General features: G+C 43.3%; 2 protein-coding genes and 3 long non-coding RNA genes across 13 annotated transcripts; 1 reads left to right on the top strand and 4 right to left on the bottom strand.

The window, feature by feature from the left end:
- Positions 1 to 214,144: 214,144 nt before the first annotated feature.
- Positions 214,145 to 562,499, top strand: Ankfn1 (ankyrin-repeat and fibronectin type III domain containing 1). 9 transcript variants are annotated; one of them, XM_087569238.1, is made up of 21 exons: positions 214,203 to 214,354; positions 309,750 to 309,790; positions 367,914 to 367,992; positions 404,247 to 404,381; positions 416,241 to 416,442; positions 419,691 to 419,901; positions 437,407 to 437,601; positions 438,722 to 438,835; positions 488,324 to 488,421; positions 491,855 to 491,945; positions 497,513 to 497,620; positions 503,259 to 503,358; positions 503,763 to 503,895; positions 504,403 to 504,519; positions 510,817 to 511,032; positions 520,614 to 520,780; positions 523,398 to 523,548; positions 525,036 to 525,204; positions 533,935 to 534,101; positions 540,203 to 540,416; positions 555,193 to 562,499. In XM_087569238.1, the coding sequence occupies exons 5-21, from the start codon at positions 416,257 to 416,259 to the stop codon at positions 555,987 to 555,989; spliced, it is 3,234 nt and encodes a 1,077-aa protein (XP_087425364.1). In that variant the 5' UTR covers positions 214,203 to 214,354; positions 309,750 to 309,790; positions 367,914 to 367,992; positions 404,247 to 404,381; positions 416,241 to 416,256; the 3' UTR covers positions 555,990 to 562,499.
- LOC120095174 (uncharacterized) lies at positions 289,167 to 300,555 on the bottom strand. Its single transcript, XR_015631275.1, has 3 exons — positions 300,441 to 300,555; positions 294,402 to 294,579; positions 289,167 to 290,272 (listed from the first exon to the last, which is right to left on the bottom strand). It is a non-coding gene; the product is annotated as an uncharacterized LOC120095174 (long non-coding RNA).
- Positions 390,219 to 394,261, bottom strand: LOC148003038 (uncharacterized). The gene is made up of 2 exons (XR_015631276.1): positions 394,098 to 394,261; positions 390,219 to 392,365 (listed from the first exon to the last, which is right to left on the bottom strand). It is a non-coding gene; the product is annotated as an uncharacterized LOC148003038 (long non-coding RNA).
- On the bottom strand, positions 502,819 to 510,795 carry LOC148003037 (uncharacterized). Its single transcript, XR_015631277.1, has 3 exons — positions 510,422 to 510,795; positions 504,384 to 504,585; positions 502,819 to 504,256 (listed from the first exon to the last, which is right to left on the bottom strand). It is a non-coding gene; the product is annotated as an uncharacterized LOC148003037 (long non-coding RNA).
- On the bottom strand, positions 544,840 to 546,128 carry LOC148003036 (glyceraldehyde-3-phosphate dehydrogenase). The gene has a single exon (XM_087574804.1). It carries the CDS (start codon positions 546,053 to 546,055, stop codon positions 545,054 to 545,056), a length of 1,002 nt encoding a protein of 333 aa, XP_087430930.1. The 5' UTR covers positions 546,056 to 546,128; the 3' UTR covers positions 544,840 to 545,053.
- Positions 562,500 to 576,716: the final 14,217 nt, after the last annotated feature.

The following is a 576,716-nucleotide window of genomic DNA, read 5'->3' as shown; positions in this document are numbered from 1 at the left end:
GCAAAGAAGGTAACCCAATTGGTAATGTAAGCATTGTTAGCATGAGGACCCTGGAGTCAACTTTAAAAACTGGGCACGGTGACATGGTTCTGTAATCCCAGAAATGGTGAGGTTGGGAATAGAGACAGGTAGATCCCTGACAGCTCACCAGCTGAGTAGCTTAACCTGCTTGGCAAAGTGTCAGACCAGTGAACACCCTGTCACTAGAAAAAGGTGGACAGCATCCTGAGGGCCCGTAGCCAAAGTTATCCACTGATCTTCACATATATACCATGCACATATACACATGCACAAGTGCCCACAGAGTTGGGGTGGGGGATAAAATGTCTAAGACAAAAGAAAAGTAAAGACCCCTGGGAGGTCAGTCCTAGAATGAGCTGAGGCTTGCAAGCCTTCAAAAAGAACAAAGGGGTTTAATTTGTTTTCCCTGGGACCATTATGAAGACTTTCCAAGCGATTAACTAAGAATAAGACATTTGAGCTAATCCAATTTAGGGCAGCTGCTTCAACACATTTCTCCCAATACCTGGTGAGACCTTGGTATTCTTAAAATAAGCTAAGCAATATAAAGGGATAGGAAACTCCAGCTAAGCCAGAATCCCCACCCCCATCTCCAACCTTGGTGAATGAAGAGGATTTTAGTCAAGGGATTTTGAGACTATATTACCTTTCTTCCTCTTTGGATACAAGTAAAAGAGGGTATTCTGATATTAAAACAATTGTGAATGTTCCCTGAAATTCTCCAAAACAGTAGTCATCATTTTCTTTCCTCTAAACAAACAAAAACTTAATTGTACTTGGTTGAATTTTACCTTATTTTTCATTTCCTTATACAACTGCTCTCGCAAGTTTCCTTTGAAAAGATGCTCTGTATACTGAGTTTACAGTATCCCTCCACACCTTAATGATGTCCCACAGAATGGTCAGAGTCAGTGTCCCAAGCTGCACTCTGCAGATTGGGAAGAAGACATTAGAAAAGCTCATAACACACCTGCAGGTTTCCACTGATGGGTCGTGAAGTCGGAAATAGAACCCACAACTCTAGTTTCTCATTGTTTCTCAAAATCAGAGCATCCTTGGAAGATTCTTGTCTTGCTTTTCACATTTTCTTAAACTTTACACTTATTTGTGTGTACAGATGCATTTGTGTGCACAAGCATGTGTGTGTGAGTGCATGTGTATGTGGTTTTATGCCTGCATACATGTATGTATGTACGTATGTATGTATGTGGTATATGAGTATTGTGTGTATATGTGTATGTGTGTGTGTGAAATGTGACTGCACACATGTGCACATGTTCTTGTGTAAATTCGTGTGGGTCCAGGTGTCTTTGTGCCACAGCATTCACTTAAAATGAGAACCTTGGGTGCTGGTCTTCCACCTTGTTGGAGACAGGACTTCTTGTTCACTGTCACATACACCTGGCTAGATAGCCCATGAGCTTCTGTGGATTCTCCTGTTTCTGCATCCCATCTTGCTTCGGGAGCACTGGGGCTGCAGATCTGTGTTCCTGCTCCAAACTTTATATGGGATCTTGGGATTTGAACTCAGAACCTTACATCCCCCTCACTTATGCAATATGTGCTTTACTCACTGAGCCATATTCCTAACCTCCTGCTTCTAGTTTTTTTTTTTTGTTACATTTTCCTGATATACTCTCCAATAAACAGCTCTGTTTTGTAGATACATTAAAAATAACACAAAAATAATGTAACTACAGCCACTTTGAAATGTATCTCCTAGTCAGTAGGTAGACATTATACATTAACCCAATCAAAAAAGCAAGACCTTGTAATTAAGTGCTGGGAATGAGACAGAGCCAAGTCCCTCCTCTCCCTGGTATGTTGGGCAGGTGTTAGGTGTTGCAAAGCACTGTTAAAATCGCTATGTTAAATCCACCAAGTTTTTATTACAGCGGTCCTTCTGTTCATTTTCCTATTCATAAGCAAAGATATTGAAAGAAGATGTAATTCTCTAGTAACTCTTCGGCCCTTGGTCCCCCAGCTACCTTGAGAAACAATGGCTGTCAGTCATCCAGTTAGTCAGACCTGATTCAAAGGTACCAGCCGTTTGAACACTTCATGGCTGTCTTGAGGAAACTGCGAGGAAAACGCCAGCTGCTTGCTCTAGCTTCTATGGTGGCAGACACTGATGCATCTACTTCAAGCCATCTGCATTAGACGTTTTGTTATTATAAACCTCAGTGAACCACAAGAGGGAGAGCACTTCCCCTGCTTGTGACTGGTAGGAAAGGGACAATGCATGGTGGGGACAAATCTGCTCCATTTGCATAGTACTTTTCCTGTGGTGGTACCAGTCCCTGCTCTGAGCTCTCACAGCAGACTCTTCATTTAATGAGCTGCCTGGGAGACAACTTCCTGTACGGCTTCTTCTGGCATTGTAGTAGTAGGTCCAGTAAAAGACCCCTCTAGAGTGGTCTTTTCTAGTCTAATTTTGGTGGAGTGGGCTGAGGCAGCATAATGAAGAAAGAATCAGCAGAGACGACAGAAGCAGCAGAACGGAGACAGCAGCGGCCAAGCAGATGGTACCCTGAGCCATAGTAGCCATGGGGGTGGAGCAGGGATGCGGTGGGGATGCAAGTCTTGTTAGATGAAGAAGAGGCAAAGTCAAGAAGCAGCAGAGAGGCTGGCTGGGAAACACGTGCCAAAGAAGCAGAGCCCCAGGATGGGCACCATGCAAGCAACAGAAGCAGTAGGAGAGCACCAGTAGCTGCCCTGTAAAAGCAGCACTGGTGACTGCAGTCATAGCAACAGGAAGCAATACGCAGTAGGGGAGAGCAGCCAGGGAAGGACCAAGAGGGATGGTGGAACTACAAAGAGGCAGGGAGCGAAGGATGAAAGATAGATGACTGTAAAGTGCCAGGGAAGAAAAATTAGGTCATTAACAAGGTCCCAGATGAGTATCAAAGCCTTAGGCCCAAGAATCATGGCACCAGCTGCTGGCAAAGATCTAAGAGATCCTCTAGAACCTTCTAGAGGCTACAGGGTAGTTACTGCTAAAGGCCAAGGCACCCTGACAACATAAGAGATGTAAACTTATATATCTAGGAGTCCTGCTCCTTAGTCCCACACAGGAACTCTAAGCTGCTGCTGCCTCTGCTTGTCTGCTGGGGCTGGGCAACACCACGGGATGTAAACGGAGCCAAATACCACACTTGAAGCCCTTTTCCTTGCCTGCCCACAATTTCTGCTCAGAGTTTCAAAATGATACCAACCAACTGCTTGGTGACAGGAAGGCTGAGCAAACCAATAATAAAACTCCTCAGAAAAGGGTACCCATCAAAGTCTTGATTTCCAGGTTTCTCATTGGCCCAGAAGAACAAGGGAGGACTGCCTCATCAAATGGTCTGTATTTCTAGCAAAATCCTTCCATTATGACTCTAGTGGCCACCCTCCCATTTTATGTAGCCCAGGTTGTTCTCAAACTTGCCTCAGTTTCCTGAGTTTAACACCGTACTTAACTCTCTAGTGCATTTTAATTTTATTACCACTTTCTGCTTTCATTACAGAAACAAACCTGCCTTACTCCCTGTCCCCTCACCCTGCGGAACCTATGGCTTTGCCACATCCTTTCATAAAAACAGCAAACTCCCTCTACACAGTTTGAAAACACAGTCCTAAGTATCAGAAGCAAACCCTTGGAATTCTTCCATAGTATCTGCTGGAGGAAACTATTGGGAAAAGTATGATTAAAACCTTAAAGATGAGCTGTATGTTGAACTGACAAGGAAAGGCTTGGACAGAAAGTGACTAGGATTTGAGAGTTAGTGTTTAAGAGGATTAGTGTCCAAGAGGTCAGCAACAGAATGAAAAGTCTGCAGAATTTGAAAGTCTCTCTCTCTCTCTCTCTCTCTCTCTCTCTCTCTCTCTCTCTCTCTCTCTCTGTGTGTGTGTGTGTGTGTGTGTGTGTGTGTGTACATGTTCCTGTAAATATGTGTGTATGCTGGATAGTCTTATGTCAATTTGACATAAGCTAAATGCCTCCCTAAGATCCAGCTCTAAGACATTTTCATAATGATTGACAGGGGAGGGCCCAGCCCACTATGGATGGGGCCATACTTGTGGTTTTGTGTTCTATAAGAAAGCAGGCTGAATAAGCCATGAGAAACAAGCTAGTAAGCAGCACACCTCCATGGCCTCTACATCTATAAGTTCCTGCCCTGTTTGAGTTCCTGTCCTTTCAATGCTTTTGATGATGAACTGTTATATGGAAATGTTAGGGAAATAAGACCTTTCCTTCCCAAGTTGCTTTTGGTTATGGTGTTTTATCATAGCACTAGTAACCTTTAACTAAGACACTGTGCGTGTGTGTGTGTGTGTGTGTGTGTGTGTGTGTGTATTTGTTTGTATAGACGTTATCAGACCATGATAGACAGTTTCTGTAGAGATGTTTACCACACATAAAATTCCCTTCTTATCCTTCTATCCATTACTTTAATTCATAACCATCTTGCAAAGCTTCATTCTATTATTTTTTAAATTTTGCACACAATTACACATTTAGTTCTGATAAATAACTGTTTGCCATTGTTTATGTCATATTGTGCATAAGCATTAATCCCAAGAGAATATCAACTAATCAGAGAAGAAATAAGGACTCCAAGACTTGAGAAATTTCAAAGGATCCAGCATTCTAAGCACACCAATCAGTTTCTATTGGCTTGACACAATCTAGAGTCATCCAGGCAGAGGCTATCTTCATTGAGAAAATTCTTAGATCAGACAGGCTTGTGATCATATATGAATGATTTTCTCATTTGATGATTGATGTGAAAGAATCTAGCCAACTATGGGCATTGACATCTCTAGGGAGAGGAACTGCATTGTGTAAGAAAGTTACCTGAATGTGAGCCAACGAACAATCCCACAAGTGTTGCTCCTCCATATCCTGTGCCTTCTGAGTTCTGCCTTGAGTTCTATGACTTCTGTTAATATTGTGTTGTGATCTGGAAGCATAGTCCAATACATTCTTTCCTCTTTGAGTTGCTTTTTGTCCAGAGTGCTTTATCACAGGAACAGAAAAGTAACATGAGCACTATTCGTGATTCTAGAACTAGAAATAGAACATTCTAGAAAACACACTCAACATATACTCTGCACCAAGTTATCTCCCGAGCACTTTTCACACCTTTCTTCATTTAATCCTGACAACTCGCACAATAGCTTTTATTGCCTCATTTCACATGTGGGATCAACCAAGACTTAAAACCTTGGAGTGACCATCCAGTGTTCTCCTACCTATCCCACTTTAACATTGATCTTTGAGATGTCGCCGAGCACAGGGCAATTTCTCAACATCATGCTTGCCTTGCTCAGTTGCCAGAGAGGTAGATGTTGACGCCAAATCAGAACACAGCACCTGGCAAGAGGACATTGCTTGTCTGATGATTCACACTTTTAAATCAAAACAATAAAAACCTTGGCTACACCGCTTCGCTTCCCAAGTCCAGCTGGGATGTGGTCACTGTGGTTCCAAAACCCATTTGGGTGATATTCCAGCTTGAATAAGCGTAATTTGCAGAGCCAGTCATCAAAGTTCTTCACGGAGGTCTTGTGATCAACTCTAGTGAGGCGACTGCCAAAAGCTTGCTCATGCTTTGGCTCGCTGTCTCGCTGCTCTTTGCTCAAAGTGGCATAAAGGGAGGGTGTGATGCCTTCTTTAGTTGCAAACCTAAGCTAAAAAGGGACAACCTGGTCAAATTACTCAAACTGAAGTGTTGATTCAATTATTGTTGACTGAGCCCTTACCAGGCATCAGTCACTTTCAAGTGTCTTATGACATCCCATCTTCCCAGTAGCCCTGTGACACGGGTGTTGCTATCTGTGATTTATAGATAGAGAAGTAGATTCTGGTGTGCAGAATAACTCAGTGAAGGTATCCATCCTGTAGGATAGAAGAGTGATTCCAAGTTGCCTGCCTTTGCATCTACATTGGAATACTTCAAGGTTAGACATGGATAAGGAATGGTGAAGTAATTAATACCAATAATGTTGTGGTAAAAATTAAAAAGGAACATTTTCTATCAGTTCCTGAGAGCCAGATCCACTCACTCTGGCTGCTACTCTACCATTCGGTCTGCAAGCCTCCCTCTCCCAGCTGTTTCCCTTTTAGCCACCCTCTCTGCATGGTCCCCTAAGCCCTAGTTACTACACCCTGCAAGAGCACGTGTGCGCGCGCGTGCGCGCGCGCGCGCGCACGCACACACACACACACACACACACACACACACACACACACACACACACACATCGTTCTGCGGACCCTATGCATTCTCCTGCAGGCAACAGAACCAGATCTGCATGCTCCAACTGCCTCTCTGCCATTTCTTTCTCATACTGTCCTCTTCAGCCAGTAGAATCAAAGTTCTAGAAACTTGTCATTTAGCAATTAGATTTACGTGTTAATTCTCAATCTACAATCCATCCACACAATAAATTCATTGCCAATTGATAAAGATATAAACCGCCCACCTAGATAAAATAAAATCGATCTAGTTCACCTAAATCTGAACCATCCTCCTCTATCTTGATCTCCTTCATTCTTCTTCCTCCTCCCTCCTTCCTAGACTTTCCCCTGCCTACCCTTCCTTCTCATCCAGTGATAGGCTATGCCTTATTCTGGACCCACCCTGCTGCACAATTATGTCATCCTACAAATAAAAATGTTGACAGTTTAAAATGTAAATTGTAATGACTGAATAACATTATTGAGCTCCCACTCTATGGTTGGCTCAGTCTGCAAACACCTCTTCACTTTTCCCTAACAGCAGTCATAAAAAGTAGACATGAGTATATCCCTGTGTTGTAACAGAGGAAAAGTTATGTCTTTGGCTTTCAAGAAGATTGCCCAGAGAAAGTATAAAGTTCAACCATTTTGAAGAGCATGTCAGAAGGCCAACATTGCCAGAGGAAAGTAGCCAGCCAATCGCTATTCTCAATTTTGACCTCCACAGCAGAAGAATGACTCAGGGAGGCTGCATGTCAACTCTGAGGTAGGTGATATGCACCTTTCCCAGCCTGGTGGTCAAGGTATCTAGGTTATTGACTTGTGTCATTTGGACCTTCTCCTCCCACTTTATTGAGAATAAACTGTGGAGGACATTCAGGTGCTTTCTTGAGTCTTGGTGAGTTCACATATGGAGGTACAAGAAGGCGTCTTGGGTTTGTAAAAGGTCTTATCCATCCATTCTGGAAGAAGATCAGCCACTCTACTCCCCACCTGAGCCATGAGAATATCATTTTTCCTTAAGAGGACTGTGGGCAGCCAAAATCATTCTAGGCAGTAGAAATGTCTCATAGAGTGATTGCCAGCAGAACTGAGTCCAGTCCATCGCTTCTTGGTGACAATGAATTTGAATTGCATTTTCCAAGAAAAACAGAAGAGAGAAGTGGATGGTGGAATTGAAGATCAATTCTATGTTAAGATATTTAGTGTAAAAATTAAAGAAATGAGCAAGGCCATTTTGTGTATTTATGATTTATTACACGTTGTTCCTTTCCTCTACTATTGAAATGATGTTGAAATGATAAACATCTTAAAAGAGCTTAACTTTTATTCATAATCTCCTTTTGATGCACATGATTTTTACTAGCCTTTGTTTATGTGTGATCCATATTTATGTAGCGATAACAACAGAATAATGTTTTTATATGGTCTAGTTCCCCAATAAAATATCTTCCAAAAACAAAAATCAATGTGTGGCTCCCTGAGCTTCTCTTCTGTCTCCTTTGCATATGTGGTCACCCCTATTCTAAAATCTTAGTTTACTTACATCTATTCTAGAGGGTGAATCAAGCCTGGAATAGAGCACATTTAAATTTGTCTATTCTCTAGTGTATTCCCACTGAAGAGACATATTCATTGCATAAGAAGAAACGGCAAAAGAAGCAAAAAAGATAGAAACAAAAGGTTAAAATGAGTTTTATTCTATTTTTTAAGTAGAGGGTAAAGAAATATGCACATAAGCCAACAAACAGCTGTGCCTCAGGGAGCCTTGGCTGGCACCCAGCAGCTGCTCCCAGAACAGGCAGCTCTGACTGTACCACAGTCTTACCAAGGCTGGAGAGAGTAGGGAGAAAAGAAATACCTTGCATACCTTGGCATCTGAGCCATCACCAATGCAGGAAACGGGTCCGTGTCACTCAGCTGGTGGCATCATTGCTTTTGCTGGAGAGGCCAAAGGTTCAAGAGCCACACAAGAAATGTGGCAGTGTCCCAAAGCTGAGGCTTGTTTGCATTGTCATGGAAGGTGGAGAACACTGTGAAATGGAGAGGGGACTCTCTTCCATAGCCGCAGCCGGCTCTAGAACACTTTCATTACTTCTCAAAGAGATTCCACAATCGTGAAGCAACCCCCTCCAGCCAGTCCTTCTGTCCTTCCAGCTCTAGGAAGCCACTGATCCAGCTTCTGCTTCTATGGATTTTTTAATTCAAGATGTTTCCTAAAGGTTGGATAATGATTCTTTGTAGACATCCTAGTATTCACTCATGGAGTTTTGGGAAAGACCCTGTATCTAGTGGGTATTTTAGCAAGTTAGTTGTATTATGAATCATTGACGACCATTTTAAGATCAATATAACCCATGAATAAGAAACTGGACAGTCTTCAAAGAAAGTACCCAGTATAGGGTAATGACCTTGATTTTATCAGAATGGGAGGATGACCTGAGCTTCACCAGCCTCTTGGACTTTTAGTGGATTTCATGCTGTAATCTGGGCCCTATACACTTAACAAATCAGAAATCAGTTCCTTAAGAGAATGGAGCTCTCTCATGAGCTGGTGCATCACACTGTGTGTTAACAGGCAATAACACTAAAATGCACTAAAGACCATGTAATTTATTCCCAACATGCTGTTATTCTTTCCAAAGCATTAGATCTGGAGCAGAGTGTTTGCTAAATGTTGTCTTTATTTCCAATGCTTGGGGTAAAGACCATATGTAACCAATGACTGAGAGATAATTGGCCACTTTACAGTTCCAACCTCAAATGAACTCCCCCGTCTGGGTTGATTTCCTGGTAAAAAGATCCTGCTTTATAAAATGTGAAAGCTGCAAGGAGGTTGGAGGTACAAATCCCACTATGTCCTGTTAGATAAATGACCAAGAGGAATAGTTCTCAAAGTCATGCTGGTAGACAGAGTTAATAGAAAGCCCAGGGGGCAGGGGATAAACCACTGGTTTAGCTTTCAAGTTTAAATGAAAATAACATGTGTGCCTAACAGCCCAAGGTGTGCCAAGGCTGGGAGAGAAATTGGCAAGGGTGAATACCAAGAGTTTTGGGAGGCCATTAAGCATTATCAAACTGCTTCTGTCCTACAAATCTTTGCTTGGAAGGAAAGACAAAAGGTGGCCTTCTAAGGCTCTGTCCCAGTGTCACAACCAATGGCCCACCAAATTCCCTTTGCATCTGAACTGTCACCAGTGTAAGAAATAGGTCTGTGTCTCTCAACTGGTGGCATCCTTGCATTTGCCTGAGAGGCCAGAGGTTCAAGAACCACACCACAAATGTAGCAGTTCCCCAAAGCTGAGGCTTGTTTGCATTGTCATGGAAGTTGGGGAGCAGTTTGCACTAGAGAGAGGACTCTCTTCCATAGTCACAGCCAGCTCTAGAACATTTTCATTACTTCCCAAAGAAATTCCACAATCTTTAACCAACACTGTTGGCTCATTGACACCAAGCAGGCATTTGGGCTAGCAGTCAAACTACTACTTTGTCTAGTAGTTGAAAAAATTAATGAGACATGCTCTAAGCCCAAAAGTGGTCTCAGGTCTTGACAGTGGGTCTATGGATTGGGAGAAGTGCATAAGAAGGCCAAGTTTTCCAATAATCCAGGAGATGCTTTCCGCGAGTGGCTCATGGGAAGCCCCCAGTTTCTTCCTTACATTATTATCTTGTCCAAGTTCAATGTCAGTGACCTGGGTTATGTTTTATAGTGTCAAAGAGTGGTCATTTTGTCTTAAGCTCACATCACATCCAAGTGCCCTGGTTTTAGGTGTGGACTTCCTAGAAAGGAGGGAATGTGTTCTAGAGAGTTCAGTGGATAATTCAAGAAATGCTAGGTAAGAACGAAGGGCGTGCTGAAAATCCAAATCCAGCACAGTATTAAAGAGGTGACACCTTAATAGTGCATGTAACTTATCAGTGATTGGCTACTGGGTAGAAGGTGGGGGTGGAGGAAATAGCTCAGTGAGTGCTGCGGTGACTGCATCATAGAGTATGGATGAGACGAGCCTCGGGGAGGGGTGCTAAAGTCCTTCCATGAGAAATGAACACTAAACGGGGTCTTAAAGGAAGAGCAGGCAGTGGGCAGTGGGCAGTAAGGAGCTGGATACTGTATGAAAGAGGTGACTTGGTCGAGGCTAAGAGACCAGTCTGTGAAATGCAGAGAAGTGAAGACAGTATGGTGGTTCAGTGTATCTCAGGGGGTTGGGTGCATACCTAAAGAAGAAGCCAGCCAAAATGGCAAAGGTTGCGTTCATGGGGGTCTTGTATCGGAAATTAACTAAGATGTACCTCACCAGCTTCTCCTGATTACTGATAGCTGGGACTTTGAGTTCGCTCTCAGCATTTGTAAGCACATAAGGGTCATCTTTTCTCCTCCAGGTCGGCTAATCTGAAATCAATTCTGTCTTTGTCACCTAGCACATAGCTATAACCCTTGGCCATATAGAGCCCCTTTCTGATTGTTTTTCTTCTTTCAAAGGGGGCCAGATGTTTGTGGGGTTATTTTAAGTATTCTCGGGCTCAAGCAAGAATGATGCCTTGCATAAAAAATGTGCTCATAAAATATTTGTGGAATCCAACTGGGTACAAGAGTGAAAAGGAAATTCTACTGTCTGAAAAACAACCTTCGGCTTTCCAAACACCAGTAGCTGCCAAAGCCGTCTAGGACACCTGGAAAGAGGAGAAAGGGGACATGAGCCCTGAAGAAGAGTGACAGACAGGAAGCCATGCACCCCAAAACTAGGAAAATGTATGCTAGCAAGGCAGATCAAAGTGTCCATGTGTGTCTTGTGCCAGAACAAGGGCACTGCTGGGACAGAAGGTGGCCAGAAGGGAGGAGGTGACAGGGATTTTGATCACAGGGTGCTTCAGGAATGCTAACAGCTGGTGGCTTCTCTCTTAGTCCTGTTATCCTGGTGTCCTACCAGGCATTGAAAGGGTTTTGTCTTTTTGTTTTGGTGTGTGTGTGTGTGTGTGTGTGTGTGTGTGTGTGTGTGTGTGTGTGTTAGAAATGACAGCCATTTTCAACAAAAGCATTTAACAAACATGGAGAAAGGAAGTCCCTTAACCTGATCAGAAGCATGAACAACACCCCACAGGTAACACGGAGTGAAATGAGGAACTAATAAATGTGTGCTCCCTGAAGTGGGGAATGACAGAAAGATGGCTTCACTTACTCTGTCTATTCAAAATGATGCCAGAGGGATCGAAGAGATGGCTCATCTCCTAAAGGCTAGACTCACAATCAAAACCTCAAAATGGTACCAGATATACCAGACAGGACAATTATGCAAGAAACAAGCGGCATCCATACTACAAAGGAGAAAGCAAAATGGCCTGTTAGAAAAGGTGAAAAATGAATATATATGTTTGCGAAAAAGAAGAGTGAAGGTTAGAAGCTGCTAAGATCCTGATCTCAAACCTTGCTCCAGGCAGTAATCAAAATGGCATTCTGGTGGCACAGGGACAGATATATAAATAAATAAAATAGAATTGAGTGTCTGGAAGTGAATTAGCTCAGTTATAATCATTTGATTTTTCCACAAATGGAGCTAAGAAATCTCAATAGGGAAAAACACTGCTTTTGGCCAATGGCATGAGATACACATGCCAACTAATAAAGTTGGACCTGTCCCTTTTGTCATACACAAAAGTAACTCAGAGTGGATCAGTGTTCTAAATACAAGAGCAAAATCCACAGGACCCTCAGAGGAGGTGGGGGAAATTTCAGGGCATGGGATTTGGCAATGATTTCTTAGATATGGTACCCAGAGCTGAATGAGCATGAGAGAAACTAGATACTCAGCTTAATTTCATAACCTTTGTGCTTCAAACACTGCCTTATAAAAGGTGAAAAGATGGCAGGTTGTTAACCCATAGGGGACCTGATTCTTCTGGTCTTGCTGCTAGAGAATACTACCACAGCATGGTAATAAATAATGGGGGCTGGCAGACTTTCTTGTCACAGTGTGCAGCTGAGAGCCTCTGACATCAATGTCCTCGGTGTCAGGGTCTGGGAAATGCTTCTTTCTGTTCCTAAGATGAGGCCTTGTTGTGTGCAAAACAGAAGGGCGGGAAAGTCTGATAACTCCCTCACATCTCTTTTAAAAGAGGTTAATGTCACTCATGAGGGTCCCATTCTGATGCCTCAATCATTCCCTTAGTGTTCCCACCCACGAAAACTGTTACATCGCTGATTAAGTTTCAGCATGTGAATTATAAAAATTCTTGTGAGACACATTGAGACCACAGCAGGTCTCAATATCCAAAATCAATAAAGAACATCCTAACTGAACTAGAAGCCAACAATCCAATTAAAAGTGACAAAGAATTGAGCAGATATTTCTTCCCAGGAGATGTGCAAATGAACGCAGACAGATAAAATACGATCCGTGTTAGTAGCTATGAGGGAAACACAAACTGTATCTCTATAGTTACTTCACACCCACTAGGAGAGCTGTAGCAAAAACACAGTATCTGGCCACTGATGGACATGGAGAAGTTGAAACCCTCATACACAGCTCAGCACAATATAAAACAGGGAAGCCACTTACAAGAAAACACATGGTCTTCTCTTAAAAAGATTAAACACAAAGTTGGTAGAAATCTACTCTAGGTATGTAACCAAAAGATCTACACAGGAACTAAATCTGCACATTTAGCACAGCATTTTGTTGTTGTTGTTCTAGACAAATAATGTCAACAACATCAAGTTCCAATGACTGGTAAGTAAATTGTGGTACGTCCATACAATGGAACATTACGTGGTAATAAAAAAGATATAAATGTTACATGCTACATATACGAAACTGAAAATGCTGCACTGATTGAAAATCAAATTGGCAGAGCACTTAATGGGAGCCTGGTACTGGAAACGAAATTAATTACATCACTGCACTTAGACGAAATAGTTAGAATGCAGTCCACAAAAACAAGAATCTATTAGTGATTGTCTAGGAATTAAAAGGAAAGAGACTGATTGCCAATGATCGTCAAGTTTTGTTTGGGGATGAGATATTCAAAACTTCGTGTATGCTTGGCCATGCTTGCTTAACTCTGAACATGCTAACAACCACTGAGTTGAAATGGGTGAGTTGCATGTTGTGAGTTCTATCTCATAAAACTGCTATTAAAATAATTATACTGAGGGCAAGGGCTACAGCTCAATGGTAGAGCACTACCCACCAGGGACCATCCAATCCACAGTACAACAATGATAACAATGACCCTCGTGGGCTGATTGCTTTGTCCAGCCAGACACTACGCTGAGATAGATAATCTTACCAACAACTATCCACCTGCCAAGAAAATTGATTTTCTTAATTCACAAGGGAAAAACGTGAGTTAAGAGGTGGTGAGGAGTTGGGTTTGATAGTGCTTTTAAACCAGCACTCATGGGGCAGTGCAAGGTGCATCTCTGAGAATTTGAAGCCAGTCTGGTTGGTCTACATAGCAGCCTCAGGATAGTCAAGGCTACTTAGGGAGATACTCTGTCTCAAAAGGAGTGCAGAGTCGGAGACTCTTGGTAAGATCTGAGGTCATAAATTTAGTGAGCTGATATTATAAAACAGGAGCTAGGATTTTGATCCATTGTTGGCTCACTTTGAGTTTTGAAGGTTCCTACAAAATGGCCTTAGTTAGATCTCTCCAGCTCCCTTATGTTCCCACTCTGAGACACTCACAAGTCTGGCCAGTGACTCAACAGAAGGTCAGTAGAGTCTCAGAGAATGCTTAAGTTTCTCACCTCAGAGCTGGGCTGAGATGTTGGCATCAGTTCCTGTTGGGCAGTTCTGACAGAGGACTGTATCTTTAATGAACTGTGTTAGCTGGCTTACTGCTCACATATTTGTTCCTGAGACACCATTAATATTCCCCTTAGGTGCATAATTCTGTGTCTGAAACTCATGACCTTGTACCCCAGTGCCTGATCTTACAGATTATGACTTGTGTTTGAAACTGAGTCTTGTTGCTGTTGGCCCTGTCTGCTGCCAAGAACCAAGAAACAAAAAAGTGAGAGAAGTGTTGGATCCATGAAGACGAGGTCTCACAAAGGAAATTTTGGGAAAACGCCTCTAGCACAGATAGATTCTGATTTCTATTTGGGCTCAGCAACTAAGGGAACAAGAGGAACAAAGAACCATAAACCAAAAAAACCCTACACATTTCAGGAGATTTGACAGTGTTTGACAGAATCATATCTTGACTGTGGTCCCTGCTTCAACCAAGAAATGAACAGCTACAATGACTTGGGATTGAAAAAAGCCATTGGCAGGATTGTATTTTATGGAGAGTGGCACAGTGGTACCCTTCATCACTTTTGTCCTTGGAGTGCTAACTGTGCACTGGGCTATGTTCATGGGGGCATTGACAGAGAAGTCAAGGGACAGAACATAGCTACAGAGGGAAGGAATATCCCTTCCCAACTGTTTTGTTTGGTAGAGAGCAGAGGCTAGAGGGTCATGTCCTATGCCTGTTCTAACCTCATTATTTTGTGACTCCAGAAAACTCTATGTCCTCATTTATTCTCACCCATTGGTCTTTCCACTGGATTCTTTTCTATCAAAGTAGAACCAAATGAAATCTCAGTTGTCAGCTCACCTCAGCACTTTGTAGTGTGCTAAGTGGAAGGGATAGGAAGACAGCAATAAAGCTGGAGAGAGGAGCTGAGCTCCTGCTGAGAGAGGCGCAAGGTTCCATAAGAGTAGATGCTTGAAATCGTCATCCCATAAACCCTGACTGAATACACTATGACTTATAAGACTTATTGAGTATTCAGTATAGTCTATGCATTCCAAGTATGAAGAAAACACACAGATTTTCAAATTCTGATGGATAACATGTCATTTGGAATATAGCATGTTAAATAACCATGGCTGTCTCTCTCCCTGGTGCTGGGGAACCAGGCTCACCCGCGCCAGGCAAGTGCTCTCACCTTGACCTACGTCCTCTGGCCTGGCATCACATTCTAAAATGTGTAAAAGTCCAGTTGTTGGCTGAGAGTGCAACTCAGATTTTTCTCCCATAATTCCTTCTCATTTTTACCCTACGACTACAAATATATATATATACATATATATATATATATATTCTATTTTGCTATAAAGTTTAGCATTGACTACGGCACTGTCACTCCAGAAAGGAATGATTGCTTTCGTGGTTTGCTTTGATGTCCAGTAATTAAAATTAAATTTTCTAAGAAGGGAGGAAATTAGATTATTCTTTTAAAATATTTCCTCCCAAATGATGAAAAAATAATAGAAATTGGGAAGAACTTACATTAACAAGGACCCAAATATTCCTCTTCAGAATTCTTTTGTTTTTCCTGTATTATCTATGAGTGTGTGTGTGTGCACACGTGTGTGTGCATGTGTTCAAAATCACAGAGAAAAGTAAATTTGAAAGTAAAGAGAAATTAGAAATTGAAGATAAAAACTAACTAACAGTTTTGGATTTTTCCTTCAAAACAAAATATGGTTTCTAACCTCCTTGTCTCTCCCTTTCTGCCTGTCCATATCATATATTAATTCAGTTCTAGTGGATTCTGACCTAGGTCAAGGGATATCCTATTTGGTATCTAACACAGATATGACAGGAAACATTATTTTGGGGACTGGAGATGAACGTGAAGTAAAGTACTTGTCACACAAACCTGAGGACTTGAGTTTGAATCTCTAGTACCCATGTAAAAAGTAGTGGTGGCAGATAACTGTGACTCAGTGCTGGAGAGAGACACCAGGACCCCTGGTGTTCAGTGGTTACCTTGTCTGGGCAAATTGAAGCACTTTAGGTTCTCTGAGAGACTGTGCCTCGAAGGTGTAGAGTGATTGAGAAATGCGCATGCGCACGTGTACACACACACACACACACACACACACACACACACACACACACGAAATAGAGTTCCAAATTCTATATTTATCTCAACCTTGCTTTCAATCTTGATGCTTCTGCAGCTCGTTATAGTTGGGTCTCTAACTAGAGACTTATCTTCCATCGAGCATTTCTGAGTGAAAAGAGATAATGTATCAGGGTTCCCCATTCTTGGCTGGTTTGCTAACTCCACCTACCAGACCCAAGATGCGGTGGATGGCAAAGGAGTTCACAAGCAAACTGCTAGCAATTAGGTCTGAGAACTACTGGTTATGTTGATGACCATGGCATCCAGAATAAATGTGGGCCCAGCTTCCTTCTCTTGCCCCTGAAATGAGTCTCCTTCAACTGAACTGTTAACTTACCTAGTACACTAGCCTCCTTTCTGGAGATCCTAGCTCTAGTGACCCAGTTACTAATCTTGTCTTCTTGCTTAGAATAAGACTCATACTGTGTGCCTTCCTGCTGCCTGTTAGAGTGCTCTTTGTCCCAAAACTTAATTCTCATCAACACTTACCACATACAAGTTATCAGTATGGTCATTTACAAAAGCATGATGGAGACAGGTCTAGACCCAGGGATAGTGAGTGTAAGCTGATGTTAGTTACATCTGAGCGATCTCAGTGTGTAAGTCCGTGTCAATGTCTGCCTTGTCTATTTCCATGCATATGTATGAGTATATGTCTTCTTCATGCTGAACTGTAGCCCAGACTCTACGGTAGACAGAAATGCAAAATTTCTAAAGGTCCATCCTTAAACTCTATCAGTAGTTGAATCTTCTTCATAGTGAGAGGAGGACATTTGGTGTCATTTTCTATTAGAATTCTAGATATTCTCCAAGTGGACTGGGCCCTAGCTATAGAGATAGACAGACCTGGGTCCAATCCTCTGGGAGAAGTCAAGACTTTGAAGCCAGGAGTGGCCTAGAGCAGTTCTCTGGGACTAAGAAAAGACTCCATCAAGTTCCCTCTTGAAACAACTTAGGATTCACATGCCTGAATTCCTTGCTATAGGCTGAACACTGCACTGATTTTAGGTCATTACCATAAGGCTTCCTTTTCAACAATGCTACATTTTTCTTTTATCTTTATTCTAATCAAGCCTTGAAAGAAAAACCCACCATTGGATGTAGAAATGAGTTTGTGGGTGAGAAGGAGGGGTCTGGGAGAGAAAATAAAAGTGAAGCAAAACAGAAACTGTTCAGTGAGCCAAATGGCTTCAGGCGAGTCAGCTTATCCCCACCAGGTGCATAGATGACTTTTTAATGTCTTCTTTTTTTCATGTTTAAGGAAGAAAGAAACTGTCCCAAGCTCATGACTCCTTGTTCAGTACGGAGGATACTAGATACTTGACCTTTTGATTCATGTTCTAGGCAGATTAGAAATCCCTAAACTGGAGCTCTGAGAGTCCAGGAGGGAAGTTTGTGGTTTGTAGCTTGAGAAATGGCCTGGATGCCTGCCTTTTAAAATACAGTGCCTCTAAGTCAACTTCAAAATAAGAACGGAGATAAACACTAGGTCATTTCTATTTTGTGTTGAGTAAGTGTTTGCTGCAAACAGAAGCAAAATAGAAACAGAAGTGAGATTTGGCGGCGGGGGTGGGGGGGGAGGTGCTTAGAAAATTAATCATTAGATGTTACTGCCATCTAGTGATGAGTCAACACCTGGCTGGCAGAGTCATGTTTTCACTACAAAGGTGACTACTATGCTGGCCTTGCAGGCTTCAAGATGGAGCCCGAGCTAGCAGATGAAGGAATTGTGGTGGAAGCTGTTTCTTCACACAGGCGACATGGTCAACTCGGAGCTCTCTGCTATAATAATCCTTTATTTTCATTGGGTGGGTCTGGGGAGGTGACTTAATTGGAATAGCATTTATTGCACATGCATGGAGAAGTGGCTGTCAATCCACAGCGCCCACACTGGGTTTTCACTGTTAATCCCAGAGTTCAGGAGACAGAGACAAGAGGATTCGTGAAGCAAGTAACGTACTGATAGCTGGAATAGTCAGAGCAGAAAGTTCCAGGTTCAGGAAGAGACCTTGCCTGAGTATGTAAGGCAGTGAGCCATTAAGGAAGATGATGCCTAGTGTTAAGCTCTGGCCTCAGATATAACTGCATACATGCATACATGTATGACCACACTTGTAAGCATGTATATATCCATAAACACACATGAAAACATTTTTCAAAGAACCTTTATTAGAAAATAAATGTAAATTTCTTTAATTTAGTTGGTGTGTGTGTGTGTGTGTGTGTGTGTGAGAGAGAGAGAGAGAGAGAGAGAGAGAGAGAGAGAGAGAGAGAGAATGCCACAGTGCATGTGCAAAAATCATAGTATAACTTACGAATCTATACTCTATCCATCTACCATATGAATCCTAGGGGATTAAACTCAAGTCATCAGACTTTGCTGCTAGAACTTTTACCTTCTGAGCCTTCTGGTCAGCCTTAGCTGTTCTTTAATACAACTCCATGATCTCTAATCTTGTATTCATACAGTTTCCTGTTGTGCCTAGCACAAACTTTGCCTCTTCATAACAGTCACCAGAGCTCTACTCCCAATCACTTCCTCATCCCTGCCACATTCACATGGCCATTTCAAGTGGATACAAGAAAGAAAGGGCAGAAGAAAAAATTAGAACGATTAAGAAAGAATAGATTACCTGGCATTGGACCAGCTGCCCTTTCTATGTTTCTGAGAGGTTGGAACAACCTAATGTGAAAGATCAGAGAATTCAAGGTCAGAAGTGTTAGGCAACAGAGTTAGGCCTGAGATAACACAGTTAACTACAGCGGTAGAGCTGAAGTATGAAGCCAGTGTGTTTTGCCTTCTTTGTATAGGGAGTGTCTGTAGCTTAAAAGACACCGTGAAATGATGTTGGGGAGGAGCATGGAGAGTGTGATGGTGGACCATGCTCCCTCAACTCAGGAAGGAACTGCACAAGGGCAGTGGAAGCACAGATGGACATGAAGACAAAGGCTAACACCTGGTAAGTGTTTTAGTAAAACGATGTACTCCCATCTAAAGAAAGGTGCGTTTCATAAAAGCATCCATTTCTGGAGATGGACAAAGGCAGAAGTGAGAGAGCAAGCACCCACCTCCAGCGGTCCCTTTGGTGTATAGAGGAAAAGACACTGACAAGAATGCACACGATCTAGAATAGACTTCTACTGTCCTGAAATGTGGATGAAAATCATAAAGCTAAAGACAGTGAGGATGATCCTGGTTCAGTTTCTTCCTCAGCAGCAAAGATGCTTCTGGTTGTCTTGGAACTTAGATGGTCAACGGGATGGTCAACAGAATATTCAAGTTAATGAAATAGATACATTTCACTCCATGTCTGGCCTCTACAGCATTCTGTAAGATCCTATGAGTCTTTTTCTTCTTTAGCCAGAGACTAGCTCTGAAGTGACTTTGAGATGGCAGAATGAAATGGGATTGGTACTTAAAAAAATATCACTTGACAGATTCTACTCTCCCTGACACTCGTCCTTGGATTGGGTTGTGAACAACAAAACAAAGAGCTAAGCTTATTGACTTTGTGGTTCAATGTATCTCGGCTTGACTGCTGTCCTGATGCACAATACAGACACCAGGAATCTATACTGTAGTAGACTGATAAAAAGAGTAAGAATGGCACCATTCTTCCCTGATCCTCGTATCCATGCTCCTTGCAGCTTGCCTTTGTGTTTTCTCTAACTACACAGGAGAAGTCTGTTTCTCTACATCTATTTCTCTACCACCCAAGTTACCCCGTGGTTTCTTTCAGCAAATGAGATATAACCTTAACAGTGTGCTACCTCTGAGTCTGTCTGTAGAGGACTCAAACCCTGCCATCCTCTTAGAACCAAGATTAACCGCAGAGCAGAACTGCAGCCTTCTGGTTGTCGGGTAAACACATTTGCCATTGTCCCTCATGCCTGCCTGCTTTCCAGTGTCCTGCCTGATGGAGGTGACAGAGATACAGGTGGAGGAGGAAGTGTCCTAGGGATGAACACACAGGACCATAGCAGTATCCATGGAGGACACTAACAGGAGCTGGACGTTTGAGACCTGATGACGTTGAACCTGACTTGTTAAAGCCGGAACAGAGTCATGGGTCTGAGACTTGCTCAAGAGATCTTCAGGGGCTAGGAAAAAAATCTTAATGGGCTAGGAAGGAGAAAGAGCTTTCCCACAAATACACATGCCCTGCCCTGCCCCCTGCCACTCTCCATGAGTCAGTTGCTTCCTGTGCAGTCAAACGCATTCAAGCCCACAGTCCTTGACTTGGGCAAATCACTGACCCCTCTCAGCTTCCTAACCTGTACAGTTCAGATAACAATTGCACACACACACACACACACACACACACACACACACACACACACACACACCTCCCCCGTAACTATGAAAAAAGAACTTTAACGTTTTGGGGTACTGTTGTTCATGAGGTCAATATTCGAGGCTGGCACCTTGTTTTTCTACTTCTTCCTTCTATGGCATCAGATAATCGGCGCTTGGCTTTCTTGTTTTCCTTTAACTCCAGTTTTCGAATCTACGCAAACAGGGCATGAGTCAGGGGGCTAATGGGAAGATTAAATGACTTGTGAAATTGCTTTTGATTTTGTGAAGCGTTTTATGTTTCCTGCTGGCTGTGTTTTCAAATAAATGTGGCACGTTGAATTAAGAGTAAACATTTATATTACACGAATTGCTATCAATAATAATTTGTGATCAGCCACCAGCTCCGTGTATGTGAATCCCAGACTCATGTCTGGGTCCCATCCTGCAGAAAGTCTCATTAAGTGGATCTGGGTTGTACCTTGGGAATCATGAAGGATTTTCAAAGCTCCAGGAGATTCAATGCTCCCCAGTGGGGGTAGGGTGGCTGGGTTGGTTTCTGTTGAAGGGCAGCCATGGCAAACTATGCCATCGCTACTCTTTGTTCTCTGACAGATGTCACTCTGACAGTTCTTATCTGCCTCACAAATGTTGTTGACTTGGATCTGATTAGGTGTGTGTGTGTGTGTGTGTGTGTGTGTGTGTGTGTGTGTGTGTGTGTGTGCACGAGCCTGAATAATGAAGGTTAGATGAAATTCTGCATTCTCTCTGGGGGAAATAAATCATTGTTGTGAACCTGAAAGCTTCTCTTTCTACCACCGAAGCGATTGTCTTTGATGTTTCATCGTCAGAGGGGTCTGAAGAAGGGCTGCGATTGCAATTCAACGGCGAAATACAGTAACTGAAGTCATACAAAAGGCATTCCTAAGTGCTAAGCAGAGACCCCAAGAATCTGTGAGGGATGAGGGGTAGCCAGGAGGTATGTCGGTAAAAGATGATTTCTAGAGAGGGATTAAACTTGCCTAGGGACATGCAAGTAGCCTCAAGGCTGACTACAGCGAGGCGGCTGTGGAACCACACAGTAAGAAAAAAAAAAAAAAAAAAAAAACAGACTTCAGAAAGGACTTGCTCAGAGCTTGAGGCCAACACAGAGGGCACAAAGGCAGATGTGTTCCTAACAGAGGTCTTTCTTGTTGGCTGTCAGCGACTTCTCTTCCAGTCAGGTTTACAGGCAGGGACAGCAGCCGTCTTTCCTTTCGCCAAAACAGGAGAAGACAAACAGGAGAAGACTTTTTTTTTTTTTTTTTGAGTCAACACAGTCCATACAGAGAGGGCTCTGGTCAAGAGTCTTTTTCCTTCTTCTTCCCCTCTCCTTCTCTGCCGAAAAGAGCAAGGATGAAATGGCAGCTTGAAAAAGCAGCTTGGCCACTGACAGCCTCTGATGCTTGCAGCCTCTGCTTCTCTCCCGACTCCGGGGTACAATTATCCTCGTACTTAATTGGAGGTTCAGGAGAGCTTATTAGCTTGCTCTATTGTTGCATAATTCAGGCATTCAGTTCAAGCTTCCTTAAAAGCCTCTTCTTTGCTTTGGGTCACAAAGGACCCTCTTCCAAGTGGTCCTTTGAGGCAGCTGTTGACTGGATGGAGAGGATCAGTGAGAGGCATCCGGAGCCAGGTTAGAGGACTCAGAAGAGACTTGGCTCTAGTCCGGGGCCTCGCTCTGCTGCTTCTTTCACAGTGTGGGGTCAGCCAGACAGCCAACCTTTCTGGGCATCCACTCCTCCCTGCCCCCAGAAGAAGGCAGAATTAGGTCAGCATGTCCCAAAGTACGTTCCCTGGGTACTTTTTCCCTCTCAAGATACTTTGTAAGAAAACATCCTTAAATTGCTTCAGGAAATGCAGTGTAGGGGCTTATCTGTGGTGGATGCAATCTATATTTTGTGTCCCTCCTGTGTCTCAAATTTAAACCCCAGCACTGTCTTTCCCCAGCATCTCTGGGCTAGCGCTTCAGTTGTGAGTTTGGTGTAGGACTTGAATTTGGAGCTAATATGGGGAGAAGGGAGATATTCATGTAACTGGTATGGTGTGGATTCCTCAACTTCTGGATAGTGGCTGAGGTCATTTAATAAGCCAGTTCTCTTTTGTGCTCACGAACCGTTTCCCTGCAAACCCAATGTGGAGCCTGCCCGGCTAGCACTCGGTCAATTGTACCAGCTCTCGGTCTCCTGCAGCAAATCGTGGCTGATGAAATGGCAGAGTGGATTCCCTGACCAGAGTGGCAGCTGAGGGGACTGACTCTCAGCATCTCCTCTCTGATGGTGACAATGGTGACGACACTGCGGTGAAAGGTCTCACAGTTCCTGGATGAAAGGGAATATACTTTCTCAGCATGCTTCAAAGCCTACTGACCTGAACCATAAGGAGGAGCTCCTGGCTTGTATTGACTCCTCCGTGCCTTCTTACAACCCAAGGACATATGCACTACGTCACTTATTCCTATGACCCACTCCAGAAGAGCTGGGGCAGTGCGTCACCTCTGCCCCCAGTATTTGCGCTAGGCACGACCCTTCCCTTGACTACTCTTCTTCACTGTCTCTGACTCAATGATTTGTTTCCTGACCTCAGTATTGCCAGACCCAAGTATAGGACTTTTTTTTTTCATCCAAACTCTTCTTAGAGCTGAGTCATCAGAGTCGTTGAATGTGCAGCCCGCTGTAGTTTTTCCTCCCCATTGTCTTTCTCTTTGAAACGTTTCAGACACACTTAAAAAACCCTGCTGTCTACTCCCAGGGTGTTTCCCTTTACCATCCTGCTGCTGAAGCTGTTTCAGCTCTGCTCCTGCTCTAGTATGGATAATGAACAATAAGTCAAAATTATACAGACAATATACTCCTCCCACCCAGCATAGGTGTTGAGCATGTAGGGTCATTCTCAGGACAGGAGGGGAGCTGACCTGGTTGGCAGAGGATAATAGTGGTCTATCTAAGACTGTGGTATTTAAATGACAACTTTAAGAATAGCAGGAGTATCCTGGTGTTTGGGCTGTTGTAGTGGATTTGGGTCATTTCTGTGGAAAAAAAAAAACAAAACCAAAACAACTAGGTAGGAGTTTGGCTTGTTGATGCTAGGGAGGATGTGGAGAAAGAGGAACACTCCTCCATTGTTGGTGGGATTGCAAGCTGGTACAACCACTCTGGAAATCAGTCTGGCAGTTTCTCTGAAAATTGAACCTAGTACTACCTGAGGACCCAGCTATACCTCTCCTTGGCATATACCCAAAAGATGTTCCAACGTATAATGAGGACACATGCTCCACTGTATTCACAGGAGCCTTATTTATAATAGCCAGGAGCTGGAAAGAACCCAGATGTCCTTCAATAGAGGAATGGATATAGAAAATGTGGTACATCTACACAATGGAGTACTACTCAGCTATCGAAAACAATGACTTCATGAAATTCATAGGCAAATGGATTGGACTAGAAAATATCATCCTGAGTGAGGTAACCCAGTCACAAAAGAACACACGTGATATGCACGCACTGATAAGTGGATATCAGCCCAAAAGCTCAGAATACCTAAGATACAATTTACAGACCATTTGAAGCTCAAGAAGAAGGAAGACCAAAATGTGGATGCTTCAGTCCTTTTTAGAAGGGGGAACAAGATACTCACAGGAGGAAATACAGGGACAAAGTGTGGAGCAGAAACTGAAGGAAAGGCCATCCAGAGACTGCCCCACCTGGGAATCTATCCCATATGCAGTCACCAAAGCCAGTAACTATTGCTGATGCCAAGAAGTGCTTAGTGACAGGAGCCTGATATGGATGTCTCCTGAGAGGCTCTGCCAGAGCCTTCCTGATAAGATGAGAATGCTTATAGCTAGCCATCAGACTGGGCATGGAGACCCCAATGGAGGAGTTAGAGAAAGGACTGAAGGAGCTGAAGGGGTTTGCAACCTCATAGGAAGAACAACAATCTCAACCAAGCAGACTCCCAGAGCTCCCAGGGACTAAAGCACCAACCAGAGTTTACATGAAGGGACTCATGGCTCCAGCTGCATATGTAGCAGATATATATAATATATATAATATATATATAATATGGCATTGTCTAGCATCAATATGAGGAGAAGCCCTTGGTCCAGTGAAGGCTCGATGCCCCAGTGTAGGGGAATGCTAAGGTGTTGAGGTGGGAGTGAGTGGGTGGGAGTGGAAGCATCTTCATAGAAGCAGAGGAAGGGGAATGGGAGAGGGGTGAAAGGGGATAACATTTGAAATCTAAATACATAAAATATCCAAAAAAAAGAGAGAGAAAAGTTACAAAGGATAACAGTGGAGCTGGTATGTAGTGATGGTAGAGATAATACACAGATAGGAGTCAGGAAAGGAAAGATAATCAATATGGGGAGGGATCTCATGAGCCATGCAACTTAACAAGCAGTGAATGAGAACAGTAAGAGTCCAGGCAATAGCATCCCAAATAGATTCACACTAGTAAACAGTGTTCTGGTGTCTGTGTTCATAATGGACTAGGATTAGGCCGTGACATTCACGCTGCTTTAAGGGTGTCACATTTTCCACAGAAGCCATCTTGGTTAAGTATTTGAAGTGGGGTTTGTCTTAGGTGTCCTCCTTATGGAAGATTCAGCCGCATTTAAAACTGAGCTTGTCTAAAACTTACCTTCTGATATTTCTTAATCTATGCCCCAGTGATGGTCAGCTTTTTGTCAACACTCACACTCTAGAGTCATCTGAGAAGAGGGAACTTCATTTGTCTGCAAGCAAGCCCATGAGAATTTTCTTCATTTATGATTACTGTGGGAGAGACCCGTCTCATTGTGGGTGGTGCCATCCCTTGACGGGTGATCTGAGAGTGCATAAGAAAGCAAACTCCATGGTCTCTGCTTCCGTTTCTGCCTTCTGTTTCCTGTCTCGGCTTATCTTCCTGACAGTCTGTAAAATGTAAGCCAAATAAGCCCTCATCAAGTTGCCTTCGGTTGTGGTCTTCATCATAGCAATAGAAAGCAGACTAGAACACGCCCTATCATTTGGTTTTGCGATCAATAATCTTCTAGGTCCTCTTTTCTGTTTCTCAGACACCAACCCAAAAACCCTAGACCTAAATTGTTTGTTTGTTTGTTTAGTCTTCAATATCCCACCACTCCATCAGATCTCTTCCTCTCTCTCCTGAAGAGGGACAGAGTTCAGTAGTGCAGACAGTCATGCTTGCCTTTACTATTTCTGCCAATGCAGCTTTGCCACTGGTCGCATTCAGAATGTGAAGACTGGAAGGCTGGAGGGAAATGACTTCTTTGATCTAATGCTGTCAGTCCACTGGCAGCTCCTCCCTCTGAGCCACTCACATTCCCTGTCCTTCCGTCCATCTAATTGTCCTCCCTCTACCTACTCCTCATTGTCTTCATCTCCACATCAGAGTGCAGACTGCAAGTGAAATTGGGTCAACCAACCTCTCATCTGGAGTCTTGTGATAACTGCTCTCATTCTCAGGGTCCAGGCTGGAATAGGGGAGATGGCCATTCTGTCCCAGGGTTTTGTCCTTGTGCCCTCATTGTCATATACCCCCCTGACCCCATAGTTTGAATACTTATCTCACCTGTCAGGTCAGAAAGCTGCTTTTGCCGTCTGTGCACAGCAGCACCCATTTAGTGCCTCTTAGCACCACAGGGATCCTTGGGACAACTCAGTTTTGCATTGCGGTCTGTTAATTTACACCCCACCCCCAGCTCTATCATCTGCCTGAGTGCATGCATGCGCGTCAGTGTTGATGTGGTGGTGGTGGTGGTGGTGGTGGTGGTGGTGGTGGTGGTGGTGGTGGTGGTGATGATGATGATGATGAATTTAAAAACTTAAAAAGAAAAACAGCAAAATAGACACACGCTTTTGTTGAATTTGTAGTGTGAACCAAGCACTTCTCACCCATTAATCCATAGGTTGCACACTACAGGGCCTCTGAAGCAACTAGTAGTTTTTAAAATAATAAAAACGGGTGCTCAGTAGTTACAGAGACAGCGAGTTCGGCCATGCCCTCAGTCTACCCTATGTGCTTCTGTGAGTGGTACTCACCGGGCTCTCCTGTTCAGGACAGTGAGAACAGAGGGAAACCAGGAAGCTTGTGTTTGGCATAATGCTGTCATCCTGCTGAGAAGGAAGCTGGGGCTCCTGGTGTAAAACACACATTCACTCAGATGATCCATTAGACAGAATAGATAGAAAAGTAGATCTCTTGGCTGTTTTATTATCATACATAATTTAAATTATTAGTAAACAATGAAAGAAATGACATAATAAGCTTCCATCTATTTTGAACTACCCACAATTGCCCAAAGTGGTCACCCAGACCAAGGTCAAATTACACGCGTGGCAAGGTATCCTGGTAGATGTCAGGGCATAGAGACTACAGAGGAAGAGAAAGAACATGGGGCTGAATGATAAATAAAACTGTTTTTCTTGCGACTAATTCTCTGGGTACTTACTGTAAAGCCATAATCATTACCATAGCAACACTCTCATTGAATACAACATGAATATGTAGATTCCCCAGAGGGAATAGGAATGAGTTTCACCTTTGTGCACCTTTACTAGAAAAAGATAAAAGAAGCGGCTATAATTTCAATTCACAGTTGACTAAACAGGGGTCCGCATGCAAGTAGGTAATTATTCTACTTGAATCCATCACCAGCAGAGATGAATAATGTGTTCACTAAGGCCATAGAAAAATGGTGTGTGTGTGTGTGTGTGTGTGTGTGTGTGTGTGTGTGTGTGTGTGTGTGTGTCTGAATGGCTGAAGAAAAAGGAGAGAGAGACTTGTAACCATCACACAGAGATTGCTGGAAAGAAATCTTTTTAAACAGTGACTGCTCTTTGCAGAGAAAGTTACCAAAGCAACCCCATTAAGGAAGCATGTGAAGCTTGAAGCATAGTCCAGAGGCTTCCATAGAAAATTGTGTAAAGGGAGGAAGGAAGGAAGGAAGGAAGGAAGGAAGGAAGGGAAGGAAGGAAGGAAGGAAGGGAAGGGAAGGAAGGAAGGAAGGAAGGAAGAGAGGAAGGAAGGGCAAGGGAAGGAGGGAGGGAGGGGGAGGGAAGGAGGAAGATAGGAAGGAAGGGAGGAAGGGAGGGAGGGAGGAAGGGAAGGAGGAAGGGAGGGAGGGAGGAAGGAAGGGAGAGAGGGAGAAAGGAAGGAAGGAAGGAAGGAAGGAAGGAAGGAAGGACACTGGGGCTCCATAGAAGCCCTAGAGTGAGGCTTAGAGTGCTCATCCCACGAGGTTGAGGTGGGCTTAGAGTAGCATAGTAGCATCTCAGGTCACCAGCATCTTCACATACAGTTCCTGTTTTAAAAATATTTATTGATTTACTTACTTACTTATTCACTTTACATCTCACTGCTGCCTCCCTGTCACCCCCTCTCACAATCCTTCCCCATCCTCCTCCCCTTCTCCTCTAAGCCAAAAGTCCCCCACCCCCAAGTATCCTCTCTGCCCCAGCACTTCAAGTCTCTGCAAGACCAGTCACTTCCTTTCCCATTGAGGCCAGACAAGGCAGCCCAGCTAGAAGAATGAATTCTACATACAAGCAACAGCTTTTGGGATAGCCCCTGCTCCAGTTGTTCAGGACCCATAGGAAAACCAAGCTGCACATCTGCTACATATGTGTGGCGAGGCCGAGGCCCAGCCTGCACATGCTATTTGGTTGATGATTCAGTCTCTGAGAACACCAAAGAATTCAGATTAGTTGACTATGTTGGTCTTCCTGTGGACTTCCTATCCCCTTTGGCCCTCGATCCTTCCTTCTATCCTATGAGAGTCCCTGAGTTCCAACCACTGTTTGGCTGTGGGTCTCTGCATCTGTCTGAGTTGGCTGCTGGGTGGAGCCTCTCAGAGGACAGCCATGCTAGGCTCCTGCCTGCAAGCATAACAGAGCATCAATAATAGTGTCAGGGATTGGTGCTTGTCCGTGGGATGGGTCTCAGATTGGGCCAGTGATTGGTTGACCATTCCCTCATTCTGTGTTCCATCCTTCATCCCTGCAAATTATCCACAAGATAATTTGTGGGTTGAAAGTTTTGTGGGTGGGTTGGTGTCTCTAACACTCTAGTGGGGTTCCTGCCTGGCTACAGGAGGTGGCCTCTTCAGGTTCCATATCCCCAATGCTGTGAGTCACAGCTAAGGTCACCCCCATTGATTCTTGGGTGCCTCCCTTATCTCAGGTCTCTGTCTCATCCTGGAGATGCACCCTACCTTCCCACCACAGTTAGTTGTAGACTTCCATTCATTCTGTTGGCCATCTAGCCATCTCTCCTGTCCTTTCCCACCCCTTATACTGAACCCCCACTCCCATTTCCAGCTCCCTCCCACATCTGCCTCCCATGACTTTTATTCCCCCTTCTCAGTGAGATTCAAGCATCCTCACGTGTGCCTTCCTTCTTGTTTAGCTTCTTTGTGTCTGTGGAGTGTAGCATGTAGTGTGGGTATCCTGTATTTTATGGCTAATATCCATTTATAAGTGAGTACATGGATGAACGTTCTCCCATGCTCATGGATCAGTAGGATTAACATAGCGAATATGGCCATCTTACCAAAAACAATCTACAGATTTGACGATGTAATCCCCATCAAGATTCCAACACATTTTTTACAGATATTGAAAGAGCAATTCTCAACTTCATATGGAAAAACAAAAACCCAGGGTTGCCAAAACAATCCTGAACAATAAAAGAATTTCAGGAAGAACCACCATCTCTGACCTCAAGGTGTCCTATAGATCAATTGTGATAAAAGCTGCATGTTATTGGCACAGAAACAGGTTGATCATTGGAATGGAATCAACGACCCAGAAATAAACCCAAATACCTATGGACCCTACAATGGAGAAAAGAAAGCATCTTCAACAGATGGCCCTGGTCTAACTGGATGTCTACATGTAGAAGAATGCAAATAGATCCATGTTTAGCACCCTGCACAAAACTCAAGTCCAAGTGGATAAAGGACTTCAACAACATAAAACTGGTTACACTAAATCTAACAGAAGAGAAATTGGGAAACTATCTTGAACACATTGGTACAGGAGAAAATTTCCTGAATAGGACACCAATGGTTCAGGCTCTATGATCAACAATTGATACACAGGACTTCACAGTTCCCTTTTACTGAGTCTGTCTTAGCGCTGATTCGTGATGTAGCTCAGGTCAGCCCTTTGCCTTGAGAAAATCTCTTATTTCCAAGCTCCAAGTAAAAGCGGTGAGGAGATCTATAGTTTGGAGAGTGCTGTATGGACAGGTAGGTCAGAACCCATGTACAATGGGGTTCCCCTTCCGACCCTGGATTAGGCATGAACCACACCCAAACACCAGGTTTCACAGAAAAATCCTTTTATGAGTGAGGAAGAAAATTGAAAGTGTCTGCCTTCTGACTCAGGCAGAAAAACAGAAGCAAATGACCTTGCAGGTGTAATTTTTAAGGAGAGCAAAAGGGGGAGTCTTTAGAATGGGCTGAGCTGCAGTAGTGAATTTTGATTGGGCGGGTTAATGAGGTAACCCAAAGGGGGCTTTTGCTTGCTGGACTTTCAATACTTTGATAGTTGGACCTTGGTAGTCAGCCTCAGGAGGAGGAAGTGGCCAAATGAGGGAATGGATATTGGTGACCAGCTTTAGAAATGTATTTAAAAAAAAAAAAAGCAAAGCAGAATGGGGGAGAAGGGCAAGTCCTGCCAGAGTCATGTTTGCTGTACTGCTGGCCAGAGTCCCTTAAGTCACAATTCCTGGACTCAGAGACATCCTGGATTTCCCAGAAGAGACTCACTTCCTATCACTCCTCTGTGATAAAGTAATTGTAAGATGCTATGCAAATAGCTTTGTGACCAGAGGTATGGACTCTTGCGTCACTCTTGTTGCCTGTGATGCCATCATTCCTTCTCTCTCTCTCTCTCTCTCTCTCTCTCTCTCTCTCTCTCTCTCTCTTCCAGATCTTACCCTGTGCACTCTTGCAAACTCACACACATCTCTATTCTATGTGCCTATCCATTTACCTTTAGCTAGCCGACTAGTTCTCCTTAGTCCTCCTTATTGACACATAAGTGTTCAAGTGCATGTGTGGACAGAGACGCATAAGCACATACATTCTTGTGTATTTAGGAAACATCTGTGGAGCACATCTCATGCACACTGCTTTTATAAACTCTTTATTTTTACCAAGCAAAGCAGAGACAAATGTTTTTGTGCAGTGGGGCTTAAGTCTTGGTGTTGGGGAGGAAGCGGCGGGCAGAAAACAATAGCTAAAATAAGCAACGTTGAAATAAAAGGCCACACAAGAATTCAGATGAGACAAGGGAATTAGGGGTAGTGCACAGGTCATAACATCATATAAAATGGTCAGGAAAGTTCACAGTGACCGGCCACTTGCAATGTGGGCAGGTTGACAAATCTCAGAGCAAACAGGAACTGTGTTGGTTTAAGCTACATGTTTTTTTCCATCGCTTAATTTTCATTGAGATTCTGGATGTCCCAGGAAACAGCGTGTTGTTACATCACTTCTTGAATGGGCAGAATTAGACTGAGGAACTCCAGATCCCAAGTTAATCAGAAAGAGCATGCAAGGAGCCAGGCTGGAGTTTTAAAAAGCGAAGCGCCAGACTAGAAAGATCAAGACCAGATCCTGGTGACAGCTTGGCGTCAGCTAGGAGGCGTGAAGAAATTGGACAATTTATGGCCAGCCAGTGAGGCTGCGTCACCATTCCTGCCTTGCAGAAGTGCTCAGGGGAAAGAATAAATATGTTTTCTGGTTCTATTTTCAGTTTCTGCGGCTCTGTGCTCCAAGGATATCAGACCCTTCAGAGGTCTACGTCAGTGGCTTTTGTTTCCAGAGGAAAAAGCAAAAGAATTGAAGCTGGGAGTTTGATGGCTCTGGTGGGCAAAGATCAGCCTTGGAAGATGTGGGTGGATTATGGATCAGCTAAAAGACGAGAAATGAACTAATAATGCAGGTCCTGGATAGCACATGGGGATGGGCGTATCTGAGAAGCCAAGAAAATGCGAAGGATATGGAACTGTTTAGTGGCTAGGAGAAAGTGCACAAATCCCAGAAGCTGATTGCTAAGGTCTCACTGACATGTAAACATGCTCAAAGTCAAGTTATATTAGCTGCACTAGCCTATCACACAATGATAAACATTAGGAAGTCTAAAGTCTTCATTCATTACATTAGGGACACAGAATGCTCCATCTTGTGCATCAGGTCACGTCACCTTATTCCTTCTCAGATCTGTCTTCTTCTGCTTGGCGCTTGGTCCTTAGTCCTTTGCAATGTTCTAATTGTGTCTAAGATTCACTGACCTGCAGGAAATCCACTAAACACCTTCTCATTTGCCTTAAGATAAAAGGTCAAATGTTTTATAACGGGTTACAAAGTCATCTTGATGTTCTCTCCATGTATCTATCGAAACGTGTGTCCTTGGGTCTCCCATAGGTACACTCCTGTCTTCCTGAACATCTCCGTGCAGTTCCCAGACTAAGGGATGCTTCTAGCACACAGTCCTGTCTGCTTGTCATCCAGCCTTGGGCTGAAGCCTGTCTCCCCTCATCTCAGGTGAATTTGTGATCCTTTCTTGACAAATTTCTTGAAGTTTCTTCTCTATCAAGCTGAGTTGGGTTAGAAAGTCCCAAAAGACCCCAAACCTTCCTCTCCCATGGCCCCTCATCAGCTGGTCATGCAATGCCTCTTCGTTTTCTTTATGCCACAGACAAGGGATTGCTTGATTTTCTTGACGTTGAGATAATCTCTTTTCAACTTCTAGATGAGAACCTCGACGTTCATCATGTCCATTCGTTCTCATTTGCTCTTCTGCCTCCTGGCTCTGTTCTGTGGATAGCTTGTTCTACCCTGGCCTTTGGCTGTAGTCAGGCTCCGTGCAGGGTTTCAGCTGAATGCTCAAGGGGGCAGTGTGGTAATGCAAGAGAAAGCAGCCTCTCCTCTCCGAAAGGCTTGGCCATTTTTTTTTAAAGCATGAAAATCCTTGCCCTGGAAATTAAATTATATTTGGGATTTTTTGGTTCCCCTCCCCCAGCCCCGCTGTGGGAGGTTTCGGAAAGTTACTGTGTGACCAGTACAGTCAGAAAGCTGTCAGCAGCCAGCCCCACAAGGCAGGTCCAGCAGGCTCCTTCAGCACCAGGGCCCCAGGGGACAATGTGTGCACATGAGGGCTAGGCTTTCAGCAGTCAGTGGCCTGCCACCAGAAAAGCACCTCCTCCCGCTACACACACACACACACACACACACACACACACACACACACACACACTTCTCATCCTGGCTGCCTTTGGGTCAACAGCTTGGAATCTATTTCAAATCCAAGGTGGACAAATTGAGAGGGTTGTTTTTATTTGTGTGTGTGTGTGTGTGTGTGTGTGTGTGTGTGTGTGTGTGTGTTTTCCAAAATATTTCTGAGAAAGCAGCTCTGAAAATATGCCCCATGTATCCATGGATTCATACATATTCATAGCTTTCTGGCTGTATGTTGAAGTTTTCTTTCCTAAAGAGGCCTTACATAAGTTGTAAGGTCCCTCCTTCCCTGCTCCCATATTCCACAGTTCTAGCTATTCAAGAATGGAGGAAAGGTTATGAAGAAACCCAGCCCTAGAAAAAAACTTTTTGTGTGTGTGGTATCACAGGAATAAGCTGCCCCCAACCCCTTTCTAACTTTGAAATGTCCAAATCTGACTCCCCAGATGTTACATTCAGTTAATTCCGTGCTCATGACTACACATAGATGCACTGTACTTTATCGTGTGTCAGGAAGAGAGGTAAGTCCTGAGTATAAAATGGCCAAACCTGCAGTCCTGACTCATTTAGACCTTACAGGTTGATGGGGACAGAGACTGTCAAAACAAGCACACACACAGAGACACACAGACACACAGACACACACACACACACACACACACACACACACACAGTCTCTGATATCAGATACTGGGCTAGGTGTCATTCTGGAAAGGCAAAAGGATAGCTAATTGAGATAAAGTCTACAGGGGTCCTATTCAGAGTAAAGGGTCCGTGGCTAGGGACAGGAGAGAGCTGAGCACACAAAGCTATGTAGAAGGTGACAGAACAGTATGCTAAACATAGCAAACTACATCGAAGACTCAGGGTATTTTTGACACAGACAGTTGTCTAACAGCGAAGAGTCACCCCATCTTTTGTCACCCACGGAAGAGAACAATCCCTTCTAACTGTCGCTGAATGGTAGTAGCAAAGGCCGTGTTAGTCCCCAAAGCCATGTAAGCTACCAAGTTGTGAGAGCATCTCACAGTGAAAGGTTACCTCAGAGGTCATCCAAGGCAACTCCCTTTTTATTTAACAATCTCCTTGAAGCTATACCATGTAATTATTCTGATTCTTCGAAATGGCAGCCACTCACCCTTTCCACTCTTTATACTTCTGCTTGTCTACCACTGATTTCTTAAGATTTCCCTTCCTAGATGGCAAACTCCAAATTCTGTCTTTCTTGTTTAATGACCCATTTTTATTTTTAAGTTCAAGAACAGTGAGTGCCACACAGTAGCTTTTCAGAGCATGCTTGCTGAAGGGTGTAATCAAAGCTAAAGCTAGACTTCTTGGAACTCATTGGCCCTCATTTGGTTTGCTAGAACAAATCTGATCTTAATGTCTCCTAGAAGGAATCTTACAATCTTTTGAAAATAATGTTCATTAGAAGTTTTTTTCTGACTGTTAACATCATGAATATTATTCTGAAACTCATGAGTATTTGGCTTACTAATAGGGATCTGGCTAGATGTGGTAACTCAACCAAATATACATCAATTGTATCCTATCATCACCTGTATGCCATTTCTCTAATATTAATATAAGAATACATATGCATTGTTCTGAAGATCAACATCAGGTGAAATATTGAAAATCTGTAGCCTGTCACACTTATATTAAAACAAAACAATAAAATACCAGTAATATAACATCAAAACATGCTGGTATTGTTCAGAATTCTTCAGTTGAATAAAATCAATAAGAGATTCTTTGCATATAAATAATACCTATATTAATCATTGTGTTTTTTATATATTACATGTACTAATACACAAACAAATACATATGTATATGAGTTGGCTCACACAGTTATGGAGTTTGAGAAGGTTCAAGATTGTCTGTTGGCAGCTGGAGACACAGCCTGGTTGATGGTGTGGCTCTTTTCTGAGTCTGAAAGCCAGAGAAACTGGGGAATTGATGGTATGAGTCTTAAAGCCATCAGGATTGAGATGCAGAAGGAGCCAGCATCTCATTAGAAGCCTGAGAGTTGAAACAGACTGAGGGCTAAGCTTGATTCACGAGGCAGGAATAGTTTTATCTCATCATTGAACTCCTCAGTCTTTCTGTTTTATTTAGACATTCACTGGATTGGCTGAGGCCTACCCACATTAGGGGGAGCAGTGAACTCCACTCTGTGTATAAATTTAGACATTAATCTCATCTCAAAATACCATTCACAGACATACCTAGACCAAATACCTAGACATCTCATGATCTAGTCAGCTTGACATGTAAAATTAACTAATGTAGTATCTAGCAGACTGTTAAAGAGGATAGTATACAAATCATCTTAAGGGACTAGCTTATAGAGAAATAATACTTGAGAGGTGTGGCAGCTTCAGGGGGGAGGAAGATCTATTAGAGGCTGCAGGAAAAAGTGCTACATTTTTTGAGTCCAGAAGAACTCATGGAGGTAGTGGCATTTGCCCCAGTAATTATCCTGAAGTGATTAGAGACCTCAATACTCACCTCGCACCACAATTTTGCTACCAAAATCTCAGTGAAACTATGACCAAAACACAGAAAAAACTTGCCCCCTGATGGGCGTTCTTCTGGTACTTTCTTTTCTTTTTTTTTTTTTTTTTTGGTTCTTTTTTTCAGAGCTGGGGACCGAACCCAGGGCCTTGCGCTTCCTAGGCAAGCGCTCTACCACTGAGCTAAATCCCCAACCTCTTCTGGTACTTTCAAGCTGGCCTGGAATCGCTCTACATGCAAAGGTGGTTTCGTTTCCAGCTGAAGCATTGGTAAGAGAAGTCAGTGTTTAGCACCAGTGTTTATAGCAGCAGAACTAGACAAGGAGGGCAGAGTTGTCCGTGAATGTGCTCAAATTCCTAAAACTAAGGACCAATCCCAGACCAAGCCTACACATGGTGAATCATGAGTGATCATCTTCTCAGCTGAACTATTGCACACAGAAGCAAGTCACACACTCATAATTACAGCAGACAAGATGGTAGCATAACCCAGGCTCCACTGTAATCCTACACCCAACTTCACACAAAATAGGTGCTGCATAAAGAATCTAGAAAATAATATCTCCCATCACCCACTGCCATGAAAATTCAATACTAATGTGCCACAGATGGAGCCAGACACTGTGACAGACCAGGATGTCATATAGTGCTCTGATAGTAATTATTATTGTCATTATAGTTAAGGACCCACAGAAAGTGATGAAAATGAATGGGTAAGAAAACTCAAAAGAAGTTTGGAAACTACAAAAGACATATGCTATCTTTTTTTAAAAGTCAGTTAGCTAAGATGTAACCTTCAGGTACTGATAACTTTAAAAATTCTACCAAATGATATGAATTGTACCTAGCTTCCTTCAAACAGTAAGAGAAAAAAGAGTATTTCAAATCATTTTATGAAGTTGGCATTACCTTAATAGTCGAAGCAGATATGGGTAGTGCCAAATATATGAAATGCCTCCTTATAAAAATGCAAATATTCTCAAGACGATGAGCAAATTTAACTTGTCAATAAGAGTATGCTATGGCCAAGGAGCATTTACCCTAGGAATATGAGATCCATTCTATAGTTTAAAAAATGCATCAATATAATCAAACATATAGCAGTTATTCCATATTGGCTGCTATATTTATTAGTTTATAAGTATCAACAAGCTAAAAAGGACAACATGGTCATATTGGTTGATACACAAAAGCCATTTAAAAGTGTTCAGAGCCTTTACCCTGTTCTTGATTTTAGTGGAAATGCTTTGTTTTTCTTATTTGGTATACTATGCTAAATAATATACTTCAGTTCATGCTTTTATTAAGGATTCTATCAGGGGAGTGGGGAGGAGGTATGGTATGTGATACAGTCAGAGAGTGGACCAGGAGGGGAATAAAATCTGGAGTGTAAAAAAGGAAAGAAAGGGGGAAAAAGGATTCTATCATAAGGATGTGCTACCTTTTTGTTGGCTGAGATGATCATGTTATTTCTCTCCTGCATGTGTTTTGCATATGTTGAATCATCCAGGCGTCTGTGGGATGAAGTCAACTTGATTGTCATTCGTATTCAACACAGTGCATGAAATCCCAGCTAGAGCCTTAATACCAGAGAAAGAAATGAAAGGGCTACAGATAGAAAAAGGATAAGTCAATATTTCTGTATTTACATAGTATTTGTTTTTATTTATTTATTATGTCGTTTCTTTAATATGATTCTATAAATAGAAGACCCTGAAAATGTCGTCAGAACACTCTGAGATTTGATAAACAAACAAAACCACTTTCTATTCAAAATCGCCTCAAAGATCACCTTGGATAAACCTTATCAAAAACTTCTAAAATGAAAACTTTGAAAAGCTATAGAAAAAAATGAATATGAAGTAGGAGATGGAAAGACCTCCAATGCTTATGAATTGAAATAATTAATATTGTTGAAGTGGCTATAGTGCTGACAGCGGTCTATAGATTCAATGCAATCCCATTCAAACTCCATTGTTGGGATGATGACATTGTTCAACAGACAGAAGTGCATACTGCCTAGCCTGAAAACCTGAATGCAGTCCCAGTAACATCATGATAGAGGGAGAGAGCTGACTACTGTAAATTGTCATTGGAGCTCAGCATTCATGCAGTGGCACACACACACACACACACACACACACACACACACACACACACACACCCCTTAAATTTTAACAGAAATAAAACATATAGCTATTCTTCACACAAGTGGAATGAAAAGAACCCCGCAATTCTCAACCAAGCACAAGTAGCCCAAATGGCTGAAAAATTCCTAGGCTAAAAGAGCAATGTTGAAGATAGTTCCATATTCAAGTGCAACCTCACTACAGAACCATGGTAGCAAAAACATATAATATTGGCACAAAATAGGCATGTTGACCAATGGAGTATCATAGGGGACACAGATATAAACCAAATTATTACAGACATTTGAATTTTGATGAAGATGCTAAAATATCTACATTGGATTAAAGTCAACCTCTTGAATAAATTAGGCTCACCGAAAATGTGTATCTAAACATAAAAGAATAAAAACACACCCTCATCTATGATCTATATAAAAATAAACTCCAAAATGAATCAAAGACCTCAAAAGAATATCCAAAACTCTGAAGTTGTTAGAGGAAAAAAACTAACAAAAAATACTTTAAGATAACTGTATAAACAAGCACTTTCTGAATACAATTCCAATCCCTTAGGAAGCAATGCCAACCTTTGACAAATGGGATTTCACGACATTATAAATTTATATGACATTTCTATGCAGTATTAACTGATGAACTCTCAGGCTAGGGTATGGGAGAAACCCCTTGTTAGCTGTGTATCTGACTGAGGATTTGTATCTAGAATACATGGACAACTCAATAAACAACGTTGAGATTAAACAACCCAATGATTAAATGGGCTAATGTAATGACCTCACAATCCTCAGAATAAGTACAAACGGCCAATAAACATATGAAAAGAATGCTCATCCTCACTGGCCACCAGAAAAATGCCAGTTAAAATTACATCGTGAGTCCCCCCCCACACACCCTAGTTAGAATGGCAGTTACTAAGAACACAACAGCAAACCGTGGAAAAGATGTGTGAACAGAGGAAGCACAACCTGCTCATGTCGGGGATGACTCTAACCAACCGCTATGGAAATAAGCATGGAGGTTCTCCGAAACACCGGAAGAGATCCTTCTTCAGTAGGACTCAGCTACACAGCTCCTGAGTATTAATCAAATAGTCTGCAAATCCATACTTGCACATCAGTGTGGATTTCAGTAGTAGTTGATAGCCAGCTTGAAGAACCAATTTAGGTGTCTATAGACACAAGAACAGGTACATAAAATATGGCATACATATGCATATATATACATATACATATGTGTACACATACACACACACGTATATATATATACGTGTGTGTGTGTGTGTGTGTGTGTGTGTACAATGAGTTTTGTGAATCCAAAAAGGAAGATAAAGTTATGCTGTTTTCCAGAAAATTGATGCAATTGGAGATAATCATAATAAGCGTATCAAGTCAATCTCAGGCAAATATTGCAGGTTTTCTCTCATTCGTGGTTTCTAGCTTTTCTATAGATACAAAAGCAATGTACATACGTTTAAAGAAAGATGTAGAAGGAAAGCTGCTTTTGTAGAAGATCCCAAAGCTGACAAATGCACATGACAAAGTTCAACTTATAAAGCCAAGCTTCACAATGTCACAAAAACCAGACGTCGACCCGCATGAATAAAATATGCATCTGTGGACTAACGTTAACTGTGCAAAAGTAGAGGTTAACACACACCAACGTGTATCCTGAATTATAAAATGCATAGTTAAGGTAGCATTACCCCTATATCAAAGGCATCATCTGTATATAAACCTAAATATATGTACGAAATATGTATGTTGGGAAAAGCTTTTAAGCAATAAAACAAAATATAAATACAATGCCATATTTACAGACAGAAAACTCAATATTCTAAGTTAACACTGGAATCCTATTTAACTTCTATAATACAATTGTAAGTAGAAGCTAGCTGAACATAAAAACTGCATCAGGTGTTAAGGAAACTAGAGTGTTGTAATTAAACTCGTATAGACATTGAAGAATAGAAGCTTGAATAGAAGAAGAAGGAGGAGGAGGAGGAGGAGGAGGAAGAGGAGGAGGAGAAAGTTGAAGGAAGTTCTATTGGTTTTAAGAATTCTTATTTCTAATAATTTAGACAGCATGGAGTGCTGCAGGGATAGGCATGCAATCAATGAAATGGAGAACCCAGAAATAAAGCCACATAAATATGACCAACTAATATTTGGGAAATTGGCAAAACCCCATCTATGAAAACAAGACAGCCTCTTCATTAAAGAGCATTGAAGTGATTCTCTGTTGATTAAAAGCCTTGGCAACTGGACCTTTTGAAAAACCAATGCTAAGATAACAGCAAACTCTATACTGGTTGATATGGCTATGATCCACATCTCGAAGTACAACACTGGCAGAAACAGACTCACACAAACCCTTCCCACGGTATTTCCCACACTGGGTTTCCCTTCTGGATAGCTGGAAAGAAATCCATGAGTGTTCCTTGTGAACCTTGGGTTAAAACTGATATAGTCACAAGGAAATCAATACTGGGGAGAACCAGTTGTCCCTTTGGAATCTCTGCTTGCACATCACAAGGGAGATAAACGAGCTGTGCTCGTATAATGAGAATTGGGTTTTCAAATCTTTTATGGCAGGCTATTTTATCTTAACAATATAATTGTAGCACTGTATTTCTTCCCAATGTCTTTATTAGTGTCATTCTCTGCTTTGACCATGCTTCTGCTACATCTGATAATGGTGTAGCTCCTAAGGCCAAGCTATGTACACAATGCTTCCCTCCCCAACAATCTTTGCCTTTGGTCTAGTTATAATCCAAGAATCTATGTTATTATAAATCAGCTTCATAGTCTACTCCCAGCCCTGTGTCATAAGGAGATAGAATGCAAGAAAGGGAAAGTTATATGCATTTGTTACTTTTCTCATCAATGTGGCAAACGCCTAAGAGGATCACAGGAGTAAAGGGTGTATTTTTGGCTCACTAGTCCAGAGGGATTTCAGTTGACCGCAGTGGGACGAAGGTGTTAGGAGTGGCTCCCATGACAGTGGAAGCATGAGACAGTGTGTCGTCCCATGGTTTAGACCAGGAAGTGGAGTTCAGGCCTTGAACCAAGAGTAGAAAAAAGCTTTAGATGTTCCCTTAGTGACCTATGTTCGTCAACACTATGCTCTATGCCATGAAGTTTCTACAGCCCTCAAAAGATCACCACAGGTCAAGAGCTGAAAACTCACAATCTGAACTTACTAAAGGAAGTTCAGACTCAAAATATAGCATTCCTTCAGTAAACTAGCCTCCAAAATGGCGCTGCATGTTAATGACTAAAATTCAAAAACAAGAGTTTTTGGGCAAATTTTTGGATTCCAATCATGACACCGTGCAACTTCTCAACTGAGCTCTTTTGTTATTGCTGAAGGAAAGTGGTTCATGTTGCTGACAAGACTCATCCTGAGCATCTCTAGCCATGTAGGGAGAGAAGAAACAAACTATATTCTCAGAAATTGAATTCCATTTGTAGCCCACATATCTTGAATTAGATTTTATGGTTATTGTCTGATTAGGAGGGGAAGACATAATCGAGGTGTGGAAAGTGGTGGCTGGAATCCCATCTCAGTGTTTTACCTTTCCCTATACATCCCTTTGCCCTCCCTCTGGCCATGGAGGAAGACAGCTCCTTTGTGCTCTTAGGACCTCTGCTTGGCAGATGGTTTTTACTCAGTGTGTCAAATATTACTTCGCTGAATCCCTTCACAGTACTTAGAACATGAGACTCATTTTTACCGACATCCTTCTCTATTGTATCAGGATGTATGTACAAGTAGCTTGTGTATTCTGTTCAGGGCAAGGGACTCTCTCATTCTATCTTTTCATACAGGTGTGCATCCTGCATAGCATACCTGAAAGAGATATGGAGTCTTTAACAATATCGAGAGGGCTAAGCGAAAAGACCTTTGAATTGGAGATCATCCTCCGATCTTTCATACTCAATACCATTCAACATATATCTACTGAGCTTCTTGTAGATGGTGCCCTATGCTTGGCCCCAGCTTAAACAACAGAACAGGTTTGCTCTCTGCCCCAGCCCCGCACAGCCCCACCCCCACCCCCACATAGGTCCAAGTCTAACCAAACACACTGTGGTCTGTGGTCAGGAGTTATGTTTTCCTAACAGCTATCTCACCTGAAAACATACATAAAGAATCTGAATTAACTGATGGATATGATATTTAACATTTATCCTTTTTCTTTTACTTCTTTTGTTTTTTTGAGAAAGGGTTTCTCTGTGTGTCCCCAGATGTCCTGGAAATCACTATGTAAACCACAGAGATCTGCCTGCCTCTGTTTCCCTAGTGCTGGGATTAAAGGTCTGTGTCACCACTGACTAGTTTACCATGCATCTTATTTTGTGTGCATCACATGTTATGATGCCCTCACTCACCCTCCTTTAGCAAGCTTGCACATGGTCTTGTACATTCTATTTGTCATTTTTTTCATTGCTAAGCACAGCAACAGACACCTACTACATTCTCAAAAATATCTGTTAAATCGTTCCTACAATAGTTCTGTGACCAGGATACCTGGCTTCCTTCCCTTCCCTTCCCCCCTCCCTCCTCTCCCCTCCCATCCTCCCCCTCCTCTCTTTTCCTCTCCCTTCCCCTCCCTTTTCCCCTCTTCTTCTCTCTCTTCCACTCTACTCCCCTTTCCTTTCCTCCCCTTCCCTTCCTTCCCCTCATTCCACTTCTCCTCCTCTCCCCTTCTCTTCTCTCCCTTTCCTCCCTCCCTCCCCTCTCCTCCCTCCCTCCTCCCTCCCTCCCCTCCCCTGCTCCACAGTCTCCCCATCTCTTGTCTTCCTTTCTTTGTTTTGAACTCTCAAGATGTATATGTATCTTACTTAGCCTTAAAAATAATGGTATTACTATATCTTCACCCCTTGTATATCATCGCCTTTTGTCCGTATTCCACTGGAGTGTTTCTAACAGACGCTGTGGGGTCCAGCTTCTCCCTTTACCTTTTCCTATTCACAGGAGAACCATGATATGCCATAATGATTGTGCAAGGCAGTTGTTAGCCTCAGCAGCATCATTCATCCCAATTGTTTCAAAATCGACGCAGCCATGTATCTTATACATACATCATCTGATACAAAGGTGAACCAAGCTGAAGATTTTGCTCTAGGAAGGATGAGCAACCTCAATGACTGTTTCATTCAGCAAATACTCAACGTGAAGCACGGACATGAAACCTGAAGGAGAAATGGACTAGAACACGCTTCCCCTCTGGGAGAATCTCAAGCAGTAGAATGTATATGTAATCCGAGTCCCAGAAAAAGAATGCAAAAGCATAACTCCAAAAATAGCAGGAAAGTTCTGTTTGCCGAAAACAGCACAGCATCAATGCTGAAAGCCAGCAGATCCCGAGTAGAGTGAATTCACTGAAAACCACACATGTGTACAACACATTTAAACTGCTGGGACACAGAGACAAAGCCCCAAAATAAGAACAGAGAGAATGCTAAAAAGAGCTAAGTAGAGGAGAATGGGGAGAGGGGAGTTATCACGATGGGCGAGCAATGAGGTTGATGTGCAGTGTTTGTCAGAAGCAATGCAGAACCCACGCCACGATGGCATCTTCTTGAAGGTTAAAAACCAGCTACGTGTTTGATATCCAACAGAAACATATTTTAAAAACCCAAGGCAAAAGGAAGACAATTTTGAATAAATAAAAGCTAAGAACTCATATTGGCAAGTGTATGATCTATCAAAGAAAGTGCTTTGGATGGAAGTCAAACCGTATGAGTTGGAAACAATAATTGAAAAATTCCAAAAGTGGAAAATAGCCAGGCAAATGCACATCACCAATTTTGTAACTGACTTAGAAGACAGATATTTAGAGAATGATCTTTGATTTGTTTGTTAGAACCACATCAGGTTTGTTAGCTTCCTAAAATCGTCTATTTGGTCTTCTAACATTTTGCAGAGAATTACTTAGCTCAATGATTATCCGGGATCTCTAGGCTACTTAGCTCACTTGTTTTATCCCACTTGCAGATGAGGATAATGTCCGTCTCGCTTTAAAGGGGCAGAGCTGTGCCTTCCTTGTCTATTTTATGAATGACATCCTATAGAATGGATATGTCTAACATTAGCCCATGAAGCTATTCTCCTTCCCTTTGGTTTAATCTTACTTTGAGCATATGTACTCTGTCCATTATTCAATAGAATATATGATACAAATTATCTCTACACAGAATTTGACTACTGAACCAGTGTCTTTTAATTGCTACATTAAAATACGTGCATGTTGTGGAAGCCCAGTCCTAATGGATACATCTACAATACTTTCCCCAAACCCAAGGCTCAGGGAACATTGCAGAGGACGGGTCCAAAGACTTTGAGAGCCAGAGGATTTTGCTGTGAGGCTGTATTTCTTAGTAATATTAGAAGCTACCTATACAGTCTCACCACCATGACTATCTAAGATGAACTTAACAAGGACGACATGTATGAACATGACGAAATAGACGTGGAAAACCCAAGTGGCCTCATCTTTACATAAAGAACTACAGGCAACTAAGGCATGCTGAGAATGGGAGAAATAGTTTTCTCCAATGAAGAGCACACTAAATGGTTACCCAACACCAAACGGTCAGACCCGAAGACATAGACCTACAAGTAACATTCTGCATATTGAGCAGGTTATACGTGGGAATAGATATGCCTATACATAAACACATGTGACAATAATTAATTAAAAATAGAGGTCATGAGTTTGAAAGAGAGCAAGGAGGGGTAGATGGGAGGGTGTGAAGGAAAGGGAAGGAAAATAATATAATTATATTAGGATCTCAATAGCTAAACAAAACACCTGCAGTGATTCCCAATTTGGAAGTTCCACCATTCTTTGCACTTCATCAAATCTCAGTCACCTGGCAAAGTTTAGAGACCCCCCCCCTAAGCATGTGAATGCAACATTCAGACCATGATGCAACAGCTTTGTTAATGCTGCCCAGTTACCTTATTACACTATTTCACATGCATGACCCATGAATGAATGCTCAGGGAAGTCTCAGCTAGATTTTGTAAAAAGTTATTCAACTACTTTTCTAGACCCTCGTCATCTTGCAGATGCTCTTAGGTGAGGGCCACCCCACATCTAAGGTAAGAAGACGACCGAGGCAAAGAAGACAAAAATGTCTCTGGAGTTGATCAACTTGTTTTGATGTTCTACCCATTCCAGAGATCAGAGACTCATTGAGTTTCAGAAAGCACATATAATTCAATTATTTATTAGTATGGGAAAGATGAAATATTTATAACCCTCTGGTGAGAAGCTATATTAAGAGTGATTTGGCTTCAATGTGGCTTTTGATTTTGTTTTTGTGTGTATGGATTTTGTTCTTTGTGTTTCATACTTAAAAACATTTTATATGTAGAGAGTAAGTGAGATTAAGGTATTGCAAACTCAAACAGCTGTAGGAGCCAGGAAGAAAAAAGTCGATTGACATTTGTCTTTGCTGTGGCAGGATTCAGTCACAAAAATTTTCTAGACGTTATTAGAGGCTGACCAAGAATGCAGCCAAGATCCGAGATAACAATTAGTTATTATTATACAATTAGTTATTATTATACATGAAGTATTTTGGCACCCAGCAGCCTTGCTTATCACACACACGCCCCATACATCAGTGACCAACTTGATCAATAAGTGTGGAGTCAAAGACTTGAAAACTGAAGAAACCACAATAAAAACTTCCAGTGGAATATTTGGAACCCTTTTAAGGTTAAAACTAATGTAAACCAATAATGCAAATAAGACTCACAGAATTAATTATTTATGTGACAAAAACAGAACAAAGAGAACAGATATAATAAAAGACTTTAAACCTGGACCTGATGATGCAGTTCTGTAACCCCAGCTACTCAGAAAGGAGCAGGTCTGGATCACAAACTCATGCCACCTTGCATATCGAGTAAGTTCAAGGCCAGTCTGAGCAACTTAGTGAGACCCTGTCTCAAATACAAGAAAAGAGAGGGCTGAGGGTAGAGCTCAGGACTTGGCATGCTAAGGCTCTAAATTCAATCCCTGGTATCACAAAAAAGGGAAAGAAGGAAAGACTTGTACGAGCATTTTTGACGTGCAGTGTGGAGGCTGGGGGATGACTTGAGAAGAGGCGTGTGGAACTGCTTAGCATAATCGTATAAAATGGTCATGGCTGCTTGATCCCTTAAAGCCAGTCCTGCAGGGAAGAGACAGGTGGATCTTGGGAGATCCTGACCTGTAAGTCTAGCAAAACCAGTGGATATTCTAGTTTAATAAGAGACACTATCTCAAGAAATTAAGGAAGAGAGTGATAGATGAATGACATCTTCCTACATCTATGCCAGTGTGCATTTGGATGGACTTTCTTATTTAAGTGCATGTAGTGTATGAGAGTGCATGTACACACACACACACACACACACACACACACACACACACACATACACACATTAATCACACGAGTAAAATTATATGGTTCTTTCTACAAACTGTTTGTGACCCAAATGATCTCCAAAATTCTACAAGTAGAAACCTAATTAGTCTGCAATCCAATGCAAAGGAATGCTAAAACCCATGAGACACCGGTCCCTGTCCCTTGGATGATATCTCATCCTCTGGCTGTACTGGCCTTACATTTGGGGTTGTCCTTTCTCCCTCCTCTGTCTCTTCTCCTCTGCTCTGTGGGTACAGGTTCTCTATCTGTCCTATCTACATAGGAATTTAAATGCTACAGACTGTGCTGAGAGACTAATGGATCGGAAGAGACTGTGCATTCTTCCCTGACTACTTCTCCCACAAAGGGAACTGTATTTATTACTTTAATTAGAGCACCAAGCTGTAGGAGGAAATGGGAGTCTTCAACTCCTCTCCTGACGGCTTCAAACTGGGGAAGCAACTTGGAGAATTTTGTGCAGCAAAAGCAGGAGCTGGATAATTAACATCGTGTGGTTAATGGTTTTACAAAGTGGGAGGGGGCGAAAGGCCATCTAAACATCTTTCACCAACTTCCAATGGTTTAAAAGTGGGCTCCCCCCCCAACCAAGTTATGCGTATTTGTAAGAGTTTTGTTTAGCGTGAGTCAACTCAGGATGCTGTCATTGTGGGGAGGGAGGAGGGCAGTGTTGGTGTTCGTCTTAACCTGCAGCGACTGTCACTGAATTGCTGAGCTGGCTTTCTCTCTGTGTTGAAAGGAAATCATAATTCCCTACAATTATTCCTCCAGGGAGAATTAAATTTGCCAACCCATTAAGGCAAGAAAAGACCAAGTTCCCTAAGATATTTTGGGAGTTTAGCGAGGTCTCAATAAGTCATAAGTTTTTAAAGATAATAACCTGGAGTTCTTCCAAGAGTGATTTCCCAAATCGTTCATGACTGATGAGGTTTGGTGCAGCACATCAGAATGGAAACCAGTCCTCATGCTATGTGACCATACCAGGCTTCCAAATTAATTTTGGTGCAGTCTCTTGTTTGTATCCCTACCTTGCTGAGAAAGAAGTTTAGATGGATCTCTATTAGCTCTAACAGAATTACAGTATACTTAGCTGTAATGACTTTATAAGTTTTGAATAAGATCGTGTTTCAATCATGTATTCATTCAGCAAACACAACATCAAAGCCACCTTGTGTTAAATAAATACTGAGCCACATTGATAACCAACAATGACCATAAACCGGCTTCAGAGATTTGTGATTAGAGATGAGGTTAGTGAGTATGGCTTTGAAAATATACAGTACCTTTCCTGACCCTTCTCTCCCCTGGTAGGACTAAAGCAGCCATAGATAACACAGAAGTAAAGAGCAGAGCTCTGTTTCAGCCAAGATTTATTGGTATAAATTGTTGAATTGCATATATTTTTTAAATATGAAGTGATATAATTCTTATGAAATTTTCTGATGTCTTAAATATATTGAAAACTATACTTTTCTGCTAAAGCTATACCAGAAATATGTGGCTATCTTGATTTTTGCCCGTGACCTAGAAATCTTTGATCTAGAGCAGAGTTTCTCAACCATACTAACGTTGCAACCCTTCAAGACAGTTCCTCATGTTGTGGTGACCTCCAGTAATAAAATTATTTCTGTTGCTACATCATAATTGGAATTTTGCTTCTCTCATAGATTGTAATGTAAATATCTGATATGCGGCATATCTGATAGGCAATCTCCGTGAAAGGGTCTTTCAACACCCAACAGCATCACCACCCACAGGTTGAGAATCACTGGTCTGGAGGGTAGATAAAGGAACATATCCAGTCACTGGAGCTGATTGGCTGCTGTTAAAAGGAGAGGGATAGGGCAGGACAGAAACGGAGCTTATTTGGTAGAGCATTTGTCAAGTGTACAAGAAACCCTGGATTTGGTTCCTTGCATAGAAATAGCTTAGTATTGTAGCTTATAGCTATAAGCCAAGCATTCAAGCAAGGACTATTACTTGAATAGGAGCATCAGAAGTTCAAGGCCATCTTCAGCTATATAGTTCAACATGGAATACCAGCCTCAGAGATGCGACTGACCGATACCCACAGACACAGGCCTATTAGAAACTTAGAAGAGGCTTTGGATGACCTTCAAAGATCATTTGATTCCATCAAGGTCACTTTCAACCACCTGGTCCAGCCAACTTCAATGACAGGACTTCACCTCTCCCAAGCTTCTAAGGCAGCCTTTTCTTTTTTCCTCTTGAACAGAGAAACGTGCATTACATGTATATGGTCCTTAAATGAATACGTGATACACAAATAATTAAGGCTACTTAATCCTTAATAGGAGTAAGCTTCTCCTATTTCTAAGACCTTAGGGAATAAACATAAGCAAGCTTTCCAAATCGGAAGACAGCAATCCCACTTGTGATTTAATTTATGTTTTATTTAGTTTAATGATATAATTTGCTGACTTCTGCCACAGTTCTTCAAATTAAAGGTAATAAAGACACTACTCGGTTTCCTCTCTTTCCGATTGGTTCATATATTCAATATTAGCTCATTCGTTTACAGCATGGAGAAAATTAAAAAGAAGCCCAGGGAAAAAGCAATTAGATTGTTTCCTTCTAGAGTGGTTGTTCGAACACATTTGCATAATAATAACAATGTGTGCCAGTGCGCCCTATTAAAATTAATCAGCTTCTGTGATAAGGTTCTTGGAACATAGGGTATAGGTAATCCCCAGTGAGCATTACCTTCTTTGCAAGATGAATATTGCCTAGGCTAGCTGTTCTCCTAATCTTTTCTGTACCTACTTATTTTTATAGGGCAGCTTGTCAGAATTGACTCACTTGTACCAAGCTGTACCAAAGTAGTTGGGAAAAAATTCATACTGTATGCCTCTCCCGCTGTCTCATCCTCTCCGTCTCCCTCCCTTCCTCCCTCCCCTTCTCCCTCCCTCATCCCTTTTCCTATGCTTGCATGTGTGTGCAAGACAGAGATTGTACTTTTAGATTTATGTCATAACTGACATTTTGCTACAAACCGAAGCAGAACTTAGAGCCAGACAGACTCTAGCAAACAGTAGCTTAATCGTACAATATTTGGATAACTTTGGGTGAGACGCTTCTTGCCGCCTCTCCGAGTTGCAATTTATTCATTTGTAAAATGAAAGTAATAACGCGCATTTTGTCAAATGAAAAATGTTAGCAAACCGTGGAAGACAATTCTTAGCACTCAAATCTTATTCGCTTTCACTCCCTTCCAGCCTTCGCCAAATTGCTTCTAAAGCTAATAATGGGCAATGTGGGAGTAAGAAGGGAAAGGGCGAGGAGCCGCGAACAGCAGGAGGAAAGCTCAAGCTAGATATGCCAGTGCATTATCTAAGACGTTCACTCTATGGTCCTATCAAATTAAATCTTTCCCCAAGAGTAATTAAAATATCACTGTAATATGATTAAATATTTAGTCTGAAACGAAAATCCCTTTCTCATCTGGAGGTGATTGCCAAGAAGCGGGTTGGTGTGGTTCTCAGTTAATATAAAAATGTTGAGGGGACAGGAGAAATGGCTCCTCCAGTAAGAGCAGAGCTGCTCATTCAGAGAGCCCAAGCTAAGTTCCCAGCACTCATATGGTAGTTCACAACCATCTGTTGAGTACAGTTTCAGAGGATCCGGTACCCTTTTTTGACCTCCTTGGCCACCAGGCATGCACATGGTGCATACATATACACACGGGCAATTGCTCATACACATAGAATAAAAATAAATACAAAAGCCAGAAATGTTTGTTCAAGTGTGCAAGATGACTTGAAGTCTAATAAGAAGACAAGACGTATTGTATTCCTGAAAGTCAGGATGTAAAGAACATTAAATGCTGTGCATAAAGTCTCTGGGATGGTAGCTAAAGTTTTAATGTGAGTTTGTACTACTCCATTAGGGTTACTCTTTTAGCAATATCAATTTCATTTATCCTTGCAACATAAGAGATAGGCACCACTAATGCCTTCAATGAGCTGTTAGAGACACTGAGGCACGTGGAACCCATGATGAATTAATGGCAGAATCAGGTTCTGAGTCAGAACACCTGTTTCCTGCACTCCTCCTACTGTCCTTCATTCTTCCTTTCACTTCAGCGGAAGACAGGAAAGCTGTACAAAACTGAAGAATAGAGGTCCCCTGGGTAAAAGCCAAGAAGACCCAAGAGGTGACATGAGTGAGAGAAGGAACTCTAAGAGCTATGAACAGATGCCATGGTAAAGAAGCTGACAGTCCCCAGCTCCGAGTCATGTTGGCATGAAGGGGATTCAGTTTGTTTAACAGTAGGCAGATACATGCTAAACACGGGCTCAGTGCCAGATGGCCTGAGTGCTGGGGCTGCCAGGGTAAAGAAATTGCCAGTACTCAGAAAGTTGAAGCAGGAGGATGAGAGTTAAAGACTGCTGTCTGAAATATATATTGAAGAAATATATATATATATATATATATATATATATATATATATTCATGTGTGTGTGTGTGTGAGATAGATAGATAGATAGATATGTAGGTAGGTAGATAGGTAGATAGATAAGTAGATAGATAGATTAGATAGATAGATGATAGATAGATGATAAATAGATGATAGATAGATAGATAATGGATGGATATATAGATAGATAATGGATGGATAGATAGATGATAAATAGATGATAGATAGATAGATAGATAGATAATAGATAGATAGATGATGGATAGATAGATTAGGTAGGTAGATCAATAGATAGATAGATAGATAGATAGATAATAGATAGATAGATGATGGATAGATAGATTAGGTAGGTAGATCAATAGATAGATAGATAGATAGATAGATAGATAGATAGATAGATAGATAGATTAACTGAATAGGGATAGGGAGAGAAGAAACATAAAAATGCAAGTCTGTGTTGTTGGTTGGACAGTGTCCCTTCCCTATAAGAAAATACATGTCCCCCACCCACCGTAGAATGTAGTCTTACCTGGAAATAGGGTCTTTGTAGATTTGACTGAGGTCAGAGTAGAGACAGGACCATGCTAGATGAAAGTCATGCTGCATCTCAGGAAAGGTGAAGAAAGACGGAGGAATCTGGGGAGACATGACTACTACACGCAAGCGCACTCTGAAACAGTGCGGACTTCTGTGGGGTGCCCTTGGAAATCTTTACCTTTTCTGATCTTGGAAAATTTGTAGGAGTCTTGACTTTTCTAAATTACCCAGCAGTTTGAGCCTGACTCGTGGTTTCTCTTGGTTAGACGGAGGCCATGCGTTCTGGGAAGGAAGTGCCATCGTTTGTGCATCATTCGGGAGGCACCCGTGGATCTGGTGATGATAATCCTCATCAGGTGACTGAGTGCTGCCTGCCAGAGTTCTCTGTTGTAAAGTTAATCCACAAAAAAAAAAATATTAGTATAAGACTATGCAAACATCTTATGCCTTTCCCCATCGCCGTCACCATCATCACGTTATCAGACAAATGCTGTGTTTGTGGTGTGAATGGGTATGCATGTCCACATGTATGTGGGAACATGTGTGCTAATGGAGTCCTGAGTTTGCCATCAAGAGTTTTTCCCAATTATTCTTCATGTTATACACTGAAATAGACTCTCTCAATCGAGTACAGATTTGTGTAGGAAGCCAATGCTGCTTCCGTCAGGAGAAGGCTGGGAGAGATAACAGGCAGGCTGTTAACACACACTTGGCTTTTAAATGGGCTCTTGGGGATCTGAATGTTGGGATTCAGGGTTTCCCAGCAAGCATTTTATCAACTGCACCATCTCTCTGGCCTCCACACATCCAACCTCTGTGTAAATTTTGCCTACTAATTTTGGCATTCATTGATGGATCTGGGCAAAACACTTTGGAACGAAAGACTAGTGCATCAAGACTTGTCCCGTCAGATTTCAAATGTACTCTAAAGTTTCTATGATTAAAGGGACGAGAAGAATAAACAAACAGGCAAATAAATTAGTAAATGAGAAAAGAGAGCCTATTTAAAGGCCCATAAACATAAGCAGTAGGGGGAAAAATGGATTATTCAATAAATAACAGGGAGATAATTGGTTATTGGATGAGCATACAGTTACATGTCTATTTTAAGTATACAAAAAACACAAATTCCAAGTATGTAAATACAAAATTAAATTTATACACAGGAAGAAATTATAGGAGACTTGTTATATAATCTTGAAAGAGAACATTTGGCTAAACATGACTCAAAGCGTGAAGCCTTTCAGTATTGTTTGAAGTATTGAAACTAGAAACATATGGCAACCTATAGAAGCAGAGTTAAATTAACTACAGTGTATTCATATGAAGGAGAACAACACAGCTGTTAAAAAGAATGGGGATGTTCCAAGTGTTCCGATGCCTAAGAATCATGTCTTAATTAAAGTAAAAACAAAATCATAAGTGGAAAGGAGTCACCAAAGACTCATGGAAAAGTTCAATTTCTTCAAGGATCCCAGAAAGTATAAAGAATGAGAATGAAACACAGTTGTATGCATAAGTCCAGAAACTGCTAAATCTTTCTGGTTTTGTTATTTTTATCCCAGGGTAAACATAAACTTCAGCAACAGTTATGCACAGTTTTCATAAAAAAATATTGTAAGAGCTGGGGAGATGACTCAGTGGCTAAAATCACTTCCCATTCTTGCAGGAGAGTGGAGCTCAGTTCACCTCATGCTGGTCAGGTAAGTCAGAAGGGCTGGTAACTCCAGCTCAGGGGAATCTGACACCCTCTTGTGGTCCTCATGGTCATGCACATAAGTAATACACACACACACACACACACACACACACACACACACACACAGAGAGAGAGAGAGAGAGAGAGAGAGAGAGATTTTAAAGAATATTTAAAATCTATATATTACATCATCCTGACTAGTTTCCCCTCCATCTTCTCCTCTCCTCTCAATTCCTCCTCCCCACCCACCCTAATCTAATCCTCCTCCATTTCCCCTCAGAAAAGGGCAGACCTCCCAGGGATAAAAACCAAACATGGCATATCAATTTGCAATAAGGCCAAGCACCTCACCCAGTGGAAGAAAAAGGATTCCCAAAACAGATAAAGGAATCAGACAGCCTAAAAAGTCTTTTAAAAGGCATAGCAGAAGAATAAAATGTTTAACATTTGGCTAATTTGCATGTTAAAATGTATTAGTATAAAATAAATTAAAATAAAACATAGCACATGAATAAGCTTAGCATCATCCTAACTTGGCAAAAAATGAATAGGAGAATGACAAAGAAAAATGTCTCTACGATTTAAAAATTACTAATCACATTTACTTCAGAATAATGTTGGAAAATATTTTCATATTTATTTATTTATTTGGTATGTATGTGTAGGTGTGTTTATGTGATCTGTGTGTAGGTGTGTTGGTGTGTGTGTGTGTGTGTGTGTGTGTGTGTGTGTGTGTGTGTTTAGCGAGGTACATGGATCTCATAGTACATGTATGAAGGTCTGAAGATACCTTGATGGAGTCAGATTTCTCCTTCTAACAACAGTTGGCCTTATTTCACCAAACTAAGTCCGCAGCCTCATTTCCTGCTGCGTCATACTGTTGGGCCCTTGAGAGAGAATTTAAAGTGTCATGCGAAGATACAGACACAGATACACATAGTTCTATATAAAATGCAAAAAAAAAAAAAACCTTAGGGCTTAAATAGTAGAGTTCTTGTTTGGTGTGCACGAGGACTTTGAACAAATCTCTAGTCCCAAAAAGCAAAAAGACAGATGAACAAACAGAAACAAAAAGATATCTTTGCTAACTATAAAAAAGATATGATAGACTAAATTAAAGAAAAAAAAAAAACCAAAAGGTAGGAGTTATTTCTCGTGGTGGTGGGGTTGTGTTTCATCTCGATATAGTCCTTCATGCTTTTCTTTGCTCTATGAATTTTCTCCTCCATATTAATTTTAATGCCATAAAATTTTCAGATGGGTATTCTGCTCAATATTGTCAGTAGCCTTGTATCTCTGAGACAGCAAAACAAAAGTCGGCCTTTAAATCTGGAACAACCCATAAATTTGACAGATTCTGAAAAGCAGTAAAAATGGTGTTAAGGGCTGAAAGATAATTGATGCCTTGGGGTTTGTACAACATTCTTTTGTAAGGAAAAATGTGATCGTGATATTTTTGAGTCAGTAAGACGAAGACCACCAGGTGTGAGTAAAAAAATCTAAGGAAACGAATTGTGAAGAAGCTGAAAGACAAGGAAACAACTGACCAATCAAATTCAATGAGGATAGTCTGTGAGAGAGAGAGAGAGAGAGAGAGAGAGAGAGAGAGAGAGAGAGTGTAAGAGAGAGATAGAGAGATAGAGAGAGAGAACGTATGTGTTTATATATGTGAGATAGAATGCATGTGAAAAAATGTATTTGAGTGTGTATACGTAAGTGTATGTGTGTGTATGTGTGTGTGTGTGTTTGTATGGGAGAGAGAGAAGAAAGGAGAGAGAGAGAGACAGAGAGAGACAGAGAGAGACAGAGAGAGACAGAGAGAGACAGAGAGACAGAGACAGAGAGACAGAGACAGAGAGTGACAGAGACAGAGTGACAGAGACAGAGAGAGCACACAGTTGCTTATTTTTATTCTTAGAGAAGCCAAGCATGGTGGCACACACCTTTAATCCCAGTGCTCAGGAGAGGATCTCTGTGAGTTAGAGGCTAACCTGGTCTACATAGTGAGTTCCAGGACAGACAGAGCTATATAATGAGACCCTGTCTCAAAAAGAAGAAGAGAAGGAGGAGACTGGAAAATCTTAAGACAGCAATTAACCATATGCCTTGAGAAGAATAATGAGTTTCTTCTCAGATGATTTCAGGATTCCTTAACAGCAAGCTCTCTTGGTATTTACAAATGTTCACCTTTTAATTCTTAGGAATGTCAATAAGAAGCAAAGGGGAAAATGAAACAATCCAATGGTGAAGAATATTGCCCAACTGGAAATCCTCAGAAATGGAGCTGGTAATTCCCGACATCAGTAGGATAGACTTGTCAGCACTCAGTTCACAGGCCGATTTGGGAACTCAACCCCGAGGGCCTCTCCAAATGAGAATTATTCTGAGTTGCCAGTCAAAGAAGTCTATCTAGGGGATGCTGCAAAGTCAGTATTTGAGTTCAACATAGTTTCATGTCTATTAAAAATATTCTCAGTTACTTCGTGCTATTTTCTGTACCAGATCACGCCATTGATTTAGTCCATGAATTAGGGTTCAAGAAACCCCAATTATATATTATCTAGCTATCCCTTGTTCTCCTCAACCTATATTTTTCATCTAGCCAATAGTAGAATAAGACTTAAAGGATTCCTTGGTTGTCAACTGGGGCAACTAGGTGAAATATTCCACTTTCTCCTATTCTTATGATTTAAGTATTTATGTCACACTAAAATCCGTGCGTTGCAATTGCTTCTAAACTTTGAATAATGAACTGAGTGTGCGGCATATATCTGCAAGCTCAGCACTCTGGAGGTATGAAAGGGCAGGAGAACGGAGAGATAAAACTCACTGTGTAGGCTGTACAATGGCTTTCAGGACAGCCTGAACCGTATCAACAGACCCTATCTCAGAAAACTTAGATAAAACAAAACAAACAAAGAAAGATTAAAAGTGGGTCTCAGAAATAGAATCTAGCATATGAGAGACCCTAGATTCAATACCTAACACCTCAATAGATAAATAAAATTAAAATGCTGGTGTTAAAGGGTGGGGACCTTTGGGAAAGGTTGTATCCTAAGAGTGGAGAATCTCATGCATGGGATTGATGCCATTATAAAAGACCCCTGAAGGCCTTTAATAGAGATTTGACAGTAACAAAAATCTCCCCTTATGATGGAAATAAAAAGTTTATTTCTTCATATTGAATGTTCCAGTTCCCAGAACCATAAGATGTCTGTCCTTCGTAAGTTTCCTGTTTTGTTACTGAGACTTGCATTGATCAGCATTCAGGCCACTGTGGGTGTCAATCAAAGCTTTAGAGAAATGCATATACTGTACCTTATTACTCCTAACCAGTGCACTTCCAACTACCAACTCTTCATCCTCATCTCCTACCTGGCCTTGGACAATTTCCTCTTTCTATCACTCCTGTACAATGAGTTCATTCAACTCTGCAGGAGAATATTATCTCCAGTTCTAAACCCAAAGCCTTATTCTAGTAAATGCCAGGTAAATGAATGGGAGGATCAATATATTTAATGAATACTACAATTACAATCTGAAAGTAAAATTATCACACAAATAGAACAAGATTAAAATGACTCCATGTTGCTTAAACAGATGAGGAATGGGGTATTGCTTACAAGTGAACTCTAATGTCTTGGAGTAGTCAAAAGTTTACGTGAAAAAAGGTTTACATTTTTAAGCTTCTAGAAGAGAAAATAAGGCATTGAAACAAATTAGTTTAAGAAAAGCCATGCAAACCGGGACACAGGATATAAAGAAACAGAACTAAATAGAAGAAAGAGAGTTATTGAGATGGCAGGGGTTAGTCTTACGGCATTGTTATCACATTGAAGGAGTATGTTTTAAGCATAACAATCAAAACATAGATGTGACCAGAAATATGAAACTAGATCCAACTCTAATCTTTCAGTTAGAAAACTAATTTAAAATGGGACATAAAATGGAAAACAGAGACCTGAGCAAGATAGACCATTTAGTCAGTTTAAAGTACTTTTAAAAAGTTACTTTGTATTGTTTATTGTCTCTCTTTCTCCCTCCTTCCTTCCTTCCTTCCCTCCCTCCCTCCCTCTCTCCATTCCCTCCATTCCCCCCCCCTCTGAGTGATAATGAATGCAAAATACCCACAGAGGCTAGAAGAGGCTGTAGGGATCTAGAGAAGTCACAGGTGGTAGAGCGCTGCCTGGTGTGGATGCTAGGAACTAAACGTGTTCCATGGCAGGGACAGTAGGCGATCTTAACTGTGGAGCTGTCTTTCCAGTCCTACCACTTAATTTAAATAGTGGATGAAACCCTGTTAATGCCAGAGTAGAATTTGGATCAATGAATATTCCCAGCAGTAAATCAAAACATAATATGGTTTTTAGTTCACCAAGAAAGAGAAGTGAGTATACATGCATCCAATTACGGAGCTTGAAGACTCATAAAGAAAGCAGAAATAGAACTGAAGAGGGAAATGGAGAAAACTTATTAATGCTGCACTAATTGCAAACTAATTGCTTCATTCTGGAAGGATGGATCTTGCTACATAGCTCTACCTGGCTTATGATCTTCCTGTCTTAGCCTCCTGGATGCTAGGATTATAGCTGTATACATCATACCCAGATAGTCAGTTGCACTTAACATAGAGAAGCCTCTCTTTTCAACAACACTCTTAGGGCTAAACCTTTTACACTGTGTCTCAACTGCTTATTATATTGTAAGAGCATCCATAAGTTCTCTGTTCTCATGAACTACTTGCTCTTCTGTACAGAGATATTTCATCTACTAATTAGTGCCGTAATCTTTGGTGTACTTGGGCCAACCCTTACAGCATGAAACTTTCTCCATATGAGTGAGCTGTGTAAGTGGCTAGGACCCAAGAATTCTTAGAATGTTCTGCCTAGGAGAACTTCTGAGCTGTGAGTGGAGTCAAGGTATAGAGAGGATGGATGACTCTGATCTCTTGAGCAGATTCTAGGACTTTGATTCCTATGCTTGTAGCTAGGGGAAGAGGAGAAATCTTTCTTGTCGGTCCTGTCCTGTGAGATACCATAATTCTTGTTTGTAGCAGAGAAGAAAGAAAATCATGTTTGTATAGTCCTACCTACTGAAGGGAAATGTTTACCAGACCATGATAAAGGTCAGAGTGAGACCAGATGCCAGGCTCACCTGTCACCATGCGCTTTAGCAGATGTTCCTCTGGTGACAAGCAGCAGATAGCCTATGTCCTACCTATTTATTTCACTCTTCATTAACTGTGAGTGTATCTATCTATACTTCTATATTAATATACACTAGTCAATTACATTCACTTCTCAGTGTGGGTCTGCAGACTTCTTCATACTGCCAACCTGGTGGAACCACTAGTAGCTTTTGACGTAGTATTAAGTTCTGTGATGAGTAGACGTCGGAATGAATATTACGAGTCCCACGTGGAGTTGAGAAGATGGAGGGAGTTAGAGCCAGAAGTGATCATGGAATTTACTCCCCCATCCAATTCTCCAGAAAACCATTGGCAGTTCTAGTATAAAGAATACATAGGAGGGCTCAATTCTACCCCTTCTGGGTGCAGCAGAGGAAGAACCATTTTGTACAGGGCAGCTTTGGGATGCAAGTCATCTTCTTGTACCTTTCTCAAAGGATCTACTTTGAAGAGAATTGGATGAAACCTTCAGATAGGTCTCTAAGGTTGTGCTACCTCATTAGAAAGGGGAGGAGGGAAGTAATGAATGGAGATACTCATGTTTGCCTTTGATTGGGGCAAGAAATAAAAGTTTACATAGCCCATAAGACATGCCCCTGTTCAACTTGGTTTCTCTGTTTTAAAATATGTTGGAATATGCCCTCCCACCACTCCCTTTAAAATGTAATCCTTCAAAAAAAATATGTTGGGATGGGGGTGTGGTAGAGTTGCTCCTCTCCAGGCCTGAAGCCCTGAGTTCAATCTTCAACATCATAAAAGCAAACAAAAAGTTCCTTGAAAGTTCATTTGTTACTTCGAGAGAATTCCCAGACTGTAAAGACAAACACACACTGGACCTGAGATGGGACAGTCCTGCCGTTGTCAAGAAGTCAGCCATGACCTCTGGATGTGGTTTCCTTTTCAATAAGCCTCATAAAAGGAGAGAAACAGACACCCTCAGGAAACTCTTGGGCAAAACAGGCAAAGATCTAATTGCTTGTTCACAGTTCTGTGACGTTGTTTGAGCCCCTAAGTTGTTCATGTGTTTGTCACTTGCTAATGGTTACTGGGCTGTGTTATTAAACCCAGTTCAGCTTTGCGAGATGAAAGCGCTCCTTCGCAGGATTGATCAATGTGGGATCAATATCAGTTGCTAACCTCAGTGTTTCACACCAATATTCTGTGAAGCCCGAAGGCTCCAGGAGGTACACGGGCATGGAGAGAGCGAGGGATCCATACTGAGGGAATAGGACTCTGGGCTACAGTTACCACCCCTCAGTCCTTCCATTTGGACAGTTCTGTGCATTCACCATAAGTAGACCACAATGGTTCAGCTTCTGATTTTATAATATATACTTAATATTTTATTATATTTTACTTGTTTATGTGTGGGTCATGCATGTGCCAGTGTGTACCGTATAGATATTTGCAAGAGTAGGTTCTCTCCTCCCACTCTTTGGGTCTCTGGGATCAAACTCAGGTCATAGGCTTTGGCAAAAGGTACCCTTACCCACCGAGATGTCTTGTGCACCTGACTTCAACAGACTGTTTTTAGCAGGGCTAAAATTATAGGAATTCAGTAAAATCTTTATTTTAAACTTTGATTTGTGTTTATGACCTAGTAATATGTGATACTAGATATATGAAGTACCTAACATTTTATTATAAAATAGGCTTATATCTCATGGTTTGCTCAACTCTAGGATAATGTATTCTGAGCATGTGTCAGGAAAAGTATACATGTTGGGTGTATAAAACATTTTTTTTGTCTTTCTTTTTTTTCTTTTTCCTTTTTTTTTTCCGGAGCTGGGGCCAAACCCAGGGCTCTACCACTGAGCTAAATCCCCAACCCCATAAAACATATTTTAAATTTAAAGGTAACTTGTAACCTACAGTGGGTTTGCCAAAATATAACACCTTCAAAAATTATGATGATGATGATGGTGGTAGTGGTGATGATAGTGATGGTGAAGGTATGGGTGTCCATTTGTGTGCAAACAAATATAGAAATACAACCCAATTAGTCTGCTTTTGGTTATTTGTGTATAGATGGTTTCAGGACTGACCACTTTATACCTCTCAGCAGCCATTAGTTGCCTATAGTTCTTTGTCTAGTAATATCCCACTTCCACTTTAGCATGTATATTGACAATGACATTGTTCTGGTCTTGTTTGTGTAGCATTCCTTACAAGGTCTGTTTTACTGCAGACTTCCTGGTATTCCAACTACTGCAGTCTTTCTGCCCACTCTTCAGCAATGTTTATTCAGCCATGAATGCGGAACGGTGATGTGGATGTATCCACTGGGAGTAGGCTACTTACCATCTGTTGCACTGGATCCAATTGTGGTTTTCTGTGATAGTCTCCACTTCTTATAAAGGAGAGGGTTCTTTAATGAAAGGTGAGAGCTATATTATCTGTGGGTCTAAAAATATATTAAAAAATATATAATATAAATAATATTTTATATGTATATAAAATATATATTATAGTAAGGTCTAAAAAATGGCAGTAGTAGATTCTTTAAGATCCGTGACCTTACAGTCCTAGGAAGCTTTCTAATTTTTTAGTACCATACATTATCTCCTGTTAAGTGGACTTTAAGTACAATTGGACAGCTGTTGGTTGCCATCAACATACAAGTGTCACTTATTGCATATTTATGGATAGCTTGTCATACTGGTCATTGTTATGGCCTACAGGTATTTGTAGTCAGGTAGCACTATGAATAGCTTCTCTCCCTTAGGATCTTACATAGTATTCTCCAGTTTTATGGGAGTTGGGTCAAAGGAAAGAGGCTTTCAGGTTGTATCCAGTGTGAATCTTTGAGCCCTTTATCCCATCCTCAGCAATGGAGAATAATCCTGAGGGGAAACTGAGGGCAAGAGCAAAAGGAGCCTCCACCATTCCATCATCTGATTTCCAGACTTACATATTCTATGAGTGCCATATACTGAGTACAGAATCATAGCCTACAACATCTCCTCTAAAATGTCACGCAAGTCTTGAATAGTACTGGTACCTAGTTAGTACCAATGTTTCAGTGTGAGATATGCCCACAGGCTCAGATATGTAAAACTTGGTCTCTAGTCCATGGTACCATTTGAAAGTTTGTAGAACCTTTGGGAGATGGGGTCTAGCTGAAGGAAGAAGGCATGGGGTTAGGGGTTACAGGGGGCCTAGAGCTTGGAAGACCAAGGAAGGCATGGGCAATTGTAGTTTGACCCTGTTTACAGCTAGATCTCTGCTTCCTGCTTTAGAGAGACAAGAAGATTCCACAGAGTCATGTGCAAACACTAATGCTGTGGACTCAATGGCTTCAGCTCCCATGCCTTCAGCATGGCTAGCTACATCCTCCAAACTGTGAACTGAAGCAAGCCTCTTCGTCCCTTCAGTTGTCCTGTAAGGCTTTATGTCGTTATGAGAAAGAAAGGAGTTAATATAGTGCCATATTAATTGTTCCCCTATGTCCTTGTGGTCATATAACCTACGTATGTTATACATATACATATTCTTCTTAGAGGTATGTGGAAATTATGGCTAGGATATGTGTTTTTTAACTTTGGGAGGTTGAGCCAAATGAACAGTCTTCCAAATTGTTTATACTTCAACTAGCAATAAAGAACACATTAGTGTTAACATCTCTGTCAACACTTGAAGTTGTCGGTCTTTATTTTAGCCATTCTTAAAGGAATATGATACCATGTCACATTGTACATCTCTCTGTCTCTCTCTCTGTGTGCCTGTGTCTGTCTCTCTGTCTGTCTCTCTGTCTGTCTCTCTGTCCCTCTCTCTGTCTCTCTCTCTCTCTCTTCCCATGCTCCTTCATTTGAAAAGTATTTGTTTGATTTGTTTGCCCTTTTGTAATCTCTTAGAATATCTTTGAAGATTTGCGTATCTTGGATATACAGCGAATGTGTTTGTGCTTGTGAATGTCTTCTCAAGCTATGACTTGACTTGTTGCTTTCTTAAGGTTTCAACAGTCAGAAGTTCTTAATTTTAATTTCTCTGAGATTTATTTTATATTTTAAATATTTTGTATTCTATTTAAAATATTTTGCCTTCTTAAAATAATGGAGTTGTTTAAAATGTTTTAGTTATAAACAACATGTTTGCTTTCAATTTTAGATCTGTTAGCTACTTAATTTTTGAAGCAGTACAAAGTAGGGGATCATTTTACTGTTTTTTCCCCTACAAGTATCAATTGGCCCAGACAAGGTGTCTTCTGTTGGCACCACTATTTAAAGTTGTACGGGAAGTCCTAGCCAGCAGACAAAATAAATAAATAAAAGTTATAAATATCAGAAAGTAAGGAAGCAAAACCATTTTGTTCACATATGACATGCTTTTGCGTCTAGGAAGTCTAAAAGACTGAAAAACAAAATATTCAGATTAATATTTGAATTAGCAAAAGCACCAAACCACACGACTTTTCTATGTGCTATCAGTGAGCAATCAAAACCAATGTTCTAACTTTACCATTTGCAGTAGTGGTCACAGATCACCAAACGATGAGAAAGAAACCAATGTGTTGAAAGTCTATCTTGGGAAGAACAAGATTGCTAAAAGAAAGTTAAGACATCCAAATATCTTACCTTCCTGTAGTTTTTTTAAAAAAATCTGTACCTTTAAGATTTCAGTTTTCTCCAAGTAATTTTATGGAGCCAAAGCAATTCCAAGGAAAACCCTAAAGACATTTGGGGAAGAGAGGTGGATATCTAGTAGAAAAACAAAAAAGAAATCCAAAAAAAAGCAAACCTAGAGCACTTAGATGGCTAGGTACTGAGAGCGCATCTGTATCGTCAGTAACTAGGAAGGGAAGGCACTGGTTCCAGACAGAACCGTGGGGCAGAACTGGGTGTCGTAGGATAGATGCCCTCGCATACTTAGAGATAGAGATGTCCACAAACAAGTGAAAAAGAGAAATCTTTCAACAAATATTGAATAACATAAAAAACAAATTGAGGAAATGATTTCCCACTTACATGCGAAATCTAAAATTGGTGAGTTTATAGGAACAGAAAGATGATTAGCCTGGGTTGAGTGTTAGGGAATGGAGAGATGTTGGTCAAGTTACGTTTGTATGAGTTAGGGCGGGTCTTGAGGTCTCTGCTTCCAATGGGGACCATAGTTAATAATACTCTACTGTGTGATAGAAATTTGCTGAGAGAGCAGGTCTTCAGCATTTTCATTTCTAAACAGAGACCTCTGTAAGTTTATTCATATGTTAATTAGGTTGATTATAGGAACATTTTATAAGGTAGAAGCATTTCCAAACATCATGTTGTACATTGAACAGATACAGTTTTTAAGTTTTGTATTATTCCTCAATCAACCTGAAAAGAAAATATTTATACTGTGGGGATAAGGTAACCTTTAAGTATGAGGCAGGTTCTGATATAAATATTTTAAATCTAATTCTTTTTAAACAAAAATTAGTATGATCACTTCATATTAATACCATGTCAGGCACTATCATGCCTTCTTTAATTAGAACAGGCCTTTTTTGATTTAAACTTCATCCACATGCAGCCCTCTTTTGCATGGCCCCAGACATGTATAATTGGCACACGCACTTCCCGGTAGCAAGGAAATTTATTTAAACAAGATTTTTGATTACATATGATTTTACTACCTGTGAAAATGGAAAGCAAATAGACACACTAATGAAGTGGACAAAGGTCTCTATTCTTCTGTAAACAAACCTTAGCTGAATATCCAGTTTGTAGGATGCACATACGGATCATCATTAGTGGCTTTCCAAGTTTCCCTAAGAACAGAAACAATTACATATAAGATTAAAAAAGAAACAGTGAAAGAAAGAAGGAGAGAGAGGGAGAGGGAAAAGGAGAGGGAGAAAGGGAGAGGAAGGGGGAGAGAGAGAAAGAAGGAAGGAAGGAAGGAAGGAAGGAAGGAAGGAAGGAAGGAAGGAAGGAAGGTCCAACAACAAACCCCCCACCATTGTGTTTCATAACATCAGATAGTCTAAGGTGTTTCTAGCAGTCTTATGAGTGGTAGATGACCTGAGGGCTAGTATGATACAATAACTGTTGTCTGTTTAAAACCGAGGCTGCAGTAAACCACAGCCACCCAACACAACATGTGCCAATGCCGCTAGAAGCACCTTAGATTCATTATGCCTTTGATTTTGAACCCGCTCTTCATGCTATACATTCACAAATCTTTCCCAGTTGACATTTTTTAAATTTATTTAATTGGATCACAGCTAAAGAAGCCGTGATGTAAAATAATCTTTCTATGCCAAATCATTTTACAAGAGGTAATTCATCAGAATGAGATGTCTTTGTGCAGTTCTTCTTGGATGTTTGGCTGGGTTTAGATATTTTTGAAGCTCATAAGAATTCTCAATGAATCCCCAATCATATTTGAAATGTATCCGATCCATCAAGTGATTCGTCTTAAATATCAACAGAATGAGAACACAAATACGGCATTACAAACTGTAATTCTTACACACCATTTGAGCACTCCTCACTTACTTCCCTCTGCTCCTCCTTTGCTTTCTTAGGCATGGTTTCACTCTCTTCCTGTCTGTAAATCCCAGTTGTCCTCACTGCCGTGTTCTCTCTCTCAGCTTTGAACAACTGGCCTTAAAAATGACCAAATCCAGTTTAGTTGCTGAATGCCCCAATAAAGGATGCATTTATCCACTTCTCAATAAGAGGGATTGGAAACAAAGGACTTATTTACAAGGAAACCACCGTATTGTTGAAAGAAATAAATTGATTCACAAATTACTTCTTCAAAGGCTTAACAGTTTTAAAATCTCATTCCTGGTGGGCTTCAGAGACAGAAACTATATTTTATGTTGATGAATTTTTTTGTTTTGGATTCATTATCCCATCCATCACACAGTAAATGAATTCATGTGTCCTGTGTGGGTATGCATATTACATGTATATTTAAGGATTTGTAAATACAGCTGTAGCTTCTAATCTGGATTATAGCAGTCATATCTTGTTTGGAAATAGCAATGTGAGTGTGCAGTCAGACAATTCAGTTAGACAATTACATTTCATGTGTTCCTTAATTTTATTGTTTAATTATGTTATCACGATTACCAAAATTCATATTAGTATTATCACCACAAAGAAGACATTTTTATAATTATTATTTTAAATTAAAATGCATTTACATCACTTCCTGTTTCCCTCTCTTCCCTCCAACCCCTTCCAGTCATGCCCCCTCACTTCTTTTCAAATTCATGGCTTATATTTCTGAAACAGGGCCCAGGGACCTCTGAGGGAAACTGACTGGATGCTATCTCCTTGAGTCCTAGCTTTCATGGTGCCAGAAGATGCCATGCAAGCTTCCAAAGGAGGGAGACAGCCAACAGTCCTACTCAACTATGATGCAGACGAACCACATCAATAACCAACATGGCATAATAACCCAATAGGTCAAGTACCAGGGCAATAACTGACAACTTTCTACTTGAACTTAAGACCTGCTGATGAAGAGGAAAAACATTTCTGGTATTGGAAATCTAAGTACTACTCAGTGACTACTCAGTCATAGTTACTGGAGAATCTATCTACCAATTTACTAAACCAGCATAATCCCTAACAATTATATAAACATTTGTTTTTAAAACTACAGATAAGTGTAGTCTTCATTCTTCATTGAGGAAACTTTTCTATGTAATAAACAGAGACCACCACTGAAAACCACAACCACTCAAAATACAGAACTGTGGAGCCTAGTCCCAATGGTTATATTTATTATTTTTGTTTTCTTTTATTGGCTGTTTTATTTATTTGCATTTCAAATGTTATCCCCTTTCCTGATTTCCCCTCCAGAAACCCCTATCCCATCCTCCCTCCCCCTGCTTCTATGAGGGTGCTCCCCTAAGCACTCACCCATACTTTCCCACCTCCTTGCCCTGGCATTCCCCTACACTGGTGCATTGAGCCTTCACAGGACCAAGGGGCTCTCTTCCTATTGATGTCCAACAAGGTCATTCTCTGCTACATATGTGGTTGGAGCTATAGGTCACTTTGGTTAGTGGTTTAGTCCCTGGGAGCTCTGGGAGGTCTGGCTGGTTGATATTGTTGTTCTTCTTATGGGGTTGCAAACCCCTTCAGCTCCTTCAGCTCTTTCTCTAACTCCTCCACTGGGGACCCCATTCTCAGTCCAATGGTTGACTGTAAGCATTCACCTCTGTATTTGTCAGACTCTGGCAGAGCCTCTCAGGAGACTGCTATATTGGGCTCCTGTCACCATGCACTTCTTGGCATCAGCAATAGTGTCTGGATTTGGTAACTATACATGGGATGGATCCCCAGGTGGGGTAGTCTCTGCATGCCCTTTCCTTCAGTCTCTGCTCCACACTTTGTCTCTGTATTTCCTCCTGTGAGTATTTTATTTCCCCTTCTAAGAAGGACTGAAGCATCCACACTTTGGTCTTCCTTCTTCTTGAGATTCATGTGGTCTGTGAATTGTATCTTGCATATTCTGAACTTTTGGGCTAATATCCACTTATCCGTGAATGCTCACCAAGTGTGTACTTTTGTGACTGGGTTACCTCACTTAGGATGATATTTTCTAGTTGCACCCATTTGCCTAAGAATTTCATTTTCTAGACAGATACCAGTTAAGTCTTCCAACCAAAAAAGCCCAGAACCATATGGGTTTAGTACAGAATTCTATCAGACCTTCAAAGAAGACCTAACACCAATACTCTTCAAACTATTCCACAAAATAGAAACAGAAGGAACACTACCTAGTTCATTCTATGAAGCCACAATTGTGCTTATACCAAAACCACACAAAAACCCAAAAAGGAAAGAGAACTTCAGACCAATTTCCCTTATAAATATTGATGCAAAAATACTCAATAAAATTCTTGCAAACAGAATCCAAGAATACATCAAAACGATCATCCATCATGATCAAGTAGGCTTCATGCCAGGGATGCAGGGGTTCAATGTACAGAACCATCAACAATGTATGCATCAACATAATCCACTATATAAACAAACTCAAAGGACAAAAGAAACACATCATCATCTCCTTAGATACTGAGAAAGCATTTGACAAAATTCAACAACGCTTCATGATAAAAGTCTTGGAAAGATCAGGAATTCAAGGCCCACACCTAAAAATAGTAAAAGCAATATACAGCAAACCAGTAGCCAACATCAAACTAAATGGAGAAAAATTGAAGCAATCCCACTAAAATCAGGAACTAGACATGGCTGCCCACTCTTTCCCTACCTATTCAATATAGTACTCTAAGTCAGAGCAATTAAACCACAAAAGGAGGTCAAAGGGATACAAATTGGAAAGGAAGAAGTCAAAATATCACTATTTGCAGATGATACAATATTATACTTAAGTGATCCCAAAAGCTCCACCAGAGAATTCCTACAGCTGATAAACAACTTCAGCAAAGTGGCTTGATATAAAATTAACTCAAACAAATCAGTAGTCTTCCTCTACTCAAAGGATAAACAGGCTGAGAAAGAAATTAGGGAAAACCAATGGTTACATTTATAAAACCCTCCCACATCTAAGGTTTAGGGAACATTGGGAACATTCGGAAGAAGGGGCAGAAAGGTTGTTAGAGCAGGATGATCAGGGACATTGCTATGTGAGATTGTGTCTCCTAGTAAGTCAGAAGCTACACTTGTAATGTGTCACCAACATGGGATGAGAAAGGCCCATGAAGCCTCAATCCTACACAGAGATCTATAGAGAACTGGAGAGAGCTGGGAGTAGAGAGCTGGTCTTTCCTAGAGAAGAGCATATCGAGTGGTTGTGCAGTGCCAAATAGTCAGCCTTGCGAATAAGGAGTCAAACCTGAATACAATTAACAATATATAGTCTGAACAGGTGTTATTTAGAAATATATCCATATATTCATATGCATGCAATAACAATCAATGAAAAATAGGACAGGAATTTGAAGGAGATTGGGGAGAGGCATATGGGAGGATTTGGACAGAAGAAAGAGATGAAAGAAATAAAATTAAATTATACTCTCAAAAACTAAAAAGAATTACAAATTACAAATTAAAAATAATGACTTGTTTTTATTATTGTTGTTGTACATATAAAGTGTACAAATATATAAATACTACCTGCTGATTTCATTTTGTGTAGTTTGTGTGCATATGATTTTAGAGTTGACCAGTTGTATTGGATAACCAATCAGAGAGCTCATCTTTAGGAAATAATTTTTCTTCACTCAGTAGGTATCAGTTGCCTGTAGATCTTTGTCTAGAGGTGGGACCCTATGAGATTTCCTCTTTCCGTGTGAGCCTCTGTCATTGTTCAAGTTTTGTTTAGGTGGCCATATTGTTGGGATATCATGGAGTGTCATTTCCCTGTCATTTCTAGAAGACAGAATCTCACAGCAGACTTCTTGGTTTCTGACTCATAGTCTTTCTGCACACTCTTCTTCCATGGACTCTGAGCCTTCAGTACAGGAGTCATATTGTAGGTGCATCTGGTGGAGGTGTTGTGCATAGGATCTGTAGACCTCTGAGTGCTGACCTGTTATGGTTTTCTTGTAATGGTCTCTATTTGTTGTAAAAAAAAAATCTTTCATGAGGGCTGAGATCAAACTTTTACCTTATCTTCAGTGTTGAACTTTGAACTGTGTCAACAGTATGTGTCATGTGTTCCACTTTTGTTGGCTTGCTTGCTTTTATGTGTGTCAGTGGGAATGGGGATGGGGATGGGGATGGGGATGGGGATGGGGATGGGGATGGGGGTGGGGGTGGGGATGGGGATGGAGGTGGGGATGGGGATGGGGAGTGGATGCATGTGTATTTGGAGGCCAGAAGGTGAGTGTCTTTCTCAATGATTTTTTACCTTATTTTTGAGACTAATCTAACTGACCTGACAAAACCAAATGGCCAGCATGTCTGAGGATCCTTCTCTCTGTCTCCTTGTGATGGTTTGTATATGCTCAGCCCAGGAAGTGGCACTATTAGAAGCTGTGGTCCTGTTGAAATAGGTGTGTCACTGTTGGCGTGGGCTTTAAGACCCTCACCCTAGCTGCCTGGAAGTCAGTCTTCCATTAGCAGCCTTCAGATGAGAATGTAGGACTCTCAGCTCTTTCTGCACCATGCCTGCCTAGATGCTGCCATGCTCCCACTTGGATGATAATGGACTGAACCTCTGAACCTGTAAGCCTGCCCCAATTAAATGTTGCCCTGTATAAGACTTGCTTTGGTCATGGTGTCTGCTCACAGCAGTAAAACCCTAACTAAAACACTCCCCATATCTGGATTTACAGCATACACAACAGTGCTCGGTTGTTAAAGTTGATACTGGGCATCCATACTCAGATTCCCAGGTTTTCTCAGCAAGCACCTTATGAACTAACTTGCCTCCTTAGCCCCTTGCTTTTTTTCCTGGATCAGTGCCTCACTATATAGACAAGACTGGAATTTACAGTGTAGATCAGGCTGGACAAGGAGTTCATGATTCTCCTGCCTCAGCTTACCTAGCACTCATATCATAGGTGTGTGCGTCACCACACGTAGTTCACATTTTTGATAGAATTATTTGCTAAATGATGTACATTCCATCCATTACTTGGACTGAAAATAATCAGAGATGTGAGTTGTCTTTAAAGGGATCATCAATGACTGTTGGAAAACTGATGCTGTCAACTCTTTTTGAAGTTCCTTGGTTGATGGACTCGAAGCTATTAGACCCTGCACCAGTTTCTATTTATATGCAATAAGGCAGGAGTTGAAGAATTTAAAAGTTTCAACAACCTGTGTAAAAGGAAAAATTGTATTTTCCTTTAACAACATCTAGTGTTAAATTGCTCTCGTTTAAGCTAGTCTATTAGAAATATCAACTTGATGGTTTTTAGCACTGTGAACCGAGCCTATGGATTCAGGCATGCTTGAGGCAAGATCGTCATCACAAAGCTACTTCTCCAGCCCTCCTCTTACTTTTTGTTCTCAGACAAGGTGTCACTAAACTGCCCTGGGTAGCATTGATCTCATTCTATTGTGCAATTAAGTCTTGAACTTGAAATCCCCATCTCAACCTTAACACATAGGATTACAGGACTACACTACCAAATCTGCCTACTTACCAACTTTAGAATTAGGCGCTCATGTCTGTTCAGCAGATCTGTGTCTTATTGTGGTGATTACCATCATTAAAGCACCACTATTAAGTCATAAATACCAACTTTTATGTGTGTTATATATTTCCTAAGTGTATCCATAAAGATAGAGACAGGCGGAGCTCATGCACACAGAAGAATGGCTTCCTCTCCCAAAAGCAGTTTAGCTAATGATACTAATTGATATTTAACCCATTGTCAACAGTATAAGTCATATTCTACATCCCACTAGGGTGAGACAGCCATGAGACAAGAATCCCACAGAGATTTTTAATGTTTCCCAGGATGATTGAGCTTCAGTTCCCTTTAAGAGTCGCTGCTTGGTCTCTGCAACTTTTACTTGCCGTTTTCTTGTCTTTGTTTTACATTCTTATTTCTTGACTTGGATTTCCCCCCTATTTCTAAGTTCAATTGCCTATATCTGGATCTTTCATTCCAGGTTCTTCTTATTTGAGCAAGAGAGGGTCATGAAGTGAAGGATGGGGGGAAGGAAAATGAGGAATAGGTGGAAGTAGTCGAGCAGGAGAAGGAGGAGGAGGAGGAGGAGGAGGAGTAACAGGAAGAACAGGATAAAGAGAAACCATTTTTACTGTATTTCAGATAGACTAAATCATTAGATTGAGAAATATGTTTGACCCTCATTTAGCTCGCATATTAATCCATGAGAACTCATTAAAACTAGAAATACCAAGTGTAGTTCTTCCACCTCACCTGAGATAATTACTTTAGCAAAAGAGAGTACTAACACACGGGCCAAGTGAAACTTAGAGCAAATCCTAACTAATGGTGTGATGAGACAGCAGGTATGGGCAGGAAGCCCCTACAAGCAGAACTTTTGGCTACATTTCCAGTGCCACAACTACTTGCCCCCCATTGGAAGGGACCTCATCATGTGGATTTCACTTGTACTTTCATACATTTTGACTCTAGACCTTTGCTCATTGCTGAAGCCATGTCTGTTCATCTGCCTTGTGAAGCCCAGGAAATTTGGTCATAATCTGAGTGAATGCCAAGCAGATCCACTCAGCATCCAACACTCACAAGCCTTCTCAATGGTAAGTTAACACTTGGTGGTCCATTCTTATTTTTGTGAATAACCTCAATGCCTTTCAGTATTCTAACCTTTCCCACACTATCACCTAGCTATTCTGTCTACATCTGAATTCCCCAGCACATCAAAGGTTTGGAGTTTTCCACTGGTCTAGGGATCAAGCATCTCGGAGAACACATCCAAACCTTTCCCTGGCTTGACTGAGCACCTTTGGTCCTTAGGGGTCTCCTTTTCTCTGGGAAGCAGCATGATGTCCAGTTTATACATCCTAAGAATTTAGCAAAGAGGGAAATCATAGTTAAATCCCAAAGCAGTTATTCTGTGTCCTGAAAATATGTAGCTGTCTCTGGGTCTCCTCCTCAGAGGGTGTGCATGTGTGTATTGGCATGCATTTCTCTTCTTATTAATGGCTCTTGGGTCACACTGGGGAATGTCATAGCCAGAACCACTGAGTCAACACCGATCACCCTACTTCTTGTCATCTTGTCAAACTTCAAGGACATAAAAGGAAACTGTGGATTAATTCTGTCACCCGGCACAGAGTGACACACACTGTGTCCAGCCTAGATATTATACATTAAGCCTTCATGTTAAGATCTTTTCTGGTGTAAAATAGGAGATAAGCCAGATAGGGAGGTGTCTGGAATATCTTATCGCAATACTCTTACCATAGAAGAGAAAAAAGGTAGAGGCAAAGAATGGTTCACTGCAAAATACCAGCTATATCAAGATCTGAAATAGATTCCAAGCTGTTTTTCATGACGAAATGTCTGGTATATGTGCTCAGTCAAACGCTAAATTTCATCCTGTGGGTCACCATTTCCCCAGAATTTTCTAAATATTATCAGTTTCCCTTTCCTTCCTGGGTCCTTTCTTCCTGTAACAAATAATTAAATTGTAGAGGATAATGACACGAGTTTTGGATTCAAACATTCTGGGCCTTGATCTATTAGTTTATAATATTAACTCCTCTAAGGTTGAACAAACAATAATAACATTGTTGTGTATTATCTAGCCATGCGTAGTAACGCTAAAAGCCAGACAACCATTATTCTCCTGTTACAGTCCAGAGAGTATAGACAGTTGGAATTCTTACTTACATCTTGTTCGATGTTTTAGACAAATGTTACTAATCTGTCACACTGTAGGCATTTGGGGCTAGAGAGTTTCCTTGTTGAGGGGCAGTTCTACAGTAAAGGTAGCTTATTAGTATATTGTAGGCTGTTTAAGAGTCTCCCAGATTCTCACTTACTAGCTGGTAGATCCTTTCGCCCAGACTGCTTGACAAACAAAAATGTCTCTAGACCTTGTGAATGTCTCCTGCAGGGAACAGTCGTTCTTAGTCGAGAACCACTGGCTTAGGAGTTGGCCTTTGTGCGACCAAAGCTGATTGAGCAACGCCATCCCCACAGTATAGTTCACAGGATGAAGGAAGGAGAAAAACAGAAAGGCAAGCAATTTCTTTTATGAGAGTGATATGAAATTTTAATGTCAGTTATGTTCATATTTCTTGTGCTAGGGTTTGGTCTCCAGGAAACAGTAAACTGCAGGGAGGGCCAAACAATTCACGGCATGCTGAAGTTCTCATTCAAAAGCTATCAGTGAACTACGAATAATGAATATGTGATCTCATTATGTTTATAGAATTAAATATGGTAATGTATCCGCAGCGCCTAATTGTGTTAGATTTTCACGCTGTGACCAAATACCCGAGAAAAGCAACTTAAATATAGATTTATTTTGGCTCATGGTTCCAGAAATTTGACTCCATGGATTTGCTGGTGCCATTCCTCTGAGCTCTGGCATGGCAGAAATCTCACAGTAGAGAGGCAGTGGGGCATGGTAACTATGGTGCCTGGGAAGCAGAGGCTGCTGGGAGGGGGGTAAAGCCATGCTAATGGACTTCCTTCCTCCTCTATGCCACCTATGTTTTTGGTCTATTGAATGATCCTCTCCATACTTGGGATGGGTCTTGGCCCTTTAGTTATTGTCCCATATGCCACCCTCAGAGACACAATCAAAAGTGTACCATACTAGTCTCTTAGGTGTCTATCAGTCTAATAAAGAAGGCATCAAGTTCAATAATCACGCTAGGATAGTGCCTTAGATAATTAGATAAATGCTCAGTGACTATCTGTGCCTTCTTCCTGCTTGTCCATTCTCAAGCACCGAGGCATGATGCCTTCCCCATTATTCCTCTCACTTAAAGATGCCTTGTGGGTGGGCTAACACAAGATCAGATGGTAGCCTCCCCAAGCAGGAAGTGAGAGAGCAGAATATGGACAGTTCCTCTGTTTGCTCCAGGCAGAAGGGGTGTGGAGGAGAATGTGTTGGGGGAGAGGTATTATAGCCACTGACCTGTACCTCCGCTTCTGGCTGTCATCAAGAGCAAGGTCAACTGTGTGCTGGGTTCCTCAATAAGAGAAACCCAGAGAATTGCACAAACTGCTTGCTGACCTAAGTAGAGAGAAGGGTATTTTATAAAAATGTGGTAAAGGCATTACATTACAGTTCCATGCTCCCTCACACTAGATTTAATTCATTTAGCAAGGGACAGGCCTTGCTAACGTGTGGTTTCAAAGCATTCCAAGGAATTCTGTAGTCCAGGCTTTAGCTCAAAACCTGTTGGATTCTCTCTCTCTTCCTGTTGGGTTTGCTTTGCTCTGTGTATGCATGCACATGTGTTTGTGCTAATAGGGCTTGCTATTCTTCTAGTAGCTATGGTGTAACCAAAAGACCTCAGAATACAAAATATTGGATTCACTATAGGGTCTCACTATGCTCTCTAAGTCTTAGCTTCTCTTGGTGGAGAGAGAGTCCAGTGTAATATGCTTGTGATACACTACTGATGGGTGTCAGTGTGCCAAAGTAGAGAGATCACCTGAGTTCAAACCTCAAACCTAGTTCTAAACTTTTGTGTGCAGACTAGGGAGATGGCTCAAGTCAAATGCCAGCTGTCCTGAGTAAAGAGTTTAGATGCCGAGAGCCCATGTGTGGAGTATGCTGGTGGGCATAATCCTAGCACTGGGAAGACAGGAGAATCCTTGCCAGCCACTCTTTGTCTGAATCAGTGAGCTCCAGGTTCCGTTGAGACACTGTGTCTCAAAGCAATTGAAGGGGACATGTAAAACCAACCTCTATTATCCATACCTTTATCATACACACACACACACACACACACACACACACACAAAATCCACATACATGTGAACATATACAAACATATCATATATACTAAATAAGTAAATAAATTACCATATTAACCAGAAAAAATTTATTAAACTTCTCCATTCTTTATTTTCAGCATCTTTTAAAATGCAAATCAAGCAGATGGGGAGTTTTGTGGGTTAAGTGAGTTGGTACTCTGGCACATCCTCTAGTGTACAGCATTGTATAGATGTGATGCAGTAAAGCACTAGTTAGATGTTCCTTTCTTTTAAGATATGATTTTACTATACAGTCCAGTATAGCCTTGAACTTGGGAACCTACTGCCTCCTGCTCCAGAGTATCTGTGATTGCAGGTGTGTACCACAGGACCTGGCTTCTTTCAGCCTCTGTTCAGTCATCTGTGAGAAACTCATTGCAAATCTCCAGATGATGCTCAAATAAAAATGATGTCATCATGGTGGTGGTTGCCACGGTAAGTGATCGGATTCATTTCATGCGTCTTCAGGGATGCTTTGAGACTGCAGGCTGGACCAGGTCTCAATGAGGCGTCTCTGAGAGTCTCTACTCCTGTAGCCAGGACCCGAAGCTTCTTCTCAGCTGAGTTAATGGCCTTCCTAATGGAGGCCTTTGATTGTAACTGTGGAGAGCCCACTCGTCTTCCTCTTGTGACATAAAAAGCAGCTTGGCTGCTTGTATTCCTCTTCAGCATTTACTTCTGCAGCCTAGTTAGGTTATGAAAGGATCGTCCTCTCTACAGACCATCTTCTACATTACCAGTCCCACAGGGCCATTGAAGATTTTGTAAAGGATCTATCTTAATCACAGAGCTTCCATGCAGCCTTGTTTCCTCAATGTCTTTTAGCTATATAAGAAGCAACTCCTTTTTTTTTTTTTTTTTTTTTTTGGTTCTTTTTTTCGGAGCTGGGGACCGAACCCAGGGCCTTGCGCTTCCTAGGTAAGCGCTCTACCACTGAGCTAAATCCCCAGCCCTGAAGCAACTCCTTGTATAGGGCAAGGTCATGTATGAAGCTTACACTATGACCATTCCAACTCTGAGGGCCATAACGGTAAGATTTTATTGTGATAAAAGGTCAGTGATGTAGACTTCATATTCTAGCACCTTCTCTGAGGCTCCAGAGAGACACCTGTATCCTTAAGAACACCTGTATTTATCTGCCTGTCCTGGTCTGAAAGGGGGTTCACTATTTCTTACCCACTTTTCCCTACCTTTTCAGCTATACCCTTACATTTTGTCCCCAAAGGCAGTGTTCTTACTGCACACTTAGCTCATAAAGCCTGCTACCCACGTGCCCCGCCTGCACAGTTCTCATCCATGTATTTGTCCTACTGCCCCAGAGACCCACAGGTGAGTGGAAATTCTGTACTGTATCAGTTTATTACTTGTTATTTTTACGTTGTGGTTATATGTGTTTGTGCAGATTATTTGTGTGTGTGGAGGCATGCACATGCATTCATACATGTATGCATGTGATGGTCAAAGGGTAACCTTAGATTGTTCCTCCTTGATATACCTTGCTTGCTTGAGAAGGAGTCTCTTATTGGCCAGAGGCTCTCTAATTTGGGTTGCTACTGTGGGTGCCCATGCATATGAGTAATGTGTTCTTGAAATACATCGCTGAGGAGACATAGACAGGTGGACCCCTCAAGCTGACTGGATAGCATGAAATTGAGCCACTGACTAATTAAAATGTCTCCCTAACCCCATTACTTATTTATTTAGAAAGTTTATTTATTTATTATATTACTTCTACTAGTACATCTCTCTGTGTGTGTGTATGCATGTGCGTGTGTGTGTGTGTGTGTTCGTGTGTACATAAATGGAGGTCAGAGAACAACTTGTATAGTAATTCTTTTACACACTTGGCCATCTCACAAGCCCTCGATTACTTATTTCTAAAGAATGACAATGAATTCTTCCAGTGGCTCTGACATCCTTTATACTTACAAAGCAGCAACTGTTCAAGTGTTGCCTGGCACTAGCTAGACCAGAGATATAACATGAGGAATGTGCACTCACCATCTCGTTCAAGCCCCAGAAGACCTGAGCATCCCTGCTGTTGAGCAGGAAGCTTGGATGCTGACCTGGGGCTTACCAGAGCTCTAACATTGGCTCTGCCCAGTTGAAAAGACATCATTTTCAAGGTACTCCATGCAAACAGGATACCCAGGCTATGTGCTCGCACACATGCAACACAAAGAAATTGGTGTTTCATTATAACCCTATGGAATTATGGTTCTGGTGGTCACTTGTAGACCAGGATGAGGCTAAGAGCTTAACTTGCTCTTTCAGATTGGGACTTTAGTCCTGTTCTAGGACACAGAGGAAAATGCTAACCCTAGCCTGATGCCAACTCTCTCTATCCTCATGAATTTGATGAGGAAATGGTGGCCATTGACTTGCATATAATGATTTAAACACTTAGGTGAGGTTGGAATACTCAAGCAATGCTTACCATTTGTACTTAAGTGAGGACTTGCAATTCATAGCACTTCCCAGGTGAGTCTTCACAATTCAGGTGAGCATAGCCATCCCTTGATATCCACAAGGGCTTGGTACCAGGATCCAACAGACACCAAAATCCTTAGATTATCAGGTTCTTAGGAAATGGTCTAAGATTTGCATATAACCTACAAATACCTTCTCATACCCTTGAAGCGATCTCTAGATTATCTATAGTGCTTGTTAATATGCAAATGATATACAAATAACTATTAATTAGGGAATCATGATGAGAAGAGGAGCATGCACTTATAGGCATAGTTTAAAAACTACTTTCAATCTGTGGTTGAGTGAACTTGTGGATGATGAGCGCTAAACTCAGAATCTGAAAAAGCAAGTTCAGTTCTTGGCCTCATCATGGTCTGCAGGTGACCATCAGAACCACAATTCCACAGGACTTAGGAAACACCATATATGATAGACCAATTCTAGAATAAAGACATCCTATGAGGAAAAACCTAGCAATGAGAAAAGAACAGAGGTCAGATATAATGAGATTCAAATCCTTGGCCCACTGCCATGCAGTAGGCAATCTTTAAAGTGCTCTGAATATTGGTTTTATCTTTTGCAGAAGGGGTCTCTCTTGCTTAGCTCGCGTTACCTTGAGCTCACTAGATAAGATGCACTGAAATGTGTATGATGTCAAAATCCAGTGCTATGCAAAGGGAGGAAAAATGATGTTATCATGACTACTTTAAATAGGCAATATTTGTGGACTGTTAAATATATTGAGAATTTCGAAGCTGCACACAACCAATTTGATAAGTTCACTTCCCATGTTTTTCTGCCCCAGTTCCTCCTGTGTCTGCTAACCACTGTTCCCTCTTTACTTCACGTGTTTCTAAACAGTTAATTAAAAAAATAATCTTACTTTGAATAAATTCTGACAACTTCTACCTTTAACTGTAGACACTGTTCATAGTCAAATAGTAGGTTTGCCATCTAATCAGGTCTACTGACTTTAAAACCATCATTTCATCAATTATACCGCTCAACTGGCTTTGAACTTATCGGTCTTTAGAGAGTACTACAAAGCTTTAGTTAAGTTGAAATTAACTTTGACTTCAAGCCTGATGTTATTCTGTTGTCAAGTCTGATGATGGCATGGAAGTTCCCATAGGTGCCTGCTCCTACATGAGGATGAGTGTACACACATATGTACTTGTCTCCTTTCTTTAACTTATCCCAGGTTTCCCATGCTGTCCTTGTGAGGTTTTGTGCTTGGAGAATCAATCAAAGACTTCGAGACAGGATGACAGAGACACACATTGATTTATTAGACCTCTTAGCCTCTAAGCTTAGAAAGGAAACATGGGCCCTAGAGGACCCTCATTTGTCATTAAATAATAAGGGCATTTAGTAGGAAAAGCTGTCTCTTCCTTGTTGGGCCACTTGCTGGTCTCTTCACTAATTTCTATATGAGTGATGGTCATTGGTCAAATACCAACATTTCTCCCCCGGTGTCCTACTGTTAGACACAGAAGAACTGAGAGGCAGAATGAATTCACTTTCCAGGTCCCATTTGGTGCACATTTGGAACCCAAGGACCAACGACGCAGGAGGCCTGGGCTGTTTTCACTTGGACACAGCCATGAAAGTTGTGTATTTTTTCCCCCTTTGGTGGAAAAATGATGGCTTTGCTTTCTTGAAGCATTCCTGCTGGCTTATTCATGGAACCCATTGAGGGTGACATCCAAGGAGGGCAGCCTTCTGTTTCTAAGCCAGAGTCAGGGTTTGGCAAAGATGAAGAGCTGGAGGGGGTGGGGGTGGGGGACTGCTCAGTGCAGTAGGTGAGAGAAGAGTTGGCCAAAAGGTAGGAAAGACTTGAAACCAAAATCCACACTCTGATGTGGGGGGCCTCCCAGCAAGAAAAAACACTCACCAAACACCCACAGATTTATTTGTATTGGAATCGGGGATGTAGTGCCCAGGAGGCTGTTGAAACAGAGAACTGACTCCCTTCAGTGGAAAGCAGGGACAGGGGCTAGGACCCGGAGTGAAGAGAACGGCATCCCAGGCAGAACTGCAGTTGCCTTGCCCAGAGAGTCCACTTCGTAGGCTTCCTTGGGCTGGAACTATATAGGCAGTCCTCTGTGTGGGTGGTGGTGGACGGAGAGACTTAGGAACACTAGGGATCCATCCTTTCTCTGGAGCCAGACAGACGCAGGGTAAATCCAGACTCCACCACTTACGAGCCTTGGAACCATGGAGGAAGTCACTTAACTTGTCTGAACCTCAGTTTCCTAAGTAGCTAAATGAGAAGAAAATTGTGGGTTTTAAAGACAGTTCAATCTGGTGCTGTGCATGAAGAGAGTCGGCCTTTGTGGGTCTTGTCCCTCTCAACTTTCAATAAGTAGCTCTTAGTTTTGACGTGTGTTAGATGGCAGGTTGTATTCAGGAGGGAGCACAGCTTCATGGTGCGGGGTTTAGGGTATCTCAGCCTAAAAATAACTCCTGCTGTGCACTGGGCTAACTGGTTTTATAGCGTAGAGTAATTTATTCTGCAATTACTTCCATCAGAAAGAGATGATTGCAGTGATGCTCAATTTGCTGTGCTGTTAGAGAGCTAGCAGTGATAACGAAAATGGGACATCCCTTTCTTATGTCAAGTGTGTTAAGTTTCCACGGATGTTGACCAAGAGGACAATGATGGTAAAATTGCCATGGTGATATGATCTCAGGGCAGGAATTACATGGTCTAGGTCATGGTTCTCCACTGACTCTCTCAGGAGACATTTGAGGCTGAGATTATGTTACTGGACTTAGGGTCACAGCTTCGTGTCCCCAAGAATCCTGGTTTAGCCACCTATCCTAAAGAAGCGATGAAAACAGACAAATTGAGAGAGAGAGAGAGAGAGAGAGAGAGAGAGAGAGAGACAGAGAGAGAGAGAGAGACAGAGATAGAGACAGAGGGACAGAGATACAGAAAGACAGAGAGACACAGAGGGGGGAGGGAGAGAAAGAGAGAGAGAGAGGCCAAGACTACTCTGGGAAGAAAAACAAAGAGATTCAGTGATGTCCCCTCAAGGTCAGCTACAGGGTCCCAAAGTAAGGTTGAGATTTAGGTAAAGGGCCAGAGACATTCATAGCTAAACAGATTCGACCAAGTGAAATGCCCACTCACCACTGATCCTTCACTTTCTCTTTTGTAAGGTGATCTAACACGTTGTAAATCTTCCCAGAGAAAAGACCTGTCTGGCTCAGGCTTTAAGTTTTCTCTTTTCTCAGCACATGGTTCTTGAGGGGGGCAGAGTTCTGAATTCATCGGTTCTGTTACCTCAATAACCTGATAGCCCATGTGAGAGATACTAATGTCCAGTTAGAATATCTACATTTCTGCCAGGTCACTAAAAATAACTCATGGGGGTCATCTAGCAGGCAGAGGCCGGGATAATATTTAACTTCCAACAATGCACACTTCAAGACCATCTTAACAGAGAATTATCCATCCCAAAGCATCACTAGTACCAGGGCTGAGAAACACTGGTCTGCAGCAGGTCCATCTTTCAGACATAAAACATGTACAGAAGTTGAAAGTCAGCTTGAATCATTACCAGGGACAGCTACGGCTGTTGTTTCACTAAAAAAAAAACACAAAGCATATGCTACCCTCTAGGTAGTATGCCCTGGAGAGTTGGGACATTGCCTTAATCAACATGGTCCTCTTTGCATCAACCTATTATCCAGTCTTTAAACACTCTTCGAATCAATGCAAATCAATGCATAACATCACCGGATGGGGCTGCAGTACAAAATGAAAGACATAATTATTTGGTAGACTAGGAAGAGCTTTTCGCTTTGAAATACGATGGGGATATGGGTTCATCTTGGGGAAGAGCATCACCTGGAGCGATCAGAGCTGGAGCTGAGAAAACCAAAGTGGCAGAAAACACAGGAAAGTTACTGCTTGGCAGCACGTACCGCCCATTTAGGATGAGGAAGGCTGGGAGTGGATTTGCCTTTCTAATTAGGTTTGACTGGGCTAATATTGAAGTGAGCTTTTGTTTCCTTGCGCAGACACCAGCCGGGAAGGGGTCCAGGAACGTGCTGGGTGGCAGGGGTGAAGTCACCATGATATGACACATCTTCTCTGGGTGATCCACAAGTAGATGCTTCACACATGGACTTAGGAGACCAGTCTATAAACTTAACTCTGACGCCGAAGTTCCCAAGAGGTCAGACTCTTGAGTTACTTGGTGTGGCAGTTCAAATCTAGGCTCTAGGACTTGCTTGCTGTGGGGCCTTACCTAAGGTGATCGTGGTTTTTAAAGCCTCATTTTCCTGCAATCTCGAAAAGGCATATGGATAATATCTGCCTCAAAAGGTTGATATGAAGAATTTAAACAAAAGATATATATATATAAAAAGCTTGAATGGGTTGAAATTCATTATACCATATGCTGACTTAGGGACGAGTTCCCCTCTCTAAACGACTGGTGGTTCACATAAAGTTTGCATTATTTCTCATCTCTACCATCTCCTCTTTATCTCACAGGATACCATTGCTTCCTGTCTCCTCTTCCTGCCACCACCACGTGAATTATCCTCAGGACATATTCCAGGCTCTTTCTCCTAACTCATGGTGCCCATTAAACAACTCACTTTTAGAAATGGCTTCTTCTGTGACCTACAGAATAGAGAGAGGTATGACTGATTGGCCTTCTCCTCTTGCCTAAATGCTCCGCTGCTAACATTTGCTGATGCCTGCCTGCCTGCCTGCCTGCCTGCCCCAACACAGATGAATTCTGTATCATATCGCTTTTAGGATCTAATCGGTATTCCTGGAAAATCCCTATAGTTTTTATTCCTATGGATCTCTGTGTTGCTTCCCTAGATTGAACTAACCCCTTTAAATGAAGTCACCGCTAATTCTCAAGGCCCAGGCCACACACCATATTCCTTCAGGAAACTGTGTAGTTTTTTTCTCCCTTTGTTGGAATCAGATCTCATACTCCCATGGCCCCCAGAGCACCTGCTGGCTCTTTCTTGGCAGCTCTGAGTTCTCAGCCTCTGCTTTTCCAGCAATTTGGCCACATGGGTTTGTTCCTTTGGAAACAAGGTGCCCAACACACAGATTTTTTTTTATCTCTCCTGCTATCTCTTCCCCAGTTTCTAGAATCATATCTTATACCAGGGTTGCACTCAAAGAAATATACTGGACTAAACCTTAAAATCAACAAGTGATTTATTTCTCATAGGAATTTCTGTGGTCCGAGTTGTGTCCTCTTCTTTTACCAAAAAAACTCCTTGAAGGGATTTTCTTTCCAACTACAACAAGTGCCCATACATACCAGTGCTAGGGCCCAAGTGTATGACTATTGTATGTGGCATAGAGATTTTGTGTATAACATTATCCATTAAATAATTATTCAGAGTTTGAAGAGATGTCATCCTGAGTAAAGTGCATGCTGGGAAAGCAGGAGGACCTAAGTTTGATCCTCAGCACTCAATGAAAAAAATAAATAAAAGCTGGGCACAGTGGCATAGAAGCAATCTCAGCATTCAGGGACAGAGACATGAAGATTTCAGCGGCTTACTGTCCAGTCTAGGCAATTGATGGCCAGTTTTAGGTTCAGTGGAGGTGGGAGTAAGAGCATCCTCATAGAAGCAGGGGGAGCAGAAAGGGGTATGATAGAGGGGAGAAAGGGGGTGACATTTGAAATGTAAATACATAAAATATCCAAGAAAAAGAAAAAATTTAAAAAAGATTATGTCTCAAATAAGCCTCTATGTAAACACACACACAGACACACACACACACACACACACACACACACACAGAGACACACACACAGAGGAAAGGCATAGCAGAATGGTGGGACCACCTCTATGTAAATACCAGGGGCCACGCAGCTGCAAAGCAACTCCTGTGGAGGACCTAATAGAGGACTGCCTGAAAGACCAATGATTGCCGGTGCAGGCTATGCCAGCCAATCAGGACCTACTGTTTAGAAGCGATGCTTTCTTGGGACCAATGGGGCACAGGTGGAGGGTATTAAAAGAGCTTGCAGCATTTCTCATCTGCTCCCAGAGTCTGTCTTGTTGGCTCTGTGCCACCTCATCTCCAATCCCCAAGGGAAGGTAGGGTCAGGTGGGGAGTAGTCCAGGACAACAAACAAATACGTGTTCATGCCATATAAGCAAAGACAGATGTATACAAGTACGTGTGTGTGTGTGTGTGTGTGTGTGTGTGTGTGTGTGTGTACAGGTGCCTGTGACTTATCTCCAACTAGATTCAATGTCCTGGGTTCTCATGTTTCCTGAATCTCACTACATTACTTAGGGCTTATCAAGACAAGGCTCTGCAGGAGGAGGCCAGTAACACAGCAAGTGGAGAAACCTGACAAGATCCACCTTGATCAAGAGACTTAGACAAACACCATGAGGGATGAGTTCTGTTGATACCTCTGTATGCCACACTGTAAGTGAAGTCTCACTTTCATGTTCTCCCCCGCCAAACCTGCAAGTCCTGTGTCCCCATGAAACACCACAGAGCTTTAAATGAGAAACCATTCTACAAAATACTTGAGCAGTACTCCTCAAAACTGTAGGATTGACAACGAACAGTGAAATATTGACAAACTACTATAGCCCACAGGGGATGGATAAGCCATAATAGCTAAGTATTGTACGATGCTGGATGGAATTTTGGACCAGAAAAGGTGTTAAAAATAAAGAAAAACCTCAAAACAGGAGGGGTTTTTGACAGTAGTAATGTAGTCATAGAGACCCCTGGGTCATGAGAAATATGTACACGATAAATACTACATAAAATGTTGGAGATGAGGAAAATGAAGACTTTTACGCATGGGAGCTCTCTGTACCATTTCCCATTGTTTCTAAAAGCCTAGTAAGCAAATGAAAAAAAATGGCATTTGGGTTTGATTTCCATGAGAAATTAGAAGGAAATGGATACATTTACTTTTTTATTGAATGGGGATTGAAAAGCCATGGACAAGGTATTTGAACCTGTTTCCTTTTTTAAAAAATCATATTTTTAAGAGTATCTAACTCATGGCATATAGAAATTAAGTTATTTAGGTCAATCTCCTAGAGTGGCACATCTGAGTCAGGATATCTCTATTCTTAGACTTTGGGGGGTTCTCTGCTTTGGCTATCATAATGGTTTCACCTGTTTACAGTCTTCCTGATTTGTGTGTAACTCTCACCAGCCAAAGGGCTCTCCATGTATTTGTCACAGAGGAAATCTTGTTTCTATTTATAGTAGTTAAGTTACAGAATCCAAGATGACATCTATCTACAGATGAACGGATAAAGAAAATGTAGCGCATACATGCATGATGGCATTTCATTCAGCCACAAAGCACGGGGGGTTCAAAGCATTTTTTAAAGAATGATGATGGATCTGTGGACCATTCTGTTACATAAACTAAGCCAGATGCAAAAGACAAATATGGTGCCTACTGTCCCATATGTAGAAGTTGTGTGTGTGTGTGTGTGTGTGTGTGTGTGAGAGAGAGAGAGAGAGAGAGAGAGAGAGAGAGAGAGAGAGAGAGAGAGAACCAGAAAGGGTTTATGAAAATCGAAGAGGAGTGCTATAAAGAGAGCAGGGAAGTAAGGTATGGGAGTCGAATATGTGTAGCATAGGAGCAGAAGGGATGGGAGCAGACACAGTGGGTGAAGGGAGAGGGAGAGCCGTGCCAGAGGAGACGAATAGAGCAAAGAGTCAAGACATAGATGTGTGCAATACCATGGAGATACCCACCATCTTATGTGCTAACCTAGAAATACTTAAATAATAAGTTAAATGAAGGTATATAGAATATCTAGCATACAGCACATACTCAATGACTCCTCTCCAGGTTATGTGATACTCATGGGGAAACCACATAACTTGCCTAGGTAAAGCCACACGTTTATTCTGTGTTGGGAACCAAGGTGTTCTTATGTAAGAACCTATAACTACTCATGCTTTCTCCTTCATGATGGAGTATCGTTTCTGTCAGTGGGCCGAGCAAATCTCTAAACTCTCTCTTCCCAGATACAGAGACTGTTAGGAGAAGGAAAGAGGAGAAACGAACATTTCAAAGCTCTTTCCATTTCTTCTGTGCTAAAACATGCCGAAGGCGGATGAAACTTTGTTTTGGCAGCCACATTAATGAGATGCCGTTTTTAAAAACAATAGACCTAGAATCCAATAGAAGGTGGGGAAGTGAGAGTAGCTGAACTGTTCTGCATAATTAAGTTAGGGGGTTAGAATGAGAGGAGCATAAAGTGTGTGTGTGTGTGTGTGTGTGTGCGTGCGTGCGTGTTTGGGGGTTGGTGCTGAGCTACCAAGGAATGGGCTACAAGAAATCTCCTGTTAAAGCACAGTGCAAGGACTTTCAAAGAGAAACTATCTAAATCATGCCTTTAGTACCTGTCCATCTCTGGTTGAAAGGATCTCCACCATGCCAATGTTCAAGAAGTGTACTCAACATACAAGTGGTTGGCTTGGACCATTCTGGTGGAAATGAAAATCCTTCTTTTCTACATCAGCGTGCTGATCCAAAGAAAAGGAAGAAGCCAGTTTGATGAAAAGGGTACTTTAGGCTCGGTAGAAAAGGAATTGGACACAGGAATGTGTGACTGTGAAGTGCATGTATCCTTTTTGAAGAAAGTTAAGGCTGAACATTACTGTTGGCTGTAATATCAACCAGCAGGGGTGTGTGTGTGTGTGTGTGTGTGTGTGTGTGTGTGTGTGTGTCCACCATTTCACAGTGGAGTCTGGGGGACTCTGTAAGGGGTAAGGTTTCCTATGCACTCAGTGCTGTTAGAGAGACTTTCCCCATGGCTGAAGGGTAAACCATGCAGTAGGGCGTACCCACACCTCCTGTGCCATTTGTCTCATCCTCTGTCCCCGATGCTTTATTACATTCTAGAATTCCCCTTTCAAGAACATGCAGAGCCTGGCACCCAGTATCTTTTTGTATTCAACATTATTTGGTTAACACGTTAAAAAAATGCAAGTGTTCAAGGCTTTCCACGTGCGCGGATACACCTATGCACAAGGAATAATCAACACAATCACATTACCATTAGTCACATCACAAACACAAGGTGACGGGGTGGGTTAGAATATAGAAGACCAGCTCGGTGAGTTTCAGCTGTGTAGTATGTTATCTGCCCCAGTCACCATGCTGATGTTAGGAATCCAGAACAGACTCAGAACTGCAAGCCTTTGCCCCTTCTCCCACATTGTTCCATTTCCAAAGGGATTTCAGTTACTGAGACTTAAGTTTTCTTACTTATTTGGGTTTTGAGACAGGGCCTCATGCAATCCAGACTGGCTTCCTATACACTGCATGGCCAAGGATGGCTTTGAACTCTTGGTCCCCCTGCCTTCACAATTACAGGCATGCAACACAGGACACCAAGTCAGTATATTGAATTACATATCAAGACTATGGCAGAAGCCATACCGGGTGATTCTCATTTGTCTTCCCTGACTACAGAAGCTCTTGACTTGAGAAGGCATTTGCTATTGTTCAGAAAGAGAGCACCCTAGAGGCCCACATGCCCAACTTATCACTCCTGGGAGGTAGCAGACACTTAAGGCCCAGTCAGGGGTCTTCCAGCCCTTAGGAATATAACCTCGTGACAATTTGGATCTTGACCCCCCTCCTTCCCAACATTAGTTTCTGTGTCCAAATGTTACCAGGTGTTCTCTAACACACTAACACACCCTTCACTTCCATGCCACAGGCCCTGTAAGCCAAAGGACCAAGAACATGGCCTTGAAACCTATAACTCTGTGAACTGTCCCGTTTCCCAGCTGATAATTTTAGATATTTCTCCTAGCACATTCAATACGTATTCAGTGAGTGTGTGAGTCGGAGTTTTCTAAAGGAGCAGAATCAATAAAGCAAATCTAGGTAAACTGGACCTACTAGGCCTTAGACTGGTTTACAGGTATCCAACAATGGATGTCTTATGAGAGAAAAGCTGGGAATCTGGTAGTGGTTCAGTCCATGAGGTTGGATGTCTGAGTAGTTCCAATGTGACACTGTAGTCCTGGAGGATTCCTGGTGAGCTGCTGGTCTTTGGTTTACATTGGAATCCTGAAGAAATTGTCCTAATACTGATGCGGGAATGCCTCAGTAACCGGATAGATGAACTTACCAGTGGAGAGTGAGGGAGAGCATGCCAAAGCACATAAAATTGCCAGAAGATTGGAGTTTAGTTGATTCCAGATGTTGTCAAGGTGATGACCAAGATTAGTCATGACAGTAACTAAGTCCAGACATTTGTTAATTGCCTGGCCTTCACAAAATGCAAGATATGAACATTTTAATGAGTTAGAACTCTTTAGCATGGCCATTTTAGAAGTCATCTGCATTAGAATTATCTAGAACCCTTGCTAGAATCTGGGTTTTGGTCCAAATACCCTTCACTGGGCTGGCTGTAGCCTGGGATCCTCCTCTGCTAGTGCTGCAGGCTGCTAAGAAGTCCTGAGTCCAGTCTTGAGCTTGCTTAGTCACTTTTCTCCCTCTCACTGCTAACTACAACTGCCTCTTGCTTTTCTTTGAGCCAATCACACAGTACTCTCCAATGGTGAAATGAAAGTACCCGAGGCAGGGGAGTGGGCAGAGAGGGGAGGAAAAGATGTATGGAGACTACTAATTTAACATAGGAATATCTGTGGATTGAACTCACTTTTCTAACCTTGGAGGCCATTTCCTCCACAATGCACATTATCAAGGAAAAGTAAAGATCAGTGATCTACCTTCATGGCCACCTGCCTTCTATTAGCTGTGGTGTTTGGCAAAGGGAAGAAAAACTGGTGAGAGACCAGGACATTCAGTGATGGCTCTGTGCTGGCTTATATTCCATTAATTTACTTGGAATTAGCAAAAGGCATTGACACACCTGCTCCCCAGAATCTTCCACCACTATAGTGCAGTTGAAGTTCAGGGAACTCTGAGATCAGACATTGCTCAGTGTTTCTATTTCCTTGTGGTTGGGTATGACACATGACATTTGACATCCCCATGAGATTGGAGATGGCTCAACAGATTTTCAGGAGAGCCACATGGAGTCCCTCCCCAGCACTTCCAGATTATATTAGAGGTAACCATAGACAGTGGATGGGACTCCTCAGCACAGATTTTCTTGAATTGCCCATGCTGTAGGTGGGACTTGTCAGTGGTGGAACTGCCTGTGAATTGTCCTTAGTCCTCTAGTGTCTCTCATGCAAAGGTTAGGAATGAGGTGGGATTCATTCTTTGGTCTGTCAGTGTTTTCTCTGCCTGGAGTTAACAGGTATTTATGAGAGAGAGAGAGAGAGAGAGAGAGAGAGAGAGAGAGAGAGAGAGAGAGAGAGAGGAGAAGGAGGAAGGGGAGGAGGGGGAGGAGGAGGAGAAGGAGAAGGAGGAAGAGGAGAAAGAGAAGAAGGAGAAGGAGAAGGAGAAGAAGAGGAGGAGGAAGAGGAGGACAAGGAGGAGGAGGAGGAGGAGGAGGAGGAGATGAAAAAAGTTGACAAGGTGGTGGTGGGAAACTGAAACTCCTTAGACTTAGAAATGGAGCATGTATAGAATACAAGAGTCTTACTTTTTTGTCTTACTTGTGGGTACACATGCCAAGTAATTGGAATCAAGATCCCAGAGATGTCTGCCCTACCATGTTTACTGTGCATTGTTTCAAATAGCCAAGACATGGGAACAACCCAAATGTCTATCAAATACATACACACAATGGAATATTATTTAGCCAATAAAAAGGAAACCTTCAAACTTACAACATTGGAAAGAAAGGGGGGATATTATGGCACGTGAACGGTATTTACGCCATTAAAGGACAAGACATCTGATCCCAGTTATATTGTGTGTGTGTGTGTGTGTGTGTGTGTGTGTGTGTGTGTGCATCTAAAACATTCTGATGCAGAATGTATAAGGTTAAATGGTGGTTTCTAGGGGAGATGAGTTGAGGGAAAAGTTCATGAGACCTGCCAGGCCATGTAGTACCTGTGCTTAAAATGTAGGGCTGTCCCCTCAGCCTTTTAATAGGTTAGATCAAGGGCTAAGAGTTGGTAGTGACAAAAGAAAGGAAGGAGAAGGTAGGCAGAGAGGGCAAGAGGGAGGGAGGTGGGTGTGCTTGGGCCCCTCTTTTTTATATTTTTAGCTGATTTCTCATGCTTTGTTTCTAGAAGCCATTGGGAGAGTACCCTCAGAGCTCTGAAGCTGCTGGCATGGCCAGCCTCAAGACTGAGAGTGTAACTTCTACAGGTGGGGAGAGCAGCCAAGTTGGTAGAGTGCTCGCCTATGTCAGGATTCAGCATATCTTCTGAGAATTATTTCATGCTCTGATAGAATAGACCCCCACTAAAAATCCCTGCTGGCTTGGTTCCTCCACCTCTAGGTCCCTCACAGGTCCCATTTGGGAACACTTCCTGTGTAATTCTCTTGTACATAAATCATGTCGCAGAGTCTCTTCCAGGGAGCCTGGCTCTAAGGCTCCAATATATGATTAATCGGTAGAACCAGTGATTGCCAGTGTGCCTGCTTCCCAAGCATCTTCTCAGAGGCTGTTCAGTGCTTTGTATTAGCAATGTGAACAACCTCATTTAATCCACAGCTAACCCTTTGAAGATAAAGAGACAGGAAGTTTAAGGAAACCAGGCCACTTTCCAGAAATTAGGAGGATGTTTAGTATTCATTAAAGGAAAACCCTGATACCAAAAATTGCTTTGGTTCACTCCATCAGACTGAAGCTTCTATTTCCTTTTGCTATTTTTTTCCCTATACCTTTCTGTTTTTCCCTTGTCTTCTCAACCCTCTCAGTCATGTAAGCCCCGAGGCAAGTCTGAGGAAAGAATTGTGTTCTTCTGACAGGCAGATTGGAAACAAAATCTCCACTCACAGCTTGGCAAGGAGAGTACTGACTGATTTCCAAATGGCAACTGCTTCAGAACCATTTCTGCCTCTACCCTAGGCTCAGAAAGCATCACACAGCAGGGTTCCTCCTGACCAGGAGCAGCTTAGAAATCAGGTGCAAGACATGAAGTGAGTTGTCAAAACAGGTGCCTTGGGTCAGTCTGGGCAGGGGAGGAGGAAGGTAAGCAGGGGCAGGCAGCATTTCTGCAGGAGCCGGAGGCGAATGAATCACAGGCAAGTGTAGAGACTGGTAACCATTTTATTATAGCCACGTGGCAGCAGCCAACAGGGATGCTTTCTGAGAAACACGCTGGTGGACAATTTTGCTGTTTTGCAAATACTGTAAAGTGTTGCGTGTATCTATACAATAAATCAGCTGTATACGTGGCCATTTGGCCTGGGCTACACACTTGTACAGGATGGTGCTGTATTACGTACTGCAGGGATCTGTAGACCAGTGGTATTTGTATTTCTGAACACACACAAACATGCGTTTTGATACCAGCAAACCACAAACACCTAACAATGTATTATGTGTTGACTTTGCTGTCAGTAGGACTTTGGCAGCACAATATAATCCTAAACATCATATATATGTGTGTGTGTATATATATATATATGTATATGTATGTATATATATGTGTATATATATGTATATATATGTATATATGTTATATATGTATATATGTGTGTATATATATGTATATATATACAGTCCAGTGCTCAGCTCTGTGGCATTATGTAGACCTGACCATATTTATTTCTACATGCATGTTAGCAACTCCTGGATAGCAGAAATGGGGCAGAAACAAAATCTGCAGCTTTGTATGACTTGCTTCTCTTGCCTCGGTGATGAAATGCCTCACACAAGCAACTTAGGGAGGGAAAGGATTTCATTGGCTCACTGTTTGAAGGTACAGTCACCTCTTGGTGACGCGAGTTTGGGATAGCTGGTCATACTGAATCTGCAGTCAGACAATAGAAATAAACTTCTGTTTGTAAACGCATTGCTTGATTAATTAATTTAATGTGTGTGCCTGCTTGTCAGTATGTGTGGCATGTATGTGCAGGTGCCCAGCCCACAGGCAAAGGATGATGTCAGGTCTGCTACTAGAACTAGAGTTATGGGTGGTTGTGAGGCACCTGATGTAAGTGCTGGGAATTGAACCCTGTTCCTCCACACAGTGCCTCTTAACCAACTCTCTCTCTGACCACTGTATTGTCTTCTTTTCTTTTTTTGGGGGGTGGTATTTTTTGTTTTTGTTTTTTGTTTTGTTTCGTTTTGTGCAGCCTAGGACCTGTGCATAACATGGTGCCTTTCATTTTCAGGGTCTTCTCACCTCAATTCATTTAATCCAATCTACAAAATCCCCCACAGACTTGGCCAGACTTTTTCCCCCCAAGGTGATTCAAAATCCCATCAAGTTAACAATAAAAAAAAATCACCACCACAGTTTGTTGACATTTCTTCTGTCTATGATAAAATACCCTGAGTATATTAGTTACTTGGTTTTTAGTGTTGTGAAAAACTCTCTGATGAGAAGCAATTTAATTGATTAAAAAGAATGTATTCTGGTTTCCAGTGCAAAGGAATAAAGCCCATGATGGCAAACAAGCACGGTTATAGGAGTGTGAGCTTTCTAGTTACTGCATCTGGAGTCAAGAAGCAGAGAGCAAATAGGAGGTGAGGACTGTCCATAAGCTCTCAAATCCCACCCACCTTCTCCTAGGAGGCTTCAGCTTCTCAAGGTTCCACAAGTTTTCCAAATAGAACCACCAATTAGGGACCATGTACTCAAACCCATGAGCTTGTAGAAATCATTTCATACTCAAACCACAACTGATTGCTTCCCACGAGACACTTGAAATATGTGGACAGCCCATTCATCCCACAAGAGTTTAGAGACAAGTTTGGGAAAGAAGACGAAGAAAAACCAGGATCACCTTGAAGAAGCCCCAAAGATAAAGATGATGGGTAAAGACTCAACCTCTTTTTCATTCATGGGTGGAAGAGACAGATAAGGAAAGGCAGGGCTCAAGTCAAATGACTGGTGGTAGGCATGGATCTGGTAGAGCCTGGAAGACTTCTCAGAGGAAGAGTACTTGGATTAAGTCTTAAAGCAGAAGGAATACTGAGGTTGGAAAGTCAGGCTAAGGGCCAACCATTGTGTCCATTGACAGACTAAGGAGTTTGGACTTAATCTGGTCGTGGCTACAAGGTTGGAGGCAGAGGAAGATGCTATTTCCATCCTCACCACCTCCAGATCCTATGCTTGACTGATTGGCCGTGACCTACATTTCGAGATATTGCTCCAGTTGTTCTGGAAAAAAGGTCTATGATCTATTTTCATTTTATGAACTGGAACCTTTAAGATGCTAATAGAAAGAGGTCTGGTGCAGGGGTGAGAAGCAAGCCGAATAAGGGTTTCCATGCACTTGGCCTGGCATATCCTCTCATTCAGTGTTCTGCAACCAGAGAGGAAAATGTATGAGGAGGATGATTACTGATTTGGTAACTATGGCAATGTGCATGCTCTTGTCATTTACAATGAGCCTGAATGGATCAGAAGAGCCTTTGGGAAAAGAGAAGCTTGCTTGAGAAGAGGTAGGTAAACCCGCCCTGACTGTATGCTACGGATAACCCTGCTGCCAAGTGGGCAAACAGGGCTTAAAAGGCTGAGTTGCAAAGGCACATAGGCCTCTGCTCCCCGAGAAAAGAGATTTGAGGGACACTCAAAGCAGGCCTGAGTGTTTCTTACTAATGCCAGGCAGCTGCCCCTGAGTCCTCTCCAAGCAAAGGTTTTGCTTTGAAATAACAGGCTTCTGCAAGGGCTCATCTATTATAGTGGTAACAGACAGTCCTCCCTCTCTGCCCCACAGCCCCTGAGTCCTACCTTTGGAGTCTATCTAGCACGTTCAGAACAACCCATTTCTCCCCGCTTTCTCTAATACAGCCAGTTTTATTTGTTTTTTGTTTTTTTTTCTTGAAATCTCCCAGAAAATAAAGTTAAACACATGTGGGTTTCTACCACATCTCTGCTATTGGCTTTCCACTGTGTGCCCTTAGAGATATTGCTTAGCCTCTCTGAACCTTGCCCAAGTTTTCTATTCTGGGGGAAAGGGGGATGCTAGTGTTAGTTTAACAATACTGTTGTGGAAGGTTTTCAGCATTCTGAGTTTTCTCTGTGGAGCATGGGGAATCAAGCGAATGGTATATTGTTCAGCTTCTTATCTTCATCTCATCTTTTTTTAAGATTTATGTATTTATTATATATGAGGGCACTGTAGCTGTCTTCACACACACCAGAAGAGGGCATCAGATCCCATTACAGATGGTTGTGAGTCACCATGTGGTTGCTGGGAATTGAACTCGGGACCTCTGGAAGAGCAGTCAGTGCTCTTAACCACTGAGCCATCTCTCCAGCCCCTCATCTCATCTTCTTAAATGTTATTTCATTTGATACGTATGGGTGTTTTGCCTGCATATATGTACGTGTGCTCCATGTATGTCTGCTGCCGGAGGATGCCAGAAGTTGCCACCAGATGCCCTGAAACTGGAGTTCCGGGTGGTTATTAGTCACCTTGTGGGTGTTGGGAATTAAACCTGAATCCTCTAAAAGAGCAGACAGTGCTCTCAAGCACCAAGCCATCTCTCCAGCCCCTTCCCTAATCTCTTTAAAAGGCAGAATGAGTCTTCTCTATGTCAGCTTTCAGGTCAAGGTGTAGAGAGTTCCTATATAGAACATGCTAGACCTGAGACTGCTCCAAAGGATCCTGTTACTCAGCTTATGGGGTGTCTAGTGAGTTTACATGTCAGTCGGTGTGGTGTGGTGGTGAATTGACTAAAGTCACCATCCCAGATTAAACAGATAAAATATAACTATATTTTATCAGCTGACTTTACCCACACTCTGCTGGGGGCTTAACTAAGCTCACAGCTTAACATAGGCTGTCCTTCGTACCCAATGCTTCCAGACTAAATCTTGACTTATTCACAGGAAGAATGGTGGTTTGGCTTTGCAAACTAGAAAGCAGAAGAGTCTTCCTGCTTATGTAGCCTCCAAAGGAACCCTGCCAATGCCTTGAGTTTCTCAGGCCCTGTCAGACTCTCCCCCCCACTCCAGCATTGGTCCCACCTGGGCATGCGCTGGCTATCACTACCGAGTCAGCACACCTCTGCCTCACCCTATGCTAGTCTCCGTGGTGGTTTCTCCTGTTTGGTGATGGGATGGACATTCAGGGTTTTAATACTATAGGCATTTTGCCCAATTATAAAAATGCATTACCCATGAGAAATGAATAAATGAATGAATACATAATACATTTTATCTATTGCAGCCTGAGTCTTACAGTAAGCTGCTAGACTTTTGGCATTGTGACATATGCTTATGGCATACACTTGTCACAGTTCTCAGCAGGGTTATATTCTGGATAGGTCAGCTTTTTCCTGAGGTTCTCTTTGGAAGCGTATCTGCACTAAATGGTTGTCTCTGTCTTTTCACTGTTCTAACTGGCACGGCTTGCTGCTGCATATACAATAATACTGTGGGTCAGCCGAGACTGGCATGCTGATCGGATAGCAAATCAGTCTTTTTCAGGATTGGGGATGTAGCTCAGTGGTTAAGACTGGGTTGCTATTCTTGCAGAGGATTTGAATTCAGTTGCCAGCACTCAGATCCAGCAGCTCATAACCACTTGCAACTGCAGCTCAAGAAGAGATGGCATCCACTTCTGAGATGTGTAGGAAACTACACACACACACACACACACACACACACACACACACACACACACACACACACACGGAGGAGGGGACAGAAAGAGAGACAGAGAAAGACAGAGAGTGACACAGACATACAGACACAGAGACAAAGAGAGATAGACAGATATACAGAGAGAGACAGAGACAGAAGACAGAGAGAGACACAGAGACACAAACAGACATACACGCAGAGACAGAAATAGATAGATAGATAGATAGATAGATAGATAGATAGATAGATAGATAGATAGATAGATAGAAGGATAGATAGAAGAATAGATAGATAGATAGATAGATAGATAGATAGATAGATAGATAGATAGGATAGATAAATAGATAGATAGATAGGATAGATAGATAGAAGGATAGATAAATAGATAGGTAGAAGGATAGATAGATAGAAGGATAGATAGATAGAAGGATAGATAGATAGAAGGATAGATAGATAGATAGATAGACAGACAGACAGACACAGGGGGTGGGGGTGGGGGATTGTCCTTGTCTATTTCTTACACCACAGAGCAGTGCTTTTCTTTTTGTCCCTGTTCTGCTTCAAGCATAGCCCATCTTATAAGACCTCAAAGGATTCAAAGGACCAGCTATCAGCCTGAAAACTAAAAAAGCAAGAGAAAATGCAAATGAAATATTTAACAGCATGCTTGCACAGGGTCTGCCTAGATGTGTACAAGCTTTACAAAAAAAAAAAAACCCTCAGTGATGGGACTTCAGCTGGTTGCATAGGAATCTAGAGGAGCAGTTTGGTATACACACAGGGAGAAGAGCCAAAGATTTTGATGAGTATCAAACCAAACTCTACCACAATCATGTATTTTGTACTTGGGGTTGATTTTTAAAGGATCCATTTAAAAATTCATTATTTCTAGCACTTGATACATGTCATATGCCTTAGGATCTTGTCTTCGTTAGGATTTCTGTTGCTGTTACATGTCGCTATGACCAAAAGCAACTCTGAGATGAACAGTTTGTCTCAGCTTACATTTCCTGGTAACAATCTGTCCCTGAGGGAATGCAGGGCAGGATCTCAAGGCAGGGCAGGAACCTGGAGGTGGAAAGTGTAGAAGACAGAAGATCGCTCCTCATGGCTTGCTCAGTCTGCTTTCTTTTACCATGCAGGACTATCTGTCTAGGGTTGGCACTGCCTAAAGTGAGCTGAGCCCACCCAAGATAAGCTCCTGGGGACATTTTCTTAATTGAGATTCCCTCTTCCCAAATGACTCTAGCTTGTGGTAAGTTGACATAAAACTAGCTAACACAATTCTTGCTTATTTATGTAATGAGTCAGGGTGGCCACGAGGTTGCGGGCATTATACTGATGTAGAATAGAACAAGACTTATAATTTAAGCTGTAGCAAGAGAGAAAGGCAGCTAAGCCACACTCTGCTGACCATCATCCACTTTGCTCTCGAATATTTCAATGTGCTTAAACCTCACCAAAATTAGTTTCACATCCTTGAAAACTTTCGCATTTTTTGCTTGTTTTATATTATCTGGCATAGAATCCAAAATATATTTTATTTAATCTATACATTAAGTAAACAATGTATTTGATTATCATATACACCTCATAAGCAAAGGTCTGGAAAGTGAAGAGACTGGCTAAGAGCTCTAAAGAAGGCTGGGGAGGTTGCCTGGTTGGTGAAGCTCTTGCCATGCAAGCACAAGCTCAGGAATTTAATCACCAGAACCTACATTAAGAAAACAATCTGGGTATGAGGATGATGAACAGTTGTAACCCTAGTGCTGGGAAAGCAGAGACAAACAGACCTCTGGAGCTCACTGGCCAGCCAGCCTAGCCTACTTATGAGTTCTAGACCAGCAAGAACTTGGACCTCAGGCTCTTCTCAGAGTTGTCCTCTGTCTTTCATGTGCATATTCCTACACACACATGTGCCCGCACACATCTACACATGCATGTGCGTGCACATGTGCACACACAGGCAGGTATGCTCACACATCCAGGCACACTCACAGATGCTCACACATATGCATGTGTGCATGCATGCGTGTACATGTGCGCACACACACACACGCACGCACATAAACTACAGACCAATTCTGAAACGTTGAGACAAGTGGTCAAGTGATTCAGCTAAGACAGCCAGTGGTGGTTCCCTGGGACCCTCTCCTTGGGCATTTTTTTTCCTGCCTATGTGAAGGCTTTGTTATCTTCACAGCACCTGAAATTGGCAAGCACAACACAGCTAGAACTCACAGCCAGGGCAGTTACAACAAATGCAGAGCCTTCTGCCACCATGGCTGACATCAGAGTCAGGGAGAGAGTCATGCTAATGATAAGTAGGGAGCAAATGTCTTCTGGGCTTCACGTGACTTGAAGTTCATGGTTCAGGAGAAGCGGGAGATCTGAGGACATGCTTCCATTTTGCTTTCAGTTGGGAGGTTGCTTACTCTATCTACTTGACACCCCTCCCCCAATAAAGCTTGGAAAGAGCCTGCTCTCTGCTGGGAATTTCGATCCTTCCCCTGCCCCTTCTCACATTGCTCAACACCTGTCAGGCAGCTGCTAGATCCTGGCCAAGCAGTGGCTGCCTTTGGAAGGATTAAATTCTAACAATATGGAAAGTTTAGTGGCAGACTCAAGGGATTTCCAGCATGAACTTAACTGTAGTAGGTCGCTGGAGCCATATTCTAAGATTTCCTATGTCCTTCTGTGGTCTCCATTAAGGAGCCATAAAAATAACAGAGCTGGAGTTCACCAGTGATGTAGCCATGAATCTTTCCCTATATCTGTGTATAACCACAGGAATCCAAGGCTTCTATAGCTTTCTCTGTCTTTGTGCTCAAACTTCCACAGCTATGCACTGTTGCTCCTAGGTATAATAATGGTTTCTTAGGAGCATTACAGAAGCAGCCATGACTGAATAATTAGGTGTCTGACATTCTATTTTCTAAAGATTTATTTATTTTTCAATGTATATATGTATTTGCCCTTGTAAGTTGATCTTTATCACATGCGTGCAGAAGCCAGAGAAGGCCAGAAGAGAGATCCTTGGAGTTGCAAGCAGTTGTGAGCCAAGGGAATGGATTCCACAGGTCCTCTTCAAGAATGTTGAGTGCTTTAAAGGACTGAAACATCTTCTCAGGCCCCCTTAGACATCATTATGGACATTATGTGCATTGATACAATCCCAAACTCCATTAAACCAGGTATGACTATAACCTCTGTTTTATAGATGAGAAAGATAAAACTCCAAGAGGTTAAGCAAAATGTCTTGGGCTTACAATGGTAGTAAGTGGCAAAGCCAAGATTTCAAATGGGGCAGCTTCGATCCATGGCCCCTAATCCCAATTTTCATGCATGCCTGCATTTAATATGTTATAACAGATTTATTAAGCTGTATTGCCAAGTAAAAATAAGATTATCCTGAACTGGCAGCAAGTCATGAATGGGCAGGATGGTTGTTCGTATTATTAACTTTCCATGGCAAAATTGAGGCTCAAAGAACCGAGGTGATGTTTTAGAGCCCACATGACTATCAAGTGTGGAAGTGGTGGCATTCTTCATTCAGATTGCTTCATAGCATATAATATATATGACAATACATAGTGTGACTTGTGAACTCTAAAGTGTATGACATTGATCAGCTCTTCAAAATGTGTCCTTAATCATGTGCTTACATGTGCATGTTAAGATTAAAGTTATTTAGAAACAGCCATTAAAGACAGAAGCATTAGCTTGGAACCTCAGAACATTTTACCAAGCATATTTTCTTTAGAATCTTGTACACATTGAGATGCTGTGTCCTGGGAAGAAACCTAAATGGCACTTTATGGCCTAAAAGAATTATATCTCATATTCCTTATGAAAACAAAATTTATTTCTCAGTGACAAAAAGTTTATGTTTTTATAATACTCCAATAAGCCAGGTTATTATAATTGCTGAGCCACTCAAAATTCCACAAATATTTTTTCTATCTATGAATGCTTGAGAGGGAGGGGATGAAAGATTTTCTGAGGCTGGGCTCTGTTTTTAATTCTATTAGAGACTTCACTCTGGTAACCAGGAACTGATTCCTTTGCCTCTCTGGGATTCAAGTTATTCATTTAAAAATGACCTCAGGGGGTGGGGATTTAGCTCAGCGGTAGGGCGCTTGCCTAGGAAGCGCAAGGCCCTGGGTTCGGTCCCCATCTCCGAAAAAAAGAAAAAAGAAAAGAAAAAATAATGACCTCAAAGATATCATCAGTAAATATTCAAGGGGTCCTGAAGTTCTGATTAATGTTACTTGAAGTGATAAAAGCAACAGAAAGGGTAGTTATATGTAACTATAATTTGAACCTCTAGATATGCAATGTTCAGTAAGGCTCTAGGAGAATCACACAGAAGGAAAAGGTTGTCTTGACGATGTCGTCCTCCATGTTCTTCATGCAGTTTGGGAGTCAATCGCTCCTCTGCTAAGTAGTTACTACGCATCAATAATGTCTTGCCAGTCTTAGGACTAGAACTGGGGAAAATGTCTAGGTTTCCACTCTCATTCAGCTTCCTTTGGGTCTAAGGAAGTCAGATCAAAGTAAACGCCCACTGTTGTATAATGCTGAAAGTTGCTAAATTCTGGACTAGATTTGTCTATCTCAGTGGGAAAAGTATGGGGAGTTTGAGCTCTAGAACTCATAATAAAATAAAGCAACACACTGTGATATCATGTGCTTACAATGGCCACCCCTAGGAGGCCAAGACAAGCAGATCCTTGGGATCTGCTGATCAGTCAGCTTAGCCATCTTTTAGCAAGTTTTAGGCCATCGAGAGACCCAGTCTCAAAACATAAGGTAACTTCCGAAGTGCCACCTGACAGTTGTTTGACCACCACATACCCATTCATAAAAGTGTTCATGTACACACACACACACACACACACACACACACACACACACACACACACACACACCCCTAAGTACTTTGGAGGAGGAGAAAGCAGAGAATTAATGGAAAGAGAAGAAAATGAGATAAGAGATTTCATTTCTCATATGATATAAAACTTGATTTGAAAGGATGTGAGGTGCGTCATAAATACTCATTTGATTTGGGGCAAAGAGTTATACTAGTTGTAGAATGTTTATGTGTTTGAGTATTGGTACAACCCTTGAGTCTAGCTGAGGGTAGGATTGTCTGTCCTATAGATTTATAAAATCCAAAGAAATAATTCATGCTATCTTAGTTAGGGTTTTATTGCTGTGAACAGACACCATGACCAAGGCAACTCTTATAAGGACAACATTTAGTTGGACTGGCTTACAGATTTAGAGATCTAGTCCATCATCATCAAGGCAGAAACATGGCATCATCCAGGTAGGCATGGTGCAGGAGAAGTGGAGAATTCTACTTCTTCACCTTAAGGCTGCTAGGAGAAGACGTCTCCCACATGGCTAGGAAGAGGGTATCATTGCCACACTTCCTTCAACAAGGCTATACCTCCTAATAGTGCCACTCCCTAGGCTAACCATATTCAAACCACCACACATGCCAAAGCACATTTTCATCAAACGTTTTCAGATAATAGGTGTGGCGATTTGAATGAGAATGCCCATCCCTTGATCATGTATTTGAACACTTGGTCTCCATTTGATGGAACTGTTTGAGGGATATTAGAAGATGGGGCCTTGTTAGAGGAGGTATGTAACTGAGGGTGGGTTTAGAGGTTTTCAAAGTCTAGTCCATTCCCAGTTAACTCCCTTCCACCCCCATCCCTCCAACCTGCCTCATAGTTATTTTTCAGAGTGTAATCTTTTAGCTATTTCTCCAGTGCCATGCCTGCCTGCCTGCCTGCCTACTGCCATGTTCCCCACCATGATGGTCACGGACTCCCACTCTAAAATTGTAAGCCTTAACTAAACACTTTTTCCTCTGTGTTGTCTAGGTCATGGCATTTTATCACAGCACTAGAAAAGTAACTAGGACAATACGGACCTCTACCAACCAGCCTTCAGAAAAGGGATTGAGAGTAGAAATACAGATTTGAAGGTCACCACCCTATAGATAGTATTTTGATAAAGCCAAGTCATCAGGTGATGTACCCTATAGGATAAACATAGGATGCATTGGTTCCCTCGTGGCTCATGCTTCTCATGTCTGTGGGAAGTCTAGAATAGAGTGGGACAACAACAAAGAAAGGCCGTTGTCCAGAAATCAAAGACAAGTGTTGAAGAAGCATAGCAAGAGGAGCGGTTGGCTGTGAGGATGCAGTTATGGTTTAGAAGGATGAGAAGGGAGCACACAAAAGAGGCAGCTGGGCCATGGATACTTTGTCCTCTTCATCATCATTGCTAGGATCCTGTATCCCAAAAGACATTCTGGGTTCACATTTACTGTCCCACCTACAGCAGCATTCTGCCACTGAGCTACATCCTCCAGTCCATTTGACCTCACATCTAAAGGGTTCACAAACTGGTTGTTTATTTAAGGCATTTAAATTCCACCTCAGATCGCAAAATGCACTCTACTGGGGCCATGTTACACCATCAAGAATAATAGTCCGCAAAGCCAGAAAAAATCTCTGTTCAAAAGTCACACTTAACTAGGTTAATGCCATTTGCACAGGTCAGCCTCAGCTAAGTTACAGAGAGTACCATACTCAGGCCTCCTCAAGTTTATCCTTTGCTCATGAAACCGCTCAGTGCCACCGCTCCCTTGCCTGTTGGGCTGATCTGAGTAGATAGTCTGAAGAGAAAATGGTCTCTCTCATCCCTACACTTAAAACAGCTTATACACAAAATTTGTTACCTGTACTTTATCCTGTCCTTGTTCAAGAAACTTTCATTTATCGGACACTATAAGTGCAATGCTGAAAGCCTAAAACCTTTTCAACACCCCTCAAAATGTCTTAGAATCAATGACAATATCGTTTCTCCAATAACAAATGAGCTCTAACACGAGTAATACATATTTTGTGCACCACATGTAAATGGCCTAGCTACCATGTGATAATCACTCATTTCAGTCAGATGGACATTTCACAAATAAAGCTTAAGTCACAAAAAAGTGTTAACAATGTGCTTTTCTGGGCAACTTAGAATTAGAGAAAGTTATTCAAATATCTTTCTACTTTGTGATGAAATTGCATCTTGTGTTGATGCAAAATTTTGTAGAAACTGTACTCTTTTTTATTATTCCTTTCAAATATCTTCTTCATCACTTTCTCCAAAGGTTGACTACGATAACCAATGTTCCATACTCAAACATTATATATACTATACATAGACCATCTCACATTTACCCTAATATAATATATAAAATTATACATATGCATATACACATATATATGTATATCCTTATTCCTGGAAAACCTAGAACATCATTGATGTTCGGTTATAATTTTTGACTTATTTGTCTGATGGAAAGAAGACAGACAACCCACTTAGGTGCCTTTGGCAAATCCATCATAAGCTGAAATATAGAACACAGGAATGCTCCCTCAGGAAGACCTCATGCCTCACCATCCCTTGATTCACAGAGGAGCATGGAACAATAGTTCTTTAATGAATAATTCATGTAAGGGACCAGAGAGATGGATCAGTGGTTAAGGGCAGGTCCAGCTCTTGCAGAAGACACATCTGATTCTCAGCACCCACATTGGTGGCTTACAACCACCTTAATTTCAATACCAAGAATCCAAAGCCCTCTTCCAGTCCCCACGGCACCTTCATGCATGAACATATTAATATATAAAAAATACTGTACATATAAGTAAAATTGAAGTTTTTAAAAGGATGAATGCATATAAATCTGTTCATATCTCTGAGAAAGCTTGTGCATTTCTGACTAAATGGGACAGATGCAGCTGGTGTATCATGCCCCCTTTCAGTCATCAATTCAGGTGAGATGACATTTTGACAATGTTAACTTGATACACCAGTATACTTAGGAGGATGCAGAGAGAAGCTGAAGGGTACTGAGGCCTTAATGTCACTGCTGTGCCAGCCCAGACCATATATTTCCAGATTACTTTGAATGAGATTAAATACAATGTTATTTGTTACTGTTTTTTTGTATTTGCCCTGAAATATCTGGTTGCCGACCCATAGAAAGAGGTAGTCACAAAGGGAGAGGAGATGAGGAAATTGAAGAAAGGACATTTAGAAATTCTGTAGCTAAAAAAGGTGAAGGGGTATTCTAGAAGGATCAAATAGTGACTGATTTACAAGATCTGCTAGGGATGGTATGTAAGACATAAGTGGATAATAGCTTCCTGCGTTTAAAATGATGTGAGGATAGAACTTAGAAAACACATTAAAAAAAAACTAGTGACGCGCGTGTTCCTTGCATGTATGCATCTTAATTCTTCTTGCAGGCTCTTTTTGACCAGGGACGGGGATGGTAGATGATTCAAAGTGAGCATCTTAGAATAAATAAATGTAATATTTCTTTGATTAAGTCTTTGAAGGAAAAAAAACCCTTACAGGCTATGAAATAAGTAAGGGTGGAGGCCAGAGGGTAGAGGGCAAGGCAGAATTTGTGCACACTGAGCTTGAGGGACTGTGGGATATGCCTGGGAGATGACTCTTAGGCAAGTGTGCATGACGCTAGGAAGTGGTAGGGCAGGCGTTTGTATGCAAGGATCTCCCAAAGCCTGGTGTCTCTAAGATGCATTAGTTGAAGGCATTCGTTTCCAGCTTCGACCGGTTCTTTGCCATTACAGAAGCTTTGTTTTTCAGCCGAGTGCATGAACTCAGTGTGTTGCTGTGACCAAGTGTCTGGGTCCAATGGAATCAAATGAGGTCAGGTTTACTTGAGGTTTCAGGCTAGACTGGCTAGCTACATTGCTTTGGGGATGAGGCGAAGCGGGGTGTTGTGGTGGTGTAAGTGTGTGATAGAGGGGGCTGCTCACCCCCTAGCAAGTGGAAAGCAGCAAAAGGCAGAAACAAACCAAGGACAAAATATATCCTTCCAAGTCATGTTTCCCATGACTTACTTCCTTGAGCTAGACCTCTATCTCTGAATAGCCAATTAAGGCATGGATAAATCAGTGTATGAAGCTATTCCTGAAGTTATAGCCCTCACAATCCATTTGCCTTTCATGGTAGTGATCAGCCTCCGAAAAGAAGTCATTCTTATTAAAAAAACATTTTTATAACAACAGATACTCTTTTTTGAGACTAGCCTGGTGTAATAGATATACCCCAACAAGGTTCAACAATGAGGGGACATAAAATTGCAGAAGTGACAAAGACATTACATACAATAGAGTTTGAAACTGACAGGATGCAAAAAGTATGAGACAGCGGATGCTGATGAGAGCTCCTGAATATCTCCTCCTTCACTAGCATCTGTCCTGGTTAGGGTATCAGACTACTCATGAGCAACGGATAACCAGTACCAAAGTTCGTACATCCCTCTAGGTCCCTATAAGACCCAATCAAGAGGACACAATGATCTTAGGCCTGCTTGAGGTCAAACAGTTCACCTATTTACAAAAACTTTCTAAAACCACTTTTTATAGGGCATAAAAAGACCACAAAATAAGTGCTACTCATCACTAGCTGGATTCAAGTAGACAATTAGTTAAACTAGTCAATAATGCTCTATAATTTAAATAAGAAATATATATATATATATGTACATACACACATATAAGGATTTATATATGTGCATGCATGAACATACCTATATGTATATTACCAAATAACTTACTTCTGTCATTGAATACGAAGCACGTAAAAGTATATAGAAGTACCTTGGTGAGTTCACATTTGTCTAGTGTAGTATAATTATTGCTCTGTGGAGCATCATTGGAAGGGTGACCTTTCACAAACAAAATCGGTTCCAAGTAATACTCATGTTTAATTCGTAAATTGCTGTTCCTTGGTCATTGGCAGTTCTCTTTACAGACTGAATCGTTTACCTTGGGATCTTTATTCTCAAATACTTTAGTTTTTTTTTTCCTTTCTTTTTATGAAAAGATGCTTTTCAGGGTCATCTTTGGTTCTGTTTGTTCGAATAGAAAATAATCCACTAAAAAGATTACTTTTGATACCTAAGCCATCCGTTTTCATAGAACCAGAGTAAAAAGGGAAAGATTGAGGCATATCCTATAAATGAAAAGTTTACCTTTGTATCTAAAGGTTCTGACTCAAGTCATTGTCTTTTACCCATTGGTCTAGTGGGTTACATTTTGCCCCACTCTATGTAAGAGCTCAGAATTTCTGTGTTTGGGTTCCCAAAACATTGGTTTTTTTTTTTTTTTACAAGCAATTTTATATCAAAATAATGGTGTCTCTGCTCACTAAATGAAGAAAGAAAAGACCAGAGGGTTGGAAGGTAGCTCAGATTGTATAGTACAAGTTTGATGACAGGAGTTCAGAGTCCCAGCATCAATGTCCATACAGGGCAGGAAGGCATCATGGCCATCCTGTAATCAGTACTCAGTGGGCAGAGACACAATGTCCTGGAAACAAACAAGCTAGCCAGACTAGCTGGATCAGCCACCTGCCAGTTCATGAGACAGAACCTGTCTCAATGAATGGTGGAGAGAAGGGACTTTGGCTCTGGCAGGCCTTGCCTTCTCCCTCTTTCCCTCTGCCTTGAAAAACATTAGATTACCTAAAGCAAGCCACCAATGCCTGTTCCCTTACCTGGCCACTTGACTACCAAGGTCCTGCTATGAAAGTATTGGTACAGCAATGAAAGCTCCATGGTGTTTTCCATTTTTCCTTTATAAACTGCCATTTGCCTATGGGCCACATCTGTCTCCTCTCTATCCAGAGGCAGTCCTTTCCATCCCTCTCCCGCCCTGGCACAAATATCCCTTCCTCTTCATCCTCTATCTACTGTTTTTGCCTCTTATTCCTGCCCTTTGTCCCTCTAGGGCAAATAAATATCCTTTGTCCTAGGGTTTCTTGATCCATTACTGGTAACTTCAGAGAGCAAAATTGGGAAAAAAGAAGACTCTCGCCATCAACGTCTGGTTTCCACATTACTGTAAAGTCTTAAAAATATGATTTAAAAATGAATCTATCCCTTTTTCCCATGTAGCATCATTGGTCAGTTGTGGCCTGACTTATCTTGTATGAAGTCCTTGGCAAATATTTTAAAGTGATTTCATTTCACATTAGCAATCTGCTTCTCACTACCCAGGGTATCACCAGAAAAGCCAAACAGAAGTAATGAATGGCCAGTTTCTCTTGTCTAGTCATTAACTTGGCCTTGCTTCTGTTTTGTAAGCATCATTGCTACTCTGATCCCCTGTCGCTTACCCCTCAACTCTCTTGCTTCTAACGTCATTATATGCTCAGATCATGTCACCTCCCAAGGCTCTTCAATTATCTCTGTCTTCGAGATGCCTCCTGGTTGTCCCAGCTATGGAGCCCACTCACAGGCTCATCTTCTGGTTGTCCTGTGTTAACTCTGGTATAGCATCTACCCCTGGAGAGGCGGCACATCTGTTTAAGGGATTATGGGCTGTTTTCCCAGTCAAGTGGAGGCTTATGAGAGGCAAAGCATTTTTAAGTTATTCTTTGCTGTTTCACACTGCCTGGCACCTCTTAATCCCTCAACAAATATCTGTAAAATGTTAGCAAAAGATCAAGACCTTAAAAAAGAACCAGTGAAGACAAAAGATAGGGAAATATTATTAAAAATACCCATGATCAAAGATACGTTTCCAAGAATACCACCAAACTATGAAACATAATGAGAGACAGACTTGTTTATACATAAGATCATAAAACTCCTGTATAGTGAAATTCTCCACAAGCCAAGTTAAAAAGAAAATATTTATGAGGCACATAATTAACCTCCATAGACTCAGCTCAGATTAACCCAACCACATGGTTTAAGCCCACATAGACAGGAGTCATTCTACTGATTCAGTTCAGGCCCAGACATCCTTTAAAATGAATGTAATGGTAACTTATCGCACTAATGATGCAATTCTAAAAATAAATAGCGCAGACAGGGGAGAGGGCAAGAATTATGACAAGGTAATTCACACAAACAAGAGGGCGGGAACAGAAATATAAAAATGTGATGCTAAAAGCATTTAACTGTCTGTTTAAATAAACACAATTTTGTTGCTTATAATTAGTGTAAATTAAAAAATATATCTTGCCATTTATGTAAAGGATGTAACATATAACTTGTGGAGTTATTTTCTAACATATAATTTGTGGAGTTCCACATTGTAATGATATTTCTGGAATTTAATATGTTTAATTTCCAGATTAACCACATTAAATTCCATATTCTTCTACTGAGGCAGTTCTAGTTTTAAAAGCAGATCATTCCTACCAATGTGCCTTAAGTTCTTAGAGGAAAGTAGACACAAAAATGGTTACAGTGCTATTCATATAACAATATGGCACTAATATAAGAAGAAAATAAAGAAGATGTGGGGTAAATAATGTGTGGTGTGTTCACAAAAGGATTCTGTAGGACAATTCAAGAGAAATAGAAATCTGAATTTTCTAATTACAGTGTTATCTTTGACACACTTAAGAGCAAAAGGATGCTTGAGAACAATATAAATATGAGTCCCTTATCTGAAAGGACACTTGAATCAGCAAATTCAGAATGTCCGAGTGATAGTGACTGAAATATACCATGGCCCACCACTACAGAACATCCAGGGAAATTTTGGTTATCCATACAGGTGATGACATCAAAATCACTTGTCAATGACAAATGATTGCCATCCCCTTGATGATTATCTCAAGTCACAAAATGATTGAAAGCTGCTCCAACCAGCTCTCCACAGTAGTTTCCTAATGTGTAGTAGAACAGATAGATGGGCGATGGTGTCTTCTCCTAGATCTGGACCTTTTCACTTACAAGATCGTCTGTGATGGAAACCACTTACAGGATTTGCTCTTTTATACACGGTCCAGAATGCCGATGAATGGCCTCATCAGACAGCAGGGCATGTCATGCAAAGGAAAATGAGATCAGACAGTTAATTAGCAGAATAGGATTGTTCCCCAACCAGAGGAAGAATCAGAAGCCTAGAAATCAAAAGATCTCTGTCTTCAAAAGAACTAGCCACGAAGGAAGGAAACAAAACAAACCATGGTGATTTTGGACATTATATTTATATATATGTGTGTGCATGAGTACACACGTGAAGGTGAGAGGAGTCAGTTCTCTCTTTCTACCATGTGGCTTTCAAGGTTCAAATTCCGGCTTGGTGGCAATTTACACCATCACACCAGTAAATATATTCATTCACATTACATACTGCCTAGAATGCAAAGAAAAATGAATTCATTTCTTTGTTGGTGGACATATGAAATGTGGCAGGCACTTTAGACAGAGTTTAGACATGACGCTTCTTACAACATGCACATACCTCCTCCTTGGTATGTACAATTGAGTTTTTTAAGTGGGCACATTCAGAATCTTGTCAGACTGTTATAAAATACTTATTTAAAACTTCTCAAGGTTTGAAGCAACTAAGGTATCTTGCAGGAAGTGAATGGGGAAATTGCCATAAATCCAGAAGAACTCTATACCATTTACTATGGCAAAGAAATGTTCTATTAAGCCATGAAGAGTCATGGGGAAATTGAAATGCATAATTCTAACTGAAAGAGGCCAGGCTGGGAAGATCACTCACTTGCTGATTCCAAATGACTGATATTCTGGGAGCGGCAAACCTTTGGAGATGGGGACGGAGCATCTGGTGCTACCAGGAGCAGGAGGGAAGGGGCGTGGAGAGGCACAACACAGGATTTTAGGACAGTGAAGCCATTCTGTATGCCTTCCGTGTGTGGATGCCTTTCATCTTATATTTGCTGTGATACATAGAATATAAGAAGAAAGTGGGTCTTCATGTCGCTTATAGACTCTGGTGTCAGAGTGATGTCAGAATAGCTTTACTGTTTGCAGCAAATGCATTGCCCTGGTACAGACAGTGAGGTGGGGGTGGGGTGGGGTAGATGGGACTCCTGTGACTTTTCTAGTCATTTTCTTCTCTGAACTGAAAATGGCTTAAAAATTAAAGTATGTTTAAAAAAAGATTAAAAACAAAACAAAATTACCTTTAAACTAGACTGCCAGATAATATTTATATTTTCTGGTAAATGTCTTGAATCTAGAAGATAGAAATAATTCCTACCAATAAAAAGGAAAACAAAAAAACTTTGATTAAAGAATGTCTTAAAAAACTGGCTAGTCCAACATCCCCCTAGCCCCTCCTCCTCCCCTTCTATATGAGCTTCCCCTCCCCACCCTCCCCCCATTACCACTATGTTCACTGGGGGTTCAGTCTTGGCAGGACCAAGGGTTTCCCCTTCTACTGGTGCTCTTACTAGGCTATTCATTGCTACCTATGAGGTTGGAAACCTGGGAAGGGGAATAACAATCGAAATGTAAATAAGAAATACTCAAGTTAATAAAGATGGAAAAAAAAACCTGGTTAGTTCAAAACAAGACACTCATGCAGTGGCTAATCATATGCAAAAAAGGTGACTGACATCATAAACAAACAGGAATGGAAAGTCAGACTGACCTAAATGAAGACTATGGACAACCCCATATTCTGATAAGGAGAGAGAGCAGGCAGATCCCTCAAATGCCACTGGTGGGCATGCAGACATCTTCTCTCTTTGAAAACTCCTTGGTGATAGCCCCTAACTGAATGTGGAAGTACTCTGGGACCCAACTATTCTTCTTGGGGATGAAACTACAGACAGGAGTTTGTATAACCAAAAGACTACACAGGATGGAATAAGTCTTGGTAGTTTAATTGTTATGTCACAAAACTAGAAGCTGCCTGGGTACTGGAGTGACCCCCTGTGAGCAGGACTACGGTGTGTGAAGTGTACACAGCGTGAAATGACCCTGCAGTGGGAAGGAACACACAAGGAGGGTCCTGAGAGGACACAAATGAATTTCAGAGAAATTGCGGTAAGACCCTGGCACAAAGATTGCATGTGACATTATTTTATTTACACAGAATGTGGCAACTGGCCATACTTATCCACTGTGTTGGGTTCAAGACCATGATTTACCTCGGGATTTCTGGAGTAGGAAAGAAAAGCTGAGAGCAGATTCCTTAGATAAGGCATAGAAAGCATGATTCTCTATTTTTCACAGTAACAGAGTCGAGCACTGTGGGAAGAAGTGGCAAGTTCAAGGACACTGCTCATGCCTGGGATGAGATGAGGCCTATGCCGAACTTCTCAGCCCACAGATAAGAGTGGCAGAGAGTGATCTCAGATGAGTGTGTGACATTAGAGAGGGTCCCTGCATTGGCCCCTGAGTGATTTTTTTTTAAGAGAATGAGATTCATTCAGGCTGAGAGACCTTTGGGTTTCCTTGATGTTCAGTGTGGTTTAGGTGCACCCGTAAAACTTCCCAAAGACCCAGAAGTGACACCAAGAACAGGATAAAGGGGTGCAGGAAATAGAGGAGGGTACTCTGTGCAGACACAGCAGGAAGCATGCTGGGTGATACCAAAGAAAGGAACATTGCCAGCCATGGTTAGATCAGCTGTGCTGTGGCCTCATCAACCATAGGTCACCTCTGGGAATGGCAGGAGATGGGGACAAGAATTCCACAGTCAAGTGAAACTAATACTCTGCCACTGCATGGAGAGGATTGAAAATTCACATAAAGTCTGAATTATAGAAAGAAACCAATAGCTAAAATTCTCCCTATGAAAAGCCCATCCTTCCCCATAACCCTGGAGGTTACAGGCCTTTCCCCACTATTGTTACTGAAAAGCTTAAGTGAAATGTATTTTTCTAAGTTTTTCTTTTCTTCCAAAACTGTGTTAAGCAGATGGATTCCTTAGATAGCCCTTATTATTTCCTAGATTTGTCCACTGAAACCCCCATACAGGTCTCTGTGGCAACACATCCAGAAGGGACAGCACAGAAGGTGCTTGACAAAATCATCTCTGGGTTGGCCTCCTCTTAACACATTTGGGAAAACAAAAACACAAGAACGAAGAAAGCAGAGACCACACCCACTTCTCTGCACACATCCTTTTTGGTCTGTTGGGCAATCTTCTTTCTCACAGAGTTGAGAAGATGGCAGGAATGGGTGTGTTGGAGTGACAGACACCTCACAGTGAGCACAGAGCCTACCTGTGAACAGGGAAGTAACTGGGAACAGACTTACCCTGCTGGAGTGAGTAGAAAGCTGAGGGAAAATGGCCCGGGCAATGTACAGCTGCCACTCCAGGCTGCCCATGACTTGCCACTAGGCAGAAGACTGCCTGAGAATGAAGATTTGATGGATACTTCTCTTCCTCCTTTTATTCCTTTTTTACTGTTTGCTACTCTCTGCTATTCTGTTTGTTTGTTTGTTTTTCCTCATCTCCTCTTTCTTCTTTTAATTGTTCCCTCTTCAGAGGTCAATGGCTTGAAATGAAAAGGCTCTCAGTGCCAACAACAACAACAACAACAACAACAACAACAGATCTATCCTTTCCCCACCCTCACTTCCTCTATCCGTTTCTTCTCTACTTCCTTCCGATGGGGTCCTACTGTGTAGCTCAAACTAGCTTTGAACTCTTGATCTTTCTACAGCAGCTCCCTCCAACCCTCTAGGATCACAAGCATGTGATGTCACACACACAGACTCCTCCACTCCCTTCTGAGCTCTCTCTACCCCTCCTTCAAACGCACCTGAGCACCAAGAGGCACCTTCTCTCAGCTCAACTATTTGCACACTCAATTTGCTTTTGCTTTTGCAGAGGTTCCCTTGTAAGTTACAACGTCATGCACCCCTTGCACATTTTACCACAGTTTTTATTCAACTAGACTCACACTGCACCAAAGTGTGCTTGTAATGTACCAAGGAATATTTAAATCAAACAGAGAAAGGCATACCTACAGACATAATGGTTGCAAAAGTCTATCGTCACTGAGCCCTGGTGATGGCGCCATCCTTTGTCACCATCCTGTGTTCTACAAGAAAAAAAGGCTAAGCAAGCCAGGGGGAGCAAACCAGTAATCAGCTCTCCTCCATGATTTCTGCTTCAGTTCCTGCCTCCAGGATTCTGGTGAGTTTGAGACCTTCCTCCCCAAGGTGTTTTTGGTCACAGTGTTTCATCACAGCAGTAACAGCCCTAGCGAAGGTCCTGGAGTCAGAGAAGAGCTTAGCCAAGAGCCCTCTTTGGAGTTTGTATGGGAAGCAATAGGCATTCCAGAGTAGGTTCCGTAAATGGACTGAAAATCAGAGAGCTTGGCTGACTGGGTTATGTGGTTGGTCCAAGTTGTCCAGTTCTTGGTCCTGGAGTGATTTAGAATAAAAGGCCTATTGGTTTGTTGTCTGAGAGTTCCCCAGGAGGAGTTGGCTGGGATTGTAAACTCTGGCTTAGCTGATTTGCATATGAAAGGCGTGTTCCCAGGGGTTTATAAGGCTGCTGTCTAGGAATTAACTGAACCCTGGTGAGGCTCTCTCCAGGACCACTGTCCCAAATACCAGAGCATCAAGAAAAGAAAAAGCAGTCACTATAGTAATTGCTGTTTCAAAACACTCTTCCAGCTGATATCGATGCTCTGGTCTTGTGGAGTCCAACAGGCCTTTATTTTTTTTGCTACTTCTTAAAGAGCCCAGACACCCTACAGAAGAGAAGAGCAGCTCATTATGTTGAATGTCTGCCAATGGCCGCTGACATTCCCTGGCCTCTCTTCCATCTCATCAGCTTGAATTTCAAACCCTTTGAATGTCTTCCAACCTGTAACTTAAACACCAGCACACCGAAGAGCATTTCACTGGGGTTTGGATAAAAAATGCATGAATTTGTAGAAATGCATAGTAAAACGTTTAAATACATTACTCTGAGCCTACAGAAACCAATACCTCCTTTAATGGCCAAATGTCCCTCACAGCTCTTGCACGAACACACAAACGAAATCGGAGGCCAAGACTTTTAGTCAAGGAGAGGGTTCTGGCAGGAGCTTTCAAGACAGGCTTCGGGCTAGCATGACACCAGCCAGAGGGTCTTCTTACTATCTCAGTTATCAGCAGGCCTGCTATTCATTTTGAATGAAGGCCACCCAGCCTTGCCGAACACCAGCCAGCAAGGCAGAAGGGCACGGAACGTCACACAGCCTTGGGGACCACCTGTGATGATGTATGGCGAAAGAAAAGCTTAAGGAATGTTATGTCTAGAGAAGTTAGTAGCAGTCCTGTTGAAAACTCAGCGGACATCAGATGCCTACAAGAAAGGACCCTGGAAAAGCCAGCGGTACACAGTCTCAGGCAGCAGGTATTCTGGGAAGGCAGAATGTGCCAGAAGGATGCTTGGGTGGGGGTGGGGAGGTGGCATTTGGACTGTCTTTCCAATTCATCACCACCTTCAAAGTCTTACGGATTTCTCTTTCCGAGTGTTTGCAAACACAAGAATCTGTTCCACATGCCACCATCAGTTCTGTCCCACCCAACCGGTTTTCTTCTCCGGCTTTTCTTCAGATCTGAGCAAAAAAAAAAAAAACAAAAAAACAAAAAACAAAAAACAAAAAACAAAAAACAAAAAACATTCACATTGTGCATTTGCCTATGTGCACAAGTGTTTCCTGCTTTCTATCCCATGGGAGTATTTGAAGTTGGTTTTGTTTCTTGTTTCTTGCTATCCAATATTTCATAATCAAAAGGCTTTTAGAAAACACCTCTGGTCTAATCTTACACCAAACAGTAGGACTAGTTGAATTTTATGAAGATAAAGTATAAATTTGTGTGTGTGTGTGTGTGTGTGTGTGTGTGTGTGTCTGTGTCTGTGTCTGTGTCTGTGTCTGTGTCTGTGTCTGTGTGTGTCTGCCTGACTTTAGACTTCCTGAATGAACTGTCATGGAATAAAGAGTACTTAGGTGTTCATGGCAACCAGAAGTTTGGGGACATTGGCTGGATCCCAACATAGTCAGGAGACCCCCATTTAAAAATATTTACCCATCTAAATGAAATGAAAGGGTGCTTGTCCTACAAATGGCCCCTGAAATACCTTTGGAAGTCCAAGTCCTACCACCAAACAGTGGCTATTACCCTTGGACACTGGTAAGCAGGGCTTATAATTCTGGAATAATTTCCCTTTGAATTTATGGCTTTTAAACTTCAGCTCACACATCAGCCTTCTCGTCTCCTCTCCCATGGTAAATTGGTTCATAAAACTCCACACACCATAAAATGAGATCTGTGTGGAGAAGAGGCCAGACATCCCCTAATGTAAACATTAAGATAGACTCCTCCCCCCCCACCCCGCAACACCCAACCCACCACCGCACTCTGGAAGAGAAGAGTAGCAAGGGCTATGCTGGTGGGCAGACATTACCAAAGCAACCATTTTTTGTGTGTGGTGATCCCCTCTTGCTTTCTTTCTTCCTATGTTCCTTATCTAAGTAATGGCTCCAAGGGAGAATCACAAAAATGCTGGAGCTTGTGAGGCCCTGGCGAACTGAAAGCAAGGACTTCCTGTGGCCCCGCTCTGCAGCGGGCCAAGCGGCCCAGCCCGAGGCAGCCAGCCTCGATGGTGTCTGAACTATTTGGCTCCTGGCTCCAGCTGTGGACTGTCTGTCTGCTTTGTTTGAACACAAACTAGCTTTCAGCTCTTTGCATAGAATGCTCCTGGAAGCTTTTTCTGTGACATCTGTCAGTTAAATGTTTGGGTTACTCTCCTCCGTGGCACAGCAGACATTTTCTTCAGAACTGAAGGGCTTCTCCTCACGCTCAATTCCACTTCCTATGTTCTGGCAGCTCCTGCTGTGTGCCAGTCATCAGACAGGCCTGGGGCTTCTCCACTTAAGATTTCAGTGTACTTCCCATATGGCCCCGGGAGAATGGGACTTAGGGTTCCCAACTTTACAAACGAGAAAACTATGGGGGGGGGAGCTTTTGATCTAGGGCAGTGTGAACAAGGACCAGAACAATATAGAAACTAGAATCACTGATGTTTTTATGTGAAAAAGTTTGTTTTATCTCCTTTTTTGAAGAAAACAATTGTTATTTCCCCATTAACACATTCTTAGGATTAATGCTTGACTGTTTAGAACCAGCGTCTGGGTTTCATTCTTTCTTTCAGTCACTCACTAGTTATGTTTGAGTATCTACCATACTGGGTCCAAAGATTAAATACTGGCTCTGAATTCCTTTCTGTGTATATAAAGAACCAGTTAATAAATATTTAAAAGTTTGAGAGTCACACGGACACAGTTACACCTACTCATCTCAGTCGATGTAGTAGAAAAGTTGTTCTGAATGGTAGGGTATATGAATGAACATGGATGTTTTCTAATAAAACCTAACATATAAAACCAGGAAACAGCAAACCAGATTTGGCCCTCAGGCTAGCTTGCAATTAGAACGGTTTGCCGTGTACAGTCTACACACCACCATAGCATCCTGGACCTGTGGTGGGATTGAAGATCTCTGTACTGGCATTAGGAGGACCACCTGTAAATTATCTCTGAAAGGTGCCATGTCTGGTCTATGGCATTTCTGTAGCACTAATCTTAGGCATGTTCCAAGAACTGATTAAACTCTGTATGGTTTGCATAGGCAAAGTATCTAATACAGGGATGCCTGATTGCCTTGCAAAAACTCTAAGAGCTACCAGAGACAGTGCCGAAGAGATATGCCGAAGCAACCAGCTTACATCACCCTTACCACAGTCTAGTTAGTACACATCGCGACCTTCACTTTCCAAGTGAGAAAACCTAGAGTTGGCAAAGATACAATGCCACACACATAGGAAGTAGCCGACTCAGATTGAAATGAGTTTCCATGCCCCTTACTACCGCAAGAGAGCACCTTTACAAGGGGAAAATACGAGATAGGACGATCAGCTTTGACTGATCTTTGGCCCTATACATCCTTGGGAGAGAGCAGCTATACTGTGTTCCTATGAACTATGCTCAGGTTCCTGAGGCCAAGAAGGGCTTCTGGAAGTATGGGCCACAGCGCCCTCTACTGTCCAGGAGGTTCTTGTTCTCAGTTCAGTTAAAGTAGAAGGAAGATTCTTAAATAAAGGATGCTGGGATTTAATACTGAGTCATGATGAGAACTTTTGCTGGGATTCCCTTGACTTTTAGTCACTGCTGATAACTTGGCATTGGCTTGTTAGGTACTGGCTACAGATGGTGAGCAGGAACTGGAAGACCAGCCTCTGTCCTTATGGGACATTTCCTTATGTATTCATAGAAGATGCTCCCCTTAGGTTCAGTTACTGCCAATGTTCTTCCTCTCCTAGGGTGGCCTATAACAGGCTGAATTGTGATGACATCTGGGCCAGGAAGAAGTCAAGGAGAGTCCCGATGGTGCCTGGGGGGACTTATAGTCCCATGTCAGGTAGGGCCTATCTCATGGTTGGGAGGAAAAAAACGTTTTCACAAATAAAAGTAAAGCAAACACTGATTTACTTGGTTTAGGAAGACACTGTCAGGACCCAAGAGCCCCAAACAACGAGTTACCAAAGGAACTAAAATGAAAGGGTTTTTTTTTTTTAAAGAAATTAAATAAATAAAATATTACCCTTCATGGTACAGTTGTACTGTGGCCTGGGAATAGAACTGGAAATTTCATGTGGTAAGTTCTAGTGGGATGTGGGTTGGGCCAAAATATATTTGTCTCCAAGAAATACATTTGTAAAAAGGCTAAGCCTTAATTTAAAAAAAAAAAGTAAACAGGAAAATGCTAGGCTTGATACTTTCTTGAATGGAGCCCTGAATGCATTTTATGGGCACCTTTGTGAGGAGAACCCTTGCTTGTCTGACCCAAGGTTGGCTGCAATGAACTGTCCGGTTCTACTACAGCAGAGTTTGAATCCCAGCCATGGCACCACCTCGCTGTGTCCAAACCTCCCCTCCCACTCCAGGGCCGTCAGCACATGATGTGCTTCCTCCTCTTAGAGCAGCAGCCATCTTGGAAAAGGTACGGGGCGCCAGGAAACAGACCTACTGGTCCAGAAGTGAAATCTCTGAGCCCACAGTGATGTGTCTCTCTTGCCACATTTTCCTTGGCTCCCTGGTCTCCATCCCTTTAAGCAAACACTCACTCCACATTTAGATTCCTTCTAACACTGAGCAGTCATGTAATGGAAAGAGACATTGAAGACCTGGGCTTGAGTGGTTTAGCTATTAACTTCCTCAGTGTTTAACATCCTAGGTTTTCAGCTTGGTTTTTTTTTCCATCTTTATTTAATGGTATGAATCTTAATAGCGTTCATGAAGAATCAAATCAAACCGCGTATATGGCCATCTACTAATAAATATGAGTAAAAAATATTTATCAAATAACTGATATGTGTTGGGCATTGTTTAAGGTACCGCTTCTAATTGAGACAGAGATAGATGTCTCATGGGTAGTTTTAACACAGTGTGAGAAGATTGAATTGTATATCTATTTGTATAGCCTTTTCCTTTGGTATTTGCAACCCACCCATTCCAACTTCCATGTCCATCACCAGTACATTTTCTACCTCTTTGGGGCTCTGATTTCTACTTTACAAAAAGCAATGAAGACCAGAATATTTGTTGCTGAAATGAAGGCTCATCTAAACATGCAAGGGGCTTTAATACTTACTCTAGAGGTAGCTGATATAAACACTTTCCCAGGAAACAAGATACCTCAACACCCATGAATTAATACTCAGCTCTATGCACAGCTATCTCAGGGTCTTAGTGTGTCCAGCCTCGTTTTTACTGTCACCACTCCCCCTGTGTGTGTGTGTGGCTGCTTGTTGGTAGTATCTAGAATTCCATAAAAGTCCAGACAGCTGCCTTTATAGGGAAAACTATTACCACCTGTGATCCCATGGTCTATGAGGCTCTGGCTACATTCAGGGAAACAGAAGGAAGGAAAATAAATTTGAACAGAGGCAGCTAGATCATGCCTCTCGGGGATGTGATGATTCTGAACTTGCCTCTTGAACTATCTCATATTCTGACCTTTTCATTTAGTAGACAACCCTGTGTTTGCAAGGCTGTGCAATCTTTCAGGAAATGAATATATGCGTGATCACATTTAAGGCACCAAGAGCTTACAATTCATGAGAATTCGTGTCCAGATGAACTGATTGTGCAACTGTCTCCACTCCCCTCTCTCCATAGAATCTAACACTCCCTTCATTTGTGCATAGCAACATTTTTATGACATGAAATTAAGATTTGTAAAAAGTTACTCTTCTTCTATCTATCTTCCCATGTAATCCATAGATTATGCATAAACATGCACCAAGGATCCACACAGTATCTTCTATCCTAGATCTGTTTGCTCTGGAGGTTTCAATATTTACCATGCCTTTAAGAAGTGATAAGAATTGCTTGTTTCAGACAGATTCTGAGATAGGATTCACATTATCCAGGAATCCTGGAGTCTTGTTCTTCTAATGGATACTTATCTCCTTGAAGAAATAATACATTTTGAGACTCAGTTGACAAAGGGCTATTATTCAAGCACGAGGACCTGAATTTGATCCCTGGGACCCACATAAAAAAAAGTAGGTATGGTAGGGTGTACTTGTAAGACTGGAGAAGTGGAGGTAGAGGCAGGGATATTCCTGGGGCTCACTAAGCAGCCCAGCATGGTAGGCAAAAACCAGGTAGTGGACTCTGTACAGTATTTAAGAGCATTTGCCTCTCTTGAAGAGGACCCATATTTGATTCTCAGTCCCCACATGGCAACCTCCTAACCATCTGAAACTTCAGCTTCAGGAGATATCACCCCCTGTTCTGACCTCCATGGGGAACATATGTGATACGTAGATATACACACAAGTAAAACAATATGCATCTTGAAAGCATAAAAAGGACATCTGACAGTTGGGCTTCAAGTTAAAAACTTGGCTGGGTTGGGTGCTGCATACCTTTTATCCCAGAGCTTTGGAGGCAGGGGTATGAGAATGTCTGTGTGTTCAGGGCCAACCTGCCCTGTACTGAAATCTCTAGACCTTCCAGTCGTGTGATGAGACCCTATTTTAGCAAATACAGGAAATACCAGGTTGGCAGTTCAAAGTGATAAATGCTGTGAGAGATTTGAAGAGAATATATGAACAAAGCAAACAAAAGTTGCCTCTTCTTTGACCCCTGAGCACCTGGAAACACAGACACGATGTGCCTGGCTTCACTGCATCCAGAAAAGATCGTTTGAGGGTTTCAGTATAACTTAACCAGCATTGTGTGAGCAGTTAGCATGTCTCATACGGAGACTTTAAGTGGAGGGACAGATGGCTTTTAAGGACACGACAGTGGGGCTACCAACCACATGATGAAGAGTCACAGCTCAAGAATACAGCTAAGAATTCTTAAAGGGGTGTTTTAATAATTAGCCCACAAATGACTGTGAGGTGGCATTCAAGTGACATGTTGCTGGGCAAATTGAAATATGAGGTATGTGGAGGCATTAGCAGCTCCCAGAGAAATCAGCTGTTAATTCTGCCTGGCATGAGGAACGGCCTCTCACACAAGCTAAACTCATGTAACTTAAACCAGCTTTAAGTATTCATCCAAATATGCATTCTGACGACATGTGCCCAGTGCCCAGGAAGTGCCAAGCAGGACACATTTTGAGAGTTCTTGGAGCTTAATGACTCCAGGCCTTCCTGGAAAGCCAGATCAATGATCACTGGGCAGCCAAAAATATTAAAAAAAAAAGGAACTTTTAGGTGCTGAACACCATTCAGTAACTAATTTTCAACTCAAAACCTTCTTATTTATTATTTTTTAAAATCTTCTTATAATTGGCAGTTGTCCTGGGCTGTCCTGCTCTTTGTCATGATAACAAGTTGCCGGAACAAGCTATTGATGAAACAAGAAGCCATGTACTTGGCTGACTGTCTTGGAGGCTCATGAGCATGGTGCTAAAATCAGTTCAGTGAACAGTAGCGTCTGATCCTGGCAGTTGACGGCAGAAGAATAAGCACAGGATTCCATCTCAAATGGGTAGCAGCATCAGGGCAGGTCTGATCCTGGCTTTTGTACCAACCCTTTCACAAACACTTTGAGGGAGTCTCAGAAGAACCACCCTCTAAAGCATGCCCCTGATGATGTAAAAACAGCCCTCTAGACCAGTGGTTCTCAACCTGTATGGCGAGACCCCTTTAGGGGTTGAATCACCCTTTCTAAGGGGTTGCCTGTGCATATCAGATATTTACATTACAATTCATAACAGTTGCAAAATTACAGTTATGAAGCACGATGACCACAATTCTGTGGCTGAGGTCACCACGACATGAGGAATTGAATGAAAGGGCTGTAGCATCAGGAAGGTTGAAAACCACTGCTCTAGACCCCATCTTTAATATTTTATTCACATAGACTCGTGGGGAAGACCCAAGCTTCTCCAAAATATGGTATATCCCATGATGGTGAGTGTATTAAATTTATCTAAGAGCAGACTTGTTCAGAGTGGGCTGGCTAGTTGGTACAGAATCATAATTTGAACCACTGAATCACTACCAAGCCTTTTAATTATATTCAGAATAAAATTTTTCAGAGAAGACAATACAAAATAATGGGTCAAAACCAAGGAGCGCTTATGAGAATGGAGTTAAGCAAATATTTCCGGACACTGACTTTGTGGCTGGAAATTAGACTACTCTGAGGATTTATGTGAAGTTGCACAGCTGGGTTAGCACTTGAGTTTTGAGGCCTGGAGTGACATCAGACTCATAGTTTAGTTTTTATTCCATAACTGATGGACACTGTTTGTGTTGCTCTAACGGCTCATAGAGACTGGATAATTTGTCTAGAACAGAAAATCATTTCTTTTGGTTCTAGAGAATGGCAAGTCCAGGGCCAACCAGCTTGCATCTGACAAGGTCCCTCTTGTTATGTCATCTCACGGGTAGAAGGTATTACAACGGGGAAAGAGACAGGGAGAGAAGGATCAAACCAAAGAACAGAGAGAAGGATCAGAACTAGAAGTCATCCTTCTAGCAGGACCTACTTCTATGTTAACTAGCCCTTTCTCACAACCACACCATTTGAAGCACCACCTTTCAACATGACTACTTCGGGAGTTGCATTTGTAACACATGAATGTGAAGAGAAGCAGGGACTCACGGCTGGGATGTTTAGGTAGGTCATGATGTGGAGGAACGGAACTTCATGGAACCACCATTGATGAGACACTGAGATTGGTAATACCCTTCTTCAGCGTGCCATAGAGCTTTTGAAGCAAAAGTTGAAGTGAGGACTATGGTTGTACCCTTGCAATACTTTTGCATTGTTGTTATTGTTGCTGCTGCTGCTGCTGCTGCTGCTGTTGTTGTTGTTGTTGTTGCTGCTGCTGCTGCTGCTGCTGCTGCTGCTGCTATTCTCGGATTTGAAAGCACTCACCTCCTTTCTAGCCAAAATGCAACTTTTTCCATATCTTTGTCCTTTGCTTGTTCCTTAACTTCTTGCTATAAATCTACTTAAAAGTAGTCTGTAGAAACTCTTCTAGTTTCTGTAGGGCATGCTGCCTTGAGATTTCCCCTGACAAACCAACGAGTCCACTAGTTTAAATTCAGCTTTATTCAAAATTTCAGGCTGCAGATAGAATGTAGCCAAACTTTTTGCAAGAATATGGCACAAATGACCTGTAGCTCAGTTCCCTATAGGGGTCTTATGATGCTTCACGACTGTGATCTTTACTGTCCATATTTGAATCAGCATTCTGGCCACAGAATATTACTTCTAACATTCTAAAGCTTTTCTAGGACCCTTCCAAACATTCTCCCATCTTTCCTGCAACCCAGTCCTGAGGGCTTAGGGACCACATGTTCAGGTTTATTATAGATGCAGCCCTACTTCTTAGTATCGACTTTCTGCATTAGTTATTTTTCTTATTGTCACCATTTATCTGACAGATGCAATTTAGGACTGGAAGGAATGATTTGAGTTCATGAGTTCAGTTCACTGGGGAGGGGACAGGGTGTGACAAGAGCAGCCCAGATGACAAAGACAGGAATATGGTGTTTCTTATATTGTAGCCCACTAGAAGTCAGAGGACCTGGGTCAGAAGCAGCAAAAAGGGTGTAACTTTATGTGGGAACAGAGATCCAAGAGCTGGTGAGGGATGCAGAGTCGCAAAGCCAGGAAACAGGCTTAGGAAGTCAGCATCGAGGTGGACATCTGCTGTATTACACAGTGGCAAGCATTTTTATACAGCCTTTGGACCAATGGCGATTGGACATGAGCTCTGGAGCAGCCAACTATCCCACTGGCACTATGGGGAGGTGTCAGGCTGTCAGTATGCAAGGGGACTTCAGTAAAGACAGGGAAGCAATCACAGTCCTGTTCCAGGCCCATTCTGAGGTTCTACTAGAGTGCTAGAATCCTTTATTTTGTGTCATGTGGTATGCCATTGGACATAGGCACCCATACTGCTATAGCAGCATGGAAGCCTCCCACACCATCCTCTGGGCCTCACAGCATAGTAGAACACTATGATGGGAGCAGATTATAAGAGAAAGTATTTAATTGGGTTTATGCTTTCAAAGGGCTAGAGCCCTGATAGTGGAGCAAAGGCATGGCAGTGGGAGCACATGAAAGCTCACATCTTAATCCATACACAGGAGGCAAAGAGAGGCATGCTGGGAATGGAGTGTGTCTTTTGAAACTTTGAAGCCCACCCCCATATATACACCTCTTCCAACAAGGCCAGTGTTAGACTGGTAAGATTATGGGGGATTCTGATGTTGGACTAGGTATACTTTATATCACAACATGGTTAAGGTTGTGGTTTGGATATGAAGTGTCTCTCCAGACTCCTGTTTTCAGCCCTTGGTCCTCAGCTCATGATGTTATTATGAGAGCTATGTTATCCTGAGGAGGTAGGGCCTGGATGTTGGAAGTAGGTCACTGAAGACAAGCTTTTGAAGATTATATTAAGCTCTGATTCTAGCCTATATCTCTGCTTTCTGGTGAATCACTATATGGGAGGCAGTAGCCATGTGCTTCCACTGTTAGAGATGAGGCTTCCTGCTAGTACAGTCTGGGCTTCTTATACAGACTTCCCTTCCCTACCATGGCTGGATGAATTACCTGAGGTGTAAAATGTCTTCCCTGAAATAGATTCTGCCAGTTATTTGGTCATGACAAGAAAAGTAACACAACATTTAAATGAGCATTGACTCGCACCCTTATTTTAGAGTGGCTTCTAAACTCGGGCAGCCTTTAAATCATGGAAGAATTGGGGGGGGGGTAAGGAATTGGTATCTGTTCTAATTACCTTTCTGTGCTGTTTTAAACACCTTGGCCTAAAGCAACTTGGTAAGGGATGGATTTATTTCATCATACATTCCCAGGTCATAATCTATACATGAGGAGAAGCAAAGTAGGAACTGAAGCAGAAACCATGGAGAAACTTTCTAACTTACCCACAGGCTCATGCTAGGCTCATGCTCCATTATCTTTCCTCTATAGCCTAGACGCCCCTGCCTAGGGATGGAGCTGCCCACCGTGGACTGGATGCTCCACATAAATATTCAATCAATACAATCCTTCACAGACATAGCCATAGGCCAATCTGATCTGGGTAGTCTCTCCATTAAGGTCCCCTCTTTCTAGCCCAGTCTAGGTTAAGCCAAGTTAAAAGGAAAATTAGCCAAAACCAGTATCAGACCACTAGTCGTTACCTGCCCAGCCCTGCAATATTTCCAGCCTGTGACCACAAGCACACTAGTCTCAATCTTAGGGCTTTTAATATCACTTCTCTATCCCTTTATTTACATATCAAGGGAGTTTTCATTGTATCCACCTCCAGGAATAAAGAGATACACAGGACACATGGCAAATATCAAGGATAGGTGAAAGTACAGGGCTCAAAGATTTCACAATGTCACCCATTAATAGCATCTCTATGAACTTGAGCACCAGGAAAAGAAAAATCAACTGGAATGCTTTGTATCCAAAAAGAAATCTGGTCTCAGTAACCAGGGAAATTTTTGAGTTAGCAAATTACACTTTCTTATTTTCTTTGATTTCCCAACAAGGGTCTCAGCTACGATCAAAGCCTTATTTTTCTGAACAGCAACTGGCGTATCCTTAAAGGTATAATTAGCTACCATAGTAACTATAAATTATAATCCTTCTCTGACTTTCCAGAGAACCTAAATAAAATGCCATCACTTTCCCCCTACAATTAATACTCCCTGAAGAAATAGCTAAGTGTCATGATCTATCGCTAAATATGTTGCGAGACAACAATTCGCTCATTCTGAACCGAGGTTGCAGAGACGGCTGATCCTTTGAGTTTAGCAAAATGCATGGTCACCCAGCCTGCAAGGAGCACGAGGATCCAACTCAGAGCTTGGGAGAGCACTAGGGAAGGACAGTTGAAAAAAAAAAAGTCTTATTCACACATTCCCACAAGAGAGACAGAGGGCAACAGAGTGCTTCACGAGGAATTCTTGTAGTTATGGTTACTCTGAATGTTGGGTCTTGGTTTAATCCAGCATTGCTCTTCCTGAGAAGTCACTGTCAATTTGCAGGGATATTTGTAAGGTCAAGTGTAATTGTAAGGGAGCAAGGAACATAGCTAGAGTCTCTGGAAGTGTTTCCCAGGCACTGCCCTCAGGCTCTGCAAAGTTCTCTTTGTTCACTCCTGATGAACTTGGAGGCAGAACTCACCATTCCTGCTATACATAGTGTTGCCTGTGCCCTGGACAGCTCTCCACTGGACCGACCCTCCCCTTGGGGTTGGGGGCGAGTTGGTGCAGAGTCAACAACACAGATCCTGGAGCAGATGAGAAATGCTGTAGCAAGCTCCTCTGAGCCCTACTGCCAGCTCCTTTATTATCCTCCACCCGTGCCCCCATTGGTTCCAAGAAAGCATCTATTCTAAATAGCAGTTCCTGATTGGCTGGCATTGTTTGCACTAGCAATCCTTGGTCTCTCAGTCCTCAATTAGGGCCTCCGGCAAGAGATGCTTTTGCAGCTGCACAGCTCTCAGTGTTTACATAGAGGCAGCCCTGCCATTCCTGCTACAACAGAGTATAGAAAACAAAGTTAGCAGAAGGATCTGATTGTAAGGGTATGTGGGATTTAAAGAGGAGACTTGGGCTGGGCCTTTTCAAGGAGGTTATGGCAAGAGAGAAGCTTTGTCCTAGGAAGATTCCAGAGCGAGCCTTAAATGCTGATGGGACAGACCCAGTTAAGAATCAGAGACAGGAAAACTAAGAGACAGCCGAATGAGAATGAGCAGAGGCTCCCAGGAAAGGAGACGTGGATGGCAAGGGTCACCAAGCATGGCTAGTCGCAGGTTAGAAGAAGGATACCTCACAGGTGAGAAAAGGGGAAGAAGGATACCCCACAGGTGCAACCACGGGAAGTAATAATCCAGCCACGATCAGAATGAAGTCCATTTTCTTGATGTTGCCAAACCATTCTTGATGATGGGGAGCATCGGTGATGGTTTGCAGAACTGAGCAGGAGAAACAGAGAGCCCACGTCTCAAGTTCACTCTGCCTGCTTTGCTTATTTCTTATATAATACTTATTGCTCCATATCTGTTAATTAATTTATTGCTTATTGCTTACTGTCTTTCTTGCCCAGGCCATTAGAGTAGAGATACTGCTTGTCCAACTCAAGTCTTTCCATCCCCATGGTGCAAAATGGTACAAAAATTCCATGCTATTAAGGAAATACCTCATACTTAAGACCATGAAAACCATCATCCATCCTCCACATAAATTCACGCAAGGGTTGAAATCAACAAGAATGGCGAGGAAAATTGGATAATGAGGAGGAACACTAACTGTTCAAACAAACATTACTCTTTTTCTATTTGAAGGAAAACAATTAAGTAACGTAAGACAACATAGTCAATAAATGACAGGGACACCGAGAGTGTCTCTGCACGAAATCAACAGCAGGTAACTGCTTATTTTGCAGGAGACAATAGAGTCAATGGTAAAAATAGAGATTAGGAAAGGCAACATAATTTACCTTACCTCTCTATCCTAAAAGCTGTAAATGTGTGTGGACAAGATGGGGCTGGGAAAAAACAGCACAGGGGTAGACTCTTGCCTAGAATGCACCATGCCCTGCATTAACTGCCCACTGCTGTGGAGAAAAGATGTTGAAATGACAATGTCTCAGCTTGAGGGGACTCTCAGAAGATGCTGATGTCTTTCCATCTCCTCACGTTACTCTAACATGTCAGTGAAGAATGTGGCCAGTACCAGGAGGTGAATACTGCTTCAGAAGTGACAACGTCCTGACTCTGTTTCCCCTATACACCATTTTCCCTGTTGTCACTGTACATTATGTTTTCCTTTTAATTTTTAATTTTAAATATTTCATCGTCTTGGGTTAAATATACTTGAGATTTATAACACGGTGACTTGATATACATGTATATTGTGATGTGCTCTTTATCCCCCAATACAAAAAAGAGAACTATTAGCTATATCCCACATCTAATTTATTTCCAGAGGAAATGAAATTGGTACCTCAGATATATCTGTATTCTCATGTTTATTGAAACAGTAGTCATAGTAGCCAAGATCTAGAAACAGTCAAAATAGTATCTTTATCACCACCTCATAATTAGAGAACTTTCTCATGGATCACTCAACGTTTGTCCTTTGGTCAACATCTACCCCCTCCCTGGCAACCAGTGTTCTACCTTTACGTAGGAGTTTGACATTTTAGATTTGAGACATGGAAAGATAACCAATGCATTGGTGGTTTTCAGCCTATGGGTCATGAGCCCCCGGAGTCCCATAAGATCAGCTGCCTATCAGATATTTACATTTTGATTCATGACATTAGCAAAATTACAGTTATGAAGTAACAATGTCAATATGTTATGGTTGGGGTCATAACCACATGAGGAACTGGGTTAAGGAGTCCCAGCATTAGGAAGGTTAAGAACCATTGCATTATATGATAAGCATCTTTCCTGTTTTATCCAAGCTGTTGCTATGGTAAGTGTTGTCTCGACTGCATAATACTCCATTTTATATACATACTGGAATTTTTTCTATCTGTTTGCCCAACAACATGCATTTAGAGTGTTTTCATGTTTTGGCTACCGTTATTAATATTGATAAATGTGGAACATGGATATATCTGAGGTACTGATTTAATTTCCTCTGGATATGCACTAGATGTGAGATTTAGCTGATAGTTATATTTTTAATTCTGGAGGGTAAATTGCCTATAATTTCTCACAATGTCTGTACTAACTTACATGTAAAAGGGTCACCTTTTCACCATATACTTGGTCAGCATATATTTTCCCTTGTTCTTTTCATAATATTCATTCTGACAAGCATGAAAAATGTATCTATTATACTGGGTTGTACAAAAAATACATTGTTGCAGCCCAGTACCACCACCACCACCACCACCACCACCACCACCACAATCACTACCACCACCACCACCACCACTACCATCATCACCACCACCACCACTACCATCACCACAACCACCACCACCACCACCACCATCATTATCATCATTTTAAGACATAGTTTCCTAAATTAACCAGGCTAGTCTTGCAGCTCACTCTAGCCCAGGCTAGCTTTGAATTCATAATCCTGCCTCATCTTCCCAGGGAGCTGGGAGTACAGGTCTACAACATCAACCCACTTGTAAAATCATACCTCATTGTGGTTTCAACTTGCATTTTCCTGATTGTTAGTAATGCTGAACACCGTTTTGCATATGTATATTTGTATATAACATGTGTATTTGAACCAACTGCTCAGATTTTCATAGCAGCACGCTTTACTATAGAGCTATATGAGGTCGGTCCTTGAATATCTTAGTTTAAGATACTAAACTTAAGATATCAATAATCAGAAGTATGGTTTGCAGTACTGTCCTCCACTTGTAGGCTGTCCCCCACGTTGTTAATTGTCCCTGGTGATCTCTGGAAGGAGCCATCAATATCAGTGGCCGAAGTCTTTCAGACAAATGTCGTTTCATGGGACTCCTCCTAGCAAAGCCCCAGTGGCTGCAGCTGCTTCCTGGGACACCACAGAGTGACTCGGGTAAGGGTTAGCCTCAGGTGCATGACAGAGGAAGAGCAAATTGATACGTCAGTGTCTGAGTCTGCCCACTGGAGTTCCCTCCTGTGTGGAAATAGGAACGCAGTTGTTGACTTTAGTTTTCCTAGCAATGTACCACTCAACTTCCTTAATTTCACTAAAGCAACTCATTCTTAAATCTCAGCTTCCCTCTTGGTCCAACTAACTGGTGTAAGATTCTTAAGGGATTGTGGAACTTAAGAAATACAGGCAGGTGGGGGGCTGGTGTTAAGGACAAGTCAAATTCTCCAGAGAAGAAAGTGTATCGTTTACCAAATATCCACTTCCGGGTATAGGCTGAGGACCAACCAATATCTTTCACTTGTAACTTGTTTTAGCAAAATTCCAGCATTTAATTATTAGTTTGCTGAATGACCACACCAGACCATTCATTGTAACATGACAAGCCCTGAAGGGAGTAGTCAGTAATTTGAAACACTAACCATGTGTTTTGTCTGAAAAATTAATGCTTGTAGCATGACCGGAGTGGCAGGGTTCCACCAATCAAAACGTAGAAGAAACATCATGCTACCAATAAATGCCACTACTGTTCTGGCCTATGGCAGATATTATTACTGCTATTTCTAAACTCCTGGTACTCGTAAAGGCATTATCAGCATCTCCATCACTACACGATCTAGATAATGGGAAGGAGTTAATCCTGCAAGCACATGCAGTTCCACAGGGTTTTCCCCCATAGATTACTTTTCTTACTCTGTCTCCAATGTGATGACATTGATATCTCAGTGCTAAATATGAAAATTCGAGGATCAGAAAGCAACTAACAGGGGACAGAGTTAAGGTCTGAAAAGAGACTTTTCTAACTGAAATATCAGTAAGTCCAATACCTCTATAAGAACTGACTAGTTCTGATAGAACTTGAGAGAGTGGGAGTTTAGCAATTGGATCTGGCCAAAGTCTTCATTTCACGCATGTGAGAAAACCAAAAACCTTGTTAGTTCTAGTCTGTGCTGTTTAATTGTAACCAGGAGCGGCATCTGGCCCGGACAATAGAAGTATTTGAGGATTCTGTTAATGATTACTAGCAAAATGGATTTATGATCAGACAATTTTAAAGGGCTTGTAAAGAATGTGCTAGAATTATAATAATAATTACCATTTGTCACGGGCATAATAAAAAATACCAATTATAATCTGGAATGGCAGCTACTAGGTTGCCTATATGGCAAGTTATGAATATATACTCTCCCCTGGTAGTCTTCTAATACAGGGGATATCGACCCAACTATAAAAGGGAATTATGATTAAAATAAAGCAGTTATAATGGCACAGCCACCCCTGACAGTGACTGATCAAGGTACCTCACACAGCACAATTATAGACCATGAGGCATGAAGAGTAGATGGTTGGAGTCCATAGGGACTCCAATAATTCTATCTCCTCTCTCTCTCTCTCTCTCTCTCTCTCTCTCTCTCTCTCTCTCTCTCTCTTTCTCTCTGTGTGTGTGTGTGTGTATGCACGCGTGTATGCACACACATGAGCTTGCAAATACAATTATACAGTTGTGCACATGCTTGCTATGTGAATGTCAGAGGACAACTTGGAGAGTTAATTCTTGTTTTGCAACTTTTTGAGGTAGGGCTTCTTCTTGTGCTGTGCTGTTTGCTCCATGACAGCTGGTTCTGAAACCGTTGACAATTATTCTGTCCCTGCCTCACTTCTCTCAGTGGAGGTGTTACGAGTACAGACGCAGGCCTGTGCACCCTACTCTTTATAAGGATTCTGGGGGTCCCAGGCACTGAAGTTAAGTTGTCTCATTGTCATGCCTAAAGCTTTTAAAGCTCACTGAGCTATATCATTGGCCCTACTGTTTGGTTTCATTTTGGGCATTTGGTTTTGTTAGTGTTGGCTTCCCCAACCCTCTCAAAGGCTTCCATAAGTCTTATTATTTCTATCTTGCTCAGCAGGAAAAAGGAGCTACTTAACCCAAATTTACACTAGTTCATCCTCATGTACACACACACACACACTCACACTCACACATACACACACACTCACACACACATACACAGACACACACACTCACACACACAGACACACACACAGACACAGACACACACACTCACACACACAGACACACACACTCACACACATACACAGACACACACACACTCTCACACACACACTCACACACACATATACACACATACTCACACACACACTCTCACACACACAGACACACACACTCACACTCACACTCTCAGACACACAGACACACACACACTCACACACACAGACACACACACTCACACACACAGACACACACACACTTACACAACACAGACACACACACTCACACACACAGACACACACACACTTACACACACACAGACACACACACTCACACACTCTCTCACACACAGACACACACACTCACACACACATATACACACATACTCACACACACTCTCACACACACAGACACACACACACTCACACTCACACTCTCACACACACAGACACACACACATACTCACACACACAGACACACACACTGTCTCTCACACACACACACTCACACTCACACACACACACACATTTATGCACAAAGCTGCATGGTATATAAAGTAACATAAGGCATGACTCAGGAAAGCACCACTGCCACTCCTGTGGGTCAAGTTGATGATGGCAGAGTCATGTCCTCCTTCGACTGATGCTTGTCGCGTTGTCCGTCTCTCCAGGAGTTCATTGTTCCAAATCCTCAACTCAGTCACGGGTGGCTATGAGATTCTTCAGTTCACCTTGCTTCAAGGCAGCCCGCCGTTTAATAAACTCCATCTGTCAGGTGCCCAAGGGCAGCTGAGAGAGCAGCAGCAGGTGCTGAGACAGGCTCTGGATCGGCATTCCCAGGACAAGTGCTCCCGACCATCTCCGAGCAGCCTCATAAATAACCGGCCCTTTTACTGTGCAGTGTAGAACATTCTCTTCCGTCTCCACTCTCCCTGGAGGGAAGGACTCAGTGCGTTTTAAATTTTGGCAGGTTTTGGGCTTTTTTATTTTCATTCTTCAACCACCCCAGCATATACAGAGAAGTTGGTTTTCTAAAGGCTGCTTCCAGGGGAGGCTGCTTTAACTGCCTACATCTCTGAAGAGGCTCTTGCTAGCATCCCGAACATCTCTCTGTTAAAATAGCGTTGACTTCCTTGAATGAAGAAGACAAAGATTCTGGCAGGGTGGGAGGAGAGATGAGGTAGGTTTGCCTTCGAGAAATTTTCCTTTATGTGAACTCTGGAAGTAAACCTTGTCTACATCCTTGTTTCTTCTTCTCGCTCAGGTAAGAAAAAGAGATGGAGATGAAGGACCACTCTGTCTTTTGAAAGCAATGTCATCCGAAGAGGTAGTCCTAAGACCATGTTCTCTGGCAGGCAATGTGTTTTATTTATAAAACTCTAACAGGCAGGAATAGGGCTTGAAGCCCGACCCCTCTGACAACTTGTTTTACAAGTGCAAAGTCATAAGCATCTGCCCTGTGGTACACTAGTAAGGCATCAATGCCCTCTTCCCTGGCCCCTCAGAAGCATCAGTAGCCTCCTGGTCACCATCATCCCAGTAAGCATCCATATGAAATTTTTGCAAAATACATTTTTTTCCTTTGGCTTAAAAACTTCTCACTCAAAACACTGTCCAGGAGAAAATAATGTTAAAATGCAGAAACGCTTGAGCTTCATGCAAGAGTTAAACCACATGATTCCTTCCCCCTCCGAAGCCCAGCACCTCGGAGTGGAGGCGACTGTCTTCTTGGAGCCTGTGTTCGAGTCCCTCTTCTGCTTGTCTTTGGGCATTCAGCAGCGGGCAAGGACATGGGAAAGTTTGCTGCACGCTCTTGATAACCTAACTTTCTTGTCGCTATGAAAAGGCATCATGACCAAGAGCAACTAGTATATGAAAGCGGGTATTCAGGCCTACAGTCCCTGAGGGATGAGTCCGACTTGATGGGAAACCGTGACAGCAAACTGCAGGTACAGGGACGATTGCAGGAGCAGGAGCAGGAAACTGAGCGATCACGCTTCCAACATCAAACAGGAAGCAGGGAGAGAGAGGTACAAGTAGAACAAGGTTATAAACACTCAAGACCTGCCCCTATTGACGTACATCCTCTACTCAAGGCCTGCCATATTGACATAGTCCTCCACTCAAGGCCTGTCCTATTGACGTACGTCCTCCACTCAAGGCCTACCTCCGCTGACGTACATTCTCCACTCAAGGCCTGCCTCCAGTGACCTACTCCTCCAACAAAGCTCCACCTCCCAAAGGCTCCGGAGCATTCCAAAACAGCTGTACCAACTGGGAATCAACTTCTCAATTGTATGTTTCTCATTCAAACTACGACAGTCTCCCTTTTCTAAGCGAACGGTCCTGGCAAATTACAGTCATCTAAATAAATGGCTCCAAGGACCTGAGATATTAAGGAAGTTTCTGCTTCGAACGAACCCCTCCCCCTTGGAATCCATCACCTTCATCCACCTTTATTTCAGCCAACACTGGTGATCACCTAGTTTGGGTGTTGAATTGGAAATTGAATGAGTAAAAGAGGTTTGGGTTCTCAGTCCTTGAGTTACCCAGAGCCAATCTGAAAGTACAGACAGGATCTAGGTGCAGGAAGCCAGCCTTTTCTCAATAACCTCATCCCCCCCTCTCTGGGTGCTGTACCATATGGACGGCTTTGCAGATTCTCTGTACCCACATAGCTCAGCCATCCTTAGGTCTTCACAGAGTTGACAGCTCACTCAAGACACAGATAAGGAAAGTGTCTGGTATGAGGCCAGAAAAGATTACCACCTAGATGGTGACCCTGAGTCACTGAGTGTCTCCACCTTCTGCTGCTTTCTCTCAAGCCAGACAGTCAGGCAGTGGGGCTGAGTAGGGGAAGAAATGACAGAGCAGCAAGTCTTCTGTCCCCATGGTATTTATCCCCACCCCTTGCTCTGAGGGTCTTCACACAGCCTTAATAACTGCTTGCCAAATTGGGGGAGGGTGATGAACCCGTGCAGGCACATCAGCAGCTTTACAGAACAGTGATGATGATTCTCAAGGGGTTTGATGGACTCCTTCTGGACTGAACATGGGGACCAGCACAGCACCTGGTTGTGTCCTCCAGTACAGCACTCCAGCCTGCCATTCCTGCACTGCTCAGGGGAAGGGAGCAGCTCCTGTCCCTAACAGGTCCCCTGCCTGTTGCCTTTGTGCAGGTGCCTTTAAGGCAACGAGGATTAGCCACATGCCCCTCCCCCTTCTCCCTAGGATTCTTACCATTTGCTGGTTACCCTTCCTCCTGCCACTGAAACTGAAATAATGCTACAGGAGGGGCCAGAGCAAAGGGTCTGTGTGTAGCCTTCTGAGGAGTCAGAACACAAAGGGAGCGGCCCAAGTCCTAACAGGGCCATCCTCTGAAGATGCTCAATGAGCTCTCTTTCCCATACCCACATTCACCAGCTTTGTTTAAATTGAAGTCTCCTCATCCTTCCTTTATTCCTCTACCTTAAACCAGAGTGCCTCTGCTTCCTTAGAATAGGCCCCTTATCATGCACTCTTAGCAGCATCAGTCACTCAGCTCAGCGGTCCCTTTATATTCTTCCTACATCTTTAGCCTGCCCCTTTGGAACTGAACCCTGGGCTGCTTTACTCAGAAAATTCATGTGATCACGGAGAGAGCCTTTGTTTCTATGCAGCATCAGAAACCCTGAGCCCAGAGACCTGCCTGGGCTGACTCAGAAGTGTTGGCCAGGATGGAGCTCAGAAGTGGGGTGGACCTGGTAAGAGGTCACACTGTGACTGCCCACTAGGGAGCCAAGGTCTAGGAGGAAAACAGCCTTGGGACAATTTTAGCAGGATAAGATGAGGACCACACACTAGCAGTATCCAGAGCTGTTTGTCAAAATGTGGGTCTTCAGCACTGTTTGCCAAAATGGGGTTCCTCAGCTCCTTGGGTCTGGTTCACTAGAAGTCCTGGTTAGAAGACACATTCTTTGGAGTCCTATTGCCAAAGTAAGAAATCAGTACCTACATTTTTAAAAAAATGTGTTTTCATTTCATGTGTGTGAGTGGTTTTGCTTGTCTGGATGTCAGTGTACCATGCATATGCCTCGGACCTAAGGAGGTCAGAGAGTCCTTTGAAATTGGAGTTACAAATAGGTGTGAACCACCATGTGGTGGCTGGGAGCTGAACTTGGGTACTCTGTAAGAGCAGAAGTGTTTGTTCTTAGCTGATGAGTCATCTCTGTAGTCTCTAGCATCTACATCTAAAAATCATGGATAGTTTGGTAATATGTAAATCTCAAGAAATTACTATTCGAAGAGCATGTATTATGAGACTATTTACTCCCAATAGAAATGTTATTGAAACTTTGAGCATGTCCATCACATGGAGGAATAGCTAATTTGAGCAGCAAAGAAGGAATCCTGAGGTGTCTTCCTGGCTTCAGTGTTCATGCCCTTATCAGAGGAGTGATGGTATAACTTGTCTCTCTGTTCCTTGCTGGCTCACCTTCCTCCAAGCTAAGGACTCTGTAAGAATTGAGTGGTCTATATGCCTGATCCTGTGATATTCCATTGCAAGGATGGTGAAAGTGAGACTGTGACATTAGCCTGGGGACTCAGGGAGGAGAGCGGAAACAGAGAACTCAGTTATTACTAACACTGGTTAGAAGACTTGTTCTGTACTTAGATTTTATCTTAAAGCAAGGAACAAATGAAGGCTGCTGCATGACAATAGTTACAAAGCCTACTGGGCACCACCAGGCACACCATGGATGTTCAACACATAATAATGTCATCAGGATTGGAGACAGACAAAATCCTGTCCCAACATTGCCTATTACATGGTAGCATAGAACGAATGTCTTTTCCCTGGGATAAGTAAAAACATAATGAATGCATCTGATGGGTTTTCTCATCCATTCATTCAACAAATATGTATTGATCTAGGCTGTAGAAGGTGTAAAGGACACAAAAGTCACTGAGATAACCATCGTCTCAATCAGCATGATGGTCTTGAGAGAGTTACAAACAAGTCAAGCCATAATTAATGTACTGTATCATTGATGGTAGATCGTCACAAGCCCATAGTATTGCAGACTGGAGGAAACCAATGTGCCCCAAGCTTGCAAAGAAAAGGAGCAAGAAATGACTCAAGATAATAGTGGGCATGGCAGACTAAAGAAAAGGAAGGTTAAAGTTAGAGGAGCCAGTCCATAAAAGGCATGGAAGTCATGGCTTTATCTCTTTGAAGGGAATCACTTACGTGTTTCTGGACACCCATGCTGATGCTAAGAAGGAGAAAGAACTGCGTATTAGCCACTCATGGGGACCCTAGGCAGGAGCTGATGCAGTCATGATGAGAAGGGAAGATGCTGGCCGTTAAGGTTAATTAAAGACAGAGAGATCCTGGGCTTTTTCTATAGCAGAACTTACAACACCTTCAACAGATGGGAGTAGGAGGCTGGTAGTAGAAAGGGAAGTAGTAACGTGGGATAGGTCTATTGAGTTCCCTGATGGCCAATCAGAATGAAAGCTCACACTCTCTCATGAACCACTGATTAATAAAGTTGACCTAGGTTGAAACAAGGAGATGGTGTATTTACCAGTATCACGTGAACCCATCAATCATTTCACCAGTTGAGCTTCTCAATGCTCATACCATAGTCTCCCAAATTCTAGAAGGCTGACTTGAAACTTTTACAAGCTCGTTTGCATCTTTATGTGCAGTAATGGACTTCAGCCACTTGATGGCCACATTTCAAAGTATTCAACCTTATTTCCGCAAGTCAGATGGACAGTTTTCTGCCTAGTCCCTCTGTCACCCCTGGGACTAATAGAGTGTTCTATTAATCAGTAGGGTTTCCATAAGTACAGCTGATAGACAAGAGGTCTTCACTAGAAAATTATCAAACAGGTGTCAACGCTAAAGGATTTTGATGGAAACATAGTTTCCAACCACTCAGAATAACCATTGACTTCAGTCTGTTTCATACCATTAAGAGATCATTCATTAGAATTCAGATCGCCACCATTCTAAACCACGGAAGAAGAGTTCCAAAAATTTACTGCTGAGCTAAACAACAGGATTGACTAGATTAGCAATGTCCTGTCATCGTGGCATTATCTATAGCAGAAAAAGGAGCATCCACAGGAATCTAAGGAAATACATTGGGTATTACTGATGAAAGAGTGTCCTCAGAAACAAGTCCAGTCTTACTAACAGAGCCATCCTTAGAGTGGAACTGGACACAGGGCTTTGTATTTAAATTGTTTTCAAAGACAACAACATTTGAAATAGGACTTTAGTCTGATATGATTATAAAGTTTATGGAGTTCTCTGCTCATCAAGTGGGTCTCCAGACAAGTCTGCCTTCAGAGAAAGAACATTTTCTTCCTGATTTGAAGGTACTTTAACCTTCTGCCTGCCATCTCTTGCTGCAAATATACTGCCTTCCCACTCAGTTTTCTGCTGTAAGAAAATGTTTGAACAGATGCATCTTAGATATTTCCAGACCTTTAGATAATAGTTTCATCCCATAAATCAATTTTATAACTCAGCCTAATGAGCTCAGATCTTTTATGGTGTGCCAAGAAAACCCAAGTCTATAGGTCTAAGGGTCCTCCTCCAAGGTGTTAATTTAGCACGGTTGTTTTTTGAGGGATACAGCTTGACAGTTTTATCTACTGGGGACACCGCCACTACCATCATATGGAAGCATGTACGTCTTCTATGGAGAAATTGTGTTAGTCCAGGCTGAGTTCAAGCACTGACAAAACCTAAGTCTAATTAGGAGAAAAGAAGAACATTTTTTAAAGAAAATTAATGCAGTGCAATGAATGCAAAAGGAGCAGGCAGTTCAATATTCACTCTGAAATGGCATGTTACAAACACCAATAAACTATGAACCCAAAAGCACATACACACACAGAGACACATACATATATACGTACGTACATATATGCATAAAGTAATAATATTAACATTACTTAACTACTTTATGTCTCTGTGGTAAAATATCCTACATCTTTTTTTTCTTTTCTCTCTCTCTCTCTCTCTCTCTCTCTCTCTCTCTCTCTCTCTCTTTTTTTGTTTTTTTTTTTTTTTTGAGCTGGGGACCGAACCCAGGGCCTTGCGCTTGCTAGGCAAGCGCTCTACCACTGAGCTAAATCCCCATCCCTAATATCCTACATCTTTCACTGCATATTTTGATTATGTTTTTGTAAGAGATTGACTTTGTATTATCACTTTTTAGGGAGAAAGTTACAAATGTATTCCAGCCTTTCTCCTAATACAGTCTCGTTGTTGGTGATTTAGAGAAAGCTCCTGTGCAGCTCATGATTGGAAACATTCTCTTTTCTAATGTCTTCAGAGCTAGTCATTTCCCTCAGAGCACCATTTTGGCTGCACCCTACCTCCAGTAGCTTGCAACTTCATTATCATTTTATGGCTGATTTTTAACTTCTAAAATGTTTTGGAATTATATTTATTTTTAACATGTGATACTTATATACAGACATGTGAGTGTATGTTCATATGTATCTGAATGTGTGTGTGTATGTGTGTGCAAGAATGTCTGTCAAAATGCATGTCTCTGGAAGCAGAGGAGGCATCAGGTCTTCTCCTTTATCATTCCCTCCCTTGATCTTTTGAGGCAGTGTCTCTCACTAACCCTGGAGTTCACATTTCTCAGTTAGGCTGGCAGCTAACAAGTTGTGGCATGAGTGCTGTGGTGTGCGCGCACACACACACACACACACACACACACACATACGCACACACACGCACACGCACACACACACACACACACACACACAAATGAGTACTAAGATGGCAAGACTGTTACTATTTCAAAGGCCTGCTTCAAAGCTAGTTTCTGTCTCTCCTCATTCTGGACTAATGGAGGTGCTCCATGGTACCATGGAACTCTTCGTGACAGCAACACGGCTTCTGCTGAACCCCTGCTCTCTCCTGGCAGTCTGAGAATTTAGTACATGCCAGGAGGATGAAGACTATCCTTTCTACCCCCTAAAAGCCTGGCCACTGAGTGCTGTTGGCCCTCAACTAGCAACTACTGCCTTCCTGTGACAAAAGATTTCCTTAACCACCCAGCATGATTGTCATGATCATGTTTTAAAAGACTTTTGAGACCTCAAACAGTGTCTGTTTAGAGTGTTATATGTTTTTCTATCTTATTAATTATCACCAAGACTACTTATCAGTGCTAACTGACCCTGTCCTCTGTCCATAGAGAGACTCACCCAGGATGAATATTGAATTTCTGTTAAAATTTTTGAAACCTCAGAATTTCTTTATTTCATTTGCTAGGAGCAGTTCTGTGTGGTCTCTGGGTTGTTATGGAGAAACTGTGTGTGTGTGGTTGACCATGGAGAAGACGGAAGCAGGGTCAAATAAAGGAATGGGATTCTCTTCATTGAAACTCTGGCCTGAGTGAATACGAGGGCACACTTATTTTATGTCCTGGATCTATACATTTTGACATAAGACTGAATAGACTCCTAGGGCAATACTTGAACCCACTGTAGGAGACTAGTGGAACCATTATCTGCAATAGTGAAGCCGGATAATGCCATGGCTGGGCCCCAAACACCAGCATTGGAAAGGATATATGACTAGAAAAAAGAAAGGCAAGAGCAAAATTACTCATGAAGCCAATTTACCATCAAGCTCAAAGAGCATGTACAGAAAGAAGTATCAATACAGATACCCACGAGACAAATGGGAGACAAGGTGAGCAGAAGGGGCAAACACGAAATGATGAAATACAAGTCTGAGAAAGCAGCTTCAATGAGGAACGGGTTACTGTGCACATGTGAAGACCTGACTTCCCAGAACCCACATAAAAATGAGCATGACAGGATGCAGTATTTGGGGAAGGACACAGGAGAATCCCAGGAACTTACTGGCCAGCAAAGCTAGCAAATTGGTGAGTTGTAAGTGCTTGAAAGGTAAGGTGGGGAGCAGTGATAGAGGAAGACCCTTGCCAGGAACTTACTGGCCAGCAAAGCTAGCAAATTGGTGAGTTGTAAGTGCTTGAAAGGTAAGGTGAGGAGCAGTGATAGAGGAAGACCCTTGCCATCAGCCTCTTCCCTCAACATGCTCATGTACTCCCATGCTCATTGTGCATGCACACATGTGTGTGCACATATATACACATATATGTAAAAGGTGGGGGAAAGATGGGTTGGGGGAGAGGAAGAGAAAGAAATTATATAACCCATAACATCTTCCCTAAATGTGCCTTCCATTGCAACAGCTTCAGTAGCACAGTGATGCACAGTGGCTCCAGTTTAAAGGTTGGATCCAGGGTCAAAGGGTAGCATGTACTTATGGTTCTCACCACTCTCCTTGGGCAGCGTCAGCTCAGGCAGCGATGCTGGTGATGCTTAAAGTAGTTTCTCTCTAAACCCAAACCCTAGCCATCACTCTGGTTTCAGTGTCTTATCTTATGGGCACAGTCACATTTGGCGTTAAATCGAAAGCCGAGGGGGCTGTGTTATTTTCCCTTCCTGCAAACAAAAACATGAGCTAGTTCCTATGCCTAAAACCAAAACACTATTATTAACTTGTTCTCTCGATTGAAAGGAGGAAATGATGTGAGATAGATGTGACTCAAGAGGGAGCTGAACGGAAGGCAGCAGGAGGTCAAAGCGGAGGAACTGATGTGGGCTTGAGCTGAAAAGCCAGAAGCGCTGTGATTTTTATGTTCTCGTATTTATATGAGTCAAAGGATTGAAGCTGGCACATGGTGTAAACATGCGCATCCCCAGTCTCTCACAGTTTGCATTTGTGTAGAGGTTAATGAGAGGTCTTACTGTACCACCGTGTCTGCGTTCATTTCATCGTCACTCTGTGAAAACCAGGGGAAAGGGATTAGTAAGTGCCCTGTGTGGATTAGACCAGTGCTGGTTCTTGGATCTGTATGGAAGGAATGTGAATCCTCAGGGACAGAGTGTCACTTCTTGGTCCAAGGTCTGGGGGAAAGATGCTGATCCCACACCTTCACCTGCTGCTTCTGTCAATCATCCTTAGCCCACTGAGCCCTGGTGGAACTGTGAGGGATGCCAGGCACTTTTTCAAGGATAAGCAAGTCCCTCCCTCTTGAATACTATTGACCACCCATGTTCTATCTAAAGGCTACAGTAGGGGGGAAAGAGTGAGACTTATGAGGAAAATAAAAGCAGTTTCAAATCCAGTCTTTTCTGGCTTCACGTTGAGCCCTAATAGATAACAAAGGTTAGCGCTGAGGATGGTCAAGTGTTTGCTTACTATAGAAGTCAGTAGCTTCTCTTTGATGCATTATGGGTTCTTATTTTTCTCATCATTTATTCCCCCCAAACCCCTGGTTTCACCCCTTATCACTAGATAGGAGAGAGAGAAGGATAAAGGGGAGAGAAAGAGAGAAATCTCTGAATCCAATTTCTTTCCCCTTGTTTCTTCTTTGAGCATGACTACTGATAAACTGCATGTCACCCCCTAAATGACCAAAAACCCCCCCATCGGGGCCCGAGCATTTATTTACCCTCTGAAAAATTTCCAGAATTCCAAAATGAACACAGTTGTAGAACCAATCTACAGCTGGCAAAACCATGCTTCTGTTAGAGCACAAGGCAAATCATAGTCAGTGCTATACACAGTCTGAAGTAGCCTCACATCCCCATATCCAGGATTAAAATGAAAACACATTCTTATATATATTTTTTATGTTTAAAGAATCTGAAACTCCAAAACTGTCCCTATAGAAGGCTCTGAATTCCATTCCCAAAACTGCAAAAAGAAAGGAAGAAATATGTAGTACAGACAGAACCATCACAATGAACAAAAGGTCAGCTTATTCAGCCCCAAGAAATTATAAGAAAAAGGGAAAGTTGGTAATAGAGAAGACACAGGCTATAATTAATGTTTTAGTTAGAGTTTTACTACTGTGAGTAGACAACATGACCAAGGCAAGTCTTATAAAGGACAACATTTAATTGGGGCTGGCTTATAGGTTCAGAGGTTCATTCCATTATCATCAATGTGGAAACATGGCAGCATCCAGGCAGGCATGGTGCAGGAGGAGCTGAGAGTTCTACAACTTCATCTGAAGGCTGCTAGAATACTTGCTCCTAGGCAGCTAGGACAAGAGTATTAAAACCCACACCCATAAGGCCTCACCTACTGCAACAAGACCACACCTACTCCAGCAAGGCCACACCTCCCAACAATGCCACTCCTTGGGCCAAGCGTACCAGAAAGTTTGAGAGGAAATCACTTTGTAGACTCCTCTTGCTCCATAAAACCCTATGCATGATTGGGTCAGGGGTGACTTGGTATGACAAGAGCAGGGCTTGTCCAAGTGTGATCACCAGGCTCGTATCACTGAGGCACTTGTTAAAGTCAGACTCTTGAGCCCCACAAGAACTCACTGAGTCAGAAACTTGAAGTATGAACCAGTACTCTGTTTTTAACCCATATTCCAGGCAATGATGCTGGACACCAAAGTTTGACAGCCACAGAGGGAGAGAAGGGGCTCAACTGCATGGACAAATTTTCATCCATTTCTTCCATACCTTCAAAGAGCAGCACACATGTGACAGCAGGGTGCAGACTGTCTCAAAGTCTACTCTATCAAGATATAAGGCAGAGATGCTGGGGAGATGCTCAGTAGAGTGTTTCTGTGCAGGAATAAGGACTTGAGCTCAGCCTGCTGGATGTCCATGAAAAACCAGGCACTGAGGCACATTCTTATACTCCCAGGTCTCTGGAACTCATTTGCCAACCAGTCTGGATGATGAGCTTCAGGATAATTAGGGACCTTAAATCAAAGAAGATGAATGGTTGGGCAGTGGTAGTGCACACCTTTACTCCCAGCACTTGGGAAGCAGAGGCAGGTAGATCTCTGAGTTTGAGGCCATCCTGGTCTATAGAGTAAGTTCCAGGATAGCCAGGACCACACAGAAAACTCTCTCTCTCTCTCTCTCTCTCTCTCTCTCTCTCTCTCTCTCTCTCTCTCTCTGTTATTCCTGGGGACAACATGCACATTTTTATTCTACTTCCTTATACACCTCACACTTGTGCATGCACACCAACAGAAATGTGCTGGTACAGAAACGCGCACACATGCAAAGATTCATTCATTAAGTAGAGAACCTAAGCCATAGGCCTGGTGTAGGCAGCAGGTAGGATTTCAGAGGCTTCTACAGGACCAGACACATTAATTATGAGCTATTGCAAGGCATGCCTGAGGGCCAAGATAAGAGGCACTAGACCAGGAGTACAGCGGAGGTGGAATCCCTTGCAGATTAAAGCAGAACACATAGGAAGGCTAGTGGTACTCTTAGGGAGGTGGCCAGCAGAGGCAGTGTCCAAGTGATACCAGATACCAGTGCCTGTGGATCTGTGTTGTCCTCCACCAGTAGCTATGCACCATCCCACTGACACTAGGATGTCGTCAAGGAGATGATCCAGCAGAGGGAAAAGGAATTAAAAAAGATTAAAATATTACTCAATAATCTGAGGAGCTTATCTAAAAAGAATCTTGTTGGTGCTAGATTTAGTGAGTTAGACCACATTTGCAGGTCATTTTTCTTCCATAATTCAATGTATAGAAAGCTCACAAAAACCAGAGCAGCTACAGAGAAACCAAAGAATTTATCTTCTAGACCTGCAAGGGAGCTGCACCCATGGAATCTCAACAATATGGCTGCCTACATAAGACTTGCTTAGCAACCATAACAGATGACATGCCAACACACAGATGAGAAAAGTTTCCTGAGATCCTACCTACCCCTAAATGTAGACTTACAAAAATCAACAGCTGCTGAGAAAAGGAGAATCAGTTTTCTCCTAGGATAAGCACCCTGATAGCTTACACAATCCCAAATGGTTAGCCCTAAATACACACACACACACACACACACACACACACACACACACACAAACACACACACACACACACACACACACACACACACACACACACACATACCACATGACAAATACTTATCCAGGAAGACAAATATAGACAGATGGACATGTAGATTGATAGATATAAAAGACAGATGATAGAAAATTGATGATAGATAGATATGATATGATAGATAATAATTAGAGATTGGGAATTTGAAAGGGAATGGTGAGAGACACAGGAGGAGTTGAAGACAGAGAGGGAAGGCTGGAAATGATATAAATACTAACATTCATGTTTGAAATAATCAAAAAAGGACTCCAAAAATGATAAAAAAAAAAAAGAATTCAATTGCCTATCTGAGTAAGCCCGCCTCTACAACCTTATCCTTCTGAAACAGTATGGAGTCCTGCATAACCCATGAGGGTCACCCACATGATTCTTCCCATGTAAAGCTGTGAAAGCAAAATCAGCTTTGAAAGTTCACGTTGCAAACACTCATAGAAAGCTGTGGATCTTTTTGCTTGGCTCACCTGTTCCTTTTCTCTATGGTCGTAGCTGCAAGTTTGTAGTTGCAAACTGGAACTCGGGTGGGTGTGGAGGCAGAACTGAATGAACCACTTTAGAGGTATTCTCAGGTCTAAGACATGGTCAGAAAAACATGCAAATCACAGCTATTTATCCCAGTCTGTGTCTTTGCCAACAAACAAGGAACAACAACCATCTTTGTCAAAAATAGAGCTTTACAAGAATCCTAATAGCTCTCCTCCTTCCTTTCCTAAGCTTGAGTTTTCCTGATGTCTCACCCTAGATGATATGTAAAATATCATACATTACTCATTTTATATATGCATTATTTAGAAGTCTACAGCACATACTCTTTGGGACTGATTATCCCACCCCAAAATTTTCTTTAACAGATTCATCCCTGTTGTTGTTGTCTGGTTATAGTTTATTAATTATTGTGTCTGCATAATATTCCTTTTTAATATGTGCACAACTTGGTGGACATTCAAGGTTGCTATGAAAACCTACTTCTTCGAACACGGTGCCTGTCCTTGGTGTACATGCTCGCACAGTGCTATTGAGAACAATGGAGGTACAGCACGACTCACATGGACACCATTAACTTAGAGGATAACACCAGTGTTTTCCAAGGCCTCATTTTCAAGTTCGAGTCCCTTTAGACTCTGAGAATCCCCCTCCTCCACATCCAGGCCAACATTTGGTATTTCCGCCAGAATTTCATGTTTCTGTTCCTTTTACGGTATCTCATAGTTTGGGTTTCCACATCCACAGTGGTGTGAGGCTGCATCACTCTGCCCTGAGGGTTTAGCTTACATCCCATCACTTGTGAAGGTGATCTCAGCATTGGCACCACCTTTTGAACAGTGTGTTTTTGAAAAATGCCTGCTTATGTCGTAGCAGCCCTCCTTACTGGTCTGTAAACATTCTCCAGGAATTCTAGATTCTGATGTTGTCTCCGTTTTTTGTTTCTGTTTGTTTGTTTGTTTTCTCCAGGAGTAACTCTCTCTAATGCGTACCTTGTGCTTTCTTATTCAAATGGTTACACGATCAGGAGTTCATAATTAGTTTTAATTTTTGAGATAGGGGTCCCCTGTATCCCTGGCCTCCAGTTCACTATGCAGCCAAGCTTTTATCATATCCCTGCTAAGTGTGTGCTGAGTTATTACAGGTGTTCTTTATAAGAGCGAAAACAGGACACTAAAAGCAATGCCTGTCTGTGCCGGGGTCTTACCGAGCACATATGTCTCTGTCTGCTGCAGCTTCTGGACCCCCTTCACTTTCATGTGCTTGTGTCTGATTTATTCTTCCTCTTGTTCCATGTATCAGGGATTTGCCCTTTATCATGTTAAATAATATTTCATTGTCCAATGCTTTCCCACTTTGCCGTCAGTCATCTGAGCTGTTTTCCGCTTGGCATTATATGAAGAAAGCTTTTTGTAAGTCTTGCTTGTTTTGGTTTTGGAAATAAGAGTTCCTTTAAAAAAAAATCCCAAACTGAAAGTATTTTCTTTCTCCATTCCTGTCTTGCTGTCCATGCTGTTCAGGGCAGAATTAAAGTGGCTCCATTTTCCCAGTCTCTGTTTACGTAGAGGCTTTGGTACTGCTGCATTCGTGTGCGTGGGCATGGTTGAGTTTGAGTTGCTCACCCTTCTCTGTGCTCCGCCTCTTAAGTGCTTCCTTTCCTCTCCTTTGATCACTCAGGGCATTATTTAGTCATGTTAATCTCATCTATCATCTTTGTCTTATCCTTTCTATCAATTTGTCAAGACTAATATAAATCGTCACTATTATCCAGAAAGTGTAGGGAATTAAGATATAAGAAGCCTATTTACCCTGTCCTTCCTATTCTCTCTACTTCTGTATGACCTTCATTCTCTCTCTCTCTCTCTCTCTCTCTCTCTCTCTCTCTCTCTCTCTCTCTCTCTCCCTCCCTCCCTCCCTCCCTTTCTTTCTCTCCCTTTCTCTCTGTCTCTCTCTGTCTCTCTCCCTTTCTTTCTCTCCCTTTCTCTCTGTCTCTCTCTGTCTCTCTCCCTTTCTTTCTCTCCCTTTCTCTCTCTGTCTCTCTCTCTGTCTTTCTCTCTGTGTCTTTCTCTCTCTCTCTCCCTCCCTCCCTCCCTTTCTCTCCCTTTCTCTCTGTCTCCCTCTCTGTCTTTCTGTCTCTGTCTCTCTGTGTCTCTGTCTCTGTCTCTGTCTCTGTCTCTGTCTCTCTCTGTGTCTGTCTCTGTCTCTGTCTCTCTCTCTCTCTCTCTGCCTGCGTGTCCAGTTTTGTAAACTATGTTATTGTTTTAGATAGTCGATGCTCAGATCTGCCTTTTCTACTCTTGAGTCTTAACCTCTGTGAGTTCGTCTGGAATCACACTCTTCCCTGCTCAGGATGGATCCACATTCTTTCTTCCAATGGGGTGTGCTGATGGCCCACTTTAGGAATGCCCTTTCTTTTAGCGTGTGGCACATAGTCCATGGTCTTCAGACTTTATTTGTGACTTTTCTTTCTCTCTTTCATTTTTGGTCAAGTCCATGAACTGTTCTCCCTTTATTCCTTGGATACCGTCTTTGGGGCCGGCTGCTTTTGTGTATTTCCTTTCTGTCCTTAGTTTTCAGTCATCTTCCTTCGATAGGTCTAGACTTGTTTATTTTGTATGTGTGCCTTTTCAGATCCATAACACTTTCTTCCGACACTGATGACTCTGTCCATGTCAGATATCCCTGCCACCATCACCTCTCCAATATTGTTTTTCCTCTTTCTCTCTCTTCCTTATTTCTATTTTTATTTATGTCAGACACTCTGCCCATAAGTAGTTTGTGCTTTTGAAGAGAATGATAATTATTAATCTTTTCCCTGTCTGTGATTTAATTCATACATTTTCTTCTGACATATACTTCACTAATATGTATTTGCTTCTCTCTTTAAAATAGCCTTCCACTTTACATGTCAGTAGTATCAAGCTATTTTTTTTGATGTCACACCCTCTGTCTTGATATATCCCTTTTATAGTAATTCTCCATCTTTTAGCCACCAGTGACATGTGTCCATCATTTAACATTGTACCCCAGCATCATCTTCTCTTTGACAATGATTTTCTTGGTCTTCTTTGAATGGGACCAACCATTTATATCTCCCCACTTGTTGCCTATAGACTTGCCCAGGAACTAGGCCTGTTCTGGGAATCAATGGCTGCTAGGGGGATTTCTTCTGAATGAATGAATATGATAGTAACCCAGTATACACATTTGAATCACATGGGAGGAATGTCTCAAAAGATGCTGATGTGTGGGAATTATAGATCAGAAAGAAAGAGAGAGAGAGTGAGAGAGAGAGAGAAGGAAGGAAGGAAAGAAAGAAAAAAGAAAGAAAGAAAGGGAGAGAGAAAGAAAAAGAAAAAGAAAGAGAGAGAAGGAAGGAAGGAAGGAAAGGAGGAAAGAAAGAAAGAAGAAAGAAAGAAAGAAAGAAAGAAAGAAAGAAAGAAAGAAAGAAAGAGAGAGAGAAAGAACTCACTGTATACGTCTTTACTGTGCTGTATGGATTGAGAATTTCTACTAAAGATGCCTGCTCTAGAAGGTAAAGTCAGGACAAAACTGACTGAGTTCTACATATGTCTCCCTGTGGGGACCTGAGTATGTCCTGAGCACATGATCAGATGTATATGTTGCAATGTTAGGTCATGGATTATGATGCACCTTTCCATAGATATCCATTAACAGAAACTCTAGGAAAGATATATCTACCTATCTATCTATCTATCTATCTATCTATCTATCTATCTATCATCTATCTATCTGTCTATCTATCTTCCTATCTATCTGTCTGTCTGTCTGTCTATCTATCTATCTGTCTATCTATCTATCTATCTACCTCTCTACCTCTATCTCTCTATTTCTCTTCTGTTCTCTCTGTTTGTGTGTTTAGAGGCTGAAAACATGGACTCCCCAAGGTCAGAGAGACACAGGATGAATACTTGAATACAAATTATCTTGGTAAATAGTCTGAAGGAAACTGATACTCCCTTTGCCTCTCTGCAGTTGTAATAGCCAAGTGCTACTGGCAGGCAGTACCTTTGCCTGCTAGCAGGAGACTACAGGGTCCCTGTCCACTCCAAGTCTTTAGGGAGATGGAAGGCGACTGATAAAGGCACCGGGGTAAGGAAATGTGTGATGACAGGCTTTGGGCGAAGCTGTCAGCACTACTGCCCCATTTCAGACCTCTCTGAGTGCTGATGTGTGCACTCCTTGGGTTGTCATAGAAACCAGAGCTTTCCTTGTGACTCCCAGCCCCTTTGCTCTGTATTTGGCTTTCCACTTTTAATGAAACTAGGTATGCAGTAAAGGGCTCATTCTTTCCCACAAAGCCACGACCTCTCCAAAATCCAAGCAGCTCCCACATCGTCATGTGTCTGGTGACGCACAGTGGTGCCGTGAAGGTCCTGGTCCCCTCCTTCCACTGTCATCTGATACCATCAGGTACTAATTCAAAGCAAGAGCTATTTTAGATTCTGAGATCAGACGCAGGAAAAGGATAGATTAATAAAATATAAGCAAGTAAACAGTCTCTTGACCCAGAGCAGGAATTGGCGATGTGCTGTTATAATTTGGAAGATAACCCTAATCGTGGGAAAGCAAAGAAACCCCCTGTTGATACCAAACTGAGTTTAATAGAGTGTTAATGGGACCACCATAGTAACTAGATATCTCAATTGTCCTCTTAGCTGGAATTTGTGCCTCCATTTGGCCTCACTGGGAGTGTGCAGAATCTTATTCCTCCAGGTTTTCCAAAGTGCTAAACAATATTTCTCTTCAGAGTTTCCTTCGTTTGTTTTGTTTTGTTTAGATATGACTCCCATTTCTTACTACTCTGCTGCTTAAAATTGTTAAGACTAAGGTAGCATTACCATACAAGGTAAGTAGTATTTTGTGAAAACTCACGTCAGCTGCTATGGCTCAGTGGGGAAAGTGATTACCGCACAGATGGGAGGACCTGAGTTCAAATCCTCAGCATCCACATACAGTCTGGTGCAATGATGTGTGTCTGTAATCACGGGGGTCTTACTGCAAAATGGGAAGTGGAAAGGGAAAGTCTCTGTGAGTTTGTGGGCTATGTAGATTGTCACCTTAGGGTTTCTATTACTGTGATCAAACACCATGAACAAACAACTCGAGGAAGAAACCATTCATTTCAGCATACAGTTCCAGAGCACAGCCCATTACTTAGAGGAGTCAGGGCAAGAATTCCAACAGGGCAAGAATCTAGAGGCAGGCACTGAAGCAGAGGCCATGGAGAAGTACTCTTTACTGGCTTGCCCCCCCCCCCGTGACTTGCTTAGCCTGCCTTCTTATAACACCCAGGGGTTTCAAGTTCAGGGTGGCACCACTTCTTATGAGATGGGACTTCCCACATTAATCATTAAGCAAGACAACCTCCACAGACTTAATGGGGGCATTTCTCAATGGCCACTGCCTCCTCTCAGATAACTCTAGCTTATGTCAAGTTGACATAAAACTAGCCAGCATACCTGTGTGCTTAACAGCAAATAGCAACAGTTATTATTATAAAGTTATTATTATAAAGTTATTATTATAAAGCAAGGTAAAAAACAAGACGGACAACTAAGGTTGTCCTATGATTTCCACACGTGCACAAAGGGATACACAAATACATACACACACACACACACACACACACACACACACACACACACACACCATATCTTACAAAGTTTATATAATGGGTGATTTGCTCCTCCCCTCCTTCTTATTCTTCTCCTCTTCCTCTTTCTCTTCCTCCCTTCCTCTCCCTCTTCCTCCTCTCCCTCCTCTTCTTCCTCCTCCCTTCCGTCTTTTTCTAGAATGATAGTAAGTGACGCTTGGTGAGTATCTTTCTTTACTGTGGCATTTTGGCTCTAGCTTTTCCAAGGTTATTGTTGCCTCGATGTCTGCAAGCCCTGCTCAGAACACAGCCAAAGCTGCTGTTCTTCCCGTATGCTTCAACCTTCTAGGCTTAACCAATCGTGGGTTTACATCCCTTTCTTCACCTTAACATTTCTGAATTTGTCCCCAGCGGCAGACAGTGAGACCCACCTCTGACCCCACAGTGTCTTGGTGTGTTAGAGAATGTAGACATTTGTGTCCCAGCCAAGTGTTTACTAATATGGTCAACACATGTTTGTGTAAGCCAGCAAGCCTCTGGGATCCACCATAACCAGTCTTGACTTTCTGACTGAGGTTAAAGTCACTCATTGTCCAGCCTCATTCAAAATCATAAAGGTAAATCACTTTTCCCTTGACCTTTTGGGTTAAGCGTGTGACATAGAAGAGGACAGACCCAGCATTCATCAAAATGAGCTTTAAGGCTCTGATAGGACAAAAACACTCCACCACCCAGGTAGAATTGTGGATTTGCCTCAGGCTTTATAGAAATCAATTACTAGTATTCTCTCCCCTGCTTTAAGTGGAAGAGTTCACATATTTAGAAACAAAGGGCTGGTATTTCTCTATCTTTTTTATTCACTTGCAAACATTTTGAAACTAGTGAAGTCATCCTAAGTTATTTTTGCTGTTCTGGAACCATGGATCACCTGCAAATCAACTGGGCCTGGTGCAGACAGACGATCAGTTGGTCAATGGTCATACATCTTCTCAGTGCTCCTGGGCAGCTTGCTGTTCAGAGTCGAGCCATGAACATTCCTGTAGGGTGATACCACAAATAGCAGCTCAGAGCTGGGATCACATTTGCCCCTATTATGTCAACAATGAAAGCTGAAAATCTTTATGAAAAAAATTTGATTTACAAAACTTTTTTTTTTGAGAAACATGCCTATTTTTAACCAGTGAGTTACCTGGAAATTCCTTTGACCTTAAATCTGATGAGCGGAGCTCTGAACAATGAGAAGTTATCCACCATCTCTGGCCGGGAACGTTCCATTTTAAAACCACAGGATGTGGCAGTCCCCAGAGCAGAACCACCCATCCACCCTTGCCTCTCCATATCTCTCACCTTCTTGACCCCAACAGAATACAGTCAAGAACATTTCCACTTTCCCCTCAGCATTGACTAATTTAACTTGTTCATCAGGCAAGAAATATTCAATCGTGCCTTGCTAACAAATACTCAAATCCTTGTTTGCCCTAACGTGGCAAAAACTTATTTTTAGTCATTCAGATGTACAGTGAGGCTAGACAGCCCTCTATAATGCTGTTTCCCCATGAAATGCTAAGCAGTCCAGTTTATGTTTTTAATGCCAGGGATGCTGAGTCTCTTTGCCTGATTGAGCAGAAAACTCTTTCAAGCAGAAGCTGAGAAACTTTGTTTCATGAATTTTAATTTGGAGGCCACACGATTTTTTCACTGCAGCTCCTCAACTGTACCCCTGGAGCAGGAGGACACACGATATGTAAATGAATAAATGTGGCTGCGTTTCAATAAAGTTTAATTTGCAAAGGCAAATAGGGATGGATTCGGTCAGCAGGTTAGAGTTTAGCCAACATGTTGCTTCTGGTCCAGAATCTCTCCCTGCCAATTCAAAGTTTTTGTCAGGATATAACTCATACCATGTTGCTCATATTTTATCTGCTAAAGCAAATCACAGGGCAATGCTTTTGGGAGCCAGGAAAATATGATGTCCATTTTCATAGTGAGAAATGGAAAAATATCCCTAAGCAGTGATGTCTGTACATTTCCCGGGATATTTCATAACACTGGTCATAAACGGAAGCTCCAGGAATAAGAAATAAAATGAGACATCCAGTATAGTCTGAATACCAGTGTCCTCCCAACTCAACCTTCATAGCCACCAAGGTGATGGTGTGGGCAGGCAGCATGAAAGCAATCAGTGACTCGGTCATGGGAGCAGAGTCATCCCAAATGAGATGTGCGTCCTTGTACCATCAGCTCAAGAAAATTCATTTGTCCTTCCTACTGAGCACAATGAGAATCATCCTCACTGAATTAGGAAACCGACCCCTAGTAGACAGCAAGTCTTCCTGATCCTTGATGTTGGGCTTTCCAGCCTCTTCCAAAAGAGGAGAAATAAATTTATGTTTATAACCCATTCACTTTATGGAATTTTATTATAATACTCTAGGATAGTTAGTTAATTTAATGTGTCATTTTGACCCAGTTAAGGAGCACCCGAATATTGAATAAAACATAATTTCTTTGTCTGTCTCTGAGGTTGTTTCCAGAAGAGATTAGCATTTGAATCAGCGGGTTGAGGAAAGATCTGCTATCAAGCAGTGAGAGCAGGCTCCTCAGATAGCTTTAGGGCTCAGATATGAGAAAAACACAACAGAGGAGTGAGCTGACCTCCCTCTCACAGCTGAGACAAACATCTTCTGCCTTTGGATGTCAGAGCTCGACGTCCTTGGACCTTTGCTCTCTGGTTGGCAATTGCACTGTCAATCTCCCAACCCATTCTCTGTTTCATCAGCTTGCAAAGAGCACACTGAAACTCTTTTGGACTCTATAACCATATGACATCTTCTCCAGAAAAACCTAGACTGATAACACAGCCAGGAATTATCAATTATTACCTCTCAGATTAGAATCTTAAACCTTAAATCCCCTAGCTCTTCGCGATTGCTCCTTAGTGTCTTGGTATCGGTGATCTTTGTCTTAGAACTATTTATCAAGCATGTTGGATGTTACGGAATAACAGGATCTGGAAACTGAACAGCAGAATTTCATGCTTGCCATTTCTGTTCATGCCTTGAGCTGTGTTAGGCCTCAGTTTTCTTCTCTCCTTCGATGGGAAATGGTATGTGATCTGTTAGTTACATTTCTTGAGCACAGTCACGAGAAGTAGCAATTAACCAGCAGTCAGGTTTCTGCTGGTTTATAGTTTAAGGGTTTACAGTCTTAGTCATAACAGGGAGGCATAGCAGCAGTACCCAAGTGGCTGGTCACATTGCATGACCCTTATATGAGTATTATGGATTCCAGCCCGGGTCCTTGTGCTCATACAACAGCATTTTACTACCAGAGCTCTCTCTACAGCCCTTGCCTTGACCTTTCTAACCAAGATACTGGAAATAGGGGTTCAGGTAAATCAGTGTGTCTATTTCCCTCTACTTCAGCGTCACTGCAAACTGGAAAAAACGTATACCCAGTATGGGCTTGGTGCACATTATGTGCACTACAGTTTATTTCCATGGTCTCTTCCAAGGGGACGAGCACATGCAAGTCAATAAGCATAGACACACTTGACCTGTGAGAAACATTTTACGCAACGCATGCCTGCTGAAATTAAGCTCATTCCCTTGTAGGCAGGTTTAGAAGAATCTGTGCTGGATGAAGGACATGTCCATCAAAATCACAGCCGGACAATCTGAGGGAACCACACAGCTCTATGCTTCCTGTCTTTTTCCTAGCTTCTACAGCAATCACTGCTTCCTATGTGTGAGACACTGAAGGAAGAGCTTTTGTGAAGTACAACTTACTTGCCCTATAATGAACTGTAAAACTTTGATACATTCCAGGACTATATTAAGTTAAAGGTAACACATTTTTATTTTTTTTAAAGATTTATTTATTTTATTTATATGAGTGCAATAGGGCTGTCTTCAGACACACCAGAAGAGGGCCTCAGATCCCATTACAGATGGTTGTGAGCCACCGTGTGGTCACTGGGAATTGAACTCGGGACCTCTGGAAGGGCAGTCAGTGCCCTTAACTGCTGAGCCATCTCTCCAGCCTGATAACACATTTTAATAACCCTGTTTACATGCAATCTCATATATGCTGGATGACTGAAGTCCACGTCAAAAGCAAAACACACTATTTCTAAGGAGATGGTCCTGGGAGGATCCTGTATTTGCTGATCGGACCTAGAAGTCTGTGTACTGACTCATTATAAACTTGAGTAGAAATCTTGAGGCTACAGGAGTGGAAGAGAATTGGGTAGAATCCTAGTCATTCTTCTCTTTGTCTTTCTGTCTTCAAGAATCCTCAGCAAAGTATTCATTCTCCCCAAAGTCCTTGTAAATTTAAACATATTTCTTGAATTTTTGAAAGCTACAAGCTGGGCTCACTGTCATGTGTGTATTGAGGCAGGAATGATGGCTGTCCATGGGTTTCCATGTTTGAATATGGTAAGTTTTGTGAAGTGTTCCGTTCTCCATTGCCATTGAATTGGCAACAACTTAGCTGATGAAGGACCAGAGAAGAACATAATGTGTCACATTAATCTGGTCTCTGATTAGTGGGAAGAAATACTAAAGTATATTACTACTCACAATTGAAAACTAAAACCAGAATGAGAGCATTAGTACCGTGTCATAAGTAATATCAATACACACACACACACACACACACATAGTACATATATCTCAAGGATATATCTGTAAAATTCGGTGGGTCACAGAAAACATATTCAAAGGATAGGGTTAGAGTGGGATAGGAGCAGGTAGACAACTGAAGGATGGATGAATAGATAGGTGGATAAACAGATAGATTTATGGATGGACAAATGGATGGTTGGAGAGATGGATGGTTGCACAGATGCATGGATGGATGGTTGGACAGATGCATGGATGGTTGCATGGATGGATGGGTGGATGGGCAGATGGATGAATAGATAAACTCTTAAAGAACAAAACTAATTGAGAGGGTCAAGCAGGCCAGTGACTACAAACTGGGGGAAATGCTTGACTCATCTCTCATTGCCTGACCACCCCTAACCTCAAAGCTTCTCCACAATTACCCTCCAATTGGGTGCTATGATAAAAAGCAGCAGCCCCATTTACCTTGCTCAAAAAGCTCAAGCCTTTAATGTAAATTGGTCGACTGCAATTAGTGAATTTAACAGCTGGTTTCACTGGTTTTGAAAGTTAAAATAATATTTCAAAAAAATCCATCTAAAAAGGCTATGGCATGTAAGAGTGCAACTGTATGACATTCTTCAGTCAAAGCCATGGGGACCGCCAAAATAACAGTGGTTGTCCAGGGCTTGTGGACAGGTGGGTGGTGGGAGGGAGAAATGACTAGTTAAAGCACAGAGGATTTCTAAAACCACACAACTCTTCTGTATGCCATTAATAATGTCCTCGTTGTACTGTACAGTTATTAAAACCTACAAAAGAAAAATCCCATAGCATAAAGTAATAACAAAAGTTACAGAATTTTGTTAATAATGATGTATCATAATTGGCTCATCAATTTTAATAAGTGTACTTTAAAAAGCACTATTTTTTTTAATGCAACTCATGGTACAGAGCATAGGAGAGCAGGAGAAACAGGAAGATACACCACACTGAGGATATGACAACACTCATGCTGTGAGACACTGATGTATGCCTCTAACCAGACCAGAGCCAGGCTCTGATCAGAGCATGCTTTCTCTATTGAGAAAAAGAAAAAGAAAAAAAAAAAGAATGAGCTGGTGCACAGTTCACATGAGCTAGAAGGTTCTATGCTAAGATAGTCATAGGGGCTTCTTTCCTTGACATCTTGAAAAGCAATTTTTGAAACTCTACGATTGTAGCATAAAAAGAAATGATGCCACCGTTTAATGGACTTATTAGCTGATAAAAATGGTCTTGACTTTTGTTTTCAAAACTAGAACAAGCACAGTCAAAGACCAAAGATGCCCAGTGCAGAAATGTTAAGTCTTTGCGTTGTCCATGCTACCTGTAGATCGTCCACACTCCTTACAGGGAGAACTGAAGGGGATAATTGACCGAGAGTCATTTGAAAACAGTGTGGACAGGCATGTGGGTGTTGGGTGTGTCTGTTAGGGGAGGGGCGAGGTGGAGATGAAAATGGATCTTGCCATTAAGGAGAATATAATACGAGTTCCTTTGACAGCTGGTGAAGGAAGTGGGTTCAGAACAATGTCCCAAAGAATGGACCTGTAACTTTAGCCTAGGCCATTCCTTTCACTGGGGGTATCATCAAACACACTCATATTACATAGTCTTTCCCCCAAGCTCCCTGACAGGCCTGAGCAGAGTTAGGGAGGACATATAGGAATATAGGACACCTGGTCAAAGAGATAGAACTGTGTTTCAATACAGCATGAGGAGGGGTCTTTATGCAGAAAGACTAAACTATGGCATGTGGTAGGGAGCAGGGTAGCGGGGACTAAGAGTGGTCTAGGCTGCAAAGCCAACTCTGTCACTTACTAGTCACATGGCCTCGGGCTCATCAGCAAACCTCTTGCCATCTAAATTTTATTGCAATTTATGGGTGTGCTAACTTACGGGACTTCCTTTCCCAGTTGTCTGAATCCTCCTAGCAATAAATAGAAATGACAGTGCCTGACAGTCAGTACTCAACACAAGTTCATATTGCAGTTGTGGCCTCCATTTAATGGAAGTGCTCCTCTCCCAGCATTGGTGCTGGTAAGGGCTCAGGTAGAAAGAATACCTCCAAAGTCTGGAAAGGGAGGCTCTCACAGGACTGCTGCTTCTCCTTACCCCTGAACTCATGTGGTAGCCATGGCCTCTGCATGTGTGGCATAAAGTTGGCTTCAGGGTAAATCCCCAACATCCTCTTCATTTCTGCTTCAATAGCAGAAACACCCATCTTTCTAGTCAGCTTTTAGAAACTAAGTCAGGCTCTCTACGCCTCAAAATGTTCCCTCTTATCTAATACTGTTACCCTTGGTGACTCTTCCCGGGTATTTATGTCTTGTCCTATTGTAGAAAATGCACTTCCCCAGGGAAAACAGTCTGACCTTCGATGCTTAACTTCTTCTTGAGGCAGATGCCATCCCAAGTTTGCTGTCCACCAACGTAAGTCAACATTATAGAAGAGGTGGCCTGCCAAGCAAATTGGAGAACATTCTAGATCCCAATCAAAGGGCTACAGGAGACTAGAAAACATTCTGCAGCTCACGGCAGCTGCCTTTGGGCCCATTACTTCCACCAAAGGCTTGACAAAGGCCACAGGAATCCTCAACTTGTTTTGGCATGTCTGAGTTAGCAACGGATTTGCCTCTCCATCCTCTTCATTTTCTCTGGAAAACTGGAGAACTAAACTTGAAGCATCTCCCCTCCCCCCAGTTTGCAAGAGCAATTGCCTCCTTAGTCTTTACAGTGCTGTAATTCCTTACATGAATCAAGCATGTCATCCAGTAAGAAGCAATTGCCAGAGAATCTGCAAAACTAGTCATTTGATTGCAGCTCTGGGTGAGTCCGATAGCAGGGCATACTCAACCAGGAGGCCAGTGAGCACGTTGAGATCCATCAAGTGTTCACTGGTTTGGGGGGTGGGTATTTGTTTGTTTTTGGGTTTTTTAGCTTTTTGTTTGCTTGTTTTGTTTTGTTTTGTTTTTGAGCTTCTGATTGTTCTATAGCAGTTCTCACCCAGAGTTCTTTAATTTTTAAACTTTATTTGTTTGTTTGTTTGTTTGTTTGTTTGTTTATTCATTCATTCATTCATTTATTCATTCACTTTATATCCCAATCACTGTTTCTACTCCTGGTCTCCTATCACACAAACTCTCTCCACCTCCCACATCCCTTTCTCCTCTGAGAGGGTGGAGGTCCCACTGGGTTTCCTCCTACCCTGGCACATCAAGTCTCTGCAGAGCTAGGCACATCCCCTCCCACTGAGGCCAGACAAGGCAGCCTAACTAGAAGAACACATTCCAGAGACAGGCAACAGCTTTAGAGACAGCCCCTGCTCCAGTTGTTCAAGGCCTACAAGAAGACCGACCTGCTCATCTGCTACGTAAGTACAGGAAGCCTAGGTCTAGCCTGCGTGTGCTCTCTGCTTGGTGGTTTAGTCTCTGAGAGCCCCCAAGGGTCCACGTTAGTTGACTCTGTTAGTCTTCCTGTGGAGTCCCTTATCCCATTCGGGGCTCTCAATACTTTACCCAACTCTTCCCTAAAAACTCCCAAGCTCCATCCGATGTTTGGCTGTGGGTCTCTGCATCCATTTGAGTCAGCCGCTGGGTGGGGCTTCTGTCTGCAAACATAACCACGTATCATTAATAGTGTCGGGGATTGGTGCTTGTCCATGGGATGAGTATCTAGTTGTTCTGACTAATGCTTAGCCATTCCCTCAGTCTCTGTTCCTCCCCACATCCTCCATCCCTACATTTCTTGTAGATAGGATACATATGGGGGGTCAGAGTTTCTGTGGGTGGGTTGGTGTACCTATCACTCCACTGAAGTTTCTGCCTGGCTACAGGAGGTGTCCTCTTCGGATTCCATATTCCCACTGCTGTGAGACTTAGCTAAGGTCACCCCCCCCCATTGATTCTTGGTAGCCTCGCCTATTCCAGGTCTCTAACCCATCCTCAAGATGCCTCCCACACCCTACTCCTGCCTGCTGCAGATTTCCATTCGTTTTCATGGCCATCTGGCCATCTCTCCTGTCTCTCTCCACACCTGATCCTGACACCCCCATTCCCATCTCCCACCCAGATCTCTCCCTCCATCTACCTCCTATGACTATTTTATTCTCCATTCTGAGTGAGATTCAAGCTTCCTTGCTTGGGCCTTCTTTCTTCTTTAGCTTTTTTGGGTCTGTGGAGTGTAGCTGATATCTACTTATAAGTGAGTACATACCACACATGTCCTTTTAGATATGGGTTACCTCACTCAGGATGATATTCTCACCTCCATCCATTTGCCTGCAAAATTCATGTTGTCTTTGTTTTTAATAGCTGAATAGTATTCTGTTATATAGATGTAACCACATTTTATTTATCCATTCTTCAGTTGAGGGACATCTTGGTTGTTTCCAGTTTCTGGCTTTATTTAAGCAGTTGCTATGAGCATGGTTGAGCAAGTGTCCCTGTGGTATAACAGAGCATCTTTTGGGTCTATGTCCAGGAGTGGTATAGCTGGGTCTTGAGATAAAACTCTTACCAGTTTTTGAGAAACTACCAAGAGGCTAGGCTCACACCTAGACTTCTTCTTTTTTTTTTTTTTTTCAGAGCTGGGGACCGAACCCAGGGCCTTGCGCTTCCTAGGCAAGCGCTCTACCACTGAGCTAAATCCCCAACCCCACACCTAGACTTCTTAATCTCCTAATTAATATTCCAGCATTCTCCCATCTCTCTAGCTAATATGAAATTAAAAATAAATGACCCCACTTGGTATCTGGGTGGCAAGATCTAAAAATATCTAATTTTATACTCAGAACACAAACTTAAGTGGTTATCAAAGTGCCCTGTAGATAAAAAACACCAAAGCCTAGGGATCTTTGAGAATTTACCTGTGGTCACCCAGCCACCATGGGATGGTTTCACAACTGGAACACTAGGTTCAAATTTGTCACACCCTAGAAATCTCTAATCAACAGGTTACAATATTCTGTACATTATCATATTGAAATTAAACCATTTCATCTGGGCTTGGGAATATACGGCTCTAAGCCCAGTCTCGGAAGGCTGATACAGAAGAATCACCAGATGAAGACTTGCCTAGACTAGTTGAAGATGTGATTGAGTCGGCTTAGAAATGTAATGAGATTATGTCTAGAAAAGCAAACCGTGAGGAAGGAAAAGTAAGAAAGTCTAGGGATGGAGCTCAGTGGTAGTGAGGCTCTAGCTTCAATCCCCAGTGGTGGTGAGAGCCTAGGTTCAATCCCCTGTATGGGCGGGGGGGGGGGCATTTCATAATTATTATTATTTGAACTCTTCCTGTCCTGAGAAGCAAGTTAGCCACTGTCATCGCAACTAGGCAACAGTGAACCTGCAAGTTCAGATGGTCAAAGGATGTGGCCTTAGCTACTTGGCAGCAATAGGCAGAGAATAAAACAGAGAGACTGAAAGCAGACTGTCCTGGAAGTGGGGTGGCATCTGCCTGGGCATGTAGCCATGGGGAAGTGTCTCTGGTCTTGCCTGCAAAATGAGGCTTCTCCTACCTCCCTTCTGGGGAGCTTTATATAAAACAACAAGGAGGCAGCTCACCATCTCGTTTGGAGTTGAGCACCACTAAGTCAGAAACCCTGTTTGAAATGGCTCCGTGACTAGGGAAGCCTTATAACTGTGGACCCCAAGAAAGGGTCTGATAATGGTACCTCATTAGTGGGGTCATGGAGGGTCTTAACTAAAATAATAAGTACACAAATATTCAGTAAAGGGTGTGTGCTCAGACAATAGTTGTGAAGTAGCTTAGCAGATGCAACCCAGGTAGCTGGCGATGCACAGATGCTCAGTGACCCCTCTCATTGCTCTTTTGGTACTAGAATGAACAAAGAAAGGAGGAAATGTCCCTCTCTAACGCACTGGAGGCCCCCTCTCCAGGTCACTCTTGGCAACTTGAGCCCAGAGCTTTGGGAGCCAGGTAAATGAAGGCTAAAGATGCCATTTTCAAATTTAATAAACATACCACCGCTCACAGGGGCAGCTGTCATTCCCACTAGCAGTTATAGACAGTCTTCTCTCAATTACTTGTAGCTAATTTTAATACAAGGCCAGCTTTTCTCACTTCGCTCTCCACATTCACCCACGGCCTCCTCTCGAGTCCCCAGTGGGATCTTCTCAGAAAATGTAAACCCATATTAATATCATCCTGAGCAAAGCATAATTAAGAAGCTAAATCAGCAGCCACAGGAGCAGTGTAACAGGTTTGGAGCCGTGTATAGAGCAGACAGAAGGTTGAGCTGAAACATTTTCCTTTGCTTTGAGTTATTCATAGGCTGGCACCCCTTTCTCAGTATAAAGATTAGACATCTATCTATCTTGAAACCAGGGCAAGGGTAGGCAAATAGGACTTGTAATCCAGCCCATTCCACTGTCTGTTACTGAAAGATTGTGTTGCAATAGACTATGTCCATTTGCTTGCATATTATCTACAGCCACTTTTGAGATAAAAATGACAGAATGGGCATGTTGGGACCAGATGGCTCAGAATTGAAAATATTTGCTATTGGCCCTTTATAAAAGATTCCTGATTCCTGTCCTAGTTATCCATGAGACAGACAGCCTCTGGGTCAAGGAGATGGTTCGGTGGGTACAGTGTTTGCCACACAAGCATGGAGAACTGAATTCCATTGCCAGTGCCTGCATGAACAGAATCCAATAGTGTGCTCTTGTGGTCCCAGAGCTGGCAAGATGGATAGGCAGGTGGTTGGAGCTCTAGCCTAGCCAGATGAATGAGCTCCAGGGTTGACAAAGGACCTTGTCTCAAAAAATAAGGTAGGACATCAACCTCTAGGCTTCAGCACACATGTGCACACATCTATACACACACACACACACACACACACACACACCATGGGTAGATGCATCTCTCTCTCTCTCTCTCTCTCACACACACACACACACACACACACACACACACACACACACACACACGAACCATGAATGGGTAGATGCATCACACAGATGAAAGAGAGGGGGAAAGACAGAGACAGAGAGACAGAGAGTCAGAGAGACAGAGATTTTCTTCCTACCAAACACTGATAAGCTTCCCTGAGATGAGAAAGCGCTAGGACAGCATAGGAAAGGATGCTCTGCTACTGCAGTGACCCAGCAGACGAGGCACACATCTGGAGACTGTGCTTCACATGACAACCCTGGTTCCCCAGGTTCTCGTATCATTTTGTTCACAACTTAGTAGTTTCAGGCGAGATGTGATGGAGCCTGTATAGTCTAGAGCTGCCCGAGAGTCAATCTGATCCTTGTGGTGTAAAAACTACCTCAGGATTGGGATGCTGTCGCTGCTCATTGTGGCCTGCAGTTTACAGCTCTTAGCCTCTGGGAGCTGAGTTTAGTCATTGAAAGCCTACAGTCACTTTATGTCAACTGTTAAGAACAAAGATGCATGTTAGTTTGTAAATATTGGTGTCCCTAAAAATTCCCTTGCTTATCTGGAAATGATGCAGACCCCTGGATAAACCTGGAGAATCTCAATAAGGTAAGGCCCTGAAGAATCCAGGAGCAGACTTGTTTTCTTGTGCATCTGGTAGACTCTGGTCCCTTGCAGCTGTAGAACTGAATCCTGTTTTCCTTCTGACCATGAAAGGAGGATCATTCCCAGCTTCTGGATGCAATATCATTTTAAGGCTGGGAGCCTCCTCTGGGATCTTCACATCCACCACTCATGAACTGAATGCATTTTCCTGGTTCATCATCTGTTCCCATATTCCACCCATGTGCTCAGATTGGAACTACCCAGATCATCCAGAATAGCCTCTTTAGGCTCAGATGAACTGATGGCTGACTTTAATTACATTTGAACACTTAATTCCCCCTTTCTGTGTAGCCCAACATATTCTTAGATTCTAGGGGGCAGGACATGAGCATCTTTGGGAAGCCATGATCCTGCCCACCACACCTAACAGCAGAGTACCATTGAAGAGAGGAGAAAGCCAAGCAGTTGCTGATTCTTTTGGCAGCCAGAAGATACACAAAGAAGCAGGAGGTATCCAATACAGATAAGATGTGTGGAAAGGAGGGAAAGGAAGTTGCAGAGTTATAGCATGAGGAAGCTAGATGCTGGTGTGAAAAGACTTCCACTCAGTCAGCACTGAGAGTCTTAGTACCAGTGATGGGCTATACTACCAGCTGGCTTAAAGGATATAGGGGACTGGCCTGTTTAACAAGAGAGGATCTTAATGCTCACCCCTACACTGGGCTTCTCTATTGATCCAACCATCAGCACTCAGAGAACATTGGAGGAGGGAGGCAGAAAGAACGTAGGAGTCAGAGGCTGGAGAGGAGTGCTGTGAAATGCTGTCTTGTGGGCAAGTCTGTCACATACATGGACCCAGAGCAGTGTGGCTACTGCACAAAACCTACAGGATATCAAGCCAGATAAATTCTGGAATAGATGGGGTGGATGATCTCCAGGCCCTACCTCCCATTGAATTGCCATTGGCAGCAGATAGCCGCTGAGGGAGGAGCAACATTCCTTGCTGGGGACATGACTCCTGAGCTCACACCCAAAAGCAGCACCAACTCAGCTTTCTGTGTTATTGGAAGGGAAGAGACATGACGTTAGGAAGGGATGTGATACAAAGGGAACTTGAGAGCCAAGTGGAAAGTAGATAGATCATGTTTGTATGGAATTTTCAGAGGGAAAAAATTAAAATTAGTTTTATAAAAGCCACATGATCTTATTCCACAGGTACGATTTTGTGCTTTAGTCTTAGGGAAACGACAACTAGCAATAATTTAAATTTCTGATTTGAAAAAAATGATGAAATCCATATCCCTTGGTGGTGGGACCACATCCGATTTAACCTGTGCGTGAATTGTGCTGGCTGCCATGTTGTTTGCACATTGATATGAGCATTGGCGCATTGGGTCTGGAAGACACTGCACGTTTTAATCTCATTCAAAATAGTCACTTAGTGCAAAAAGAAAGGATAAATTTAGGAGTGGGGGGAAAGATAGGACTTGAGTTTAAAGGATAGAAAGGAAAAATGGAAAAAGATTAGCCATTGGCACAAGATAAATCTTTACTAGATACACAAGGTTGGGAATACAGTGGAAGCAAGGGTGCCTTGACCCTGAATACCTTGCCGCTGGTGTCAGATCTTTGTAAATAGCCCTCAGCATTAGCTGTTTGACCTCAGAGCCTCCACTGGGGCTGAGTCTTCTGTCAATGTCAAGTAGCTTTGACCATGGGACTTACTGGGTCACTAAAGCAAAGGGCTAGCATGTGGGACTTATTGCTTCCCGTGAAAGTCTGATGGAGAAGCCTGGTTACTATTACAGATGCTTCTTGCCTCATAGCTCACTCTCAGAGTTGGGCCCTGAAATCAGGCTGCTCCTGTTTGAATTGGGAAGGTTGTCTGACCTCCCTAGTGGGTTAGAGGTGCATCGCATGAGACTATGGCTAACTTTACACATGAAGTTTCAGTGTTCGGGATATGTATCTGTTGTGTTTGCTAAAAGACTCTTGTGATTGGGACATTCTGAATACATCTTGCCTTTCTGAATAAAAGCAGCTCATCCTTTCAAGGTATGTTAACGTGCTGGACTAGTTCAATTAATTTATTCATATAGTCACTTATTGGCCAGCAGACTTTTATTTTATCTTTTATGTTTTGAAACAGGATTTCACCCAGTAGTTTAGGCTAGAACTTACCTGTAGTCCATGCTAGCCTTGAACTCACAGCAATCCCCTGCCCCAGCCTTTCAAGTGCTGGGATTGTAGTTGTGAGCCAACAAACCCAGCTAGCAGATATTTTTTTTAAATTACGATTTATTTTTTAATTTAAAATTTTCATATAATATATTTTAGTCATGATTTCCATTACCCCAAATGTTCTTCACTTCCCTAAGCTGGTTTTATATGGTTTTTAACTCCCTTTCAAAAACAAAACAAAACAAAAACAAATAAAAAACCAAACAAAACAAAAAACAATAGAACAAGAGACAAAAATGAAAATAAAAAGATCAATAGGATAAAATAAAAGCCCAAATAAAGCAAAATTAAACAAAAAGTCCCTCCAAAACACTGTTGAGTTTGTTTTGTTTCAGTTGTCTAGTCCTGGGCAGGAGGAGGTCTGCCATAAGTTGTGGTTGATACACACAGTAACACACTGTTGGAGAAAGCTGACCTTCCTTTCATCTGTGTGTATCTGTAGGTAGATTCTTGTTTTGGGGTGGCAGTCTGTGTCTCCTTTCACTCAGTGGCAGGACCCCATCCAATGTAACCTGTGCATGAATCGCAGTGGCTGCCACAGTGTCTGTGTACCGATATGAGCATTGGTCCATTGAGGGTAGAAGACTCTGTTTCCTTGGAATCATCTATCAGTTCTCTCCTGTAATCTTTTCTCCTCCTCTTCCTCACAGATCCCTGAGCCTTGAGAGGAAGGGTGTGATAAAGACATCCCATTTATGATTGAGTGCTCCAGAGTCTCTCACTCTTTGCCCATTGTCTCAGTCTCTGCATTGTTTCCTGTCAACCACAAGAAGAAGCTTCTCTGGTGTGAACTGAGTGAGGCACTGGCCTATGGGTGTAGCAGCATGTCACTGGGGGTCTTTTTATTGTTAGAAGAATAATAGTACTACATTTTACCATAGGCCATGGGCAATCTAGTCTTAGGCTCTTGGTCATTTTAGTAGTGTCAGATATGAGTTCCATCTCATGGAGTGGGCCTTAAATTCAGTCAGAACTGGTGGGTCACTTCTAACTCCTCTGCTCCGCACTTACACTAGTGTATCTTGTAGCTAGTTGCTTTTGTAGGGTACACAGTTTGTAGGTAGATAGTTCTGATGACCACCTTTCTCTTCTGGTACTGTTCCTGTATTATGAACTTTATTCAGCACAGGTGAAACTTCTTGTTAGGCATCAGCTCAGCTTGGCTTCTCCATGTTTGATGACACAAGTGTTTTTAGCAATAGGGCATTACCATCAGGTTGTGGAGGGAAACCAACAGCCTTGGCCATTGGCTATGTTCTGATGGTGGTGGTGGTGGTGAGTAATCTGTGGGACTTTTTTGACTAACAGTTCAATAAGATGTAAGCCATTCCCAGCACTGTGGGTTTCACTCGGTGTCCTAGGGTGTCCGGTTGGGAATTGTCTCCCTTTCTATTTGGTGACTCCATTTCTTCCTCTCATACATGTATCTGTTTTAGGAAGCTTCTATAGTACTAGGTTTCCATATGCTCTTTCAAGCAGTCTTTAGTGTTAGCTGACCCTCCCCGTATTCCCTTTCCTACCCTTCTCTTCCATGCCCCTTCCGACTTAATCCTATTCTGGTGTCCCCTTTGTCCCTCAATATCAATATGCTCTATTTTTCCTTCCTGGGAGATTCTCTCTCCCAACCTAGTATAATACTATGTATCTAGTCTTTGTGATTATTCATATTATAACATATAATATATAAAATATATAGTATATGTATTATATTATATATAGTATATCCATATCTATATATCTTAAAAGCTAACATCCACATATAAGAGAAAATATACAATATTTGCCCGTTTTTGTGTCTGGCTTACCTCACTAGGGATGATTTTTTTTCTAGCTCCATCTACTTATCTGGCAGACATTTACTGAGGACCTCTTATGTACCAACCATTTTTCTCATATCTCTGAACAGGTCTTTCCAAATACAGCTTTCGGTTACAATTTCCGATCACGTAGTTCTTTGTAGACCAGGGAAGACTCACAAGCTCCTTTCTTATCAGACTGTATGATAACTACAGTTTTTGTTCAAGTAAAAATTTTAAAGGCAGCTTAGGCACTGGACTTGGCAGTAAGAAGCTTCAAGTTTGAATTGAGAAGCGACTGCTGACAAAGAATGTTGGCCATTTTCACATCGGCCATTGGTAGATGTAGTATGGACATAAGAGAAATCTCATTATTAAACTCTGAAGGCTCAAACAACACGGTTACTGCTGTTTGCATTAGTTTGCTGTTCGGCTACTGTCATAAATAGCACGAGCAAAAGCTACGTAGGGAGGAAAGGGTTCATTTCATCGTACCTTCCAAGTAACAGTTTGTCACTAAGGGAAGCCAGGACAGCAACTCGAGGCAGGAACCTGGAAGCAGGAACTTAAGCAGACACTATGGAGGAGCACTGCTTCCTGGCTTACTCTCCAGGTTCACATTCAGCTATATTTCTTACACCTTACAGGACCACTTGCCTAGGGGTAGCAATGCCCACAATGGGCTTGGACCTCCCGTATAAATGATGGAGACATTTTCTCAGTTGAGCTTTCTTCTTTCCAGGTGACTCTAGAGTCTGTCAAGTTAACAAAACAAACAAAGCAACAAGGCCCCCAGCAACCAACACAACATTATTGTCATATCTGAGCAGTGTGTAGAATCTGATTGGAGGCTAAACAATGCTAGACTGATCCTAAAGTGCTTTCTACCACATCTTTGATGTCTTGCTTCATTCTGTCTGCTGCATGTGTCATAGAAGCCCATATTAGAAGGGCATTTATACCCAATGGTAAATTCCAAAGCTCTTGTGGTGTGTGTGTGTGTGTGTGTGTGTGTGTGTGTGTGTAGGTCCAGCACTGTTCCTCTTGCTTCAATGAGAAGTGGAGTAGAGAGAGAATGAGATAACAAGTGTAGAAGTTAGAGACTGAGTCTCAGCCTTGCTCTGAGAAACCGACACTCAAAGAAATTGAGAATGAACACTTCCAGGGTTGTCATGAGAACTGCAGAAACTGATACATGTAAAAATAATGGTTTACAACATCTCTCGGGTACTAAGCAAGGGAAAGGGAGCTAGTATTACCATCCTATCATGTGCCTTTAAGTCTCAGCCTTAGACTCCAGCGGGACATCCCATTGTCCATGTCCCTCCTTAACATACTCTTGGCTCCCTTGAGAAAAATGGAGTTTATCTCAAAGAAATGTCCCCTATTGGGGGTTATTAAGAGAATATGTAGGCTTGCAATGCTCTGTGCTTCTTTCAAAGTAGATGTTGTGTAAAATTTAAACCACAATGATGCTTTAAACAGGAAGTGTAGAGACTGAGGCAGGCAGAATTTCAGTGGATGAGGAGTATGCTAGACTTGTGAATCCAACATATTATTTATCCTGGGTAGTAAAAGAGACATTTGTAGTTCGGGGCTAAGAACTGTACAAGGGTGAGGCCAACTTGACAGATTCCATTTTCCAAGCAGAGGGCCTGGCTTTGTCTCCCCACTGGAAAAGTAATTTATTTTTTATCAGAAGAGAAACCCATCATGCTTTTGAGCTGCAGAACCATAAATCTCCTTCCCATCAATGTGATAATAGTTTCTCTTGTCAACTTTCTTGAAAACTCAGAGTAATTGCTATGACATATGGCCTTGCTCCATCTCTCCCAGCTGCAGCCCCTCCTGTCTTCTGTAGGTCTCAGGTAGAGATAGAGGTTCCGTGCTTGTTCATGTGTGTTCATTTGAAGAGTGGAGGATGCTGTTACCAAGAACACAACATCCTCGTGAAACCAGAGGAGCCACAGAGCAGCCGTGAAATCTGAGAGCCAATGGCCCCTCCTCCCCAAACTGACCAGCAAGTGGCTTCTGGTTCATGTATAACATTCTCTTTTCTGAAAGAAACAGAAAGAAAATGACCTCTATCCAATCATAGAGCTGAAAACACTTTCGTGCATGCTTCACTAGCTACACCAAACCATATCCCAGATCTGATGTTGCTCAGCCGAGCAGTGGGCAAACTTTAATGAAAACTAGCAGACTGGGCTAGGGAAATGTGTCAGCGGTTTTATAATGCTTGCCTTACAAACATGAGGACAAAGTTCTATCTTTAAATCAACATTTAAAGTATGAGTGTAGGGGTGTGCACTTGTAATACCAACTAGGGAAGCAGATAGGGGTTTTGTGGACAACCAGCCTAGCTAAACTGATAAGCTCCTGGTCCCATTGGAAGACTGCATATTGAACCTCTGGACTCGTCTGCTAATTCTCTTCCCATTATATCAGTGGGTAAATGATAAGGAATCAAAAAAAAAAGGATAAGGAATCATGGACTTCTCCTTTTGATACTCACTTGTCTTTACTACCACCATTTGGTTTTGACCTGCTGATATAAACATTCGTGTCATTCATGTAGGAGACAAAATAGATCACTATGCTAAAGTCAGATGCAATGGTAACTGCCTAGGATTTCAGGACACTTGAGGCTTTCAGGACACCCGAGGCTGTCCTATGGTCTCTACAAATAGGGACACATGCACAGAAGTGCACAGGCACACATGTGCATCTGCATACACACACACACACACACACACACACACACACACACACACACAAAGACTGACATAATATGTTTTACAGAATTCTTAATTAGTTATAATTGAGTAAAAGGTTATTTGGTCTAGAAACACTAGAGGGACAATGACCTGGAGGGAACTTGGTGAGTGCAACTTTATGCTGTCCTTTATTTCCTATGAAGAATGCACTCAGATCAGAAACCAGGGAAATCCCTTACCCACGCCAAACTCCTGACATATCATAGAAAGCCCTAAGTAGGATTAACAGAGTGTAAAACTCCCAATGTAGGACCTAAAAACTCATTAATCTGAATGGTTATTAAACTGCATTTGTGAACCTCATCTCCATGGGCTTCCACTTCCTTAAGATGTGTCTAACTGTCGTCTTGTTACATTGTACACAAATTGCATAATGTTGGCTTAGAATACTAGAAATTTAATTGCTTTGTATGATGCAGAGGTGGATGGTCCTTTGAGCCTATACGCTCTTCTATCTGCAAAGTATAATGTATAAATGAGATGAATTGTGAAGATAAATGAAAGACACAAAAATTCATACCATCTCCAAAACTACGGGGAGGAGCAGTGAGAATTGGACTTGATGGAGGCAAGGGGGCAGACATCTGCGTGGGTGGGAAGGGGAGGGACTCTTGGGGAAGTTGGAGGAAAAAATGACTTCTGATCAAAACATACTGAGTGAATTTCTCAAAGAACTAATTAGTCAAGAACATACTGTGTTAGTAGTCATTGAATATGAGAAGCCTCAGACAAATTCATAAGAAAAAGGTCAAATAAAAAAGAAGGGTCTGTAAGTCAAATGGCGAAAGAAGAGGGGGAGGAGAAAGAGGAAGAAGAGGGCAATGAGGACAGACGAGGAAGAGGAGGAGAAATCGGAGGGAAGGGACAGGCATGTACTGTATCTTTGGCAGCCCCAACCCTATTCTTAGCTCATAGTTGCCCTGGATATCTACATACATCATTCTTGACTGTGGGTCTCTTATAATTAAAGTTATAACTTGACATGTTAGAATCTGATGTGTTTCCTTTAACACAGCTTTAAGCAATGATTTTGGCATTATGGTTAAATTGTAATGATTTATTTCCAATTTTCATATCTTAATGTGAGAAGATATTAAGTCAAATGATTCAATATTAAATTGCTTAATTATTCCAGGTGCCCATTTCTGAAAAGTATCAACACCGAAAGTAATCAACTAAAATTTATTAAGTTCTTCCTTTGTATTAAGCATTGGGTTAAGAAATTTTCATTGTGCTGGAGAAAATGGCTCAGTGGGTTTAGAGCACTGGCTGCTTTCCCAATGCATTGGGGTTCAATTCCCAGTCCCCACACAACAGCTGCCAACAGCCTATAATTCCAGTTCCAGGGACTTGGCGCCCTCTTCTAGTCTCCAAGTGCACTACACACACACATTCAAGTGATGCCTGTAGATAAATCACCCATAAATATCACATTTTTAAGAAGAAAAATTGCATGGATGATCTTACTGAGCTCACAGACTTATGAAGTAGATGAGGACAATGAATTCTGAGGCAGGACTCAAGGCATGGAAGTCTTCATGTCAACCTTGTACCCTACTCCCCATGATAAAATGGTTCCTCACACCAGTTCTGCTCAGACACATTTCATCTCTGTTGGGTGGATGCTACATATCCTATATGGCCATGGTCCATATACATCATTCACTTAGTCTGACACTAACAGCTGGGGTAGGAGAGAATAAATGGCAAGATGGGGGGTCACCATCAGCAAAGAAATGTAAATGTCATTTCCAGCCCTCTTCTTACAACTCTGTCACTACCTTTTGTATACAATGAATAGGATTTGAGACCCAATCCTCCTTTCCTTATGATGAACAAAAATAAGAACCTTTTAGCTTACAGATACTAGCGGGAAACAAAATAGAAGGTCAGAGTTGGGTTTCATGGTCTCAGTGGGTTTGGCATGACTCCATTCTAGTAGCTTTCTTGCCATGCCAGGTAATGCTTTCTTGCATCAGGTATCTTCCCTCCCCCAACAAATTTTTTTCTTACTTTTCAAGAGTCAGGTTAAAGATCACATGCTCCAAAGAGTCACTCCTAAATCTTCCCCCTATTCGAGGGCCACTTCTGCTGTCCTAACAAAATGGCATCTCTGTTGTCTATGTGCGTGGTTGTGTCCCATACTAGGACACATTCCTTTAATTAAAAAAATGGAGTTTTTCTACTGTCTGTTCATTTAACCAGAGTGGCAATAGAGAATGAATGAATGAATGAATGAATGAATGAATGAATGAATTAAGCTGATCTTGACCAGGTGAGTTGCACCTGCTTATTATTGACATCAAGTCCTTTAAAGTTAGCTAGTCTACACCACTGTGTAGAACTCATTCACCCTCATCGGAAAGAACAGAATGAACTTTGACCTGGAAGAGATTAGCAAGCACACTAGGCCCATTCTCTTTCTTTACAAAGCTGTCAGTGAAGTAGAGAGCTTCTCTTCAAGGTCTCTTAGATGTTCAGGGACAGAACTGGGATGGAGCTTAGCGTGTCTGCCTAAAGCAGAGGTCTTTGGCACCTCACCAGCTCTTTCCCCATGGTGGCTTCTAGTATGCCTACCCTGAGAGGACAACATGTTCTTCCCAATAGAACTTAAGAGATCCTCAAAATACTAAGTGAAATGTCAAAAATGAAAAAAGAACAAAATTCGTTTTCCCACATATTGCTTGAAACAACTTGCAGGGTCTCTAGTCACTGTTCAACCACCATTCCTAAGGCATGTTCCAAAAATTCAATTATTCCAGAGTATTGCTTACTTTTTCTCAAATAATTTCGTGCACAAAGAACATTTGAAAAGCTTTAGAGGCAACTTCTTCTATCTGCACGAACAGTCAAGGACAGCTGTCATAAGCCAAACTCTCATTTCAGCCACAACATTGATTTCCAATAAATCTATTCAAAGGAATAAAGTGGCTGTTCTCTTTCATGAAACACACCCACAACTTACAAAGTATTTTGTTGATAGAAACGTTGGTGAGCAATGACAGCAATATAGCCTAAAGCCACTGAAATGTAGCAGACATCCCAACATGCACTAGGAAATGAAAATGTCACATTGGTGGGCAGAAATAAATCCATATGGTTTATACCTCACTTAAGGTTGGTACCTTAGAAGGAAAAAGGTTGTGTGGCTGGACGTTTGCTCTGGTACCAACTCTGTAACTGTAGGCATGAGAGTTAGTTAATCTAGTCACATCCATATGTTCAAGAAACAGCCAATAAATATCAGACTCACTTCTAGTTACCCAGTAAGCAGTTGTAAGAGAAAAGAGGGGGAAAAATAAAGCTAACTTTGGTAGGGAGTATAACTAAGTGGTAGGGTGCTTGCCTAGTATAGGTAAGGCCCTAAGTTCAACTCTCAGCACCAAAAGTAAGTAAGAAAGTAAGTAAGTAAATAAATAAATAGTTATTCCTATTGAGTTCATCTTTGTATAAAGAGAGTCTTTAGAAGTAAACACAAAAACTAAAAAGCATATTGCATGTAATTTGGTCATTAATGTTATAGAGAAAAATACCATTGAGGAGAAGTATTGTAGAAAAAGGTATTTTATAAAATGTATTTTCTTTGTGTGTGAGTGTGTGTGTGTGTTCACATGCTTGCACATCCATACATGCACAGGTGTATGTGGGTGCACATAAGGTGGCCCAAAGAGAGCATCAACTGCCTTGGATCCGGAGGTCACTGGCTTTTGGGTGGCACTTAGCTTGCCACATAAGCTGTGAGTGCTGGGATTCAGCCTCTGGTCTTCATGGTGCAAGTGCTCAACTTCTGAGCCATCTCTCTAAGGGATGCCACAAGAGAGCAGTTTTAAAGAGCAACTAGGGAAAGGCTGTATTATTATTATTAATTTCTAACATTTATTAAGCCTGACAGCAGACACTTTGCTCAGTCTTTGGCAAACATTTCTGAAATGGTCCTTTTTCTGCTTTGGGATCTTCTTGAGATTTTCTCTGTTCTTTGTAGAAGTAAGAGTACTGACTGACTATTTCTCCTTTCCTTGGATCTTCTCTCCACATCACCGACAAAGATCTTTACAGAGAGGTTCTCTCTTCATCAGCCTCCCAAGGAAGACCCTGCATGTACTGTCTCTGGTCTCCGTGATCTGCACTTGTTTCCCACCCTGTTTTACTGAGAATGCTATCTGGACGCTGACCCTTGTTTTCTATCCAACATGCCTCACAGTATGGGATAAAATTTTGTGGACCTTGCTAAGTCATTTACCAACTTTTGGACTAGCTTCATAGAAAGCACATGGATGTGGTAGATATTCCCTACAAGAGCAACTAGTATTTATTCTAGGTCTGAGCTTTCTTCTGATGCTTCTAGAAGAGAAGTCAGTTATGATCATCCATGAATGTTAATATTCTCAACTCCCTCAAAGCATAAACATTATATCTCCTAAGACATAAACATTATAGTTTTTTTTTCATTTGAACACATTCTCTTTTATGTTTGGAGATGAATGTAAGTTTCTCTGCCAAAACTCCCCTTGTCAAAATCAGTCAATCGTGACAAGCCCCAACTAACCACACGAGCCTCTCTGAGGAAAGCTTCAGAAATCAGTACCTTTTCCTCACCTTACGATCGTCCTGTGACTCTGATCCCAGTGCCTGAGGAACAGATATCCCAAAATTGTTACCTCCTTGAGACTTGGAAATGAGGATTGCCCTACATTTAAAGAACATCCATATTTGTTTTCTCTGAGGAAGCAATTAATAACAACATTGGAATGATTTCAAAGTTTAATAATAAGATTTTATTAGGATTTTGTTAAAAGAGGAAGATTCCTCAGCACAATCAAACACTGTGGCAGTGTGAGTGCAGTTTACATATGTTAGGAGATGTCCAATAGATGATACACATGGAGGAGGTTTCCCATGTCCCCTCTTCTTGCAGCTATCCTAGAGTCTAAGTACTGTCACCCATGTGCAGGTGAAACAAAGTTTCAGAGATGACAAAGACCCTGTCCAAATGCAGACAGCTAATAACTGATGGACACATCCGACGTCCCAAGTCCATATAGACTTATGAATCCTGGTCCAGCATTAGCTTTAACTTCTGACCACCAAATGCTATTCCCTCTTTACTGATTTCAACCACAAAAAAACAAATGAAGCCTGCCATGCTAACATTTTGGGGTGCCTATGTGACTTTACCTGGAGCCATGCTGGAAGCTATGAGTTCATAAAGAATGTCATTCTCACTTGGTTAGGCTCCTAGAGCCGACAGGAGAGAGATGATCTACCTCTTTGTGGAGTATCATTGTAAGCTGATGTGTTACTTCATAGTGTTGGGTTGCCATCCCCTGGAGTGCTTTGATGTGATCGGTTGTCAGGTTCAGGTCTGTTGTTTCTCTTACCAGAATCCCAGCCACTGGAAGACAGCCCCAAAGCCCTGCCTGTGTTAGGGGAGCAATCGAACTCAGATAATGACATAAACGAGCCGGTGTTCATCTGGGGAATCTCAGACAAAGCAGCCCAGAGGAAAAGCATCTCTGCTGGTGAAGGTTCGTTTCGTTTACAAGAGAAGCAGCAGCCGCTGGTGCACAGACCGGGGAGAGGTAAAGGGAGGCTGAGACTGCCGCATGTGAGTAGCGCTTATTTTCTGCCAGCTAGGAGCAGGATGCTGGGAGGGGGCTTAGCTGGGAGGTGTGTGTGTATGTTTGGGTCGCCGCTTTTCCTGTGGCTAGGAGTGGAAGTGGTTCTTTACACAGTCGCTAAGTGCATTTGGGATCTGAGCCCCTCTTCCAGAGGAGGCAACGGACTGTGCCCACACGCACTCGCATTTTCTGCATCTGCAGATTAAAAAGCATATAAACAGCAAGTGGGGAAGGATTTCTCTTTGTTTTCTTATATTCTGTGATGGGCTGCAAGGCAGAAAGGCACCTCGGCCCTGAAGAGCTTTCAGAGCAGAAAGAGTCCCCCAAAGGGGGCTCTTTCCCAAGTTTCTGTGGCACAGGTGTGGATCTCTATGTATTGGCAAAGCAGATGCTTCTCTTGGAGAGGGGATTACATGATTCCCACTGGGAAAAAGTAAGGGCTACCAGTCCTCGGTTTAAGTCCTTCAGAGTAAGCAACACCAATGCGGTTTAGCCTGGCACTTGTCTGTCATCTTTAAAGGAGTTCACTGAGCACCATCCAGTCTGGGAAAGCATAGGTCTTTCAGCCAGGGCAAACACGCGGGTCTAGGCATCCGTGTGATTTTAAACTTTATAAAGTTTATTTGATTGCTTCGTTTTAAAACTAAGCCCTGGAGTTTTCTACCTGTTAACACTGAGTACATGTGGAAGCTGGAAGGATGCGGAAGAGGAAGGCTTTGCTTTCCAGCCCTTTCCCAGCAGGCAGCAGATTTTTCTCAGCAGGATGAGCTCCTGTGCACCTGTAGGTAATGGTGACTACAGGTGCTCTGTATGGCCGGTCCCAGTCCTAAATTTGCTTGTAGTTCAATGTCTAAAGACATGGTATACACACACACACACACACACACACACACACACACACACACACACACAGAGGTGCATGTGCACATATCATACATGCATATGCATGTACACACAGACACAGACATACACCCCCAGACCACGTCATGCATATACATGCACATGCATATGCACACGCACAATATATACATAGGCACACATGCACGCACACCCACCCCACGCACATGCCCACTTCTTTGTGTCATTCCGTTTTTGTCCGGGGTCAGTTTATGTTGCTGATCCGGGGAATCTGCAGGAAAAGCAAAGGAGCACATCATCCCCAGCAGAAGAAAAAGGAGGAAAGAATGGGAGAAAGGGAGGGGCTCTTTGCAAGTCTGAGGAATTGGCTTCCAGCAGCTGTGCATAACAAGGGACAAGAATCCTAAGCACTTCGCACTGAGGCTTGGGCTAGGAAGAGAGATTCCAGTCAGAAGCTTGGGTTCACAACTGTGTGCCAGTACAACAGGAGGGTCAGGGCCCCTGCTCCCAAGTGGCTATGGGGTGCGCAATGAAATATGAACCAGGGCAGAGGATGGGGCGGGGGAGGGGGGAGAACCATCTGTTTTCTGCAGAGGAAGCTTTCCCCTCAAGGCAGCACTGTAGAACACTCTCATTCCATGGCACACCAGGTGTAGCTGTGGTGAGGCTCTTCGGAGACGGCACTGACTGGCAGGAGAGCACAGGTAGCCATCCGGATGGAAAGGGCTAGATGTTTATGGCTGTCCAAGAGCCATCATCCACGGCATCACAGCGTCGTGCCTGCAGACAACCTGAGATCTAACATCAGCAACCCAAGGAAAGATGAAGGGACGGGGCAAGATCAATAGTCTGGTGTCTGTGCTTTGTTGGTGCCTGGTTTTGTCATTAGTGATAATGGTGCATCGTAGAGACATTACAGAATGTTTCCATGAGACTTTTTCTAAACCCCGACCTCTTAACACTTGCCATTTTTCTGTATTCTCATCCAGTGCATCTCCAACACAAGGGTAACCGTGGCCTCATGGGACTCACTCTTGCCTTTGCCCCAGCATTATTCTGTGCTCCATTCTTGTCTTCCAATCCCACTCCCATGGGGAGGCTCATTACAGCTGGAGTCCCTGTGTTAATCCCTTAAGTAAATATGCTATATAGGTTGTTTAGCAACTCTTGGATATTTAAATTGTTTCCAGCTTATCTGTAACTGTTATGTGCTGTTATGAAAAGTACTGTGACTGACACATTTCACTCCCCCACCCCCAAAGAAAACCTGGGGAAACGAAGTCCGCACATCAGAATGGGCTTCCGTGTTTATGGACATGTTCTCAGACTCCTTTTTCCACTGTCTGAAACCATCATCTGAAGAATATCAGTTTCTTTGGAGCCTTATACACACGGATCTATCTTCTTTTTCACCTGAGTGAGGATCCATGCAAAGATACTGGCTCTGTTTTTAAAGATGGTGTTTAACTTCGGGAACAGACAGGACCAGGCTGCATCGAACAAGCCTGTAGCTTCTCAGATTTCCTTCCTGTGAGAACGCTTACTCAACAGATTCTACTTCTGTTGAGTTCCAGAAGTTCTGATTCCAGCTCTGTAGAAGGTGAAGAAGGGAAGGTAGATAGGCTGGCATCTCAGGGAGGCAGCCAGCCTAGCGTCCTCTTTGGACTCTGCCTTTCTTCCAACCTTAATGAAGGCAACATAAAAGTAACTCATTTCTTGAATTTGAGGTTGACGCCCTGATGAAATGGGACTAGAGTCCTTGGGAAGGTGAGGACTGGTCATGCTAATTGGAAGTTAAAAAAAGAAAAAGAAAAAGAAAAAAAAGAGCACACTCTGTGGTTTCTACTTCTGGGAAGACTTCATCCAAACTTGTAGGCTTTGATGATGGGGCATGGGGACCATGAGCACTCAGATCTACCAAGTCAGAACTGTGGGATACCGCAGTTCCCACTTCAATAAAGACAATGCTATCAACCATATCTTTTTTTCATTTTTTCTTTGCTTGTGTCTGATAAGTTAAGAGATTATTCTGTGCTTTCCTGGCCTGTGTAGCTCACCATAAATTGCTTCAGTGCTAATCTCTTTGTTCGCTCAATGATTGTTTGCACAAAGGCCAAGGCTAGCCAGTGGGGACCTCACTTGCTGCTCAGCATGCATTTAGCTATCCTGACCTACGTAGGGAGAAATAGCAGAGTCCTGGGAGGAAGATTTTCCTTCCATAGCCAAGCAGATCAATGTAATCCTTTCTTTCTTTTCTTTTTTTTTTTTTTCAGGGCTTATTGACTTTTTTCAGTCTGCAAGGATTTAGTGTTGCTTCACCAAACTAGGAGTCGCTGGAGGTCATGAGGCAGATCTGAGTGTGAGAGTAGCTGTTACTTCCACAGACTAATAGGCTATGGAGAAATAGCATGCCTGTGATGTGTCTGAAGGAGAAAACATGTGTCCTCTAGGGAGAGGAGGAGGGACTCTTTTAAACTATAGCCTAAGTATTTAAACAAGAACTTACTGAACACTTTCCATTTGGTAGTAACCCTCAATCACTATTACCTTGCTGGGTTTATTAAGTCTAACTTTCCTACAATATTATACCCAGTTGGGCAAGCATAGTTCCTGCTTTATCTGCTGTTGCTCCAGCAGCCTTTCACAGAGTGATGACGGGGCCTACGTGTTCCGGGTCTGCTCTGCACTGAGCCATGCTTAGGCTGTTGATCAACATTATTTGATTCCTCCTCACAGTGACCCCCTGCGGTTTGCCTTCCTGCCAGTCCCTCCCAGAGCTTTAAAGATTAAAGGATGAGTAGGTCACCCTGGAGTGTGTATGAGGCCTTATGTTTTGGGGCCAAGGGAAGAAGGGCAAAACACAGGAGTCTTAGATGAAGGACCCTTGGAAGGCGTAGGACCACAATTGGAGCTTGCTACTGGGTCTGTGTTCTGAATCACCATAGACACAGAGGCTGAAAGAATGATGGAGATCCATTAGGACATTGAGGTACTTCTGTATCTCCAAAACATGGCAGCAATGGTGCTAAGGATGCTGGGTGATTGCTATTGCCAGTGACCTACTACTTAAAATTATAATAAGCCAACCTTTATTCAGTTCTGATTTAATCTTTGCCATGGCCTAAGGAGAGAGCCACTCTCCTGGCTTTTAGTAGCAAAGAAAGGAAAGCTCTGTGATGTCAGTCAACTGACCCCAGATCACAGAGCTGACTGTGATGTCAATAGCCTCTGGCAGTGCTTTGCTGATGCACCAGGAGATTGGAGTTGCAAGCAAGGCCAGGAGAGGGATAGCAAAGGACCAAGCAGCTCAGCTCAATGGCTTCCTCTGACCCCTGAAGAGTTCTGGGGTATCCTTTATATCAACCTGAAGCTATTCTTGCTTTTGCTTCAAAAGCAAATTCCTCAAGGAAGGGCTTAGGAAAAAGAAAATGCCACCCATTGGGCCAGTCATGCAGAAACTGACAAGGACAAGAAAAAGCCAAGGGAGGTACCAGTCCCTGTGTCCCTGTCCACTATTCTGGACCTGCCTTTCCCTATAGGATGGCTGCCAACCATATGTTATTATTGGACACTTGGAACACAGCCAGCCCAAATTGAGGTGTTCCATTAAGTGTGAAAATACACAGTAGACTTTAACAACTTAATGTGGGAAAAGAAAGAAGATCAAGTATCTCAGTAGATTTCTGGATGCATAAATAAAATGTATTATTAAAATCCTTGTTACGGCTTTGCTTTATGTTCTAGAAAACCATGAAAAAGTACACGGAGCACTACCTCCACTGTCTTGGTGGTATTGTTGCGTGGTATTAAGTACCTTCGCATTGTCGTAAAAATCTTATGAACTCTTCATCTTGGAAAATCGCAGCTCTGTACACATTGAAACTCTCTTCCTTCCCTCTATCTGGGGCAACTGCTACTTTTAATTCTAAACTTTTAACTATTCTGAATAACTTGAATGAGGGAGATTGCACCAAATTTGTGTTTCTGACACTTTGCTGTTTTTGCTTAGCACAAGGCTGTCATGGGTCATGGGTCATCCTGTATGTTTCTGAATGTTCCTAGTTTCTGAGGTAGAATATGGTTCTACTGTATATATGTATAATATATGTTTACTCATTTCTCCACCCATGGACACATGCTCTATTTCCACCTCCTCTTTTTTACCTTTCTTGAATATGGCTCCTACAATATCTAAACTTCCATAAGCGCCTCACATTTAAGGTTGACATTATATCTCTATTATAAACTGTGTTGTTCTAAACCAGTGATTCTCAACTCATGAGTTTCAACCTCTTTGGGGGTCAGATATCCTGAATATCAGATATTTACATTAAGATTCCCAACAGTAGCAAAATTGCAACTTTGGAGTCGTAGTGAAATAATGGTATGTTTGGGGGTCACCACAATGGGAGGAACTGTATTACAGGTTCAGAACCTTAGGAAGATTGAGATCCACTGCTCTAAACTTTTCTCTTCTCCAATTCTCTCACCTCATTCTTCCATCATCAGACACAAGACTTAACCCTCATGCTACTTTGATTCTCTTGTTTCCATTCCCTAAGACCTGAGCCAGTAACCTTAAATCTGATCAAGCGCTCTCTTTTATAAAGACCCAGGAAAGACTGCCATTCTTAGAAACATATTTTTTGTAATTAAATGAAACTGTGACATTTCTCAAGAGGAATATTCCCCTTTTTCATAATATATCAGGAGAGGGCCCAATAAATTGAAACCAAGAAGAAAAGGCTTTTGAAGCTATTTAATTTTCAATTAAAAAAAAAAAGTCAACAGCTGTACTCAGCTTGTGGGTTGGGAGTGAATTTTGTTAACCCACCAAGCAAGGAAGAATGTAAAACCAATAAAGAAAAAATTCAGATTAAGGATCTACACTAGCTTTCCATTTCTGAAATCAATTTTTTCTGGAAAATCTTTGGGAATCTAGGTATTTAAGTCTGTATCTTTGAAATTTCTCAACACTTACAGACAGGCTAAAACCTCAAAGCCTTTCTGTAGCATCCATGACCTTTCAGCTTCCTGATTTTTTTTCCTCCATCATCCCCTGTAAACTTCCCCCTAAGGAGAGCAAGGTGCCTTATTGGTCTCCAAATGAACAACGTGCTCTCTTGACTTCCAGCCTTGACCTTGGTCTTATATCGACTTTGGAGATGTCATCCCACCTTTACATGCCTGCTGCAAACTTACCCATCCTTTAAGACACTGTGCAGAGAGTCTTTCCTAGTAAGCATCCCTGGAACCCAGTGTCCACTGGACATGCCCAGCCCCATAAGAGGCATGGTGGCCCATTCTAGGAAGTATGAAAGAAAAGTGATTCCTTTCCACCATCTCACGCCTTAGCCTTTCTCTCCCATTAACTGAAGCAATTTGGAGACCAGAAGGTGTCATTCTTAGAGGTCCTACCTGGGAGACAGAGAAGGTAGAAAAGTTGGAAGGACAGAGACCAACTAGCCCCAGACTGGACCCTATCTTCAGGAATGTCCCATTTCTACAACAGAACATTTATACGATAAGTTTTACTGCCTTATCATATGGATTCCTCTTGTTTAATAATACAGTCAAGACAGTAGGCTCTCTGAAGGTCATACATCCTTCTCATTCATATCCATTTCTAACATTTACCAAAATGCCTGGTACAGAAGTAGGTACTTTATAAATATGGAGTGAAGGAGTATCTTCCTTTAACATATGCTTCCTTCACAAACTCCTTTGGAGCCTCAGTAGCCCATCATGATTCTAGAACAGCAGTGACTCCATGAATTGATCACAGAGAATTTGATCTCCTTCATCTTTGACTCAGAGAAAAGAGGCAAAAAAAAAGATTCTACTGATGATTCTCATTATCTGGTGATGTTGTACTCATTAAATCACAACTGAGATTCTTGAATGTAAGTGACAAGAACCAGCAATAAATTAGACCAACCGTAAAAATAAGTGTGGTCTAAGGGTTGTTTGAGTGTCAGCCAGGCAGCTGCAGTTTTTAGATGAATATAATGCCATGTGCCTTTTCTTGTGACCTCTTTAATTGCAATTTCATATCAAAATATGTAGTTCAGAGGGACAGTCGAGAAGATTTAATGCTTTGAATCTAAAGTGGCTGGAAGCTGAATATTGGTGAATAAGGAATGCCACGAACATAATAGAAAGCCAAAGATAGAAAATGGGGAGGAGGGAACAGTTTAAGACTGACTTTGATACTGCTATGGTTGTCCTGTGGACAAAGTCTTCATGTGCCAACAGGACTGGCCACTTCACCAGAACAGTGAGTACTGTATATTTATTTTCTTAGGAGCTGAAGAAAGTGGAAGTTTAATTAGACTCAGGAAATTAGAGAAAGTTACTAGGCTCAGAAAGTTAAAACATGAAGGCTCTCCCCAATGTTATATAAGCAGTAGACAATTGCTTGATGTGTGTGTGTGGGGGGGATAGCTTTTAGTAGAATTGCCTGCCAGCTGTACAAGAAACTAAGGCTATCACTTTTGTTAGTCAGCACCCATGCTGTGGTAGGGTGAGCATATGGCTATAAGTAATGCTCTTGTACATAACTCCAATAAACTCAGAGGCTGACCAAGCTAGACTTGGGTAAAATTGTTTCCTTTTCCCGTAAGTGTGGTACTATCTGGGGTGAATGGATATCTATTTATGTGTCTCTAGGAAAAGTCACAGAACAGTGAGTGAGGGGGCCTCTCTGAAGTATGTTGGTATGGCTTGGATTTCCTTACCCTACCTAATGGGTTAATTTTCTTACTTCAAGTTTAGAGGTGACAGTAATTTCCTAGGATTGGCATAACAAATTACCACAAACCAGGTGACTTAAAACCCTAAACTTAACTGAGCAAGGGCAATTTACCAACAGCTACACCACTCGAGTATGACCATTATCTGCCTGCAACTTCTTGGGGAGAGGTGAAGGCCTCATGCACCTATCAACAGTCCATGCTAGAATGTTGAAGGGTTCAGTCTGGTTGGTTACCATACCTGATATGAGTTTAAGAGTGTAAGGGTCAGGTCACATCCAAAAGGAAGTGTTTTTGCAACACTGCTCGCTATCTTCCAGCTCCTACCTATTTTCTGCCTCTTCTTCTCTGAGCCTTGGAGGAAGTGATAAAGATGTTCTTCCTGTGTACAGCTAGTTCAGTATCCAAAGAGTCAGTTATTCTTATCAGTCTGACTCACTTATCACTTACTGTATTCACTGCTGCTTGGTTGGGAAAAAAAAGTCTTCTTGAACTATGTCTGAAAATAGCACTAAGCCTATGAGTATAAATAAAGACTTACAGGGAACACTGACAACATGTCCATTTAACAAACGCATGAGTGATGGGTTTCTCTCTAGGGGCTTATGACCTCCCTAGCCATGAGTATTTGAACTGGCTATAACAGTACCAGGTATGATTTATTCCAGTTAGAGGATCTCAAGTATAACAAAAGAAGAGTTGGTTGTCCCCATAACAGCTAACAATCATGCCAATATTGCGGCCAGTAGGAACATCTTGTCTGGAAGGTTGGTACAACTTCCCACTCATGCTCATGTAAGCAACATTAATTAAATGAAATGGATCACAATAAAAGAACGTGAAAGCATAAGGGAGATTTGTTGGAAAGAATAAGGCTTTGGAGACAGGGGAGCAGGAGTTGAGGGACTAAGAGAGGATAATGGGGTGACTATTATGAAGTAGAGAATATACAGATGAAATCGTGTGAGGATAAAGAAAACACAGATTTATCCCCCAAAGGAGGTGCTAGAAAGACTACTCAAGCTTTTAGAGGAGGAGATTCTATAAGAAAATCTATGTTTGTTTCTTCAGGCAAGGCTTGCCCTAGACCTTCCTTAGCTTGGGGTTATACCATGCCTTTAAAAACCTTGGGACCATTTCACCTGCATCTTTCCCTATTTTACACAGACAATGCTTGTGGCTTAACTTACTCATTCTTAGGTCAGGAGTCACATTTATGACCAACCTAGTATTGTTATGACTGAAAACAGTGGGTATTAATCAGAGGGCACAGAGTCTGACATATATCCACATATCCACATATAAGACAGTTTTATCATGAAAAGAACGCATACCTGAAAATGGATGACAAAGAAGACCGCAGGGAAAGTAAGGGACATGAACAGTGGACAAATCCAAGAAAGTGTTCTCTTCCCTACTGCGTCCTAATGCTGAAAAGGAGAATATTGTACTGGTGAGATTATATGTAGAGAAGACTGATCTCTCATAAACACACACACACACACACACACACACACACACACACACACACACACGATGAGAAAGAGAGGAGGAGTCAGAGGAACATAAGATTTTAAGGGCATTCTCCTCAATGATATTTTCCTCATGTTCTGCCTCCTGAGTTTACTTCACTTCCCCAGGGCCCATTTGGCTGTGAATCTATGGATAGATTCATAAGTGAGGTTTAACCTCTCATATCTATTTACTTCTGAACACTGCTGCCCATGAGACTTTGGGAAGTGTAGCAGATATAAACACAGCAAGCATTTTCATGTTCATGGTCCCATGGTACTTAGAACATACATGACAATGTACCTTCACCACTTGTATTTAGCTATTAAACATCTGCACTCTAAAATAAGACTCCAGGGTGACTAGTTTTAATTTTCAACTTGACACAGTGTAGAATTGCTTGGGAAGAGAGTCTCAGTGGAGGGTTGTCTAGATCCCTGTGGGCATGTCTGAAAAATTGTCTTGATTATGTTCATGACTTAGGGAGAACCCGCCTACTGTGGGTGACAGCATTCCTTGAGTTTAGATCCCAAACTGGATGAGAATAGAAAAATCAGTCTGAGTAGCAATTTGTTACCTTCTCCTCCTGACTATGGATGTGAAATAATTAGCTATCGCCTTGACTTCCCCAGTAAGAAGAACTACAAACTGAAATTGGGAACTAAAGTAAACCCTTGCTTCCATGAGTTTTCCTTTTTATCGGGGTCTTTTGTCACAGCAACAGAAATGAAGCCAAAATGATCTCCTTACCAATTAAACATTCATTCCCCATTTCTCTGGCCCCTAGTCACTAGTGACTTGTTTCCTGTTCATATTGAATTTTCCCTTCTAGATATTACTTATAGACAGACTCACATATATAGTCTTTTATGTCTGGCTTCTTTTCTAGTATAGTATTTGCTGCCCACTCTGTAGCATAAATCCATTCCATAATATTCCTTTTATGGATGAATCATTGTGTGAGCATACCACAGTTTATAAACCCAGCTGTCTGGTGATGTGTATATGAGGTTTTATTTGTTTGTTTGTTTGGTTGGTTGGTTATTATGTATTTGAGTATATTCGTGTAGGGATTTGTTTAAGAATTTGCTTCTATTTCCATTGAGTGTATACTCAGGGTCAAATTGCTGAGATGGAGTTGCTGGGCCATATGGGAATTCTAGATTTAACTTTGGGAAGAACTGCCAAACTTTGACCCTGGTTATAGGTTGTTTGAACCAGGCAAATGTTGATCTCAGTGCAGACAATTCCTCTGGTGAGATTGGCTGTTGGACTTCCATGGTAGGCTATTAGTGGTGGTTTAACATCCTTTGTACCTCTGAGCAATCTGTCCTTTGGATTTAGCATGCAAGGATTTTAGTGTCAGATAAGAGGAGAAACTGATGAGACAGGCAACTATAGTCTCTTGTCTCTTGCAGTGGAAGGGCCACGGGGATGATCTGCTGGGGCACAGATGATTCAGGCACAGGATTGATGAGTCTCCATTCAAGGAAATTGCCATAGAGTCCAAGTCCCCTCTGATACCCCACAAGCCCCGCATGGTTAATGTCATACTAGCTCCTCTCATGGTTCTCTGGGCTGTACAGGAGACTGAGCACGGTGGCTTTTGGTTGGAAAGAGGAATTCAGCAGAGAGAGATGCCTAGGAGTGGCAGCTTTGGGGACAGGCACCGACAGCTGGTTCAGATTCCGTAGGGCTGCGCCACTCCGCTAGCCTGAGAAAACAGGAGAAATTCCAACTATTGCATGATATCATCTGGGCCTTAGTCACATTTGTCTTTAAACTATAGCTTTAATTGCTGTTCCAACGGATCCTGTTTCTTCTTTCACCAGGAAAAATGGAATCTTTGAAATTCCCACGAAAGCACATTCAATTGCCATTTCTGTTCCAACTTCAAGACAAAAACCATCCTTAATAATGAAAACAAATCTGTTATTGGCAAAGCAACCTCAAGTGTTTCCTGCAGAAACAAGAAAGGGAACCAGGCAGCATTAGAATAGAGCAGGCAGCCATACAGGCTGTGTACAAACACGCCAAGGATCCACCACATTGTTTTACAGCTCCTTGTCTTGTGCTGCTCCATGTTCCAAACAGCTATCAGGTAGGCAGATGAGGTGCTGGTGGATCTCAACTGTGTAGAGGAGCCTCTCCAGATTTCAAAGGAATTGTAAAGGCTGGAGGTGGATCTCAGCGGCCAAGGGCAAGCTCAGAGGCTGGCAGGCCCTGGGTTCCATCTTTTACACCAAAAAGGGGGAGAGTATGGAGCCAATTCAAGTCCATAAATCTAGCAAGAAGCAGAACCACAAGCAGAACCCTGAAAAACCCCTGGTGTGTGTGTGTGTGTGTGTGTGTGTGTGTGTGTGTGTGTGTGTGTGTGTGTGTGTGTGTGTGTGTGAAAAAAGTAACGATTGTTCAAGGTGCTGGGAATCTGCACTTGAGTTATTTGATTTGTGACTCAACCAGTGGCAAGCCACGCAACCACAAGCAAGTTATTTAACCTCCTGCTTCATTTCCTTCCTCTGTGTAATGGAGATGATAGTTGGCTCCTAAGATCAAAGCATATATAAAGGGAAATCATATAGGTGAAGCATCTTTCCTCCTGTCAGTTGCATGCATCCCAAAAACAAAACAAGGCAAAAGCAACAGCAAAACCAAGTAGTTTCTCATCCATAGTGTGCTAGCATAGCATGGCAGCAGATTCCAGAAAAATCTGATTCCATTACTTCTTTTAAGTCTCTCTTTTTCTCCAAAGTGTTTTAAATGGCTCATCCTCCTGATCAGCCTTCTTCCAAATGAGAAGATATTATCCCTGACATAAGAACAACAGGGGTTCTTAGAGATGAGGGAACACTTTGCAGTCAGAGGGGTACAAAGAATCGATGTTCATTACTTAATTGGGATAAACATTCATTTATACATACAGCTGTCAGGAAGCAAAACCTGATCAAAGGCCCATTAGTCACAAGGCTGGCTTTGAGAAGGGCCACTTAGTTAAGGCAGTGAATTCAACATGAAAGGAAAGAGGGGCAGGAACACAGCAGCCTGGTACATTGTGCATTAGTGACTATTTTGGTCCTCTTTCTCCAAGCTTTCTCCCACAGAGATTAACCCATATCCAAAAGGCTGACTGTAGCAAGCACCAAATGTAGACTGGGCCAAGTGGTAGCTCTTAATCCCCGCCGCCACATTTCTAAACTGAACAAACTCGAGAACAAGACTGACACGCTAAACTGAATTTCACAGCAAATGCTGGTCCTCAAAGACAGAATAAACCACTTCTGCTATCAAAGGGTAGTCCAGAGCTGACTCACGCCACGTAGCTTACTACCTACACCTACTGTAGAATTTGTCAGATCGTGGGAAGGTCAATCGGTCTGGAGAGCCTGTGCCCTATTGTTCCACCCCACAGCACTTATTCTTTAGCACGGAGTTGTCACCTGCAGCAGCGATCTGTAACATTAATCTATCATCTAACATTTATCTCATGTCTCATCTGAAACACTGAAGATAACATTTATTATTATAGGCTATGACCAGTGAGAGCTACACATTAGGATTTTTTCTCATTACCCATCTAGCACCAGGTGCTGCTGCTACAATAAAGAGAGCTGCAGCAGAAGTGCAGAGAGAGAGAAGGGGAGAGAGAGAGAGAGAGAGAGAGAGAGAGGAGAGAGAGAGAGAGAGAAACGATTTCATTATATTTTTCCCATTTTGTCAGCACACTGCCATTATGCAAGCATGTGGCCCATTTGCATAATCTGTTAGTTGAGTGGATAAACTGACAATGTATTATTTAATTGCCCTCAATGTGTGGCAAAGATATAATTGCCATTATTATTATGATTGTCTCATTTGCTAAATACCTATGATGGAGACGCCACTTGGGGACAACAGAGGACAATGATTAAGACCACCAACTCTGAATCCACATGGGAGCATTTGGGTCCTGACTCTGTTCCTCATTAGTTCTTGATTTCTTTAGACAGGAGCTTCTCCATCTGCACAATGGGGTGACAACAGAGGCCTGCACTTTGCAATCTTGTTAGACTAAATGAAGTAGCACTTGCAATGTTATTGGGACAGTATTTAGTACGGTGCAACCAAAAATATTTATGATCAGTACATTGATAATAAAAAATGAGTAATTTGGTGGGAGAAAGCAAGACAAGGAAAGGGTAAAATCACCTTGGCCAAAGATCCCCAGATAACTCTTCTCTTCGGTATCTCACTAACTTTCTGTTTTGCAAATAGAATTTTCATCAACACCATGGTAGAATCTGGATTCCTGGGATAGTTGGGATATTATAAGTCAAACCAAACAACAGGATCTTTGTTATTATTTTGCATTCATGGGGCATGCTCTGTTTTTTAACATGAAAGTAAAATTCTGATCTAACACAGATCCAGGGGAATAACCAAGCAGGACTCTGCATGAGGCAGGGCCATATTGTTCTGGCTGGCCAAACTAGGACTCTGGATGTAAGGCTTTGAAGGCTATACTAGCTTCTGGTTCCAATGCCTTTGCTGTCTGCCAAAGGTAAGCTTTGTGTTTTGTCTGTTGGCCTTAGTCCTGAATTAAGAAAGGGCTGTCTCCCTACCTAGATCATGTGGGCAGGTCCATTCCATTATGAACCCTTGGGTTGATAATGGCGGCCACTGAGAGTAGAGCCTTTGGATCATCTCTGCAATGATTTCTTCCTGAAAAATAAAGGGAGGGGTAATGGGACAACCAAGTACTTGGGACCGAAAGGAACAGTCACCATGAACCTTTCATAAACAGGCATCTTGGACTTGGCCAGCAGCAGGAGAATCGAGCTGCAATCTGCGAGTCTAATCCAAACCCCTCTTCCCAAATTCTGAAATCCTGGGCCTTTTCCAGTTTCCTATTAAAGAGTTCTCATTTTCACTCCAGTCCTGCACCCGTGTACCTACCTGTATGTGGTTCTCCTAAATCTTGTTGTGTCCACATTTTGGCTTATTTTGTGCAACATTAAGAAAAGCCCCTTAGTTCATTGGCATCTTTGACAAATAACTTAAATGCTGATCTCCTTTTCAACCAAGGAGCCAGTTTTTAGGGTATTCTGGAACCTAAAATATTCTGCTAATAACAGACATACTTTGTCTTCTCGTGTAGTATTTACTACATTTGACAGCTTCTTGGTTTTTCTGAACCAAGGAGATATAGGCTATGACTCGCCCATATAAATACAAGCCAGGTACTTTTCAAACGCCCTACTGAATAAATCATCTTGTTTAAGTTTTACAACCACCTCCAGGAAACAGTTGTTATTGCTACTTTATGGAGAAATTTGAGCTTAGGTTCTAACCATCATGTTGATTTGTGGTGATTTTAGGTTGTGTTATATTCCTCTAAAGAGTGCTGCTTTTCAACGGGCAATAAAATTGCTTAGAATCAAATTGCAGATTTTTTTCAACCTGTGATATGCAGAGGCTAAAAAAAAAATCTCAGTTCAGTTCTTTTCTTTTTCCATGAGCAAGACTCTTTTCAGTTGTCTGTATATGTATGTGTCTGAAAGGATCAAGTAGAAGTCTAGGCAGAGTTAACATGTCCAACTCAGGGGCCTCGTTCTTTACCATTATTTCTGCTCATCTTGCTTCACTTTGGGGACATATAGCTACCTTTAATTCTGTCTCCGATTCTCCTGGCCAGTAAGAGCAAGTCTTCTCCAGAAGCTACATAGGATGTCACACTCCTGGAGGGCTGAGCTAATTACTCTTCCCACTGCTGTGTCAAGACAGCGGGCGAAAGCAATGGGATCAGAACGGACTGATCTGAGCTATAGTTTGCAGGGGTTCAGTCTCTCCTCGCAGGGGAGGCTCTATCCATAATGGTAGGAGCGTGTGACTTGTTCATATTGCAGCAGTCAGGAAGCAGAGAGCAGGAAGGAACCAGGGGATAGTATAACCTTCAAAGCCTTGCACCTAGAGACCTAGTTTGACTACCTCGGTCCTGTCTCATAAAAGTCCACAACTTCTCAAAAACAGCAACACGTGCTGGGACCAGGGACTCAAATACATGAGCCTGGGGGAATCATGATTCATATACAGATCACAACACAGACCTCCTGTGTGGAAATGGGGGGCGATCATTTTCTTGGAGAGAGCACTGGCTAGCGTAGTGTTCTTTCTCCCCCTCCCATGTCCTCCACAGAGGACACATAGCAAACGTTTTGGAAATCTGATGCCTACCAAAGGTGCGATCATACCAGCCAGAGGAAAGAGAATTTTAGCATGACCAAGGAAATGGAACGTTCAGAGTTCCGTGTGGACCCAGAAGTGAAGAGAGTCACAGAAGAAGGCCAGATCACTCTTTTAACTACTGCCAAGAGGGCGTGGAATCTATCTGTGAAACTTAAGCCAGACAATTTTTGCTGTTGTGGAATAGGGACATAAGTTAGTTGGTTCAGTGCTTTCTTAACATGCTTGAAGCCCTAGGCCTGACACACATGCACGCGCGCACACACACACACACACACACACACACACACACACACACACACTGGATAAATTTACATGGTGACACAGACTATAATCCAGCATGTGGAAGAAAGAGACAGGAGGATCATAAGTTCAAGGCCATCTACGGCTACATGGCTTAATGTCTGTCTGGGTTATATGAGGAAGAAGAGAGAGAGGGAGGAAAGAGGGGGAGAAAAAGAGAAGACAGAAGCAAGAAGAGGAGTACAGTGTGGGGAGATAAAAGAAGAAGGAAGAGAGGATGGGGTAGGGGAGGAAGGGTGGGAAGGGAGGGGAAAGAAGATGGCGTGGTAAGGGACACAGAAGGAGTGATTTCCCGGAAGAGGTAGATTCCTTGATGCCAGAGAGAAGCAGACAGGAATGTCACCTAAGAGCAAGGTGGCCTTGGAAGCCCCTGTATCAGCAAAACTCACTCAAAATTTGCCACCCCAGTAAAAAGGATGGATCTGTTCCACCTGGCTTCCCACTGTGCAGGCCCCAACAATGTACATAGCCAATAACCAAAGCCAAAGCCTGCATCACTCACGCCGGCACCAGAGGGCAGCACCAGCAGTGGGGCCTGGCAGAGAAATAACCACATGCCAGCTGATGGCACGAGCTGCCCTACTCAGCCTCCCAAGTCAGTCACTCTGACAAGAGATGCCAGAATAGAACGGAGCAGGAGAGAAGGGAAGACAGAGGGGGGGGGGGAGACCAATGTGACAGGTATTGTATGAATGAAATTGCAGACTGGATATTGTCTGTGATATTTAATAATCAAGACAGGGCCTGAATAAAAGAAAAATGGGAAAGACACAGAAAGAACATAACTTCCCTAGACAGATGAAGAGTCCAGGTCAGTAAAGGGACACACGGGGCTGAAGATACAGTGGGCTGTGTGCTAGAACACAGCATGTAAGTGGTAACTCCTGTTTACACCTCCTACATGAATAAAAGTCTGGCTCTAGGTACCCTCAGCCTATGCAAACCTAACCTCTGTAAGATGAGACATACAGGAAAGGCCAAATGTAACTAAGAGAGCATGAGAACATACTTATTCAATATGTGTGTGTGTGTGTGTGTGTGTGTGTGTGTGTGTATCTGTGTGTCTGTGTCTATGAATGATATAGCCCAGAAGAAAGGGGAAATTTGGTAAATCGCAAGAGTAGATGCCCCACATGTCTAAGACATAATATTCAAAAGGCCAAGTTTTGCAGAGACTGATTAAAATGCCAAGTAAAATACATTACTTACCTTATCAGGCTAGCAAAAGTACAGAGAATATTCTTTTAAAAAATGATTCAATTTTATGTGTCTGGGCATTTTATGTGCATTCATGTATGTTTACTGCATGTGTGCCTAATAGACATGGAGAGCAGAAGGCCTCAGATCCCTTAGAACTAAAGGTATAGTGTGTTGTTAGCTGTCATGTGGTTCTGAGAACCAAATCTATGTCCTCTGTAAGAGCAGTAAGGGCTTTGACTTGCTAAGCAAGATTCCCAACACCCTCTCCCCCTCTGAAAGATGTTTTATTGCTCTGGGAGTGGGCTAAGGAAGGATGGCACCGTCACCTGAAGCTATGGTCCAAGTTAGAACTCTATAGTCCTTTCAAAGAGATATGAGCAATACTGGCCAAAATTTTAAATATGCATATTCTTTATTAAATGCTTCTGCTTTTGAGGATGCAAAGACATTCTACATGCACAGAGAGCGTGCATAAAAACATACATAAGGAAAATTTCGAGTGAATTCAGGTGCATTCAGGGTGATATGATTGTAGACAACAAGGAATCTTACACTATTTTTAAAAAAATTATACACACATGTATACGCAAATTCACCCCCAGAGGCCAAAGAGGGGTATCGGATCCCTCAGAGCTTGAGCCACAGGTATCTGCTGGATGCCCAGCCTCTTAGCTGATGCTGGGAACTGAGCCCTAGTCCTCATGGGTGTCCAGCAAGACCTCTTCACGGCTGCACCATCTCTCCAACCTCCTTTCACTGTCACGACTCTTGTAACTCTTAGAGACCAGAGACGACCTAAATGGACAGAAAGGAGATCATTAAATAAGGTATGACTAACTCACACCATTCAAGATGCTGTATCCAGAAATAGTAGTATTCAGCTGTTCAGGAGAATGAGCTACACCTGTGTGGAGAGAAAAGCAGCCTGTCTGAGATCACTGTGGAACGCCACGGCAAATTGCTAAGCTTGGGTACATACATACTGGGCTTTGTTCTCAGAACTTTACGCCAATGTGCTTGTCTCATCTTCCCAACAGCACACATTCATCTGCGTGCTCAAGCTGTTAGCTATGGGCGGCTCACTGCTGAATTCTTCAAATTCTTGCCCTCTGGTATAACAGAGAGACGCTTACTCCAAGTTCTTTCTCTTGTATGGAAGTTGAGGGGCAAATCATGTCCAGAGCATGGTTAGAGGAGGCAGGTCCTCACCCTTGCTTCCTGGGATGATCCTAAGGGTCTGAGGGAGCTCTGAAGCTTTCCTTCCATATCAGTTAAAGCTTTTGTGGGAACTGCACTCTCTTCTGGTCTTTCCTTTACTCTTCAAGTAATCTAGAGTCACTCCTCCTACTCCTCCCCCTCTTCTTTATGTGTGTGATGGATCCATACATACCCATATACTTGCATTCATAATTTGTGTGTGGCACATACATGTGTAAGTGTACCCATGGGTACACATTCAAAGGCCAGAGGAGATGTCAGTGTCCTTCTCCATTCTCTGCCTTGTCCTCTCAAGACAAATGGGGACAGTGGCAAAAGTACATTGAAAATGTGAACTTAGAAATTATAATATATTTGTCTAGAGGAAGTCAAGAGAATACCAATTGTGTGTGGTTATGTGTGGCTGTGTGTGTGTGTGTGTGTGTGTGTGTGTGTGTGTGTGTGTGTGTGAAGGCCAAAGGCCAACTTCAAGTGTCATTCCACAAGAACATTCTACCTTTCCTTGCTTTTAGACAAGACCTCTTTATTATCCTGGAAGTCACCTATTAGCTTAGGATGCTTGGCCACCATCTCAGCCCAGTAACTGATATTAAGAGGGATCCTTCTCTATCCATCCCATGAATTTGCCCTGTGATCCTTATGGGTCATACTTCTATTCGCTTATGTTCCCTGTCTCTTGTCAATTCTCCACTTTGTCATTCTTTGCATCCTCAAGAAGAAAACGTGTCTCCAAAGGGAGAGACGTGACTGGACCAGGTGCTCACCAAGGTTTGCAGCTGTCTCCTCCACAGCATTTTTACATGCAGAGAGCACGTAAACCTGAGCAGAGGGAGCCATCTTGGACTGTACCCTCTGCCAGGACCTCTGAGTGCAATCACATGTTAATGTTACTGCTGCCCTGTAAAAGTCTTGAAAGGACTCACCAGTGGCTGTCCCACAAAACAAGAAGCACTTTGACAGATGGTTGGACAAAGCCCAAATGAATTAGGGTTTTTTTTTAAGCTTCCATAAAAAGTTGAGGGCTGAAAGCAACTGGAATGCATTTTCTCACAGTTTCAGAAGCCGGAAGTCTAAAATCAAGGTGTCAGCCCTAACATGCAAAGACTCTGAAGAAGAGTCCTTCCTTACCTCTTCCTGTTTCTGGTATCATCAGGTGTTCTTTGCATTATGGCTACATTACTCTAATCTCTGTCTTCATCTTCCCGTAGTCTCTTTATGTCTCAGAAGGATGTGAATCAGGACTTAAAACACATTGGGATATCTTAGGATAATCTTATCCCAGATAGTTAACTTCCATTCATTTTCAAAGATGTATTTTTCAGATACTGTCAGAGTCACAGGCCCAGAGGATTAGGGTGTGGACTTGTCTCTTAGAGGTCACCATTCAGCCTGCCCACCCAATGATGATTATGATATGTCCATGAAATATTTTTGTTTATTATTTTAGACAGGGTCTTGCTATGTAGTTCAGACTAGCCTCAAACCCATGCTCCTCCTCCCTCTGCTTCACAAGTGCTGAGATCAGAGGTGTGCACTTCCAACAACTATGAAACTCAAATCATATCCCACATATCCTAACACGTCTTAGAAGTTCAATAGGTATTTATTGCATGAGTGACAAACACTTTTCTCATTAGGGAAACTGGGACAAGGAGAAAAGAAGCCAAGGACACAAATCTAGATAACAATGTCAAGCCAAGATCTTCTGTCTTATGTCGAAAACTCCTCCACCCATAGTAGCCTGGCCTCTATTACAGTCAGAACTCAGGTTCCAAGACACGTCTAAAAGAAGTGAATTATTCTGGATCCGCAGTGAGACTCCTGATTCTCAGAGAAAGAAAAATATATTTCCACTTTATTGTTGCTCTGAAGGCTTTCTGTGGCCAGGTCTGGAGAAGAAGTCTCAGAAGTCAAATGAAGGTCAAGAAAAAATAAAAGGAAACATTCAAATAGTGCACTTTGTCAGCACTGAAGATGGTTGATAACAGCATCACATTTTAATTTTAAACATTTTCCTACAAGATCCTCAGGCTCGGTAACTGACTAATTGGGAAACTTCTAGAATGCTTTTCCACACTTTCAGATACACAGATACTGTTCTTTATGATATGAAAGCAATGTCACCTCAGACCTGTGAGGGTCCCCCTGGCCTTCTGGGGCTACAGCAAAGCCTAAAGGACACTGTGAGAAAAACCGACCTGCTTATCTTTCTACAAGTAGGGTCTGTCTTCGTTCACACACTAGCTCTCTTGGCACTCATTCTAAGTGCCAAACCTAAAAGGGGGGGGGAGGAAATAAGGAAGGAAATTCTGTCCCCTCCTCTTCATCTCCTGGTACCCGTCTCTGGTTGCCATGACAACATCGGACAGCTGCATATTCTACTCATCTTGTTCCCATGTTTTCCATTGATGGCTGTGTCTCTTGCTGATGAAACCTCACCAAAATATGTCTTTGGTGTTCCTCTTAAAATGAAAATTTCTTACTTTTCTTGATACTTTGTAGACACTCAAGACACAACATGGGTTCTGATGAAGGTAGACAATAGGCTTGAGTTGAGTCCTTGTTGAGCCCTCTCTTGGAGCATACAGTCTCCAGGTTGTCACGTCTTTTCTTGCTTGCTGCTCTCTTTCATGGCACCAGCCAAAGGACATTTAATTCAAACTCCCTTCTTTTTGTCAGTTGACATCCATTCAGATAAGAGTATTGGATTAGTCACTTCTGCATGGCTCTAGAACTAGAGGGTAGCTACAATCTTCAATAGCCTTCCTTAATGACATATTTCCAACAGCTAAGCCCTGCCTCCTCCTAAAGGCTCCATGCCCTCTAAGCTAAGGGAGAAATAATTAAAACATAAGCCTTTGTGGACATTTTGAAATCAAGCCATGTCATTAATGCTGTTGTAAGAGATCTGTGCAAAAACAGGCAGGTACTATTCATGCCTACCTGCATTTAAACCTTCAAAGGGAACTCTCCCAGACTAATGTAGTACCTACCAAGACTCTGAATTTTAACACGTCCTACTGGACTCACTGTTCTGATTTTCCAGAATGCTAACCAGTTCCCTGGTTGTCTGTCCTTCAAGTCCTGGATAAATCTACTCTCTGATTCTTCCCAAAATCAGAATGCAAGCGTCTGAAACTCGTACAGTCCTCACAGTATTCCTGCAATCACCAAAATGAAAAATAGTTTCAGGAGCTAATGAAGGGCCGGACTGTTCAAGCACTCACACAGCTATGGTGGTGTGAGCCGATAACCCTAGTTTTGGGGGAAGTTCAATGAGAGACCTTGTCTCAAAAAATAAGGTACAGAGTAAGTGATAGAATGATAGAAGATACCTGATGTTAACTTCTGGCTTCTAGACACACGTACCTACACCATACTACAGAAATTTACATATCACACACACACACACACACACACACAGACACACACACACACACAGAGAGAGAGAGAGAGAGAGAGAGAGAGAGAGAGAGAGAGAGAGAGAGAGAGAGTGTACCGGGGACAATGTCTGACATATAGCAGGCGTCTAAAAAATGCTGGAAAGAAGATAGATAAAAAGTAAGTTACCCAGCATGCACACTTCAGCCTCCACCTTTTGCTTTAGTGGTCTGTATGGAGCACCCACGATCTAAAGCCTTCTTGGTATGATGAAGTTCCCATCATGCCCTTGGTCATTGACCCATTCCCTGCAAGTGCCAACTTGTCCCCCACAATCCCCACTTGCGTGCAAGACCTCAGATTTCTGATTGCCAGAGCAGAATCTCATCGCTCATGCAGACGTTCCTCAGGTGCAAGGTGCTGATCTCCCCTCGGTGTTTTGCTGAAGAGAGCGATGGTTCCAAGTGGGGTAAGAGACGTTGTAGTCACAGGAGAAAGGAGATCCTTCTGTAGCTTTGCCTGCAGCCTGGAGTGACACGCCAGCTCTTGAATTTTTCTTTTCTTTCTTTCTTTTTAATGTATTTATTTTTACACTCCAGATTTTATTCCCCTCCTGGTCCACCCCCCCACCCCCGACAGTTCCACATCCCATACCTCCTCCCTGACCCTCCCACCCCATCTCCACAAGGATGTCCCCACCCTACCCACCCCACCAGACCTCTAAACTTCCTGGAGCCTCCAGTCTCTTGAGGGTTAGATGCATCTTCTCTGACTGAACCCAGACCCAGAAGTCCTCTTCTGTATATTTATTGAGGGCCTCATCTCAGCTGGTGTATGCTGCCTACTTGATGATCCAGTGTCTGAGAGATCTCAGGGGTCCAGGCTAATTGAGACTTCTGGTCTCCTACAGGGTTGCCCTTAGTTCCCTCCAGCTTTTCTCTAATTCAACCAGAGGGGTCAGCAGCTTCTGTTCATTGGTTGGGTGCACATATCTGCATCTGACTCTTTGAGCTGCTTGTTGGGTCTTTTGGAGAGCAGACATAGTAGGTCCCTTTTTGTGAACCCCCATAGCTTCAATAATGGTGTCAGGTCTTGGGGGCTTCCCCTTAAGCTGGAACCCACTTTGGGCCTGTCACTGGTCAGTCTTTTCCTCAGGCTCTTCTCCATTTCCATCCCTGCATTTCTTTCCGACAGCAAGAATAATAGACCAGAGCTTAGGCTGTGGGATAGCAACTCCATCCCTCACTTGATGCCCTGTCTTTCTGCTAGAGGTGGATTCAATCAGTTTCCTCTCCCCACTGTAGAGCCTTTCATCTAGCCCCCACCCTCACTCCCTTCGAGTCCTGAGAGTCTCTCATTTCCCAGTTCCCTGGTACATTCTAGAGGGTCTTCCCAACCTCCTTCCTCCCGAGGTCCCTTTTTTCCATTCTTTCTGCTGGCCCTCAGGGCTTCAATCCTTCCCCCCCCAACACCCAATACCAGATCATTTTCCTCTCTCCCCCCTCCCATTCCCTTTCCCTCCCCTGCTCTGTGTGACTTCTAGGCAGGCTCACCTCTGCTATACAAGTTCAGCTGAATGGGATCTTGATAGCATCCACAGGGATACCCACCAGTCACTCAGCTGTTTTGATTTTTTTTTCAAAATTATTATTAAGCCAATATGCCTTCTAAGAGCCTGATACTTGGCAGAGAATAAACAGGTAATCCATTGTGAGTGAATGAATGAATGAATGAATGAATGAGCAGAAAATGCATCTACAAATGTAGAATCAGTGTTTCAGGTACAGGGGTAATGTGAAAATTACCAGGCTCCTGTTCCAGACACCACATCAATCCATCATCCCTTTCCCCATCATCAAATCTTTCTCTGTCAATGACCTAAATGCACTGTTCTTCTGTATGCTTTTACACAATAAATTCAGAAATCTGTCAAGGCTTAGTACCCCATGTTCTCTGTGACAGGGATTTGTGAGGAAATGTAGCGGACGTCCTTCAAGTTCTGACAGCAAATCCTGTGGAGACTTAAAGGAAAAACAATTGGCATTTTCCATTGAAAAGTTAAAGGAACAAGGGGAGAGGGAATGTATTTTATTTTTATAGCAGGGGTGAAAAAGAGTATGCATACTGGACAGGCATTATGCTTCTTAGGTTAAAATAAAACAAAATAATTGGGAACTGTGTCCTTTTGTTTTTTTTTTTAAGGACACAAATCTTCTGCTGGGGTCTCAGTTTTATTCTCTGTTGGTTATAGAATAGCAGTGACACTATATTTAATGCCTCAGAATGGTCTTTTGAAATACATGAAGTGATCATGTTCATTAAACACAAGTCACACAGGATAGGAGTGGATATTAAATGGATGCCCTCCTCTGGTTTGCCTCTCTATTACTCAGTCTTCTAGTGCTAAAGAGCAGACACTGAGGTAGAGATGAATATACACACTAAGACCTGACCTTGGGTTCTGGGAATCTGGCTCCAGGGTAAGGGAGCTTGCTGTGCAAGCATAAGGATTTGAGTTCAAATCCTCAACATCTACATGGAAGCTATGTGTGACCGTGGGTGCCTGTTACAGCAGTACTCAGGAGAAGGCAGTAGAAGAATGGCTGCCTCTTACTGACCAGATAACCTAGCCAAAATATGACCAGGATGGCCTCAAAGGGGGCCACTGCCAGCCATGCACAAATTGTACAAGCACAAATGATTCTGCCAAAATGACTCCAATGAGCACCTGTACCGAGGTGATCCTGACTTGCTTCTGCTGTGGACAGACATTCCCTTAATGGTGTTAAAGTCCGCATCCATCATTTTCAGCCCCTTTGAAATATGAGAAGCACCAATCTAGGAAAGTAGTAAATGCAGCCCTCTTTATTAAAAGTTTTACTTATTTTTATCTTATGTATTTGGGTATTTTACTTGTATGTTTGTCTGTATAACCATTGGTAGACTCATGACCTGATTACAATCCTGCTCGTGGCAGTCCCTCCATAGCTCTTTGGTAGGTCTCTCTGTCTCCCCAACATCAATGCTGCCTAAGTTCTGTCTCAGCCTCTGCTTCTAAATCTCTCTAACCACCCCGAAAGACGTGAGTCCCTTTGTCTTTCTTCCCCCTGGCTTACATGTAACCAGGGAAACTAACACCCTCCCCACCCCCATTTCAGCAGGTATCACCTGCCTTTGATGGTTGTCTCTCAAGTACCAACCAGGTCTGATCCTACTTAGTTTCCGAGATCGGACACATTGAGGGTGGTCAGCCATAGATGAAATGGTTCCTTTTTGCTTTTAACATAAAATAGTTCTCTCTTGTTTTCAAAGAATTGTTTGTTTTTAGTGTGTGTGTGTGTGTGTGTGTGTGTGTGTGTGTGTGCGCGCGCGCATGTGTGTGTTTTACCCATAGCACATACATGTTGTACCTCAGAAGAGGGCATTGGGTCCCATGTAGCTAGAGTTACAGGTCACTATTGTGTCCTGGGAATAGAACCTGGGTTTTAGGTAAATGCATTTAACCATTGAGCCGTCTCTCTAGACTCTACTAAAAGAGACTTTTTCAGAGGTATTTTTTTCATGTTTTAGAAACCTGACAATGCTCTAAACACTTTGCTGAAACTTTCTTTTTTATTTTTAAACTGGTCAATATACTGTGAATATTTTTCTATCTTTCTACATATAGACATGTACTAATCTTTTCAGTGTTTGCATGGTGCTCCATCATATAGGGTCTCATAATATGATATCTTAGTCACAGCTCTATTGCTGTGAAGAGACATCATAACTGACCCACTTTTATTTTTTAAAAAAAGCCTTTAATTGGGGTCTTGCTTACAGCTTCAGGTTACTCCATTATCATCAAGGTGGGGTCATGGCATCAGCATAGCAGCACTCATGAGACTGAATCAGTAGCTGAGAGCTATGTCCTGATCTGCAGACAGAAAGAGAAAGACTGGGCTGGCATGGGACAGTGAAACCTCAACGCTACTAATCCCCAGTGACATGCTTCCTCTAACAAGGCCACGCCTCCCTGTCCTTCTAATCCTTTCAAATAGTTCCACTTCCTTATGACTAACCATTCAAATGTAGAAGCCTGTGAGGCGCATTCTTGCTCAAACCACCAAACATGCGCATCAACATCCCTCTTAGTGAAAACATACTTTTGTAAGTTTTCCCTACCTTACCTGGTATTGTGGTTAATACACCCATACATCCGAATTCGCTAGTTTTTTTCCAGGAAGATAAATCTAAAAGTATAATTACTGGTCACAGCACACACTTAATTTTATTCTGATGGCAGTAAAGTGTTATTTTAATTAACACTGCTGATAATTAATTATGTTTTTTCTTCTACCTAATCAGCAATATAAATAAATAACAATCATTTTAAGCTTTGATGATAAAAAACCAAGGTGGTATATCATCTTTTTCTCCCCTCACATAAACTCAGTCCGACTCAACAGCTGTATTTTGAACAACTGCCAAGCATAAGGTACCACACTGGGAAGGAGACGCAGCTTTGCCTATCCTTGTGAACACAGAGACCATGAAGAGTCGGCAGGAGTTGGGAGAGATAATTAAGGAAGGTCTGAGACTGTGGCAGCTCCCACTGTGGCTTTGCTCTTTTTCAGCTAAATCAGTTTATACTACCTATCTGAGCACCTGTTTTCCTCCTTTGAAAATAGAGTTGACTGGGGAGACATTATCTCATAAGTGGTACTTCTTTCTACTGTTGAAATGGATGTCCAGAGTCCCAGGATTTAGAGGACCAGGCTGTCTGTCAGAAGGGCAGGTGGAGGTGAGATGCTCAATGGTTGCAGTCTGAAGGGGATGGAGCAGAGACACAAAGCACTGTGCATGGAGAGGCTGGGATGTAGAAGGTAAAGAGCAAATGATGATGGGTGCTTTAGCCCCTCCTTGTATACAATAGAGGGATTTGGTTGCATTGGAGGAGAAAAGCCCCTGAAAGACCAAGAAAAATCATCAGGAGACCAATTTTGAAAGGCATTCTGTGAGTGACCCCAAAACCACAATAAGGCAAAATATCAATGACCCTACCTGGCCACAAATAAAGGTACAAACCAGTCCCCGTACTTGGGTTTCAATGCTACCTTTTTTATTCTTGCTAATAAATCTTTGGTACCCACAAGCATTTGTCAGCACTGGGTTCTCATGTAAAATCTAGTCTGATTTATCATAAAGTTATTAAGCATTTGTGCCAGTTTGAAAGTACTATGTCGGTATTTTGTGGTATTTGCACATAGTAAAAGGAATTCTGACTCTCCATTCCTGAGACATACTTGAGAACTGTGCTTATAGACTGAGCCTCTGCAGGGCAGAGGTATCACATTATTCATCCTTGTCTCCCTCAGGACAGCTGATCCAGAGCACAAAATTCAGCAGCCCCCTTCAAAAAAATGTTCACTGAAATAAATAAAGTGCTCTGAGTTCTGGGTAAGAGTACATCCAAAGGAGAAGCAGACTTAAAGTCTTGTGCAGACTGAGGAAAGGATTTCAAATTGCTCAACTAAAGCAACCATGATAAAAATAAATATAAATAAATAAATAAATAAATAAATAAATAAATAAATAAATAAATAAAAGAACTGATCAGTATTATGAAACTAGGTCAGAGGAAATGTCTAGGTCAGTAAAGTGCCTACCAGGCAGGCATGAGTTCAGGTCCTCAGAACCCACAGAAAGGTTCAGCTTGTTGGCACATGTCTGTCACTCCAAGCACTGAGGAAGGGAGAACAGGTTGAGTTCTGGAGCTCCCAACCAGTCAGTTTAGGCAACCAGTGAGCACTGAAATCAAGAAGAGACCCGCCTCAAAAGACAGGAGGGAAAGCAGTAACGGAGGAGATCTAACATTGACTTCCAGAATGCCACATGCATGTGCACATGTGTGTACTTGTACTCTCATGCATATATACACACTTATATGCTATGCACATACACTTATACACTACATACATGCACACACACACACATACATACACACACAAACTGCAGTGAAATCATAGACATAACAGAAAAGTCAGTGAGTAAAATCATGCTATTGATGTTAGAGCAGATATTGTACAGCCTAAATCACAGTACATATTTTAAATGTTTACTTATTTCATTAAAATATAACTGTCAGGCACCTCACTTCTCTTATTAGCCAGAGAAACACACATACACATACCACTCACGCCTTACCCGTCCAGTACAAGTTACACATCACATTTGACATTCTTTCCTCCCCCAACATCTGACATGCGAATGAAAACAGATTGTTGAACTCACTTTCTTTAAAAAAAACAAAAAAAAAAACTACAGCAACAGTGCTTTGTGAGGAAAGAAAATATTTCCACTTACAAAGAGATGTTTTTCCCTGAAGGAGAGTGAACGCTGTGTTCAAAGCCTTGACTTCCTTACAGAAGGAGCAACTTCACCTCTCTCATGTTGATACCATCTAGATTCGAATTCTTTCAACTACAGGGAGACGCTGAGGCCGAGCCTATCACAAATTAGCCAGAGGATATGTGGTGAATGCGCAGAAGAGACCCATTGTTTATTTTTAGAGGATGGCTAATGTAGACAGAACTTCAGACAAAGACGTATTAACCAGTCAAATCAATAGAACTGCGATGTAAACACAGTATTCCTGAGAGGCTAAGGAGGCCAGGGACATTCAGTTTCTTCTCTCCCTAGACAATTTCTAAAACAAAAGAAGTCACTTCTCTCAGATACAGAAACGAGAGCCTTATCTGATAAAAATTTCCCAATAGGATTTACCTAGGAAGCTTGCAGCATGATATATAACAGGAGGCGAAAGAAAACATCACCCTAACATATATGAACGTGCACACAGGGATGTATGTGTGTACATGTGTGTGCACGAATGTGGATATGTATGTGGATAGGCAAATGTGCATGCATGTGTGTCCATGTGCCTGTAAAGGATAGAGGTCGGTGTCGGGTGCTTTTTCTATTGCTCAATGCCTTTTGATATCAGCTTTCTTGTGGAACCTGGAGCTTGCTGACTCAGCTAGATGAGCGAGCCGGTGACAGCTGGGACCTGTCTATGTTTTTCCAGTCTGGGATTACAGAAGTATCCCTTTGTGGGTACCTTTTATCTGCATGCTAGAGAATTGAACCCAGGTCCTCATGCTTATACAACTAGCCCGTTAAAGATCGAGCCATTTCTCCAGCTCCAGGGCATCCCTTCTGTTCAAGTGCTCTTAGCCTTGCTGGGAGAAAAGGTCCAGGCAAATTAGAAATGGTTGGGCCTCACAGAGATAGATCTGCCCAAAGGAGTCAATGGGAGATTTGTCCTCCCCTCCTCTCCCTTTGTTCTTCTAACTCATAGTACAGGAACTAGGGCTGAGGAGGTATTCAAGCTCAGACAAATTACCACACATTTAGCAGCACCCATGAATGAGCCTGAGTCCTGAGCCTCAGCTGGGTTCTCCATGTAGGGTCTCCCAGGGCCAAAGCCAAAGCCAAAGCCAAGGTTTTGGTCAGGTGGTATCTTACCTATAAGGTCTAATGGCGGATGGTACACTCTTGGTCTCTGTGACTGTAGGAATGAAACCTTGTTGCTTATCTATCTGAGGGTTGGTGGGTGGAATGAGGAGAGTCTTGGGGGCTACCTTGTTCCAACTTCCACCCTGAAAGTCTACAAGGTGATTGGAATCATGGCACACTGTGAGCCTCTCTGTCTGTAGACAGAGATGTAGCCGTCTTCAAGTGCCTCAGTGATTGCGTTATTAGCATCTCTTTTGATTAGCCAATTAATCACCTCAGTCACATCTGTCAGGGCCTGTTTGCTAGGTGACAGAGCGTTATCTTGGACACGATGTGGAAGCCTGCTCAGGAGTCCTGGTGGAAATCTTGGAGGTGGGAGGCAGGAGTTCATCTCAGGATTCTGCCTTGTACAGGTGCGATCACACCAGGCCCTGTCTTATCCTGTGATACGAAGTCAGTTCATTTCCTTGCTTTTCTTAATTAGTTTGAAGCAAAAGGTCGTAATCCCTTGACATTTGAGCCTTGGTGTCAGCCACATTAAACTTAAACACCAGCTTCCGTGCCATGTCTAAGTATATGTGAGAAAGTGAAAGACCCTTTGGGTAGAATGTTCATTTTTCTCATGTTAGTTGCCCCATGTCATTGATGTATATAAGGAATGATTTGGGCGTGACGTGGCTCTTACAATTACTTATGAAAAACTGTATAATTTTAAAAAAAAAGACCCCATGTATAAAACCTGCTTAGGAATGCACTGACCTCTGACCTCTTCATGTATGATGAGTGGCATCCATCTGAGGGGTGTCATGACTGTCCTGAGTTCAGGTCACCCTCCTTCCCCACTTTATAAGATATTTCCATAATACTCATTCATATTTATTAGAAAATATGTAGTCTTCAGTTTTTTAATGTGTGTCAAACTTAATTATTACTTAGTAATTATTCTTACTAGTGATCTACTTCTATGTTATGGGTGACATATTTTTTAACATTAACATTAACATTGGGAGTTAAATCATGTCCTCTCAAAATGGAATGGGAAGTCCTATCCCTCCGTAGCTTACAATGTGACTTTATTTCAAAATAAGGTCTTTGGGGAGATAATCAAATCAAAATGAAAGCTTTAAGGTGGGCCCAAATGTTCATGATAAAATTAACAGCAGTGAATTTTTGAGCACGTCTAGAGAGCAGCAAGGGTTAAAGGATGCTCTGTGATCTGCAGACATAGCCCATAGGTTTTCAACAATGACTGGCAGCATTACAGACTTGTGGAAACTGACTCGTTCAAGCACTCCAAAGATTCCATGAAAGAAAAAAATAGAGATACTAAATACCAGGCTATCTACAACGTTCACCTGCTTGGTATTAATATGAAATGTTACTCACTTGGAGATGAGTATCTCACTTTCAACCCTCTGGTTCACTGATCTCTGTTTAAGTTCAAGGACAACCCACCCAGCTGGCTGTGACACAGTTGGCTTTGTTTATTTGTTTGGGACAGGATCTCATGGGCCCCAATCTGACCTCAAACAGACTCCGCAGTTAAGGACGACTGTGAACTCCTGATGCTCCTCCTTGCACCTCCTGAGTGCTGGGATTACAGGCCCTGTCAAGTGTGCTTTTCAACAATACTGGGGACTGACCCCAGTGCTTTGTGCCTGCTTGAAGAACAGTCTACCAACTGAGTCCAATCCCAGATCAGCACCTGCCATTGGAGAGGGTATGCGAGGGGAAGGGCAAGTTGAGAGAGATGACCTCCAACCACCACATAAAGTAGTTCCATATATGTGCATGTACACACACACACACACACACACACACACACACACACACACACACACACTGTCACCTTGCTGCATCATGCGGTTTCATTCTCCTTCCCAGTTTTCTCTCCACTCCTGACATACAATCTACTCATGACTTCATTCATGGGCCCCTGTCTCCTTTTCTACAACACAGGTTCCACAGCAACATTTACTGATATAAATCTAATAAAACACTCTGATTTATTAACTGATGCGTTCCAGAGCCTAAAACATGTACCTGGCTCAAAGCAAAAGCTATCTAAATATTTGTTGAGTAAATGAATGAAAATCTTCACCTTTAACTGCATAGAAAAGACTGGAAGCTTCGAAATCACAATTTGTGTTTAAGTGCCTCATTGCAAATTTGAAGTCTTATTTTTCTTCCCAGAGAAAATCCCTAGAGGGGTGTGTGTGTGTGTGTGTGTGTGTGTGAGAGAGAGAGAGAGAGAGAGAGAGAGAGAGAGAGAGAGAGAGAGAGAGAGAGAGAGACAGAGAGAGAAACAGACAGACAGACAGACAGACAAGCAGACAGGAGAGGAAAGGATGGAAGGTAAAGGGACAGACACTCGGATATTGGCTGATGGGTGGGTCGGGAGATAGGACAAAGCATATTTCTGGTTACATCTATTCTAACAAGCACTTAGTCCATTGCCCGTGAGATTAAGAGGAACGAGGACTGCTGCTCGCCCACGTGTCCACACCTGCCAAGCTGCTCCTAACCATTTTGCAATTTGCCCAGCAGGCTTGGAACGGGTACAATAATGGCTGGATACTCTTACCTTGTCACAACTCAAAAGTGACATGCTATTTTTCTGTGTACCAATTTTCCACCCCAGGAGTCTTTATGAGTAGTGGATTAAGTGGCGAGAAAATGGTTCTGATGTAAATGCTGAGGCTTGTTACTCAAACAGGACACAACGGAGACTTTCACTTAAGGAACACGGGGAGGGAGTGATGGATCAGATCACAAGTTACTTAAAGGCTTAGTTTTCTGGCTTTAATTCTTCACTGATGTCTTGTTGAACAAAGTTTTAAAATCTTGAGCGAGCAGATAGTAAATCGTTTATGTTGGGGACAATGAATAGTAGCTAAGATTCCGTGTCTGCCATCTTTCCCAATCTCTTATTCTACCAGTCAGGTTCAGAATTATCCAGGCTGCCCCTGGAGTGTTTAAGGGTGGGTCCTGTGCTGGACCACCTGGTGATGGGATCTACGAATGCAAAAGATTAAACCCATTCCACATTTATCTGAAACATATTGCTCTCCTCTTAGAAAAGTTGGGAAGTTGAGCCTTATGAGAAGAGAGGAAATTCTCCAGGCAAAATCCAATGAGAAGGAGACAGAGTCGCGATTGATGGGCTTCCTCTGTCCATCTGAGAGAGTATGGGTAGCTCTGATTATGAATGTTGTGTGGTGAGAAGGTGGGGAAAGCCATGAGGAATCCCATTATGCTGAGATATTTGGGCTGTAGCCTGTGGACAGCATCCTAGAAGAACGTTAAAGTGGAGATTGACTTAGACACCTCTCTGGGGCATGTGGGATCAAGAGCAGAAGAGGGAGGGTGGTTTGGGGGCTGTAGCAAGATATCAAAAAGAGATGGAGTTCTAGCAACAAAAGGTGACAAGAAACGCAGAGAGCACGGAACAAATTAGATGTAGGAAGGCCCTTATGTGCTGATGATGTGATCAAAGAAGCCATTCCCTTCAGCGCTCAGTCCTCATTCTGCGGTACAATGAGAATGAAGGTAGAAACAAGTCCCCAAAGTTATTCACGTTCTGGTGCCTTCTGAATCGCCTCCATCTTATCTCTAGGCAACTCGGAAAAGGGGATGAACCCCAGCCGAGTGTGAAAAGTAAGGTCATCAAAAGAGTCCATACTGGGCCCTTCGGTCATCATCTATGAAGCCCTATTGTGTTGGAGACAGCACTTCCCCTCAGTGGACAAGCCATTGTATCACGTGTGTATAACAGAGAGGAGTGACACTTAGGTGCAGTGACCCAAGTGACACACGTGTGTGTCTAATGGACTGTATATTTGTCTTATGTCACATTGATAGTGATCTGTGTCTATGATGATAGCTCTTGATACTCTGTTCTAAAGCCATTCCAATATTTTTGCAACCGTCTAGTAAGGCAGCCAGGTTAATAGTAGCCCTTAGACATTGATAAATTCAGATTTCTACCAAAAACCTCAGGTCTATGCAGTCTGTCTCATCTCAAAGAAATAATCTATCATGTCCAATCCCCAAACCCTCGGTTCGGCCAACCTGTGTGCTTTATATTGTAGCTGGGACCTCATGAATTAGGAAGATAGAACTCTCCAGAGAAATCTCCATACCCATTGTCGGTAGGGACTAAATATATGTATCCTCTACTCCTCCCCTGCATCAGGTGTTCAATTTCTAACTCCCTCTCTTACGGCACTAAGATGTCTGGCCTTTGGGAAATGCTTAGATTGGGCCACATGGGTAGAAATGGAGAACAGGGAGATCTCTCTGCCACGTGTAGACATAGTAAGACCGCAGCTGTCTACAAATCAGAGCAAGACAGACTCCCAGAAGACAGCGAGCATCGGTAGGAATGTACACGGTAGACATTTAGAAGCTGGCTGAGGAACGGACCACAGGACTCGTCCCAGGTTCATATGAAGGCAAGGTCCTCTGTGAGATCAAAATGTTTTTTTCCCCTCTTGATTTCCCCAGCAGAGGTAGGATCTGCTGAAAGGAGAAATTGATGCAATTCAACCGGCATAATCAGGCATCTGCGATGTTCCAAACCCTGTGTCCCAGACTAACGGTATGGAAATGAGCAGCTCCTGCTCCTAGGTTCTGGGGGGGATGGGCTGGGGGGCATCTACACTGATGTCAGCCTAAAATAAAGCAAGAAGCATGAGAGGGAGGATGAACAGAGCTGAGATGTGGTGACTGGTTCTGTGGGATCAACAGGGCAAGTCAGATGTGCACGCATATGTGTGTATGTGAATACACAGGCACACATGCACACATGCTCACACAAAGAGAGAGAGAGAGAGAGAGAGAGAGAGAGAGAGAGAGAGAGAGAGGGAGAGAGAGAGAGAGAGAGAGAGAGAGAGAGAGAGAGAGAGAGAGAGAGAGAGGAGTAATATCTGAACAAGACCTTCAAGGATATGTGGGACTTTATCAGGACACAAAGGAGATATAGGAAACGGTTGGAAAGGAGGCCTACTTTTGGCAGAGGAAATGGGTGAGCTCGTTGTGCCAGGCTCATCAAATTCTCTCTGCTTCAATACACAATGGGTGAATTAGCAAACCATGCCTTGGGTCTAAGGGCCTCACTTCACAAATGAGAGGGCTGAGGTCCAGAGGAGGGATTTAGTTTGATCGAGGTCACAGAGGGAAAGTCGAAGAGCCAGCATCCACTGAAGATGTCGGACAACTTGGCTCTCTGCCACCCTTCTTGTTGTACTTGAGGAACAAAGAAATGGACTTTATACATGGTCCCCCTCAGATCTCCGGGGCCACTAATGTATACCTTGGCAAAACCTGTTTCCCTTTCCCACTCACTCCAGAGCAGTAAGGCCCACCTACAGTTATATTTATTACTATGACAGAAAAAAAGTAACATCTTAGGAACTATCTTTGGTTTTTTGGTTTGTTTGTTTTTTCTCTGTTTTGTTTTAAAAATGTTTCTCTTCTTGGTAGAACTTGTTTCTGGTGCTCCTGTGGCCACCGCCACCTTTTATGTGAACTGAGGGTCACTTTGTTTGGTATTTAGAGATTCTTTCTTAAAAAGATTTATAGTTATTTAAGTATACAGGGCGTGTGTTAGTGTGTGCATATGTGCTCATGTGCATGTATGCCCACATATGTGAGTGCCCGTGGAAGCCAGAAGAGGGCATCAAATGCTACAGGTAAAGTTGCAGGTCCTTGCGAGCCACTTGATGTGGGTACTTCGGGTTCAGTGAGAGACTCTGCCTTAAAATATAAGGTGGAGAGCACTGGAGGAAGACCCATGGTAGTCTCCCCTGTACACACACTACACACAGACAAACCCTCCCAACACACACACACACACACACACACACACACACACACACACATGCACACACGCGCGCGCGCGATTTGCATTCCCTCGCAGGTAGAAGAGTACAGGTGTTCAAACTCGGAGCTCCCTGGTACCAGTGTCCTTAAGATTAATGGAGAAGCTTATGATTTGCATGGCAAGCCAAAGAAATAACTGACAAATAATTGTGCTATCCCTGTAGCCCTTGGCAGAGCCTTTCGATTCTATGGGCTCCTGGCAACAGATGTTGCTGTTTCACTAAGTGGCAATTAATGTTTGCAGGAGGGAGGGGAATGGCAAAAGAGCAGGAGAGGTGCTATAAATCTCCCCACAATGGCTTCTGAGTCACCTGCAGAGCCAAAAAAAATAAGTGTATGTGTGTGCCTCCAGCTTCATTTCAAACTCACTCGCTAAAGATGAATTTAGACCGCTTCATTCAGATAGATGAGGGGCCAGGGTCTGAAGATGAGAAAAGAGATGATTTCTCCTCCTGAGAAATCTCTTGATCCTGTGAGAATCATGAAAATGGGTCATTTTAGTATGGTGTTTCAATGATGTCTAAGTTGAGCATACAGCTGATTGTCACAACTCCGGGATAAGGTAAGAGTTGTGACAACAGGCTCAAGGGCTATCAAGGATGCTCTAAATACCCTATAGCGAATGTTACCACCTCTACAATCAAAGAAGGCTGGGGCTCAAGCGTCAACAGTAGTAAAGCTGAGACACTGATAATACAAAGTTATTATGCTACATCTGACTAGGCACTCATAACTTTATATTATCATATTTAGCTATCAATAAAATGCTACAACGAAGTTACTGCTTCCCCCCATTTTACGGATTGTCTCTGCTATCTTGCCCAAGATCACACAGGAGAAATCCGAACTAGGCACTGCTCTCGAGCCTGAGTGCCCAGAAGCTCTGCCCAACTTGTCAACTGCCAGCCCTCTCTTTTTCTTTAATAAGTGACGACCATGGATACCTACTCTATCTTTCTTGCAGCATATCACTGAGGGAGACTAGCTTTGTGCAAGCATTGGAATGAACTGAACACAGCCACTGTGGTGTGTGTGCCAAAGGAATAAACACTGCACCTCGATTCACTTTACTCAGGACAAAGATTTTAGAATCGAATGATCTTCAGGATCCCTTTGACTCCACATCCAAGGGCTGGTAGGCTAAGTGGTTGCCAGATAATGTTTACACCAATGGATTCTCTGGGTTCATTTTCTTCTAACTGCTTACATAGGCAGCATTTGAATCTCAAATCTCTAGTTCTCATCCTGGAATGATGATCACTTAATCAGAAGTCTTGGGCAAGTTTTTTGCATTTTTATATCCTAATATGCTCATCTTCTCAGTTAGGAATGATGACACTGGCTTTTCCTAAACACATACATACATACATACATACATACATACATACATACATACACACATGTTGAAGGTTATCCAATCCTGCAAACCCCTCTCCTTAGGGTTTAATAGGGACCCCAAAGAAAATTGAGAGGTGGATGCTTGAGAATATCTGAAATGCCATTGGGACTAAGTTCAACAACGGTTATTAATAATTCCCTGAGGGATAGAAGCAGGAAACATTGTTCCAAGAACCCACTGAAGAAAGATGGGCTGAGAGATTAGTTCAAGTACCACTCCCCTCCCTGGCTGTTCCTGCAGCAACATCATCGTCATGTGAATATTTGGCTTTGCGTGTTCATCTGGACTTTCACCAAAGCAAATGGCTAAAAGTAAATTCAGGAATCAGTGTTCTCTGTGTCTTTACCTCAGGGATCAAGTACTTGGCTTGCTGGGTGACGTTTGGGAGATGTTGGTTTCCCCTCACTTTGGAAGCCTTGACAGAGCATGGATACATTTTGAAAAGACCCTAGAGCCAGCTAGTTGATTGGACTTGGGTCACAGAACTTGGCAGTCAATGGGGAGGGTCATGGGTACTGGCGTGACTTCCCCAAATCTAACAAGAACTCAAGATGTCAAAGAACTGTCGGGATAAGTAGAGACTAGAAATCCTGCCCTCTTGCTTGATGGGATCAAATGTTATCAGAACAGCTCTCTCCATACCCCAGGAGCTCACACATGCCTTTGGTGATTTTCACATACTTATTGCTGTTAGATTCTCACTGGTTTTCAGGTCTCGTTGCAACACTGAATTTTCCACAGGCTGCTCTTCTTAGGTAAGACCAGAGTAAACTCAGGATGACTGTTTCTTGCCTGCTATTACTTCCTCAGCTTCTGTTCTCTGGTCTGTTTTCTCACTATTATGGATCTGTATTGAAGCAGTTTGTCAGGACAAGTCTAAGCTGCAGTCAAAATTTTCCATTAACCATTCCAAAGAGCTTACTAGTGTTTTGTTTTGTTTTTTTCTTATCACATATCTGAGCTCATTGCCCCAGAGTAATTGCTCTCCACATCAGCCGAACATGTCCTTGCACTGTGCCCATGTTACATTTCTTCTGGAAGCTCATACCTGGCCACACCTTTGGTAATGTTCTCTAAGACAGGGCCTAAGTAGTATTGCTTTTTGGTGGGTTTCTCTGAACTCCTCTACTTACCTACCATCAAATACATGGACTACTACCACACTGTCACAGCGCTTTGATGACAGACTTAGGACAATGAGTAATATTTCCCTCTTTTTTCCTAATGTTTCTTTCCATCACCCCACACTCTCTCTGAAAGCTTGATTAGTAATTCTTTGTAGAACCCTCATGGTGTAACAATGACTGCAATATCAGGTCATCGGAATGCCTCTGACAACCCTATGGAAAGAATGTCACAGCTCCATCTAATTTTGCAAATGACTGACAGAGTGGTAAAGCAACTAGGTCCACAGGTACTCCTGGGTGAACCGATATTTGGAGCCAAACTCTAAGAGGCCCAATCAGTGTATAAAAGCTAATCATCATAGTTTTGCTGAAGATGTCATGTCCCCAGGTCATCGCTACAATTAGAACCAGGGGAAAGTGTGTTTGTGTGTGTGGGCACAAGAAAATACTGGAGGCAAGGCAACATTTCACAAGGTTGAGATTTTAATCTTGCTTCATAAGGCAAACCTGTTTCTCAACATCTTTCTGAACTCTCCCAATGGTCAACAATTAGATAGATAAAAATAATGTTATAGGTGACCCTGGTGACAGGTTCAGAAGCTCCTGGGAAAGGTAATTCTTCCCCAGGTGTATGAACAGGACCCTGAAGTGCTTACCTATGGTTTAGGGTTCAGGAGATCTGGGTAACCATCTCATCTCTGCCTGTGTAGAACTCACTTGGAGTCTTTGAGTTCTAGATTCCAGACTTGTGAAATGAGGACAATCTTTGTGTTACCTCTGATTTAGTCAGGGCTGGTGAGGTTACACTACAGTAACATGTATCTCAAATGGCTCAGGCAAAAGTTTGCCTCTTGCTCAAGTTCACATTCAGAGCAAGGCAGCAGAGGGAGTTGTATGCTGTGATCACTCAGAGATACGGTTCGATAGAGGCTCCGTCTAGACCAGGTGTACTTGGTAACTACTGCGCCAGGTGATGCTTTGTTCTAGATGCTGTCGTACATTGTAGGACGGTGAGTAGAGTCACTCAATCCGGCTGACCAGAGGCTGCAAGTATCTCTTCTTCCATTTGTAACAACCAAAATTATCTACCGATTTTCCATGTTCTCTGGGATGCCAAAGCTACCTCTGATTAACATTACTGATTTAGACAGATGTACACACCCAGGATTGGCACAGATGAATGGAAGGGAGACTGAGCTCACATACACTGGCGATGAAATCATTCTGCACAAACATACTGCATTTGCTTTCCCTCACTGTGGATTGAGAGAGCCAGCCATGTGCTCATACATAACCTCACAGAAGTCGGACTTACAATTTTATCATGAATCATGAAGAGAGAGACCTGAAATACGTGTCGTTGGGCCTCATAGACAACAATCTGAAATCAAAGAATGCATGTACAGTGTTTATCACGGTCCATATCAACTAAGCAGAAGCCACTTTTTGGGAATTGTTAATATCAGAGTACAATGCGGGGCCATCCATCTGGTCCCCCTTAGGGAAGATGAAGAATTGTGGGCCCAAACAGTGGTACAGAATTCTCCTTACAATGATGCCATGATCCTTGCCCAATGGTGGTAGAGTTTGATTCGTTTGTGGAGCTTTACTTCAACAGTGTCCTTATTAACATCACAAGGGTTCCCTCCAAGCATGGTATGGCCATTACTATTTTGAAAGCAAAGCAGCCCTGGTGATTCTAACACGTGATTCTTCTAAGACAGGGCCCATCAGCATTCTCTAGTAGACTGAGGATGGCCAATACAGTTGTCAGATGTTCGCCTTGCAATCTAGCCACCATGAGCGTCTTCACCCCCATTCTTATAGGTTGCAGCAATTTCTGACCCCCAATAATCCTGTACAAAAACCACACAATCCAGTTATTTTATTTATAAGCAATAATCCTAGATTGGGCAGATCTAGTACTATACTAACTTATTCCCCCGCTGTGAGACCCTTTGTTACTTGTAGTTTCTCCTGGCCACGTGGTTCTGGTCTATCATGGCTTCCTTCTCCTCCTCTTCTGTCCTCTCTCTTTCCCTTCTCATACTCTTTCTCCCTGCCCCCACTCTCAAAGGCCTCCCGTTCCACCTTCCCCTCTACTGCCCAATCACAGGCTCTAGCCTTTATTGACCAGTAAATGGGGGAGAAGTTTTACATGGGATCACCTGAGTATGTGGTTGACCGCTGGTCCAAGGGGCCACCTCTCTTGTGGAAACAGAATTAACATCAAAATTCAAACAGCATCAGGTCAACCCACAGCACTAGCTGCTAGCAGTCCTAACTGCACATAATTGTCTGGGAGTTGGGAAAGTGCTGCTAGCATATGCAGGAGGTTGAAGGTTGACTGGGGTTAGGACTGTACTGAGTCAACGCTCTTAGGTCATTTTTCATGCTGGGGTGGAACTTTGAGGCACTGCAGGTACCTATGTGTTACCAATGCTCCTGAATATAACACTATCCAGGCTTCTGTAATGAGCATTTGTAACTCATTGGTTGGTCAACCTGGATTGTGATTCGTTTCTTTAATCTGACAACACTCTACTTGGAGTAAATTAAAATCTCTCCCCAAGACAAATCACACAACAACGATGCCATTGGCCGATTTCGTTCCTGTTATCTAACATACACAAAAAATGAGCTGGCCAGTGACTAGTGATCCACTCCCACATTGTCTCTTCCTTCTCCTTCCAGGCTCTAACCACTGGGATTTTTTCCCCCTCCATACATTCCATACCCACTGTCTTTCTCAGCCAAGAGCCTTCGCACATGCCACTTTCTTCCTCCCTGAAATGTGGCTTTCTCATTTTTCTGTTTTATTCAGTTGCCAGAAAGCATTTCTGACTTATCAGATTGCGTCTTCTCTCTACACACTCCTGCTGCCAAGTGCTTTCACTGTGTGGAGAGCTTTCTTCAGTTGTGCATCACCATGTGTGATACATGTTGATTCTTGGGATTTTTCTCATGGGTGCCTGCCTTCTCTACTGGAGGCCTTCACGAGTTCAACATGATCTGTTATAGCACTCGGTAAATATAAATTGGACTGAGGAGATAGCTCGGTCAACGAAGTGCTTGCTTTCCAATTCAAAGGCCTACGTTTTAACAGCCTCTTGTGATAGCATGGTTACTTGGGGTTTGGGGTTTCTATCGCTGTGATAAAAACACCATGACCAAACTCAGCGAGGTGGGGAGTAACGTTTTGTCTTACACTTCCAGCTAACGGAACATCACTGAGGGAAGTCAGAGAACTCAAATAGGGCAGGAACCTGGAGGCAGGAACTGAAATAGACCATGGAGAAATGCAGTTTACTGGCTTGCATCTCGAGGCTTGCTCAACCTGCTTCCTTATAGAACCCAGACCCGTCTCCCCAGGGGTAGCATTGCTGTCAATGAGCTGCCCCCATCCCATCTGTTAATGAAGATGTACTGCAGACTTGCCTATAGACGAATCTTCAGAAGCGTTTGCTCAATCAGGAGTCCCTCTTCCCAAGTGACTCTGGCTTGTGTCAAGCTCATGTAAAACTAGCTAGCACACAGTATACAGTTGAAAGCCCAGCCACGAGGTGGGGGACAGGAGACAGAGATAGGCACATCCCCAGAGACTGCTAACCCTCCAGTTTAACCTACTTGGCAAGTTCCAGGTCAGTGAGAAACAGTGTCTAGAAAAGAAAGCCTGACAACCCCAGAGGAGTGCCAATCACAGTTGTCCTCTGGCCTCCAGTTACATTCATACAACCAAACACACACACACACACACACACACACACACACACACACACACGAGAGCATGTGCATATACACACTAAATGATTACAGGCAGGCTGAATGAATGATGAATGGAGTTCAACTGCATGAAGGAATGTATAGACAGAATCTGAGTCTACTGATATCTGCCTTGAATTTTTGCCCATGGTTACATACAAAATACTGGGCCCATCATATTTCCCAGGAAACCAAAAGCAGAGGGGTGGAAATTGCCAGTCTAGAATCTCAGGCTCCTCACCTCCCTTAAGGACGCTCCTAGCAGAAGTATGCCACCTGTACTCTTGGTGACCGAGTGATTCGCCCTGGCCTGCCACCCTGGCAGCCGTGTTTGCAGATAAAGAGCCCAGTCTCAGTTCCTGTTTGGGAACCATGGTGAAGACTCTAAACAGAACTGGCTGAGCAGCCTTGGGCTGGAGCTGAGAGGATATCCCCCCGGCCTGCAGGGAACTGACTGGTCATTCTGAGGAGCGGGGTAAGTCCACTCATCTTCTTTGAGAGTCAGGCTTAGCCCCTGGGCCCATTCATCCGGCCCACTCACCCTGCTTCCTAGCTGCTGGCCTACTGCTGGCCTCTCAACCTTAAATGGAGATCCATTTTCTTCCTTCCCTTTTGGAGTGCCTGCTGATCTCCAGCCCCCCCCCCCCCGGCTTCTTTCCCATCCCCACATATTCTTGCCTCTGCCTCTGAGAGGAGTAGTCACTTTCTCCCTGGTTAACTGAACCCAGTGTACAAGGAACCAGGGAGCCACACACAGCCGCTGGGTGGCCGCTCACAGCCTCTCTCCCCGCCCACCCCAGTGTGATTGTATTTTGCTTTTTCACTCGACTTGATGTACCTAAAAGTAAATATTCCAGACAAAATTCATACATAGGGAGAAAGAAAAAGATCCGTTGAAAGAAAGAGGGCTGGTTTTCTGAGGGGGAAAAAAAATTCCTGCTACAAATGTATCCTGGAGTAAGACCAAGTCAGAAAAGAAACAAAACAATGGGCATTGTAACTATTTTTTTTACAGCTCTGATTTAACTGACACCTTCATAGCTCTGTGTTTTTGTTGTTTTGTTTTGTTTTTTCATTTATAGGATTAAATGACAATGTATAATGTAGGCCAAAAGCAGAAAAAAAAATCTGATGAGAGACACTTGAAGTTATTAGGTACTAGCTAACATAATTATAGAGTACCTTTGCAGTTATCAGGGGGGGGGGAGATGATAAAATGCGAGCAGCGGGCCTCATTGAGTTTATTCCATTAAATCTGGAGAGCCCTTGAAAGGTAGGGATCAGTGGCGGCTCTGGTTGCGTGGCCCTGAGAGGCCAGGAAGAAAGTGTTAAGTCTGAGGGAGAAACCCAGAGTCTAAGCGGAGCAAATGCTGGCTGGGACTATATATTTTCACTTAAGTGTGTGGTAACACTCTCAAGCCGCTAACTCCAGATGAAATCATCTTTGCCTCAAGAAACAAATCCATTCATGCAAAGTTTTCTTGACATAAGGTAGTTATGGTGACATAATAATTAACCTGGCATTTAAAGCCGTCACTATGACAATGCAGGCTAGCCCTGTTTATTGGAACATGAAGTCTTCAAAAAAAAAAAAAAAACCAACACAGGGAAAGTTATGCATATGATTCTGGAGTCTGTTCTTTGGTTAAAGTATGTGGTAAGTCTCCACAGAGGAGACTCCTGGGGAGTCTCCAACTCAAAGATGGCCTTCCTCCTGGACCAAAGAGACAAACATGAGCCCTGGTTGCCCTTCTAAAGTAGAGAAGCAATATCGACCTCCAGCCTCCACGTGCATAGGCACACATACACACATACACACACACAGATGCATACCCATATAAACATGTACACGCATGCACATACATACACATAATAATATGTCCTCAAGAGTTTTCTATGTCAGTTGCTATAGATGTACTTAGTATTCCACTCTATACATTACCATGGTTTCTTTCACTTTTGTCTACTGCATAAAATGCATACACATGCATAAATATGTGTGCATGTTTCCATTATTTATGTGTATATTAGTATTTAGTATAGTATATATTAGTATGTATACACATATATGTGCATATACATGTGTGTGCACACACACCCACATATATATGTATATATGTATATATATAGAGAGACATATATATATATATATATATATATATATAGGCACACACACAAATATATATTTGTGTGTGTGTGCGTCAGGAACCATGACCAAGTCAAATAACTCTTTGCATCTACACAGCCTCATCTGTATAATGAGAATTCTATGTTGCTTTCTCCCAAGAATTAACTCAGCTAAGCTGTATTTCTGACTCAACCTTGAATGCTGTCACAGATTTAAAAGCTGGCAAGATAAAACCCTGGAAAAGGCTCTGCTTCCCCTGTCAGATTTTCCATAGAAAACAAACTCATGGTGCTGGGCCATGCAGGTTTTGACTACGTGTCTAGACTTGGATGGGACCATGTGTATGCCATGTAGACGTTGTTCTCACACATAAAGTAGGAAGTATAATGTGGCTTTCCTGATGGAACTGTTGTAATGTGCCCTCTGTCATCATGCCTGTGGTGTAAGTGACAGGGACATTAATGTGAACATTAGACAGAGTGGGAGTACTGATAGCAATTACTATTGCCTTTACTATAGAAGTCAGAGATGGTCGCAGAGCCACAGGGAGAGCCGAATCTCTGCGCACTGACATTTGAGTAGAGCAGATAGACATGGGGTCAAGAGAAATAATTAACTACTTCCGAGTTTCACACTGAAGATGACAGAGCAGAAAGTGGTCCAAAGGCCATTAAGTTCAAAAGTTTAATTGTGTTGATAAGAAACCAAAATCTAGAGAGAAATGACCTTGGCAAAGATCGAACAGCTACCCAAGCAACAGAATCTGGCCCAGCATGTATCTTTTTGACTACTAGGCACACTCCTCCAATGAGGGCTGAAGTGCAAGTTTTTGAAGCTATGCGATTTCATTTCTCCTAAATACATATGTAAGAGATGAATTTCTGGATTGTTTGAAACTCCTTTTTGTATATCTTTCAAAGGCAGCCATGTTACTTCACATTCACACTAGTGATGCGGATGGATCTCAGCTGACCTACACATTGTTCTAGTCTTTAATTGGTTTTCATAATGTCTGAATTGCATGGAAATAGCCCTGTCACAAAATTAAGTAGATGTTGAGCTGGTCATGTATCTCTGTGGTACACAGGGTGTCCAGCACATGGCAAGGCCCAGCAATGCAAAATACTACTACTAATGATACTACTACTACTACTACTACTACTAGTGCATTTACTTTTGTTCCAGTTCATGAAAACAATAACCACCTTTTCTTTTTTAGAACCTACAATGCTCTGGGCATCATTTGTCTTAAATATGTTCACGTGCATTTAATCCCCTCCCCCAAGTGCCCTTCGGAAATTGGCAGCCCATTTGAGAAATAACAGTAGCTTTGTGTAGAGAAACGGGGCTGAAGTAGCGAGGTGTAGATTGAATCGTTTATTCATCTGTTTAGTTCACTGAGACCTAGAGCTCATCTGCTCTCTGCCTGGCACACCATGAAGTTTTACAACCAGACTTCAGCACCGTGAGCAAGAGCTCTGTTCTCAGTTCTCAGTAGTAACTCAGGATTGTTGACCAGGGAGACACTTAGGAAACTGAAATGCCTTGTGGATGAAGTCCTCGTGGAAAGTAACCCAAAAGATGGCATGAGACCAGCCCCCCGGAAGACAGTAGTGCTATGTCCCCTGAGATGAGGGACATGGTGGTCTGGGTGAGCGGGAAGAGTAGGCCTAGATGTTTTCCATTTTGTTTATGTTGATCTGTTAATCTCCTTGGGATCGAGATACTGCTTGCTAAACAGCTGGCTCTGGAGCTTGGAGCAGAGATCTAATCAGTACATACACCTCAGGGTCATATACATAGCCTGAATCATTGGCATAGCTGCCAAAGGGAGAAGTTTAAAAGGCAATTAGAGATGTCTCTAGACCTCAAGACTAGCCTCCAAGGAACAAGCAGGCAAGATAAAGGAGGAGGACCAGGATGGTAACAGTCAAGGAAGATGGGAGCCAAGTCAGTCCCGAAGCCAAAAGAAAAAGCACACAGTTCTCCAGAAGAGAACAGTCAACAGTTCTTCATATCCCCCAGGGGTCAAGCAGAGTGAAGGAACTTTGGACCAAGGGGCTTGGCAGTTAGTTACTGCGAGCCTTCTAGGCACCAGTGTGGTAGTCTACTGGAGAATAACCAGATCAAGAGCCAAGCATGGCATGGAGTGAGGAAGTCTGCATCTCTCCTTTTAGGAAGTTTGGGAGAAGTGTCTAGAACTGCACGGTAACTAGCAGAGTGTGTTCAGCCTTTAGTCCAAGAAGCTAAAGCATATTTCTATGCAGTGGCATGAATTCAGTGAAGATCTAGTATAACTGACACCCAACCATAGTTCAAGGCTTTTGCTTGCACTCAGTGTATGGGCTGAGCAAACGTCAAGTGTGGCATTCAACACAGACTTGAGAAAAACATCAACTGTGCCCTGGATCTGTCACACACAGATCACATTATCTAAACTGTTTTAACCTTTAGTTTCCTTATCTTGTCTTTCGGCATTATGAGGTCAGTGAAGTGTGGTCGTGGGAAGTTAGGCTCATCCCACAAGCCAGAGAGTCAGCTCCCTGGATTATTTTACCCTTTACCAATGATCTCCTTCTTTCTCTTATTGTCATTGTTGACGGGGCTGCTGTAACCACTAAGCTTCACGTAACTACGTAGACTTCCGGCTTCAAAACTTGATTCTTGGGGCATGTGTTTCTTCCATCACTGGCATGTTTTTGTTCCTTCAACATCATTCCTGTCACATAACTCCATCGTATCTTTAATCACCTGCCAATCGTGGTCACCATTCTCAGTCCATAAAGGAGACTCCTCCCCATCCACCCATTGAGCATTGCATGGACTCTATCAGGGTGGACGCGTCTACACATCACTCTCTTCTGCCTTTGATGAGACATCTTTTCCGTTGCTTTTGTGTGTCCATTTCCTGGTTGCATTCTCTTCACATATTGACCTTGATATTAAAAAAATTATTCTGATGATCTTCAGTAACCTTGGGATATACCTTTCGGACAGAAACCTGATACTTAAGACCTGGGAAATGCTACCACCTGGTGAATTTGGGCCAAAACTAGGACCAGAATGAAAAGAAGCAAGGAGAGAAAAATCAGATAGCAATTTACCCTTATTGAGAACTTTCCAGAATACACTGCTATGTTCATGTCCTTTCCTGTCCTGTGACCATCTTCAAATGATAGCCCTCCTCTACCTCAGAGTCAGGACTTTTTAACTCAAGGTTAAGAGCTCCCTTTTGCAAATATCTTTTCTCTAGCCACAGGCTCTTTGTTTCCAGACCACTGTGTTCAAAGTTTTCTCTCCATCTTGATTTCTGAAACTTCTGTCCAGTTCCACTCACTCTGACACCATCCACGTAGTCATCATTATCGAACTGTGGATCCATTGCTTTTCATTCCCCTGACTTCTAGCCTGAACCTTAGCTCTTCTGTATCCTCTCGTAGAATTCAATGACTATTTTTCTTAGAACCTTTGTCAAATCTTATCAATACCAAGCAAAAAAATCCAATTTACCATTATTCAAGCAATTAACATCCAGATGTCCCAACCTTCCTATACCGTGCTGTCAGGTCCTCCTGCTCTTTAAGAAAATTTCATCTCAGTGTGCTATTTCCTCTGGAGCCACCCTGAAGTTGCTTCTGCACTCCCCACCCCTCTCTCATAGTTTTACCACCTATAATCATCTGCTTCAAAACTCACTACAGTTGACCATCCTTCAAATAACCAGTCCCCGATGTAGTAATGATCTCCATCCTCAAGAGCAGGGAGCTCTCAGCTATTAATCACACAAAGACATGAGTCAGGTAGACCCTTGTTTTTGCCTCTTTTTCCTTTCTTAGAATTTTATACCTGAGATGTTTCTTAAAGATGACATTATCCAAGTGACTGGCATCCTCTTCGGCTGGGTTGCTCAAGTATTCCTTGTAAGAGGGCTTCTACTGTATCGTGTGTAATTAAAACTCTACCGGGAGTGGTGTACAATACGGAATGCATTCACAGGGAGAATGTCAGGAAAGAAAACACCAGAGGCGGAAACAGTTGTATGGAGATTGGATGATGAGAATGTTCAAGGTTGGCAGGAAATGCTTTTAGGAGTATTTTGAAAAAAATGCTTATAGGAAGATGCTAACGTCTTAGTTCACACAGCCCAGGGGCCAAAGGGGCCACTTAAGGTGGCTATTTGGAGTGCATTAGCAATCAGCACAACATTAGCAAGAGTATCTCAAAAGAGTACCAGTGGTGGGTGGGCCTGTAGAGAGCCCTTGAGGGTCTCTTCACTGTACTGGGCACTAGCCCTTGGCTACTGTGTCATCCAGGATCCCTGGGAAGATGCTGGAATAGTGGGAGAGGAGTAGAGAGTCTAGGAGAGAGGATTTGGGTGGTAGTGGCTAATGCTGCTACAGAAGTATTTTAATGGCTGACCCAGACCAGCTGGTACCCACTAGCTGAAGAGCAGGCGTGGACATTGAAGAGTTTGGCTTCTCCTGCAAATTGGCACAGACGGAATCTACCACAAAAATTGGCTGTTCTGAGCACTGGCTCTCTGAGAACTGGGCAGCATTCAAAAATAATACCAGCATAGCCGAGTTATGGAGAAATCAATTTTAACGAAATATAATCGCAATACAAGGTTTGAACTATTAAAGATAGCAGAAAATGATGCTGACATGTGGATCTTTCGGGCCTTAAAAGTCTGTGACCTCTAAGTCTGATATCATTTCATAGATGAAGAAACCAAAGGTCAGGATGAAAACATGACTCTGGTCTGCACTGTATATGTGTGTGGGGGAGTGTATGTACATGTTCATATAAGTTCATGCAAATATGCATGAGTGTTCATACAAGGGGACCAAAGCTCAACCTCGGGTATCACCTTCAGTTGTTGTCTGCCCTATTTTGAGACGGGGTCTCCTACTTTCTCATGGAACTTCCAGCTGGAGGAGTTAGCCAGAGAGCCCCAGGGACCCTCCCGTTCTCTCCTCCCTGTCCCTAGGATTACAAGGAAGTACCATCCCACTCTTCCCCCATGCCTTCGTCTGTAGGCTCCGAGACTCAAACTCAGGGCTTCATTCGCATACACCTCAAGCATTTTACCAGCTGAGCCATCTTCCCATCCCTGGAACTGCTTTATCTTTTGCTGTTGTGTCCGTAGAGGGAACTAGGTTTTCCATGGGCATCATTACTGTCCCTGTGTGTCATTTGCTTTTCCACTCCCTATAATGACTAAAAGCATTTGCCTCACGCAACAGTGTTTTTGTAACCATGGGACTGTGAATGGGCGGACCCACCCACCCACCCTGCTCCCATCTTGTCTACAATCTTGTCCACACCTAACATTCAGGATCCCAGGAGCTACAGAGAGGCCCCAGCAGTTAAGAGCAATGGCTGTTCTTTCGGAGAACTGGAATTTGGTTCCCAGCACCCACATGGTGGCCTATGACTGTCTGTAACTTCAGTGTCAAGAGTTCAGGCTCCCTCTTCTGGTCTGTGAGCACACCATGTGCATGTTGTACATATGTGTGCATTCAGGTAAACATAGACACAGAATAAAAATAAATCCATATTTTTTACAATTAAAGTTCAGGATCCTAAAGGGGGGAAAATAAACCTGGGTTCATCTCCTACTTTTGCCTCCTGCTTCAGATGCTTGGAACTGACCGCCGCTGCATCCATTCCTGTCCAAATGCTAATGGAGGTGCTAATGAGGTCCTCTGGGCAGGCAAAAGAAAAAGAAAGAGAATCAAATAGCCTAATTAATCCACGAATTATAGTCCCTGAAAAGAAAAGTGCTCATATTCCCTATAGAAAGCCAGACGGAGCCTAACGGACTCTCAGGATTGGTCTTGGCTCCTCAAGTGTGCGGTTTGGAGGGCACCTGCTGTTTTTTCGGTGATTATGGGGCAGCGCTTGGCTTCCACTAGGGTGGAGCTCACAAGAGCTCCCTTCCAAGTCTGAGCTGTCTGTTTGCTTATGAAATGGGGAAAGGAGGGTAGAGAGTAACCTCTTTGTATACGGTGAGCTCAATATTAATAGCAAACATTTATTGAGCACTTACTATGTGCCAGGAACCATACTAAGCATTTTATTTGCAAAAGATCATTAAATCCTGTGCCATTATTTTTCCCACTTCATGTTTGGGAAACCGAGGCTTCGGTGGAGTAGTTAGCCTGTTCTAGATGATATCATAAGTGGCTAAATATGTTATCCAGGACATTTTAGCTAGTGGTAAATCCACAAGCTGTGTTCTGTAGCTAAGCACAGGCTTAGCTCTGTGCTTTTGTGCTGTGTGGACCAGAGTGTATGTCTGTTCCATTCTCAACCTCTAGAGCTGCAGCACAGCCCCTGCATTGAGCACCTTAAAGGGATTTGGAGTGCTGCTGTACAAAATTAGATTCTGACGGATCTAATTTTAAAGATGATGGACAGGTCAGAGGTGGAGTTATGGCAGAATCGTGAGGTGGACCAGAGCCAGAAGGTACGGAAGGTACTCTGTATCCTCTCCCAGACTTCCCGAAAGCTCAGATGAATTTCAGCCTAGCCGAGAATATGCACCTCTCTCCAGTGAGAACTGAGGCAACCATACTTAATAGCCACCAACATACGAACATACGGAAATAGAAAGCAAGTTTAAAAGTATGAACTCCGTACACTGGAAAGTGACGGACTGAGTCAGGAGGTTTAGGAGAAATTGTGCAGACAGGGAGAAAGTGTGCTGCCCCAGGGATTTGTTTTGTGGTAGTCCAGTATGTGTGTGTGTGTGTGTGTGTGTGTGTGTGTGTGTGTGTGTGTGATGTGTGAATGTGTGTGTGTATGTGATGTGTGAATGTGTGTGTGTGTGATGTGTGAATGTGTGTGTGTATGTGGTGTGTGTGTGTGTGTGATGTGTGAATGTGTGTGTGTATGTGATGTGTGAATGTGTGTGTGATGTGTGAATGTGTGTGTGTATGTGGTGTGTGTGTGTGTGTGTGTGTGTGTGTGTGTGCATTGTGCATGCGCTTTCGCGCTTGCATGCACCCTACTAACTGGTGTGCAAATAAGTGGCTGGAAATCTAAGGAGTTGTCAGAAGCTTCCCTGGCAGGATGGGTTCCACACAGACTTTGAATCGTTAGGAAACCCTAAATTCACCTCTTCTGTTCCAAGTCTAGGCTAATAATTACTCAGGCCTGCTGTTCAACAGGCCAAGAGTCTACAAACGGTGGGAACGACTGTGGGGTGCTGCCATTGGTTAGTAAACTCTAATATATGGAGTAAGTTGTCTAGTTAATATCCGAATTCCGACTTGGTCTACCTGGAGTGTGGACTGAGCTTCTGCCAGGTTAAGAGGCTCCCAGCTGTGCTGCTGGTCTCAGAAGTACGTAATTATCTCTCTTGGTTTTAACGTAGCTTCCGTGAGTTTCCGCACTGGGCAGGCTATGAGTGTTCAGTGTGACTTGCTTGGTCCCAGAATCCATGAGTTCAGTGTAGCTCGGAAACTGCCACCGTGTTCCACTACAGTGTGTGAGCGTTCAAGACGGTGAGACCCAGTATGGGATCTTTCGGAAATGAATCTTGGCACTGGACACGATAGGAGCCCAAGTATGTGGGCTCACAAGGATGTATTTCTTCAGCTTTCTGTTCACCCAGGTCCCTGAGGCTCGGGCTTGCTGGGATTGAAGTCTGGGATCAAATTCACCCTCACTGGTTTGCCCAAGATTCTACCTATCCCCTGACCTAGGGCTGAGCCAACTCTTCATCTCAGACCCCCCAAAAAAAAGAAAGAAAGAAAAGAAAAAGAAAAAAAAGTGTTTTTTTCTGGAATATCCATCAGTCAAAGGGATATGCACTCAATTGTCCCCTTTAATTGAACTAATGGATTAAATTACCTCCTGGAATGTTCTAGAATATCAGCTCCCACTTAGTACTAAATGGTTAGTCCTCAGCAGACCACTCTTACTCCTGAAGGGCCAACTCTTTGCTTGGTTGCCCCAGACCTTGTCTCCTACTGTTTGCTTCCCCTGGCTTCAGTGAGACCTCCCCACATGCCTAACAGCTCAGTGATGGTTTCTTCCTAGAGCTCATGTTCTAGTTGGGATGGCAGATGTAACAGAGCAATTGATGCTTGTCAGGTAGCCTCACTTCTCCACATAGCCGCCCACACCCACCCTCTTCTGGTCCTTAAATCCTCGGTGTCTGAAGGATCCAGTGCTGTCACCATGTTTTCCGTATAGCCTTGTGGGATCATCCCACACTGAGACCCCATCTAACTTCATACTGAGACCCAATGACACCTTGTGTGTCTACGTCTCCTTGTGTTTACTTCTGACCAGGCAGTTTGGTTCGGTTTAGTCTCCTTGACCTCCTTCGTGTCTCTTTGGCTATACAGAGCACGTTCTTGTACATGGTTTATCATTGTGTCTCCGGCAATGTGTTTTCCTGGATAAATAGCTACCAGCTCCCAACTGACTGGAATTATTTCCAGTCTGAGCAGGCAGAGAGCAAAGAGACGGAAAGTCAGGGGAGCAGCAAGGAGACCGAGGAAGCCAGAGGAGACAGTGGAAGTCTCATGGAGGCAAATGAGGTACAGGGACAACTGGAAGTTACCCGGGTACTTCCCAAGTGTCCAATACCAGCTAAGCCGTGCGTTCATTTTATGTGAAGGGAGCGTGATAAAGTAAGCTGACCCTTCCACAGTCTTCATTTGACAAGGATTCACATAGGAAGGCACAGAGGTCATATACCATTTGCCAGTCAGTAATGAGGTCAGGCTTTGAATCCATAGTATACATCAGCGTTCTGCATGGGAGCAGAGCAGGCATATGCTCATACATTGGCTAAGGCACACAGTGGAACAGCCTACAGACAGCTGAAGATGTGACAGTGGTAGGACCAGACAAGGCTGAGAAGGTGGTCTGGGAACAGACTAGCGTCCCATTTTCCTTCCCCAAGAATAAAGAGCCACAGAGAAGAAACACTGAGTCAAATTTGCACTAAGAAGCATTATTTATGCGCTATCTCTGGCCTGGCCTTGGGCTGCTCTTGCATAGGGAGTGAGGATGTCAGCCAGTGCCTCTGGACAGTTCTGCGCGCCCAGGAGCTCCCTGCAAAGCCACACTTTGGAGAATGAAGGTGCTGGTGATGGCCAGAGTGGCCCAAATAAAAGTCAAATACCACATCCAGTCCTCCAGTGGTGTTTTTGCTATTAAATTAGGTCTGGAAAAAAAATGATTGTCTTTGGGTTTGATTTGAGAGATTTGGGAAAGTTGAATACTCAGAGTAGGGAGCAAGGATATTTCTTGAAAGATTCTTTGACTAGCTCCCTCTGACAGATGACAACAGATCACAGTGAAGGCTTGCAGTCTTTGAAGAGATCCACCCCTCACCCCGGCACAACTATCCCAGAAAAATAGAGGGGGAGGGGCGGTTCTGTCATAGGTTCCAGCTTTTTATTGCTACATTCCTTGGATGGCCCCGTATGTTTACCTTCAGCTGAGTTTAGACTTGGTGTTCTCTGTGGCCGCTGGCATCGGCCACAGAATTCTTTCATGTCTATTACTTTATTAAGGAATGTAAAAGCCACATACGGACCGACCCGGGGGTGGGGGTGGGGCACAACAGTAGGAGACACAAGTAAGCCTTAATTTGCTCACAAAGAGCCTAAGGGAGGTTTCACACCGCCTTCTCCCAAATGAGCTGCAAGGCCTCTGGTGACCACAAGGGGGCACTCTTAACACTTGCTCCTAAACCCAATTAGTAGTGCCATTTTGAGGAATGTATAGAGCAGAAACAGCACTGGGCTTTAAGACTTGTCCTGATGGAAACTGGGTGGCTAAAAGAACCCCCTCGTATTATGAGGGAGCTGTACTTTTTTTCCCTTTTTTTTAAACTTTCACTAATTAGAAACGGAGTCTCAAAATTAGGATAAATGCACAAGTAAGTCTTTTGTGCAGTGTCTTAAGTCGTCTGACCTATTATTTGTGCATCTACTCTGAGCTCTTTCTGCTTCTTAAATAGGCACTGGAGCTAGGCTGGGCCCAACCTACAGCACGAGAGTGTGAGTATAGAGTCTTTACAAGTGCACGGCATTTCGTGGGACGAGCGATGACTGGTGGTTCTTCCACCGTTCCTTTGTTCCATACATCTCAAATGTCGGTGTAGACATGGGAAGAGGTATGGGACGGTAAACCACTGACGTCTTGTACATAGAGGAGGGGCAGGTTTTGAGCCTACATTTGTGTGGTCTTCTCGTCAGACAAGACCTAGTTTTCACAATGAAAAGGACATGCTCACTGTCGAGAGGGTCACACATCAGCTGAACCGAGGAAGCCCCCGCCGTTGTTTTCAGAACACACAACTGGCAAATTGGGGAGTTCTGCACTATAATACTTTACTGGTCCTTGGACCACGAGGTCCTTCAAGAAGTTCTTCAGACTCTCTATCTTTAGTCCATTTTTATATCACTGGCAAAACCATGTAAAACTAGATACCCATTCCAAGGCTGGCTAGCTATACCTACTATTTACACATAGGCTATATGTCCCAAGGTGACAGTAAAGGTTCTTGTAGTAAAGAGTCTTATGCCACTTAACCTAACCCGGGTATTCTGATAGTCTCATATATCTGCAAAAACCCATTGGTTAGCATCTCTGAGTGTCCCTCTGGAACCTGTTCAGGAGAAAACATGGAAAGTCTTGAAGCTTCTGGGAAGGGAGAACTTCAATGGACTGAGGGAAATGGATGGACTATTTAAAGCACATCTGTTGGCCCCATGGTCACAGGTATGGGATAAAAACTGAAGTTGCCTTAGTGGTCCGTCTCAGCTATTTTTAGTGCTGTGTATGTGAGCCTGTGTTTATAGACTACGTATAAATATATAGTTTAGCTGTGAGGTTGGATGATGGGTGGGGTGGGGAGCGGGAGGAGAAGAGATCTTCCTTTCTGTACAGACATGATTGGTATTACAGGGGGATGAGGGGAAGGTCTGGGAGTTTAGGGAATTATTGCTACCTTCGGTTACTACTAAACTAGCCATGATACCAGAACCATGTGGGCGCTTGGTGGAAACACTTGGGCTCCTTACTTCTACGGTGCCCCAACCTTTGGAGATGTTTCCCCATCACCCACCTCCCCAAATAAGGTCCCCCCAACCCAGCGCCTCTTCTCAACCTGTTTCAGCACCCAAAACACTTCCTTCACTGTCATTAGTACCCAAATGCTGGACTCACTCACGTACCTTGTGGCACAATGAATTAAATAATTCAGAAGAAAAATAGCAGTGTCTTTTTCAAGGTTCTAATTTAGTTCTCTATTCTCAGAGCATCTCTGAAACTCTCTAAAGATGCCCTGTTTTTTCTTTTAAGAAGGCTACAATCACGTGTACTTTTTAATTGTTGGAAAACGTGTGGGAGCTGTTTCGAAATCCTTTAAATGAAATGCAAGATTATTTTCTGAGCTCGAACTTGTATCTGCAGCTTTCTTTCTTTCTTTCTTTTTTTTAATTGTCACATCTAGCGTGATTTTTTTAAGTAAATAAGAGCACAAGGTTCATATTATTTTAAATGTATATTGCATTTGTCTTCTCAGCACTGTGGTTTTTAGGTCTGTGAATGGCATCACAGTATGTAGACAGCCCGTTAAGCAGCCTGTTTGGGTAAGGAAACCCTTAGGCCAGTACAATGGTGCATTGCTCGGTGTGTCCCTTCCAATATGGCTAGAATTCTACAACCTCCATGATCATTTGTTGAACAAATTCATGCTTTTATTAGTCAAAATACAGAGAAAACAGAGAGTCCCTGTTTCGAGATATTTGCTAATGCATGGTTAATTATCACATATAGCTTACTATAATTCATTTTACAGGGGAGACCTCCTGCAGGTAACATACTAACAGTTTATGAACCAAAATAACCTCGCTATAGATTAGAGCTGTTTCAGGGCCTCTCAGACAGTCGATGTTTCTAGCCCTTCTCACTTCACATTGCTAATTCGAACAAGGCTTTATTTTTGTATTTGTCAGCAGCAATACTGTAGGGTGGTTGTTAAACTTCTCCCAGGCCTAATTAGAGCAGCAATGCTCGCATTCATAACGAAGCTCGCGTCTTGCTCCGGGAGGCGGTGAGCAGGGCTGTTACGGTAGCTTCCTGGCAGCCCGTCGCTGGCAGTTTTAAGGTAGCTAGTGGCCTAGCTAGTGGCCGAGATATTAAGTAACTGTTGAAATTCATTGACTCCACCACGGCTAATGTGTCTAGATGACAACAAGTTTACACGGTTCTTTTATAGTTACAGCAAATGGGTCCATTTAAATAGTTATTAGGTGATTATGGTGATGTGAAATGGAAAGAAAAAAAAAAGCAAAGTGCAATGTCTCAAGTCTGACTTTTTTTTTTAACTGTTTATGTGGGGTCCCAGTCTTTCTGTCACTCAAAATGGCTGCATCTTTCCCTTATAAATATTTATACTTGATCGGCAGTGATGAATGCTAATTTATTTGCGTCTTGTTTCTTTATTGACTTCTCAGTGGGCCCGGGTTAGCTAGGAAAGGTTTTGCAAGCTCCCTGAGTTGCAGGATATTTTGATCAGCCCACCAAGGGGCGTTTTTTTGATGAGTTGAAGGAATGTTCTCTTTCCTGGAACTGAGACGTCCTTTTTGCTCTTGGACATGCAACCTGAAGACTGGGAGAGTCTTCGGGCTGCTGATGTTTTGCACTCTGGGAGCCTGATGTGCAGTCTGGCAAGCAGGATTTGCCTCCAAGGACTGCTTTTCTGTATAACAGTTTGTCAAAGTCGACTTGGATTGAACAGTGTAAGGCTGATCCGGGTGTTTGGCAGGGTTCTAAACTATTTTTTTCCTCTTGGTATTCTATGAGCCACTTGAAAGACTGCATTTTCACAAATGCCAAAGGACATTTATATCAAAATGAATGGAGTATCCGAAACAAAAGGAGACGTGCAAGCGAACCAATGTCTGAATTGCCCTTCAAATGCTGAACGGACGTGATGCCAGAGAACCTAAGAAGTCTGTACAGGGACTGTCAAGATTCATAGGCTGCAGTCTTGGGAGATGGCTTGGTGTTTTTAAGGCACAAGGACCTGAGTTTGATTCCCAGAACCAAGATAGAAAGCCAAGTGTGGTACCATGAGTCTAGAATCCAAGTGCTGGAGAAGCGAATGCTAGCCAGACAGTCGAGCCTAATTAGTGATATTTAGGCCAATGAGAGACCCTGCCTCAAAAGAAATGAATGCCATCCCTGAGGATGATCTTAAAACTGTCCCCTGGATTTCACACATAGGATCATACACACACACACACACACACACACACACACACACGCACGCACGCACGCACGCACGCACGCACGCACACACACACACACACACACACACCTGTAAACACACACACAGACGTGGCACTGGAATACTTTGGCTGGGTAGCCTAGACTAGTGATTCCCCAATTCACCATCCACATGGACATCTTTTTACTTCCTTCCTTAGATCTTGAGACAAGCTGCCCCTGTTTAAACTTGGCATGTCTAAGTATAGAATGTGTGGTTTTTTGAAGCAGTCTTTTACTCCGTGTGGGATATTCTCAAGACCTTCAGAAGAACGTTGTATAGAACATGTGACCCAGAAGGTCTCTGAAACTACCAGAGATGCTTCATCTGAGGAGATAAACCTGCGGGTAGTGTAGGCATATCAACATATATGTGTGCACAGGTATGGCATGTGGAGGCCAGAGGAAGACTGCAAGTAACTTTTCCTACTGCTCTGTATGTTAGTCCCCTGAGGCAAGGTCTCTCACCAAACCTAGAGATTTCTGGGGTGTTTGGTTGGTCCTGGTTCTGGCTAAGCTGGTGCTCACCAAGGCCCTCCAACCCTTCCCGTCTCTGTCCTCAGAGTCAGGGGTAAGACATGCACAGCCACATTTGGCTTTGTATGGGTGCTGGGTGCTGGAGATCTGAACTCAGGCCCTACTCCTTCCAAGCAAGTGTTTGTAGCCACCCAGCTGTCTCTCAGCTCTACGTTTTCTAGCTCTCGTTACAAAATACACTAGATACTCTTGAGATCGTGACTGGTGACAATTGTCTTCAACCATTGATCAGCTACAAGAGGTATTCCATTCCCAGATTTCAAAACTGTTTCAACTGTGTGGTCAGTCACATCCCTCAGCCAGGACTGGGGCCAGAATTAACAACAGTGGTGATTCTACCCAGACTATTGGAAGAGACAGGTTATTTGGGAAAGTTACTATTAAGGAAAATCTGTGCTGCACCTTTGATCATATGTAGGTTCCTTTGATGATTGGAATATCTACATTATAATTTTTATTTGTATATGTATATTATAATGTATATTCTAATTTTGATAATCTAATCAGGTGCTCCCAGAGAATAAATAGTATGCCCACAGATTCCTTAAAATCAAAAATCCATTGTTTGTCACTGACTTCTCCCTAGATCTCTGAGTGATCTCTGACAGATAGCTTGTCTTTTTTTGTCTTTGTAGTTCAAACCTTCTGAGCTATGAAGAGGGTAAGCAGAGATGGGTCCCTCGATGCAGACTACGTCCCTGTGTTGGTCCTGTTTTGTAGCTCATATTTAGTCTCCTCATTGGATAAACAAAATATAGGACTAAAGCATCTCTGGAATTTTCTGGGGACCTTGGGGAAGGCTGCCACCAACCCCATAGCAAAAAGAGGAGAGGGCTGGTCAGCTCAGCACTGCTCACCTGTGAGGTCCTCCATTGTCTCCACTCTCACAGTGTTCTTTTGTGATGGTATGGCCACCACTATAGTGACTGTTTAAATATGTTCAGAAGAGATGGAAGAGAGGCAAACTACTTGTATTCTCTTTGTAACTTTCCAATTGTGTGCACCAACAAGTTGTCTCTGAAGCACACAATCGATACACTGATGGAGATCTATAAATCTTGGGGGAAAGTCCTATCTGCCCACTTGGAGTTCTGTGACATAGTACTCTACAAACAAAGGCACTTAGTTCTGCCTGTTTTGTAGACTTGGGAAATCAGAGAGCACAGGCCAGCAGAGGCAATGTCTGAGGGCTTTTGTCTGGGTTTAGCTGCTGACTTCTGCCTGGTGTGTGTTGTACTGAAAGAGACTGACAGGAGCTCTGGGGTCCCTTTTATAAGAGCACCAATGCCATTTGTGTCACCTTTAGTTGTGCGATCGCCTCTGAAACATTCTATTCCCAATACCATCACCATGGAAATTACCTTTTTCCTCCTATTGGTGTACGTTCATTGGAGAAATGAAGAGTTTCCTGATGCCATTTTCGCCCTCGGGTACCATGTTCTTTGGCCACGATTCTACTTCCATTATTCTCTCCATTCCTTGCTTCCTGCTTTTTAAGAGAAAATGTGGTGTTTGCATTTCTGAGTCTGACTTTTTCCACTCAGTGTGGTGACTCCTAGTTTCATCTATCTCCCTGAAAGTTACATATCGTTACTCTTCTTTGTAGATGAGTAAAAGTCCTTCACGTAAACATGTGGCATTTCCATCCATCTGTGGATGGACGGTTGGGCCGATTCGGTAACTTGCCTATTGTGAATTGTGCTGTGGTGAACATGGCTATGAGGACATCTCTGTAATATGCTCACTTAGCATCCTGTGGTTACATAGATTTCATGGGGGACACACACTCACATCATATGGGGTCATGAGAATGTCAGTTCTGTTTTCTTTTAAATTACTATGTTGGTAGTTCTATTTCCAAGTGAAAGGCTACCAGAAAAGAATTCTTTAAGCTTCCCTGTTTAGATGCCAGCTCAGGAAGGGTCAATTCTCCATTTCATGAGTTACAAAAGCAAGCAGAGAAATATCAACCACTTCTGTCCTGTCATTAAATCCGTGCATCCTAGAGGTGGCTGGCCAATTCCTTCCGGGTGAAAAACTAGCAAATGATTTTTCTCTGTGTGTACAGGCTTCTAGATCTTTACATGGTGAAAGGTAATTGCTGACTACCCTTGCTCGATTGTGTGCTGTGACCCCCAAAGTAAACTAAACCCACATTTAAATTAAAATCAACTTCAGCATGGCTGAGTTTAAGCAAAAACAATAAAATCCTCTTGACACTTCCTGCCAATTGTGTTTTGCTTTGTTCTGTTCTAATAAAAAAAAAGGAGAGAGAGAAAGAGTGAGACAGATTCAAAATGAAATTGTCATGCACATTTGTCCTTAGCTGTGATGCCATTTGGGCTAGGTATACACCAGGGGAGAGGGGAGTGCACACACACATGCGTATGTGTGCCCTGTTACCTCCGTATGCTCAGTGAATTCAGCCTCTCTGGTCTACATAGCCTGGCTATACTTTTCCACTTCATCTATCCGAATCCTTCACCCACACCCAGCACTATACTCTGCTTTTAACTCTCAAGCCACGTCAGCACCGATTCTGTTGGACATAGGAGATTACCCTTGCAGGCCAGTCAGCATAGCACTCTAACTAACATAGCCAGGTGCATGGAATTGCCCTGCAGTTTTACTCTAACCTTCTTTACTCCCAAAAGAGAGTACCAGATCCCCCTCAATAAACTCTCAGTCCCCTACTGTGGACATCAATCCCACAGTAGGTCATATCCTATAATTTTGACTGGCAATCTGTAAGTTCCTACCATGCCCCCTTTTAAGTTTGGTTGCTTTCCTACGGCAGCTCATAGGACCTAAGAACATGTCTTTCCCTTGGTCAGTTTATAGATAGGGATGCAATAAAGAATACAAATGAGCAACCAGGTAGCCAGATAGAGGAGCTGAGCATGGTTGAAGTGGAGGAAGATTCCGAAGATGGGAACCTCTGTGCCCATGGGCTCCGAGTATATTGTGTTTCTCACAGACATTATTAGCCTAGAAGATCTCCAAGTGCATAGTTCTTATGATATAGTTATTTATCTTTGTATATAATTATTATCCATTATTACCTGTGTGTCCACCCTCATGACCCCTCTGCCCGGACAATGAAGAATGTTGCAGAAAGCATCAAGTTTAGATCATGGTATGTTCTTTCTTGTGGCCTGAGCCCATCCAGGAGCACAGCCAAGAGTCACCTCCCTAGGCTACATGATGACTTTTTTTTTCCTCCTAGGAAACCAAGGGTTCAGAAACTCTGTGTGGGGACTGGGATCAAAAACAAAAATTAGAATAAAAAAGTCTCCCAGTCCCCTGATCATGTCAGAAATGACAACTCCATGTCATGATTCAGATGTAATGTGTATGTTTTAAAATAATTTCACAGTATGAGAAATGAATGGAAGACAGAGGACTAGCCAAGTAATTAATTAAAGGCAATACAACTGGCCAAAATGATAAACTGAGAAGATATTAAATTCTACTGCTCTCTGTTTTCTACCCTGGAATAAAGCACTCTGGAAACACTGATCCTTCTCGCACCTTTTCAATAATACATGGCTTGTCTGGAACAGAAGCTGTTTTTATTGTTTTGTCTTCTGCTGTGTTGCTCTGATGGACTCCAGGGGTAAAGCTGCAAACCATAAGATGGAAAGGGTAAATTTTCCTACTATTTTTCATTAAGGGAAGAGAGAGAGAGACAGAAACCATAGAGTGGATGGCCAGGATTATGTACTGCATGCACACACACACACACACACACACACACACACACACACACACAGAGTGCACACACACTTTGGTGTCTCTCTGCTATTCTTCACAAACAAAGTGAGAAACAGAGGGCTATTTCCTGCCCCAATTTAACAAATCAGAAAAACAGATTCAGAGTTTGAATAAATCACTCCAATATGCACAATGCTAGAGGTCAGATTAGAATTTACTTCTCCAGATATGATGATCATGATTATTACTAAGCTTTCCAATATCTTAGTACCAGCTATTTAAAAACAACATAGATGGGCTCAAAAATATATTCACTAAAATATATTCAGAGAAAATGAGCGAGAAGACATGTACATATTTGAGTTAGCAAGACTTAGGAGCAAGTGTTTCCTGCACCCTTGGTGCATTTTCCTAGTTCTTGGGGTTAGGACGGGGACTCAAGGTGGTTAGACCTTTTGGACTTTTACAATCCGTTTTTAGCTTCTCTCTCTCTAGGTTACTGATTAAGAGTCCTGCTTGTTCTTTATTTAAGCTTCGGTGATTGAGGAAGGAAGGAAGGAAGGAAGGAAGGAAGGAAGGAAGGAAGGAAGGAAGAGAGGAAGAGAGGAAGGAAGGAAGGAAGGAAGGAAGGAAGGAAAAGGGAGGAAGGAAGAGGGAGGGAGGGAAGGAAAACTAAGGACTCTCTTCCTTAATCCAGTTTATAGAAAAAGAACATAATAAAGTAGTAGAACAAGAAGCAGGTAGCTGAGATAACATGCAAATATGTGGCTAGAAATAGAGACAAGAGTCATTTGCATGATAAAAAGGTCAACTCTACCACAAAGATTCTCGAAATGGATGTATTTTAATGAAAAAAAAAACCCCCCTGGCTAGGGATGTGGCTCAGTGGACGAATGCTCGCCAAGCGCACATGAAGTCCTAGGCTTAATCCTCTGTACTGCGAACAGTGAAAAAAATTCTGTAATAGCAAGAGATTTGTAAAGTGTATCATGTAGGACATGCCTGGGCAATCTCAGGAAATGGGCAACAGTATGAACTGTCCACTAAAAGCCACCCAAGAAAGCAAAACCTAGAAACCACATGGAGGATGAACGGCAACTTCCCAGAAAGATCCTATGGCCTGCCATTCACCGTCTCGCCTAGGAGAGAAATGCAGAGCGATGCTGAGGATGCAATGACTCCTTCATCACTGCTTCTAGCTCAGGGGCTTGTTTTTCGGAAAGGAAGGGGATTATAGGTGTGGACTGCAGAAGATAGGAAAGAAGAGGAGACCGTGGTCTTTGATACCAGAATGAAAGGCTCTGCCTCAGATCTCGGGATACATGTATAAGGATTAGAAAGAATGTATTGGGAAATTTTTCAGATATGATCAATAGAGTGGAAACAGAGTTTTTGCCAGGAGGAGGAGAATGAATAAGTCCAAATAGGTAGTAGAACAAATATATGGAAGATTTTGTATTGCCATGACAGGACACATAGTTAGGGTGGAGATTTCTAACACCTCAGGAATGATGACTAATGATATTTATACACCAAACACACAGAGTAAGCTCAGTGAGTGAGTGAATTTAAGATAACATAGAAAGACAGAGACGGCCTCTTAGCTATGACTGAGACAGACAACCAAGGAGCCCTTGAAGAGGCGGAGGGAGAAAGACCAGTCAGCACAGCAGTTGCCCCACAGTCATGAGGACCTGAGTTCTACATGTAGCACCCCCTCTCCCCAAAAGCAAGCCAAGCTGGTTGATACACATTTGTAATCCCAGTGCTAGGGGGAAGTGGAGACAGAACAGTTCCCAAGGCTTGCAAGCAATGACGTCAGCCTACTTACTCAGCACCACGCAAGTTAAAAAGGATGTCATGATGACAGCTGAGGTTGTCCTCTGGCCTCCACATGAATGTGCATATATGTGCACCAGCTTCTGAGCAGATACTTACTTGTCTATAAACAGATGTATGTATTCCAGATTTTATGTATATAAAGAACCTTGGAAGAAAAGATCAAAAAACATATCAATTCCACTCAGGCAAATATGTGTGGCCAGAACTCTGGCTCTGCTCAACTCACTGAGGCTAAGAATCCTGTTGCTCTTAAAAAGGTAGGGCCACAGAAGAAGTCCTGAGACACTTACTCTGTGATTTCCCACAGCTGTGATCACACACATGTTCATACTATTTATTCTAAAAATAACCACTGTGCACGGGAGGTGAAAGGACACAGATGAAGTGCGCAAGCTCATTCAGAGGCCGTAGTCTTACCCAGAAAGCAGACATAACAGTAAATCATTTAAATTCCCTGAGGCTGTATGTGGACAGAGGTCTAACAGAGGCATAAGTTAAAAATGCTTCAGGGTTGAGAAGAAGGAGTGCTCTGGGAGAGAATAGAGGAGTCTCCTTGAATGCAGGATTTGGTGGTTTGTGGCTACAAGAAAATACTTTGTTCCCTTAGGGACCTGTCTGCAGAAGACACAAACCAGCAAGGATCAGAGGGTATTTGCCTGGGGCAGGGTTGATTCCAGCACACCATGAAGCTAGAGCCTCCCTTGTTTCCCAATGACCCAGATCAGCCCTTTCTTAGGCTTCTGCTTTACTCACTCCAAGCCTTTCTTTCTTACACTGGTTGGTGGCTGGTCATAGTCACCTATTGGAGACTCTTTTCTGTCCCAAGTAAACAAGCTGGGGATGGGCGAGTGTAACTTAACAAGGGGGAAACAAAAGGAATTCAGGCTTGTGGGTAAACTTGTCATACTCCTGTGTAAAGCTGTTATATTTGAGAGGGAACACAAAGTCAAAAGTGTATCTATAGGTGTGAGAAGCATCAAAGGTTCTATTTGGGTGGCATTTTACCATAGCACACCAAGAAAGTCTTTGAAGATGATCTCACCCTAATACCAAGTATTTCAAAAATTGTTCCCTAGTGACAGATTATGTCTTTTTCAACACACACACAGAGTAGTCTCTGTGAGCTGAGTGGGTATATTTATCAGAAGTCTAATTTCACTAAAACTAGGACTTATCACAAATATTCACCTCATTGGCCATGTTACTGTTTACAGAGTCTCCTCTGTAGGGGATAGAAAGACTGTTTTCCTGCTTAATACTGACAATGAGTCAATAGTTAATTCACAAAAGAATTTTGAGAGAGCCAGATCAGAGAGGTCCAAAATATCATACAGGCAGTTGGATGTGTATCAAGGGCCTCATGAAATTCAAAGACTAGATCAAAACAAGCCCATGTCTAGAAGGCTACTGGGGTGTATGAGAATTTCTTCATAAGAGAAATGATAATAGTTGACACTCTTGCAAGGAGACTACACAGGATGGAGATACCAGTGAAAATCAGAAGATGTGTGGGTGGCCTTCCATATTTTGAGCCCTAAAGAATCCATTAGAAGGTGGATTTGACCTAGAATAAACTGTCTTGATAGTACTATTCATTTTCTTACTACTGGGAACAAGAGGATGATACAAATCTTGGCAAAAGCCTCAGTCACCAAGGCCTGCCATAGTCCTTGTATTAATTGCTCTTTTCATTGCCATGACTAAATTCTTGACTGGGATACTTTATGTGAGAAGGGTTTACTCCATCTCAGAGTTTAAGGAGGGACACATACCTATCATGAAGAAGCCATGGTGGTGGAAATGTAGATGGATGGCCATGTTGCATTTGTGGTCAGAAAGCAAAGGGATGAATGTTGGTACCCGACTGGCTCCCTCATTTCCCCCTTCCTATTTGGTCTGTCCCCCAGTCTATGGAATGGTACTGCCCATGTCCGGGGTGGGTCATCCTTCTTCAGTTAAAGCTCTGTGGAAACCTTCACAGACAGACCCAGTGGTGTGGTTTGCATCTTGTAGGTGATATCAGGCCCAGTCAAGTTGACAGTGAAAATTAATTATCATGTTACCCATATGTAGTAAGCACTTAAAGACTTGCACTGTCAAATAGAGAAAAAGAAGGACATTTAACATCACCTTCTTTCCAATTTCTCCAGCAAGATTTTTTTTTCACATTTAAAAGAACAAAATAGACCACAGACAAGAAATCAAATCAGGGATAACAGTTGGATACCTATGAGTTCAAGTTTTCAAGTTTTACCTCAGGCTTCTTCAGGAATCATGTGTGTTATGCTGGTGATACCATTTTTCTGCACAATGATAGCAAGAATGTGTCAGTTCTCAGAAGTCTGGTAATGGCAAGATAGCTATATTTATTAAAAATCAAATTTAAGTTGGGATTTAATTTTATTTATACTAACATTTTTATTAAGTCCTTGACAAAAATTCTACAATTAAAGTGTAGGTTCAGAATAAAATCAGTGGTCATGCAAGTCCCACATTTTCTCAAAAAGGAAAAATCATGGCACCTTGGTGACAACTCCCTTGAGCTGAAATTCACTTTTAACCATCTGTTCTTCTCCCAAACTGATTCCTACTTGGTGAGATGACTGCTCTCCCATGGATGAGGACAGACAGAAGAAAACTTCATACCATGAGAATCCACGTGATACCCATTGTTGGAAATTGTGTCTTTCTCAGCGGAGTCTTTCACTGGAGCCCATGTGGATCTCGCATCATGGGGCAATGATGCTGACACAGATAAAAGTGTTGAATGGATAAAAAGTGTAAGCCATTTCATCCCAGGGAATATTAGAAAAACAGGGGACATGCCCCGAAGACACCAGGAGAGGGACAGGCCATTTATACTGCCTGTTGGAAGCCTTTTCCTCTCTGTGTTCTTGGATAAGTTTCCTTCAGATTCCTCAAAGCCCTAGGACAGCACAGCTGACTGGCCACAAGACTTTATGTCATCCCGACTCCTATCATGTTAGGCTAGTACAATAAGAATATTTACTGTCCCCCCACAGGCTCATGTTTTGAATGTTAGTGGCACTGTTTGGGAAGGTTTGGGGAGCTTTAGCTGAGGGAACTAGGTCACTAGGGTTATAAGGGTTATCTTGTCTCTGATCTCATGTTCTCACCGTTTCCTGCCCACCAGGGTTAAGTCTGAAATGGATTCAGAATCAATAGAGCTGAGCAATCATAAACTAAACCTTCAGAAGCTATAAACCACAACCCCTTTCCCTTAAATTATTAAGTTAATTCATTAAATTATTGAATTAATTTTTCCTCTCAGACACTTTGTCACAGTAATGAGAAAAATACATATCTTCATTTTTATCCCCATTTTCTCTGTTTTAATATTAAATAAATTACTTCCCCTGGCAAATGGAAAGAGATAGCCTAGGCTTCAGTTGCCTTTCTTCTGTTCTTTGTCCCTTTGTTTCTTGGAGCAGCAGTGGAATCTATTCACCTCTGTTCTCATGGCTCCTAAGTCATCAAACCCAAGTTTGACCACTTCCCTAAGTGCTGGTCCCACTAGATGGACAGGAATCAGCTCAAGGAATCTAGAACACCATAGATCCTTCTAGAATTCATATTTCATCTTGGCTTCCCTAAGTCTATCAATAGTATCTTGATATTTTTAGGTCAATACTTCAGTGAAGTCTTTGGCATTTGCCATGGCTCCTGCCTACTTGTGCTGGGGTTGGAAGAGAAGGGGGGCGGGTAGGTCATTGAACGTCTAGGGAAAATATACAGTGAAAATGTGAGGCTCGGGCTTATTGACACTAACCAACAGAAGGCCTGTGAGGATGGCATACAGCTCAACAGTACTACTTAGAAAGACCAGAGATGGCTACTGGAGAAACTCATTTACTATCTCCACCATGTCTGACACCCAGCCAGTGCAGAATGTGTAGGATAGAAGACTAGCTTCAGTAGCCTCCGTGTTCTTGGTGAGACCAGCACCTAGCACACACTCAGGAAAACAGGTGTTCTGATTTGGGCAGTTCACAGACAATATATGAAGCATCGTGTTCTTTCAAATATCACTTCTCAGACTTTTCCACTCTAGTCTACTTCCCCCATTGTCCTTGTGATCCAGCAGAATAATTGGGAGTGCAAAGAAGCATTTCAAGGACATGGTATGCAACATCCTCCTTTTCTCAAGGACCACACCAAGTCCCCTACCCTTTTGTCTGCTACCAACTGCTCATCGGTCTGTGTCAGTTCTTTATGTACAGATGCTTTTTAATTCACCTATTTATTCTCATTTCCATAGCATGGATCAAAGTCGGGCATTAGTAAAATCACAACGCAGTCATTGAATTTTCCTTCTCCATCCCAGAACTTGACCAGAAGATCAACATTTCAAAATTAAGAGGCACAGTCTTTCCCTGGTGCCTCTCCTCTTCAGCATGCCAGGACCCATTCCCCCTATCTGAAAGACCTTTGATGCCTTTCAACCCAACACTACCTTCAAAATCCAACCAAAGCCTTTGCCCTTCTTAGGTTTGAATCTTACCTCTACTATTTAGCTGCCGAGTTACCATTAACAAGTTATTCAATCACTCAGTTTCAGTTCCTTTATCTATCTATATCTTTATCTATATCTATCTATCATATACATATATATATACATATATGTATGTATATGTATATATATATATATATATATCAGATGAGTTGCCATGCAGTTAGAATAATCAGAATTAGCTGTTGATTGATACATTCTGCGTAATGTGTAATAACGCTTTCATACACACCACCGTGTACATGTAGAGAACAGAAGACAGTATGGGGGAATCTTCCTCTCCTACTGTGTGGGCCCCAAAGATCCAACTCAGGCTGTCAGGCTTTGCAGCAAGCACTTTGCCCTCTGAGCAACTTCGATGGACCACTTTAATGTGTTAGACAAAACCAAGTGTGTACAATTCCTAACTGTTCCAAAACTTTTCCTTCTCTAGGTTAATACATCTCAGTATGATTGCAATCTGATCCATTTAATAAATGATACTCTCCACTGGGTTGGGTCAGCTGCCCACATACACTGAAATGCTCTTGGCAGAACTCATATGATCTTTTTTTTTTTTTTGCATTCCCAAAATCCCTGCTCATAGCCTCACCTGCTGAGGACACAGACATATTGATTATTCAACACTGGTGTACCTCTTGATATTCTGAAAGTAACCCTGACCTTACAGCGACCTCACCATCTGCTTTCTTTTTAGAGCTGGGCCTTTTATTTTAGAACTGGGTTTGTCCCATGGATATGCCTTCGATGCTCCTTGTTGGCCATCTCTGAGTGCAGTGTCACATTTATCAGGGACAGTGGGACTTGGCAGGCAGGCATAAAAACACAGTATGTAGACGGAGCCACCGCAAGGCAATTCTGGCAGTCCAATCCCTACAGTTTGCTGACAGTAGTGTGTCAGCTTTCCAAATCTCTGGCATGGAACATCATCTGGTCCTTTTCACGAGGTAGTTGAAGATCAGGGAGACTGGCTACTATTTCTCCAGCATTTATCTCTGGAGGTCATGTGCCTGGTACTTGATTCTAGAATGATCTGGGGTAGCATGGCTGTCACATAAAGGGTGGTCCCAGAGAAGAGTGTAATTTTGGACTGAATCGGTGTGAGAGCTTCAGCAAATCTTCTGAAGGCCATCCAAAGCCACACATAAATAGTGAGCTTGGAAAAGCAACAGGAATGTGCGGGGTGTGGCCTTCAGAACCAATCACACAGTGCTCACAGAGCAGTGGGCTGTTTAGTAAAACAGAGTACTTGAAAACATCCATCAGGGTGTGGTGGCAGGGTAAAGCTTTATTTAAACCAATTACTCTGGTGCACTTCATTCCATATACAACCCCACCTCTGTGCTGTGATCCAAGCTGGGAAGAACTATATTGATATGTGGCTACATCTCCACACACGTAGCTCCTGTTTTCCTTACCCAAAGGCATTTGCAACCTGCTGTCCTGCGTAGAATAAGATCTCACTATTTAGAACTGGGCTGTGCTGGGTCTAGACTATGGGTCTAGACTCTGTGGTCTAGACAATTTCACGGGACTCAAATACCAAGCCACCCAGACTGTTCTGATCTTTCACGGGCTGGGTAAAGACGACAAGTCCCCTTATGGCTGCCTCTCTAGCTTGTGTCAAGGTTAGCTATTTGCCAGATTGACTCAGTAAAGGGCAATTCTAGTTGACAGAAATGCCTTGGAAACACGTGACCTTAAGATTCTAATAATCAGCTCACAGGACATCGCGCACAAGGACATTCCCACGTTTTCCTGAGTCAAGTCACCTCAAACAGGCTTCCAGAATGAAAATCATTCCCTGGAGATTTTTGACCTTGAAGATAGATGGCTTTGCCTCTGGAATGCTCCTTTCTGTGAGGTTTATCCACTGTACATCCATAAAATTTCTATTGCCTGACACTGAGGACTTAGTTCCTAGGGAACTATGTGATCTCTACATTTTAAAAGTGGCATCTCATTCTTGTGGGTAAGCAAAGGCTGTTTAGTTTCATGTGCCATTTCTAATCCGGGGATCATCACATCTATGTTCTCTTCAACATCTGTCCTTCATCCTGAGAATGAATTCCCCTCTTGTACTACCTCACTCATACTCCATATGTCCTATCCACACCAACTACTCATTCCCAGTATTCTTCTTTTGTGTCGAGTTGACCTAGAGATGGGTTCTGATCATCTACCCAGAATGCACTTGGATGTTGAAGCAGACAACATTTACCAGTGGAAGTTTATTTAGAACTCACAGCAAGGTGGGATTCCCAGGAAGACAAGACCACACAGGACTCTAGAGAACAAAGCGGGACAAGATGGGGATAGCCTGCTTTTGTTTGTTTTCTTGGACTTTTTGGCAGTTCATTTTGGGGGGTGGGGAGCTATGTTGGGCAACTCCATGACTTGTGGGCTGAAAGCTGCAGTATTTGAAATACCAGCCAGCATACAGAAGTCTTTCCTATTGGGATCCATAGATGTTAATAGGGAGGAGTTGGGTAGCAGAAGGATATCTCAGGAGCTCATGAACATTCAAATGCCAGGATTAGAGTCATCCTTTTTCAATACCTCTATTTCCAACACAAATGGACTTTCTATGAGCTCGTTGTCCTCTAAAATAAACTCTAACATTGCACTGCCTATACTGTTTCCTCATCCTCCAGGGACAGTGACTACCCTCAGTTGTAGCAATAGCCCATGCTTTTCCCGAGAGGCACCCACTGAGTCTTCATAGTAGGGAAACTGTGTTTCCCTCCAAACGAGATGTTCACATACTAAGCCCTAATACGTGTGAACATGACTTCACTTAGAAATAGGATCTTTCCAATGTTCTAAAGCCAGTGTTCTAAAGGAGGAGGTCATCCTGGGTTAAATGCGGGCCCTAAGTCTAGTAGCAGTCTGTACTTGCAAGGGAAAGAAGAGAAAACTTTGGCACACAGAAGGCCACAGTAGTACAGATCAAAGGGCACTAGGATTGTCAGCAGCCAGCAGACACCCAAGAGAAACGTGGGAGACCCTTTCCCATTCTCCATCAAGTGCCAGCCTTGCAAACTCCTGGATTTCAGACTTCCAGAGCTTCAAGAAAACCACCAAGTCCAGCCACTGACTCTGTAGCTCTTTGCTATGATATCTGTAAGATGAGACGGGCTTATGATATAAATGCAGTCCCACATCTTCACACTCATCACCAGAGCTGTGAACTCCCAGAGGGCAATGCTTGTGCTTTCTTTCACGGCCTTGCACATGGTGCCTGGTACTGCACTCCTGCCCTGTTCGCTGAAAATTACCGCTAGATCCAAAGTAGGAAAAAGAGCCCCTGAAATTCTTTCTCTAGCAGCAGGGTTTCTACTAAATCTACCAGCTCTGGTAAAATCACCCAGGGCTCTGCCTCCATGTAAAAGCTTAGGGTTGCACTCTGGGGAGACCCTTATTTCTTCTTAGATAATAATTTGATATATATATGTGTATGTATATGTATATGTGTGTGTGTTATGTGTGTGTATGTATGTGTGTGTTGGAGGTATAGACACATGGGTGTGACTATAGAGATCAGAGGAACACTTGTAGGACTTGGTTTATCTCCTCCCACTATGTGGGACCCAGGCTCAAACTCAGGATGTCAGGTTTGACCAGAAGTTCCTTCCCCCACTGTGCCCTCTTGCTGCCTCTAGACTCCTATTTCTTACCTTTTGATATGTCTAGAACTATCCGGGTAAGGAGGAGAGTATCTGTTCCCACCTGCATAGGCACTGAAGTACTTTGGCATGCACCCAAATTTCACATTTTGCTAGGTGATGGACCCAGGCTCTTATTTTAACCATGGTTTTGTTTTGTTTTGTATTGTTTGTAAATCCTGGGAGTGCCTGAAATGGTGGGATCTACTGGGCCAAGCCACCTGCTTCTTAGCTTGGGAACTTAATCTTCTCTAAGCAGAGAGATGATTTCCCCCTCTTAGGTAGGAAACAAGTGAGTGAGGATAAAAATACTTGTTTAGGAACCACCTAAGCCAGGTCTAAAACTCCTGTGCCAGGGGAGAAGCCTCAACACAGTGAAAGTTCTGTGTCTTAAAGGAAAATAAAGTACAGATGGAGAGCCCTGGAGAACAGAGAGCCACATCTGAGGTATCAAGGTGGATTTAAAGAACAACACCAGTCCTGATCCTTTCTACCCTCAGAGTTATTAACACCTGTCAGGCCCTTGCCTTCTGCTCGGTCTTGTTTTAAGTGAGTCTAATAGTCTAATAGTAACACTAATGAATTTGCCTGTGATTGTCTCGTGGGGTTCCACAGGAAACCCATTCTTGTTAGGCTTTCTTTTTGGAACTATTTATCATTGATCTCTCTCTCTCTCTCTCTCTCTCTCTCTCTCTCTCTCTCTCTCTCTTTCTCCCCCCTCTCTCTCTCAGATGTAAACTTGGATTTCACATGATTCTAAAATCTAGCACCAACTCTTGTTCCCCCAGGGCATGTTTTTGTAGTCCACTTAGTGGAGAACAGTACTGAGGGTGGGAGATAGTAGAAAAGAGACCAGAGGCAAGAAAGAGAACATGAATAGCAGATCCAGTTGGAATATTGAGCCCAGGATGAGAACAGTGGCCATGGGAAAAGAAACAGTGAATTTGGACCAGGAGACATCATTGAAGGGTTACTGGTAAGATTCAAGTCATAGCAAAAGAAAGCAGGGAAAATCTGAATTAGATACAAAGATGAGTTTCCTGGGAAGATGTCACGGCACCTTAACAATATGAACGAAGAGAGTGGGTGAGACAGAGAAGGGTGTGGAGACTCAGGTGGTCTCCTCCTGAGAGGTCTCAAGTCAGTGCAGACATGGAAAACAGGTTGAGCCACATGCCATCGAACCAGTGCTTCTACACATGGTCTCATGAGAGGAGAGATGACTCTTGGAGGAGAGAACGTCACCATTCCTAGCCTCTCCCTAGATGTGAAGTCAGAAGTTTACACTGGCTGAGAGCTGGGAAAAGTATATTTGAGGCCAGAGAGAAAAACAAACCTAACTGAAACACTGAAACACATATCTGTGTTCTTGGCATGGCAACCTTGTTACCATGGTGATACCCCCTGCACACTCTACCTGGGCCTTCAGTGAGCCTTGCCTCCTTTCAGTAGAAAAGTTAGGAGGAAATTGGCCTGGAGCTGTCCAGCCTCTGGGATCTTAGGGAGGCCTTCCTTATCAATTCCATCACTGCTTTAACACAGCCACACATCCTCAGTGGGGGGCTGAGATCTTGCCTGATGATATCACATGTAGAGCTGCCGTGTTGGACCATGGAGGCTTCCACAGAGGTTTTGTAGCTTCAGTTCTCAACTGCAGCTTCATATTCCTGCCTGCAGATGCTCATACACACTCTGGAAAGTTCTTTATAGAGCAGGGGAGTCACAATATGGAAGCCCATAAACAGGATACGACCCTACCGATATATTGTGTCTGACTTACACAGTGTTTGCTGCCCTTCTTTTAATTGAGAATTTTCAGATTCCCACGTTTCCAGTTGCTCTTACACAGCTAAATTGCTCTGGAAATCTGGCACTGCCACCCCACACATCGGTAAGCACCTGGATCAATTTTAGTGTTGCTCTCTCTACACATGGCATTCGTATCTATTTTGCCACGATCTCCTTATTGCCTGAAACAATGCCTTCTGCCTTCAATTAATTTTATTTAGCTGAAATGAAGTCCTCCAGGCATTTAGCTTTGAGATCCTAGTGTATGATAATCGCGTTGGCACTGGCAGAAGTTACTTGGTGCCAAAAGGCATGAATATACTTGATGGTAAATATGGCTCAATTCCAGCGTCTCTGCCCTCCCTATATGTGTTCTTCCAATCATGGCCTCCTTATAAAACACTCTTCATCTCATGACAAGTGCTCAGCACTAACACGCCATCCCATCCTGAGAATACAGACCAACGTGATCCCAGGTTGAGCCTCCTTCAGCCAAGGCTCTAATTCCACAATGCCTCTCTGCCTTAGCTCCCTGACACAAGCAGAGATCTGACCAGCTGGCTCTGGCAGCTGTCGGTGACTATGGTCACTTGGGTCATTTTGCCAAAGAAAGGACATGGTGAGGTGAAGTCAGCTTTCTAGTTGTTTGGAAAGAGGGGAGGCACTGCCCAACTAAGTGGAGTCAAGGCACAATCATGAATGGCAGATGCGGAGGCCAGCCTTGACTATTGACTTAGCCTGAGACACAAGAGATTGATAAAGTGAACCTTTGCCTGTGTCTGAGGTAGTCTCCCTAACTTGGGGTGGGGTGTTAGGTTTGAATTCGGAATGTTCCCTAGCTGGTGGAACAGCTTTTACAAGCCATAGGAACTTTGACACCGGGGGTCTCCAGGGTAGTTGAGCTACTAGGATGGGCATTGATGGATATAGCTGAACTCTGATTTGGTCTCTGCTTCCTGATTCACCAATATATGATGGGAAAGCAGTAGCTCTGAGCTCCTGTTGCCATGGACCAAGCCATTGGCCATGGCTCTCTTGCTGTGGTGGTCTGATATCTCTTGGGATTGTGATGTAAGAGTAAATTAAACTGTTTCTGTCAGATATTTTGTCACAGAAATAAGAAAGGTCACTAATACAAGACGGAACTTTCTCCATGAAAGGGAGTGATGGCAGCCCACAGGCTGAGGGCCTGAATGGGATAAAAGAGGAGGAAAGAAAGAGGGTAGCTAACTCAGGCGTTCTTACTCTCTCTTTTGTCTTCTTGGCCTCCATGAGGTGAACAGTGTTATGCCGTGTTCCCACTGCCATGATGATCTGTCTCACCTCAGGCCCCAAATCACAATGCTGACTAACCATGAGCTGAAGTAAGTCTCCCCTCCTTACCTCAAGTATTTTTCACAATGATAAGAAACTAGAAAAAAGAAAACCACATGGATAATAGAAAACATGGGAAACTCAACTTCTTCCTAGGGCCACGAAGACTGGGGACACGTTTAATTGAAAAGAGGATGAAATGGCTGGAAGGAACAGATGGTCTCTAGGGAGATCACTCTAAGGTCAGGGAGGGTGCAGGCTAGGCAGGAGAACAAGAGGTTGGTCTTAGGTTAGGAGACCACTGGGAAAGGTATGGCTGAGTGATTCCAGGGTCAGAGTCTAGTCTTGTCTTAATCTTGTATTTACCCTATAAGCTGTTGTCACTCCCATTCAGGGAGTGTCTACCCCTTAGTCTTGCCTTTATCTTGTATTTACCCTATAAGCTGTTGTCACTCCCATTCGGGGAGTGTCTACCCCTTATGGCTGACCTGATGTGCCAGGTGTTTGTCAAGCTTCAGGATTCTGTTACCTTTCTTGCCATCCAGTGCTCTCAGCCTCCTGTTTCCGTGCCCAAAGTATAGTGAGATGAGAATTCCAGATCCCTTTGTTCATTATCAACCTCCAGTTGGCAAACTGTGATTGCATTCTTCCCCAGAGTAGTACTATCAATAATGAGAATTATCATGGCTTTTTCCCCTGTGCAGTCAACTTGGAAATGGATGTTCTAGCTATGTAAATGACGACAGTGTCTGACTGCACATTCTGGGAGTGTGGCAGTTGAGACGTGTGTGTGTGTGTGTGTGTGTGAGTGTGTGTGTGTGTGTGTGTGTGTTTGATAGTAGATTTTATTTGATTTAGTCTTTTACATAAGACAGGAGCCACATCACAAAATAAGATCAGGACTGGGACTGTTTCCAACCCTGTTACCCCTAGGAAATATACTTTAGTTAACCAAGGCCTCTTTAGGACTCAAAAGCCAAGGGTATTGACAAGAAGAAGCATCATGTTCTCCCCAGCTTAGCCAAACCTATTTGCAGCTTGGGCTCCTGGGAATTCACAGCCACAGTCTTGACAGTCAACAGCATGGGGGGAGCTTGTTCTCATCCTCTGAATAAATACCTCATCTGAATTACACTCAGATGTACCTACAGTGATAAGCTGGGATCTTAAGAACAGCCAAGTCTTCCTAGATCTTAAACTTCTTTGAGGAGGGAGATGCTACACTGTCAAGTTTTCTTGACTCCTTCCTTGAGCTCTGTGCAGTTGACATTCACTATAGCATGCTCTGACTCCCTGTATTATGTGAGAGGCACCTAAGTATTCAAGAAATGTGTTAATGGGCATTGGGCATACAGGATATTGTTCTAGTGAGGGCCGCTGTGGTTCAGAAAGAAGTTGGGTATCTCTGAAGGTTCATACAGTGGAAGCTTGGACCTCACTGTGATGGTTTGGGGAGGAGATGGAATCTTTACAAATTGGAGTTTAGTGTAAGGTGATTAGATCACTAAATTAGTATGGTGGTGTGATCAGGGTATCTATAAAAAGTGCTATCAAAGCTGAACCTCAGAATGGTGACCGAAACTTCTAGAAGCAACTGTTGCTAAAGCTGAGATTTAGGCGATGCCTAATATATTTATGTAGTGTTTAATGAAGTGGTGTGTGTGTGTGTGCGCGCGCACGCATGTGCGTGTGCCTTTTCTTAATGTATTTGTGTGACTCAATGCCAGCAGCTTCCCTGGGTGGTTAGCCCAGTACAGATGCAAAGGTCACCAATCACTGTGCTCCTCACAGGGGCAAGACTGGATAGACAGCTCTCTTGAATTCTCCATCTTTAAAAAGGATATAACAGTAAGAATGGGCTCTGAGCTCATGTTTCCCCTTGCTGTCATTCATGGGTCACCAGGTAAGCTGGGTCTTTGGAGGTACAACGGGTCCATCCGGCATCATCCTTACTAGATAATCCCCCTTCCGCAGCTAGATAGATACCAGGCATTTTGCTGAACGTATACATGGCCCCGGGCAGTAGGCTGGCCAATGGGATCTGCCTTAACTCGACAGTCTACTCTTCAACCTGTCTACCCTTGATAGGCAGAAGTGTTTCAGTATAAGCACACACGATACCCCCTCCTCTAGTATGCTCCTTATGAGCTTTGATTCCAAAAAGGATATTCAAGCATCAGCCACATGAGACTTTACAAAATTCTTAAAATGATACAGACATCTTTCTGATGCTCCCTACTATACTTGAATAAGACAACCATAACTGCTGCCCCCTATCCCAGCAGCCCAAATAATACAGGCTGAATCTTCAACTAAGTGCCTTTACTTACTTAACCATTGACTTGTTTAGTATGCAGCGTCTACAGGAGCCCGAAAAACGCACACCCCTTTCTACCTTCCCGACTCTCTCTGTCACTCCCACCTGACCCTTTTCAGATATGCTTTCCAGTTCTCCTTCCAGAGGGTGCGGAGGCCAACTCAGACCTGATGGCAGCAGCATCCTCCATGACCGTGCCCCCTCGCCACTAGCGCCACCCTACAATATCATTTCCTACAAGTTCTTCAATTCTTTGTGAACGATGTGTTTGTGACCAAGCATGTGCGGCATTTCCCCTGCCTTTGCTGTTGACCCTGCATGGAGATCTGGGCTCTCCGGAGCCAGGCTGCAGGAAAACGTGGCCATTCACAGCCTCCTTGGACAAAGCCAGGGTTCCCTTGGCAACCGCAGCGTGTGCACGTTTGCGAAGGGGTTTCCCCCGGGGGAGGGGGGCTCTCGCAACTCCAGAGCTCATCCTGACGTGTGTCCCTCATGGAGGCATCACCAAACAGGGTAGGAAAACAACGGCTACCGTTCTCATCTCATGATTGCCATTTGCAGGCAAGTGGTTTGCATTCAACAGGCAGGAAAATGTCAGTTGAGTGGGAGAATGAATTTGGCTGCAAGCTGGTGAACAACCTTCCCGGGAAGGGGGGGGGGTCAGGGATTTGCTTCTGGACACAGGCAAGTTTTGGTCTCAGAGAATTGGAGCTGTAAAGTATGCCTTTGTCTGCAGAGAGGTGGGAGAATGGGGTGGGGCGGAGGAGAGGGGCCTCTAGGGGCAAATGTTTCTGCTTGACTTCTTATCTTTGACTATTTATGCTTATGAATATTCGGGAACCCGGAATTGCTCATTTTCAGGTTAGTGCCCGTGATTGCTGTTAAACACTTCTCTCTCTCTCTCTCTCTCTCTCTCTCTCTCTCTCTCTCTCTCTCTCTCTCTCTCTCTCTCTCTCTCTCTCTCCTCCCCTCCCCTCCCCCTTACTGCACTGATGGAGGAGTGAGCACTTTTGGAGAAGTTCAAAATGACTGAGCAGGGCTGAGAGGGTCTCAAGCAGCGCTGCAAAAGACTTCCTCTTCACTGGGAGTCACACAGTTGTTTGAATCCCTTTCGCTGACCCAGGAGACCTCATGTGTGTGACCGATTGTTGGAAGAAACGTCTGTTATTGACTTGGCAAATAGTTAGAAACAGTTTCTATGGCAATTCAGAAGCATGTTACTTAAGTCCGGATTCCTCTGTGTGTGTGTGTGTGGGGGGGGGGTGGTAATTGGTATTGGGTACTAGGTGAAAGGAAAGCCATCAGACCTTCTACCCTGGGACTTTAGCAGGCACTACGGATGCTAAAATGTTCCCGGAGGGTTGACCTCAGGTTTATAGTCTTGAACAGAATCAGAAATAGGTGCTGAAAGAAAACATTAAACAATCACCTCTCTCTCTCTCTCTCTCTCTCTCTCTCTCTCTCTCTCTCTCTCTCTCTCTCTCTCTCTCTCTCTCTCTCTCTCTCTCTCCTTCTCTTGTCCCCTTCTTTCCCTCCCTACTGCTTTCTTTCTTTCTTCCAAATCTCCCTTCTCTTCCCTCCCTCCTTTCTTTTCCTCGTCTTTCTGTCCTTTTAAGACCCACTTTCAGGGTGAGTTCTAAACATGGCTGTTTATGGAAGCAGGTGCTTTGAGATACTCTGCCTTTAAACCGGTTTCTGCATTGTCCTGTTAGTCACATTTGTAAATAATCTGATTCGTTTCATTCTGTGTTCAATTTTCCAGTAAAGCCTTTGGGACAGGCCTGTACAGCATTATGGTCAGATCTCAGAATTAACCAATCACAAGCCCAGGAATATTTTGAGTGTTCTGTGTTTGTAGAATTCACTTGCCTCTTTAAAAAAAAAAAAAAAAACAAAGTCTTATGTAGACTTATGAAATCACTGTATTAACAAGGTTAGCCTCGAACTACTGATCCTCCTGCCTCCAACTCCCAAGTGCTGAGATTATAGGTACCAGCCAATTATGCTGTGCTTTGAATAGCCTCCTGAGGGAGCAACCCAAGGTATCTTAGCTACTTCTCTTTACCGTTGTTTGCTTGGAGTGTAGAGCTGGGCTCTGATCCTCTGACTTGGGCTCTGGATGATGCTGGACATTCCACAAGTGGGACCCCACTCAAGATCCTTTGCTTATCTCTCTTTGTCTAGTGATAACGTTCAGAAGAGAATGGTGCCACCACAATTATTTCTCTGAAGGTCTTAGCCTGAGAAAGAACTGTGGAAGGGAAGGCAGGGACAGGGGCAGCTGCCCTTCAAACAAGGGACTGTTCAGAAATGGGAAAACAGAACTCAAAGAGGCTCGGGGTTTGAAAACTGGAGGCTATAGTGCCCCAGATGTGGTTCCTTCTAACTCTGATGTCCTCCATCATTACTCTCATCTTACCAGCTTTGGGCTGCTTATCCTATGTTGAGAACTTTTACTGTTGAAGGATAAGACAAGGTCGTATCTTGATTTGTTCTACTTAAAGCAAGTGCTCTGTCTTGGGAATCAGAGTGTAGGGCTCCTCGGGCAGATCTGAATCTCTGCCCTTGTCAGTGGGCTGTCCCATTCAAGACATCCATACTCTGTCATCTGACCCCAGTCTATCCCTTCACGTGCAGCCACCAATAGGTAATAATGGAAAGAACTTCTCTCTCGTAGAGTGGATGGAACCCCTTTGCTCTGAAGAGATGACATTTTATGAAACTTCCACATCACCTGAGTGAGGCTCTAGGCTATGGGGGGGGATGGGTATGAAGCTCTTGATGGTGCCAGGGGCAGTAGGGAGGGGGTTGACATGTTTAAAGCAAAGCAGAGTACCTGGGACAAAGACAATGATGCAGAAGACTGATCCCAGGGCTTAGAGTAGGACAATGGAGACTCCATCCCCTGAGGACGTAGCAGAGACTGGTGGGAAGCCATTGGACATATTTCGATCTCTGGTCACACCAGCAACTGTTGAAAGAAATATGTTCCAGAAACCTTGTGTCAAAATGCGGTTGGTCAGTACAACAGGCTTGGAAACGAAGCGGCTGACACGGGCAATGATATATTAGGAAACTTAGATATATCCGACAGATCTAGATTTGAATGCTGACCTTGAGACTTATTCACTACATACTAACATGCATGTGTTATTTAAATTCTAACATCATCTGCCTGAGTGATTGCTGAAGAGGAAGCAACCGGTAGCCATGCCAACTCAGAACGGATGCTTGAATGATGCCCGTCCCTGTCAGAGCCAAGTCTCAGGACCTCGGCACGGTCAGCCATGTATGAGCAAGAGATCCCAGGCATGTCAGATGCACAAGCATTCTCATGCTCTACTCTCTGTACGCTCCTCTGGGGAGGGAGTGGGAAGAAGGGAGGTGCTTGTGCAAAGACATGACGAAGAAGCAGAGGATATGGACAGTTGATGAAGTATCCGCCTTACAAGCAGGAAGACCTGAGCAGGGGCCCTGGGTCTCCTGTAAAAGGTTGGGTGTTGCCACACATGTCTGTAACTCTAAGGTGTGGGGTAGGTGTTGGAGATAAGCAGATCCCTGGATCTTCCTGGCCAGGCTAGCCAATCAGTGAGCACTGGACTCAGGGAGAGACCCCATTGGAAAAGACCAAGTGAAGACTGATTGAAGAAGACACCTGAGGTTAACCCCTGGCCTGCACACAAACATGCATGTGTACTGTATGTGCAGGTATATACACAGACACGTGCTCACATATGCAAAGCTGGTTGAGACCAGGGGCTGTGATGGGAGAGTAAGTTCTCTGCTTCTGACTAGTATTCCTTTTAATAATATATAATGTATTAACTATTTATATAGCTAATATATAGTTAGTACATATAATTAATACATAGTTAACTAGAATATATTTAACTATATATAATTATTATATTATATCATATGGTAATATATATTATAATCAGCAAACAATGGCCCCAGGCCAATCTGGATTCACAAACAATATTTTATTGGAATATTGCCAACATTTCTTATTTCAATGACTGTTTTAGTGATTTGACAGAGAAGTGGACTACAAACCACAAAAATTGTCTGGGCTACAATAGCTGAAATATTTATTCACTGGCCCTTCACAAGTGATGCTTGCCAGGACCTGATGTCCACTGGTCTCTTCTATCATTGGCATAGCTCTGTTACATTATCCTAGGTGTGCCAGGAAGTAAGGGCCATGTCTCCAAGCAGTAGTATGGAGAGTTTTTCCTGGGAGAACACGGTCCTGGTGGGTACTGCAGTGAACACCCTCAGTCACCAAATTTCAGGGGGGGAAAAAAGGACACTGTTCACCTGGGAAGGTCAAGAAAGAGGGAGAGTGGGAACTCTGGATGTGCAAGCCTGGACTGTGAGGATAGGAACATTGAATCCTTACCCTTGACAGCTATGGCTCCAGAATCAGCTATAGAAGGCAGATGAGGAGGAGGGTGAAGGAGAGATCCTGCTCCATTTGTGTTTAGTCATCGCTGCTTAAGTGGCTTGACCGCTGTGACTGGCTGAAACTCCTCTATTGGGGAACAGTCTTGCACCCCAGATCAAATCACCTGATACCCAGATGAGCATTGTCAACATACTGGGAAGCAACATTTGCTAATTCTTGGAGCCCTCCAGAAAAATGCTTATGGAGCGAGCCATCTTCAGGTTCTGCCTTTCTCTCTCAAGACTTTAGTAGGTATATTGAGGGACTGTGGTATCTTGAGAGGGATCATATCCCTGCTGACATGCAAGATGTTTATAGGGTGACATCTTTCTTTGCCACCCATGTTCCCATTAATGCACTTAGACTGTCCCTTCCATGACAAGGCTACATACAGCCTGTGAACCTTGCATTGAATTCAGTCTTGTAAGTGACCATTTCCCTCCTGAGTGTTAATCACATGTTCGTGGATACATTTACAAGAGGCAGCATGAGTCAGAAGACTTCTCTTCTCTGGATGTGTGGAAGTATAAGTTTCCATTTGCTCTAAGGTGTTCTTCTTGACTCCCAGTTTCAAACTCAGCTTGTTGCATTAAGCAGTGGAAAGTGCGTTATACAGTCTTTCAACTCTAGATAATATACATGCATCCTGGCATTCTTCACTTTCCAGCCAGCCTCCATGGAGAACACCCCAGCTTTCTGCAATGCTAAATTACCCACCAGACCCCTCAGCCATGGCATTCCAGAGTACTGCCATGTCTTTCCACTGATCCGATGAACAGATGTGTTAGTTTTTTACTTCTTCAGAATATCTCAGCCATTTGAAGACCATTGACTTGGGTTGGCTTAGTCAGGCAACCCTAACACACTAGCTGATGCACAGCCTAAGAGGCTGACCTCATGGATGGCTGAGACTCCTGCCTCATTCTTAGAAATAAAGCAGTCACTGTAAGAACAAATGTCAGGACAACTAATTCCAGTGGGGACTTTTCCTCTTCACCCAGACCTTGTGGGAATAAATAAAAGAAAAGAGGAACAGACAAACTCTGGCCTGGGAGCTGGCTCAGCGAGGAAGTGTGTGCTGTGCAAGCATGAGGATTTGAGTTCAATCCCCAGAACCCACAGGAAAAAGCTGGATGTGGTCACTCCTGAATGTGATCTGGGGAGGTAGAGATAGATCTGAGTCTCAGTGGCTAACAAGCCTCACTGACAGGCTCTAAGCCAATGAGAGATCCTGTTTCAAAAAGTAAGATCCTGGGTCCTGAGGAGTAAAACTCAGGAGATTGGCATGTAGTTTCTTTGCATACCTGCCCACATTTACATCCTTACATGAACATACACACACATACACACACACACGCACACACACACACACACACACACACACACACACAAACACACACACGTATGCACAGAAGGAAGAAGGGAAAGGGAGAAAGAAAGATAACTTTCTAAGACTCACTCAACTATCTGACTCCCTTTGACTTCTTCCATAGCCATAAAGAAATGACCATTATAGTTAATGAAGATGTAATAGATAGATAGATAGATAGACAGACAGACAGACAGACAGACAGACAGACAGTTAGATATAGACAAACACACAAAACCTGTAGGAAAGCTGATACTGGGTCCCTGGGGACAAAAGGTAAAGCCAAGGGAAATAGACCACCTCCTGTCTTAAGGAAGCTACCCTAAAAAAAAGAAAAGAAAAGAAAAGAAAAAAAGGTAAATTGAGCCAACAGATTCAAGGAGCCCACACTAAACATAAATGATCCTTTACAAGTGTGGTTAACTTGCTAAGACTTAAAGTTACCAAACACAGTTTGCATTCCCATCCAAACCCCCCAAATAAAAGGGATTTGCTTGTCCTCTCATGAACAACTGAAGAAGAAAAGAAGAATGGGGATGGGGAGGAAGAGGAAGAGGAGGAAGAGGAGGAGGAAGAGGAGGAGGAAGATTAGGAGGAGAGAGAGGAGGAGGAGGAAGAGGAGGAGGAAGAGGAGGAGGAGGGGGAGGAGGAGGGGGAGGAGGAGGAGGAGGAGGGGGAGGAGGAGGAGGAGGAAGAGAAGGAGGAGGAGGGGGAGGAGGAGGAGAAAGTATCATTGGCAGCCTTTAAATCCATGATTACAGTGTGCTAGGCATCAGGAATATCTAATGCTACCAGAAACAAACTAAAGTATTATTGCTTTGTTGAAATTTGTGTATTCTTTAATACTGATCCACTCAAATGGTTTCCTAGCACCACTATATATATGGAATATGGAATATATATATATTCCATTTGATAGTATATGACTATCAGTATTGAGGAGCTACCTGGGGGTGGAAGAGAAGACTGATTTTGTTGAAATCTGCCTAATGTGACAATTCCCTTCTCTTTCAAGAGAAATTAATCATTTCATCTTGTTCTCACGCTCTAGCCAGAAGGTGAGAGTGGATGCTAAGCCTGACAATAGGTTTCGTTTAGCTGAGCTTGGAACGAGCTGGTTTGTTGAACTGACGAATGTCTTGCCCTTATGATTTACCTTCTGTGTTCACAATTAGCTGATCTTCTTAATTTTGAACTGGATATGTACTGCACAGGCCCAGTCCTGCCTTGAGACTGCTCTGCCCTCCGGTGCAAATAATCCACACAGAAGCCTTATCTCTGTCAGTTCTCAACTCTCCAACAGCTCTCTTAAGTAGATAGGAAACATACAACGCTGCCATTCTATAGCTTACATCATCTTGCCAGGTTTGTCTCTGTAGCGTGTGACACGGACCAGTAGAGAATGCAGAATGATTCTGGGCCAGGATAGGAGTATCCACTGGGAATATCAAACCAGACACTTTAACTTCTCCCCAAATACAGAGTACTTGCACACCGGAAGCTACCTCCATTTTCTTAAACACTGTTGGTCTTATAGTGTGATTGTGTGTTTTTGCATTTTGGAATTGGGTTAGATGATGATGATGATGATGATGATGATGATGATGATGATGATGATGATGATGATTTTATTACTGGAACAGAAAAAGTCAAGGACAGTTAGAAACAGGGGAAACCTCAACTTTCCTGCATGTTATCAGTCCAAGAATGGTAATGAAAATATAAATGTCAAATCATTGAGTATCAACGTGGGAGAGGGGTTGGGGTTGAGGGTTACTGATGAATTTGGTCAGATGATACGGGGGAGAGAGGGCAGGGCACAGATGCGAGGGGGCACCTGGTGTTAATCTTCTGTTGCGTGTTCGCAAGGCCACAGAGTCAGAGCACTTTGTTAAGGTCCAGCCGGCTTCTGCAGACAGAAATGGAGCAAGTTGGAGATTAATACATGTGGTTCTAACCACCTCTCATATCTTTACAGCTAAACATTATTTATAGAAATCAATTAGCCCTCTGTCTCTGCAATTTTGGTATGAGCTTCTGTCCAAGTTTCTGGCGAGCTCTTGGAGAGGATGATTGATGGTAAACTTTCAGAATGAACGAAAAATGAGCGTTTCCCCCCTAGGAACTGGTAAAGCAGAGAGAAAGGTAAATGATTAAAAAAAAATCCACACTTTGCACGTCTCTAGAAGACTACCACAGAAGCAGCATGGCCCTTGTTCCTATGCTAGCTGGTTGCCTCTTCTTCCCTTTTCTCTCACACAATAGTCTGCTCTCGGCTGCGGAAGCTTTAGGAAAGCTTGGTACCTGTAGCTGAAGTTGCGAGAAATGAAAAGGTTCAGTCACTTGCCAAGCTAGTAATTACTGATACTTCTAAGGGGTGAAGAAGTCCAGGGGAAGAACAACAAGGCTCTCACATTTTCTCTCACGGAAACTTGTGAGAGATAGGAGCTGCCTACTGGCCTGCGTCGAACGAATCCAGGAGCCAAGGAGTAACAAGTAAACTCCATTGCAAGGAAGACACCTATTGATTTGTTCCACAACTCTAGTCTTATAGGGTGATGTCAAAGAGCATCCTCTGCTAACTGCGGCATCTACCTCAGGCTGGGAAATGAAATGACTGGGGTGCCTTGAAATTGAAGCTCTCCTCAGAAGAGGGTTTTGTTGGTTTGTTTGTTTGTTTGCTTGCTTGCTTGTTGTCTTTTTCTCTTCTTTGAATAGTTTTGGGGAGTAGTTATATACAGGCTCATTACTACCAATAATAAGTGGACTGAGCACTAACTGGGGGGTCTGAGTCATTCTGAGGCTCAGGGAACACGGAGGTAGAGAGCATTTCCGGGATCTAAGAACAAGAGAAGAGGGCAGTGTGCCACCAAAGGATGTCTCCTGGATATGACATGGCTTTTGCAATCACAAACTCAGTGAGCCTGTAGCCTATCGACATTTCACGAGGTGGGGGTGGGAAGGAAAGAACAAATGAGGCCCCATTCCTCCATAAAAAACCACTAGCAGGTCATGGTTGCAGGAGACAGAGTGGCATTTCCATCAGTGGTACCCCAAGTGAAAAGTGGCCCACGCTCCTCTCACCTATGCTCATCCAATTTTTTTTTCCTTTTCTATTTTTCGGAGCTGGGGATCGAACCCAGGGCCTTGCGATTGCTAGGCAAGCGCTCTACCACTGAGCTAAATCCCCAACCACTCATCCAATTTTTTAAGTAGAAGCTTCAGGTGAAAGAGAGGGAAATGGTTAAAAATAGTAAAACACACTATATAGATGTATGAAATTGCAAAAGAATAAAAGTTTTTTATTTCAGAGTTTCTTAAGAAAGTAAAGACCAAACGTCCACATAAAATTAAAGTCTTAACTTCAAGGGAGGACAGCACCAGTCACTCATGGAACACAGACCCAAATGCTATTGACCTTAACTGTTTTGAGAGTGTTTGAGGGATCTTTGATATCTCATGTTCAAGGTGTTAGTGGTAGCCAAAAGAAAATAGAATTCCAGTGGGGGGTCATGTTGAGAACCATGAAAGATACTAGAATGTCCTCACTCGTGTTTGGCTTCCTCCTCTGGGCGTGAATGAACACCACAGTGGTCACTTGTCACAGAGACATGCTGTGAGGATCCATAGGGTCTGGAGAAAAGGTGCTTTGCATGCTGGAAACACAATAGAACCACTGGGGGAGCATCGTCGGGATTCAGCGGAGACAAGTGAGTGAGTTTTCTTTCTTACTAAACTTTCATGTTCGATGGAGAACTTGCTTCCTCTGTGAACTGTTACATAGATTGGGGGAGGGGGTGTCTAGTAAATGCATTATGGGAAAGTAATGCCTCACTGTCATTTACCATCTTTACTTCACGACTTTAACATGAACTTTAGAGGACAGGAGGTGTTCAGTATCTTCCATCACATTTAAGATTTGATAGGTTTACACACATGGTATGCACTCATTGATAAGTGGCTATTAGCCCAAATGCTTGAATTACCCTAGATGCACAGAACACATGAAACTCAAGACGGACGATCAAAATGTGAATGCTTCACTCCTTCTTTAAAAGGGGAACAAGAATACCCTTGGCAGGGAAGAGAGAGGCAAAGATTAAAACAGAGGCAGAATGTGGCCTATACATATACAGCCACCCAATTAGACAAGATGGATGAAGCAAAGAAGTGCAGACCGACAGGAGCTTGGATGTAGATCGCTCCTGAGAGACACAGCCAGAATACAGCAAATACAGAGGCGAATGCCAGCAGCAAACCACTGAACTGAGAATAGGTCCCCCTTCGAAGGAATCAGAGAAAGGACTGGAAGAGCTTGAGGGGGCTTGAGACCCCATATGAACAACGACAACTAACCAGAGCTTCCAGGGACTAAGCCACTACCCAAAGACTATACATGGACTGACCCTGGACTCTGACCTCATAGGTAGCAATGAATATCCTAGTAAGAGCACCAGTGGAAGGGGAAGCCCTGGGTCCTGCTAAGACTGAATCACAAGTGAATGTGACTGTAAGGGGGAGGGTGGTAATGGGGGGAGGATGGGGAGGGGAACACCCATAAAGAAGGGGAGGGGGAGGGGTTATGGGGATGTTGGCCCGGAAACCGGGAAAGGGAATAACATTCGAAATGTAAATAAGAAATACTCAAGTTAATAAAAAAAAAATATATATATATATACGATTTTATAGGTTTGCAGGGGTTTTTTGGGGGGGGTTGGTTATTTTATTTATTTACTCTCTTCCTGGTCTACCCTCTGCACCCTACTCCATTCTATCCCCCACCCCTTGCCTCTAAGAGGGTCTCTCCCACTCCGTCTCACTATTCTAGCTATTTAAAAAAAAATTCAGTACACTGTCCCTGTCTTCAAACAAACCAGAAGAGGGCATCAGATCCCATGTGGTGGCTGGGGATTGAACTCAGGACCTCTGGAAGAGCAGTCAGTGCTCTTAACCACTGAGCCATCCCTCCAGTCCCAGTTGGTTTGCTTTTAGTTAATTTTGCTATCTTGAGACAGGCTCTCATGCTGCAGCCTTGGCTGGCCTGGAACTCGTGGTAGCTCAAGTTGTTCTCGGACTAGCAAGAATCCCCCTGCCTCTGCCTCCTGAGTACTGAACTGATAAACATGTACTCCCATGCCTGGTTAAACCTATCTTAAGCTTAAATAAAGTTTCCTGCTTATTTAACTTGATCTCTCAGTTGTAAATATGCACAGACTCTGAAGAATGCAATTTAATAATAATTATTATTAAATGTTGGCTTCCAAATATTCAGTAGTTCTCCATATTGGGCATGGTCCTTCACTGTTCAATGAGGCTGATCTAACACAGTCCCTGGCATGTGGGTTTGGAATGGTGAGTGGCGGAGACAGCCTACAAAGAAAACTAAAAGAGAACTGGGCAAAGAAGGTATTTTCAAACAAATAAAATGCTTATCTTTGCGTGTTGGTTTCGGTAGAAAAAGAATTGCTCAAAGAGTGCAGAGGATGTGGTGTTTTAACGTAAGCTAAAGACAAGTCATAGAAAATGTGGACAGACCTCAGAATCTTTAGGAATGCCGAAAAAAATCCATGCTTGCAAAATAGCAAGGCCCACGTGGCAAGAGTGATCATCACAGGAGTGAGCGAGCGCTCATTGGTCAGCACCCGGAACATTTTTATCATCACTTTTGTCTTCATTCCAAATATCTCTCAGAATACAGCCAGTTTTCTCCCTGTTGCTCCTGAGTTACAGACCCCTGGTTTTAACCAAATTCATATGGTAAATATGGGGGAGGGGAGAGTTCCATCTGCGCTGACTAGGTAGACCTGTTCTCCTGTCATAGTTCCCTAAACCACCCAGCAAAACCACCATCCACAGACTGTATGGGCCCAGCACCGTAACTAGTCTGGTGTACAGGAAGCGGGTGCAGGTTCTGTGCAAACACTTCACTACTCTATTCAAAGGACTTGCATCTCCACAGGACTTTTGAAACAAATCGTCTGTAGACTCTAAGGGATACCGAACCCCAAAGTACTGGAAATTGGGATTTCAACCTGTGGATTTGGGGGAAAGGATTCAACTCATTCTAAACTTCACACTGAAAACACACACAAGTTGGGACTGACAAACATCTCGTGTATCAAGAACACTTTCATCGAAGAGAGACTAATCCGTTCTTCAAAAGAGTCCACCGGAGGCCTTCAGCATTCCAGATTTGCTGGTTGAGCCAATCACAGCAGAGATAAACAGGCTTTCCTCCCATGTTGTCCAATACACATTTAAAGCTTGACAGATGAGAGCTAGTAACCACTTTATATCCGAGACGCCAACTTTGCCTATAAACGTTTACAGAGAGATTTTTTTTTTTCTCATAGAGTAGAGCCAAGCAGGAGTGACTTGTTATTACCCTCACTGCACACAGATTTTTCTCCTGGACTCTGGCCACTGTTTAGACTCAGCAGTGTCCAGCCTTGAGCAATTGGTGAAACAAATAATGTTATTCCCATGAGGCAGAAGGCCCTGGCTGGCTCTTCAGGGTTTAGTTTGTTCCTTCAAACTCGCACCTCTCATAGTTCATGACAATGATACCGGCACCCTCTCAACACACTAATCTGCCACCTTCTTCCATGACCTGTGTCCACACTTGCTGGAAGGCTCATCATTCATACCTGTATTTCTTTGGAAAAAATGCTGTGCGTGACAGCAGGTACCTACAAGTCTGCTCCTGAAACTTAGAGGTGGTTGGTCCCATCGAGATATGTGGTAGGTGAGAGAGGTCACAGTGGTCTTGTGAGGTCACTGATGGGGACTTCTCCATCTGGCTCTACCTAATAGCAACCGCTCCTTTCCAGTGTTCATGAGCACTGATCCACTGTTCCCAGGAGGCAAGTCAAACATGCATGGGTGCCACAAATGAAGACTAATCTATAAACCACCCAGATGTGTGGATGTAGCTCTTGCTATGCTTACTCGTTGGAGGGGCATATTCCAGGATTCATTCATTCTCTCCCTGTCTCCCTGTCTGTCTCCCTGTCTGTCTCCCTGTCTCCCTGTCTTCCTGTCTCCCTGTCTCCCTGCCTCCCTGCCTCCCTTCTCCTCCCCCTCCCCCATCCTTCTTCTTCCTTTCCCTCTGCCCTTCCCCACCTCTGTGTGTGTGTGTGTGTGTGTGTGTGTGTGTGTGTATGTGTGTGTGTGTGTGTGTGTGCGCTGGTGTTCACACACACAGCCATGGGATTTGAATGAATCTCCACCAGCAGCAGTAGCCATCTCTCATGTCAAATGTATTCCCAAGCGCACCTAGCAGTACCTGTCTATCATCAGTTCAGACCTCCAGTTTTGTCTTCCACCTGCTCTGGCTGCGCTGCTCGCTATGCTTTCCCATCATCCTTTGCCTTGATATCTGGGTCTCCCTTATCCCAGAAAGTCCTTCATTGAGTCTCTTGATCATGTGTCCCAGTTAACCTTACTTGGTACCTTGACCTGGACAAGGGAATTCTGTGACTCTTCTCTGGTCCCTGCTCTTAAGTCCCATCACACCCTGCAAACGCAAGAACAGAATCTAGGACATGACTGATATTTAATGAATATGAATGATTGAATACAAACAAATGAAATTAGAACATTTCAAGGCATAGCTTATTTACTTATTTATTTATGTTGTTGTTGCTGTTGTTGATATATCTTTTTATATATCAACAATCTGGGGATTATCAGGCCTAGTCATTTAATAGCCGCCAAGTCCCTTAAATACAGACTGACCCTTTCCCATACATACTGACTAAGTGAAAAAGGTTTGATGGTCCCAGACTATTTTCTGGACTTCATGTTACAGAGTTCATCTCACTTCTCAGGATCATGAGTCAATTTATTTCTCAGTAATACCCTGTCCTCTCAGTTAAAAATACTCACTGGTGGAAACTGTTGCACAAGGCATAGTGGGAAACAAAATCCACTGTAGACTTTAAAAATTACGGTCTACAGAATAGAAATGCTAATGTACGTACTGTACACATTAATATGGTGTCTCAACATTTTACCTCAGACTGAAGGCCAAAAGGTAAAAGCTCATATCTTTGCAAGGTGGTGGCACTGGGCAAATTAGTGAGTGTTCGAGACTAGCTAACTTACTTTTGCGAAATCAAATGGGCTTCACAGGTGAACATTAATCTCTCTATCACTATCATGGAATTAAAGTTTATGTGTATTTTTGGTGTGAGCGTGTGCTTTGGAAACACCTGCCATTCTGCTTAACATTTTAAGGATGAGTAAACCCAATTAAGAGTCCCCCCCTCTCAAAGTCATATACAGCCTGCTCCTTTCTAGTCTGTCATATGCCACCATTCTCTAGCCTAGGCCTTGAAACCCATGTGCTGACTTTGGGGGGGGGGTGTCTGCCCATGCACACATCTGCGTGTCTCTGTGTGTGTGAGTACAGCCACGTGTGTGGAGGTCAGAGGATAATCTTGCTATGAATCTTCACCGTCCACCTTATTTGAGACGAGATCCTGCTGCCTGCCACTGTGTAAGCCAGTCGACCTCCAACTGTCACCACCTCCTGTCTACTGAGCACCACATTTACAGACATACACTGCCATTCCCAGCTTTACGTGGGCTCTGAGGATTTGAACTCAGGTCCTTTCTCTAGCAAGTACTTGACTCAGACCCTACAATTTACTACCGAGAAAGTCATGTACAGATAGCCAGAGAGTCAATGACACCTGCCACTCTAATTGGTATTGCAGAGGTTTTCTCCATTACACAAAACTGTTGTTATTTAGACCATTCAAAGCAGAACTTGACTTGTGACACAGAGCATTTCCTGTTTCATCCCCTTGTCCAGGAAGTGACTCTCCAAAAGGATAGATGCTCCATGTTGTCTGAGTCATGAGTCCTACATACCCAAGCTTCTCAGAGTCCCAGTGAAATCTATAAAACGCCATGTCAGTGCTCAACACAACACACCCTGTCCTGACTGAATCAGCTGTGTGGGATGCTTGGCGTCAGAAAGACCAAACATTTGAGTGTTGGGCTTTTTCTTTTTTCTTTTTCTTTTTTCAGTTTTCTTCAGAGTGTTTGGCACTAAAGGAAACAGGCAGTTTAGCCTAGAATACAGATTACTTAAACATGGGATTAGTCTGCGATTTCTTGGGGGAAGTGTTCTTTTCAACATTCCTTTCCAGAACAGCAAATTGATCCTTGTGTATAGCAGCTTAAGACTCTTTGGTTACGTGCAGGATTCTTCCTCTTCTGTTGGAATCACCCTCACACACCCTGTGACCTCCTCTGTCCACAAATAGGTCCTCTCATGGGATTCTGAACTCTCTTCTCTGGAATCTGCCTGACCTGTCCTGCCTTTGATTTCCACAGGTCAGAGACACATGCTGCCAGTGCCACCTCCTTGATGAAAAGTGTGTGGGTTTATTCTCCGTGTGGCACCTATCCAAATGCAATGTTTTCTAGCTATGTATTGTGGAGGGGGAAGGCAGAGGCAGAGGAAGAAGATAGTCTTTGTTCTAGTGCTGGATAGACCTTGGGAGAGTTTTCTCTCTAGATCTTAATCCCTTTGAACATGGAATGAAGTCATTGGACAAGACCAAAGATGGCAGACCAATGACATTTCAGACACCAACACTTTGGTTCAGTGCTCTCAAAATTTATTGTGAACTGACCTTTGCCTTGGCTCTAATGAACTTCAAAACCAGTCTGAAGCTACTTGCAGCAGCCCATTGTTAATCGTTAGATCAAAAGTCCCCGGACCTCTCTCCAGTGATAATCTCTGAATTGACTTTCCACTGTTCTGTGATCTCTCTTACATCCTAACCACCTACGAATCCTACTACAAAGTCACACTGCAGCCAGCAGCATTTTAAGCATCGCCTTCAAGCATCGAACATTCTAGACCTTTAGATGCCCTCTCATTTCTCAGCTTCACAGCATTTTAAAAGCTCCATTTACTGAAACCCTTGCTAGTAACCCCAGCCTGTGACCATACCCTCCTCTTCTGTATCTCTGAGGCCATTTTCTTCCCTTCAGCTGAAGTATATTTTGAAGGACAAACTCCGTATCACTTCTCTGTCCTTTTCGGTTCTTGTATTCAATTATGTTTATATGGCGTTCTTAGCCTAACACCTGACATTTCCAACCCGTGTGCTAGTTCCAGTTCTTCCCATCAGTTCGTGAGACTCCTCTACGCAAGTCCCTGAATCACACTAATACACAGGACCGTCACCACCGCCCACCCCTCAGCTAGAGCAGCCTGTTACATCCTAAAGAGGCAACACTTACTGGTTGAACAGAAAGAAGAACGGAAACAAGCATGACACCGAGGTTTATCATGACTTTGTGAGGTTTATCAATACTTCCTTTCTGAGGAAGATAAATGAAGGATACTTCAACATCATGCACTTGGATCATCTAGAACATATGAAAACCCATTCGCTGAAAATAGAAATAGGGAGAGAAGAGGTAATCACGGAAGCCACAGCCAAAAATGAAGTCACCCATGTCAGGTAATCACAGAGCCAACCTCAGTGGGCCTGGGAAGTGCAACCTTCCATATACTCAGAGGTAAACAGAATGTTTGTTGATGAGTAGAAGATGTGTCTGCTAAGAACAGTACCTAGTGTGTAGATCCCTTGGGCTAACTCTATGTAACAATGGATCTTCAACAATGGTTGATATCTTTCCTCTTTTCTTCTTAATGAACTTGAGTTGATGTGAACAAGTATTTATGGGCTGGTTAGTTTTTAATCTCTCGACAGGAACTAGAGTCACATGTGACAGGGAAACCTCAATTGAGCTAATGCCTCCATTCGACTTGCCTGTGGACATGTTTCAGTGGCACTTCCTTGAGTGTCGATTGATTTAATTATGTTTGTATTTGGGAGGGCTCAACCCACTGTGGGTGGTGCCATTCCTAGAAAGGTGGGCCTAGGAGATATCAGACAGATAGCTGAACATGATCCTGGAAGCAAGCCAAGAAGCAAGGCGTGGTTCCTGCTTGAATCCCCTCCAACTTCCCTCAACGAAGGACTGTGATTGAGACCTAACAACAGAATAAACCCCTTTCTCCCCAAGTTGTTTGTGGTCCTAGTGTTGTTTATCACCAGGAGAAAAAAAACTAGTACAATTTATTATTACTTTTTCATTTAAAATTCAATTCTTGACACAGAGTACTCAAGAGGTATTCACCAAGTAATTTTAATGAGAAATTTGCAATTGTTTTCCCCAAGCTACCTTCAACTCACAAGGAATGTATTTTTGAGTTTGTAGAGATTGACCAGTCAGTTGCAAAACTGGTCTGACATTTGGGGTAATTGTCCTTTCTAGAATCTATGTAAGGCACCAAAAACACCTTGATTTGTTTTCCTTCTGTTTAGGGTTCTCCCCTGCCCCCATGGTTTATTTGTTTTTGTTTATCACACTTTGAGAACATAGAGAACTTGCCGATATATCTCTCATTATTTTTATAATGTGAGGTGTCAGCATGATGATATGGGTTCCACGCAGAGCAGAGCCTACTTTCCCTCCTTTTGTAGCAGAGTCATTGTGAGATGCTCCCAGTCCCCTTGCAGTAAGATACCTGGGGTGAGAACCTGAGTCATCCACATAACCCCACATGTACACGCACGCACACACACACACACACACACACACACACACACACACACACACACACACGCACACACGCACACACACACAAGGAAGGAGGAGTGTTCTGATTCATATGGTTTTGTGGTCTGGAACCCCAACCTCTGCTGGACACTGACCTAGGCTACGACAGAGGCTGAGGTACACAGCACAGACATGCATAGTTAAATTCTTCAGTTTTTTAGGCTTGCCCTCACTAGTTCTAATAGAACCTTCAGCCTAAAGTTTTCAAAGAATTCTTTGACCATTTCATATAATGTATTTTGGTCATATTCATTCCCTTCACCAACTCCTTACAGATATTACCTTACCTTCCTACCCACTGAATTCAATGCTCTCTCTCTCTCTCTCTCTCTCTGCAAGCAAAAAAAAATGAAGTTCCTAAGTATGGGGCCTGCCTTGTAGTGTGGTTGCCACTCCATTAAAGAGTGGGACTTTGTGCCTACTTCCCCTCCTCCATGCTTGGATTTTTGACTAGCAACTTGAACTTGAACTTGCATAGGTCTTATGCATGCTGTCCCAATTTCTGTGAGTGTATATGTGTATCTTTCCTGTTTTACCTGGAAAATACTGCTTTAAAAAAAATCTATTTCTAGCTCTAATCCCCTGACACATCATCTGTGTGAATATGGAAGCCTTAAGGGGAAGGGTGTGCTATAGCCATCCCATTTAAGCCTGGGAACTCCAAAGTCTCTCTTTGTACATTGTCTAGCTGTGGGTCTATGTTAATTATCATCTACAGTAAAAAGAGGCTTCCCAGTGAGGCACTGTTCTATATCCTATGTGTATAGCAACATGTCATTAGGCGCGGTTTCCTAATGTTCATTTGGCAGAAAAATGCTAGTATATTTTCCCTCTGCTGCCCATGACCTATTTAGTCTCAGGATCTTGGCTTCATTCTTAGCGTCAGGTATGGGTTTCATCTCTTAAAGCAAGCTATCATGTCAATTGTTTCAAGTGATTGGTTACTCCTATAACGTTTGTGCCAGTGAACGTCTTTGCCGGCAGGTCGTTACTGTAACTTTCAGGGTTCGTAATTGGGTGGGACTGATGATTTAGTTTTCTCCTTTAGAGGCACGTATAGCACCTCCTAGAACTAGGAACACTAGCTGCGAGGGGAAAGCTTCCAGTCGAGTACCAGCTAGATTGCTCCACAGTTATGAGTATGTGGTATACTCAGGGATACCATTAGCAACACCTTATAATGTTGGATGGCTCTATTAGACCCCTTTGGCCAACAATTGAGAAGGTTGTAACCCTTTCCTTGTTCTGGGGTTTTTTTATTAGGTAGTATCTAATGTCTTATTGGGATATAGCCCCCCATTATATGGTAATTTTGTTTAAATTCATTTTTATATGTATGTGTTTGAAGAAGTTTCTAGAGTACTATGCTTCCATATGGCTTTCAAAAGGTCTTCAGAGTTTGCTTTCATTCCCTGTATCCACCCCCTTCCTGCCTTCCCACCCCACCCCACCCCACCCCACATAACTCTCTTGTTCTAATTTCGTTTTTATTCCTTTGTAACAGTATATTCAATTTTCCCTTCCTTGGAAAATTCCCTCTTCCCCCTGGTCCCCTACTAGCTAACCTGACCTCCATTGGTACTCTAAATGAAGCACGCATATCTAAAGCATAAATATCAACATCCAACATTTGGCTGGTCCAGTTCACCTCACTTAAGATGCTTCTCGCTCTATCACCTGAATATGTCATAATTTCATTTTATTAACAGCTTAAATAATATCCCATTGTACATATGTGCCACATTTTCATTAACCATTTCTTAGTACGGGTGTCCAAACTGCTTCTCATTTCTAGCTAGGATGCATAGAGCCACGGTGTACATAGGTGAGTTAGTATGGCTGTAGTCAGAGGAAGAGCCCTGTGGGTATATGACCAAGAGTAGTATAGTTGGATATGGTGGTTGATCTATTTTTGACTCTTTGAAGAGCCTCTCCCTGTGTCTGTGTCAGTTTTTACTCCCACCAGTAATGAGTAAGTGTTCCATTTTCCCCCATATCTTTTCCAGGATCTGCTGTCATTTGTTTTATTAATCTTGGCCATTCTGACTGTGATTAGATGAAATCTCAAAGCAGTTTTAATTTGCATTTCCCTGATGACTAAGGATGTTGACCATTTTTAAAGTGTTTCTCGGCTGCTTGTTTCATCCTTTGAAAACTCTGTTTAGTTCCATGCTCCGTTTATAATTGGGTCATTTGTTTTCTTGATGTTCGGGGATTTTCTCCTTGTCATTTGTATCTTCTAGATACAAGCTTTCTGCCAGACATATAATCCATAAAGTCTTTTCTCATTCTGTAGTCCGCTTCATCATTTGAGTGATGGTGTCCTTTTGCAGTACAGAAGCTTTTTTATTTAGTGAGGTTCTATTTATTGGTCTTAACGTCTACACTATCAGGGTCCTGTTCAAGAAATTTCTTTCCTGTGCCAACGAACGCAAGCACACTTTCTGCTTTCCCTTCTATTGGATCCAGGCATCAGGCCTTATGCTGAGATCCTTGATCTGTCTGGACTTGAGTTTTTGCAATGTGAGAAATATCGATATCTTTTTGTTCTACATGCCAGCTGAGTTTTCAAATTGATTTAACTCAAAACTTTCTATCATTTTTATCTGAAAACTCCCTAACTGCAACTAATACCCTGATCGATTATATCGATAATACCCGTATCAATTATGTACTCTTTAGAGAAATCATTCTAGAGGGTCAAGGAACAGCGTATTCTGAGAAAAGGTGAGTATGGGAGGAACAGAAACCACTAGGACATAGGGGTCTAAGACACTCACCATTCTCCAAAAGCCTGTTTGAGTGGGTGGCAAGTCCTCCTTAATAGTTGAGCTCCAAAAACACCTTAGGGTCATCTTTGAATATATCTTCTTTCTCTTTCATTTCTTACTTAACTGACAGCAAACGCAATTTTTTTTCAAAATATTTCAAAATCAACTGATTCTCCTCTTCTTCATGACCACACCCTGATCTATGCTACAGTCATAGCTTGCATGCTATCTTTTTCCTGTTTGGGTCTGAGTGAATCTAAACCCCTCCTCCCCCAGTCAAAGTTGTTCAGAAACTTAATAGGTTAGGAGTGGGAGTGGAAGCAGTAGGCTTAGACCATGGCTTTGGGCTTTTGTGGCTGTGAAGAAATCCGGAAAGTCCTTTCCTTTGAAGCATTGTGGTCTCCAGGAGGCTAATTATTGTCAGAGAGTACTTATGGCAGACCCTTTCTTAGTCAATACTCCAGAGAATGATCTAGAAGAAAGGCAGAACTTGGACACTCAGAAAGGAATGGGAATAACTGAGAGGCAGAAAGACTGCATCGGGGACCTCTTGGCTGTGGTGGTTGTGGTGGATGTTCTCTTTAAGAGCAAAAGGAGAGGAGCCCTGGCAGGAAGAGCAGAAGCTTTGCATGTTTTAGAATGGGGAGTAACATGTCTACCAGGGGGAGAGGGCAGGGTTGGAGGTGTCTGCCCAGGTCAAGAGACAGGAGCACAGGAATGTGGAATAGACTTTGCAGAGGGCACTTGCTGGGGACACAGCCTAGCTTTCCAGAGCAATCAGCCTAAGGATGAAGCTGACAGACTGAAAGGAGTTTCGCTGTCATCTCTGTTCTGGCAGAGAGAATGCTCCCTGTTGGCAGCATCCAGAGAGACCCTAAGGATGTGTAGGTAAAGAAAGGGTCCCCACACCACACCCTTATGATGCTAACAGAGCAAGCAGTTCCTTCGTGTTAGGTCAGCTAGTGAGCCATAGGAAGGTATCCCTCAGAGACTGTGTTTATAGAGCTCATTCTTAATCACTCCTGGGCCACATGGCCAAGCCTTATGAATCAGTAGCAGCCACGCTGTAGACAGGAAAGCTTGCAGACTCTGCCTCATTCTGGGTCTGGATCGTCAGTTCCTGTTCTGACACTCAAGCCTCTGGATGCTTCCTTTGCTTGCATTGAAGAGAGGGGAATCGGGGAGAGGGAAGAAGAATGGAAGGAGAAAAACAGAAGCAAGAAAAGCTGCAAGCATCATCAAAACATAATCTTGGGCTAGAGAGGTGGCTCAGAACTTAAGGGCACTTGTCATTCTTGCAGAGGACCCAAGTTTCACTCCCAGCACCCACATGGTGCTTCACAATCATCTGTAACTCAAGTTCTAGACGGTCCAATGCCCTCCTCTGACCTCGGTGGGCACTGGGCATGCACATGGTATACAGGCATATGGTTAGATGAATCATTCACACATAAAATAAAATAAACAAGTCTAATTAAAAAACAATCTTGAGATGAAAGAAAATAATGATTATTAGAAACTCATGTTCAACTCCTCCATTGTTGGTGGAATGGCAGACTGGTACAACCATTCTGGAAATCAGTCTGGAGGTTCCTCAGAAAATTGGACATTGCACTACCTGAGGACCCAGCTATACCTCTCTTAAGCATATACCCAAAATATGCCCCAACATATAAAAAAGACACGTGCTCCACTATGTTCATCACAGCCTTATTTATAATAGCCAGAAGCTGGAAAGAACCCAGATGTCCTTCAACAGAGGAATGGATACAGAAAATGTGGTACATCTACACAATGAAATATTACTCAGCTATCAAAATCAATGACTTCATGAAATTCATAGGCAAATGGATGGAACTAGAAAATATCATCCTGAGTGAGGTAACCCAATCACAGAAAAACACACATGGTATGCACTCATTGATAAGTGAATATTAGCCCAAATGCTTGAATTACCCAAGATGCATAGACCACATGAAACTCAAGGATGATCAAAATGCAGACGCTTCACTCCTTCTTTAAAAGGGGAACAAGAATACCCTTAGGAGGGGATAGGGAGGCAAAATTTAGAACAGAGACTGAAGGAATGGCCATTCAGAGCCTGCCCCACATGTGGCCCATACATATACAGCCACCCAATTAGATAAGATGGATGAAGCAAAGAAGTGCAGGCTGACAGGAACCGGATGTAGATCTCTCCTGAGAGACACAGCCAGAATATGGCAAATATTGGCGAATGCCATCATTAAATCACTGAACTGAGAACGGGACCCCTGTTGAAGGAATCAGAGAGAGGACTGAAAGAGCTGAAGGGGCTTGAGACCCATATGAACAACAATGTCAACCATCCAGAGCTTCCAGGGACTAAGCCACTACCCAAAAACTATACATGGACTGACCCTGGGCTCCAAATTCATAGGTAGCAATGAATAGCCTAGTAAGAGCACCAGTGGAAGGGGAAGACCTTGGTCCTGCCAAGGCTGGACCCCCAGTGAACGGGATTGTTGTGGGGAGGGGAACACCCATATAGAAGGGGAGTGGGAGGGGCTAGGGGAATGTTGGCCTGAAAAACCAGGAAAGGGAATAACATTTGAAATGTAAATAAGAAATACCCAATTTAATAAAGATGGAAAAAAAAAAGAAAATAGATTCTTCTAGGCTGGAGAGATGGCTCAGTGGTTAAGAGCACCCGACTGCTCTTCCAGAGGTCATGAGTTCAATTCCCAGCAACCACATGGTGGCTCACAACCATCTGTAATGAGATCTGATGCCCTCTTCTGGTGTGTCTGAAGACAGGGACAGTATACTTTATATACAATAAATAAATAAATCTTAAAAAAAAAGAAACTCATGTTCGCTCACTCATTCATTCAGCTGGTATATATTGAAGCTGCTAAATATATTCCAGGTGATTCTAAAGATACAACACCAAGTAAGACAATCCCCTTTTCATGTAATTGTCAGTACGAACCTGGAAGTTTTACAATCTGCAAGAGCAGAGAAGCAAGTCGCAGGGTCCACAGGAAGCAACTAGGAGGTGGCAGTGAGGGAGGTCATGAGGACATATGGGGACATGTTTCAGGTCAGTCTACGAAATGCATGAAAACGTAGTAGCATCCTCATTTTTCTGTTTCCGTGTCCCTGCCCCTCCCCCACCACACCCATTTCCTTCAGGTTGATGGAAATCCCAGGAAATAAGAGCAGCTTTTAGAATTCTGTTCTGGAGCTGGGAAGAGGTCAAAACAGAAAGAAGAGTTGCCCAGAGCCAAGTGGGGTGAGGCCAAACTCCAAAAAAAAAATTGGGGGGGAGTCTTAGAAAGAAGTAGAAGTCGGCAAAGATTGTATACTGCTTGGGAAATGGCTGAGGGGGTGGAGGAGCTTCTCTGTGAGTCTCTCTGGGGCGACACCCGATTTCCATCTCAGTTGGCTTTTGGTGTGTGCCTTGGAAGTATTGAGAGACTAGAGGGGGAGAGATTGGAGCAAGGAGGCCCCTACGAGAGGAGGAATCTAGTGGAAACGAGAGGCTAAGAGCTGGGGTTCTCCTTCTGCCTTCAGAAGCCAGTGTCTTCCTCCCAGTAGGTTCTGCAAACAGAAGGCCTGCAGCATGGGTTCCACTCACAATGCCAAGGGCAGTCCTGGCATTCCAGGATGTTGCTTTGTTTATCCCCAAGTTTCCTGTCCATTTGTAAGTGAATCAAGTGATTCATTTTTCCATAAACAGTGGATGAACAGAAGAGGAAAATCCAAAAGCCTGGGACTGGCACTTGGCTGTATAGAAACTGCCAGGGGAAAAATTCTTTTCTCCAGTTGACATTCCTGTGAGGAGGGGCCAAGTCTGCAACAAGGGGTTGGTCCACAGCTGGGCTGCATCATCCTGAGCCTGGATCCTCACATGGACCCATGAGATCCATCCCGGCACAGATGTCCACCCGGATGAGGCAGTGAACAGCAGAGAAGCATGTGGCTGATAGAACTGAAACGCTACCCAGACAAACACCGAGGCTTTGGAGGAGGAAGCTTCAAGAAGGCGGAGCCAACAACAGAAGCAAAAAGGATCTAGCTTTGCTGTAGATCACTCTGACATTTACCCTCTCTAATTAAGACCTTCCAGAATTTAACCTTCAGGGCGCCTCATGTAGTTGTTATTGCCAGGGATGACAGCAAGAAAATAAATTCTATGTGCAAGTGTATGGCATGTGTCAGGGGGGTTCTTGTTAAACACACATACTCAGTGTTTTATAGAGAGTATCTATTTTCTACTACTGACTGCTCTGACGAGCGTTATTCTTACTTTACAAGTGAGAAAAAAATGCATGAGATTAAGGAGCTCTGGTCAGAACCCAAACAGAGGAAGACAGATTTCAACTCCCTGTATGCAGGACAGGGAAGGGCGTCTCTACAGAAAAGTCAGGGCTCTGCTTCTTTCTTTGCCTTTCAACGTTAGGAAAACTATGGCATTCTTTTTTCCTTAAAGTCTTCATCAAGCTGCAAAACTTCTCAAGCCCGAAGAATGGTTTCCTCCCACCCTTGTGTGTGGGGCCTGCTCTGGCAGGACCTCCAGCATCTTTTTCTACCATTTTCCACGTTATCACCCAGAAACAAGGTCTCTCCCTGAACTGGGAGCTTTCTGTTTCAGCTGGATTGGCTGACTGAGGAGCTCTCAAGATCGAACTGTGTCTACCTCCCAAAGGAGGAGTTACAGGCGTGGATGGCCACACCCGGCTCTTCAAATGAGTGTCAGGGATTAGAACTCAGGTCCGTAGGCTTGTAACCCAAGTGCTCTTATCCAGTGAGTGGGCACTGAACCTCTTATCTGAGTCTTGATCATACTGGTTGAAGCATCCAGGCTGGGCTAAGAGGAGATGTTTCAATCAGCTCTAAACCAGGAAGCTAAAAGCAGGTGACAAGCTCAGCAGGACGACAGAGACAGGCCTTTAGAAGTTGCCAAAATCAGTGTGGAAAGATAACGGTGAGAAGTCAGGGAAGGATGGGCACAGGGGATGTCACCAAAGCATCCAGAGCCCAAGCTCACAGGAAGCAGGGGAGCCTTTGAGAAAGTGGAAACTGGAGTGCAAACACACAGCCTGGAATGGTCTCCTTTCTCCTGGCAAGCCTATCAGGCACTCCTAGAGGATTCATGCGTGTCTCTTTCTCAGCTGGACCCTGTTCACATGGTCTCTAGCCAGCCGCTAGAGAGTCACAGACAGGGCCTTCCCTTCCCCTAGGACGCTGTGGCATCTGCTCCACACATGGCACTCCCTGTGGCTTCCAGACACCACCACAGTGACAAGAGGTTCATAGCAAGATGTCACTTAGACCTGCAACTGGGTTCCTCAGCCATTCGCCAGCCTCTGTCTTACCCTCAACCAAATCCTGAGACCTGGGTACTTCCCCAGGATTGCCAGGTAATTTGTCATGGCTTTCCCATGGTTTTAGCATGATGCCTTCACTGCGTTTGTCGGGCAGCTGTTCTTACTCCTCGCTTTCAACTGCTCACACGGCTCGAGAGCTCTGGCGTCCCCACTGGAGGTCACTCACACATTTTTGTCTTCAGCCACCACTCACCCCTGCCCAGGTCTGATAGAAAGGGATACCCAGAATGCATTTCTTCAGATGGTATTCTTCGCTGTCCCGAAATCTTACTTGAATACTCCTTATCAGTCAGGCCTTCCTTGCGCTTCCTACTGCCCTAACTAGTAATCTGATAAACCGTTATGTCAGCTCCTTCTTAATTTCCCATAGAGCTTTGTATATTTTGACTCCGTGAACTTTATTAGTCCTGCCAGATGCTACCCCCAAACACATACTCATACACTCTCTCACACACACTAGAGAGTCAATTCCGAGGCCAGAGTTTGTGTCTGTTTTGCTCACCAGCATCTCTCCAGTCTTAAGAACAATGTCTGGCACCCCCAAAAAGACCCAATCAATAGTTGATGAATGTGTGTGCATCCCCCGGGGAATGCTATGTTTGCAGGGATCACTGGAGTGATCACATGGCTGATGTGCCCCAACATCTGCCTTGAGTAGTCCTTCCTCGCCGATGTAGACTCCTGCCAGTCCCAAGCTTCCAGCCAGCCTCCTCTGTTCTTTCCCTGCTGACCGTGCTACTGTGTTCTGAGAACCCGTGGGTTATCCAGACACTGGAGGTGATTCATCTGCATCTTGGAGGGCAGGGGTGGCAGTCCTTTCCTGGGGGCTGTCTTTTCTATCTCTTTGCCTTTCTGTGGCCTTTCATTGGGCTGGCCATGGAGTCAGATGTCATGGAGCTACTTTTACAGCAGGCTTTTAGGGATTCCGAATCCCTTCAAATCTCTGAATATATTTTGCTAGAAAGGTTTCTGACTGCGCAGCCAGGGGAACACTAGAGCCCAAGCTACTTATAATCCCTTAGTGAGTGGGTCACATTCCTATTCTGAGATGGCTGAACTGGAAGAGGAAGCAGGAGCTGAAGTTGGCTTCCAGACCCCTTTAACCCATGATCCTTGAAGAAAACTGTCTGTAGCATCTTTGGCTAGACACTCTGTATTGCCCCCCTGTGCCCTTGGGATGACCTTTCCTCACCTCAGCATCACTAGGATTTGTGGCTGCCTCCTGCCATGCAGATCAGCTGTTGGTGCCTGTTAAGGATCCTATAATTAGAGCCCAGGGGCTTCAGCTCTTGGTTAGCATTTTCCCTAAACAAGGCTCTGGGGATCCTCACTGCCCAGTTCATCTCATATCCAGTCATTTCCTCTCAAGTCAGAAGAAAGTGAACAAAGATTCAGTCCCTAATTGTCTCCCCTCTCACCTTCATCTTCCCTCTCCGCTGACTTCAGTCAGAGTTTGAAAGCCAAATTCAACCCTGAAGAATTGGCAGGGGCCGGGGGGGAGAGGCCTAACTCAGGTCAAAAGGAATCTGTAAGCAAACTAACTCCGGAGAACCTCCTTTAACTTCATTAGGTGAATGGGGGTGGGGTGATTATCTCTGTATTACATGGGAGGAAGTTAATTTCCTCTCTGAATTACAATTTCTTTTCTTCTGGCCCCAACAAGCCCACTCACCTTCTGAGGTAAAGGAGTAATAGAACTTATTGTGTCTACATATGTAATGACCAGCATTAGGACCCAGATTCCTTTCTCTTTCTACTATCGTCTAAGGAAAAACAGGGAAGCTCGTGGTGTCTGCACAGATTTAGCTAGAAACACAGCAAGATACGAAAATATGTGTTCCATGTGCGGAGGGAGGGGTTCCTTGGTGCCTCCAACTTTCAGTCTAGAAGAACTTTCTAAAGATTAAGCTTTCCCACAACCCTAAACAGAGAAGTGAGGATGAAAAAATAACATACATTTGCGCATGTGCATGTGCGTGTGCACTCGCGTGCACACACACACACACACACACACAGAGAGAGAGAGAGAGAGAGAGAGAGAGAGAGAGAGAGAGAGAGAGAGAGAGAGAGAGAAGTGGTGTTTGGTACTGTCAGGCTAATCACAGAACACACTGCATCAAGGACATATGAGAGATGACTCAGCTCAGTAACTAAGAGCTAGAGTAGCCACCCTGTGACAGCTATACTATGAGGGGTGTCACCCAGATCACCACCTCCCTTCCCAGGGTCCATTCCTCCTGCGGGAGACTACGCTGTCCCAGCTATAAAAGTTTCCAATCCCTTATCGACCAGTGGCTATCTCTGTTACAGTGGGTAGGAGTGGACAAACCAGCCTTTCTTTTCGCTAACAGAGGATGCTTAAAGAAAGCAGGCACCCAACTCTGATGATGTAACCATAGCTTGCACACTATACCTCAGACAGCTAGAGATGGCTTCACAATCTAGTATTAGTGGTAGAGAGAGGGAAAGAAGAGAAGAAGGCAGGAGAGGCAGAAACAAGCAAACATTTTCTTAGGATTTTTTTTAATTGAAATCCACTTATTTGATTTTTGCAGAGAGGCATAAAGAGAGTGAGGGATAGTTGATTCCTTGCCATCCTATATGTTCACAGCAAGGAGTGGGGGAGTCACTTTAGTGTGACTACACATTATATACATTCTTGTGCTCTCTTTCCCTCCCTCCCTCTCTCCCTTCTCCCTCTCTACCCTTCACTCTTCTCTCTCTCTCTTTCTTATGAGTGTGTAAATGGTGTAAATCCATGTGATTGGGTGAGGAGGGGTTAAGGAGCCTAGCTAAGCAGTGTGGGGCTGAGGGAAGGGAGAATGGGGTCCACTTGGTTCACTTGTTTTCATGTCAGGGTTCGCTAGCCAGCTGGAGAGAGCTTAAAATCCGGGTAGAGAATTTTTCCCTTGGTCTGAACATTGTTTAAATTCCTGGAGTGGGTGATCCCTGTAATAAATACTTTGGACTTTGTGAGACAGATGTATTTACTACTCAAGTTTAAAGTTTGGATTTGATGGATATGAGCTTGGGAATTCATGGAATTGGGGAGTGTGTGTGTGTGTGTGTGTGTGTGTGTGTGTGTGTGTGTGTGTGATGTTGGTTCCCGCTCTGCGTGCACAAGGAGTTACAAGAATCCCATTTATAGCAAAGCAAAACTTCTCTCCCCATTTCTTGAGGTTGCTTCATCAAGGCTGAGCCTCACCTTGTATTTTGGATATGATTGGCCTCAAAAGATGTTAGCTGGGAGGAGGAAATGGACCTCAGAGCCTAAGTGTTCTTACTCACGTGTATGTGAATGAAATGTTATATACCACATCACCTGATGTGTATGAAGGAAAGCAATTAAGTAAAGGAGCAGTCATAGAAGCAAATTCCTCCAAATACCTAGAGGAAGAGCAAGAAAGATATGAGCATGTAGTCCACGTTGTATATTCTTTCTACATTACGTGCCATTAGTTATTTATTGTAAAAGAAAAGACTGTACCATTTGAAGGATGGGCTCTTTCAGGACACAGAATCTCTTGGGCAGCTCAGAACATGTTATAGTCCTCTAAATAATTACTGTCTCAACCCTGCCACTGCTTGAGAAAACCAAGGACCCAACTGATGAAAGAAGGAAGCAGACTGGAGCTGTGCTGACTGTGAGCGACCATTGCCAGCTGAATGGTCAAAAGTTCCACTCATGTGGATGGAGCCTAGAGCAGAATGACCACTCTCTGCTAAGGCTGGCAGCAGCGTCACTCCACACTGTGGGAAGAGGAGGTGAGTGACTGTCACTACAGACCTCACTCAACAGTTTAGTCTAGTTTCCCAAAAACAGTCTCCATCCAGCCAATGAGCTCTCTGCCTGAGCTGAGTGACATTGACATGCCTGATGGGGCCTATGCTTAAGGGGACCCAGTCACAGGCCACTGTACATGCTGCCTGCTGCCCCCCAGTAACCCAGATAGTATTTCTGTCTTCCAGCATGGGAATGAATGCTCAGTGTCTAACAGTGGTTAGGTATGAGATGAAGCACCCTCTCGTCTTGGCCTTGAGCAGGGTGCTCAGAGCCAGCACCAAGAGCAGCCTGGAGATTCCTGGCCCATTGGTCAGTCCTGTAAAAGGTTGCAAGGGGACAGCCTGATTTTCATAATCCACTTACAGCAAAGTTACTACTTTGAGCTAATGTGTAAGTTGGCAAATAAGAGAGACCATTGGGCTGGAGAGATGGCTCCGCGGTTAAGAGCACTGACTGCTCTTCCTGAGGTCCTGAGTTCAAATCCCAGCAACCACATGGTAGCTCACAACCATCTGTAATGAGATCTGATGCCCTTTTCTGGTGTGTCTGAAGACTACGACAGTGTACTCATATACATAAAATAAATAAATCTTGAGAGACAGAGAGAGACAGACAGACAGACATAGAGAGAGAGAGAGAGAGAGAGAGAGAGAGAGAGAGAGGTCATCATTCTACCTAGATCATTCTCTAGAACTAGGAAGCACCTCATAATAAATAACCAATTAGCATTTGTTTGAGAAAACGTGCATTGTATAGGCTACATCCCATAATGCTCACAACAGTAGGAATAAGGGTACAGAACTATGCTATTTTAAGCCAAAGCTTTAATTTTAACTTATTTACTGTAGCTTCCAGGGCCATTTTTTGGTTTTGGTTTTGGTTTGCATTGTATGCTTTATTTCCGTTATTATTTTTGGTTTTGAGATACCAGAATTTTTCTTTAAGATATCACCGATACATGTTACTTCCAGCATTTTCTTGCAAGGCTTGTAATTTCCACTAGAACTTTATTATCCTTTATGGAAAGTCACAGTGGGCTTGATCATAAATGCAGAATTACTGCTGAAGAACTCCCTCCTCACAAACTGTCCCTGTGTGTTAATGGAACTAACCTTTAAAATTGCCTGGTTACTGGTCTCAAGGGGGAAAGAGTATCATTCACCTTTTTCTTACAGGTCCACACCCACTTTTTTGCAAGCAACACAAAAAAAGCCCTAAGTTGAAGCCCAAAGAGAAGGCATAGACTCAGGAATGATAGGCCTGGCTAAAACTCTGATTGGAGTCCCACAGTCACCCAACCCAGCAGGTTGCCCTCTCACAATGATCCATGAATTGTATGGCTTCCTGGGATATGTCTGTCAATGGGGCATCCTCAAAATGTAACACATTTATTATTTTGAGAACATTCATTTGAACATCCCTGACCAGATATGGAGCACAGTATTAGATATGGGGCCCCGGAAATATAAGTAACTGGAAAAGTCAGCACTATTTATGGGTGAAAATGTTCAGCCCCTGGGTACAGGAACAAGCAGAAGGCCAGCCTAGAGTCAGACTCGATGCTTCACAAGGAAAATCTCAGAGGTATTTCAACATGTCGATATTAAAATCCTCTGGAAATTACTTAAGATATTCTTAAGAAGGTATGCAAAGTTCCCTGGGAGTTCGTCCAATAGTCTCTAGGGTGGCCTGGGACACTCAGATCCTCAGAGTGAAAGAGAATGGAGTCTAAGAAGTTTGGACTTTCAGGAGTGTCCTGCCTGCAGCCCACTGGCTGAGCCCAGGACAGCTGTGAATGTTTCCCAACAACACCAACAACAAAATCATAGCCTTACTCAAAGCAACCTCAGAATGCTTTGCAGCTTTACTTCATTCATTCACTCATTCATTCATTCATTCATTCATTCATAGTTGTAGCTGGACTGCTCAGTCCTCAAGTGTGAACTTTGTAGACAGCAGTGTGAGACTCTAATGGCAAAATTAGGTTATAACTGTATAGTATATAATTTTATATATATACAAAATTATGTATATGAATATATAATTATAGATATATATGGCACTGTATAGCTATCAGAATCCTTTGAGCTTTCTGTTGTTTTGGATATAGAAATTCATTACAAAACTACATAAAATCCAGTTGAGTATTTCTGTATCACAATATAAATAAAACAGTTTTCTTTGTCTCTTTTCCTGAGCTAGCAGTCTGTGGTGTTTGGCGAAATGTGCTTCGTGTGCAGCCGCAACACAAAATCATGAATTTCACTTAAAACACGGAGGACATCATGACTTTTTTAAAATGCAGAGATCACAAATAAATTATTTGTTTTGTATTTCAATCTGAACTGGGCTGGAATATTTCATACATTTTTTTTAAATTTTTGATTACAATCTAATTACATCACTTCCCTTCTCTCTTTCCTCCCTTCAACCCATGCCCCTTCCCTCCAACCCTGCCATGGTTCCTCTCTCACTCCCTCTCAAATTGGTTGCTTTTTCTTTTTTTGATTATTATTGTTACATATATATGTATATATATAACAATATAATATATTATTGCTATATATATAGATATATATAACTGGCTGAGTCTGTTCAGTGTTGCTTGTGCATATATGATTTCAGGGCTGATCACTTTGTATTGCATAACCAATTAGAAAGCTCTTCCTTTGAAGAAAGTAATTCTCCCTTCCTCCCCAATCAATCATTAGTTGCCTATAGTTCTTTGTCCAGGGGTAGGACAATGCCCTGACCCTCCACATCACACTACAGCTGCCCCCACCCTGAGATTTCCTCTTTCCAAATTACAATATCATTGTTCGGGCCTTGCTTTGGCAGCCATATTGTTGAAGCGTCATGGACATTGCTTCCCCTTTGCTTTGAGGAGACATACTCTTACGTTCTGGTCCTCTGACACTTACCATCCTTCTGCCCCATCTTCTTCAACATCCTCTGAGCCTGAGGTGCAGAAGCTGTGTCGTAAATGTTCCCAGTAAGGCTGGATCAATTGTGGTTTTCTGTAATGGTCTTTGTTTGCTATGAAGGGTGAAAGCTACACTTACCTGTGGGTAAAAAGGTTATACAGAGTGCAATCAGGAATTATGCTGACCTAGAAAAGCAGTTGTGGTGGTTTGAATCGGTTTGACCTACATAGATTTGTGGGTTTCAATGCTTGGCCATAGGGAGCGGCACTATTAAGGGGTATGACCTTATAGGAGTAGAAGTGACCTTGTTGTAGGAAGCAGATCACTGTGTAGTGCATGGGTGGGCTTTGAGGCCTCCTATGCTCAAGCTCTGCCCAGTGTGGTATGAGAGGCTCCTCCTGGCTGCCTTCAAAAGACGGTCCTCTTCTGCTGCCTGCAGATCAAGATGTAGAACTCTCGGCTCCTCCAGCTCGATGTTTGCCCACACATTGCCATAATTCCTTCTGCGAGGATAATGGACTGAACCTTGAGAACTGTAAGCCAGCTCCAATTAAAGCTTTTCCTTTATAAGAGTTGCCTTGGTCATGTTGTCCTTCACATCAATGACACCCTACCTAAGGCAATAGTGGTAATAGGTTCTCCTCTATGACCCTTTGTCTCATTAGCCTGGGTAGTTGGCTAGGTTTCTAGGACCGGGTGAGATTTATAGATCAGTGGAGCAAAACAGAGGATTCAAACGTGAGCCATCTGATACATGACAAAAATACATTTTTTAAAATTAATTAATTAATTAATTAATTAATTTAAACTTGGCATTCTCTGACTAGAACTTTATACATGATGTTGTCTCCCAATCCCAAAGGTTGGGCACTCCTAAAGGTGAAAAGCCCAGCCAAGGAAAAGCCATGGGTTTGATGTGTTTGATAAACACTCCTACCTTGTATGTTGGGGGTGGGGCATCTATCATAGCAGACTAAGTGTATGGGTGAAGTTCTGATAGTTACTATGAGTACCTAAGGAAGCAAAGAGCACTGTGGATACGTGGGTTTTGGAAGATAGGGTCTTGCTGTGTTACCTAGGCCGGCCTACCAACTGGAAATCTTCAGCCTGTGCACTGGGATTGTAGGCACGCACCATCATACATGGTATGGGTGGAGATTCTCTTGACCTCCTTTTCTATGCTTTAGTATTTGACCTCTCTGAGAAAAGAACGTTGATCCTCTGCTGTTTCATTTTTCCACCTTTTTCTAGGGGATACTTCCTATCTCTACCATGAAGTTAGGAGAAAGAGGAACTTACCGAACTGGGTGTGTTTTGTGCTTTGTACCCCATACTCGTCCAGAGCTTGTTAAGTCCATTCATATCTCTTCGTAGATCCCACTTTGAAAACCTGTAGTTCAGAATGGATGGCCTCCCTGAGCCCCAGGCCTGCATAGGCAGCTAAGAGCTCAAACGAAATCTGAGCATTGTAGGGATGGCACCGGTGAAAATAGCCAGAGGAAATCATTTAGCACTGAATTTATGAGATGAAATCATAGGCTCTCCCCACATATAGTGTTTTAGCGGGTAAAACAATTACAGTGTGTTCTATCCTGATTAACCCTCCTCAGGGCAACATTTATTGGCATTCCCCGTGACAACATAATTAGTATTCTAAGGGTATTTTTCACCAGCTGCTTATGTCTTGAGTTAAAAGTCAACAGCTAAATATATAGCAGGGTAAGTGCATAAACAGTAAAATTGATTTTAGTACTCAAAATGACTTGGTTATCTATATTTATAGCTGTAATTACAGAAAGGTTTAATGCCTTCTATAATCAGTTCTTTATTGAAAGTTTCACGACAGAAGACGGGATGCTAATTTACCTCGTGGCATCAAGGAAGGAGCACCGCCCTCTAAGCCACACCACTGGCCTCAGCTTCTAGGTTCATTAACTACAAAACACGTGGCCCTGCGTTCCATGAGGTGCATTAAGGGCTCGTTACTGTGCTGCTTGCAAAGGCAGTTTCTATTTCAAGACGCTAACATTGTATGCACCTTTCCCCAGGGTCCAGTTGGCTGTTTGAGTCTAAGGAATGAGTGATGCTCTTTGTTTTCAGAAGATAATATCAATTCTTTCCGATGTGTGCTTAACACAGCCAAGAGATTTTGCCTTTCCTATGTGAGTGCCTGTTTATCTGTAACATTTTTTTGTCACTCCTGTATAATGGGAACATTCTGTATATATTCTGATCTCTGAGATGGAAAGATTTCGCACGCACTGCGTTGTTAGTGTTATTTTTAATTTACGCTATAACAGAAATAACTACTGGCTATTAAATGCTTACTAAGTACCCAACCCTTTCAAATGTGTGCATATATAATGAATGTGTATTGCAAATATATTAGCAGTGGTGTATAGTGTGTGTGTGTGTGTGTGTGTGTGCACATATGTATATGTAAATCGGTGCACACGAGTAAGGAGCCAGAGGACACCTGAAGATGTTTTTATTAGTCAATCTCCACTTTATTTTCTGAGACAAGGTCTCTCAGTAAACCTGAAGGTCAAGAATTCTGTTCCACTAGATGGATGGCAAGCCCTAGGAACCTTCCTGTTTCTACCTCCCCAGTGCTTTGCCCAGCTTCTATGTGAGTGCTGAGATTTGAACTCAGGTCTTAAGCCCTTTACCGATTGACCCATATCCCCAGCTCCCAAAATATAGTTTTTAACAATTACATATGTGCACATGTTATAGATAGACATTTTACACGTGTACTCATGCACACACATGTGCGCGCGCGCGCGCACACACACACACTTTGTGAGGCAGGAACTGCTCCTCTCTAGTTTATGGATGGTGAACTGAGCTCAGAGAGGTGCAGTGATTTACTTGAGATAGTAAAGCAGCAAGTGGAGGTTCTGTAACAATGAAGGCTCCACAAAAATGGGGGCTCTGAAACAATGGAGGCTCTAATTCCTAAGCATGCACGGCAGCTGCAGACCACCCAAAGGCTCTCAGACTTCAGCCTGCCTCCCGCTTTCTCAGTGCTACTGCTATTCTCTTGAAACAAAGATTAAAGGAGTAGATATGTGCACATGCAAATGTATGCCAGGCACTTATGCATGTGCAAATTTATCTGCATTCATATATACTACATAAAGAACATTAGAATGAGCTTTCTCTTCATTGTACAAAACATTGTATATGTGACTATAATTCTCAAAGAAAGTTCCCCTCCTCCTTTGTGCCTAGATCTTATTCTAGAAAATTTCAAACATCGGTGTCTGAAGCATAAGCTCTCGTGACCCCGTATGATCTTGATGTCCTCTCTGAAAGTCAGCAGATTTCATGTCGTTTTGTCTTGTTGTAGAGTTGAAGTGACCTGTCCAGAGCCAAATCACCATTCAGAGCAGAACTCAAGCCAGAATCCTGTTCAAGAGTCTAGAGAGCCATTTGCTTCTCTGAGTCACCAGGCAAAGCATGGTGCTCTAATGCATATCAAAAATTATCAGACACACAGAAAATAAACAACAAAACAAAACCCAACAGTCTTCACACAGCAACAGAGCCTGGATTTCAGAAACAGTGTTTGTGAAGAGGAGTTCAGGCCGGCCTCCCCTTTTGTGGACCATGGATCACCTTGGTCATTTACCAGCCTCTACCCACATCCTTAGCCACAATTTGTGCTGCCTAGAATCATGACCCAAATTTGAATGCATTTTTCACTCCAGAGTGATACATGGTGTGTGTTGTAGGTGGTGAGTCTGAGTAATAATGAGTCTATGTGTGCATCTATATATGTGTGTCTGAGTATGTTTGTATGTGTGTGTTTGTATGTTTATGTCTCCGTGTGTGTGTCTTTGTGAGACACTCTCTCTCTCTCTCTCTCTCTCTCTCTCTCTCTCTCTCTCTCTCTCTGTGTGTGTGTGTGTGTGTGTGTGTGAGAGAGAGAGAGAGAGATTTCCTTTTAATACAGTGGTTGTCAACATGTGAGTCATGACCCATTTAGGGATCGTGCATATCAGATATCCCGCATATCAGATATTTACATTAGGATTCATAATAGCAGCAAAATTACAGTTGAGAAGTAGTAACAAAATGTTTTTTTGACTGCTGTCATCACACAGCGAGGAACGGTATGAAAGGGTCACAGTGTTAGGAAGATTGAGAACCACTGCTCTAATAGAATGTGAGTTCACTCTATGGTCCAGTTTTAACCTGATGGTGCATTTGTCCAATAAAAACTTTGTTGAGTTTATCTTCCATGATCAGGGAAATTCAGAAGAAAAAAAAAAAGATTCAGAGACATAAATCTCAATTTTAATTATCTTGCCACTAGACAGACTCACCATAAACTTGACAACCCCCTCTGCCCAAAATATCAACCTTTGTCTAGAAAAACATCTCTAAAACCCTACTTTCCAAGAATGGGCTGGGGCAGGTCTGAAGTTCCAGAAATGGTCTACAAAGACGTCCTTTGGGGACTTAATGTGCCCTCCAGGACAGCGGAACCTATAAAATTGTAGGAGGGAATTCTAGGGAGGAGACCTGCCTGGCGAAGCAAAGGGCCCCTCCCACCCCCGAGTTAAAACACAATGTCCAGCCTTGAAGTGCTGGGAAAGAGAATGGTGAGCTCACTCTCTGTCTGGCACAAGTTGCAGACTATTAAGTCGTTTGGGAAATGTGGACTTGTACCAATCTACAAGATTGGCCATGGCCATTTTAATGTGTTTTTGAAAATCAGCGAGTGCTTAAAAACTTGTAGTAAAAGCCCTAATAAACTAAATTAGACCGGGACTCTGCCAGAATTGTGTTTACCTCCTGAAGTGGAGGGTTAGGAAACCACGGGAAAAATTCAAGGGGAAAAAGACAGATAAAAAAGATCAATAGTTCCATACACCTTGGGGGGTCATTCGGTCAGCAGAATTTGCTGTCCGCTGTCAAGGGCCACTCATCGGCAAAGCGTCAGGTGAGTCTTTTCGATGACACATGATTGTGAATAGTGCTCCCCTCCATCTCTTACCCACCACCCCCTTTTTTTCTTTTTGTTTTGTTTTATGAGTCTTACTTGTTTTTACAAGGGTAAGTTTGGAGAGAGGGGGCATAGTTACTGTAGCCAAAGAAGAATAAATGCTTTGTGCATTGTGCGTGCCACTGTAGTATACCGAATGAGTACTAATAAGAATAAAATTATTGGGGCAAATAAAATCACATATGCTTTTTAGTCACCTGGGACAGTGGCCATGCCGACCTTCTTGAGCATATAAAATAATAATCCTTCACATCTGAGTAGCATTATGGAGCTTATAAAAAAGCCCTTTCACGTATATTATCAGGTTTGATCCTCAATAGCCCTGTAAGTCAGGAACGAGCTGTGTTATTATCCCATTTTACAGTTTGGGAGAGGTTAAGTGGCTTGTCCAAGGTCACAGAGCTACCAGGCATCAGCACTTCCAGCAGCCTTCTGGGTCCAACGTGTTCCAGGATGAGGTGGTTTTGTGGGAGGGAAAAAAAAGACAAGGCTATTTGTCACAGGAAGTGACAAACCTAGATTCCATGGGCTTCAGAAAAATCGTTGACTCAGAAAGAGGACAGAATTTTGCACTATAGGTACGAACTACAAAGGAAGAATCTGATTTAAAAATGGACCACAGACCTTAAACGGGCTCCTCGTCAAGAAGATGTATTGGGAAAAATGTGGGGAGGAGGGTTGCGCATCCTATGTTACAAGGGAATCTGCATTTTAGGAGAGAATTGAAATTGGGGCGGAAGGAGCTGTGGGGATGGCACGGTAGGTAAAGGGCTTGTTGCCCAAGCCTGAAGACGTGAGTTCAGTACCCCAGCATAGCCTCTACCTCTGGCCTCATCTATACACACTAATGTGCGTGTCTACTTCACGAGTTTGCATATACCCACATGAAGACACACACACTCACCCTGCACACACACACAGGGAGGATGAGACATCACTACACGCCTGTCGGATCAGAACAAAATTGAGACGCTACTGCATGTCCGTCAGAGGGCCGGAGTTCAGGACATGAAAGTCACCAAATGCTAATGAGAAAGTGGAGCTTCTGGACCTCCTGACTTGCTGTGGATAGGAATGTAGGATGCTACAGCAGCTTGGAAAACAGTTTCGTGGTTTCTGGCGAAACTTAACGTCTCTCTGCCATATGGCCATGTCAACTCCTTGGCATTCATCCAAAGTTGAGAATTTAAGTCCACACAAAAGCCTAGGTGTAGATTTTGGTAACAACGAGAATCACTGTCTCCAGAACTTGGAAGCAACCAACTTATAGCCCCTTCAGCAGAGTTACGTTACAGTTGCAGAAGTTACCATGTTACAATCAATGACCTGACTTTGTCACGGCCACAACCATTCAAATTCCTTCTTTTATTCTTGGCATTGTATGGCCCGTGGCTTCACCATGACGGTGTCATGCAGGGTAGCTTCCGTGACTTGCATATCTTTGTGGCCCATTTGCTCATCCCTCATCCCTCTCTCCTCAGCCGCTGGCTAGCAATCTCCTCAATGTTTCTATAACTTGGCCTTCGTCAGAATGGCATAGAGATGGACACGTACAGTGTGTACACTTCTGTCCTGGGGTTTTACTGCTGTGAACAGACACCATGACCAAGGCAACTCTTATAAGGACAACATTTAATTGGAGCTGGCTTACAGGTCCAGAGGTTCAGTCCGTTACTGTCAAGGTGGGAGCTTGGCAGCATCCAGGCAGGCATGGTGCAGGCAGAGCTGAGAGTTCAACATCTTCATCTGAAGGCTGCTAATGGAAGGCTGACTTCCAGGCAGCTAGGGTGAAGGTCTTAAAGCCCACACCCACAGTGACACACCTACTCCAACAGGGCCACACCTCAAAATAGTGCCACTCCCTGGGCCAAGCATATCCAAACCATGCACCTTATGCTTCTTCCTTTTCATGACTTGCCGGTTCATCTTTCAGCACTGAGTAGATTCTACTGTAGGGATGTACCACGGTTGACAATGGTACCATGGTGACAGAGGAGGCTGTGCCCATATGAGAGGGATATGTGAGCAATCTCTACTCCTTTCTCTCAGTTTTACTGTGAACTTAAACTTCACAAAAATGAAAAAAAACAAAAAAACAAAAAACAAAAAAACAGTCTTAAAAAAATTAACTCACATAGGAGGAGATAGCTCACTGGAAGATAAAATCCACATCTCTCTCTCTCTCTCTCTCTCTCTCTCTATATATATATATATATATATATATATATATATATATATGTGTGTGTGTGTGTGTGTGTGTGTGTGTGTGTGTGTGTGTGTGTGTGTGTGTGTGTGTGTGTGTGTGTAAAAGCCGGGAATGCTGGTGTACTGCTGTGTTTCTAGCAGGAGGAAGGTAGATGCCGTGGGTCTCTGAGGCTCAATGTCTTGCCAGCTTAGCCTTACCTAATGCCAGGCCTGTGAGAAACCATGTCTCAAAAACCAAGGCAGATGGTATCTGAGGGATGATAATGAAGGTTGACCTCTGGCCTGGGCACACCTATGCATGTGCACTGTACACACACCCCCACTCACCTGCCCTTGCACAAACATGCACACGTGTACATACACATACAAATAAACAAAGAGTGGAAGGCAACCTTAGTCTCTTGACCACAGTGTATCTCTATGATCAGCCAGTAAATCCCACGTCAGCAAATAATGACATAGGCAAAGTAAGGGATTGTGTAAGGAGAACAAAAGCAAAGAGAAAAGAGAAGGACGGGGGACAGAGGGAGGGGGGACCCTAGAAGCAAGCACCTGAATTGTCTCTCTTGTCATTCTTTTGCATAAAGAAGAGTATTTCTTTTTTTTTTAAAGATGTATTTATTTTATGTATGTGAATACACTGTGGCTGTCTTCAGACACCAGAAGAGGGCATCAGATCCCATTACAGATGGTTGTGAGCCACCATGTGGTTGCTGGGACTTGAACTCAGAACCTCTGGAAGAGCAGTCAGTGTTCCTAACCACTGAGCCATCTCTCCAGCCCAAGAATATTTCTTCGACCCATTTCAACAGCTCACCCTTTGGCGTTTAAACTCCTCCATCTTGGCTGGCATCTTTTGGAGTTCTGAAGCCAGGACCTTCTTTTTATTTTCAACCTCTGTTTATATGTGTGTATGCATATTCATGGATGGGAACATGTGCCCACTACTGGCTGCATGTGGAGGTCAGAGGACTATCTTGGATATTGGTCCACCTTGTCTGAGGAAGGGTCTCTGACATATGTGTGAGGCTCGCTGCCCCACATACTTCCAGGGATTCTCCTGTCTCCACCTTCCACCTTGTCACAGGGGCATTGAGCTTACTGGTGGGTGCTACCACACCTGGCTTTGTGTGACTTCTGAGGATCCAGACTCAGGTCTTCACAGTTGCTCCACAAGCATCTTGCCAGCTGAGCATCTCCCATCCCCCAAGTGCATTCTCAGCACACCCCTGCACTGTGTACAAAACACCAAGCAAGCATTTAGCATTTCAAATGTTGAAAAGGTCTATTTTTCTCCCTCATTAGACCCTTCGCTCCCTGAAGGGCTAGGTCTCTTCTTTTCGGCATTTACATGGATCCCCTGTAAATAGAAACTAAATACATGCTTGAGGGATGAGTATAATGTAATGGCAATTTTGGATTTTGCTTTCTTTGAAAAACACACAAGTATTATAAGACTATGTTTTCATTTTAATCACACATGTGGGATATGGGACTGCTTCAGATTGTCCACAGTAGCTGGCTGGGATTTGCCTCATGCTCTAGCAGAGGTGTGGTTCTGCCAGCTGCAGATCGTCTCTGGAATTGTGTGAAGTTTAGAATTCTGGGAAATTTTCAGAGGGTTAATAAGTCCTAGGGCTCAAAGAGGTGGGGCAATTTGTTGGTTGGTTGTTGGTCACTGTTGGTCATTGCTGGTTGTAGTTTGTTAAGTAGTCTGTGCGCACGGAAGAAACAACAAGAAAAAATTAGAGATCTGGCAGTGAAGATCAAACCTACACAAGGAACAATAAAGCACAATGCGGTACAATGCATTTTAATTTATATATTCATGGGCTTCGGAAGAAGACTCCGATCCTGATATTTCTGCTTTCTTGGCCCCTAACCTAGGGTTTCCTCATGACAACTCTGTCATGGTCTGCTATCTCCAGTGTGCTGTCAAACACCCATTCTTTATCAGCTCAATTCGTAGGAAGAGGCTGAAAGTTGAATGAACTCAGATCTGTTTCTGTCTGTCTATTAAGAAAATGATGTGGTTTGTGACAACAGCCAGACTCAGAGGTAGTGCCTGAGAGTGTAATAAGAACCAAACCGAGTGGTACACCAGGTATGTTCAACCTTTTGATTTCTGTGGGCCACAATAGATGAGTAAGAGTTTATCTTAGCCCATACACATGACCCATGGGTGTCAAAATCAGGACCCATGAACTGTAGAAGTGTATACATATTTACTACCTGACACTGAGACCTGACATTATCATCTGTAACATTCATGCTGGATACCCATGTAGCTGAGTTACAGAAACTACCTACAGGAGAAATTTAATGATTTTTAAAGTAAGTTTATTGTTTTGTGTGGGACCACACTCATAGCTATCCTTCGTGCATGAACCTGCATTCCATAGGTGGGACACCCTGGTAGAGTCTCCAATCTTTGGAGTTATGCTTCTACTGGGGGAGGTGGGGGAGGTAAATGTAGAGAGTTATTATTTCCTACATATATGCATAAAATAAAACGAGAGTGAAATGAGTAATTTGAGCAAAACGAGTAAGGACCCTATATTTTAAACAGATATTTTCCTTCAGATTCGACCAAGTGTCTCTCACTTCCCAGACCAAGATCCTAGTTACTCTTTTGTTGGTGTCAGCCACTAGGATGGCTCTGGAACCTCATAAAACATTAAATCCTTGGGGAAACGTTTGTGGCCAATCAGAGTGACCCAGCACATTGTACCACACAAATGGCCTTGTCTAACCTGACACCAAACGTCTACTGAGAGTAGATCTCGAAGTGTAGCTTCATTGTAATCATGTTGGGCCTTGCTTCAGCAATGTAACTTTATGGCCGGGTATTTCCTAGTACTTCATAAAAATCACTCTTGTGTGTTTGTTCCAATGAAAGAAGATTTGTCTCCCAGGAAAGCCACTGAAACACGGAGCAACTGCAATCTCCTTTTGGAGTATTGGGTTTCATTTTATGACATATCTTGCTGTTTAGTACAACATATCTATATTAAAAAGCACGAACAAGTCAGCCTTGTTCTGTCCCATTCCCGTCCCTCTCTAATGTACATTTATAAAAACACACACGTAGGGTTGGGGATTTAGCTCAGTGGTAGAGCACTTGCCTAGGAAGCGCAAGGCCCTGGGTTCAATCCCCAGCTCCGAAAAAAGAAGCAAAAAAAAAAAAAATAAATAAAAACACACACGTATCTGATTCCACACGCACTGTACAATATTTTATCGATTACAGGGGAACTTAGTTATATCATGTTTCCAGCGACTGAGGGGGAAAAAAAAACACAGAAAGTGGGAAACACTGAATTTGATTATGCTAGGCATGTCGTTTGAAAGGCCTGAATTGTGGGGAGGTCTTGTATGTAAGGATAATAAAAATAGGTTTTACTCAAAAACTACCCTTTTACATACCATGGGAAAGGGATAGCCCCTGTGTATTCTTCTGTGTCTAGAGACACAGTCCACACGGGGCACGCTCCCTGGGAGGCTGACTCTCTTTCCCAGAGCTTTCTCCTGCTCCTTCTCCACTGTCAAACTTCAGCTCAAGCGTTGGTGACTTGGGTTATTCCAGGGATCCTCTAGCCAGGCCAGTTTGTCTCCCTCTGCAGTCAGCAACTACTTTGTGTCTATAGCTCTCCTCCCTGCATTGGCTTGGATGTGGGTCACTCAAAGACCTTTAACCCACAGGAACAGACTTGAACTCCCAAGGGAAACGAATGCTTGCTTCTTCCTTTTAACTTAATTTACACATTTATCCCTTTAATGCATCCCGTAATTAGTATTTGCCATGAAGAACAAATGACTTTTCTCCTTTTTGTTTGTCTTTGTTATTGTTACTGTTCTCGGCTATTTTGAACACCTTGCTCTGAGTGAGCCTCTCCTTCGCAGCAGGGCCCAGGTTTGCTCTCCTGCCATGTGAGAGGGCGTTGGTACACTAGGGGCTGTTTCTGGGCTCTCAGATTCATTCTGTAGTCTTCTCAGTCTCTCTCTCTCCTCAAGTGCAGCTCTGACGTAAGGAATGAAGCTTTGAGAACTATTTAACACCAGGGAAAGAAGGGGAGACAGCTAACTTTCCTGTAAATATCTTTTCTTAAATGTCTCCTCTTTTCTTACTAATTTATTTCATTCAACTATTAGGTTCCTTTTGAAGTTACATTTCTATTCCAGTGAGAGCTCTCGTTGTTTGGTTATTGTTTGCTCTCCTGAAACAGCATCTGGCTCTGTGGCTCTGGGTGGCCTGCTTATTCACTGTCTCGGTAAATACAGCCTCAAACTCACAGCAATCCTCCTGCCGCAGGCCCCTAGGATCTTGATTGTGACTTCATTCATTTTAAAACTAAATTTTGAGAGAACTTAGATCTTTACGGTAGATGACTCTTGTGTCTTCTTGTTGGGATACAGCATGGCTCTCCCCTTCTGGTCTCCTGTTACCTACATCTGGTAAACACCTTTGCCGTCCTTGTTCTGTTTGGTTTTGTTTGTTTTGTCAGCTGAGTCCTGCATGTTTCATACTTTGGTAGGTGCTTTGTATTTTTATGGACAATCCAAATACTATCTTTTCCGGCGAAAGCTACAGATGGCTGTTGTAAAAGGAAGAGACTGATTTTCTTTTAATTGTTTATTTACTATTTAATGACCTTCCTCGGCCCTCATCTAGTCAACCATTTATAGCTGATTCTTGTGAGACTTTTTTTTCAAAGGCATTTTCTGAAAAGAGTGATCCACCCCCCCACACACACACACCGTACCCCCCCATACCCTTTCCCAACAAGCAAAGGTCATATCCCCATTCTGGGTCTGGTTTTCGTTACATCGGCCAGAACTCCTACAACAATGGGCCATCACAAACTCAATTTTGATCCTTCCACTTTCGTGGGCCTCTTTCCTTGTCTCTGGCCCTCACAAGCCTCTCTTCCCTGCCACGTGATGCTGACAGACAACTCTGTCCCCTGGCTGGCACCCGCCATCTGCCCACATCAACTCTGTCATTCTCCAATCTGCCCAATATACCTCCTGGGTTGGCCAGATGACATTTAGCACCTCAGCTCAATTTGAACTTCATATACAAACAACCAATATGCTTCTCATATGCAGATATCCCATGCAACATTTGGAACACAAATATATTAAATAGGGCTTTTAAGAATTGTTTCTCTAAGATTTAGGCCTGACTGGGTACCCCATGGTTTGTTTGTTTGTTTTTGTTTGTTTGTTTCAAGAAAGTTACCTTAGTGCGACTTAGAACTCCTAAGCCAATTTCTACTCAGAGATGACACATACCCATGTGCAAGTGCTTCCTCCCATAATTATATGTTCACACAGAGCTTCATATATCTACACCTGGAGAAGACTGCATAGCCTAGGCTCCTACTGTGTGTATGTTCGCTGAGTTTTAAAACTACATGGGTGGTGGCAGAGCAGCCCATCAAATATTTATAGAGCATTCCTGGAATACACAGAATATGGAAGGTTTTGCTCTTTAAGTAGAGGAACAAACAGATATGACCGTGCCCATCAAACACCAAGCATCCAGGGGAAAGAAGAAAGTGTAACTAGGTTTTGAGAGGCAACACTGTGTTTTTCTTAAGTTCAGAAGCCAAGTGAATGTGGAATTTTATCTTCATTCATTCTAAAGAGTTGCAAGTATTCAAGTGAAGTCAAGAGATCTCAACCGTAATTCTGACTCTACCGGGAATTAGGTATTTGGCCGTATATGAAACATCTTCTTAGTGTCGGTTTCGTCATCACTGAATGGGGGTGATCGCTGCACACATTTAAATGGCAGGGTCGTTCAAAAGTGAATTATCACAAAGGATCTACACACTTACAGACAAGGGAATGATGCCTATCCTGGTTGAAGAAGCTGTAGCAGTTTCCGTGTTCCTCAGGAAGGTCACAAGAGCAGTAACAGGCACCCTTAAGAGTTACATAGTTGGGGTTGAGGATTTAGCTCAGTGGTAGAGCGCTTGCCTAGCAAGCACAAGGCCCTGGGTTCAGTCCCCAGCTCTGAAAAAAGGAAAAGAAAAAAAAAAGAGTTATATAGTTGGCACTCCAAGTAAGTAACAAGAGGTGAGCCTATCCTTTCCCTCAGAACAGCCACCCACAGCCAGTTTCCGGCCTCCAGTTTGGATGGCCCAGTGATGTCCCAAACATTGGTATGCCCCTAAGGACATCATCAGAGACCATCTTTACTCTCTCCACACCTTCCAAAACATCAGGGAGACTTCTTATCCTGGGACTGTAAGCTCTCCACTGCCTCGAACTCCCTCTCTGCTTGCTGCTTCTTCTTTGGGTCACCTCTCTATGAGGATATAAACAATCCCTGCCTTGCTCTGCCTTGCTTGAGCAAAGCCCTTCTTAGCTTCTGAACACTCCACAGAGGTCATCGGGCTCCCACACATCTTAAAGCAACAGGAAACACCCCACTACCACTAGAAAGATATTCCCCACCTCAGCAGCCTTGCGCAGGACTTCACAATGAGAGTACCTGGACAGACATGGACAAAAATGGATGCTGAGACAGGGAAAAGAAACTAAGGAGGGAGAACCTCCTCCCCACACGTTGGAATGTTCTGTAACTGTTTAGAGGAAGCCTTTCTAAAGAATTTAATGGCGAGAAGGAGCATTCACCTCACATACGAAAATGGCAGAAATCATACCTACATTTGGAATTGTACTTTGGAAAAATAGGCTGCAAGAAATGCTGAGGTAAAATGTCAACGAAAGTGGTAGTCATTGTCATTTTCGAGTCAGGGGACTTAGCCTTATGGTCACTGCCGTCTTTTTCAAAGTCTGTAGCTTCTAAACTTGGTCGGAAATGAGTTTTGCTTTTATTTTGATGGAAAGCATTTTTAAATGAGCAGGGATGGAGATTCGGACAAGTTATTTCAGACCACATGAGTTCCGCCTCTCTGTAGCCTTTCTGTGAAATGGGCTATCTGCCGTGAGCCATTACAACATGCTTCTTTCTATGCGTCATTCAAAAGACCTCCCCACATACAGACTTCCACAGGGAAGAGGGGCTCAATAGACCTTTGTACCCCCAGCTCCTGAAGTCGCAGCTCAAAGAAAGTGACTTTGTGTTATTCCTATTTGTTCCTAACTCAGTGGCCAAAACCAGTCATATGGATTCCTTCATAAAGGGGTCAGGAAAGCAGTTTCCCATGGAGCTAGAAAAGAGTCAGAGGAAGTTGGAAAGAGCATGCAAGCTTACTCCTTTTCAGGCTTCTTTCATTCTTTTTTTTTTTGTTATAATTACATCATTTCCCCTTCCCTTCTCTCCACAGCTTCCCACAGACCCCGCCCTACTCTCCTTCAAAGTCATGGCCTCTGTTTTGAAATTATTGTTGTTAGATGCATATATATTGGGACATATGTATGTATGTGTATATATGTGTGTGTGTGTGTGTGTGTGTGTGTGTGTTTCTAAATAAAACATGCTTAGTCTATATGATCCTATTTGTATGTATGTTTTCAAGGTTGACCACTTGGTATTGGATAACCAATTGGTGGGAAGGTTATTTCTCCCACCCTCAGCATCTCTTAGTTGCACGCTTACCTTAAAGCTCAATAAAAGCAAATATTGCCTTAGAAATCTAAATCAGCCACAATATAGCCACATGTCTGGTTTTCTAATGAAAATATACAATCAGTAAAATAGGCTGGTGGTAGGGAATCTATTAGGGAGAAGAAGACAGAGCATGGGCAAGCTTTCACACTGCCTGCCTTCTCTGTAATGATATCTGATTCTAGGCAGTGTTTGTGATCATACTTTACTAATTAGAAGCCATGGTCTCAAGGTAGACAGTTCCAATATCCAACATTTCCATGGATTTCGTCTCTCACTGTATTTCTACTCTCAATCCTCCTGCTACCAGATTTTAGGATTTCGTGGCCCCATTCTCCTGGCCAAGATGTCATTGGTTGCAAAAAGAGACTTCAAAATACCTATGTTGGGGATAGGAGATTAAATAAAGAGCTTATTTCTATTTTTATTTTTGGCACAAAGGAGACTTCATGGCGCCCAAGCAATTGTGTCTCCCCCTCTCCCCGCCAAAAACGTACTCTGAATATCAAAGGCCTTAGCGCAGCTACTGAAGTGTTAATTGGCCTAGTCCAATTCTCAAAAATTAGCTTCCGTGTGAACCAATTAAAACAAAATAATTGGAAGTTGTCAGCACTTCTAAATATTTATGCCAGTGGATGCAAATATTTATTTACATATCATCTGTTTGCAATTTCTCTCACTTCTGCTCTCTGTGAAGCTCCTTGTGAACCATCATTTTCTTCCTCTTGATGTTGAAATCACAACCTAAACTCAGTCAACTCAACCGGCAGAAAGCTAAACTATTTTTGGTTTTGACAATGTATACTTTTGACAACGAGTTTATATTCCTCGTTTATAACGGAAAGCGATACTGTAGTCACCCTCTCAAAGGAAAAACTCTCTCTCTCTCTCTCTTTTTTTTTCTGTAGCCAATCTATTCTATTTTCCCATGTGGTACTCATTAAAGCAATTCCCAACTTTGTTGATTTTCATTACATCTATAGAGTGCTAAGACTTACTTTCACACTTCTGCAGTTGGTGATCAAGTGTCAGTCAGCTCCGCTGGACGCCCTTTCTACCACAGCTCATCAACTCTATACCAATCTTGAAGCATCAAGAAATGTCAGGCTATCTTTGTTTATAATCTCCCTGAGACTTCCTTCTGCAAACCCATCAGTCACAAGTCTCTCCAGCTCTTCTAAGCAATGTCTTCACATCTTCTTTACCATTTTGAGATTCATCTCTCACCTGCTTCCCATGGGAATCAACTGTCCCTATCCATCTCTTGCTAAGGGAGAGACAACACGTTCATTAAAATGCCCAATAATAACAGAACTTACTACACCTGTTATATGTGTGAAATTCAAGGTCAGTGTAGAAAGTTTTGGAGAAAATTCCCACTGTTTGTCATTAGCCCTCATGTGTATTTTCACCATCTCCTTCGCAGCTTCTCCTGTGAGTGTTTTGTTTTTCTGTTTCCCAAGTACATGCGGTATTATATATTCAATTTCATTTCCCTTAAACATATCCAGAGCACTTCCTTTGTGTGATTAAAATTCTTTATAAAGCTATGTCTTTCCCCCAGTGGCTACAAGATAGTCTCTTACTAGGTGGCTATGTCATGGTTTCATTAAACAGTCTCTTACTAGATTTAAAAGCATACAAAGTAGTTTGTTTGTGATCTGAGTATTTAATCTACTTTGCTGCTGGTAGACACAGAGCTCAGCAAGGAAGCTAGGATACGCAGTACCGGACCCACAATCTTGGATATCAGCTTAAACCTAAGCACTGTCCTAGGAAAGAGCCAACGAAGGAAACGCAGTTCATAAGGATCTTCTGCTTGAGTCTATGAACTGTACACAGAAACCATGGAGCTTAACAATTGTGATCCAACAGAGGTGAACAAGTTCTTGGTAACCCTGGGGCTCCCACCTCCTATAGGCATGTTTTGTACATTGAGTAAAGTTTACCCTTGGGTTATTCAAATGCTTGTTCCTTTGCCCTCATATCTTGATTCAATCCAACATGGCATTGTAATACTTATACCAAGAATGTCCTGTCTCATTTGTCTAAGCAATTTTTACCATTTATACTCTGCCTTGTCAATAAACATTGATCACTCAAAGGCTGGGCAGAATAGAAAATAGGGTGGGATGTCCACCGGCAGAGGAAAGAGAGAGGGAGAGACGAAGATTCAGATCAGCAGGCAGGATGGAGGAAATGGGGATGTCCACTGGCAGAGGAAAGAGAGAGGGAGAGAGGAAGATTCAGATCAGCAGGCAGGATGGAGGAAATGGAGCCATGCAGAAGGGTCCAAAGAGCATATTATCAATAAATAATATGCAAGTGTCCTGGGATGGAGGTGGGAGGTAGCCAGATTATTATAGGAGGTAAAGGTAGATGAATAACTGCTCAGTTATCGAGGTGCAGTTATGAACATATCTTAATTTTTCTGTATGGTTATTGGGAAATAGCATAAGGTAAGAAAATACAGCCACCTGATTTCTTCACTGTTTGCATTTATATTAAGGTGCTAATTCACTTACAATATTCTTGGGACAAAGAGATAGCCAGGCCACCAATTATATTTATGATTCTGTTTTCTTTCTTTTAATTTTTCACAATCAAGACATCTCCGTGGTGTTTCTTCAGGTCTTTTGTGGCCCAGCTCTGTGCCACATATTCTAGTTCCTTTTCTTTCCAGTTTTGTTTGCCCCGTCTCCCAAGTGTTGAACCAAGGGTGGGCTCTTTACAAAGGCCCGATATCTGTTCCTCTGCTTCTGCTTCAATTTCTCCATCTCCCATGGGCTCCCAAGGCAGCAGCTACCGTCCCTGCTTCCCTGTCTTACTTAGTTATGTTCTAATCTCTGTGATAAAATATCTGGACAAAAGCAATTTGAAGGAGAAAGGATTTATTTGGGCTTACAGTTTCAAGAGGATACAGTCCATCACGACGAGAAAGGCATGACAGCAGGAACAGAAAGAACAGAAAGCTCCCTGGCCACATAGTATTCACATGCAAGGAGCAGAGAACACATAGGAAGAGGGGCCAGGCAATAAATCCTCAAGACACTCCCCACCCCCAGTGTCTACAAGCAAAGCTCCACCTCCTAAAGGTTCCACAATCTTCCATCAGCTGAGGACCAGGTATTCAAACACATGAACCTATGGGGGACATTTCCAATTCAGGCCACAGCATTACTACACCAGAATTCTGCTGGCCAGTGCTCTTTAGATTATGTCCCCTAAACAGGCAGTATCAGTCTCATCCAGGGGCTTGTCAGACAAGGAGGTTCCCAGGCCCTTCCCAGCTCCATCGTAAGGACAACTTGAAAGTGTGGGGTCCACTTCTTGGATTTGGGGAATGTACCCAGGTGATCCCCATGCACACTGATTATGGGAACCACTTCAATGGAGCCAATTCTGACCAATGAGCTCCTTGTGCTGGCATATTCTCTGAAGAACATTTGATTTCCAGAGGTGCTCCAAGCCAAACTGTTCCTGTCAGCACTGCCTCAAGCATGCTCTTGCCCCAACCCCTGACTGTTCTCAGAATTTAAGTTCCCGAGCCTTGAGAACATTACATTACTTGATTAATAGCAAAGCATGACATTGCTGTGATATCTCCTTCCAGCAGCAATGAATGCCTCTAGCATTCGTCTCTCAGCCTCCTTTCCTTTCAAGCCATCCCAGCATTTTATGAAAGAGTAATATGGCTTACCTGGTTCCTCATCTTATCTACATGTGGTGCTGCTGTCCTGAGCTGCATCTCAGGACTCCCCTCCTTGGTCGTTCTACTTTGTTCCCAGCCCTATCTGTCTGGTTGCTTCCTAATGCTATTTCTGATTTCGTAACTTGAGGTCCTTCCTGAAGATGAATGACATCCGTCAGTCCCCACAGTTCAAATAAATCTTAGCCTTTAGCCCTCCAAGTAAGGGTGAATGGCTCAATCCAACATCCGCCTCCATCCACACACAAGGCTTTCCTTGGAGGGTGGGGTGGCTTAATCAGCTTGACTACGTTTGGAGTGACCTCTGACATGAGTGAGGCACATCTCTGCGTGTGTCTATGAAGACATTTCCAACGAGAACTGGGGGTGCCATGGCCTGATTCTTAAACCAAATACAAAAGCTCTCAGTGTGCAGGGACCCCCTTCTTCTGCTTGCTGGCCCTCCATGAAATGGAGTGTTCTGCTTCACAAAGCCCACCTCACTATGATGAATTAACACCTCTGAAACCATGATCCAGAATAAGACCCCCACCCCCACCCCCCACCCCCCACCCCCTGCCCCCCCATCACCCCCACCCCGCTCTAAGTCACCTGCATCACAGTGATGTGTAAAGTAACCGGGGCAGATCTCCGTCTCAGCAGCCAACGTTGGCCTCGATCGTTCTCTTGTGGCTCCTTGTTCTCTGCACCACAGGAAGTCAGTAGCTCCTTCAGGCCCCAAATCATGATAGTCCAAAAATGCTTCAGACGTTGCCAAATGTGCCTCGATACCAGATAAGGGCAAAAATCCTCAGTAGAAAGCCACAACCACAAGGCTGGCTATCTCATTTTCTTGAACATTCCAGGGGAAGTCTGGCTGCATTCAATTCCTAGAACATCCATCTACACTGCCTCACCACTACAGGGGGAAAAAATTAAAAGAAAGAAAGAAACAGAACTGTGTCTTATTTGACCGAATGGATGGTCTTCAGAGCATTTCATTTTGGCCTTCTTAGCTTGCTTATATAATTCTGTGGGGAGTCATTTGGCCATTCCATGTCACTAAACCTGGTGGCTTTAAGGAACTGTCTCCCAACAGTTCTCCATGGGTTGTACACTCCTGTTCACTTCCTTTATCTTCCCTGATTTTCTATTGGAATTTTTTAGGCCCCTACCATACTGCTTCTCTGGCCTTCATTTTAACGGCATTTAATCCTCCCCCACCACACCCCATTCATATCTTTCCTTGCTCTCTGGGAGATCGGCCTTTCTCAGGAGAAAAGAAGTGCTTCGGTCCCATGGGAGTACCTGCTATTTCCAACAGTCAAATTTAAATGCAAACTCAAAGTCTATATCCAAAACCTATTGATTCTTGGTCAACCCAAAGATTTATCCTAGAAATGGTTACTTCCAGACAACAGCTCTTTAAACTGTTTAAAGAGCCTAAGCCAAATGCCTAAAATAAGTGGAGAGTCCTAATTTGCTCCAACCATTACCTGGGTCAGGGTATCCATGTTGGAATCAGATAAGGATTTAAGAATCATAGTGTGTTTAAGACGTAAGTGTTAGGAAGAAAAGTCACCATGAGACTTTATCCTTGAGCCACAAGTCTAAATTAGTCTTCCACACGCACCCCACTCAACCCTTTGTGCAGCCTGTGCAATTCCAACTGAGACGAAGAGAGAAGGCCTTGTAAGTCACTGGAGCTGGTGTTCCCAGAGCCCAGCACTGCACTGAAGCCCAAAGCTAACTGAAGTCTCTGTTCTGGGTGGAGTTTAGCACCTGTGTGTAATTTGAAGTCAGGATAACCCACTGTTGAGCTCAAAACTACATTTATTGCAAGTCATTATTTGCAAAGCAAGTCAGAGATGAAGGTTAGCCAGGCATTCTGACCCACATCTATAACTCCAGTGCCAAGAGGGCAGGGAGATCCAGGCAGCCTGAGCTGCAGAGTGATACGAAGAGCTGGAGATGTAATTCAGCGCAAGACCCTGCTAACTCCGGTCATGACAACTATCCCAGCATCCAAGGCTTCACACCTGAGTTCATATGTTGCTTCTTAATGTCTCAGAGCTTTCCAAAGTGTTCCCAAATCTGCCGAGGGTTGGGATGCTAACTAAGCCTTTACCCTTTTTTTCAATGCGTGGGTTTGGAATCAACAAATTTATCTGAGGGTCTGGAGCGTATTCAGTGACACCCCACCCCCACCCGCAAACACACAGCAGCTGGCAAAGCTTCATGGAAATTGGGAAATCAGGGCTTCTGGTTGCTCTATTGTGTACTGACGCTGGGCTAACACAGCTCGCCAGCCAAGCACAGGCATAGAGGTTATCAGTTAAAATGTCACAATTTCTTTGGGCTCATTGAACAGTCTCCTCTCAACGTCTTGAAAATCTGAGTCATTTTAGAACAAGGGACCCCTCTTTTCATTTTGACACCAAGATGCCCAAATTCTGTGGCTGGTCCTGGGCAAAGGTACTAGTGACAGAGGCAGTGAGGGTGGAGGGGCTCCAGGGTAGGTAGAATCTTGCCGAGAAGCCTGGAGGCTCATTCTTCCCTGCATAGCCACAAGGCGTGAAATAATACTAAATACTAAGACGTTCTAAATACTACAGAAGATGAGTGAAATTTTCTAGAGTTCCTGTGCTGTGACCTCCCAAGGTGGAGGAAGTTTAAAACAGCAGGGATCGAGGTCAGAATTTTAGTGCCTTTTCTTTTATTTTTACTTCCTTGTCTTTCAGACTTTTTTATATGTGGGCTTTATAATATCCTGTGACTTCAAAGGCAATGCTTCATTAAAATTGATAGCTTGCTATGTGCACACATGGTCCCATGACCAGATTGCGTTATTGAGCACAGATTAGAAAGATAGTCTGTTGCTTGCTCAAACCCATCACTTTGATATTTGAATAATTAATCCTAAGAAATTCATCATTTAATTATAAGGTTTAAACAGTGCTAAAGAGACATGAAAGGTTTCTAGGAGTCTGTATTGTTTGCTGACAGCAAAATGGGAGAATGAATGTCTGAAAGTTGAAAATATTTCATACCGGATCCTATTTAAATGATGTCATGGATTTGGATGTGAGTGGAACTGCCAAGCAGCCTTGGAGCCAACCACCTTTAGTTAAGTAGTTTGTATTTGCTTTTCTCCTTCTGGCTGGATTATAAACTGAAGCAGAAATTAAGAGCTTTTGGGAGGGTCAATGTTAGCTCACCAGAGAGATGTGATACAGCATGCTGTGATGGTCCCTAAAGCATAACTCCATGGGCACCAATGCCTCAGTTTACCCATCAGTGAGGAGACCTGGTCCCCTATAATAGAAACTAGGCATATGGCAGGTTAGTTGAACTTCTTGACAGAAAGAAGTCTATTCTCAAGAACAATTTTCATTAAAGACAAAAATAATGAGGAAGGTCATGGAGAAAAAAAGTTTAGGCCCAACAGATGTTATCCTGGAGATAAGTTTCCCATGCCCACAGCTGGGTGGTTATTCTGGTTCCCACTTAAAGACCTGAACAATGGAGGAATTCAACACTACAGGGTAGTAAATAGTTTTGGGTTTCATTTTAAGATCAAATAGTCAACATCTTTACCATTAAATGGCTCTCATCTTTCTAGTCAAGAGACCCTGTTCCCCTCCTGTCCTGGTACCCATAAGCTAATTTTAGGAATCCTGACCCTTTCATAATGTAGATATATCTTATATCATCTATTCAAAGTCTAGGTCAACTTTGCCTTTTCAGATACTTGATACAGTATACTTTCCGATACTTAAGTACAGTCTAGAGGCTCAAAAAAGAAAATAAAAACCTAACTAAGCAGAATTATCCTATAAATCACAAGTCTTATTATCAATTGACTTTGAAGTGTCCTTGACAGGTCTATATATGAACACTAAGTGCCCAGCTTATGAGGCTGTTTGGAAGACTGTGGAGATTTTAGGAGTTTGATAGAAGTAATTCGCAAGGGGCAGGCCTTTGAAAATGGTAGCCATCCATCGGGTGCTTCTCCTGTGTCTGGTCTGTACAATGTGAGCAGACACTGCTTCATACTCCCCACCCCCACCATGAACTGCACAAACCCAGGTACATCTCTTTCCTGTGTTAACAATCCTTAACTGTCCCCTGCAGCTCTGAGACATGCTCACCATGCCTGAGATGGCCTAACTTGTTTGGTTTATCCCCACCTCTCCTTGCTCTTCTGCATGGAATTCTTCAATCCAACTAACTTGCATGCTATTGAGAGCACCTTGGCAGATGTCCTGTATTAGGTGTCCTGTATCAGGGCCTTTGTGCCTGCCGCTTTCTATGGGGAGCGCTCCTTCTAGCCTCCACCAATACGGTGACATCTCATTGACCTGAGAGATGTATCCCTGACCACCGTTACTGTTCTTCATATGCGTCCTTCAAAATGTTGTCAAGAAGGCTCTTCTCAATCATACGTTTGGCGTATTTTCTCACCCTGGAGTTTATAATAACCATTAAAAGTTCTAAAGTAGTAGTGCCCCTTAGTTCTCTTAGCTCTAAACTCACCATTTTCCGCAAATCCATATGGCCCTTCCTTGGAAAAAGTCTTTGTTCCTTTACATAGGACAAACTTCACTTGCTACAGCATCACTCCATCACATCAGCTACCTCACATCAGTGTGAGTATGGTCCATTTTTCAACAGGTTTCCTGCGCAATTAGTTGGCTGAAAATGTCTTGGGGGTTTAAATGTCTTAGTGGGTTTTATAAGAAGTATATGTTCAACATGTAGAACATATTGAAACATCTGATACATAGTGACTTGTGTGTACAAAATTATAATTAAAGAAGAAAAGTGGTCATCAGAGAAGAGCACTCACAGAGAGAGAGTCGGGGTTAGATCCCCAGCACCCCACATTGGGGGGCTCCCAACCACCTGTAATTCCAACTCCAAGTCACCTGTACACATTTGTGTGCATCCACACATAGTCACACACATAGATACCTGATTAAAAATAAAATTAAAAATAAAAATTAAGATAAATAAAATAAAAATAAAAATTATTTTTAAGAATAAAAGCACAATATATAAAATAATATAGCATTATATTATTTTCATTGAAAACACTTGAATGATAGAGATTTGCACATGTAGAGGGGCACACAGGAGTGTGTACAACTGTGTGCACATTCTTGCTCTGATTAACACAGATCATTAAGAATAATGCCCAGATGCACTGTCTCATAGATGCAGGACCAGATCACCAAGCAAAACCCTTGAGTCTTTACACACGTCAAAATAAATCTGTGTTGTTCTGAGCTCTTTTGCCTTGCTTTAGTGCATCTGGAGTTTCCAAAGTTTCTGGAATGAAAATTGTTTATTTAAATTAAAAACACTTTAACTGTTAAAAAGCTAGAAAGAAATCAAAACACAAGAAACCATTTATAAGTAAACACAGTAAGGCAGTGGAACGCCCACCCAGGTCTGGGCAGAGACACAGTGCTGAGACTATGTGGAAAAATAGCCAAGTTCCAATGCCATAAGAGAGACCGTTGGAAACGCTTAGAAAATTCCTTAAACACCAGCAGCGACTGAGGAGTGGGATTGACAACTAAAACACTGTTTATGAAGTCTCCAGAAGCGATCTGACAGGACTTTTTCAAGTTGAGCCTGTGGTGTGTTAATATTGTGTCCAAAAGTCAAAGACAAAAGGCTAGGAAGTTTGGTGCCTGCCTGTAGTCATTTAAGAATCAGGAGCAGAAGCTTGGATGGTGCCCTCTCAGCTGGGGCTAACTAAAGTTAGCTATAACTGTTGGCATATTAAGCTCATAGGATGGTCCAGATACTTGCCCTGTTCCTTATCTGCATTAAGTCTTCCCAATAAACATAGCAGTCAGGAGAGATACAGGGCTGGTCTGTTCTCAGTTTAAGAATAAAGGCATCCCAACTTAAACAGGTCAAGTAACTGGCTACAGATCACCATGTTGCTTGGTAGAAATGCCGAGAATGGCATATGCTCAGACAGGGCTGTGGACTGAAGCCCTCAAACTACAATATCAGAACCCCGATGCCTTCAACTTAAAAGGTCGGATGGTTTCTGCTTTGTTTTTCTGGAAGTATTTGGCCAAAATCTAGGACTTCATGCATGCTGGGCTACCACTGAGCTATGGCCCAGCACCAAACTGTCAGATTCTATTTGAAAAGCACTTTATCACAATACAAAGGTATCCATCATTCATAAGGCCTTATCTGACCATGGCAATACTTAGCCTTTGCTAGTCATTCTTGAGTTTAAGAACATTGGCCCCCAGCACTTCTGGGAATAAATGGAATCCAAAATAACTGCTCCTACCACAGAATTGAGCAAATAACTAGCATTAACATTAAAGAGACAGAATTAGTTGAGTCTTCATCACAGAAGGTAAGAGCTTCTTCATCTCAAAATTCACAGTCCTGGGCTCTCTGAAGTATGTGTCAAATACTGCAAAAGGCAACCTTGGGTTCTAAGACCTCCAAAGGGGCCAATGTCTCTTGCCAAGACCCCTTGGCCTTAATGATACATTTCTCCTTGGTATGTGACAACACACACACACACACACACACACACACACACACACACACGCATCTGCTTTCTCCCCTCCTGCCCGGGAGTAGGAACCAAACCTTCTTGTGTTCTTCTCAGGAACAAGTTTATCATAAAAGCATGTCTGCAGGTCACGATACACCAAGCATTCAGGACTCTTAGTAACTATTCCTATTAAATTCTCTCTCTAGAACATCTTACATCCCAGCCAGCAGTATAATCCTGAATCAGGTTGCCATGGGGTCTCTCTAAGCTGTCTGATAGTCTCTAGAGCCAGACAGATATTTATAAGGAATGATAAGATACATGACTGGGAGCCAGCACTGTGTTCTGCACACAGTGGTACTCAGCAGGCTGGTGAATGACTTAGTTCGTCATCTTAAGGGCTGTTTTTCTCCTTTGTCTGTGGTGGAAACAAGCCTTACAAAGCAAAGACGAGTTTTTACATAGCTGCGAAGTTTCTGTTCACTTATTTTGTACCCCAAGGAAAATAATACAAACCACACACTAGATAGTTATATAATGCCATCTTGAGGAGCACTTCGAATAGTGTTTAAAGTAATCAATGATATCGTAGAAAATTGTTCCCCAAATGAAGAGCCCTTGTCCAGTGAATCTTGGAAATGGCAGACAATTTTCTTTGTTCCTACTTTGTGGCTAAAGAACCCATTATCTAAGGAAATAGTGAAAACTTTTCTTAGGCAGTAAGAGTTCTAAATTTGTTTCTTAGCAACGAGTTCCTCAAAGGAGCTCACGAGGATACAATTTCTGAAGCCTTTTCAGTATACATTTGTATTTAGAAAGACAAGAGGTAGGGGAGCATGTGCAGGCCTGGAAACAGAAAGGCACCTATAATTCCAATTAGTGGTAAAACATTACACTACTGGGCCTGTATACAAAACCCAGACAATAAGAACATAACGCCTACATGCACAGACAGCACTATGCTCTCCATTCTTTATGGGCCAGCAATTTAACAATTTGATGACTTGAGTTCCGTCCCCACGGACAAGGGATTAGTTGGTTTGCTAACATTTTAAGGAGTTTTTAGTGTAGATACTGATCGTGTGCATTATACTCCTCAGACAGAGAAATAAAGTTCTGATAATCTAACCTGGAAGAGAAATTTGAGATGATTTTGACATGCAATAGGGGAAATGTCTTACTGGAGTAAGAATGTCTAAATTGCTACCTTCCTGGGTGCCATTTCTTAATTTGTATTCCCAACTTGGCCTCCTAAAAGCAATAATAACATTAACAACACCAGTCCCTATTTAGCAAGTCTTCAGTGCACTACTGGGCTGTTTGTTACTGTAACAAACACCTGATCTTATCAACGTATAAAGAAAAATGTTCTTCTGGCCCAGAGTTTTAGAAGCTTTAGTCCATAATTGGATGTTTTCATTGCTTTGGACTCCTGACAACACATTGTGGTAGAAGCTGTAATAGAGCAAAACCATTCACCTCATGGCAACGGAGAGAAAAGGGAAGGGATCAGAGCTCTCTTGTCCACTGAATTTCACTTCCTCAAGGTTCTATCACTTGGCAATAGTTCCAAGCTGAAGACCAACCATTTAAAATCTGAGTTTGTATGTCTGGATCATTCCAGATCTGTATGATAGTACCCACTATTTTACAGAACATTTTTATACTTACCATCCATCTTAACTCTTACAGCAGTTCTTTGAAATAGCATTGTTACCTTTGATAAATCGTTGAGCATTAAATTAGTTCTTAAAGTTATACTATTTTTAAGAGGAATCACAGAGGTCAGGGCTGAGGAGATGGACTAGTTGGTAAGAGCAAACATGAAGACATATGTCCTCTTCTCTAGCATTCATTTAAAAGCCAGGCATGGTCTTGTGCACCAAGAAATTCTCAGGAGCTCACTGGCCTGCCAGACTAGGGAAAAACAGAAGCTTCTAGATCAGGGAAAGACCCTGTGTCAAGGGAATAAGAAGGGAAAGATAAATGGAAGATAATAGAAGTCTTAGAAGTCTTCCTCTGACCTCCTCATGTGTGTGTACATTGACTAGAGGTCTTTCATACTTAACCACTTATATGCATGCCCCCCAGACACATACATGCACATATGGACACAGCACAAATCTGTGTGTGTGTGTGTGTGTGTGTGTGTGTGTGTATGTGTGTGTGTGTTGGGGGCTGGGCTACACACGAATCACATGGCAGAGATTGGAAGCGTGTTACTCACATAGTGAGTAATCAACTCCTCCAGGTCACTGTCCACAGCGAGCGCTTCATGAGGGTCTGAGGACCCTTGGATGACTTCATGAGGGCCTGAGGACCCTTGGATGCTCAGTGTGAGAGACACCTTCAATCCACTCAAATCTCAGAGTGTTTAGAATCTGTCGTGTTGTTGGGAGACGGCGCAGGGCAGGAGTAGAAAGGGAGAACTTAGGCCAGCCTCCCCCGTTAAACATGCTAACCCTGAAGTACTCCCCTGGCTATAACCAAACATTTCTAAAACAAGCTGAAGTGTCTGAATGACTAGCATACGGAGCAAGTTGCCTGCACACTTGGTGAATCCCTTCTAAGTGGACGGGTAGCTTAATTGTTTTCCCTTTTCCTTGCCATCCTTGAGAAGCCTGGCATCTCCTGAAGTCCCCCCCTTCAGCCCCTACAAATGCTTTTTATTTCTTGGAAGAGAAAATTGTCTGCTTATCCCAGTAAACATGAGTTGAGACAACTATGGCTTTCTTTCTTTCTTTCTTTCTTTCTTTCTTTCTTTCTTTCTTTCTTTCTTTCTTTTTCTTTCTTCTTTTTTTTCTCGGAGCTGGGGACCGAACCCAGGGCCTTGTGCTTGCTAGGCAAGCGCTCTACCACTGAGCTAAATCCCCAACCCCTCTTTCTTTCTTTCTTCCTTTCTTTCTTTCTTTCTTTCTTTCTTTCTTTCTTTCTTCCTTTCTTTGGACATCTTTTAATGGAACAATGTGTCAGAACTGGGCCTTCAAAGTCAAGGTAGAATGGCAACATGATCCAGAAGTGAGAGAATGTTGAGTCTCGGCTGGCAAGCTTGTCAACCAGATGCCTCCTAGTTCCGCTGCAGGATAGGACCTGGGAGGCAAATCGAACATCCACATTCAGGAAGCTCAGGGGCTGGTAACTGAATGTGAAAGGAAACATGGTGCTTGACTTAAATGCTTGCTTTGTGGGTTCTAGCTTCTTGCTCCCCAGGAAGAATCTCCGGATAAATAAGTTTTCACCTTTAGATTCCTCGTTATTTTTCCATCAGTGGCTGTACCTTTAAAGGCAATTCAATGTGGGCTTCTTTTATTCTCCCATTTGAATTAGTTACTGTACAATTTCTTAAACACGATTTTTTCTCTCTCTCTCTCTCTTTATTACAGAGGCTGCCCTTCAAAGACAGACATTTCACTTGCAGCAAAATGTAAGTACATTTCTTCCTCAAAATAATATCTGTGTCTCAGCTGTCATTCCAAAACCTTTAAGGCTCCCATCTCCTAACTCCCACTGCTGCATCATTAAAAATCCGGTGCCACCAAATGAGGCCACGGTTTGGAGCTAACATTTCTCGGGGCTTATTTGTGGAACACTGTGGAAGCATTTTAGAAACGGTTTTGGAAGAAGACCTGGAATCGTGGCTATGAGAATATGGCATCTAAAAGCAAAGGGGGCATTATGCATATTTGTTGTGACATTGTGGCTAAATGACACCCAACATCTGAATATTCATCCCCCCTCGAGTGGCTGATTTATTTCTCTTTTCTCAGTCAGTCCTCACCATGGATTCACAGGCCCCTCCTTGTTTAAGAACCAGGCAGTTTCCTCAGTAATTCCTCCCTGTATCTGCTAATTATGGCTACTCTATAAACGTATGTTGTTTCTAGAGCAAATCTCCTGTATATTGCATTCACTCTGGAATTCCCAGTGCCTGTACCAAGCTACACATCTCTTCTCTTCCGTAAGACCAGATAAAACTGGGGTGGGTCTGAACTGAGAATAGGCATTTCCCGGTTTTTGCCTTTAAGATTAGCATGTGAATATATCCCTCAGTATGTGTTTATCTCTGGAATAATCTAGTAACACATAAATTCAAAAGGCAAAGAATTGAGTTAGGACCAACATGAAGGCTGTAGGTTATTCACAAGTAGCTGGAAAAGCTAATGAGCTACTTGCCAAGGAAGATAAGTGGGCACAAGATAAGCAACCACAGAGTAAAGGGGTGAGCCAGCCATTTGCACTTCATACTATCCTGGTTTATACAGAATTTCCAGCAAGGGGTTCATCTTGCCAGCCACTGGAGCATTTAACTAGACATTCTTAGACCTGTCAGAATCCCAAGGTCTCACTGGAATTCCCCATACCACACAAACGCTAATAAATTCCCCTCGGATCGTTCAGTTCCTATGACAATGTGTTCGGCTGAACTGCAAGAAAAACTTAGTTCATCTTGACTTCCCGGGTGATGTCTTTCTGTTCGCTCCATCCAGCAAATTGATCCCACTGCTTGCCGGTAAATATTCAAGCATCAGCAGCAAGAGACTCTCAGCATCATTCAGACTCCAGGTCCAAGTGTTCTATGCATCCACCAGACGGTTTCTAAAGATTGAGCCCCAGGTTCTATTGCTTTGGTCTGGATTGCATTATCAAAACACCTGCATGTGAGAAATATTTGAAGTGGCTTTCCCCAAAAAAGTCACATTAGATTTTCAGGAGCAGGCCTCCTTATCATGAGTGTATTGCTTGTACAGATGTGAGCTTTCACTGTTTTTCCCTCTTTGGAACATGGCGCTCACTCGATGGAATGCCTTGTGCTAATCCTCCTCCGTATTCATATTTTGTAGCTCTTTAGCATATGACACTGTCAGCTCGCTTCCACCCATGTTTTAAGCAATTCGATATTAAATCTTAAAATATAGTTCGTATGTGTCTGTGGTGGATATTAGGTGGCCAGCAATCTCATTTTTTGAAGGTTTCTCTCTTTTTTAAATTATCTTTATGTGTATTGGGAGGAGAAGGGTGTGCTTGAATGCAGATGCCCATAGCGTTAGGAGAGGAGCTCAAATTCTCTGGAGCTATAGTCATGGCAAGTGGTTGTGGGCCACCTGATGTGGGTGCTGGGAACCCAGCTTGGAGCCTCTGGAAAAGGAGTACATGTTCATCGCTGCTGAGTCATTTCTCCAACCCCCAGTTTAATATTTTATAAGATTTATTTTATTTATTGGTTATGAACAAGTTAGACAGGGAAGAGAGAAGAAAAAGGGAGCACATTTATGCATGTGCAGGTGCTCACGGAGGACAGAAGAAGGAGGTTTCTGATCCCCTAGAGCTGGAGTTATAGGGGCTTGGCTGCCAGGACCCAAACTCTGATCCTCTGGAAGAGCAATATGTCTCTTAACCCCTGAGCCATCTCTCCAACTCCAGTAAAAGGCAATTCAAAGCAACATCCTAAACCATTATGTATAAATGTAAGCATATCAACGATGATTCTTACCACCTTCCCCCCCCACACACACACACACATCTCTTTATCAAGATCTCAGTTAAAGCACCCACTGCCTTATAGACCTCTGGTCAGAAGAGCAAGGGATTGGCTGGTTCACCATAGTGATCACACCCAGTGCACAGTGACCTAGTCCATTAGGAAAATTTCCAATGTGTAGCAAGCACTGGAATTCACACTATCCAGACACAGGGGGGCCTACTCAAATCCCTGAGTCTTCTCTGGGTGAGTGGAAGAAGTCTAGTCTTTCCTGAGGAGTCACAGAAATGCGGTAAAACTATTACACTGGGGCTCAAGAGATTATCAGTGATTCAGAGCACTAAAGCAGCTGCAGAGGACCTAGGCTTGGTTCCCAGCACTGACATAGTAGCTCACAATTGTCTGTAACTCCAGTTTCACAGGGTCCGATGCCCTCTTCTGGCCTCTTTGGGTACCAGGCATGTGCATGGTACACAGACAGACATAAAGGCAAACTACTAATACACATTGTAGTAATTTGGATATGCTTGGTCCATGGGAAGTGACTTTGTGTGGAGGTGTGGCTTCGTTGGAGGATGTGTGTCACTGTGTAGGTGGGCTTTGGAGGCTCCTAGTGTGTAAGATCCACCCAGGGCGGAAGAGACAGTCTCTTTCTGGCTGCCTTTGGATCAAGATGTAGAACACTCAGCCCCTTCTTCATTACCATGTTGGCCTGGATGCTCCCGTGCTTTTCCTCCATGATGATAATGGACGGAACATCTGAAATTGTAAACCAGCAGCAATTTAAATGTTTGCCTTTATAAGAGTTGCCTTGGTCATGGTGTGTCTTCCTAGCAATAAAACCCAAAGTAAGGCACACATAAAATAAAATGAATAAACCTCTTGACTATGCATACTCCTCACAGTCATCAACATCTCTGGAGCCCAAGGACCTAAGGATGTCTGACACACAATCAACAACCAGTTCACCAATACGTGTTCAGTTTATGGGGTTTTGGAAATGTGTACAGTGCGTGGAATAGAAACTTCACTGGAGGAGGACAACTTAGCCAAGTAAGGAAGATAGGCATGATGGGAAAATAGAGCTGGGCAATGGAAGGAACCCTCAGAGTGGAACTCTGAGCCCGCACAGCCAAGTTCCTCCCATTTCACTCTCTCTGAGGTGATGATCCTGAGAACACCTCACTCTCTAAGTTCTTCTATTGTGGAAGGTCAAAGAAGAAAAGGGAGGAGGGCTTTTGCTGACTGTTTCCAAAGGTTATAATAATCACACAAGACTGTGTAGGTGGGGGGACACCTAAAAGTGCATTGATGTGTAAGGGCTTTGTATGGTGTTTTTGCTTGGTTGGTTGGTTGGATTTGGTGATCCTTTTTGTTTTGTTTTGTTTGTGGGGTTCCTGACATTCTGAAGACAAACTTTGAGCCTTGAAGTCGAATCTATACAGTCACAGAAAATAGAATCCTGCTGAATCCAGGCAGTCTCCTTCAGTCTTGCCCCTACTGTTGTCGAACTCCACTCCCCACAGTATTCAGGACCACTGCCTCTGACGGAGCACTGTCCTCTCTGGGTGGTATGTGAGAGAAAGTTGCCAAGCAAACCTGAACTACCCAGAGGCCTGTAAAATGCGCAATTGCTTTTTAAGAGGCATGGCGATATTGTGTGTTCCTTTCGATATTTTGGCAGTCTGGATTTTCTGCAATTTGTGGTTTTGCAATTTCTCTTCACGCAGACAACACCCTGGCTCTCGTTCAATGCCCTGTTGGTGGGGCTGAGTTGGTGGGGGATGGGGGAGATTTCCCCAGAGCTCTGTCTGCTCCAGTGAAAGAAGGGAACCTTAATGAAAGAAGTCAGAAAGAATGTTCGAAAATGATGGAAGTTGGTGGGTTCAGGGGGGAAGAAGCAACTTTTAATAAATTGTGGGCCCATGGCTTTGTCTGGGGGCTCTCATCAATTAAGCAAAAAATTTTCCTCTAAAATCCTCTTGGGGTTTGTCTGGATTGCAATGTCAGTCTCCTCCCCTCCCCCTCCCCTCCCTCTCTCCTTCCTCCTCCTCCTCCTCCCCACTCCCTTTCTTCCTCCTCCTTCTTCTCCCTCTCCTCTCCCCTTTCCTCTTCCTCCCTTTCCTCCTCCTCCTCCTGTTCTTCCCCTCCCTCTCCAGTCCCCCTCCCCTCTAGATCTCCCTCCTCTTCCTTATTCTTCTTGAATTCACCAAGCTTAGAGGAGTTTTGTTCCCCCTATGTACCACAGACTCCCACTGGCCTCTTTGCACAATTCTGTATATATCTACTTGCTAATTGCTTGTTTCGAGTGCACAAGCTCATGTGTGGCAGAATGCGTTGCTTTGGCTGTATTCTGATGGCCTTTGCTTCTTCCTAGCAATTGAAGTGGCCTTTGCAGAGGTCTGTGGTGCTGAGCTGTACAGAGATGGGGTATTTATCTAGGGCAAAGTGGTTTAGGCTGTCTCTTTTCATTGCCTAGGCAAAGGCTTGGCTGCCTTCTGTTGCCTTTTCAGAGCTGCAAAGCATCCGAGCTAAAGCATCTGAAGTTGCACCCATGGTCACCTTGCATTCCTTCTGTTTGTTTCTTTGTCTGGAAACGGACCTGAGGTCCCCACATAATGGATTCCCTTTGCATCTGACCTCCCACTGTTCAGCAGAGATCTAAGACTACTGGGCATCCATTTCTACACTGGTCCCGACCTAAATGCAATTATTTCTTAAGTTTCTAAGGAACTTAAAGATACTTGCTATTCATATGTTAATTACCATCCCTGAGGTCTGCCTAGGAGAAAATATGACCTTACTGTGATTCCTAAGGTTTAGCAAATGCTCTTGTTAAGAAATTGTTAATCATGGGGGTTTTATTTGGGGAAAACACATTCCATGTCTGAAGGTACAATGCCCCAACCTCAGAGGTCACAGCATCCCTGTAGGAACTACTCCTCCACTTCTCTGTTCTGGTGGAAAGGCCACCCTGTCTTTTCCTAGCCTGAGATAACTTCCCTGTGACTCCAGGTCACTTGTGCTGGCTGTGTCTTCTTGGATCCCCTTAGAAGCATCCATTCATCCCACATGACAACCCTCCAAATATTTTGGAATCTAATCTCATGTAACTCTCAGAGTCTTCCTTACCCAGACTAAACCTCCCTTGTCCCATTAAGCATCCTTCAAAGGACTGGGTTAGTTAGAGCTTTTCGGTTTGTCCAGGTTCCCTTTACAATGTCTGACTTAAAATGTTACGGCCTGAAATAAAAAGATACTGTTGAGAAGCCTGGCCCTACAGAGTTCCAGCGAAACAAAGCTTTCATCCCAGGTGCAGGGTGGCTATTGTCTAATAGGGAGAGCACGGAGAAATTTAACAGCGTTTTGGCCCCAAGGTTAACCCAGAGGCCTTAAGAGGCCCCAGCTAAGCTGCCCCAGCTTTGCTTATCCCTCTGTACATGGTGTCCCATAACATAAGACCTTTATCCAGGTTCTCGGATCACAGCTGCATCAGTCTATTCCTGAGAACTGACTGGAGCTCTCGTGGTTTTTCCTTCTTTAAATCCCTGTTCCAGTTTGACTTGCCTCTTGACTTCACTCAAGAGGTTGGTAAAGAAGGAGCTCCTTGAAGGGAGAGTCCTATTTTATTGATCTTTGTCATCCCTGAAATGTCCGTGACATTCTCCTGCACAACCTGGTATTCAGTCAATGCTTTTCTGAAACTCGGCAGCAAACTCTAACACAGGCAGCTCTCCTACCCCAACAGGGACCTATCTGCAGACTGATATCGGTGCCCTTAAGAAACCAAAAGGCTAGTTCCATACCTGTCTGCTAGTGCATGGCAATCTTCTCTTCTGGCGCTGACTCCCATGAGAGCTCGGGTCTAGGTCATTTGCGTTATATCCACACTAGACGCTGCCAGCAGTGTGCTTTGTCTTATCCCTCTGAACTTGTTCCTGATGTGAGGACACACCTTCATGACTGCCTCCTAGGTTACTACCAGGATGGATTCAGGTAAAGAATACAGGGAAACCACTGTTAACCGAAATCAATAATCAATAGTTAAGAAGGTCATTGTTGTGTTTGTTTTTCTCACAGTGGGGGACATGCCATGTTATCCCCCGTGTGTGAACAGGAACAACTGGGCATAACTTGTTCCCAGTACCCCAGGACTGTGGGGGTAATCTCAAATCATCATTTCAGCATTGACATGATAGTTCAACTTGACCAAATAAACTACTTTATGGGCTACCTAATCTCAGATACCCATGAGATGGAAACAGAGACGTCTAAAGAGGTGGACAACATGGTCACCACTTACAAAAGCCATTCAGAAAGGACTGCATCTCATTCTTCAGCAGCCTACCTCAAGATGGCCGCCCACCTCCCTTGTGGTGACTGCTCAATCCTCACGTAGTGATTTTAGTTGCTGTGATAAAACACCATGACACAGCCAACTCAAGAAAGAAAGGATTATTTTGGGTTACAGTTCCAAAAGGAGAGCCTACAGTGGCAAAAAAGGCAGGGAGGCAGACTGCCCAAGCAGGAAACTGAGAGATCACGTCCTTAGCAACACATAGGAAGCCGAGAGAGTAAATTGGAAGCGGGCAAGGCTATAAACTCTTAAAATGTCCCCTGGCAATATACTTCCTCCAACAAGGCTCTACCCGCAAAGGTTCCATAACTCCTCCAAACAGTGCCGCTAACAGAGGGCCAAGTGTTTAACTACATGAGCCTACTGGGGACATATCCCATTCAATCCCTCACACTCCCTGGCCACCCTATGGCTATATGCACTGCAATCCCATCTCATCTTGCTTTCTTTCTCACTCCCCTCTTCCCTTCATCATTCCTAGTTCTACAGAATCACCAAGAGTGGCCTGTGATGTTCTTTCCACAGCAATGCCTTCCCCAACTGCTTCTGAAAATGGTAGAGGGGTATGGACTGGTGAGCAAATCATGCACATGCATACATGTGTGTGTGTGTGTTTGTGTGTGTGTGTGTGTGTGTGTGTGTGTGTGTGTGTGTATGTGCTGTACTTATTCTAACTCTTACTGATAGGATGGGCAAATAACACAGTTTACAAATAACAATAAGACAAGGAATAGTATTATAGCTTCTCTGTAGCTAACCAGCTCTCACAGGATTCTGCTCCTATTTTGTGCCGAGCTCTCCTATCTCTACCCTAAAGCTGAAATTGATGAATGAATATAGTTCCCATGTAAATAGGGTTGATATTTCTGATCATGCTCATGACTAAGACTAAAATGAAGCATTAGTACGCGTCACACACACTCTCTTCCCCAATATTGTCAGTGCCTTCTGTGCTAAGCAGGGCACTAGTTGGTTCTTAATACAATTGAATATGTCTTCAAATGTCTACAGTGTTCATCATGTGACGGCTGCAGACGGAACAATCCTCTTTATTCAATCTACGTTGTTAGACCTATACCCATCCGCTTCTTAATCTAGATACTTAACAAGACGATACATCAAAGCCTCATCTGAAGTATTTGCTGATCTCTGTGTGGCATCATTGTTCCTTCAAGGAGCTGGGGGTAAGCTCAGTGATAGCAGTCTTGCCTAGCAAGCACAAGACCCTCAATATAGACCCCGTGCAACAGAAAAAAACAAGAATGAATAAATGGATGGATGGATGAATGAATGAAACACTCCTTTTATAGACATTTCAAGTAGCAACATATTAGTAAATGCAGAGTTAGGGAGATACACAGTAACACCTGAGTAAAATGGAGCAAAGAGGGAAAACACTTGGAAAGCCACACAGCGGAGCAAAGTAATTAGGAAGCGATGAGTTTTGAGTGTTTTCTTCCTTTGTTCTTAATACGAGTTACGTAACTGTCCTCTGTAAGTTAACGTCTTAGAATGTCTGAGTTTAGCAAATAGCTCAGAAATTCCTAAAACCTTTAACAATCGCTCCTTGTGCAAACCGTCCCCAGCAGAACACGGCCCTTCCACTTCCGATAGCAGCGGGGGTAGGAGTGGGAGGAAGAGCCCGAAAACTGTGGATGTTTAAGAAGTTGTTGCTCTTGCTGTTTTCCCCAATTCAAAAATCATTTTTCTTAAAAGCCGATTTAGAATTTGGCCACAGATCAATGTGCCACCTCTCCCAAAGGCATGTCTCACCCTTTCTCACCATGAAGATGGGTTCCTCCTCACTGCTGATTGTTGACCCAAAGCCTGCATCACTGTATCCACCCTAAATGGTGTTTTCAACCGCAAGAGCCATGAACAGGGTTAATGGAGACTGGCAAAAGAATTGGCAGAAGGTTGAGATTCAGCGTGTCCGCAGAGAGTGAGCGTTTGGGTGGGACAGCGTCCCGCCTGGTTGGGGAGGCTCCATGAATCATCTGCTCTAGCATGAGAGCTACTCTCTTCTCCCCACATGCTTAAGGGTCTCAGGTGGCCACACCAGTCTGACTCTGCAGACTGTATAAATGCCCACATGGCACCCATACAAGCTTGTGGGCATCTGACCTCTGATTCCCCCTTGGGAAACCCCCATGGCTTCCAAACCCAAAGGAATGCACTCTGTGTGGCTCAGGTCTTTTCCCTGGCTAGGATGTCCTTAGCAGGAAACATCTCTGGCTGCTTTAGCTGTGGCTTCATCAGAAGAACAGGAAGGGACAGGATTGCACACATAACAAGAGCTACACACAAAGTCAGTGTACACATTGTGGAGCATTAAGAAGACGGTTCTAATATTAACATTTAGTACAGTGCCTGTAAACTCATTCATCAGAAACAGAAAGTATTGGCTAAGAGCGTAAGGTCAGTGAGAAGAGAAATTGCCTGTCAAGTCCAAGGACCCGGGTTCCATCCCCAGCACCACAATAAAATGAATAAAGAAGTGGGTTGGTAGCACATACTTTGTAAGCCTAACATGGGAGTTGGAGGCAGGAAGATTGAGAGTTTGAGCCCAACCTAGTATACATAGTGAACCTATATTTCAGTAATTAGAGTATGTTGGTAGGAGAAAAATGATATGAATAATCAATATTCATCTTACCTTTAACCAACACCTCAGGATTTGGCTTCATTGTGCGGTAAGGGGGTGGTGTACAAACATATGTGGGAAGGCAAACACACATATAAAGGCAGAGGAGAATACCCAGTGTCCTGCTCTATATCTGTCTGCATTATGACTTTGAGACAGGGTCTCTCCCTGAACCTGCTACTATGCTAGCAGCCAGAAAGCCCCAGCAATCCTCCTGTCTCCATCTCTTGCTGTGCTGGGGTTATAGACACAAGCACAGACATACCTGACTTTTTATATGGGTTCTGGGGATTTGAACTTAGATCCTTGTGCTTGCATAGCACACATTCTTACCAACGGAATCATCTCTTCTAATGTAATCTCAACTTGAAGTAGTTTTGGCTTTTTGTTTTTGTTTTTATTGTTTTTTAAGAATTACGTTATTGTAAGTGGACTTGAACTTCACCTACCCCTTTTCTCACCCTGTTCTTCTTTGTCATTCTTTAAAACCAAACAAACCAACCCACAAACCTATGTGCTCATTTAAACTTTATCAAGGGACAGCAACCGCCATATCTTCATAGCTTTTAAGACATTACAAATGGTACCATTAATTTCCTGGCAGTCCGTTCATTGTTTCTGAGGCTAGCCCAAATGGACATGTGGCCACAGTTTGCTATTTTAGCTTGAGAACAGATTACATTGCAGTATGATGCCACGCATTTTGTTATCTGTTCCAATGATCAGCAGTTAGATGATTGACAACTTTTACAATTAAATTACATGCTGAGCGGCCTGGGAAGGTAAAGAGAGTGAGGCACTTGCTGCTTGGACGTGAAGACTTGAGTTCAAATCCCCAGAATTCACATTGAAACAGATAGAGTAGCAAACAAGTGTAAGACCAGCACTCATGTGTTGAGTGAGGAGACAGAGACAGGTAAGTCACTGGAAGTGCACAGGTGAGCTAGCCTGGTGTAAACTATGGTAGTTAAGGGAGAGACTGTATCAAACAGGGTTGAAGGCAACCAACACCTGAGGTTGTCCTCTGACTTCCACACATTTACACCTGCACTCACTGTTAGCATTTCTTCTAGGCACCGCCCCACAGTTACCTGGCAACAGCCAGGTATGCCTGACTCACTATAGAAGGGACTGTTTGCCCCCTCCTCACTCTCTTACTCTCTTACCCTTATCTCCCCATCCCCCTTCCCCCTCCTGCCTTTCTCTCCATGTGTTCATGACCAGCCTCTACCTCTCTCTCTCTCTCTCTCTCTCTCTCTCTCTCTCTTTCTCTCTTTCTCTCTCTCTTGCTTTCACTCTCACTCTCTCACTCTTTCTCTGCCTTTCTCTACCCCCTCAACTCCTCTCTGCATTCACTCTATTCAATACTATATCAGTCATATGGTTGGTACCTCAGGGGAAGGGATGCCTCAGCATGGGCTGACATTGGCACCCCCTTCTCACCGCACCATACCTCACCTCTACCAAATATATCGCTGGCTTCCTCTTCTTTTTTTTTTTTTATAAAATGCAACATTGGTGCAACACATATACACATACACACAGAGAGAAGATAGCTTTCAGCAAAAAAACTGCTAAAATTATCATCCTCGGAGATTATTCATCTGAACAAAACTTTCTCCAGAATACCTACAAATGAACTTATTTTGATTTGATTTAGCCACAAACTCATGAACGTCCTACCTCTGCCTTTCAAGGGCTGGAATTATGGGTGTGTACAACTCCTGACCCCAGCCTTCAGCCAGAGACAGACATGAATTGTGGGCTGGAGTCAGTAGCGTGGGAACTAAGAAAGTAGGAAGAAGGGCTGGGCAGACTCTTCCTGAGGGAGAGTTGCACGTGCAATATGACAGTTTCTCTAGGAAGGAAGCAGTAGCTGTAACCAGCGTGACTGACCGGCTGCCCCTGCTCTACTTTATCTGCCCTACTCGGCACACTGATACAGAGAATTTAGACCCAACATACATTTTGTCAGACACTGTGTAAGGGGCACTTAGAGAAGGTTGTCAGTAAAGAAGATAAATGAGGGGATGGAGAGATGGTTCGGTAGTTATAAAGAAGATAGATAAGGGGCTAAAGAGACAGATGGCTCAGTGGTTAAGCGTACTTGCTCATGGTGTTCTCTGCAGGGACCTGCACTCACATGAACATACGCACATGCACGATACACACACATACACACACACACACACACACACACACCCCATTTAAAGTAATAAAATCAACTTTTTCCAAAAGGAAGATGATGACTATGCCCTTCTATTAGAGGTGAGATAAGCACAGAGAAAAGAGACTCATGTACAGGAACACATTTCAAGTTATGGTCAGCACACTGGGAAACTTGTAGCCTGTCAACAAAGCGCCAGCGGACAGAAGCAGCCATTGAATTTTCCGGTTGTGCTTTATTCAAATATCATCAGAAAGCCAGTGATCTGAAAAGGCAGTGGATGAATATCTCCAAGGTCTGCCTCGTCTCATCTCCAGCTAGTACGCTTCATCGACAGTAGAAACAAAAGCAGTCAATCATTTCAAAGTTCAGTCTGATCTCCCTGGTCAAGATTCAGCTTTGTCTCTCGGATGCACGATGTTGCTGCTTTTCATAGCTCCTGAATTCCCTCATTATCATCTCTCTCTGATTTGCATACTTCCAAGGCCTCCGAGCCTTGAAGTCCTCCCAGTGGTATCACTTTGGGTATGGTTAGCTCGGAGCAAACACATTAGCAATGTCTAGTTGTTGCGATATTTACTTGCATATTCCTTTCTGCAACATGAAGTATGTTTGTGTCTCTATTGTAGAAAATATAAAAGTGCTTTTATCTGCCTGACCTGAGCCTGGCCCCTAGAATGCTTTTCATAACATCCCCAAGGTGTTCGGCACACATCGTTTACCCGAAAGCAACTGTCTCAATGATTCAAAGGAATGCACTATGGTCGCCCCCAGCTTCAACTCACAAGAGGACGACCTCTAGGAACTTAAATCCAATGTCTTTACAGTGTTGGAAAATTCATTCCTGGCGCATTTCAAAAGGGAAATAGACTCCTGCTAAGACAACTCCCAAATGACGGCATAAACCAAATGCCAAGTCCCAGTTGCTAAATAGATGTATGTAGTTGGCTCAATTTGTGAGTTTTCCTTAAAGGAAAAACGATGTGGGATACTAAATCGTAGTTAGAGGTTTGGTGTTGGCTGGCTCAAGAGGTTTGGAGGCATTCATTCTTGGGCACATGGTATTCTCCTGAGTTTGGCCTGCTTATCCACTGGTATGCCCTAGGCAGCGATGAGAAGTAGCTGTGAAATCCATGCTCATTGACGATTTACTTGGGCTACATGCTGTTCTTCTATGCAGAAGGCCCCGCTTTTAAATGTGGTTCGATATAATTGATTGGATTTCACGTTGCTTATGAGATCACATTTCAGTCAGCATTCAGCCCGTGCTCTTGTGCGGACCTCACTGCCTACACAGCCTCCCAGGAAGCCTCTGGGTTGTTTCTAGCCCTGATCGATCCCGCCTTTGTTTCTGTGCTCTCACCTTGGAGAGTAGTTCTCCCTCTGACAGAATAACAACACTACACTCTCCTTGGTGTTTGCACCTCTTTTCTTTCAGCTGGATGCTGGAAAAATCCAGAAGAGGAGGGAAAAAAGGAATTGCTCGGTTTGGAGAAAATATCTGTCAATATCAAAAAGAGGAGAAAATGGAAAGAAGGAGAGGGAGAATTACCAGCCTGTCACTTCATCACCTCATTTGCACTTTCAGCCCCAAGGGCAAATGCTGAGTCAGCCCATGAGTCTCTGCAGCCAGAGTCTGCCTTAGGTGAGGGCCGATCACTCATTGGGCGCCAAGAGCTCAGCACAACTGTGACTCTTACTCAAATGGGAATGCCAGAGGCGAGGCTGTGGATAAAAGGGAGATGGACCTGCCCTAATCTCACCTTGACCCTCTCTAAACTTGTCTCATTTTGTCACCATAATCCTGTTCCCGCCTCCTCTAGGCTCCTGATCTTTTTTAAAAAAAAATATTTATTTAATGTATATGAATACACTGTAGCTATCTTCAGACACAGCAGAAGAGGGCATCAGATCTCATTACAGATGGTTGTGAGCCACCATGTGGTTGCTGGGAATTGAACTAGGGACCTCAGGAAGAGTAGTCGGTGCTCGTAACTGCTGGGCCATCTCTCCAGCCCTAGACTCCTGGTCTTGACTTGATCTCCCTCCTATTAGCACAGATGAGAGACACAGTAAAACATGAGAGACAGACAGTATTACATATAGTGCACATGTATTTGTTGTATAAAGCATGAGGTACTATGAAGAGTGAGAGCAGGCCATGAATGGAGTCAGACAGTGTTAGGACAGAGTCAAGCAGTGTTAGGACAGAATCAGGCAGTGTTAGGACAGAGTCAAGCAGTGTTAGGACAGAGGTAGTGTTAGGACAGAGTTGAGTAGTGTTATGTAGGGGTTAGATAGTGTTACTATCTAGGGATCTGAATCAGGTTAATTTTCTCTGACGGATAAAGAACTAAAAAAGCATGAAAAAATTCTGGATCACAACAGGTAGCAGCAGGGAGAATCTCAGACACAACAGACAGAATCCATCTTTTATTAGAGGTGAAGAAATGCAGCAGGCACAGAGAAAGGAAGTTCACTCTAAAATAAGGAAATTCAAAGCCAGAAAATCCAGTCTCTCCCTGAGAGCTGAGGTTTCTCAAGGGTCTACACAGGGTTCTCCCTCACTGATTTAGAGTTGGCCTTTTTTTTTTTTTTTTTTTTTTGTTCTTTTTTTTCGGAGCTGGGGACCGAACCCAGGGCCTTGCGCTTCCTAGGCAAGCGCTCTACCACTGAGCTAAATCCCCAACCCCTAGAGTTGGCCATTTTGAACCAAGGCAAGGCAGATGATGGACCCACTTGGGTGGGCATATATCTTGATCTATAACTTCTTCAGCTGGTCCCCCATCAGGGCAGCCCTGCTGGCAAGAGAAAAAGCCTTCCAGGTTTTCATCTTAAGGTGCCAAACTTTTCTCTCAGGTTGCAGAGTAAGGAAGAAGGTAGCCACAGTTGATGTCATTTGAACTTATCCTTGTCTAGCTTACAAATGAATGAGACTCCGACTGTGGTTATTTTGACTCATTATTTTATTTGGCTTAGCGCATTACTGGGGGGGTAACCCTAATCTACTTTTCTAACTGCTGGCCTGGCTACTGCCCCAGCTGTGGACCCCAGATACTTGCTGTTTCTCATGGCCATGTGGTGACAGTCTGTCTCAGCTCATGGCGCATTCCTTCACTCTCTCCTGTCCTTTCCTCCTTTACTGTCCCACCTGTGACACGCCACATACACCAAGTAACTGAAAACCTGCCTGTCTCTATTTCCTCCAGTAATTGGCTGTAGCTGTTTTAATCAACCAATAGTTTTAAATTAAGGAGCAAGGTTGCACCACAAAAGCTGGCGTGTTTGAGAATTCTGTTGTCTTGAGGCAACTAGACCTTAGGATATAGAATTTAGCATTACAGTACACACCAACAGACCAAACCTCAATGGTTAGCCCTCTTGGAGAGGAAGAAGCCAGACAACTTGGAAGTTCACCATCTTTATTACCAGTTATGACCCCTCTGCCTACCTGTCTGCCTATCAGGAAACTAATTCCTGGTCTCTTAGTAGGTTATAAACTATTTTCTAAAGCTGTGCTTCTAAAACTTCCTAAAGCTGAGACCCTCTAACATAGTTCCTCCTGTTGCGGTGACACACACCCCCCCCCAATATAAAATTATTTTCGTTGCTACTTCATAGCTGTAATTGGGCTACTGTTATGAATCATAATGTAAATCTCTGATATGCAAATAGTCTAAGGTAACCCTGAGAAAGGATCATTTGATCCCCAAAGGGTCATGACCCACAGGTTGAGAACTACTGTTCTCTGAGCCAGCTTTTCTGGCCAGGTGTATGACAGGTCCGTTTGGGTCAGCTCTCTAAGGGACATTGATAGGATTCTATTCCTTTCTATTCTATTCAGTCAGGGTTTGACTGAAGAAGACGGCTCACTGGGCAATGGAAACAGCTTTACTTTCTATAGCGATCTCCGGTTCCTTGACTTCAGTGCAGGAAAGAATTTCAAGATGAACCAGCATGAAAGAGAGTTGGAATTCCTTAAAAGGAACCTTAACTTTGATTGAAATGGAAGCTTCTCAAAGGAGAGTTATAGGTAATTCAGCTCTGGTGGAATTTGAAGTCGTCTTTAAAGAGTTGCTAAGGAAGTTAAGAGAGACTTATTTAACCTTTAGTGGCCAGGATTGAAGCTGATGAAGTAGCACCTTGGGTCCCTAAGGTTGTTCAGGAAGTTTACTGTGAGCAAAACAATAGATTTACAAAGACGTCAGGAATTATCTGGGAAAGAGGTAAACCCACTCTCAGTCACAATACCCCCAATCCTTAGCATTGTGTCTGGCTAACCATTTTGATTTAAAAATATCTCTGTGTGAAAGTAATTGTAAGTGGGCTCACAGTGAAACCACCGACCTGGACCACTTGCTTAGTAGAGAGAAAACTGTACCAGGGGAATAAACTGCCTGTTTGCTTCCAAGAACAGAAGACAGCTACTTGGCAGGAAAGGTTTTATATGACGGTCAGCAGGGTGGAGGGCTTTAAGCTGCTACAAGCTCTAAGGACTATTTGGGAACTAGATGCCCTTGCCTGGGGTGGTTGACCAGTTGTGGACAGATGAAGGGAGGTAGTGCCTTCCCTGGTAAAGAGAAACCTGCTTCACCAAGATTCCTGAGGAGTGCCGAGTCTAGGCTTCCGATGACCCAGTAACGTTCCTTCTGTTTATGTCAGTGGCACCAGTACTGCCTTTTGGGGATATGCAGGGGTCAGTCTGCTTTGGATCTAACAGGAGTGTAGTCTGTACATCGGCAGCCTTCACAGTGAATGTAACTAGTCATGCTGGAACTGTTGACTCTCAGCAGATAGGAGGCTTCAGCCAGTCTCAGAGTGGGGTAGGGTCTCCTTCTCTTTGCCCTGTCCCTACCTTTTCCCTGCCTTTGTATGCTATCATCTATATCTACTGTCTCCAACTCGGGGGTGGAGATACAACTCAGGTCCTAGCGTTTTGAACAGAATATGGTGCAACAGAGCAGACTAAAAGGAATAAAGGGTAGAAACACCTATTTTAAAAACCATGCTTTAGCAGATGGAGAGAGCTCTCTCTTCAGAGGCTCCAAGGAGTCCTTGATAACTCCATCCTCCAAAGCTACAGTTATGAAGCAGTGACAAAAACAGTTTTATGGTTGGGGGTCAGCACAATCTGAGGAACTGTATTAAAGAACTGTACCATTAGGGATGCTGAGAAACATTGTTCTGAGGAGAAATATTTTCTATACTTTCCCTTTCCTGGGACATTAACCAAAGTTAGGATGGGGAGGGGTCCACCCTTGGTGACATTCAAGCCTGTAAATACCTATTTCCTACCAAATTCACTCCTCAGAGCAGCCAATTAAGCCAGTGTTTTGCATTTGTAAGGTCTTACCTTAAAGGGACTCCTCTGAATGCCAAATTTTCTCCCATTCAAATTTCAATGTGTCTTGTAGTTTGGGCAATTAATGGTTTTTAAATCTCCGTGTTGTGCTTCCCAAAGCAGGGTTTCCAGTAATCCTGGGTATGTATGGGAATTACTCAAGCCTCTGATTGCATACTTGTCTCTAACCCCTTAAAATTGGCTGGGTACACCAGCAAGAAATCACTTTTAATTCTAATCCAGTGGCTCCTGTTGACAATATGCACATTTAGCTGAACTGCAAAAGAAAAATAACGGTTACATTGTGAAAGAAATGTTTCCTAGGGTTCTGCTCAATGAGCCTTTGCCTCCGGTATGAGAGTTTGTGGGAGGCAAACCATTCCATGCCCTTTGCAAACCCATCACAAAGTGAAGGGCTGAACCAACTGTAAAGTAGTTCTGAGTGTGTGTGTGTATGTGTGTGTGTGTGTGTGTGTGTGTGTGTGTGTGTGTGTGTGTGTGTGTGTGTGACATTTTGGCCACTTTCTTAGCTGTTGGTGAACCCAATTCCAAGAACTAGGGTGTCAGATAATCATTACTGCAGCTGCCCGCAACCAATGGCGTCTGGATTCACTGTCTCACACATTCCAGAATGGGAAACGTGGACAAGCAATGAGTAAAGAAAAAAGAAGTAGATTTACCAAGGAAAATTGAGAAAAGTTCCTAAGTGTGGCAGGGGTTCCGAGAGTGAGCCACCCATGCCTTCCTGCCCAAAGTATTATGGACTTTATGGCAGGAACCAGAAGGAGGCTCGGGGGGTGGGATCATTACGGAGAACTATCATCTCCTTTTTAACATGTTATGGTCCAAACCAGTTGGTGCATGTTTCCTTGGTGTGGCCGGAGAGGTGATCGTGCTTTACTCCTCCAGTCAGTGGGGGAATGGGCTCGTGTGCTCTGTAACTAGCTCACAATCCATCGTGGGCTCTTCACCCTGACTTCCTACAGGATGCTCTCTTCTGTCTCCATGGCATCTGCATGCTGCAAGAGCAACTCCATCCGGCACTCAGCAGTGAGCATCCTGCCACGCCAGCTGCTCGGGTCTTAATGAGGAAAGGTGGAATGGCTCACCCTGTGGCTAGAGAGCAGTTTATACTGTTGATGCTGACCATATCGATCTTCTCCTTTACACATTGACTTTGGAATCCAAAAATCTCTCTCTAAACTCTCAAATTCTGTCAGTAACATTTCAAATCAACTCCATAAAGCGATACTATTTTTATCTGTATGGGGAGGGGGCCATCGCCCCATTTGTTTCTAAGGCTTTGACGGAAAAACATTGGAGGCTGTTTTAATTGTGTCATTAAATTGAAGACTAAATAGAAGTGGGAGCTAGGAGACGAGATCAAGAGAGGGAGCTTCTCTAAGGAAACGAGAATGTGAGTTTTACTCTGAAGTTTCCACATGGGGCTGCAGCTGTGCTGGCAACTGGTTTTGGTCGTTTCGCTACAGCACTGAGTCATGTTTATGGATTCTTTTAGTAGGAGAACTTTGCTGTGATTTAGTAAAGAAAGGGAGATCAGCCTAGTGCAAGGTTGGAGAAGAAGAAGATCGGGCTGTTCCCTGAAGATGGTGAAAAGGCTCCTTCCTGCCTATGTGTCCTCACTGACGTGCAGAACACCTGTCTCAACACCACAGAGGTCTATGCATGCCACAGTTACTCTTTGCCATGCCCTCACACCATCATCTGGTCTAAGAAGATAAAGGCAAATCAGTAGCACTTGCAAGGCGACTCCACACCATCTCCTGGAGCAATCCTTTCTCTGTCACATCTATGGCTTCCACTCCAACCCTCTACCATGTCTGCGCAAGAAACTACTCTTTCTAGGAGAGTGAACTTTAGTCAATATAGTAGAGGCAGACATTGACCTGAGTTAATAGGTACCACTCATATCACAGAGAGGCCCAGACTGTGTTTGTAGGGTCCTCTTACTTTCTTTTTCTTATTTTTTCCTTCTACAAATCTCATAGAATGCACATGTTGAAGAACTTAGTCTATTAAACGATCAGCGCCATGTGTGATGGGCTGTGCCCATAATTTCAGCACTTAGGATGGGGAGGTTGGGGAATCGGGAGGTTGAACCCCATTTCAGCTATATAGCAAGTTTGCAGCCAGTCTAGTTATCTAGACTTTGATCATATCTCAAAGAACAAAACAACAACAACAGTAACAGTAATCCAAATAAGTTTCAATAATAATGTCTTGGTTTTTTAATTGATCAAAATGGGAATTTTCCAATCAGAGCTTTGATTTAGGTGATGTGATTAGTATTGTCATGTCAACTGTTATTCCTTTGGGAAACAAAGATACTTTGTGTTTGAAAAGGAGAAAATGAGAGAGGCAAGTGCATAGGAAGAAGCAGCCATGAAATCGACACTCGCAATAAGCTTCAGTAGGAGAAAAGGCCTCAGGAACTCAGCCAGCCACGATTCAGCCTTGACGAAGGAGGGCAGTGGTAGGGACAGAGCACTGGGACATCAACACCATGATTGGGACCTTGAAGGAAGAGTCTTCCCTTTAAATCTGGACATCTGCCTTAGGAAAGAGTCACGATAGACCGAGATGGGAGGAACACACCTTCTGAAGAACAAGGAAAGTTTCAGACTCACAGATATTAAGAGGGATGAGCGTGCTTCTCACCACTAATCTAGCCTGGCTTAGCCTGTAGGAGGAGGGGCGCAGAGCAGGGCTCAAGGTGGGACCATAAACTTATCTCATAGCTTTGATGGGCAGGGTCTGTGAGGCTCAGAGCACACAAACACACACACACACACACACACACACACACAGAGAGAGAGAGAGAGAGAGAGAGAGAGAGAGAGAGAGAGAGAGAGAGAGAGCACTGCAGGGGAGCGTGACCTGGTATCTTAGCTACTTTTCAGAAACATAAACAGGTTCCTTTGATGAGTGTGATACATCACAAATGTTTATGCAAAAACCAAATCCATGAATGCTAAAAGGTAGTTCTGCATCAGGAAAAACTGAAGAATATTATAAAACCTCTACTTAGATCTCATCTTTTATGCATTCATTGGTTCTTATATTTTATGCATTTTAAGTACCAATTACTTTTTTTCAGAATTCTTTTTAATTCTGCCCTAGCTCTATGCCACACTGTTAACCAGCATACGTCAAGAGAACATCAAAGCAAGGTTAGAGAGGGGCGAATTTCAGCATGCGCTAGAGTTTCCTCCTCAAAGTTCTGCTTGTCACTACAAACACAGCTACCTTCATATTCTACTTACAAGTTACTGCTCATTGAAAGATGCAAAGGCAGTATCAGCGCTTACTGTCTTGTTATCCCTGGCTGGCTCATGTAGCCCAGACCCACCTGCCTAGGGGTGGCACCACCCACAGTGGGCTGGTCCCTCCTACATCAATTAGCAATTAAGACAATGTATCAGAGAAACAGCCATAAGCCAATCTGACCTTGGCCAGATACTTGGGTTCGGTCTAGCTGACAGCGCAATCTAACTAGGACAGCAAGCAAAATTATGATAAACTACCGCAACATCAGCAGGTGACAGTGGCCTTGCTACCACATCACGGCGTGCTTACAAAGATACTTGAAATAGTTATTTGGCAAAGTGAGGCACAAGTCTGAATTAGGGTACAAGAGAGGAAGTTGGGGCATTAGAATACAGTAGATATGCAAATGTGAGAGCCATGTACAGTGGAAGTAAGAAACAGATTTTTCATTAATATTTCACTATTATTAAAAAATTAATATTAAAAAAATACACTTAGGAGTCAGGAGAATGGGGCAGAAAGGGCGGTCCAGAAGGCCCGGAGCAAAGGCTACAAAATTAGCATATGAAAGACAGAAGTTGGCATAGAGGAAGGCTGGAGAGGCTCCAATTAAATCAGGCATCAGTGCCACTGGAGAGATGTCTGGAGTGCTGAAGGTGACCAGGACTCATTCCAATCCTAAACTTCGCTTCCCTGGGTGGAGATCTAAGAAAGCTACCCATGATGCTCTTGGTAGAACCACAGAGGACACAGCTTTCACACACCGTGCAAATGAGCTCAAAGGCTCTAGCAGTGTGACAGACATCAAGGCCCCAGCTCTGGAGCTGAGCCCCATATGCTGCTAAACTTCCCTTCTACTCCCTAAAATGCAATGCATTTTTCTCTAGCAAAGTATCCCTGTTTCTGCTGCTTTCTGCCTTTCTCCATCCAGTTCCTTGTTCTGAGATCTAAGAACCTAGAAATGTTTCATAGGTGCTGCTGAGCCCCAATTTCTGAAGTGTCACACACACACACAGACACAGACACACACACACACACACACACACACACACACACACACACATACACATATATACAGATATATGTATATATATCTGTATATACATACAGATATATATCTATATATATGTATAAAATCAGAGGCATGAAACAGTTTTACAACAGCTGTTGGCACCATTTCTCTTCATCAACTATTTATTTTCTGTTGGGCACTAAACTGGATTTTCTAACTCCCAGTTACCTGGTTTAATCTTGTAAATAATCTACCACAGAAGTTGACTATTAAGGGCCAGGCTTGGCAGTTCATGGCTATAATCTCGGGATTATAGCCCCTCACCTTTCTACCCATACCTTCGCTGACTCCTTAACCGAGTCTTTTGTTAGAAGTCATGATTTCATCCTCAGACAGACCGAGGGCCATTGATGAGGCTACACAGCTGGTACGCTGGATCCGGTTGTACACAGCACCTGTGAGTAGAAGAAGAGGTGTAGACTCATCTTAGGCAAATGCATATCCCAGTGCTATTAGTTTGTTTCTCAGTAGCTTTCCAGATTTTCTTCTCATACAGTAGTACGCACCAAAAGCAACCAGCATCAAAAACACATAGTTCCTTATGTCACACTACAGTCTGCCCCAGCCACTTAACCATGTTCTTTACATATGTTATGCCTGAAGAAATAAATATTTGTCAAATGAATATGAGATTTAACACCTCATTTAATAACCAGAGCAGCTTCATAAGGCATAAAAGGTTGTTTTGATGTAGGTGGAAGGCAGAAGTTGATAGAGAACAGACAGTGTCTAAGTCTAAGCCCACAGCCAGGCCCTTCTCCCTGGAGAACCCTCCCCAGAAATTATCCCAAGTGGAAGACTTTGCAATTAGATTCTGAGAACTCATTTTATTACATTTGACTTGGAAATCAATTTAATGCTTGTCACAGTTGCCTCAGAAGTGGCCCCCGAGACAAAGATGAAAGCCATGTGGTTTTCTTAGAAGGCCATCCCAGGAGGCATGAGTAAGAGACTGGGAAAGGAGACCCCCAGGGAGAGCTGGCTGTTGTCAAGTGAATGAGCAGTCTAGCAACTGACCTGGAGGTCAGGAGAGACAAGGGAGATAGGGCTGAGGGTTAAGTGTGCACAGCCTGGGGTGGAGCTGGAAATCCCCAAGTCATCTAGAGGCTTCCTGGAGGAACGCAGAGTACCAGAGAGCAAGTGACTGACCCACAGCTAAGTTTAGTCTAACGTCTGAGATCCTGGAGGAAGAGGTTGTTCAAGATCGTGCAAGTAGACCCAAATAAATGGCAGATGTGTCCTATTTGTGTCCAGGAAGTCTCAAAATGGTGAAAAGAAAAAAAAATAGTTATCTCAGCTGAAAATTCAAAGAAAATCCATTTCAAACCCTAGGAAGATAGTTCTTAGAACTTGATGGACTGATTCTAAACCTTACATGGAAAAGCAAAGGGCCCAGATTAGCCAAGTCAACCTAAATATGTGAACACATATGCCGTAAATAGATAACTAGGCTTCCAGCACCCCAGTCATTGAAGCAGTGTGTGTTCCCACAGGGGTCGTGCACTAAGCTAGAGATTTCAGAATGAAGAATTGGGGGCCGTAGTGGCTAAAAGCAGAGATCATTAGCCCTCAGGGCAGGATATTGGCCTCGGTGGCTTTTCAGGAAGAAGAACCAGCAGGAAGACTGTTTTCTTCTTCTTCCCAACTCACTTATTGGAAGTTAATCACGGAAGATGTTACCAAGGCTTCTGGATTTTCTGCTACACCATGATTAGTACTTTTCCCAAGGGGACGGGGTTACAGAAGTTTTACAGTTTGCCCAACTGTATTGCGCTCCCTCACACATCCTCATAGGAATGGGAGCCCATTGTTTGCATAAAAGATAGAACCCAAAAAATACCATAACTCATGCATCCTCCCTCACTCCCTAGTCCCCTGAAAGCTTTGGATTTGAGACCACCACAGTAATGATTTTTCTTTAGAACTCACTCCATGGGACACAATGCCATTAAACATTCCCTGCACTATGCTATAGTTTTTCTTACCCCAAAATGCATGGTGAGGGCTTACGGATGGTCCAGTTGGCAAAGTGCTTGCCACACAAGCACAAGGACCTGAGCTTGGTCTCTAGAACTCAGGTAAAAAATGCTAGGTGTGGGAACACATGGGCTTACAATCTCAGGATTGGGCAAGCAGAGACACCAAGAGCTCCAGTGGTGTTGGCTAGCTAGCATATCCTATTGGCAAGCTAGCTCCGGTCCAATTAGAGACTGTCTCAAAACAAAAATGTAGATGGCACTTGAGAAACAATACTTAAGGTTGTGCTATGTATGGCTTCTTCATGTAAACACACATACATTAAATTCACACAGATACACACACACATGCATACACACACACACATACACACACGAACGCATGCACTGACATGTACTCACACATGTGAATACTTGCACATATACATACCCAAAAATGCACAACAAATAACTTACATGAAGCACATAAACTGTTGTATTATTCATAAATTCTGAAACCAAGACCCAGCTCATGTAAAAGAGCAGTGTTGATTAGTAATGTCTGAGGGGGCATAGTAAGAAAAGGAGATGTTAGCACACACATCTAGAATTTATTTTTCTTTAATGAGATTGCTCTCACCCAGAAATACAAACATAACTACTATCTCATTAATCTAGAAAGTGTGGCAGTGCATTCAAAATAGTAAATCAATACAAATTTTCCCTACAACATTCTTAAAGTGATCTAGGCACAAAGCTACAGCTTTTCTCCACTTAGAGGGGAAGGCAGGCTTGAAGAATTAAGTGACTTCTCTTCCTCAAGCTACCCACTGATGAGGAAATAAGAGAAATCTAAGCTTTCCCTCCCCAGTATAATGAACGATCAGGCACGCTCAAGTACTTAACACAGCCGCCATTGATGAGCACCCAAGACTTCGTTATGTTTAAACAGTTTGAATGGTTCTTCCCATGCAGAAAAGTAGGAGAGCAGGCTAAAACTGCCCCCGGCATTTAATTTCTTGAAAATGTTGGTATTTCACCTCTTTCCAAAAGGGAGCTGAAATCGCAGCTGCCACATACAATCTTGATAATGACAAAAGATAGCCTTGTTAGTAACAGTCTGTAAAAGGTGTCTTCAGTATCATTCCAATGAAAGCTCAGCTCCCCTGGCTCTGGATACCTTTCATTGGTGTCCTTTTCTGTGGGAACTTTACCCAGCTTTACAATGAGATAAGGGAGTTCAATTGTAACTCATCAGAGAGGCTTCTGACCACACATTCCATGCTCAATGAGTCAAGTAATAAATGAAATTTGATGTAAGTGTGTAGGATATTTTTGTAAATGAAATCTCTGTCAGGGAGCAGGTTCTGTCCTACTGAAGCCAGTTTTCCACTTGGTTACATTTAAATCAGCAGTGATGTTTGTTAAGAAGTTAGCAGGTAGAGCAGGATGCTGGCTGAGGAAAGGTACTTGCCACCAAACCTGATGACCTGAGTTGGGTTCCCAGAAGTCACATGATAGAATCAATCCTACAAGTTGTTCTTTGACCTTCAGACGTGTACAGCTGCACACACACACACACAACACGCACACCCCCATACATAAACTATATACACACCTCACACACACACACACACACACACACACGAACATGTGCACACATGAGCACTACTCTGAATGAATCAATAAATGCTTTTAAAAGAAGCTAATAAGGAGTTTTGACCTCTCATTACTCGAAAGGATTTTGCCATGTTTATCAGATTTCCAGCTCATGTTTCCATCCCTAGACTGCAGAGTTGAGAGGGAAGAGGGGACAGGGACTCGGGGATAAGGGTGACGACAAAGAGAAAGAAGAGAGAGATGAATAAAATGGGCAGGAAACAGAGGAAGGGAAACAGGAGTAATCCGCAGCCCCCACTGATTATGTTTAGTTTCCAAGGAATAAATAAATCTACAGGTGCACAGGGAGGAATCCTACACTGGAAAACCTGTGCAATGATATGTTCCTGTGCTCATTCATTTCTCCCCTGATGTGCTTAGTGGGTGGCCAGCAAGCATTTACTCTATGGGTTCCCCTACCCAACACCCCTATTCGTATGTCTGTATGTTTATCTCTGTCTCTCGGCTATGGAGAAGAATGAATTCCTGGGGTATCCCTTTGATTTTAAACTCTTTAAAGAAGGTACCAAGCCAGCTCACAGCAATTTGCTACTGGGTATTTTCCTGTGTCTGGCTTATCCGCAGAACTCAGGCCTACAAGCTGCTCCAACCTGCCATTGGGTGATGACATGAGCACATAACATGCAAACTCCGCTAACTTTCTGAGGCTTTCATTACGGAAAAGGATCTCCAAAAGCAGTTATAGCTACCTTTTCTTTGAAAGGCCATTTTTAATAAATTATCTTCTTCATTGTAGAGACTTTCCCAAAATTAAACAGACAGAATGGTAAACCATGCCTTGGATGAGTCTCAAAGGCCACACACCATCCTCTCTATCTGAAGGATGAATCCCCTGGAGTGTCTAGTCTTTGTCCAGTGACTTGATGGCAAGGTTGTCCAGGGTCACCAACCACACCAGGAGAGCCTTTACCACCTCTCATTTGCCGATTCTTTGGACCACCCAGTCCTGCTGGCACAGAGGGCAACAACTGTTGTTTCACTCACAGAGACACGCAGCAGTTGTGGAAGGAATCGTTACATTCTCCCCAGACCACAACACAGTCCCCTCGTTTGTTTTCAGCTTGGCACGTCTACTTCTTTACTCTGTAAAGCAACCCCCAGAATCTTTATTGTTCCCTGGAGAAAACCAAGCGCTCCACAGAAAGTGACACACCTATCTAATGGTGAGTGAGACCAGGAGTCAGGCTCTTGGCAGGATCTTCTTCTCCTCAGAGAAGAGACAAAGGCATTCAATTTGCAGCTGAGTTATCTAAATGCATTGCTGGGCCATCTGTACTTGCTTGCCTTCCTCTCACTTCTTAGGAACATTTTTAAATGGAAATGCACAAAGTAATATAAAAATATACAGTTGCAGAAAATAATTGAGGGAATCTAGGGCAAGACGGAGGAGAAAGAAAAAAAAATTAGATGATAGATAGATTTCATAAACCAAACATATCCACAAGACCCTACACAGGTGTTAAAATTGGGCCATCAATCCAAGTGCCTTGGAAGGTATCTGGTCAGAAGAGTCTCCATGCTTGGGAAAATAGGGCTACTTCTGGGCCCCAGCTCTTTCTCCTATGGGTCCTTAGAAAAATTATGGCTTCTGTGGACCCAAAGGCAGATCTTGACAGGCTGCTATCCTGCTCACCAGTGAGGATTCAATGTCAGAGCTAATGATAGCCTCAGGACAAGAAGCCAAAGACCTGTAGTCCAAGTACATATTTACTTTATCTGGGGACCACATGTACAGCACCCAGAACTCAGGTTCTGTTCTGCAGTGTTATGATTTGAATGTGAAACACTTCCCCAAACCTTCTGGGTTTGAACCCTTGGCCTCCGAATCATGCTGCTGTTTTTGGAGGCCGTAGGACCTTTGGGAATGATGTGGGTTGCAGAGGTGGAACACTGGGTGTGGAGGGGAGGAAGGATGTGCCTAGAAGGTGACATCTGTCCTGATCTTATTTAGAGCACCCTGTCACTTGATCTGAGATGTGAGCAAGCTTTCCCCACAAAGTTCCTGCCACTTCAGTTGCCACACCTTCTCTCCCGTGATGGGTGGGACCCTCTGAACCATAAAGATGTATAAATCTTTCCTCTCTTAGCTTGTTCCAGCCAGGTGTTTGATCAGAGAAATGAAAAGTTAACTAAAGCAGTTGGGATCTTACTGTAAAGCCTATTCCTGTCCATTAGGCATTTCTGTAAGTGTCTTTGCATTTCTGACCAAGCTTATGGAATGGCACTCCTAAAGCCTGAGTTTCCAGTGCAGACTGAGCAATTGGATGCTAAAAGCTGTGAAGACCATGCATCTTGTCACGGATGTGGAAGATAGATATGAAGAAATAGCTTTTTTCTAATGCTATCGTGGTGGTCTATAAAACAATGTTTCGGGAGAACATGTGCTGTGAATGAATCGGCAGAACAAAGGCAAATGTACCAATTCTGTGTGTTGAGTTTCTGAGCTTCTGCTTGGCCCCACCTTAAGATGGGGGCTTGGTCCCATATAATATTCTGAACCATCCCAGTACCTAATCAAGTACAGAGCACAGCCATCCTTATCAGTTTGAAAATTAAAAGTATGAGCCTATGTGCAGACCAAAGCGGTGATTTTATCCATGGAAAGTCACAGAGCTGCTCTGCTGGCCAGTCCCTGTGAACAAAGGAACCTGCTTTACCAGCTGAGACTGAGCTATCTCACCTCTGTCCTCACTCCCTTTAGTCTCAGGTAAAGAGGAAGAGGACTAGCAATAGTCTAGTCTTTGTGATAAACAGGTCTCTGAACACACACACACACACACACACACACACACACACACACACACTCATACACCACACATACTACACATCTCCATCTTTAGTGGTCAGAAGTAATTGCATACATTTAGAACTAGTTTTCTTATGGAAATGGAATCTCTATTTCCCGGTGGAAAGGTAGCAGCCTATTTACAGGGCAAAGTCACTGTGGCAGTGTAACCCTATCCAGCTTCTCACGGGATAGTGTATGCTACACAGCTCTTGCACATGGTATTCATGTCAAGCTTTAGACCTTCCTAGTCCATCAGATCCAAACACTCAGATGCCTTCATCACAGCCTCTTGTTACTATTTAGGCCTCCGTGATCTAATAGGGGGAATTGCCCAATCCATGTTCCTGTGGAAAACATTTAGAAACTCATTATTTGCTAGAAGAAAAGAATGTGCCATGAGCAAATGTAGCCCAAAGGGTGACATTTATACTGTGGGTCCCTTCAAGTGCCAGCATTGCACATGGCCAGTGCGAGAGTGACTGTAAGAACAGCCTGATGAGAGATTAATACAATCAATTTTTATGGAGCGAGTCAACCTATATTGTTGAGAAAGGTGTTGTTGGCTATAATTTCTTACTTGTAAACTGTACAATAATGATTGATTGATTGATTTGTCTCTTGGAGCCTGGACACTTTCCTTTTGGCAGACACAAACCCACTGTCCTCTAGTTCTTTGTCCTCACAGAAGGATGAATGTGGTACTTTGCTCTTGTATGAGAGAAAATGACGGGAAGCATAAAATGTCAGAGGAAGAACTTTTTTGAGAAGGATATCTTACCTTATGAAAGTCTGAAATGACAAGAGGTTAGACCCTCAGAGTGGACTGCCTGTTTAGAGTTTTGTTTTCTAGAATGACAGCCATAGGCCATGTGTAACTAACAATTCAACGCTTCAAATAGAAATGATAATATGTAACATGTAGGCAAGACCATCTGTACAAAAGGCTCTTTATATATGATCTGTAACATTTTTATGCCTAGTATTCATGCATGCAACCTCAGCATTTGGAAGATGGACTCAGAAGGATCAGGAGTTCAAGGCCAGCCTCAGCTACAGAGAAAGTTTAAGACTACCAGGTCTCAAGAATAAAACAATAAAGAGCTTTTACAATAAATCTAGGGAGTGGTTCACATTCACATTCTATAGGTAGATAATTACATTAATAGTTAATTAGTTAGAGTTACGATCTCAGCCTGTTCGGTTCGGCCAATGTGCCAATTAAAACAGCCAGATTTCTGGATAGTTTTGTCTCTCTTCCCAACAGGGCCACAATGAATAGATCTCTTTTTGTGCTTCTCAATATTAATTTGGCCATTTTAATTTTCATGTGGCAGGTGGGTAGCCAAACTGGTTTGTTAGGGTTCAGGCTGTGACCTTAAGTCTGGTAACTCTACCAGCCTAAGGTCATTTACCCAGAGTGTGCATCACCAAATCCAATTCTAGCTCTTCTGCTAAATAACACTCTCTGCCAAGATGATCAAGGGTCCCTAAAGTGAGTCAAGTTAGGCCTTTGCTAGTACATGTTCATCCATTCATTCACAGGAGACCTGAACTAATTACACACTGGATATTGTAGTAGGACAACCTCCAAGGGCTGTTACAAATTAAATAAAATGGTTATGCACCTCTCTTCATATGGTGCCTGGATACAATAAGTACTTAGTTGCCTATATGACGATGATAAAGATGATGATGATGATGACGATGGGGGGAGAGTGGTAATGATGACGATGATGGTAATGATGATGATGGTGGTGGTGGTGATGATGATGATGGTGATATAGTGGAACTAAGGGTGGAGACACCATTTCTCATAAAGGAGGACCTGTAGTGGTCTCTATCCTTACGTCTCTGGCTACCGATGAAACTTCAAATAATAAGACCATATCAAAATCATGTGCTAGGTATTTGCTGGTCCTTAAACTCTAACAGTGTTTGCCATCCTCAAGAATCTAGAAAACAAGGCTAGATCCCGCATGTACAGAGCATGCAGACACCCAGAAGACATGGCGGGAGCATTTCCCAACAGTGTAGAAAGCCTTACTCTCCGCCCTCAGCTGCTCTCCTGGATAATGCTCGCCTTGACCTCTTCTTCATGTTCTCAGCCACTGGCCCTCCAGGCCACAAGAAAATGAGGACACGGGGCTCATTCAGGGGACTTCCTCCCCCAGCCTTCATCCAGATGTTTGGCACCAGGGGAACAGGCAGAGCCTTAGTTTCCTTTGGACAAGTCAAGAAATTAATTTTAAAGGATGTGTCACCCTGGATGTAGAAAACAGGTTGCCACGGGGCTTCGCCAAGCAATATTTGAAGCTTGGGGAGAGGACTCTGGCATCAAAGTAGACACATGCCTAGTTAGGTCACCTAAGAAGTCCTTGCCTCCCATCAACCTCTGACCCGCTTCCGAGAACGCCATGCCAGATGCGGACCCTGTTTCAGTTCAGACACTCTGCCAGACCTCAGTATCCCCCCCACGTCCTCCAGGGCAGCCCCGAGAATGTAGAACATGGCAGCAGCTTCTGTGACAGGCTGGTTGGTGACAGGGCTCTGCTCTGGAAGGAGGTTTTATGTTTCAGAGTAAGAAAAGCCAGGGAAGAAAGGGCACAAGGAGTTGCTCCTTCCTACCTCCCTACTCAGAAGCCCATGATGCTTCTATTAAAATGATAGAGCATCTTGATTCTCCATGAAATTTCCATTCCGCAATTCTAATGGGATTCAGATGGCCTCACCTGATAGGTGAACTCGGAGAAACTTTCCCAGCTCCTGGTCTAAATTAGAAATGTTAATGTCCCTTAATGGCATGACAATTGTATTTCGGAGACAGCAGGGGCGAGACAGCAGGGAGTGGTGGTGGTTGTGGTGCTGTCTGTCCCACCCCTCCGTGTGTCACTATTTTGAATTCACATTTCCACAGGATTCGGGGATGTTACTGGGGATTCTGTGCAGGCACCAAGCGCTTTGTGCAGCAGAATTAGGAGCATGAGTCACCCTGAGTACCCTTTGCAGGTCTGTGGTTAGGGTCAGGGAGATGTAGGACAGTCACAAATTATCTGCCAACAGGGCTACCACTAGCTTCTTTGCCCATAAAATGACAGGTCTGTCCTTTTGTCCTGATGAAATCTCCTAAGTGTTGGAGACGGAGAGTGTTTGTTTAGTGGGAGGAGAATAATTAGCTGTGATTTGTTGAGGATCTATTACCCTTAGACACAGGGTGTCTTAGGTCATTTTCAGAACAGCTCTATCAATAGACACTATTATTATCCCCACTTTTGAGGAAATGGACACAGGTTAAGTAACATGTCTATAATCACCGACGATTGAATGGCGACATCCAAATAGACCCTGCTGCACTACCACAGTGCCTGTGTCAACCAGTGTCCTTTATTTAGCACAAGACCCACCTGCAAGTTGGTCTTGACTCACCGAGGCTTCGGTCAAAGTCACCATGTTCATACTTCAGAAATACTTCAGCGGCACGGCCCACTCTATGAGGACTGCTTCAGGAGGGAGACCGGTGTACACGATGTCCCCGGCTCGATATAAAAGTGTCTGAATTTTGATCAATGTGACAAAGGGGCCTGGCTCTGGGGTCGAGTTATTAATATCCAAAACCCATGTTGTCTTATAACTCTTAGCCTCCTTCCTCTTCTGGGAAATGGCAGTAGAGGGCGATCATAGTGGGGTTTATACCAATGGATTCAGGAAAGAGAAACAGAAAAGATAAATCAACAGACAGACAGACAGACAGACAGACAGACAGGGATGATGGATTTCCATCATCTCAGAGGATGGAGAGATAGAAACAGCAGCATCTATTGAACTAGTACACCAGGACGCCCAATGACACTGGTTTTAGCTCGTCCATAACTAGGAGTGGCCAGCATATTCCCATGTGTTTTTCAAGCAAGCCGTGGCAAATGTTACAGTCTCGGGTCATTTCTCTTATGCTTGTCAGCATATGATTTCTTTTAAAATACCACCTTTCTGCCAGGTATACTGTTGGTCAGAGGATTCAGTGGAATATCTTTCTAAACACACACACACACACACACAGGCACACGCATGCACACACGCACACATCATTCAAATTACTCAAAGGAAGTAGCTTAACTTGCAGATGCAATCTAGCTGATTACATGCTATTATGAGTATTCATTCATCATCCAAGCAGAGCGCTGCCCTGGGTCCTATGGGAAGACGGGCGAGACTAGATTTATCTAAACTATGGCAGCCACGGGATGATCATGCCAACTTTAACTTTTAAATATTTGATTTTCTCAATGTGGCTTCCTGTTTTGGAGACAAGAGCTTGAAGAAATCATGATAAAAACCGGAGGCTTGAAGCCATTCCTGCACACCAAGCGGCTTGTTCAAAACATTTTAATGATTTAAGTGTAAATGAATCAGAAGCACATGGATTCGATTTCCCTTAAAATGCACACGATTTTTAAAGGCGGGAGAATGGAATGAAGAATTTCCCCAAATTCAGTGTTCCTTGGAATTTCCTTTTCTAATATGATTTAAAAAATTGATGATGGGGGAGCCTGGGAACAGAGGGAATGGATTTACTTTGAACTGCACTTGGTAAATAGAAGAGGAATGAAGAAAAGGTTTCTAACATCTCTTTTAAAGGGGCACTTTCCTCCTCCTTGGGCATCAACCCAACCAACATTTTTTAATGAAATGGGTCAGCAACATGAGGATTGCATTTGAAATACACATGAGAATTCAAAATGAGGCAGGGGTGGTAGAAAACACTTGATAAAGGATATCTGGGGTATATCCTCAAACAAATAGTTTGAAGCAACTAATGAATCTCTCACAGACCCTGCCAACCTCGCTGTGCAAAGAAGAGAGGCTATAGAGATGGCTCAGCCGTTTACGGATAGGCTCACAACCAAAACTATAAGAAGAGGGGCTGTGTGTGATCACCCTGACTGTCTTATTTTAAAACATCTCCAGGAAATATCCAGGCTCCGGATAAACTCACCTGTCTCTCTAATTTTCTTCATAAAAGAGGAGCCTTCCTGAATGAACAACTATGTTTGGCTGTTTGAGCATTTCGTTTCCTTGATCAATATACAATGGATGATATCGGTCCTTTGGCCAAAATTCTTCCAATCACTTCACTTTGCACTTGAGTGGAGCAAGCAGTGACCCCTACAAAAAACACAAACTAGAAACCAGGGGCTTCCCTTTGTCCCCATCATAGGTCTACTGTCCCCCTTTCCATGCAGATACCAGATTTTGAACTATCTATCTTGTCTGTATACCACAAGGAGGTATAGGAAGCAATTCCTCCTTTTGAGTATAATTAAAAAAAAAAAAAAACACTGTAAAAAAGTACCACCTCAAATACATTCTGTCAACAGCAGGTGAGTATGGATTAAAGTTCTCCTGGGCCACATTGTTTCTGTACCTTTCGAGTTGCTACAACCCCACCCCTACCCACCTTCCAGAGAAGCCCATTTCTCTTTACCCCTGATCCTAAAATAGTTAGAGCCCCAGAGAGAAAATCTGTATCCTATGTGTTACAAACTTATAACCTCTCTTGGTGAACAGATGTCCAGGATAGCACAATGGAAATCTCTGCTTCAAAGCCCACCAAGAATCCTAGCATTCGTTTAATGGATCTCCCTCAAATGCTAGACAAGACAAAAGGGATAGGATCTTTGAGAACCACCCCCAGGGAAGAAAGATCCTTCTACGGTTTGACTCTGTAGATTGCCCATCAGTCCCTCCCCTTGTCTAGAGCTGTCTGCTCCTGGTTTGGAACCTTCTCAGCTCCTAGTGGTTTCAAATTTACTGCAACCTTGCAAGTGTCTAGTTTGTTTTTCAAGAAAGTAAGCCTGAGTGGTCAAGGCTGCTTAAAGGGGCTCAAAGGAAAATTAACCCGATGGTGTTCCTGCTGTGTTTGTGTGGGTGGGGTCCGGGTGTGGTGTGGGGGGTGATTATTTGGTGATCTATATAAAGATTCCAGTGTTACAATTTTTCTGCTTAGGGACTTTAGCAACCATAGTGCTGTGTGGGAAGGCAGCTCCCTTAGCCTTTTCTGATGAGCTTGCTCTATGAATTTCTACAAAGAAGACAGCGTCAGCAAACGCCTGAGGAATTCTCATCTCTGGACAGCCGTTGGAAACATTTTGACATTAATAAAAATGTGCAGATGAGATATTAAACTGGAGTCAGTGGGTCACCATTTCAAAAGGCCTCGTGACCTTTTTTTGTTTTTCTTCCTACTACACACTCATAGGGAACAACAGTAAGATAGCAGGATGCAAGATCTTTCCGAGAGACGCCAAGTTGCATGGCCTGCCATTATAAGTCACAATTGTGAGAGGAGAAACTGGAATTTTTTTTTTCCTTTGTCTTCAGTCCTCACCATTGTGGCCACCTGGGTTAGACACTGCCTTTAATGAGCAATGGCTTTTGAAATGAATTGTGCCCTTGGCTTATGGAGTTTTAGGGTTCCAAGGACCAAGCATCAGCAGAGAGGCAGGACCTGGAAGCTCATGGATCTGCTTAATTTTATTTCCGGAAAGCAATCAAACAAGGGGCAATCAGGCCCTCCAGCAGGGCCCATTCTGAAACAAGATGGACAAGTTCACAGGCCCCTGCTGACATAAGATCGATTGGCCATCCTGGACCATTTAGCAAACAGTTTACACAGGCTGCCTGGGTACTGGATTTAAATGAAATGAAAACGATCAGGAGAATTCCCTATAAAGTTGACTCGATCTATATTAGGGAGCAGGCTAATTATAGGGATTGGCATATATGGAATCAGAGTGAAACACTATATGGGACTTGAGAGTGGTGGTCTTTTATACCAGGGTGGTCTGAACCCAGGGTTTAATGTATGTACAATATACAAACATTTTTGACAGACCATTAACACCTATAATCTTGTAAATATTTGCAATTTTCTAGATCATAAATATAGCTGCATAAGCAGTTCTTTCAGAACATCATTTATACACCATTAAAGGTTAATTTACAAGTTAGTACCTTATAGAAAGAAGATATGTGGGTTTAATGCTCGCTTTCTGCAACAGAGACTAGTGTCTCCAAATGCAATTTGTAGCTCTCCTGTGGGTCTGACTGGGGTCCTATTCAAAGTACTATTTGAATTCCTTTCATCAGCTCATATTCACAGCAAGCTTAATCTTCTGTTGTGGAGGGAGGGAGAAAAAAAACAGAGGGAGAGAGAAAGATCTGAGGTCTTCAAGCTGTATTTGCAAGCACATAACTATTTATTTGAACAGTCTCTCCTGACACCTTCCTCGTTTGTCATCGTCCCCGTGATACCTGCTGCCGCTGTGCTACGCTCTCCGAAGTACACCTAAAGACCTCATTGCAGGGGCCGAGGAACAACAATACAGCTGATAAGATTGAGCGCTGAAGCCATTACTGTGTTGTGTTTAAATCTGGTAAAGTTCAGAGGGCACAAAGAAAAGTGTCTCGCTCGGGACTGTCTTCCAGCCAGATCACACAGCCAAACTAGGGAAGATGATGTTGGAGACTCTGATCCCCATTGGAGGCTTCTCACAAATTACGGAGACTGAAAGAGGTTGGGGCCCCTGGGAAAATGGTTGGTAAATGTGGGCCAAACCCCTGGTGGGAAAGCCACAGATGGAGGTCAAGTGACCACAGCGGTTTTGTGTTGTCTCTGAAGAAGCCGTAGAGTGTAACTTACGCAGTAGGCTGGAGCCGTGCTTCCTCTGCTGTGGGATTCCATAGATATCATTGCCCTTGTTTCTGAAACATGAGCAGCCCAGCCCTCTGGCTGCACGCCGGCCTGGCCTGGCACAGATATTCTTCGTGCATCAAGCATCTAGCTTGTGTCTCCGATCTCCCAAACATCTGAGTTGGGTCTCAGGATTCTCCAGGAGCTCTGGTTCCTCAGCTCACTGGGATTCACTCCATCTACCCTTTTCCTACTTAGCTACCGACGTGGGGAGATTTCCCAGGTAACTCTACCCTCTCCTGAGCTCTTCAGCCCTCACAAAGTCAAAAGTTTCCAGGATGAATAGACAGCTCTCCCCACACTTGCAGCCCTCAGCAAATATACAAGATACAGAAAGCAATCCTGGGACTCTTAACTTCATCTGTTGCCATGTAGCAATGACCACAGCAATAGTAGGACCTGAGAGCAATTGCCAGAAAAGCCCATGACACGTGTGGCAGTAGAGTTTAACTTTATCATTCGGAGTCTTAGAGTCCTGACGGTTCTAACCTTTCTGGCCTGGGAGAAACCATCTTTGTTGGGCCTCTGTTTTCACATTTTTAAGTTACTACATTAAGCCTTTAGCAAGATGGTCTCGAAACTTCCTCTCATAATCTCTGTGTGTATCTTCCATGGTTCCTCTCATTGAAGACACACACGACCTACTGATATTCTCTTCCAGCTCCCAAGACTTGTGTAAGCAACATAATCCTATCCTAAGCTCTGTGTCCAGCCATCTTCATGTGTGTCTGGGTGTATATGTGTGTCTATGTCTGTGATGTGTGTATCTGTGTGTGTGCTATATGTGTGTGTCTATGCTGTGTTTGTGTGTGTGTCTGTCTGTGTGCTATATGTGTGTATACTATATGTGTGTCTGTGCTGTGTTTGTGTGTCTGTGCTGTGTGTGTGTATGTGTGTGTGTATGTGTGTGTGTGTGTGTGTGTGTGTGTGATATGTCACCATCAAACCCAAAGCCTGTCTAAAGAGTTTCTGTCATCTTGTTCTTTCTCTGCTTTTCCCATTCCAGGTTCATATACTATTATTTAAAAATAACTATATAAGTATTGATGTAAGTTCATGAATCTTGTGTGTGTTACAGATTATAGACTGAGAATGCAACTAAGATTTGAATATGTTATGTTTTAAAAGGTTGGGGGTTTAGCTATGATTGAGGATTTAAGGAACCACCAGAAGACTTCACGTAACACGAAGGCAAAGTGGTAGATGTCTATGCAGAATAACCAGTCAAGGGCATAGTATGCTGAGGGGGAGAGATAGACAAAAAGCATTAGTAATATTGCTCCACGATTTTCAGGGAAACGTGAGTAGAGGATTTTTGCAATCAGTAAATGATGAAATGTGGTAGTCTTGATCTTTTTTTTTTTTTTTGTGCTGAGTCATGATCTGAGTGTTGGGGTTCGAAATGCAATCATGCTGAACCCTTGGCTGTCAATCATTCCTTTCCCTCATGAAGAGGTCTTTGGTACCAGGCCCTCCTGGGTTTGCACTGTTGGGGCCTCTCTCCTACAAAACTTCTACTGATATCTAAATCTAATTCTGGGACATCCAAGACACATCCTTGCATGGTACTCAGAGTACATCCAACTGAACCATCTCGGCCCCTACCACAAAGTCACTGTACCCCTCCTACCCTGCCACTCAAGGCCCCACCTCAGTGTCTTCCCTCCAGGATTTACCAAGAGTAACCATCTTTTCTGTACCCACACCGGTGGTTCCACAGGCTGACTTGTCAGCTGTCCCTCCAAAGGATCTACATGTCGTCCCAGCTCTATTGTTGTAAACTGAAGTCACATAAGTGACGTTTCGGCCTACACGGCCTTAGCTTAGTGTGGCCAACCATCCCTATCAAGTGCTGTGATCTCACACTGTGCCCTGAGTTTCTGCTGGATGTCAGAAGGTGGAAAAGCCATATGAAGAGTATTTCTGTGTCATTCATTCATTCATTTGGTTTTAAAGCCTGTGCTGTGCTTCATGTTATCTAAAGTCCTCATGTTAAAAACAAAAACAAAAAACCTTTCCCTCCCTCCATATAGGGTTTTGCTAAATTTAAAAAAATTAAAATTAAAAAGAAATTCCCTGTATCTCTCTTCTTGCACTTAATGCCTTCTACCTGCCTCAGATCTCTAGAGCATTAGAGAAATGATCTTCTGTTGAGGAAAGGGCTTATTTTATTTCTTCTGTTTCCTGCCTGATTGTCTAGAAACCTATGTCCCTGCCCCTGTCTCTTATCTCTCTCCCTTTTAAATATATTTTTGTGTGTTTTTGTATTTTTGTGTGCACTGGTGTTTGGCCTGCATGTGTGAGAATGTCGGGTCCACTGGATCCTGAGTTACCATTGGAAGCTGCCATGTGGGTTCTGGGAATTGAACCTGGGTCCTCTGAAGAGCAGCCATTTCTCTAGCCCCTAGTTCCAGGGTCTCATTCCAACCCTACACCTTCTTTTCTCTCCATTCTTGGTCTCTTCACCTCAGCTTTCCACTTTCATCACTTCTGTTTCTCCAGTGTTTTCTGGAATGAAGAGATCCTAAATCATAGCCAACTTTCGCCAAAGAAAAAAAGTTCTAAACTGAAGACGAGAAGCATGTTTGTATTCACTGATCTACTGTGGGGCTCAGTGCAACCAGAATTCCACTGACCAGACCTAAACAGTGGACTTCTGAAGTGCGTTTACCAGGTAGTGGGGACAGTAATCAGGACTGCAGGTGTGCACTGAGGAAATGGGATGCCGGCCTTTCTTCTTGTCAGTTTAGGCCAGAGGTGACTGCCTACTCTCCTCCATGACTCATCATACAGACCTAAGTCCCTCCCATGTAGAGGCCCAGAATACATTTCACAAGTCCTCATGGTTTCCAAATAACACACCCATCTTTATCAATGTATGTAACTCTATCTCCCGACTAATAACTCTGCCAAGCTCCTTGCCCATCATAGTCAACGCTTTTAAAGGAAAGCAACAGAAATCCCTTTGGAGAGGAAGACAGTTTTGTTTCATGTTTTCTGGATAGCCAAAGGTGGTCTACCCATCCTATTTATCTCTCTGTTCTATTCTCCTCTCCAACTCTACTTTCTCCTGTCTACTGATCCAGCTTTTAGTACCTCTCTACATGAAGGAAAGGCACACCGATTTTCTCAAGTCTTCAGGCTGCAGGCCAACACTCACCCTGCCTCCCTGACCATTGTTCATGATCCAAACATTGTGGAAGTGCTGCAATTGTCCCCATTTATAAAGGTCACACACAGATCCCTGTTCCAGGAGCCCAAATCAGAGCCCTGGAGTGCCTGATCCAGTTAGAATCACAGGCTCAGGTTCTCAAGGAGGAGCTGAAACTTCTCTCTGTGTGTCTCTCTGTTTGTCTCTGTCTCTCTGCCTCTCTCTGTCTCTGTCTGTCTGTCTGTCTCTCTCTCTCTCTCTCCCACACACACACAAACAGAGAGAGAGAGAGAGAGAGAGAGAGAGAGAGAGAGAGAGAGAGGAGAGACCCACCCATGACATTACTCTCCTCTTCTCTTGCTGGCAAGGTTCTCGAGTTTGGGGGTTTTGTCTTCTCTTCATCATCCTTCCATGGCTAAACTTCAAACTCCTCCAGGAAAGGCATCTTTCTTTTCTCTCCCTCCTTCATCTAGATGGCTATTCTGCACTCATTCCTCAGTCTGGCTGTTACATGCCAAAAACTGCTATAAATCATGGCTACTAAAAACATAAAGAGGAATGTAGGGATCTGGGTTGGAGCTGTGTGGCAAAAGCATTTGCTTATCATGTATAACATTTAATTCCCAATTCCCACCTCTAGTATACACACACACACACACACACACACACACACACACACACACACACATGTGTGTGTGTGTTGGTGTTAGTATAACTCAACTCTGACCTGTAGAATTTAACTATTTACTTATTTCATCTTCTTTCTACTAGACAGGGTCTTACTATTTAGGCCTGACAGCTATGCAGACCACCCTGTCCTCAAACACACAGAGATCTGCCTACCTATGCAAGTGTTAGGATTAAAGGTGTGTAGCACCATACACGAAGTCTGAGGGTTTTTTTTTTTCCTTTTTAAATGTTTACTTTTTATTTTCATTTTAGAAATTTTTTTTAGGTATAAAATAAAGAAGGCAGTCCAAAACTCCCTAATCTTTAAGTTTCTAGGGTTCTGAGTTGTAGCAGTCAGGTAGATGTTATTTATAAATTCTTATTTCAAACCAACCTAGATTCTACTCCTATCCTTCCAAAGCACAAACAGAACGCACATTTCTTTCACTCTCAGTCTAGATGAATGAACCTGTGTGAGATCACTGCCAACCTTTCTCGAACATTCACTACAGTCAATGGCTTACACAATGCTTCAGAACAACCTGTGGACACAGTGGAGAGATTAACTCCCATTTTAAAGATGAGAAAGCTGAGTTCCTAGTGCTACTAACATTAAGGCCCTTTCCCAGCTTTTCAAGGCACTGTCATAGTTGAGAAGCTATGTTCTGTCTATCAGTAGTCAGAATGTCATGAGAATAAAGTCAGCGAACTTCTTAGAAGTCAGAATGGTTCTGGTGAAGCATAGTTTTAACCACAGCATAACAAGTTCTTTGGCAAGGACACAGGGAATACCAGGACACAGTGTCTGCGGCGAAAGTGTCTTGGAATGTCACATACATCAAGCCTCTTTCACAGGCTGGAGATGAAAGAAATTAGAAGAGGGATGGAAAAAAATCATACCATGTTTGGGGCCCTTCGTCCTGTGAAGTTCTCATTCAGGTCCTTGCAAAACCCAGCCATACACCCCCCACAACCTCTTTTATTTTTAAATCCAAGTGCCTGCAAAGAGAAGTCTACAGCACATGGTTCTGATTCATTTACACGTAACTCATCAAGCCCTGCTTAAGAAGTGCTATCTGGTGTCCAACAGTCTTTCAGTCTTTTTCCCCCCAAGCCATTTTGAAAGTGCAAAAGAAATCCTGACAGCTGACATGTCACAGAGAGACCCTGGGGTGTGGGATTAGAGGTCTCCAGGGTCCCATGGCAATGCTGGCCTCTGAGGGAAACCTGAGGAAGCTTGATATAGGGAGCTCCCTCAGAATCGCCCCCACAGATGTGATCATGAGGACCATCAAAAAGCAAACAGGACATCAGGCTTGAAGTGGAAGTGCTTCCCCATCTTTCTAGTCTTCAAGTGCAAGAACACATGCACACACACATGCACACATGCATGCACACACGCAGAGCAGAGGCACAGAACTGCTGACTCGGGGAAGTCAATCACTTCAGCTCCAGTGGGCAGTCTTCTTCACCAGAAAAAAAGAAAAAAATGGGGTCAGCAGGCTGGCTTAATTACTGTTCTGTTTCATTTCTGTTGTTATGGCAAATGCCCCAAGCAAAAGCAATGTAGGAGACAAAGGGTTTGTTTTGACTTGGGCTTACATGTTACAGTTTGTTATAGAGGGGAAATCAAGGCAGGAACTCAAGTGTCTAGCCACACCACATCCATAGTCAAGAGAAGAGGGAAACTAGTGTACCCACGAAACCAGTTTCTGCTTCTGCTTCCCAATCCCTTGTAATTCAGGGGCCAGCCTAAGAAATGGTGCCACCCACAGTGGGCTGTATCTTCCTATATCAATTAACAATCAAGATATCCCCCTCCAAAGACATGCCCATAGCTAATCTGATAAAGACAATTACTGATTTGAGACTCTCTTCCTGGACCTTCTAAGTTGAGACAAATTGGCATTTAAAGCTAACCCTCATATTCACTACAAGATACCGGTGGCTGAGAGCTTGGTAAAGAAAAGAAATTCATTCAAATCAGTTTGCAAAGCTAAAGGTCAAAAGTTGGAACTAGTCAGTCCCGCTGGGTTGGCTTCCAGTGAGGGCTGGAGGGAACCCCAGCACACTGAGTGCACACTGCAAAGGAGATCATGTAGTAAAACAAGGAGAGACTCTGAAGCCAGCTTTAGCATTTGATAATAATCCCCTTTTGTAGAAACTAACCAAAGCCCCACAGTGGTTACATTAATCACTCTGAAGTCAGCATCTAATGACCGTCTTCCATTGGGCCCTGTGTCTTATAGATTCCACCAGCTTTCAGCTACCCCCATACTGAGGATCCAGCTTCCAGCATAGAAACCTCTGTGAGGGACTCACAAGCCAGATCCAAGCTTAAACATAGTCCTAGCCACCACCATCCTTTCCCAGATGTCTCTAATAGCTACCTGGCTAGTGGCTCTGTTTCTAATCTTGACATGTCTCCAACTCAAGACGCAAGTCAGAAAAAGCCCACCCCAACCCCTACCTCAATAGCCTAGAGAACCCAAATTCCTTGTCATGGTTAAAATATTAGCCACGGCCAAGTCTTGCCTGACCCTTCAACCTCAGTTCCTACAGTTGTCCTCACGCACAACCTCAGCTCCTACAGTTGTCCTCACGCACTGTATTCTAGGCAGATTTCTTCTCTCTGCCTCAATCTTGCCAAAATCATTTAGCTCAAATCTTTGCACTTGCTGTTCCCTCAGCCTGGAATGTCCCGTTGGCTCCATCCCCTCATTTATTCCTTTTAACGCCTATCCCTCCATCATCCCAGCCATGTACGGTAGCACTTTCATCAGAACTTGTTTTTGCACATTTGAGTTTCTCCTGAATTAGCACTTCTTGGCCACCTGAGATTATTTTAATCACATTTGTTTATATGATTATTTCTGTTTACCCTCCCCAAAATTTCTCTTTACTCTCACCAAGGAGGAAACTCTTCTGTCTTAACCCCCTGGAGTCCCAGGATCTAGATAGAGTAGTATCCCATATGGGGAGTATCTGCTTATTCTTTTAAATTTATTATTATGACATGTGTGTGCATGGTGCATCTGAACCTGTTTGCCCCGGTGCATGTGTGCCAATCAAAAGACAATTTTGTGGAATCGCTTCTCTCTTTCTACTTTCGTATAGATTCAAAGGATTAAACTCAGGTCTTCGGGCTTGCACGGCTGGCTCCTTTATCCCTACACCACCTTGCTGGCCCTCAGTGTGTGAATGAACTAGTGAATGAAGGTTGCCTTACCTCAGAGTCACATAGAGCCACGAGAGACCAGCATAAAGCTCACAGTTCCTGAGCTGAGGAGCAAGCACAGCTGTTTAGGGTAGTGTGACATCGGATATGACAGTGACAAGGGAGAGCAGGAGATAATCAAACAAACGACGTCGGTGTTGAGAGAGTTGATGCTGTAGGACAAGTTGGGATGTGGTACCGGGATTACTCACAGAGAGGCAGCCACCTAGTGAGGTACAAGAAGGGGCCCAGCCTTCCTGACACTCACGGGCCATGTGTCACACCTCCCAGAGACAGTGCCCTCTTTGACAAATAGGTAGGACACTATTCATGTCTCTGCACAGTCACGTTATACAGACTGCCTAAAGTACCAAATGCTGAAATACTGGGAGGAGGATCCAGTAAGTGGTTGCGATTGTTATTAAGGAGGGTAGAGCTGCATAAACGCAGATAATGACGAACAAGAAATAAAAGAATGGTTTCGTTACAATGTTAAAGACTTGAAGAATTGCTCCATTCACCAAATAGATACATTTATGTTTCTACTGTTCAAATTGTGACAAAAATAAAAATGTATTATCTTGTCTGTTTTCAAGGGTTTGATTCAATGGCATCAAGTATGTTCATATGACTGCACAACCGTCCCCACCATGTTTGGCTCATGAGACTGTCACCTCATACCCATTGAATATCTCCTGCCCCTCACCCCTTTCCTTCAAGTCCTGGTGGCCGCTATGCTTTCTTCTGTCTTGTCTGCAGCCTTGCCTCCCTGAATGCGTTCGACCATCTCACCTGGTTTCTGCCTCTACAAATGTGACCGGGAATCTCATAAAAGTGGAAGCTGTCTTAGTGTTCCAGACACCGTGACCATGGCAACTCTAATAAGGACAACATTTAATCGGGGCTGGCTTACAGGTTTAGGAGTTCAATATCATCAAGGCAGAAACATGGCAGCATCTAGGCTGGCCTGGTATAGGAGGAGCTGAGAGTTCTACATCTTCATGTGAAGGCTGCTAGCAGGATACTGACTTCCAGGCAGCTAGGGTGAGGGTATTAAAGCCCACTCCCACAGTGACACACCTACTCCAACAAGGCCACACCTACTCCAACAAGGCCACACCTACTTCAACAAGGCCACACCTACTCCAACAAGGCCACACCTACTTCAACAAGGCCACACCTACTCCAACAAGGCCACACCTCCAAATAGTGCCACTCCCTGGGCCAAGCATATGCAAACCACCACAGAAGTTGGCTTATTTCATTTAATGAATTCTCGAGGTTTATCTGAGCTCAAGATGTCCTAGCTCATGTCACGATCTTCCTCTGCAACTCTGAGTACGTTTCCAGAGAATGGGCCCACTTCATTTTGTTTGCCAGGCTGTCCTCTCGTGTACACACAGTTGCTTCTACCTTTGGGCCACCGTGAACGATGCTCCTGTGGTTGCCCAGATACCTGAAAAGCTGTTCTCACTTCTACCAGTGGTGCGACCAGAAGTGGGGGTGCTAGATCCTGCTAGAATGTATGGTGATTCTGCTTTTAAGTTTTTAAGGATAAACCCTATGAAGATTTTTTTTCTGTCTCTTTTCTTTTCTTTTTCTCCCCCCACTGTTTTGAGTCAGGAACTCATCCAGGCCAGACTGGCTTCACATTTCCTATGGCACTGAGTATGCCCTTGAACTAGTCCTTCTACCTCCTTTTCTAACACGCTGGACTACAGATGCGGGCCACCATGCCTGAGTTAGGCAGTGCTGGGCATTGAAGCCAGTACATCCTGCATGCTAGGTAGACCACTATCTGCTGAGCTACCTCCCCAGACCAGAATAAACCATGCTGTCTTCTACTAGGCAGTGGCTATGACATTTTAACTTTTCTGTGGATTTGTAGTCACTGAAAGCTGAAGAAGAGAGATTGAATGGGTAAGTGGAGTGCTTTGCAGGAGGGGCCCTAAGTCTACACTTACCCTATCTGGGATAATAACCCTTCAGCTTGTTTCCTTACGATACCAGCTAAGGAGAACTGATAAAAAATGTCTGTCTTGAGTTCTTAGCCCAACAGGTCAACTTTTTCTCCCTGAATATAATGTCAATCCATCTCATTAGGCTAAGCCATCTGGTTAGGGTGGGAGACTTCTAACTTTCATCCTAGCACACACACATGCTGGCTCTCTCTGGGACAAACACTGCATTGTGTTGTGTCTCTGCGTCTATGTGCACATCTCATTGTTTCTGTGTGTACATCCTTCAACATATGCAGCACACCGTACAGGACCAAGTGCTACCATGTGCTAGTTTTTACTCTGCTTCCTCATTGATGGGTTCCTTCTGGAGTTTTCACTGTTACAAGTGCACAGTGCTTATCACACACTGTCATCAGAATCTCACATTTCTCTAGAGACGCCATTTTGTGCTGATAACAACAGAAAGTTAGAGGGATTCAGATAATGGCAACTTGATTTCAGAAACTCCGTAGAACTATAGAATCTAGCTGGGCAGTTAGTCTTACTTTCATGTGCATGGGTTGGGATTAGTTAGCCGGGATATGGTCATGCCTGTTAGCCATAATGCCATCTGCCAATGAAATCATGTCATAAGAAAGGAATTTTAAGGAGATAGAAAGATGAAAACCCGAAAAGAAGAATGTGGTTAAGTCACAAGAAAACTTGACTTTGAGAACAATTAAAATAAAAATTAAATATGTGGTACTAATACAAATTAAATACTGTAAATGCATAAATGTATTAGAAAGTTGAAATGCTTATGTTTATAAGCCACCCACAGAAGGTTTTTTTTAGGTGTCTCCAAGATCGCACAACTTGTGAGTGGCGGACATCAATCCAAATGCAAGCTTCTATCTGTCCATAGCAGAAGCATTAAAATATCTGACCAAGTCCTCAAGCCCGTGGTCACAAAGGAATCTCTCTGTTGTCCCTAGGATCTGGTAGGTTGACAGGATTCCTTTCTTGGCTCTAGGTTTTCACATGACTGAATAGTTGACCAGAGAATGAGATTTCCACTTATTCTGATTCCTAATGTAATGGTCCATGGTAAACCAAAAGGTTGTGAGAGCTGACAGATTAGGTTCAACTATCTGAAAAATGCACCTTTGAGAGAGTTTCCAGTCGTGATGGCTCCTAATGTCACCATCTCTGCCTTATGTTCCTTTGCTCAACTCAAGATAGAAATTGTAGAAAGGTCCCCATGACTTGAAGAGTGAGGCTTATGGAGATAATAAGGATGGGATCACACAGAACACCGTCAGATGCTGAATAAGGTCCCAGAATCCCTTGTACTCGTCCTCTCAGTCCTTTGCCCTTGGAACTAGAATTTACTCTTGCAGTGACAATCTGCATCTGTTCACCAAAAGTAAAAAATACCAAAACCAAAACCAAAAACCTTCAGACACCTTACTGCTATTACAGCTACCCTTGGAAGGTCACCTTCGGGTCAGATTCAGGCACTCTGTGTGCAGGCATTGTGAGGGACTTTGGGGGATCGATCGGCACATCCAGAACCCATTCTTGGAAGATGTGTGTATTTTTTTGCAAGCCACTTGCGTTGAGCAGGAAACTCTTCTGCTCACTAGGAGCTCACAAGGGAACTGGTCCTGGTTCCCTCATCTGTAAAGCAGAGAAATTCATACTCTTGTCTTCTTCAGGCTGCTGTGAGAACTAAGCAGACAGAAGCATTAATGCCACTTGGGTCCATATCTAAATCCTTGTTGGCACCCAGTGATGGTCAATCATCATCAAACCCCGAAAAACCATCACCACTTCCTCCTCAAGCTCTCTGCCCTCTGCAGGAGAATGGTTGTTTGTAATTTCAGATCTGATTTCTGCAGTTGAGAGCAATGTGTGACCACAAGAAAGCTAAATAAGAGGTCACCTTTCTGCAGCATAAGATGTAACCCTACTTCAAACTGGAGTTTCTGGTAATTATCAAGAAGATGGAGGCTGCGAAATGGAGCTTATTCGTCCTGCTTTTCCTATAAATGTTTTATCCTATTTATTTACTGAGACAGAGTTTGCTGTGTAGCCCTGGGTGGACTCAAACTTGCTGTGTAGACCAGGCTGACCTTGAACTTGTAGTGATCCTCCTGCCCTTGCTTCCCAAGTAATAGGATTACAGGTACATGCCGCCACACCAAGCTCATTCCCTCCCTCCATTCCTCCTTCCCTTCTCCCTCCCTTTCCTCTCCCATTCCTCCTCCTCATCCTCTTCTTCATAGGAAAGACTAATTTATTTGGGCTTATGGTTACGGAAAGTTAGACTCTGTGATAGTGGAACACAGCCGTGTCAGCAGGAGCAGGAAGCTGAAGTCTCACATCTTGACCCACAAGCAGAGAGTAAACTCAAGCTTTAAGCTCTCAAAGCCCACTCCAGTAACATACCTCTGCCTAGCAACACCTGGTAGCAAGACCACACCCCCTCAACCTCCACAAATGGTGACACTAACTGGGGACCAAGGAGCCACATGCCCCAAACTATGGGGACATCTCGTTGAAGCCCCCATGTTGACTCTCTTTAGTCACCTGCTCCCCTTCTTTGACCACATAGTTCTTTCCTTGTCTTTCAGAAGCCTTCATCATTCCCTTCATTCTGAGTAGCTCCTTGTTCCTTGTGTGTTTTAACACTTCAGACACAGCACTTCGATGCTTCCATGGGAAGGTGTTTTGTTCACACTGAGCCCCGGTGTCATTCCAATTTTCTTGTATTGTGGCAAGTTCAGTTTGAGGAAAAGGAAGGTTCTCAGGAGAGGAAATGTAGTTGTTGCACTGTGATGATATTGTTTATCAGTTATCCCACTAAATAAATCACAGAGGGGTTGGGGGAGAGCAGAGTGGTCCTTCTAGCCACGCCCCACAGACTCTCACTTCTACCCTCAAGAATGAGTAAGCTGTGGAGCCTGGTGTGGCTCAGATTTGCATAAACAGCTTTTAATTCTCTTTACAGGAACAAAAATCTAAGATGAGGAATCAATCCTGGGGTTCTGTTAATCCTAAAAATCAAAGCAGTCAAATGTTTATATTTTAAGCTTTAATTGTTTCTTTAACAGTCAATAGAACTCAATAATGAACTGCTCCTGTGACTCAGTCATAATAAAATTGAAATGCATAACTGCCATCACTCTGGGCGGGTGACTCAGTATGCCCTGAGTACTCTCTGACAAGGAGAAGCATCAGACTCCAATGCCAACCTGTGCACGTCTAAATTGCAAAACATCCGTCTGATGAATTCTTTGTTTTTTGCCTAAAGCCAGTCGTCGCCCTGTAGATTCACTCCTTAACGGTAAGTTTTACAGGTAGTTTTAATTGTGAACTTGATTCCATCTAGAATTGCCTAGGAAGTGAGGATTAATGAGAGACTGTTTATACTGGGTTGGCCTGTGAGCATGTCTGATGGAGGATCTTCTTACTTTCTTTAAAGTGGGAAGACCCACCCAGAATATGGGAAGCACCATTTTTCTAAGCTGGTCTCTAGGCTGAGTGCAAAGGAGAGGTCCAGCTGAGCACCAGGAAGCATGTGTGTGTTAACTCATCGCTCTCTCTTCTTAACGATGGATTCGATGTGACCAGCTGTCTGTCCTAAGGTCTTGTCACTGTCATAGCCCCACAACAATGAATTTGTAGCTTGGAAGAGTGGACTAAAATACTTTATCTGCTATCTTGTTTTTGTAAAGGGTTTTATTACATCATCAGAAAAAGAAACTAATATTTAAAAAAAATAAATATACTAGTACCAAGAATTGAGGTTGTTGCTATGACAAACCTGAACATGTGACTTTCAAGCCTTTGGATGTTGCTTAGTGGGAGAGATGTGGAAGAGTCTAGGACTTTGGGCTGGAAAAGCCATTGAGTGCTATGACCCAAGCTTAATGGGCCATTCTTTTGGGAGCTTTGAAGATAAGAATGCTGAGAGAAACATGGACAGTGGAAGTCTGGCTGATTAGGTTCTGAAGGGAACAAGAACACTATTAGTTAGGCATTGGAGCAGGGGTACCCTTCCATGTGCTATTTTGGCAAAAATCTGACTGCATTATATCCTTATTATTATGAGAACTGAAGTGGAGATAAATTTTCAGGTAGTGGATTCATTTGTTTGATGGAGGAAATGTCAAGGCAGGACAATAATTAGGCCAGTGCTGAAGAAACAGCTCTAACAGGCGTAGAGATCTGAAACATTGCAGGGGTGTGGCAGGAGGGTTATAGGAAGGTGTTTCGCTGGGCTCCGCACACAGACTCTGATACAGTTGCAGTCCATGGCTTCCCATCCAACTGGCAAGAGAACTTGGCAACATCATAGATGTCATCCATGCAGTAAAGATGGTGAAGAGGGCACCACTGTATAGACGGTGAAAATGGCACAATGGAAGGCTTCCTGGAGAGCAGCTGAAGCAAAGTACTATGTGGCAGGGATGGTGCTCTAGGTGGCTGAGCTGGTGGGAGGGGCTACCTAAGCCCCTTGGAGACCAGCTGATTCTATTGCAAGCTCCAGATGCTGGACATGGTTACAGATTTGGACTTTGTCCTGCTGGGTTTTAGCTTTGCTTCCATGGTTTTTTTCACTTCTGGTCCCACTCTTCCATTTCAGAATTGATTTAGGACTCTGCGTGAGCCCTAAAAGTTTGGTTTGTTCATGTGTTTGTTTGTTTTTAATCTAGCTCACTGAAGTAGAATCCTATTTAATTTTATTTTGAGTGCAAATAATATGTTCAGAAAGTGGCAAGAGACATTAATAAAAATCCCCAATCAGTGTGAATACATTCTTCTTTAATGTAAGAGAATACCATCATGTGCTGTCACTTCAGAGACCGCAGTTTGGCCTTCTGTGGTGGGGTCAGTGGTGACCTTCTTCTTATTTGACTCTAATGAACAAGATCAAGCAGAGATGCTACTCTTTGAGTCAGTAATCTGATAAGGGGGATTTGAGGTACCCTTGCTTCCTTAAGAAAGCAAACATTTATGAAGCAAAATATCAGGAGAACTCAGGCTCTTTCTCTTCAGTTGAGAACTTTAAAAAAATCCCCAGCAAAAGCCCAATTGAACTGCCTCCTTATAGCAATAGCAAAATGATCAAAGCAACACGTGCCTCCCACCGAAACCTTCTGTCATCAAAACGCTCCTCTACCAGCCCTTCCAACATTCTTAAAAGATAAACACAGGGGAGCAGCTCAGGCCTGTCAAGATGGTCCCCAAGGAAAAGGACCGTCTCCACTGCCCCACCCCCTCCTCAGTCACCCCCTTAGTTTTCTGAAATCCCCAAATTAGGTATTAAGTACATGTTTATTCCAGCATCATTTTCTCCTCTAATCTGGGAGATAAAAATAACAGAGCCATATATCTGCACTCTCATTTTATCCTCTGCCTTCTCCAAAGTAAACTTTGGAATGTGGCTGATCTCCTGCTTCCTCTTTCTTCATTTGACTCAGTCCAAACAGGACAGCTTTGAGGAGGACCCCACATACAGCCCCGCTTCATATCAACTACTATGACTTTAAAGACATGTAGACAGATTTTGGGCGTATACTTGGCACATTTCCAGTGAGCGCATGTGCGTGTGTGTATGTGCGTGCATGCGTGTGTGTGTGTGTGTGTGTGTGTGTGTGTGTGTGTGTGCATTTACATATGGAAACCAGTTTTGTTTCAAAAACAAGATGATGGATCTTTTCTTAGCAGTGAGGTTGAATAGGACAATTGATGATCCACAGTTTTTCTGAGAGACAACTGAAGAGATGGCTGAGGTCAGAATATGAACAACCACACACAAACCCTCAAAGCACGCACATGAGAATCCAGCTGGTTCATGGGCACAGTCTTCTTTTGTCTTGTGCTGTCTTAGCACAAGAGAAATTGCACAGTTACGACAGTGCTTCTGAAAGATGTCTGACATGAATCTCAAAGGTGAAAGATCTATTGAGTCTGAGTTTCTTCTTAGAGCGTTGGAAGGAGTAGGCTCTGTTTCTTACGGCTAAAGCAGTGGGACCTTGACTAAGACCATTTTTTAATAGATCCCCACATCTTTTTCCTTTAGTGAGCTGCTTCAATTAAACCCTTGTTGGCGTCCTCCCAGTTCTTTGTGCTGTGCTAATGAGCGTGTGCAAACCAAGGAAAGAATGACCTCTGACCTCAAGGAGCTCCAAAAAAATGCCTTATACAGGAAAAAAAATTACAAAATTCTAACATACTACATTTACAGAGATAAAAATGATATAATATCAGTTTTCTAACTATCATTTTCATTTGTCAAACAGAAGAAAACTGAATTTCACAAACAGTGAGGAAGGAGGGAGAATGGAAGAAGAAAATGTGTGTGCTGAGCACTGGTCTCTCTTTTTATTTTTTCCTTCTTTCTTTTTCCTTGTGACTTTTTAAAGCTGTGTTCTTTAAATGAAACTTAAATAGAAATCGCTAATGTTGATAATTTGTTATATTTTCTGATGTTCTGTTCTCACCCAGGAAGTTAAGGGTTCAGGCTCCTAAGTGTTTCTCCAACCGATCATTTATTTTTATAGTTCGAAGACTGACAATACAAAGGCAACCATTGACTTGACAGCCAGGGGAGGAACAACACCCCTGGAACCTATGCCTGTGTTTTCCCCTCCGATCTCCTGCCTCTGTGTGTTCTTTCTCTTTGGTCCCTGAGCAAATGCAAATGAAGACCTTGGCAATATCAACACAAAGGACTGGATAGCATTTCGATGGCAAGAAAGGGGTCCTAATTTGCCTTTGTTTGGGAGCGACTACCGCTGTTCTTTCCAGGTGACCTGGAACCCATACTCACATGACACTGTGTGAGAAAGAGCTCATTTAGAGTAAGCTGACTTGTAGATTTGGGCCACTCACCTGTGATTTCCAGACTTTGGTTGTTGTCTCTATTAATTTAGACACAAAATCACTGATTCTCAAGATCCAGTGCATGTTATAATCACCAAGCGGCTTTTAAAAAGTCCTGGTGCCCGGTGGTATGCCCAACCAATGAAATCACAGCATCTTGCGGTAAGGGACCAGGTATGTGCCGCTTAAAGATCTTCTAGTGCTTCCCATGTGCAATACGGCCAGAAAACAACTACTAAAAAATCCCAACAGATGGGGTTGGGGATTTAGCTCGGTGGTAGAGCGCTTGCCTAGCAAGCGCAAGGCCCTGGGTTCAGTCCCCAGCTCCGGAAAAAAAAAATCCCAACAGATTCATGCCTTTCTCAACTCTAGTACTCTGAGCTTCGTGGCTCTCTGAGCTAACCCTCCTATGAGGCTCAAGTAATTGGCAGCTAACTGATAGCGTCAATCAAAAACCACAGAAGTTATTGTATGGGTTAGCCTCACTGGGATGAAGATGCCCAAATGGATAGTAGAGTTTGTAGCCCTATATACCTATGAATGTGATTCCGAAGAGATGAACATTTGAATCGGGGGATTCAGTAAATAGATCCTGCTGACTAGGGTGGGCGGTGTGGCTGAAAGGGCATCATTCAGCCTGTGGATGGATCAGATGACCGGAGCAAACACCAGAGGAAAAGCAAACTCCTTCAGCTGGGATATCCATCTTCTCTTGCAGGTTTTGTTGTTTGTTTTGTAATTTGTTTGTGTGTCTGATTTGTGCACAGGTGCATGCATGTGTAGAATGTACAGACATTTGTAGGGGCCAGTAAGCAATTCCAGATGTTATCCTCAAGAATGCCATCCACATGTCCTTTGAGATTGGCTTTGTGGTTGCTCGTGAGCTTATCAATTGAGCTGTACTGATGACTAGTGAACCCCAGAGATCCTCCTGACACAGGTTCTCCAAGCATGTCACACTGTGCCCAGCATTTTTATGTGGGCTCTGGACATTGAACTTGGGCCCCCCCTTAAGCGTCAAGGGAAGCACATTATTGACTGATCTGTCCCTGGCCCCACAATCCCTGATTTGTAAGTGCTACATTTTGAGAGTTAGAACAGTAAGCTTTCCTCTCAACCCCTTCCCCCCAGTCTCTAATCCAGAATTGCATGACTTTAGTATCCAACTGCATAAGAAATCCCTACCTCTGGTGGTGTGTGCGTGTGCGTGCGTGTGTGTGTGTGTGTGTGTGTGTGTGTGTGTGTGTGTGTGTGTGTGAGAGAGAGAGAGAGAGAGAGAGAGAGAGAGAGAGGTATACTTTGATATATACAAGACATGTAAACCTATAGGGTAATTAGGAAATTCCAGCAGTGGGCTTAACTGTTCTCAATTCTATTCCTAGAATACTAAAAAGTATCATAAATTTTCAATCATAACTCACCCTTTTTAAGTTATCTTTAAAAATATGACTTGAAAAAGAAAGCCCACAAGATCGTTCCAGTGCCTTCTTTTTTCATAACATAATCAACCTTCTTAGTCTAGTCAGTATCTAACCAGGCCTAATGATTTTTGATTTATACTGATGGACTGCCTTCTGATCTAACAGAATACCCCAGAATGAGAAAGTCCTGCTCAGAATAGAATGTAATAGAAGCCACTGTGGTTCAAAGCAAGGTGTCTTGGGAAGATTGGTTTCTTTGTAAAATTTTGGTTTCAGCCTTATATAGAAGGTATGTCTGTTAACTGAGTCATCATGTTCAAAGTGTTTCTGAATATAAGTCATGGTCAGGCAAGAAGTCCTAAATGTTTTGCCCTGCATAACACAAAATGTCTACTCAATAATATAGAGGAGAAAAATCCCAATCCAGTAAAACTGGTGTTTAGGATTATGGGTGTGTAGATCAGAAGGAAGTCCAAAAACAAAGGGAAAAATTTTTTTGCCTGCCCTAGAGAGGGCAAAATCAATCAGTTCACTGAATATAGGCTGATTGAAATGGGCGATGAAGCTTTCTTAATTGCCCAGAGGAGGAATGATTGCCATGCTGGTTAGCAGGAACCCAAATTACCTGAAGGAACAATGTAGAATATGAAACAGGAGTCCAGATTATGTTTTGTAAGTGTATAAATGCTACATTGTCTTTTGACAGAAAGGAATCTTTGAGTAACTCAGCAAGGCCTCATGTAAGAATCTACAGCTGTGAGAGCCTTGTACTTTGTTCCCCCTCTCAAAAAATTTTAGTGGGATCACACCAACTTAGGGAGACAGACCGGGTGTGCTTGGAGACTGTGTGTGTGGTCTTTCCCTTGCAGACAAATTTCCATTCTGTGAAGAGTATGAAGCAGAGACTGGGGAGCCTTATTTCCTGGGTCTCATAGGCTGGAGATAGGACCTCACTCTATATGGGTATCTAACACATCAATGCAGAGGTACCCCAAAACAGAATCCTCCCTTCTTACAGACTATACATAACCCATTTCTTCCTCTTCTTTTTCTTTGTCTTTGTCGTCGTCTTCTTCTTCTTCTTCTTCTTCTTCTTCTTCTTCTTCTTCTTCTTCTTCTTCTTCTTCTTCTTCTTCCTCTTCTTCTCCTCCTCCTCCTCCTCCTCCTCCTCCTCCACCACCTCCTCCTCCTCTTTCTCCTTCTCCTTCTCTTCCTCCCCCTCATCCTTTCCTCTTTCTCCTCTTCATCCTCCTCCTCTTCCTCTCACCCTCCTCTTCCTCTTTCTCCTCCTCTTCCTCCTCCTCCTCGTCTTTACCTTACTTTAAAAGATTTATTTTTATTTAGGTGTCCATGTATACATATTTATGTGAGTGTGTGTTCCCTCTGTGCAGGGGCTAGTGGCATCCAGAGAGGTTATTGGTTCTCTTGGATCTGGAGTTATAGGTAGTCATTATCCCCCTGATGTGGGTACTGAGAGTAGCGCTTGGATCCTTGGGTAGTACCGATCCTCTCTGTCCTCCTGCTGTGGTCCACTAGCCTACCTGTCTCTCACCACCTCTCACTGGTGATAACCTAGTCTTTGTGTCTATCAATCCTAACTTGCCCAGGGTATCCCCATACACAGCTGTGGTCTCACAGCGACTATTTTAGCAACAGCCCATTCACCTTTTTAAAAGAGTAAAAAGCACTTCAATGTAGAAAGTCATGCAATCCAGATGTCAGCTGCATCAACAACATCCTCATCGTAATTTTCTCTCTGTAATACTGGGTGTTATCAAGGATTTTCACATCCTCAGCAAACACTGCACCCCAGGACTACATCATCTTACTCTTGTTCTATCATCTTAAATGTCCAAAATGGAAGTCTTTTTCAGAAGAGTAACTCTTAGAACATGATGCTACTTCAGAGTCCACGGACCTACATTAATGTCTCTCTACCTTAGGTATCTACTATGACAAAAGGAGCTACCCTGAACTTAGTGACCTAGAACAATGATAATCAAGAAGTAACCTTCGTGGGTTCTGTACGTCATAACTTGCATCAGGCACCTGGGGACAATGTGTCTATACCTCAATGTCTGGAACCTTGTTATGCTGGTTCTAAACTAACTTATGGCCTCAACACATCACTGAAACTTCTTCACAACGTTGCATCAGGAGTCCCAGGGCAAATACCCCTGAACCAGATTGGCACTACATCCTTTCTATGGACAAGGTTTACACAGCGGTCAAGTCACACAGTATGGCTTCTACTGTATTGGAGACTGAGAAACATGTAAGCCACTGACAAAACTCAAGAGCAAAGTACAGTAGAACTCCTCTATCATCACATGGACACATATATGATATATGAGTCACCCCTTCCATGAACTCACCCACCACAGACAAGCACCTCCTCTGTCCAAATTTTCCTAGGATAAGAGTCTTGAGATCATGGCACACATGTCAGGGTCCTAAAATCTCTTATCATCACAAAGCATGTCATAGTACCATGGAATTTTGTCCTCGATCTTTAAGACTCTGTGAGGCAGACATCATAGGCTTCCTTATTTTGACTAGGAGAGAGGAAGCAGAGGCAGAAAAACAACTTATAAAGAGCCAATCCCAGTAAAGCCAGACGACTGTCAACCAACAGTTCCCTTAGCTAACAAAAGAGTAGCACGAAGTGGAGTGGAGGGTGCTGAGCGGTCTGTGAGAAGATCAGCCTAGCCTAGAGTCAAGCTTTGCTAGCTCAATAGCTTTGACTAAAGGACCTAAATTTTCTGGGTTTTGGTTTTCTCATGCCCAGAGTGAAGGCAATACATCCTGTGTCATGTATCAAGTCCCTGCCATGGGGTTAACAGATATTTGTGCCAAGTAAATTTCCTAGCACAGCATTGGCACCAAACAGAAAATAAGAAATACTGACCTGTGAGTTAACAACTCACACAATATCTTTAACAGATTTTCTTAAGAAGCCCTGGGAAATGGCTCAGTCAATGAAGTAGTTGCTGCACAAGCCTAAGGACTTGAGTTTGGATCTTCAGGAATTCCATGAACAAGAAGGGCAAGGTAGTGCTACTTATTATTCCTATGCCAAAAAGAGAGACTGGAGGATCCCTAGAGTTCAGTGGCTAAGCAGTCTGACCCAATTGGTGAGCTCCAGGTTCTGCAAAAGACCTGCTCTCAAAATTAAGGCAGAGAGCACTTGAGGAAGACACCTTATACTGACTCCTGCCTTCCACACATGCACACACATATGCATAAACACACACACACACACACACACACACACACATGCACACGCACACATACACACACACACGTAAGAAGTAGAAGTTGATATAGCTGTACCAACCAGAAGAAAGCTTTTCACCTGCCTTGGTTTAAAGATTGTTCATCACATTGCACGCGAACTGTCATCTTCAGTCCTTTCTCATAGCAAAATATTAACTGAAAAATGGACAATGAATTCTAAAAATTTCTCTAAGCCAACCCTGTTGAACAGAACACAAGCTCATAAATCTTTGAGCTGGCTGCACAGAGACTCAAGGGAGACAGGGAGGTTTGGTTTGTTACATAAAGGACGCGTTGCACACAAATGACCTTTCAGGTGGTTAGGCACAGTGAAGATTAGCAGAATTGCCAGGATTTCACAAAGCTGCCCTTGAATGTCATTTAAACATACCTGTATCATCTCCATCTCTGTGAGGAGTGACCTGAGAAGCCCTGTGTTTTGTTCTCAGTGCTTTTAAGGAAACAGTGTCCCATGGACAGTGACTGCTGGGCATTTGCCCTTAATTGAAAAGCAGGTAAAATATCTAAGATCTCTCGTGCTCGCCACTGTTGAGAATGAAGCCACAAGGCTGGAAGAAAAATCTTGTGTCCAGAGTCCTAGAGGCTGCCTAGGGGATCCTGAGAAAAAGCCATTTTGAAGTGTTCACCAATGGTTCTCCTAGTTTTTCTGTTACAACATTAGGACCAGGTTCTAAGCCCTCCAGATTTGCTTCTGGGGCTAAGAAGACAGCAGCTCTGCTCATAAGAAAACCAAGGAAGACTTAAAATATTAGGTCTCGAAAGTCAAATCCTCCTCTGTTTGGCTGGTAGCAACTCCAACTTGTCCTGCGGCCACTTGGTGTGTTGATATCTTGGCAGCCACAGGCAGGGAGGCAACTCCATCACTGCTGGCGCCTGGAGGCCAGCTCCAGGGCAGCTGGCCCCTTTCCCCTCTGGATGGCTTTGTGATCCTGAGTGTTGATGCATAAAGCTCACGTTGGCCTGTTGTGGTATGTGGCACTCTCCCTCGGTAGTAACAGAGGCTGCGATGGCCAAGGCCTGGATACCTAAGCTGGAGAAGCCGATCCTGAAGTAGTGCTGCTTCTGAGTTGGACAGCACCCTCCTGCATCCCTCAGCCTGTCACCCCTATCTCCTGTGGCCTGTCAACCCCTGTGAAGAGTCTATGGTGGGTGTGGCTGATCCCACTCTGTGGATGGGAAGGCAGAAGGACGAGGACAGCTTTGTCACACAGTTAATTAGCTACAGGGTGGGGCCCAGTCTCCTCAGTCCTCACATCTTCCTCTCATGGGGCTGAGTCACTCATTTATTTTTCTTTCTTTCTGCCCTTCATTTCTCCTTTCCCCCTTCCCTTCCATCTACAGTCTCCTTCCACTACCCACTCTTCCTTGCCTCCTTCCCTCCTTTCTTCCCCTTTTAACCCCTTCCTCTTAACTCTTTTCTTCCAAGTAGGGATACCAGGCCAGGTCATGGATGAGCCCTCTAGAATCAGCACCGACATCATCATCCAGCCAGTCATGCACACAGGAGCTTAGACCATTCTCAGAGGAAATCGATTTGCCATTCTGCGATCTATTTACTCCAGCTAAAAAAGTAAAAATGGGTGCTGAATGTCGAATTCTGATATGGCAGTTGAAAGAGTTCTCTAAGGCCCAGACTTCAAAACCAACTCCTCGACTATGTAGCTGTGCTCTTCAGAGCACAAGTTTTACTTTCACTTCGTAACATTTGAAAATGCTAAACTGGCACAGTGGAGTTGCAGCCAAACCCACAGCTTTCTCCTCACATTCCCTCCTCTCTAAACCAAATCCTTCAAAGATCCAGAGAGACCCGGCAAGCATCAGCTCTGTCTGGCACTGTAAATATGGATGCCTTGGTGACTCAAAGCAATGGTATGACATTTTCTATTCTTGAGGCAGCTTGGGAAGATGGCAACTAGCCTCATTAGTCACTGAACAATGCTTCCCGACGACCTTTCTCACCTCAACTTCTATTGCTTTGGAGATGCACAGAAGAAAAGCTGATATCAGAATGACGGTCCGAATGGTGTCTGGTCTCATTTCCTCCCCTCCTCTGAAAATTAACGACAGGAAAGCAAGCTTTCATGAGTGTCTGTCTCCAGGCTCAGGCAGGGTAGGGTGACTCTCAAGCTTGGAAAACCATCTTAATATATATGGACTCAAGTACCTCCAGGTCCTTATTGACAGACTACAACTCCAACCCTGGCCTTTCGATCTTAGGCATTGTTCCCAGGGTGCAATAGGAATCTTCATCTCACAGCTCCGTAGGAGAAGGGTGCTGGATTATTTCAGGAATCCAAGTGTCTTTGGGTGGTCTCATGTTTCCTTAGAAACGTCTCTAATCCCTCTTAACAAGGAAAGGTTCTTAGTTAGTGGTAGAACCCAGTAATTGATGGAACACAGGGAATGTCCTGTTTTAATTGCATATACTCTCGCACCATAGGAAGGAACACACAAGATTGGAAAATGGTCGTGCAGAGTGACCAGTAATGTCCAAGGAGGGCAGCCCAATGCAGATCAAGGTAATATACGTGAGGATATGTGTTTCCTACCCCACATTACAGAACTCACATTCTGCTGCCCAAATGTATAATCAGCACAAATTTAGGCGTTTAAGAATACCACTCCTGCTTCGTCTAGCTGCACTGACCCTGACCCTAGCTCAGTGTCTGCAACGGTGGCCTTGGGTAACATTTGCCTCTTACTCGGCTTGATCTAAAGTTCTTTGCTACAGGGCTTGGAACTTACTATGGCTGGGCCACCCAATATGCTACTGACTTTACCCAAGAGCTCATGCAGAGCTCCTCAGAGCTCCCTCTGCAGAAAGGAAGGAAGACAGCTGATCCTACTCTGTCCAGAGGAACATCTTGAACAGTCTTAACTTGTTCATCCATTTCTTCAGTGTCTTTTTCATGGCCAAATACTTGCTTTGGAAATTAATTAGCCAAAGACCCCAGTGTAACCAAGAAACGAGAGCTAATTGACTTAAGAAGAAGAGCTAGCCTCCATGCAAGTCTCCCTACCTTTGTAAAAATTCCTCACAGCTCTTAGAGCCGCTGCCAGGCTTTGGTTCTCATTTCGGTGGAGTATGGGAGCCAATCAGGTGGCATCTCAGAAGGGGTATGTTGGTGAAAAAAAGTTCCTTACTAAGTAATGGGCGTGGTTCATACCTCCCCAGTGTTTCTCCTTGCTGGCATGGAGTTGTCAGTGCCTTCCAAAGAGACCCAGGCTGAGTCAGATTCCTCCTAGGACAAAGTCACATTTGGTTTCCTGGGGAATGGAGCCAAGCTGACTCAGAAGTTGAAGATTTAACAATAGCAGGAGAAAAAACAAACCAGACTTCAGTTCTCTTGATCCTGTAGCATTTTAAAGTAAGGCTGCCTCCCAGGGGCCAAGGGTGATGCAATTGGATGAGAAATGTGGTCTCCTCTTCTGAGTGTGGTTCTGAGATGCTCCAGGCTATGCTTGGAGCAAACAGACTTGTTCTGCTAAGCATGCACCAGACCCAAGAAGAAAGAAAGAGCTCAAGAGGAATGGATGTCCACTCTGCCTCTGAGTGTGATGGGCCTCCAGGTGGTCTTAGGAGGACCAGTGTACCAGCATCATTATGTGCTGTTGATTTGTTCCAGAACTTTCTCTCTATTACCAAACCAGTTTCCCTGTTAGCATCTGCAACCATTTCTGGTTAACATCCATGTTCCCTTAAGCAACTGCAAAGCAGACCAATCAAAGCAAAGTGGAGTTTGGTTTATGAAAAAGACAACCACGTCATCTCACCTAGCTAACCCTAGAGTGTGAGAAAAGACCGCAGGATGAAGGCTCACTGCCGGGCTGCTGAGTCAACAGTAGGAAAGAGCTACTCATCCACAGAAAGCAGCCATAGTTCCTCACTTACAGAGCAATCACAATGCCTCACTAGTTGAAGAAAAACAATTGAATTCGGTGACGCCTCTATCCTAAGTTTCTGTAGCCATTCATTTGTGCGTTCATTGTTAATTCATTCATTCATTTGTTCAAATCACAGTTATTTAGCACCCATTTACATAAAATGATTTTCACCTATCCATGTATTCTCTTAGAAATCACATGATTCACATCTCCCATATGGGTCTATGCTGTCTTAGGTGCACAAAGACAAGGCTCACTGAAACTTTAAGCCTGGTTAATTCACTGAGCCATTCTTTCTTTTAATTTTGAAGGATCTTTTATACGGTAGGCATTCTGTTAAGCAGAGGACAAACTCTCTCCCACCCTCTTTTCAATTCATTGTGTCACATACCACACCACATGTATACAGGTACACACACATATATGTACACACACACACACACACACACACACAAAATCAACACAACAACAAAATCAATCCTAATGTCTGTCTATGCCTGTCTGTCTGTTTGTGTGTTTGTGCACTAGGAGTCCTTGTGTGTGAGTGAGCGAACACGTATTTGGTGTGAGGCCACCACACATTTGGTATGACAACCTTGGACATGTTTCCTCAGTTACAATCCACTGTTTTGTTGTGGTTGTTTGTTTTGTTTTGCTTTGTTTTGAAATAGGATCTTTTATTGGCCTGGAAATCACCCAATAGCCTAGGCTGACTAAGAGTGAGTCCCAGGGATCCAACTGTTTCTGTCTCCTTTGTTCACTAGAATTACAAGTACATGCCATGCCCAACATTTAGAAAACAAACAAATAACAACAACAAAAGACCATGGGTCCTAGAGATCAAATTCATAGCTGCATTTCAAGTGCTTTACTAGTCGAACTATCCATCCCACAACAACTTTCTGCATGTGTGTATCTGTGAGAGTGCACGTGTGCAAACTTGTTTTAGGAGAAGAGAAAGTTCTCAGTGGTGGATAGAGTTCTCAAGTTTCTCTGTGGTATTCTTCCACAGACACTGGGATAGGTCAGGACAAAATAGGAGAAGCTAACTGTGGGCTCAAGACAATACAGAAGGAGGCTCTGCACAATGCTCACTTAGGAGCAAGGAGATGAGCTACAGTGGTCTCAGGGTTCTGAGTGGAATCTGAAGTCAGCAAGGACGGTAAGCTCTATGCGGGAGACGTCTCACATATCGTCTTCTTCCACTCTAGGAGCTGAACCAAGACAAGCTCCCTGGCACACATGAAGAGTTCAATAAATACTTATTGATGAAAAGTTAAAGAAATATCAAATAATTTGTTGGGCTGTGGGCTCTTCTGAGGTACAAAAACTGGGCCTTAACCCATCTCAGGTGCTCTCAAAGTCTCTGTCCCTCCTCTAGGGGCCATTTTGAAGGGTCTCCTCACCATTTTCTTACTATGCCAGGCATGAGACTCTCTTTCCTAGGCTTTATATGATTTGCAGTTTTTCTCCACTTGTTATAAGCATATTAGTTATCTTTTTGTTCAATTTTGGGCTATATTTTCCACCCTGGTTGTCAAGTACCTCCCCTGCCACAAGGTCATACATACTCAACAAACAACACTCATTTTTTTCTATAAGCTAACCAGACAAATAGCTACAAAAGAAAACAAATAAGGCCTTCCCCAAACCAAACGCTGGAGTAGCTTTTGAGTCAGCCCTGTTTGGCTCTGTAATCTTCTAGAAGAAGATAATCAAGAAGAAAATTCATAATGGCTACAGGAAACCAAACACCAAGTCCTCAGGACCATATGCCAGACACCATTCCCTGAGTAAGAGAGAGACAGGATGAGCCGAAGCCAAGCCAGAGTCTTGGGCTATGGGCCACACCGGTCATCATTCTCTGCCAAGGGAGTTTATCAAAGCAGGGAACAGACATTTACTGAGTCTGGTTCTCTCTTGGAATGTTAGTGTTGGGAATTTGGTTGGCTTCTGTTCTCCTGGGCAGAAATGGTAGAAGTTTTGGAATGTGATGGTTTGGTGGTAGAGAGTGCGTGGCCCAATCATAGCATTTTATATGTTGTCTCACATTAGCAAAATCGCTCAAGATGAGAAGAAGTTGAAGTAGAGGTTGATCTGCTTATTTATGACTGTGTCATTTGGGGACAGCCCATGTCTGGCAGAAACACCGCAATCTGTCTGCCACAGAACTCAGCCCATTAAATTGGATGGAAATATTACCGATTCTGAACTCCCACGACTCTGATAGTCTAAGGAAGTTTCAGAAACTGTATATGGAGCAAGGCTGAAGCTGTCTGGCCTCGAAGACATCTCCAGGAACACTTTAGTGGGTAAACATGAAGAAATAGTGTCACTGTGATAGGACATCATGACCTTCTGGAGGCAGGAGAGGGAACCTGGTCCTTGAGACAGCTACAGAAAATGGCTGGGCTTTGGTCCCTGACCAAGTCCAACATTACATCACAGAAGCCATCGTTCCATTATTGAAAAAGAAAAGACTGTATCAAGCAAGCCTGTGGGAAAACCCTGTACCCTCCCACTTTGATTTGTCAATGAATACCCTGGAGGCTCCAGGACCATAGCCATGAGACTCTCTGTTATGATGGAGAAGACACAGTTGAAAGTGAACCCGATCCTAAGGTTGATGCTTTTCTCTGTTCATATCACCAAGTAAAGGTGGTGGTGTGACACAGAAGAAAGGCCATTTTCTCTAAAACATGGTACTTAAGTCTGCTTTCTCCAAGGGTCTGTGTACTCTGGCCTGTCCATCCTCTATGCTGGCTGTTCTCAAAGGTATTTCCCAGACCAGCATCATCAGCACCACCAAACAGTCAGTAGGAAAGCAAGTCCATGGGTTCCCATCTGGACCTCTGAAACCAGACACTTGGAGGGTAGGCCTAGTGACATGTGTTTGAACAAGTCCTCCAGACACTTCCCCTGTAAGCCATGACTCCACTTTACAATAACAAGAAACCTGGGTCCCATTATCCTCTAAAAAGAAGACAGAGACACCTGTGTGTGTTTCTACAGTTCTAGAGGCTGGTGAGCTCTGGCCTTCTTGCTGAATCATCCTGTGGCTAAAGGAAGTACATAGAAAAGAGACAGAAGGTAGGGAAAGAGAGGGAGAAAGGATGGGTGAGAGAAATAGAGGTGGGGGAGTGGAAACCCATGGCACTTTCTTATGAGAAATCAAATCCCAAGTGAATGCCATTGCTCCATTCATTAAAGGAAACCCTACACATCCGAGTCACCTTTTAAGGTCCCACTTTTTATTGTGGCACTAAGTGTTACATTTCCAGCAATGCTGACCATGGTGTGGGGTTGGGATGTGGGTAGAATCATCCAAATCACAATGGTGTGGTGGTGGTAGTGGTGTGTGTGTGTGTGTGTGTGTGTGTGTGTGTGTGTGTGTGTGTGTGTAATTCTGTGATACACCTATTCCCTGTGGCATGAGTACCATGGGAATGAGTTGGTAGCCAGAAAATCAGGATTTAAAATAAGATTTAAAAAAGAAAAAAAGGGGGCTGGAGAGATGGCTCAGCGGTTAAGAGCACTGACTGCTCTTCCAGAGGCTCTGAGTTCAAATCCCAGCAACCACATGGTGGCTCACAACCATCTGTAATGAGATCCGATGCCCTCTTCTGGTGTATCTGAAGACAGCTACAGTGTGCTCATATATAATAAATAAATAAATGAATCTTTAAAAAAAAAGAAATTGATGTTTTTTCCCATTGAGATTACATTTCATGTAGCTCAAGATACCCTCAAAACTCTCTACATAGCCAGGGAGGGCCTTGAGCATTTGATCCTACAGCCTGCACCTCCCCACTGGTGGGATTATAGGCTTTTGACACTACACATAGTTTATGTGGTCGCCATGGGAATCAAATGCAGGGTTATGTGCACGCTAGGCCAGCCCACCAATAACTAAGCCATATCCGCCAGTCTGCAACCAGATGTTCTTCTTTTTAAAGAAGCTGATTAGAGCGGCAGGGACAAGTGTGCACTCTGAAGTTAGATGGCTGAAGTCACGCCTATTTCTGTCATGTGTTAGCCAAGTGCCTGGGCAAGTGGTTGGCCTCCCAGTCCCCCTGTTTTTCCCTTGGTGGAATGGAGTAACAGTGAGAAGCTCTCTGGGCTGAGGCAGGGATGGAAGTGAGCAGTGCCCATGGAGCAGGCTTAGGAATGCCACTGTCTAGGCAGCTCTTGGGCTGTTTCTTGCTCCTGCTAAATTCAGTTCACTTGCGGTAAACAGTACCCACATCTACAAGTTCCTCCTCATGAACTTCAACCTTTTTGGATCTCTTTGGAATTGTTCTATGTCTATGGGGTCAGTATAAGACAGTGACTGAGAAACAGATCACCCTTCGGCCATAGATATGGGGTGAGGGTGGAGGGTACTTGTCACCCCTGGCCTTTGAAGCACTGCTGTGACTGTAGTCTTCCTCAGTTTGACCCACACATCCAAATTGCTTCTGTCTCAAGGCTAGTGACTACCCCATTGCTCCCAGGATTGTTCTGTGAGGAAACACAGTACCCTTCTATTAATTAGTATAAACAAAACACTCAGAAATTCAGAAATGGCTGTGTTGGTATATGTTGATAATGTTTATTCATGGAATAAAACATTATCCATCCATTTGAAAAAAATATATATATGGGATGTTCCCTCTCACATATGAAAGCTACAAAAGTTGACCTAGAAGTAAAATACAGAAGGAGGAAGAGTGTGTGGTTCAGTGTGTGGGGTTGATGGATTTGATTAGTACTCACCATCTCAAGTACAGAAACACACACTGGCCTCCATTAATATGATTAGTATGATTAATGCATGGTAACACAGCTGTACTTAGAAGTGCTTTTAATGTGAAAACACTTCTACAGTGATAGAAGAGTAAAACTCTAAACCTCCCAGAACCATGACCTCTGCCTGTGACCCCTGAGCCACCAGCAGCAGCACCTTGGGTAGAAATGCTACTTCTCAAGTCCCACCTAAGATCTTCCACACCACAAGTTCTGTGGGTGAGCCCATAGCAGCAGGAATCTGTCTGTGCACAGTTAACATTATAAAAAAAATTATTCAGTCATTTAAAATGTTTTTTTTAATCCATAAGCCCAGACACAGCCTCCAAACTCTCTTTTCAAAAAAAAAAAAATCCATGTGTGACTGATCTTGTCTATGAGTACAGACCTGTTCATGTCACAACACACATATGAGGATCAGAAAATAACCATCAATTCCCACGTTATTGAAACCCACCCTCTTTGCTGTCTGTCGCTGCAAACACCAGGCCAGCTGACCCACAACTGTCCAGGGTTCCTCCTGTCTCCATCCCCATCTCACCGTAGGGCGGCTAGAATTACACACAGGTCTCACCACGTCCAGCTTTGTATAGTCCTGGGGTTCTCAGGGTTGGGTAGTGAGCACCGTACCTGCTGTGCCAGCTCCCCAGCCTGAGCTTTCAACTGTGTCATCCTAAACCAGAGGGCGGGAGACCTGTAAATGGAAGCAGATCTTTCTTCGATCAGGTCATGGGAGCGGGGCAGGGGGATTCTGCTGCTTCTTTGGTGTCTTCTAACTCTTCTAAAATGGCTTTATTTTGTTACCATACTAGAGCAAGTTAAAGCATAGTTCTGTGTTTCTGCCACACACTGTTATGTCCCTCGGCTATCTGTATACCTTCAGAGGTCTTTAAACTCTTACTCCTACAGCCTCCCTGTAAGACTGAGATGGATCCTTTTAGCCCCTCCACTTAGTGACTGACTTTACCACGCTGCTCCTGTCTTCAAGGCCCTGCTTTATTTACACACGGCATTTAAAAACTGCCCATAGCCAGTTCTTTGTAAAGCACAGTATCTCCTTGTGTGTACAGTTAGAGGTTAGTGCATGCTCACACATTAGGAACAGTTTTAGCATCTGCTTTTATTTTCACGAACAATTTACATTTTGTTTGGGTAGATTTTTGTTTTTGTTACCACAACCACTTGGAGTATTTTTAACAAATTGACCCTTCTCCTTTCCAGGGTTCATTTACAAAGTAAGCAGACAGGGTATGTTTGCCTTTACACCAGAGGTTAGGTGCTAAAATCAGCAAATCAGTTGATTATCACATGGGACCTAAATTGCCCCATCTCTGTAACAGCAGCATAGAGGGTTGGTCCTCCTGCCCTGGAATGGATCTTACCAGAGAGGCAGCTGATGCGGGCAGAGGACATGTTGGTCAGAAAGTTGCCCTCCTCATTTCAGGGATCTCTTGATATTCATGGTGCAGGGGGCTCCTACTTGAAGTCCAAGTGAGGAAGACATGAGGGATAGAGGGTGGGGGTGGATGCCAGAGGTCAACTGCAAGCACCCTCCTCTGTCTCCTTCTACCTCATCTTTTTAGACAGGTCTCTCGCTAAACTCAGGACTGACCAATTGTCTAGACTGGCTGACTTGTAAATTTGAGGCATCTTTCTTTCTCTGCTCTCCCAGGGACAGGGCTATAGACCATCTCCACACGCATGAAATCAGGGCCTCGTACTTAAAGCAGCCCCTTACTGAGCTATCTCCCCAACCCTAGTCCTCCCATCTCACAGGCATTCAGATTCCTCCTTTCCTTTCTGCTGTAGCTGGGCTACGTCTCTGCCTTTGCCTGGGTCAAGTGCGCTTTTGGTAAAAACCTCCCTGGATCCTAGCTGTGCCTTCTGTCCTTCTGAGGACCTCTGTCTTTATGCATCCCCATCCCAGCACCCCACCATCCTGTCAGATGCTCGTCCCCTCAAGGAGGACCCTGGCCTTTCACTGCTGTTCAGGTTTGACTCAGCCTCAAATCCTAACCCTAAGTCACTGTATCCTGACCTCAGCAGACAGGAATCCTGATTGTTTAGGATATATGTTTCTCTGTGTATTACATTCATACTTTAACATATCTTTATTTGTCCAGATTCAAAGAAGATGGTTGTTGTTGTTGTTGTTGTTTTTTTAAAAAAAAAGCAAATCAGGGTATTTATTCCAGGTCTTAGGTATTCCAGTCTGGCCTTGAATCCATAGATGATATACAGAGGTATAAAGAGATAGAGAATGAGAGATAAAGATAGATAGATAGATACATACATACATACATAGAACATACATACATATATAGATGATAGATGATAGATAGATGATAGATAGATATATAGATAGGTAGATATAGATAGATAGATAGATAGATAGATAGATAGATAGATAGATAGATAGAATGATATGATATGATATAGATTAGCGATATCGATAGAGGTAGAGATATCAGTGGCTGGGAGCTCTTAATTGTTCTAGCTCCCAGGTGCTGGGATTACAATTCGTATCACCACATCCAGTTTTATGCTGTAATGAATATAGATCCCAGGACTTCTTTCTTCATGCTAGGGAAGCACCCTACCAACTGAACTACGTCCCCAGCCCGACTTTAACGCTCTTGAAGACAGCAACCAGATATCTTTAGCATCAGACTTGACCTTGAACCCTAGGTCTGCTTCGCTGGCCAACATCCAGCAGTTTACGAGTCGCCCCCAACACGCTGCTTCCTTCCACATCTGCAAAACAGAGATAGCATGGTACGACTCCTTAGAGCTGGAGTGAACACTCAGGGAGATAGCACATAGAGCAGCTGGTGGAATGGCTGACAAAGAGAGACAATGCATGCCCTTGCTCCGCCCACGGCCCCCCGCACCTGCCCCCTTACTCTCCTTTGTTGTGAATGGAGCAGAAAAATGGAGCAGAGCGTTTCCTCAACCATTTGCTTATGGAATGAGTGAATGGATGACCATGATTAAGGAAGCCCACAGAGACCCTTCTGAACTTTCTATGAATACTGAGAAGTTTGCACCATCCTCCCCCCTGCCCAATGAATCCATTACACAGCATAAACCAATGAGGCCAGTCATTCTTGAAGCAGGTATGATATGCTCACCAGTAAATGTTTTCCGTCTCTAAAAAGCTTCCAGGGACCCTCCAGGTCACATCTCTTCACACGCTGTGTTTTCCCCCATAAAAATCAAATTAGAACACTGATCTGTGATTCTTATTTTTCTATTTTTTGCCTCACCACAGGAAAACCTGAAGAGGCTGGGGGGGCCTTTAGGGAGAAATTTTATACATAGGGAATGTTTAGGGTAATTTGAAAAATCAGAGCAGGAGTTTGTAAATTAGCATAGTTCGGTCACACCGGTTCTGATCATTCGGGGGCTCTAGATGTCGCCTGAGAAGGGCACAGGGCAAATCCAGCTGCTTTTTGGGTTTGTCAAGCATCTCAAGTTATTCCTCAGGAGTTGGGGTTTGGCAAAGCTCGAAACCCACGTTGCCAAGTCCTCCTTTCCCCCTTAATTTTTAAGCCCATGTGTATTTTAAGGAAATTTAACCCGTATGTTTCTGTTTCCTTTACACTTAACTCATAAAAATGGTTTCTCGGAGCAATTTGATGTCCCCCAAATCTTCGGAGCCTTTATAATGATATTTTTTAACCTTTCTCCCTTTCCTGAGACACAGGAAATTGCATTTTTTTTAAGAAAGAGAAAATGAATCAAACTGAAAATCTCAAGGTCAGTACGAATGGGTCAGACACAAAAGTTCAAGGAGTAGAGTATTTGAGGGAATGACGCGTCCCGCTGCAGCACAGAAGACAGAGTCCTCACCCAGGCAAAACCCCAGGTACAGCGACGTGCTGAAATAGACTCCCCAGATAGTAACTGACTCCCTCTCATCAGACCAGCTCTTCTCCCGTCTGTACCTCCATATTGAGAAGCTGACTCCGTATGCCTTAGAAACTAAAATCCCAAGCCCAGCTTCGGAAATCCATGCCTACAGGTGTTATAATTATGACTGCTGACTTCAAAATACAGCCATCGTTTCCTTTTTGAAAATACTCGTGTGTCCCTGTGCGCGGAGGCACAAGTGCACGTGCACTCAGGAGGAATCCACCTTGCCTTTTGAGGCGAGGTCTCTCATTGGCCTGGCCAGCAAGGCTCGGGGATTCTCCTCATCCCCACGTGACCAGTGTGGACGTTAGAAGCACGTGCAACCGCACCTAGATGTTTCAGCTTCCCTTCCTGGAAACTGAACTCCAGTCCTAATGCTTAGACAGCAAGCACCTTACCAACTGAGCTATCTCACCGCCTTAGCCCCAGAATTGCTGTTTCCTTACTGAGTTTTCTGTATCCTCCCTGGAGAGAGAGAGAGAGAAAGAACAAAGGAGTTGGCCTGCCTGTCTTGAAACCCATAGACAATGATCTCATAGAACTCTGTAAGGCTACCATTCCTCCGAAGGCTGGTCCCATAATACCCTGTGTACCCACAACGCATGGAGAACCGTCCCAAGGGATGGTGCTGCCTCTCAGATGTACGAGAGGATGTCTGGAGTTGTTTGACTCATATCAGATCCGCGGTTAGCCATACCACCATGTCTGCATCCTCTGGGGCTCCACTTTGGCCCATTGCCTTTCTGGCAGCCTGCTCAGACTGGACATTAAAGGTCATCAACTCTCACAGTGATGACATACAATAGTGTGGGACCGATTGATCATTACAGCTAAATTTAATCTGAAATGTTTTAGAATTATCGGCTGGCTCATTCCATCCCATTTTAGCTTCATGGCCCCAGTAGAGTGTAACCAAATAGCCTGAGCTCAGACTTCCTCAGCCATGGAGACCCAAAATCCACTTGGATATTCATCTCTCCAAGTTGTAAATCAGTGATCTAAGCAAAGGACACCCTCGAGCCTCTGTTCTAATTTATTTCAAGCTGGGATTCTTGGACAATGAGGATGCTGGGCTCTACGGGGCTTCTCTCTATATCAAGGGTAGCTCATGGCAGAGATAGGACAGCAAAACTCAACCCCATGGCTGAATGTAGATTAAGAGTTGGTGAAGCTGTCCACAGAACATGAACACCAAACCAAGGTCCCAGGGCTGCAAGGATCTTGGATGGCTGACAGAAAGGAGCCAACCTGGAAAATTCAAGAGTCCATAGGGATCTCAAATTTCACACATGGATAAGTCACAGGTGGGCTGGTGTTTTGGTTCCTGTTGTAACACTTGCCTAGTATGTGTGCATCCTCAGAAACACACACACACACACACACACACACACACACACACACACACACACACACACACATACACACACTCCAGGGCTCTCAGCACTGCCTTCCTTGTGTAGATTGTCTATATGAACTCAGGCCCTGGATCATACATCACCTAAACTCCTAGAGCTTTACTGTGTATCAAGTGTCATCTCTGTGCCAAAATGAGGAAGCCAAGGCTCTCAACATTGTTTACTGAAACAGTCCATTTGCTTAGTTGATACAAGTTCTAGAATTCAAGTGCAGTCCAACTCCAAAGTCAGTCTCTTCCTCTAGAAGGATATCTCTGTCCATTGCAGTAATTACTGACATTGATGGGAACCTGGTCCAACAGGCAGAAACACAGTTCCAGTCCCACAAACCCACCCTCTCCCAAGGCAACCACGTTATTAGGGTAGAGAGTGTATTTCTACTTATTCTGTCTCTATTATCAAATCTGGATATATCTAGACTCTTCTGACACACACATGAGAGCTGGCTTTAAACCTGGCTTTTAAAAACGTGCCCAGAGCATCCTTCTGTGTCAGTAATGTACCTGCCAACCCCTCCACCTTTCCTGTGCATCCGGGCTTCTCCATGTAGCCCCACCTGGCCTAAGACTCCAGACTCTGCCACACAGAGTCCCAAATACAGAGATTTCTGGCGTGAGCTACCAAACCTGGCACAGACTGGCCCCTTTTGTTTTATTTCCCTGAAAACATATTAGCATATGTCCATTGTACAAAACAATGTGTCTTGTTATGAAATTATCATCCAGATATATAATTTACTTTGATCAAACCTCTTTCCCCTCCTGCTGATTCGTTTCTCCGTCTCAGCCCCACCTCTGTTTTCAAGCCATCCATGTGTAGATTAGAGAGGAGACGGGTATTGTATTTATCTTTCTGACTTCTTTCACCACATAATGGCCTCCAGATCCCTCAGTTGCATCCTATTCTACTATAAAGGTTGCTGTTGGCTTAAATTTATTAAGCAGCTCAATGGATTCCAACTTTTGATAACCGGGAACCCAGTGACAGTAAAGTGTGTCTTGCTTATCCCTAAGTTACCATGCTCTTATTAACAAGCAATAGATTTATTAGGTTTTACTAATAAATAACTAGTCATATGCGATCCATGCTGTGACCCTGCCCTCTGCCCCAGAACCCCTTTCTCCTTGGCCTCTTACAAGGGCTGCTGTTGAATGTTGAGTAAATAGGAGCCAAATTTTCAGGCAAGAAATGTTATCTTCCCCCTTGGACTTCAGATGGAGAATCTCTGAGAGCCAATGATTCCATTAGTCTTGACGTAAAATCGCTACAGATCAACTCAGACGTAGTTCTGTTGGCTGAGTTTTAAAAGTGACCCTGTATGCAGTACTGCATTCGACAAACACATACTCTCATTCCCTGCTCTCCTCCTGCCCTCTCTTCATCTACGCATCCCTCCCTCCCGCCCTCCCCAAGTCTGTGTGTGCGTGTGTGTGTGTGTGTGTGTGTGTGTGTGTGTGTGTGTGTATGTATGTAAAGCACTAAGCAAAGCCCTGGTTAGACAGTAACGAACTGATGACAGCTTTCCTTCCAGCCAACAACAAAGATGGCTTACACAAAATCGCCACTGAGCATGGGACGGTACCCCTGAGTTGGCAGAGTCTTACTGTCCCCAGAGTACTCTGTGATATGCCTCTCCAGTAACTTACCTCTGTCTCTTCATGTCACTTGCTTACTTCTTACTGGGTTGTTTGGTTGTTTTTTAACTATTGGGTTTTGAGTACTCTTTAAGCATTCTACATACTTGTTTTCAGTCAGACACGTGGTTTGAAAAATCTCTCCCTACTCGGAAGCTTGGCTCCTATTCACTCTTTCTTACAGCATCTGTCATCAAAGCAAAAGGCAATCTTTCCGAAGAAGTTTGTCAACATGCTTCTTTCTCAATGCAGTGTGACGTTAAGTCCTGGAGCCCTGTCTACTGTGACATCCAAGAGATTTGATCCTATGCTGTTGTCTGGATGTGTTAAGACTTTGATATTTATGTTCATGATACAGCTTGACTAAATGGTTTTGTAAGATCTGAGGCTGGAGGCTTTGGTTTTGACTGGGGATTCCTGTTCGTTGTCACCTTGTGTTGTGTGTATCTTTAGTGTGTGTGTGTGTGTGTGTGTGTGTGTGTGTGTGTGTGTGTGTGTGTAGGTCAAAGGTCAATGTTAGGTCAATTGTTAGGTATCTATTGCTCTCCACCTTATTCTCTCAGACAGGGTCTTTCTTTGACCATGGAGCTCATGGACTTGGCTACACTTGCTGGCCATTCAAACCCCTGGCAATCCACCTGTCTCTGCCTCCCCATTGCTGGAATTGTAATGCAGTTATAAACCAGTACCATCATGCTCAGCTTCTGTTTTGTTTTTTGTTCTTTTGTTTCTTTGTTCGTTTGGTTTTTGAGACCGAATCGTTCTGCCTAGTTCTGGCTATCCTAGACTCACTATATAGACCAGGCTGGTTTCAAATTCATAGAGATCCTCCTGCCTCTGCCTTCCAAGTGTTGGAATTAAAGTCATAAACCACTCTGCCTGGCCAGACCCAGCTTTTTATGTGGGTTCTTGGGGCTCGACTCAGGGTTTCATGCTTGTGGAGCAGGCATTTTACCCATCTGAGCTCTCTGCCCACTCTGTTGTTTTCCTCCTGGATGTCTACCCATAGCCACATCGCGTGAAGTGCTGTCTCTCCTCCAGTACATAACATTTCTGTCTGTGCCATGATTCAAGCACATTTGTGTGGGTTAATTTCCGCCTTCTCTGTCCTGCTCTGTCAGTCTCTAGGTCTATCTCTGTCAGTACCACAACCTTCATTAGTTAGATGGGCAGCACTGCGTATGGGTACTGGACCGTGTGTGGGTAGAGAAATCAAACAGAATGTCTCTTTGCTGTTGACTCTGAATGTGACTGCCTGCTCAAGATCCTGCCTTGACTTCCCCACAATGATGAACTGTAATGTGGGACTGCAACCCTAATAAACCTCTTTTTCTTCTTTTGAAGATCGCCTTTTGTTGGAGTAATTTCTCACAGCAACAGAAACAGGACTAAGACACACGCTGAGTCCTGAACTTGAGTAAACTGACCCCTCCCACTTCCTTTCCCTTTCTTGGAGTTACCTAGCTATTTTTAGCTTGTTTGCCTTTCTTCTTGCAACTTAGAAAACTTGCCCACATAAAAACAACAGAAACCTACTAGGATTTTGGTAGGAGTTACACTACACCTATATGCCAACTAGGGGAGAATAGAATTTGATTGTGTTGCCTTGTTTGGGTTCCCTGGCTTAGCACCCCAGCACTCTGATGAGGGCTGTGAGGATGGATTCCTGATTGTACGAGAATGCTTTCAGTCTCCTGACACTTGCTATTTTGTTAGCTGTGAGCTGGAATCTGTGTTCTTTATCAGTCTGAAGACCTTTCCTTGGCTAGTCTTCTGAGAACCATTCCTACGAAGGACCTAGTGAGTATTGAATTCTGTTTCTAGAAATCAGTCGTGTGAAGTTGCTTCTGTTCAGATAACATTGTTTTTCGGTAGCAAGCAGTGCGTCATTCTTTCTATAGGTTAGTGAATTCTCTTTCTGTCTCTGTGTTCTCAACTCAATGTCCACTGAGTCCATTTAGTGTTAATTTACATGCATTGGGTATGAGACCATCTATTGGAGCAAAGGTAGCTTCTCTTGCTCAGAATCTCTGAAAAAATGTTGCCCGCCCTGTCCAAGTCACAATTAACTGTGGTGGCTTCTCAGTAGGGGTAAACCCCTCCCCCATACAAGCATTGGCTGGCTTGACCTTGTAATGAGTCTGTGCATGCCGTGCCAACATTGCTACTGTTTAGTCAAACAACTTTTGCATCTATACTTATGAGAGATATTGGTATGCAGTGCTCTCTCTCCTCTCTCTCTCTCTCTCTCTCTCTCTCTCTCTCTCTCTCTCTCTACCTCTCAATATTTTGTCTTGTTTCATTCTCAAGGGTTCACAAAATAAATTAGGATGTGTCTCATCCTCTTCTGTGTTTGAAGAGCCTGAGTAAGACTGGTGGTTGGTATTAATTCTTCTTCAAACACTTGGTGGAATTCTCTTTAATGACACAAATCAGGGCCTGAAGAGGTGTGTGTTTCAAATTCATGAATTCAATTTTCTTAAGAGCTAAAAGATAAGTTATAGGATCTGTTTCATACAGGAAGTTGGGCTTGTTTGCACTTTTCAAGCAAGTAGATTATGTCATCAAAACTTCAAACTCAGGCTTAGGAAACTGCTCTCTTCCCTTCTGGTCCTACCTGTAGGGTCTGGAGGACAGGCAATAACCTCCTCCTCCCCCTCTCCCCCTCCTCCTCCTCCTTTTCCTCCTCCTCTTCCTCCTCTTCCTCCTCCTCCTTTTCCTCCTCCTCTTCCTCCTCTTCCTCCTCCTCTTCCTCCTCCTCTTCCTCTTCCTCCTCTTCCTCCTCCTCTTCCTCTTCCTCCTCTTCCTCCTCCTCTTCCTCCTCTTCCTCCTCCTCTTCCTCTTTCTCCTCCTCCTTACTCCTCCTCCTCCTCTTCCCCTTCCCCTTCCCCTTCTCTTCCTCCTCTCCCTCCTCCACTTAATTCTTCACACTGGGAAACCATTCTTTCTCTTTTTTGTTTTAGTCTTCCTAATATATCTAACAACATTAGATTCTTTTGAAGAATCATCATTTCAGTGATTTTTCTCTATTGTTTTACTATTTTCAATTTCCTTGAGTTTCTTCTCTTATCTTTGCTCCTTTCCTTTTTTTTTTTTTTTGTTGTTGTTGTTCATAAATTTGGAAATTTAAAAACTCTTTTTAGTTTGACTGAGACACTCTTGAGAAATAAAACCTCTATATTTAATGTTATTTGTGCTTGTGAGGCCAGTATTGTGTGTGTGTGTGTGTGTGTGTGTGTGTGTGTGTGCGCGCGCGCGCGCGCGCGCGTGTGTGCGTGCGCGAGCACACCCGTGCGCATATGCAGATGCCCATTTCTGTAAGCATATGTAGAAGACAGAGGTCAATGCTGAGTATCTTCTTCTATTGCACTCTCTTTTTTTCCTCTTTATGTATTTATTTTTTGAAACAAGGTCTCACTGTGTAATACTATGCAGCTCTAGTTGGCCTGCTAAGTAAATTAGGCTGGTCTTGAACTCACGGACCTCTACCAACCTCTGCCTCTGCCTCTGTATCAGGAATGCTGGAATTAAAGGCAAGCACTAATAAGCCTGGCTTCACCTTATAGTTCAAAAGAAGGTCTCTCACTGAAGCTAAAGCTCATCCAGTGGCTAAATTAGCTGCCAGGGTGAAGCCCCAGGATCCTCCTGTCTCTGTCCTCTCAGCCCTGGGGTAACAAGTGCATGCTGCCATATAGGGCTTTTTACATGGGCTCTGGACCCTGAACTCAGGTCGGCATGCTTGTGCAGCAAACACTTCACCCACTGAGCCATCTCCCCGACCCAGCTCGGATGTGCTCCTTTCAATCTCATCTCCATCCCTGCATGGTTACCTTTTCTGTATCTGTTGAGCACATTCAAGATCCACCTTCTTAGCAAACCAAGTAAACAATACAGTGTTGTTGACAGTTGTCTCAGGGCTGCACATTGGAGTGCGGGGAGTCAGTCACCCGTCATGACTGAAACTTGCTATCCTTTGACCAAGAGCTCTACATTTTCCTCTAATATCTGGTCCCTTGTAACCGGTCTCGAACTCACAGAGATCTTGCCTCTCTGCTACCATGAGTTGTTAGGTTTTCAGATTTCACTTTATGATCAGGCAGATTTTTCTTTCTGTTGCCTGATTCACTTCACTTGGCATTATGTCCTGGGAGTTTATCTCTGTTGTCACAAATAATAGGATGTCTTCCTTCTTTACAGCTAAATAATATTCTACTGCAGAATGTATCCATTCAACTGCCAACAGACATATATTTTATGAAAAGTTATAGCAATAAACACAATGTAGACATCTCTTTTTAACATGTCAATTTTTACTGCCTTTGGATATATAGCAAATATTGTAAAATCGTTCTAATTTTAATTTCTGAGGAGCATCAACACTCAATGGTTTATATTCTCACTAATCCTGGACAGGGTTTCCTTACTGAGTATATTCTCCTACCTTATTATCTTTTGTCGTTTTCATAATCAGTGGAATATAGTATATTTTTAATGTTTATTTTATATGTATGGGTGCTTTGCCTTCATGTGTGTCTTTGTACCACTTACATGCCTGATGTTTTCATAGGCCAGAAGGGGATTTTCAGATTTTCAGGAACTGGAGTTACAGACAGTTGTGAGCTGCCGTGTGGGTGGTGGGAACCCAGGTCCTCTGGTAGAGCAGTCAGCGCTCTTAACTGCTGAGCCATCCCTCCAGCCTCTCCCCCAGTTTAGAGATATGTCATTAATATTGTATATGGCTGTGGATGCATGCGTCCCATGGTACACAGGTGGAGGTCAGAGGACAATGTACAAGAAGCAGTTCTCTGCCTCCACTGTGTCCCAGGAACTGAACTCTGGCTGTCAGACTTGCAATGGCAAAGCTCTTTTTGCCACTTGGTCACCTCTAGAGAGGTGCAGCCCCATGCTGCAGCTTCAGTTAGCATTTTCCAATCATTGGTAGTGTTGAACTTCTTTTCTTTCCTCTCTTTTTTTTTGTCCTTTCCTTTCCTTTTCTTTTTTCTTTTCTTTCCCTTCCTTCCTTCTCTTCTTCTTCCTTCTTTCTTCTTTCTTCTTCTTCCTCCTTCTCCTCTCCTCTTCTTCTGTAAACTTGTTAGCAATTTGCAAGTCTTCCCATAAGAAATGCTTATAACTTTAAAACCTTGTTTTCTTGCCTTTGCATGGTTTGAGTTTAGACACTGACCCATTATCTGGAGTAGTGTTTGAAATGATTTCCTCCCACTTTGTAGATTGTCTTCTCGCACTGTCATTCACTTTTGCCACTGCGCATAAGAAGTTTTAGCTTACTGTAAAACCATGTTGTTGTTGTTGCCTTGCATTGGGAGATCAGCTTGTAAAACTCATTGTTAAGTCAGTTTCCAGTAGGTCCTCTCTATGTTTTATGGCCATCATTTTACAGTGTACGTTCTTGTATTAAAAGCATCTATTTTAAGATGATGCTTGTAAACTGATCACAAATCCATTTTCGTTCTCCTGCATATGGATGTGTGGGTTTCACAACAAAAGTGACTGAAGAGACACCCCCACCTTATGCTCTTGGCCCCATTGCTAAAGATCGAGTGGCTGTAGATATGTGGGTTTATTTCTGAGCTCTGTATTCAGTCCCATAGCTGTTTTTAAAATGCCAGTACCATATTGTTTTGATTACTATAGCTTTAACATAAGTTCTGAAATCAGATGGTGTATTATTACATATTTTGATCTTCCCTCATAATATTTGTATAGCTGTTGTGGTTTTCTGTAACTCCATATGAATTTGGGAATTGTTCATCCCATCTACAAAAAAGGAAATAAAAATAAAAGCCACTATTATTTTGACAAAGACAGAAACTATAGACTCCTCTGTAACTAGTACATGTATTTCAACAATGTTAAGTCTTGGACTGAGAAGATGGTCTTGTTCGTAAATGCTCTGAAAGTCTGAGGATTTGAGTTCAGTTTCCAGAACCCACATAAAAATACAAAGTGTGGTGGTGTGTGCTTGTAATCCCAGAAACACAGAAGGAGAAACTTTGCAGCTTCTGGATTGCAGCTAGGTGGATTGCAGCTAGGTGGATTGCAGTCAACCCAATCCACCTAGCTAGTCCAAAGCCAGTGAGAGGCCCTGTCTCAAAGCAATTGTGGACCTACTGAAGAATAACACCCAAAGTCATACTCGTGAACTGCACCCATACCTGTACGAGCACATCCCACAGTGTGCACTGGAACACTCGCCCATGCACACAAAAATATTAATTTAATTCATGAATACAGGGCCACAAATTCATGAATAGAGGACCTCTGGAGGGTACTAGGGGAGAGGTATGTGAAGGGACAAGAAGATTGGGAGGAGGAGCAGAGAAGGGGAATCAGTCAAATTTTTGTATAAAATGACACAAAAATATTTTTAATTAAGAAGAAAAAGAATTGCTTTTATTTTTCCTTCTGTCTTTGTAAGTATAAATTAAATTTAAAGTTCACTACATTCAAAAGATAGAAACATTATTTTATACGAGCTTTGAGATGAATCAGTTATTAATGAGAAAAATCATTTTAAAATTATTTTCTTCATAATTAAAGATACAATGATATAATGTGGCAACTTTTTGAAAATAATTTTGTGCGTGTGAGTGAGTGTGTGTGTGTGTGTGTGTGTGTGTGTGTGGATGTGTGTGTGGATGTGTCCACCCATGTCTGTCTCTGTGTGTAATGTAAGGTGTCTGTGTTTGTGTATGTGTGTGATGCATGTACATGGTCATGTGTGTCCATGTGTTCAGATGTGTAGTGTGCATGCTCATTCATGCATGTTTGTGTGTGTGATGTGTGTGAATGTTCATTTATGTGAGTTCTGGTGCATCAGTGCCATAGTATGTGTGTGGAGGTCCAAGAACAACCTTGAGTATTGGTCCTCACCTCTTACCTTCTTTGAGAGAAGAACTCTTATTTGCTGCTATGTACAGAGCACTAGCTGGCCTCCAGGGTACTGTGAAGTCTTCTGTCTCCACCTCAGACCCCTGCAGGAAGGCTAGGATTTTAAATGTGCTGCTGTTCCTGGCTTTACAGAGAGGGATTCTGGCATCCACATTCAGATCTTCACATGCATACATGTAAAATGTTTTCCCCACCGAGCCATCTCTTCAGCTCTATGGCAGGCCTATTTATGGATAAGCTAGGTAGCTGTATGCAGCTTCTTAAACCTCTCTGGGTTGTAAAGAATTCAGAGGAAGGACATTGTACACATTCGTATTGAACACTGAGTTCACATTCCATGAGACAGACTCATATAGAATGAAATCTTTTGAAAGTCTGCTCTGTGAAAATCATCAGTGTAGATTATTAAAACTTTTATTGCTAAGTTATTTATCCAAATATTATTATGGCTTGTGAAACTCTGTCAACAGCTCCAGTTGTACTATAATAGCAGAAAACCCCTGCCAATTAAGAATTACCCAAAATTAATTACAATATCACATCTCTCAAGATGTTTTTAATTATATACATTTAAAATAAAGTCGATAAAGTTGTGTTTTGAGAACCTAAGACATGAATTTTCTGAAAAATTGAGCAAGAAAATTTTTTATGATAAATCAGGATCACATTAGTAAAATCTTAATATTTATGACATTAGACTTGTTGCTCGGGCACTCAAGAAGCTGAAGGAGGAACTTGGGAGCACTGGGCCAGTCTGGGCCACATAGTGAACCTGAAGCCAGCTTGTGAGATCCTGTCCAAATAAAATTAACACTAAAATAATTTCATAGTTTCCCATTATCATTCTCTTATACCCACAATGCCCTATCACAATGTAGAAACTAAACTATATTTTGAAAGATTTTATAGTTTAGAGATTTTCCTACGTTTTGAGCAAGCTCCACAACTCCCTATTTTTGTTTAACAATAAGTCCCAAGAAGTATTGTATGAATAACAAGTCCCATAAGTTCTAGTGAAGTCCAAAGGCTAATCGTCATTGGTGGGAAACATGGGACTGTCCCTGAGCCAATTACTATAGTGATTGATGTTCTCCCTTAGCCACAGGTCAAACCCACTCAAGTCCTGTGCAGGATTCCCATCTCACCATCCTGGGAACATTTTGGAAGGCAGCAGCACAGGGTGAAGTGGATCGTGAATCTAGTAGCTCTGTGCCCTCTTTTCTTTCTGAAAGTGTGTTAGCAGGAGGCTCCCTCAGTAGTGTGCCAGCAAGCTGCTTGGTAGATTTCAAGATGGTTTTGCTTTTATCCAGCGTTCAGCTCCCAGTCATGTGAAGTCAACTCCTGGGACTAGAAGTAGCCCTCTTACCAGCCATAGCTCACTGAGTGGAGGTGGTAGTGTGGGTGTAGGGTGTGTGTGTGTGTGTGTGTGTGTGTGTGTGTGTGTGTGTGTGTGTGTGTGTGTGTGTGTGTATGTGTGTGTGTGTGTGTGTGTGTGTAAAACTAATGCATAATTCAAGGCGTGGAGTGTTTTAGTAGTTGCAGAGATGACTCAGTGGGTAAAATTCTTGTCATGCAAGTCTGAGGTTGTGAGTTCAAATCCCCAGCACATTAGGAAAAAGTTGAGTGTGGTAGCACCCACCTGTGATCCCAGCACTGACAAAGGGATTCCTAGGGATCTCTTGGCAGATGGTCTAGCCAAACAGTGAGCTCCAATTTCCGTTTTTGAGAGCCTGTCTCAAAAATATAAGGTGAAAAGTGATAGAAGACCCCCTAATATTGACCTCTGGCCTCCACACTCAAATGTATACACATGCACACCTATTCACACACACACACACACATTGATGCACATGCACACCTATTCACACACACATTGATGCACATGCATACCTATTCACACACACACAAACACACACAAATGTATAGAACATTTCTAGCATCCATGAAAGTCTTCTGCTGTCCAATCAAGTCTGGCTGTCTCCCAGCCATTAGGCAGCCAGTGCACATTTCCTTCCTCCTTAGCTGGCTGGTTCCTAACTTCTGTGAGACTCTACAGTGTCCAGCATTTTCTGTCTCATCCAGTGTTTTTGAGAGGCATTCATTTACATTGCTATGCATCTCCATGATTCTTTTTGATTGTTGAGCAATAGTTCACGGTATTAGTTAATACTATGGACTATTAGAAATCAATTATAAAACAAATTAGTGGTATAATTTGTTTAATTGGTTACTATTCTATTGATGACATTTGGTTGTTTATCAAATAGTTACAGAATTCTAATGTTATCCATTTTTGTGGGCATTTATTTTCCATTGGGTTGAAACTCAAAAGCAGAACTGAGTCATAAAGTGCATTTGTACTTAGTTTTATAAGAAACAGCCAAGCAGTTCTCTGAAGCCTACCTTCTTCTTCTCTCAATGGAATCTCAACTTTATCTTCCAGTTTCCCACTGCGACTCCTAGACCCTGATTTTATCCACCCTTGTGAGCATGAACGTTCATTTAGCAGCTTGGTGATGAGATCTCACACTGAGTCCACTTTTGTCCATTTGCATAGCCTTCTGTGATTGACTGGGTAGGAAGGTGTTGTGTGTGTGTGTGTGTGTGTGTGTGTGTGTGTGTGTGTCTGTGTGTGTCTGTGTCTCTATGTGTGTGTTTGTGTGTGTGTCTGTGTATATCTGTGTCTGTGTATCTGTGTGTTTGTGACTATCTGTCTGTCTGTCTATCTATCTATCTATATGTGTATATCTGCGTCTCTTTCTATGTGTTAAGAGTGTCACTGCATGCACATCGAGGTCAGAGACACCCTCAAGTCTTTAGTCCTTCCATCTTGTTTGAGACAAGGTCTCTTTGGGTTTGTTTAAATTGCTGCTGCTGCTTCTTCTTCTTCTTCTCCTCCTCCTTCTTCTTCTTCTTCTTCTTCTTCTTCTTCTTCTTCTTCTTCTTCTTCTTCTTCTTCTTCTTCCTCCTCCTCCTCCTCCTCCTCCTCCTCCTCCTCTTCTTCTTCCTCCTTCCTGCATTTGTTTGTTTCTGCTACATGGGGCAGGCAGGCTGGCTGGGACTTTTAAAGGATTCTCCTGCCTCTATATTCTGCCTTGCCATAGTGCAATGACTTCACAGATACTCCCTACCCCATCTCTGGCTTTCCATAGGTTCTGAGGATTTGAACTTAGATTCTTATGCTTTTCCGGCAAACACTTTCCCCACTGAGCCATCTCCTCAATGTACTCAATCCATCTGCAAGGTGATCACTATTAATTCCATCCAAAACATAAGAATATTGGTCCAGTGTGGGGAGACACACTTTGAATCCCAGCACTCAAGAGGCAGAGGCAGGCGGATCTCTGTGAGTTTGAGGCCAGCCTGGTCTACAAAGGGCCAAGGCTATTACACAGAGAAAATCTGTCTCAAACAAACAAACAAACAAACAAACAAACAAACAAACAAAGAACATTAAACATTGGGTCAAATGACCTGACAAAGGTTCATGACTACTTACTAGCAAACTAGAAACTCTTATTCCTCCCAGCTTTAAGTGATTTCTTTTCTGATAATCTGCCCCTTCACATGATTAATCTCCCAGATTAGGCAGCCTTCCTCCATAATGTTCCACAGCCTCCTGAACCTTGAGGCCTCCTAACAGTGCAATAGAAGGAACTAGAGATTCAGAGAGAAGAAGATGGGTGATTTTAGGTTAACTGAAAGCAATAGTTTTTGTCCTCTCCTTTTTTAAAATACAGACTTCAAAACTATCTCTCTCTAACTCTGGAATCTTTGCACAATGTCTGGGGCTGTCAGGTCTGACTTCCAGTGCCGTCAACCACAAACCAAGCTCTTCTTGTCCAAGTGAAAATGCGTTTCACTGGGCCCTGCACAGCTCTCTTCAGCCTGTTTGGGTTTAATTCAATCAGTTAAAACAGCTATGATTCCTCCTGCCCTTATGCAGTGGTGCAGGGAGCTTCCTATTTAGTCGATGAGATGGACCTGCTTCTGAATGCTTGATCCTCTCGCTCGTGTACCCCGGGGGAGATGGTGAACATGCTTTGGAGGGTTTTCTGCTCAGAGAAGGAAGTGTTCTCTAGAGATGCAAGGGGCATACAAAAGCCCTCAGCTTCCTTGTCACTGCAGTGAACCAGCAATCAGATGGGTGGCTCTGTTCATGTCAGATAGAACGAACACTGAGGACTAGGAGAGTCTGCAGCTTGGATGTCAGTGCAGGCAGAAGCATCACTACAGTCATCTCCATCCTCTCTCAGTAAAATCTTGGCTTTCCTCTCCAGATGGTGAATGCTGTGACGACCACCGACCTCTAATTCTATCCACTGCTTTGCTCTCTGGTGAGGAGCATCCTGCAGGGATAACAGAGAGGACAAAAATGGAATGAGATGGAGCCCTAAAGCCTTCTTAAGTGCATGCTTACAACTTCCCTAACTTTACTTTTTCTCTTTGCTTTTCTTTCTCCTTCTCAAGCTCACCACACACCTCTTTGCCTCTGTGTGCTTTAAGCCAGATATCCCTGACATTCGAACAGCTTAGAAAAACAGAGAAGTTCTTCCTTTCAGCTTAGAGTGATCCTAACGTGGGGCAAGGCATTTGCTGTGGAGTACTGAACATGCAAGGTGGACTGCCTTTAGAATCATGGGGCTCCGCCTAGGGCCAAGGACTCCATCCCACTCCCAAGTTTGAATGTGCACCTAGCATCTTCCTAGCTCCTCCCCCTTAAACCTAGCGCATGGAATCCCCACTGTGATAAAGGTTGCAGGGGTTCCATCTCCAGTGCCAAGTGAAGGAAGGTTCAGCTTACAAGGCATTGCAGTTTGCCAAACAGATAAAACATTCCTTGTGAGGGTTAGAAGGTAAGTGATTTGGCAGGAAGTGGGTCACAGGCCAGCTAAGGAGCCCTTGGACTCTGTAGTGAATGAGGAAGAGGACTTGGGAAAGGATGAGGAGAATTTTTTGAAATGTATTTATTTATTAGTCCACCTAGAGCTTAAGTAGTCTTTCTCTGATTCGGTCTTAGGACCCTAGAATTAATTCAACATAAGCCTGGACTCAAACACCAAACAGAACTATTTTGGGGAGACTACAAAGTCTATTTTGATTGGCACATGGGGCTTAGAGGGTAGAAATAAGCCATCAGAAGGGTTTTCTCTGTGAATTGTCTGGCCATCAAAACTCTCACACATGGCTTGTGAAATCACCACGATAGTCCCAAGGGGCTCACCTACCACCGTGAAAGGCTGGGACACTCCAGTGTTCTCAGTGCCATCAACAGGGACATCTTGTTAGCTTATCAAAGACAACATGAAGAGAGACAGGGTGCTAATAGCGGGTCTACAGTTCTCCGTTTATTTGTTCTCAAGCAAACATTAGCGATCCTGATATGGAAATTATTCCAAGCATATTTAAGTACCCTCTTGGGACAAAAGTGGTCACAAATATTGACTCTGAAGCATCCAGAGCACATCAGTACAAACCAGAAATAGCTAAAAAGGACTAAAAGCATCTGGGCAGAGATGCCCTTCTTGTGGACATGCCTCATCAGCCTCCTGGTTTCACAGCCTTGTGAACACTGCTAGTGGACCTTCAGAGAGTGTTGCTGAATCCCCTCAATAGAAGAGAAGGCCAAACATGTGAAAGAAGGAACAAGAGAATCTTTGAGAAGACTTCAGTCTGCTGTCAAGAGATGCAGCAAATCCACCTGTTAGATTCTTATGTGGATGACCAGCTCTGCTGCCTTCTCCTTTATGTTCATGGGAGGCTTGACCGCTAGCGTGTTGTTCTAATTAGCTTGGTGGCTTTGAGTTTAGGAAAAGCTGGGAAGCCAATTGAGAGGTCTTTACCTGGAGGATTAGAGCCTGAACTACCGAACTGTCATTCTACATCATGGTTCCTTTTTCTTTCCTTTTTTTTTTTTAAATTAATTTCCTTTTTCTTTCTTTCTCTTTCTTTCTTTCTTTCTCCCTTCCTTCCTTCCCTCTTTTGTTTTGTCTGGCTTTCTATCTTAAGATGACAGATTGAAGTAACAGGAGGGGAGAGACCCCAACAGGAACTAAAGACATCAATAGAGAATGCTCTTACCTTGTGGTTTCCGGTTATAGTTGTTGTCCCAGGGACCTGGCCACCTTACATTCATCATCATGGCTGTGGATGAGACTGGCATGTCTCTGAATATCCAGCCCACTCAACACCCATTAGACAATCTACAACTGGACGGTTGCTGCTGACAATGTCATTGAGCCTCTGACGTTCAGCCGGGTAAATCATTCACTGAGCATGCTTGTCTATCCTGATATGCCTAATGAGGGTAATTTTGTGAGCTTTTGAAGAAAGGTGTCTCCTTTTGTGCTAAGCTTTGCCCTAATATGGCAAACAATGACCAAAGGCAAAGGGAGACAGCGTTGCCTTGTTTGGCTTTTAGCTTGGATTGTATCTGTAAACCACAAAAAGCAAGAATTGGAATGATAGACACCACAGGGGTCACTGTGTGTCCTTGGAACAACCTTAGTGCCAGCCTCAGCATTTACCCCTCCTCATATGACTGGGACATTACATAATTGACACAAAAATTAGTTAATTATTGGTTCTAGTGGGTGGGGGTAAGATGGGTTTGGACAAGAGAGGGCCATAGTCACAGATGCTGCTTGAAATGGAATATCACGTGAAAAAAAATCAGAACCGCGATCCATGTTGTATCCAAGAGCCAAGGTGTAGTTTTTTTCTCTTTAAAAAAATAGAGAGGAAGTAGAATATTTGCCTCAGGGTTTTCTCGAATCCTATTTATTGAAACATATATGTATTGAAAATCATCTGCCACACACAAAATCAAGGTGGGAGTCAAAAGTTGACAAGGGCTGAGCCTTGCCCTCAGGGAGGTTTCAATCCAGTATGGAAAGTAGACAGATCCTAAGTATTTTTTTACAAAAGCAGCCACAAGCTGAGAATGCTAGTGGAGTCCCAGACACCTCAGCTAGAGAGGGAAAGTCACTTGATCCATAAAAGAGATATGAACTATTGTCCTCTGTGCAGGCAAAACACCAGCCAATCAGAGTTTGTCTAAGTTGAGTGCAGTCTCCTGAGACTCTAACTTGAGTCAAAGCCTTGCTTCCATGACAGAGGACTCCACTGGTCACTATGTGTTTCTCAGTCATCATAGGATGTGATCGGTTCTAAGCATCCCAGCTGAAAGTGGAGAAGCCAGCGCAGACATGGCTAAGAGTCTCCCAGCCGTTTTTCTTACCCTCTCCATCTGCCACAGCACCTGTTCTCTTGACTTCAGAACACTAAGCTCTACTTGGCTCCTGGTGCCAGCCAGAAGACAGAAACCGACTTTGGACTAGCACTTTAGACACTGACATTTTCTTTATTAAGAAAATGGGGAGCAGAAGGGAAAGGGGGGAGAGGGAGGAGGAGAGGAGGGGAATGGGAGGAGGAGAGGGAGAGGCAGAGGCAGAGGCAGAGGCAGAGGCAGAGGGAGAGGCAGAGGCAGAGGCAGAGGCAGAGGCAGAGGCAGAGGCAGAGGCAGAGGCAGAGGCAGAGGCAGAGGCAGAGGCAGAGGCAGAGGCAGAGGCAGAGGGAGAGGGAGAGGGAGAGAGAGAGAGAGAGAGAGAGAGAGAGAGAGAGAGAGAGAGAGAGAGAGGAGTACTCTAGAAGAAGAGGATGAAGGCTGTATAAAATTCAGAGAGGGTTCCTTTCGTTGTTCGGGTGTATTTTGACCATTTTCACCTGTGTGGCCTGGCTTACATACCCGCCGATAATCCTGAGATTTGATGGGCATGTGTATGCATACACATGGGCTTGAAGAAGTTAGAACCAGGCAACCTGTTCATTTTGTTATCTTCATCTGAGCTACCCCACCGGACCCCACCTTTCACTCACCCCCACCCCTGCTTATAAATGATCCGATTCTAGGACCTGATCTCCATTTTATCCATAAATTACTTGAGAACTCTGTACAACATTTTTTTAAGTGGGCAAAGACACAGAAATCATCTCTGGCTTTGAACTGCCAGGCATAGTGAGTAGCTCAAAGAGAAAGGGATTCCACACCTTTGTAGGGACCCCGGTGCTTTACTGTAACCCCGTAACCCCACTAAAGTCCCAATCTCACAGTGCAGTAGCACGCTTGAGTCCCAGTTAGCATCCAATTTGTCGCACACACTATTCATTATGACTGAAGCCTGTATATCACAGATCATAGATGGCCTTGGGGATGGTGCTCGGCAAAGTAACCTGGGCTGACTCCTCTTGGAGAGATTTAGGTGAATACTGCCACCTATTGACAGGTGAAATATATGCTTCTGGTTCCCAATCTGCCCTTCTCCTGTGCAAGCAAGGCTCCTCAGAGCCAAACTCACGGCTCAACTTGCCAAAGGGTAGTAACAGTCCCGAGTTCACAATCCTTAATACATCTGTGATGAAAAAATGAGTCAGCTTACTCATGGACTGCATCTGTGATAAGAGGCAAAGGCGTGAGGTAGAAATGCCAGCAGCTTCAGTGTGAGCGCCGCGAGTTTGAGTCTCAGCTCAGCCCCTAAGTGCACATAACCAAGCCAGTTAATCTCTCTGAGCCTTGGTTTCCTCATCAAGGAGTGGCTAATCCTATTTGTTAAAGTGTGAGACTTGGGCACAGTTTCGGGGTAGCACGCAAAATATTAGAGTGATGTGACTTTTTTTTCCACCAAGCTGTAAACGGTAACTATTTGTGATGCTGAGATCTGTGCTGTGGCAAACCTCATCATGTATTGGGGTTCTGGTGAACTCCACCATGAGGTCAGTTCTCCCTGGGCAAATGCTCCTTGTCTACCAGACTATCTTTGACAACCCAAATTAAGACAGTGTGAACATAAATATTGGAATTTTAAGTTGTGCCAATTGAGAAAATGAGGATAAATGGGCTTCATTACCAAACGTCTCTGGACTACCCTGGAGGATATATGAGGTTGAGTCGATAAAGAGTTATGATAAAAACTTGGGAGCCGTGTATAAATGGGGCTTTGTGACCTGCTGGGTAAGGTTGTGCTGAGAGCCAGACCTAGGAGGCTCGCATTCCTGCCTCGGCATGGTGTGGGGATCCTGGGCTCCTGCAGACAATAGGGGATTCATAGCTGGAGAATTCTAACGACGACGGAGAGGGTGGCAGGCAGAACAAGAAGACTTTTCAGGAGTTCAGGGACTCTGATTGTCACGTCGTCGTCGGAGCTGCAGCGAGGTGGGAGGCTGCCGGAGAGGCGCACAGAGCCGTTCTTGGAAAGCTGTCAGTGAAGGGTTTGTAACCTCCCTAAGAGAATCGCGCTTCTCAAAATCCCCAGTCTGGAAAACCTCCCATGACCGGTCCAGATCAACGCTGTGTGGTGGCTGCGGTAAAAAGAACGGGGAACCACCTCTGACTGAATCTTTCTGAATGTCGAGTGTCTAGGCTCCTAAGACTCGGGGACAAATTCCACAAGCGGGTTCCTGACATATTAGGAAGGCGTTACTTTTATTCTGAAAGGTCATCTGGGGCTTAAAACAAATCATCAAGAAATAACATGCCCATGAACAGTCTGCACGTTTTGAAAAGGTCTGTCTGGGACCGAACAGCCCTCACCCTCCCTAAAGCCTTTCTCTCTCTTTGGGGGATTAGTAGAGGGGGGAGGGGAAGACGCGGAGCGTGGCATTCCTTACTGACAACTTCAAGCTTGTTCGAATCCATCCTGAGGTGTTGTCTTTTTTATTTTATTTAATTTTATTTATTTTATTTTATTTTTGCCCCCCTCCTTTAGCTGTTTTTGATAAGTGGCACATTTTGGGGGAGGGGGGAAATATAGCCCATTACTAAACAGCTGCATTAGGGTGCTAAGGTCAAGAGATTACAGAAGGGAAGTGGGCTGGGGCAACCTCTCTGCTGACCACAGGGACTTTCTTCTCATAATTTAATTTTGAGATCCTGATGAAAAGGCACTCCCTAAATTGAAAAGGGTGACAAGGAGAAAGAGTGAAAAAGTATTCAAATGGTCATCAAAGAGTGATCAATTTAAATTTATGTCTTACAAACAAACCACATATTACTAGCCCCGGGGGCAGACAGACCTTTAGTAATGATGTATGAATGTTCTGAAACATGGGCAAGATTTTTGGTAGGAATGGGGGACATTACGGACTTTTAATATGGGTAAGTTTCCCAACCCAAGCATTCCAAACTTCTAGATGTTGCATTGCCAAACAGAAGACAGAATACTAAAAGATGCCTTTCATTTTGCCAGGTCCAACTCATTCATTTATTGCTACAAGAGTGAAAAAGAAAGCCCAGTGATAAGAAATCCCTGTCAGGGTCACCCAGCCCATGAGGAACAGCTTAGGGCAAAAGCTCAGACTTTCATTCCCAAACCCTAGTATTTTTTTCCCCTGGGGCTAAAATAGTTCCAGAGAGGAAAGGCAAGATGTGGCAATGGATGAGGATGGTCTGTTTCCAGGACAACCATTATGCTTACAAAGGAGGGAAAAACTTCAGCAGAGAGTCTGGTGTGTTGCCCCAGGCAGCTCATTACTACCCCCTAGCCTGTGCTCTTTATCAGACCCTAACTAACTGCTCTGCAAAGTGCCCAAGATACATTGCGGTGGTTCCTTGCTCCTGTTCTTCCTCTATCTGGAGAAATGTGTGCAGACTGAACCATGAATGCTCACAGTATTCTACGTGTATGTCCTGCACCTCTGTCATCTGCCAATACGTAGGTTAAGCTTTTTATATTATTCTGTTAACATTATGGCAGAGCTACTTGTACAGATCAGTAAGTTCAATGTGGTGTTTCCATATATACATATAGTATACACTGATCAACAAATTCAGGGCAACCCTCATCAAATCCCAATGACATTTTCAAAGAAGAAGGAGGAGGAGAAGGAGAGGAAAAAGAGGAAGGAAGGGAGAGAGAGGAAGGAAGGAAAAGGAAGAGGAGAAAGGGGAGCAGGAAGAGGAGGAGGAAGGAGAGGAAGAGGAAGAGAAGGGAGGAGAAGGAGAAGAAGGAAGAAGGAGGAGAAGGAAGAAGAAGAAGAAGAAGAAGAAGAAGAAGAAGAAGAAGAAGAAGAAGAAGAAGAAGAAGAAGAAGAAGAAGAAGAGGAGGAGGAGGAGGAGGAGGAGGAGGAGGAGGAGGAGGAGGAGGAGGAGGAGGAGGAAGAGGAAGAGGAAGAGGAAGAGGAAGGGGTTGGGGATTTAGCTCAGTGGTAGAGCGCTTGCCTAGCAAGCACAAGGCCCTGGGTTCGGTCCCCAGCTCCAAAAATAAAGAAAAGAAAAAAAAAAGAAGAAGAAGAAGAAGTAAACGAAAAGAAACCCCAAAGATAGGGTGGGAAAAGCTGGAGGCATCAGAATTCCCAATCTCCAAACATACCACAGAGCTATAGTAACCAAACAGTATGGCAAAGGCCTAAGAACAAACACATCAAATATATACACCAACTGAACTGAATGCATATCCTAGAAATGAGCCCCTGTAGATTAAAACTTTGAAAACCTTTTTGCTTCTTTCCGTCAACAAGTCCATCTCTACCCCTCGAAGTGTGCCTTGCTCTTGTCTCTTAGTTTACTTGTCATGGGCCCTGAGCATTAGCATCTCCCTGTTTTGGGGTTCACTCTACTCCAGCCCAGACCTGAGGGATCTTGCTCATCTACCCTAACATTTTTTTTCAGGTATCCTTGTCACTACCAGTAGGAAGTCTACACAGCATCAAGTCCTCCCCAGGCCTGCACTGAGAGACAAGTTCTAATGGGTTCATCTATGACTGTTTACTGCAATCCAGTCCCAGGAACTATTCATCCCTACCATAGTCCAAGGGCCTCTGTGCCTTGGACTCCTCTCCTTGCCAATCTGCAGGAGTCTTCGTTTCACATCCAATAACAGTACAACCTTCTTTAGCTCCTCCCTACACATCTCAGGACCAACTGTCCCCTGCTCACAGCCCTCAGATCCTGTGAAGGACAACTTATTCATCCCCACCTGTACTATGGTCATTTGCATCTCTGTAACAAAAACACTCCTTTTTTTTGTCTTTGGAAAGATAGTCCCATTCTCTCCCATGCCTGTCCAACCATCCAACTTCACAAATGCTTCCCTTAAGAGTTCGCTGGGCAGTTATTATCTGCATGGCAATAAGCCAAGAGCTGCAGGGGCTGCAGGAGAGAAAATAAAATTGTCGTCCCTTTCTTCAAAGGACTTTTTAATCGAATCAGTGAGGCGTGATGACAACCTAAGCAAGGAAGAGGACTGTGGGGGTGGAACTGGGTGGAGGGACATTCTGAGAGTGGAAGGAACGTTCACAGCGTTCCCAAATGAGGGCACTGGTGTTAGGACATGGAGGCGGGGAAGGAAAAGAGAGCCGAAGTCTGCTTTGAGATCCTGAGTCTGTGCTGTAGTCGTTAGTAAACTCCCCTTTCAGTCTGGTTCATCTGAGCCATCCATCCCGCACAAACCAGAGTCATCTTCCTACAAGACTCTGATCGTCAAACTCCCCATTTGAGTGCCTGCTGTTCCTTGAATCAAGCATCTGCTAATTGCAGGCTTATGCTAAGAGTTACGGAGAATACCAGTTTGTAGACATGACACAAACCTCAGGAAACATCTGGAGAACAAAAAAAGCAAGAACGTGCTGTGAAAGTGCTTGGGAGTGGGAGACGGAGCAAGGGTGTGATCCGTATGGGCTGAGAGTAATTGAAAAGAATTAGTCAGAGGAGACAAGTCTTCAGTGCATAAGCCTGGCGAGGAAACGTAGACAGGGCACACTAAGAAAACGTCAAGATCTTGACATCCTGAGACCTCCTCTCATTTGTCTTCTGGGGTTTTCGGCTATTTATTCAATATTCAACAAGTACATGCTATGCACATTGATGAAACACTGTGCATTTATTGAATGCCTTCCACATGTCTGGAACTCTGCTAGACACCGGAACACAGCATTGAACCAGAGACCTGGAAGTCACTCAAGCTCTACAACGCAAAGGAGATGAACAATACCCAACAAGTGCGCCAAAGGGTGATGGGGAGAGAGTGCATCAGGTGCCACATCTTGGACTACAGAGCAAGGACCTCTAAGGCTCAGGAAAACCAAGAAGTTTAAGCTGGAACTTCAAGGAGGTAGAGAAGTTAACCACTACAAAGGGGCTGAGCCTCCAGCCAGAACGTGGTGTGCAAAGGCCTGGCGTTAAGAAAACACCCAGCATAGCTAAGGAACCAAAATATATTCAAAGTGACTGTGAGGCTGACCGCAAGTAGGGAGGGCAGGGACATTAGGCAGGGACATTAGGTAGGCAGGCTCAGTGAAGGGATACTGTTCTTAAGGTCCGCCCAGCTTCTTACACCTGTGGGTAACATGTAGTTGTGTGACACAGTGTATCTAATTTACAGAGCAGGAATAAATGCAAGTTGAAGACTAGATTAGTGACTAGAGGAGTCTTTTAGGCCATTGGCAAGGACTCCGACCTTTTGACCTGACATTGAGTGCAGATTAATTACCTTTTACCCCAATTGCTTGGGATTAAAATGTGTCTCAAATTTCGGCTTTTGAAACAGTTCTACACATAGAATGAGGCATCCAAGGATTTTTGAGGCAAGTCTAAATGCAAACTCATCTGTTTCTCATATACCATACGCCATATAACCTGACGGTGTTTTAATACAACATTTTTAGTAGTTTTGTTTCACAGCATGGACTTCTTCATTAGTTGTTGCTGTATCTGTATGCACAATGTGTGAGGTTTTGGAGCATTTTGGATATTCAACATGCTCCTGGAAGTTATGCTATTATGACAAGAGACATCTTGTCATATCCTCCCAGGGGTGCACTGAAGACGGAACCTGTGACACACTCCCCATCGAGCCACCTACAAGTAGTCTCTAATTTTGATAGAATTACTCGGGGTCACATGACTTACTCTACCAGATGGAATCAAAGTAAATCCGCATTAAAGTCAAAAATTTCTAGATGTCATGGCAAGCCTGGAAGTCACTTGGTTTAAACTGTAAAAGAAGAGTCTGTTTCCTGGATGGAAAATAGCTGTCTGGCCCACCTGGACCGGAAATGTCCCTAATTAGATTATTCAGAGCAATGCTGCTTCGTAGAGAGATATAGACAAAGACAGAAAGGGAGGGAGGATAGAACCAGCAAGATGGCTCAGCCTCCCAGCTGATGTGCCCGCCTTCTCCTAAGCCTGAAGGTCTGGGTTCCATCCTCAGGGCTCCTGGGGTGGAACAAGAGAATGAACCAAGTTCTGTAAGTTGTCTTCTAACCTCTGCGTGCACTGTAGCATGAACACACATGCTCACACACACACGTGCACACAGGCATATTCGTGCACATACCTCCCCACCCCCACATCCTCAACTAAGCGTTTTATAAAAGGACAAATGTTCAGAGATAGTGTGAGCTCCAAACTCTCTAAGAATAGAAAAGGTAAGACATCTGTGGAAATCCAAGGTGAGCTCTTCCTTTGGGCCAACAAGTTGTCTAGTTTTCTGAGTCACAGTTTTCTTCCAAGATAACATCTTGCGTGTCCCAGGATGGCTTCTAACTCCCTACGTTAACTTGAACTTCTGATCCCCTTGTCTTTACCTCCCAAGTGCTAGAATTACAGACATGTACTACCACGCCCCGTTCTGTGGGGCCCCGAGTAGAGCAGTGCAGTCAAGCCTTCCACCAACTGAGAGACTTCCTCAGCCCCTTCTGAGTCACTTTCTTACCTCAAATTCCAGCTCCAGAACCACCTGCCACTTGTCAGAGTGAGCTGGCAGGCGCCAGGATGTCTCCAGAAAGGAAGATTTATTTTTTCATGAATACAAGATTCCTTGTCCATTATCTTAGGACATGACCGACCCCAAATTAACACTCTACCCTCCGCTTATGACCAAGAGTCAGTCTCCTGATTCACTAGAGACTCGTATTCAAATTTCAGAGGTCGGTTTGTCTCCGGGCATAAATGACAAAGCAGACAGGGTGTCTAATCAGAATCCAAAATTATATCTGAAGTCATTGAAGCAGCTAAGCATTCATTTGGCAGACAGAGTATCTGAATAGAGCTTTAGAAAGATCCTTAATGCTGTTGCTAGGTTAGGGCTGTGTGTGTGTGTGTGTGTGTGTGTGTGTGTGTGTGTGTGTCCGCGCGCGCACACGCGCACGCGCTCACGCATGTGTGTGCTACACGTGAGCACAGTAGCAAAGCCTCCCTAACATAAGCGACATGTACAAAGGTCATTGCACTTTTTATCTCAGAGGGAGACCTAGAAGAAGCCCTCTTGTATGGCTTTCTAGGAAATCCATTTTTTTTTAGACTTATTTGTTTGTTTATTTATTATAAGTACACTGTAGCTGTTTTCAGACACACCAGAAGAGGGCATCAGATCTCATTACGGATGGTTGTGAGTCACCATGTGGTTGCTGGGATTTGAACTCAGGACCTCTGGAAAAGCAGTCAGTGCTCTAACCACTGAGCCATCTCTCCAGCCCCGGAAATCCATTTTTTTGTGTTGCATGAGTCATGTGAAGTACTGGGGAAGGAGCCAGGTACACCCATATGTGGCTGGCACAGAAACAGCATTGGAATCTTCTTCCTGAGGCTCAGCCTCATGGGATCCTGAGCCCCATGTTTGCTGACTACTGTTTCACTCCTACTCAAAACCATGCCTGGGCTGAGCAGCCTCACTTCTCTTAGGGGCCGCCCCCCCTCACTCCTACCAGAAGTGCAGAGGAGGGGGGGGATGTGGCTGCCACCTGTGTGCTTCTGAACTCCGGCAGCTGTGGGAGCACGTCTTTGACGGGGCTCTTGAGTCACAGGTGATGATTCTCCCCTCTACTAATGGAGTGCAGAGCGCACTGGCTGCCTCACTGTCCCTTTGTGAACCCTTGAGTGACAGTAGATTTCGATTCAGTATTGTGTGCCCTGAAGCTTGTTTCTGAGTGCCATTCTGGATGGTCCTTGCAGATACAATGGGCTAAACACACACACAGAAGTCATGGTCCTCTTTTACTACACACACACACACACACACACACACACACACACACACACACACACGCTTGAGAAATCCAGCCTTCCCCCGCTGCAGTCCTGAGAATATACCTAGACTCCAAGCCAAGCTGTCTCCCTCTACCCTCCTCCCCCCAATGCCTCGTTCCTGCTTTTATTTCGTTTTAGAAGAAGCTTAGTGATCATGGACTTCAGCTCTTGCCTGGAGTGATCCTGTTCGCATTTTATTCTTTGCACAGAATAGGAAGGAGGTTCGCTTGCTTTGCGCAGAGGCTGAGCTACAGGAGAAAGCAGAGCCAATGTGATTTATTGAATGAAAGCACTAGACACTTACCAGCAACTTGTTCCTCTGCTGCCTCGAAGAGCTTAAGCAGGTAAGTCAAATTAATTGTTTTCTTCCTCCGTGGATACATGTGGGGCTTTCTGTGTCATTGATGAGCTTTTAAATGTGCAAATGTGCTTGTGATAGTGTTGTTTAAATTATATATATATGCATATGTAATATATACATATATATGTGTATATACATATATGTGTGTGTATATATACATATATGTGTGTATACATACATAAACACCTCATATATGTATATATATATGGGATATATATCTGTATGGGATATTTATGGGAGGTGTTTGTGTATGTATACACATACATATATATGTTAATGTGTGCATCTTCCAAAGTTCACTGCAGGCAGACCACACACAAAGAATGTGAGTAGGCATGTACGTAGTAGTCTGAGATAGTGCACACACTGCCATGCAGAACTATAAGGGTCAGGGGTGGGGGAGGCCCATTTCTGACAAGTGAGCACTCTCCTTGCAGCCAGCTCAGTCACGTGAATTGCTTGCATAACTGGCTACCGTTAGCTATTAAAAGAAATGATCATTTTGTGGTAGAGATCATTTTCTTTCACTCTGGTTCCTGATACCCGTTGGATCAGGTAAAGTGGGCCCCACCATGCTGGCGATCCAAACCCAGGCATGCTGCTGCCTTTGGGTCTATTCTGCAGGATGAGCATATAGAGCGTGAGATCAGAGCTCTGTCCATCTTGGTCCAGCCTGCCCATAAACCACATGAAGACGGACAGAGAGGACACATGATAGTGAGAATCCCTGCCAGGGTGACATGGTGGGCATGCATGTGAGGTCTCGCTTGATTCTCCATCTTCTCTTTATTCCGCTAAGATAGCTGGTTGATGGGGAGGCTTCGAAGTGGGGTGCTGTAAGTGTCTGGTTGGCTGTGTTACCTATTGGTATGTCCATGGCCACAAGGAGTACCAGTGCTATTTAAAGATGACTCGGTTGCCTTCCCCATTTCCTAAGCAAGACATGAGCTGACCTCTGCAGGGGTGGGGAAGGGGATGGGGGAAGCTATTACTTTTCCTAAGGTCTTTAGATGGTCTCCTTAGCCTTGTTTGCCTAGGCTTTATGGCAGCCTCAATCCATCTCTGCTGAGTTCAGAGTCCATATAAACGTCACAGAGTTTAATGTCTCTGGTGCACTCCCTCTGCTGTAGATCCCTGGCCACTTAGAAGAAGCTGTGGCCTCAGGTGCTGACAAAGATGGATGACTTTAGAACAGAGAACAGCAGGATTCTTCAAATAAAAACCAAAGTCAGGAAATCTGAGAGATGGGTGAGGCCCCTCCTAGTTAAAAGGATCCCCAAGCCACTACTCCATCACAGAGAAAAGTCATTCTCCCAAGTGACTGTCACCGTTTCACAAATGATGGCATAAGAGATCGAAGGAGACAGGGTTGCCTACCGGTTAGACAACTGGTAAGATGGCAGGAAAGGGGAGTGTGTTTGCTAATTCCCACACTCTGGACAATTCCCCTGGGCTCCCTGGGTCTCTATCTCTCTATTCCCCCATTCCTGGCTGTTTTGAAATAGAAATGCTAAGCTTGGTTAACACAGCCACAAGACATTGCTCTCAGCTCTGTCCACAGTGCCCTTTTTCATGGACTCAAACCATCAGACACCCATAGGGCATGCATGTGAGGACCAAGGGATCTGTGTCTTTTCCCTCCCTCCTCTGAGGGATACAGAGGACCTGGTAAGAAGCCTGGATGCATTTAGTGGGAGGGAGAACGGAGCCAAAAAGTTAAACTTGAAGAAACTCAAATTTAAATAAATAGGCCATGTCTTCAAGATTTTTTTCAATTAGTAATAACTGATTTTCTCTAACTATCATTCCAAAATCTGAAGTCTTAAGTTTTTTTTAAAAGGAACTGTGCAGGTGTTTTATGGTGGGTGGAGGGCGGGTGTGGGTAGAATCCATGTATAGAACTTATAACTTTCAGCTGTTTGGTTACACAGTGTTACCGTCTATAAATGCAGTGTAATGTGGGGAGTTCTAGAAGGCTATTTTGGCCCCCATTAAACTGGCTCACCCCAATAAACTGTTAACACCTCTAGTATTAAGATACGTGAAGACATTTCCTTGGAGATTTTGTATTGCTAGGTATTTCTTCCTTCAGAAGGATTAACTCATTAGCCCTTGATCCCTTCCCATATTATTTTAACCTCAACGGTGCCCAATGGATAAATGATTATCATCTCAATTATTCTGATTTATATTGACCTCACTCCAACCTTCATGAACTGCCTTAGTTACCTCGCTCTTCATCAGAAAAGCAAGGGTGCTTACCTTCTTTCTATGGGATCCTTGAAGATATCATCTAGACCAGTGGTTCTCAACCTTTCTTAATAAAATCTTGATAAAGGTTTCAAAGTCACTTGGAGAACAGATTATCTTCCCCTCTGTGAAATCCACATTTGGCACAGGTGGAGAGCTAATATTTAATAGGACACACTTTGTGTTTGTCAGGGCATTCTAAAGATGAATGGGAAACACTGCAAATGGACTTCGTGTTACAGAAATCTTAGGCTAAGTATATTTTGTCCCCCACCACCACCACCAAAATGGGAGGTTGGATCATCAAAAAATATTTCACAATGTTCTCTCTTAGATTTCTTCCTCTCTCTCCCTCTCTCTCTCTCTCTCTCTCTCTCTCTCTCTCTCTCTCTCTCTCTCTCTCGTCTTTTAATTTATTCCTCATTATTTTCATGACTTTGTCTGTGGCCCATTACATTGAAGTAGGGTTGTCTGGAAAATGCTTGGGCAGGGGCTGTATTTAATTGAGCTACAACAATTGACCTGTGTCTGCACCACCGAGGAACATGACTCCACTTTCCTAAGCAACCATTAACCATTATGCTCAGGTATGGGAGGGTGAGGGAGACTTAGGCCATGTCTCCCTCTCTGTGATGGAGTGTCGATGGACCCTGTCTTAGGTGAGTTGCCATGCTACTGTGCATCCATATATACAACAGTGCGTCATGGACAGAAGACAGCTTCTCACACCACCCCTCCCCATCTTCTGGATTTTTCTCCCCATCCATCCTGAGCCTTGGAGAAAGCAACTGTCCCGTTTGGGGTAGACTCACTTATTCTCAACCCCTTCCTCAGTCATAAGGATTCTCTATGTTAACCACCATTCACTTCAAGCTGAAACGTTTTTGACCAAGACTGAGAGCTACACTAGTCTCTGTGAATATACAAATATTTAGCAGGTCTTATGATATCATGTCCACATAGCAAAGTGACAGTAATAGATTCCCCAGTATGGTTTGGGACCTCCAGGGTCATGGGCTTTTCAATAGATTTACTGCACCAGGCATGCATTCTTCCTGTGTAGTGGTTTTATAAACCCAACCAGAAGGTGGTTGGTGACCCCTACAGTCACAAGTTCTCTGACTTTTTTCAAGAGATTCATACATGAATCTGACATTCCCACCCCCTTTTCCTTTGCAAACAACCTTCTAGCTACCACCAAATGAAAATCTCAACTCTCAAAGAGTGTGTATTTTTACTTTTAATGGGCATGTGCTAGTTGTATACATGTATTGATTGCACTGAGAAATTCAAGTGTGCAGGCATAATGTAAATGATCAGAACTCATGGGTCCGTCACTTACGGGTGTCTGATGTCCCTTACTACATAGCTTAATGTACTTGTTCCTTGTCATGTGTGTAAAATCCTGGATGTCTGGGCCCTGCTATCTCTCTGGCTTCTTTCCTAAGGCCCAGGTACACAGCACCTGCTGAAATGCACCACTGCGCATGTCAGAGCCCAGAGGTTGTCTATTCCCTGCTTCCAGCATGTTCTACCAGCCCATCTCCACATCCTCTTCTCTCTCTACAGGCTAACCTGAGCTTGTGTACCTGGAGTTTCATTTCCACTCTTGCTAATTGTTGTACATTCGTCATTCAAAGTCATTTTCATGAGTCACTTTCTCGGACCCATTTTCCAGTCTCTTTTCTCATGGTCACTTCCTGTTGCTCACCATGTCAGCCATTCACTTCTCTGTGACACTTCTCTGTCTTGGGCCTTTAAGCAGAATGCTTAGAGTTCAAGCTCTCCAACAGTGTTAGGATATGCAGTGATTAGACCAGAAAGCAGAGCTCTCCTAGCTGGGGTTCATGTTTCTCTAAGAGACCTCGGAGAGTCGACTTGACCTTGCTACTCCAAGGACACAGAAAGAAGGCTGTGTGTGTGAACCAGAGAACAGGGAGACTGAATCTGCAGGCATCTTGATTTTGGCTTTCCCAGACTCTAGAACTGAGAGAAACAAACTTCTGTGGCTTATACGTCACCCAGTCAGTGAGTTTGTTAGCCATGGACACAGCAGCACAGATAGACTGAGACACACACGATGCTACTAGCCAACTCCCTCCAAGTGCTGTAGAGTATATGCTGTCATTCACGCGCCACATTATTTCATAGCCGTGTGTTGGTCTCACTGTCTTTCCTTCTTTTTTTTTTTTTTTTTTTGGTTCTTTTTTGGTTCTTTTTTTTCGGAGCTGGGGACCGAACCCAGGGCCTTGCGCTTCCTAGGTAAGCGCTCTACCACTGAGCTAAATCCCCAGCACTGTCTTTCCTTCTAACCTATGAGCACCCTAGAAACAGCTCAAGTAACCACTTTAAGTTGGGTAGGACTTTGCCTGTGTTGTGTTGAAAGTCTTGCACACAGGGCCTCTGCAATCCCAGGAAATCTGACAGTTCATGACTGTAGAAGATATCTACGTTCTCATGAGTTCCCAGGGCCACTCAAAGGCTACCTAGGCCACAGTTAGATCATCCATACGTAGATTTTGAATAACAGAGTCACCATTAGTTACTGCTTAGCTTTCTTCCCCATAAACATATTCTCCAAAACTGAAAGTTAGGGCCAGCAATATGGGTCAGTGGGTGAATTATTGGTACCTGCTACCAATAATGTTAACATGAATTCCACCCCCAGGGTCTCACGCAGTGGAAGGAACCAACTCCCAAGAGTTGTCACTGACCTCCACGGTATGTTGTGCCATGCGCACATGCCCACTGTAGGAGCCCATGTGCTCATGTGCGTGTACACACACACACACACACACACACACACACACCAATAAATGTAATTTAAAAACTGTTTATAAGAACTTAAAAACCAGTGTTCATGAGTCACAACTGACATTTCATATATAAATTTCATTTCAAAGGGCACAGAGACTAGAAAGGTAACTCCCACTGCTTATATGTCAACGCTGTAATAGGGTTGGCCACCTCTTAGCAATCAAAGGCACACCTGTCACGTTAACAGCGGGTGGAGAATAGAAGGGGTCAAACTTTCTCTTCATTCTGGTGACAAGTAGGTTGAAGCCAGAAGGTCCTCTGATTCACATCACAACCTAAAGAACAGTATTTTCTGGATCAAAGATGTGCCCTTCACTGAGCGCGTCCGTCCCCTCAGCTGTTGGGAATGACTAGAGCTCTAGCTTCTAATATGCTCTGTCTTGAAACTACGTCTCATCCAGGCTGGCTCAGACTGCTTCAAAAGTACAATGACACTGAAAACTTTCCACAACCAAGCTCCAGTGGCACATGGATTCCTAACTAGGACAAGGAGTCTTGACTTTGCAATCAAGGTCGAGCATGGAGAAGCTGCTAGGCAGCCAGGCTAAGGCACCTTAGCAACAAGGGTAGCAGAACTGTTAGAAGCTCGGGCTTTGGGGGTCAGAGTTTACATCCTTCCACTTGATTTTCTGGTTGTAAGGTCCTGGATAAATTACCTAGCCTCTCTGGGACTAGGTTTCCTTGTTTATAAAATGAAGATAAATAACTGTTTCTCAGTCTATCAGCTAAGCTCAAGTATGAAATGAAGATAAAACGATGGCACTTGTACCTGGACGGGGTTGTTAATGCAGTTGATTTCTGTCTACGAAAGCACAGCTTGATTGTACATTGCATATTGAGAGATAAAATTCATGTCACTGAAGTCAAAGGCAAAAGAGAAACTTATTAGAGATGGGGGGGGAGAAAATAAAAAAAAATGGAGTTGGGCTAGTGCTTATCAGCCTCATGAGTAAAATCATTTGGGAGCTTAAAAAGATGGCTCAGAGGTTACAAAGCAAATGCTTGCTCTTCTAAAGGTCTGGGGTTCGATTCCCACTAACCACGTGGTAGTTCATACTGGCTGTAATTTCAGTTCCAGGGGGCTCTGATTCTCTCTTCTGACCTCTGTGGGCACCAAACATGTGCATGGTAGGACTATGCAAGGAAAGCTCATATTCAAGCACACAAGACAATGGGGGCCACTCTTCTTCAAACCATTAGCCATGGCTCCTAAGGAGCTCCCAAGACAGTCTGCAGTGGGGAAATGGAGATGAATTATGTATCTCCTGAGGACTTCCCACCTCTTGTTTCTCAGTGGCCAAATTCTGTCAGTTCTAGACAGTGTCACTGGGCCAGGGCTGAGGCAGCTATTGTCAGAGTGAGCATGATAGAGACCCATACCCAAGGAAGGGTATTTGGCAGAAACCCCACAGATGTGTAGGAAGGCAGTGGACCCCAAGCCCCAGGCAGCCATGGAGTCTGTCTGAGCATGCTCCTCTCTGCAGGCTACCTTATCATTTCAGCCCGGTTCTACATGTACTCACACAGCCTTCACAGATCTCCTAAACAGAGTTCAGATAAAGCTATAATATGTCCAACAACTGTAATTTTTGATAAGCCCAATTTGCAGATTATTTTGTGGCTTTCACTTTTAGTGTTTCCTCTAAGAAATGTTATTCTGTCCAAATTTAATAAATCATCTCTGTTTTCATCTAAAATATTTACAGTCTTAGCACTTACATTTAGATCTATGACTTCTGGGGCTGTATCAGTCAACACAATGCTTGCTGTGCAAACATGAGGAACAACGTTTAGATCCCCAGAATCCATGTAAATGCTGTGTGGGCACGGTGGCCCATCTTTACTTCAGCCCAAGGGGAGGTGGTGACAGAGGATCCCTGAAGCCACTGACTAACTGAACTAGGCAAAACATCAACTACATTTCAGTTGAGAAGTCCCAATCTATCTAATAAGGCAGATCTAATGGAAGAAGACTCCTGTGAACAGCCTCAGGCCTACACACACACACACACACACACACACACACACACACACACACAGAGAGAGAGAGAGAGAGAGAGAGAGAGAGAGAGAGAGAGAGAGAGAGAGAGGTGAATCCACACATGTATGAACCCACAGGTACACAAACATCACACACTGACACCTACACTAAAAAAGATCTATGACTTACTTCAAAGTAGCTTTTTATACACTGTGTGAAGCAGAGGTTGGAGCTGTTTGTTTGGTTTTGGTTCTTACCCATGGTTATTCCAGTGTTACAGCACTGACAGGAGACTGTCTTCCTTATCCGATTACCTCAGTGCATTTTCCAAAGGCCATTAACCCTATGTGTTCATATAATTTGTGGGGCCTCGGTTCTATTTTACTCATCTATGTTGCTATCCTTACTCCACTGTCTTTATCTCCATGGTGATTCTAAAACTGACCCTGCATGCCTTCACCTCTGTGGCTTTATAGGGAGTCTTAGGACCAGGAAGTAGAAGTAATCTAATTATCCTTTTCAACATAGTTTTGCCTTCATTAGATCCCTTGCTTTTCTCTAAAAATGTCACTTCAAAATTACCTTTCAGCTGGTATTTTGATTGGAGTTGCACTTTGTGATTAAGTACGATGTTGACTATAACTTTATATTAATTACTATGACCACAGAACCTGGCAGAAAGGAAAGGTGGGAGTTCTGTGTAGGCTCATAGTCTCTGGGGGCTTCGGTCCATCACACTTAGATGTTCATGGCAGAGGAAACATGAAGCAGAACTTCCTGGTTCCTGGTCTCATGGCAGACCGTGAAACAGAGAGGGAGACAGGAAGCACAGGCTCGGTGTGACCTTCAAACTTCCACCAGCCAGGACTCACAACCTTTCCAAATGACGTCAGCAACCAGGGGACAGATGTTCAAAACATGATCCTGTGAGGAACAGTATAAAACCAACATTTAACTAAGTCTTTATTCATTCCCTCTGATTGAAGGAGTTCCACTATACTCCTGCAAGTTCTTCTCGATTCCAGTTGGAATCTGTGTATCGTAAACTCAGTCGCCTTCTTGCATCTGTCAAAATGACTGTGCAGTGTTTCCTCTTCTCCTTAGTGCGAGTTGATATATCTTAAAATGATATTCTGTCAACACGAGTGTGTTGTTGCGTTCCAGTGAATTTTTTATTTCGGTCACTACACTTTTCATCTCAGGACATCTACTCTGTTCTGTTTCATGATTTGACCTCTTTAATAATTAATAGTCTTAGTTTAGCGAGATGGCACTCTCGCTGTACCTTCTAGACCCGATTCCCTGTAGCTCTTTAAACACACTCAAAATGATTGGAGGTTTTGTGCATTAGCGGTAACATTTGGCTTCCTTGGGGGCAATGGTGACTGACCTGTTTATCTTCTTGGATGTGACCTGGGTTCTATTTATGCCTCACAATTCTCTGCCGAGAGCTAGGTGTTTTTATAATTAAAGAATTACATAACAACTGTGAAAAGCAGATTGTCCTGTCTCCCCGGCATTTGTCGTTGTCTAGTAACTTTTCAGAACTTAAGTCTGCAATGGCTATGTTTTTGGAACATACAGCCATTGACATCCTTGCCTGGTTTTAACTGAGTGACAGAAGCAAAACAGAGATGTCTTTAAACTCCGAGGATCAATGTGTCTCCATCCTGCATGCTTTAGGGCACACTGCCAACATTCCACAAGGTACTGGCAACTCTACCTTAGTCCTGTGTCCTGCTTGCACAGATCCTCCCAGTTAAACAGAGAGGGGAGATCAGGAGCCCCTCATATAATTCTTTCTTACCTCGCTCCCACCCCTGGGCATGAACTTGCTCTGCTAGACTCTCAGTAATGTGCCAGAGAGTTCCCTTTGTTTCTAAATTAGTCCCGAAGTTGAGAGCAATTTCAAAGACTTGTTTAAAAAAAAAAAGTCGATGACCACTAAACAACCACGACAAAAACAAATACTCCAAGGGAAGAGGCCCATTGCTCTTTCGGGGCGGCGAGTCAAACAAAAATGACAGGCATTCTAAGTGGATCTCCTAGGGAACAACCAGACAGATCAAATAATGATCCTTCTAAAGGGTGGAAATGAAATGTTGAAGGACCACCAACCTCATAGTCCCTTTCCAGCGGCTCGAAGTCTCCTTTATTTTAATGAGTTTTGATTTTTCAAGGCTACTGAAACCTGGAGACAATGAGAAGGGAGCAAAAGAAATTGTAACCAAGGGCTGGGGATTTAGCTCAGTGGTAGAGCGCTTACCTAGGAAGCGCAAGGCCCTGGGTTCGGTCCCCAGCTCCGGAAAAAAAAAAAAAAAAGAAATTGTAACCAAGCTGGACACGTGTAGTGCATTCAGTTCTCCACCTTAAATAGGCAACCCCTTTTGTCTAAGTTTTCAATTTTCTTAGATTATTTTCCTTTATTTTGCCTTCCCCTCTAAGACCTGAGAGTTGAACTACTATTTCTGTTTGTTTCTACACATTTCTATAAAAATCTAAAACAAAATAGCTACATTTGCGTTTTCCTATCGCGTTAAAAGCAAAGTACAAGAACTTAACGATAAGGCCATGTTAAAAGCCTGTAAGGAAGACGAATGACGGTTCCGTATGTTGGTGTCTGTGATTTTCGTCGCAAAAAGACCTGGGGTAGCTTCAGAGTTGCTGCTATGCATTGCTAGGCTCCCGTGCATCAAAAGAGATAGTGGTTTTCATTTCTTCACCAATTTAATGTTCATGACTTTTTACTCAATGTTCTGTTGTCTGTTTACATATGATAAGCAAGATCAGAGGGTTTAGATAAGGCACCCCAAACCCACATATGCTGTAGACAGCCAATTCGCCAGTCAAGCAGGAGTCAATCAAATTCCAAAGGTTGCCACTGTGCAGAAGAGTGAGGACAAGAGCATAGTTAATTGGTGGAGACAGTCATAGTCATAAGGCTGGACAACAGAAATTTGCCTCTCTCTGTTTCTCTGTCTCTCTGTCTCTCTGTCTCTGTCTCTGTCTCTCTCTCTCTCACACACACACATCTGAGATATTTAAAATATTTGATATTTAAAATATCAAGGAAAAGAAATCATAAAGAAGGAAGATAGCTCAAAGAGTGGGAACACGCTGAAGAGTAGCCTGGAAGGAGGGGACAGCTGGGGACCATGGGGCGGAAGTCAGAGAGGCAGAGAAAGTCATCCTACATTGACAGAAGGGAACAGATGGGAGATGAGCAAGGACAAAGGGGGGACATGTGGGTAGGTGTCATCAGTTAGAGGGCAAGGAGCTGGAATTTGATCAAATGACAGGAATTTATTTACGGGACTCCTGGGCATTGTGGGAGATACAAAAGAATGCAGAGTTATTTTGGGCAGGGTAATGATGTAGGGAAGACAGATGGCTTGAACTAGGGTGTGAGTGCTGAAGGAGAAGGCTGGAGACAGAAGGCAGAAATAAAGAGGTTAAGGCAATCCCCACGTGATAGCCTGTATATGGATCTGGAGCTTTGTGGAAAGAGATATTGAAGAAAACCCCGTAGCCACTATTGAGTCAAAGTTAAAGAATCTGTAGATTGGAGAGGAGAGATGATAAATCACCTAGCTGTTCTGCTTCTGCTTTAAAGAAAATTAAAATGCTACTAAAGGTATATAAAACTGCTCTCACAGGCAATGCCACATGACACCTGTCTAATATAAGCCCATCTACCTAGCGAAGTCTGGGTGGGAGCTGATGGGCATGAATAAGACTAAATCAGGCTCAGCCATCTTTCTGTCTTGGAAGAAGTTTCAAGTTGGTTTGAAAAGGCACCTAAGGACATTTAAATGCCATAATGGTGGTATTCCGTTTGTTGGAGAGAACATCGATCAAGAGAAGTTGGTATTAGCATCCCAACTAATAGAAGATGTCATTCAAAATGTGATAGAATTTTGCTTTGTTTTGTTTTTCAGAAAGTTCAGGAACCAATGCCACAGGGGCTTCAGAGGGCAGAACGCACACTTTGCACCACAGTGTACAGGCTAACAATTCCATTTTCTGCACTTACCCATCTGATACACATCATACAGCAGGCAACCACAGACTTTCCAGCTTCCAGTTTTCTAGAGCATTACCCAAAATAATGGGGGATAGATTTTGAAATGATAAACTTGACTTCCCAGAAGTTGACTTCGGGTGTGAAATGAAGAGGGTGGAGATGGGGGTACTAGAGATTTAAGGAGCAATGGTTGATACCCCTTGAAGAAAGTTAGTCAATAATAGATGGCTCCCACCCAGAATATCCAAAAGAAGCAGGGTCAGTCAGTCCTGTAGAAACTATAGAGCCCACTGGGGAGGTTAATCAAGTGGACACAATTGATTTATACTCCAAGAATGGATGGGGGCAGGGAGAGTGCAAATAAGAACCTTTCTTATCCATCCAATAGAGGTCAGCATCTAGAGGGAAGGGTGTTTTAAAAGTAGCCTCAATTACCTATGCCCAGGCTTACACACATCTCCTAGATACAACATTGTGATACTTATCTAATTGGGTAAGATACCAAGGGCTTTAAGTTTTTGTGTGTAAATGGATACTTCATATAGAAATGGCGTTGTCATTTTCTTCTTGCCATCAGTCAGCTCCGAGACCAGCTCTCCCAGGGTTTCCATTTTCTCCTCTAAAACAGGAAGGAGCTGGGGTTGGTGATCTCTGCAGGCCTTCCAAGCTAGAATATCACATTCGGAGCTGAGATTTCCAGATGGCTCATGGAGGTGGTAGATTTCTCTGTTGTGTGCACTCATCATGAACGCTTTTTCCCCCCCTCCTAGGAACTACTGCTCAAAAATGACCCAACAAATGCAGAACTTACATCTCTCTCAGTCAAAAAAGCACAGTGCGCCCTCGTCTCCCAATGCTGCCAAGCGACTGTACAGGAACCTCTCGGAGAAGCTGAAGGGCAGCCACTCGTCCTTTGATGAGGCCTATTTCAGAACCAGAACGGATCGGCTGAGTCTCAGAAAGACCTCTGTGGTAATAGAACTCTTCTACGGCCATGTCAGCTCCATTGTTCAAGAATTTAGTGAATGTTTCCTTTTTACACATAAAGTCCACCAAGACAGGAAGAGTGTGTGTGTGTGTGTGTGTGTGTGTGTGTGTGTGTGTGTGTGTGTGTGATGTCATACTATGTTTGGATGAATGACTTTTCCCCCTTCTTTCCTTAATTTTTTTCCCTAATATTTTTTTTCTTTGGCTACCAGACCAAATAAACAAATCTCCAAAATATTCAGCTTGAGGGCATAGAGGCGTGGACTTAGGGGCAGATTGCTTGCCTAGGATTCATAAGGTCCTGGGTTCAAGGCCCTAGCAATGCCTGCTCCTGCTCATACACATGAACACACATACACTCAGTTTGAAAAAATGGAATCTTTTAGATTAAATGGACTTTCTGGGAGCACCAGTACTCATTTACAAAATAGTATTAAAACTGTTTATAGGTTTCTAATAGGTGTGTGTATGCACATGTGTGTGTAAATGCACGCGCGCGCACACACACACACACGCACACACACACACACGCACACACACATTTCACATACTTGTCAGGGACATTCAAAATAGAATCCAGGCATAGAACTCTATTTATGACATAATGGAGAGAGGACAGAAAAGAAAAAGCCAGCAAAAGAAAGGTGGAAAACCAAGCATGTACACCAAACTTTACCAAACACACTCCATGCAACACAGCAGTGCGCTCACCTTTGCGTTCCCAGGCGGTCGAGGCAGAGCAGGAGAGACAATCAGATGTGAGCCCCACCCCCCCCCAATTAGTTCATAATGAAAAGTGTATCAGTCCATCAGGAAAAATGAATATCTTCCTGTTGCTAAATTGCCTGCCGTGTCATGGCAATTAGGTCGTAGCAGGCAGCATACAGAGTATATCACAGATGTTCTCGGTGGTTCTCTGCACTGGCTGTGGATCAAAGAGGCAGACGGATATTCACATGAACAAGTAGATTTTTGCAAGGAGGTACGGGCTCCATTTGAGATTAAAGCAGAAGTAAGGCCTAGTCTTCCCAGATAGAAGCAAAGTTAGAGATTGCACGGGGAAATAACTTAAGAGGGATAAAAACCCGGCAGATGAGAAATTAAAGACACTAAGAATCATGAATGAAGGCATACTGGAGACAGGGCAACGTTTTGATTTGGGATCCATTTGTTTTCTGATAAGGTTTCCTGTTTCACACCCATTTTCGGGAGGACTTAGCTTGGTAAGCCCCAGAGGCCCTTGGTAAGCAAGCATCAGAGTTTGACAGACTGTAGAAAAGACTCTTTTCTATTCAGTACAGTCTCTTGCAGCAAGAGAACAGCACCCCACAACAGCCTTCTCCTCTGGGTCCCTATTGTCAAAACAAGCATTTGCATAATCGCCTTGTATTTTCCCCAGGTCTGTGCTCGGTCTAAACTGACTAGCAAGTCTTGCATAGGGAAAAATCAATTTTTGATGAGGCTAAAAATAAAATCAATCCTGCCTAAATGTTTGGTCACTGACGATCTTCCGCATATTAATCAGATCCCAGCACTAGGTCAAGACCAATAGCATTCGAACGTCTCTAAAGGCAAAGCAATTCTTAGAGAAATAACACATAAATATTGAAGTAGGATATGTCTCCATCTTCCCTGGTGAGCTACAAAAAAGAAAAGTATTTGTGAATATCCCAGAGATCTTTTTTGTTCATTGTTAATCTTTAAGAAAAAATTTCCAAGGGGTTGGGGATTTAGCTCAGTGGTAGAGCGCTTGCCTAGGAAGTGCAAGGCCCTGGGTTCGGTCCCCAGCTTCGAAAAAAAGAACCAAAAAAAAAAAAAGAAAAAATTTCCAGAGAATCATTGTCCACGTTTCTTTTTTCCTATGGGTGATCTGTATTTTATAAATATCTGAATCCTGGTTCTCTTAAACAATTAACCATTTGCCACTGTAGCTCTCCTAGGCAAACCTCTTCAACCTCTCCACTCAGCGTAAAAATGTATGTAATAGTCAGGAGTCTGAGCTAAGAAAGAGTGGGGTTATAGAAGCCAGGTTATGTATTAATGAGTTTTATTGTGGCTATGACAAAACCACTTGACAATGGCAGCCTCAGGGAGGAAGGCTTTATTTGAGGTTATGGCTCATAGTCCATGGCCACTTGGCCTCATGCACTTGGCAGAAAGACCTTCAGGACAGGAGAGTATGGCGAAGGCTCCTCTTTAGCCCTTAGTGGATGGGAAGAGAAAGAAAGGGAATACAGAGAGAGACCTATGTAAGACATATGCTCAGTGACCAATGACATGCTTCCAGTGACCTGCTTCCTCCAGCTGGGCCCCACCTTTATTTCATGGCCTCCCAATAAAGCTACCACATTAAGAATCCACCAAAGATTTAATCCATTGACCAGCTCGGAACCCTTTCAATCTAATTGTCTGTAGAAACACCCTGAAAGGAGCATTCAAAGGTGTTGTTTAGTGAACATCTGAGCATTTCTTAGCCCAGTGAAACTGATGCTAATAATTAACCTTAACAAACTAGATCTACACATACAGGCATCACGAGCCTACAGGCAATATAGGGAATTGACAAGCAATGTCTCTATTTTAGAAAGATTACGCTTGTAACAGTATGGTCTGGGCTGAGGAGAGCAAAACTAGCTGTCAAGATAAGGGATACTAACACCTGAGGATAGAGAAAGAGGGAAAAAGTTGAGAGAAACAATCAGAGTGAACTATGGATACAAAGTAGCCATAATTAAAACCACCTGTGGGGGGGACCCCATTATCTATGCCCCTATTCCTCAGGCTGCACTCTGCAACACATTACCCCAAAGGTAGAATGAAATACAATAAAATACATAGTAACATGATTAAAGGCCCTGAGAGGTGCTAGAGCAAAGAACGGAGAAAGTTGGCTTAATTCAGTTAATTAAGTTGGCTTAATTCAGTTAATTAAGTTGGCTTAATTCAGCAAATAGTCTTCCTTCAACAGCAGACTGGCTACAGGGAGCTGACTTTTCTCACCAGCTTAAAGACTGGGCCATATAACACAATATTGTATCATTCCCTCACATTTAATGTGTCTCTGAGAAATCGTGAATGGACTGGCCAACAGAGTGCTGACTTTGAAGGCCACGTGACAAATGCTAGTTCTGTAATCACCCACTTGTGTTTGTGTGACCCTTGAAACAATCTCCAAAGTCCTGAGATACTGCCTGGGACGTTCATTGTGCCAACCTCCTTTCTTTCTTCTCCAGAACTTCCAGGGCAACGAAGCCCTGTTTGAGGCAGTTGAGCAGCAGGACCTGGATGCTGTGCAACTCCTCCTCTACCAGTATACACCAGAAGAACTAGATCTGAACACACCGAACAGTGAAGGGCTGACACCGCTGGACATCGCCATCATGACCAACAACGTGCCCATTGCGAGGATTCTTCTGCGGACGGGGGCCAGAGAGAGTCCACACTGTGAGTAAACGCAATGTAAAAGCCTATGTCATCCATCAGTTGCTTTGTTCTATGTCGCCAAAGTAACAGAGCAGGAATGGTTGGCCAAGCACAGTCCCTGGAAACCTTTCTGTGTATCCAAAGACTTTCGTGCAAAAATCAATTCATGTTCATCAGTTTAAGCACTTAATTGTTCTCTGATGAAAACACAGTGAATGGAATTGAAAGGGAGCCTCTCTCTTTCTTAGGAATTTAATCCAAGCTTTCAGGTCTATGACATCTTCAAATGATGGTACGGAATTGGGAAACATCTGTAGGACACAAATGCACAATTGTTTGGGTCTCTGCATCCACAGTCAGTGCTGGGGCTCTACTCAGACACTCAACAGATACTTAGTGCACACTGTCCTGAGTCTAAGAAGGCAGTGGCAAACTGCATAAGCTCTCTGCTCTCTCGGGACACTTAACGTCCTAGCGGAAGAGATTGCCAATAAGCAAATGAATTAATACATCACACCATAAATTCAAATAGTGGTAAATGTGAAGAAAACAGAGTAGCGGTCAGTAAGGGAAGGGCCAGTTTTCAACAGGATTGGACAAGAGAGCCATTGCTGATATGGTGCTGGATGACTGATGACCCAGATGATCTAGGAAATGAACCGTGAGGTGTGGGGTTGTTGTGGGAAGAATAAGTGGGAAGTGCAAGTCCTGAGATGGTCAGAAAGGTAGCTGAGGTACCGGGAGATAGCATGTAAGAGAGGAGACCACAGATGAAGTCACCAGGACTGGACAGTACAGGGCCTATAGCCATGTGTAGATACTTTCCTCTAAAGATTGAATGTGATGGGGAGGCAGTTGTGTGGTCTCTTTTACTTTGGAGGACCAATGTGATGCTCTATGAAAAATGAACAGAGGAGACAGTTGTAGAGTTGGGACAATCAGTCAAGGGGCTCCTTTAATGAATGGTCCATGGAACTGGTACCAGTTGCTGGGACTAGCATAACAGTAATGTTGACCAGAGATAGATATCAGACAGTCAAGAGACAGATAGATAATGTAGATGGGTAGATGGGTAGTCAACGATAGTAGATAGGTAGAAGATTAATAAGAGATAGAGAGATATACATAGACAGGATAGATGACCAGCGGATGGTAGAACTGATAGATGATTGGTCAGTGATATAAAGTATGTGGTAGTGGCGATGGGCTGTTTGTAGATTGAAAGGTAGCATACATAGACAGAATTCACGTGCCATAAAATTCACGCATTTAAAGAATGTAATGTTCTTCCATAATGCAGAGTCAGCTAATCATCATCACAATGAGTTTCAGAACTTCTTCATCACCATATAAAATCCCGCACCCTGACTTATTATTCTTAGACTCCTTAAGACCCGCAGTCCCAGGGAATATCAGCACTCATTTTGTTGTTGTTGCTGTTGTTGCTGCTGCTGCTGCTACTGCTGTTTCCACCAATTTCTCTCTTCTAGACTCCACACACAATGGAGTCACATACAGTATGGCTGGGTGCTATTGGGAGTACTTCAAAGTGAGGAAATCCTCGGTCCTCAGCATCATGAGGTCAGAGCTCACATTCTGCTTGGTGCAAACTCTCTGATCCAATGACCACAGTGGCTCAGTGCCACGGTTTTTAGGTTCTCTGGACAACTTACCAAACTGTGTGTTTTGCTCATGCCCATGTGCTTATTTCTAAGTGGTGGGCCCCAGAAGACTAGAAGATCAGAGGAAAGTAGTACATGATTAGAAGTCGCACACCTCAGCTGCCAGATCTCAGAAACCACCATCACCCGAAGAGTAGGTAGTGAGATAGACACTCATAGCAGGACACTATTTCAAAAACAAAAATCTAAACTCGACAACTCATGTCAAAGAGTATGAGGAGTAGGGTGTGGCAGAGGCTCGGCAGAAGAGCTGTCTGGTCAGAAGGCCACTCCTTCTCAGCAAAATTTAAAGATTCAGATAGAGAACAAAAAGGAGAAGGAGGAGGAAGAGGAGGACGAGGAGGAGGAACAGCTGAGGCTGAGTGGGACCTCTGCTGCCTTCTGATTCATTTGCAGTAATGTCTGTCCTCAAGAGTCAAAGAGATGGGGGTTGGGTTGGGGAGAGAATTAGAGGGTTTGGACACAGAGTGCAGACTAAACCCCATCCTGTATGAACAAGGAGACTATTCATGTGGATGTTACCACTTCTTGTGCCCTAGACTGGATGAAACATTAGTCCTCATCACCTGAGACACTGCAGAAGTATGCATTTTCCCTGTGGGCTGTAAGACTCCCAATGTGCCAGAGTCTTTTATCATTAAAAAAAGCATTTATAATTAAGCATCCATAGGAGCACTCATGTACGGGGCTGGGGATGTGGTGCACTTAAGAAAGGATCAACCTGCGTAGATGCACAAAGCCCTGGCTTTGCTCCTCAGCACCTCCCACTAACCGAGCACTATAGTGTGTGCCTGTAACTCTAGCCCATCCGTGGTAGGGACACAGAGATCAGAAGTTCATGGATGTTCTTGGCTAGAATGCAAGTTCAAGGCAACCTGAGCCTTAAGAGATGAACTCAAGCACCAATTATCTGGCAAACTCAAACCAAATATGCTAATGATTCTGGGTCTTCTTTGCTCCCACTGGGGGGATGACCATATTGTTATGGCAAAGTTGCAAAAGGGGGAACAGTAAGATAAAATGCTTAGGTCTCTGGCTCTGGAGAATAGGATAATTAAGATACCCTGGCCCCCCAAGAACACAAAGTGACGTCTGCAAACTCAAGTATATGCAAAGTAAGAAATCTTGACTGAGTGTCCATGAGGTTCCTGCATGCACTACATCTGGATTTTAGTACTAACCTTTCCTCATGAAATTGTTAACTCAGCTTTTAAAAACGACTTATTTGTGATTATGATTATTTGTGACTGTTTTATTTAGGGTATTTCCTTCTGCTGTGGTAAAAACCTTGACCAAATGCAACTTGGTAAAGAAAGAGTTTATTTCAGCTTACACTTCCACACCATAGTCCGTTATTAAAGGAAACCAGGACAGAAACTCAAGGCAGGAACCTGGAGGCAGGAACTGAAGTAGGAGCTATGGAGGAGTAGTGCTTACTGGCTTGCTCCTCGTGGCTTGCTCATCCTGCTTTCTTAATAGCAGCCAGGGCCACCAGCCCAGAGAGGACCCCACCCACAGTGAGCCAGACCCTCGCACAGCAATCACCAATCAAGAAAATGTCCCACCAGCCAATATGGTGGGAACATTTCTCAACTGAGACTCCTTCTTCCAAAATGGCTCCAACCTGTGTCAAGTCCGTATTAAACCAGCAAGCACACTGGCCTAAGGCCACGCAGTTAACAAACACATGTCAGTAACACAAGCCCAAATCCACTGGATGCTAATCTCAGGATCCTTCTGTACAAATCTACTGTCTTTCTGAATAACCAAGATGGAGAGCTGTGATCAGGGGGCTCCTGCGTCTTTTCTTTTGAGCTATTTGCTGAAATCCTGTGGTGCATTTATTTGTTCTGTTCTGTGCACTAGGGAGCCATTTGTGTTGGATAAAGGCAGTATAGAAGAACACAGTGTTTGCAGGAATTTTAAATCCACTTTCGAAATCAAATACAAAAGAAATAGGATTGCTTCTGGTCCAGGAGTATGAGGTTTCCCAGGAGGAAAGTTGCAACCTGCTGTCTATAACCAGAGGCAAACACCTGTTCCCGTGCTGGAAAGGCATGACTTAAGAGAAGAAAAATCACAGTAAAGTCTGAAATTCTTAGGATGCTTTACATAGACAAAAAAAAAAAGCTATTGCTGGCTGAGGAGATGGCTCATTCAGTAAAATGCATCCGAGCCTGGGTTTGATTCCAAGAACTCACAAAACAAAGCCAGGTGCAGCATTGCAGACTTATAGACTCAGCACCAGGAGGAGGCATGGACAGACAGGTCCCTGGGGTTCACTGGCAGCCAGCCTAGACTATTTGATGAGCTCCAGGCCAATGAGACACAGTTCCTCAAAAATATAAGGCGGAAACCACCCAAAGAATGAAACCCAAGGTTACTGACCCACCCACCCCCACATCAGCTCACATGATGTCACACTTGATCCTCACCGTTGACTTGGAAGGTAGGAGGTATTTCTCTCATTTGACTGTGAAGAAACTAGAAATAAGAAAAGTCAAGCCATTCACCTAGTATTGCCCAGCTAATGGGGTAGAGAGGCAGGATCTGAACCAAGACCTAAGAGTCACAACGCCCCAGTTGCCCAGCAGAGCCTCAGCCCCGTCCCTTCCTGGCTCTACTTTTCTAGTGACCAAACACTAGGTCAAAGCAGAATGCCAGGTCTCTGATACAGGTGATTTCCTTTCTTCCCTTCCTCTGATATTGCTCTTCTCCAAACTAAGCCCTGTACTCTTTTAGCTTTGCCAACTAATATGACTGGGAAGAAAGTCTTCTGTGATTTGCCCCATTTCTAAGCAGGAACCACAGCCTGGTTACACTTAGCATTTCTCTCTAAAGCCTTAATTTCCGAGCTGGACGTGTTGCATTTTACAAAAAGCCGAGGAGTCTGAGGCATCCCTCCCCAATCCCCAATCCCCAATCCCCAGGTATCATCCATACAACTATTTAGAGAGCATGGGAAGGTGAGAAAGAGAGAGGACAGAGAAGGGCTGAGAAGGACAGAGAAAGAAGACAAGAGAAGAGAGGGAAGAAGGGGAGAGGAGGGGAAGAGGGGGGAGGGGAGAGAGGAGGAGAGGGGGGAGAGGCTGGCCAGGAACTCATGGAGAGAGAGAGGAGAAGGGGAAAGGGAAAGGGGGAGAAAGGAGTCAGGGAGAGCAAAGGGGATCAGAGAGAGAAAAGGGGCAGAGAGAGAGAGAGCCAGGAGGGGCCAAACAGTCCCTTTTATAGCAAGTCATTCCTGTTGCCAGGTAACTGTGGGGTGAAGTGTAGAAGGAGTGCCAACAGGATGAGGGTGTTTCTTACTAGCGTTGTTTGACACTTGATCTTGTACTTCTGGGAAGTCCCTGAAGTTGCCATTCAAATTTGCAGAGTCGCCAGCCTAATCGGAAGGTGAATCCACTGTCTTTACTCAGCACTTACGATGTTCCTCCCTCCTTTAATCAAGTGGGACAAAGTAAAGTATCCTGCCAGGAGCGTATGTTCAAGACCCCAGTCGATGTTCAGAACTGTGGAGAGTAGCATCTATGTGTTTACATGTATCACTATATTTAATGCTATATGTAGTTACATGTAACGTTTCCCCTATACACACAATAAGAGACTAATAATAACACTAGTAGTAAAAAATAAGAATTTACTATTATTACCTTCTCACATTGTCAAGTCAAATAAAGGCTATTTTTGAACCCAAGCACTGCAATGTCATGGGGGTGAATCTGATTCTTGGAGATGGCTGCTCCATGAGTAATGGGTGGATAATGGACACAGCATGGATACCATGGACAAAGAGATGATTCTCACCCGAGATGGTAGGAAGGAGAACAGCGCCAGACTTGAGCACACCACCCAGAACAGCATGCAATAAAAGCCGTATGAACTGTTTGTTGAGGGGAATTTTCATAGAATACTTTTGGCCTGGTGTTGGCTCTGAATAACCGAACCGATGACGAGTGAAACTCGGCTAACACCAGGGGAGCGACTATAACACTCACTCCCAATAAGGAAAATGCTGGCTGTTAACTAAAGGGGCTTCCCACATGTTTCCCTATAAGCTTGGAAGACCCTAGGAAACAGGCCAGAACATGGAAGGACTGCCACTAGGGACCATCCTAAGCATGGGAACCACGGGACTTTTGCTCTGGGCATTGATGGCTTTCCAGTAGCTAAGACTCATGCTCTGTGCTCTCTGAGAAAGCCTTGCTGTCCTTGTATATAGAAGCCCCAACCAAACCCCCTTCTCTCCCTAACTTACCATATCCCACTACATCTGCGAGTCACAGCCCAACATCTGTGCAGGCACCATCAGTGAGAGTCTTCCTTATCTGAGGCTGCCATTCATTTGCTAGCATGAAAGCCTGCCAATACCTCCGGTCCTAAAGACACAAGCTCCTTAGGATCTCTGCTGTGTGCAGTTCTGGTCATGTGCATACATGTTTGCCTCACCCTTTGGTCCTAGTACCAAAGACATACTAGATACTCAGAAAGCCGTTGGTAGAAACTTTAATCTTCTGACACCTTTACCTATAGGAGGGAAGGATGTAAATTTCCCAGGGACTTATGCTTTGGAGTACTCTGGGTTGTATCTGCTCCTATGATTCTCTAGACATGGTTGCTAAGTTTGATCCTCAGTGTACTTGGCTCTCTCTTCCCTTTTCACTGTCTAGTGATGTGGACTAGCAAAACTGTGGGATGCTCCTCGGTGTGTGGGATACTCCCTAGTATGTGGGATGCTCCCCAGTATTAGCTTTCCTTCTCTTTCTCTTGACTTGCTCTTCCTGTCTCTCCAGATCCCTCCACACTGCTGTATGGTGAGCCCCTCCCACACCTTAAAAGCCTCCTGCACCTCCCAGAATCATTGCATGTAGGGACTGTGTACAATACCACCACAGAGCAACTGTCACTTGTAGACAGTACAGACCCCTGTGCTGCAACCCCAGCGCACAGGATGTGCCCCTCGTTTCTGACATAGCCAGGAGTCTGTGCTGGTCCTGAGAACGGTGCAGGCTGTGTCTAAGAGGTGTGACTATAAACTAATGAGGCCGGCTTTGTGTAAACAAACGCAGCAGAAAAGTCTGCAACCCAAGCCAATGTTAGTCTTTACCGGGGGCCCTCCTGGGAGACTCCACGCTCACTCCAACAGCACTGCCCCGGCCTGAAACACTTTTGGGATTGTCTTCAGAGTCCGTGCATGAGAAAACCAGACTGGTTGATTAGTGACACCCGGTTTTTGTTCCAAAAACGGCACTGCCCAGCGTCATCACTCTCCCTGTACCATGGACTGGGTAGCTCTCCAAGGACGAAGATTTGCTGCCATTAAGAATATGGGGGAAATGAGCCCTAAGTAGATCTCCTAAGTGAATCACATATTCTTATCTGCCTCATTAAAAGAGGGGCATAAATCCTTACCCTGACTTACAAGTCTGCCCCTCAAAACTTACCTCCCACAGTATGTCACCCTTCTGTCTCTTGTGCACACCACACTATCTTGCCACAGGAGCCCTGTCCTGGATGTCTACTCTAGTTGAGATGCTTGAAGGCTTTAAATCTTGACCACTATATGTTCAACATCTCAGCATCCACACTGCAATCTAAAAGCAAGGATTTCACCAGATGTGGGGTGTCTTTAACCCTATTCCATATCTCTAAGTACTTAATATCAGGTGACTTCAGTCTCAGTTTCAATCACCCACTCTTCAACAACGGCTTCTTTCTCTTAATTTCAAGATATTTGATTGACAGGAAAAAGGCATAAGGGTTTGGTATTTGTGCACACTGCAGAGTAAGTACCATACTCAAATTCATTAGCACACTTGGCATTGTTCGTGTTGCACATAGATTCCCCAGGACTTGTGAAACTTCTAACTGGAAGTTTACACCCTTTGATACACGGCGTCTCACCATTCCTGTCTCCAGCACCTAGCAAACAACCTTCTGCTCTGTAATTGCGTGAACCGGACATGGTAAGGTTCACATCACACACACACACCTAGAATCCTGTGGTTTGCCTGGTCGTGTCTGGTTTCTCTGGGCTCTTCCACATTATTGCAAATGGCGGGATTTCCTTCCCTTGGGTGTCAGCTTTTGCCTTGAATTTTTTTTTAATGTAGCCCACACAGAGTAAGCTCTCCTCGTCACAACCTGAAATATTACAGAGAGAGTGGAATGACACCTTTGACTGCTTTTGTCAATGCCTTCTTGTGCTCCTATCTATGGTCGAGCTTCTTATCCCTAATGCCCAACATTCCCACTGTTACTGGTTCAGAAGCTATGCCTGCTTCTCCCCATTCAGTGCACACTCACCACAACACCGTGTAAGATAACCACTGGAGATGACGCTTTTAGATCTAAGCCTTAGCACAGGCTAAAAAAATCAAGTTTCTGGACTCAAGGAGTTCTGGTTTCAAGTTCCACATCTTGATACCTTGTAAGAAAAATCTTTAGCCTTTCCAGGCCTCAGCTTCTTTATCTGTTAGATGGCTATAATCTTACATTAGCTATTATCTCTACTACTAGGTATTCAATCATCCCCAAACCTTGGCAAATGATGACATTTATCACAGTTTCTGTGGATTAGAAATGTGGGACCAGGGTGGATGCCCAGGGCATCCATAAAAATGGCTATCGCCTTGCTGTTGACTTGAGTTCCAGGATCTACCCCATCACTCACTCAGAGCCACAGCCGGCAAGAACTCTGCATCCCTGGCTACATGGACCTCTCAGTGTAGCAAACCAATGACTTGGCAGTTGGCTTCCCTAACTGATAAGCCTTTCTGAGAAGGTGAGAAAGATCAACCAAGGCAGAAAAAAGTGTCCTTTGCTACCTAATCTTAGATGTGACCAATGCTATCTAATGTGACTAACACTATCGTGACCAACCCCACCACAATGACGTTGAATGCCTGGAAAAGTCAGAGGTCAGTGGATCTTACTGGAAGGCTGGCTGCTATACTCTTTATCTAGGACAGTTATGAATGTAACAGAATGGTACCTTTCAAGTACTTTGTTCATGTCCTGGCACGCTGTAAACACCCTCTAACTACCCCCACCCCAAATGTCACTCAGTATCATTCTCAAAAAAAAATCCAGGAGCTTCTGGCAAAGAATTAAAATGTTTACCATCTGCTACACAGTTTCTGGGGCAAGATAAACAGTACCAGCCCTGTGGATTATATGTACTGGCATCCCCAACACCACACTTTTCAAAGTTTGTAGAACGCTGTTGCAAAACTCCATGCACAACATAGATGTTAGCCACATCCATTGGCCAGTGGAACAGAATGGAGAACTCCAAAATAAGCCCACACTTTGTAGCCCACCGTTAACTAAGGAGCCAAGAATGTATCAACAAGGGAGGAAATGTGGGCTCTCCAGCACTGGTGTGGTGTTGGTTACCCCAAGCATGAGAATGGAATCAGACCCCTACCTTAACACCATAGTCAGATCAGTTCATAATGTATTATGTTCCTAAATAGGAGACTAAACTATAAACTCACAGATGAAGACAAAGGGGGAGGAGGAACTCCATGATCTAGGTCTAAACAATAATGTTTTGGATTCCACCCCAAAAGCATGAGTAACAAGAGACAAAAATTGATAACGTGGGGGTGGGGGTGGGGGGGAAATAACATTGAACTAAAAATCCATTGGACAATAACGCCAACTCAGAGAAGAAACAAGCAGGGACAGAGGTATCTGTAAGCACGCATCTAAGGGGAGGGTCAATGCCCCAAATGTGGAAGGAATTCAAATTAAAAACTCAGTTAAGAAATGGGCAAGACTCCTGAGCAGACGCACTCAAAAGAAGACGTATGTTGGCCAACAAGAATGTGAAGAAGTACTCAATAACACTAGCCTTGGAGGAATTCAAGGAAAAACCACAGCAAGATATAATTTTAGACTTGTCAGAACTGCTCTTTTAAAAAGACAACAACAACAAAAAGTAAGTGTTGGTGAAGACGTGGAAAGGGGATGTCTCAGGCTCTCGGTGGGGAATGGAAATTGGTATAAACAATTTGGAAAATATATGGCATTTCCTCTGACAACTAAAAATAGGTCTAAGGATGTGGCCCACGGGCAGGGCACATGGGTAGCATATGTGACATCCAGGATTTCTTACTTGGCATTTTTCTTTTTCTTTTTCTTTTTTTTTTTTAAGAAAGCGCTAAGAATAGTATTATTGTATGATCCAACAATCTCACTTCTGGGTATTTACCCAAAAGATTTGGACTGTCTTTCAAACAGGCATCCGCACTCCCTTATCCACCACGGCCACGCCCATGGTAGCTACGTGTTGGAAATCCATCAGCAGCTAGACTGATGAGGGGAATGGGGTGTGAGCACACAATGAAGTACTGCTTCACCTTGATGAGAGAGGGAATCCTGTTTTGTGATCCCGTGGATGCAATTGGAAAGACTCATGCCAAGTAAAATACCTTAGGTTTGAAAAGGCAAGTGTCATATGTCCTTCATATGTCTTGACTTGTACAGGGAACCCGAAACACTCCAATTCACAGCAACAGAGAAGAGAATAGGGATCTCGGGGACTGGAGGTGGGGACAAGGAGAGCTGATAGCTGGAAGATACAAAATCTCATTTAAACAGAGGACTGTGTTTTCAGTCTGTTTCCTATACAGTCAAACATACTGTACACTTTAATATTACTAAGAAAGTACATTTTAAATGTCATCATCAGCAAAAGTAAAGCTCTCAAGTGATGTGTATATGCCCTCATTAGCCCAGTTTCACATTGCATTAATAAACCATAGAATCACTTCATGCCCTGTTAATTCATACACTTAGAAATTGTCAATTCACTCTAAAATGAAATTTATTTTTAAAAAATATAAGTAGGCTAAATTGAAAAGCATTAGAAATATGAGATGTGCACTGGCTTTCAAAGACTTGTACAAAAACAGAGGACTAAGAAATGTCTAGTTTTAGTAACATTTTGGGCCTGTTGAGTTGGGTACAATACATTTTTTAACCTAATTTCACCTGTTTTTAAGGTTAGTATAGGGAAATTCTACTGATGTAACTTTAGACTATATGCTGTGGACAGTGTGGAAAGGATCCTCAGGGTAGCCAGGGTCATCAGACTCAAACATGAGCTGGATTTCTTAAGTAACCTGGCAAGAAAACTTGTGGAGTGTTTGTTTTCCCCCTTTGAATTTAGGGAGCCCTGGGTGGGAGGGCCCATTAACACAGGATTCACCAGTCCTGCCTTCTGTAACAGAGACTTTGCAGAGCCACGTTCTGGACTACAGCAGAGAGGGATACTCCAGACCCCTTTCCCAGGTGTGACAGGCCCTAGGAGAAGAAAATCCCCTGGCAGTTCAAAGGAAACAATCACTAAATCTCCACAACCTTTGCAGTTGGACCCTTTTATAGCTGGAGACCAAAGAGAAGCCAAAATGGGCTCTAAGTTTTGGATTTCCACAGGACAAGCAGATCCGACCTGATTGTTGAACCTCTCTACTATAAGGGTTCAAACCTTTAAATCACTAAGATGCCTTGCCTTACTTCTTTTGGCATTACTACCTTAAGCCAAGTTAGCTGCCGAATTGTTCGAAGGTTGTCACTTACGATCAGCAAAGATAAATCTTATTAACTGCCCTTCTAGGTTGTCCAGAGGATATTGGCTCTCAGCTCAAGGTTTATATTGAAGTGACCTCGTTTTCTTCTTAGAAATAACAGATAGCGTTCACTTTGTCAACCTTTATGTGTGTGTTATGTTTCTAAAAAGTCTCTGGAAAAGACTTTTTTTAAAGACCTGGAACAAGAGATTATTATTTTTTTGATGGAAAAATACCAAGCTATTTCATAAGAACAAGCATTTGGGTTTATTTAATGTGTGTCTCTAAAAACCGAATAGAAGCAACAATAATAAAAAAAACCTGTGTGGAGATTATCGTTAACTTAGCATGGTTTGTGAGGTGGGTATCATTGTCAAGCCAGTTTTACAAATAAGAACCTTGTGTTCAACATGGTGGAGTGAGTAACTAGAACTATAGGTCTCTCTCTCTCTCTCTCTCTCTCTCTCTCTCTCTCTCTCTCTCTCTCTCTCTCTCTCTCTCTCTCTCTCTTAAAGAGTAAAATACATTTTAACTTTATAAAACACTTCCAGGCATATACACAGAGAGAACACACAAAAATGTTTCAGAAAGACAATTTGTTTTACATACTTTCATCCAACAGAAAAGAATCCGGAAAGCCAAGACACGTGTGAACCTTTTCTTGCCCAGCGTCTGGTCACTGGTCATCCTCCATAGCAGTAAACAAACAGACAGAACACAGGCAGAAGGGATCAACTTATTCAGGCCATGGCCACCGTGTTGGCCAAGAAGGTGACCTGTGGATATTCAAGGTGACTGAAGTCTGCGAATGCAATTAGAAGATGTGGGACCATAAAAAGAGGCAGTGGGCTGAGGAATACGGAACAGTAGTGAGACCAGGGCTGGAACTCGTGTGGCTATTCGTCGTGTTTTGTTTAAAAATGCACAGCATGTCTAGACGTTCCTCCACCAAAGAATGGATAAAGAAAATGCTGTACGTTTACACAATGGAGTATTACTAGACTGTTTCCTTTTTCCAAAAATGACATCATGAAATTTGCCAGCAAACAGATGGAACCAGAAGAAAATCATCCTGCGCGAAGGACAGATGGATCTCCCTGGGACCAAACATCTATTAAGGATATCACATGATCTCTAGAGTCACTGCTTCCCTTCAAGGATTATCTCCATTCTCAGAAACAACACTTTAAAAATCGTATTCCTGCTGAAGAGAAGGATACTTGTTCAGATTCAGAGCTGCTTGGGGATGGAGGAAGCTACCTTAGCAGGAAGTGAACTTGCAAGACAAAGAGGGGGTGGGGCGGGGAGGGGCGGGGAGGGTGGGCAGGGCTGGCGGAACTGTAAAAAGACCTATCTAAACTGAGCACAGTGATTCTTCTATCGTCGAGATGAAGCGATTGTCTTAGGTCTTGTTTATATCATCAATAAGAAAGAGGAAAATTCTGGGCGGTGGTGGTGGGGCGAGACTTGAATCCCAGCACTTGGGAGGCAGAGACAGGAGAGACAGCCTGGTCTGCAGTGCAGAACGAGAAAGAAGAAAATACTCAACTATAAAAAGGCATGTTCAGTTGCAAAGTATTACCATTAAAAAGGACTGTATTCTTTTTTTTTTTTTCAAGAAAATCAAATAAATTATTCCGTCAAATCCTCTATGAAAAAATTAAAATCAGGAACTGGCGAGCCAGCCTGGTGGTTGCGGGTGAGTACTGCTCCCGCAGGAGACCTAAGCTGAGTTCCCAGGACTGAGATCACGTGGCTCATGGAGCCCTGTAACTCCAACTCCAAGGCATCCTGCACCTCCAGTCACACACCCACACACAGACGCACAATAAGACAAAACGTAAAAATATTCACATCGACTTGCATGTTGCCCTCACTCATAGTTTCAAACTTTATGCAATTGTCTGTCTGCCACGACTCAATTCCCAAATTGTGAGTTAAGAGCAAAATGATGAAATCACTAAGGATCTGCAATTCCTAAGCTAGATCCCAGCACTTGAAGTCCACTCAGCCCCCCCATGACTATTTATCTCAGGATTTAAACAGTAACCCTAATTGTATTCTTTGAACACCAAGCCCCTGCCCCACCTCCCCACCACCACCACCACCCCCATCTCATAGTTAATTAGCTGGGCAGGTCTTATAACAAATTCTGAAGCGCTGCGTGGTAGAAATACTGTTGATAATTAAACACCACAATAGCGGGGAGCCTGTTTCAGGAGCCGTGAAGTGATCTTAGCCCAGCCGGACGGCTTGCCACACACCCACAGACCCTCTATTGTGCTGGCTACGGCCGGCCGCTCGGAGGGACAGTCGCTGGGTTGGAGAAGGGATCGACTGCCAGGAGGTAGAAAAGGCTAAAGCTTGCAGAGATCAGTAGCGAGCCAGGCTAGAGAAGAAAACAGACTGTGGAGAGAAGCGAAGAAGGAGTAGAGAGACCCAAGATAGAGAAAAGTAGATGGGGAGGAAGAATGGGCCAGAAGACAGACACCCCCACGCCACCCACAGCCAACCAGCCAGCCAAATTGAATGCGCCAACTCCAAGCTGAACGGTGACTGGGAAACTGTAATATATCAGTAATACGTTGGTTCATATTCATTTTGATTTAGTAAGAGTTCTCGGCGGCGGTTAAAAAGACTGCGAATCGTGCTTCCCTGGATTTCGGCTTCTTCGTCTTTAAAATAGGGAGAGTGAAAAGGTTCTCATTCTCGAGTCAAATCATATTAAAAATAAATAAATAAATAAATAAATAAATAAATAACAACAACAACAACAACAAAAAGGTTCCCAGAACTAGGGTGTCAAAACCTACCCTTATCACGCTTCCGCTCATGATAAAAATTACCCAGCCCAATATAATTATCATATTCACTCGCTTTTGCCTAAAGTAAATTAACCCAGTTAGCTTGATTATCTCATCTGAACAGATGCTGCTGTTGGCAGTTAAGTGGGTCATTAATAATAGGCAGAAACATGACTGCTTTATAAGTCAGCTGGTTTGGTAGCAAAAAGAAAAAAAAAAGAAAGAAAAGAAACTTTCAAAAGAGTGTTTTATTAAGCTATTAAAAAATCCATAGGAAAAAAAACATAAAGATTTGCCTGGTGGGATGGTTAGAGAACAGAGGCTCAGCCTCGTGCCTTTGAGATTTGTCCACTCAATTACCTGTAACAACGGAGGCCAGTGAGCGCAGTCTCGGGGACACCTGGGATTGAGCCTGGGGGAGGGGGAATTACGAAATACTTTCTCTTTTTTCAAATAAAACAAATCTCCAGTTTGAAGGGGTTTCCCCCACAACTCTCATCTAAACAATTTGCTTCCACTCAATTCTGCATGTTGAAACCAGTGTTCTAGAAAAACGCAAGACACGGGAATACTGTGGTTCCGGAGATGCCCTCCGATTCCTACCCTACCGGATCTCGCCACAGAACCGTCCCACTTTGCAGAGCACTGGGCTGTAGCCCCTCTTGGACTGTGCACCTGGCTGTGAATTCTTAAAGCGCCCTCTTGGTAGACTCTGAAAGGGCAAAACTGCTTCGTGTGAGGAAGAGGACCAAAACCTAGGAGGAGCAGAGGGTGCAGGACTAAAAAGTGTTACGAGGGGGAATGCAGGAAAAATGTCCCGGGTCGGGGGAGGGAAAGCCACGCACAGACCTCAAGAGAAGCTGTCCATCTGAAATGCCACCGGGGATTCCCACCCGTAATAACGGTTGTGGATATAAAAATTAATAGGGGGGATTTCATAGTATTAGAAAAATTTATTTTTATAAATCATGTGCCTATCACCCGAGTGTTGACGCATGCATGCAATTCAAACATCGGGCTTACAATAAAAGACCCACTGAATAACTTAACAAGGACAATTCCCCCATTTTCTCTGTAATTTGGAGTGGAAGGAGGAGGGGGCCGGTGAGAGAGAGGGCCCAGTTACTGGGTCAATTAATCAACTTGAAAACTCTGACACAAACTCTGACGCCTAACCATGTCTAAAAATACACAAATGTATACGAATTTGTTTTAAACTGTCAATGCCTATATTTAGGGCCTTCCCAGCAAGCCTATAATGAGACTGTGTTTGAGGGCTTCAGTCATAGCAGGCTCTACCATTAATCTGAAGTTAGTTAAATTAACAGCATTTAGCACTGGCCTGTCAGTCCAAACTACTCCAGGAAATTGCACCTTGAGGCTACTAATATTGCCAATTTTTCCACTGGAGTGTGTGCTCGTGTGTGTGTGTGTGTGTGTGTGTGTGTGTGTGTGTGTGCATTTTCCCCCCCCAGTACCTCCATATTCCTACAACATCACAGTCTCACTACATCCAGCACTTACATTATCATTTATTCTGGCCTCCTTTAGCCTTCCCGAGGGGATTCTACACAGCGTAGCTGCTCGGTCAAAGAGATTTTTGGCTTTATATTTATTTGTTTATTTTTCTGTCATGGCTCATGACTGAGGCTTTAAAAAAGGGAGCGTGACAGTATTTCGAGTACATGATTGACTGCTACGACAACATTCATTAACCATGCCAAGCCTGCAGCTGAACACAGTCCCGGCTGTTCTGAGCAGCCATTCTAAGAAGAAAGAAGAAAAGAAAAAGGAAAGGGGGAAAAAAAAAGATTCAGCTAATTTTTCATTGACCTCATCTGTAAATAAATTTAGACTGATGGTTCTCAGGGGCAATAATAAATTAGTATTCATTTCCTGTAATTAACGCAGACATGCTTATGAACACAGAGTATCTGAATATACAACCACCTAATTTCCATTTCAAAATACGCCTAACACACTTTCACTTGAGTTATCTTCGTAATATTTCCCCCATTAATTATAAAGAATGAAATGGGTGGGTTTTGCTTCCCACTCATCAGAAAAAAAAATATTGTTTTGGTCACAGGGAGTGTCAGACACATTCTTACGGGGAGCGTCAGACACATTCCAGTAACACATCTGCAGACCTTGCCTCTGACTTGCGTCTCTGTACCTGTGGTCCTCCACCACCATTCCAGAATGAAACTGTCTCCTGTCTTGCCACTGGTTGGGAGAGGCTCCTCAGAAGTGACAGGTGACCACCTAAGCAGACAGTCCCATGCAGACCACAGGAAGCAGCCTCAAAGGCATGCACAAGAATGGGCAACTTCTACCACTGGTATACATTTGACCACACAGGGCAGACTGAGTAAACACTATGATGTAAGCCAAGTGAAGCTTGGGATGCATCAGTGAGATCCAAATACAAACCTCTAGTAAGCCTTGCCCTCGGGACATGGATATTTCTGGACAAGGTGCATTCCTGTAACCAGACCACAATCAAAGATCAATGTAGGGTTCGGCCATCAGAACCCGCTAGCTCAGATGTGGCACCAGTTTGAGACATTTCATTAGCGGTGTACAAACTGGTTAATACTAATAGGATCCTAAGGCATACATGCAAAGTTTTCTCTATGCTAAGAAGAATGTGAAGGGGTTTGCAACCCATAGGAAGAACAACAATTTCAACCAACCAGACCCCCCCCAGAGTTCCCAGGGACTAAACCACCAACCAAAGAGTACACATGGAGGGACCCAGGGCTCCAGCCGCATTATGTAGGAGAGGACAGCCTTGTCAGACATCAATGGGAGGAAAGGCCCTTGGTCTTGGGAAGGCTTGATGCCCCAGTGTAGGGAAATGCCAGAATGGGGAGGCAGGAGGTGGGAGGGAGAGACCCTCATAGAAGCAGGAGAAGGGAGGATGGCATAGGGTATTTCCAGAGGAGAAACCAGGAAAGGGGATAACATTTTAAATGTAAATAAATAAAAAATCCAATAAAAACAAACAAACAAAAACAAGTCAAAGGAAATAGGAGGAGGAGGAGGAGAGGAAAGAAGAATGTGATAAGGGCAGAAAATTTGAGCTGGCTTCCACCAAAAGTTTCTTTAGAAAATCAATTCTGGGAGAATGTAATCTGACCCGAGAATTTGCCCCACAGCCTTCTTGGCCCTGTCCCAGATGTTTGTCCCTCCAAATGTCATCGATACAATCATGACCAAGTATGTCACTGGGAAGCATGTGTCAAGATGGCCAAGGAGCGAAGGGACTGTCTTAACTTGATGAATTTGCCACTAGATAGTGAATGTCATATTAGGCCTTATCAAAGTAAGATCATTAATAAGAAACACAGATCCCAGGGTCTCAAGAGTTGTTTTTTTTTTTTTCAAACCAGGAGATACCAAGCCTAAGCCACTGCACTTCCCAAGGAGAGCTGTCTATCATCCTGTCTCTTTTCCTCCCAGTTGTCAGCCTGGAGAGCCGAGCAATGCATCTCAACACACTAGTCCAGGAGGCCCAAGACAGGGTGAGTGAGTTGTCTGCCCATGTGGAGAATGAAGGCTTCACTCTGGACAACACAGAGAAGGAGAAGCAGCTGAAGGCCTGGGAGTGGAGGTACCGGCTCTACAGTCGCATGAAAACTGGCTTCGAACATGCCCGTGAGTATGTGCGAGAGGCTGGGGGCGAATTAGGAGGCCGAGCTTTGGTCTGAGACAGCCAGGTCTTTTACTGATTGCATTTTTCAGCTCTCCAGCGGTAGATGACTGTTGTCAGCCTGTTTGGGGCCAGAGCTCCGGGAGGCTGTAAATGGGTCTTTTGTCTTGCTTGATTTGCTGACTCCTGATTGGTTCTCTGGCCACAGCCTTGAGCTCTGGGTGCTTCTGGCCTCCCTCCACCACATCCCCACTCATCCAGCACTTTCCCACAGCTACGCCCTAATGCCTAATGACCCAATGGTCTGATGGCCTAAGTGGCTATATTTTGGGATGTGGAGTTGGAAAAATATTTATTTGCCTATTTGTCCGGCTTCTGCTTCAAGCTCAAGTTTAAGGTGTTTTCCATTCTCTACTGTATTTTTTTTTAAATGGAGAACGATAAACCAAAGAACACAACAGAGAGAGATAGTCAACTGGCCCATGAATTCTGCTTTTATCCTCATTTCCATTCTGTATGCCAGCTTTTTTTGCTGGGGTAAGGCAGTCCAGGATAATACTTACTGGCCGTGCAGAATGTTGCTGACTGAAGCCCCGGATGAAAGAATATATACTGTTCAGGTGTTTCAGACACATTAAACTTAGATTCTATAGTATTTTTATCTTACCCCAGAAGATTTCCCTAAAACTAAAATGTACAACAAAGCACTAAGCTCTCATTCTAAAAGATTTTATTTAAGCAACTAAAACAATCTGGAGTTTAACTTCCAAATTGAAAGAGAAAACTCAGTCCCATCCTTTAAAAGCCTCTCTGGGAGAGAGTTAAGCACCAAGTGCAGGAACTGAGGAGATGGGTCCATAAGGGCCCGGATTTGTGTCCCCAGCACTCAAATAAGAATCCAGGCATGGCCACACCACCCACAGATTTAACAGTGGCAGAGTGGAGGACAGGAAATCGATTGCCTTTTAGACTTTGGGTCTAGCTCCAGGTTCAATGAGAGATCCTGTCTCAAGGGAATAAAGTGGGGAGTGATTGAGCTTCCACTATTCTTTAAGGAGGCAGAAATATGTTTGAAAAGGGTTTGAGAAGCTAACACGTCGCCAATGATTTCCCCTTCTGTGCCAGGAGCCCCAGAGGTGCCAGCCAATGCCTGTCTCATGGTAACCAGCAGCACGTCTCTCACAGTCAGCTTTCAGGAGCCCCTCAGTGTCAACGCAGCTGTGGTGACCAAGTACAAAGGTAATGAGCTCTCCGTCTTCTCTCCCTGTTCCTTTCTGGAAAGATATCCAGGGAGTGGGGATGGATTGGGCAGGTTGAGTGTTTGGTTTCCACACTGGTGGGATTGTTTTTATCCCCTTTACTTTTGAAGCCAAAATATAGCCATGCACATCATTGTAAAGACTGGGGGTGAGGGGTGTGGTGTGACTGAGGATAAGTCATGGGGATATTGAGCAGGACCAGGCTGTCATTCCTTCAGTGAATGTCTCGTTCATGTGTGCAACAGATCTTTTCTATGGAGCATAAGGCACAGAGCAAAAAACAGAGCTGATCTGAGAGCAGGGAGGCTAAAGTGTGGGGTACCAATAGAAGGAGCAGTAAACATGGAAACTGACCACTATATCCCCACTGACAGTCACTGGGGCCAAAAAAGAAGATAATGGTAGGATGGTGGCATGGTCAGTAAAGTCCCCAAGATACTTGGCTTTGAAGAACAAATGGGAGCTGGAAGGAGATGTTGGGGCCAATGTAAATTCTACATGGAGAGAACAGTGAATACAGCTACCAATGCAAAGGAGTACTGGGACAATCAGAGGAGGGGACTTACAGAGGGTCTGGGAGCAGAAAAGAATTAGAATAGAAGCCAAGGAGTTAAGACTTCATACAGTGAGCTTCAGAGAGCCCTTGGATAAGATGGGGACCGGACTACAAGTAGATGTCTGAAGTACTTTTAGTGTGCATGATGGACTGGGGGAAACTGACAAGGATTTAGAACTAAAGAAAAATAATGAGATATCTGTTGAGAAGCAAGGTGTGGCAGCCTGAGCCAGCTACAGCAGCAGTACTGGTGAAGGACAGGAAGGGCCCATAGGAGGAAGAGATGGCAGGACATCACCAAGCCAGCCAACCCCATGCACAGCCCCTGCTGTGTATTAAGCACTGTTGGAGCTTGCAGGACACTGCTTACAGTTCTTACAGCTGCATCATGAAGCAGTGCTGTTTATCCTCCCTTTACCTACACTAGGGATGATAAATTACAGAGTTTGCCTAGGGGTTCACAAAAGAGTCCGAGTTCCTCCACTCTGGGCACGCATGAATGTGGGAAAGGAAAGGTAATCTGTCAGCTTTCTGATCCACAGGGACATTCAGGAAGACCCCGTAAAGCTCTCTACCCACGCTCCAGGGTGCTGGTGGATGGGAAACTGTGTGTTCGAGTCCCCACCCCTCTCTCTACTCTGTGAAACTATCTACCTAGAGCACAGGCCTTCCTTTCTTCTACCCCGGGGTTTCTTCTCAAGAGTACGCAGTCTATCTCTGCAGTGCATGACAGCTTTCTGGGGGCTTGGAACTGCCCAGGTTCCCTCTATTTGTAATAGCTAAGGTAAGAGACTGCAAGTGGATTGACTTGGTTATCACTGGATTTTCTGTGTCAAAGAGAGGGCAACTTAGACTGCCAATAGTCTTGCACAGAAGCTCAAGAACTGCGTAGAAGTTCGAGCGGTGCATAGAAGAAGCCTGAGACTAATCCAACCGGCTCAGTATTTCCTCTCTCCGTTGTCTCATAGGCCAGGATTGACCCTCAGAGTTGGGATTGGACGGCAAGGTTAAGCATGGACAACCCCTCCTTTTACTCTCTACCTCTCGCCAGCTCAGGATTTTGATGAAATGTTTCATCAATGGCTGCCCAACTTGACAGTTCCTTCTGCTATGCGATTAGTGAGCTATCAAGAGCTCATCTGCCCAGCTCTTCCTTATTTAACCAAAGCCCCAGCAAATTCTACCAGTGTTCACGTTTTTAACTCTTCTCTTGGGATGCGTTTGGGCGAGGTGGGAAACGAAAGGTCGCAAACAGAGCTCTGTGAGTAACTGGAGAGGATTAATTAAGCATTATAAATAGAATTGTCTGCTGCGTTGTGAAGCTGGCTTCCTTGCGCTAATTTCTAAGGACGTAAACAGAGGCCTTAACCTGATCACTCTGAATAACATTTAAAGCAGCTGGCAGCCTACTGTGTCCACAGAGACAGATGGGCAGTTTTTTAATTCAGGGGTTGAAGTAATTATTTAATTGTGAAAATATTAGGAAAATTACCCAGAGACAAAGACAATTATTTTGTTTCCTTTAAAAGGAGAAGGAGGAGGAGGAGGAAGAGGAGGAGGAGGAGGAGGAGGAGGAAGAGGAAGAGGAGGAGGAAGAGGAAAAGGAAGAGGAAGAGGATGAAGGGGAAGAGGAGGATGAGGAGGAGGAGGTGGTGGTGGTGAAACAATTGAGAAGTCCTCAGAATATAAGGACTATTATCTAATTGCTTATAGGGAAGGCTTAAGCCTGCAGTATTTGGGGTTTGGCAAAAGGCAGGCCACACTCACCCTACGCTCCAGAATTTCAGAGCTCAGCAAAACCTCAGGCATATCTCAACAACTAAATGTTTTCTCCCTTCGTGCTTCAGCCAACGTATATTCAGGGGTTAGGGGCGGAACCTGGCTCTTTGTCATGCCCGTCTGTTTACATTCATCAGCATGGTTTGGAGGAGTCTGTGTATGTACAGAAGTCTTTTGTGAGCATCTCTTTGGGAGCCTTCTTAATACTCTGGAGTCTTGCACCAGGCCAATTGCCATCTCCTTGTGGGAGATTAAAGGTGTCCATTACAGCTTAAAAGCCAGGAAAAAATGGTTCTCAGTGAAAACCACTGGGTTCTCCTGTCTGCATTTTCACCAACTGCAGTAAGATGGGGCTGTTTTGAGGTGTATCCTCCTTGGATGCAGGGTCCTTTCATCCTTCTGTCTCATCTCACCAATCTCCATGGTTTACAAAGAGCGGCTAGAGTTGTCACAGATGCTCTGGGGTTTGGGACCATCGCCAGAGCCTTGGTCAACATTTTCCTCCTCATATCCTTGGGTAACTGGCCCCATCTCCTCATTTGGAGATTACACGCTATTTTTCTGCAGGCCAAAATGGAATGGATTTTCAAAGTAATTTTTTTGCTCCTTGCAGGGCGAGGATGAGGGGACTGGAGCCTGGATAGATGAGAGGCAGCATCCTGGAACAGGTGCAGTTACCTGTTACAGCCAGGAGTGAGCATCTGTCTCTCTGTGTCTCTCTTGTGTCACTGTCTATCTCTTTCTGTCTTTCTCACTGTCTCTGTCTCTCTGCCTTTCTGTCTCTCCCCCTGTCTCTCTCTTCCTTCCTGTTTCTGTTTCCCTGTCTCTCCTTGTCCCTCTTTGCCTGTGTCTCTCTGTCTCTCTATCTCTCCCTATCTCTCTGTCTCTCTCCATGTCTCTACCTCATTGTCTCTATCTGTCTCTGTCTCTGTTTCTCTGCCTATGTCTTCTCTATCTCTCTGTCTCTGTCTGTGTCTGTGTCTCTCCCCCTTTCCTTCTCCCTCTCCTCTCTCTCTCTCCCTCTCCTTCTCCCTCTCCTCTATCTCTCCCTCTCCCTCTCCTCTCTCTTCCTCTCCCTCTCCTCTCTCTCTCTCTTCCTCTCCCTCTCCTCTCTCTCTCTCTTCCTCTCTCTCTCTTCTCTCTCTCTCTCTCTCTCTCTCTCTCTCTCTCTCTCTCTCTCTCTCTCTCTCTCTCTCTCTCTCTCTCTCTCTCTCTCTCTCTTCTCTCTCTCTGGACCTGAAGTAGTGACACATGTGGCTTGCCAATTACAAGATGCTGTGATAGGTAATACAATCTGTAAGTGCTAATCATACTTGTGAATATGCCCTTCCCTGCCTCTCTTCCCACCTTGTTCCCTGAGAAATTAGAAGCCCCAACCCTAGGCTGTCACGCTCCTGTAATCCCAGCACCCAGGAGATAAAGGCAGGAGCATCCACACCAGCCTGGGCTACACAGTGAGTTCAAAGCCAGCCTGGGATATACAATGAGATCTTGTCTCACAAAAAGGAGGGGTTTGGATACAGCTCAGTGGGAAGCTGCTTGCGTGGGATTCATAAGGCTCCAAGTTCAATATTTAGCACAGAGGGAAAAAAGTCCTAATGTCTGGTCCTATCATTGAATTGCTTGGCTGCTCTTTTTTTTGCTCACATTGCTTGGCAAAACAAGCATGATGTCTTCTCATAGAAGGTGCCAGCACCTTCTAGGAGCTTGTAGCATATCTGCTGGTGTCTCTACCAACCACCATTTCCAGGTTCCATCTCAGGAGGAAAAGAAGTCCAAAAAAAGCCTAGGGACAGATCTGCTTCCAGGAGGGAATAGTCCACCATATGCTCTTGAAACCCCTCCGCTGATAGTGTTACCATGTGAGAATCACGCCATCTTCTTTCAAGACTAGAGAAGAAGTTAATGTCGTGTGCGGCACATGCCCATTGTTTGGTGTTCCCACTCCTTTCACTACCATTACCGTTTCCCCTCTTGAACCTTGTAGTTTCAAGGGCATGTATCTAACAAGAAATGTGAACAATGGCATTGAGGAATACAATGATTTTCCGTGTTTAATTGAAGAACTAATCCAAGCATGAGCACGGAGCTGCTATCTTGGTTACTAGAGTAAAGCCCTGCTAGAATGTCTTGAAGAAAACAATCCCAGTTTGATTTCAGAGAGGGAAAGATGACCTATGAAAGCAGTAAAAAGGACAGAAAATGTTATACCCAGAAGATCCACACCTCAAGGGATCAGCTTGCTTCCTTAAGTATACAGGTTAAAAAAAAAAAAAGTCGAGGGGGTTGGAGAGATGGCTCAGTGGTTAAGAGCACTGACTGCTCTTCCAGAGGTCCTGAGTTCAATTCCCAACACCCACATGGTGGCTCACAACCATCTGTAATAGGATTCGATGCCCTCTTCTGGGGTCCCTGAAGACATGGACAGTGTACTCATTAATACATAAAATAAGTAAACCTTTATTAAAAAAAGTAAGTTGAGGAATTAAATATATGATGGTGAACTTAGAAAATCCAGTGAATGAGAGGACAGGGAGACTGGAAAGTCACTTTGCAAGAACCTCAGGTCTGAGCTGTGAAGGTCTCTGGGCCTTTGCTGTCCTGTTTCCCTTCACCCATTGCTGTGGTGTTAGGACCCAGGCAACTCACTCACCAAAAATCTTGTAAATTTCCTTCAAGTCTTTCCCCAATAATCTATACTTAAAGAGTTGCTTTTCTTTTACATATTCTGATCAGTTATTTTTAATTAGCCTTCAAATAATACAGTGCTATCTAAAAAGAGTCCTTCACCCTTCCTGGAGTCCCACATCCCTAGCACAAAATTCTGAGGTAGATCTCTACAGATCCTTTCCTGATGCCCATAAGCATGTTCTCCTGTGCCACATAACGGACGGTGATGCTTCAGTCAGCAGCAGACTGCCTAAACCACAGAGGTCCTACATGACTTTATCCTCCAGAGAGGTAGCTGTTCATACAAAGGTGAATTTCCTCAATAACACCCTCTCAGAATGTAACCCCAAGGGTACGTGACAAATGACTATACATCCAAAGGTTTATAGCATTGTGTGATCTAGTATAAATATTTATAGCATTGTGTGATCTAGTATAAATATTTATAGCATTGTGTGATCTAGTACAAATATTTATAGCATTGTGTGATCTAGTATAAATAGTGCTACACTGTATTATTCAGCTTTAATAACCATGACAAAATGCTCAAGGGAATCAACTTAAAAGAAGGAGATATTTGTCTGGGTTTTCTGTTCTAAAGATTTCAGTCCAGAGTCATTCAGTTCTATTACCCGCTCACCTAATAGAAACCAGGAAGCAAAAGAAAACAGAAAGAGAAAGGCAAAGTTTCAAGGCCATGCCCCGTCCCCATGGCCTCGGTGGTTTCTTACTGGTCTTGCTTCCTAAAGGTTCCCTCACCTCCCAAAGGTTCTCATACACTAAAGGTTCCATCATGCCCCAGTAACACCACAGGCTGGTGATCACTCATTTAGAGTGGGATCCATGTGGGATGTTTAAAATCTAAGCCACAACACGCCACCTGCCTGACCCTACAACAAGACTATCGTCTTTCAACTTAGTGATATTTCTTTTCAGTTCACAATATACTATATTTATGTCTAGGTTGATGCGTTTGTATCGTCTACCTTCTGTTTAACAGTTGTATAATATTTTCAGGCCACAGACAGGAGCGTAGGTTTTCTCCTACTGATGGACATAGGTTATTGGGTTTTTTTTAAAGCATGGACTTTGTGTGTGTGTGTGTGTGTGTGTGTGTGTGTGTGTGTGTGTGTGTGTGTGTGTGTGTGTACATGTAGAGGCCAGTCAATAGCTTTCATGAGTCAATTCTCTTCTTACACCATGTAGGTCCCAGGTCAAACTCAGGTCATGAGGCTTAGTGGCAAGAGCCTTGACCTGCTGATCCAATCCCATCACTTACTGGTTTGTTTGTTTTAACTTTTTTCTAGTATACCAAGTTACAATCTTAGCACTCATATATGCCTCTATCTTACCTATCTCAGTTTTTTTCCTAGAACAGTTTACCAGAAGGAGACTCTATGCATTCATACACACTATTGTTGACTTGTCTTTATCTAATACCAATAAGTAAATGTATAACATATATTAATATATATGGGAAAAATCCTTCCTCCTGGTAATCTATTTCAAAATGTCTCTGATGTTACACACATTTTCTTTTACAAAGAGTTAACTTGTCAAATTCAGCTTTAAAAATCTTCCTGGGCTTACACTGTCTTCCTAACAGGGAGAGATTTCTTTCTATGAGCATGTTTGTCTGAAAAGGTTGGGTTTATATGTATGTAGGGCTGTATAACTGTTTTCTCTCTATGGGATCTTCTATTCATCCTGTAGGATTTTGTATGCCATGTATTTCACAATATTTGTGACTATTATGAGTGAACTTTATCTTCAAGATTTTCTCTAAGTGGTTGTCTTAGTTAGGGTTTTACTGCTGTGAACAGACATCATGACCAAAGCAACTTTTATAAGGACAATATTTAATTGGGTTCAGAGGTTCAGTCCAGTATCATCAAGGCTGGAACATGGCAGCATCCAGGCAGGCATGGTGCAGGAGGAGCTGAGAGTTCTACGTCTTTATCTGAAGGCTGCTAGGAGGAGACTGGCTCCCATGTGGTAAGAAGGGGAGGTCTCAAAGCCCACCCCCACAGGGACACACTTCCACCAAGGCAGCATCTACTCCAACAAGGCCACACCTCCTAATAGTGCCACTCCCTGGGCCAAACATATTCAAACCACCACACCCGTCCTTGAAAAGTATCAATTCTAATTCCCTACATACCGAATAGGGAACATTGGACAAGGAGGACTGGATAGAGAGCACTGGATAGGGAGCATTGGTTATTTTTCTCTTGTCTCTGCTTTTTGACAAATTTTATCTAGTAGTTTACCATTCAATATACTGTCCACTCTGATAGGTTCTCTTGGTCAACGTAACAAAGTTTTATCTTACTTCTAGTTTGCCACTTAATTTTGATTTACATGAGAAACACAGTACCTCAGTGTTTTAATTCACTTTCTAAATCACTGGCCTCATCTGGACTAAGACAGTGACACAGAGTCATACAAATACAATCATGTTGTTTTTAAGACACAGTAGCTTTAGACCCTTTATTTTTAAAAAGGCAAATGTTTCTGGTGCCAGAGAGATGTCTCAGTGGTTAAGAGCACTGACTGTTGCTCTTCAAGAGGCTCCAGATTCATTCCCAGCACCATATGATGGCTCACAACCATCTGTAACTCCAGACCCGGAGCATCTGACAGCCTCTTCTGGCCTTTGGGGCACTGTACTCATGTGATGCTCTGTGTGTGTGTGTGTGTGTGTGTGTGTGTGTGTGTGTGTGTGTGTGTGTGCAGGCAAAATACATACATATGGAACATTTATTCATATATATGCCTATATAAATAAATGATTTCTAAAATGTATGTATTTCTGTCTTATTTGTTGCTTGGGCATTTGTTTCTTTAAATCACAGTATCTTTGTTTTGCTTACTTTCTTCTTATTAGTATATTTTAAACTGTAACTTTTATTATGAAAGATCAGGGAGGACACCATTTTGACTATGAAACTAACTGATGCTTGCTTTGGCCAAAAGCATGATCATGCTAATTTTCCTAATGCTTGCCCAACTGAGAGACAGTAGTCATGTCTGTTTGTTGACGGTTTATATATCTTCATAACAAATCATGGTCTGCAAGTTTCCGCGTCAAGTTTGGGGTTTGTATGCTTTCTCTTCAGGGAGAGATGCAAAGAATGAGGGCCAACACGCCACAGTTGGATGCACTTGACCTTGAAATCCAAGCATTACTTACTAGTCACGTTTGACCTTTGATACATATCTCATTTGGAAATGAGGAAACCTGTTCCTCATTTCTAAAATTGCACTTATTATTATGTGCATATGTATGTGTGCTTGTTCATCTCTGTGTGTGCCACATATGTTGGGTACCCTCAGAGGATAGAAGAGGCTACTGAATGCCACAGAACAGGAGTTACACCACGTAGCTGTGAGCTACTGGATTTGGGTGCTGGGAGTTGAACCTGGGCCATCTCAGAGAGTAGCTAATGCTCTTCACTGCTGAGCCATCTCTCCAGTCCCATTTTCTTATTTTATAATTCCCCTTCTTTGGATGTGTGCAATGTATATTATCCATGCTGTTCATGTGTGTAGGGATGTGTGGAAGGTCAGAGGCTAATGTCAAGTGTCTTCCTTAATAGCTCTCCATTTTATTTTCTGAGGCAGGGTCTCTCACTGAAATGGGAGCTCTTGGATTAGTTAGTCTAGCTAGCCAGCTTGTCCTTGGGGTCCCCTATCTCCCCCTCCTAAGGGCTGGGATTACATCATGAATACCATATCCGCCTGGCTTTTATGTAGGCTCTGGGGCTCTCAACTCTAGTCCTCATGGTTGTATAGCAAGCACTTTATCCACGCAGCCATCTCTTCAGCCCTATTTTTCTTTTTCCTTAGTTTTATTATTAAATTAGCTCTTCCTCAATTTGAAAACTTAATTTACTTGCTTTTTATTTTATTAAGATTTGTTTAATGCCTGCCCCATTGGGATCTTGTTCAGAAGGTTCCTTCCTGCGCCAATGAGTTCAAGCCTGCGCCCAGTTTCTCTTCTATCAGATCCAGGCTCTCTGGTCTTTGATCCAAGAGGAGTTGTGCAGGATAATGAATGTGGATCTGTTTTTAGTCTTCTACAGTACAGCTATCCAATTTGATCACCACTACTTGTTAAAGATCTCTTTTCTCCTGAGTGCACTCTTGGTGTCCATAGGTGTGTAGAATTATGTCTGTATCTTCAATTTCTATTCCCTTAATCAATGTCTATCTTTATGCCACTGTCAGGTTGATATTATTGCTGTAGCTCTATAATATAACTTAAAATCTGGGATTGTGATGCCCCCAGCAGTTCTTTTATTATTCTGTATTATTTTCCTTATCATGAGCTTTTTGTGTTTCCATATGAAACTTAAGAATATTTTTTGGCATTCTATGTGAAGAGCTGTGTTGGAAATTCTGGTAGGTGCTGCATTAAATCTGTACATTGATTTTTGTAAAACAGCCATTTTCACAGTATCAGTCCAACCAATCCATAAACATGGGAGATCGTTTTATCTTCCAATAGCTCTTCGATTTCTTTCTTCAGTCTCAAAGTTTTTTATTAAACAAGTCTTTTACTTGCTTGGTTAGATTATTCCAAGATATTTTTATATTTAAGGCTATTTTGACAAGTGTTGTTTCCCTGATTTCTTTCTTAGGATGGTTGTCATTTTTATATTGATTTTTGCATGTTATTTTTATCCTGATACTTTGCTGAAGGTATTTATTAGCTGGAGACGTTCTCTGATAGACTCTTTGGGGTCTTTTGTGTATAAAATGTTGTTGCCTACAGATAAGGATACTCATGAAGCTGAAAAGTTTCTGTGTAGCAAAGGACACCGTCACCTGAGCAGAGGCAGCATGTAGAATAGGGAAAATTGCTACAAATTACACATCGGACAGAGGGTTAATATCTGGATTATGCAAAGAATTCAAAAACCTGGACATCAAGGAAACAACCCAATTTAAAACAGGGTACAGGAATAAACAGACTCTCAAACGATGAGGCATAAATGGCCGAGAATCTCTTTAAAATGTTCCATATCCTGAGCCATCAGGAAAATGCAAAATAAAACTACTTTGAGATTTCACCCTACCCAAGTCAGATTGGCCAAGATGACCAAAACAAATGACAGCAGATGCTAGCAAAGATGAGGGGAGATGAAACCCATACTCGTTACTAATGGCAATGCAAACTGGTACAACCACTGTGGAAGTCAGGGTGAGGGCACCTACATCTGGAAATAGACCTACCCTAAAATCCAGCTGTACCACCCCTGGGCGTACACTGAAGGGCTCTGCATCCTACTCCAGAAATACTTTGTCATGGTCACTGCTGCTCAATTCATAAGTCAGAAATTGGGAACAGCCTAGACTCCAGTCAACTGAGAAATGGATCATGAAAATCTAGTACATTCACATAATGGGATATTAATCATCTATTAATAACATTTGACTTATAAAATCTGTAAGTAAATTGATGGATGGACAGACAACCATCTTGAGTGGGGTAACCGAAACCAGAAAGACAAACGTTACATTTTCTTTTAAATGTGGATGTTAGCATTTAAGCTTCAGATGAGTGCATCTCATTTAGAATACCCGCAGAGGCTAAGTAGCTACTAAAGGACCAGGGGAAAGGAAAGGATCTTCTAAGGAAGGAGAAATAAAATATAATGTTATACAGAGATAACCTCCAGTACCAGGAATGGGTTACCTTATTGAGTCACTGGGGAAAGGGGTCCATAGGCCACTCCCTGAACATCATGGTCTCCTGCCAATTGTATTGGTTACTCTCCATATCCTGACATTAAGACTATTGCTGAAGACACCACATACTCATGTCATAAGATGTGGAGAAACTGAGCTGTTGCTCGAATAGAAGTTTCACCCTACTGACAGGCCTTCATAGTACTAGAAAGTACCATATATGCTACTAGAAAAAGAAATGTAAACGCCAAGCTCACCCAACCTCGTGAGCTACAATAGCAACCTGCCCTCAATCTATATTCAATTGGTGCAATCCTGGCACAAATGTTACAGGAGTGACAACCCCTTTCTGACTGGAGTTAAGCCTTGCTTCAGGAGAAGGAGCCATATCTAATATTGTTCATGAGGCCAAGTATCTGAGATTAGGTAGGTCATGGCCCCAGGGGGAAAAGTACAGTTATTATTCAAATAACTAAGCAGAGCAATAATGTTATTCTTAAAGACATAGTGCTAATTCGCATAGATCAATACACTACTTAAACCTTAGGAGAAAAACATCTTTCAGTAGATGGTAATTAGCACAGAAACCTCTAGTAAGACAATATAGGGAGAGAGTGGAAGACTTTGGGGCCCTCGGCATTAAATGTGATGTCTTTATCACACCCCTTCCCTGAATGCTCATAGATCTATGCAGAAAGAAAGCAGTAAGACTTTTAAGATCTTCAAATGATAGACAACCCTAAGGAAACAGCAATTTTCGGATACAACAGAGCAGGCATACAACCCAGGGCTGTGGTAGCATGCACAAGACCTGGAAGGAGATTCAAGCCAGACAAAAACACAGCTCAGAGAAGTGGGAGTGGGCACAAAGTCCCAGCCCTAACCAAAAAGCCATTTGAAACTTATAGCTGCTGGGAGAACTATTATCAGTTTTCTCCAATGCAGTGGCCTGGTACACTCCAGGGCCAGCCTATTGCTCAGTTGGCCAATGCAAGAGAGATTCCATGTTTCCGGGGTGCTTTTGTGCTGTAGGTTTCTTTCTTTCTTTTTTTTTTTTTTTAAAGAGAAATCAATATGAAGTTTGTAGGTAGGAAGTAGGGAAGAATCAAGGATGAGTTGAGGTAGGGAAAAAGAACGTGATAAACAGATTATATGGAAAATTTTAAAAATACAATTTTTAAATCACATACTGCCACATCCATTGGGAAAATTAGAATTCTCACTGGCGACTAAAAAGCAATATGCCATGCAGGACGTTTGAAAACTATGAACGAACTCAACTGCGTAGGGAAGAACTTCCTCGCCTCTGATCTTGGAGTGAAGCCGAGTTCATTCCAAGTCCTAGTTCCAGGGCACTGTCTCAGTTTCCACTTGAGAGTAAACAGTGATTTCCACGTGTCTCCCTTTGCCTGTGTCTCTTCTCTCCCACCCCTCCTACCCTCTCGGTGACATCTGAAATACATTTGTCTCTTGTAAAAAGTTAATTATTAAGTCTGCGATTCTATTCTTTTTCCTCTTAATTACTTTCGCGTGTGTGTGTGCATGTGTGTGTGTGCGTGCGTGCGTGCGTGCGTGTGTGTGTGTGTGTATGGGGTGTGTGGATGTTTGCGGATGTGTGCAGAAACGCTGTGGCATGTCTGCAGAGGTCAGAGGATAACTTGGAAGAAGACAGCTCTCTCCACCCACCCTGTGGGGACTGGGGATCAAACTCAGGCCATGAAGCTTGGCAGGCTACCCATCTAACCATCTTGTCAGCCCCTTTCTCTCTTTCTGTATATACTTTTAAATTCTCTTATTCAAGATGATGTTGCAACGGTATTTCAATTTTTTTCAAATGCCTATAATGGTTAAAAAAAAAAGGAAGTTCCTCTTTATGCTCCCCCTTCCTTTCCCCCGGCTTCAGCTGCTCTCTAACGTGCATAGCTTTTGTACTGACCTCTCTGTCTGATGCTTCTGTAGCTGTCTCCGGACTCAATATATGCCCTTGTTTACGCGGTTATAACTGGGCCAAAAGCATTGAACTCTCCCATACAAACCACTCTCACCTTAACTCTCCTATTCTCCCAATACAATTATATTCCTATCTTTAATGGCATCAAGTGTTTACAGCACTCTGAAAGACAAACATGGTTGACATAACGAAGTCAAGTGCAACCCCTTACTTTTCCTGTAAATGCCCACCAATCCCTAACCTCTCTATCCCATTATTTTCTCAATCTCTTTCAAATGACCCTTTTTGGAATCGTCCCTACTTTTTCCAACAACAAGTACTTATTTCTTCCCCAGGGTGCTCGCTGCCTCGGTCGCAGTTCGTAGCAAATCAAAACCACAGTACAGTATTACCACACACCTACTGCAGTGTTCAAAACCTTCACAGGGATGATGCCAAATGCTGGTGAGGAGTTGGAGAAAATGGCCCCTTCAACCACTTCTAATGGGGACACAAAACAGTAGTGCCACAGTGAGCCAATTTCCTTAAAAGTTAACCATGCAGCTCCCGTGTAGCTGGATGCGTGCACTACTGAGAACTTATCCCAGTAAAACAGGAGCTTCACACTCTATAAAATTCCTTCCCAGAGTGTTTACAGCGGTTTTATAAATGATAGCCAAAACCTGGAAACAAACCAGTTGTACTTCAGCTGGGATAGTTGGACAAACTGTGGCCCATCCTTACCATGAACATGACCTCAGGAATAAAAATCAAGCTGTTTATACAAGTGACAAACTGGCTGAGTCTTCAAAGGATTACACTGTATGGAGAAAACAATCCTGAAAGACCTGTATATGCCACAATTCCTTCTATACAAGACTCAGGATAGCACAACCATTGACGCAGAAGACACACCATAGTTGCCAGGAGGTAGTGAGGAGGAGGTAGTGTGTGGTTCCAATGCCTGATGCCTGTCTTCTAGCCAAGAGAGTTGTTTTGAAATACCTTGTTTGCCTTTTAAAGGATCTGGAGAGAAAAGGAGTAGGTTAGGCATGGGTGTGTGCATGGTGTGGCTATCCAGTCTCTCAGTCGCTTGTATGTAACCCAGATGGGATGCTCATGATCTAATGCTAGCACAAGCCCAGCCAAAACTAGAGAAAGCACATCTGCTGTTTGAAAACTCAGTCACCTAGAGACACACTCAAAACTGAGCGCTTTGTGTCAGCCGGTGAGGGGTTATTCCTGACATTAATGTCTTCTTCCTGATATATTTGGGCAACCATCTACTTTTAACAGAAAAATTCTGCGAGCTTTTCCTTAAGGAATGAGTTCCTCAAAGGCAGCAATCCTGTCTTTTCTGGTTTGTGGAGAGGGATTTATTTTTGATTTATTTTGTTTTTTTGTTTTTTTTTTGTTTTTTTTGTTTTTTTTTTTAATCCTTACCTGCTGCATCCAAGCAGCTCTTTCTGTTCTTCAGTCAACTTCTCCTTCCGCAGGAGCTTTTCATAATAAGACTCTTTCTGTACCTGAAGCATCGTCTAGCCCCCTTTCTTACCTGCTACCTAATTGGTCAAGTTGCTATCAAAATGCATTTCCTCAGAGACACACTCTCTATATAACCACTTTAAATCAGGTGCTATAATCGTGCTGTTCAACATAATTCATAGATTATGATAAATTCACAGACTCATGGATAATTCTATCCTTGATGAGCTTCACCTCTCCTTCAAAGTAATGTTCATACCTTGTAAACATCCACTTACTTTCCTTCAATGTTTTAATTTTAAACATACTCTTTTATTATAGACTTTCTCAGTCCTTCTTACCTAATGTATCTCATAAACGCATTCCCCAAGTTCAATTTGGGCATTGCTAAATGTATCGTGGGGAAAATGTTTCATGGAACCTAGAGAATGTTTAGGGAGGTCAGTGGTACCTGCTTTCACCCCACCCACATGACTGGAAGCTTCCTATGAGCAGGCTCATGACATTCATCAAGGGGCTCAAAACATACACAGATGTTCTTAATTAACTTATTTCCCACCCACACAAAATGTAGCACTACCTATTTTGTGACAGACTGAACTCAAGGCAGAACACCTAGCCATACATACATTTTAAAAATATTCTATATCTAAAAAGCTTACATTTCCTGGAGAAATGGTAACACAGACCAGAGACCCAGAAAGTGTTCTGTACAGTGACCCTCTCACTCTGAGAACAAACCTATAGTTGACATTATCTCTCCATTACGGTTGAGAAAATCGAAGTGTGTGATAGGTTAAGAGATTTGTCCGTGGTCATATGGGATGGTCAACCTCATGGGATTTAGAATCACCTAGAAAACTGACTTCTGGGGGGTCTTTGAGGGAGGTTTACCTGGGATAAAAATGCTTGCTCTGAATAGGTGGCGTCATCTCATGGGTGGAAGTCCTGGGACTGCACACAAAGACATGAGTGGACCAGGGGCACTCATCACTCTCTGCTTCCTGACTATGGATGCAATCTGACCAGCTGTTCCTGCTCCCATTGCTACACCTTCCCACCAGCCAAAATAAATCCTTCTTTCCTTCCTTCCTTTCTTAAGTAGCTTTTCTCAGGGCCTTTGTCACAGTGAGGAGAAAGGCGACTAACACCGTTAGACAGAGAACTGGTCCCAGTACAATACTGTTCACAGGCCGAGGCTCTCACCACTGTGGAACCCTGCATTAGGAAATGGTACAGGGACAAGGAACAAGCCAGTCCCTCAGTTCCCCCAGAACCTTTGGAACTGTTTGGTTCCTAGAGAGCACCCATCCCCCAGAGAGTAGAACTCTATCTTCTACTACTGGGCCTCCTTGTGTTCCTTCGGCCTGCTCAGTAGAGTTGGGATGGCTCTGTACACAGGGACACATGTCTTTGGAGGTCAGCCTTCCCCATTGTGGAAGGGTGCTTTACTCCCTTCCAGATCATGTAATTCATTTTAGAATCGGGCTTTCTGAGTCAAGGGTAAGATACAAGCCTTGTGGACCCAGAGAAACACATCATAAAATTCCTGGTCACCCCCAAGCCTTCTATATAGGATAGAAAACCTTAATAACCAAGCAAGGTAAATAAGCAACTGTTAAGATGATTTACTGCCTGGCCACGGAGCTGACTCAGGCACTGTCCTGCTTTCTCCATCTCAAGACACTCTCCCAGTTCTTCAGGGACAGGGTGTGGACCCAGGCTTCATGTCAGACTCAAAGGAGTCGTGCTTCACGTTTCCTGATGTACACCTAGCAATGTGCCAGGTCCTTTGCTATGGAAAAACTTCCTTGCAACTTTAATCCTTCCAGGCTCCTGGATAGCGGTTCTTGGATAATGGTTCTGGATAATGGCCGCTGGCTGCTATTCAGTCCTCCCTCCCATCCCTTTGATCCTGTTGTCGAGGCTGCACATTCTCCTGTACCTTCCTCGTGTCTAGGATTAGCCGTAATCATGGACTGTCCTCACATAGAGCCTGCCCAGGGTGTGACTGTCTCCTAGGTGTGGGACCCTCTGAGAGTCAAAATCTCCATGAGGGAAATCAATAGGACAGATTCGTTGATGCTTCCTCACAACACCCTCTGAGGAACTCGTTGAAGACTCTTCTTGCCTGACACTGCTTCAGGAAAAGCTCAGCTCTAACCCAGGCTGGCTCTCATCGAGCCCATACCTCTTTCACTGCCCTAAACATCTTTCAAAATGTTGCACAAGGAGCCACCTCTTCCCACTGTGTCTTTTCACTGGTGGCACTAGGCAGCACTGCCTCCATCTACATGCCTGTCCATGTGAGAGACCCAAGTGCCAAAGGAAATGGTGTTTGGGACTGAGGAAATAGCTCAGTAGGTGAAGAACTTGGCATCCGAGTGGAGTATGAGGACTTGAGTTCAGAGCCCCAGAACCCTCAGAAAGCCAGACAAGGTAGCACAGATCTGTGATGCCAGCTCCCCTACAGCAAGATGACAGACAGACAGAAAAATCCTTGGAAGTTTGCAAGCCAGCCAGCCTGCAGTACATGGCAGGGAACGACAGGATGCCCTGTTTCAACAAGGTAGATAGTAAGGACCAATGTTTTCCTTTGCTCTCCACATACACACAGTAGCAAGCATATCCTTGTACTCACACATGAATAAACACACACTTGCATGCACATATACACACATGCCCATACATGTACACACATGCACACACATGCACATTTGCACATACACATACGTAGATGCACACAAATATACACGCACAAACGGCACACAGACACAAACAATTGTGTCTGGCCACTGAGCTGATCTAAGCTATGGGAGAGAAGAAACTGGGAAGTCAAAAGTTCTATAAAAGCAAGAGGGAAAAGTAAGATAACTTTCACTGTGTTAACATACGTTGGATGGTCTTCAGCTAGGTGCTGTGAGCGCAGTAAAGACCCTTCTCACTGGTTTCCTCCATAAGGAAGCCTAGGGCCATTGCTCATGTGTCGGTCACTTAGCATACATACCCAAATCCCCACTCCACGACAGGCACTTTCCTGGTCGCCGTGGACACAGCAATGAGCAAGACCAGTGTAGTTTCTGCCCTAGAAGGCTTCTGTCTATCAGTCCAGTGACTTCCGTTTATCATCCCTTCCTTCAGCAGCAGATTTAAAAAGCACTTGTCCTTTCAGGTGCTCTGCGAGGTGTGGGGTGGGTGTGCGACAGTAAGGAACCCGTTCTGCTTGTTTATGGAACTCTGAGGTTGTGGAGAGACAGCTTACCAAAACTGTGGTAACAGTAAAGACACACAGACACAGACACACACACACACACACACACACACACACACACACACACATATATATATATATATATATATATATATATATATAGAGAGAGAGAGAGAGAGGGAGGGAGGGAGGGAGGGAAGGAGGGAGAGAAAGAGAGAGCCACAGACACACACAAATGGGACCTTACAAACTCTTGTGTCTCCAACACCTGGTCACTGAGCTGATCTCAGTTGTGGCTGAGAAGGAACAGGGAAATAAGAAAGTTCCATAAAGGCAAGAAGAAAATGTAAGGCAGAACTCATTTTGAAATATGTATCATCAGATGCCCTTCAACAGAGGAATGGATACAGAAAATGTGGTACATCTACACAATGGAATATTACTCAACTATCAAAAACAACGAGTTTATGAAATTCGTAGGCAAATGGTTGGAACTGGAAAATATCATCCTGAGTGAGCTAACCCACTCACAGAAAGACATACATGGTATGCACTCATTGATAAGTGGCTATTAGCCCAAATGCTTGAATTACCCTAGATCCCTAGAACAAAGGAAACTCAAGACGGATGATCAAAATGTGAATGCTTCACTCCTTCTTTAAATGAGGAAAAAGAATACCCTTGGCAGGGAAGGGAGAGGCAAAGATTAAAACAGAGACTGAAGGAACACCCATTCAGAGCCTGCCCCACAGGTGGCCCATACATATACAGCCACCCAATTAGACAAAATGGATGAAGCAAAGAAGTGCAGACCGACAGGAGCCGGATGTAGATCGCTCCTGAGAGACACAGCCAGAATACAGCAAATACAGAGGCGAATGCCAGCAGCAAACCACTGAACTGAGAATAAGTCCCCCGTTGAAGGAATCAGAGAAAGAACTGGAAGAGCTTGAAGGTGCTCGAGACCCCAAAAGTACAACAATGTCAAGCAACCAGAGCTTCCAGGGACTAAGCCACTACCTAAAGACTATACATGGACTGACCCTGGACTCTGTCCCCATAGGTAGCAATGAATATCCTAGTAAGAGCACCAGTGGAAGGGGAAGCCCTGGGTCCTGCTAAGACTGAACCCCCAGTGAACTAGACTATGCGGGGAGGGTGGCAATGGGGGGAGGGTTGGGAGGGGAACACCCACAAGGAAGGGGAGGGGGGAGGGGGATGTTTGCTCGGAAACCGGGAAAGGGAATAACACTTGAAATGTATATAAGAAATACTCAAGTTAATAAAAAAATAAAAATAAAAAAAAGAAATATGTATCATATACATATATATTATATCCATATCCATATACATACACATACACTTACATATACACATATACATATACATGATTTACAACTGGTCTAGTGTGGAATCACAGTTTCAAATTGGCTTTGTCAAAACTGGCTAGGAGTGAGCTTTCTGTCACCGGCCCCTTCCTCTGTAAGTCTCCAGCATCTCAGACCCTCAGCCCTCATTTGCAGTCACACACTTCCAACTCCACCAAAACCCGTTTCCAATGAAGTCTGCCAAATCAGTGAGCCCACCACCAGGCAAAGCAGCTTCGACTCACTCTCCTCCTCCCACAACACTCTAGAACTGCAGAGCCAAGCTTCTTGGCACAGAGGGAGAGCCGCCAGACAGCTCTTCGCTGCTCTGCAACTGTGAGAGTCCACCCCGCACTGCCTTGTGGAGCAAAATCGTCCTGCAAATGGGAACTCAACAGGGCACAGTGACGTGCCAAGTCTCTCTACCCCTAGCCAGTCCATCACCATCTCTTACAGCCATCCTCACCTCTAGACTGAGTAGACTGCAGACCTTACCCCCGGGAGCCTGGCAGATGCTAAGCCCAGAGGCCTCCAGGTGCTGGTGAGTTTCCAGTGACCGCTGATACAGGTCTCCACTCCAGGCAGACACTAGCTGAAGCCTGGCACTGTCCATGACTGCCCATCTGGACACCCAGCTGGCACTACAAACCCAGGGCCACTGTCTAGGCCTCCTCCTCCAGACAGACACTTTCTCTTGAGTCCTTTTTTCCTTTGGCCAGAGCCTTTGCAGCATTATAGTTTGTCAATAGCCCGAGACTGCTTTCTAGAATTTCTCTCCAGGAGAAAGTGTGTTTTTCTAAGAAATAGGTGTTCTAGCCTGAAGCCTAATTTCACATGAGGGCTCAAAATTGAAACAAAAACAATCGCCCTCAAGTCTGGGAGCAGAGGGGCCTCTCCACACCCTAAAGAGTGTTTCCTCTTGGGAGGTGGGAGGCAGGGGTGGTCTTTTGTGTTATTTTAATGAAATTTTTCCAATTATAAAAATAAGTAGGCTCCTTAGATCAGCCAGAGTCTAGGGAGAAAATAGAAACCATACTCAGCTTGAGTTCTGAATAAACTTTAAGGAGAGAAACAACTCACAAGGAGTTGACCGTGATTATCAAGCGGGCAAAGGAGATGGTGACAAGTGGGACATGTAGGACTGCCTATACCGGGGAACTGTTGCTTGAAGAGGAATGAGAGAAAACCAGGAACTTTGGGGTCCTAAGGGGGGCCCTGGCTCAGCAGCTGGAGGCCCAGGATGTCTGGAAGATGCAGTTCCCGGGAGGTGGGTATGTTGCAGCTGACTGGATCTCCACCGTCAAAACTAGATCCTCCAGTTGGATTCTCTCAGGTGTCTTCTGTCTCTGTCTCTCACTGTCCCTTTCCACACTGGATGTTCAACTGTCTTCACTGATTGGTCACCACTGGTTTTCTAAATCTAGTCTCCGCAAAGACAAGGACTGCGCCTCTGTACTTCAACATCACAGACTTAATGCATGGGGACTAGAGAGACGGCTCTGCAGTTAAAAATGCTTTGCTGCTCTTGCAGAGGTCCGGAGTTTGGTTCCCAGCACCCATGTGGAGCAGTTTACAACCACCTGTAACTCCAATTCCAGGGGATCCAAGGCCTTCTTCTGTCCTGGGATGGCCCTCACACTCGTGTGAGCACACCCATATATACACACTCAATGTAAAACAAAATAAATCTTTGAAAAATAGTATATCCAATATGTAGCATAGGGCCTGCCCTGTGATTTATTTGTTGAATGAATGAATGAATGAATGAACAAACTTATCTCTTTTTCCCTATCTTTGAAGATGTTAATTAACATAGAAATAACTCAGTTCTATAAAATATACCCAAGGTTTCCCTCCTTCTCTTCTTTGACAAACCAAATGATGAGACCTGTCCCCGGGTTCAGACTTAGCCCTGACACCTTAGTAGCTATATGATTGGCGATGTAGGTCACAGGTTGTCTTAAATTTCGTCCCCTTGTCTGGGTGGCAGAAAGGTTAGTGTGTGGTCTCGCGGGTCTTCTGCCCTCTATGATTTCATGGTTCAGTGTCCTTCTCAAGCTAAGGCCAATGATCTTGTGTGAATTTAGAACTCTAGCACACAGTCCACCTCTGTGCTGTAGCAGTGAGCCCCCAGGAACTCCTCTGAGTGGGGATAGTTATGAAATAGGTATCATGAATAGTTACATGAAATCTTAAAGCTGTTTTGATTTTCCTTTTTCCTAATAGCTGAGGATGATGAACATTTTTTGAGATGTGTCTTGGGCCAATTTGTTTCTTCTTTAAGAAGTTTTCTGTTCAGACCCATAGCCTATATTTTAAATTGGGTCATTTGTTGTTTGTTTGTTTGTTTTTTACTTTTTTGAGTCATTATATACTCTGGAGAGTAATTCTCTGTCAGATTTTTTTTTCACAGGTATGTACACATCACATAAAATCTATACTTTAAAAATACAGAGAGGACAGCTCTCTCACAGAGAAGCAAGGATATAAGAAGTTGTCAGAGCTGAGCGTGGTAGAGTGCATGGATAGACCCAGACACTCAACAGGCAGAGACAAGTATCACTTGAACCCAATAGTACAGGGCCAGCCTGGGGAAGACTGGGAGACTGTATCTCAAATATAAAAACAAAAAAGATTCAAGAATAAGTACGCATATACAAGCATGTGCACACACGCGCACACACACATACACACACATACACACATATACACACATACACTCATGCACACTCACACACTCATGCACACTCACACACACTCATGCACACTCATGAGTGCGCATACACACTTCTTGTTCTGAAACGATGCAGTTTTAAGTTCATCTAAGATGCTGCTCCTCACCTCAGGTTACCCGTTCATAAATTGGGGGAAACAATCCTGTCAGTAAACGGCTCGCAGTGAAGGCCTGAAGGCCTGAATTCAGACACCTTGATCCTATCTAAAATACCCAGCTGTGGTACTGAGAGTTTATAAAGTGAGTTGGGGAGGAAACAGCTGGATGTCTGGGGCTTGCTTGCCAGCCAGCTTAGCTCTACTTAATAAGTCCCAGGCCAGTGAGACACCTTGTCTCAAAACACAAGACAGTTACTAGTATTTTGTTTTGTTTTGTTTTTGAGTTAATGTATCCAGTGACTTTGCTGAAAGTGATTATCAGCTGTAGGAGCTCCCTAGTAAAACTTCTGGGGTCACCAAGGTGTACTATCATATGATCTGCAAATATTGAAACTTTGACTTCTTCCTTTCCAATTTATATCTCCTTGCTCTCCTTCCATTGTCTTATTGTTCTAGCTAAAACTTCCAGTACTATGTAAGAGAAGAATCTATTTTCTATTTTCAGTAAAAATATATAAATAGATAAATGAATAAATAAAACAATATGGACAGCACCTGGAGGATAACACTTAAAGCTGGTCTCAGACATCCATACCAAAATGCACACAGATGAACAAGTAGGCACATGCGTGTGCACACACGCGTGCGAGCACACACACACACTTCAAATGTTTACTACATACTCCATAAATTACACTCTAGAGGGAAGCCAATTTCATATAATGCTGGCAGACATTCGTGTTTTTTTATGACATTATGGGTGGTACTTTTGACAATATGTATAAATCATAAATGCAAAGTAATTTTGACATAATAATTCCAATTTGGGAGTTTATTTTATAAACACCCTTAGCAATGCATAAAGATCGTGGAACGATCCATGAGACTTATTTGTAGAAATAAAAGTCATTATGTGTAGTTTATATATTTCCACTTAGTTAGTCATCTAGATCCAGACAGAGCAGCTATTTAAGAAGAAATTGCGGAATTGCGTTATGAACTATGCCTTCAGTGTGGAGGGATCACCTTCTTATGCAGATCTTGACTGAACCCAAAGGAGCAGAGGGTCTCCATCAACGCCACTTCTCAGATGGTGGAATCATTAGGCGGTAGACCAGGAGGTCTAAGGAACTAAGGTTTAGGGGATGTGCCCTTGGAGAACTATTGGGGCCCTGGCTCCTTCTGTCTTCCTTTCCTTTCCCAGCCATCATAAGATGTCCACCCCACTCTGCCATTTGCTTACCACCATGGTCCCAAAGCAACAAGGTTTAAAAAAAATGGACTGAAAGTTCTGGAATCATGAGTCCAAACTGATTATTTCCCCCTCTAAGTTGTTCCCTTCAGGTATTTTGTCACCGTAACACCAAACTGACTAACAGATCTCCAAGAAGCATTGTTTAAGTTTTACAGGGCTGGGCGTGGTAGTTATGCCTGCTATCTCAGCACTTGGGAAGCCAAGGCAAGAAGATCAAAGAGTTCAGGTTTATCTTTGGGTAGGAATTGAATCTAAGGCCAAGATGAGCTCTACGACACCAAGTCTTTAAAAAAAAAAATGAGTTTAGGTTTATATGTGTTTTCATTTGTATGAAATTGGGGGGGAGGTCTATATTCCCATTAGACTATGTTTACTCTTAAAGTATAAATCAAATGTTTCCAACAGGGAATGCTCGTGGTTCTTGGGCCAGTGGCGATGATAGACAGGAAGTTGAGGAAGTCAGCCTTCGCTATTGACTGTTAAAGCACATTCAAAACACTCCATGTAATAAAGGGAGCCAAATAAAAGTAAAGTTCATTGGAGCTAGAAGAACACAGTGAAGCTAAAGAGGAGAAGACAACGCAGGGAAAGCCAGGGCAGAAAGGCGTCAACCATGAAGGACTAGGGATGACGAAGGGCAGCCTGGAAGACAAAGCTCCTCAGCCTGGGGCCTGGGAGGAGAGAGAAAGAGAACAACTTTTCTGCGGTGTCTCTCTTGTTTCCACAAACAGCAGTTTGTTGAATGATAGTTTGACCAGCTTGGACAAGTTAGTTCACATTCAGGGGAGAAAGGGGGGAGAATGTATTTCTACCGTTTCTTTGAGCACAGGGGGTGAATTTCACGGGGCAGGCTCCCATACAAAATGAAATAATAAATTTCTCCGAAGGAGTCTTTTGTAGTGCTTATTAAAGCTATCAGCAGAGTGGAGCGTCTTAAATGACAAGTGTGTTTACGCATTTAATTTTGGTGAAACATTAGAACCGTAAAGCCTCTCCCTTTAAGATGAGGAATATATGACACATGCAGTTAATTTCCACATTAAATTATTGAATGAAAAATACACACATTACCCATTGCGACTCCGGGATTAGGTCAGGTCAAATTTTATTGCTTTTGGCCAAGGGCTTTTTGTAAGCCTTACAAGGCCGAGAGCAGGTACAGTGTGATCTTTGGTGTGCATTAAGAGTTAGCATGAGGGGCTGTGTGGGAGAATGCTTAGAATTTCTGAGGTAGTTTTGTGAAAGTCGTCATGAAATGGGCACAACCCAGTGTTGATCTAACGGGAGCTTTATAAGATCGCTTTAGCTCTGGTCTCTGGAACTGCCAAGGTTCCCTCGGCCACCTGAACATACGTAATGAAGCTGTTGCTGTGTTGATGTGGAATGGATGCTAATTTGAATTCTCCCCCAAGAAGTTACTGGCATGAAACCAGATTATTATGGCAAATGAAAGTAGAGGGAAAATGTTGGTGATTCTCTAGCTTGCAGGGGTGGGTGGGGGGCTGGTGGACAAAACAAATATTTCATAGGTTAAGGTATGTTAGAGTATCTGTCTTCTAACCTGGATATGAACATGAAACTCAGACAGGGTTTGCTTTTTCTAATGAAATAAATAAAATCAATATGCCTGGTAAAAAAGTGGCCTCCAAACAGGACATGTTGAACAGAGTTCTTAGACTGGTTTCTAGGTTGGTTCATGACAGAAGTGAAGAAACACTGTGGACGCTCACAGAACTGTTTGCTGGGCCCTTGCTACAAACCGAGAGAAATGTCTTCAATGTTTTAGCCAGGTGGTCCTTCAACAAGCGAGTCATGCTGATGAGGAGATTGAGGCCAGGTGAAATTAAGGGGTTTACTGAGTCTAACAGCCAGCCTGTGGTGAGTACAAGCTCTGAGGAGCAGGGTTGTGACACAGCGTTACACAACCACTTAGTGAGAAACGGTTTCAGGTCCTCTGTACTGAATATCTAATTGTACTGTATCTAATTGATAGAGCTTACCAACTAGAAATACATCTTCTGAGTTTGCGTATGGACTCTTAAGCCTAGGCTTTGGGCTGGGAAGAGAGCTCAACTCTCAAAGCACTTGCTACCCAAGCCTCTAAGAGGATTGGCATTCGGATCCTCAGAGCCTTCATAAATAGCCAGTGGGCACGGCAGTCCACCCTTACTTCCAACCTCTGGGGGCTGAGACAAGCCAGAGCAAAACCCCAAAGCAAGTTGCCTAGCGAGACTTAGCTCCGTGTTTGATTAAGAGACCCTTCCTCAGGGAATGTGATGGAAGAGCAATGGACGAAGATTCCCACCATTAACCCTGGGCCTATGCACATACAAGCACGTATGTGCATTCAGACCCATGCCAACACATGTGCCTACACAGACGTGGACTTGAATGCATGTGTGCATATATACTACATACACATGAAAAGAAGGAAACAGAAAAAACAAAACAAAAGCTGAAACTTAAATAATTCTGGAGTATCCAACCACTCCCAGCTCAGAATGCCAGAGTATACCAGAAGACTAAACATAAAAAGGAAATTAGTTTCTGTTTTCTTAGTACAAGGAATTTTCAGCTATATTAACTGTAGATCGGCCCAGTGGACAGATCTATATCAGAAGCACTAGCCTGGATAAATGCTAGAACCAGGTTTCTATTTAGCAGTGGTTCTCATCCTGTGGGTCACAAACCCTTTCACCTAACAAGTTGCCTAACCCCATCGAAAAACACAGATCTTTACATTACAATTCATAACGGTAAAACAAGGCCAACTGCAAAATAATCTTATGGTTGGGCAATCACCACAACATAAGGAACTGTATCAAAGGGTTGCTGCGGCATGAAGAAGGTTGAGGTCGGCTAGTCTAGAACTAAAACCCGTTTCTCAATATAAACTTTCTAGAAACGGATGTTATGACACACAAACAACTATTTCTTTAGCCCATCAGTTGGCCAGTCACTTCCTGGGCACACACATCAGTCAAGGGGATGTTGGGTCTCTCCTCTCTTGAAGCTCGTCGACCCCTCCCCACTTTTCTTTGACTCCATCATGTATTAGACCCAGGCTTTGGCAATAAATTAACAGTTCTAAATTGCTCCTGGTGGATTAAGATAATGGTACCTGTGAAGAGAGAGGCATCTTTCATGTGGACCCATCAGACATATTGGCCTCATGGTCTTCCTCATGGAGGAAGGAGGCAACCAGAGTCTTTATTTTCATAAACTACATGCGACTAACAGACAATTGGAGAAGAGAGATCAGAGTTCTGACAGTCAGGCTCTCCAGCACCAAGGTTTCACTCAGTTACCTCCGTCAGAACTGTGATGGAGAATACAAAACAGAGAGTTGTGGCATGCTCTGGGACACTGGCACCCTTCCTGGTAACAAGGTAACCAGCTCTGGACAGGGCCAACCAGCCAGTTGCATGCAGATGGAGAAATCAATACAAAAAAACACAACTTTCTGCTTGCCAGATAGACTAGGTCTGACTACAGGAATTAAAACATGACTAATAGCCGGGAATTAGGAAGAAGTCATGAGATCATGTTACTTAGAAACACAAAATGCTTTTAAGATATTTTTTTAAAGCCCAAATCTTAGAATTTATTCATCCATCTCATGAGATTCCAAGGAAGCAGTTGGACTGGACTAATCCTAAGATCTCATCCAAGGACAATGTGCACTTACAGGAAGACGAGGCGGATGTACTTTTCCCTACTCCTCCTGGTAAATACAAATGAAAACATGGGAGGTTTTATGTTTATGGAAAAAAATAAAACATTAAAAGATTCTGAAAGGTGAAAGGGGGCAGCTGAGCAGGAAGGGACCTCAGGACCTAAGATCGACACCAAGATGAAACTTCCCAGACTAGAAGCAGGACAGCATTTAGTGCTTTGGTTTACTGAAAAACCCATTGTGGTACGGCTAAATAAATGCTGTGCGCCAGCCAAGGAGGATACGGTCTTACAGACATCAGTCATGATGGCTTGAGGTGATGTTCAGGTGACCCTGGGTCCTCACTAAGCTAACTTATTCTCCGACAGCTAGATCACGATCGGAATGTTCTCATTATGCCTAATTGTGTATCTAAAAGCCTGCCGTGAGGGAAAAACAGGGCTGTCTTTTTAAATACAGGCAGCCTCAATGTTCTTGCTTGTGTATATGGCTCACTTCTCGCCTCCTCTACCCAGTAGCTGTGAGCCTCTGAGCAGCCCACTTACTCTCCATGGCCTCAGTTTCTGTCTCCAAATAAGAAGACCGTGGTTTTTGCGATCCTCGAATTAAACATGAATTCATATTCATTTAACTAATATAGAACTTTTAAAGAAATAGCAGAAAATACAACAGGCAGCTCTGTGAGATAAAAGCCAGAGTGATACATAGCGTTGAAACCCCAAACCAGAGGTTTTCCAGTTTCCTTGCTGTCTTAACCTGAGAGCTTACTGGAATTCGCCAAAGTCCGTGTTCCTCTGAGTCTTCAAAGAATGAGGTCTTAAGATAGATAGTGTTCGTGCACACAAGAGACAGAGTGCTTCCAGGAGACTTCATCCGAGTCATTGGTTCCTTCAATGGGAATCTCCTCTTTGTTGGGCAAGGGCACTGACTCCGTACAACTGTGTGAGTGGTTTTCATACTGGCTGAGTTCTGCCTGCTCCGTATGAACTATCTGCTGATTTCTTTCCCAGCACACTTGTTTGCTGCCAATTATTCAACGACCTCTAAAGATTACCTTCCAGATATTTCTCTGTTTTCTAATAATGTCGTGCTTCCACACTTAAACAGCCCAGCATACTTGACAGTGTGGTGGCGAATTCCTTGCTGCTTGCCGAGGAATTAGCACAGCAAAGGAATGTATTTGTGTTAGTTTAGTGTTCTCTTCAGATCAGAGGACCGGGGTTTGGCCTGCGGATCTTCTGCTCAGTGTGTCTGATCTAATTCCAGAAAGTCCAAACTTAGTAAAAAAAAATCAATGAAAGAATTGGATTTTCTTTTTTCGAATGATCTTAAGAGACGACACTTTGCGTTTCAGCAGGGAGAGTCATCAGTGCGAGAACAAAAGTAAAAGTACAAATCTGTTTTTAGAAAGTGTTTGATTTGAAATCTCAAAAAGCACACGTAAAATCACAAAACACAGGGCTGTGTGTGTGTGTGTGTGTGTGTGTGTGTGTGCGTGCATGCGTGCGTGCGTGCGTGCGTGCGTGCGTGCGTGTGTGTGTGAGAGAGAGAGAGAGAGAGAGAGAGAGAGAGAGAGAGAGAGAGAGAACCTGGGACATGGAACAAGAGATATCTAACTATCATCCAGTCCTATCTATTCCTTAGAAACTAAGGTCAAAGTCACAATATTTGACAGAGCTCATGCAAAATCTTAGGACTCCTAACTCCCAATTCACTGTTACTTTCCAAATAAAACTCAACAAAAACCCCAGTGAGTTCAGGAGCCGGAATTTGAGGGGTTAATGCGCTGTGCCCATGATCTGAGAAATTTGCTGAATGGGGGGTGAGATTTCTTGCCTTTACAGAAGTTGAGAATTTTCAGCAAGAGAAGCTGGGTTCTCCTCTGATCTCCAGGGGATCAGGGTAGCAAGCCCCTGTGAAGGGTGTCATAAGCCCTTGCTATTCCTACTGGTTTCTGAGATTCACACCTCAGCCCTCAAATCCCTGCATTTTTTGCTGGGTACGCCCTGGGAACCAACCCACCAGATGGAACTCTCCAGGCTGTTAGCTGACCCCCAGTCAGTGGACAGGAGTCACGCACTGTCCCTCTGTTAAAGCCACAGCCCTGGTCAGAATGGACTGTCTATGGAGATCATGACTCAGTCCTCCATGTGTCCGGCACCGGTTGGTCTATACTCTTCAGTACATAAACAATCCTTTAATAACTGGACTGCAGCCTTCCGGCTTCCTGCTTCCACTAATCATCCTATAGTTTAGGCCTAAAACCCCAGAGCAGTTCACCTAACCTCATGGCTTCACTGTTCAATCTCATGCCTTTGTGCCTTTATGTGTCCTCTACGCCGTTTCCTCTGCATGGAAAGTCTTTTCTCCTCTCCCCCTCCCACCCCCGACATCCAGACTGAATAAATAAATGGCTACATGGATGGACGGGTGGATGAAAACCGAATGAGGCAATGAATAAATATCATTTGAGGAACTCTAGAAGACCTCGCTATCTTAAAGGAGCCTCGAGGAGTAAAATGAAAACACAAGTATTTTAGTCTTAGCGTCCCTGTGGCCCGCTTCCGTCTTGTGATTAGCGGCTGTGAGGTGCATAGCAGATAGTTTAAATGATCATTACGACTCTGACACCGGAGACATGGAGCAGACTATTTCCTTTGTGTCAAGACTATGGGAAAGTTAATGTTATTCATAGAACGTGACTCTCACTCGCTTGCCTTCTTTGGATGCAAAAAGAGGTGGAGTTATACGTAGGGTGAGGGTAATTGTGCATAACTGTGAATACACTGAGGGAGTTCACTGTACTCACAAACCAACGATCCACCAAATAAGCAGCAGAGAGAGCAGCTTAGCTGCAGAAACGTTGACCATCTCGTATTGCCACATCTGACTCCCTTACAGTGAAACTGATCGAGACACATCATCCTATGGCAGAAAGACATACCGTCATCACCACTTATATTTTAATGTAATCTAGCGATGAATCCTGTAACTTTTTATTAGAAGTTTCTCTTTGCTGGGTTCAAAGTTTTGATGATGGGAGAAGTTGGAAATGACCGGGGAAGCAGAAATCAATTCTGCAGGATTCTAGGCCCAGAGGAATCGGATGCCGCCGTAGGAAACACATTGGTACTGTGCGACGAGTCTCCAGGCTCTGGGTGATGCCAGGTTAATTGGGAGAGGAAGGGGAAGAAGGAAAAGAAGATGGAGGGAGACTTATTAACTGCATCACTACATTCTTCCTCTCGTTCATCTGATACTCGCTCAGCGAACAGGGCGCTGTCCCAGGAAAACAGCTTTCTTGGCTGATTTGAAACCTTTTTGGTGTCAGTTACCCTTTGAGATGGTCATGGTTACAGAGGCTCTGCTTGCCAAAGGCAAAATACAAAACAATACCAAACTTTATGGGGACATAGGCCCTGCCTATTGTGTCTCCCATCTTAAGTCTTTAGTAGATACTAAAATAACAACAACAACAATAATACCAATGATAATTTTGATAATAATGCTGCTGTTGCTGATAATAATGATAATAACAACAACAACAGCCTTAGATTCTAGAATCTAGGCCCATAAGGTCTTGGTTAAAGACCCTGTGTTGTTAACAGGGGAAGGCCCTTCCCATGGGTGTGAAAAACTTTATCATTCTGTCACTTGATATTTACTTGGGTACCATCTTGCTTTACTCCTGAAACAACAGACCACCACCAAGACTCATCAGAAGACATCCTCTATTCTTATGCACATGGAAAAAGAATCTAAAGGAAGTCAAGAACAGGCATAATGTCTCTGGAAACAGCAAGGGGATGAGTAACCTCTCATAGTGGCGTCGATTGCTCCATGCATGATATCTCAGGATGATACCTGATTTGCTAGTTTCCTACCTGAATTTTTTTGCCCCCATCCCCCAACTGATGAAATGAGAAAATAAACTTCTTCCAATGTCTTCCAACAAAAACAATCCTTCTTTTATACAAACTCATGTATAATTCTTAAATCACTTCTCTTCTAATATTAGATAATTAATAGATCATTCACCATAGGAGTAAACTTCTTTGCAGCAGTGATCAGAGTGAACCTTACTAGTGCACGGTACTTGTTATCTGGAATGTTCTCTGTGGTCCCTTCTTGAAGATGGCTTTTCAGTAGGCTCCCTCAGATGTTATTGATAGAGTAGATACTAAAACAAACTTTCTCTTTGTCATTTTACAGTCCCAGGAAGCGGCCAATCACATATTCGCACCTCACATAGTAAACCATGTCTTCTTTTTGTGTGCTACTATGATTTTTTGGCAACTCAGTAATTGGTAATTGAAAATGCTTTTAGAAGAGCAAGGCCAGCAGTCAGCTTATATTACTTTTTATTTTGGGGCTCAAAGAAATTTAAAAAATATATACGTCAAGAACATTTATAAATAGATAAGGATAGTGGATACCTTTATGGGTTGTTTCACTCTTGTTTGGAGACAGGGTCCCATGGAGTCATGGATGGCCTCGAACTCTCATTCTTCCTGTCTCCACTTCACAAATGCTGGGGACTTACAGGTGTGTACTAAGGATGATGACCATCTTGATATGAAAACTTAATGTTCAAGATTCTCTGAAACAATCTATCAAATGGTGGCTACATAAGGTACCTGAAATTCCCAACCTCTGCTTCTGCACAGTGTCAATAGGTTTTTAAATTTCTGCTCTAAATGGGGGTGGGGGTACTCTGTTCCTTAAAGCAAACAGCCAAAACAACGCAGTCCCCTGGAGCCACTGTCCAGACTCTAGATCTTGCATCATTTCCTACTGGAGCTCAATGGCAGCTGGGCCAAGGCTGAACTCCACAACTTTTCCAAAATGGAGGAGACTGTATGTTAGTTCTAGAGAACTCTAGTTGTTCCATGCAGAGGAGGTCTGAGGGTTATCATTAGCACAGCCACAGGCAGGTAGGGTAATTCCATTCTTGAGGCACTCAGTAGACTCATCCTGGTGAGGTAACAAGATAAAAAAAAAAAAAAAAGTACGTGCAGTAAGGAATCCCAGGTCTGCACAGGATTTCTGCACTACCTAGACCCAGTGTTGATAGGGAATGAATTGACAGACTACCCAATGAGCCGACACCCCAGGTTCTCCCTGGGTCCATCGTCACACCATACTTCAGGGGAGGTCAGAAACCCATCTCTAGAAGTTCTCTGGGAAGGGCCCGGAACAGTTTGAGACTTGGCTTCCTGACCTATAGGAGTAAGAAAACCAAAGTTTAATGAGATTTAAATGTATCCAGCAAGCCTCTCTTAGGTACTCATGCCAGTTGTCTTAGAGTTGACTGCTGTGAAACACCACGACCAAAGCGACTTGAGGAGAAAAGGGTTTATTTGGCTCACACTTCCAAATGAGTTTATCATCTAAAGCAGTCAAGACAAGAATCCAAACTGGGCAGGAGCCCAGAGGTAGAAGCTTATTCAGAGGCCATGGAAAAGTGCTGCTCCTCACCCATCACCTCTTCAGCCTGCCTTCTTATAGCACCCAAGGCAATCAGACCAGGGGCAGCACCACCCACAATGGACTGGGCCCTTCCATCCAATCACTAATTGAGAAAATGTACTGCAGACTTAACGACAGGTCAATCTCATGTGGCATTTTCTCAACTGAGAGTCCCTCTTCCCTAATGACTCTCTACCCTGTGTGAAGTGGACATTTGAGATATCATACCAGTCATCAAACTAGAACACGAACTGGTCATGCCATTTTTCCATTCACGGATTTTTCTAGGGTTTCCCACGTGATGAACACCAGCCTCCAGTACAGTGGGCAATCATCCACTCATCCCCCACCTCTTGTTCTACCCCTCTGCACAGCATCCCTCTGTTAGCTGATCCTGTCCAAACTGTAAGTGTCTCTGCCCAGAACACTCTTCTGTGAGCTAAAATGTCCATGTTTCCTTTTCTTGTCCCACCTCACCCTCAACTTGGTTGGTCTTTGGGCATCACCAACACTCTACCCCCATGACCAATATAGGTTGTGTCTCATTTATAATTTATAAAGTTGTACTTTTATTTGCCTCAAGCTCTATGTGTACTTCGGAGGCAAAGATGACCACCTCCTTTGCCTTGTATCACTTGACAAAGTGTCTTCTGTCTTCAGATACTCAGAAAGGTGTAGCTTCACTTATGCGGACACGAATGTTTTCCGAAGGGAAAGCATCACTGAAATGTGGTACACCATCTCAGTGTCTGCCTGGATTTGGTCCTCCCCACCCCCGCCACTGAATACTCAATTTCATTTTATAAAATGATAGTCTAATACTTGCATGTAACCTAAGCCCTGCCTTTGGTAAACTTTAAATCATTTCTAGATTACTTACGACACTCTCTTAGTTATAGTTTCTATTGCCGTGAAGAGACACCATGACCATAGCAAATCTTACAAAGGAAAACATTTCACTGGGGCTGGCTTACAGATTCAGAGATGTAGTCCATTATCATCATGGCAGGCAGACCTGACTCTGGAGAAGTAGCCAAGAGTCCTACATCTCTATTTGGAGACAGCAGCAAGTGAAAGAGAAACTTTAGGCATTTGAAATCCCAAAGCCCACTCCCTCTGACATGTTACCTCTAACAAGGCCACATTTGATCCAAGAAGGCTATGCCTCCTAGTGCCACTCCCTAATGATTAAGCATTCAAATATATGAGCCTTGTGGGCCCTTCCTATTCAAACCAGTATGAACTCTTAATAAAACATAAAATTCTATATAGATCATTGTTTCGCTACATTGTCTAGAAAATAATGACAAAAAAGTTGGTCCATATTCAATTCATTTGTTTTTAACATGTATTTTTATTATGTTTAACATGCCATTAATGTGTGCATGTATGTTTGCACATGTACATGTGGATGCAGAGGCCCAAAGAAGCCAGAGGGGTAGTCTGGAGCTGGAGTTGTTTACTTCCCAATGTGATGCTGGAAACTAAACTCCCATCCTTTGAGAGGCTTAACTACTAAGCCACCTATCTTGGCCACACCCTTTCATCAGTATTTTTTTTTTGTTTTGTTTTTTGTTTTTTGCTTTTTTTATCTCTAGTGGAATCCACTGGTACGGGAATCCATGGGTAGAGACAGCAGCTAATGGTAACTGCCATTATTAAAAGTGGTAAACCTGGGCTAGGAAGATAGTTTAGTCTGTGAAGCATTTGTCTTGCAGGCACAAGGATCTGAAGTTGAGCCCCAGAATCTGAATGAAGAGCCAAGTGGTGTACATTTATAATCTCAGCAGTAGAAGAGGCAAAGGTAGGAGGAGGCCTGATGCTGACTAGCCACCCTAACGGGCTTGGCATATGAGAAAGCTTGTGTCAAAAAGTAAGCTGGACGGCTTCTGACTGATGACACCCTTTGGCCTTTATACACATCACACACACACACACACACACACACACACACACACACCACTGGAAAACCTGAATAGTGAGAATACTGGAGCTTTTCACTTAATGGAAACGGTATCACACCCCTACTGAGTCTCAGTCCTGCAAAGAAGAGAGTGGGTACATCAAGAGGTAAGCCCCTCACTGAGAGACTGCTCCGTCGGACTGTCCATTCCGGTTTTCTCAACATCAAAATGTTCAAACCTTTAGGCGACTGCTTTCCTCTCAATCTGAGTATGTGCTCAAGTTTTGTCATCCCCTGAGGGAAAGGCTCAGCACTTCATTTCAACCCTATCCTTTCCATCCCTGAGCATGGGGCGCGCTTGGGCTAATGAAGCCAGAGCTTCATCTCTAAAATAAGAAATGATTGATAACTCGCTGCCACGAGGTCTGAAGAGAAAAAGATGGAGAGGGTTCTGCATAGCAAATAAGCCACATCCCTGTAGGACATTCCTCTTGTCAGGAGTGCAAGGCAGTCACCACCCTCGGGCCCACCTTCCTTGGTTACGTCTTCCCTTGTTTTCTCTCTTGGATTCCCTGCAGGGGAGCTGTGGTCTAAATGTCCGTCTGCCTGGACTTGGGTGTGTGCTTGCCTACAGGCACCTTTGCTGGAATCCCTGGAAAGGGTGATCTAGTTTCTTCCCTGCAGAGAAGTCCTGGGGGTGGGAGAAACAACTACAGCAAGCCCCATGGTAACGAAGTGTTTCAGTGTCTCTTTGATCTCCTGCCACTATCGCCACTATCAGAGTGTTGTTTTGAAACTTATTTATGGATGAAAGCATCCCCCCCCCCCAAAAAAAAAACCTGCTGTCAGAAGGGATTTCGGCTCACCTCAGATCCAAGCTGAGATTGCACAGCTACATAAATATTAAATGGACAATGATGCCAATATTTTTATTGCTCCTTGCCACTGAACTCTGTGTAGAGCGGAGACCACGGGTTGCATACACCTGGAGAGAGCTCACAGTTTTTGATAGGACCATATTTGATTTGGAAAGTTTTGACTACACACCCTTGCTAATAGTTCTTGGTTTTTAAGGAGGGGGTAGGAGCCGGGCTTCTGCATTCGCCATGCCAATGAGAGATTGTGATGCCAAACATTTGGGTTTACATAAAAATTCCACCCGCAGATGCTTGAAAAAAAAAAGAAAGCAACAGCTGATGTGGGTGTAAGGGGAAGTGGGGCAGCTTGCCCCTCCTCCTACAAAGACGGAGCTCTCCCACCTTCTACATCAGAACCAGGAAAGCTGTGCTAGGCTATGCCTTCCAGTCTATACAGTCTGAGCTCTCTTCACTTTTCCTCCACAAGCTACAACTGTGGGCTTCCTAAAGCGCAGATCGGATCCAGCAGCCCAATTTTTCAATCACTTCCAATGACCTTCAAATAACATTGACCCGTCTTAACCTAATACAGATCTTGCTCCCAGAGCCACCTTCTCTGGGTGAAGTTACTCTTCCTTCTCATCTCGTGTCTGCTTCTACAACTGCCTGGTAGTCTCTTGGCCACTCTATGTTTCTATGCCTTGGCACACACTGCAGCCTTTGCCTGGGGCACCCTATGCTACTCTCCTTCAATAGACTTAGGCAGCCTCCAGGGTTCTGCCAGGAGCCAGCTCTGCCCCTCTGAATCTCTACCCAACTTTGCCCTGAGCTGTTGAGATCGACCCCACCCCAAGGCTGCCTCTTTCATAGCGATCTGTTTGGATCTTAATATCACATGCACTTGTCACACATACATACACACAATCCCCAGTGAATTGTAATTGTTTTGGAGGTGAGAGTCAAGATTTATTCAGATTTTTATCTCAACATTTTCCCATGTCAGTTTCCTAGTAGGGTCTCAGTTAAAGACCTACAAATTAATCAGTCCATTATTAGTGGATTTAAAGTTGGATTTGACTTTATCTCAAATGTGCCAACAATTAACTTGGCATTGTATACAAAATTCAATGGGTTCAAATATCTTTATTTTATTACACTTATTATGAGGAATCCTTTTAGGAATCCATGGGAGTCTCTGTCCACCATCCACAGATCAAGCACTTTCCTTCCAGATGTACTTATTACCAGTGACTTTCCAGTGCCACCTTGACTGCCTTAGAACAATAAATGACGAAGGACTTTTTAAGAACTGAAGAAGACTTTCCTCCATTGCCCCAACAATGGTGATCTCTCTTGAATATTTGCAAAATGGTAATTGTGTTCTTCCTTCTCAACTGTGACTCTGACATCACTTTATTAAATGCTCTCACTCTTTCCAAATACCTTTCTGGGGCACCTACTAGATGGTAGTCATGGTCTAAGAAAAAGGACATGTATAGACCAATCTACATATAAAACATGCTTGGCAATGCTCAACACTATATGGTTTAGATCCAAACTGCCAGTTCCAGTGAACTTTACAAATACTGAAAATTTAAAGGCATCACGGGTAAGTAGAAACACAGAAACCAAAGGCAACAAACACAAGAGAGAGAGAGTGCCAGGAAAGCAAGTGACCTGTTGCAAGGCCCCTCCTGAAGGACACAATGTACACTTTGATGCTTCACCATTCAGGGGATCTAGGGAAAACATACATGTATTGCTTTCAACATGAAGTTTTCTTTGATGTCCTAAAGCCATGAGACTCCCCAAGAAAAGAGCCTGTATGTAGACATGTCATTGTGTGCCTCAACATCCCCCAGGTTGAACACCCCCCCACACACACACAGAAGTGTAGGTTGAGCCTAAAAATAGAAAATAAGGTTCTTTGTCTCCCTAGGAACACATTCTCTTGCCTTGATGGGAAAATCTAAGGATCTGATTTTTTTCAGGATCAACAAGGTACCTTGTTGAGTAATTTACAGTAGAATGTGAAAACAAACACAGAAAGAAAAGGCACAAAATAGCACATCCCCCTCAGTGAGAGAGGGGAGACCTCCACTGACTACTCCCAAGGTGGTCTGTTTCCTCTTATTTACTTACTAAATTTGTTCTCTTTCAAATTCCTTTAGATCTTGAGTAACTGCTTCAGAACTCGTTTGCTCCCATGTCCGTCCTCCTATCGCACACTTAAGAGCTTTCATGTCTCCACCTAGGGAAGAGAGAAACAGGTGGGGGAGAGAGAGAGGGAGAGACAGACAGACAGACAGAAAGAGAGAGAGAGAGAGAGAGAGAGAGAGAGAGAGAGAGAGAGAGAGAGAGTCAGGCCTTTCTGGGAAATGGGGATGCTCAGGGAGGTTTGGTAGCAGCACAGCTGACTGAAGCAGACTCAGAGAGTGGACCAGGCATTTCTCCAAATCTGCAGTGACTGTCGCATGGCTGCTTCCTTTTTCATTCTGTTCGTTATTTTCCTTTCTTGCTTCCTTCTTTCTTTCCTTCTTTCTTTCTCTCATCAGTACTTCTCTTGCTTGGTTCCTAATCGCACATGCCCCTGTCATGAGAATACAGAATATATGTTCACAGGACTCACTGTCCCATTTTGCTTGATACCCCCCACCCCCAACACCAACTATCTCTCCTCCTTAAGATCATAACATGGAAACCACGGTATAGAAGACAGCCCTCTGGGCCATAGGAAAGGTGAGAGAGGAGCCACCCAGGAGTCCCTTCCTTGGGCTGTTAGAGCAGAAGTCCAGTACTGGAAGCTGTTTGATGGAGCTTCCATTAGCACAACAGAACTCAAAATGGCTGTGAGTCCCTTCAGTTTCTCTCTGTGTGGACTCAGGAGGTTAGGGCTAAGCACTTTGCATTGGAACTCTGCTTTGAAAAGCACAGATTCATATTGATGATTTTAATGTTTTGAGCCCGAAGCAGCTCTTCTGTAAAACGAAAGCCGTATTTATCACAAAGGATTCTCCCAAGAATTGAATGAAGTATTTATTAAGTATTCCCCAATAAATATCAGCATATGTTCTCCCAGCACCCTCCACTGATCATGTTCTGTTACTTTTCCATAAATCATTATATATTTTTAATTCAAAATTTTCTTCTTGCCTTCCAAATTTTTTGTGGCATTATTTGTTTCTTTAAAAAAAAAATAACTGGGTCAATTTTCTTAAAACCATCAACCCAGCCTCTGCTGCTGGTTCATAGGCATCATCAGAAAATACCAGGCAACAGATACCCTTCATCCGGGCACTTGACATCCCAGTAGCCACAGTCCTCCAGGGCCTCTGCTAGGGCCTCATTAAAATGAGCAAGCAGTGAATACAGATGGAGACCAAAGGGCCAGCATGAGGAATATAGTTAATATAGAGCCATATGTCGAAAATTTGCTAAGAGAGTAAATTTTTGGTGCTATTTTTATAAAAATAAGAGTAAATATGTAAGATAGTGGATATGTTAACCACATTGACTCTAGTACTTTCCTTATGATGAGTATGACCCCATTACACTAAATGGTTACGTTATACATCTTAAATATACACAGTTTTAAAATTAATGAAGTCCAGTAGTCACTGACAAAAAAATCAAACATCAATTTCCTAAATCTATACATGCATTTGCTAGCTCCGAGAGACCAAGTGGGCAAAGTGATCAGAGTCCCTGTCATGGAATGAAAGGAAACTGCACAGCTATCTCTCTATATGCTGCAAAAGAACAGTATTGGGTACTCCGAGAAATACAGACGTAACATTGTCTTTGGAGTCAGAAAAGACAAAAAAGATGTTTTTAGTGGTTACTGGGAAAAGAAAAGAAATATGAAGGTCAAGGGGCAAAGGAGGAAGAAGGACAAAGAAAGGGAAATGGAAGAGGTAAATAAGGAAGAAGAAGAAAGAGGAGGAAGAGGGAAGAGGAAGGAGGAGGAAAAAGGAAAAGGAAATGGAGGAAGAAGAGAAGAGGAGGAAGAGGAAGGGGGAGGAGATTTTTCCAGCTACATGAAGTATATATGAATTTCTTCCAAAAGAGGAAGGAGCCTGGCGTGTTTGAGGCTCTAGACACTGGAAAGAGAAAAACACAATCAAGAACAAGGAAGCCAGAGGAAGGAAAAACAAATATTCCAGGCTTGGAGAGGGATTCGAGACTCTCCAGGCTCAGTAAGAAGTGGCAGTTGAAGCGGGTTCAGGAAGACAAGGCCTTACTTCAGAGTCCCACCACTTTGATTAAGTTGGTCAGCTTCCCTAGAACGACATCTGTCTGTCTGGTGGAGATTCTAAGCGTGAGTAAGTGATGAAACTGTCTGTAAAGAGTAACAGATTCTCACGAAGTTTGGGTTTCCTTCCCTGGAGACAGGAGAACTGCAGTGAGTCATGCCTTTAAGTACCCAGCAAAAAGACCTTTGTTACGCAGCTTATTGGGAGTCAAAGTCAGAAAGAAACCCAGGTGACCTGAGCCCCGATTCCCTAACTTCCCCTAAGGGAAGTAGAGTGGATGTCAAAATCAGTGCGGCATGGGTCTTGCCTCAGTAGATTTGAATCTTTCAAGTAAACACAGTAAGAGAATGAAAAATAAACAATGAGGAAACAACAAACAAGTGAATAAACAAACAAACAAAAATCCCAACAACAACGAACAACAAACTGCCTGTCTCTGAAGAAAGGCTCACCACCTGGCAAGGAAGCTGACATATTCTGATGCTGGCCCTGTGGCTGGTGATCTTAATTTTTCAAGCATACAACAGGATTCAAAAAGCGGTGAACTGGCTATCTACCTTGGACAAAATCTCGGATTCAGGACGTTGATCCAAAAGACAGACTCTCACCCAAGGATGAGGCACACTTCGCCTGAGGACCTCTAACTGCCGCTCAGTTATGAGCCTGAGATACTGATCATTACAGACTTTAAAAAGCAAATGCTTCTTTAGTGAGTCAAAATTATCACCACAACTTCTCCTTTCAAAAAAAAAAGAAAAAGAAAAGAAAAGAAACCTCTAAACAAGTGACAATCTAGCTGGACATCTTACAACTCAGCGCTATGGCAGTGTTCCAGAAAGAAAGAAACTGCAGCTAAGCGTATGTGGATTAGTGAACTATAAATTTATTTTCAGTTCATAGAGTCTTAAAACTGCCTATTCGTGCAGCTTCAGATAACTATGGAGTAAAATATAACAACAATATATGATGATAAAACAGTCTTATAACTAATAACAAAACACAATACGAATGACGAAGCCCAGCTAGTCCGCTTAGACATGAGCCTCTCATACCATTGGGAGGACCAGAATGGTTTTTTTTTGCTGTGCAAATGGCCAACATTCCAGTTTGTTTGTCAGCTCTGACTTGGTCATACAGTTGCTCAGTCAAGTTCGAAGCTGCATAGATGTCAAAGCTGCCTACCTTGTATGCCGTGTCCTGTTCCAGTTTCTGGGCCAGCCCTGAACATAGCAGCAAGAATGGATGCAGCAGGTATGGACTCTCTGCTGGCCACTGCTCAGGCCTCTTAGGCAGCAGGCACTTGGCAGTTGACCTTATTGACCGTCTAACCCTCACTATGCCTCTCCCACCAACATAGGAGGGATGAGTATTTCGGTTTTGACCACTGCTATCAGAACGTTACCAAGTTTATGAGCTGTACACCCCATCAGATACTATATCCGGCTGGCCAGTGAGCCTATGGAAACAACCTCATAGCATTTATCCACTGAGACATTGCTTAACTTGCTCCTTGAGGAGGTTGAGGGGGCTATGTCTTGATGTACACATACAGACATATACAAAAATTAATCTAGTATGAATTCTACTGTGCATACAGGACAGTGTGTGACTTATAAATACTAAAAAAAAAATGCAATATTCTCTATTGTAAGGCCCTTGCAACCCAACAACCTTACCCAGATGTATTTTCTTCTTTGTTTGCACCCCTAATCTGAAGCCAACAGTCATGATTAGTACAGAGGCACGGTTTTGATGTTAGTATTGCCTGCTGGTGCTAAACTCACTCACTTAACTGTAGGAAGGCAACAATGAGGCAGTAACATCTTCTTAGGAGCCTGACTTGCTTACTTACCAATGATGTAAACAACTGCCTTGTTAAATCAAATCATAGCCTTAAAATATTAAGAGTACTTTCTCAGTTCTTTGTGTGGCGTGCTATGTGACTGCCACAAACACTTTCCACTAAAATTTTTTATATTTATTTACTTATGTGTGTGTGTGTGTGCCTGTGTGTGTGTTCACACATGTTCACACACGCATAAGTGCATGTCATGACAAGGTAGGGGGTGTCAGAGGGCATCCTACAGTAGTCAGCACCTCTCCGTCCACCAAGTGGATTCTGGGAGTCAAGCTCAGGTTACCAGGCTTTACCTGCTGAGCTATCTCACTGGCCCTGAAACTTTTCACTTTAATCTGCGTTATTAATATTGCCTTTATTGTTTTCTTAAATCTAGACCACAAATCAGTAAACGTCCTCTCCCAAGACCAGAGAGTATGCAAATTAACCTTTGCAAGCCACATATAGTCTCTGTCACAGGTCATTTATATGTATGTTTTGTTTTTTTATCATCCTTTAAAAAATGCAAAAAATAAGACTAAAGCCGTCCTTTGTTTGCAAGCCACACAACATCAGCTTTGGGTCAGGTCTGGAATGACAGTTTGCTGGTACTTGGTCTAGACAGCTCATGAAACAATAAAACAAGCTGTGATTTATATCATCTGCTGAGTCTCTGGTGTAAATATCCCCTCTGTGGACAGTGTCAAGATCACATGACTTCGCTGGGCAGACACTGAGAAGGTGCAGCAGGGCAAGCTGCCCAGTGTTCAGATGTGGATAGAGTCAGGCGTAGCCTCAGGAGCATAAGAGTGAATCAGGGAGCAAGGCATCTGAATATCTGGGACCTTTGGCTGTCATTTATTCAGCTTTTCATTGATATCATGTTTTTAGCTATAGTTATATTAACCAAATTTCTAGCGTTTTAGTGAGTTCTAAGCATTAACCACGACGAGGCCTGTCTATACAGCCTGTGGGGCTCCTAGGATTAGCCCTGCCTTCCTCCACCCCTCTATGGATACAACCTCAAAACGCCACACTGTCATATTGCATGGCTCCAAATGTGACATCAATGAGCCAATGTTAGACTCTATACTTTGTCATTTCCCTGAACCCTTCCCAACACTTCATTTAATACCTTAAAAAAATCCGGTAGATGAATCTACTTATGAGATTCTTTTTTTTCTTCTTCTTCTTCTTTTTTTCGGAGCTGGGGACCGAACCCAGGGCCTTGTGCTTGCTAGGCAAGCGCTCTACCACTGAGCTAAATCCCCAACCCCTACTTAGGAGATTCTTGGTCGAGAATCATTGGGCTTCCATTTACTCCACAGGGGCAAATTCCATCCCAGAGTGCAGAAAACATGGATGTACGATTCACTGAAAGGCTCTGGCTAAGGGTCAGGACGGCATCTGAGAGGGGAAGCTTCCGTGTATCTCACAGGAGATGTTTAGCTGGCAGCAGCTGGGCTTCTAATGAACTGCAGTATTCAAAACGCATCTCATGCTAAGTGTGGCGAGAGTGTGAACTACTGGCGGCAGTAAAAACAATAAAAAGTAACGTCCCCTGTATAGACATCCAAGAGAAAGAATAAATTCACGCAGAGAGACAACGTGCTGTAACTCTTAGGGAATTCAAAAGCAAATGATAAAGACTATGTGGCAGAACTTTTGGGGTGCCCAACAGTGCTTGCACACTACTTATAAACAAACAAAAAAAATGGACATTTACGTGTCTATGCTCCCTGACTGCATCTGTATGTAGTGCTGATACGGGACAAGCAAAAACTAAGAGTGCAGGGAAGTTAGGTAAAAAAAATCTAACAATAAGTAAATAAATACAGCCTTCCGATCCAAACGTTGCTTTTCATCTTCTAGAAGGAATAGGTGCAAGAAAGTTCGTGATATTGGGGTGCACGGGGAGACTTTTGCCCTTCATTTAAATCATTGTTTTTCTAGGGAAATTTAATTTGGGGGAAAAATGTTTTTCTAATTAACTGGATGACCGTGTGCTGTGCAAACAATAAAGATTCTTGTTTGAAAGTAATGCATGCCCCTGCTTCTAGGACTACCAAGGGAAATGAGAGAGAGAGAGAAAGAGAGAGAGAGAGAGAGAGAGAGAGAGAGAGAGAGAGAGAGAGAGAGAGAGAGGAAAACCTAGCAGCTCCGACCTCACATTTTATCAGAGCTAAAAAGACTTCCCAGCTCCACAGTTTTCACGTCAGTTCCCAATCTAAAAGCCACAAGAGTTGAGCGGGTTCGAGCTGGACCAAGAACCTTTTTCTCATCACTAGGAATGACTGCAATCTGCGTCTCTCAGTGGGCGTGTCCTTCCCTCCCTCTCTGTTCCTCTGGTGCTGGGCTTGGCCTGCAAGGTTAGAAACTGCACATTTCGATGGCTCCGAGGAAGATTTCATAATGCTGGTGCTGGGCTGGGCAGTCTAGCCAAATTCCATTCATTAGCCCAGGCGCCAGCCAGAGTATGACCAGCAAGAATGCTGTTTTAGTTCCATAGAAGAGCTGATAGGAAATCGGAAATGCCCCCGCCCTCCAGTTTTTTTTCCCCTGTCTGTCTCTTTCGGTTTTAGTTCCTAAGAGGCAATAGATAGACAAATGCAGGGTTCAAGATTCTGGACTGTGGAAGATAGGAATCAGTCATTAACCATACCCCGAACGGAACAGCTCAACCAACCGCCATTCTCTTTCGTGTTTCGATCTATTCTGACACTGCTTGTTTTAAGAGTATCTGTATATAGACATCAGATTTGTGTGTACATTAGACTTCAAGCACCCCCAAATCAAAAACCAAACATCCAACCCAACTGACCTTTCCAGAGCTGCTGCCACTGCTGTGAGGACTAAGTCAGGGCTTTGGAGGATAGTATTAATTGAGTGATTCCTGCCACAAATGAACCATTTATAAAGGAGTCTCCTAGGACCCTGAAGGGAACTAAAATTCTCACAGGCCAGTTGCTCTGACCTCTTACATGCAAAATGAAGAAGCAGGAGCTTCTTGGAGAAGTCTGACTGTTGCTGGAGGGCTTGGGGCAGTGGGTGGGGTGGGGGAACAGATTGGTCGGGATGCTTCCCCTGGTAAGTTAGGGAACACTATAGAACCAGATCCTCTGAAGTAAAGGACAGAAGCTTTTGAGGAAGAGAATACACTAAGAGACAAAGCAGTGTAAACAATGGTGGGAAGGGGCAAAGGGCTGATGATGGGGGTAGAAAATACAGCATTCCTAGCATATTCCTCCTGACTCTGGACGGATGGGCTGTGGGCCCCTACGACTTGAGGATCTGCAGGATAGCAGGTTTGGTTGGTGATTGGTGGTGCTGGGTTTTGGGTTTTTGCTTGGTTGGTTGGTTTGGGGTCTTTTGGGGGGGGAGTTGGTTTTTTGTTCTGTCAGCTCAAGAGAAATCAGTTCAGCATTAATACAATGCTACTTGTTGATATGTCTGCTTCTGTGTCGTCTTCATGTTTCAAAACAAACCAGCCTGAGACCCAGGAAAGTGTGCAGATCCCAGCACTCTGCAGCTTGCGATCTGCCTGCTAGAGATGACGGCCTCTGCTTGTTTACCCAAGTACTTCAGAGTCACGAATCTTGACACTGAATCAGAGACACTTTCTATCACATCAAAGGCTTCCTACGTGACAGGCCCAGGCTGTCCAGAGCTCTTTATCTTCCTAAACTTCTCAACTGTATTTTCTACAGCTGCCATCAAGTCACCGTGGTGTGAAGCTAGAACATTGCAGCCCTGTCTTAGTCCTTTTTCTGGTGCTAGAACAAAATATCCGAGGCTGGGTAATTTATCACAGAAAGAGGTTTTTATTATCAGGGTTCTGAAAGCCAAGAAGCCCAGATGCATTATACCAACAAAGACATCATGCTTCAACTCATAGCTGAAGGCAGAAATAAACAGAGGAAACAAAAACAGGAAGGACCACCTTGTCTTTAGACCATGACTCTTGTGGTAACTAATCAGGTCCCATAAGAGTTGAGCACTTCTTTGAGAGTAACATTGCTTCCTCTTAACCAAAGCATCTCTCAAGGGCACTTACTTCCCCTCCATCACTGGTACACTAGAGACCAAATTCATTATGGCCGGGACAAATCATACTCAAACCACAACAACTCAATGCTCTTGAATCCTAGGTAAAAAAATTAAATATTTGTTAAAGTCGCAAAGCTTGCCATTTGAACAGCCATAGTTATCTGAGCTACACACAAGACTTTAGGGGGCTCTGACACCTTCTTTTTGGTTTGTTTGCAGTTGTTATGAGCCACCGCACGGCTTCTGTTTCTCAAACTATACTGAGATGGTCTCTATGGTCTCTATCTTCAAATTATGTCTTATCTGGTTTTAACGTTCGTCTATGTAGCTCTAGTCCTCCGGGGATTTAGAGAATGCTTATATGTGGTTTCCTCAGAGCTATTCTAGGGAGTCTTAAACTACATACAGAGAACTCTCCAGAGGGAGCATCCTTGGTTTTCTGCCTGAATCCCCTCTTGCTTTCAAGGTGACTTCTGCCCACTACTCTGTCCTTCTGTCCTGTTCAAAAGCTGCTTCCATTTTCATGTAGATTCAGGCCAGAAAGAGTTTCCCTCCCTACCCGCCACCACCGTGACCATCCTTCCCCCAACCATGACCATTCCGTCCTCCCATGGAGGAGAAACACTGTCGGCAGCACAGAGCACACGGACTATCCCAACAAGGGAAACAATTTCCCTCTGATATGGATTGTTTTTCTCCAACTTCATTTTTGAAACTCAGATGAGTCACAGGATCTAATCAGACTACCGTGTGAGACCGGTGGTGAGCCCCAGAGCAGGACCTACTTCTGCATAAAACTGCTCTTGGTTTTGTTTTGTCTGACAAGAAGCCAGGTCCTCACATTCTACTGAGAGCTGCTTTTGTAAGTCACATCTTCAAGAGAGTATAAACACTTTTTATTCAGACAAAGATAGTGGTTCCTTTGGAAATATTGGGCATTGTATCTTGGAGCAAAGTCTTACTGACGGCTTGCCAAACACTCCATTAAAATCCCTACTGACCCTTCCTCTGATTTGAGGCTGTCATCTGAATTGTTGGACCGGAGTCCCAGCCCTTTCCTAGAAAACATCAACATGGGGCTCTGAGCTGGGGTCTCCCTCCTGTGGATCAGGATTTAGACAAGAATATCTCCTATTACTTGAAATCTTGGGTGACAGGGGTTGATCCTGGAGTTCCTACACACTGTTGACTGAGTGCTGTTGACTGAGTAGATGGCTCTCTGGCTGACTATGCCTGCTGTTGGCATAGGTCTGTCCCAGTGTGTGTGTCCCTTTGAGAGGGTTCCCATTTTGCAATCAGACTCAGGAGGCCCTTGTTCAACCATTGCATAACGTATGTGTGATCCGGGTCTTCAGAGTGTTGTTTCTCGTGCTCTGCATTAATGAATAGAAAGGAGCCTAGGAAATGGAGAATGGCTGTCCTAGCCAGTGATTTATCCAAGTCAGAAGAGCATCAGGCCTCTGTCTTCTCTGAACAGTTTCTGTGGGCTGCTTGATTGTGGTGCTTGGTACTTGCCTCCCAGAGACTCTGAAGCAATCCCAAGGAACAAAGAACAAAGAGAAGAGACAGGATGGGTGGAGAGAGCTCATCGCTGACACAGGAACTGGAGCAGTGGTTCTCAACCTGTGGGTCATGACCCCTCTGGGGGATAGAACACCCTTCCACAGGGTCAGCCCAAGACCAGCAGAAAACACAGATGTTTACATTATGATTCATAACAGTAGCAAGGTTACAGTTATGAAGTAGTAATGAACATAATTTCCTGGTTGGGGACCCATAAAATACAGCCCACAGCACAAGGGGCTGTATTAAGGGCTGCAGCGTTAGGAAGGTTGAGACCCCCTGGATTGGAGAAAGACAACTGAGTGGGGAAGTGGATGGACTGACTTGCTACTGCAGAGCGGGTGGATGTGGTCCGCCATTTCCTGTGTGGAAGCACATGGCGTCCTTTGTTTCTCAGACCTGTTTGAGTTCTTGGTTCCTAGAAACTAATCTCTTAGCCAGCTCTTTTCTGAGAGCAAGATCCAGGAATCCTCTCTCAGACGCTTTTCTAGGGAGACTGGCTTGGGGTCTTGTAAGGAACACCTGGGACAGGGCGGTCAGGGAGATTGGTTTCTAGAGTGTTCCCCAGTGTGTTGGTCTGTTCAAGTGTATTTGTGTACTTCCTTTTAAAGACTTTTTTCCCTTTCATGTGTACGTGTCAGTACCTGTATGTGTGTATGTTGTATATTATGTATGTACACATGTATGTAAGCATCAGATGTCCTGGAAGTAGACTTGCAGACAATAATTAGCTGTCGTGCAAGTGTTGGGAACCAAATTCATGACCTCTGTACATGCAGCCATTGCTCTGAACTGCTGATCTGTCGCTCTGTGAGTTCAAGGCCAGCCTGGACTACATAGTAAGTTCCAGGCCAGCCCTCATGGCATAGTGAGACTTTCTCTTTGAATGTCCACTGTCATTGGTTTGCTGTTCCTGCTGGTCTTTATTTTCAGTTCGGTGTGACATTCAACTCTGATTCCAGAGTTCGCTCAATTTCTCTTTAAGAGACTCTGCCTCTTCAAGAGATAATAGCAGATAATAAAACATTTTGAAAAAATTAATAAAATGTAATATATAATATATTATATATAATTATATATATATATGAAGACCATAGATATATATGGTTATATATAAAAGCCCATATATATATATGGTTATATATAAAAGACAACAATGAGGAAGCTTCTGCATATTGATGTTTGTAGTTACTGAGGTCTGTTCCTGGATTGCTATAATGGAAGGGGAAATGGGGAGCTGACAGGAGACATTATGGAAGTGGAAATTATGTTTGGTTATAAGGAAGTAGGGGGAAGACAAGGCAAGGATGCGGTGAAACTTTGGTTTGGTGGTTGGATAGATGTAAATTCAATTCAGTAACACTGAGTAAACACTCCTGGCATAGAGACCTGCTTAGGGGAAATTCAGACAAACCAGAGGCATGCGTGCACAGTTTTACAGGAGGAAGCTTAAGCACAAAGGAGAGCCCATATCTAGAGTCACACTTTTAAGACCCACGAGACACAAAAGAGAAGGCCAGCATCATGGGAGAGCACACAAGAAAAGACAACATCCCCCTACCCATCCTCCCGCCCATCTGCCCCAGCATCAACTGGAAAAGGGGAACCTTCAAGAAGAACTCAGAAACAGTCAAAGAGGTGGGAGAGACCTAGGAGAGCTATAACCCAGAAAAAGAAAACTGCAAAAAACTGAGGGAAGTTGAGGGGAGGGGGAATGCTCCTCATTGAGACTGCTCCAGTTATGGGAGCCCTGAGAAAGTTAGGGAGTGTGATGTCTAGGGAGTGAAGAAAGCAAGCTGGACTTAAGGGGGACAAACATGTAGGACAGGAAATGGAGACAGCATCTCCAAAAGGAGACACGGATGACCCCCAGAGCAGCAAACTGAGAGCCTAGACGTTAAGCTGTCGTGGAGAGTATGTCATTAGTCTTCATGTCTCGTTTGTGTCAAGAGGTCTTTCCGTGTGACTTCGGTTCCTCGGCTCCTGCTTCGGTGCTGCTTGCTTTTAGTCCCTCCTGGATGCAGAGTCATGTAAGACCCTAGCTAGCACCTGTGATGTTCATCTTCCTGGCTGTGGCCCATTGAACCAGCAGAAGATGCTATGAAAGGATCCACTCGCACAGTATGGTGGGATGTTGGAATTTGGTTTATTTCAGTATGGATGAATACCTTCTTTGGGGATGTCAGAGGAGAAGAGCACTGGACAGGTTAGCCACAGCTCCAGGAGACGCTCCTGAGAAAGGTTGAGAGGAGGCTGAGAGAGGGAAGCAGAAGAGGTTAGCGTAAAAGACACTGGAGGAAGAGGGTGTTTTCAGGAGGAGGCACTGGATGCGGAAATGAACAGAGAAGTGTCTTCATCTGAGATGAGAATTGTAACTCCAGAAAAAGAATTTTCAGTAAAAAAGGAGGCCAAGTCAGACTAAGAAAGTAATCAGTATCCTAAGGATCTGTTCGCAATGTGCATTCAGCAACTCATATGTTGGATTGTTCTGGTCAACGATCTACTATCTATGATGTGCCTGAGTGTGTGCTTGTGTGAACAGATACACAGTGTCTTTATATTGCAATGGTCTCACGGACGAAACTTAGCACCATTCACCCCGTTGGCACTTCAACAAAAGATGAGCCAAGTGGCTATGGCTCAGTGTATTGTGCTGACTTAGGTTTGTGTAAGTACAGTCTGCAATGCTCTCACAAGGGAATTACCTAACAGTGAGTTCTCAGAACACATCCCTGTCGTTAGCAAATGCATATTTAATATGCATAACGGCTCACATTGCAGACATCACAAAAGGCATGAATGCACAATATCATGTAAGTTGTATCAAGATTTAAAAACTCATAAGGCATAGAAAAGAGGATTGAGTTCTTTTTCTCTGGAAGGGGAGGCTCATTTTTTTTTTCTTGTTTAAGGTGACCTTGGAAAGAGCAACATCCAAGGAGCACTATGAGCTATGCGAGGATGGAGGCGGGGGTTGTTAGAGGCATTTCTCATAGCACTGCTTGTCACGTAACTGAATCTTGTCTTATTCTCCCCCCTTGCCCCCTCCCCCTGCCCCATCCTCCCTCTCCCCCCCTCCCTCAGTGGAATGGAGCACGTCTAAAGACTTTTCCCCTTTGGCTGGAGAGATCATCATGGACAACCTGCAGACCCTGAGGTGTACAATCACAGGACTCATCACGGTAGGTGTCCCCCTGATGGAGTTGACATCCTCTGCCTTTAGCCCGGGATGCCGGTAGCAGAAATCTACTCTCCCAAGCAACAGCCAACACCCGGGCCTCTGGCAACAACTGCCACTCGTTAAGCATGATATGTCTGGTATCCATAATCTGAGTCTGACAAAGGGGTGAGCAGACAGCATGAACCACTTTGTAAGCTGCCGTGTTCTGAGGAGATCAGAAAGAGCCTGGCCTCTTGCAAGCCTTGAAAGCGGCTGCTCCCTGGATCACAGTCTAATCTGCAGGGGGATCAAAGGCTCTGGGAGATCCAATTTTGACTCCCTGTCTGATGGTAAAAATAACAGCCTCATCTGGCCCTCACCCCCACCTCCTCATTGAGATCAGTCATCAATTGGAGTCACACAATTTCCTGAGAGAAATCCTTTTCCCCTGATTAAAAAGGAGAGGGAAAAAGAAGACTGCTTGAATCTACAGAAAAGAAACGTATACATGGCAGAGGTACAGTCTCTACAGAACATAAACCAACTATGGATGAAAAGCTAGAACCAGCCATGCTTATTTGTTTAACCAATCTAAACCCAAATACTGGTTATTTATGAAATACAAATGAATATCCAAAATGCAAAAAAATAAAATAAAAATAAAATAAAAATACCCAACTAATAATTAAAGAATTATTAGTAATCAAAAATCAACTCCTTAATGCCATAAAAAGATACTAGAGAAAATAGACCATTCTTTTAATAGTGGCTTTAAAGTTGAAGTCACATCAGAAAGTTGTTTTTTTTTTCAGATTAAGAAAACTCTGAATTTTTTCAAACAATTACAATTCAGAAGATATATATATATAATATGTATTTATATGTATGTGTGTAACATACTATGTATATACATTATATATGTATGTATAATTTTAATCAAGATCCTTTCAATGTAACCTTAAACTTTTAAAAGCCGATTCCTAATAATTAATATCTTAAGACTTTCACATGGGAGCAGCAGAAATTTCTGTTGTTTTCTTAGAGGTTAGCCAATTAGAATAGTTATCTGTATTATATAGTCCTGAAACCCAGCATTAAAAAGCCGCCGTCCAGCTTATTCTAAGAGAATTCTTGGTGGTTTGGTCACCACTAAGAATCGTGACTTTTAGTCCTAATCGCATGTCTACAGCAGAGAGCAGAACTGTGGATTACCAGAGCAAACAAAGCCACCCAAGTGGGTGGCCCCAGAGATTCTGTCAACCGAAGACTGGCTCCAACACTGTAGCTCGCATGGTGGAAGGAGGCCAGGCAGAACCCCAGAGGATTTCCATTGCCTAAAAGAAAAAGTGATATCATGACAAAAACGGAAAACTCTCCACGGAGAGATTCTCGGACATCTAAACTAGCTTCTCTGGGGACGAGGGTTTTCCACTTCACCATCCAATGAGAGCAACACAGACATTATCCTGAGCATATAAATGCCTGGAAGTGAATTTATAGTTCGAGGCCATCCCTATAACCCTGGCGTACATAAAATCCAATTTTCAATGTTAGAGAGAAAGGTGTCACCTTCATGATACGGTAAGGCAAGATCATTGAAATCCTAGAAAACTCTCCATGAAGACTTTTTAAAATACAAACATTTTACATTTACAGCAATCAATCATTCACCCAATCCTGGCTTCTCTAATGTCCCTTTGGTGTCACAGAGAAAATAAAATAAAAAGTAAGAAAAAAAAAAAAACAGGAGAAAATAAAACCTCAAAGCAAACATTAAAGCTATATAAAACATTTTAAAGAATTATTAGTAATCAAAAATCAACTCCTTAATGCCATAAAAAGATACTGGAGAAAATAGACCATTCTTTTAATAGTGGCTTTAAAGTTGAAGTCACATCAGAAAGTTGTTGTTTTTTTTTTCCCATGCTTGAACAGCTGAGTAAAAAGATGTCCCTTGAAGCACTATTTATTGTGGCACAATTGGGAAAGAATCCCAGAATCCACAAGTGAAGGACTGGTTGGAGTAAGGAGGGCACTGGCTCATCGTGAAGTACTATGCAGCCACGAAAAGGATTCGCCCTGCCTTTGAGGGCTAGTCTGCAACGACACTTACTGTACCTTGCTAATATTCTAAAGTAACTTGACCAGTGGCAGGAGCTTGGTGGCTGTTGCCTCTAGGGAGGAGAAAATATGTAGAAAAAGGTGAGGCGGGAGGTTGCTGTTGCTATTGAGCCTTGTAAGACTATGTGGGTTGTAAGAGTTTGTTGTTTTATGGTGTGTGTGTGTGTGTGTGTGTGTGTGTGTGTGTGTGTGTGTGTGTGTATGTGTGTGTGTGTTTTTGTGTGTGTGTGTGTCTCTGTGTGTGTGTATGTGAGTGTGTGTTTCTGTGTGTGTGTGTGTGTATGTGAGTGTGTGTGTATGTGAGTGTGTGTTTCTGTTTGTGTGTGTGTGTGTCTGTGTCTCTGTGTGAGTGTGTGTATGTGAGTGTGTGTTTCTGTGTGTGTGTATGTGTATGTGTGTGTGTGTCTGTGTGTGTGTGTGTGTCTGTGTGTGTGTGTATGTGAGTGTGTGTTTCTGTGTGTGTGTATGTGTATGTGTGTGTGTGTCTGTGTGTGTGTGTCTGTGTGTGTGTATGTGAGTGTGTGTTTCTGTGTGTGTGTATGTGTGTGTGTGTGTCTGTGTCTCTGTGTGTTTGTATGTGAGTGTGTGTTTCTGTGTGTGTGTATGTGTATGTGTGTGTGTCTGTGTGTGTGTGTATGTGAGTGTGTGTGTGTATGTGTGTGTGTGTCTGTGTCTGTGTGTGTGTATGTGAGTGTGTGTTTCTGTGTGTGTGTGTGTGTCTGTGTGTGTGTGTGTATGTGAGTGTGTGTTTCTGTGTGTGTGTGTGTATGTGTATGTGTGTGTGTCTGTGTGTGTGTGTATGTGAGTGTGTGTTTCTGTGTGTGTGTGTGTGTCTCTGTGTGTGTGTATGTGAGTGTGTGTTTCTGTGTGTGTGTATGTGTATGTGTATGTGTGTGTGTGTGTGTTTCTTGGACTTTTGGGGTTTTTTTTCTATTTTTATTTATTTTTTATTTTGATTGGTTTTTTGCTTGTTTGTTGGTATTCTCAAGTGAGGGAAAGGGCAAGTTTTTTGTGGCAAGGTAGTGATCTAAGAGCTGGGGAGAGAAAACTGTGATTGGAATAAGCTATATGAAAAATATTTTATACATACAAATGAATATATATGTGTGTGTGTGTGTGTGTAGAGAGAGAGAGAGAGACAGAGAGACAGAGAGACAGAGAGAAAGGAAGGGAGGGGAGGGAGAGAGGGAGGAGAAAGGGGAGCACTGGGAATCAGGAAAAATGACTATGATATTCCAATTATGAATTCTAGAAAGTACACAGAGACTAAGAGAAGCCTTCAAATGTGATGACTCGTAACGCCTGATGCAGTGTCCCCTTTCAATTCTTTGCAGGGCCAACAGTATTTTGTTCAAGTCTCAGCTTACAACATGAAAGGATGGGGACCAGCTCAGACCACCACGCCAGTGTGTGCCTCCCCCTCCAGTAGGTGGTAACTACCTCCAGGATGACAACATACTCAGCTACTCCAGGCCTTAGGTGTCCCTGCCAGCTCCCCTCCCCCACGGCCTCTCAGAGCAGCAGCTGGGCCACAGAAGGAGTAATCCCCTCTGTAGAAATGCTCATAGGAAGGCAGCTCACAGGAGAGAAGGGGGCAGTTGACACCCAACAGTTTGCTAACAACAGTGTCTTTCGTTAGTTGTACCCTTTGGAGGTTTACTGAAAAGCTCAGCTTCAACTCACCATCTGTAGAATGGGTTTGAATCATATCCTTCGCCAGGGCTTGGTGGGGATGGAGAAGACACTGAGTGGCCAGCCCGTTTTAGTGTTTGGCTTCCTTCCCTTGCCTGCAGTGAATACATCACATTGACATCCTAGAGAATGAAATCAAGCTCCTCCTACTTAACGACATTTAGCCAAAAGAAACGCTTTTTTCTTTTTTAAATCAAGTTACCCTGCCACAAATACAGTGTCTAACATTTTTAGTGGTGGCCGAGAAACTCAGCAAAGACCTCTTCCAGTCATTTGAAGAGTAATAATTTATGCCTGGTGTGTTTGTCATAACCCCCTGTTTGGTATAACCAGAAAATTTAATTAACAAGAACAAACATCTTCGGAGAGACAAAAGAGCAGACCCTTCTTTACGAGGAGCCCAGCACTCTGGGCTGTATTTTCATCTTTTCAAAAAGTTACTAACGTCATAGCCAAGAGGCCTGCCGTGCGTGTCTTGTAAGAGTGAGACCTGCCTAATCATTTGTGGAACACCTATCGCCCTCTGCCTCACTTCATACGTCTTGGGAGCTGGTTCAAGGAAACAAAGATGCAGATAAACAATTCTGCACAAAACATGCGCTGGAGCAGTTTATTAATAACTGCTAAATATCATGTGTAGCAAAGAAAACAAATGCCCTTTACTAGTGTAATGGTGAAGTGTAGATTACTGGCATCCATTATAAAGAGCCAAGGATGATCAATCACTAAAAAATATGTAAAACCCATTGTGGAGGGATGTAAAAACAATCCTACACTACAGCCATGATGATGATGATGATGATGATGATGATGATGATGATGATGATGATGATGATGATGATGATGTAGAAACTTGATTCATTTAACCATTACTTTACCTATAATTACCTAGAGTGTGTCTAGATCACTATCAAAATTTATCCCTCAGAGGACTGAGGAGATGGTTGACTTGGTAAAGTTCAAGCAAGGAGTCCTGTGTTGGATCCCCAAAACCCACACAAGAAAGCCAGGTATGGTTTTATAATGCCAGTTCCGTTGTGGGGACAGAAACAGAAGGAGCCTTGGGCAGCCTAGCAAAGTCCAGACTCTGTGAGAGATCCTGTCTCCAAAACCAAGATAGAAGGCAACTAAGGAAGATGCCCAAGTTTCATCTCTGGCCTACACATGTACACACGCGCGCGCGCGCGCGCGCACACACACACACACACACACACACACACAACACAACACACAACACACAACACACATACAACACATAACACACACTTACTTTAAGAGTAGATACTTAAGTTATGAGTTTATGTGCTTTCTGGATTTTTTTTTCAACTATTCCGACAACCTTTTACCCAAGACAAACTATGAATCAGGTGATAAATTTTGAGCTTTACGTGCAGTGTCTCTCCTTACCCTCACAGAAGTCCCACATCTTCCTTACTGCCTTGTGGATAGCACCACTGTCATTATCGTCTGTAACATCATCATCATCTGAGATAACCTTTGTAACACTCATTAGTTCAGGGCATTACCCTAAGAACTTTATACGGGAGCCTTGATCTCTTTGATGATGACGGAGCTCTTAACATAGAGGCATATTTACGGACTCCAGCTTTCTGAACTGTAATTCAGATGGCAGTTTTCTCTGAGGTCACGTCACCGGCACAGAGCTGAACTGTGAGCCAAACCTGAATTTTGTCAAGACCCTTCCATGTCTCCTACAGGAACTAGAGCCCTGTTATCAAGCAGAGGAGTAGGCTGAAGGCCAGTCAACCAGGCCTACCTCCTCCAGTAGCATTGAGTGGTCCTGCAGGATATACACAGCCTTGGACCACCTTGGACCACCAATGCCAGTGCACTCCAAGGCCCCTGATTCCCCTTTCATTTGATGATTTCATCGTTAGTCTTGTTTGAACATTTCCATCGCTGAAGAATTATCAGAAACACGCACTGGGAATTGCAAGACTAAGACTAAGGAACCAATCCCATTGAAAATGGCAGGTGTGTGTGTATTATTAGAGGTGGAACAATAGAAGCACACACACACACACACACACACACACACACACACACATATTAGCCTGTTACCATGGAAACACAGGAGGGGAAACTGATTCCAAAGGCACCTCCCACACAAATTCATATGAGGCATTAACTTCTAAAGCTCAAATGTTGGGGTTCTATAAGCCACACATTCAGTTCGGACCCCATGTGTAGACCTCTCTCTGGAATGACAAGAACGGTTGTTCGGGGCTTAGAGGAGTGGTTTATGTATTGGTAATTAGCGTAGTGAATAGCAACGCTTTCTAAAGCAGTGGGTCTGATTAGCAAGGGAGCTGGCAAAGAACCGAAGGCTTCACATATGGTTAGAGTTGCGGTAAACATGCCATATCACTTGGAAAGAACAATATAAAAACACTCTCATTCTATTTATAAACAGACTATGACATTGTGATGTAACATGTATCAGTGTTTAGATATTTACTAGAGGACAATGTACTCTAACATGACAGAGTAATTGGAAATTTGGTAATATGTTCCAGTAAGCTATAAAACTTTTTTTTACATTTTTACAAAAGGCCTTAATGTGTTTTTATAGACTTATGTTATATGGTACAGTACATAATAAGAGAAAAGCACCCAGACAGGCTTGTCTGAGTTACGATCAGGAAAGCCTTGATATGGCCAGTGAGTGTAAGCTCTGCATTGTGTTGTGACTGAAGTGTCTCATTACCAGAACAGTGAGCTGTATTATGTGGGACAATCTGCTCTTTTCTTACCATGCAAAGTTTATTCCTGTCAGGTCCCTTATTTCTTAATATATTTTCAATTTTCTCCCTCATCCCTGAAGTCTCCTATTTTTTGTGTAGTCATCAGAACTTTCCAAACATCTGTGAGAAAAAAAAGAAAGAAAGAAAGGGAAAAAAAAACCCTCATTCTTTCCAAAATGTTGGCATTGTTCAGTGCTCGCTTGGGCTGCAGTTGAGCGTTCGCAAGTTCCTTACGTATCGTAAAGTCATCGGAGCCAGCCCACCTCCAATGTAATAGGGCTAAGCTGAAAAGCTGAGGCCCATTCCACCGGTCCCCACTCCGCCCCCTCTACCGATGACAGCATTAAGACTCAATAGAACGCAGTAGCAAGTTGAGGTGTGTGTGCTAACCCAGCCATCCAGAAGAGTTCCGTGAGCACAGGCTCCTGCTCACCCGCACTGTGCCACGGGCACTTGAGAGGTAGGCCTCCCACCACAGCAACGATGACTCGTGCGAGTCCGTGAGGGTAACGTTTATTCTGTGTCCAGATACAAGTCATGCCATAAATGCTCTAAAGGCCTCTGGCAGCTCTTGCCCTGAACTGCAAATGTGCCAGCCTTCCTGAACACCCTCGTACATGCACTCCCAATGCCTCGCCAGTGGTATAACGAGCATTTCCTGTGTGCCAGCGATGCTACTTGACTCACGTTCTTTCTTTTCAATCTCATGCCCCAAATGAGTTTAAAAAACTGACTTTGCAGAGAACAAACATGAGGCAAATGGAAGCCCAGTCGTGGCTCCTGCCCACAAGGAACAGAGTCTACAAAAGGCACCTGTGCCAATCTTTCGTCTCCAGAGTTGACCACAACTAAGCCCCAACAGACAAACTCCAACTAAGATCTAACTCTCTTGCCCAAAGGAAAATATAACTGTGCACCGTGTAATGAAATGGGCGTGGACACTACAGACAAGGTCACTAGACCATACCGCAGTGCTGGCGGGGGCCACCGAGCTGACAGACAGGGCTGGAATGGGGAAGGGATGTTTCGGCTTCATCTTCCTCAAGGTAAAATGAAGAACAATACGTAGGAGAGAACGAGAAGGCAGAGGGACTTGAAGATCTACGAGGCCCCTTTCTCCCTAGATAATCATCAGCTGGGGGTAAAAACTGGTGTTTCCCTACTGAACGGCCCTTCAAGCCTTGTTTACAGAATGTCTGACATGGGACAGGCATTGTGCCAGATCCCTAATATAGTTCTCATTTCGTCCTCATAAACCTCTCGTGAGACAGACACCATCTTCATTTTTCAAATTAGGGAATGAAGGCCCTGTCGATAGAAAGGGCTTACCTTCAGTGAACTGGGCAACAGAAAGAGACAATGCTCACATTGGGGTGGAGTGGATCCCATGACCTAACTTTACCTTTCACTGCCTGGTCTAACTTGAACCCTCTCTGGGCTTAGCTGATCACCAATGAGGTCCCTCCAGAACATATATATATATTTCCTGAGGCCTTACATGAGCCACTGTGATCTAGCTGCCGTGAAGTACTTGAGTTTCTGAATGCAGAAGACCGTACTCTCAACAGTTCTGTCAGGGAGGGAACTGAGGGCAGACTGGCTTCTCCGAGGTGCAGTGACCTAACCTTCACAGGGACGTACTTGAAGCCGTGGCTTTTGAAATGTTCAGAAAGGAAAACCAGAGGAGGGAGATAGAATGGGTAAAATAGGAGCCGGGATGGACAGAGAAGTGACTGACCTGCTGGGGAAAGCCAGAGAGCTGCAGACAGCAGAACTGCAATCTTGACATTAGTCCCATATGAGTTATTACTCTTGATATCATTATAGCCAAATGGAATGAAAATAGGAGGAGAAAAGCTCAGTGGGGACTGCAATTTAAATTTGCCATGTAAGCTAATACTGTATATTTAGACCCTTTGCAGACAGGGTGGTGGTGGCCCGGGCTCTGTGCAAGGCCTGCTGTGCCAGCTAACCAAAGCAGACATTCATTAGAGCAAAATGTAGATTTCCATTTCTTGGCATCTGACGTGGGCTCTTTCCTTGGAAAGAAATGTCAATTTGGCCAAAAGTGTGAAACCTACAATAAAAGCATTGGGACTGTGGATTTCATCTAGTCTGCACATTCCCGCCCGTCTTTCCTACTGGGAAAATCCAGTCGAAACTTGGGGTGCTGAGTGAAGAGGTAAACGGGGCTCTTACTGATCAGAACAGGGGATGCTAAGGGAGGGAGGGAGGGCTAGGAGAGGAGATATTGGACTTCCAAATTCCCTGTTTCTTTTGGCTCCCGAGTATCATTTTCTCCTGCCCCCGAACTGCCCCAACACAAGAAGCCAACCACAATTACTGTTTTGCACAAGGCTCTGAACAATGGCAGCTCCCAAACCCGCGGCCTCGCCTGCCAGTTCTGCGTGCGCTGGGTGCTTCATCCACGGAGCCTGCGGGTAGCGAACACAAAATCCCAGCACCTCGGGCAAGGCGGGGCAGAGGCTGCCTTGGCTTTCAAATGTCCCTCTGTTTGTTTCTTTTGTTCAATAGACTGGAAAGACTATGACAACAGAGAGCCCAGACACAAGGGACAGAGCGAGGTTCTGGAGAGCCTGCTGCAGCAGGTCCGAGCCCTTCATCAGCATTGCAGCTGCAGGGGTAAGGATAAAATCTGTGCTGGGCCATCGGCTGAGGTCTCAGTGGCGCCGGTAATTTTAGCAGTTTCCTAGCTCGGTCATACCTTCCCATTCATCAGGGAGAAAGAGATATTAATATTTGTACATCTGGAATCACTTTACAGCACTATCTTGCTTTAACCGTTCCACGGAGCCTTCCCTCTCCTTTCCTCCCCTTTTTGCGGAGAACACAAAAAGCTTGAAAATAAGCACAAGGGAAGTAAAAAAAGGGGGGGGGGAGGCTTCTGCTACTGTTCTCTCTGAACTGGCCCTCCACCATCCTCCTCTGTGGACCCTACGCGACAAACTCCCTCAACATTTCACCCCCGAGCATCATAGAGGGGGCTCCAACGATGACAACCAAAGAAAAGGCTTTCACATCAGTTGCTAAAATTGCTTCACGTCCACCATGCCAAAATTTCATCCTCACGTTAGCCATTGCAAGGGAGGCCGAGTTGATACGCCCAAGGTCAGAATGCCAAGCCGTGGGCCTGGGACTTGTGGTGCCATGTCCAACCCGTCCTGCAGTGCCTCGCTTTTGACCCCCTGAACTTTCATCCCACCTTGAACTTTAGCCTTTCTCCATTCCAGTGTTTGGACGGGAGTTAGAGCTCACCTCCCATCCATTTTAGCCCCACTTCACCCAGAGACTGTTGCGATGCTTTTAAAAGCTTCTCTGTTGCTTGGGCTGCTCAGATGGGACAGGGTCAGGTTTCTGATCTGTGTAATGATTCGTGGAAGAGGCACTTAGTTTTATTTGGAGAATTAAAGCCTCCATAAAGTTTTCATTTTCCATGCTCCCATCAGATCTCCAACTACTCTGTGCTCCCTAGATTCGGGGCACTGCTGAGCCAGCTGGGTAAAACACCCATGGCCCAGGCTAAGAAGCTGCGCTTGCTGTTTAGACGAGACATAAATCACAGTTCGCATTAGCGAAAAGTTTCCCAATTACTCTATAGCTCTGACAACAGGGCCCTTCAGAGACGTTGGCTCTAGCTGGAGATGAGGACAAGTGTTTGCAAGAAAATGGTGTTTTTCTAATGAGTGGCTCATTCGAGAGATGTAAAGACGTCCGAGAGCAGCTGGAGAAGAAACCCCAAGTGGATTTTACATTCTTGGGACTCTGAGAAAATTGGATATCTCCTCCCAATACACCCCACAAAAGGAGGCCTGCAACACTCTACACTGACCAGGGTCCATTCAGTTCTGGGTTCCTGGGTTCATTTAATCACGTTGGGTGTCACCTGGGTTCCTCTCTTTTCTCCCTCTCCCGTGCTCCCCTGCCTACTGGCTCCTGTCTGGAAGCATGGTAATCTAAGAATGGGACAGGTGTTCTTTTCAACCCATAGCCACTTTGTGTTTGATATTCTTAGGAAGGGAGCTGAAGCTGCCCCGGATTGATTGTATTGGTTTTTGATTTGCATTATTACTAAGGATTCAGAAGCTCTCCCTAGAACTATATGATTACCATCCAGTAACCAAGAAATGATTTCCTGGATAGCCCGATTATTTCTATAGTTTCCATTCAACTCTTATCACACATGCACACACCCCTCCCCCAACCATAGCTGTACACATATTAGGAGTGGTGCAGCTAAGGAATAAAGGGGACCTCCCCCAGAAGGGACAGTTTTGAATCTGTTGAAGTGTATGCTGGGCACTGAAACAACACAGACCATGCGAGAGGCTCAGCTCAAGAGCTCAGATCAGGTTAGGTTAGGAGGCGCCAAATTCTTCATCCCTCTGGTGGAAATGGGAACTAGACATCAGAATATTAAAGGCTGACATAAAGAACCTGGCAAATTTGATCAGACAAGCCTTTTCCAGATTCTTCGGCCATAAAATAAAAAAACTTTGCCATAGAATTAGTATTCTGTGGTATAAACTTTGGGAAAGGTTGACCTGTGACCCAACAGGATAAAATAAATTGCCTCAGACAAAAAGCAATGCCTCGAAGATGCATTCAACTTAACTCTGCATTTCAAAGGGCAAGCAGAGATTGTGTGAAGATTGCTCATGGGGAGGTACAAAGCCGTTGTTTTGAATATTCAGTTACATGGAGATAGTGTAGTTTACTGGGGACATAAACCTTTATAAACTTGGCAAAAAGGAAAAGCAAAGACTAGTTCTACCATTTAGAGTTTGGGGAAGAGCATTTAACTTAGCCCTGATCACAGCTTCTTCATCAGAAAGTCAGGCTATGTAACCTGCCCTGTTGCCAAGAGGTGATGGGTTTAATGGGTTTAATACACCCAGCATAGCCAAAGCCCTTCCCAAACTCTAGTTCATCTTCAGCTATTGTTCTTGCAAGGAGAAAACGGTGCCACTCTCCATCCACAGCGATCGACTGGCACATGGTAGCATTAAAGCATGAGGGGTGACTCCAGTGTACGGAGCTGGGGTACTCGCCAATACCCAGCAGCCTCCAGTGCTGAAGCAATAGAAAAGCATCTGTACTCCTCCCCGAGCCCTGACCAGTCATTACCAAGGCCTTTCAAGGCCTTTCTATATGGACATCTATGCCTTCTGTTGGAGCTTTATTGCCCCTCCTCTTCTTTCCTACTAGAACTCTGGTTAGTTAGAGGTTAAAATATTTTAACGAATATCCTTGCTTTCTTTTGCCACCCCCAATCTTTGTTTTTAAGGTAAGGTCTCAGCATGTATCCCTGGTTGATTTGGAAACTCACAATGCAGACCAGGCTGGCCTTAAACTCACCATGATCCTCCTCCCTCAACCTCTTCAGTGCTGGGATTTCAGCTTGTGTAGCACCATGCCTAGCCCAGTTCCTCCAATTTCCCTGAATGGTCCCCTCGATGACTTTCTGTCCTGACCCCCTTTTGCTCCGCTTTCTCAAGAAAATTATCACTTGCATTTTCTAAGCCCTCTGCTGGTTTTTTTTTTAAGTAGCTGATAACATTTTTTCTTTCCGATAACATTTTAAATTCTCAATGCACTTTCGTTCTACTATTAAAAAATTAATAATCCCTGCTGTTATCCGAGTTCAGCATCTCGTCTCTCAGAATGTTACTGGCAAGCTCCACTTTGTTCCATGTTTTATTTTTCTCAACACAGCCTCCTGTGGGTATAAATTTTTGCAATCTACTTTTAATAAGGGTTCAACCTCTTCTCTAACCCCGCAGAGGTGGTGGAAAAGAAAAGTTACTAGGATATGGGAGAAGTGGACTTGTTCAGCAACAGTTCTTTGGGGCGAGCTTTACTGTCCTTAGTGTTCAGTCCCATAGCAAATACCAAATACAATTTAGCAGCTGTAGACCAGTCCTCTCACCAGGCAGACACCACACACAAACTGGCAGCTACAGTCCAGACTTCTCAGCAGGCAGACACCAGGCACGAACCAGCAGCTGTAGTTCAATCCTGAAGGAACTGCAAAGCTTGCCAACCAGCCTGAGGCGAGGCTGCAGAAGCAGCAAGTTGCCACAGGCACCTCACAAGCAGTTCTTGGGTGAGTTTCTCTCAATGGCGGTGTTATCACAAATTGAGCTCAACCATGCTTTGTAAGGCCAACCAATATATTTGTGTCTTTATCAAAGAATAGCTAAGTGGAGCAAACCAAACCAAGGCTCGGTGCTCTTCTCCCACTGGCTGTGGGGTCATATTGATACTCCTTTATCAAATGTGCTTTCACATGTTTGCTGTATCAAAACATCCTTTCAACAGTGTCTGCTTCAGGGAAACATTCTTTCACGAGTCTGCTTTAGCAAGACATCCTTTCACCTGTGTGCCCCAGCGAAACATCATTTGACATAACTGACTTTCCGGAGAAACTAGAAGTTTCTACTTCGTCTTCCTTCAAACTTTTTCTTTTCCCTGACTTTGGGCCTTGTGTTTTCTGGTGAATCTATTTCTGAGCTGCCTAATGAACCTTCAGTATTTGCTCAGATTTAAAAGATGAGAGATCAATAGCCAGTGGGGACACGGACAAGGAAGGAACTTTATTCACGGGCTTCACTGCCAGGTGAACTTGTGTCACGCTTTCATTGGGAAATCACCAATGGCATAATCTGTGGGTGTAATCTCTGTGAAATTCTCCAGAGATGTTTCTTCTGGGATCCTCCCTAGAGAGTATAACTTTCAGCATGTGTGTTCTGAGAGCAGAATGGGTAAATGTTAATATATGACAACTTCCATTTAAGCTGCCAGTTTTCATAATATCTAGTAGCATCAGCGCCATCATCCCATTTCCTATTGCCACTGAGGTCTCCCTGTCTCCTTCAGAGGCTTTGCTTTTGTGGCCCATTGATCTGTGTTTGTTTTCTTTCCCAGAGAATAAGCTGTTAACTTTCACCTAGAGTAGGAAAGAATTTTTTTGTCTATCTAGAGGAAGATCTAGAAGTCTGATTTTTAAAGCAGATTTGAGAAACTCCTGGTTTTACCTGCCTATGTTCCTTTTTCCCATGGGAACCATGGAGCATGTGGGGTGAACCAGGTTGCTTTTCAGTGGTCCACTGGGGGTTTCAGCATTTCCCATAGATCTTTCTCTAGGGGTGGACCTCAAGAAACGTCCCCCTTTTCATGTGAACATGTTCATTGATGTTGTCATTGTTTCTGGTTTGTCTATGTAGTAATTTTAAGACAGACTGTTTCAAAGCAGACATCCTAATACTCTTGCAGTCTCTGCCCCATCTTCTGTAACGTTTCCTGAGCAGGAGCTGTAAGGTAGATCTATTGTTTGAGGCTGGTCTCTCCAGGACCTTCAGACATTTTCATAAGTAACTGTACATACTAGGCATGACTACCCTAGATTGCTAACTATAGTTTTATGAAGTGATGGGATACATTGAGTAAATCTGCTCCTCTTCTTTCTTTTTCCTATGCTCCAGACCTTCTGTAATGCACTCATACTAATCCTATAAGGAAAAAATCCAATTGGATATATAAACTAACAAGGCAAACTTTGGAAGGATTGAGGAGTGGTGACTATTAGAGAACCAGCTGTCAGAGGCTGGGGATGAGAAGGAACTCATTCCCTCTCTTTTCCTCTTACTTGATAATAAAGTACTTACCCTGAGAGTATAAACAGAAGGCCCTACATGCTTTCCCTCGGTTATAAATATTGCTCACCTCCAGCATTTGTGAAGAAGTTGCTCACTGAGTCAGCTACTGGGATATTAGTGACTTTTACAACACAACGCTTTGACAAAAGACCAGGCAGAAAATGCTTAAAGGAAGAAGGTCTTGCTTTATTTTATGGTTTGGGGAGGGCATGGTGAAGAGCTCATAGCATAGAGGCTGAGGTGCATAGCTGCTGTTGCATTCGCTCTTTAGGGAATGGAAAACTAAGAGAGCAGATTGGACAATCCCCTTCCCCAAAGACCTGGCCCCAGTAAGTTACCTCCACCAGCCAGGCCTCACCTCCCAAAGCCTACAAAGCACCAACACCCACAAACAGCTCCACTAGCTAGAGACCAAACTACAAACCATGAGCCTATTAGGTCATTTCCAATTCAGGCCATAGCAATTGGTATCTCAATACGCTGGAGCCCTCAATGACATTGGGAAGTGACAAGGACAAGGGAAGGCCAGGAGGAGATAGGAAGACAAAGCAGGAATGTTGATCTGTCAGGTGGAATTTGCACTGCGTCTTCTTTCTACATTCCAGAAAGCTCAAAACTGCAAACCACAGGCCGAAAGCAGTCGGTGTCAAGGAGCCTGAAGCACCTATTCCATTCCTCAAACAAGTTTGTGAAGACCTTGAAACGGTGGGTCCTAAACACTTTGTCTAGGAAGTCTCAACATCTCAGGAATGGACTAGCTGGAGGTCTAAGTGGAAACCAAGTGGGAATTTTGTATTTTTATTAAAGGGATGAATTCTTACGAGAATTTGGACAAGATATGAATCTCTAAGTTCTAACCAATACATTTGCGATACGTAGCAAAAATATGTTTCTAGGTTTATTTTCAACTCAGCTTGCAACATGTCTAAAACTAATTTTATGTGTATACATATAATTATATATATTTAGCTATAAATGTATATATAATAATAGAGTTAATTATATATGCATATATGTAGATATATAGATATAGATAACTTCCTAAGACTCAGGTTTGGTAGAAGCAAACAGTTGAAGACTTTTTTTTTCCTTTCTCTTTTTCTCTGCAGAGGACTCTACATAGCCGTTATATTTTTTTATAAAGACAATATGTTAGTCACCAATGAAGACCAAATTCCAATCGTTGAAATAGATGACTCTCACACCAGTTCTATTACACAAGATTTTCTGTGGTTCATGAAGGTACACTGAGTTCTCGTTTCATTTTTTCTTTCCCTGTTTTGCACCAGGGTTAATGCACATAAATCTCTGAAACTTTAGTTGAGGGGTTTCTCACGATCAAAGTTTGAGGATGGGAGTAAATTATCTCGAAGATCCCGTACGGCCCCAGTATGCCCCATGTCATTTTTCTCTTAAAGGCCAAAGCAGTGTCTCTACTGAGTTTTCAAAGCAAAGAAGCGTGCATCCTGTCAGATTGTGTCTCCACTGTTCAGAGTTATGGGATCATTTGGCAAAGGCTAAAATGTAGATCTGACTATTTCATTAGTATTCAGATCTTTTTCCAATTGGACAGAGATCAAAAAGTTGTTTCGTGTGTGTGTATCTGAAAATGGAGAGGAGAACAAATATCAGGGGGGGTCAGGTTTCCTCCTCCCCACCCCTACTCCACCCCCCCTCTTTGCTTTGATGCCACAACCTAAATCATTTGCTGGCTGGGACGATGATCTGACCTTGTGACCTCTTTTGCAGCTGTCTTGTATGTGGGAAGACATCAGGTGGCTAAGGCAAAGTGTGCCCATCTCCATGTCCTCATCCACAGTGCTGCAAACTCGGCAGAAGATGCTTGCCGCCACGGCCCAGCTACAGGTGAGGGCCCCGGCTTGAGCTCTGGAAAGTGTCTCCAAACTGCAAGTGCCCAGTCAGCAATCCTGCCTGAAAAGGAGAAGGGGGAGGGGGGCTCGTCCCTTTTCAGATCCCTGGCCACAGAAAGGCTTCCTGGACAAGTTGAGCATTGTGTGCCTACTCATGGTGGACTTTGGGTTTGGAATCCTAAACGAAGAGTGAGGAAATCGGAATTCTCCATTTGATATTTTATCGGCCAACTCAGGTCTTCTTCGAGGATGCATTTTCATTGCCTGTAGAACAAGGGGAGTTTGACCGGATCACTGAAGGACCGGGGCTGTTTTGTAGAAGGATTTGGAGGGGATCAGAGAGCAGCAGGGGTTTAGGGCAGCTTCTGTTAAGCCTGTGCATGTGTATGAAGCTGAGGTCCTTAAGAGAACCTTGAGCCTCTGTCAGTGGTGCAACTCTACCTAGAGTTGTCTCTTCTCCTCTCTAGAAATTTACATAATGGGAGAGTAAGCTGCATTTGGCCAGCAAGCCCACAGCCACCAGGATAGGAAAAAGGGTTCCTAAAAACTCTTCTAACTCCTCTCCCACTTTCAATAGCAAAAATTTCTCCTTCAAATCCCTGCAATAGTAACAATTCGCCCTCTTACCTCATAACAGTTACATGTTGCTAGGAAAGGTTACATTTGTCCCCCTTGGCATACTTCTTTGCGACAGACCTTAACTGTCTCATGTCCTCAGTGGATTTGCAGATTTTTGTAGTATTCTTCATTACAGTTTACTCTTGTTTGAGAAATTCCTCCAACAACTTAAAGAGAAGTTCTTGGATCCGGACTATGGTGTTGGAGCTAAATTTCGAGCCCCCTCCTTTCATCACTAACCCACCCCACCCACTTGGTTGGACTATGGCACCATCTTCCAAATCGTTTTTTCTTTAAGATGAAGAACATTTCCTTGAGGCTCAGCGCCTTCACTAGCCCATAGTACAGCTGGGATAGGCCTGAACAGAGACTGGCCAACCTTAGGATTTCAAGCAAAATTCTTTGTGGCGTGCTTCTTGGAGTCTTCCCTGAAGACTTCTATGTACTATCAGCAACCTGAGAAGAACAGGCTGTTGCGAGCTACTCCTGTAGCTACAGATGCTGACGGACACCATGATAGCTAGTATGAGCCTGTCAAACCCTCACCAGAGCACTCCTGGGCTTCCTCACTCCCGACTCCAAACATCTGATCCCACCGTCTTTTGAGACTGTTTCCCTCTTTACCAAGCTGAGAGTCCTGGTACATCACATTCACTCCTTGAAAATATTCTAGACTTTTCTCTCAGAAAAAAAAAATACATAAGCCTGGATCTACCCAACATGTCTACACTACAGTAGTTTCGCATGGATTTCTGAGAGAAGCAGAACATATGATGCATGAAAAAGACCGACTTTGCACGTAGCCACCATTCTTACCTGGGATGATGGTATCTAATGACCCCACTGCGTTTCTGTAGTGACTTGCCTTCTCATGCTATAAAGGACTATTCAAAATATCTTCTTCATTCCTCTGCCTTCCTTCCCAGCCCCCACACTCTTCATCCTGCTAACAGGTGACCATCTCACTAATTCTCCAAACGATAAGAAGGGTTTTCCACCACTGAATCTTCAGAAGCTTCCCAGACACTCGCCTTCTCTTTTCCCCGCCTGTTCCTACAGTATCTGGCCTCATCCCCCCAACTAAAAGTTTCCACAGCCGCACATGCTCTGAGTCTCATCTCTTCTCTCTGCATTTTAAAATACTCCTCTCAAACTGGAGAGGTTGATGGATCGCTGATGAAGAGCACTTATTGCCCTTGCAGAGGACCTTGTCCCCTAAACCCATATCAGGTGGCCAGTAACGACTTGCGACTCCAGGTACAGGTGGACCCATTGCTTCTGCCTCTCATGGGCACTGCATTCGTGTGTATAGACCCTCACACAGACGCATATATGTAATTTAAAATAATAAAGATTAAATCTTATTTAAAAAAACTCGCTTCAGGTTAACCCCATGCCTAAAGTGCCCCCGGATACCCTTTCAGCTACCAATCACTTTTCATTCCTCATGCTAACTTTCTTGAATTACTTACATCCTTCTTCACCAAACTCCTCTTTCCCACATCAGCTCTACTACCATACCTCTAACGAACACTGCACTGGCAGGACAACAGTTATCGAGGCTGACACTGCTACAAAGCTGGGGCTCCTTACCTGTGTGATGGGACTGCAAGTGTGGGAACTCCAGGGTGTTTGGGGGGAGGGAAAGTGGGGCTACAATCTGGCATTTCTGAGAAACAGTCTCAAGAAATTCCCAGCACTTGGAAGGCAGAGGAAGGCCCATCTCTGAGAGTTCCCTGGTCTACAGATGGAGTTCCAGGACAGCCAGGGCTACACAGAGAAACCTTGTCTCAAAAGAAAAGACATAACTTTGTATTTTGTTTGAAAAGAAAGTGGAATGTGCAAAAAGTTAATTAGTTGATTGATTTTAGTTAATCAAAAATTAACTAACCTAAGCAAAAAGTATCAAGATGTGGATGTCAGTTACGATGAGAAGGACTGAAGAGAGAGTAAGCCCCGCCCACACTCTTCACTCTGTCTGGAGACTGGTGAGGCCTGTCCTCTCTGGAAGATTCCTTCCTGGGAAGCTTCCTCCTCCACACAGAGAGGAATCTAAAATACTAATCCTGGAAAGACAGTGCAGATTATTTTACATCAGACATCCCTCCTCCACAGTTCGCAGAAATAAGCAAGAACTGGAGAGCAATGGTGGTGGTACTCAGTCTTACTTCTTCAAGTAGGAAAAAGCAATATCAATTTTCACTTTTTCTAGTCCCCTCTGGGGACTTTTCTTTAACTTTTCATGCCATCTCAAACTGAAGGTCTTTAATAACGGAGCCTCCTGGCTACAGCTAATAGCTAGTCACGGAGGTCTTCTGACTAGACGTCCTCTTGCTAACCACCACATTGGTCTCCTTCCACCTCTCCAGGCAGGGGCAGCAGGAGTCCGGTTTGCCTGACATAGCGTGATGGGTATTGTCAGGATCTATTTCTCCTTTAGGCCCAAGGGGACAAATGCTACCCAAAGCATTTTTATACCAAGGAGGAAAACCAGGGTGATTGTTATTGCTTTCTTATTCAACCTACTAGAAACCTATCGAGCTGTGTATGGTAGCATGCGCCTTTAATCACAACACTCAAGAGGTAGTCATAGGCCTGTGAGTTCAAGGCCAACCTGATTTACATAGCAAGTCCTGGGCCAGCAAGGGCTACATGGTAAGACTTCTCTTTTGAGAGAGAGAGAGAGAGAGAGAGAGAGAGAGAGAGAGAGAGAGAATAGGAAGGAAAGAAGGAAGGAGAAAAGACTTTTCCAAACATGACAGTAAGCAATCATAAGTTGACTTTATTCATAAACTTATTCAAATGGTCACATCAGTGTTAGTCCATCATGAATTGTGGGCTATGTGTTAAGGAGAATGAAAAAGTCAACTATTATTGAGTTCTTCCTGTGCACTGTGCAAAGGATCCAGAGACACGGAAAGGAAGAGCCATGTCTCTGGACAGGCACTTCAATTATAGGCAGGGTAGCCAGACACATACTAAGAAGGTTGTACACAAGACAGACTGTTGGAAAGAAAAGAGAGGATGGGGAAATCTACCCGAGATGATGTTGCAGAGCTTTACACTGCTCTGACACTTCTGAAAGTTAAAGAAGGAAAGGACATTGTTCTGCCTCACAGTATCAGAGGCCTCCACCCAGTTTGGCTGCTTGGCACCTGAGGCAAGACAGAATACCATGGCTGTGCGCATGTGCACAGGGTGCTGCCAACCTGAGAGTGACCAGAAAGCATGAAATACATGAGGAACCAGGGACACCGTAAACCCTTCAAAGGCACACTTTCAGGGAACTACTTCCCCACCAGGTTTCATTTTCTAGTTTTCATTCCCTCCAATAATGTCATCAAATTATGAATCTGGCAGTGGCAGAATCCACTGATTAGATTGGAGCCCCCATGATCCAATCCCCCCTCAGTGAGCCTGTGGGGGAGAGTTAGAAATGTCTTCCCAGAGAGTGTACAACTGCAGGATCTACGTTGGAGACCTAGAGAGGATTCCAATTACAGCAGATTTGTAAAATCCTATATTCAACAGGGTAGCAGGCTTGAGAGTTTGTGAAACACATTTGCATGTATTGTTTGATTTATTCCTCTGAATACTCTCTGAGGTAAGGATTAGCCAGAGTGACACCTAAACTGTAAGGACCTTTAATTTAAGATGGTGACGCTTGGGACCAGAGAGAGTAAACAGTCTGATAAATAATGAATGACAGCCACCCTGGAAACTCAGCGACTGTAGGAGTGAAGTTCTAAGAGTGTTCTAAACCAACTCATTACTGGCTCGGAAGACCAACTGTTAAATATTCAGAAGGCTCATTGTCATACCCAAAGTAACTCAGAATGGGCTACACTACAGAGACGGTCACTTATTACAAAACAGCCACCCCACTCCTGGTCCTTTTGTTTTCGTATTGCAGTTCATCAATCCAACACTGCTTATATAACAACATGTCTATATAGAACTACAGCGTGATAGAGATGTAGACTAAAGATCTTACCAAAGTTGTGAGTGTGTGTGTGTGTCTGTGTCTGTGTGTGTGTGTGTCTGTGTGCGCGCACATGCATGTGATTTATAAGTAACTTGTTAGAAAAGAAAAATCTGAATGATTAGGCCACTTAAAATTTAATCTTACCAAATGCATTTTGTCAAATAATTATTTTTGAAACTCCTTGCTCATTCTGTGTCTGGTCTTTGTGAGGAAAAATAAAAAGCTTAAGACACAGTCCCTATCTATGAGGGAGCACTCCATGGTATGAAATTTGAAAATTGACCAGCTGGCTCATTTATCTTTAGCTCAACCTTGTCATTTTTACAAATTCCAGTTCTACATCGACTCTCACACCAATACATCATTACTTCATCATTTGTGTGAGCTCACACCACACAGACAACACACACACACACAAACACACACAGAGACACAGACAGACACAGACACACACATACTCACATACACACAGACACAGAGAGACATACACAGAGACACACACAGAAGGCACACAGACACACACACAGAAGACACACATAGAGACACACACACAGAAGGCACACATAGAGACACATACACAGAAGATACACATATATATACACAAATAGAAGACACACACACAGAAGGCACACAGACACACACAGAAGATACACATATATATACACAAATAGAAGACACACACACAGAAGACACACACAGAGACACACACAGAGACATAGACACAGAGAGACACACACACAGAAGACACACAGAGAGAAGACACACACAGACACAGACACACAAAGACACACACAGAGAAGGCACACACACAGACACACAGAGACACATACACAGAAGACACATACATACACACACCACAGACATAAAGAGACACAGAAAGACACACACACAGACATAAAGAGACACAGAAAGATGCACACACACACACACACACACACACACACACACACACCAGCAATGGTTTGATCCTAATCATCTAGCTCTCTTGGCTAGAGCTCTTCACCCCTTCATACTTCTACAGTTCCTGTTTAATAGCCCCTGCCTCGGCTCCTTCAGATGCTGTGTTGCATCCTTCGCTTCCTATTCTTCTAAAAGCACTGTCTGCTCTGTTGACAGAGTTTACAAGCAATTTCAACCAGAGTTTTAGTAGGCAGGACTCTCTGAGATGCAAACCAGGCCAATCCCGATTAAAGACCTTGACAGGTACTGCACAGTCATCTGGGGGCCTCTGGACAATAGGCCCCATTATCAATTCACCTCTTCACTTTAAACAACCCACCCCATACTCGCTTACTGGAGATCTCTTGACAACTCCACAAGGAGCATACTTGGAATATCAGACATTTTTCTTTAAAACATCTGGGATTCTCTTCAAGTGCTGGTCACTGAGGTTTATGTGCTGGTGCGTCTATGTGGGCAAAAGATATTTACAGATATTGAATTTGCTTAAAAAAATATAGCGTCTGTGCCTCTTGCTATAATCTTTGCAGGCTCTCAGTGAAGACTTTTCTTTGAGCTTTCTCTTAAGCACACTTCTGCAGTCCCACCTATGCTAGGTCTAAGTCTGAAAAAAAAAAACAAAAAAGCAAACAGCTCCTCAGAAATCCAGTTGTTCCTTGTCTTTTGTTGTGGTCTTGTTTCTTTGTTTTATGTTATCAACTGAGCTACCAGTAATCTGTTGCTTTGTAGAATTTACTTGGAACACACAACTTGGGAAGACTCTACTATGAGCCTATTAAAGATCGCCATGGCAACATCCTCATAGTTACCATCAGAGAAGTGGAGATGCTTTATTCCTTTTTTAATGGCAAATGGATGCAAATCTCAAAACTGCAAAGCCAGAGGAAGTCTCTGTCAACACCCGAAGAGCCAACAGCCTTAGATATTTTACTAATAACCATCCAGGTATGTAGGATTCTTTTTTCCAATCTGCTGATATTTGTGATTCCGATACATCTATGTCATCTCCAGTACAATACGCCAAGAGTCATTCCCATCAATGGGGATGCTGTAGAGCCCTGCGGTGAGTCACCATTCAGATTCCATACACAGGAATGATGCTTTCATTGATCTCGGCCTACATATAGAACTGGTTGAGCTATCTTAAAATCAGTCACTCTGAAAATGTCCTGACAAATGCATGAGTTACTTTCACATTGCAATGACCAAATTACCTCCCAGAGGAACAACATAATGGGGAAAAGGAGTATCTTGGTTAGCAGTTTCAGATTGGTACAGTCCATCACAACAAGTGCAGGCTCCATGGCTCAGCCCTGGTGGATCAGGAAGTCCTGAGTGACTGAAACTAGGGTTTGGGTGAGGCTAACAACCTCCAAGGACCCGCCCATGGTGGTGAGCTACTCCCACTAGTTAGGTCCTATCTCCAGAAGGTCCCATAGCCCTCCAAGATTCTACCAGGCTGAGGGATAAGCAATCAAAACATGAAACGTATGAGGTATAATTAAGATACAAACCTTAACACTGGTGAACCCGTGAGAACAACTGGGAGAAGCAAGCAGGGAGTCTGCGGAGAATGTTGCAAACATTAACTTGGTGCCGGAGTGAATCCTAACCGTACAAGAATCACAAACATTGATATTTACTCTTGCCTGTTCTTCATATTACCCTCTTACAACAGCAAGGCACAATGAACTCCATTTTAGGAATGAGACAGTTGGGGATCAAAGAGGGTAAGGGACACAGGGAGGCACACAGACGATGACTGAGGGAGGCTAAAGAAGCTTTGTCCCCAATAGTCTTCCACTTGCGCAAGCCCTTCTCCAAGGCCCCAGCACTGTAGCAGTTAGCATTGAAAAGTTTGTATTCTTTTTCTGTAGCATTTCTTTACTAAGGGGAAGGCGTGTGCATGCCACAGTGCACATTCAGAGGTCAAAAGACAACTTGCAAGGAGGATCGGCTCTCTCCTCCTACCTTGTGGGTCTCGGGATCCAGCTCAGGTCATCAGGCTTGGAGGCGAGCATCTTCACCTGCTTGGCCATCTTACCAGCCCTATATCCTCTGTCTGAAAGGACCAAAAACTGTGTTAACCGCAGGTGCTGCAAGCCACAGAAAGTGGCCCTAGACACAATAGTGTCAAAGTACCAAAATGGCAGAGGAAGTCTTCTTCCAGCTGTCAGTCACATTCTGTGGAATGAGGGAGAGACTTGGGAGTAAATAGTAACTTAGGATTTTAGAGAGGGGTGGAAGAGAAGAGCTCCCAAAAACTCTCAAAATCCAAACTGGAGCAATTCATACGCAGACCCGCAGCACTTGCCACAGGCCTGGCTCCCCCAGTGGCACACATTCGTATGTGACATGGACTTCACACCACTTTGCTTTCGTTCTTACATAATTTTAAAATGCCACTGGTTGAATGGAGTTCACCAATTAGGTAGAAAACATCTAGCCAGAGCAACCATGGGCATATATCACAAACGAGTCTGTTCTAAGTAACAGGGAAGGAAGAGGCCTGTTCCATCCAGACAAATCCCAATCTCGGCCACACTAACTACCCATGTTCACCTTAAATAGCTTATTCACCTTCTCTCCCAAGGAGCATCTAATGCAAGAATGAGCCTGATCACTACTTGGCCTGGCCCAAACCAGGACAAAGTCGAACACAACACAGGTGATCTTGAGCGCTCAAAGCCAGAAGCTCTGGATTCGATCTTGTGAAGTCTGGGTTCATAGGAAATTGACCAGCTGGTGTGTGTGTGTGTGTGTGTGTGTGTGTGTGTGTGTGTGTATAGGGTTGGGGGCAGGGAGCACAGACACACTCCTGGCTCCTCTCTTCACCTTTTATAAGCAAGTGCTAAAAGAAACGTTTAAGAAATCATAATAAATTTAGTTTTTACAGGGTGACTAATACACTAATCCCCTATAGGGATAAACTGGGGTCTGGGCTACCTTTACTCCTAGAAACACAGGCCCCAGCATGATATAATACCTGGTTTCTCCTAGACTTATTACATTAAAAATGTGTTACAGGTGCAGAAAAATTCCAATCTGGTGAAAGGTTGTTAGAGAAGGAGACCAAAAATAGAGGCAGGCTCAGGTTTCCACACAGATCCAAGTGGAAAATTCACCCCCTGCTGACTGGCGCATTCCTGCTTGATGTCATTCCCACCACCACCACCCCCTCTCCTCTCCTCACCTTCTCTCTCCCACTTCCCAGGCAGGTCTAACACTGGATGGGAAACGGACAGTAAGACTCTTAGGGTTGGTGGCCAAACACTGAAGACTGGAAACATAATTCTGTCAGGAGTTGGTGCCACCAACTCAACATGAAGGCTGAGCTAGACCTTGGTGGCCCAAAAGATGGCTGGGTACATCGCAGTGACAAGCCAAACTCTCTTCTCTCAAAGAATTGACGGAGAGAAGGCATGCTGGTGGAGGTCTCGGTTTCTTCCTAGCACCTCACAACACTCTCTGGGGTATCCCTTTGAAACTAGGGTGACTGGGTAATATTTCTACTCCATTTCTCAGCCATGTGACCAGAGAGAGTTACTCTTCAGCTCTTTGTCTCCGATTCTGGAAGAAAAAAGAAAAACACCAAACCCTACAAACCCTACCTCACAGGGTTCTGAAGAAGATGCCATGATGAAATGGCATAGAAGCATCAGGAGAGTAAACCAACACAGTAAACTTTCACAATCTTTATTCTTTTCCACCAATACTAAGCTCCCCTCAGGTCACTCTCAATCCAACTTCCTTCACCTTCCTGAGGAGACCTTTGCTACTGGCTGGTCATCTCTTGAGGTGTTTTGTCACCCCGTCTACATCTTTGTAACAATGCTGTAAGAGATTCTCGGTATGAAGACTATGTGAGTCACACCCAGTCAGGCCTCAACAAAATCTTATCTTACAACTACTCTATCAATCCCTGGGGCTCCTCAGAAACTCTGACATCCAACTCCTCAAATTCCCAACCTCTTCAGGTCCTAGGCTTTATGAATTGGCCTCTCTCACGTATGTGGGGAAAAAAAAACCCTCTTCACCCTACCCACTGTCTCCCTCCTACACCCTGGAAAGTAAAGGAAGTCGTTATAAACAAATTAGAGTCCTGCTGAGCAAGCTGATTGGCAGTGAGGGTATTTCCCAACAAGAGGGCTGCTCTGGGCTGTGCTTGCTCTAGAACCTTCAGGGGCTGGATAACTTGAGGGTGCAGTTGTCTAAGGACATTAATTTCATACACATACTCTGTATATTCAATGCTGCTGTATCTGTTATCATTGGATTCTCGTGAAAAGCCAGTGAGGCTTAATGAGTCTGTGTCCAGGCCACATATGAAGATACGCATTTTAAGGAGATGATGTGCCGATGTCACATTATCCAAAAATAGAGAAAAACGATGGGAGAGTCACACCCACCACCTAATTGGAGCCCTCCCCATTCTACTTCATGACTAGAGGCTCTCTGTTTCCTTTCTTCACAGGCTGTCCTAGGGAAACTTGCCCACTTCGGCTGTCTGCTTCCTCCCTTAGGCATGACTTGTCACCACTAGATGTCCAGGACATATTAATTACCTCTTCTGCCATTTCTGCTGTCTGACCCGTACCTTCCTCCTACACCCTTCCTACACATGCATCTAACACGTTAATCAAAAAGGAGTCTCAGGTATAGAAGTAAGAAGCAAGTGGGTTCACGCCTGTTCACACTATTTACACTCACCAAAGTCTATAAACAACCTCTAGTCTGTAATAGCTGCTAAATGGCTGAACAAAACCGAGTTTGGCCTTGTCCTGGAGAGTTATTCAGTCATAAGCGAGTCAGGTCCAATCCAGGTTACAGCCTAGATGAGCCTTGCACTCTACATCACACTAAGCAAACGAAGCCAGATAGGGACTCTCGCAGGTTATGTGACTTCAATCGCATGCTGTACCTACTACAATAAGCAAGATCGAGGGGACAGAATTCCTGGGCAGGGGGAAGACAGATGGGAGAACCGTGGGTGATGAATGTGAGGCTTCTTTCTTAAGTATATTGAAAAGGTCTAAATGTTGGTATTGACAGTAACACAACCTTGCCAATATGCTAAACACTGATGCCCATAATGTGTTATGAAGATGAAACGTATGAGTTACACCTCACTTTAGAAGGGGATTGGGACTGGAGAGATGGCTCAGTGGTTAAGAGCACTGACTGCTCTTCCAGAGGTCCTGAGTTCAATTCCCAGCCACTACGTGGTGGCTCACAACCATCTGTCATGGGATCCGATGCCCTTTTCTGGTGTGTCTGAAGAAGACAGTGACAGTGTGCTCACATACAATAAATAAATAAATAAATAAATAAATAAATAAATAAATAAATAAATAAGACAGTGACAGTGTACTCACATACAATGAATACATACATAAATAAATAAATACATACATATATACATACATACATAAATAAGAAAGACAACTGCCTTCAGGGGGAAAAACTCTTTAAAAAATAGAAGGAATGACAGAAGTAATAGACACTACACTAATCCATAGTCATCCTCCCACGGAAATGGGGCAAACCCCAGCCCATTGTGGTACAGGACCAGGGTTCTATTGTCAAAACATTTTCCATTCTTTAAAAAGAAGTTGGGACTGCACAAAGTAAAGTAAGATCTCTCTATTTTTAAAAGCCGTAAACAACTCAGAAAATTGAAATGCCCTTCTGGTCTAATTAGTCCTAGACCCACAGTGACCACTAGCCACTCCTTCGTGACCCCTGCCCTCCTACACAATTGGCTTCCGTGCCTTACCCAACAAAATAAAAGTCCAGTACTTACTGGAAAAGCAGCTGCCTATTGTTCCTTTAGCAGGCACTAAAAAGAACAGAGGCTAGGTGGGGCGGAGGACTCTCAGACCCCATACCAGCAAGACCCAGACCTCACCTAGGTCTGCCTTTCACAAACAAGTTTTTGCAACATCAAATCAAAGAGGTTCTGAGGTGCTGGGCTTTCTTTTCTGGGCTATAGGAAAACCAAGTGAGCAAGTCAAGGCCCTTGCTCTCAAGGAGTTCAGTTAAGGGAGGGAGACAGACTTGTAAACAAATCAAGGTAATACAAGGCAGAATTAAACCAGAGCCTGATAGCAGTACTAACGTATGGGGACACACACAAAGCAACTATTAGATCTACCTAGAAATATCAGGCATTGCAGAAGAGGTGGTGTGGGGCTGAGCCATGAGAGGAAGCTAAGTTTATCAGATGGAGGAAAAGAGCCAGAGAAGGGAGAGAGGGGGCATTAAATGAGAGAATACAGGCAAAGAAAGGAGGCAGCGGGAGCTGGAGGCGCAGCTTCATTCAGCCTCCCTGGAGTACACGCGGGCCTAACACAATCTTCATGTGGACTTTATTAAGCTGATTAGAAAAACTGGCTCATAGCTTTCTCCCTCACACTGGAACGTAAGCTCCATGAAGGAAAAGATAAGTCTTATTCATCTCTGTGTCATCCACAAGCACGCATAATCCCCGACGTGTTAAGTAGGGGCTTTGTCATAGCATGCTAGTGTGGCTGAGGCAGGAGGATGCCAAGTTCAAGACATGTCTGGGTTGTATGGCATGCAAAGGCAGCCTAAGCGAGTACCTGAGACCCTATTAGAAACAGATGAAAGAAGGCTGAGGAGGACACAGATTGGTGGTGGGGGTTCCCTTCATATGCTCCAGCCTGGGGCTCCGTCCTTGGCACCCTTCAGACAAACACAGGATGCAGCCATTGGGACGGTGCCGGGGAGGAAAAAGCCATTCATTATGTCCAGGGACAGGGGACATAAAAGGACAATGATGGTGAAAAGGGAGAGCCTGGAGATGCAGGTTAGAGGTTAAATCAGGCGATGGGATTCAGTTTGGTCTTGGAGGCCATTCTAGCATGTTCCGTTACGTGAATGAGACGGCTTTCTCTTCCCATTCATTTTTCAGGCTCCAAAAACATTCTGACTAATAAAGGATAAATGACTATGTAAAGACACAAAAATACATAGTTACTGCCCGGTAAAAATTGAATAAAAGAGTGAGTGACTCCATCCCACCGTGGTGATGGTTTTTTTATAACCACAGTATGTTCCTAACTCACACTCCACTTGTGGTCAGCTCTGACCCCCACATGTTTGCCTCTGACACCCTTACCCATCCTATATTTGTACCGTTGGGGTTGAGTCTTTACAAGCACATTTTCTTATTACATTTCAACCCTTATTATGACGGGCTTAGTTTTCCAATGCGCTGGGTCATTCATAGTTTTATTGCTATTTTTCCAGAAAATCCAAACCACACCAAATCTTGGACCCACAAATTCGTTACACACATTGTTGATTTGCTTTGTCCAGGATGTCAATAAATGAGCTGGAAATACTGGCCCTTGGGAACCAGTCCCTACTGGGCTGTCACTCAGTCTGTCTACTATTCCAATATCATCTTCCTTATCCACAAATAGTCAACCCAGTTATTGGGCTTGTTAATGTGGTCAAGAATCTGCTTTTCCCCAGCTATCTCTCGAAATGGATCACACTGGGGGCTTCGCCCCACTCTGTGGATCTCTTCTTTGTTGCTATTGGAAATGAAAAGTTGTCTCTATGACTTTCTCTTCACAAAACCATGCTGACTTCTCCTCGATTGCCTGGCTAGCTGCAAATTGATTGTGTGACGGTTCTCTCTCCTTCCCGCCCCCCAAGATCAATAATTCGAAGGTCTTTAATGACCAGAGACATTCTGTGTCTTCTCTGCTTCTGTGGCAAAGACAGGCACATTTGTCATTTCCTAGTCTTTGGGGACTTTCTCCAGTCTCCATGAGGTCTCAAAGATAATGACGTGTGGGGTCTACAGTCACATCCTTGTATCCCTAGGGTATATATCCCCAGAGTCTGCTCATTCCAATGCTTCTGGTTTCCTTCTCACGTTAATCACCTCCCACCTTTCGATGTTGTCAATTTCCCAAAACATGAGCCTTGGGCTCTTCTGGTCAGCTACTTCCTCATGATCTGTTTGGAAGAGACATGGGAGAAACACTCCTAAGTTCAGTCTCACCCATCCCTACATCAATAATCATCTTTCTTGATCATGAGGTTTTTTTTCTACATTATTATTATTATTATTATTACTATTATCATTTTGCTAAATGCCTCTAGAAAGTTATTTTAGACTGAGTTTCCTGATGAGCTTGTCTCAAGTCTTCGCTTGTCCCTGGTCTGTTATTCTGTCTTAGAGATCTGACCTCCACATTGTATACTAATTTACACATGAAGAAAATTAAAAACAAACAAACAAAAACCCAGCTTTACCATTAACTTCATTGTCTGGTTCAAGAAGACAAAGGGGCTGAAGATGGTTCAGGGGCAGAGTCCCCAAGTGTGTGAGGATCTGGGTCTAACTCCGGGGGATGCAAAAGGAAAAGCAGAAGGGGGAAGAAACGTCTCAGCCAAGTTCATCTAGTGTCTCTACTGCCCTACCACACCACCCAAGCCTGCCTAGTGCGATGCTCTGTTCCCTCACCTGTCTTTCTCAGCCTCCAAGGAGGAGGCATGGAGTGTTTACCTGAGGCCCATGCTCCCTTTGGAGCAGAGCACACCGTGGGTCCTCAGAAGTGTGACGCACAGGCCAGAGGGTATGATGTGGAGCACGCCTCAGACAGTGAGTTCTATGGAGGAGGACTTGTTCCTTCAGAGAGAATCTGTCCAGGGAGCTCCATTCCTTCCTCCTCTCTAAAGATCTCTGTACAAGGTCAGGTGTTGGTTTTGGTTTTAATGCCTGTCTTACAGTTGGTGGTAAAAGTCGGGTCTCTTTATTCTATTCTTCTAAAAAATTAATTTGTCTTCCGTAACACTGCTTTCAGTCGGAAAGTCATGATTATAACCATTAACTGAATCCAAAGTGATGTTTTCATACGTGTATGCAATGTAAAATGATTATTCTGGCTAATTAGACTATCTGCCGTCTTATTTACTTACTATCTTTTGTGGTGATTTGTTTTAAATTCACTCTTAGCTATTTTGTCCTTTCTGAAAGTCAGGTTCTGTGCAGCCTACAGAGACCTTTTCTATAACAAGTTACCTGACTCTTCAGTTCCTCACCCCACCCCCCAGACTCTTACCACCTGAACCCTTAAATAGTAGATGTGTCTACTAACACGGGGAGTGGGGCAGGGGGAGCACCAGTCGTCAGTTATCCAAGTTTCTGCAGCTGTACAGAGAGGTGAATGTCATAACCCACAGGATTCACCGAGAACCGATTCCAGTGAACAAAATCCCAGTCAGCCATATTATCATTGGTGCTTAACCCTGTCATACCAAGACCTTCTCCATATTGCAGTCTTAGCTGCCTGCGGTCCATCGTCATAGAACAACATAATGCAAATTCAGTGCAAAACCATTCAGACAATGTTTTGATCTTGTAAAAAAAAATAGAGAGAGGGAGGGAGAACAGAAAAGACAAGACATTTTTGAAGCTTATTATTTTGTTTTTTGGGGTTTTTTGTTGTTGTTGTTGTTGTTGTTGTTGTTTGTTTGTTTGTTTTTTTCTTTTCTTTTTTTCCGAGCTGGGGACTGAACCCAGGGCCTTGTGCTTGTTAGGCAAGCGCTCTACCACTGAGCTAAATCCCCAACCCTTGAAGCTTATTATAAGGAGACTCAATCAACTCTGATGCAAAGTCACAGGCCATGGAGAGCCCAGACATGGCAGGACAGTCAATGAGGGAAGAACAGAAAATGAACAGGATCCTCAGAAGGATATTACTTACATATCAACATCTTAAAGGTCTCAGGAAAAGAGTGCAAAAACTTCAAATGCTTTTGTTAGACTTGTTTTCTTCATGAGGACACTGGGGATGTCAAATATGAAAGTCGTCATCAGCTCCCATACTCTGGGGTCTAAAATGTTAATCCAAAGGGAAACAGTGCCCCTCTCATTCTTTCTTTACTCTTGGAATCAGTGTGTAATGACTTTGGTTTAAAAATTAAATGAAGCACTTGGTACTAATCTTTTACTTTTGGAAATAAAGAGTCGAACTTTTTCTTTTTTTACTCTTACCACTTAGATTCTATTTTAAATCATTTTCTTTAAAGTAGACTTTTCTGCCTTAATTATTCTAAAGTCAAGAATAATGTGTTTTGTCAGCATTTACACAGATAAATGTTTATTTTTCCACAGCTAAATTATAAGCCCTCCAGGGACAGATACTGTGAATTCTATCTTTCTTTATTATCTGCCTCCTCCAGCAGCAGTCTATTCCCCATCATAAACCCACAAATGTACCCTTGGCACCGAAATCTGAGAAAAATAAACATTGAACACATATATTAAAGACTGATTACCTGACTTGGAGAAGAATTTTTTTTTTCCTGCACCTAAGACTAGCATAACCTCGATACCTCCCAGCTACTCATGGCCGTACCTGGGCTTTCTTACCTCATGGCCAGAGTTCCTTTCCCTCAGAATGGCCCACCATGAGGAATGGGTTTTGAGAGCGCTGTGTGTGATGACTGGTTGTTGTCGTTTTTGGTCTCCCTTTGCCTTACAGGATATTCTGTCCTATCACAAGAGGAGTCATCAGCGGCTCTCGCCTGGACTGTATCTCGGTTACCTAAAGCTATGTAGCTCTGTGGATCAGATCAAAGTGCTCGTAACCCAAAAGCTGCCCAACATTCTCTGCCACGTGAAGATCCGTGAAAACCATAACATTTCCAAGTAAGTGATCCAGAAGAGGGATTTACTTTGGTCTCATGTGCCCGGAGGAAAGTCAAGTGTTATCTACCAGTATAGTGTCCCTGGAGAGATGTTTGGCAGCATGGTGGAGTCCTAGCGGCTAGGATGACGTCAGCTGGGAGGAGCAAAGCTATTAACAGAGGCACCGCACCTTCCCTGTCCCTTCTGCCTGGCTCAGGGTGCAACCAGCGGTGTTCCACTGGCTTATGAAAGAGCGGAAGAGCGAAGACTTTGTCTTTGCACACTGCTGTTCCTATTATCTTTGTTCACCACTGGAAATAGGCTCTCTGTGCTCTTTGTTTTTAAGATCACTGATGAGAATGGTGTCTCGTGGAGTTAATGCTTCTTCCCTGACCTGAAGGAGCCCCGCCCACTTTCAGTCTACCCACTCCTTACACGCCGCTGTCTCTGCCTTTAGGACTTTGCGTCTTTCCGACTTCCGATGTGTCTGACAATTCTCTAGGAAAAAAAAAAGAAGTGATGTGACCGGGCCCAAACTTTCCAGAAATTTCCTCTATGGTTTGGCATGGGGTGAATTATTTTGTTAGTCTTGGGGCAGTTGCCCCGTCTTGGTAATGCGTCTCAACTTTATAACTAACCCTAATAGCAGGCCTCTAGTTAGTCTACTGTAATGAACTGAATTGTATGCTACATGAAAATAAAGAAAAAGGAGAAATACATAATAAAAAGAAAAGTCTCTGAACTTCCTTTGGTGTGGACGGATGCACACCTAAGATTCTCAAAGTCTTTAGAAATGTAGATTTGCTTTAACGAAAACAAATTTGGGCCTTGGAAATTTGGTGTCTGCAGTGGCAAGACTTTAGTGACTATGACGTCTCACAGTGGTAGCAGTGGAGAAGACAGCCTGAGGGGGAAGAGATGGGGTAGTCTCTGAGTACTCTGACCACTACACCTCCTTTCACCTAGCAACTGCACCTGGACTTTAAGTCTGCCCCCTGGTGGTCATTTCAATAATCAACATTTGGTATCCTCAGTCTTTTTTTTTTCCCCAGAAGACTGCAAGGTTCCTGTGTGACTCAACTGCACAATGGCCATTTTCATCTGTTTCTGGATTTGTGTCGTGAAGTCTTGGTCACCATCTTTTAGTAATTATATCAACAGATTTTTCCCTTTCCAAGGACCCAAGATTCACTAGTACAAAAGACCATGACATCCTTCAAGTTCCAGCCATCTCGCCATCCTCAGAGCCCCACGCTGACTAGTTCGAGGCAGTGCGGTTCCTATTGGGTATTTTCTAGTTTGGTGCCACACCCCATTGCAGCAAGGTCAACTGTTAGGGTCTATGCTAATCGTAAGCCTCTCATGTAGTTGTGTATCAGGGATGAGAAAAAGGACTCAATCCCAAGTAGGTTCTCAAGGATTTCCATTATTTGTGGAGCTAAAAGAATGCCCAAATTGCAATAGGACTTAAGTATGATTTCTCCCTCTCTCTCTCTCTCTCTTATTGGAACAAATGATAGATTTTTCCATAGTCTTGTCCAGTATGAGGCTTGAAACAAAACAGATCTCTTAAAAACAGAAACATTTCTAAGAGGGCAGTAAGAGAACACTTGGAGTTGGTTGATTGACTTGTTTGTTTCTCTTGCTTTTTTATTTTTTTTTAAACGAACTTCCTCCAGCACAGTCAATTTGGTTTTCTGACCCAGAGACTGGAGCCTAGGCTGTGATGAATCTTTAGTAAGAGTCTTCCACCATGAAGAGGAGGGCTCTCCTCCCTAGCCTGCTCTTGAGAGCCAGTTACTGCTCCCTATGGAGCTGGGAGGAGAAACTGGGCCAACTGAACGTGTTTAGAGACTTGCGCAAATTACCTGTGGAAACAATGTTGCCCAAGAGGCATTTACCTTGATCTTTTCAAGCCCCTTTTGAGGAGTGGCTTTTGGGGGACCAGCCAGATGTTCCTCCCTGCCACTGCCGTTCTTTCCCCCTTGCCTTCTGCTTGGCATTTGGAAACGTTCATTAGGAAGAACTATAGAGCATGCAGAATGGAGACACAGATGACTGGTTTGGGAGGAGCAGAGAGGCAGTGATGTGTGTCCCCTGGTCCCTTTTATTGGAATTGTCTGGTGTTCTTGTTTGTGATTCTCCTCAAGCTTGTGGAAAGGGAGCGAAACCAAAATAGTCCCCATGATTACAACAGGCCAGGGCTGAAATGTGCCCTGTGGTTTGTTGCCTGAGTTGGACCAGAGTCCTGTGGTTAGCCAACTGTGGAATTAACCAGTAGATGCCCCTGTGGTAAAATGTAGGCTCTTAGAACTCACAGCGGATCCACCGAGACAGGAAAACAAGGACAGTCAGGAAGTGACTGCCAACACCTGAATGCTTCAGTCTCAAAAGCTGACCCATGGAAGCCTGACCCATTGTTCCAAAGAGCAGGTGCTTTGAGAAGTGAACTGAGCTGAAATCAGCAGCAGTCCATCTGAACTCCATTTAGGTAGCAAAAGGTTCAAGTTCCATAAATAGAATTTTTGAACCACAGAGCACTGGCCATTTCAGGTTCTGGACATACACAGTAAGAATGTTCTGAGCTGTATGCTGAACTTTTCTTATATTCCTAATTTTAACTTGACTCAACATACAGAGAGGAGTGGGAGTGGATCCAAAAGCTTTCTGGCTCTGAATCTATGGAAAGTGTGGATCATAATGCTGACTGCCCCGTGCGATTGTTCTTCTACGAGCTCCAGATGGCAGTGGCGGCTCTCCTGAAGCAGATCAATATACCTCTACACCAGGTACCGGGCTTACCATTCTATCTCCTTTTTATGGCTCGTGGAAACTGAGTCGTATCATAAAACGTACTCGAGAGGCATATATATGTCCGTGTGTTTATTGTCATTTATTTAAATACCACTCCGCCTGTACACGCATGTTTTGAATTTAATGCCTACAGCTAGACCCAGGCTATGCTCTGGCTCCCTTTCTTCTTGTTCCTTCATATCAACCACTTACGAATTTTCCAGACCCCACTCACAGGGTACTCTGGCTAAGCAAGAAAGACCCTCTTGTCTAACCTGAAAGATACCAAGATTCAGCTTCAGGTCAGTGTTAAATGCAAGAATCCATACATGCATGCCTACATAACCAAACAGCGGTACAGTTAGATATACAAATATCTTGAGGGCAAAAGAATAAGCGAGGAATTTAAGACAGCAGCTAATTCATTTCATGTTGTCTGTTATTAACAAAATCATTATCTAAATGAAGATATGCACACCTCTCCTCTGTAAGTCAGAACTTCAAGGGAGACTGTCGTATGAAGGGTAAAAATGTTTTAGGCTCTGTCTAGCGACATGCTGAAATCGGGAATGGGCTTGTCTGCTCTCTGCCTTGTTTTATCTCCTTTCGCCGTCCCTGCTCCTCGCCACACAACATGAACGCAGAGCAGGAGAGAACCAAGTGTATCCTACGTGAGCGAGCTCATTACAGCACTGGCCCGTTCTCCCTTCGGAAGAGAAAGAGCTACACATTGGCCACACAAAGGCAATAAGTCAGAAAATCCAAAAGTGTCTAACTGTTAGGATTTTGCTGATTCTCAAGTCTATACTTCACAGCCAGTCCAAACCTGCCAAAACTGATACAGACTAAATTGTAAGAGACGCTAAAGACGCTAGGGGAGCTACTGGATTATTCCAGAGGTGGCCCTTTGTGCTCACAAAGAGGAAAAGTAAGAACACAGCAGCTCTCCTTGTGACAGTAGGTACTATTAAAGGGTCTCTTGGATTTAGCGGGTTTGAGGCAGCTCATATTTCATTGGTGACTCGGGCTACATATACATGTTGGGAGAAGGCCGCCTAACTGCATAACAGTGCATACAACATTTTTTTTTATACTTGTAAATTTTTCTCAGTCCTTGGCCAGAAACTACATTTTTTCCCCCTTAACCAACTTAAATTGAAACTAGTGGATTTTTAATTCAATCCATTTTTGTTGCTTCATGTAATTATATTCATCATTTTGAAAAGCCCACAGAATGTAATCATTTTCTGCTTTTATAAGAAGCATAAATGTTGTTTTCAGAGTTTATGTGGAACATTACTGCCTTAAATCTTGATTTTATATAGCATTATTAAATGGGCTGAACCCTAATATTTATGTTGTATAAAAATTCCAAGCTTGAAGTTGTGTAATTTTGTTAGATGTTTTATGCCGGTTTGGTGTTGTTTATGTAAGTGCCGTGTTGTAACTCTCCTATTTTTCCTCTGCGCGTGTCCCTCTGCAGGCAAGGAACTTCCGCCTCTACACACAGGAGGTGTTGGAAATGGGTCACAATGTGTCCTTTCTTCTCCTGCTCCCTGCCTCAGACGACGTCTGTACAGCCCCAGGACAGAATAATCCCTACACCCCGCACTCAGGGTTTCTTAACCTCCCTCTTCAGATGTTTGAACTCGGTATAGTAGCTTGTTTCACCTAGAAATATTAACCCAGCCTCCTTATAATAAAATCACAAAGTGATATCTGTTCCCCCTTGTCCCAGTGGAGGGTCAGTAAATCACATGATGGCTTTGGCAACAACCCTTCCTAGAACTGTGTACAAGTGTGAGCAAGAACGAGGCTCCAGGACTAGGCTGAGCAGTGACTACCGAGGCCTTGCTAAGGTCCAATGGAGAGGAAAGAATTCTAAACTGAAAGTTATAAGGCTTTCTCACTGCCTTCTCTCCCAACTTCTTAGAACATGACTACAAGAGTGATATGCTCATGAGAAATGCTTCCCTCCCTCCTCCCTCTTTCTCCCTTTTCCTCTCCCCTCCCCCATCCCCCATAGTCAGCTGGGAAAACATAACAATGAAATTAATAAAGAGATTCATATCACTTAGGAGCAATAAAAGAAAAGATAAGTAGTCTTAATGTATTAAATAAACAGATTGATATTAGATAGGCTCAAAACAGCCTAGACAATTTGAGGAGTGGACAAGATCTCCCAGGATGCAATGCTTAACATGAGGGATCCCATGGTGGAAGATCTTGCCCTGGCCTTCAGAATGAACAGCCAGGCTGCAGTTTCTGCAGAGACCCCTGCTGCCCCGTGACAATGTGAACAGGGAGGCTTTGTCTCCTTCCTGGGGCTTCATCCTGTAACAGACCAATAAGAGGCACTTAGCAAGGGCTCCCTCAATTTAAATGAATCGAGCAGTTTAGGGGAGGCTGAGTGAATTATAGAATGGGGGCAGAACCTGTTTAGATGGATCCTAAGCCTAGATTTAGAAACACACAAGGTGATTGCCTGAAACTCCACCTAGAGATCTGGGTGTCTGAATCCAAATGTATCTCAATCCAAATGTATCTCTTCCAGATTAAATTGCTTAAACCACTTAGTTGCCCTTGCTCCAAGAGGCTTAGACGCCCAAAGGGTGATGAACGGCAACTGCTATTCTCCAGAAGCAAGAGACCTCCTAAGAGAAGCTAGAAGCAGACTTGCAGACAGCGATTAGACAAGCCTGGGTCCCCTGCCGTATGACGCTGACATTCATTTAACTTTTTCATGCCTTTGCTATGTCACATGATTAATAGCAGTGACCATACCATTCCCCAAGCCCCAGGGTGACTATCCAGTACATTCCCTGGGGTATATATGACGCAGTTGCTTAAGGACGGACAGGTTAATAAGCACAGATAAAAAGAAAGGAATTCTTGTGAGAGGGAGAAGAACTAGCAAAGATATGAGACTATAGTAGTTGGGAAGATTTGGGGACAAGAGGTTCGGTTTGGTTAGATCAGAGCCGTCAGACATGGAGAGGACATTCAGCAGAACAGAGAGAAGGGGCCATGCTTACTTGCTAGAAAGGGATATGTAACGTGGATGGAAAGTAAAAGCCAAAACCTTTAGAGATGAGTCTAAAAGTCTAGGGGTAGAATGAGAGCTTGCGGCAAAGAGAGAAATGTAGGCATGAGAGACACTGAGTGTTGTCAAGACTGAGCAACTGTTTTATTTATTTATGTATTTATTTATTTATATCTAAATGCTTTTCCTCTTCCAGTCCCTCCTCGCAGGGTTCCTCCCCTGCTTCACCTCTCAGAGGCAGCCCCCCCCACCTCCCACCCCATATCCCCTCACCTTGGGACATCAAGTAAGAGTGAGTAACTATTAACAGGAGTGAAAGAAATGCTAAGAGATGATCACATTGGCAGCAGAAATTCGAGAAAGCAAACTGGGTGCCAAACAGGGAAACTTAACTTAAGCAGTGTCTACAAGTAGCTGCTGAAGCCAAGAAAACAAGTGATTCCCACAGGATAGATAAAGGAAAAGACTCCACTTCACTGTGGAGCTAGTCTGTATCTCTAATTAATTACAAGTGTGTGTGTGCGCGCATGCACGCATGTGTGTGTGTGTGTGTGTGTGTGTGTGTGTGTGAGAGAGAGAGAGAGAGAGAGAGAGAGAGAGAGAGAGAGAGAGAGAGAGATTTGTCTCCGTGATACCTGGCGAACAATCAATGGTTTAGGATCAATTAGGACAGTATATGCCTCCTAGGACCCTGTGGGTCACAGACATTTGAAAGGGTCCTATGACTCCTGTGAGGGTCACATACTTGACTGGCCACCCCTTCGTCATGCTGCTCTCTGTGCCTCTCCACACTGCAGCCGGTGAAGCCTAAGGCATCCCTTTCCCTCTGCTCATTCCCTCTGCCCACCAACACATAATGCCATGTGCCAGGCATTACCACAGGCCTTGATAAGTTGGCAACTCCTCATGGGGTGCGTCTTAGTGGGGGTGACAAACTAGAAAGTGATGGGCAGATAACCCGAACATCAGAGGTGTAAGAGCCATGGAAAGGGACTAGAGTGAAGCCATGGGGCTGCCGTTCTCTACAGGCTGACCAGGGAAGGCCTCTAGGGTGACGTTACATTTGAGCTGAGACCTGGCCCTTCCAGACAACAGGAAGAACAAATGTGGAGGCCTTCAAGTAATAGTGTGTGTGGGCAAGAGAGCAGCGTGCAGAGTATGGAATAAGTAAGAGCAGCAAAGGCAGGAGAGGAAGTCGCAGTGGGTGAGGCTGGGTCCTTCAGCACATAGAGACTCTGACAGGGAACGGAGTGCATCGATTGTGTGTATTGATATGAAACTCGGTGGATGGTTTTGAGCAATACAGTGTTAAAAGCTCTGCTAGATGCACTATAAGCTCTCTCTCTCTCTCTCTCTCTCTCTCTCACACACACACACACACACACACACACACACGAGAGAAAGCTTGACTGTGCTAAACCCAGAATTTTCTGAATGCATCTGACCAGAATTTTCTGAATTCATCTGACCAGAACTGGAAACATTTTTGGCATGGCATCGATTTTAAAAAAAAATCCACAAAACACATACTTAGGGATACAATGCCCTGGAATAATGTTCCTCGAAGTTTAATGTTCAGAAGAATCACCTGGAGAGCTTGTTAAAATATGGATTCCTGGAACCCAGCCCCAGGGATGCTGGGTCAGGAGGCTGGGAATGAGTGGAAAATATACTTTTCTAATAAGCTCTCGGGCAATCGTGACGCCACAAATCTATGGGCCACAGTTGAAGTGGTTCTTCCTAGGACCCAGAGATAAATACATAAATACAGGCTCAGAAATATGATCAGCAGAGTAATATAGTGGCATCCAACTGTGTCTTCCACTTTGATCTGTCTTACCTACTCTTATTGCTAAAAGCAACTGTAAGACCATACACACTAGCCTTCATCTATGAAAAATAGGCCACAGATCAAAGCCTGTGTCTCACAGTTCCTGGTTTAAAGGTTGTCTTTTTTCCTAAAGTAAGACAAACTGATACTCCTTTGGCCCTCCCTTTTTGCTACATCACGGGTTATCTAACTGATTAATGAGCACCCTGTAGTTTTCGGAAAAGACCACTTGGTTGGTCTTTGTACCATTGACACATCCAATTCCATTAGTGTCTTTGGTGTTTTAAAGGACCATGGGGAAGTGTTGCCAGTAAGTAGAAACTGATACAGTGTCCAGTTCAAAGTCAGTTGTGTCAGAAACAGTTTTTAAACTGTTGTAGGCTCTTAGTAAGTATCATGGCAAACCCCACCTTATTCTTAAATGACCGGAGCTTTCCAAGAGGCAAACCCTCCTTCCCTCCACTAGGCATCAGCCCACTAAGAAATTAACCACAGCTTCTACAGGAACTCCTAAGCCTTGCTATATAGGACCAGGCCCCTCCTAGGAGGATGCTAAGAAAAACAGTTTTAACTAGGGCTGTGTGCTCTAAGTCATTCCATAATAAATGGTAAAGATACCCTAAGCATTTCTAAGAAAGAAAAGAATGTTTTTAGCTATTCAGTCAGGACTAGGAAAATCTTCAATAACAAGGGAATTCTGATGGAACTTGAAAAGGTGTGAATTATGGGAATATGTAAATTATAATAAAGGGGGGCAGTATATTTCAGTTCGACTTGCATAAGTCATCATCCTCTACCTCATGGAAAGATTTGAGATTTGGCAACCCAACTGTGTTCCACCAGTGACCTTAATGGAATCATAAATAACTTGCTGACCAGCAATGGAAAGCTGCATCCCTGCCCGTTCTGTCACCAAGCAGATGTCGGGGAGGGTGAAATGATAAAGAAGGTTAGCCCCCAGTCTCCAGGAGTAAAGACCAGTAGGGCATACCCACAGGATGTTGTCTCAGAGGGCTGCTTGTGACTCGAAGAGACCACCAAAGGAAGATGTCTCAAGCTCTAGACAGGTTGAGTTGAGGCAAAGAGAAACAGTTTGAAAAAGACCCTCCCCTCCCCCACAGCCTTAGGGCTGACCCTCCACCACCCCCATTTAGGTAAAGCAGAACCTTTACCAGGCCATAAGCCCATGTATGGAGGCCCTTGGGCATCACTGTGTAAACCATTCCCAGAAGAAAAGGAAAAACAACATCACAAGCTCAGACACACCATCCAATGACGTGGCCTCTTGAGGATTTGTCTAGCCTGCACTGAGGAGGTCACCTTGCCCTGACCCTGTGGGCAGTCTCAACGAACGGCGGGCCTACCATGAGAAAAGCTGATTTTTATTGATTTCCTTGGCTCTGTAATTTGGGCTAATTGGACTAAAAGGACAAAATTCTGGAGAATTCAAAAAGTAAAATTGGCCATACCCTTCTTATTCAACACACATTTGCTGAGCTTCCACTGCGGGCCAGCCACTGTACTGGGTGGACCTGCAGGCATTCACAGCACGAAGGTTACACCCCCAAACCTCAGAGTCTCAGAATCTAGAGGGAATAGAGGTGTTTCCACCAACAGTCGTCCTAGCACAATGAAAGTTTTACTGTACGACAGAAGCCTCTGAATTTCAGAACGACACCCAGACCTTCCTTCAGAGGTAATATTTTAACTAAATCACGGGGGAAATAAATCAAAGTTCAGGAAATGACAGACAGAGCTGAAGAGAGAAAATGGTTTAAGCAAAGGGAACAGCACGCACAAAGGAAAGGCCCACTAGGTCTGCCCTTAGTGTGGTGCACGCTTAGCACCTCCAAGGGAAGCTGGACGGTCAGACTCGTGTCAGTCCTTCCAAGGTGAGACTGCATCCTATGGGCAAGAAGGAATGGTGGAAAGGTCTTAAGGAAAGGGATAAGGGCCTAGTGGATTTCAGCAGTTCTAGGGAGGTCTGAAAACAGGAAAGGAAGGCCCTGGGGCTTCGACTAGAGGTGATAGACTGTTCCACTGGTGCAGGTAGGCGATGGTAAGACCTCGGAGGCAGGGCTGGCACAGTGGGCCTTAAGAGTAAAAGGGAGGGCGAAGGGACGCAGGAGTTAAAAATCAATGCAGCTTGGTGACTGATTCGATGCAGCTGAGGGGCAAGATGGAGGAGACAGAGAGTCTGAATGGGGTCTGAGATGGATGGCATTGCCATCCCAAAGCAGGAAATATGACGGGAGGAAGAAGTCTGGGGGGAGGGGAAGATGATGAGTTCAGTTTGACAAATGATGAGTCTTGAGGTACTTGTGGGACATCTAGGCAACGAGCTTAATGGAATCCAGATCCCAGTCTTGAAGGAAATGGCCCAGCATCAACCTTTATTCCTAATCCTCATTTTTTCCTGATTTAAGATGCAAATTCTCTATTTCAAATGCCGGTCCATTCACTACCAGGACCCTCTAGAGCACCTTGGCCTCAGATGCTATCTGGCACCCTGGCAAAGACTTGTGGCACTAAACTTATCTTGTTTATCCTGTGGCTCTCCAACTAGGCCATGATTTTCAGACAGACCGGGGGGTTTGAAGAGTTGGGCATTCGTAAGACTATTCTAATCCCGATAGGCTAATATTTGAACTATTAAATGTTTCGTTCTTCCTCGGAAGTGAAGGCATAGAAGAGGGTTAGAACAAACTGATTCTGGTACATTCCATATGCATGTTGAGTACTAGCAACACTGTGCTGGCTCCTCTTGGGGAACCCTTCTTAGTCCAGATTTAGGGATAAGACTGAGGTCCTTGAAGGTCACCTCCCTAATGTCACACACTTACAGCGAACAGCACAGCTTCTTACTTGCATGGTACTTAATCCATTCACTTTCTACTCTACTATCCTATGAGCGCTCAGACCAGCTATACTCTAGTCTGTCACCCTGTTATGTAGGGGGGAAATAGAAGAGAAACAGCACCACCAAGAATTAGTCTTAGTTTGTGTGTTACTCACAAATCATGCAGTTTCAATAATGACATTATCATCGCCTTATAGCAGTTTGTCTGGAAAGCGCATGTGATTCACATTTTAAAAAAAGAATTAGAAGCTTCCAGTCTATCCTCCCTTCCTCGGGGGATGGCTACCAAATGTATCATTGCTAAACCACAAAAGACTATGTTAGAGTAACATTTGTCAAAGTGACATTAAAGGCTGTGGATAGAAACCGCTGGAGCAGGGAAAGTGCTGCGGCTCAAACACACTCGTAACTCACTTGTGGTGCGTGGCACGGATGGCATTGGGCGCTGTGGGCATGGGAGACCACCCACTGAGCCACAGCTCCTACCACAAAACGCAAGAGAAAACTGGATTCCCGGCCTTTGAGACAAAACTGAATATCCTGGTCTTTCAGAATTCAGAGGGACAGATACTGCTTCTTTCAAAAGAATCACTCCGTTTCTTCACAGTCAGTGTTCCTTATTATTATTATTATTATTATTATTATTATTATTATTATTATTATTAAGACAGGGTTTCTGTGTAGCCCTGGGTATCCCAGAACTCACTCTATAGAACAGGCTGGCCTTGAACTCAGATATCCACCTGCCTCTGCTCCCTACCCCCAGAGCTAAGGCTGCTGAGATTAAAGGTACGCCCCACCACTGCCCAGTCATCCTTTATGTTTTAGAAAGAAAAAAAGTCTACTTTTGTCATTTACAACTTTATTTGGAAACAGGCTTGTGGGACCCTTCTCTCCCACCGAGGGAGGGCATGTGTCAAGTGCTAGCCATGTGATGGAAGATACAACTAAGGGTTCACATTCAAACCCTAGACCGCAGGAGTTTCCTTACTGGGGGAAAGGTGTCTGGATTTTTATCCTAAAGAGGGATCTCTGTAGAGTTTTAAGTGAGGAAATCACCAGAGAACGCTGCTGTTTGGACAAAGGCTATGAGCTTACTTTACTGGCAGAGCATGAAATCAGCTCTCCTCTGAGAGCTCTAGAGAGTATAAGAAAGCTAGGGAGGAAGGTGCTGGTAACAGAATAACCAAGCCCAGGCCTGAGGATAGGCTGAGCCGGAGTAAGAGGAAAACACAGCTAGAAGAGAGTAGGACACTGAAGCCTTCCCTCTAACCCCTCTCTATCCCATAGGAGCAGAAGCAGTGTAGGTCACGTTTCTACTGGCCTAGAAATTCTCCTAAGAGGATATCAAGCAAGGAAGCAGACAGGATGTAAGATGCACAGAAATCTCTCACATACAAGGGATCAAGATTTCCCCCATAGTGGAGATGAACAGATACCCCATTCTGAGGTGTGATGGTTCAGCTTCCCCGGATGGCTGGGCGTTAGGTACTGGGATCTATAGCAAAGGGAGGCATGGGTAGTAAACTAGATGGTCTTAGTACAATTTCTCACCCAAGAAGACACAGCAAAATATTCTAACACCCATGGGCCTACAATGACCCTGTTTTCAAAGCCTGGGAAGTGAAAGCCTGACATATACAAAATATAAATGAGGAAGAGTGTCCAGCTTTGATGATGGACCAGGAAGAGTCTTGAACCACACTGTCCTACAGCAGGGTGCTTTCCCGCCACATTGGAACGCTAGGTTATAGAGTGCGGCCGAGCTGTCCAGACAGTAGACAAACGTGCCACATGCCTTTCCTGAAAAGGAGCAAAGACGGACGTGCAGCTTAGACTCCTCCCTGTGGCCCCTGTCCCAGTATATTTTGAGAAATGAAGGCCAAATCTACAGACAAAAAAAAAAGGGCCCTGGTCAAGAATCCGAACCCACTGTCCTTCCAAAGTTGCAAAAAGGGAAACAGGCAGAAAAGGATTCAAATCCAAGGGAAATTTTCTAGTTAGACATGAGACAGCCTCAGAAGAGCATGTCTTCTAGACGGAGAAAGCAAGATGCTTGGTTGAAAATCAAATCTAGGTTTCAAGTTGCTACGTGACTTTGTTTTTGTTTTGTCTTTAAAGTGCTTTTCCCAGTTGAGTGTGTGTGTGTGTGTGTGTGTGTGTGTGTGTGTGTGTGTAATAATGTATATTTAGCAGTTCAGTACTTCTGAAACTTGTATCATTAGTCAATTTTGTAAGCATCACATTCTTTATTTACACAAATCTAGATGGCTATGATATCACTAAGTGACTTAGTCTTATTGGGCCACCCCTACATGTGCAGACATCATTGAAACATCATTAGGTGGCACAAGACTATGTATGAAAAAGGCCCCAGCTTTAGGAAAAAGTCCATCTGAACTGCAGCTTAAACCAACCGGCTTCCCCATACCTTATGAGGAGTTGGTAACCTAAAAGGGAATACTGTCTGACTAAAGCCAGACAACTGGCCCCTTAAGAGCACATTTATAATTTATTTATGGCTTAATATTTTCCACTGATAGGGTTAATAAATCATGTTTCCATTCGACTGGTTTTCTGTGCTGTATGAATTTCTCTATTTTGATACCAGATCTTAACGTGTTTTATTTTGCTTGTCCATTTTCCAGTTCATTTTTGCAGCTACAGAGAGAAATTTATTAGTCTGTATTGCCGCCTTTCTGCTGTTGTGGAGTTGGACTCTCTGAATACCCAACAGTCCCTGAGGGAAGCAATCTCAGACAGCGAGGTCGCAGCTGCCAAACAACGACACCAACAAGTGTTGGACTTCATTCAGGTAAAGCCGCCGTTCCTCGGATTGATGCTCTTAACTTTCACTTGTGGCTAGTAGGAAAGATGCCATGGGAGGTCTTGATGGCATCCAAGCTGGGCTTGTGGAACGGGCTAGACTACAAAATGTAGAAAGAGAGTTCAGCATCCAAGGAGAAAATAATAAACAGACAAGGCAGACAGGCGGGAAAATGAGATCTGGAGAATGATAAGGTGTCCAGGTTGGTGAGGACATAAGCTGAACATTGATTGGGTAGCCAGAAAAGACTGAGAAACTGGGAAAGTCTGGAGGATAACGATAAGGGCAGATCGGAAGACCAGACCAAAGGGGACAGTTTTAAAAAAAAAAATCAGTTTCTCACAGCTCTACTGGGTCACATTGCAGCATGGAGGCCATATTGGAGCATGGAAGCCATATTGGAGGATGGAGACCATGCCTCTCATGGGTACTGCTCTAGTTATACTGGTGGTCCACTCTAAGAATTCTGTGTGGTCCTGCTCACTAAATAATCTGCCTGGTCCCTCCTGAATCTAAGGAGAGGACTAACGGTAAGGAACCAGCCAGACCAGTAGCTCCAATAACTATCTCAATAAGAAGTAAAATGAATATGAGGAAACATCGCGAACTTGGGATTGATAAATAAGTCACTTGGGCTCGGGTAAAGTATTTACCTGGGAGAATGAGCCTTGAGTACCCACATGAAAAAGCAAGCTCATGGGGCATGCCTCATAACCCCAGGGAATGGGGAATGCACTGTAAGTCCTTTGCTCTGGACTCTGAGGCATGATAACCTCTGGCACTCGCTGGCCCAGCCTAGCCTTCATAGTGAGCTCGAGGAAATGAGAGACCCTGTGTTGAAAGTGGAGTGGACAGAGCTCCTGAGGAACAGCCCCAAAGGCTGTCCCCCTAACCTCTACACACATGTATGCATTCACACCCATACACACATAATTATTCACATGTATACACACACACACACACACACACACACACACTCATACTCCCCACTTTCTACTCGTTTATGAAAAATCGCCACAATAAACTGAGTATGAACACACTAACTCCAGCACTCAGGAGACAGAAGTAGGCTGATCTCTGCAAATTCAAGGCAAGTCTGATCTCTCTAGAGAATCATAAGCTATCCAGGGTTACATAGCATAGCTCTGTTTCCAAGAAAGAAAGGGGGGAAGAGGTGTGTGATAATAGTCCTACATCTTAGTATTATTTTAGTGTTACAGAAATAATTTAGTGAGTTAATGCCCATAAAGTCCTGGCACATACCGACTAGACAATAAGTTGTATATTCATTCATCAATAAGAAGCTCAAGGCCAAGCATGGTGAGACATGCCTCAGGCAGTAGACACAGGAGGGTCAAGAGTTCAAGGTCAACCTTAGCTACATAGTGAATTCAGGGACAGGAAAACATCAGACAAAGTCTCAAAAACAAACAGTAAAAAGATAGAAGTAAAAGTCCTTTGAAATATGAAAGAGAGAGCACATGACAGGTTTGGTAATATTTAGGGGAAAAAAATGTCGCTAAGAGGTAGAATTACCCAATTTCCCTCATCTATAAATGAGGATGACCCTCAGACTAAGGTTGACACTGAAGAGAGAGAGAGAGAGTGTGTGTGTGTGTGTGTGTGTGTGAGAGAGAGAGAGAGAGAGAGAGAGAGAGAGAGAGGTGCACATGAGTATGTAGGTGTGTGCACTTGTATATACTCAGAGGTCCAAGAGTTGGAGAGATGTGGAGTGTTCTGCGTGTCCCTTTCAGACCAGGTCTCTCATTGAACTGGGGCTTGTCATTTCTCAGCCAGGCTAGCAGCCACAAATTCCCAGCCATCTTCCTGTTTCTACAAGTCCTTCCTCCCCACCCATTCAGCACTAAAGTTACCAGAGAATGTAAGTGCCCACACGCAGCATTGTCTGTGGGTACTGGGATCCAAACTCAGGTCTCCATGCTTGCACAGCAAGCACTCCTCCTATCCACTGAACTGTCTCTCCAATCCCCTCCTCATCTTTTGAGTCCAGTGCCATGTTGTAGCCAGGCATGTTGACACACGCATGTAATCCAGAGGTAGAGAGACAGAGACAGGGGACTGAGAGTTCAAAGCTAACCTGGACTACACGAGGAGCTCAAGGCCAGTCTGGGTCACAGAGAGAGACACTGTCTCAGTAATGAAGAGTCCCAAAGTCAAGGAACACAACTTTTAGTTCTAAGATGACATTTTGTTTGTTTGTTTCTCATATCTGCAAATGGAAGGACTGGATTAGAGAAATCCTCAGGTCCTAGTCAACTCTATCATTAATTGTATGACCTACAACCAGAAACATTTTAAAGAAACACTTTACTAACCATACCTTGGATTGCGTTTCTGCCTTAATCCCATATAAGCTTCCCCAAATCTCATTCATCCAATGAAGACACTGCCTTTCTTTAGTCTGTGGCTGTCTTGAGCCCTCCATGGGGATCCATGACTGCATCCTCACTTCCTGACCACACCCCGTGCTCCCCTCACTCACCTAGTCTCCAGCCTTTTCCCTCACACTTGATCTTAGCCAAAAGGCCGAGAAATGATCAAGTCTTTTTTCTCACTCCTTCTGATCAACTGTTTAAGTAGGCTAAATAATGGCAGGCCAGGCCAAGAATTTTTCAAAGTTCTTGCCTGCCCCGGACTCCCGTAGGCACATAGACTTGGATAAAAGCCAGTTCCCTAAGTGTTCAAAAACTAACTTCTTAGCGTAGGGTAATTCCATACCATCTACCTGGATCCCCAGCCTTCGGTGTGCCACCCTGCTGGCCCTGACATGAGCAATTTCACTGCCTGCAGACAACCCAGTGTCCTGGCTCCCCTTTACCTGCCTTGACTTCTTAGTCCCCCGCCCCCAAAATGAAAACCAGCTGCAGCCACTCATCCATTGGTGTTCACAGCTCAGCCCACCACACACCATAACCAGGGCCTGCAGAGGCAACTGCCAGGTCCGCCTAGATCTAAGACAGTGTTACTACACAAACCAAACATTGTAAAGAGCAGGGGAGTCTATGTAAATACAGCTAGGAAAAGAAGCCAAGGAGTGTAGCCAGAAAAGGGGAGGTCTGGACCAGGGGAGGCATAGAAGAATCACAGATAAGGTATATAGGCTCTACAGACGGTACGTGCAGTAGAACTGTCAAAGCCGCTGTGAAGGAAGAAAATGTGTGTGTGTGTGTGTGTGTGTGTGTGTGTGTGTGTGTGTGTGTGTGTGTGTGAGAGAGAGAGAGAGAGAGAGAGAGAGAGAGAGAGAGAGAGAGAGAGAGAAATGTCAAAGCATGAAGACCTGAGGCTTAGCACACTTTCAGCTGTTAAAGCCAAAAGGGCAATTAGGCCATAATTTATATACTGTAATGCTTCAAATGCGCCTAAGCTGTAATAGAAACAGAGCTCACTAAACAGAGCCAATCTATCATCCCCTCAAGCACCTTGTGGCTATGCCGTGAGAAAGCCAATCACCTTTACATTTTAATAAAAATAGTATCTCACTTGGGTACAGAGAAAGGGCATGATTTATAGGATGAAAACTGAAATTTGTAAAAAGCGGGGCGAGAAGTGAATGCAGAACCTTTAATCAACAGACCGGGGGCAGCTCACAGGCGTTCATTTGAAGAGCATGTCAGCAAGTCTTCAGAAGTCAAATTTGGACCTTAAAATCAGGGGGATTATGTTGTCAGTTGCTTTTAGATCAACAGTGGAAGGTGAAATGAGTGGAAATTGGAATTCTTTTGGAACTACTTAGCGAGGTTTCATTAAACTCAGTCCACGGGGCCTCCCAGAACCTATGGCATTTTTCCTTTTCCTCAGTTGGGCCCTCTCTACCTCACCACCAGGAAAACCTAAGGCATCAGCATTGCCTCATTCAAATCTGCCCGTGCTTGGCAATAGGCTGCAACACCTTTATCTAAAAAGAACAGGTGGATTGCTGTGAAAAATCACATAGGTTTACAAGTTACCACAAAGTGGCTGGCTTAAGGTAACAGAATGCTATTCTAGGCATTGGAGAACAGAGGTTCGAAATTCCTGTTGGCAGAGCTGCACTCTTTTGAAAGCTCTGGGGAGAGTCCATTCTCTGCCTCCCCCAACATCTGTGAGCTGCTGTCGTTCCTTACCTCATGTCTGTCTACTTTTGTGGCTGTAGTGTCCCAAGTCTCCCTCTGTCTCCATTCTTGTAGCAAGTCCTTATGGGGACATTTGTCATTGGAATTAGTTCTCCCACAGACAATCCAGGACAAAGGTCTCTTCTAGAATCTTTAACAACCCCAGCTTTGCCACAGAAAGTAGTACTCACTTCTTTATCATATAAGGTAATAGCCACAGGTCCTGAGAGTTGGAGTTGGGAAATCTTTTAGGGATTCACATTCATCCCATTGAAAGAATTTCAATTGACATCGTACAACTGAAGATGTTATAATACTGCTTGATTTGCAGAGCACGCTCGCCCATATCTCCTGAATCTTTCCGGTAACCCTGAGAGGAGAAATCTGAAGAGCTGTGCAGACTTTCCATCCCTTATCCCCTGAGCATCTAATTTCAGAAAAATATAAAAGCATAGTCGCGTCCTTGACAGCACTCTTAAAAGTTATCCATAATCAGATAGTGCCTTTGAAATAACTTCAAGACCACTGTACACTGAATGCCAGCAAAAGCCAGCTGAGAAAGTAACCGTTCCATCAGGGGAAAGCCATGCAGGTCTAACCTGGGAGTCCCAATTTGGCTTTGCCCTCATGAACTTCAGGGTCCCTTCAAACTCTCCCCCTAACATAGCTCAGCACGGAGCCTCCTCCTGGGCCTGACTGCTGTGGTGCTTCCTGCCCAGCAAGGGAGTGAATGAGCCCTGGGTCTCAATCTGGTGCTTTCAACACCAACGCTGAATACTCTGACGAGTCCTATACCAGGGCAGCACAGAACGAGAAAGCAAGGGGAAATGGCCCCCAGTCACACAGTTTCACCCACTAGTTCATTTTAGCCTGCCTGTCATACTGGGCGTGACCATGAGAGGGAATGTCGTAGCTTCAGAATCTGTCGTGTGCTAGGAGTGCAAGGTTGGTTGGTATTGTTTTGTTTGTTTGTTTGTTTTCTAAGAGTATGGTTAAGAATAAAGACCTAAGTGGGGGTGGGGGATGAAAAGTTAAATAACAGTGGGTAATACCTAGTCTTTAAAACCTCTCCAGTCAGGGACACTTAACATACCGTTATTCACACAATGAACGTCTTCTCTCTGAAGGTACTGATACCAGCTTTCCAAATGTCCTCCATAAAAGAACCTTAAAGTATTAAAACTGTACCCTACCTTAGCCATCAGGCAGCCAAACTTCTTCAATTTACAACTGAGGAATGAACACAAAGAGGTTACTGCTTTGCCAAGGTATCCAGTGAAATCAGATGTGAAGCCAACAGTGGGTTTTAGGCTCCCAAGAAACAGTGTAACCAATGGCCTCCTCTTGGGAGACAGATCAGTCAGGAAGCTCATGGCCCCGGCCAGCGGTCATAGTGATCTGAAGAACACCTACAGTGAGAGACAAAATCGAGCCACTTTTAAACCGCTATCGGCTGGGCTTCATAATGAAAATATCACTGAAATCACTCTGTTAATCTTGAAATCAAAGTGGTGCTGATCCAAGCTGTGCAAACATCAAGTGTCTCAACTCCTTAACAGGGGCTTTTTAAAAAGTGCTTTAGACTTTGGAAGCATTTGCTCTGCATATACAAAACTAGTAAGCTTATTTATTAAACTTACTAATTAGATCATTCCCATAACACAGGTATAAATGTTCTGAAATGCATATGTCACCCGAATCACGTCCCCTCCCTGAAACTGTCTATTTCGTGGCACAGCGAGAGGAGACAGTGCTTTAGTGTGTGCCCTGTGGTGTCATACATACTTTCAAACCTGGCATCAATCATCACAACCACCTATGGGCCTGTAGTTTGCAAACAAAGCAACTAAGGCTCAAGCCAGTGCCATAGAAACCGATAGGCGAGCAGATGGTTCATCTTGGACTCTTAGGAAAATGTAATTCTTTTCTTCGATGGATGCTGCGTAACCTAATGCCTTCCACCATTTTATTCCAAAGCAAATCGATGAAGTCTGGCGCGAGACGAGGTGGATCATGGATGCTCTACAATACGCAAGATACAAGCAACCAGTCTCTGGCTTGCCCATCACTAAGCTGATAGACTCCTCCAATGAGCAGAACCTAAAGAAGATCAGTTCTACATCATCACACATAGACTGCCTTCCATCGACATCCCCATCCCCAGAGATGCACAGAAGGAAGGCCGTGAGCGGTAAGCAGTAGGATCTAGAGCTCTTTGGTTTGGCCACCAGAGTTTTGGCCCTGCCTTCACTGATGGTGTTCTTTGCGTCGATGCATTGGTTCTAGGCAGTGGTGGGAAACACTGCTCGAGTCAGAATCCAAAGGCGTAAAAGAATCAACCCCAGGACGTGGAGACTGTGACAATAACACGAGATTGCTTTGCTTTGCTGGGGAGGAAGAGGGGGTGGGCGTAGGGAAGATTAGACCAGTGCTAGTCTACATGACCAAGGTATGGAAGGACGTGGATCAAGAATGGAGATCCAAAAATTCCCTAAAGGAAGACATCAGCCTGAAGGAGGTAAGAGGCCAGGGCCATCATGCTCTCTGGGGGAATGCGAAGGAGAGAGAAACCTTGGATAAACTAATTGGAATCCTAAAACTGAAAGCCAATAAGCTCAGGGTAGTTACAGACATGACGATCTAAGGAACAACCCGGAAGAAATGCCTCACACTGCACTTCGGGAATTAAGAGTGAGATTACGTGGCGAAAACAGGATTGGAAAAATATAATTTTCTACAAAATATCTGTGTGCTTATAGGCAGAAGTGAAAGGATATTAATGCAGGAAATACTATGTAACACTCTTTCCAGAGGCAAGTGGAGTCTAGTGTCATTTTTCTAGCCAATAAAAATAGTAGCCATTCGAAGCGCTTCTTAATTCTGTGTCTGAAAAGCACTCCAATGTTATAATCTCCGTAACAATATCTTTAGTGAACAGTTCTGATTTATAGGCTTGTCCCATAGGGGGCAGCATGGTGCAGCACAAAGAGCCTGGGCTTACACATCAGAGGCCTGTATTCAAATTCCCATTTTGTTTTACTAGCTGCATGCGCTTAAACAGATTTTGCTACATTTGAGTCTTAGTTTCCGTGCATGTAAAACCAGAGTAGTAATGCCTTCACCTCAAGGAGTCATCTGTGAGTAAAACTATCAAAGATACGTGAAATGTAACAGGAAGAAGAAGTATCATATTTTTTTATGTTATCATCGTCATGCAAAACCTTTAATAGGGATGTGTGCCTTTCCTATAAGCAACTCCGTGTGGGCTGTTGTTTAAAAAATCTCAGTCTCTAAAAGTAAAAACTTGGCAAGTGTGGAAGAACATGGGACGCGGCTAACTTTTATCACACAAGACGTCAATGGCTTACCAACTAATTCAACAAAATAATTATTTCAATAGAGTTTCTAGGGTGTTTTGTACTGCTTTACTGTGCTTTACTAACTTGCACTGGCCTTGGGGCTACAAATCAAATATCATTTGTGCCAGAATGATCTAATGGGAGATTTAGATAGACTGACAAAAAAAAAAAAAGATTCTGTAACTGCCTAGGGTTACAAAGGAGATTGGTGGCATTAACCCATATGCTCTTAAGACCAAAGCAGGAGGTAACAGAAGCCAGTGATGAGCAAGCAGAAGATGTGTAGATGAGGAAACAAAGTGACGTGGGCAGAGGAAGCAAGCAGACTTTTCTAGGCTGTACTTCAGTAATGCGGTCAGTCCAGCTAACAGTCAGGATGCTGGATGTTCATTCTTTATGTTCATATAAAAATACACATTGGTTGCCTACCATGTACCAGACACTGTTTTGAGTATCCAGGAGATAACAAAAAAGTAGTCTCGATGCCTATGGAATTCAGTCTGGAAGGGATGGCAAGGAAAATAGAAATAAAATAGCAGACCATTAAAACTCCCGTGTACAATACAAAGCAACTGTGATGAGGGAAGACGCTGAGTTCTGGGATGCTCGGCAGAGGCCTACCTGAGACTGTGACGTCTTAACCCACCACAGGACAAGGCAAAAACCTGGAGTTGGAGTTTCCTAAGCAGCAGAATAGCAAAAGGCTTCAAAGTGGGTTGGGAGGAAGGTGGAGTGCCTGGACCAGCCTGGGGGAAAAGAGACGGGTGGCCCCTGGGCAGCCATCCCAGGTAGGATGCTGAAGGTCCCCACCGTCAAGTTTGGGTTTTCTCAGCTTGTGACAGAAACCATAAGCAAGGATCAATGGGATCTGAATTCCTCTTAAAATTGAATCTCACTATTGTATGAAGAAAACAAACAGGGGAAATGGGAACAGCAGAGAGTTTAGGAAGCTAGTAAAAAAGAAGAAACTAAATTTTCTGGATTGGATGCTTTAGGTTTTCATGATGCTATTTACAAAAAAACAAAAAGGGAAAAAGAGAAAAAAAGAGAAAGAGACAGGAGGAAAAGCAAGCTCCAATGGCTGGACTATTAACTATGAATGGATTTGAATATTTTCACAAAAATAAACATTCAGAAAAAAAAGCACACTGTAGAGATCTCTACCACTTTGGGAAGATAATCAGGCTAATAATAATACAGATATAAGATGCCATTGGCACATGGATCATGTCTGAAACCATAAAAATGCAAGAGATTCTCTAGAAAGTATATGTGTAAAACATGAAGAGAAACCCTGTGTAATGAATGAACGAGATACCCTAGATTGAGAAGGAACACCAGGGACAAAAGATTTGAAAGAAAAACAAAACAAAACAGAAAACAGTGCCACAAAAAAATGAAGGCAGGTCAAAGGATAGAGAAAGAGTTAAATAAAACAACTGTACACTTTGCGTTCTTCTGCCTTTTTCAACAAGGAAGTCATCGATAGCCTGGATGAGGACAGTTTGTGAAGGAAAAGAGGAAGAAACATCACTAGACTGAGGGCAAATGGGAGGGGACAAAGTAGGTCTAGAAAGACACACTCTAAAGTCTTGACTGTGAAAGAGAAGAGAGGAAGGCAGCGAGGACCAGAGACCTGTAAGGCTAGAAGCTATTTCTGAGGCAGGACAAACACGCTCTCCATCCTTCCACAGTTTATATAATCCTACAGACAGATTTTCAATTCTATTTCCACCTTCATAGCTCATCTACTCTCTCTGTTCACAGCATTTTCCCAGTGTTTAATCTTCTAGCCACGGGGTCCCCAGTGGGCTCCCCCTAGACTGTATGAGGGTGGCCTCCTCTATGCCCTAGAAATGCCAGACTCTCACGTTGACCTGAGGATAGATTACATTCACTCCCTGCTGGGAGGATCTGCCCAGTTGCATTTGGATTTTATTATTAACTTAAAATGTGAGTGATCATCGTTCTGTTTCTTAAAACATAATTCTCTCTCGGGTCCATTTATTTCTCTAAAGCCAAAATTCCTTGTGCTGTAAAGCACAGAGGCATGGAAGGCTGCAAATGACAAATAGAACCTATTGACAAGAACACACTGTGGAGCATTGGGAGAAACAATGTCCTATCTCCTCCTTGCAAAAAAAAAAAGAAAGAAAGAAAGAAAGAAAAGAAAAGAAAAGAAAAGAAAAGAAATGAAAACACAGATTCCATTCAGAGACCAGAATCTTCTATTCCCGTATCCTGTCCTCTTCCTAAGTGTGACCACTTTGTGTTGTTTGGAAACCACTTGTGAATGGGGAAAACCCAACTGAGACAAACATCCCCCTCAAGAGGGTTACGCACAGCACAAAGTTCTCAGCACGACTCCACTCCATGTGGGTGACCTCCTTCAACTTCTAAGGCACCCGCTGGAAACGGGAGCCTATCACAGACATTGCCCCCAGTGCCAGCCCAAGAGTCTATCATAGTTGTGGAGTATGATGGATTTGTTTGTGCAACTCTGATTAACAGGAGAACAGGGATAGAACTCGAATTTCCCAGTTCTGTGTGTGGCTTTCAAAATGAAAGAACTCCTCTGAGTTGATTAAAATTGAAGCATCTCCCAAGGGCCCAAGGCAGAACGCTGGCTCCAAGGCAGTTCATGGCAAGGGGAGGAAGATTTTCTCCATCCCATGGGCATTCTCTCCCACCCCCCTTCTATGGGTACAGTGTCACAGGAAGCAATATTTTTCCCTAACACTGATGTTTTTCCTCGTGACACATGGGTGAGGCAATGGAGGGACAGTCAGTGTTGTTTTCTTCAAATGTCTTTGAAGATCATCCCATTCTTCCAAATGTGAAACTTCCCGATAACCTTTCCCCAGAAGAGGTCAGGAACAATATGGCATAGACCAGATGGTCCCTTGAGGTACTTTTTCTCTTGGGAAATTTCTTTAAAAAATGAACAAAGCTACCTAAAGGCTTGATGAGTCGATACATTTTTTTACTTATAAATTATTTCTGTTCTATTAAACACATGGAAATAGATCCAGTGAGGCACATATATGCATACATATGGAGAGTAATATATTCCACATGGTATAGAACTTAGGGAAATATGACCTGGGATATTCCTTTCTTTTTGTCTTACCACTAACACCACTGCCTCCCACCTTTAAGGAAAAAAAGCAATAACTTTGAACCAAAAAGTCTCATTAATCTGCATAACACCCATGGAAGACGTGACATTTCCAGAAATGTCATGTCCCCATACACTCTTTTTTTTTTTTTGAGGGTGCAGCGAACTTTATTGATGGTATTCGAGAGAAGGGAGGGCTCCCCAGGCCCCTCCTGTTGTTATGGGGTCTGGGATGGAATTGTGAGGGAGATGCTCAGTGTTGGGGGCTGAGTTGGGATGGGGACTCCTCAGCAACTGAGGGCCTCTCTCTTGCTCTCAGTATCCTTGCTGGGCTGGGTGGTCCAGGGTTTCTTACTCCTTGGAGGCCATGTAGGCCATGAGGTCCACCACCCTGTTGCTGTAGCCATATTCATTGTCATACCAGGAAATGAGCTTCACAAAGTTGTCATTGAGAGCAATGCCAGCCCCAGCATCAAAGGTGGAAGAATGGGAGTTGCTGTTGAAGTCACAGGAGACAACCTGGTCCTCAGTGTAGCCCAGGATGCCCTTTAGTGGGCCCTCGGCCGCCTGCTTCACCACCTTCTTGATGTCATCATACTTGGCAGGTTTCTCCAGGCGGCATGTCAGATCCACAACGGATACATTGGGGGTAGGAACACGGAAGGCCATGCCAGTGAGCTTCCCGTTCAGCTCTGGGATGACCTTGCCCACAGCCTTGGCAGCACCAGTGGATGCAGGGATGATGTTCTGGGCTGCCCCACGGCCATCACGCCACAGCTTTCCAGAGGGGCCATCCACAGTCTTCTGAGTGGCAGTGATGGCATGGACTGTGGTCATGAGCCCTTCCACGATGCCAAAGTTGTCATGGATGACCTTGGCCAGGGGGGCTAAGCAGTTGGTGGTGCAGGATGCATTGCTGACAATCTTGAGGGAGTTGTCATATTTCTCGTGGTTCACACCCATCACAAACATGGGGGCATCAGCGGAAGGGGCGGAGATGATGACCCTTTTGGCCCCACCCTTCAGGTGAGCCCCAGCCTTCTCCATGGTGGTGAAGACGCCAGTAGACTCCACGACATACTCAGCACCAGCATCACCCCATTTGATGTTAGCGGGATCTCGCTCCTGGAAGATGGTGATGGGTTTCCCGTTGATGACCAGCTTCCCATTCTCAGCCTTGACTGTGCCGTTGAACTTGCCGTGGGTAGAGTCATACTGGAACATGTAGACCATGTAGTTGAGGTCAATGAAGGGGTCGTTGATGGCAACAATGTCCACTTTGTCACAAGAGAAGGCAGCCCTGGTAACCAGGCGTCCGATACGGCCAAATCCGTTCACACCGACCTTCACCATCTTGTCTATGAGACGAGGCTGGCACTGCACAAGAAGATGCGGCTGTCTCTAGAACAGGGAGGAGCAGAGAGCCGTCCCCATACACTCTTAAGACCACAGCAACTCCACTGTGCTATTGTTGGCTTGACCCCCAGAGACCAGGAGTTGCAACACCCATCACAACAGCAGGAAAACCAACTCCTACTCCAGCACTAATATTACGGGTGGACCCTCATCCAGCTCCTCCCAAGTCAAGCAGAGAGGAAGCTCAGACTCTCCCAGTACTGGCCTGCCCAGAGCCCTCCAAGGGAAAGTACAGAGCACCACCAAGGTTGGGTAACATAAGCTGGGAAAAGTGCCTACCATGATTAATACCAGGAGCATATGTCCTGGATCTGGAGAGGGGAACTGCAGTCTGTATTCTCTTCCCGGAAGAGAGGAAGTAGCAATGGCCTAAGTCCTTAGAAATTCTCCTGGATGCCCTGGATGCCTCCTGGAGACTCTCCCAGCCTGTTCTGGGAGGGCTATACCACTCTAAGTAAGAGGTTCCATTATGCCTTCTAATAAATAACCCAACAGTAATGCAAGTCAAACATTAAGATCCAATCCTACCAGAATAGCATTTCCAAAGGGCAGGGTCATGAACCAATAAGACACTCAACACTCTATTCTCTGGCCCTTCTACACCTCCTTCCTGGGCTGCTACCGTTATAACTAAGTCTCCTCTTGATTTACCTGTCATGCTATGGGAGTCATACAGTAAATTTACTAACTCACTATTTAATCTGGTTATGAAATACGCCATGAAGGAAAGCATTTCTCTTCCGGATCATCAAAAGAATCCTCTCAACAAAGCCCCAGTATATCGAATAGTCATTTATAGTCTTAAGCAATAATCTTCATCCCTCAATGATACTAATACCTTCTGTCTATATGGTCCTTACAGTGTCTTTAAAAAGTCTATTTAATCCACATAACACCTATGGAAGATAGGCAGCCTAACAACCTCTAGGCTACAGACAGGGTTCAGACAAGCTAAGTCATTTGTTTTGAAATGTATATTCAATAAGAAACAAGACAAGCCTTTAGCCAAGGTTTGTCTCATTTTTATCAACTGTTCTTTCCAAATATGTGGGTGCACTCTTGGTGCCGATGTCACCAACGATAGAGAAATGGTATGAGAGGTTGTCTTCATGAATTTCTATGGCATACCAGGTAAACTAGATCCTTCCCGGTTGTTTCTAGAGTGCTGCTTTTCAGAGATGATTGATCAGCCTCTCTCTTCATAGAAAGCCCAGATTTCCACCTTCATTCTAGTTTCACTAGAGCTCAATGTACTTTCCACCCTCGAGGCCCTTGCAAGGGTGAGAAGACACAGTCTGATGACTGGAGAGCTCTGGGCTCTGCTCAATGCCCGAGTTCTGATTCAAAGACACGGGAAGTGCAGGAGGCGCTGTGAACCCTTTTGCTTACCTTGTTCCTCTCATTCCTTCACTGACTGAAGTTAAAACTTTCCTAAACTGAGATAAGGAAGACAGTGTGCATGCTCTCTAGAGTCCACGGTCCAAAGAAGGAGAGAAATATGAGAGAGTGGGTTGTTTATAAGGAAACTTGGTAAGTGCAGTAACACAGATATATAAATAAAAGACTCTGAGAGCTGGGCAAACTGAGCAACGAATGCCACCTGGGGAAGCCAGCACAGGTCCTCCCCAGAGACCAGATCGTCGGATATGGCCCACCACTGACACTTTACATTGGCTTTTCTGAAGTTATGTTCTATACTCCTTGGTCTTCTCTAAACAGTAACTTCTGTTTGCAGTTACTTGGAGGCTGGAGAGATGGCTCAGAAGCACTCGGTGCTCTTGCAGAGAACCAGAGTTCCGTTCCCAGCACCCACATAAGCTGGCTCACACCCTGAACCTCCAGCTTCAGGGGATGCAATGCCCTATTCCATCCTCAACTGGCACCTACATGCTCATATACATACACACACACACAGAAAATAAAAGATAAAGGGGCTGGGGATTTAGCTCAGTGGTAGAGCGCTTACCTAGGAAGCGCAAGGCCCTGGGTTCGGTCCCCAGCTCCGAAAAAAAGAACCAAAAAATAAAAAATAAAATAAAATAAAAGATAAATAAGTCTAAGTCCTTTTTTTTTCAAGTACAAATCACGTTAGTCAAGTACTTGACTCATTATCTAGAAGGAGAAAGACACTGTCGAGCTCCTCAGAAACCGTGCCTTGTGGCAGGCATTTTACTATATGTTTCTAGTGGATTGACTCATGAAACTTCCACAGCCAAAAGATATGCCCAAGCGTTCACCTTTGCATCCTAGAATTGTAGCCATATTCGTCTTTTAAAAAGATCTTGCAGATACTAGTGATCTTAAGATGAGATCATTCTGAGTTATCTGGGCCCTTAACCCAGTATCAAGAGTCTTCATAAGAAACGGAAGACAGAGAGACTGAAGAAAAGCTTTGAGACAATAAAAATGTAAAGAATGCTACCAGAAGCCAGAAGAAGCAAGGAACTGTGCTTTTACCCATTAAGATCTGCCAGAGGGAATGTGGTCCTGCTAACACGCCAAGTTTGAACTTGGTCTTCTAGAACTATGGGAGGTACACCTTTATTCTCTAAAGCCATCAGCGCCAAATTTGCTGTAGCAGTGACAGGGAAACCGATACAAGTCTGAGCGGCAGCAATGCCCAGGCTCCCTCACCAGGGACTTCATATAGTTCTGTGTCAGCCACTTAGATGAACCAGATCCCTGCTATCAGAATGCATCCAGGGGATCCCCATGGAAATTCTTAGGTGGATATCAGTCTCTGGAGAAGTATTAATCTCTATTTGGGTCCCGATTCTGCCATTAATTAGCTATATAAGATGCAAAAGTTAATAAGCTTAAGCTTCAGCGTTTTCATTGGCAAAATAAGAAAAAAAACAAACATTAAATTATGCTGTTAGGTGACTTGGCACTACAGAGGACGCACAGTAAGTAAATACTAGATAGTGCTGTTGCTATTGGGATATAAACAGCCCATCAAGACAGCTTCACTAACCACAGAGGTGTGGAGGCAAACGCAACTAAAATCAATTACTAATCTCTGCCATGGATCTGATCTCAAACCTTGTTTCAGATCTTCAGTTAACCTCTCTTCCTGACTCCTAAGGCACCTATCTTAGCCCTCACCAGAAAGGAGTAACAACCACAGGTTCCTGTTACTTTCAGTGCTTGATCCCCCCCCCCATTAAAGATCAACTGTCTGAAGTGTTAGTTAAAACAATGTGGTGAGGCTAGCTCAGCAGTGGACCACTTGCCGACTACGTCCAAGACCCCATGTTCAAGGCTCAGCATCAAAAAAAATTTTTTTTAAGACAAAAATGAAAATCACTCATTTTAAGCCTTTATTCTTTCCTCTCCTTTTAATGAATTTACACGCACACCCACAAACAAACACACATACATACACACACACACACACACACACACACACACACTTTATATTTATCTGTCTTCTTTCTTACTCATTTGTTTCTGAGAACAACATATTCTCCACCTCTGAAAGGACCAATACCAACAGTGATCCTCACCTGATCCACCCCCATTTCATAGTTATCAGCCTCACCGACCATATATCTTCAACCGTCCCTTCTCCATATGGGGCTTTCCTCCACACACCCACATGTACCTTCCTTCGACATTTCTACCATGGCATGTTCCCATTTATTCTCCTGGGTCCCTCTTGCCATCTCCTCAAACTCAACTTGTCCCAGATCAAATTCACCATCCTCTCTCTGCCCAACCTAAGCTGGGGCCACGATATAACTGGCGGCCCTGGTTTACCATGCCTACCTTTGCAGACATCATGAAGGCAAGCATCATGAATGCTCTCCTCATTGGGTGGGACATTCTTCCCCAGAACCCCCCTGATCACCAAGCTCTCAGGCAGATTCACAAATATATGCAGAGAGATGCAGGCCCTGACCATCTAATCAGAAGAAGCTCCCTCCCAAGTCACTCGCTAGCTGAAAGCCAATGTCATTTTGTTCGTGGAGCTTTGTATTCTCTAGAGTTCATGTGTTCTGACTTATTTGTTGTCCGGTTCACACCCTATTAGCTGCTTAAACGCAGAGTCCTTAACCATCAGGCATAAACTCGTGTTCAATAAACATCTTAGAATGAATGGCTTGCCTGTAAGCCTTCTTCCCCCATACAAACACTGCTACTGCTCAGCACCACAGCCTGAGGAAGAAAAACAGTGAGGAAACACAGCCTAGACCTCCCTTGCTAGCTTCCCTCTGTGTTCTCCCTCCTCACTGTTCTCTCATGCTTTACCTGATATATAACTGTCCTACACCCCTCTTCTCATCTACTCTTCAAAACCCTTCAATGACAGTATACCCATTGGCTGTACAACTTGGAGCTAGCGTTTTACCTAAGCATCCCGTCCTCTTTGCTGCTCCCATCTGCTTTCCAAATTAGAGTCTCTTAAAATTTTGTTTTACTTATACACACAGGATTGCAGAAAGCACTTGTGTCTCCTCAACACCCCCGCCCCCCGCCCCGGTAACAATTAAGACATCACTTAGACATCAGAATGGATATAACCCACATGGCAGGTCTAGATTTCAGCCGTTACACAAACGCTCACTTCGATGTGTATGTAGCTAGCTGAGCATAGGACAGCCTCACATGTGCGGCTTGACACAGTTCTATGACGTAGTTGGCAGTGGGTAACACCTACCCTCATCGTGATACTCAAATGTAACCTTAAGACAAAACTCTCTGCGTTAGTCTTTCCTGACCTCCCCACTCTCCCAGCCCTCCCCTTGGCAACCCACAATCTGTTCTTCATCTCAACGTCCATATTATACACATAGAATTCTTTTTTTTTAACTGATAAAAAATATCCTTTATTATGGGTATGCCACAATTTAACCATTTCATTCACTGAAGGGCATGATGGAAGTTTATAGTTTTTACTACCAAAAAAAGGGCTATTTTGAACATCTGTTTACAAACAAGCCTTAATTTAAAAAGGAAAACGAAAACCCTTGTAAGTGTGCAACCTCAGTGTTGACCCTCCCGTTATGCCCTCAGATGCCCCAAATTCCACCCCTGATGCCCATATTCTAATTAATGGACTCACTTGTACTGTTTTCATTTTTCCCGTTTATAATCCTGTCATCATTACAAGTATATCGCCTGCCTTGAATCACTTTTAGAAGGGGGATAAAGAAATAAATAATATAGAAAAGGAATAGACAATGAGGGGAGAAAATAAGCAAAAACATGGTTTATTAACTTTATCCCAATAAAATGCTATCTCTTTTTTCCTATAAGCCCGCATCTTACTTGCCACACTCCTCTTATAAAGCCTATGTTCTGCCACAGTCCTATGGATGCACACTTGCCTCCCACTTCCACCAAAACAGGAAACTCCCTGGAAACAGGTGTTCTGACTTCTTAGAAATTTTAGGTTCACTTGTGTGCCGATTACAAACGTTCCACAATCTTTGGTGGAGTTAAGTTCAAATAAGTCCATCATAAACGAAAAATAAAATAATTCAATGTTTTAGTCAGGGTTTCTATTCCTGCACAAAATATCATGACCAAGAAGCAAGTTGGGGAGGAAAGGGTTTATTCAGCTTACACTTCCACATTGCTGTTCATCACCAAAGGAGGTCAGGACTGGAACTCACACACAGCAGGAACCTGGAGGCAGGAACTGATGCATAGCAGGCGATGGAGGGGTGCTGCTGACTGGATTGCTTCCCCTGGCTTGCTCAGCTTGCTTTCTTATAGAACCTAGGACCACCAGCTCAGGAATGGCACCACCCGCAATCGGCTGGACCTGAAGAGTTAAATTTCAAAAAGTTAGCCTCAAACAAAGTCCAGACATGCCTGAGAGAATTTGAGATAGGGCTCACCAGCCCGACTATCAGCTCCCAAGGACACTGGCCATCTGGAGTCACCCCCTCCCCTTCCTTCACTCCCTGAGGATGGGTCATCCCCCTGCTGCAGTGAGATGAGTTGCTCTGCCCACATTGCTGAGATGCTAGATTACACGTATGCTTTGTTGATGTAACTCCGTGCCAAAAGTAACTGTGCACCCTTTGTATTAGCCAATTATGTGCATCCACACGAAACCCCTGGTTTTCCCTATATAAGCTCCTGCCTAGAGAGGCTCGGGGCTTGACTCAATCTCCTGTGTGGGATACGTGTCAGCCCGAGATCTTGTAAATAAAACTGCCTCTTGCTGATTACATCAAGACCGGCTACTCGTGTTTCCTGGGGGTACCCCAACCCGTGACTGGAGCGAGAGTCTCCCCAAGTTTGGGGGTCTTTCAGACCCTCCCACCCTTGATCACTAATTGAGAAAATGCCTTACAGCTGGATCTCATGGAGGCATTTTCTCAGGGGAGGGTCCTTTTTCTGTAATAACTCCAGCTTGTGTCAAGTTGACATACAAAGCCAGCAGGTACACTCAAATAGCATGTAATGCACCTAACTTACTAGTAGGTGTACAAGTCACTATAGTTAGGGGTGGGAATCAAAACACACACACACACACACACACACACACACACACACACACACCATGAGTGTGAAATAAGCAAATAAGGGTTGGGAGAGAGGAAATGGAAAAAACTCTAGGTAGCTAAGGAGTCTCTAACACAAAAAAGCCCTGATGCTCACCCCTTAACAAAATAAACTTTGTCTTTGTATTTCTCAATATTCTTTGTAATAACCACATCTAACTTTGCTCCATGAACAGATTAACAGGGTGACCTTGTGGCTTGATTTTGTTAATTCCTGTTGTATTTTGTAATCAGTGAGTGACTCCTGAACATGGGCTCCCTTGCAGAATTCTACAAGTAAACAGTTTCCCTTTCCTTCATGCTTCTGTAAGTCTTCCTTGGACAGCATTCTCAATCACAAGATGATGTCTAGTTTTTCACTACTATAAATCACACTGCAGTAAACAACCCCTAAAACGCCTCCATGTGCACATGGTGACAATTTCTCACACAGATAGCTAAAAAAAAAAAAAAAAAAAAAAAAAGACTTGAGAGGACAAATCATATGCATATTTTTCACAGATTCTGCTAAATTTCAGCCCAAAGAGCTGAACCAATTTAGATCCTTCACTATTATGTGAAAGTTCTTGATTTCCCACATATTCGGTAATACACAACATTCTCTCTCTCTCTCTCTCTCTCTCTCTCTCTCTCTCTCTCTCTCTCTCCTTCCCTTCCTCCCTCCCTTCCTCTCTCCCTCCTTTCCCTCCTTCTCCCCCCCTCTCTGTGTAAATCTGATGGGGAAAACTTGCCTCTTTGAAGCCAGCATAATAATGTGTGAGTTAGCCATTTATATAAGTTACTCTTCCCAAGTTGGTCCTTATCTTTTGCACATTTCCATTGTCTTCTGACTCATGGTTCTTTATACAAGGTGGATTTTAACTTTGTTACACCACCATTGTCCCCTTCTTATAGCCTGATGCTTCCTATCTTTACTTACAGTGTCATGGTTTTATAAAGTATTTATGTCAAGTTTATCGACCACTTCTTTAGAGTTCAGAGGTGTGTCTTATTTCAGAAGACCTCCCCACATAAAACTGCCAATACATTGTTTTGTAATATTCTGGAATGTTATTATTATATTTAACCATATGGAATTTATTTCTATATGCAGAATGTGGTAGGACTCATTTATTTTACTAAAAGGGTAGTCAACTGTTGCACCAGTATATATCTCTAATTTGAAATGTTATCTTTATTACATTATTACAAAATTATAGCTGCTTTCAGGCTTTTTTTATTCTACATATATATCTATCCATTTATATACTGACACTGTAAAGCTTGAATGACCAAAGCTCTATAATCTGGTTTATGTGGTTAGCCATCCTTTCCCTATTGTATCTTTTTTTAAGTTGATTATTCTCACAGATATCTTCTAGACAAATTTTCAAAACAATCTACTGAATTCTATTTTAAAATGCTATGAAAACTTTTTATTAGAATTGCTTTAAATTTCCTGTGTTTTCTTAAAGAAGTAGATTATTCAGTATATAGTGGGGGTAACAATTGGCTATACTTTTAGTAAAATACATGGGAGTCTTATTTATTCTGCACTCCATGTATAGAAATAAATTCCACATGGTTAAATACAGTAAACAAATCCCAGAATATTAGAAAGCAATATATTTGTAATTTTGTATGGCAAGGCCTTTCTAGACAAGACATACACTTAGAAGGAGGTGGTTGACATATTTGACATCAGTGCTTCATAAAATGTTCAGAATTAATATGTACAGTATTCACCAAGGAGCCACTATGGGCTTAGCATCATGGGAAACCCAATGGACCTTAGACAGCACTTGCCATCAAAAATGTGTGACATCATTGAGGAGAGAGATACACACAACTATTGCACAAGGTGACAAATAGAGAACCAACTTTAGCTCACCCAAGACTATTATATATGCCATGAAATGGTTTCTGCCTCACTTTTTTGTTATTTCTTTCTTCTTTTGGCCTTTAAAAAAAATAAAATAAATGTCAATATACCAAATGTTTCTATTTATAATCAGTAGCTCCAAGTGAGTACTTCATCAAGTAAGCTTCGATATCATCCTCACTTACAGATGAAGAAACTGAGGTCCAAGGTCACAGAAAGAGGTAGAAGGCAGCTAAGATTTCAGACCGGATTTCTCATGTTCTGCCACCAGTGTCTCCTCCCTTCCCCTTTTTAAACTGCTGCTATGTTGTCGAACGTAAAATTTGTCTCTGAAGTCAGAATAGAGAGTGAATAACACCAGGCTTTGTTTCCCTTCCATCCTCTCTAAAGGCCCAAAAATAACCATAGGAGGCATGTGGGGGCTTTGAGGGAATGCCACCCACAACTACTGTCCAGACCGGACCTATCCATTACTTCTTTTACCTTTAAACTAAAATGAAAGCCTTCTACATAATCTGCAGAGTCCCGTGATCAATGAAAACGGGCAGTTCTTGGTCCGTGTCTTGAGAATTTCAAAATGTGACCGAAGAACAAAGTGAGTGCCTTCCCAAGCAAGGGTTGAACTTACTTAAGTCTATGAATAATACCGTCACTAACAGGCATCTTCTTTCTATCATCTGTCCCTGGCTTTGCAGAATCACAGCCCTGCTCTGACGAAGAAGGCTGCTCAGAAGTCTTCCTCCCAACAGACAGTGACTATGACTCCAGCGATGCCCTGAGCCCACGAGACCTGGACCTGGTTTACCTGTCATCACATGACATTGCCCAGCAGGCCCTCAGCGGCCTCAGTGGCAGTGCCCCAGATGTCCTACAGGTACATGACATGAAAGCCTCCATGGGACCTGGCCAGGACCCTCAGGGCCCAGTGCAGGGTCCTGACATCGACCACTCATGTGTAGAGTTTCTCCACAGCCTGACCCTCACAGGCTTGGCACCCAAGAACCATGCCAAGATGGTGCCAGGCACAAGGCCGCCACTAGGCTTCCTGGGAAAGCGGAAGCCAGGCAAGCACCAGCACTATGGTGGCTTTAGCCGGCACCACCGCTGGCTGCGCATGCACAGTGAGACGCAATCGCTGTCACTCTCTGAAGGTGTTTATACTCAGCACCTGTCTCGGGCCTGCGGCCTGGCTGAGGATCCTGGGGAAGCAGAGGGGCCTGGACCTGTGGTGGATGGGCCCCGGGGCCTGCCTCTGGCCCATGCAGCCAGCCTCCCAGAGGAGCGGAGGAGCTGCCTCCAGGACCCAAAACGGCCGCTGCACAGAGTCTATGTGGAACCCTATTCAGACACACTTGCAAGCCAGGACACAAAGCTGTGGACCAGTTTGAGCCCTACCCCTGCAGGCCGCAGAAGTCTGCCAAGCTCCACTAGTTCAGAGATGAGTCCAGACCCCACATCCCCAGTTTCAGAGATTCTAAGTAGTATGCTTTAGGGTGGCCCACACGGGCTGTCTATTAGTCCCCTGCTCTTCCTTGTATTTCTTCACCATAGCCCTATCCCGTCCCTCTGTGTCCTCACCTATTTCAAAGTATTGAAAGTTAGAAATCTAAAGGTTGGTTACACATACAAGGATTTTTTTTTTCCAAAGTAGGCAACAGGATGAGGAAGGGGGGTCCCACCCTCCTCACCCTAGAAAAATCTATGGAGTCTGAGACCTGTGATTCAAACACATAGCTCCTTCTGTGGCACCTGTGGCTGAGATTGGCCAGCCATTTAATTCTGCAACTTTCTGGTCATATCAACCCTGGGCTGAGTTTGTGGTTGATGAAGGAGTTCTGCCGGTGAAAGTAAAAATAACATAGCTATTCCCTCCAATCCAAACTTTCAGAAGATGCAACCCATGTGCATCTCAAGGGCAGAGACTCAAACAGACTTGTGCTGGGTTTTCTCTCAACTAAACCAGGAGAATATTCTGAACCACAGGATCCTCAGGACTCCCCAGGTCCAAGTCTATCCATCAACACTTGCCTGGTTTGGTGAGTCTTGGAAAGGTTTTTTCCTTCACTGACAGTTATGTGGAGAACATCAGAAACAAAAGTGGAGGACACTCTTTTCTGGCCCTGTTTTTCCTGAGATAGAATAGGGCAGGAAGTAGCCTTGCTGGCACCCTCAGATCCCATTCAGTCCTGACAATGAGCAGTAAATTATTCCAGTGTGCAAGGGGATGGCTGGGTTGAGTGAGAGCCTGAATTACAGCAACAAAAAGGGGAAAGAGAAGAGGACAAAAGTCCCTTTTCCTTACAGCAAACCAAATGAGTCCATGGCGCCTGTACCCATTTAGACTGACAGTGAATGCCCACCAGATTTTAAACCGATCAGTTATTGAGCAAGAATGTGTCTACCAGACATGGTAAGGTAGCGATGTGTTCCTCTAAACACCAGAGGCACATCATCCACCCATCACCCCTCATCCTCAAGACTGTTAAGGACTGGGGTGGCTGGGGTGACTTTCACTCTGTTCCTTACAGAATGAGTTTTCCCTCCATGGTCATCTGGCCCGTTGACCACACAGGAAGTCTTTCCTTAGTAGTTCTGGCCCATAGTTTACACCAAGCATATGCTCAGTAAGACCTGGAAATCCTGCTTTCCCCACACTGCCTCTAACCTGAATTTCTCAAAAGTGAGAAACTCAACCAGAGAACACACTGTGTATTCAAGAAAGGCACAGCTCTCCTAAAGTCAAGACCCATTCAGTCCACCACCATTCTAAATGGTCCCTTTCTGCATAACAGGTCTTTCAGTTAACTACTGTTCTGTTATCCTGCTCCCGACATTGCTACTCTTTGAAAGTTCATGCAAACTCTTATGTTCACGATGGTGTTCTAATTCCCTCTGTTTTTTTTTTTAATTGTAATACAATTAATCACCCTGGGCAAAACCATAGCTTTGGCCAGTGACCTATGGTCATTAAAAAAACTAAAGCTATTGTCTCAGTATTTTTTTAAGAGTTTTTTTATGCTTAGTGAACTCTTAAAGAATCTTGATTTAAATGTCTGCTGGGCAAAATGGCACACACCTTTAATCCCAGCACTTGGGACGCAGAGACAGTCAAATCTCTTTTGAGGTCAGCCTGGCCTACAAAGTGAATTTCAGAACAGCCAGGGCTGTACCACAGAGAAACCCTGTCCTGAATAACCAAAAAATAAATAAAATGTCTAGAGTTTCTTTGCCATACCTGGGAGGATTTTAAAATTCAGTTTTCTTCTGTCTCTGTGAATTATGGAAGGAATGAAGTTATGTATTTTAAGTGCTTGGCCTTACAAATAGGTCACTTAAGGCCAGAGAGGTAAAGTGATTTACTGAAGGTTGTAAGAACTGACAATGCCAGGATTAGATCTCAAAAACCTCTCCACTGGAAACTGGTACAGACTTTGCCAACCACTGATTGTCTAACCTGCGCTCTTTACCTCATAAAACCATCTACTTAGGCCAAACTTGAATCTGTCTTCAACCTTTACCTAACAAGTTTTTGACACCGCGAATCTCTTTATTACCGGAGAACACACACTTTATCAATAGGCAAAGTCAACAAACCAAAACCAAATGTAGGAGGAATGACCACTCAAATTAGAGCTCTTCATTAATAGCAGAAATGGCAGAGTTGCCTACACTCGGTTTTTACTCACTTCTAATTAGAAGAGGGATTGGACATGCTGAGTGCGTTTGTAAGGTGAATTTCTAGGACTATCAAGCACGGAGAAGTTAAGCAACTCTGGTCCTGACATTCTACTGGCATAAGGGACAGTCTATGACCATGAATTAGATGGGGGACCTTCGACAAGGAGTCAAAGAATAGGCTCACCCACTTTCCCAACTGCATTAAATAAAAACCTACTCGTTTATATTAGGGTTAATTTTTTCATTTCCCAGGAGAAAAAGAAGCATGTCCGTGGAATGAATAGTATGCAGTAGACTTCCACGGACGCGCTTAACTCAGTTGGAAATGTTATTTGCTAACAATATTCCCATATGAAATTGTTATGTTACAGCCTTGATAATTACCTATTCATTCAAGGAAACAGGCTTACACCTGACCTCACTTTGAAAACCTGTGAACCGACCTTAAATTAACGCACTGTGGGAGAAATGACTGTGTTCTCTACTTCACAATTTTGTACTGATGACATACATTTTGATGACACACACGGGAAACTTAGAATACCTATGATTTTTTTGTTGTTGTTGTTTTATTTTGGAGATGATGAATGTGGCCTTTTATTCTTTTCAAATACAGTGTAAGAGGCTCTTGAGGAAACTTCCCAATCCAAACTCTCTTTTCCAGTTTTTCAAATCTCCTTTACACAGACCTGAAATAGCCATCTCCCATCCTTCAGGAAGACCCTTAAAAATCACGGAACGTGGCTCTCCCCTATCTCTCTATGTTCTAAGCTGGACAAGGAACGAAAGAGTCAAGAATGAAACACATTCTGAGGCCACAGAGCACTCCCAATCTAAGAACATAGCCACACACTAACCATATGTCAGCTCATGGATATATAGAAGAGGCAGCAGCCTGTTGCAGACAGACAGACAGACAGCATGTGCCTGGCTAGAGGTCTCTGGCTGCACTCCTGCCGTCTACTCACGAGGGAGTACATTCTGGAAAATGAAACTCATTCTGTGTAAATGTAAATGCAACCACTCCCGTGGCAAAGCTATCACATCCTCTAATTGGTGAGGGTACCTGGGACACAGTAATTAAAACCATTAACCCCAGGGAAGGGTTTATTTTAAGAAGCGGGTACTTAAAGATGAGCTCCACCGGGTCTTAAGAACATTCACTAATGCTCAAAGCAATAATTATACTGAAGAAAATGGTTCCATTTGGTTCAAAAACTGAAGCCAGTTACAAATAATATCCTGCCAGCCCCCTTTCCTGAAGGATTCCAAAGCACTTTATGAACAGCAATGACTGAAGCCTTGTTGTATTCCCCTAAAGAGACCTTGTCTGGGAGCCACCTGGCAAACACCTACTCCATCCTTGCCAGGAGATCCTGCCAGACAAGTGAAAAAGGAGACTGACCTCTCATTCATTGTTATCCTGACATACCAACATGTACTCTGCAGAAGGTGAGCTCCGCCCTAGAAGTCCACTCTAGGGCAAGAAAGTACAGCAGAAAACCCAACTCTTTGGCTTCTTCTTGGTCTCCACACTCTACCCAAGACGTACTTATTGTCTCAGACAAGTGTCACTTCACGCTGTCAGGGGTCTGCAGTGCAATTTCAGGACCACAGCTCTGTTACTAGCACAAAGAAGTTCACTAGTTTCAGGAAATGTCCACCGTAGTGAGAGGACACTGCCAGCTACGGTTTCCTAGTTTACTAAGTGTGCATTTCTACATGCCTGCTTATTAAAAGCGAGAAAATACCGATTAGAGAAGGTAGTTCTGGATTAACATGAGAACACTCTAGCAAATATGTCTTTTCATAAAGTCTAAATGGTTTCCCAGATGATTCACTGAAGCAAATTGAGGCTTCCTTGTATATCTTTAAGGAAACTTTTAAAGAAACTGTTTGGAAAGCAATGGAATCCCTTCATAAGTCGTAGGGTCGATGGTGGGGAATGTCGATCTCTGCTGGTCTCTTCTTCTAAGACGTCCAAACACATGGCTCACGACTGTTAAGCTAAACTTCCATGCAGCCTTACAAACAACAAGGGTAGTGTATTTAAAACGATGCTGTATAGCTGGGGGATGTATCCTAAGATCTTAATTCGGAGTTCTTCTGAGGTGTTGGACTTTGCCATTAGCAAAAAGTATTTTTTTAGAGGAAACTCCATTGACTGTTTATGAAGCACTGATTTTGCCATACTTCAGGTCTCTGCTTTTTCCGCTGTACACAGTAGTCATACTTGTGTTTTGACTGTATCTTCTGCTACCGTTGATGAAAAAATTTGTCAAACGGTTATTCAGTAGCATAATTAGTTTTGCCTAACAATTGAGTAAACAAATTTTTTTTTAAAAAAAGGGGGGGCTTGTTTTGGTAAAGAAAGTATAAAGTTTGTTATTTTGTTGTTGTTGCTGCTGTTGTTGTTGTTGTTTAAATATTATGCGAAGTCTTTCTTTCCCAGTTGTAAACACTTTTAATTTCAACAAAAGCCAATGTTTAACCTTAGTAGCAAGTGTGAGGGAGCTGCTAGATAACGCTCTTTGCTTCTCTTCCTTCGATCCACAGGAATGTTTAACCAAACCCTCATAGTAGCCATTAGCTAATAACTCATTTACAAAGCGAATTCTGGAGACTTATTGTCATCTGAGTTTCCACATTGCTTCTTGCCTGGGGACAAATCAGATGTATGGGGATAATCCATGTAAATGATCATAAGCATCGTTTGATGTTTGTGAAGGAAGAAGAATCGGTGTTTGTGTGTGTGTGTGTGTGTGTGTGTGTGTGTGTGTGTGTATGTTGCGCGCGCGCGCGCGCCCGCGTGCTGCGTGTTGCAGTGTGTGAGAGGTTTCATAGACATAATTTAGGTGATATTGTATTATGCAGTGTTTGGTTGCTTCCAGCCTGCTGTGTACATAGTAACCTGATTATTGGTTGTTCTTTGTCCAGTTCTTATTGTATCCTCTTGCCCTGTATGAAACTAACTGTAGGTTAAAACGTAGACTTCGGTACATTATCTGCACAATTTTGTGTGCTTTATACCTCTGTAAATATGCAAATGAATCCTGTGTGGTATGTTCAATGTGACCTCCATCTCAAAACAATAATATGTTATAGTATGTATATTAGGAAACTATTTGAACCTTTCACATGGATATTGTGACTGGCCAGTACCCTTGGTTAAACGCAATACTGGTGAAATGCATGTCTCTTTGGGATGTAGTCAGGAATGAACAAAAATTATGATAATTTTTAATGGCAATTATTTTTGATAATTTCCTACCTGCTTCACTGTATTTTCAAGAAAACCAATGTCAACATAAGAAATGCTAGCTATCCACGGGAATGACTTCGTCTCATAAGCGTTAAATATACTTGATGTTTTACCCCAATATTGTTGAGACCAATGTCAAGCATAAAGAAGTCAACAGTATTTTTGATTCCTCACATGAGAAAAATTTTTTTGATGTTTTAAGGGTAGTTGTGAACCCTTTGTCTTCAGAGTGGAGAAATGTCGATTCAATAATAAACTAAGAGAATTCTCAGTAGCTGGCTTACCTAATGCTTTTTCCATGTCTCAGTGAATAAAAAAAAAAATCCTTTAACCTGAGCTTTCAAAATCTTAAAATCGTCTCACTAAAAATTTGTAAGCTATTATTTGGGACATTGTTTTGACCAGTGTCAGCAAAGTCTACCCAGTTAGCTCTTGTTCCCTTGATAGCATCAGGACATTTCTCTTAATGTGCCATTGCAAAGTATTGACAGCTATGGCATCAGATTACCATGGTAAATACCCCACGGGGATGCCGCTTGCCTATTGGAACCTCATTGCTTCCTCCTTTGAAGGCATGTTTAACACCCCTAGTGCATTCTGCATGACCCTTCTCTCTCCACGGGCTCTGTCTGCCCCTTCTACTTCCACACCTGCAAGGTTCCTCCTTTCCCTATGGTTCTGGCTGAGATTTGACATTTCATCCATTTCTGAAACACCATAGAGATCACTTCTGTCCCAGGAATCTACACGAAGCTCCTCCTGAATCTCCAAGAATAGGAAACTGTGCTTCGTGTCACTCTTGTCTTAGGTTCTTTTCCCGAAGTCTTTTCAATACATATGTGTATACATGCACAGGCAGGCACACACGCACACATGCACATACACACACACATTTATTGGCATGTTTGTGGCCAGCTTTTCTGACAACCTCAAAAGGCTGATTTTGTGATTCTGGCCAAATGTGCTGTTTTCCTGTGTAAACCATCGCCTTCTAAGTAAACCACTACTTACTTTTCTTAATTCTGCCTTTAAATAAAAGTTTGCCTTCTTTTTCAAACCAAACAGATGACACCGTGTTTTAATATACTCTTCCTTCTGTGCCCACCCTTGAGGAGACACCATGGGGTAGTATAGCCTAAAATAAAGGTGATGAAGATGATTTTTGAGGTTTACTGGTTTAGTAAGAAACATGCCTCCACTGAATGTTTAACCCTCGTGATAATATTGTTCCAAGAAATTCACCCTTTTTAAGAAATTAAAAAGTTAAGAATTAGACAAGTTAAAACTGAGTGCTGGGACTAGAGAGATGGCTCAGTGGTTAGGAGCACTGACTTCTCTTTCAAAAGACACAGCTTCGATTTCCAGCACCAACCTGGCAGCTCACGACTGTCTATAACTCCAGTTTCAGGGACTCTGACACCCTCACACACATGCAGCCAAAACACCAATGCACATTAAATTAAAAATAAAGTAAGTAAATAAATAAATCTTAAGAAAAAACTGTTATCTATGTTATCTAGGGGGACTAGTAAGACAAGAAGATCTTTGCAACTGTTTTATTTTTGATTTCAAAATTCATTATGCATGCCTCTTCAAGTAGTATATGGTATTCTTACCTTACAGTGGTCTGTCTTATTAACCATAGTATCTGGTCATTTTGCCAGGGAAGACACTGGTGTTAGACATCAGCTAGAGGGGGTGAGGTACCAAAAGGGTTATGATACTAGAAACCCTAGTATCATATATAATCACATATAATTAGAAACTCTAGTCAAACTTGACTTCCTATTTTGTCGGTTCCTGGCCAAGGGAGAAACCACCTCCCCAGGCACAGATTCCAGCTTCTGTCACTAATACCTGTTTTAAAAAATGGGAGGCAGACTGATCCAAGGAGCTACAGAGAAAGTACTTTAAAATCAGATTAATTTCTCTATGCAGAATGGATTCAAGGGTCTTTCCAAATGTAGTCAGGCTCGAACTCACAAAAATGGCTTTGATAAAGTCCATTCAGTTCATCTCCTTGGGATGCCTGGAAATTAGTTCCTTAGTACTGCTTTAAAAGTCCCACACTGCATCCCAGACATCCCCCGGAGCATTCAGGAAGCAGAACTGTGCCCTTTGTGATGGAGCATGTAGGCTGTTGCTCCTCAGAAATTAGTCAAGTGTCACCAGGATGTAAGAACGACAGGCACATCACCTATCCCAGCTGACTCTCTGAGATCTCAGAAAACCCAAATGTCTTTTTCTTTCTTTAAGAACTGTAGTCTCTGACACATTTATAAAATACTCTTCCGTGTGCCATCATGTTTAAGCTGGGCAAACTCTGGGACATAACCAAGACAAGAAGTGCGTGTGCAATTGTGTGTGTGTGTGTGTGTGTGTGTGTGTGTGTGTGTGTGTGTGTGTGTGTACACTTCTAGAAGCCAGAAGACAACCTCAGGAATCATTCCTCTGCCACCTTCCAACTTTGTTTTTAACACAAGGTCTCCCATTGGCCAGGAACTTTGCCAAGTAGGCTAGGCTAGCGGCTAGCTGCTCCAAGCATCCACATGTCTTTACCTCCTGCCTCATCATCACTAGAATTACATGTACCAGCCACCGTGCCTGGCTTTTTAATGTGGCCTTTTGGAATCCACATTCAGGTTCTCATACTAGCAAAGTAAGTCATTTGCCAACTGAGCAATCGCACCAGCCCAAGGACAAGAAGTCAAACTCCATTTCATACATGAAAGGAGTAGGGCACAGAAAATAAAACCCAGGGTCGCCACACCCTCCTGACTTTCCAATGTACCAATGATATGCCAGAGAATTGGATCCTTTCAAAAGAAAAATAAAGAGACCCACCAGAACAGACGCCCTGCACAGACAGATACAGGGAGCATCTACGCACATGTACACACACACATACACACATACACACACACACACACACACACACACACACATACACACTCAGAGGTGAAGGGAATTGGAATAGCACAGTGCATAGACATCTTCTTGCCTACAACACTCAGTGTTGAGTTCAGGATCAAGGCTTTCTGTGACCATGGGAGACACATTCTTCCTCTCTAGACTCACAGCTGAAAATGCTTATAAAACATGTGAGCGCTTCCTCAGCTCTGAAATTCTACACATGTAAAACGCTCACATTGAGTAGCCATCAAGATCGAGCAGGAGTCCTCAGACCATCTCTATTTCGATTATGTTTTGTGCTGTGGTTCTAGGTCGGAAGGCACACGGTTCTAGAAAGTGTGGAGGTAACACTGCGTCTATCACAGAGAGAGAAAAAGAACCTTTGAGAAAGCCAGGCTGGGTGTCCCATAGTCTCCTCCACTTCCAGAAAATGTCCTTTGTGGAAGATCTTAAGTCGGGGCTCTGCCTCACCTGGCCCCAGTCTCTCTCAGAAGACAGTTCCGCCTACTTTCATTTCCCTGGGCCTTCACTGTCCAGGCCACTGTGCAATCATAGTAGGTGTGGTCTGGATATCTCTTGGACCTTCGCTGGCATCTAACTTGGCACCAGTACTCCCCACCAGCTGTTCTCTTAGATCTTGCCTGATCGCTGCTACAAGATCCCTTCCCTGTCAAGCATTGCCCAACTCCAGGGGGCACTATTATTAAGTGTGGAATGTGCTCCCATTAGCCACTTCCCAGAAGCCAGTCATGAAGCAAGAAGGCCCCTTTGCCAGATAGCAAGACCGCGGTAGGCACCCCTTTGAGGTGGAAGGGAAGACTAGAGGCAATCGTAGGACACAGCACAGGGCTTCTCTGTAGGGCATTTATCATCTCATAGTAGGACTGCTTTGAGACACAACGTTGGACATACATCTGACTCTTCCAAGTTTGGACTAAGTCTTACATAGGCTTAGATCTTGCTTGGGCTCTTCTGACTTGGCTGAAGCCCAGTGCCAGGTATTGTTCTCTCTCTGACCCCAACTCTGTGTGTGAAGTCAGAACGGCATCATTTTCTGACAGACATTTAGCCCATTTCCTCGGCTCCCGGGAGGCCTGATATTGAAATGTTTCCTTCCCCGTGGTTATATTTTCCTTGGTTGAAAAAGTTTTGTTTTGGAAGTTGCTACCCTGTCGAGGTAGTGAGTCAGGATGGGAGGTCGGTGCAGAGGGGAAAATGCACATCACTGGCAGAGGCTAGAAGGATGGGGGTGAGAGGAGATGGGAGATGCTGGGTGGGAGAGAAAGGACCACACCCTCTGCACCCTTCCGCCCTTTCAGGAAGAGCATAGCCCTTCCAGACCAGCTGAGGGATTCTTTACCAAGGCCAAGAGCCAGGCCTAGATGCCTCCTGAAAGTTTGTTCATGGAAGAAGGTAGGGTAGGTAGGTAGGAAAGAAGCCAGCAACATATGGGGCACCTTCTGGGTACCACTCAACTTCTGCTTTCCACTTCCTGGGACAGTGAGTAGCCTTGTCACCCACGTTTTATCAAAGAAAATGGCCTTGAGCAGGGAAATTGCATGCCTGGTATCTTACAGCCAGTGAGAGAACAAGAGGACTTCAAGTTCGGTGCTGACGTCTACCTCCCATTCTCTTGTGAGGTCTCTCCAAAGTGGGTTCTCAGCTCGTGAGGTCATGACTCCTTTGGCAAACCTACATCTCAAAAAATATTTACATTACTATTCATAACAGTAGCAAAATTACAGTCGTGAAGTAGTAAGGAAAATAATTTGATGCTTGCGGGTCACCATGATGTGAGGAACTATATGAAAAGGTCACACAGTTAGGAAGGTTGAGAACTGCTCTAATGGATTCATTCTTGCCCAGAGACTCGCTAGGTTTGTAAAGGGTATGAAGAACTAGGTAGAGGGACATCTATGTGAGTCTGGGCAGGAGAGGTACTGACAGAGGAGAGGTTTGCAGACTTCAGCAACTCTTTCCCTCTGTTCTCAACTCCCTTCCATTTTTACCATCCCATATGCTTTCTTCACGAGAAGGGAAAATGCCAGAAAGATACACACAGAGATCCCTTGCTCCCTTGCTCACACATGCAACACACACACACACACACACACGCGCGCGCGCGCGCGCATTTACACAAGCACAGAGGCACACACATCTGGAGGTAAATCTCAGGATTCAAGGGTTGGCCTCTTGCCAGCTCAGAGCCCCAAGTAGCCCACTGAGGAGCCCTGGTCTGCCACACTTTGGGAGGTCAAATCCATGAAAGAGCCCTGCTAGTTTTTAAAAAGAGAAAGGGAGAGAAAGAACACCAGCACCTCTCATGATGGGAGGTCAGGAGAATGAAACCAGGAGAGAGGCTGGGGGTGGGGGACAAGCATGGGGGTGGGGAGCCTGGTGCTGGCAGCTGAATTCCTACCCTGGCCCAGCTCCAAAAGATTAAAATAGAGCTCTTAGAGTGTCCCCTCCACAGACCAGCCTGCCAGGGGCCAGACAATACGTGGGTTTGTGCTCCAGCGCAGGCCTCTCGAGATGTGATGTTTTTACCCCGGACAGCTAAAGGCACAGAGGCAGGTCTAAGCAATTCCAGCACTCCTTTGGCCCACAGTCCCAGTACAGGCCACAGCTCAGGGAGAGCTGCCGACTGCTAGGACGCATACAGATCGGCTCTTTTCTCTTCTCACCCCAGGGCAGACTCTGGGCTCACACTTCTTCATTTTATACACACACACGCACGCACACACACATACACACACACACACCACACACACCCCTAACACCCAATTGGCAAGGGCTATGTGGGACCACAGGTCTTAGCAGATTCATTATACTTTAATTGGAAGGGGGTGGATCCAGCTTTTAAACAGACAGCCCTAGTGAAGAAGTACAGACAAGGCTTCCAGGGTGTCACCAAGAGCATCAAAACGCTCCACAGAGTACAAACCCTTCATTTTCTCTACCCAAGGCACACAGCTTCTCCCAGAAGGAAGCCCCACTGGCCTCTTGAGGTTACAGCTGCTTCCTTGGAATTCCTGAGGATTTCAGGCATCTGGAGCTTGAGTCCTGCATCTCAAACCACTCACTAGGGCAGAAGGGACAAGAATAGGCCAGCTAAGAGGAGAGCCTCTAGAGTTGGCCCCGCATGGGTTCAAAGCTTGGCCCTGCCACTTACTATATAGCCTTTTAATAAAGTCACCACCTTATCTCTCAGGGAACCAACCCCGTTATCTTTATAATAACACCCATTTATGGTCTTTAGGGTCAGATGAGAAAAATGCAGAGAGTGGTAGACGACTGCCTGCCATGTAACTAGCATATTTTAGCAAGGTAAACAAATTTCCCTCAACCAGATCCTACATAACGTGCGTGTGGTGTGTGTGTGTGTGTGTGTGTGTGTGTGTGTGTGTGTGTGTGTGTGTGTGCGCACGCGCGCAGTTTATCATTTATAACTGCAGTACTTTTGATAGTAAAGGTGGGCACTAACTAGACAGGATCCTGAGTCTTGTACTCACCAGAGTCTACCTGGGAAAAAACAGGATAAATATAATGTCCCTGTCTACATTCTTTTGTAGGATCACCATTTATTTCACCTTCACAGGGAAAAAAAATCCTTTTTAAACCTGCCCAAAGGAGACTAATGAAAACCAAGTGATAGACATGGGATATGTCCCTTTGGGTTGTTGATCAGGGGGTCCACAAAACTGCTAAATAATGTAGGCCATTGTTACACTTGGTTGTTGTCTTAAACGTGAAGAGTCTGTTGACCAAGACGCTCCATACTTAGGATATAATACTTGAAGGAAGCAACCTGGAACTGATCTGCAAGTCTCCTCCCTGAAGACTATCCCTTACGGTACCTGAAGGAGCTATGTAAGCTGCTAATGGAGAAGCATAATCAATAATCCTGCTAAGGGATAAAGCACAACAATGACCAGCCAATCGAGACAGCCCCAATGATACAATAGTGGCACTTAAGTCTTGGAAGCAACCAACAGGGTAAATATTTAGAAAACAATTAGAAATAGTTAAGGCCCATTCAATAGGAAGGAAATCATGGCTGGTTCCATCAATTTAGCTAACTACCTGCAGCTGATGAGATCATAGACATGGAGGAGAACCTTTCCTAAAGAAGAATCCATTACTACCTGTATTCTAAACACTTATCCTTATGCCCATAGATAAGTATAGTTCCTAGCCCTCATCAAAGAAAGTGCATGTTGCCGCCAATGGAAACTATTACACAACTACACAAGTCAAAATGCAGAGAACAAACCATTTGGCTGCCCAACCTCTGTTGATAACCTACAACACAACCCCTAAATCATAGACTCAAGGGAAATTACAGGAGACGGGGAAGAGCTTGTCAGAGCCGCTGAGCTGGGATGCCTATTGTAAGGTTGGATCTTCCATATATGATGGGGAAGGGCACCTGTGAGATCTCAACAACGTGATCACCTAAGCAGGGATTGCATGACAATACCAGGTGACATGCCCGTGAGGATGGGAGAAGTCCCACAATGCTTCAGCCCTAGAGCCAGAGGTACACAGGCAATGAATGGCTATTGATCACGAGTGAATCAATATTCCTCCACTCATAGGACAAGACCCTCATAGATTATGCAAGCCCAAGTAGTCAGCCATAAACAGGTATAGAAACAAGCAACTCAGTGGACTCATCAAGTTTCACAACACACACATACAAATGTATATACAAATACATATAACAATAATAATTGAAGGAGGTCATGGATGTGAAAGGGAGATATGAGAGGGTTAAGAGGGGAGACAAGGTAGTGGAGATTGTGTTTAAACAGTATTCATGTATGAATAAACTAGTCCAAGGCATAGAATACATTAGAAGTCATAGCCCTCTGTGGCATACCATGATATTTTATAAAGTTTTACCTAACATATAATAACATATATTTTTAAATGATAAGGTTATAGATGAGTACTTAGGATGATGGGTTGAAAAATCAATAAAATTCTACCTTTCATCTTTTTCTCCCATTTCTGTTCATTAGGGAAAATAGTTGTTTAATTTGAGTCTAAAAAAATCTTCTTCCAGATCATAGAGCATTCGTTTTCCACAGAACCAATGTTAAGGAATTGAGAATAACTCCAGGAGTTGTGAAACAGAGAACAATTTTCATGACATGACATATTTTAGTTTTAGTCACTCAGATATGAAGGTCAGAATCTATGATGGCCCCCCCCAAGCACTTACAGCTTAAGCTTGAAGACATTAATTTACCTTTGTAGTTTTGAGGCCAGGGCAGTCTTAAGCAAACTAGTGAATTACATGTCTTTGTAAAAGAAGACATGGAGGGGTGACTCAGGAATTAACAATTATTGCTCTTAGAGCTGACCCACTTTTACTTCTCAGCACCTACATGGTGGTTCCCGAGATCCAGGAGATCTGATGGCCCCTTCTGACTGCCACAGGAGGTAGTCGCACACATCCATGCAGGCAGAACATGGGCCCACATCAAATAAAATAAATCTAAAAATGGAGGAGGAGTAGAATGACCCCAAGGTTCTTCAGCCCAAGGCTGTGACAGTCCATCACAAAGACCCTGCAAACCAATGATCAAACCAAACAGCTCCCCCAAGCTAGTATGCTGGTATCTGGATCCTCAAGTGAAGAAAATGCTCAAATAGCCTATTGTGTGTGACTGTGGTCCCAAGCCTCTGCCTCCTTCCATTAGACCTGGCCTGGCCTTCTGAGATACCACTAGAGTGTGCTCTCCTGTGTTTACTGAAGACTATCCAGCACAGTAAATACCATGGTGGCCTCTTTCTGTCTTTGTGTTTTGTTTTGTTTGTTTTGAGAACATCACCTTCCTCTGAAGCGTTTTGCTTTCACTCAATACATTTACATCATTTGAGAGGTCTGTACCACAACTGCATTGACACCTTTACAAAGGAGAAATTATAATATCTGTGTCTTCCAGCTTTAAAGCTGATACAGTCTCCATTATACTATCCCCCCTTACTAAAATCCATCTATTTGATTTGCCTTAGAATAGCATTTGAAGATGGTTAGTTCTTACATTTATTTCAGTTGAATTAAGATACATATAGAAGTGAGGTGGGGCTCGTGGAGGGATGGTTCAGTGGTTAAGGGCACTGAAGGCTCTTCCAGAGAACTCAGGTTTGATTCCATGTGAGCACCCACATGGTTATGTTACTACTCCATTTCCAGGGAACCCAACACTGTCTTCCATAACTCTAGTTCTAGCGGATTCAGCATGTCTTCCTGATCTCCGTGGGCACCAGACATGTGCAGGCAAAAACCTCATACACATAAAATAAAAATAAATAAATCTTAATAAAACAAACAAAAGAAACATATGACATACATTTAGATCTTCAGGATTACAAATAGCCAATCTCCACACTGGACCTGTATCAATAAAACCACTCCAAAGCCAGTTTAAACAAGCAGATACATTTTTCTGGATCTCTCTTCAACCAAATCAGCACTTTAGGAAAGTAGGCATTATGTGAACAAAATGGCTTAGAGGGTTGGTGGAAAGGAGAGAAGACGTTGTTTACAACAGCAGTAACTTGTCTAAAATAACACAAAAACAAGCACCCAAGACAACCAGATTCTTGCCTTGGGAAACCCATGTATGGCATAGGAATGGTTACACTGCACTTCATACAGTTACTTGCTTTGACAAAACTAACTGCAAATGAACTGAAGGACCAGCAGGTGATTGTTTCCTCCATAGTGCTGTGACAAATTATGAGTAAACATCATTTTGTTTTGTTTTGGCCAACCAGAAAAACTTAGCAGGCGAAAGTACCTATAAGAGTTGGAATTCTAAAAGATGTCCTCTGACTACAGAGAGAGAGGAGAGAGAGAGAGAGAGAGAGAGAGAGAGAGAGAGAGAGAGAGAGAGAGAGAGAATGAATCAGATATATCATATGAATACACTTATGCACACACATAAATAAAAACATCTTCTTTTTGGAAAACCATCTGTTTCTCTTGACCTGGAATGATACCTTGGATGTACTGAGAAGTCACAGGAAAGAAGATGGGAGGGTGACTTGTATTTTAGGGATCCAGTCTACAGTTAAATCCCATCACAGCATGTGTGTGTTGTATGTGTGCACACAGAAGTAAACTCAGAAAGAAACATAGGCTGTTACCTTCATAGTTTGACTGAGAAGAAAAATATAGAATGATTAGCATTTTTTACACAAAATGATTAATTACTTGACTTAAAGGAAACAATATTTCTGTCATTTCAAAACAACCATAAAGTAGCTCAAGATGAAAATAAACTAATGTCAAAATCTGACCACATCTGATTTGAGCAAGGACATCTCAGATCCCTCCCTTCACATCTTAAGTCCATCCAAAGGTCTGCTCTGAATTGACCCCAGACAACAACATTGGTGCAGGCTTCTCCCCTTGTCACTGGCTATGTTCTTTTTCAGGTCACTTCTGCTGGATGCAAAGGTTGAGATTGTGACCCATCTTCCCTGACCCCATTCTTCCCACCACTAACTCCAAAAAAAAAGAATCTGGTTCCTGCTAAGAAATGGCCAAGAATAGATCTTTTCCAACCCAACTGTTCTGCCAGCCCATCATCTTCCTGACTTTGCTCTCCCTAGCATCCAGATGCTGGGCTCTAGAAACAGGTGGCCGTGGGAGGTGATTGAATCTTCCTTTCTAAAGGTCTTTATGGAGTGGAATATGAAGGGGGAGAGGAGGAAGAGATCGAGAGGGAGACAAATAGAGAAGAAGAGAGGGAAGAGGAGACTCAAATTAGTAACAATGATGCACCCGCAAGTCTTAGAAAACCAAGAACAAACAATGCACACAAATAAAAATGGATAATCAAAATCAGGGCTGAAATTAATGAGATAGAATTTTTAAAAACACTGCAAAGAATCAGTGATTTGATTCTTTGAAAAGATTAACAAGATTGGCAAATATTTAGCCAAACTAGTTAAGAGAGAAGATCCAAAAATTAATAGAACTAGAAGTTAAAGGGAGATAGTACAACAGACACCAAGGACATTCAGAAAATCATAAAGACATAACTCTAAAAATTTGTATTCTACTAAACTCAAAACTCTGTAAGAAATACAGATTTCTAGACGCATATGACCTATCAAAGTTAAATCCAGATGAACTATTAAACAGATTCCTAAAACACTCAAGTTAAGTGGCAGTATAAAAATATGCTTTTTAGAAGGCGTTCTAACACAGTCTCAATGTAGAAAGAAGTCCATTTGAAAGATCTTAATGTGTCCAATAGTTCACTAGTAAACATTAATTGAATACCAATCTACTAGCAATGCACTTAGCATGTGTTAATAAGCTCTAGCAATTACACTGAATTCTGTCTTCTCCATTGTTTTAGTTTTCTTATCAGATTATAAACAGAAACTAATGAATATATACATACTATATACATATATATAGTCATCATGCTCAGAATAACCCCAGGGAATTAAAAATATTTAGCCAGAGTTGTTATAATACCTTCAGTGAAATTTTAGAACGTCTCCTTTGATGGCCATTAAATAGATTTCTATACATAATATCATGTAGGAAGTCTAAGACTGTGGTCCCTGAAAAATAAGTCCATAAATTTTCTGACGCTCCTCCCTTCAAAAGATGGAGTCGGGGGCTAGGAATATAACTCTATCATAGAACATTTTTTGCCTTGGATGTGTGGGGTACTGGGTTTAGTTGTCAACACTAGGAGAGAGAGAGAGAGAGAGAGAGAGAGAGAGAGAGAGAGAGAGAGAGAGAGAGAGGAGTCTAATTCTCCTCCCATTACAAGTTGGCTGAGCTCAAGATTTCTGTATTGACTGGAGTATGTTAGGTGTGGCTAGTTCATGAAGATAATATAGAATCCACCTTGCTCACTTTCTTGACTCCCTTGCTCTAAGGAAGATGGCTGCCCTGCCAAGAATCTTGAGGGGCTACAGAGATGGCTGAGAGGGTGCTTAGCGAAGCACTTGACTTATGAAGACTTGAGTCCAGACACCCAGCACTCACATAATAGTTGGACCCTATCCAGTGTATGTATAATCATAACACTGTGGCGGGGTAGGGGGGACAGAGACAAGCAGGGTCCCAAGCTTGCTGGTCACTTAGCCTAAGGAACTGGTGAGCTCCCTGTTCAGTTAGACCCCCTGTCTCAAAACAATAAGAAAGTGATAGGGAAAGATATTAACCTCTGACTGACACACGCACACATGCGTGTGTACATACACACACACACACACACACACACACACACACACAAGCTCAAGTGGTTCTATGGAGATGCCCAATTGGTGAGAAACTGAGGCCTCCTGCCAAGTGTAAGCAATGAAGCAATTCTATCAAAGTCCTTTCAAGCGTCAGTTAACTGCAGCCCTTACCTACATCTGGATGGTACTTTCATGAGATATTTTAGAGCAAAACTACCCAGATACACTGCTCCTGGGTTCTTAACAAATGAATGCTGTCTTTATGCTGCTAGATCTGAAGTCATTCATAATGCATAGTGGATAGGTCAATTGGTAACCATAAGATGGCTATGGGAGAAGGCCAACTAAATGGCGGGGATGCATGTGGTCATCACTGTGTTACAGTAAAGTGGTAAGACTAAACTACTGACTTCCCTGTGTTCAAACAAGTCCACTGCCTTTCAGGGAGCCTTGTAAGGAATCATTTACTGACCTAAAAATAAGCTTAGAACCCATATTTGTTTTTATCAACTCATACTTCCCATTCCAAGAAGCTCCCATTGATTTCTGAATCTTCTCTCCTCGGGTTAGCTAAGTACAGCTACCTTCATGTTTGGTCAAGCCAGATTGGCTTATCCTCACCAGAGAGAAGCCACATCTTTTTTTTTTTCAATTCTGTCCCTTCCAGAATTTAGAAACCCAACAAATGGAAATTGGATTTAAGACATCACTTCCCCGGGGATTGCACCAAGAACACAGAAATGTCTTCAAAGCCTGACTTATGGCGGTCAACATTCCCCCTGCTGCTGTTGATAATTCGGACCACATTGACTAAGTTACTTAACATTTGCAAATAGGACTCCATAGAAGCTAAACGTCAAGTACACGGAGTAGCTCGTCATCGGCCAAGAGTCTGAGCCTCCCTCCACCCACCCTTTAGCCACCAGAATGTCAAGTAGACCAGGCTGAACTTCCCACCCACATACCAAGCTCACTTCCTTGTTCCTGCTAAGGGCAAAGACCTCACGTTCACCATACATGTAGCTTCAGAGGGCAGGGGAGGAGGAAGGAATGGACGGAGATCCTGGGGTCCCACAGAACAAATCCAAGGCAGGTGAACTATATGTAGCACCAATGGGTTGCAATTAAGCCCAACTCACGGGGAGGGGGATCCAGAGTTTTCCTCTCAAATTCCTGAGGAAACCAAATCTCATAATGTGTGATTTATTCAGAAACACACATCTCCGTGGTGAGGGCTGAGACGGGCAATATGGTGGTGGTCTTGGGGCAAGGGGTGCAGGTGTACAGAAATGAAAACATCAGACTAAAACAACAAGCTCCCTAGCCTGTGAAGAACAGCTCCGTGTTCTGCTGGATTCCTCAGTCAACACCTGTGCATATATATGTGGCTTCGTGTGTGTGTGTGTGTGTGTGTGTGTGTGTGTGTGTGTGTGTGTGTGTGTGTGTGTGTTTGCGTGCTCGCACACGCATACACAGCTGGGACTTGAGGGCAGGGAGTACAAGGCCTTCCCATGTCTATACATTTTACATGGCAATCACAAAGAAAACCATCAGACATGTGCTCTCAACCCTACCTTTGGCCAGCTCCTACAATAACTTTTCAGTCTCCGCCCTCCTCATTTCATAAACATTTTATATACATTTTTAAGTTGGAATATTTCTGCTCATTTGGGGAAAGTGTGCATTTATGGAGCTGAGTCTGCCTAATTGGAGCCTGACACATTTCTTGGGGTGGGGTAGGGTGGAAACAGGAGTGATGGGTGCTGAAACCGGGGTGGGGGAGGGGTGCCTGGAGACAAGAAGAAATTAGGGGGAAGAGCAACAGGAAGATGATTCCCTGTGAAAAAGCAAATTTCCTCATTGTCCTGCCTTCGGACTGCTCCACACCTTTCCAGCGGAAAACCCGTTTAACCTGCTTTTTTTTTTTTTAAGTTCTGAGTAAAGGTTGTGTTGCTTTTCTGTCAGACCTCCACTCCTGCCGGATTGAACAATTCAATCTCTCTTTCCCCTGGTCTACCTGTGGCATGTGGGGCCTGTTCGGCTTGAATAGCTAGCTGTTTATGGATGATAGCATCAGCTGCAGCCCTGCTGAGGTCACTGTGTTATGTTAAATATTTCTGCCTCCTGGTAGAGAAACCAGAGCTCTCCTCAGTCTGAAGACAGCCCCTGCCCAACACAGACAGCACAGCCCCCCAGAGTAGCAGCTGCCCCTCTGAGAAGCCATATAGGCTCCCTGTGGACCGGTTACACTCCTTCAGAGCCCCAGGAAGAGAGCAAACAATAGGGACCCTGGCCTACAAATGTTGATAACCACACTCTGTGGATAGCTTTTTCATCCAGGGCTCTGAACACTGTGTCTGGTTTTATGCTCACAACCATGTTCATTCTGTGGTTGCTTTGATGTCCATTCAGCAGATGAACTTAACTGAGGCTTGGAGAAACCAAAGGAAACAGAGGGCCCTGAAATGAACCCGGGCTCTTTTGGTTCCCCCATTTTAGATGGTTCCACCGTGGGCTTTGGGTGGGGAGCTGCCTAGAGGATGAAATGCATCAGGAACACTGTGCAATCTATGATCCCATAAGAGAGTCTCAGTTTACCCTACTATAAAAAGTGGATGATGGGGCTAAGGCTGCAGCTTGGCTGGTAGAGTGCTTGTCTGACGTACGCAAAGCCCTGGGTTTGATCCTCAGCACCCCCATGAATCAGGGATTGTAGTGAGCATCAGTGAGCCCAGCACTTGGGATGTGGCAACAGGAGGATCAGGAGTCCAAGGCTGTTGTATCTACAAAGCCTGGCCAGCCTGGGGTACAAGAGACCCTAAGGGGAGAGAAAGAGAAAGTCGACTTTCCAGGAGACAGAAGATTCCAGAAATAGTGGTAAGAGATGCCCCTCAGTGATAAGGTGAGTATGATATCCCCACCAGAAGACTCACTGAGAAGATAACATCAGGAGAGCAGATGGCCACGGCCTTCTCAGGACTGCTGTGGGTCAGCCGAGACCTCCATCCTGTTTTCGTGGCCAATTTGTTGACTGAAAGAATGAAGCAACATTCGTGGGTGAACTGCCATTCCCAGCATTCACATTGCTCTACCATTTCTCAAGGGAAGAACTCCAATGTCTTACTGCTTGCCACTCTCAAC

The sequence above is a fragment of the Rattus norvegicus genome, chromosome 10 (assembly GCF_021556685.1).
Source record: "Rattus norvegicus strain SHRSP/BbbUtx chromosome 10, alternate assembly SHRSP_T2T, whole genome shotgun sequence".
NCBI lineage: Eukaryota > Metazoa > Chordata > Mammalia > Rodentia > Muridae > Rattus > Rattus norvegicus.
This window is presented reverse-complemented; position numbering and strand designations above follow the sequence as displayed.

Coding starts and splice junctions, on each gene's coding strand:
- Ankfn1 (XM_087569238.1), top strand. CDS start 416,257: ATGACCCAACAAATGCAGAACTTACATCTCTCTCAGTCAAAAAAGCAC. Junction 438,836..488,323: donor TGTGGTGACCAAGTACAAAG/GTAATGAGCTCT, acceptor CCCCTCCCTCAG/TGGAATGGAGCACGTCTAAA. Junction 497,621..503,258: donor TCAGCATTGCAGCTGCAGGG/GTAAGGATAAAA, acceptor TCTACATTCCAG/AAAGCTCAAAACTGCAAACC.
- LOC148003036 (XM_087574804.1), bottom strand. CDS start 546,055: ATGGTGAAGGTCGGTGTGAACGGATTTGGCCGTATCGGACGCCTGGTT.